General features: G+C 45.6%; 21 protein-coding genes and 3 long non-coding RNA genes across 60 annotated transcripts; 15 read left to right on the top strand and 9 right to left on the bottom strand.

Annotated features, from left to right (window-relative positions):
• The first annotated feature begins 23,555 nt into the window (after window positions 1-23,555).
• LOC308054351 (uncharacterized protein) lies at window positions 23,556-50,611 on the top strand. Its single transcript, XM_080366982.1, has 12 exons — window positions 23,556-26,658; window positions 30,384-30,644; window positions 33,126-33,247; window positions 33,770-33,818; window positions 34,087-34,130; window positions 34,270-34,928; window positions 36,654-36,759; window positions 37,045-37,191; window positions 37,398-37,458; window positions 37,698-37,864; window positions 37,947-38,057; window positions 39,161-50,611. Exons 1-12 carry the CDS (start codon window positions 26,583-26,585, stop codon window positions 39,287-39,289), a joined length of 1,932 nt encoding a protein of 643 aa, XP_080223108.1. The 5' UTR covers window positions 23,556-26,582; the 3' UTR covers window positions 39,290-50,611.
• A 349-nt stretch (window positions 50,612-50,960) lies between these two features.
• Window positions 50,961-85,886, top strand: LOC308054116 (uncharacterized protein). 15 transcript variants are annotated; one of them, XM_080366382.1, is made up of 32 exons: window positions 50,961-51,698; window positions 52,123-59,585; window positions 60,392-60,612; window positions 61,170-61,327; window positions 62,183-62,410; window positions 62,987-63,322; window positions 64,072-64,470; window positions 64,768-64,938; window positions 65,440-65,597; window positions 66,108-66,248; window positions 66,735-66,873; window positions 67,153-67,343; window positions 68,424-68,549; window positions 69,780-69,966; window positions 72,112-72,271; window positions 72,533-72,665; window positions 73,078-73,335; window positions 74,693-74,833; window positions 75,132-75,380; window positions 75,671-75,862; window positions 76,307-76,474; window positions 76,660-76,803; window positions 77,109-77,327; window positions 77,771-77,987; window positions 79,119-79,205; window positions 79,959-80,081; window positions 80,577-80,728; window positions 81,428-81,514; window positions 82,204-82,350; window positions 83,374-83,568; window positions 85,193-85,302; window positions 85,649-85,886. In XM_080366382.1, the coding sequence occupies exons 2-32, from the start codon at window positions 59,532-59,534 to the stop codon at window positions 85,878-85,880; spliced, it is 5,523 nt and encodes a 1,840-aa protein (XP_080222508.1). In that variant the 5' UTR covers window positions 50,961-51,698; window positions 52,123-59,531; the 3' UTR covers window positions 85,881-85,886. The 15 variants fall into 15 exon arrangements, 14 of the variants coding, with proteins under 14 accessions (XP_080222508.1, XP_080222512.1, XP_080222507.1 ...); XM_080366386.1 differs by having other exon boundaries at window positions 50,961-51,704; XM_080366381.1 differs by having other exon boundaries at window positions 50,961-52,346; window positions 52,723-59,585.
• A 2,793-nt stretch (window positions 85,887-88,679) lies between these two features.
• Window positions 88,680-92,288, bottom strand: BTG4 (BTG anti-proliferation factor 4). The gene is made up of 4 exons (XM_080366388.1): window positions 90,076-92,288; window positions 89,345-89,482; window positions 89,020-89,215; window positions 88,680-88,861 (listed from the first exon to the last, which is right to left on the bottom strand). The coding sequence occupies exons 1-4, from the start codon at window positions 90,246-90,248 to the stop codon at window positions 88,685-88,687; spliced, it is 684 nt and encodes a 227-aa protein (XP_080222514.1). The 5' UTR covers window positions 90,249-92,288; the 3' UTR covers window positions 88,680-88,684.
• Window positions 92,289-110,946: 18,658 nt separating this feature from the next.
• On the top strand, window positions 110,947-122,267 carry LAYN (layilin). 2 transcript variants are annotated; one of them, XM_080366766.1, is made up of 8 exons: window positions 110,947-111,145; window positions 112,132-112,155; window positions 113,318-113,615; window positions 115,929-116,086; window positions 116,468-116,506; window positions 116,876-116,959; window positions 117,727-117,829; window positions 118,566-122,267. In XM_080366766.1, exons 1-8 carry the CDS (start codon window positions 111,079-111,081, stop codon window positions 118,921-118,923), a joined length of 1,131 nt encoding a protein of 376 aa, XP_080222892.1. In that variant the 5' UTR covers window positions 110,947-111,078; the 3' UTR covers window positions 118,924-122,267. The 2 variants fall into 2 exon arrangements, with proteins under 2 accessions (XP_080222892.1, XP_080222893.1); XM_080366767.1 differs by lacking the exon at window positions 112,132-112,155 and having other exon boundaries at window positions 110,948-111,145.
• Window positions 122,268-122,399: 132 nt separating this feature from the next.
• SIK2 (salt inducible kinase 2) lies at window positions 122,400-182,624 on the top strand. 4 transcript variants are annotated; one of them, XM_080366756.1, is made up of 15 exons: window positions 122,400-127,486; window positions 137,121-137,237; window positions 140,419-140,482; window positions 150,264-150,425; window positions 163,084-163,208; window positions 165,358-165,481; window positions 167,532-167,752; window positions 168,539-168,691; window positions 171,130-171,294; window positions 173,746-173,974; window positions 174,669-174,953; window positions 175,124-175,287; window positions 176,357-176,473; window positions 177,133-177,224; window positions 178,849-182,624. In XM_080366756.1, the coding sequence occupies exons 1-15, from the start codon at window positions 126,917-126,919 to the stop codon at window positions 179,438-179,440; spliced, it is 3,180 nt and encodes a 1,059-aa protein (XP_080222882.1). In that variant the 5' UTR covers window positions 122,400-126,916; the 3' UTR covers window positions 179,441-182,624. The 4 variants fall into 4 exon arrangements, with proteins under 4 accessions (XP_080222882.1, XP_080222884.1, XP_080222883.1 ...); XM_080366759.1 differs by having other exon boundaries at window positions 127,139-127,491; XM_080366758.1 differs by lacking the exon at window positions 150,264-150,425.
• On the bottom strand, window positions 145,677-150,256 carry LOC308054266. The gene is made up of 2 exons (XR_013924052.1): window positions 149,147-150,256; window positions 145,677-148,937 (listed from the first exon to the last, which is right to left on the bottom strand). It is a non-coding gene; the product is annotated as an uncharacterized lncRNA (long non-coding RNA).
• Window positions 150,432-165,351, bottom strand: LOC308054265. Its single transcript, XR_013924051.1, has 3 exons — window positions 164,596-165,351; window positions 158,255-162,720; window positions 150,432-153,613 (listed from the first exon to the last, which is right to left on the bottom strand). It is a non-coding gene; the product is annotated as an uncharacterized lncRNA (long non-coding RNA).
• Window positions 172,028-250,025, bottom strand: ALG9 (ALG9 alpha-1,2-mannosyltransferase). 5 transcript variants are annotated; one of them, XM_080366760.1, is made up of 17 exons: window positions 249,892-250,025; window positions 249,339-249,477; window positions 249,013-249,147; window positions 248,174-248,244; window positions 247,198-247,286; window positions 246,045-246,180; window positions 245,596-245,683; window positions 245,357-245,462; window positions 240,096-240,218; window positions 238,060-238,214; window positions 235,700-235,829; window positions 234,793-234,940; window positions 234,340-234,469; window positions 227,342-227,472; window positions 223,668-223,726; window positions 222,582-222,660; window positions 216,999-219,865 (listed from the first exon to the last, which is right to left on the bottom strand). In XM_080366760.1, the coding sequence occupies exons 1-17, from the start codon at window positions 249,984-249,986 to the stop codon at window positions 219,796-219,798; spliced, it is 1,884 nt and encodes a 627-aa protein (XP_080222886.1). In that variant the 5' UTR covers window positions 249,987-250,025; the 3' UTR covers window positions 216,999-219,795. The 5 variants fall into 5 exon arrangements, with proteins under 5 accessions (XP_080222889.1, XP_080222890.1, XP_080222888.1 ...); XM_080366763.1 differs by lacking the exons at window positions 216,999-219,865; window positions 222,582-222,660; window positions 223,668-223,726 and adding exons at window positions 172,028-172,276; window positions 184,561-184,629; XM_080366762.1 differs by lacking the exons at window positions 216,999-219,865; window positions 222,582-222,660; window positions 223,668-223,726 and adding exons at window positions 181,751-183,733; window positions 184,561-184,629.
• Window positions 250,026-250,200: 175 nt separating this feature from the next.
• On the bottom strand, window positions 250,201-260,020 carry FDXACB1 (ferredoxin-fold anticodon binding domain containing 1). The gene is made up of 5 exons (XM_080366765.1): window positions 256,671-260,020; window positions 255,390-255,546; window positions 255,062-255,265; window positions 254,255-254,413; window positions 250,201-253,493 (listed from the first exon to the last, which is right to left on the bottom strand). Exons 1-5 carry the CDS (start codon window positions 257,086-257,088, stop codon window positions 252,311-252,313), a joined length of 2,121 nt encoding a protein of 706 aa, XP_080222891.1. The 5' UTR covers window positions 257,089-260,020; the 3' UTR covers window positions 250,201-252,310.
• A 123-nt stretch (window positions 260,021-260,143) lies between these two features.
• Window positions 260,144-263,769, bottom strand: CRYAB (crystallin alpha B). Its single transcript, XM_080366768.1, has 3 exons — window positions 262,937-263,769; window positions 261,640-261,762; window positions 260,144-260,472 (listed from the first exon to the last, which is right to left on the bottom strand). Exons 1-3 carry the CDS (start codon window positions 263,132-263,134, stop codon window positions 260,269-260,271), a joined length of 525 nt encoding a protein of 174 aa, XP_080222894.1. The 5' UTR covers window positions 263,135-263,769; the 3' UTR covers window positions 260,144-260,268.
• A 72-nt stretch (window positions 263,770-263,841) lies between these two features.
• Window positions 263,842-268,488, top strand: HSPB2 (heat shock protein family B (small) member 2). Its single transcript, XM_080366548.1, has 2 exons — window positions 263,842-265,411; window positions 266,290-268,488. The coding sequence occupies exons 1-2, from the start codon at window positions 264,895-264,897 to the stop codon at window positions 266,736-266,738; spliced, it is 966 nt and encodes a 321-aa protein (XP_080222674.1). The 5' UTR covers window positions 263,842-264,894; the 3' UTR covers window positions 266,739-268,488.
• Window positions 268,489-268,584: 96 nt separating this feature from the next.
• On the top strand, window positions 268,585-279,716 carry LOC308054189 (uncharacterized protein C11orf52). 2 transcript variants are annotated; one of them, XM_080366557.1, is made up of 4 exons: window positions 268,585-271,305; window positions 275,653-275,693; window positions 276,458-276,504; window positions 276,866-279,716. In XM_080366557.1, the coding sequence occupies exons 1-4, from the start codon at window positions 271,274-271,276 to the stop codon at window positions 277,100-277,102; spliced, it is 357 nt and encodes a 118-aa protein (XP_080222683.1). In that variant the 5' UTR covers window positions 268,585-271,273; the 3' UTR covers window positions 277,103-279,716. The 2 variants fall into 2 exon arrangements, with proteins under 2 accessions (XP_080222683.1, XP_080222682.1); XM_080366556.1 differs by lacking the exon at window positions 268,585-271,305 and adding an exon at window positions 271,331-272,966.
• Window positions 279,717-281,554: 1,838 nt separating this feature from the next.
• DIXDC1 (DIX domain containing 1) lies at window positions 281,555-322,958 on the top strand. 2 transcript variants are annotated; one of them, XM_080366537.1, is made up of 20 exons: window positions 281,559-285,632; window positions 298,176-298,305; window positions 298,930-299,055; window positions 300,815-301,064; window positions 302,283-302,390; window positions 308,168-308,280; window positions 309,826-309,974; window positions 313,123-313,212; window positions 313,319-313,372; window positions 314,311-314,361; window positions 315,410-315,514; window positions 316,045-316,098; window positions 316,653-316,745; window positions 316,846-316,917; window positions 317,612-317,698; window positions 317,867-318,028; window positions 318,154-318,220; window positions 319,753-319,861; window positions 320,411-320,519; window positions 321,407-322,958. In XM_080366537.1, the coding sequence occupies exons 1-20, from the start codon at window positions 285,573-285,575 to the stop codon at window positions 321,485-321,487; spliced, it is 2,070 nt and encodes a 689-aa protein (XP_080222663.1). In that variant the 5' UTR covers window positions 281,559-285,572; the 3' UTR covers window positions 321,488-322,958. The 2 variants fall into 2 exon arrangements, with proteins under 2 accessions (XP_080222664.1, XP_080222663.1); XM_080366538.1 differs by lacking the exons at window positions 319,753-319,861; window positions 320,411-320,519; window positions 321,407-322,958 and adding an exon at window positions 319,000-319,746 and having other exon boundaries at window positions 281,555-285,632.
• Window positions 322,959-324,888: 1,930 nt separating this feature from the next.
• On the top strand, window positions 324,889-334,789 carry DLAT (dihydrolipoamide S-acetyltransferase). The gene is made up of 14 exons (XM_080366545.1): window positions 324,889-325,725; window positions 326,278-326,379; window positions 326,685-326,809; window positions 326,924-327,080; window positions 328,211-328,337; window positions 328,711-328,898; window positions 329,415-329,577; window positions 329,805-329,872; window positions 330,636-330,728; window positions 330,823-330,930; window positions 331,491-331,606; window positions 331,882-332,044; window positions 332,206-332,342; window positions 333,153-334,789. Exons 1-14 carry the CDS (start codon window positions 325,480-325,482, stop codon window positions 333,280-333,282), a joined length of 1,923 nt encoding a protein of 640 aa, XP_080222671.1. The 5' UTR covers window positions 324,889-325,479; the 3' UTR covers window positions 333,283-334,789.
• Window positions 334,790-335,835: 1,046 nt separating this feature from the next.
• On the bottom strand, window positions 335,836-338,279 carry PIH1D2 (PIH1 domain containing 2). Its single transcript, XM_080366547.1, has 4 exons — window positions 337,943-338,279; window positions 337,300-337,545; window positions 336,474-336,739; window positions 335,836-336,357 (listed from the first exon to the last, which is right to left on the bottom strand). The coding sequence occupies exons 1-4, from the start codon at window positions 338,265-338,267 to the stop codon at window positions 336,211-336,213; spliced, it is 984 nt and encodes a 327-aa protein (XP_080222673.1). The 5' UTR covers window positions 338,268-338,279; the 3' UTR covers window positions 335,836-336,210.
• Window positions 338,280-338,473: 194 nt separating this feature from the next.
• On the top strand, window positions 338,474-343,830 carry NKAPD1 (NKAP domain containing 1). Its single transcript, XM_080366549.1, has 5 exons — window positions 338,474-338,608; window positions 339,657-339,757; window positions 340,876-341,031; window positions 341,600-341,653; window positions 342,438-343,830. The coding sequence occupies exons 1-5, from the start codon at window positions 338,540-338,542 to the stop codon at window positions 342,958-342,960; spliced, it is 903 nt and encodes a 300-aa protein (XP_080222675.1). The 5' UTR covers window positions 338,474-338,539; the 3' UTR covers window positions 342,961-343,830.
• A 709-nt stretch (window positions 343,831-344,539) lies between these two features.
• SDHD (succinate dehydrogenase complex subunit D) lies at window positions 344,540-350,652 on the top strand. The gene is made up of 4 exons (XM_080366558.1): window positions 344,540-344,699; window positions 344,786-344,890; window positions 346,913-347,057; window positions 349,970-350,652. The coding sequence occupies exons 1-4, from the start codon at window positions 344,642-344,644 to the stop codon at window positions 350,133-350,135; spliced, it is 474 nt and encodes a 157-aa protein (XP_080222684.1). The 5' UTR covers window positions 344,540-344,641; the 3' UTR covers window positions 350,136-350,652.
• A 2,297-nt stretch (window positions 350,653-352,949) lies between these two features.
• IL18 (interleukin 18) lies at window positions 352,950-376,369 on the bottom strand. Its single transcript, XM_080366552.1, is given in 7 exon segments — window positions 352,950-353,048; window positions 353,050-353,261; window positions 353,391-353,536; window positions 354,306-354,443; window positions 354,969-354,977; window positions 355,942-356,015; window positions 376,220-376,369. Coding segments are annotated over 7 exon segments (684 nt in total). The 5' UTR covers window positions 376,291-376,369; the 3' UTR covers window positions 352,950-353,014.
• Window positions 354,316-357,406, top strand: LOC308054193. The gene is made up of 2 exons (XR_013924021.1): window positions 354,316-354,445; window positions 355,935-357,406. It is a non-coding gene; the product is annotated as an uncharacterized lncRNA (long non-coding RNA).
• TEX12 (testis expressed 12) lies at window positions 363,045-367,295 on the top strand. Its single transcript, XM_080366559.1, has 4 exons — window positions 363,045-363,762; window positions 364,296-364,407; window positions 364,514-364,569; window positions 364,842-367,295. Exons 1-4 carry the CDS (start codon window positions 363,703-363,705, stop codon window positions 364,980-364,982), a joined length of 369 nt encoding a protein of 122 aa, XP_080222685.1. The 5' UTR covers window positions 363,045-363,702; the 3' UTR covers window positions 364,983-367,295.
• BCO2 (beta-carotene oxygenase 2) lies at window positions 369,953-388,564 on the top strand. 2 transcript variants are annotated; one of them, XM_080366542.1, is made up of 12 exons: window positions 369,953-370,392; window positions 375,454-375,658; window positions 376,729-376,940; window positions 378,421-378,536; window positions 380,442-380,544; window positions 381,705-381,833; window positions 381,974-382,134; window positions 382,659-382,826; window positions 384,732-384,869; window positions 386,140-386,322; window positions 386,914-387,024; window positions 387,390-388,564. In XM_080366542.1, exons 1-12 carry the CDS (start codon window positions 370,095-370,097, stop codon window positions 387,501-387,503), a joined length of 1,938 nt encoding a protein of 645 aa, XP_080222668.1. In that variant the 5' UTR covers window positions 369,953-370,094; the 3' UTR covers window positions 387,504-388,564. The 2 variants fall into 2 exon arrangements, with proteins under 2 accessions (XP_080222668.1, XP_080222667.1); XM_080366541.1 differs by having other exon boundaries at window positions 378,421-378,542.
• Window positions 388,565-389,096: 532 nt separating this feature from the next.
• On the top strand, window positions 389,097-395,409 carry PTS (6-pyruvoyltetrahydropterin synthase). Of its 2 annotated transcripts, XM_080366550.1 has the most exons (7): window positions 389,097-389,403; window positions 390,801-390,880; window positions 391,772-391,879; window positions 392,506-392,528; window positions 393,977-394,033; window positions 394,346-394,416; window positions 394,885-395,409. In XM_080366550.1, exons 1-7 carry the CDS (start codon window positions 389,330-389,332, stop codon window positions 395,024-395,026), a joined length of 555 nt encoding a protein of 184 aa, XP_080222676.1. In that variant the 5' UTR covers window positions 389,097-389,329; the 3' UTR covers window positions 395,027-395,409. The 2 variants fall into 2 exon arrangements, with proteins under 2 accessions (XP_080222676.1, XP_080222677.1); XM_080366551.1 differs by lacking the exon at window positions 391,772-391,879 and having other exon boundaries at window positions 389,183-389,403; window positions 394,885-395,313.
• Window positions 395,410-401,766: 6,357 nt separating this feature from the next.
• LOC308054188 (uncharacterized protein) lies at window positions 401,767-482,703 on the bottom strand. 10 transcript variants are annotated; one of them, XR_013924014.1, is made up of 5 exons: window positions 480,304-482,703; window positions 405,880-408,469; window positions 404,208-404,409; window positions 403,515-403,573; window positions 401,767-402,924 (listed from the first exon to the last, which is right to left on the bottom strand). XR_013924014.1 is itself a non-coding variant. In XM_080366555.1 (5 exons), exons 2-5 carry the CDS (start codon window positions 406,040-406,042, stop codon window positions 402,797-402,799), a joined length of 552 nt encoding a protein of 183 aa, XP_080222681.1. In that variant the 5' UTR covers window positions 406,043-406,085; window positions 412,472-423,652; the 3' UTR covers window positions 401,767-402,796. The 10 variants fall into 10 exon arrangements, 3 of the variants coding, with proteins under 3 accessions (XP_080222681.1, XP_080222679.1, XP_080222680.1); XR_013924015.1 differs by having other exon boundaries at window positions 405,880-408,465; XR_013924016.1 differs by having other exon boundaries at window positions 405,880-406,978.
• UBASH3B (ubiquitin associated and SH3 domain containing B) lies at window positions 424,051-495,067 on the top strand. 2 transcript variants are annotated; one of them, XM_080366539.1, is made up of 14 exons: window positions 424,051-424,339; window positions 472,033-472,086; window positions 472,674-472,860; window positions 473,366-473,564; window positions 475,761-475,930; window positions 478,096-478,304; window positions 484,581-484,716; window positions 485,101-485,221; window positions 486,172-486,294; window positions 488,124-488,216; window positions 488,970-489,114; window positions 492,059-492,165; window positions 493,119-493,228; window positions 494,096-495,067. In XM_080366539.1, exons 1-14 carry the CDS (start codon window positions 424,179-424,181, stop codon window positions 494,231-494,233), a joined length of 1,953 nt encoding a protein of 650 aa, XP_080222665.1. In that variant the 5' UTR covers window positions 424,051-424,178; the 3' UTR covers window positions 494,234-495,067. The 2 variants fall into 2 exon arrangements, with proteins under 2 accessions (XP_080222665.1, XP_080222666.1); XM_080366540.1 differs by having other exon boundaries at window positions 424,053-424,339; window positions 472,033-472,090.
• The last annotated feature ends 334 nt before the right edge of the window (window positions 495,068-495,401 follow it).

Below are 495,401 nucleotides of genomic sequence, written 5' to 3'. Positions count from 1 at the left end.
CAAAAAAACCACCAAACCCCCCAAAAAACCTACCAAAAAACACCCAATCAAAAAACCTCAACCAAAACCCAAACATCCAAACACAAACCCCCAAACCACCCCACCGCTTCTTGAAGCTAAAATATGCAAGCTGTTTGTAGTGGACACACACCCGTACTCTCAGATCTACCCTGTCCTTGCTTCTCTCTTCCTGCTGCTCGCAGACATGCCTGCCTGCAGCCTACCTGTTCTCCTCAAACACTCCGGTGTTTGTTTGTCAATGAGCAGCAATGTCACGTTTAGTTCAAGTTTCTGCTGCTTTGAGTCAGGCACAACACAATCTGTGTTCACACTGTGCCTGCAAGTGAGACGTGAACCAACCTTGACTGAGTGAGGTTCCTTGACAAGAGGACCAAGAACAGTGGTGACCCCACAAGCCTGGGACCACAGGGGTGCCACGCCGGAGCTAATGCACACCAAAGTCCTTGTCACTGCAGCTCCTCTGCAGTGAGGTGTTCATACAAGATGCCTGTGCATCTTGCAGGCTCGCCTCTGACTGCAACGCCGCGGCGCTGGGAGCAGTTGCACAGCCTCTCCCCTTTCACGTGTCGCCGAGTGGCTGCTAAAGCAGGTGCTGGTAAGGGGAGAAAAGAGCAGGGCATCGTAACTTCCCCACCTACAGTAACGCCAGTCTGGTGACTTGCTGGCTTCCAGAGTTTGTGCACACCAACACAGTGAAAGCCACCCGTCCAAGGGACCTGTTGAGAAATTACACACACAGAACCATCCCCAAAATAAACCTGAAATTGACAGAAATCAAAAGCAGATCTCAAATGATTCATGAAGAGAAAAGAGGATTAAGAATATCATTGAATGTTATGCACGGAAGTCGCATGACTAGCTCTGGAGCTGGCAATGTGGGGCAGCCAGAAAGCTTGGGGTTTCATCAGTGATGAAAGCGACGCAGCGTAAAGGTTTGTTCCGTGTTCCCGCTGGAGCCTCACACACGCTTCCTTCTGCGGTGGTCCTAGAAGCCAGTAATACGCTGCACTGAAGACTTCGGTCCCTCTTTGTTGAGTCTGCCAAAGCAAAGCCCTTCTTTAAGGAGTCCTTACCATGACATTTTTAATAGCCTCTCTTTCTCCTTGCAGAAGCAAAACTGAAGAACAAGAACGACTGTATAACACAAATTCAGCGGTACTTCTCACAACCTCTCTTCACCATTCGTAGAAATGGGTTTCATTCAAAATTCATTCTGAGAACACCTCTTTTGACTGTATGCACACAAAGGCAAGTTCTAGAAAGGCATTTTAGTTAGATCTCACACTGCGTGCTCAATACAGTGGAAGTAACCCATCTCAAACAGAAATACTAATGGTTGAAAAAGCCACATTCAGCCAAGCTGTGTGCCCAACTCAGCAGAGTAAACCGGGACTTCAGCATCTCCTTTCACATTCAGATACTGTCCCAGGCTCGCCAAAAACTGGGCAACCAGCATTTCTTCAAGCTAAGGGTTTTAAGCAGATGCTACGTATTCTACCATCAGATCAGACCTGCCAGAAGCCACGCTGTCAGGCTGCTTCTAGCTGGTTCATTTAGAAGATGAACCTTGCGGCTGCTACCAAGGCAAAAGTTTGAGCCCTGCTTGTGTCACAAGGAAAGTCCAGTCACCAGCGCAGAGTCCCTTCTGGGAAGCAGTCATGCCGAGAGCACTCTCTGAGCCCATTTGCCCCCAGAGTTCCACAGAAACAGGACTCAGCAGCTTTGGCAGCATCGTCGTGCCCTGCCTTACCCTGAAACCCGTGATGTACAGCTGCAAAGGAGTGGGCAGAGAGCTATGCAGAACGATAGCACTGCACTGAGCTGCGAGTCTGCACAAACGTTCCCATTGCTTCATTCAGCATTTACTTTTCCGTGGTCTCCTTCAAACATCTGGGAAACCCCCCGGGGTGCAGTTGGTTCTGACAGCTCAGTTTGCTGTTCCCAGGACGTGAGCAGCACGGGAGGTTAGACAGTTCTCTCTGCTGTCTGCAGGACCACCTGCAGATCTCAGCTCATCTCTTCCTTCAGAAGGTTGATTCTCTGCTTAGTCGAGGGGAAAGGATTCCGTTAGGAACTGGGGGACAGGAGGAACAGGAAAAGTTGGGGGGAATTTCCTGTCAAGGGCCTCCCTTAGCAGCAGCAGCAGCGAGGATACAGGTTCGTGGCCCTTATGTAGAGAGCTACTAATCACACCTTACGATAGTGGAAATGTCAATTCCACCTCCTAAAGGCATTGACCCCAATTTAGAAAACAAGACCTGTTACATCTTCACTGGGCCCTCATGCTTAAGTGAGAGCACAAGATTTTCAAGCTGATTTCACACTGAGGTGAAGAAAAAGGAACTAAAAACCTCCCCTCTACCTTACCAGCTCTGGTTCCTGGCCAGGCTGCACTCAGAAAACCTGACTTTCAGTTTGCAAAATTGCACCAGGGGGCTTGCAGGGAGAGCTTTTACCAAGGTTCTTGCCTATTTGACACCTGACTAGAAAGACGGGGCGGGGGGGGGGGGGGGGGGGGGGGGGCGGCGCAAATCTAGGCTAAATGCAGAATTAAAAGCTGGTAAAGTGGAAGCATTACTGCCCACTGTAGAGATAGTGTGCACTGCCAAAAGCTCTGCACTGGAAGGGAAATTACGAATGTTGGCTGTGGTTAGCATGAACAGAAGACTAAACACCACTTTCTGCTCACTGCCATGGAAGCAACAACCACTTGGGTCTGTTCTGAAGTGAAATAAAACTCTAGGAGTGATTGCTAGAATTCTTCCTGCATCCTCATGCTGAACTGTCTGCAGGAACAGATCGTGAGCTCCCTGTAACCACCAGCTTAAGCCCCTGCTACAGGCAGGCTGCCCCTGCAGGGCTCCCTTAGCTTCTTCTGAAACACACTGCTTCCCGTCACCCCAAGAAAAGGATCCTAGGGGAGTCTGTCTCAAGTCCACTTTTGTTTCACTATTTTTTTTTCCCACACTAGCAATGAGATTAATTAGTTTAAATGCATCATATGTAGAAGCAGAGAAATTCTGAAGACGGAAATATTCATAGGGGTGAGAAGGCACATTTATCTGGCAGCTGAAAGAGATGGAAGTTATTAATGACTCAGTCCAGAATTTGGATGTCAGTGTCCGGGATGCTATTACGTGCATCACTATCCAGGCAAATCACAGTGGAAGCTTCAAAGAGGAATGTGATGATGATGATGTCCCGAAGACTCGCTCATTCTCATTCACATTTTCTCCTTGCAATGCTTTATACTACACTTGCTGTTCTCCATGTAGATACCCTTTCATTTTTGGTGTTACTGTGACAATAAGAAGCTGTATTTTGATCAAAAAAGCAAACTGTTGGCATTAAAAAAAGGCCACATCAGCAAGTGTGAGTGACAAATTTCTCTGCCCTTGTATAGTTAGCGACACATGGACGTCATGTCATGAAGCAAACTGCATTTCTGCATTTAAAGAAGTAACTACTTTGAGTCGAATGTTGCAGCTCTCTTTCAAGATTTAGCAAGACGTGATCTGCAGTTTCTGCAAGTCATTGGAAAGATTTCAGCAGCCTCATTCAGAAAGATACTCAGACACACGGCAGTCTGGATACAGAGGTGTATATCAACATTTCAATTATATGCCTCCCTTCTCTAAGATAAACACTCCCTATACACTCAAAGCAATTCTTCCCCGCATGCAAAAGCCAGCACTGATTTTAAGTCCAGCACTGCACCAATGACTCCAGCAAGAGCCACATCAATTGCTTACTGGCAGTTGTCATTGTCCTGAAACCCTGTCATCAGTAGCACCCAAAGAGGCAACAACGCACAAGAAAAAGCGATAATTTAGATAAAAACAAAGGAAATACACTTTTGCAGTTAGTACTTACATAGAACTTTGTTTATTTCTTAACAGATTTGTATTAGTTGGGTGAAACTGCCACCTGCTGGTCTCCGCCCTGTCAGGCTCAGTGGGGTTTAGGGCTCAGCGGTTGTCACCAGCCTGGCAAAGCAGAGAGATCTGCAAATGCACAGCCACCAAATCTTGGTGTCTCGGGCTCCACATCTCAGCCTTGGGCGATCTGCTAACACTCACTGCAGTCAGGAATTACAGCATGGCGCAAAAGAGACCGCATCACCTAAAAACCTGCTCCGACTCGGGTTCCTGGGGTCTGCTGATACTGGGTTGGTAGCAAAGAACATTCTAAAGAGAATTTCAAACGGTTGTCCAGAAACAGAGCAGAGGAACTGAAGTTAACAGCGATAACACATGCTCCAGAATGTGCACTGCTGTTCAGGAAAGGATGCTGCAACTGTTACACTATGTACACCTGCTGGTCGTTAAAACACAAAGGTTTGGATTAAGGAAACATCAAAAAAGGAACTGTGCTCATCACAGTTCTGGAACAGACAGAAACACAACGCTTACAGCTCCATGTGTATCAAGGCATAGCTTCCTTCTCACAGGCAAAAGCATTCACTACAGTGTTCTTCATGGCACAGAAACCCTTAGGACACCAAGGGGACTCCTAGCCCTGCAACTCTCTTTTATACGCTCAGTTACATTCATTAATATTTATATTGTGAATGCTGAGTCCATGCAATAGGCCATTCCTTGGCCATGCCTCTTGGCCCATCAGGTGGTCATGCCTAGTTACTTATTAAAAAGAAAAGCTCCCTGGAAGACATAAGGATGGCACTCACAGGCATGCACACACAGGTACTAGCCCAATACCAAGATCTTGTGATTATGCTTTTTCTCTTAATGAGCCTTCAACCCCACGTATAGTCACTTGTAAAACCAGAGAGCTGCCCTGCCTGAGGTGACACAGGCGCTCTCCAGCACAACCCATGAGCCTTCCCCTCAGGTTCCAGCCATGTCACAGACACGTCTTCTTTTAAAAATCTCCAGCAGAACAGGATTATTGAAGGAACAAACTTCTTTTGTGGTTCTTCATGACCACAGCGTCCAAAAGAACATCTAAATGCAGAGCTGGAAGCAAAAGCTTTCTGGTACATACGATACATGCCACTTCACATGGGGAAGGTAGTGCTGAGAGACATCCCTGGGAAGGGTGAAACCAAATACGAGCTTGTGCGGTGAATAAGGGATAGTCTTCTCTTTCCCAGTGCTGATGTGCTCTGAAATTTTTTCCGTTTGCTCTAACTCACGGCTTCAGTGAGGAGTTGCTTTTAACCACCAACTGTCTGGAATAACGGTGGTGCTTCTTGCTGTCCTGCACAGGGAAGGGTTTCAGCTCTGGGGAAAAAGCCCCAGGTGTACAGCCGGGCAGAACCACGCACCTCGGGAGCTCACAACACACTTGGTCCAACAGCCAGCAGTTGGAAGAACTACTGTTCTGTACAGGGTGTGGAAGAAAGGAGCTTCTCACAAGTAAAGGAGTTGGGAATGCAGCGGAATTGCAGGATGCTCAGCAAGGAAGCAAATCTTTCCTCTGCAGATGAGAATTTTGGAATAATTTCAGAACCCCTCAGGCACAGCAGATTTTCGCTAGTCTCATGGCCACTGCCAGCACTTCTGTAAGGGAAACAATAAGGCCTGTTGCTGTGACTTAAATGGTAAAATCAGGGAACAAGCTCGAAAAATAATTCAGATACTCTTTTTGTTTGCCTTGATCTTGTGCTATACATCTATTAAAAATCTGAAATAATCATTTTGAAAAGGAAGCTATGCAGCACCAGGCTTAGTCAAATGTGGATATGAGAGCAGCATCACTCTTGGGCAAACATGTTTGATGTTCTGCTCTGCTATTTTGTTAAGGACAGTCAGCTAAACCGCTGTATCTCTAGGCAGATTTATGGCACACTGCTATAAAATCAAAAGACTGCTTGCAGACGTGAATTTTCTGATATCCATCTCTGTCCGTAAACCTTTTATTTAACCCCGATTAAAAAAAAAAAAAAAAAAAAAAAGATCTAAAGTATAGCAGAGGTTTAGAAGTTTCATCGGCATAAGCCATGTAAGTAATATCAGCAGCAAAGAATGCATCCGAGAAGAATGCTCAGACCAGACATTCTCATTTAAAACACAGCATTGACTGCTGTCTATGCTACATATTTTTGAGTAATCCCCCTCTCATCTATTGCAGTGCAAAAAGATAAGGTGATTTTCTTTCACTCCAGAAAGCATTTGATTAACATTGACAGTTCCTTGGAAATTTAGGGGCTTTCCTTTTGTAGGACTCAGCTGTGAAAACTCTGTTCTCTTCTCTTTCAATGACTGGAACTCTCACTGGGTGATCTTTTATTGTATTAAATGCAGGTACAGAAACCAGCTAACATTTTACTTGATGATTTCGGTGCAGCTACCGATGACGACACTTAATTTTCCATTTAACCCTCTCCTTTGCTTCTCTTTTGTTTACCTGTCAATAATTTTGCACACTGTACAGTTTAATGTATTTCCCACACAAATCCACCTCTTAAAGTCCTTTAAGCCAGGGAAAGATGAATGTTGACAGTTCACCACACGAGGCACTTGGCCCTCCCTGTGCATGTGAGGCTCAGCTATTGGAACTCACTCGACTCACACGCTCTCCTGTAACGCCGGTCCTGTGGCCAGCGGCACTCTGACCTGGCATCTCTTCAAAAAGACATGACAGTCACTATAATTTCACCAAGATTTTACAGCTTGCTTCTATGGAGAACCTTTCAAATGCATTTTGGGAGCTCCAGCTGAAGCCTGACAAAATCTGATAAACTTCAATGATTACACTCTTAGCGAGAGATAAAGAAACCTCAAGTGTAGGGACTACTTGGTTACATACTCATTACACTCTTAGTTGTAATCTTTTGTTGAGAGTAGTATGTTATCAAAACAAGGAGGCAAATACAGTCAGAAATGTATGTTTCTGAGTGTGATCCCTGTGCAACAGGGAAGTTCACAACTAGTTTTGAAGATATTAGCCGAAGTCACTTCGGAAAAAACTGCTTATAACCAAGATTCTGGGAGCAGCGTTTCCCCTGGGATAGCTACCATACAATTCCTAGTCATCTCTTCGGCCCGAGTGATTCAGCGATGCGTTGCTGTGTATCCCTACCTGGCAAAGGGCCACACAAAGGTTGTTTATAATTAATGAATGGATACGTATTCAAGCTGGGCTCAGAGGAACAGCTTTTCTTCCAGACAACATAAATCCAAAGTGGAATACATTTGTGCAAGCTCTACAGAAAGAATTTGGGGATTTCCCCTCACACAAGCAATCTGTGAAATGCTGAATAAGTAAAAAAAAAACAAGACTGTAACAAACCTAGTCTAAACACTGCATTTCTCTCCCCCTCCAGAAAATATGACTTACAGCGGAGAAACCAGTTGCAGGATCTCCCTACATCTGTCTGTCCGTGCTCGGTAATGTGTCAGGCTTACCAGGGATATCAGCATGGCAAGAGTATGAGGAGAAATGACAATGCATGTGATCAAAAGTGGAAATAACTTCTAGATGTATCAAAGTTCAAGATTTTTCCTTGCAACTTCATGCACCTAGGTCACCAAAAAGTTCCAACACCCAATGTTAACACTAGATATCTAACTGGCACACAGATTCTCTCTCGTTAATCCTTTTTGGATTTTGGTGTGATCTTTTGGTCCACATTTACACCAGCACTAGTTGTAACTGCAACTGTAATCATTTGGGAGACTTAAACCCAAATATTAAGGGTCACTTGTGGTTGTTTGGTGTTTTTTTTTTTCAGATTAGACAAGGCCAGGTGATTTCCAAAGAAAGAATTTTAAGTTGCTTTTATGTTTACAGAAGGGCAGAATTTTCATATTGGACAGAGCCCTACACGGTTTGGATTACACATTAAACAATGTTAAAATCATTTATTCCTTTACAATCGCAGGTAGTGAGGGCACAAAGCCTGGGTCCGTTGGAGTTCAAGTGCGTTGCACAAAAGCGTGCCAAAGGCAGGCGTGCTACGGCCAGGTGAATAAATTCATAGCTTTCAGGAAGAAGTTGCCAATGCTGACCTGAAAGCCATGGGAAACACTCAGCTATAGATCACCTATTTTCTGTGCCTGTCTTCCTCTCCACTCTCGGCGAAAATCATGATCCCAGCACTGCCACTCACCCGCAGAGCCAAGCGGACGGACCACATGGCCTTTCTCTGCTTTTCTTTCCTTCCCTCTTGCTCGCATCCCGCACGCACACACCTCCCCCAAAGGAACTGGGAGGAAGGGGAACACGGCTCTCCAGCAAACGTGCGTTTATCACAGCCAACACCGTGCCACGGAAAAGGGGAAAATCCACAGAGCCTGACAGACAGAAAAAGGAATTTTGTGTGGTTTTACCAAGAATTAATTTATCTGCAGCCAGCAGCAGAAACCAGCCTTTCGAAGGCATAAGGTCAGGGTGCAGGGCACAAATATCTGCATTATGCTCATGGTGCTTAAGGCTCCCCAGAATTTGCATGAAGTTTTCTGTTCTATCTGATAACATCACAGAAAAACAAAACAAATCAGATCATACTGTTCCAATTATAAGCTGCTACAGTGAGGTAAACCTGGACTTTCCCAGCTAAACATCTCCACACTGTGAAAATAGTATGACTCAATTATTCTGATTTGTCTAACTTTGTAACATATAAATGAAACGCTTGAAACAAATGAACAAAGACACAAATGAACAAAGACACAAATGGACTAAACTGAGATGCTAAATATTTTCATATAAGGAAAAGCATTGTATTCAGTTTCTCCTTCCAAGCTTTGTCAACACCCAATTTAGTCAAAACTAAATGTATTTTCTTAAGATCCATAACAAATGGAACATTTCAGCCCTTGAAGTGAGGCATAAAGACCCAATGCACAACAGTAAATCCTGCTCTGTCATTGAATCACTGAATACTCAGAAAGTGAATGACCTTTTTAATTGCCTGTAGATAAAAAAGAAAGGGGGGCTGGGGGGGGAAGCCAAACACAAAAAACTCACCAGCACAACACATCCAACCAAAATCCAAATTTACATCGGATTATGTAGAGTAGCATATGTAGAGTAGCATGCTCAGGACTCAGGGAGGAAGGGCCCCCAGGAGGGCTGTGGTCTGTTCCCACCCTTAGTGAACGATGATTTTTGAAAATTGTTAGATACGTGCATTTTTTCAAATTTCTATCATCCAGTTTAACATCTCTCAGAAAGGTCCCAGTCTCAGATGAAAATCAGTTCTTTTTATATTCCAAGATACTGGAAAGCAAGTACCCCTGAAATTATTTACTCATATAACAAAAATACATAATAAACTACCTAAACTTTTCAAAACTAGCTTCCTAGCCTTAACTGCTCTTCTGACATATATGATCCCTTTCCACAGTGATCTCGGTCATCACAGTAACGTTTTGTCGTGATACCGCACTTTTAACCCTGCTGACAACAAATTACATCTTGTAATCCTTCGTGAGCTTGAAAAGTCACTACTGCTGCTTTCCTCCCTAAACGATTCTAGGAGCTGAAAGATTGAAAGCTGAAGGTATGAAAGACTTTATTGCATTACCATTAAGCCTGTGCCTTCATGTCAAACGTGCAGTACGTTAGCTGGGATGAAAGGCTACACTGGTCCATAGTGTTCAGTGGTTTGGTGGTGGCTGTGTGGTTTAAGCCGTTTGACTGCAGTCACGCAGGGATTTTAGCCATACGCGATCATAACCATTTCACACCCACAGCTGCAGGAAGCTCCTTCTCATTAGACAATCCCATCAGCAGATTAGAATGTACCTCTGATGATTTCTAAATCCTGCTCTCTGTAGGGTTACCCTGCTCTCCATCCTCTGTACCCAACAGGAATTTCTGGTTTATGTCCTGCCCTCGCTACTTTGGGAGAAGACTTTAAAGAAGAACTTCTCAGGAAAAGAAGTTTGGGGAAAGAAAGGGAGCCCAGAATGGCTGGACCCAGAGATCTGTCCTTTGAGGAGGAAGTTAGTTTACTAACTAAAGTTAGTTTACTTCTCCCTGACTTGGACAAAAGCTCTACTGTACCTTCTACTGTTGCTTTCCTCCCACCTGGAATTTCTTTCAAGCATCAACTATCAAATAAGGGGAGACACTGGCAGTTTTTTGTATGTTCTGTAGAAGAATAGTGAATTAAATCTCCAATAATATTAACACCGGTCCCAGGACCACATAATCTATTTTAGAGCTTTTGCAATAACAATGATCACCTTAGCAGATGAGAACCTTGCTGGTAATTAACTAACAAGGCTTGCCACGTGCTCCATGGTTTCCAGGACCTTCTCTACCCTGTCTCAAAGATCTCCACCGGGGGACTTCTGCTTCGGGAACTATTAAAGAACAAACCACTGCAGCAAAGCATGCCAAGTAATCTGGGTATTTCTAGGCATTAAAAGCCAAAGCAAGCCCGCCTGCTACCAGCAGAAAATAAGTGAAGTGAGGAGGAGAAGAGGCCAAGAACAGACCGTGCAGATAGTGGAAGGGTCAGCTCACAACAGTGTAGTAGCATGGTTCCTCTTCACCTCGCCATACTTGAGGTTAACCCCCCACCTACATCCCCCCCACCCTGGATGTCTTCAAGGCTTGGCAAAGATAAATCCAGTCACTGTTTAACGCTGGTTTCACATTCACATCAGCTGGGTCTGGCTCCTGAAGGAGGCATGAAACCCACTGCCCAAAATTTCTTGATTGCTCCTTTTCCATTCCACCAAGACAGACAGCAGTCCGCAGCTGGGAGGTCTGCACTAGAAGCACAGTAAGGCAGGACACAACACGTTTTATGGGACCACTGCCTTTTTCTGACTGCAGCATGTTTTATGGGGACTATTACATTTTTCTGAAGGCTTGGATTTGGCTCAAGGCGTAAGCAGACTAATGAAGTGCAGCTTCCTGGTGTTGACTCACGCTGAAAACGACCACTCGTCCTGCAGGAGAGTGAGATTTGCTCGATCTCTCAGGACTAAATTGGCAACTCTCCAAAGAAGTGACCGAAAACAGTATGAGCAAGTCAAATGCTTCCTGTGGTACTTCATTGCCAGAGCTGAAGTGCCAAGATTTTTCACTTTTTTTCCCTTCCAACTCTTCTGGTTTATTTTCAATTTTGCAACATTGGACATTTATCTTAAAGAACCAGCACCCAGAATCAAGTGGTTAAGAATATATCTCCATTTAATTAAGAAAAGCCAATCCCATGGATTTAAACTGCAGAGAAGTATTTGCAAATATGAGCCTAAGCATGTTTAAGATTCAAGAATAGACTACAAATATGAAAACACTGAGGTTTAATTAATCCTGTTACTCTCAAGCCAATCTTATGGTTTTGAGGATCAGATCCAGGAGTTTTGAACACTTAAAGCTGGTGACATGCACAAGAGCTCGATACACTCCTCTGGAGGCTGTAAAACCACCTGAAATCTTACCATTAGCACCCACAGGCTCTGACTTTGCTGGCTAGTGCAGCTGGAATAATAGCATTATAATAGCACCGAGCTCACAGCACACCAGCGGGAGGAGGAAATCCAATGGCAATGCAAACAATTCCTGGGAACAAGTAAAAAAGGCAGCTAGCCTCCCAGAGGAAAAAAATACAACTCTTCGGCTGCTTCCCAGCTATGGTAAGTCTGATAGCACATGGAAGAGGAGAGGAGAGCAGCTAACCCTGCTGTCATTGATTTATGGAGACCTCTGGGCAATGTGGATGCTCTAAGATTGTTTTTCTGTCATCCCTGCCATTTTATATATTATTGTTTTCTTCCTGGCTTATAATTCCCCTGAAATACCTGGAAGTGAAATATTCATTGCACAAGTGTGTATGTGTTCTGGGAGCTGCGGGTTTGTAGTCACAGATAAGCTTTTTGTTCCGCACATCATCCTCTTCCCCTCATTCCACCGTTCCAGAAGACAGTCTTTCATCTTCAGAAATGCAGGGCCCAAGTCTAGACATTTTGTTCCAGTGTTGGGCCTTAGGCAGAGTGTATGAATGTGGATAAAGGCTCCAAGTGTGGCATTAAATAACTCCAAACTCTATCTATCCTGAAACATTCTTGATTTCCAGCCTTTCCTTTTGAGGTCAGAACCAGGTACATGCACAGCAGACTCGTCTGTGACGCCTGAGGGGCAGCAGAGCTCAGTAAAAAGACAAAAAAAGTCCCACTTCACACCCCCCAAAAAAATAAACCCACCCCAAAAAACCGCCAAAGAAACCAAAATGAAACAAATAAAACAAACCCCCAAACAAGATGCGTATTCAGAGGAGACTCTGAAAGGGCTGGCTGCCACCCAGTTCAGGGACAGTTCCTCACCGGACACTCAGTATAACAGAACAGGACCAGAAATAGACTGAGGATGGGAATTCCTAGCAATTGGAATGATGCTTGAAGATGAGCCCCAACTGTAAACTCCAGTTTGATCCCAGTTTCTCTAGGGAAACCAATCCCTTCTTCCCTGCATTCAGGAAGGATGTCATCTCCGCACGTAACGTGCTATGTACCTACTCTATTTCACAATCACCCAGGTCAAAAATAGCTCCGGATTAAGAAGAGAGGTATTTTTTTTTGTTCTAAAATAATGTTATTTCACCACTAATACTTCCTTGCTAACTGTCAAGATCCACAAGGCCACCTCATTGTTTATCAGATACAGCTGGAAATTGAAAAAGCAACAGAAACATGAGATGAGGAACAGGTTATGAGGGAGCAGAACAACACATTGAGTAAGTGAGAGGACATGAACGGTTACTGGGGTCTACCCTGGGGCTCACAGAGGAACATGAGTCAAAGCTGTCACAGGAGTTAGGCCCAAGTACACAAACACTCAGCACAGTCCCTGGAACAGATCTGTGCCAGCTCCTTCCCTTTTAGCTAGAGTGAACAGGCAAGCTCCCAAGGAAACTGCGCTTTTCAACAGTCATTCCTGCTTCATCAGTAACACCTTCGTCAAGTTTCTGACCCTTCTTCACCCATGGAAACCTCCCCTACACCCGGTTCCACAGCAATTCACAGATGCAGAACACATCCCTTTTGGTTTTTATCACGTTAAGGCCACTCTTGTGGCATACTTTGGCTCAGATGATGGTGCACAGCACCTAGACAGGCGAGGTGAAGGTCCCAAGGTGAACCTGTTCCAGTGAACGCAGACAAACTCCATGGTGCATTTTAGGAGCTTATACTTCTGAATAGCAAAGACATGATCAGAGCAAGTGGAAGGCACAGGCCAGCAGAAAACGTTAAAAACATGTTGTTGTTTCTCTTGCACCAGAGGCCAGGTGCCTCCAACCATAGGGCCCTGGGCACAGAACACAGAAACTATATATTTCTTCAGTTGCTCGCAAACAGGAAAAAGCCTTGAGATGGGAAGTATTAACACACCCATCATACCCACTGTGAAGACAAACAGTTAGGTGCTTGTACATCCCATCTCTAGTACACAGAAACACAGCTTCCAACAGGTAATTCATGCAATCTGCCTGAATTAAGACAGATCCCCCTGTTTCTTTCTTGACTGTAAATGAAACTTAGGTGAGCAGCTGAGATTTTCACGTCAAGCTTAGAGATACTGACTTTAAGGCAGACAAAATTCAACCACAGAGACCAAAGACCTTTCTTCAAGTTCACAAGAGTGCTGATATCAGAGCTATGAATCCGATGCCAGACAAACCCACTCCCCCAGGTCACGGCTAGGTGGGTCTTCTCAAGCAGATAGAAAAGCCGTCCCGGATCCTGTGCCAGCCCGAGCTCTGGCGACTCAGTTGGCCTCGCACCGAGCACAAGCTCTCTGAGCCCAGTGGATTACTTTCAGTCCTGCACATAACGCAGCCTTTCCTGAGCACAAACAGATAGAACTGTCAGCAGCACGCAAAACATCACACAGACATCATTCCTCCCCTGGTGGCTTTGTCCTACAGGAGAGAGTGACCAAGGGAACACCACCCTCCTTTCCCTACAGCGCAGTTTGCCCTAGCAGCATCCCCAGGAATGCAAAGATTCAAAAAACTTAGAATAGCGTCTGAAGGTTAGAGATCTGATGTTTTAAGGAGCAGCAGGTTTTGGAATGAAGCAGTTTGATGGTATCACATACGTTCCGTTTTCTGTCTGTAAAATGTGTGCAGAAGTTATCCTATTGAGCAATATATACAGCATCATCCATTTCTTTGTTAAACCCTTCGCTCCCTGGGAAGAACAAACACAGCAGCCAATGCAAGTTACAGCCCTGCAGAATTATCGCTCCAAGTATTACTGATTATATCAGCTGCCATTCAGCTTGCTGTAACAAAAACAATTTGTCCTGAGGGAAAGCAGTATGTACAGAAAGCCACAGAGTGCAGTGAGGTATTGGATGAAGTTCACTGTTACTGAGGGGTGTAGTGTTACTCCAGCGCCTCACTGACACTAACACTCTTCCCTTAAGTTTTAGTAGAAAAACAGCTTCCCTTAAAGCCTGCCATGCTGGCTTCCTAGCATTCATCCGCCCTCTCTTTGCATCTCAAGAGAGGGCATGAGCCATGCAGATTGAAATCCTCTCTACCTGCAGTCATTCCCCACGCAGCTAGGACTCAGTTTATGTTTTTTTCAAGGGAGAAAGAAATTTTCCACCCACCAGCTCCATACAGAACAGGGAACAAGAGTCTTGTTTCTGCATCGCTCTTTAAAATTCAGTCCCACAATGAATGAAGTGGTCATCACTGACCGTACCCTGGGTGGTTCCCACATCTGAATGGCTTTATCAGGGTTGGGGCAGGACACATCACACTGCACTTATCAGAGCCAAATCCAAAAATTTGCTAATCTGCCCCCTCAGTTTGCTACTACTAATTTGAATCTCAGTAATACCTAAACCCCACAGAAGACACCAGCCTTATTTTACTGGGTGCTCTATACACACATTGAACAAATGAATTTCTGTGCAAAGAACTTACAATCTAATCCAAAAAAAGGATGGAGAAAAGACATGACCATCATTCCCATTTTACAGGCAGGGTTTTAGGCTGAGCCTGGACTGGCATTTTGCATCCTGGCCTCTGTGCTTGCCACTAGCACCCCATAAAACACCAGAACGCTAACTCTCATGGCTAGACATTTGCACACCCAAGAAAAAGAAGTGAAATTGTTAGCTTATCTGCAACTAATTCTGATAACCTCAGCTGTAACAGGCATCTCACCACTAGCTATGAAGGCGCCCAGCAAGAGAAGCCTCAGCAGTCATCTTCTCCCATATACTCAGCACTTCAGCAGTGAGAGCCAGCCTGCCAAAAGTGAGCCTAATTAGTAAAAACAATGTTTGACACCTGATTTCTAGTGAAACTGCACTAAAGGGGCCGCTAATCCGTATGCACAACATCAAGGAACAACAAAACTGCTGTGAATTCAAAAGGATTTCTTGGCAGATTCTAGTCGGATCTGCTGAGCACAAAAAACTTTTCCCTTTCAAGTTGATGTATTGAATGTCTAGCTAATGACACTAAATGAATAGTTGTCTTACTCCAACTGAAAAGCTCCCAGTGCCATCTGATGTGCGTACCGCATATTCCCTGTATGTTTTATCCAGCACATGTCTCTGGCTGCTGTGGTTTACCGGGCTACTAGTGCACCTGCAGTTTGTTTGTGTAATACTGCATGTGCTTCTGACAGATTTCTATTAAAAAAAAAAAAAAAAAAAAAAAAAAAAGATTATAAACAAGCTAAGCATGCTTCAGGGGAGCAGCAAAACACAGGAAGAATCCATTTTTGGCTCTTTAGAAAGATTATTTAAATATTTAAGATGAACCTAAGAGAAGGACCAAGACTGAGACTAAAGAATTTATTTCCACTGCATGGGGCTAACTTTCAAGCTTTCCAATAACTGCAACAAAATCAAGTGTTTTCTGAACATTTAGACTAGTTATACAGGTACCACACTGGGAGCCACATGGAAGCTAAGCCCCTGGGCCTTGCAGAAATCTGAAATAGCTTGTTGAGTCCTGGTGCATATATTGTCCTGGTACCCTTAGAACAGCACCTCCCAGCGATGCACAGCACACCATAAAGCCTATGGAAACACTCTCAAATCTTTAAATCCGGGTAGGTTTAGACACTTGCAAATGGAACAGCAACTCACCCAGTGAGTTCTGTTGACTTAGTAATTTCCCTACTCTTTGCTAAGTGGAAATGCAAACTAAAACGTGTATCCATACTGCACTTCATAAAGACTATTTACATGAACGCATTTAACTTGCACAATCGTGGTGACTTAGTGCTGTTAGCTGATCTGATGGTGACTGTTGGTGCAAACCATCACATTAGAAGGGGTACAAGATGCAGAGTTTCTAGTCTTACCGCATACTACATCACAAGTAGGGGATGTAGAGATAATCACTTACAGCAGAAAAAAAACCCCAGAAATGTTTGGGGCCACGTGTAGCCTCTTTTCACTGAATACCAGGTTCAGTCCCTTTCAGTGGCTAGAGAACAGGACTTGAGTTACCCAGAGATTGAAGAGAGCCACAGATCTGAGAAGGGCTGAAACGACAGGATAACTTTCATTCAGAAAGTTTCATTCAGCTCAGAATTTTGAGCATCCACCATTCACTGAAGTCAAGCACATTCAATACCAGAAAAAACCTGAACTTTTGTGGTCCTTAGGCATATATCCCACATAAAACTGGACCTGGATCAGGCCAAAGCTAATAAGAAAAATATCAGAAACTTCTGTTCACACAACACTTACACCTGTGACCACATCAGCAGAGGCATGAATCTGTCTAGGTCCTTCAAAATCAATTCAGCCACGTTGGCTTGGTTTATTTCAATCCAGGAACTACCCTGACAGATCAGATAACTCGCTGCTTCTCATTAATTCTTTCAGTAGATAGAAGTGGCAAGAGGGTAGAAAAATGCATGTGAAGTGGAAAAGGATGCAGAAAGACTGAGAAACAATCATGGTGTTTCTAGGCGGTCGCTGTTCTCCAGAGAACTGCAGGTGGCAAGTCTCTTCTTGCTTTGCACAGGTGTAAGGCTTGTACCAGATATTTGCTCCTCCTTCAGCTCTGACTTTTTGTTCTGGAATTATTGGAATGTTAACAAAGAACCAGCATATTTAATCTCTCAATTGGTATTTCTTTTACTAGGTAAATATTTAATTCTTTTTCTCCTCTCTCTCTCTCTTTTAAGCAACATCTTCTTGGGTGAGTTTTGCTTCTGTTAGCCTCTTAACCCTGGATAAAAAGGAGTAAATTCCAAGCAACACCTGTATTTTTGCATTTTCTCATTTCCCTACACAAACTTACCCTCAGTCAGTTACATATCCTAGAAAGTTGCATCATCTTTCACCTCTGTTCCTTGATAAGTATATTTTTTTTGGAACATGATACCGTTTACTGTAGGAATATGGCATTCATGCTGTGCGCATCGGCTCCGTTAGCAAAGCCTTGCTAGAATCAGTGGAACTTTCCCAGTGAAAGCAGCTAAGGCTGTGGTCTGAAGTGAGAGACATTAACCTTCTTGATCAGAATAAAACTTTTTCTTGTGGTCATTTCCATCAGCTGATCACTGTTCTCCAAGGGAGTACCACTATGGCCCTAAAAAACTCTAGGCATCATTTTGTAGAGTTGTTTGGTGGTTCCATTTCTTCTGTGTCTACATAATCCTTAGGAAAAAGCAGGATTTGCTGACAGAGGCAGGAGCTCTGAGACTAAAGAATAAAATCTTTTAAGAGCACAAATCGTAGGGGCAGTAGCTGTAGCATAAAGATATGGTACTGGAATTTACCCAGCAATGCAAATGACGAAGAAGGATTAGATGCAGGTTTGTACTCATGGAGAAATTAGGCCAGACTCCCCAAGACATGAAATGATTTATGCTAATGAAATATTAACTCACAATAAGGGGGAATATGTTGGCACTTTCATGGGAACTTAGTGCTCAAGAAAAAAAATACACGTGGCAAGAAACCAACCCAAACAATCACCAAGTTAGACTGGTTTGGTCAGAGTCTGATCCTTGAAAGCTGGCATAGCAATCATTTATTTATTTGTGGCTCAAGCAAATGATATGAACTATAGCAAGAACAATCCTAAGTAAATCTCTCCTATCACCAATAAGTGTATTTCCATAAAATATAACTACTCGGGAGTAGCAATTTTCTCATTTGTCGTCTTAGACAGATTCCCAGTGGATATCAGTCGCACAGAATGAAGATGCAGTCACAGACTGTTATAGGAGGGTTATGAGATACGTGTTGTCTCCTCGTCTGCAGAGTGTGACAGCGCTTATTGGACACATGCAATTGTAGATGGCAAAAGCTGGTGTGCAATGGAGAATTTCTCTGAGAGCTCACATATACAAGAGGGGGGTTAATTTTCTGGGCAGAAAGTCTGGACAGAGGTGCCCGTAGGAATAAGCACAGGGTTGCCATATGTGGCTGTCCTGCATTTTAACACGAAGCTCTGGACAACAGCTCCACATTTCTGCCTGTTTAACAACTACAGCCAGATGTTGTCAGGTTGTTGCTGTGAGGATTCAATAGTTCGAAGCTACACAGCCACCTGAGCGACGCATCCACCTTGGGAACAGAGCTACCGAATGCTTTACAAGCTGCACGCAAAGTGCCTCAAAACTCCCCTCCAAGGGAATGCAGCTCTAAAATATAAAGGCAAAGCACTAATGGCATGCTTAGCACATTTTCTCCCCTCCGCCAAGCACCGTGGCTAATTAATACACTTTAAATGCCTCAGAACTGTTGCTGCTTAAGTCTCAGTTCAGTGAGCTGCTCGAGCATGTGCTCAGCTGTAACAGGAACGGGGCCCATAAAGATCAGCCAGGGTTCTTCTACAGTTCCGAACCAAGACTAATGCTCACTTTACCATCCCGCACAACTCACCAGTCTTTGGCCCTTGTGAGATCCCTCGTACGTCCCTATCTCATTGTGATATTTCTCCTTAAACACTGTGCCTAAGCTCAGCAGAACATAAAGGCTTGGTTATTAAAGCTGTGTCACAACAGGGCTGCGCATACACACAACTCGTCGAGATTCATTTATTCTACTACAAAGAAACCGAATGCTGCTGAATACATTTCTTACCCTTGTTGATTCATAAGGTATACTTCCTTATTTTTAAATAATCACAACTCTTAAAGAAATCCAAAAAGCAATATTACACACAGCAATGAACAAATAAAGTATCTCAGTAATCTCAGAAATACTACAGAGTTTTTTCTCAGGGTTCTGCTCTTATTCATTGTGTTATTATCCATTAGTACAACAATGTCTAGATCAAATTTCATAATTAAGTGTTAACTTCGGATATCATGAACTTGATTATCCATCATAAGAAGGGGTTTGTTTGCTACATCCTCTCAGGCAAGCCCAAATCTTATTAAATTCCTCCCTCCCATTTCTACAGGAAATATTTTTTGTTGCTCTGAGTTTTTTAAAATCAAAATTATTTCCCCATTTGCAAAGTGACTGCTTTGTGTCAAGGATAAGGGATAAGGGTGTTTTTACTCCTGTTTCAGCAAAGTTGTGATAATAGTATAAATAACGAGAATAGCTCCAGCATCTCTGATCTTCCTCATGGTTGGCTGTAAAGACCAGGTATTATAGGGATGCTCAGGACAGGATTTTTTTATGTCTCTCAGAGAAACGTGATTACATTTTCAGACACAACCAGCACCAAGAGATGAAATCTCAAGGAGCCTAACAGGTCTAAACTAATCAGTAAAGACCCTGCATCACATTTTAAAATAACTGCCAAAGAGCAAAGTGACTCCCTGACCCTCCCCACCTCTGCAGGAGCGAGTTAGGGGACACTTGCCCATTCCTCCCCACACCTGACCCACCTGCAGGGCACATTGCCACGCTCAGTGGCTTTCCCTTGTCACGTAGTATGGGCAGAACCATGCCCGACCACACACACAGCAAGTAGGATTTTTAGGTCTCTATGAAAACACTTTTTTTTTTTTTTTTAATTTAATTTAGCCATGGTAGGGCTGCATTAACTGACCTCAGTGGGAGTCGTTTCCCTGATGCTGAAAGAATTTGGATGAAGGCCACTGGGAGTGAAATATAATCTCAGTGTATGGGAAAAAAGGCTCTGAAACCTGACCCCAGATTACAAACCATTCTTGTCTGTGACTTTCAATGTATTTGTTCAGAAGGCAAAAATGGATTTAGGGCCTTTATTTTCTTATCCCCACTTATGTATTACTTTAATTATTAACCCTAAATAAGCACATTTTGATGTAGCTAACTTGCAGTTAATGGGAGAGCATTTGCAATTTGGTCCATCTTAATTTTTGTTTCATTTAGCTGCTCTGGCTTGCTGAATGACTAATAGGCTGCCTCTCTTTGTCCAGACTCCTTGACATGCAGATAGTCAGGAACATTGTTTATGTGGGTTTTGTTTTGGTTTGGGGTTTTTTTGAGATGAGATCTCTGAGGATTCGGTTGTGGGACCATAAAGTTTCTGGCAAATATCTTCAGTGAATGTTAGAAGTTGTTTGAATTCCTTTCAAAGGCAGTAAAAATTCGACATCAAGGGACTAAAATATACGGGGAAAAAAAGAGTTGTGTGCTAACAGAAGTGGTGTTTGCCTCTGAGAAGTTCTCCTCTAACACAGGCACCTTGAAGCTTACCTCCTAGAGGGAATATAAGCAGGACTTGAAACAGCCCTTGCTCTACAGAGATGCATTTGAAAACAAATCTTTTATATCCCACAGACATTCAGAGACCCAGAAGATTTGGAGTCCGAAAACATACCAGGCAGAGCAGAACACAGGAGATCGGGAATCACCTGTGGGATTAAGTGTCTCCCTGTCACCCTTTTAACACACAGCATTCATGGATCTACTGAAAGAGTTTTTAGTGGTACAGTGCATTACATGCATGAAAATCTCTGAGCTACCTGTAGAATTTGCATTTTAGTATTTTCTCCCCTCGCTGATGGCTGCCCTATAAGCGATCCAGTGGAGAATCACTGAATTTTCTTTGTGCTTGCTGGAACTGAGTCCATGTCAAGCCCAGCCAGCTGTACTCAGTTATTCAGGCATTACACGTCTTTGAAGAGCAAACCTGATACCTTTGTAGACATGCCTAGTTTGATGTCAAAACTGTTGCACCAAGAAACTTCATGGAATATTTAACTACCATAAACAAAAAAGCACAAGGGCCCCAATTCAAATAGCACATGTTTATGGTTGATGTCAGGCTAGCACTCAGCTTCCTGACTTAAGTGCTTTACTGAATCCCTGCCAGAACAGGCAGACCAAAGACAAACTACAAGATAAAACATGGCAGAGAGCAACCTTGTATCCTTACGTGACATCCTCCACTCCGTCACCATCAAATCTGAGATTCCAAAGAAAAAAGAAAGAAAACAGACTATTGAGAATTTTACACCATCTCAGTCAAGATAGGGCAAGAATGAAGAGAAAGGATTTACAAACAGAAGAACTGTATGAAAAAAAAATAATATTTGAAAATCTAGGTGTTTGGGGCTCAGCTTCTCCACCTTTGTTCACATGGAGTAACTCCCTTCTCAACGTAAGCAAGCAAAATTGTTTTGAGTAGCAACAGTCTTCCAACGGAAGAACAGCAGATCCCATGTGCCTGTGTCTGTCAGGGAGAAGGTGAGAGAGACAATATTGTGAAAGAGTTGGAGAAAACAAGCATTTTGACTGGCTGCCAGCCATGTCATTGTATTTCAATAACTAAACAGATAAATGATCCTTTAAAAAAAAAAAAGAAAAGGAAAGAAAGAAAGAAGACTGTAAACAGAGAAGACTGCTCAAGTACCCAGTCTCAAAAAGAATGTTTGTGGCTCTAGCTCATGGACACAAAATATTAACCCTAAGTGTGCGTCCTTAAATTGAGTCTATCCTCTGCAGAGCCAGTAAATGGCCCCTATTTTACTGAAGCGTTGCTTTGGTATGAATGTACAGGTCTAAATTAAATACACACCCAGGAACAATCCCTATAAGCTGCAGAGAGACAAAAAGGGACATTTTAAAAGGCATCAATGCCAGGAAGCAAAACAGTTCGATCTTGAAAATTAGAAACAGAGATGGTAGGAAAAAAAAGGAGTAGCAGCTATGATATTTATAGCAAGACATTATAAAGACATTCAGAGAGTCAGCTGCCTTATTACGTGCATCTTCTGCTTGCTGAGGTGACTTGGGGGATCACAGACATCTGCAGGGAGCTGGCAGGTGTGACACAGCACTCAGATCTGCACTGTTCAAGGGGCTGTGGGATTCCAGCTTATCTAAAATAACAAAACGTCCAGGCACACGAATCGAGCCGGAGCTCAGATGACAGAATCCATACCATGTAGTTCCTTGCGTTCTAAAATATGCGTATTTAAATGCTACCTTCTATGGATTCTTTGAGATTAATAATTTCACTCGAGCTCCCACCTGGACTGTTCTGAACTTCAGATCCAAGACCAGCTGCCTTTCTGAAGGCGAACTGTTCCTTTCACCCTGAACTCCAGTTACAGCTCACAATGAAACCGTCAGCTAGTTTGGAAACTAACACAAATATTTGACGAGTTTGCATCACCAATTTTGCAGGGAGGGGAAAGTAATAAATATGTTATTTGTGCCGTATTTCTTACTGATGTACATTTTAAAACCACATCGGGGAACACAGGAAAATCCTCGTAGAGCAAATTTGTTTCAACATTTCAAAACTCTCTTACAGATTCCCCTTCATGCTGCTCCTTGCTGATGACTTTTTGTATCTGCTGTTCTCTTGCCGGTGAGGGTTTCCTATGGTCTAATTCACAGCACCATCTCGTGACAGGACTTGGGATACCGGGAACAAAACTTGACATTGCTCACTCTGGATTTTCTTGGCTCAGTTTTGTTTTTTTTAATTGTTGCAAACTAAACGGATGATGAAAAATTAAATACAAATAGAGTTTCAGTGAGTGAAACTGTATACATTGAGACCAACTTACTGTTTTGGTTCCCTAGTTGCACCAAGAATGTTGCAACCAAGAGCTTGTTGGGTCAGGTCTAAATGCTTTACTGAATTTGGGGATTTTTTTGCTTTTTATTTTTAATTTGTTCTTAAAATTCACGTTCACTTTAAAACAAAAACAAAAACCAACCACAAAAACTTTTGAATGTTTCTTTAAAAGTCAAACTTAAGTACTTGCAATTTTCTTGTGCTTTCTGCTCAAATCTCCTTCACCCAAAATAACTAGCTATACAGAAATTCACAAAGCAGTTTAGCAGCCTAAATCTGCATTTAACAAGGAACAGACAGTGCTGAGCCCTACTTCAAAATCACTTCACACTGGTACCCTGTAGCTACAGTTAGATGCTGGTACTCCACAATCTGAAAGTTTTTTGTTTGAAAGATGAACCATCTGTGGATTTCAGAGCACGGTCACTTTGCAAACATAGTATTAAAATTTACTTTAGAGATATTTAATGTGCTACACAAATGGATGTGTACGTGGATGGCTTTTTCTCCCTCGCCACCCTGTGCCAATTCCTCTGCATAAGCAAAAATGTCTGATTTTCATTTTAGAAGCAAAGCCCCCAGAAGCCCCATAGGCTTGGTTCACATTGTTTCTGTCTTTCTACGTTCAGTTAGTCCAGCCTAACCCATTGTTCTTCAACTGCCACTTATGTCTGAACCTAAAAGCTTAACATACATTTTTTCTAAAGGCTTCAGTGCTCATGATTAAGGTATAAAAAAACCCACCAAGAACAAACTTCTAAGAGCCCTGGTCTCAATAGATACAGCTCTGTACAATCCTATTAAAAAAGCAACAACAACGTGGCCCAAGGACTGAGTAAAAATACCTTAAAACATGTTTTTTCCATTACCCGGTTTCTAAAAATGATTTTTCTTGGTCCACTAAATTTCCAAACGACTGTAAGGTAATGAGGCACACATGAAAAGCCTGACCCTGCAACTTCCAGCAGTAACAGCATGTGGTCATGTTGCTGAATGCATGAGGAAGAAGGTCAGTTTTCTCCTTGGAGACATCCCTACCTCTTCAGGCACGAGGGAAATGCTCTTCCCCACCTACAGTCGTGGTGACTCAGCCATTTGGAAAGAATGCAGAGCGCTCAAGAAAACAGAGAGGAAATGGAAGAGTCCTATGAACCGATTCCCTGTCCCACAGTATGCCAAGATGGTGTCAACACATTAAAAATACAGTAAATCTCAGCAGTCCGTAAGACATGAGTCTATGAACCTGCTCGTGCCTGCAAATGCAGACCAGTTTTTGCTGATTTCCATCACTCCAACAACACATAAGCTGAATCATTCCTCTCCAGAGCTCAGCAAGGGGCTTACTGTTGATCACAAGCATGTTTTACTTCATCAGCTACACGTAACAGCAGACTATGATGTATTTGACTCTCTAGCTCCCATTTTAGGTCCTCTGGAAAAACAACTATATTCCGGTAACAAACCAGCATCTGCCAGTACTTTTCAGCTGAGAAAGCACAGACGAGCTGCCTTTGAAACCACGCTTCAGAGTACAGATCCATTCTCTATAGCTCCTAAAGGTTTGCTTTGGCAAAGCAAGCAGAAGAGCTGGGGGGAGGGTGAGGGGGGGGGGGGGGGAATCCAACCCAGAGGAAACATCTGGAAATTTTTTATTGCTACATCTTTCCAAGGTCTGTCTGAATAAAATAGTTTCTTACTGAAAAACTGGTTAAAGTGAGATGCATCCAAAAGGAGACCCATCACAATTGTCCGAATAACAAGATTTTTCCCTTTTGTCTTTGCATGCATATTAGGCCTCTAATTTTAAACTTTTGCCTTCAACTTTACTGGATGTTTGTGACAGGTATAGGCTGGTGAAAATCTATGTCAGAAAAATGATGAATTTTTTATTCATCATTATTTTATAAACAAGGCTTATACCATGCCTGGCCACTTATTTGGAAAACCGAGAAATCTTGCATATAGTTTGGGATTGGGTGATCAATTCCATTATGGACTTGCCAGCTCAATGAAACAGAAACACCCCCCCCCGACAGCTCATCTGTGCCCATGGGAGGTCACTGTTGCTTCACAGAATGGATCAGATGTGCCGGGTTTAGGTTAACAGCTCAGTTCAGGAACACCAGCAAACCACTTTCTCTGTAGTAGCTCAGAGTATCCTCTCCTTAATTTCCTTTTCCAGAAATACACCAAAAAGCAAGCATACAATTACACAGAGCGGAGGCTGATACTTCTCAGAGATGTCCTAAGACTAAACCAAATCACATCTCCAGAAGCCCTAAGGCACTGACAACAGGCAGATCGATACAGTTTCGTCACTCTCAGGCAGCCTGCAATCCCTTAAGACCTGACCACACAGCTTAGCAGAGAACTGAATGCTGTCAACAATTAAATGCGCCTAATCACAACATACAACGATATTAGAAACTAAGGTCGCACAGGAGAACAAGCTCTACATGGTCTAAAGAGGTGCAAACAGTCTGGAAAATTTCTTGGTTCATAATTGTGGGGGACTGAATCTAACCGGCAGTCTGACATGACAGAAATTCCATCACAGATGAATAAAAGGCATTTCAGGTAGATGAAAATAGTCTGAACATGCCACCTCTGTCATCATCACTAGGGAGCTCTGAATCCAAGGAAAACATTTAGAAGTAACCATGGAGCATCATTCAAGATGAGTCAGTAGCAGACAATTCTTGGAAATTTACAATAAAAATCATGCAAAAAGCGATGACGATATTGTCAAATACATCCTCATTACAGCTGCAACCCACTCTCCCTCTCCTGCTTTCACTATATATTTTTATCTTCTACGGCAAAGATCACCCTGCAGACTTCAGACGATTTCACAAGTTCTGATGCCTTCAGCCCTCAGACACACGGCTGTGTGACGCGGGTGGAGACACACAGCTCCTGCACAAGGCAAGTAGCACGACTTCTTTGGGACAGGCAAACTCTGTTAGAACCGAGCAAGGAAACAGGAATCCCTCCGACACCCTCCCTTCTTGGGAACGGTGGTCACTGTGAGGGAAAAGAGATGAGATGGCATCATATAGCATCCCTAAGGCAAGGCAGAATGCATCTAGAAGGCACAACATAGGAAAACCGACCTTGTCCATGTCCTGCATTGTTTCTGTCATCTAAAGGCAAAGCAGAGCATAAGTGGTTACTGAAAGAAAATCATCACTGCTAACGGAAAATACATCATCTTTCACCTCATAAATCTGAAGATTTCAAAGCCACAGGCAAGCAGGACATAGTTCCCAGAACGGGCATTCTAAGGAGATCTGAACAACCGTGACTGGTGAGAAAAATTAATTTTCTCTTGCACCACAGTTTTGTACTGCAGCAAGAGGTAAGTAGAGTTCAGATTTCACGGTCATTGAAATGACTAAGAGCTGCTGAGGTTTACTTGCTCAGCACTGACTGCTGTCGTTACAGTTTGTTTCTCTCCGAAGCATCATACACCGGCCACTGCCAGCAGACATCCCAGGTGCAACTACACGATGGCCCGTCTCAGCGTAGCTAATTAGGTATTCCTATTTACTATAAAAATGTGAGAGAAACTCAACAGCAGTGTCACAACCCTAGTTTACTACCAGCGTGGATGCAAGCTGTTAGTAGTATGCACATCTAGAGTACAGCATAATTTAAGCTTTCCATCGAGGGCATGCAAATGGAACCTCTGCAACAGAGCACTGCTTCCCAGGAGAAATACTCAGAAGGAAAAATCCACAGACTTCAGAGCATTTAGCAACATTTTTCCCGTGTGTCCTGAGCCCATGATTGACATGTTCTGCACTAGTTCTGAATTTTACGCAGCTTCGTTATTCATTGAGTGCCTTTTTAAATGACTAGTCATCCATTTAGTTCAAGACCTATTTACACAGCCCGATGCTCACCTTTAAAGAGACGAACATGCACAGAGTTGATGCTTTATTTGTGTTCCAATCAGACACTGAAAGCCTGTGCAGGGGAAAAAAAGCCTTACGTTTGCCTTCTGCATTGGTGCAAATTAAACCCACCATCTCCTGATCCCTATGTATGTGAAAGAGACTATTAATAAAGGAAACCTTTGCAACAAAGGGTTGCATAGCGAGGTGAGTTAACAGTTGGCAAAACAACAGCATCTAAAGGCAAAGGCAGACAAACACCTAAGCCAGCAAATGCCGTTAAAGTGGGTGTGTGCACTAAAGAAACATGTAGCAACAAGGGATGAAGCAAGCTGGAGAGCATTCATCCTACATCCAAAGATATAAAAGGAGCTCTACCCACTGGCAGCATAACCTGAAAGTTTACATGGAGGAGAGAGATTTGCAGAGCTGCCCATCATAAATCAGTTGGAAAGGAATTGCTTTAATTACAGTTATCCACTAGGAACTTCCAGCTGGTGACGGCCATTTTGGCTGAAAATATTACATCAGTAATCAGAATATCTAAATCAGTACACCAGTAATTACATCAGTGTAGCTAAAAAGGAAAGAAAAAAATTTAAAATAACCCCCCAACACAAAGATCATGCAATTTTTCCTACGGGGAGCATGAGCAGAAGGGGGAAAGTGCAAACCAGTTTTTAATAAAGGCTCTGACAGCTCTGTTTATGACCAAACCTGTGTTTTGACTTCATTGCCTTCCACAGATGACCGTCACTAAAGACCTTCATCCAAACATTCATACTTATATCCTCACTTAGTATATCTTCGGTGCTTGAAATTTTCTCACTTTCTTAGAACAGATCATGCAGGGTAGGTTAAAAAAAAAGCAGAACTCACTAAAACTGTGGAAGATAATGAAAATATTCTTTGCCCCCGGGTAGAAAATACTTATCCCAGTCCAGGCTTCACTGGGTAACGAGCTGAACGGTTCTGTCCATAGCTGTAGGAATCAAGAGGTACCAACTGAAGCAGTATCTACAGATCCTAGAAAGCCATATTTGCAATCTCTCTGCTTGCTGTGCATGCTGAAACTTGCCTCGCCACGATGTATACAGGAGGACATGATGTAGCATTATTAGAGAGTCCAAATTTCAAATTGCTATTGAAAAGACAGAGACGAAGCTGTAAATGGACAGCTCATTTCCAGTAATACTTGTTTATAGAATAAGGCTCCTAAGAGCTATTTGAAATTAGAGTAACAAAGCATATTCACTTAAAATATCAGGTACCTCTTGAAGTTAGAAGCAGGAGAACCACAAGATTCCCTGTTAAACAAATACAAAGCCTTGGAGATGGTTTCTTGTAGTGGCCATATTCCAAGGTTTTTGTTGCTAGTTTTGGAAATCTGCTTCTCTTCTCATGGCTACAGGGATGCATTCTGGTCCTCTCTGTACCATAAACCCAGGCTAATTCCCGATTTCACTGTGAATGTAAAATACTACTATAAACCAGCAGTGAAAACTATTCAACATATGGGTTGGAATATAGAAAAGAATAGACAGATGAGAAATCTCTGGTGTGATTTACTGCCCAATAAATACAATGATTCACCACAGCAATTTCCCGTCTGCAGCAGGCCAGATTCTCCCACCTATGCAAGTGCTGAGCAGTTCCTTAAACGATGCCTCATCCTACTGATTTAACAACACCATTTACAGAAGAACATACTGTTTCATGTCACTAAGGAACTGGACCCTGTCTCCAGTTTGTCCTGGGCTTGTACGGTCAACAAAGCAAAACAGGTGAAACGGAAGGAAAATATTTACCAAAGCAGAGCAGAATGTGTCCTTAGCCAGAAATAGACGCTCTTTGTGGCTGATTTGCCAGATAGGTAAGTAACCTTTTAAATTCTGAAATATCCTTCGACAGGTCACTTCCCTTAAGCAAACTGGTTACAATCCGCTATGGAAGAAACTGGAATATTAGCTCACTGTATGTCCTCAAACCCTAAACACAACCTACAGAGCTCTGTGGATTTCACAGGAATAAAAGAGAGCTGCCTTGCCGTTGTTATTGAAATCACGGGCAGCCATGCAGAGCTGTGGATACATCAGCCATACCTCTCTCCTATGCATTCGTGCTTTTCAGAGCCAAATGCAGTAACGTTACATATACGTTCTGTGGGGCAGGGAGCCAGGTAACAGCCTTCCAAGTGCTACTGCAGTGCAGATTGCTTCCTGATTCTACGCTTGTTCTACAAGCATCACATCTCCTGGCTTTCATCAATACCTAAATAATTCTTTCAACATTCCTGAGACTGGAGTTATTGCACTCAGTACAGAGAAACGGGAGACAGAGGATTGTGCAGGTCTGTAGAGAGGAGTCATTACCTAGTTCAAACTAAAACACATATTTAACATTGCTCTTTTAACTTGCTCCAGAAAGTCTGGCTGCTTTCTGCTCAGACTGATACACACAAGATGATTCTGCTTGGGAATAAAGCTGGAATGCTTTCCAAGACACAGCTAAGGAAGCTGCTGCATTTGATAAGCACTGTAATCTTTTTCCAAACTAGGTACTTGAGAGAAATATCTGCTTATTGAGTTGAAATGGCATAGCCCACAAGCAGGATTGTACAACGAAATATATTTCCCAGGGACATGAGAATAAAGTCTAAATCTGCTACTGAAGTCTCCTCGTGACAAGGAAATAGGCTTCCTATAAGGAGAGTACCCATCCAAATAGATATTTAATCCTAATGAGTTTTAATAGTTGCACCTGTCACAATATGTAAGATTCCTTCCTTGTTAAAACAAACAAAAGAAAAACCCTAAACCACCCCCCCCACCCCCAACAAAAGCAATACTATCCTTAGTGGAGCACATAGCACTTCTCTTTCTTCACCAATTCAAAGCTATGCAGATTATAGGGGATGTCTTAGCTGAATTTTCATATTTAAGGGAAGATTATTTATTTTTGCTTCATGAAGGCTGAGAGTGATCAGTCCTCTTACACAGCCTTGCAATAACTGCCCCCCTGCCTTTTTTTTTTTTTTTTTTTTAAGAATTCACAAAACATTTACTTCAGGATCAGTTACTTGTTTGCACAACCCTGTCAAACAGTCTGTCAGAGGCTGCTTTTCCCCTACTCGTGCCATTTGCAGTAAATCAATCAGAGTTTCATTTTTCTGTTTTGTCGCTAAGGAAAAATATTTTTCAACTTGTACTCAATCTCTTCTTGGGAAAACTCATTTCTTCATCAGCTGCTGCAGATTGTTAAGACAGAGGGTGGGGCCTTCCCAGGCTGACGTCCTTCAAGCCATACCTGAGTATAAAGAGCAAGGGAGAATCGCAGCCAAGAAACTCAAAAGCTGTTTCCAGTGACTGCTGGGATTCCAAGGCTGGCTTCATCCTGCAACTGCTATTAACTTGCTGCTAAAAAGAGAAGAGGGAAGCTGGGCCCAGCTCATAGGGGCTAATTACATTGGAGAATTAAATACAAATACCACATTCTCAATGTGAAACTGGATTGATTTTTTTTTTTTTTTTTAACACAACTGAATAAGCTTTTTTTCCTCCCCTCTTCTTTTTAATTTTGTTCTACACACACAGTGGTAATGTTGCAAACAGTCTGCATGAGTCCTGAATTACTGGTCAATCAAAACATCAGTGAAAATGAGATCTGTGGCTACAGCCCGGGCCAGGGATCTCCACTGCCTGGAGAAACTGCCAGTCCCAAAAGCTACTTTCAACAGAGCCCATCGTTGCCAGACTCCGGATTGACTGAACTCAATGTTGCAAGTCCCAAGATCTACTCTCCTACTTCACGTAAACCCCAAGAGATGCCTGCTCCCACCGGTAAGATCAAATCTTTATTCACATTTTCTGTTTTATGCGATGCTGTTACGCTTATTTTGCAAAGCGACTTGCAACTCCTTTTGTGCTAGCACAGTAGCAAATATGAAGCTTCTGTGGCAATAATACTGAAAATGTACGGCACACTCTCCAGTATTTATTATCTCCCGGTTTTATTTTGTTGTGGTCTGCTGGTGAAGTCAGAAATTACTCTGTTTGGTAAAGGATGCTCAATATGCCATCGGTTCTGTCTGTCTCTAGAGTTTTGCTGCTTGTTCACATTCTGAACTGTGACTGGTTCTGAATCTAACAGCAAGGTAGTACAGATGACCTTTTGAGCTACTAACATTACAAAGTTATATGAAAGTGTTTGGTGAATCACTGCCTTTGCTGAGTTCTTCAGTTTCAAGGATACAACTGGGCACGTAATCTGATCCATCATATAGCACAAATGGCTTGAAAGATAATAATGTATTAGCAATTCTGGTGGGTTTTTTATAAAACTTTTCAGAGAGGCCTTTAAAAATACTCTACGAAGAGTAAATAATTCATCACTAGAACACCAATCTAAAAAAGGAATTATTCCCATTTCTAGAGCACCCTGAGAAAGAAACGATGTTTTTTGAGGCCCCAATGTTTTAATCATTCAGTGATAGGTTAAACACTCAGAAATGCCAGAAATCTTAGCACAAACCAACAATTTGATATATACTCAACACTTGCTACACAGGGTTCAAGACCCTCCTCCTGAAGGGGTGTCAGTCTCTCAGTGCCTGCAGCAGGGAAGAGAAACAGTATCTCGCAACTAGAAACCACATCTTGTGTGGCTGGTTTCCATGCCAATATTGCCTCCTCTGAGACATCCCCAGTTTGGGGAGGTGCACCATCCCCATCTGCTGAGCTCCTGCAGTTCTCCTCCACAAGACTTGGCCAGTCAGACCCAGCAGCTGCTGCAGAGCACACACACAGATTTTGGTCAAGGAGGAATAAATAGTACAGGCACCTCGCTCCTGCAGTAGGAACTGCTTGCACAAGCTGCACACGCCTTTTTCATTTGAGGCTGCTGGGTTGTTTAATCATACGTGCGTTTTAATCACAAGTGCTGTTTTCATTCCCCATGCCACGAGCTGCGCTAGGAAGAGAAGCTGCTCTCTGCTCCAGCAAGCTGGGGGACTCCTTATTCTCAGTAGCCCACACGCTGACTCCCAACACTCGGGCTTCTTTGAACAGTGGCCTTCTATATGGTGTATTTTATTTGGGAAACAAAATTTGGGGGAAAATATTGGGAAGCTTTATTGGGAAGACCCTGAATGAATGCAATAAAGCTATTGTTTTACAATGACAATAGCAACTACTGAATGCATTCTATACATAGAAGTTCATACTCAAGGGGCGAGGGGAAACGACATGGTGTTACATAAAAGATATTTCAAAAGCAATGTATTTAAGCTCCTAATCTGGGCAAGTCTTTCAAGTTTGGGGATTCAAGTACAAGACTCAAGAAGACCTAACACAAACAATTAGAGAGCAGCTTGTTTTGACGAAGACAAGCTTGTTTGGGCAACTATATATATTCTCAAATAATTATTTAATTTTGCTACAGAAGATCATTGCTTCACTTTGAATCACACCACATTGACTTCCAAATACACCAAGAACCATCGGAGAAAGACACGGGACATAACATCACTATCTCATTTCTGAAACAATTCTGTTCCTTATTGTTCCACTGATATCAATATAACAAACCAGAGGACAGGAAACTGCAAAGATAGATTTACTGCAACAGATGAACATTAGAACATGACTATGAGGGGCAGCAATCTAAACAGTGTTGACATTCCCCAAAAGCAATCATATGCTCCAAGTCAGTACGACACCAGAAAGAACTGCCCAAGGCCAAGTCTCAAGATAGCACATTTGTTTCTGGACCACTAAAAAAAAAAACCACAAAAAAAACCCTCTAAACCAGAAACATCCAACTTTTTTTCCTTCTTTTTCCCAACCATCCACCCAAATTTCCTTCTGCATTGCTATCCTGCCCCCATTGTCCTCATTCCAGCTTCAGTGGCACATTTGCACTTGGGACAGTCTCTCCTCTTTGCTCAGAATTGAAACCATCCCTGCACGCTAAAGGTTGACAACAGCCTTCACGTGATAATTTGCAGGTTAACTGAGCTCTGTGCTTATACCTTCAGACTGAAGATCCAACAGCCAGCTTTGGGGTTTGTTTCTGTCTTGTTTCTTAAGAAAAATATTCCCTTTTTGAGACCTCACAGTCTGTTGCAGCCTGAGAAGCAATGCATCAGATAACCAGGAAGCAGACCAGAGCTAAGGAACATGTAGGGCGATGTGGAAATTTCCCACAGTCGATGACAAATATCAGAATCACAGACCATCTCTCAGGGTGACCTCATCCTCCCACTGTTCTGTAATAGCTCAGAGAATTATGTTACTTTAAGCATCATGTTATGTCTTTTCCAGACTCCGGACTTAGCTCTGATCCCCCTCAGAAGCGCTACATGGGTGTGAGAGTAAAGATGCCAGTACGGGAATTACTGAGAAAAATTCGGCTTTCCAAAGGCCTGGACCCAGCTCATAGCAAGGTGAGGACCTGAGTTTAGAAAGGTTGCTCCCAGAGCTGCAGCATCCTGGTGCACACACATCACGCTCCTGCTCTGCCACTGTTCTGGTGAGGTTACACCTAGAGCTGCTGCCACCTCCATCTACTAAATTAATGCTTTTAATGAAGGTGGAAAATACACCAGATTTTAAACAGACTGAGGGCCTGCGCTAGGAACACTTTTAAGACGCTGACAGCAAGAGCCCGTTCATGCCCTGGATACTATACATCACACAAGCACGTCAAAGATGGCCCACGAACAGTAACAACTTTGCTCTAGCAACCCTGATTTCTGAACAACCTGCACAAACAGCCCAAGAAGCTGGTAGACTCCCAGATACCCAGTCTGTTGTAAAAAATCTTTATAAGTCTGCCACAAATTACCCACTCATGGAAATTTATTCACAGTCTCTGCTGTGCAAAGTACATCGTGCAGGTCACAATTTGCTTTCCTCATCTTATGTGCAAGCATCTCAAATTGAGTTGGGTGTTTTTGTCTCCTCAGGAAGCCTCATTAATGAAGATGGTAACCAAAGGATCCTCAGGAAAAACAGGTTAGGAAACTCTTGGTAAAAGAGCCTCCTTTTCCAGTAGGATCATCGCTGTTAGGTACCCAAAGAGCTGGACCACTTCTCTGCCACGGTCAGCAACACATGGTGCTTCCTAGCTCCCCTTAAATCACAGGAGCAGGCCAACTCCGCACAACCACCACGTGTGTGTTAGCTCTCTGTTATCTGGGGCAAAATTTCTCACGAGAATATTTTCTGTATGTGTCTCCCCTCCCAACTCAAAATAGCTGATTTCTTCCTTTCTTTCCAACAGAAAAGAGAAGAGTTCACCCTTATACAGAGAAACAGCTTAGACAGGTATGCATAACACCTTCAACGCTGCGCTGCCAGCCTCCCCAGGCATATTTCATGTTGTATCACCGAGTGAGAACAGGACACTTCATGTCTGATTTCCCTCCCCCATCTTCCGCCCTCCCCATTTTTGTTGCTGTTTCAGAGCAAGCAGAGCGTTGGGCAAACGCTAAAAGGCTTAGAAGACCTTGATATCCTGGTGGAGGTACTGCAGGAAGATTTGAACAAAAGCCAGTTGAAGGAGGAGTCTCTGCATTCTGTGCCAGATGGCTTTTGGCAGGGCTTCTCCACAGATCCACAAGCCTCCCGGTGGGAAACGGGAGGAAGCAAGCAGGCACCTGGTGGCCTGCAAGAAAGACGCCACAGCTTAACCAAGTTGCATTCATACTGCTGTTTTAGAGATTTCAACTCCGTGTTGCAGGGGGAGAGAGAGACTTCTTTTCATGATGATCAGAAAAACACACAAGAGTCCATCTTACCAGGAATATTCTCAAGGACAAGCGAGAAAGAGAGTAGCTGGTGGATACAGGATGCGTGGACAAGTACCCAGAAGGATGTCCCAAGGCATTCTTCACAGAACACATCTCCACACTTCAGCCCATCGGGAGGCTGTTCAGAGATGCTTCTGGAAGCTAATCTGGGCTCTCCAAACACTGACAGACATTTGAAGTCGACCCCAATTTCTTTCACGCAGCAGGATCTTTCTGCCATCTCTTTCTTCCAGTTCCAGCTACACAGGGAAGAAAGTTTACTGAGAAATATCCCAGCGGACAAACTACTTGCACCTGATGAAAATGGCAACAGGTCTCCACTTTTTCTATTGAAATATACTGATTTCTGTTTCCTGGGGCATCACTTGTCCTGAGCCTGAGCTCTAATTCCAGCTGCTAGTTTTGGGCACACCTGTAGCAAAGGCTTCCTTGCTCAATGGAAAACTCAAACATGCCTCAGCACACGCAGTTTTAGGCAGATAGTAAAAATAGAAAGATTCCGTATTTGCAGTAGTATTGCCAAACTACAGCTGACATCAGGGTAAATTTGCAGTATTAACAATATTAAAGATGACTTGTATACGTAGGTATTTACAAGAAAATTTTAATCAAGCAAAAAAAGTAATTGCTACTGGGAAAAAAAAAAAGATATGCAAAAGAGATCTTTTCCATGCTGCAGACACTCTCAGGATAATTACTTGTATTATTAGTTGGTAATAAAAATGGGTGGGAGGATTACACCAAAACATACATATGCTGCTAGTCTAGCCATAGACTTCCAAAGAACGGGGAGTGGCTGTTTTGTTAGAAATGAAATCAAAGGTTTTACTGATCCAATTTTCCCTAGAATGGCATGCTTATATAGAAAATAGCTGTTCATTAAAAAAAAATAATAATTTGAAATCTCTTATTAGGTTCCATTAATTCAGCTATTTTGGGGAAGCTGGTATCAGATCAGATTAACAGAAAGCATGATTTATGAATGGTCCTAGTCTTGGGAAAGAGATTAATTCCTGTTCACATAGACAATCCTGTTTCCAGTTTAAAGTATTTATAAACCACACAGGGAAAGCTAAATGCAGCACTGTCCTCTTCCATGAAGTACCATGTTCCATTCAGAAGAATGATTTTCAGTGCAATAATCAAGTTGCAGACCTCACTTTTCAGCAATAATGTAGCTGTAACCAAGTTACAATAAGCCACCCACTACCACATTTCCTGCATATTTTTTTAAAAAATACAGAAAAAATTCTCATGTGAACAAAATTAATCACGATTAAGAAATTAGACATTTCTACTACCATGTTTATGTAAAATTCACAAGCTAAAATTTCCAGCAACCTACTTACTTCTATGAAGTATTTAAACATCAGATTAAATGGCCAAATGAACATAAAAAGGCGGGACCCACCAAAAAAACCCCACCAGAAACAGCAGTAAGTGTCAGAGCTATTCAGACATCTTCAAGGATATCATGCTACAAGACAAGGGGGAAATAAATACATAAATAAGCAAATCCCTACATTAATTCTTCCTCCAGAAGGAAAGGAAGATATGCCCAAATTTACAAGAAAAAAAAGAAGTATTTTTCAGGATGAAATTCAGGAAAAATACTTGTACTATTTTGAGTAGTTCAGTAAGGCTGAATACATAGAAAAAAAATGAGCTCTCCTCCTCCACAAGACTGAATTACAGTTTAGATTTTCAATTTTTAGGTGTATCTTGCAGTCCTTTCCCTGTACTGAAGGACTCTTCAAAAAAAGGAAGAGGAAATAGAAATTGTTAGCAAAAAGGAATCATGGAATATAGCTCTTGGAGAGGAGAGGAATGGGAAATAGCAAGAAGTGAGGCCCAAGAAATCCTAGAGGACAAAAATCAGCAACTCCATTATTAATACAGAGATTAAATAAATTAAACATTTAAATATTTCAACGTTCGCAAACCTTAACATTTCATGCTTTAAAATACATTCTGTTACTTTTGAGCACTTTAACCAGTGCTTTATGTTCTAATTGTTTCAAACTGTGTTCTGTTCCAGGCTGCTGCACAAAGCTGTTGCCCAGGGAAGAAGAGCTCTGACTTACGCACTTGCACAGAGATTCGCATCCCTAAATAAGATCAATGAGAAGGATGTAGAGAAACGGGTAGGATGCTAATTTGCCAGGATTAGGGTCACTTTTAATCACACGCAAACATCTTTCAAACCCCAGTCAAGCACCGAGCATCCTTTTGGACAAGGTGTGGCTACTGTCCTTGCAAAGAGGGGAAAACAGGAACAGGGAGGAAGTGATCTGCATAGAGCAAGTATTAGCACAACTGGGAACAGAACCCAGCGTCCCACCTCCCCACCTCATTCTCTAACAAGCACTCCTGTTTGAAAACTCTTTTTGCCTTTCACAATGAAGTTTCTCCCCTTCTTCTCTTCTCAGACTGCATTACATATCGCTGCAGAAAAGAACCAGCACCTGATGGTGAGTGACCTGATATCCCTAGGAGCTAACGTCAATGAACAGGATGGTTTGGGGAAAACTCCACTCCACCTGTGTGCAGAGAATGGCTATTTGAGAGTTCTAGAGGTAAGCTGGTCAAGAATGTACAAAGACACATGTAAAGGTAGAGCAAAGACAACAAATGTGTTCTTTTCTTTAAAGTATACAAGGGTTTTCTATACCTGAAAATTAGCTTTGGACTGATGTGGTTGAAGTAAAGATGGTGTTGGGGGAGGACAGTGTATTTTGGCACTGCCAAAAATCAGGACTTATCTCAGTCTTCTTTACTTCAGGTTTTGAAAAACTGCAAAAACAACGGCGTGAGTGTGGAAGTGAATCTGATTGACCATTACGGTAAGGGGAAAAGCTTAACTACATAGATGCTTAGTGTAGACTCCAAAGGTTTCAGGCTGCAGATTTTATCTGGGCCAAAGGATGTTCAATTTCCTGTTTAAAACTAAAAGGTCTAAGAGGAGAGCCAACCAGTCTTAATAGCCCCCCACCCACCCCTACAAATAGCCAAGCGTGGGATGATTTACTCCAGTGAGGTGTTCGAGCACTCGTTTGACTTCTCTGCGGTCTGTTCTGTTCAGGTTTAACACCACTACACTGCGCTGCTCTTGCCCACACTGCCTTAGTTATGGAGTCTCAAAAAACTGACATCGATACTGACATGGGAAGGTTTCTCCGACTACGCAGAGATCAAATTCTCGAGGGAATTAACTGCTTATTACAAATGGGAGGAAAGCCCGAGTTGCAGGTGAGGACCAGCAGCAGCCTGTTTACTGTGGCCTTAGGTTTTCTTATTCTTTTGCAATCACAGGTTTCACTGTCATTTGCAGGTACTAAATTCACGTCAGACTACCACTACCTATTTAAAAATTGAGGAGAACACAGAACTCATGCGTTTGCTTCAGACTCATAAACCTAAGGGACAGAACAATCTTCAAGAGGTAACTGTCTATAGCTACTCTGACACAGGTTCTAGCATTAATACCCAAGAAACTAACTGCAGTAATGTCAGCCGTACCATCTTGTAAACACAGTAGAAGATGCTCCCAGCCTCGCCCTGTCTTTCATAGGTTGAAAATCCCCTTTTCAGGTAAAAAGCACTGTACAAGCTCTTACCACACTTGGTCCCATCCCAGCTCTAGGGGCTGCTCCAGCTGCTATAATTTAGAGCAGTTCACTTGCATGCAGGTGCTGCCCGCATCCTGCTCGCAGCTGTCCCCAATCCAACCCCCTCCCAGCATGTGAAGTGCCTTCTCCTCCAATGTTTTACAGCACACCAAGCCAGATAACAGGTATCTTGGAAGCAACGCCAGGGGAATTCATCCTCTGCTGATAAAGGAATGCTACAGGTGTATTACCATTATATTCAGTTACCTTCAGAAGCTTCTTAGAAGAAAAAGAGCTCATTTTCTCTGTCCCTTGGTGTACACGTTCAGCACCAAAACTACCCAAAACCTGCACTACTGGGCCAAAAGATAACCAGATTACCCAGCGGGTATCAGCATCTCTTGCTAAATTTTTGGTGCAGGAAACACGACACCAACACTGAAAAGCAGAAGCTTGAGTGCTTAACAGAGGACTAAGGTTCTAGGGTGAAATTCTGCTCTATTGAAATAATGCAATATCCGCCACAGATTCCAGTATTCTTGTCCCCGATTAAGCAAATATTCAGTGCAGTTACAGCTCTTTTATCTTTTCCAGAGTCTTTTTTGGTTCAGTCAGGTAAGAGTTCCCACCAGTGTACACGCACAGATACCAATAATAAGTTTTCAATTAGAAATACAAGCTTAAAGCCAGATTTCAAGTCATTTAGGAACCCACCTTCGTAACAGTTATGCTCTGCAGGAGATAAAACACAGTAGAACACAGTAATTTCAATCCAGCTCATTACTGACTGAACTGTTGAGCATGCCACCCCCTCCAATCTTATGGTAAGGGGAAGAAACTAGACTTTGCATGTCAAAACTGGTACAGGTTCTTGACACAAAGCCTGCATCACTGTTAATGCTGGAAATTTACTGTTCTGGTTTCTTCACCTGTACAGAGTTACAGTCTGCCAGATGCTTCAAGAAGAATGCCCAGTCCATCGTCACCAGATAACTTTTCTGAACTTTTTTCCATGTCACCTTCGGACCCCTTTGACATCATCCTTAAAGGTATTTCATTTACCTAGTCAGGGTCTTTGTATCTCAACAGCTGTCATGTAGCAGCTAGCTCCATACCTTCCCTGCTTTGCTATATAGCAAGTAATCATCAGTTCATGTGGAAAAGATGCTTGGTGACTTATAATAGACTTTGGATGAACTCCAGAGCTCTGCACAGAACCTCTTTTGCTTGCAAAACTCCTTACTCATACAAAGCCAAGTAGAAAATAGGGCAATAAATATGTGGCATTAGAAGGAACACTTAGCATGTAGATTGAGCTGAGTATTTGTTTATTGCCTTCCAGGAAAATGCTGATAAGGCTCATTTATCTGCACCTCATGGTCCACGTGCTGCAACTGTTGCTGAAGAACAGACAGAGAACAGACAGTGAAAGTCTTCAAATGTATTATAGCTTGAACTGACTGTTGAAAATATCTCCTCAGTATCCAGAATTAAAGTGCAAACTAATAAATGGGGAAAACCCTTGAGCCAGGTTTCAACAGTATTAAGCATTCAGTGTTAGGTGCTCCAGTAAAATGAATAGGGCTTAATTTTCTCACAAAGCTGAGCACTTGGACTTCTCTTTCGAGGTCCAGAGGTCCATTTGAGTTGCAGGTGTTCTACATTCTGAAGCTCTAACTATTTCTGTAGTGCAGGTGCCTAGCTTAAGAAAAAAAACCCCTTCAATTTTAGCCATTCAGAGCCTAGTCTTGAGGATACCAGTATAAAAGTAGTCTCTACAGTCCAAACAATGTTCAGATGTGCTGAAAATCTCAGGCAACTCGTAGTTTTAAACATGAGCTATGGGAACTCCAAATCTGATGGGCTATATTTAATACTTCCTGCAGTTTCACTCTGAATTTGTCCAAGGCTGGAGTTGTCACACTTTAAGGCAGTCCTGGGGGGGGTGGGGGTGGGTGGGAAATCCCTCCAAAATTAAACATACCCACATACTGAGCATGTTTTTTCAACAAAAAAATCGAGCTCTTTATTTATGCAATCAGAATTTGCCACCAATAACAGATTGTAGGTGAAGTCTGGGACACAAAGCATTTTGAATCTGTTCCTTTCACCAGGTGATCTAACCAAGGAATATACCCGTGTAAAATTCAACTATATGACAACACTTTACAAGGATAATTTTTAATACTAAGCAGTTTTGCAAATTAGGATAACAAGGAGTTTAAATTATTCTATGCTGCCAGATATCTAATTATTCAGTAGAATTTCTATATATTAGACAATTATTGTTAAAAAAAAAAAATAATTCTCTTCCCAGACTGACTATCATTTTATTTTAACTTCTGATTGTGAATCAGCTGGTTTCTATGAAACTTCCCTGTTTGCTACATATGGAGCAATCTACATTTACATAACCTAGAAAATGACCGATCCAGCAATCAACTCACGTATGTACCTCCTGTTGTAAATGGGAGATTTTTCACGTGTAACCATTGCAGGATCCAGTACTAAGTACTCAGCATGTTTGGGGAATATCTTTTTAATGAACCATTTGCATTTTCTTCTTGTAAAAAAGGTTACATTCCTCTTATTGAAAATCGTTAAGTGTTAAGCTCCAAGAGCTATGTTGCACAACATGAATTAAGTTTTACTGAAAAATGACAGTGTTTAAGTTAATTCCACTGGAATTTGGGTCATATATACTATGTTTCTTATGCCCTGAATGGCTAAATAGTACTCTTCTATATTTTCTCTAGTCTGAATGAGACACAATACTTAAAAAAATTTAAGTATTTTATTAAAAAAAATTAAATTGTTATACAACTCATTACGTGAATAACGACAGGTACTATTCACGCACCTCCTTCCATAGGTGTCCTTCATGTTTTCAGCATGTGAAGTCTTTTCTTTTTCCCTTTTTTTCCCAGGTTTTACTTGGAAATACAAATATTTTCCTCTCTGATGATTTTTCTCTGTCCCACCATCACCACTCATTCTTCCTTCATGTTTGCATTTTAACTCGCATGTGTGCTCACAGAACGTTTTATTCATTTGAAAAGAATTAATGAGGATCTTCTAGGTTACTCAGCTTCCATTTATGTGATTTAAGGATCAAATCCAACACCCACTTAAATTAAAGACTCCTTATTTGCAGTGAAAACTGACCAAGAAACTGCATCACATATGGAACCAAGAATGAAGCAGTATGGCGAACAAATAGAGAAATGCATCAATAAGCATTCTCAGTGAAGAACAATGGATTTCCTTATAGAACACCTTAAAAATAAAAAAGCATAGAAAACTATTGTATAAAAATACGATATAAATCAAGTTCTTTTAGACACATGGACACCATTCAGGTAAAAGGACAGGAACCCTAAGCTATTATCATGTATCATTTATTCAATATACTCAAAGCTAAACTAGCTTGTAAAGTATATTCTGCAACAGTTCTATATGAATTACATTGACATTAGTAGGTATACATTTTACATTGTTTCATTGTTCCTTCCTGTCAATAAAAATATTATTTCTTGCGGTATGTAACTTAATTGATTTTTATGTACTGGTATAGGCATACTAAGCTCACAACAGAGGTGACCATCATGAAAAGAGCAAATTAAGCAGACTTTAAAAGCTGACAAGTGTATGTAAGAGTCTGTTGTTTGGGGGTTTTAGGAGTATAAGTGGTGCCTCTGCAGAAGCACCAACCTTACCACGAGAAGTTGGGGGTAAGGTGATTTATTTTGGAAAAATTAAAAGTAAAACCCCTCATTCTTTTCAAGGTACATCCGTTAACCCACTGCCTCTGACTAGAAGCTAGACAACTATTCTTTCCATGAACTGTAAAACTAATTCTGAACATTTTTTCAGCACTAAAATTTTTGCCTACAGCCAAGTAGAAAAAATAATCCATGCACCTAAGGAAATTAAGTAATACAAGACTCTGCGGAAAAAGCTGTAGTTCAAGCTGTAGTGTAAGGTTCAAGGTGCACAGCTAGACTGTGGCATGCGTGGGATCAAGTGCTGTGCTTCTGACACCTGAGTACCAGTTATGGCGACCAAGCTAGTACTTGTGGTATGACTCCTACAGCTAATTCATTCTAAACCAGATCACATGTGCTCCCACAGGCTATAATCATGCCTTTGAACTGTGGCACAGGCCATACTCACAGAAGCCGTCTTTCCTTCTTCACCTCACTTCTCGCCCTGTATTACAAAATGAGTGCCATTCGCTGGCTTACACGGTTACCAAGGTTCCCTGCTGCTTTGAAGATACATGAGCATTGGCACGCATCATTATTTTTAAGAGTACTGTAAAAGCTTTGCCACAGAATTAGTAGCAATTCGGCAAAGAAAGATAACAATAAATAAATAGATAAGATCCAGTTCTTCCAGCAGTTCTCAGGGATGCTCCTGATCAGGAAAGAGGAAACGCAGGAGATATCTGTAGATATCTGCAGATTTATAATGGCATGAAGAAGGCTCTGGCAAGGATGGAAGCTCTGCTGTCCTGGCAGGGCTCTGCTGGACACTGCGCATCTATCTGATCAGTGATAGTCACAAGGCCATAGAGCCTGTACATAAAGCGAATGACAAAGCAACTCTTGTCTTTAATGGATGTATAGAATCATACAGTATCCATGCCAGTTTTCTAGGTTTTCCTCACTAAGACTTTCCATTCAGTTAGGTGAAAGGAAATATCTGAGCCAGAGCCCTAAAAGCTGAAGTTACCCAGAAGACAAGTTGCAAGTTACAGCAAGGGGATGAACACACACATCTGTTAAAACAGCCTGAGGCAAGGAAACAGGAACTCTATCCTTGGTCCTCCCTTACTAGAATTTTGGCTAAATATTAGATCTTTCTTCTACAAAACCAACATCTTAAGGTTCCCGAGGGAAACAGGACACTGTCACAGATGTTTGGATGCTGCTACTACGCAGTCACAAGTACAACCAGTCCCTAGAACAAAAGCCTTCAATGCTAAGTCATTGAGCTCTACTGAATAGCTTTTCTGGTGCACACAGACGTGTTTCCACCAGCTTTCAGAAGTTATCGGTAACACAACTGCTTGGTATAGTTTACTATAAAACGTGAAAAAAAAATACAAGCATTGCCACCTAGCAGCTCATCTGTACCTATGAAACACATGCAATATAAATTGCAGAGGTGACAAATAGCATTGCAAAAGATAGATTAGGGAAGATATTTTATGGATTAACAAGAAACTGCATAGCAGACACATAGAAGCTCTTCTATGTGTTGCCTAAGTTGAAAGGGTAGAAAAAACACAAGAACAAGAGCAGACTGAATCTGGCCTAGATTTTCAGCAGCACAAAACTCTGCAGGCAGCAGGAGAACCTGTTACCGACCATTAACTCTGGAAGGTGCCTCAAGCAAAGAGCTCCTCCAGGAGCTACTTGCAGTAGCTGGTGATGGCAAAAATGCTCCAGCATTCTCCTTTCCCACTACTTACGCCAAATGGAACAACACGACCCAAATTCTTTTTGGCAGAAACTTATGCCAATCTGCATGGATCCAACTGGTTCTGGACCCTGTCACCCCAGCCTGGTACCACCACAAGACTGACCACAAAAGAAAACCTACCTCCTGTTTTGTTTTTACCCTCCAAAATGTGTCCTTGAAATCGTGCTTTGTGCATATCCACAATTACTGCACCAAAGACTCCCTAAGGCTGCTGGATTTTGATTAAACAAGCTATGATCTCCCAAATCCCCAAAAAACTTAGCTGAGAAGCATATGAACTGTTGCCCACTAAAACATATAACGTTAAACAGAGAACAATGCCATGATAGTAAGTAAAACACATACAAGAAAATAAATGCGATCTTAAAAAAATCCTCCTAATACACACACACACACAAAAGAATTCAGTATTTTAGACGAGGAATCAAGAAAAGGAGTCTGGGGGAGGCTGGACACTGAAAAATACCCTCCACAGCTCTTTTGGGAATATGGATCAACAGCTGCCATTCAAGAAGAAACACTGATGTTTGCTCTACACCACTCCGTATCCCGTTTCCCATAACTCCATCTCTCTCCACGTGATGACAACCAGGTTGAATTGCAAAGCAGAGCTGGAGGAGCCAAGTTTCTGAGCCAAGCAAGAGGGAGAGGCTGAGCTCTTGGCTGATCCAGATTCTTTTAGAACAGTCTCACCCATCAAGTTTTATTTTTCCTGCTTTCTTTGTGGCTAGAGAAACTTGGAAACCAAATTATTCAATTTAAAACAAGACATGTTTCTGCAGCTGTGCAGAACAGGACACGAAGTACATTTAGAGAAGGGAGTCCCACTAACTGAAAAACTCAGTATCTCAAGCACTTTGAAGAGGGATCACAGCAGGGAGAGGGTAAGAAAAGGAAAGATGAACAGGACCCTGGCTTCCACTCAACCTGGACAGCCGAGTTCTCAAGCTGTAGCAGTCACTATGACCCAGACTGTCCAAGCCACACACGCACACAAGCCAGAAGCTGCAGTTCAGTGTTGCTGCACACTTCACCAGCCTGTTTACCCAGAAGTTTCACTTGTCCCAAGGATAAGCATGCTCGGCATCAGCACCTGGAGGTTGCAGAATCAGCCCTAAAGTCGTCCCTTCTGTCTCGAGACAGTCTAAGTGTGCTGGAGTTTCAGGCATCCCTACTTGCCCTGGCTACTTACATCCATGAGGAGCTGGTTACATGGCACCTGTGCCCCAAAAGTACCACACCATCATTTTGCTGTCTTTTTTACCCTATCTGTTATTCCATGTGGTTTCTAGGAGGAGGGAGGAGTTTAAACTGAGATTATCAGGGAATGTTTTTCCTGAAGAAAGATGGTGAGGGGAAGGGGGTTCTTGCTGAGCTTCCTGCAATGCCCAGGAAATGATGCTTATTCCTTCTTTCCCGAGTTTCCAGGTTACAAATTTTTGTCATCTGCTTTGAAGCCACTTCACCTTTACTTCAGTGGCAGTTCTGGGGTTCACTTGGCTTAGCAGCAAGAGTTTAGGCTCCAGTGGATAAATCATCACTTCTCAGGTATAAAAACCCAAGAAGATGTTAACCAGTTGATATCAGGAATGCCGCAGGCACTTCTCTGCTCCATGCTTGGCCATACCTCACTGCTACACCCATGAGAAGCTTGTCTGGGTAGGGCCCAGCTCTTAATTATATCTATTTGTTATCTCTATCTATAATCACTAGCCAAGTAAGTTTACAGAAGTCTCATTTTTTCGAGCATAACAAGATCTCCAAACACAAATACTGACGTGTGTGTGGTACAATTAAGTACATGTAGAAATCATAACACCACTACCTCAGTAACCAGAGGGTTACTGTGTAACCCAGAATAAATACTTACTTCAGATCTGAAGCAAAGCATGCAGCATGAATTAATTCAGAAGTCTAGTGGCAGATTTTAAACATTAAGATTGTCTTGGTTTTGCTTTGTTTTAAATATAACCCTCTGGATCCCTTTGGTACTGATGAGTAACCAGCTTTTGAATCCTTCACAATTACTGCTAGAAAGATACTCACAGCTAATTGTTTGCTAGCGGCACAGAAACACAGAGCAACCTACCTTCAAAGGTCTATACAAAGGCCAAAAAAAGTTTTCCATACTCATGAACCCTGGGACTTAACAAAGCATTTTAGAGTCTACAGAGCACAGCCCCCTTAAAACTTCAGTTCTCATTTTCTTCACAAGAGCCTTACTCATCTCTTTCTGCTCCTTCCACATAAAGCTTCTTTAGATAGCAGGGCTAAAATGTATGTTTACACCTCTACTCAGGCTGTGATGAAATTACATTTCAGTTAAGCAAGAAGTATCTGCCTACTAGAAAGCCTCTAGGAAACATCAGTGAACAGAAATTAATCTACTAGGATTCTAAGTAGTTGGGGCAGTTTCTGATATCATTTGCTAATGCTTCCAAGTGTACATGTTTTGACTCCCAGTTAACGTGACCTTTCCATTCCATTTCACTGGAATTATTACTCACACACAAAGGCAATCCCTTTTCTGATACAGAAAAAGATAAGCTTCTGCAGAACCCAGTGGTTCTTAAGAGTTCACAGCCAAATAGAGTGTTTGCTAAGGTGAAGCACGTACACTATTAGAAGTCCATCTTGATGACATTTATGTATGTAATAGAAAATAAAAATCCAGTATTAAAATGACCTCTATGTTCACAGCAGGCTATTTCCAAGAAAATACTTGTCTACTGTAAATCAAAAACCTCAGCTACATTCTCTTACAGATTAAATAAAACTTCAGGTTTTAATTCTCCAAGGAAGCAAAAGCCATGCACCGCTATATTCCCCACATTGCCTTCTCTTCCAGAATCAGAGCTCAGCTGCAGAGATGCTAATTTAAAACCTCCAGGGTTTTAATTCACCTAGCTCTAAAATATTGCTATTGCAAAAACACAACCTCTAAGTCAAAGCAAAAAACCCCTACCAACTTCCAGTCTCTGCATTGTCCCTGCAACTAAAAAAAAAACCAACAACTGAGCTCTCTTTGGCCTATATGCTCATATGTTTAAATTTAAATTGCGATTGAACTGGCTTTTTAGGATTATCTCACAATAACCGATCTTCAGTTTTTTGTTTTTCAACACAGCAATTGAGTCCCAAGTACCAGAAGCCTTGTGCTCATTTGATTTGCAAAAAAAGCAAACAAGAAGAGTAGCAAACAGTGAAAAATAAGGAGAAATAAATCAGAGAAAGCATGGAGAGAGAAAGGAAAATAAAATGACAAAGTTCCACAGTTGGATCACTTTCGCCACTCCAACTGAATGGGTGGTGCTTGCTTTTCTGAAGAGAACAAATAACCTTACAAAGCTCCAGGTTGTACTGTCACATGCTTGTATTTTATGTGGAGAAAGATGCCTTCCTCTTTTGCAGGGATTAAGTATACTGCAGACCAAAAAAAAAAAAAAACCTAAACCACCCCACCGAACAAAAAAACAAAACACACCCAGGAAGAAAAAGCCCCACGAAACAAAGAAAACCCAAGCACAGGAAAATAAATACATGCTGTACGTTGCAGCTCCTACTTCTTCAAACAGGAAGTAGGTCTGCAGCAATTAGCTGCAAGTCTCCTGATTATTTTCCTCAGATTGGGGGCATAAAATTGATATTCTTATATAAATAACTACACCCTCCCCTCCCAACTCAGCCAGCTGTGAAACTGAAAAGGAACACAAGAACTATGCCACGTTTGTCATAACATCCTCACCCTGGAGCGAGGTGGAAGGGTTCAAGGTAACTTGCAGTTTTTAGAGTAATCAGTCCTCTGAGTCACTAGTGGGTAATGCCCCCAAAACCATCAAAAATACCTTGGCTTTGTGACAGCTGTCACAGCCCAGCCTTTCACTGGAAGTCTTCAAAACTACTTCAGCAGTTGCATAAGCTTCTCTTCAGAAAACCTGTACTGATTGTAAACCAAATTATCTAAAACGTACCTGACCTTCTTTCACCGAATCGAAGGCTACTGTAAACATCATCTGGAGAATAAAGTTTACATGGATAAAATAACAACGTGGTATAACTATGGAGGAGATTGGTCAAATATTTGCAGAAGGACATACACCACCTGTGGCTGTGTGAACACAGCCTTCCCTTTGTTTATAAACCTTTATTCAATTTTACAGAGAAATAAGACCCAAATTTTCCTTGACTGCCTTGCTAACTATGGGTCTTACAAACATATTGGTACCTACTTATGCAGATACCATGTAATTAAAATAACAACTAACTCCCAAACCCCAATGCCCAGGAAGAAAAATAGCTAACAATAATGTGCAGTTTGTAACATGAATCTGGAGTAGCATAGACTGGTAACACCAGTGATTAAGTTCAGCGAGGGGAAGGAAAAAAAAAAAAAATAGCGCTCCTAACCAAAGTAACTACATGACTTAAAAAACTGTATGTGCATCAGGGATGCTTTTACAAGTTCCACACTGGAAAAGAACAGAAGAACAGGAAGAGACTCCTTTGTTCTCTTCAGGAGCTATTTGAGAACCTGTGAAATCTCCAGTTTCCATGGTCAATAATATGGTGCTTTTAGAAGCTATTTATCCAATAGCCTGCTTTTCCCATCTTCTTTTAAAATTTAATAGAAAATACTGGAGTTTGTCATATTTAGCTCCTCCCTCTTTTTTCTATCCTTTTGCTGGACTGAGAAGACAGGTAATGACTAACGGGTCACTATGTAAGCCAGGCCTTTGAGAATGACTCATGCACTAATTCTTGGCCTTGATTACAGTCACAAAACATTTTGTGGGAATATTAAACTCCAATCCATGCCAGGAAAACAACAGCTGTATATCAGTTCTGCAGAAAAAGGAAGTCATGTGCCTGCTCATAACAGTGAGCAATCCCTAACTGAAGACTCAACTGGGAAAACGCCATCACAAGCAGTTTCCTTATTCTAGAACCATCACCACCAGACACTGGATTGTGTAGCAAATAGCAGTCAGATACATACTATAAAATACTTCCTATAAGAAGGAAGGCTACTAAATTCCTCTCGTATTCTTCACCTATGAAGCCTAACACCTCGGGGAATCTCCAAGGTCATTTCCACGATGATATCCATGTTGTATTCACAACGGCTCAACTCTATCAGACCCTGGATGGGGAGGCTTGCCCAACCTAATCCTCCCTGGAGGAAGAAAAAAAGAAAAAAGAAAAAAAAAAAAAGAAAATCCAGCACCAGAACTTCTAGACTTGAAGTGGAATTCAGAGCCTTGTAGCAGCTGACTGAAATACAGATGCACCGCCGGAGGGAAGGAGACGAACGCAACCATAGAACCACTCACTGCTGTCTCTAGACTATGCCATTAGCAGCTGCACAGCTCCAGCTGAACAGAGCAACCAGATTAAGCAGTCATTCCTCTGTGATCTCCCTCCCTTTTGCTCTCCTCCCTCTGCTCACAGATCCTGCCTGGCAGCAAGGCACTAGCTTATGAGGCAAGAGATGTGGATTGAAAGCTCTCTGGGAAAGAAAGGATTTGAAAGTACATTTCTGTGTGTCTTCCAGCTCCATGGATGTTGGCTGGCAGATGGCTCTGGCTTTATGTGTAATAACCCACCTCCCCAAAAAACAAAACAAAAGAAAAAAAACCCACCAAAAACCTACAAAGAAGAAGAAATGGCTGCCCTTAGTTTGGCAATTACCAGAGCTTAACTAGGTGTGCTCTGAGACTAGGCAGCAAAGCAAAGCCCTGAAGGGGACAGGGGAATAGGCAGAATCGCAGCTAGTTCCTGCATTCCAGTCTGTTTTAGGCAGGACCTATGCACAGGATTTCTCCAATGGGGGCAATTCCAGGCATGCTCAAGAGACAGAGATCTCTGTGCTTGGGGAATGCAAACTCAAACAAGGAGGTGAGTTTGGGCACTTCCAGCATTAGGCAGCCACTGAGTGGGAATGATTTGGATTGTAATTTAAAATGCAGGCAATTCAGATTTAAGTAAATCCCACTTTAAGACTTAACCAAACAGTTTTAGTGGATACTCTAGGGCACATTCCCCTGTAAAGCACAACCTGTACCCCAGCCATTACTGTGTATGAAAAAAAAAAAAAAAGGTATACCAACTAACTCCTCACTGTGAAAATGGATTTGCTAAAGGGACACCAACAATTTCTGGCAACCTGCATATTGCCAATTAAGATGCAGTCCTAACTTTTTTCAAAAAAAAAAAAAAAATAGCTCCTCTTTCCAAACACCCTTCTTTTGCTTCCCATTTTTTTCCAGGCTGACTAGCCTGGAACAGTGACTGCCATTCAAAAGACATCTGGAAAGCCCTCATTTATTGTGTCCCTAGAAAGTTCACCTAACTACAGCTCTTTGAGCTATGTGAAAAATCTTTAAGAAACATACGTGCGTTTGCCAGTGCTGCAGAAGGTACAGAGGATAGCAATGGGAAATGTCATCCAGAAACACTCCTGAATATTTGATCATAGGTTTTGCAAGGAAACAGAAGCCTCTGCTAGACAGGCGACACCTCCCTCACAGCATGTGCAGGTAGGGGGCTGGGACAGCCCGCCTTCTATTGCAGAGGCAAATTTCAGAAGGGCCTCAGTGTAAGATGTGACATTAAGCGCACTACAGTTGAAAACAAACCTGTTTCTTACATGACGCCGAGATGCTGATCCCTTCCCTGCTGGCGTGGCGCGGAGCAGCCCAGGGCTGAGGGAGAGGCACGGGCCGGGCGGAATGGGCCGTACGGGTCATGAGTGCCAGCCTGCCTGGCACAGCAGGCCGGGCTGCGGGAGGGTGGGCAGAACCCCCCGGGCACCCCCAGGCAGACCCCCGAGGCAGAACCCCCAGGCACCCCCGGACACCCCCCCGGGGCAGAACCGCCCAGGCATCCCCCCGACAGCCCCCCGGGGCAGAACCCCCTAGGCACCCTCAGGCAGCCCCCCTAGCAGCCCCCCGACTCCCCCCAGGCAGCCCCCCGGGGCAGAACCCCCGGAGCAGGCCCAGGCCCGCACTAGGCCGCTGCTACCCGGGCCCGGCCCGGCCGCGCCTCGCCACGGGCCAGCCCGCCCCCTGCTGTGCGGAGAAGGCCGCGGCCTGCAAGCCCGGCCCGCCCCGGTCCCCCAGCACCGCCCCCGGCCGCCCCGGCCCCCCCGAGGCCCACTCCGCACGACCCCGGCCTCCCCAGCACGACCCCCCAGCACCGCCCCCCCAGGCCCCCAGCACGACCGCCGACCCCCCACCCCGCCGTGTCCCCCAGCACCACCCCCGGCCCCAGCACCCACCCCACGTCCCCTCTGCTCCCCCGGCAGGCAGGTCCCTGAGCTGTAGGTGCTGCCGCAGGCGCCGCAATCAGGACACGCTGACCTCGAGCCGGAACACTTTCCCTAGTAGAGGCCCAAGGGCCCTGGGCAGCCTAACCGCACTGTGTGCCATGCTCATCACAGAAGTGCGGCCTGGCCCAAACCAGCGCCTCGCACAACCCAGCCTGCCTGGCAAGCCCTTATGGGGCACGAGGGTTCAAAAACTCAGAAAAAAATCGTGGCTGCTGTAGCCCTCAGACGTCCAGGCATGGCCACCTTGGGCCGCTCGCTTGCCACTAGCCACGAGCAAGCCCTGCAGCAGCCACCTTCCATGCGGGAATTCTAGAGATGGGACAGTGTACAGCTCCTGTTACATGACCTGTAGGGGGGCACAACAGGCTCAGATAACTTCCCTGAATATTCTACACCCGTTCATTAGCATGTCTTAACTTTCACTGACCATTAAATATTCAGTGGGCAAGAGGAAAGCTCTCCTCAGGCCCATCCATTACTTACCCACAGTGGGCTGCTCAGTGCGAGAGATAAATGGCCATCTTCCTCTTCCTCCTCGTTTTCTCAGTTTTTTCCAGCTTGCCTTGTGGCAACGGGGAGCTGCAACTTCAAGACGATGAAGACTGTCAAAGCGGAATTTACTGCAAAAGAAGAGAACAGAGTCTGCCAGTTTGTCCAGCAGGTATTTGTAGATAATTTACCAGCGACTATTAGCTTCTTTAAAATGCTTCTCAGGCACGTACTGCTCAATAAAAATGCAGTCAGACATTAATTTTGCTGAATGTTACAGGAGCCCTTAGATCATCAGTTTGGCTTGCTGAAATTCATATTTTAAAAGGCAAGTAAGCTTAAACAGCAAGTATGGAGCATTCAATTTTATTGTAATAAGAGCCGCATATTACAAGACTTCCTTTCCGTACTGCATAGTGAAACAAAGTTGAAATGGAGGAATATTTTTGTTGAAGCAGGATTCATTTAGCTGATTTAAGTGTTATGACATAAATAAGCTACAATATTTAAACTGGAAAGACACTATCTCATCCAGCTACATAATACAGCTGCATGAGGTAAGAAAAATTGACAAGAATTTGTGTTGTTGTTTAAAGGCTTTTTCTGCCCTGACGGAAGCATCGCACCAGTACCATGTCCCCCAGGAACTTTTCGTTCAGAAGGAGCAGCACTGATATCGCACAGCTGCTTGACATGCCCGGTGGATTTCTTTAATCCCATGCCCGGCCAGAAAGCATGCCTTCCTTGTGGCTCAGAGGCAGCGCAGCCTGCAGAAGGGCAGGAGACATGCATCTGTCTTGGGAAAGGTCAGGTGTTTCAGGTACAGGAGCGGTCCCATGAAAGCTGTCCAGTCTTAACACATGTCAGTATTATTTCACACTTTGTTCCTCATTCTCGCCCTCACCTGCACTGCCCTGTTCAGTGTCTCTCTCTTCAGCACTGGCAGCCTTCAGTCCTGCATTTACACAGACCCAGGGGGAGGGGGATGGGGACGCCAGATATACATATGTTCTGAGTTTCTGCAGGGCTACATCAATCCTCCTCCTTTGCTGGGAGGTAAAGGGTATGTATGGACATCAAAGTTTCATCTGACCTTGGTCAGATGAGGTACAATGCTTAACGCAGCAAGGAACATATCAGAACAATATCCGCATGAGGCTGCAGGTTCCTAAACAAATACCTGTTTTTTCTTCCAGCCCCGTGATGCTCGCTGCACATGCCCTCCAGGTTATTGGAGGTCCTTAGGTGATGCAAGACACTGCGTCAGACAAGCATATGATATCTGTCAAAATTCAGCGTCCCGAAATCAGGAAGGACAGTGTTTAACCAAGAAAGGATGGATTCATTATTGCTCAGAGAAGGTATTTCAAATTTTGCACCAATTAAACCCAAAGGCCATGCAAAAACTGCTCTAAAAGCAAACTCCCAAGCTCTTCCTTCAGAAGGCACAGGCAGCGTGGCAACCAAAGGTTATTAGTGTTTTCACAGGAGGTTTTGCTGCTTCTTCAACCCAAAATAAGAACCCCAGATTTCCCTCCTCATTTAAGGAACACCTGGACATTACTTGTACTGCTATTTTATTCCTTTTTTTCTTCCTGCAGGTTTGTAATGTTCCCAGAGATTATCAAGGCTATGACAAGGTTCTTGGCCTCTGCATTTGTCAAACTGACAGTCTGAACAGCGTGTGTAATTCTCAGTGCAGAAGGCAACAAAGAGATACTCTGCAGGTCGCTTGTGCAGAGAAAAATGCTCAGCTTTTTATCACTTACAGAAATGGGAGCAAGGTAAAAGCTGCAGTTATTTTCACAGTCTACTTATTTTTGTTAGGCTTTCAAACTTTTAGTCATCTTTTAACCAAACAACACCCTCATTGCCTTTTTTTTTTTTTTTAGAAAATGCAGAAAAAAACACCACCGCCACCCCCAGACAGTATTCTATGCATAGCTTATTTTTTTACCTGACCTTATATTGCAACTGTGTGACAAACTCATGTAAAATATTTCTGAACTCTTTTTCTATTAGACGGCTGTTTCCTTAGAAGACTTAAGAACAGTTCTACTAAGACCATATTTCTCTTTGAAAGACATCTGCACTTCAGAACAAAGCAAATATACCCATCCAACATACATCGTGAAGATGAGTGGTAAGGGAAGGAATAACAACAAAAGTTACAGTATTATTGGGGTATTAAATGCCTTTTATACACAACAAGCCTTTCCATATAATATTTATAACACAAAAAATAAGAAATCACGATGCTTATATCCTGACAGCGCACAGCAATACAAATTCATCACTCCATGCAAAATCAATCCCACTCAATCCCAGAACATTCATCCGGAATCTGTATGTTTCCAATATTACAGGAAAGGACTGCTATTCAGAAATTTCCTCCCATTCCCTAAATTATGAAAAACAGAGATGAAGAATATCTTTGCCTGTCAAAGGATTCCCTGCTCAGGTCCTTTATCTGTATAGATTTTCTCTTGGGCTTCTGATTTTAATGTCCTTCTACCAAATAGAATTAAAAGCAGCTAAATATCCACACCCCCCCCACACCCCCCCCCAGGATTTTAGAACCAAGCCCTAGGCCAAAAGCACTATTTGCACAACCCTGTGAAAATTCAGTAATAACAATAGGATAGAATCATTTGCCCATGATACCTTTGCACAGTTTCATTGACTTCAGCCAAGTTAAACCAGTTGCTACTTAAAGAACAGGTCTTGCAACACCAAACAAACCCTAAAGGTTTTGAGCAAGGCCCAAGCATTTGAAAGCACTTTCCTAGAATAACATTTGGGTTTAGATTTTGGGGTCTTTGGTGAGCAGATACACTATGAACTAGAGGGAAAAGGAAAGTCCAACATATTGAAAACCAGAAGTGACCAATGCTTTTTATATCACCCCAGGGAAAGGATTTTTAGGGGTGTATAATCCTGACCCACAACTATTGCACAACTTCATCATGCTAAATGAGGCTTCAACACATTACAAAAATGGGCCTTCAGCAACAGCTCCAGGTGAGTTCTTCTATAAAGCTCCAAAGCACATATTTAATACAGCTTCTGTAAGATTTTATTGTGCTTTGTCCTATCAACCAGCTCCAGCACTGACCTAAGTAGGAAATAACAACAGCTGAATCAGACAGACCTCACCAAATTCCTGGAGCATAGCAAAGCCAAACAAAAAGCTTTACCTTCTCTGCACCACAAGCCAGAACCTCTTCAGCCCCAGCCCTCTAGTTAGCAGAAGGCTCCCCATCAGCCCCTGCCTTTTCCCCAGGGGCAATGAGGACCAGCTGTGCAGGCAGCTGTTCACTGCCCCACCTGTGTGCCCACAGGACCCAGCACACAGCCCCCCAGCACTGCTACCACTGCCACATCCATAGGTACACAGGGAGAACAGAGCCCAGGAGCTGCTGCCAGAGCTGAGCTTCTCTCCTCCCCTACCGCAGCTCTCCTTTGGCTTAGTCCTGGTGCACAGTTTAGCTCTGTTCTTCAGTTCTAATCTACATCATCCTCTCCTTAGGTTTGGACATGTCAGGTCACTTCCTTATTAGTCCTCCCACTTGCATTCCTCTTGGAGAGCAGGACTTGAGTCCCTCTCTAGTGTCTGCAGAGATATCCTCAAATCTATAAGGAAGTCAAATCTGACTAAACATAAAGGGACAGACCCCTTACAAGAGCTGCCAGTTCTGCAAGAACTGCTGCTGCTTTACCAGATGCACCTCAGCAGAGCTGTTACAAAAAGGCCAGAGAACGTGGTGCACAATTATCCAATGTCAGAAAAATGCCAGTGGCACCTTTGCATGATGTCTTGACAGTAAACCTTATTCTAGAAACCAGATTTGCATGCATAAAGCTTAGTCATAAAAATGAAAAGGAAATGCTGTATCCTGGAGTTGTTCTGTAGGCAGAAAATGGCCGGTAATGATCCAAACCTAATAAGGTCTGTGCTTTTACAGTTAAGTCTGGTCATGAAGAACGCAGGTCTTCCCAAGTACAAAGCCTGAGACCTTCAAACTCCACATCAAAAATCACATTTACTGGCATCTTAAATCCTACCACATGCATTAATATTAATGTTACCATCATGTTCATCATCTCCAAGGAGCATTACCCAGTTTATGATGTGTAAGTACAAATGCTGAACATAGAACTACTTAGTTAATGCACTTTTACTTAAGCTACAGAGAACAAGGCTGAAGTTTTCACTTTTTTCAACATAGAATTAAGAGAAAACATGACTAGGAAAAGTAGAAATGTCCTTATTAAATGTAGTTCAATATCTTTTTGACAGAGATGTTGGGGCACAGTAGAAACAGCATGTAAGTTGTTAAGAAAATAACATTAACTTATTAAAATAAACAGTATCAAATATATACATACTGTTCCTGATGTCTTGCTGATGATATTTCTGACCTTTGTTCACACTACTTGCAACTTGACTTCTCACTGACTTATGCTCTATAGCCCCTCTAGGTGACCTTAAGTTTTCTCTCTTTTTTGTAGTTACTGAGTTATAGCATCTTACTGGAGCCAAGGTTTAAGGTTTGGTAAACTGATGCAAATGGAAACAAGTAGCTCCTACAGCACTGAAAGCTGTGGGAGTTCTGCCTATGCAGCTTTTATTTGTTTGGGAGGTTTTGTGGGTTTCTTCCCTTAAGACCTATTTTGATTTCATTTCTACCATTCACCCACTTTCAAAGCATACAGGTAACACCAGGGACACATAATCAATAGCAAAACCTATGTGTGGTTTCCATGTTTTCTGTGTTGACACCTGGAATCATTAAACACCTAAAAGGGGTCCCAGTGACAATTTCTTCACTACTAAATAAACATCCATGCTGCTTAGGGTTAATTCCTGCTACTGCACATTTGTTTTGGGGGGAACTAGTTGGAGCAACCCAAAACAAAGCCGGGGGTGAGTAAACAGTGAAGATGTGTGGTTCAGTGCCTAAACTCACACAGATCCTCAGTTATTTAGTGAAATGAATGAACCTTGAGTGACAACCATGCCTTAGTAAATCTCTGCTGTAATTATAAGCCTACACCAAAATAATGGGTAGTGACAAGAACTGACTTTCCTACTTTTGCTCCTAGAAACAGTCTGTACAACACGAATGCTGAATTTGACTGGGGAGACTTTCGAAGCCTCAGAGAGGAAGTGAGAGAGACCTCCCAAAAATTCCTCCTCTTCCTTTTCAAGTTCCAGTACCCTGGTACCTATGTGCTACGGCTGAGTAGCAATCGACACAAAAGAATGGTTTGTATCGAGGAATGCTGTCTTTGCATTTACAGTGTCCCTCTTAACCAAGCATTTCAAGTTCCATATGAGTGTTTGGAAACACAGGAAATTGTAAAAGTAATAGTGAGCATCTTTTCAATTTTGAAATGATGCCGTACTGTACAGGTGAGTACAGCAATAAATATGTGAGTTTGTATGCATATGTGCTAACATAAGTGAGTGGAAAATGTTGCCACTGCTTCAGAGCTTTATGATGCAGTGTAACAGACAAAATAACACTTCATACTTAAATCAGCATGCATATTTAAATCAGATGCAATGACATGTGACTAGCCTTTCTATATATGCTCATTTCATTAAGTACATTAGGGTCATGCCACTCGGAGGACAGTGTTACGAAGAGGGCCCATTCTTCCCCACAACGCCCAGATCTGCTGTACAGGTGGGCATTGTAAAACACCGAGACCTCCTGCTGAAACCTGACTGGACAGCAATTACTGGTGTAATCGCAGGACTCCTCATATTGCTTATTGCCTCTGTGGTATTGACAGTAAGTAAGAGTTACACAAAACCATTTTTTAAGAGGATATTACAAGATTTTGCACAGTGAACCCACAAGCTATCAGCTCCCTTAGGCATCACCTATAAAATTGAAAATTAGAATAAATAATAACTCACCCTCATGTTTTATATATAGGGTAAAATTCATCCCTATGAATTGATCCAGTATTCCCAAAGCCCCATTATATTTACCTGTTACACAGACCACATAGAGACACTCAAGGTATAGGTGAATTTCAGTCCTATTTTCTGATTCATTAGATCAAAGTGTAATAAACACTTCACAACTCACATCTCTTTGGGAAGGAATGAGATTGCCCATGAGATCATAATTATTCCTTCTTTAACACCTCACCAAGCCTGCCTTAAAATAAAGAAGACATAGCTAAGTCCTGGAAAGCTGTTATAAAGAACTGTCAGTCGTGAATAAGTTTCTCCAATTGTTCATTCGTGTGACGGTCAGTTTTGCACTCCTTACTCAGACAAAAGTCCCGGTGACCACATGATACCTGATGGTCCTTCAGACTGTTAATCCCCCAAAGAGCCATTCTTTTATGTTTCTAGCATGTTCTGAAATCTCTTTCTGCAACCAGACTACTGAGGGAATGATAGAAAACGTGATTAATTCACCCAGCAGATCCAAACAACAAGTAACTCTACTTCCTTGCCTTGGTTTCAGCCTTATCTGCTGGGGTTACTAATTCTTCTGGTTTAGAATGCATTACTTTAATAATGTATGTAGAAAACAGACTCTCAGGGTCTTTGCCTAACAGGTGATGATGCATCCTGCTTGTTGGGTGAATAACCTGTGAATCACATTAATAAAATGTGACAAAATAAGAAAACAAACTTACTTGCTTAATTTTGTTGTGTTTTGCAGCTTCTTTGCCAGAGAGTTAGCTGGTCACAGAAAGGCACTACCTGCCCTCCATTTCGAAGGCAGCAGCTGAAGTATAACCTGGACAGCTATTCCTCCAATGTATCAACAGTCTTTTCCATTAAAAAATATCACCCCTCAGTGCAGAACAAAGGTAGTATGGATGATGACCCTTGCAGCACAGATGGAACAGGTCAGATAACAAAAAGTGGGTCTACCTGGTTACCTGCATATAATGGTGCAGAATCCTGTGTTTAGCAGCGTGCAATGGCTAAATTCAGTGATTCACATGCATTCTTTGTTCAAAAAACAGTCTTAAATGAAAAAAAAAAACACAAAACAACTAATAAATCAATATCCATGTTTCAGCCTGCTTCCTGAAAAGGGGTGATGTTTGGGAGCCTGAAGAACAGATAGACCTTGAGGCATTTAATACCAGTATTTTCTTTGAACTTTTACTGAGACAGTCGCTATCTGTCACAACCAAACTGGGCCATTTCAAAGAAGAGGTAAATAGTGTTTTGGGGCTATTACTACTTGGGTAGAAAGAGCCTATAAAACAAGTAACTTTGTCTGTTACCATTGTTTCATTAGCCTTTGGCTATTAGGTATGTGCTTTATTTCAGCTTTCATCTTTTTAGAACATGAAACACAAATATGTATCCATATTCTTAAGCGTGTTGTTTATACTATAGTGTGAAGAGTAGTAACCTTAAGGCAGAACAGTTTGGGTTTTGTATGGTTCTGCACTGAACTGATACCGTTTTTGGAACGTGACTTTACCTTCCAGCTTCCATTTCTCATCTGTAAAATGAAAATAACATGGATTTCCTAGTCAAACACTTGAGAGCTGCAGATTAAAATGAGGAGACAAGGAGCCTCATTCTATTATTTGAATTTTATAATGACCTCTCAGCTGAAACCAGTGGGATAGCATTTCACAGCCCTAATGCTGAATCTGCCCATAATATTCTCCTAACTTCATTTGTGGTTTAAAGGACAGTAGAGGGAGCTGGCCTTACATGCAGCTAAGAGGTGAGCAGTGTGGAGAAATCCTTGTGCCCTAGCTAGTCTGAGACAAGCTAGCATTAATGTGTTTTGTACTGCAAACGCAGCCACCAGCATGTGTTTTAATTACACAGAAGCATCTATTTTGAAGAGAGACTTCCCAATCCAAATCCTCTTGCATTCCTAATATATTCTTTTTTTTCTTTCTTTTTTTTGGTTGTCAGGTGAAAACTATATATCGCAAGCTTACAAGTGAAATATCTTCACTGAAAAATATTTGGATAAAGACACTGAGTATCCCAGAAGAGATGGAGGCTTATGAAAGCACAACGACAGCGGCTTACTTAAAAGCAAAACAGCAGGTAGAGCTCACTTCAGCAACATTTACAAATGGAATAACAAATGAAATTCTCAGTATTCTCTTTTCATAATTTTAGGCACAGTGACGTAAAATCTCACTTTTGGAACTGTAGACATTTCACAGGCTGCAAAACAATTCACATTGTAATGTCTGTGAACAATGGGCCACACTGGGCATATAAAGCATATGAAGTTGATGCTAATGCTTTGTGCTATCACAGAAACATATCTCTGAAAGATTACTCTTTTTTTTTTTCTTTTCTTGATCTGTCTGATACCTCCATGCATCTCATCTCTTCTTCTGGGAGCTTTTGTCCTGTGCTTCCATGGCAGAAGAAAACAGCAGGAATTCATCTGCTTGAGCATGTGTTGCAACCTCTTTTTCCACATCAGAACTGTGCTTGTTTATCTTGTTACAAAAGTTGTAAGAATCAATTAATTTCATGTCTTGAAATCAGAAATATACCCATTGCCTCATTTGGAAAAATGTGTACGGTACACTGTAAAAGGTTGCAAAGGATAATTCTTTCTTAAGGACTTAATTGTGTCACTTGCTAAAAGGATGCCCTAAATTATTAGCTTACTCAGATCTGGGTACATGCTGATCACTTATGTGTTAGATAATTGTAGTTCAGTACATCACAGTTGTCAGCATACGTATGCTCAAATTCAAATGAACACATCAAAAATATTTTAAATTTCTAATCCTTGCCATTTTAATAAAAGGCAGAAAAGTTGGATAAAACAAAAAGTTTGGGTTAAAAAAAAAAACCTAAAGAGATGTGTTTGGATCTTATATCCCACCTAGGCAGAAGAAGAGATGCAGCAAAGGAAACAGTTGGCTGCTGAATATGAGGAAAGCGTGAACAAACAGGTGCACCTATTACAGCATGATCTGAAATGTCAGGAAGAGCATTGTGTCATGTTCAATTCTGTCTTGCGAGGGGTGCTGAGAGTGGCAGAGATGCTGACAAAGAAGGTGGCTTGTAAAGAAAACCAAACAACACTGTCTCAGCCAGAATATACAAGGTAATAAATACACTGCAAAATTTTGCTGCAACTTTTTTCTTGCTAGCTAAGAAAACATTTGTGGCAAGCAGTTGGCTTGGCTTCTGGTTGGCAGTACACGTATCTGGAAGCTGAAAACTGATTCTTGATCCAGAAGATCAGATGATGCAGATCATCAATTTCATGTTTATGTAAAACAAGCCTAGAAAATCTCACACACAGGCATAAACTGAGGAGACTCCCATCGTAATCTTGGGGACAATATTTTGAGGTCCTTTCTTGTGCTGCCAACTGATTTGGCTCTGGGATATCACACCAGTTCTAGCCAGTGTGCTGTCCATGCTCTGACAGGTCTTACCACTGGCAGAATCGGAACGGCGTAATTAACAAGAAAACAGAGAAGCAGAAACATGGGCTTTTTTATTGCATTAGCCAAAGCAAATACTCATCAAGCTCTCTAATTGCCAAAGTGCACGTATCATTTGCATGTCCATCAAAATACTTCCTTTATTGCTCCCTCTAAATTGTTTTATCTTACCTTCAGATGGTAGTAATCATCTTTGTCTCTTGAATTCCAGCCTGTTAGCCCAGATAGAGGCTGCAAGCAGCAAGATGTCAAGCATAATAATAAAGGAGAGTCACCGCCTCAAAGCACGGGGAGTGCTGGGTGAAGGACTGGGAGCTCACCTTCTAGACAAAGCTAAAACCAGGATACTTACCAAGGAGGAGCTAGTGGGTAATCAAAACCTCTAGCAGTTTTTTGAAAATTATGTTGGTGTGTAAGGAAGCGTAGGCAGGCCAGTGTAGCATAGGTTACAAAATATGTAAAATACAGGTCACACAAAATAGCTGGGTCACAAAAGAGCTAATAGCAAAGTCAAAAGAGACTATTTAGAAAACCATGTCCTCAAGGAGTTTCCACTAACAACTTGTGAGTTAAGAGGTTGTTAAAAAAGCAAAGTCATAAGTCATCAGTAGAACTCTTCTACATCGTGTCTTAAGAAGACTCTCAGATTTGCATTCTTCAAGATCTTTGACTGAGTACTTGCTAATTATCCCCTAGCAACAGACAGGGAAATGAACTATTCTGTAGACAAGTCTCAAGAAGTTCAATTAATTTGCTCCTATGTGTTTGTCTGCTTTCTAATATTCTTGCACATGTTTTGGCATGACAAAATGTAAAAGGTATCCTGACACCAAGACACCTCTTTCGTTCACCCTTCTAAAAAGGAGCAGAGTTTAAAAAAGGACAAGGAAATTGACCCTGGATGTTTAAATGAATGTTGCAGGCTGAAGCAATGAAATCCAAAATCCTGAAAGGACGTTTGTGAAACATCAGACTCCTCACTGTTATCAAACTCGTGCAGACATGGTAGAGAGATAATAGAATTGCCACGTACTATAGACTTTTCCCCACAGACACCCTCTGTAAAAGGCAGTGGAAAGATCAGTTTCTTCACTCTCACCCCATGTCTGCCCTTTTGCATACAATTTCTGACAAACTAGCAAACCCCTCTCCCCACCCCTCTTCTACGAGGCCGACGGGCTGTTTCTCCTTCTGCCCTCTCCATCTATCATCAATTCCTTTTAGACTCCAGCGGCGCTGCCCGAGCACCTGACCTTGTCTGCGTGGATCCTGCCACTGGGCTGCTGACGCCGCACCCGCACTGCACCATGCTGCTGGCCAGCCAGTGCCCTGGACCAGTACCTGCCAATCATTTCCTGCATCCCGAGACTGGAAAGGTACTTCACATAGCTGGTAACGTCAGTTATGATCCCATCAGATCTAGGCTGGTCTGTGCTGTGGATTCTGCTTTGGGTGAGTGCCACAATGCAATAATCAGTTGATCCAACTGCTTATTTGTGGAGTACAGTTGTAGTGGGGGTACTGGTTAAAATAAAACAAACCAAATAAACAAAAAACCCCCAACTTGCTATACTCGCATGTACTTCTCACATTACAAATCGTAAAGAAAATCTGAGAAAGCTTCTTATTAGGATGGCACTAGGAAACAGTGTTGTTCGGCTAAATATAAGACTTAGCTGTGGACAAGATGTATCGGATGTTACAAGTCTTGTATACAAGGAAGTGTTGAGGTATTCCTCATTTCTGACAGATTCCAGCCACTCTGTTCATTACACTATAAAAACCATTATATGCTGAGAAACTTGCAACTTTAAGGGGATGGAAAAAGCACAAATTAATTTAAAAAAACCCATACAATTGTCAGAAAGGGCTTACATTCATTCGTTTCATTGTAGACCTAAAGACAGCAAACTTTTACTATCAGCATCCTCTGAAAGCTCCGTAGTCTCTGTTCTGAGCTCTAATGCTTCCTTGTCATTAGCATTGGTTCACATAACCATGTTAAATTTCTTCTGGTTCTACATGTAGGTAAGCGTCCTAAGCCTGAAGTGCCCATATTTCCCTACATTCCTTACCCAGTTTGTCCCAGCACTGGGCTACCTGTGAAGACAAATCTTCCCATCCTGCGTCCTGAAAGAATGTTTGGCATGGGAGGACTCATGCTCGATCCAGTGACAGGAATAGAGGTTCCGGTGCTTGGGGTTACGATCCATCCTCACACTGGGCAGAAGCTGACTGTTGGGGGCACGTACCTTAACCCCCTTACTGGCATGTTGACACCACTGGAGATTGGGGGTCCTATGGCTGAGCCAGAGGGAGGCAAGATTGTTCCCATACTGGGAGCTGGTTTGGATAGTAGCACTGGTAAGTGAATGCTCTTCATGGCTCCATCAGCGTGGTACGCACTGCTACCCAACCTGCCCCCAGCCCAGCGAGCCTGAAACATCTCCATGTTCACTTCACGCCTCTGCCTTCTCCTGTTGAGCCAATTGTGGAACAGTTGTGTAACTTAGCCTTTACAGACGGTAATCCTTCTCATTCTATAGTTTTATTTGACAAGTTATCATTTTAAAGGCCAGTAAAACTATTTAGTGAAACTGTGACAGGCATCTGACATCATCATTCATTAACATCTTGTTAATGATATACATTGATGTTATGTTATGTTTGTTATGTTATGTTATACATAACATAACATCATTCATGACACAAACTAGTCAAGTTGATTTGACTCTTAAAGAAGGACCAGTTGCTCTATTAAAATTAATACGAAATGCATTCTTTGGAGGCTTGGAGGAGCTGAAGTTCTAGGTTTTTAAAAAGCATTTTCACATACCTATATTCTTTATGACTCATATTAGAAGATACACTAGACCCCAGAAAAGGAGTGGGACCTTAATCTTCTTCTAAAGTAGAAATTAGGACACTTATTGAAGAACATACGAGCCAAATTATTTTATAAACAACACCAAATATTACACACACACACACACCCCCCATTAGACTTATTTCTGCTTCCATTGAAGTAAAAGATCATTGCCTGGGAAGGACCGACCTCTAAAGATGTGTGGCAGCTGATGCTCTGTCTCTCCTTTCCCGTTCCTTGACTGCAGGAGAAGTTATACCTCTAGGTGGGCTGGTGAATCCTTCTGGAAACCTACTGCTCCTTGGAGATTCCTTCACCGACCCTCTGAGTGGGCAAACTGCCCGGGTACACGGGGTTCACCTCCAGCAAGGCAAGGTGCTGCCTCACGGTGGAAGTTACCAAGCCGTGTTGGAAGCTGACTGCCTGCAATCACAAACCCACGTGGTGAACGCACTAAAGCAGTTTAAAGCATCAATTTTGGAAGATACCCGTCTAGTAGCAGACAGATTAGCAGCACTGAAGGCTTCAGTAGAAGATATGAAGAAGTCTTTCACCACTAGGTTTTATCATGCAACACACTGCTTGCAAAGCCTGGAGAAAAAAAAGGAAATTGCTTCAAATCTCAAGAGTAGCGGTGGTAAACTCGGTAAGTATAAACCAACCGGCCTGTTTTAAGGAGTAAACAGGTGTCATTACACTGAAGGCTACAGCAACGCACCCATTTCCATCACAGCGTTTGGCCAAGACAGCAGCACTTCCAACTTCTAGGACGTCTTTTTGTCAAAACAGCCACTCTAGCAAATCTTACAATGAACTCAGCCAGGTATTGTCTTGAAGCTGTAGCGGAAATAATAGCACTGTAAGCCTCTGAAAGTGAAAGCAGTTCTTTTCATCACAAAACTATTTCATGGTTTATGTATCTTATCTTTTTTGAACAAACTAGGTATGATCAAATATCCTGGCACAGAGATGTGGATCCCTGCCGTGTTTGGAACGAAAATCCCAGATCCCAGTGGGTCGGGTTTGATGGTGCCGGTTCTGGGAATAGGCTGTGACTCGGATACTGGGCAGCCTTCCCCACTCGCAGGAACCATGGAAGATAGAAACGGAAAAGGTAGAGCAGGAAATTGGTTTGGATAATGTAAACAATAAAGAGACAAGGGCACGTTGTTTTCAGAGCAAGGAAATCACCCTACCAAACCAGATCAGCTTCTGTCTATCTCAACACCGAATGGAAAATACCAGTTTTATTGTTGTGGACATTCAAAACAAACAACAGAATAATGGTGAAGGAGAGCTAGGACTGAGCCTAAATCACGCTGGGGCTTTCAGCCCTTCAAAAATCTACCGTACCCTTTAGGAGAACTGTTCTGATGTTGTTCTTAGTGATGTGGCTGTCAATCAATGCTACCTGAAGGTGAAGGTCTGCAGCTGTTTGGACCAACATTTGGCATACAGTATTTATAGCTCAGGAAAATTCAGTTTGCTTTTCATTAGGCTATTTGAAATCATCACCACTTCCTTTTGAGCTTTCATACAAGCTGCTCACTAGGGTTGCAGCTGAAATTCGTGATCTAAATTCTAAGCATTATACTTCATTTTTCTTTATCCACAGGCCTTGTCCCCATCACTATTGGTGCCAGAACCATAAGTCCAATTACGGGTGAAATTGGGCCTGTTATAGGGGCTCAAACCAACCCCTGGACACACAATGTAATTCCTACTGTTCAGTCTCTTGGAGCTTTACCAAGAAGAGCTACAGATCCAGATCTGGTAATTATAGCTCCAACAAACCATCTTTACCTACAGGTTTGCTGCCTGTGGGAAATCCTTTGCTGATGTTTTTCCATTACTTAGAGGAAATTTCACTTCTTTCTATGCCCCACAAGTAGTAATTTCTTATAGTGCAAGATGAACTGAAATATATAGATGTAATTTTACTTACATCTCCTCTTTCCATTATCTTTTTTTTCCTCATTTTATTGACCTCTCCTTTTTTCATTATCTGCCTTTTCTCTCCCTTCTGTCTGTACCTCCTTCTGCTGGTCTTTGTACCTTCTGTCTCATATCCTTCCCCTACCCCAAAATACACATTGCATTCAGAAATGAATTATAGCACACACAAACTTAGGATTGCAAAGCATTTATCCCCTGTGGCAGCAAAGTTGGATATATGCTGTCAAAAGCATTGAATAGAGATTTCATCTCTAGCTTCAATGAAGTTTATAATCTTGTTTCAGCTTCCTGCAAATCTGAACTATTCTGTCTGTCACTGCTTTTCAGCTGGACTTTCTAGAAAAGGAAATAAAATCAAGGCATATGTACTGGTATTGCAGAAGAAAAAAGGAAGAAGGGCTGCTTAAACAGCTGAATGCTCTATTTCTTCACATCCTTGATGATGCAAAAGAGGGAAAGGCACACAAGGTATGGTGTGTTCTTTTTGCAGCTGGCTTCAGGAAAGTTCTTTACAAATTCCTTAAGAAAGTCTTGTTCACATTATCAAATTCAAATATCATTGATGCTGCACCCTGGATGGTGGAGTTTTGAATCCAAGACACTTCCATCCCCAGTGTGGTGCAAACCAATGTAAGCGGAGACGTTCCTACCTCAGTGCAACTGTCACCAGCACAAGTGCCTGGTGCCAGGTATCCTAACAGAATAGCCAGCAATTCGAATTCAGCCTGTGCCTGTGCACAGCGAGGACCACACAACTCACAGTGCTATCAGAAGCAGGGGATTTGCAATCAGTTTCTACACAGTCAGAATAATTAAGAGTCTAGGAAGAAGCAGTAACTAAATTAGACAACCTCTTGTTCTCACCTGTCAGAGGAAAGAGTATCACAACAGGTCACTATCTGACAAGTTTGCAATATTACCTATAAACTCCTTCTCCTCTTCCTTGTCTTACAGATAAAATACAAGGGAAAAGTGAAAGACATTGGTGAAATGTGCCATTTTCTTAAAAGGTCCTCTCTGCAGGAAGCTGAGAGACGAGCCTCAAAATATTTTAGTAGCCAGCTGGCCACCGAACTATCCTGGCTATTCAAAGGTACAAAAGAGTAGCTACCACCAGAAGTGAGGGAAGCAGGGTTGTACATCATCTTCTGTGGTTTGCTCCCTCTGACAGGTTAGCTTAAGCCTTACAAACTACTTATGTCTTCCTGAGGCAAGCCAATACAGGGGTAGGAGCTGAAAATTGGGCTGTTCTAAAAGATTAAGAGTGTAGATGTGGAGAAGCATGTTGAGAATGCATATTGCTTCAGATTCGCCCTGTGAATGTCCAGGAGATTGTCGGACGGGTGCTACCGCTAATATTTGCTGTTTCTAGCTGACAGAGGTGAAAAAGAACAGGAAATACAGGTTCTGCTGGAGATCAGAAAGGCACTGGAGAAGCTGATGGAGTTCACTGAAAAGATGCAACTAGAAGAAGAACGGATATACATGCAGCTGGTAGAGAGCGAAAAGCAAAGGAGGCACCTCTCAAGTACCGAGACAGTGACAAACCTGAAGCTCAGAAAGGTGAGAGCACTGCTGGGTCAGGCTGGACGTCCCCGGTCTCAGTCCACAGAACACTCTGGTTTACCGTAGAGAGGCACTGTAAAACGAAGGCTCTGAAGCCAATATACTGTGATATTTCCAGTTCCAGGAAGTGCTATTAATAGAGTTTCTCCTTTCCCACCTAGCTGCCTCTCAATCCCAATCAGAAAGAAAGACATAAACAAGACAAAAGAAAAAAGAAAGTGGAAAGACAGACGTGGACAGACATGGACAACAGCAACAAAAAGAAATGCTGAATGACTTTTGGCATCAGCAGTGTCTCGTTGAATTGTGTCACTGAAGCTGGATTTCATTAAGGAAAGAAATCCAATGGAATTGTAGGACTGCAGTGGCTGAGCTAGGAGTGGGCACAGGCTGGACTTTGGAGTTAGAGAGAAGACCTGACAAAAATGCTATGCTATCCTTTATTCCCCTGAGTGGAGAAGGTTTTCCTTATGTCAGGAGCCAAGGAGTCCATGACAGAGGATAAATGACAACTTACCACATAAAATCACAGCTGTTAAAGCTGGAACAGATCTAGGAGATCAAGAAGCACCACTGCCAAAAAGCAGTGCATGCTCCCTGTGGGGCTTGGTGCAGGTGCAAGCCAGATAGGGTATTTGCATAGCTGAATTTATCTTCCTACATTCTTCCTTCTTGCAGGGAATGCTAAGAAACATCTAAAGACTTAAAAGACTCCCATGCAGGTAAATCCATGTTCAGCTCTTAAAAACATCACCTGTGCTTCTCCCCATAAGGGTTACATAGCACTACGGAGAGCACAGCTGTTCCTGTCCAAGCAATACCAGCTGAAGTAAACACAAACCTTTCTGCTGACTGATCAGATGTCAAATAGACTTCCTTGAAATATACTGCCAGGAAGTTTTTTTGCTGGCCCTTCTTCACATCATCTGCAGTTTCCATGACACTTCTTTAAGGGCTACCCAGACACGAGTGCTCTTTGTAGCTAGTGACTTGCCAGATTAGGTGTGAGAAAGCAAATGAAAGCCAGAATTTGCAATTCACTTGAAGCAGGTTTATATCTTGTTTTATTTCTTCCAGGTCATACTTGCCTTAGCCTCTGAGTCTCAGGAACACATACTGAAACAACAAGCTAGTGTGGAGACCGCATACACCAAACTGGAATATTTGAGGGACTGGTCAAATATCCAAATACAGCAAGCAAAGGTACTGGTTTCACCTTAGGGCAAATAAAAAGCAAACATGTTACTTACTTTCTAACAAAAGCATCGGCAGTTGCTACATTCTGGGAATATCCATCCAAAAACACTGCTGCAAGAAATCAGAGCCCGGTAAAATAACAAAAAACTTAAATGAGTATTGCAAAAGCTGGTTTATAAAGTACATATCAAAGACCTTGACACTTGGAAATTCAATTGAATTTCACTTCGAAAGGCAGTTTTTCGACAGCGGGGTTAGAAAATATTAATAGAAATGAATAGAACAGAACAGAACACAATAGAATGGAATAGAAAAACATCACATACTTATTTGGAAGGGACTCAAAACAAACACCTGGTCCAGCTGCCAAGCTGTCAGTCTGTCTGTTTGCAGAGAAATTTTAAACAGCTGGACACCTGAAGTTTTGTACTTCCTGGGAAAGAAGCAAGGTATTAGACAATCCACAGCTCCTGTGAACATTCTTTTCTGGATGCAAAATGATTTTCAAAAAATGCTTGAGTACAGAGGATCACAAATCCCCCTCCCTTAAAAGGGACATTTCAGACCCCATAACCTGGAATGTCTCAAGAGCTTGTAAGGATTTGTAGACCCAAATCCTTTTGACAGGAGAGCCAGTGAATCTTTCCATTCAATGGTCTCAGGATCTGATCCTTACTCTTTCATTAACTCGTTTCCACACTCCATTTTGGACCACTACCAATAAAAAGATTAAAATCAATGCACTTCCTTAATCCTCTTCCCCTTCCTTCAGAGTCCTTCCTTTAAAGTTCCCTGGGAGGTCTCTCTGTCCTCCTCTTCCACTCTCCCATTCCCATGAGACCATCACTATTAACTAAATTTCAAATGAGATAGGATTATTAGACCACAACATTGAACAGAAAGCATTTTATCCCACGTATGGCACTGACAAATGGATTCTGGAGATACAAATGATTCAGTTCATATCTTACAACTTGTACATCAGCTTGAAGGATTTGGAAAATCCTGGGAGCTGAGAGCTGTGGGACCATAACCATTGCAAAAGGCTTTTAAGCTGCTGGGGCGAAGTGTTGTAGCATCTTACTGAGTCCCTGGACTCTATGTGTAGGACGGCTATGAACTGACCACGTACAGTTTTCATCAGAAGGCAAAGAATGTCAGGATGATTTTTTTCCATGATTTTTTTTTTTTTTTTTAAAGCATGAAATGACCTTTTTCTGCTTTGTGCTGTTTCAGATGCTTTTCTCTGGGTCACAACAGTGTTTTGAAAACTACGAGACAAGCAGATTTTATGGCATTAGCAGGATCACACATAATATATGCAAGGGTGTAATCCAACAAAACCTGATCCCGCTACTCAAATCCATGGTTCAGATGCTGGAGGAAAAGGGCAGAAGTGGTAGTGTATCACCTGAGACTTCAGGTAAGACAGAAGATAAAGGTACTGCCAGTTACCTTATTTTATTCTGGCCTTGAAAAACATGCCATTGGAACCTTTCAACTTTGAAAATCTGCAAAGAAAATCTCCCATCTGATGGCTGCAATTAGACTTCAGTTCCATTTTGTAAGAATTAAAGATCTCCTGGGACTTGACGAGCAAACCCTTTGTGTAAACTTTGCTGAAGGGTGGAATCAGCCCTTTGTGAGGCTCAAAGTCTCTCTTGCCAGGCCTCACAAAACTTAATGTATATTCTTAAATACAATTAATATCTTTCTCCGCATTTAGAGTGTTCCTATAAGTATAAATGAAACTTCATTAGACTAAATTGTTCTAAGCTGAAAGGCAGTTAAAAGTCAAAGGGAAGACTGAGAAAAGGGTGGCACAGAATTTGATTTCTTGCATTTTCTATAGATCAGTGTTGAGCTGGTTTACCTGGGAAACTTAAGATGGATGCTTTAACCTTCGGAAATAAAAAAATGCCTTGTGTTTATGCACCTGAACTAGTTCCATGTTTTCAGCCTCTGCAGAACGGAAAAGCTAACCTCGGTTTGAATGCAGAAAATGCAGTCAACCCCTAAAAATCAATAGCAAAGCTTTTAGCTCCCCTGCTGAGAATATTAAAATTGTAAATTGCATTGTGACCAGAGTTTTAGCTCCCTGCAGGTCTGTCTGCCGTATGGAACTGCTGAAGAAATTGTAGCATGCAAAATGTACAGGTATTATCATTATCAAGCACTCTCCTCTGCAGCCATAGAAACAAAAAGCATAGTGGCATGTACAAGAAAGCTCCTTTGATGATGTCCCAGCAGAAGTATTATTTGCAAAAAAAATACATTCTGCACAGGCACAGCCTTTGCTAGGGCAACTACCCGTACAGCTGGAGTTTGGCTCAATAGTATTTCAAAGATCTTTTCATACAGAATGTCTTCATTAGTAGCAGCCCTAGTAATGACCCAAGGCGCTCAGAAGGCTGCGGTCTGCATGGCAAGTCGAGCATGCACGCTGCCGGAGGAAACACGCGCAGTGGAAATGGTTTATTTGGCGCTAAGCGTGCAGCCCTGTACTGCTGTCAGGTACTTCAGGCAGTCAGGAATTAAGCAATAGGGTTTTCACAATGTGTCTACTGCACTTGCCATTTTTCTATTACCTCTGGTGCCTTTGGAAAACATCGGTGATTTTAGCTCTTTTGGGAAGCCTGCAGATCTGTCAGCACTTCAGAACTACTTAGTGGCTATTTAAACAACAGGAGTGCATTAAAATAATCAATACACACAGAATTAAATAGCCATACTTATTTTTTTGAGGCAATACAGCTTTTCATTTCAGTAACAGTATTTTATTTTAGTGCAACTTGATTATTTCCAGCATAACTAAGGGTGGGATTATGATTTTATATACATACATATATATATATCTAAATAAATATTATTATTTCCAGTACAAGAAGATGGAAGAAATCATCAGTTTTGTTTTAACTCCATAGACTAGCATTGGTGATTAGCAACAAAAAATAATTGAACTAGAGTAGAGAAGTAGAGAGATGTGCACTTTCAACTTCTTTTCCTCTAAAATAATCCCCTGTAGAATTCCTACATCAGCTGCAGGCACCTCTTGATTTATCTGTCTGCAGCAAAACTGAATTGACGGGTGTGCCCTTACGGTCTTTTCTATCTACGTTTGTGCTTGGGACAGATTCTATGCTGGAAATGACTTTCTGGTTAAGCAGCCAGAAGATTCTATAGAGTTTAAATTTATCTGCTGTTGAAGTTTATTTGCAGTTGAACAAGTGGTATAAACCAAGTTTCCTTTCCCAATAAACAATATAAACAGACTTTTAGTATTCTCCTATCCAGGTCAAGATGACTCCCAAGGAATTATTGATAAAACACACTATTTTGTTAAAAATATACAACACTTCTGTGGAAATGTAATTAGAATGGGTGGATAAATGGCTTTTTGGATGGTCATTTGGTTTTCTTCCAGCCAGGAACATGGCGACTTTAACTACTGAATACTGTAGGCTTCAGGGGAAAAAAAAAATCATCTTAGAAGCTTGTAGTGGGGTTGGACTGTACCAGAAATATAATGATTCAGCAGTAAATATATTCTCTCATGTTTCTTCTACAGGCTACTCATCAAGGAGCACTTTGAAAACATCTGCTGCTCATTCAGAGGCACCAAAGGCTGAAGCAAGTCAGGAAACTGCTTCAGCTGCCACAGCATCACCTGCTCTGCCCACCTCACATGCAGAAAGGATCAGCCACCTACAACAGCAAATCCGGACCAGGTGAGAAATCCTTGTTCTGCTTTGTTGAATTGCCTCTGCATTTTTACTTACAAAAATATATTCTTTGCAACTTTGGAAGGTTTTCTCCCCAAGAAGGCTCATATTTGGGTTTTGTGTGTGGCTCAACAGAAGACACCTGTTGCAGCCTAATGCTTGTTCTCCAGGCAATGTGTGCATGAATGGGGCAATTTCCTCCTAGTAATGACTGTGTAAAAAGTAATGATCTGTCTTCAGTCCTGTCTCATGCATATCTGGTTGCAGGTTTTTCTTTGAGAAGCATGCTTGTGAGCTGGCACATCTGGAACTGTCCTTACTGACAGAAGAAATAAACACTGTCTTTTCCTTTTATGAATCATCCAAGGCTAAGGAAAAGGAATACCACAAAGGAAACTGGGTAAGGCTGGCACTGTGTCAGCTTAGAGTTCTCAGCTGATACACAGGAAAAGAAAGGTTTCCATTTCCTTTCTGAATTCCTTTCAATTTCCCCACATCACTTCAGAAAAGGAAATTGAAGCAAAAAGGAATTTATAAAAGAAGAAAGAAATCTTCTCCTCTGACTACTGCAAAGCAAAACAGAAACTAAATCAGCTTTCCTTTCCCAATGCCAAGGCACAAGAAGCAGTGGCCTTATTTTTGGTAACTCTTGGGTACTTAATCCCACAGTAAATCAGGCTACTTACGTTACTTAAATGAACACGGATGTCCAGTTTCTGGCTATGATTTTTAGATCTTGGGCTCAGTATGACTCAATTCTCATTCCCTTGATGCTCCTGATGATGAAGATGTTTCAGCTGGGATGTCTATAGTTTCAGGAGATGAAAGCCACTAAAGGAACAGAAGAAACTGGCACAAAGGATTCACTTCTGAAAGAACTGTCAGACCACCACCACCACTCTGAGCAAGCCCTCCGTCAGAAACAACTGGAAGAAATCGAGCATTCAGGTCTCAGCCCAGACTTAACAGTGCCCAAACAGACCCTATGTTTTCTGGAAGAAATTCCCTATCGGCTGTCGATCTGTCTTCTTGGCTTACCAATCGCAGATTCTAACTTCACTGAACAGCAAGTGAGTCTAAGGCACTTTCTTTATGCTGTTCCTGCTATTGTCACCTTGCTGCTTTGCAAGAATTAACATCATTTTCACTGGGTGATACAAACACACATGCTAGCTGTAGGCATTCCATGGGTGGTTGTATGATCAGAGCAGCGACAGGCATAACTTAAATGTTCCAGGTCCCCCTATATATTTTACCACCTCAGTACAGGTGGCAAAGCACTTTCTCTATCAAAGAAAAACAACTCTAAGTTTTAAATCATCATTACACAAGAAAAAAATAGTAATTGATATTATCAGTGTGAAGCTTTCTAAAAAAAAAATATTCAAAAAAGAAAAGCCTGCTTAATGTGTTTACTGCCAATGTTTATTTATTTTGTTCATGTGCTTAAATTTAGTTTTTCTTTTCTCTTCACAAACTTGTCTATCGGATTACAGTGTTTTAATGGTCCTCATTGTATCCTCTGGAACCTTAGGATTTTATTACATAGCATGAATCTACAATAATCTACAACAAGCTGGTTCTCCTCTAGCATATCCAGGGCTTTGCTAGGAGAGTAACACTAAAAGACAAGCACTAAGGCTTTGAAAATAGAAAAGCTCCCTTTTCTAATAGTTTTTCCTCAAAAATATTTTGACTTACTATCTCCTTTACACTCCTTCCTTTAGCAGGACGCACTGCCCTTGCTGCAATCCGGCTGCCCACCAGTGGTGGGACCTTCTGGCTCCACATCCCCACCGACCTCATGCTGCAGTCTGATGGGAAAACCCCCTTAGAGAAAGCTTAAAAGACATTTGGGCAACTTCTAGAAAGTGCTTCTGTTATTTTATAGATATGTATTATCTATTTTTAATGTATTTATATTATTATATATATATTATGTATTTTATATAGAAAATACTTCCGGTAAATTCCACCTTTGAGATAACCTTGCCCACACAGGGTGCTTTTAACATGGCAGGAGTCACCCTACAGTCAGAATACAGAAATCTCTTCTGGGAGCAGGTATCTGCCGAGCTCTCATTAAGCTAATGCCAAAGTTTTTAAACCATTTCCTGATTTCACCTGACTTTTAACAGGGACATAGAGGACTTGGAAAATAAAGCAATTACAAATGTTATGAAAACAGACAGGTAGAAATACAGACTTTACAAAGCCCTCAGGAAAAGGTGCAGTGTAATTCCATGCTTTACTAGGCAGGAGAAGCTTCCCTTGGAGCTTCTAGAACCTTAGAGAAAAGACTAGTCCAAACTGACTCGCGCTTCCCATCACAATTCCGTAGGAAATCAGACTTCACTAGTCCTGGTGATGACAGTGCTATTTGTTGGTGTAGAAAATCCCTACCCTTTATTCTCTTTTGCTCAATAGAAACCACATTCTTGGAAAGTCGAGCATTCGCCAGACTCCCTAGCTCGGATACTGCAGGCTTCAGCAGTGAAGATAGTAAAGCTGGAAGCTCTGAGGCAAGCGTGTCTGTACAGAGTCCTGGACCTCTACAGCAACCTTCAGGTAGAGGCATTTCATGCTTTCCATGCCTCAGCCCTCCCTGCATGAGCCTCACGGTAATTCCCCCAGCCTGTCAGCGCCGTGCCACCCTGCCTGCCATCCCACGGGATGCACAGGGCACACAGGCTGTGGCTACACCACAAAGTGCAGTTCCACCACCTTCCCCTCCACAAGCCAGCCCTGCAGAGCCCCGCTACCAAAAGCCCTGCCAGTTATGCCCATTACAAACCCGATGCTGGAGACCAGTTCATTTCCATACACAAAATGCATTTGCTCACGTCCCTGTGCTTACCTGCTTCAGATTCTGACTTGCCCAGAAGGTGTGACCAGGATCCTGAACAGTTTTGACTACAAAAACAACGGCGAAGAAGTAGCCCAAGAGGTGGCTCAGACCAGAGAGAAAGAGCAAGTGGCAAGAGCGGTGGCTTTTCTCCAGGAGCACCATCAGGAGGGGGATTTGCTTAAAGGTTTAAAGGAAGAGTCAGAAGCTGAGCTGAGGAACATGCAGGCACAATTTAGACTGGAACTTCAAACACAGACAGAAGAAAAGGTACATCAGTGTTGTCGTTTTCTAATAGCCATGCAGAGGGACAAGACTAGTAAAATCTCTACCTGTGTTATTTTAGGTTCTGTTTTCTGTGGTTCACAACTATTTGACTCGTGCTGTCAAAGGAAACTTTTAAAAGTTCCTTTTTAAATTGATGGATTCCCTTGTTCTTCAGGGTGGTTCGGTTTTTCCTCTCTGCATTCATTTTCAAACCTGCAGTGGGAACTGGAACATTTCCACAGCTTCGCAAGCCTGCAAGCAATCTGTAAGGCTTTGTAATGTTTTCTTCCCAGATGCAAGCCAAAGAAATGCAAGTGATCCAGGAGACCAAAGAAGACGAATTAGGGAATCTTGTGGCGTATTTCATCCTATCCCAGAGACACCTGCGGCAAACAGTCATCACACTACAAGATTGCCACAAGCTCAAGAAGATTGCCTTGAGGTCCCAAAAGGAGAGTGCAAGCCTGGAACAGCTTGTTGTAGAAGTAAAATACTCTCAGTAGTTTGGTTTAGAATCTGAAATTCCTCCAGTGTGTTGTTACAAAACTATAATGTTTACAAACAACTCCAGATTACAGTATATTATTCTGTATATCTTTTTAATGCCAAAAAGAATTGCAAATATCCTGGGCTCAGCTACTAAAAACACTTCAGATCCATTTCTTAATGTAGATTTACTTAAGGCTTCTTTGAGAATCTTAAATTTATATTTTTTGTAGTTGTGGCTTTGTTATTTGCGCCTCTATAAACACCAACAATAAAGGGTGTATAGGACTGCAAACTGCCATTACCTGGCTTCCACTGCCTCCGATGGCATTTTCAAAGACTGACCCTTAAATCTGTTCTCAGTGTATTGCATGAAAAGTAAGATAACCACTGAAGGTTCACACCTTTCATGTCATGTTTCACATGACCATTTTATCTTTCAGGAGTTATCAGTTGATAACGACACCACGGACATTTCACATCTCCTGAAGGACAACACAGAGTACAGACCCTTAGTGCTGGAATTTATACAAACTGTAAGGCTATTGCAACTGAGAGAGGCGCAGTTTAAGGAAATAGTCAGAAGCCTAAAAGGCTACATCCAGGAAAAGGTAAAACTAAAAATATATTTTTATATTTATAAAACCTAGTAGTTTTAATCAGAAAATCCTAAATAATTTGCATTGCTATTGTTACTGTGCAAATGACTTTGATCTCAAAGTATCACTCTTTCCAGAGCAATACCAGGATCTTGTGGTTTGTTGTTTTGGTTTTTGTTCTTATATGCAATCTGTAGTTTGTGGATGAAGCCAACATCATAGCCAACGAAGTGAAAAAATTCAGAGAGCAGAAGATGAGAAGCCTGGAGGAACAGCTGAAACTCTTCCTGGAAAATAAAAGAGCAAGGAAGAATATTTCAAGTAATTTTGATCCATTGCAGGTTAGAAAACAGCTGAATCCTGAAAGTTTTCTAATTGAACAGGCTGCATCATACGCTCAGTATATAAGATTAATAGTGTAATGCTAATGAGACTGTGACAGCAGCTATATTGTGTGGGTTGTGTCCTGTACTGAGATTCACAACAGATATACAAAGAAAATGGTTGAATGCAGAGGTTAGGAATGCAATACTTGAAGAAGCTGGGAAGGGATAGGAGAAGCAGAACTTTCACAGGTAGCCTATCCCCCAAGTGAAAATACCAGGGAACAAAGGAAAAAAGCTTACCGGAGCTTGCTTCTTTACAGACCAAAAATGCCACCTTGAAAACAGAAGAAACACCCGATAAAAGGAAAGACCTCTGGCAGACTTGCCAAGAGGAGCATCTGGACCTCGAAGAATCTCACATATGGCAAATATCAGATGAAAGAGAAAAGCTGCAGGATCATCTGCTCTGTAGAGAACCGAAGGGCAGGATGAAGCCCGCAGGATCTGGTTCTACAGAACACACCGAGCAGCATGATAGGGTACTGTGTGACCACCTCCCCTCACACAACTCCCCTCCAGTTTTTCTGGAGCCTTTTTTTTGGGTGCTTTGGGGGGCTTTTTTGCTGTTTTCTGATTCTCAGACTTACCAGAAGATTGCGAGGACTGGTACTCCAGAAATGCCGTATCTAGATACTCATGATAGAGTCTGAGAAGTTTAACAGCAGAAAGCACGCTCAGCAGCTGGTGTCTGTCCTACAGAAACATGTACTGCCAGAAAGTTTTACTGAAGGTCTCTGTACTCGCTGCTTAATATTTTTTCCTGGCAATTGAGTAATGTGAAGGAGCGGAAGTGTCTAAAATACAGACCCTATGTTTATGCAAGGGGTGGGGTATAAAGAAAAGGTAACGTAGAACCAAATATGAAATTTCCATTGTGCATTTTATTTTACTTACTTTTGCGTCTCCTTACTTTTCCTTGCAGAACTCGATGAAAGAATGCAGTGAAACAAAAGCTTTTGTAGGAAAAGATTTTTATCCAGATTTGCAGAAATTGAGAATGAGACCAGAAGAAGAAAAAAAAAAAGAAGAAAAAGCGATGCAGCCAAACAACAGTCCTCCGACATCCATCACCAATTCCCTCTGGGTTCCAGGGAGACATCATCAGGCAGATGAGCAGCTCCTATCATTCTTGGCTAAGAGTAAGTCTGGTTTGTCATAGGAAACTCAAGCGGCCTAAGGTTCTTTTTCAATACTGATACATTGCCTGGGGGACATTAATGCTTTGGAAATAGAAAGAACAGGGAAAAGATAGTTTGGAACTCAGACTACAGAGTACAAGATGAGGAAGAATGATGCAATTCTGAAGAAGAAGGTGTTGGTCTCATTCTCCAAACTAACCATCAGCAGGAGAACACCTACGCACTCCTAGAAATTGAGCAAACAAGTAGGAAGATTTTAAGTTAAAAGAGCATGTTTCAGCTCAGAAAACAACAGTTTTTCACCCTGTCAGGTAAAGGATATTTCCAAAATTCAGAAGTAAAACTGGATACTTATGTGGGTGCTTGCCTTTTCTAGGACTTGAATAAAACTCAATGTCTTACCTAGGTGATGTTTATGCATCTGCAGAGCTGAGCTTGGTCCATCCTCAGGGTTAGCAGCTCTGTAGGGGTTTTCTCGAAACATCAGCAGCTCCTTGATAAGAAGCAGAATTTCCTCTTCTTTCGATAGAAAAGGTTTCATAAGGATCAGGTGAACTATCACATACGATCAATTGCTTCATGTTTCAGAGTCTTTTCCAGCACCTTCTTTATGAAGTAAACAGCTGTTTATTGACTCATTAGCTTGATGAAGTGGGACAGTCCCAGAATTCAACTAAACACAAAGAAATAAGACCAAAAAAAATATCAGTTTGAAACAATGCTCTCTGAGACAGATGAAAAATAACTTCATGCAGCAAAGAGTACACACAAAATGCATCAAGCAGGCTGGTTGGCCTTGTGGCTGTCTTCTCCATTCCCAGATCTTCCTGAACAGCGAAGGGTGTGAGAGTCATGCAGTTATCAGAATGCCAGAGGAAGATTTCCTTATCTAGCCCCTAGGAGTGATTCCAACACACTTCTATGTTTTTAAGCTTCTTCCAAATGTCAGACATTTAGTCAAAAAGTACAACTTCTATTCCTAACAGCTGATTTTTAAACTGATGTCATAGGCTATGTAGCTCAAATACTATATGGAAAAGTCAAGGTTATCTTCTAGAACAATGAGATGAATGAACACAAACCTCTCTGGAATTATTTGCAGTCATTAACTAGTATAACCTGTTCTCACAGGTATCAAGGTGCTGAAGCAGGCAGAACACCTGATGGCCTCCAGGATCATTCTTCTGAACCCACAGTTCACAACACCTTCTCCGTGTGGTAAAAACCTTAAGTCACTTCATTGACTACTGCCCCACAAACAGAGCTGCACAAAATGATCTCACAAGAGGCTCCTTTTCCTGCCAACTACCTTCTTTTTGTCTGCTTAACAACAAAATACATGAGCCACTTGCGATATCTGCATACCTAGCTTGCCTACAGCTGTGAGTTAGCAATGATGTAGGTTCTTATAATAAATGAAATAGTGGGCTTAGAGCACTTAACCCGGTAAATGCAGTATTCATTAGCTGGAAAAATCCTACTAATCCTCACTTGGAATTTGACACTTTGCTATAAAGTCACTCTTTGTAGAGTTAAGGGCAGACAGAAATTTTTTTCTCATCAATAAAAATGCGTCAGTGACAAAGACAACTTTGTTAAGAAAAATTGCAAGGGGTATTCTGTGAGCAGTCCAGACAAGAACGATGGGAGTGAAGTGTTTGGACTTGGGGGGGTTTGTTTCAATTGAACACTCCATTCTTCGTGTTTAAACAGACCTCCACATAATATTTGGGATATATGAAAAGTGAGTAAATTAGTGAATTGGATAACATAAAGAGTTTTGGAGAGAGAGAAAGATATTTTCTCTGCAACATTAACACCTTTGTCCAGACTTCAGTGTCATGCTCCAAATGGAAAAACTATTCACCTGTTTCACTTTACATAATTCCAAGGTGTGAAATGTTTGCTAAAAGAAATAAGGTAAGAGATGAATTGTTTAGGAAAGCAATCTTTCCATATTTGTTTACACAGGTGGTGATAAAATTAAGTGTATAAAATCATCTTTTTTTCTTGATCTTCTGAAAGACGTGAATGATGAGCTCCGAAGTCATGCAGTGGCAGCTGGACTCCTGGAAAGCCAAAAGCTGGACACAGGTAAATCCCACCTGTGTTCTTACACGAAAGTCAGAACCTGAGTATAATTTGGAGGTTTCTGGTTCATCATTCAGGTAGCTGGTCGGTTGTGTTTATTGTGATAAGATTTTGCTGGACAGACATTGTAAAGTTACTCTTCTCTTTGGAGGAGGTGCTCTACCAGTGAAGAAGACTCAGAACACAGAATCACCCCGACCTTGCTGCTGATCAGGTCTGGGCACACCTAACTGATGTCACCTTTCTAGGCCATAGTTATTGGGAATTTCACTAGGAAGAGTGAAGTTTTGGGCGTTGCCTAAAGGTATCGAGCACTTCATGACTCTCTTAAGAGAATTCCTAACGCATCAGAAGGGCTTCGTTTTATGTTGAACACTGGTGTTATATTATGAGCTGAGAAATGCAGTTTATTACACACTTGTATTGCGGTGTTACCTCTTGGACAAACAAAATGGAAATAGAAATCAATTAGTTAATGAAACGTTACTGTTCTTGCAGAAACAGCAAGTACTTCTCAGGGTATACAGGATGCCTTGATGACTCAAGAAGGAGAACTAACAGTAATTGATCCTACAACCCTTTCTGCAAGAGAGTTTCTCATATACCAGTATGGCATCTCTGTCCTACAGTTTCTCAGATTTCACATTGATGTAAGTTTTTAAGATGCTGATATTCAGTAATCAGTGCTTCCAAAAGATGACAGTTATCCAAAAAATTCTTCAGCCAACAGGTTGCAAAGCGTCTACTGATCATAAGGTAAGATGGAGCAGAGACTGACCAGTGTGCAAACATCAGGAACTGAATTCCATTTATGTTTTCTCCACAACAGTGTAGGACTGTTTTGAAGTCAAACTTGTCCCACAAGATCCACGGTCAGTTCTTATATTTGTTGTGGCATCTTTCTTGAGCACATAACTTAATTCTTGCTTTACCCTGCACAGTGCATCATATGTGATATAACGTATTTCCTTTATAATTTGGAGCAAAGATTCTCTCATTTTCTTTGTGCAGTTCTTAACAGACTATGGCTTTAGTCTAGGTAAACTCTCCAGGGTCTTTCATAACAGTATCAAATAAATAATAATAAAAATCATGGCGACTACAGCCAGAGCTCCAGGGCTGGCGTACACTTTCATTTACTTAATTAGAAAACTGGCAAGATGAACTACTGTGATTTGCTAGGGTTTTTTAAACAGTCTCCATTTTCATGTCGCATTTGTTGGCTCTGCATACCCACTGCAAATCAAAGCTGACATTTAAATGAACTTATATCCCATTAATCCCTCTTACTTTGCAGATCTGATGTGCACACACAGTTTTTATGGAAACATTTTCCCCTCTCTTTGCAGGCTCCAGAAATTAACCTGTGTGTTGCCTCCAGCCTACCTCTTAACAATGACACAGGCAATGCCTTCAGAAACTCTTTCTTTTATCAGGTTTGTCAACTTCACATCTAGCCAGACTATGCAATATTTTCATATCCATGAAGTTCTGGGACTAGGAAGTAGAAAGCAAAAATGTTTCATACTTTTCAAGTCATAGTATGCTTGATGCTTTCTAGGAAAAAGTATTGATATATGAAATCCTCAAATTTTAATGGCATGCTCCAGATATATCCGAGTACAAACTTAACAGCACACTCTAGGACTCTGAGTTTGAATATATGTTTGACGTGAGGGTCATAACCAAAGCGCATTTATTAAATCAGCTCTAGCTACCAAGTTTCTCACGTCCAAATCTTACCACTTCCATTTCTACCAAATTCTCTATAGGTCAGCTTTATAGAAGTCAGCAGTGTCTCAGCCTTTTACTTACTATAATTGAATTACAGAATCTGACTATTTAGTACTATTTATTTCTAAAATTTGGGGATGTTTTATAAAGTTCACAATATATAAATATAAAACTGTCTAAAATCAAAGTATGCAAGGATTCTTTAGATTCGCATCATAGAGCATTAAATGAAGTCTTAAGACAACACTGCTGTCTTGTGTATATGGATATTCCCAGCACTCTAAGTTGAATCTCTCAGCTTCCCTAAAATTGAGAAAAAACACTGGAAGAGTTGCATGAGCTGGGCTGACTACTGCTGTGCCCTCAGCTCTGGATATTCCTTCTTTCCCAGAACTCAAAGAACAAACTATTCATTAGAAGGGATTGCCTGAGGTCTGTAGGAAGTTTCCTCCTCCTCCTCGTGCGCTGTTCCGCTCACATCACTGCTGCTGACTTCAGCCACGACACCAGCCCACTCTTCCTGAGGCTTTTTTATCAGGTACATCAGTATGTTCCAAATGTAATTACGTCATAGCAACCACGTGTGTGAAAATTCACCATGGTGAAAGTGGGGGGGTTAACACCTTTCTGCAACTGCCAGTAATGAAATCAAAAGGAGAGATGAGATAAGATAGTGAACGATTACCTGAGCTGCTGTTACAGTTACACAGTGGCTGTTCACAGAAAGATTCACAGGCAGCATTCAAAAAACATGCTTCACCTTAGGTGAAGGCATCAAGGCAGCAGAAAAATCCTCCTTACCACGTATTGACATCCTGCCTGCATGCAAACACGAGCTCAGAAATAGCCGTTTGTCCCACTGACAGCTAAGGAGGTGAACCCAGACACTTATGTTCCAACCATCAGTCGGCCAGTACCTGAGAGAATCAAACAGAGCACGCCCCATCATAACTGCAGCCCTGACTCAGGGAACAGAATTACAGCAGACCCAGGTTTGTTGAGAAAGAACAGCAGAACTGCAGGGTTCTTCCCATAAGACCTCGACGTGATGTGACCTTTTCCGTCCCAGCCTTCAGGAAAGCACATTTTCTGTGGCAGGGGGTACCCGTTATCATCACCTTTTCCCCAGAGGTATTCCCAGTGCACACACGGTGGCTTCAGTCCCCTGCTGTGAATTCCCTTCATCAATGATGATGGTTCTCGCGAGCGGTAAGGACTGCCAGCACTGTCCAGGAACCGACATAACCTAAATATCCCAAGCAGGATCCCACTCAGGCACGGCACCATGTCCTCATCCTGATCCGGTCTTTAACAGCTACATATTAATCACATCATGCAGTGTATTTATAGTCTATCAAATCCCCACAGAGCAATGAAGTTATTTTTTCAGATGAACCAGGCTTCCAAAAGTGAAAACCTGTCCTGATACCCTACTATCGTTTGGTTCAGTCTTTCCCCCCGTCTTATTAATATCTCTATTCAGTGGTTATCTATTAAAGAATTGTGTTCAACTACTTCCAGGTTTTCAAAACAGGTCTTTTTTTTTTTTTTTTTCCCCTAGGCACTAAAGGCTTGTCTTAGTGAAATGTTCTCTCTCAGACTCCAGCTGTCAGCAGTTCTCCAGGGTGATAAATCTTATGGGATAAGTCAGATGTTACTAAAGGAAGAACCGTTCTCCCAGGAGGAAATGCATTCCATCTCCCAACTTTTTGAGAGGAAAGTGAAAAACCTCACAGATACGGAAGCCTCTGAGAAGGTAACCAGAAAGATCACGAGACCTGGTCTGGCTGAAAGCTCATCATCCCATTTTCTTACTTTGTTTCAAAATGGCAATTTAAACTGATGCCTAGATACCTGCCTCTCCAAATCATTGCTCGGTGAGGTCAGAGTCCTGTGGGATGTCAGTTGAAGCTCTACACATCATCTAAACTCCAGAGCTTAAATGTACTCCTAGTGCATTGGAAAAGCACAGCACTTTCTACAAAGAGATGTTCATAACCCACGTAGCAAAACACCTGTTCAGCCACCTTTCAGCACCCATCTCTAGCGTTAAGCATCATTGACCACAAAGATGGTCAAACTATCGTGTCTCAACCTAGATCTGGTGAAGAGAAAGGCCATTTGTACCACCAGAAACAGGTGTAGACTTAAATATCCTCCGAGATATGGATAAGCACAAGCAGTCTGAGCTATTTGCACGTAAGCCAGCTCCACTGGAATGCGGAGCTGAGACTGCTGGCAGCCAGGGGGACCTCAACAAGCTGGAGAAATGGGCTGGCAGCAGCCTCATGAAGCTCAGCAAGGGGAAACCCAAAAGTTTTGCATCACAGGTGGAACAACCCCACGCACCAATAGATGCTGGAGGCCACCCAGCAGAACGTAGATTTATAGGGAAGGATCCAAGAGTCCCAGTGGACGCACAGCTGAACACGAGCCAACAACATGCCCTTGCTGAAAAGGTGATTAGCAGCATCCTCCCTGGCTGCATTAGACAAACTATCGCCAGAAGGTCAAGGGAGGTGATCCTTCCACTCAGCACTGGTGAGGCCACCCCTGGAGTACTGTGTTCAGTTCTGGACTCCCCCATAAAAAAAGAAATGGACATACTGGAGACAGTCCAACAAAGTGCCACAGAGATGATTAAGGGACTAGAGCATCTCCCTTACAATGAAAGGCTGAGCGAGCTGGGGCTGTTTGACCTAGAACAGAGAACATTCAGGGGAACCCCATCAGCATATATAAACACCTGCAGGGGGGTGTAAAACAGCAGAGGCAGGCTTTTTTGACTCTTCCCAATGTCAGGGTACTGAAACTCAGGATATTCAGTCTGAACACACTTTTTTTTTTTTCCTGTGAGGGCAAGTAAGCACTGGAACAGGTTGCTCAGAGAGGTTGTGGGTCCTTCCTCCTTGGAGACATTCAGAAGCCATCTGGACAAGATCCTGGGCAAGGGGCTTTAGGCAGCTCTGCTTAGCTGGTGGTATTAGACAAAAAAACCTCCAGAGGTTTGTCCACCCTCAACCGTTCCGTGATTCTGTGGGACCCATAGGCACTGTTTGAAGTACGATGCTAAGACACCTTTTGCTTGCTTTAGTATCTTAAGAGCACGCATCTGAAGGCTGTGTAAGGGTTGGAGTGGGCTCCTATATCTTCAGCTATAGATATCCAGCAGATAAAACTGTGTTCACATGTAAGAGATGTCTTTTTCCTCTGAAAAACCTCATACCAAGAAAAAGCATTTAGCTTCATGCAAACCGTTAAGACAGCATAAAAAGCAGTACCGTGAAATGTATGTCCATTAAATAGTCTATAAAAAGGGTTCTTAAAATTAACACTGATCTGCTTTCTCCACTTCTGTGCTTATTGCATAACATGTGAAGAACAACCTCTTGCTCCATACGAAAAGTGAGGAACCACAAAATGAAAATGTGCTTGTGAAGAAAAAAGAGCATTTCCCTCATGCCTCAAGCAGCTGCGGATGGAGGAGATGGTAAGAATTAACTGTTGCACTAACACAGCAACAACTGAACTGTTTGGGGGGGTTGACACAAAGCAAATCATGACATGTCTTCATCATGACCTCACTTTATACTACCAAGCTAAGCTCCATAACCTTTCACATTGAGGCACGGTGCATAAGGAACAGATCCAATCTGATGCCAGGGTACGTCACAGAAAGATGAGGTACTTGTCTGTGAGCTACCGTCACTCCTCAGCAGTAGAGAAGTTCAGTTCCCGTGAAATTTGTCTTTCTGGTTTGCTCTTGTGAAGAGTCTACAGATATCATGAACAGTGGCATTCCTGCTGTCTGATTTTCAGCATTCCTCTTTTTTTAGCTTTGAAGAGGAAGCCTGCACTCACTTGTCCCCTTCAGAACTTGAGGATAAAGTGGATGTGTTAACTGAAGAGTTGGTGCATATCATAGAGGATGAACACCAGTTTCTAAACAGCAAAGGCAATGAAGACTTGGGTTTTTACTACCTTGAAATAACTAGTTTGGAGAAAGACTTTTTGGTAAAAAAAATAAACGCATTAGAAGAGAAAATAGCCCTAGGCAGAAAGTTGTAATGGTAGTCAAAAGAAGACTTGGTGGTTTGGTTCTAACTTGGCCCTCTGCATTTGTCTTCAGGCTTTAAACCAAAGGAAGTCTTGTATTTTTGTTTTAACTGCAGTTTATTTTCCCCCTTCATACTAAAGGCTCATTAAATCAGAAGTGAAAGCAACATAGTAATCTAAGTGACAAGACTTTAGCCTGAGTGACTGGCATTTCTGGCTACATTAAGTGGTGAAAAGACAAACCTCATTGCAAAAGCTCAGACTCCGAGTTTTCAGGAACAGAAGCAATACATAGAATCACTCATAACTCTGTTTAGCATTAAAAAAAATATTTTTTTTAGCTAACCTATCGCTTCTCCACTGTTCTGAAGCCTCTGCAGACAGCAGCCAATAGTTACACTTTTCTCCTGACTTTGAGGCAGTGAAAGCTATAGATACCATCAACTGCAGTAACTGTATCTACACAATCACACAGCAAGAGCCAGAGATACCATCTCCTCCACTGCAAGAAACTTGCCCAGCCCAGCCCACTTGCTGTGATGTCACCATATTTCAGGTGCCCTGTGGTACCACCTGCCTGGGAGCACCACCAAAGGTCCTGCACCACCAAAGGCCAGCCCTGCTCTTCAGCTTAGAGACACGCTTTCCTCCTCCCACACCCAGGAGCCAAACCCCGAGATACATGAAACGTCCAGTATTCACTGATCAATGAAACAGCACCTCTTCTCTGCCCACCACAGCCTCCGGTTTAGGTACAAAGCAAGCAGGGAAGGAGCAGAGGCAGCCAGGATCCTTCCTTCCCCACCTGTACAAGAATTCAGGGATGCACAGCACAAGTTTCAAGATAGTTCATCAGTCAATACCCTCAACACTAATGCTGTTACCTCATTATACATCAAATAATCAACACTGAAAACCACTTGGATTATTATAACTCTACAAATCATGTATCTATTCAATTCTCTCAGAACTGCTGAATCAATTGTTCACACCTTCACCCCCTACAGAGATGTTTATCTCACTAAGAAAAAACCCACCACTGATTACAATAAAGGGATTAAGCTGCTACAGTGCAAGTTCTACCATCAAGGCCGCAAGAGATAATTGGAAACACTGCTTCTGACTTACGGTAATGAAGAAGCCTCTCCTCACATCTTATTTACTCAAGTTTAATCAACACCCCACATATTGCAATTTTCATACATAAAAGCAGGCTTTAAAACAAAGTCTTCTAAAACTGAACTTATCTCTAGTTATCAGAAGTACAAGATTTTTTTTTACTTTTTGCATGAGTGATCTACCAACTCTGTATTAATACAAACTTTACTGCAAAAATCTTGTGCAAGAGTACGTGTGACCAACGTGAGTTTGTACCGAAGAAACGTGGACAAAGCCGTGGTGAAGCAGGACCGAGGCGTAAGTGTGAGAACAGTCGATTACAGCCCTCTGCCTCCTCCTGATTATGCCCATGCAAATCACATTTGAAAGTAAGCTCAGATGCAGTTTGAGAACCTATTACTTAACATGACAAACATTAGCTAAAAATCTCATAGTCAATGTGAAAAGCTAAAGTCTATAGCACGGTTTTTATTCTCTTTGAATTCACTTATGCAGTCAGCCCTCTGGTCTGGAGCTGGCTGCTACTTGTTTGCTTCTACAGAACAAACAAGGCTTCACCTTCAGGGCAGGGGTTTCCCCCCCACACAGCTTATTAGACAATAATGGTCCAACTGCCGCAGCAAGCAGAAGCAGCTGCAGTAAGCAACAACCACAGGTATTTCATGATCTATTAAGTTTTGACAGAATAATTTGTTTAGCAATTTAACCAGCAAGACAGAAGCTGTTGACATCACTTCTGTAACCCTCACGCCCCACAGTTTAATCAGCAGGCAATGATGGAGTAGGAGATGAGTAGTGAGCAGGAGGACATACTGCAAGTCAGAGCAAAATCCTGCTCATTCTGATTGTTTGAAACTTTTTTTACCCAGCACCGGAAAACACAACGCACAGCATAGGTTTGAAGCCCAGTAATATTCCAGTGAGTCTTTCTCCACCGAAGGGGAGTCTCCATCTGCATGGAGTTCTGGACTACCTGGAAGATAGTTTGACTCAATTTCACCAGAGCTATGAGAAAAATTTCCTAGGGGCACCAGTATTGCAAACTGACAGGCTAGGTGTCCTTGGAGAGAACTGCTCCATTTGTCTATGAGGTGCTGCTTCAGCTTACAGCTGTGGAAAGCTACAGCACAACATATTCACCCCTCTGCTGCCCATGAACTTGTCTTCTTCCAAAAGATAAGCTACACTCTAGAGGCAAAAGCCTAGCTGGAGCCACAGGGCAGTCTTTCACAGCTTCATTCAAGGGGGAGCAGAGTTGATTTGCTCATGATGTGCAGATGTTTTGCTCACAACACAGCTGCCCACACTACCTTTGCCAGAAGGAAGCAGACTATCCTTCAGAGCAACTTGGAGGATGTTTTTATCTTCCTGGTCTTGCTTGTGTTTTCACCAAAAAGCTTTAACTCCCTTCAGGGCACTGATAGCAGATCAGACAGCTTTTATAAAAAAACATGAGTAAATTTATTGATAGATGCATTTCCTTTTTAACTTACGAGTCTCACATAATTTTCAGCCTTATCTTAACATTAATAAAACATTTAAAAGGTCATAGACTAAAATCCCAAAGTTTCAGATGCACAGAGTAAGATGTAGGGATTAGACAGTGCCTTCTGGTTTCATGAAACTTTGTAGTGCCAGCTTTCATCCCATCCCATCACTCAGTGTTTCAACAGCCTGTAACAGGCGCAGCCACAGGTCTACCGCTTGGTGTTGATCCAGTGGTACCTATCAACACACAGTCCTGTGAAAGCAGCTGTTGACCTGTAGACCTTGTAACCCCTGTGCTGGGCATAGTATGAGCCATCAGTCATGTAGGTCTTCCTATGAAGATACTGAGACCAGGGCTGTAGGGGCGCCTTGTAGTAGTCACTGAACTAAATGGCAAGAAATGAGACTATGTTAAGGAGTGGCCAAGAAAGAGGGGAGATCAGCCTGACCACCAGTTGCCAAGTCTATCACATTCTCCATGAGGGAACCCAGAGGTCAGGTGCTAGCTCCTCCCAAAAGCCACCTACCATGACCGCAGCCTTACCTGGTAGATACTGTTGGGATTACTAACAGTAGGGATCGCTTTCGGCTCTTTGTTGAAGCCCTCCTCATCTGAAGAAATACCAGAATGATAGTCCAGTGCTGCTCTGTCCACAGCATAGCTGATCTGCTGAGGAAGCTCTGGGTTCTCCTCCCCTTCAAAGTGTGCAATGGTGAAGGGCCGGTTCCTCTCACCGTATCTGAAAGCGATGGGATTTGTGTAGTGCAGCTCCATGCTGTGGACATCTGACACTAGCAGAGCACATCCTCACATGCTAAGACTCTAGTAACAGGCTTGGAGTTGATCAAGCCACAGCTCCCCAGCTTACCTGCAACACACCTCAAATGGATCAACCCACAGCGTCATCTCTTTGGGCAAACCGAGCTTATTGAAGTCCACTTTACTCTCCACACAAGCCTGCTCCAGCAGTGGATCTCTCCTCTGATGTTTGTTTATCCTTATACACCTAGGTGAGAACAAAGTGCAGGTGGATTTAAAATTTCACTGCAACTTTGCAAGCCCCACTCGCACAGAAATACACTTCAGCTGACTATTTTCTCCCAGCCCAGTCAGTCTATGGATGCAAGTTGTTGTCACTCATAGCCCCAACCTGCAAGTTAGCCTGGCTAGCTGGTTTATAAACCCAAAGAAGGTTTTATTTGTTTTAAAACACATAATGCAACAACTCACTTCATTAGTAGTTTTAAAGAAAATTAAAAGCAGTGACAGCAACTACACAAGTCAGTTTAAGACCCCTTGAATTCTGCATTCAAGAAGTCAGAGGGCCACCCAGGGCACTCTCTGCACATTGTCTGTAGATCTCCACCTCAGCTCTCCAGCTGTACCTACACACTCTGAAGTTACTTTGAAACCAGACGTATCTTTACCAGTTCATAACACTCCTTCTTCAAGCTTACGGGACAGCCAAGTGGTTCTCTTCCAACTTCATGCCACTTATTTCCAACTCAAGGGCTCCAGGCACCAAAAGGTTCCTGACTGAACCCTGGATTTCCTACAAAGGCTCCATTCCCCCTCCCCTTCTACTAAACCTCCTCTTACCTGAAAGCTTGTCCTCTGGATGGGTTGTCCAAGTACCAGTGATTCTTATACTTCTCAAACAGTACTGTTGTCAGCCTAGCTGCAAATTTCTCCATTTTATGCTTGCTCAGCTTGTCTTCCTTTTTCACCAGCCTTGTGATGAAGAAGACTGTGGCAGCAATTTCATCTTTCATTTTAAATTGAAGCACACAAGGTGCTTTAGCTGTTGGATAGTCATCAGTAGAGATGAGACACTACACTAGAGAGATTTAACAACATGAAGGTACTACCAAGTTCCAAGGATAGATATTGCAAAGCCTGCATATGACAGATAGAAGCTAGATAAGCCCAATTGCTAAACAACTGGAAAATATAGTTTGGGAGAGTGAAACCACTTCAAAGCATCACTAGAAAGCATTCATGCTAAGCAAGTTTATTTAGAATATTTAAATATTAAGACTATTTAAAAGTTTACAAGATGGTTTTCCTCCTTATAGAGCACAGTCAACAACCAGCAGTTCTTACAGTTACACAGCTCTTTTCTATACAACAAAACTCACAAACATTAAAGACCACAAACATTACCTTCCCAGACCAGAGCTGTGGAACACCTGAGAAGCTTTATAAAGAACTCCAAAAAGCCACCAAGGAAGCAGATCCAGTGCAACAAGAACCTATACCACTTACATGAGGAAAACACCAACACCCAAACCCCCCCCTCATTGCTTAGGGTTTATATAGAGTGGGAGATGATGGAGCTCTCAGGGATGGAACGATATTCAGGTGTGCACCATTTCACTAACGAATGTGCTGGTTTCAAAGCTGTTTCCAATCTACTTGGGTTTATTCCAGTATCAGGTCCTTCTTTTAGGGCATATTTGATGGATTCAGCACTGTATTCTGTTGTGTCCACCAGTCTATCTTGTTAATATCTGTGAAATATTTAAGCAAGATCCTCACCATAAGAAAAATAGTCCCAGGGTTATTAATTAATTATTAAAATTGCAATTAATTGCTTCTAGCAGACTTCACACAACACAGTTCCTTTCCTTATGAAGCCCTCATTTCTGGTATTCTTCATTTTGAAAATTACATGAGTCTGTATTCATCTTAACATTAATCTTCCTGGTGATCTGTATAAATGTGCACGGTATCAGCACAGATCAGTAGCAACCGTAGATGTTGCAGCCGAGCAATTCCGGTGCTCACATTTCAGTCTTGTGCATGGATTCTGGTACAAGGGATAAGAAAAATCAAGCAGAGAGGCACAGATTTACAGAAGTACGCATCTTTGCAGGAGTGTACCTTAAACCGTGAATATCTGGCTATTTCTGGATTTCTTTTCTGCTTCAGTCATGTAGTTCCTTGTTCTTTACAGTTTCTTTCTGCACCATAAAAAAACAAACCCCCCCCACAACCTTATCAAAGCATTTAGTAGAAACTCTGTTTTTAAGGAACGAGTAATAAATTACAAATAAAATAAAATAAAATAAAATGATGGCTTCTCTTTTTTTCCCCACATATCAAAATACTTCCTTAACGAATGGGGACCTTTCAATAACCACTCGAAAGCGAAATCAAAGTTGGAGGTAGATAATAAATCTCCAAAGAAAGTACCAGCACTGCCAGGAGCTGAGCTTTAACATCACCCACCAGCGTTTTGGCCACAAGAGTGTCCTTACCGTGCGCTGCGCTGGGTGCTTGCAATGCCACATGACGATTTTGTTGCATACACAAGCCCTGAGTCATTCCCTCCCTTGCACGGTTCACCCAAGAGGACCGTCGTGGCCTGTTACATGCGTTTTGGAAAATGATGTAGGACAACAGGAAACAACTGCTGTGCAATGCCGGGAAGAATTTCCGTGCAACATTTTTTCGGCGTCGGTTCACTTCTTTCTGTGCAGCCTGTGCAGATCTGTCCTCGCTGTGCTGGCCGCATCCAGCACACCAAAATTAGCTCTGGGCAACAGATGAGCATTCTTGAACAGGCAAAATAGATTTTCATGCCCGAGGCCTGAATTTTATTCTAGAGATTAAACTTGCTTTAAAAATGTCAGGGAATTGATGGGTCATGTTCTGATCTGAATGGATTCCCTTGTAGACACTGAAGACCATGTTTACAATCACATCAATTTTTCCTTGTTTTTAAACATCTGTTGCATGGTGACATCTCAAAGGAACAAAAAAAAAAAAAAGTTCTGAAGTGACTTGAAATGTTTAATCACATAGATTTTGCTCCAGTGAAGCTGCACTGCATAAGCAGTGGGCGTTATAAAAATTGGGGCTTTGCTGCTCATTTTAAGAGCGAGTCCATTGATGAGGGGGCTTAGACTAACAGGTGCAGCTAGATACAGCTCTCCTCTAAGTAGAGTGTTCACAGGCTTGTTCTTGCTTCGTCTCATCCATGATGGTGGATTGTCAGTCTCTGCACAGCACTGGAACAACCTGCGTCCCCGAGAGACTGTGTCCTGCGACATTCCAGCTCTGCAGGATTTGCTCATAGCTCTGCCAGAGCTATACATTCCTGAAAAGCTTTCCAGAAGTCTCATCTAGCCACCCCTGAGGTCTCCACATATTATTTCCTCAAGAGATGACACTTGCTTCATGAAGTATCTTAAATGTCCAAGAATTTTCTGCTGGAGTTATGATCAGGTACCCCAAGGTTTTGCAGAGGAGCAAGCTAGGATCCCTGCAAAGTCTGAGGCAACAGCAATGCACTGATCCCTTTTCTAGTGCCTTCGCTTCTAAGAAAATGCAGCTACCACAGATCCGGGGTTTTCTAACCCTACTGACAAAATCAGTGCCCAGGAAAATATCAAATGAGAGCCAGATTTGCCACTAAAAATGACAGATAATGCACATAACCATAGGTTTTGACGTTCTTCTCAATAACAGTTCAGTCCATTCAGGGTTTCATGCACAGCCACAGCCACAGAGATCGTGGTGACTCTAGGGGTGATGCCACGTTTCTTGCCAAAGCTTAAGGATTTGCTACTTAGCCTGGTTTCTGTCTTCATGTCATTTTTTCACAATATCATATTAATCTAACAAATGATATGACTCCTTATAAACCTTGTTTCCCTTTTATTCCTGAACTATCAAGGTTAAAATAACATTGCCACTGCAGAACAGCAGCAGGCTTCATAGGGAGTCCCTCCCCTGCCCTGGAGTTCAGAATTTGATCATAATTTTCCATGTAACAGGAATTACCCAGTTATTGCCTTTTGCTCGATAAATGCCGGTTTGAAGCAGTGGGACGCATCAGTCAGTGGGACTTTGACCTGGCTCCTGCCTTCCTACTTTCTCCAACTTGTCCAGGCAGGCCCCGTGAGTTGGGAAATTGTGTGACAAAAGAGTGAAGTGACTGGATTCCACAAAGGACAATCAAAGGGAAGGTCTGAATCCCGCCACCACCTCCCGCTGTTGAGTTACCGGTTCCCATAGTTAACACATAAACTGCAAGGCAGCAGCAAACAAACCGCTCACCCGAGAAACCCGATGGCAGCGGTGCAATCGGTCATGCACGGAGGTGCTATTGCTGGGATGTTAGGAGGCAGAGCCCAGCCCAAACTGCACAGGTTTATAACACCAAACACAGGAAAATTTAAGCAAAATTCTTGGCAATTCATCCAGCTGGCTCTGATTCCTGAGGTTGTCATTGGCACAGAAATTAGGGTCTGTGGTATTTTTAATATCGTGCAGGAGTCCAAAGTTTCTGTTCAGAAGTTAGTATTTCTGCTAACGGCACGGAAACCAGAGGAGCAGAGAGTGTTTTGGGCTTCCCATTCCAGTGACAAGAAAAATTGGCTCTTGTAATTAGGTAGATTCGTTGAACCTAAATCCTTCATAACGCTGTCAATTGTCACTGACTTGAGGAAAAGGTAGCCTTGGATGCTCTGTTTGGAGTAAGTACTCTATTTGTAGTAAGCAGCTAAGAAACAGAACGTCAGACCCCGAATGTGAACAGCCCATCCCAACGTGAGACCCACTGAGGAACAGTCCATTGTTGCTCCCACTCCTTCCCAGTTGCATCCAAACAGAAACTGTCAGCATCCCAGCAGGTTTTGCAAAAACCACAATGAAAAGCCAGGTCTTCTGGCTGATGTGATGCGTGAGAGAAAGGAATAGACATTTGTGCCTTTTGTTTAATGGTGCTGATGGGTTTTAGTCCTATTAGGAGAAGAAAAAACCCCAAACCTCTAACCCCCCCCTGCACTACGGTGCCCGGACATCCGTAGGGCTGATCCAGAGCTCGCTGAAGTCGATGGAAATCCATCCAAAGACTTCAGTGGGATTCAGATCAGGACCCTCACTCAGCACAAGCATTCTTAGCCAGATTAAATGATGGGTCTCCTGGGTCACCGGGCAAGCCTGGGCATGAACTGCAAAGGGAAGGAGCCGGTCACAGTTTCTGTAGTAACTGCAGGCCAAACCACGAGCAAACACTGTTTCCCTAAGCACGCTCCTGCACGAGTCACCCCTGCAGAATTTTTTGCAGTTTTCTGGCTTTAAAGGATTGAGTACATGGAATGAATAAAACAAGGCGCAGCTTGCTAGTGGCAATCTTCCTCCTGCAAGCCGTTTGATCTCTGTGGATGGATAACAGACAATTTCCCCAGGTAAGCCACTGTAGTTCGTTAACTATCGATAGAAAAAAACAGTAAGCCTGAGTTATTGCCAGGTGGGAAAACATCCTAGGTGGCAATCTTCTTAGAGAAAAACTTTACATTGGCTTTGTCGGGCTGTACACTGTCCTGATCGCATACAGAAGTATCACCTAACAGCAGTGTACGATCAGTAGTAGTGCTGCACGAACCCAGCACCAAGTCGAGTGCCTCTGCCATCACGTCAGAGGGCAGAAGAAACCTTCTATCTGCATGTTAAAAACTTCCACCTTGATCTAGATCATACAGTCTCTGTGCAAAGAATTATTTTTGACTGAAACAAGTCAGAAACTGGTCCAATCAAAGCAACAAACTACAATTTTAGTATGTTCATTGCTCACAGATTTTTCCCTTTCAGCCCCGACAAAAGGGCTTAAGAACAGACATTTCAGAAATTAACCATGTTCCAATCAAGGTTTTCACCTTTACTTGATCACTTAGTCACCCCCTGGGTGTCCTGTAAAAACCTGATAGGTGCTTACAGATAAATTTTCTGGTTAAAGTGTTGAACACGAGCACCATATTTATTATGCAAAGCACACGGGACAGTATGACCGTACTAATTACACCGGTGGGGACGAGCCTTCCACCCAACGAAAACACTCCCTGGTGTAAAAGGTCTTTGCAACAAGGTCTGTGCAGCAAACCTGGGTGGTGTGACAAAAGGGTGTCACACAGGGCAGATGCCAGAGGGAAGATGTGATTTTAAGGAGGTGTGTTCCACGGATGGAAGAGATGCTCCGGCTCGAGCTCCGTCTGTAACAGTTGACTTCAGGAAGTTTCCACCCTCGTTCCATGAGCTGCCACCTTCCTTCGCAGATGAGGAAAAACTCTGCAGTCCGTGTGGCTGCCTGACAATGATTATCACGTCTCAATGCTTTTAATTCGGTTCATATTACAATATAGGAATTGGGGAAAGCTTAAATTTTTTTGACGAGGTTCTTAGGTGTCTGAGCACCATATATTCCTAGAATTTAATTTAAGAACATCAGTCTTTAGCAACTTGAGCAATAAACTAAACTTAAAACAAAAGGACTGGTTCTGGTCTAGCGTGTTCTAAAATTAAATAGCAAAGGAAAGACTGCAAGGCTGCCTGGGTGTATTTTGTGCAGTCTAAGAGCTATTGCTGTAGCATTGTAAATTTTTTTGCTGATGTAATCATGTTATCAAGTGTTGATTACTTTTGTCACTTCTTTCTTGCTCTCCATTTGCATGCCACGATTTTCAGAAACGACAAGAGGTTTGAGCCATCCGGCTGGCCACGATTGACACGGGCCTCGCAGCGGTGTGCAGTTCTCAGAGAGGGTGGGATGCCCAGAAATTTCTAAAGGACAAGCCCTTCCAAAGCATCCCAGGTCAATTAGATGCCCCAAACCACGTGGCACTTAAGACTTATTCCCACAGTGCTGGTGGATCCCATCACCAGCTGAGGATCACATCTTGACACCGTTGCTAACAGAGCTGAGAGGAGCGTGGTTTTCTCCTGCAGTTCCTCCTCCCACATAAAAAGGGGCTGTGCAGGGCACAAAATGTCTTTGCTCCTGCCCAGCCTCTGTCGGCAGCGTGGCACGGAGCAAAGGACAGCCTGAAGTGGGGACACTCAGCACCCTGCCGAGCTGTGCAGCCTGCCTTCAGCCCCTCCACCCCTGAGCGGCAGCAGGATGGGATTGTGCTGGTGCTGATCGTGAGGAAGAGCAAAGGCGCTTAGAGAAACAAGACCCGAAATGTGACGGAGCAAGAGGACTGCAGCGAGCTGCACAGGTCAGGAGCAGGCGTGCAGAAGTGGCCAAGCCCCAAGAAACAGGGAGAGAGGTGGTGGGGGTCATCCTTGGGTGATGTAGAGCATGTGTCATCCTTGGGTGATGTAGAGCATGTGTCATCGTTGGGTGATGTGCAGCATGTGCCTCCCACTGCATCCAGTGCCAGGAGCACAAGATATTAATTGTTCCAAGCTGTTATTGTTCTTTTCTGGGGTCCCCTTCTGTGGCAGCTGGACCGCTGGTGTGAACACAACCTGGCTGAAGCGCCGGTCTCCAGGTGCCATCCCTGGGCTGCCACATGTGACACTGAAGCCTGGGTCACCTTCGGTGCCTGCGGCACAACCTGCAGCCGCTCGCCCGCAGGAGCAGGGCACAAACCCCATGCGTGCCCTCTATTGACTTTGCCTGTAGAAACGTTCTTTGGCAACCGAGCTTCCTACGGCACGAACCATCGGCTCCTCCGCGCACAAGCCCCGGCTGAGTGGCCATGACGACAGGGTGTACACAAAGGTGATGGGCGTGGGGCTGACCCACAGCCCAAACTGGGGACACTCCAGCCCAAGGGACCCAGGGAAGAGCTGGGCACTCAGGGGCCACCTAAGGAGCTGCCCCCGGGGACGTGCCTGCCACTGCCGGGTGCTTGGCGCGTGGGTTGCTGAGCTCTCCGGGGAAAAGGGCAGGGAAAGAAGAGTGAAGGAGCTATCTTCCCTTTCCATTGAACCTTTTTTATAAACACTTTATCATAAATGCAGCCCTTATTGGGTTTATGACAAGGTAAGCTTCCTAAGGGTAAGTCCTGAGCTCTTTTTCTGCATTTGCACAATAAGGCATTTATAGGTGAAAGCTAGCAAAATCGTTTGACTTGCAGACAAACTTTTCCTTGTAACTTCACAGACTGCCTCATTCCTGATTAAGGAATAGCCTGATAAACCTGTATCAAACAGTTTTATCACGTTACTAATTGCATACCCGTGTATTAGACACAAGGCATAATTTATTATAACCGCTTACACACAGTTTTGTTCTGCAGAACGGATTTGGTAACTTCTTTAGCTACCACAGATCAGTGTAAAAGGTTTGAGCAGCCTGATACCCGATGAACAGCGTGATCTGTGCTCCTGTCTTTTTCCAGGAAAAAAAGGCTTTCTGAAGCTCAGGGAACTAGTGAAATTCTACCCTTCCTACCATGGCTGTAGTTACATGCATTTTTTTCTGAAAACCTGTAAATGGAAATTGCACAAAGCCGGTGCTGCAGGACATTAACTCAAGTGCTCCAACTACAGAACAAGGATAATTAGGATCACTGTGACATCAGCACTAACAGCCGACATGCTGTAAACCAAACAGAACATTATTCCTGCTGAACATTTTGTCTTGGCTCATATTTGCAGCTGTATTTGTACTTCGGCTCTGAACACAGCTACCACTTAGTCCACACGCATGCAGCAAGCACTGCCTGCAGAGACTTTTCTCATTCCCCAATTCCATCGTGGTGTGTTATAATAATTTAAATTTTACTCTTTCATCGCTTTGTCTTTGCACTCCCAAAATGATCTTTGTGATGCATCCACCACAGTGTTCAATTATTAAGAGCAATTAACTTGTGATATAAAGACTTTGGATTCAGTAGAATAGCACTAAGGGTGATACGAGCAGCGTTTTCCATTATTGTCAACCGTTTGTTGTTAGAAGAGCATTTGAGGAGATGGAGTATGTTAATGTAGCTATTGGAAGTGCTTCCTTTTTTTCTAGGTTTGGATGTCATGACCCCATCGCCGGAGCAGTGCTTGGTTTGTAGGCAGTGTAGTTAGCTGATTGTCCCCACCACTCCGCAATCACTAACTTCACTGCCATCAAAACAAGGCACAGGGTGCCCCGCTCCAACCTCAGCACAGAAAACAGCACAGCAAAACCTCCTTACCTCTAGTGTCAAATTATTAATGATGTTTGTTCATTTACAGCTTCATTTCCAGCATTTTAACTGTCCAACAGAAGTGTGCGGTGTGTCAATATCAAGTGATAAATAGCAATATCAAGTGAAACCTTAGATTTCTTGAAGTTGGTGCTAAAATTGTTAGGAACTTTAGCTTAGGAACTTAGGAACGTGCCCTGGAGCAAGTTTATTGTGTTTAAATTGTTTAGGTGCTGATGACATATTGTGTGCTGAAGTGCTTATGCACCAAGGTTGGACTAAGAATTTTTTTGGTTGTACCCTTCTGTTTATCTGTCAGGTATTGGGAAAATAATTCTCATTTAGCTTTCTTGTCTTATTTAACGAGCTAGTAAGTGAAGGGGGGGTTCAGCAATGATTAAATATTAAACTCACTGTATGCTATAAATGTTTTCAGTCTGACCACTTTGCTTACCATTCAAGAATTTTAATAATGGAGAAAATACTTGAGAGTGTTAGAACCTGCTCTAAGAGGGTTTTTGTTGTGTTTTTTTTAACAAAACCCCAGTCTCCATCAGAGGAGGAGTTGGAAGGGTACAGCCTCTTACATCAGCCTGGTTACTAGGCAGTGTAGTTAGCTGATTGCCAAAGGTAGCAATCACTAGCCACACAGCCAGGTAAAAAGGTTTGGAAGGTGCCTCAATGGAAATCATGCGCACGGGAATTCTGACGGCCGCGGCACAGGCAGCGCCAGCACCGTCCTCCCGCTTCCTCGGGGACACGGGGCAGGAGCAGGCTGAGCTGGGCAGGCCCGTCTCACCGAGAGGGGACACCAGGATGCAACCCCGTGTGGCACCGTGGGGACAGCGCCAGGACAGCGCCGATGGTGACCGATGGGCCCCTTGTCGTGGCTGGCTCAAGCCCAGCCGATGTGGGCTTCACCTGCACCTTCCGGACCTCAGCCGTGCTCCTGCCACCACGCGTGTCCTGACCAGGCTCTGCCACCCTGGGACATGAGGGGACCCTTCCCCACAAGGGTCCCTGCCCCGTGAGTGGACCTGACCCCACGAGGGAACCCTTCCCCCCAAGGGGACCCTGCCCCATGAGGGGTCCCAGCCCCATGAGGGGACCTGGCCCCATGAGAGGACCCTGCCCATTAAGGGATCCTGCCCCATGAGAGGACCCTGCCCTGTTAGGGGACCCTGCCCCACGAGGAGACCCTGCCCCATGAGGGGACCCTGCCTGCAGCCCTACACTGCCCCTGGGGCCGCACACCTCCCTGCAGGGTCCTGCACCTTCCTTGGGGCCTCATGTTCCTCCTGGGACCCCTCTCCAGAGCCTCTCACCTCTCCTGGGGTCCCCTCACAAACCTCCCCAAGGCCCTGGGCTCTTGCAGGGTCCCCACATCCTTTGCCTGAGCCCTGCACCCTCCTCAGACCCCCCTCCCCAGACCCCCCCCCCCTCCCTGCATCACCACCACCCACCTGCCCAGCCACCCTCAATGGGATGCTGCTTTCCAAAGGACTGCCCACAGCTTTCCAGAAGTATGGAGCGCTGCGTGCCCCCAGCTCGCAGACCTTCCATGCCCAGGTTCCTGCGGGGAATTACTTCTCAGGGATGAATAATTAGCCATGACAATGAGCTCAGGATCTCTTGCTCATTTGCCTCTCATCCGTCCGGTTTGGAAAGTGTGTGTGTGTGGGGGGGGGGGGGGGAGGAAGTGAGAAATGGAGAGTCTTGGAAGATGGAGAAAACGAAAGTAAAAGAAAAATACCTTCAGCAGGTAAGAATGACCGATCCTGACTCTTTTTTCATAAATACAGCCCGTTTCATGATGCTTGGCTAAAACTGATTCCCGGCCGGGTCGTGCTGCCTCGGGGCAGGGCTGGGAGCCTTAATTCCTTCCTAGCAAGCACATACTGTCTGCTCTGATTTAGAAACAAAAATTCGCCAACTGAGAGCGCCCAGATCCAAAAAGTGGATAGTTTGGGGGGGGAGGATGGGGACCGGCAGGGCTGCACGCACTTTCACACTCAATATCTTGGCGTAGAGACATTGGAGCACAGCTCAAAGCAAAAGTTTCTTTCTTAGTTGCCTTAGTTATTAATAGATCTTCTCCATTAGCCTGTGCCCAGCAGCAGCTGGCGCCAAGAGTTCATTAAGTGAGAGAAGCGGGAAATTTAGTAGCGGGTGGTTATTAAATCAGCTCCCACAGAACTGCTTCTGCCTTAGCCTGTCACTCAAGGATGGGCTTGGTGATATTTTTAGAGAGGCATAAATCAAGAACTGCTAGACCAAGCCATTTCAGATTTTACAGGAACTGCTTAGCTGCAGAACGAACTGTAGATCTCAGCACACAACATCCAAACAGAGTTTATGGGCGATGCCGTCTTTCCAAAGGAAGCGTGACTGGGATATTGTGGCACCTTTCAGGTTGGATCCTTCTGGACTGCCCAGAGCCTTCTGACTCAGCGGAGTTCTACCGAAGCGAACACCCACGGGCCGTGGCACGCTATGGCCCTCTCAGCACTGCAGCGAACAGCTCCCGTTGTCTGATCGGTGGATAGGCTCAATAAAACGTAGTATGCCGTGAGGTATAGCTACTCATGCTTATGCAGTGATTCAAGCCTTAAATTGGCCATGAAAAGCAGCAAAATAAGCAACACGGTACCCAGATCTCCGAGATTCATCTCCTGCAAAACAGCGGGGTTGGACCGAGCACACAGAGCTTGGGGTTTCTCCTGCTTTGCAAGAAAAAGAAGATACAGACAGCGGTCGTGCTTGCTATGGACACGATAGAAACTCTTGCCGAACTGATCTGGCTGGTTAATTAGTGTCCCACACATACGCCATAAATAAATTCACACAAGTAATGCAAACTAAGACAACTAGTATTAAGCATTGTAACAACATTCTCAGCCTGGCTCTGTAATTATACTTTTTTTTTTTTTTCTCTCTCATTTTAGTAAAACGTTCCACGTTCTTACTGAAAAGCCTCCAGCCTGGCTTTGGGCAGCGGGCCAGATGAGAGCAATCTGCAAGAGGTGCAGAAAGGTGCTGAGGTCTGCAAATTCTTTCCAGCAAGTCAGCAACCCTCCTTTTCCAATTAATAATTCCAAAATGCATCTCATCTGTTATCATCAATTAGCCTTCTTTCTGAATTCTGGCTGAAGCTAGCAACAGTCCCCTGAATCCTGTGTTCATTTTTTCAAAATTCAGTAACAATAGACGGTAGCATGGTTTTGCAACTTTGGGCAGCTGGCAGCCATGAGGATGACTGATTAGTTTCAATCAGTTAATTACTTTATTCAGCTACAGGGCATGCTATAAGACTGACATAAGTCTAAGAAAATTAAAATTAATGCACTGAACGAAATCAGAACAATGCTCACAGTGTTATCGGTCATAGGTGTCATTTGCTGTTCAAATGCAGATTTCAGCCTTGATTAGACAGCCGGTTCCTGCAGGATATCCCATGGGAAAGCAAAACCTGGAAGCTGTTGTGTGGGTCTGGGAAGTGAATGTTGTCTCCACAGTGGCACGGGGACAGGGCTCTTTAGAAAGCAAGCTTTGCTGCAGCAAGACTGTTATTTCACAGACTGACAGTGAATTTTCTTAGCAATGCTTATTTTGATTAGTTAGCCGATTTTGTATGAGATAGCGGTGAGGCACATGGCAAAAAGGCTGTTGTCTTTTGGGTGATTATTTCACTGGACTGCTCTGTAATTCGTTAATTCCCAGAGGCTTTGCAGGATATGATTAACAAGGAAATTTCAGAACTATAAACACAGCAAATCTGAGTAATCAGTTTAATGCCTCTAAAATAGGAATCCTTTGCTTATCTGAATAGATCTTTGAATTGCCGGACATTTTTCCAATCTGGCCACTTTTTCTTTTGATCTTGGTCTTATCTGGCTATTGGTGGTTACTGTGTGCGAAGGTGCCATCAGGAATGACCTGCAGACTCCTTACTGGCTTGGACTGGTATCGCCCCGAGCTCGCCCGATGATCTGGTCTCCTGGCTGGACCAGGCTCCTGCTGCTGGGCATGCACCGCTTGCCTTGCTTGGGTGAGCGTCAACTCCCCATCCTCGCGAATAAAAAAAATACACCTATTGTGATCTAAGACGTGGCACGGTTTTGCTTTTCTTTTACTCAGCTCAGGTATTTCACTTCCCTTTTCTGAAAGAGGAAAAACGGTGAAGGAGAAGAATTGGAATCCTAGGATATTGGGTGGGTGTTACTTTCTCATATCAGGACACCCAAAAACCCAGGGCTTGACTTCGGTCTTTTATGCTGTCGTTTGCAGTAATCTGTTGGGGGAAAGGAAAAAAGCTGGTGGTTTTTTATTAGGCTTAAAGCTGATTAAAACTTGGAAAGCGTTATTGAAGAAACCACTTTAAATGATGAAGATTGCTTAATTCCTAAAGCCAAATTGCATGTTAAAAATTGCCATCAGGCAAAAGAATCCACTGTGCTAAAAAAAGGGGGGGGGGGGGTCCCCATTAATTTTACATCATCTTAACCACTTTTAGATTATCTTACATTGTCTTAACCACTTTTAGATGGAAAAGAACAAATAAGAAGCTTTCTCTTTTTCTTTTCTTTTTTTTTTTTTTTTATGTCATGCACTGAGATGTGCTCCTTTCTGGCATTGGTTGAAGGTGTTCCCAAAATACTTCCTGGAATGTCTGTTTTGTAACAAATTGCTAGGAGTTTATGAAAACAGTTTAATATGCTTTTACTCAACTTTAATCTGTGATGTCTCACTGTAGCTGAAAGCTATTCATTTCCATAAGGCAAAAATACACCGACGTGCTCAGACGTCTGGGAATCAGATTACTAAATAATTCTCAGTAGGAATATATTCTCCCTAGGAAATTATTTTTTCTTCCAGGTGTATAAGAAGAGGAGCTTTAACAGGTTCTAGGATGTGTACTTCTCTTCTTGTATAGAGAAGAAACTGGACCATTGATTGAAGAGTCATTAAAAGTCCCATAATTCAAAACTGGATTAAATTCTATCGCCTTTGAAGTTAACACAGTTTTAAATCGCTTCTAGGGAGTAGCAGAAATTAGCTTAATCTGAAGACGCACCCTGCAGACAAAAGTTCTCACTGGTTGCACCTCTCAAGTGAAAAAGTTTTTGTAATGGGTCGTCAGGCGTATGTGAGTCCTAAATTACCCCAATTCCATAATGTCAGGATGCTACAGAATAGGATTTACCAACTTCAGGATGTTCATCTTGACCTTTGGAGTGATTCCATCTGGCCAAAGGAAAGAATGATTATTTCAAACCTCCTGTAAATCCAGGAAGAGAAGGATGCTCTCCCAGGCGGTGTGTTTTCAGGATCCCAGGAAGAAAGAGAAATCGAAGTACTTGATCCAGTAACCTGTTATGCCTCTTTCTGCTGTATGCTCACTCCAGTTCTCAGCTTCAATGAAGAACTGGAAGTTTACAAATAAGTATTTCACGCTTTTACTTCGTTATTGTGAGCTTATTGCGGCAAATATATTACTTTTCAGCCCAGGAGAAGGAGAAGGAAAAAAATACTAGCTTTCCTAAGGAAACCAAGAGAAGAAAGGATTGCCATAAATCTGATATTTTTATTTTGTATGCATCTCATTTGGACGCTTTTTATTTGGATTTGTATTATGGATGCATCTCAAGGTTTGTGCTCTCTGACAACACAGAGTTCAAAGGACCATAGTCCAGTATATGAGGGTTCATGGGGTGTTGCAAACTATACCGTGGCATCAGCCGTGCACAGCAACAGCACCTCGGTATGAACGGAACAAGCATGTGGAGAAGTTGGCTTTATCCCACAAATTCCGGAAGCAAAGAGGATCCTGCAGGCGGTGTGATTCCGCAGGGCTCAGGCCAGACAGCAGGAAGCAACAGGCACAGCAGCGAAAGGAAAGTTAAGCAAGCTAAATACCATTATCGGGCAATTGCAAGTCAGAAAAAACACAAGGAGTAAGACAGTGATACTATAAATACATATAAATACATATAAATACATATAAATACATATAAATACATACAAAGATATATAAAGACATATAAAGACATATAAAGACATACAAAGACATACAAAGACAAAGCTTTTGAGGATATAACTGACTTTCTTGATGCTACACTGTATTTTTGTGGGGGTTTATCTATAATTTCATCAGGTACCATCCACTGGCCTCGATTATTTGCCGCAAGCCAACAGAACAGAAGGGTCACTGAGGACGGGTTGCGTCCCAAAGGGGTGACTTGGTACATCCCAGTTTCCACAGAAAATGTGGAGATGCTTGCGGGAGCAGCAGGCAGGAACTGAGGCTGACGGCACTGCTGGAGGCAGACCGGGAGCAGGGATCTTGAAAACTGGAAGAACTGGGGGCTGAGAAGGGAAATAGAGCAGCAGCAGCGAGCACAGCCCTGCCAGAACAGCGCTGAGGACTCTGGCAGCGCTTTGCTGTATTCTATATAGAGACTATACGAAAGGACTTCCATTATTTAAATTAAACCTCAAATTAAAATTAAACCTAACATTAAAATTAAACCTAAAATAAATAAAAAAATCAGTACAACTGTGTGTAACTGTCTAAATTGCTCAGTTTAATATGCCAAAGGAATCTTTGCAGCCTGTTGATTGTTAGGTGCTCTGATTTTCTTCGTTGCTGCCTCCAGGTTTTTTCCCACTGAAAAACTAAATCACAGTTTATATCAAAGTTATTAAGCTGGCGGCAGGTTTCACATGCTCGGCTCCCTAAAAAGCTCTCATAAACTAAATCTGAGCAATGAAAGGAAGCACTCCATTCAGGGAGTTCTATCATTATCGGTAGTGGACTCTAGATTTACTGATTTGTAATGTTTTTGCTTGGCCTGGCTGGATGTTTATCAGATGAAGAAAATCCAAGAATAAGAGGTTTGTGTTACATTAAGGCACTTCTTTCCTTCAGTTGTAATTCACAAGATACAAAACAGAGATAGATGGTTTACCCCATAGAAGGTTAAACATCCGTCCTCCTGGAGAACCACATATCCTAATTAACACAATTTCATTACTCAATAGTAGAGAGCAGAACTGAGATTTTAAAGCTGATAAATGTAGTGATTTGAGAAGAAACTTGGAAAACAACATTTCAAACGATACTTTCAGAAATGACGTATTCATTTCAGATGTAAAAGCCTCCTTTTTTCTTCCCTCTTCTTTAAGCTTTGAAGTTGGTTCATATTAAGTACTTCCTCTTCTCAAAGTTTACTAAAATGTTGAACCAAGTATATCTGCTTTGTCCAAAATCTGTGCATCAAAGCTAGGCCTGAAACAAAATGTGAGTCTCCTTTTTTCTGACACAATGATTTATGTGAATTTTAATTTATATATTAATTTTATATATATTAAATATATATATAATTTATATATTAAAAATTATTTTATACTCTCAACTACTTGGGTACCATATTAGCACATCAAAAAAAACACCCAAACTCTTCGCTGTTGCTAGTGTAGTCTTCTGTTTTGGTCTTTGTACAAAGCTATCCTCCAGGATAAACAGTAAGTTTAGAATGAATTAGTGGTAATTAATAAGCCTTTCTTTCTAGAAAGAGCTGGTTTCTCATCTACATCAACCAAAGACCAAAAGCGATCACGTAAGGTAAAGAAAATACTTAAATTGTGTTTGGATTTGCTTTTTATTTTTTGTTCTATCTAAATAGTCAGACACTATTTTGGGGGGAACGTTGTTCTGGTGTTTGGTGGTGGTAGTAGTAGTAGTAGTAGGGCTGTTACTGCTACTGCTACTATTACTGCTATTACTATTGTTATTAAGAAAGTAACTGCTCAGTTTTATCCTTTATTAATACCTCTTATTATAAAATGTAGGCATTAAAAGGCTGAAAGTCTGCTGCTATTGTTCTGTCCTTTACTTTCTATTTATGTTCCATTTATTTCTAAATACTGGTTAAGGGAAGGAAGTGGAAGCTTGGACATTTTTTTAAAGTTACGAAGACTTCAGTTTTGCTATTCTGGCTGGAATTCAGAAAGTCAGGAAAAAGCCCGGTTGTCAAAGTGTTTCCCTATTTCTGGAAGGGACAGAAAGTACCAGAAAGCCTGTTCCGTTCCAGTGCACGTCTTGGTTGGAGGAGGGAAGCCCCACTGTGACCTTGTCAGCAGTACCACGCTGGATGGATGCTTTCTTTGGTTATCTTTTTCCAAATTTTAAGATGTTTCCACCTTTATTGCACCGCTATAGGTCCAAAAACTGATCAGCAAAGTAGCGTTGGATGCCATCACATCACGTTGCACAAGACGACTCATTCGAACCCTTTGGGATGTCAGCGTTACAAACCTGGGCGCACCGACCCAGAGGGTTTAATCCTGAAAATTATTCCGCCCGGGTGCAATGCAGCACTCTTGTGGAGCCCTGTTGAAATTGTCTCTGCCGTCACACGCGTCTGTAAGATCCAGCTGGTGACCTAAGGCGTTCGGGAGCCCTGAAGGCTTGGGGAATGCGTGGGCTGAAGTGACCCGAAGCAGAGCTGCTTGTGTTCAGGGCAGTGCTAGAGGTGCACCAGCTGCTCGCTCACCCGGCGGGGAAGGATTCCGTGGTTCCCAACAAACATCAGCCCCAGGAGTGCCGGCAACTTGGTTACTATATCCCACCGTTTCCTTTCTGGCATTTGGCTGAGACCTCCTGAACGACGCACGGGCCGTTATTTTCCAGTGTTCACAGGAATCTCTTGGAATAACCAGTATCCCCGCGGCTGCCAGGCTGGGACTCGCCGGCACAGTCCCCCGCTGAAGGTCATCCAGCCCCTGCTGCTGTCAGCCTGGGATCCAGCAGGATTCGAAAAGGAAGCCAAAGGGATTCTCTCTCTCTTTAGATTAAAAGGCAATTTATTTACACGCCCCTGTACATTAATTTTTTAGCTGATTCTTTTGCCGTTCACGGCTAACACATCCCACCCTGCGCTGTGGAGTTGATGCAGTCGCTTTTGCCCTTAAAGGACATCAGCACTGCCCTGTCCACCCCAAAAATCTTAATCTCCTTCCTGGAACAGTTGTGTCAGTCAGGTGTTTGCCATGAGGGCGGTCCTGAGGGTGCACCTGGGCCACGGGCCGAGCGACAGCACGAGGAGTTAAGAATAGCCACACTTTCCATGGAATTGTTCTTTATACCTAAAACCTGCCTCGCCTTTGAAAGTGCTGACAAAGGACCTCACAGCCCTTGATTCAGCAATTTCTTCCTTTTAGTGAACCCATTTAAATTCTTTAAGTGAAGCCATTTTTCTCATCCTGGCACCCGTTTAAGCGAGGTGGTGTCGGTGAATGCCCACGACGTGAAGGCTGAGCAGTGAATCCGCGCTTACATCTGCCTTCCCGTTTAACCTATGGATAGGAAAGCTGGGAAGGGACAGTCAACAATTCATTCCGCAAGCAAATATCTCAGGAAAATACCAGCCGTTAGGGGGAACTCATTTCCAGAATGCCTATTAACCTCCGGCGTTAGCTACAAAAGAAAAATAGAAGCATCTGGAACAACTGGGGAGGCTGAAGGTGTAACGGCTGCCGAGGTGAGCCGCTGCAGGAGCAGGTGGAAGGGAAGAACCCACAGAATCCCTCCTTCCATCACCAGATCCTTCCAGAGGGAAAGCTTCGGCTGCCCTGGAGCTGTGCCAAGGACGACCGGGGAGCGTTTTGCCTGACGCGATGGTCGATCGCAGGGGAGAGTTCAGATCCGCGCCTCACACAGCACCTTATGGCCTCCGAAGAAAACCGCAGCCCAGTTTATTAAACTATTACCTTTTTTTCTTTTAAAGATTTTAATCTGGAAAATACACGTCGCTGTGTTTACTGAAGCAAACACCCAGAGCGCAGGGTCTTGATTACTACTGTATTTAATTAGAATATCTGTTTTTTGCAATGGGCCATTAGCACTCGTTACTAGGAAATGTGATCACACCACTCTTACTAATGTCTCGTCAAATATTCATAGGCTGTGTTGACCAAAATGATCCTCATTTCCAGTGGCAACTCAGGTGGATGGCTGAGAAAATATTTCCTATTTTGAGAAGCGCTACATTTGTCAAAATATTCTCCCTGGACAGAACGCACTTTTCTTTATTCCTCCAGAAGGTCCTTTTTTTCCTGGTTGCTCATCTTTTTCCCCAATCTCAGCACTCATGATTTGTGTATGTATTTTCATAGGCCTTCATTTGCCAAGTGTTTAAAAATAGACACAATGATTTCTTCCTTACAGTGCTCAGAGGAAATAGCTGGAATAGTTTAGTGCTTTGGGGTTTTTAGCTTCGTTTAACTGGCAGCACGGGGGGGGGGGGGTGGGGGGTGGATTTCTATTGCTTTAAATCTACAAATTGCTACGGATCTATCAATGTAAAGTTGTGCATACTAATAAAAAAGAAAAAAAAAATTCCTTACAGAAAGGCATTAAGCACTTCTATGCTGATATATAATTACATCCCTATTGGGAATTCAACTGGAATAGCTTTCAAAAATTTTCCCAATAAGTTATGTACCTTTAGCAATATAATTAGACGAATGCAGTACGTGCATGTTGAAAGGGTTTTATTCAACTGCTTTGTTGCAGGAATTGCTGAGGAATTCGGGATATGAATCCTGTGCCGTACTTCAGCTGGCAAAATGTGGATTTTCTGTCAGCTCGTATGTTGCCTTTGAGGTTTTCCTCAGTGAACTTTTCCGTAAGTTCCAGTACTCGGGTGGGCAATCTTTTCTGTGGGTTCTCTGGAGCAGCGTTCGGTGGGTTTTGCTTTCTACACGCAGCCAGGCGCTTCCAAGGCATCTCCACGTTTAGGTACACATGTAAGTACCCAACGTGATGACACAGACCAGGCTAAAGAACTCTGCACCCTGGCAGCTATTTCACACCGACTCTTTGCAGAACCGGCCAAAAAGTCCAAACCCAACCGATTTTCAGGACACCAGTGTGTCCAAGTGACATTTCACGTAGATCAGCCCCATCAACAATTTCCTTCATCTGATGCTGTTCTGCTGTTTGCAGCAGGGTCTGAAGCTGATCTCGGGGATCAAGAAGCTGTAAAGGCCCTGAAATAGTTCAGCTGAATTGTCTGATGGAGAGAACTAAAGGGTTTCTTTGTCCCAGAAAAAATATTCTGCCATCCGAACCATGTTGCTTCGGACTTCAGGCCATGTCCGTTCCTCATTTAATTCCATAGTAGTTGCTCCTAATGAAACATGGCATGAACGGGATAAAAGCTGCAGACTGCCTGGCCACAGCTTGTCAGCCTATCCAGAAATGTCTTTTTTTTTTTTTTTTTTTTTTTTTTTTTTTTTTTGTTAAAGTTAAAAGAAATGCTTAATTCAAAACCATTTGAAATGATGCAATTATTTACTCGGTAAACTATTCGTTCTTAACGCGCTTTTGTTGGTCTTGGAAGCACTGGTTTGTATTGTCCTCTTGCTGCCCTGTTGTCTTGGCGCTACAGCGACGAACAACGTATGCCAAGAGCTGCTTGTTGAGGCTCAAACTCCCTCTGAATTATTATAGTCACGAAATTAAATGCAAAAATGTCTCACAAAAACCTTAGTCCTCATTGAAGCTCATGAAAGCAGTGGAGTTGCCTTTGTAAAGTTGCTCAGGTGTCTAGTTATTTATTAAATTTATTACATCTGAGCCTTGATGACCAAGGGCTTAAGAAACGTTCAGTTTTAGAACATCATCGATGCGCACGTGTCACATCCACACTGCAGAGCCACCGGGTTAGCTCAGCACCAGCACCCGCCTGTGACGTTCCCGACTTTTGGTGGCCTGGGGGGGAGCGTCTTAATGGTATTTTGAAGGATCTTTCTCTATTTAAGCAGAAATAGTTTCTCCAACTGGACTCCCAAGAGTTGGTCCAGGTTTCCAAACTTCCATCAAATCATTGATCTCCTGTTTTAAAGCATTGGCCACAGGCAGCATCAGTCTGAGCCGAACCTGTGACTCCCACAGCTCCTCTATTCGCTCCTTTTGCTGCTCTGCCCCTTCCTGGAACCTGGAAAAACCCCTGGAACCTGGGAGGCGCGGGGCGGGCTGCGGGACACGGGCACACCGCCCTGCCTCCGCCGGGGGGGCGCCTAAAAATAACGGGAACCGAGTTCCCGGCTTCTGGAGCAGCTTCCCAAAGGCAGCTGCCCATGGGGGGGCGGGGGGGGCAGCCGCTGGTGTCGGGGACCCACGTGTGGTACCGGTGCCCCCCCGCCCTGCCGGGGGGGGGAAGCGGCCCCTGCGCGCACGGCCGGGGCGGGGGAGGGGGGCGCCGGGCAAGGATGCGCAGCGGTGGTGCGGGTTCCCCCCTGCTCGCGGTGTGTGTGTGGGGGGGTCCCTCTGTCTCCCCCCGGGCTTTGGCTGGGGGGCTCTGCCGCTGCCGCCTCCTACCCCCGGGGGGGGCCGGCCCGCGGCCCCGGGGGCGGGATGGAGGGAGGAGGCGGGATGGGGGGGTGGGGGCGGGAGGGAGGGAAGGGGTGGGATGGGGGGAGGAGGAAGGATGGGCGGGGGAACAGGGGTACCGGGGGGGCCGGCCCGCTGGCCCGCGGCCCCGGTGGGGCGGGGTAGGGGGGGTGTCCCGGCGGGGGGTTGGCCCGCGGCCCCGGTGGGCGGGATGGAGGGCGGGGGCGGGGGTCGCGGCGGGGGCCGGGCTGGCGGGGGCGGGCGCCCCGCAGTCGCCGGGGAGCGGGCAGGATGCTGGTGGCCGCGGCGCTGTGCGCGGCCGCGCTGGGCTGGGCGGCGGGGGCCCGGCGGCTGGGCGGTAAGGGGCCGGGGGGGGGTCCCCGGGGGGTCCCCTGGGGGTCCCCGGGAGCGGGGTGGGCGCTGGGGTACGGGGCTGCGCTGCCTCGGGCGTTGCCGAAGAGTCCCGGTGCCGGGAGTGTCCGGCGCTGTCCCGGCTGGCAGCCGCCCCCCAGGTCCCCCCGGGCCCCCCTGCCGCCCCCCCCCCCCCCCCCCCTCCCCCCTGTGGCTGCCGGGCCGCCCCCCGGCTGGGCGCGGGGGGATGCTGCCCCCCGGCAGGCGCCGCTGGCGCGGCCAGATGTGCAGCAGCTGGCGGCAGGACCGGCCGTGCCGTGGGTGCAGCACCCAGCCGGGCGGGCCCCGGGCTCGGGGCGGGCGGGGGGGGCGCCCCCTGCCCCGACAGGTTGGTGCCTTCAGCCGGGAGCCTGCACACTGTCACCCGTGAATAATGCGCGTGTTGCTCCAACCTGAGGCAAATCGTTTCGTTGCATCTATAACTACGTTTGTCGTTGTGCCCCGCTCCTGTCTGCAGTAGGGCTCCTGCGGGGGTGGGGGGTGGGGGGTGGGGGGGGGCAGCTGGCAGCTGGGGATGTGTTGCTTTGCCTGAGTTTTCCACTTCTGAGGAACACTGACACATCCCTTGTCTTGCATGACCGAGGCTCCCTGCAGTCAGGCTGTGGCACATCTCGAGCAGGCAGTGAGGAGATACGGGGAAAGCACAAGGAAGCCTGTCTGCATCTGCGTATCCAGTTGTCCTGTTACCCAAAATATATTTGGGAACTTAACTAGCAGCGAAGTCTAGGCAGTCATCAACTACAATAAATTTTTCATGAGCTGAAAGCAACGGCAGATTTCGCTGGTAAGACAGAGATTTTCTGCCAGTTAATGGGGGAAAAAAACCCGAGTTTGTTTATCGGAAAAGAACCTGAGTGCAGTTTGTGACACTATTTCTAGACAGTTGCTGCAGTTTTTTGATGCATTGTGTTTTTCTCATGCCTTTCACAACAGCAGTGGACGTATCCCTCAGGAGAGGTAAGGGGGTTTTGCCGTTTGGACCAAGCCTGCATGTGTGCTCAGTTACCGAGAGAAACACAGGTTATGCCTGGAGATGTATTTTTAATAGTTTAGTCAGCTTAATCTAACTTTATTTAATTTCTGGGTAAAATGTTAGCAGACTCTGTGATTTCACGTACTTAACTGTTCAAAAATTCCAGTGCAAAAGGTGTTTTAAGTTCCCACTCTTAGACTGGCCATGGCAGGAAACTGCAAAAATAAAGAAAAGCCAGCGTGTATCCCATGGAGGGGTTTGTACGGACCTGTGCTCCCATCCCATTCGTTCTGAGTGCGTTACAAATCATGCTGAATGTTTTTCTTCCGTAAAAACATGTAGGTTAGCAGATTGTGCCTGCTGTGTGTTTGAAAAGAAATATTTACCGAGTTAAACAAAACTGTTTGTTTCCACAAGTCTAAATATTGGGACTCTTCTGCTGAGAAGCATACAAGTGCATAATTTTAGATTATGTCTCTTTTCACTTTGGTCTTTAATTTCCTTCTCATCAAAATAAGCCATGCTGCTTCCTGCGTGAGAAAGTCCTCGGCTTATGACGGTCTGAAAACACACGTTTGCTCCTGGGGCGGTGGGTACCACCACAGCGTGGGGTGATGCTCACTGTTGGACCAGGTGGACACATCTCTGTCCGCTGCAGTATATACCCCATGAAACTTACTGCGTATACCCCCAACGATAAATCATTGTTATCTCTGCTTGTGGAGGAGATCTCTAATTTTAGCCATTTAAATTCCTTTTAAAATAACAATAATTATTTTTAAAAAGCCTCCTTGAAATCTTGTAAAGGAACTCTAAAAGGTTGCACATGTCAGCTTCTGCTCTGGCACAGCATCTCGTCTCTGTAAGGAGCTCCAAGGGTCTTCAAATCGCTGAAAATTCCTGAGGGAGCGGAGAAATGCAGGACGTGAAGAGCAGTGCCATGCGGATCAGCCTAAGCTGTTACGTGCAGTGAGCAAAGTTTGGAGGTGCCTTTCCTCAGTCCAGTAATACAAGAGGCTTTTTAACTGTGTTGTTTTCCATACAAACTCCCGTACAGTGCAAAACTCAAAAAACCTGAACTATTGGCATCTATTTTTGGTACTAACAGTCATAGTTGCTCTAACAGGTTTCTTTCCGTTCCTGCAGGACAGACGGTTTGCCGGGGTGGAACACAGCGACCATGCTACAAAGTCGTTTATTTTCATGATGCTTCACGCAGGGTCGGCTATGAGGAAGCACACCTCGCCTGCAGAGCTGACGGTGGACATCTAGTCAGCATCGAAACAGAAGCAGAGCAAAGACTGATTGAAAAATTCATTGAGAGTCTCTTAGCTTCTGATGGAGATTTTTGGATAGGGCTTAGGAGGAAAAAGGAGAAGGTAGACAATAGTACGGAGTGTCAGAACCTCTACTCCTGGTCAGATGGCAGTTCATCCAAGTTTCGGTGAGTACCTGTGAGTGAGACTGGGAAGAGTATTTATAGGTCAGGGACTGTCACCTGCCGTTAGCGATCAGAGAGGATTATTTCAAAAGAATCAAGCAGTGTTGTCCCAGCTGTCGTCTGTGTTCCTTCTGCAGTCATTAAAGAGTGGTGGTATCTCCAGAGAGCGATTCATCCCATCCAGACATAAGCAATAGGCAAGTTACCGCAGTCTAGAGACCCTGCTTGCTCTCTGTTGCTCTATATCAGACACCCAGAGTGTCTAGCTTGGGCTAGATTGATAATTTTTGATTGCTAAAAAGAGGTAGAAAAACAAGCGATCCGGTCTTTTAAAATCTCCAGTTAGGCAAGTACAAAATAAGTGCTTTGACCTGAAGGTTCCTGCGCCTCGGATCCCCTGAGGTCTTGTTCCTGATGTCCTGAGCGATGGGCCCTTCTCATTGTACCTGCTGAGGGAGCAGCACTTCTTTCCCGCGGGACAGTAACATTGGAGAGCTGCAGTATTTGCTGTAGATGTGAAAAAAATGTCACAACACTTACTAGATTTACACTTCCTTGTCTTAAAGCGAGCAGAACCACAGCATTTTCTTTAAAATCTAAAGGCAACAACATTTACAACCAGTACAAGGTTGCTGGAGTTGTTTTCACTACTTTCACATTTCTGTTCAGTATGGAATCGAAATGTGTTTAGCCTCAAACGTTCTGCTAAATAATGATTTGATTTCAATCGTGAGTCAGTTTTCTACACAAAAGATATTCTTAGCTCTAGGCCTACAAGGTCTGCCTTTCTGTGGTACAGAAGTAGAAAATCTGCTCTAAACATTGCCAGGTTGATGAAAGCCCTAGCAACAGGGTGCCAGCTCTACAGGGAACTTCAGGTTCAAGACTCTTTTGCCTGGTAGGTATTTACTATTGAACCTGTGATTAATTTTAAAAAATCAGACTATACAATGTTCAGTCATTATCCTGAACTTCTTGCTGCATTTACAGTGGTTGAACTGCAAATTTCACGAAATAACCCAAACATTCTTAAATAATTTATGGCAACATGTCAAATGTATGACGAGTCTGCCTTTGCATTCTTCTTTATATTGGACATGTGTAAAAATACCTCGTTATTGTGAACTTTATGCTTGGGGAACCCGTAAAAATTGTAGTCACTCTGTGCAGGAATGAATAAAACAGATCTGCTGTTAGTACTGACCAATATATTAAAGTTTCTGCTGTGGTTCAGATGTTGGGGGTAGGTCATAGGAAGCTGGAACCAGATCTGCTGCTGCTTTATTGCCTTTCGTTGGTGAGACACAGGTTATTTATGGTACATGACAAAGCCAAGGGAAAGGTCAGGGGCATGGCAGCGAGGGGGCACTAGGGGATGAACAAAGCAAGGGAGAAATACAGCATTGTAATGATTGAAAAAATACTGCTTCAACACGTGGGGGGGTTTCCCCATGTTGAATACCTTGGTAATATCTGGAATTCTGTATATTGTATGGATCGGCTCTCAGCCAGTGCTTGGCATGCAGAACATTGCTTGTTCCAAAATCAGTAGGTATTGAAGACTTTCTCAAAATCAGGACACAGCCGTAGAAGGTTTCTCTGTGGTGCCTAAAATGCTTCTTCAGTGATGAGCGTATTACAGAGCACTAAGCAGTGAGGTCTTCCTGTGTACTGCTTGGAAGGGCTCACACAGTTTTCTGGTGGTGAAGTTTATTACTAAAAAAAAAAAAAAAAAAATAAAAAATTGTCCACAAGACAAGTTTTATGCATATTAGTGTTTTTCTAGACAGACAAAACCAGATCTTGCTTTAGCTTTTCCATTTTCTTCTTAAGTCAAGGAATCATAGAATGGTTTGGGTTGGAAGTGACCTTAAAGATCCTCTAGTCAAATTTTGCAGGCATTGGGCACTGAGGCTAGAAAGCAAAAATCACTCCGACAGATGACTTTGCACAGGTCTAAAATTGTGTAGAGGAAGTCCATGGGCTCCTGAGCTTTTACTCGGCCTCGCAGGGGACATTCAGGCAGTGAGGTACTCAACCCTTCACTCCCTGATATTTGTTGAACACCTTGCTCACCGAGGTTTCTTTGAAAAGTAAGAATTCCCAAAAGAGAAGCTGTAAATCATTGTATTGTTGTTCCTACTTTTACAGATTGGAATTGGCAGGAGGTGAGGGTGGAGAGGGGTGGGCTGAGCTGTAATCCGCTCTGATTCTGCCCTCTCTGGTGCCCTGCATGCTGTATTCCCATCTGAGCTTCTGCAGTACCGTGGGAAGTGACGTCAAGTCTTGCTTGACACGTTTGTTGTATTTTCTTAGGAACTGGTATGTAGATGAGCCATCCTGTGGGAGTGAAATCTGTGTTGTGATGTACCACCAGCCATCTGCCCCACCAGGTGTCGGAGGTCCTTACATGTTTCAATGGAACGATGACAGATGCAACATGAAAAATAACTTCATTTGCAAATATCCTCTTGGTAATGAGTCATTCTGTAGCTTTAAAAACCAACCTGCTCGCAGTCCCCCGAAAGGAGGTATGAGGAGATTGCAGTAACGGATAGGGAAACCCTTGCTTAGCTTCACTGCAAAGATCTAGTGGGAGACGTATCTTTAAATTTATGCAAGTCCTGGGGAAAGCAACCGCAGTATCTTACTGTGTGTAGCTACTTGGCTTGTGAGTCTACATGAATTGTCAGAGTAATTTTCTAAAATTTTCTAAAGTATTTGCGGTCTCAAAGGCAGCCTGAGGGAGAGAGAACACTCAAGAAGGGTGCTGATGTTACTAGACTATATTCAATACGTTTGGTCTCCCTGCTCAAGCTTATGAGGCAATTGTGCATATCTTTTTTTTCTTTCAGAGAAGCCAACAGATGCTCCAATAGATAATTCTCAAAGAGGTAAGTTAAAGGTATTTGTTCGGGGCTTTTTTTAAATGATATGCTAACTTTCAGTAGAAATACTCCGTATTACATTCATTGCCAAGGACACTCCCAGACTGAAAACTTCTTAAGCAAGAAGCTGCACTGCAGTTCGCACTTTCCTCGTGCTATTCCATAATCCATTCTGCAGGAACACAGTCTTGCTGTAGTAGATGCAGGATCTGGGACCGCTGGTCACGCCGCACAAACCTAAGCAGAAGAATACTAGCCCACCTTACACATCTTTGCAGCTGGCAGCCTCTTCCATCTCCTCTCACCCTCGCTTTTGATGATTCTTAAATTCTTCCAAATAACACCTGTAACATTAGTTAAGCTGCTTCTTTCCAGGTGCTGCCACAGAGCCGTTAAACCCAGTATTCCCAGAAGAACGCCGTAAGAAAGACGCTAATGTAACAGTTGTAGAAGCCAAAGGTATGTTGTGCATTCAACAGCCACCTTGTTCTCTAACTGCGCAGGCCCACGTTCCTCACGTGTGGCTGCAAACGGTCAACATTTCAGTCTGAAGTGTGTGACCCTAGATTTAGAAGACTAATTTAGACACCGGCACCTGAAAAAAAAAAAAAACAACAAAAAAAAACCCAAAACAAAACTTCCCTCAAATATTTTCCAATACAAACCTAAACCAATCGCTTTGGCTACCGCAATGTTCTAAATCTAAAGCTGTGCGAAATATTCGGGGTCTGAAAAAGGGACTTCTGATTTATTGAGTCACTTTTGGATGTCTAAATTGTTAATGTTTTGTTTGTAAGTTTATTAGTAACTATGAAAACCTTTTGGTTTCTTCCTACCACGCTGACTTCCCCCCCTACAAACTCAGAGATCAAAAAAGACATTTTGCTCTCTGAAATCTTTTGGCTGAGGGTTCCTAAGCTTTTTAAAGATAGTGTGTCTGAATGATTTGCACTATTGCTGCCTTCTTACAGCAAGGCTTGTTGGTTCCTCATCTTGAAGATTCGAGCTTATTTGGCTTTAACCTGCTTAACTAGGTGGTTGGTCTCTGTTAATTTGCTGCCTTTGAGAAGAAGTAGATACTGCTAGATCGTTAACAACTGAGGTCGTAACGCCCACTGAGGTGTGATGATGCTGTCATTTGGAACTGTCAGGTTTTTTAGGAAGTTCTGTACATGTCAAATACAACTGGAAGTGAATAAAAGCCGGAATTTCATTTTTACCCCTAGGACCTGTTCAGAGTCTTGCCTACATCCTTATTCCCAGCATTCCTGTGCTGCTTCTCCTGATGGTCATTACAGCCACCTTCTGCTTTTGGCTCTCTGTGAAGAGGTGAGTGAACCTGTGTGTCGTGGTTTAACCCCAGCCGGCAACCCAGCACCACTCAGCTGCTCGCTCACTCCCCCCACAGTGGGATGGGGTGGGGAGAGAATAGGAAAGAAGAAGTGAGAAAACTCATGGGTTGGGGTAAAGACAGTTTAATAGGTAAAGCAAAAGCCATGCACACAAGCAAAGCAAAACAAGGGATTCATTCACCACTTCCCATGGGCAGGCAGGTGCTCAGCCATCTCCAGGAAAGCTGGGCTCCATCACACGTTAACAGGGACTTGGGAAGACCAACACCATAACGCCAAACATCCCTCCCTTCCTCCTCCTTCCCGCAGCTTTTATACTTAGCGTGATGTTCAGTGGTATGGAATATCTCTTTGGCTACCTCAGGTCAGCTGTCCTGGCTGTGTCCTCTCCCAGTTCCCCGTGCCCCTCCAGCCCTCTCCTGGCAGGGTCTGAGAAACTGAAAAGTCCTTGGCTTAGGATAAACATTACCCAGCAGCAACCAAAATCATCCGTGCGCTATCAACGTTGTTCTCACACCAAATCCAAAATGCAGTGCTGCACCAGCTGCTAAGAAGAAAATTAACTCTATCCTGGCTGAAAGCAGGACAGGGCGACTCAGGCTGTGAGTGTCAGCTTTCCTCGGGAGTCATCATTGGTGTAAGAGAGGTGTGGGTTTATTTTGTATTTGCCTCTGTGAAATATTATGACCTGTGCTCTTTCCTCCATCCCTAAGGAGGCAGGAGCGAATAGATGCAAGCCCAAAGGAGGAAGATGCATGGCTGTCTAACCCCAGGAGGAACAGCCCAAATCTGGATATTTACAAAGTAATCAAGACGCAATCAGAAGCAGATCTGGCTGGAACCAGGCCTGACACTAAGAATTCTTCCTTCCGGATGCAGGAAGATAAGGTGCTTGACAGCCTCTCCAGGGATGATGACGATGCTGCAATGAACACATCAACCAGTGGCTTTGTGACCTTGGCCAGTACTGGCAGTGGCTTTGTGACCAACGATATCTATGAGCTGTGCGGAGATCGTGTGGGGAGGAGCCAGGAATCGGCCTGGGTGGAGAATGAGATTTATGGATATTAAGGAAATGGACAAAAAAAAAGCCTGGACTATGGATGACAAAGTGAATATCAGTACAAGCTGACCTGCCCGCCGTATGCACGTGTTTTAACGTTAGCATATGTGATGTATATCCTGGTTTTGCATTGTCCCTATATTTTTCTCTTTTTTAAGAGATACGCTTTTTTTAAAGATCCAGACTGAAAAGAATGTGTATATTTTGCTTTGCATCAAGCCCCCTTTGCTCCAGGAATGGCTTGTTAATACTGTTGATTTTGGTTTACTGTTGGTTTTCTGGGGGTTTTTTTGGCACTCCAGAGATTTGCCTTTGAAACTAAAAGACAATCCAAAATCCCTACTTATTTAACTGACCTACTTAACTCTGACTTAACACAAAGGTGTCCACTGTCACACCTGGATTCTCATAGGTGTCTGCTTCATCCCCTTCCTTCTAGTTCTTACCACCAAGGCAGCGTACACGAGTCACAGTGCATAACCGCATTATTTATACCATTAGGTTGGTTTTTAAAGAATCCCAGCAAGTTCTTTGGAGTCACAAGGTGAGCTCTGCTCCCTCTCCCACTAGCAAAAGGAGTTGCAGAGCAAGGAACACGGGGCTTCTCTGCAATGATAAAGGAAGGGAATGGGGTACTCCAAAGCATTCTGCTTTCTCTTGGGGAATTACAGAAGCCTGTAATTAACAAAGATGTGCTAATTTGTCCTAAATGACAAATTGAGTACCGCTTCCTCTCTTACAGGAGGAATAACCAGTTGCACTTTTATTCTAGATCTTTTTTCTCCTTGGGCCTGTGACAGGTACTGCATTCCATGAAGACTGACATCCCGATGTTAATCTCCATAGAGATGGAATTTATGACGTAGTAGTTGAACGTAAAGAATTGGATAAAAAACAGCATTTTGACAGGTAAACTGAAGTGGCATGCTAATCACTCATAATAAATTATCTGGTTTCTATTTACAGGGACTTCACATATTCCAGTATGTAGATTAAAGAAGTGTTAAGGTGAGGTACTCAGGACAGTCCACAGAATTTCCTCTCTGGCAGCACAAGGGAATGGCGTCTTAATTTACCATAGTTTTTAAGGCATCATTTTGAAGCCAATATTAGATGCCTCCCATTTTCCTGCACCTTTGGAGGAGTAGAAATGAATGGCAGCAGGGCATAGCAACTGCCACACAACTAAATATAAATACAGGTGAAATGAGACTTTTCCTGTTAGATAGGAACAAGCAGGAACACGAAGCAACACTGTTTACCTCAGGGAAAAAAATTCGGAGTCTGTGAGTCACTGCTGGACTCCTAAGGGAAAGAGACGAGACGATCCTTCACACTAAGGGGTTTTTTTTTCAGAATATTATCTCTGTTTCTGTTATCTGCAGCACGTGTATTAAAGTTGTTAAGAAGCTAGGAGGAATCATTTGCCATGGAAGTGGGATGGAGGACCTGTCCGAATGTCTGCAGAAACAACTTCAGGCTGGAGTTTTATCCTCTCTGAGGTGTATAGAGTCAGACCAGGCTAACGGGATATTTTAAGAGTTGCACTGAGTTTAAATTTCTCTTGAGTGAACAGATAATGTATAGTTATTTTAGTCAACTGCACATAAATATGAGATTCATGATGTAGGAAGGTAAAGACACCTGTGGTGAACTATTCCAAGATCAACTGAATTTAACTTGGTCATTGGTATGTTTTAATACTTCAAGAGACCCCTTGTATCACAAGAATAAGGAATATATATTGGAAAAGAGAGAAAGGTGGTCCCATGCATATCAAAAAAATTCAGAGCGCTGTCTTTTCTGCTTGGGAGGATAATGTCATTTATTACTGTGAATGCAGAAAGGCAACAAAATGAAAAGTTGGGTGCCAAATATTTTCTTTAAACTGCACTCGCCTAGCTGTGGTTTGGTGAAGAGACACCTGGGCTTACCCACAGCAAGCTGAATACTGCACAACTTTACTTGGAATCAAGAAGGTGCAGAATTTGCCCGTCAGCATGGATTCTTAAGTAACTAGATGTCTTTGATTTTGAGCTCATCACGTGGAAACGTTTTCATCTTCCATGCATTAGACAGAGGACTTTCCAGCATCTCCCTTATAAGCTTGTAATTTCCTATGCCATGTAATACAGAGAGCATCACTGTGTACGTTTGCTGGGAAGAACATAGCAAAGGGGACACGGGAGCAGTTCTGACAACCTGGGATTGCAATTAACTCGGTTTTGGCTAGGGCTTTCTGATACGTATTTTGTTCATGTGACATAAATGTTTGTCTCACAGTTAAAAGGACTCAGCGACCTTCACGGGAGCTTGGAGCTAACTCCTGTGGCAAGGTCTGTGCACTGCTGCATTTGTCAGTGCAGCCAAGTGTAACAGGAATCTGGATAAAAACTGAGATTCATATTGACTTGAATGTGCTCAGAGCAAATGTCATGGGTTTGCTTTAGCCGAATTCCATTGTAAAAGTTACTTACAAGAAGTTGGAAGTACTTGCAATTACCCAAGCTTTTGGAAAGGGATAGGAAGGGAACTCAGATTTCTCCAATAAGCACATGCTCTTGGTCCCATAAAGGACTCTTTCTGTAATATGTTTGATGTTAATACTGAGATCTGAAAAACGGAAAATACATTTATAAGTAAAAGATTCCTCCCACTGAAAGGGACAGGCACAACCCATGCCTGTGCTCCCCAGGTGCCTCAGGCTATAGACGGACAACGCAGCGTTGGTTTGTACATTCTGCTTATTAAAGGTAGTTGTCCTTACCTGAACACGTTGGTGCTACATGGACGTGTGGAGTCTGGAGCACAAGTTCTGAAGCAAGCGGTAGATTCTAAGGTAAAGTCAGTGGCCATGAAGTACTGATAGCAACAGTTTGGGCACTGGATTATTTTTTTTTTTTGGTACAGAGCTAGTCTGAGTTTCTTATGTGAATTGAGTCCAGCTGTTAACGCTGAAGTCACGAATATGTTTAGAGGTTTGCATTCAGAGCTGTACGGCTTCTTGCTAGGGATCTTTGCATGTTCGTAGCTGTGTGCGTGTACAAAGCACTGCGAAGCTAAGCCATTAAGATTTATCTGTCCTGTCTGATCTGGTATCTCAGCTATTTCATACACTGGTTTATATATTCTCAAGGCAAATATGTTCAGCTTTGAGTAAACCAGCACATTTTGTTTTGTCTGCATTTACTCTGTTTTCAATTATTCCAGCAATGGAGCTGTTCCTTAAAAATGGAGTTTTATTTGATTGTATCCCATTGAACCAAGAAAGGAGTGCCACGTAGAGAACCAAGTACATTGAATGTTGGAAAGCTGGACGTCTGCACTGAAGAAAATAAAGCATTTAGGACATTATTGTGTACCTGGAGCCATTTGGATTCAGCTCTGTACTCTGTCTCAGTCTGATCTTAACTACTGCGTGTCTCAGTCCCATGTGAAAAACAGAAATAACAGCATTTTGCAGGCTTCCAGGGATGTCTGAAATCTAAAAATGAGTGACTCTGAAGTGATTCTGAGATTACAATAATGAGGCCTTGTAATTGACAAAATTTTAATTTTATTGTCCAGCAGATCTGTGCAGCAATTTTGAAGCATGTCTAGACTAAGTCATTATGTATAAAAAATTATTTGATTAAAGATAGGGTTTAGTTGAGCAGTTCTGGTACCTGGCCCTGTGTATAGCAAGTCATCTTTTTTACTTTGTCAGATCATGTCTGACCTTTTCACAAGCCAAATAAAAACAGTAAATACCTGTTTATCTATCTATGTCTAAAAAAATTCCACACGAAGTTTTGCCGTTCTCTATTACTTGCAATTATATCAACTTTCCAGCAAAGCTTTTGTCCATAGGTCTCGGTCAAGCACAGGACTTCTGAACACAGGAGTACTTACTGCAGTAAGACAAGACTACAGGTTACTGAAGTTGGTCCTCAGTGTTTTGATTTAAACAGTCAAGGGACATTTTCAAGCTTTATAGCCCTGTCTGGACTTCTCACATCCTTAGTTCAGATTTACTTAGTGGAGTCTTCAGCAATCTTGAAGATTGCCATGTAAGACAGCCTGGGTACGGGGGTTGCTCAGCCTGGAGAAGGGAAGGCTCCAGGGAGACCTTAGAGCACCTTCCAGCACCCAAAGGGGCCACCAGAAAGCTGGAGAGGGGCTTCTTACAGGGGCGTGTAGCGACAGGACAAGGGGGAATGGCTTTCAACTGAAAGAGGGTAGATTTTGATTAGATATGAGGAAGAAATTCTTCACTGTGAGGGTGGTGAGATGCTGGCCCAGGCTGCCCAGAGCAGCTGTGGGTGCCCCATCCCTGGCAGTGCTCAAGGCCAGGCTGGACGGGGCTGGGAGCAGCCTGCGCTAGCAGAAGGTGTCCCTGCTCACGACAGAGGGGTTGGACTACATGATCCTTAAAGTCCCTTCCAACCCAAACCATTCTATGAGTCTACGATTTCTCAGCCAAACACCTTACTTAATAGCCTGCAGTATTGTGGCAAGGAAAGCTTTCTGCTCATCCCCTTTCCCTGGTTGAATGTTTTCGGTACGAGTCCTTTGTTTAGGACACCATGTGTACACTGTGATGGACAGAAAAGTGATGCGGTAGTAACGTGCCAGTCTTCTGCTGGATGAGTTTTGCCTGAAGGTATACACGAAGTAAGGCAGAGCTAAAAGAAGGGTGCGGGTTGAGGCAATCTTGACACCTGTGAAATGCTGACTGAAGCCAGAACACTTCAGAATATATTGTTAAAACCACAGGGAATCACGTCTGCTTTGTCTGGCTTTAAACTGGGGATTTGCTGAACTCTGGGGTTGGAATCCATCTGGGTTTGGGGTTTGTTTTTTTCTTCTTTGACCAAAGACCAGGTAATGGAGGGAGAGTGACCAACCAAATGAAGCATGTCAAGCAGGAACACAAATATTACTCACCTGCTGCTCTGCAGGGAGGTATTTCCAGATCCAGGAAAGCAACATTTTGCTGCCAAACAAGCCTGCCTCTGAAGCCCCTGAAATGAATGTAGCCCTTGAAAGGGTTCCCTAAAAGTTTGTTTGTCTCCATTGCATGGAAATAAATAAATAGAAAGATGAAGAAGAACCGATTTGCATAAGCCAACAGGAAACAAAGTTGTGCCAAAGGCTTTGGCAGAAAATGTTTTATGTGGGTCTGAGACAACGGCAGAAATGAGTGCACGACGTGGCCCTGAGCGTGCTCTGCCAATGTAAATATGCAGGAAGAGGTCTCTGGATCTCTGTGCTACTGTTCTCTACTGCAAACATGGTCATATCTCAGTCCGCTGCCACAGCTGCTTCTCTCACTCCCTGAATGTTGTAGGTGAGGCTGATGTGCACGATGGCTCTGCCCTGCATATCTGCAGTATCACAAAGCGTCTGCCAATCTCGCACCGTTCACCCCCCCCCCCAACAGTGGTGCAGGATGAAGCCCTGAGAGAAGTAATCCCTTAAAAAATAAAACCTTCTACTTGTCCTGAAAATGACACCCAGTTAGCAACCATTTTTCCTGGAAAAGCAAAATCCTTTAGAGGAATTTAGTGCACAGGAGCATAGTCATTGCTGAGCACTTGCAATGTCCGGGGTTTCTAATGCAGTAGTGTTCTTTTATCAAGCAATTGTGCATCTATGTGCTTTTACTCTTGTATGCTTGGTCTCTTGTCTTTTTTTTTTTTTTCTTTGGCAGGCACTACACATCTTTCAGGCATTGAAAAACAGAAAATGAGAGGAAAAAAAACTCAAGCCAGATGTTGGAGCTTAGGTGCATAAACACGTAAAGCCACATTTTGGCAACTCAGTGCGTGCCCTGATCTTTTGAGCTGCTTATTATTGAACTCGGGCAAAGTCAGCCGCGTGTGCTCAGCTTCCCTGGAAGCTATTAGAAAGCGAGGCAATTTTATAATTTCTCTGACATCGTGTAGTAGAGGAGCAGAGCTGTAGTAGTAGGTAGAGGAACACTAACCACAAGAGGGCACGTGTGCTCCACAGTTTGTCTGCTTGAGGCCCGGGCAAGCTCCTCTGCAGCAGCTCCTGAGCATCCCTTGCAGCCCCCAAAAGCCACCCCGGGCCATTATAAAGGCGGCTCTGCGAAGCAGGGGGTCGTGGCTGCAGGTTCCTCTAGCAGCGTTGTTAAGAACAGGTTTTGTAATCTGAACCTTCAGGCCAAAAAGGGCCCTGTGGCGTGCAGCACAAGAAAGTTTCTGCAGAAGTTTTCTGTTGCAAGCGCAAAATCTGACTTAATAATTGATTTTGCATCCGTCTGGTGGGATTTTACAGGGGTGAAAGCAGGCAGGAAGCAAATACATATTCTGTTACTAAAAATTTTGTTTATACTAAAGTGACTGAGAATGAATATCAGGCAATATTTTGCACAATGTAGAAAAAGTTACTTTTAACACACCAAGCTCGTATCATGCTAGAAATATTTGTCAGTGTTTCAGATTTGTGATAAAAATGTAGCATCCTATATGGCGAAACAAGAGCGAAATTTCACAAGTAGCAGTTCGGGATGACTCCATTTTCTATTCAAGTAGGATTATGGTAAGCTTGCTCATGCACCTATCAATCATTTAACAGGGTGGATGTCTGACTAACTAAAGTCATCAGTTAGTCATTGCCAGAACTTAAGGGGATAAATAGAACAGTAACAGCCCAGTTATTACCCACAGCAGTCTAAGTAGCGTCATCTCAAAATGTCATTCCTTAGAGGAATCTCATGAACTGCAAGTGCAGTGAAGGACAAACATTAACTTTTCACAGAGGTCTTCAGTTCGCTTTGCAGAACACTCCTTGCTGTTTGTCACATAACAAATTTAACCAGCTTTCCACAAGTACGAGGCAGCTTTACGTCTAAGACGTGTATACAAAGGGAAAGCAAGAGCCAGAAGTTTGTTTCTTCCTTTCTCCCACTTGCTTTTTTGCGCCCGCTGCACCCTGTGTTCTTGAAAGGTCTGTGACTTGCTCAACGTGCAGCTGATTCAACAGGCACAACGTGCCCTTGTGCCGTCAGCTTTTGGGCATGCCTTGTTTAGTCAGTGGGGCTGAGCGAAGCCTCCAGGGCGATTCCTGGTATCGAAATGTCAGAAGGCGCCAGTTCTCCAGCGTGAGATGGGACAGGGGAGAGGGAGCGGTCAGAGAGGGGCAGGCACGAACTGGGAAAGATCGCTGCGGGAGTTGAAATGAACGTGGCATTTTTAAAATGAAAGCAAGCTCTAATGTGTAGTTCTGCAAACATGAAGCAGACTAGCTGGACTTAGTAAGGAAATCTAGCATAAAAGGCCTTAAACTTTCCCACACTTACACTGTCAACTCTGTGCGGCCTCTGATTGTTTTGTGTCAAAGGGCCTAACAAAGCTTCCAAATGTCTTGCTTTCCAGGTGTGTAGGAGATAAATAGATGGAATAGCTGAGCTGGAAGGGACCTACAAGAGTCACCTAGTCCAGCTGCCTGACCAAGTCAGGCTACAAGGTAAAAAGCACGTTATTAAGGGCACTGTCCTCTCAAGTTTTGCCTGTCAAATGCTGACGGGCTTGTGGCATCGATCACCTCTCCAGGGAGCCTGTTCCAGTGTTTGACCGCCTTCTCCGTAAGGAAATGCATCCTAATATCCTAATAACCTCCTCTGACGCAGCGTTGGGCCATTCCCGCGCGTCCCGTCACAGGACCCTGGGGAGAGGAGCTCAGCACCCCGCTCTCCCCACCTGCTCCTCAGGAAGGTGCAGAGGGTGGCCAGGCCGTCCCTCAGCCTCCTTTCTCCGCAGCAGACAAGCCCGAAGGGCACAGCCGCCCCTCACGGAGCATGGCCAGCCCTGCCGCCCCCCCGGCCGCCCTCCGGCCGTGTCCCAGGGCCTTGGCACCCTCCCGAGGTCGTGGGGCCCAGAGCTGCACCCGGCGGGCGCTCGAGGTGACCCTCATGCGATGCCCATCGGGATTCGGGGAGGATGATGTACTGAGGAAAGGCAAATTCCCGGTGTGGAATAACTCGGCCCACCGGGAATGCTGCTGGCTGCCAGGGAGAGGGTATTCCTGTCAGGGAACCCGAGTACCCCGGGGCCGCAGCCCGGGCTCTCCCCTGCCCCTGGGGAGCCCCTGGGTCAGGGCCGGAGAGACTCCTGGGGCCGGGTGGTCGCGTCCCCAGCCGAGGGGCGGCGGGCACGGCGGGGGAGCCGGGCGGGGGGACCCCCACAACAGCAGCAGCGAGGCGGAGGGCCCCGCAGCGCCCGCGGGCGCCGTGCGACGGCCGAGGCCCCGGGGCGGCCGCCCCGCCGCGGTGGCTGCGGTTGCCATGGCGAGAGGCTCCGCCCGGCCGTGACGCCCGCGGTGACGCGCGGCGGCGGAGGGGCGGCGCGGCTCCAGGGCGCCGCAGCCAGAGCCCAGCCGCCGCCGCCGGAGCCGCCGCCGCCCCCCGAGCCCAGCATGGTAATGGCCGAGCCCCGGCGGCCCCCCGCGCTGCTGCCCCGCGGGCTCGGGCCCGTCCGCGTCGGCTTCTACGATATCGAGGGCACGCTGGGCAAAGGCAACTTCGCCGTGGTCAAGCTGGCGCGGCACCGCATCACGCGGAGCGAGGTGAGGTGAGGCGCGGGGGCCGCCGGCGCCCCCTGCCCCGGGCCTAGCGCGGCCCGCTGCTCCCCGGGCCCGGCCGGCCGGGCTGGCGCGCCCGCGGGGCGTGGGGGGTGCGGGCGGAGCGGGGGGAGCCGCGGGGTTTGGGGGGGAGCTCGGCGGGGCGCGGAGGGCGGCCGGCCCTGGGGGGGCGGGGGGCGGGCGGGCCGCGGGGGCCGCCTGCCTCGGGGGCTGGGGGCGTGCGGCGGCCGTGCGGGCAGCCTGCGCCTTTTGTCCCTTCCGCACCGGGGCCGCCTCCTGCAGGGCCGGCGGGGGGACATCTTAACGTGCCGGAGGTGCCGGGCCCTGCGGCGGGCTGGGGGGCCGGAGCGCTGCCCGCCCCTCTCCTTCGGCCGCTCCCGCCGCCCCGGCCGGGCAGCGGCTGCCCCCGGGCCCGGCGGCGGGCACGGCAAGGGTGCGGGGCCGGGGGACAGGCGGCTCAGTCCCAGCCATCGCACAGGGACAACTTTCTGTTCATAGGGAAGGTGCCAACCTTGTGTGGCGCCTGCTCTCACGTCCCGAATATTTTACGGTTTCCTGACCCGGCCAGTACTCGCCGATCAGCAGTCCTCCTACCTCGGTAATCTGTTTTAGCGAAGGAACTTTAGTGTGTGTGTGTCCTGAATTCTTCCATGCATCATCCTGCCTGTTAACCAAATTCAACCATTTTTAGTCTCTTTGTTTAACCGCCCCCGCCCCCCCCCCCATTTATGTTACCCGGTAATTACTAGCCTGTAGATTGTTGGTATCTCATGCTTCACCTAAAAGAAAAATCAGTGTAAGCCTGCGTGGATAAAATGTAGTCATGTTCACTTTTTAAAAACAGGTATCTGACGAGGGTAATGGCTTTGAAAGATCAGCATCCTCTTACATTTTCTTCTTAGGTAGTTTTAGTCGCTACACCTAGAGGTAAGGTTTTTTGTAAGGCTCTGTTATGGTTGCTTTCATTGTTTACTGAAGAAGAGCTTACTGTGCTGCTCTGTACCAGACAGAAGTGAATAAAATACTGTCCGGAGTACAAGTACAAAACTGAAGAGACCCACAGTTATTCAGGTACAGTGGTCTTCTCTGGTGAAATCGTTCCTTACAGGAATGAAAAATACCCTTAGCTTGGACTTCAGTTAAGGAAAACAAACCTGCGATGCTAACATTGTTCTGGCCGTGCAGCGATAGATGAGCTTTGCATCCCAAGTATTAAAAGAAATTTCTCTTACTGCCTCATTTCTCAAGTTTCATACTAAACTGTTAATTATTTTTTAAATTCTTCCTTGCTATTACTGAAGAGCCAAGCAGAGATCTTGTAATGTTAGTGTTCTGTTCCCAAGTTGATGCCATATGCCAAACTTCTAAACTTGAAGATACTAAGTTGTCATTTACTTTTCAGTTCCCCGTTTCTTTGGCAGACTGTGTGATGGGGATGAAAGCTTTAGTCGTTACTTGTCATTTTAGAAAGTATATTTGTTTCCTATTGTTCAAAATAACAAAGGTTACAGAAAACTTAGAGGTTAACAGCTCCCCACCTCTGGCATGTTTTTTCCATGTTTTGTCCTAAGAAACTGCTGAATTCCAGTGCGTTCTGATATAGTCTTGAATTTCTTTAACCAGCTTTCCTCTTCTGAGGAGCCTCGTGTCCAGTCTGAAGCCTTGTTGTGTTCTGCATGACTTTTTTACAGCACGTTTGCCTGTTGTTGGAGATCTGTGTCAAGGTCTTTCATTTTTCAGTACAGCTACGTTGACTTTCTGCAGCAAGTGGTGCAAGCGTGTTTATCTGGAACTTAACTGCTGAGTTGGTTGCTGGAAGTATTAACGTGGTGTCTGAGGAAGGGGAGCCCTGTTAAGATTACTTCTAGTGATGTTGGCGGAAATTGATTCTAGCCAAACGCTACTTTGAATAAGCACTTCGGGTTTGGTCCACCACACTTGATTTGGTGTTAGTTCACTGTGTACGTGGAGTGGAAGTCCTGCTTATTAACGTTCCGAGATGGAAGGCTGTTCATATTTCAAGCTCGTTCTGAACTGTTGCTTAAATTTATTGAGTCGCTAATTTCTCACATTCATATGTGCCTTTATTAAACTCCTAGTGGAAGAATATTCTAGCTTTTTAGGTTCTGGAAGGGCTGTATTTATGTATTGTCAGGTCTGTACTGCGGTAAGACCTGTGCTGTGTTGCTGTTGAGACTTGCTCAGAAAACCCTTTTTAAAAGGACTTTTGCCTTTTCTGAGTTTCTCATGAATCTCTCTATTCCAGCCCTTTAAATTTGGAACCTGTTTGTTGTTGGGCTTTTTTAGCATCGGTACTTTGAAATTGTATTTTATATGGCTTTGACCTATAAAAATATTTTCCTGGATTTTTACATAACTCTGACTAGCCAATAACTGTTAAACTAAAAAAAATGGGATCTTTTTACCTTGAGATATCAGCACTTACTGATTATGTACGGGTTCCATCCTTTTTATGGAAAACTTACATATCAATATAAAATTGTAACTTGAACTGAAAATAATACATCTATATAGCTGCTATAAATTGCTAGCAAAGTACAGGTGAAAGTAAAATGAAACTGGGCATGAAGCAGAAGATTACAGAGTCTACTGCCCTGTCTTCTGTGTACACAAACTAACTCAGAAGACATAACTTGAATCCTATATTAAAGCAGCACTAAAATTGCATGACTGAATAGTCAAAACAGAAAGAAGTGTGGAAGTTAGGAAAAATGGAGGGATTGATAGGTATTTGTAGTAGTAGCGGTCGTGCATGACCCTTTTTAATGACAGTCCATACAGGGTGCCCCAGAGGGGGCTGCATGGTTGAATGTGACCTGTGCTGCTTGTTTGTGTGTGTGTTGCCATTTAATTTAATGACATGCGCTTTCCTGCCATTCTAATTTATCCTGTTGTCAAGAAATCCTGCGATCTCACGGTAGCTTTTGTCAGAGTCATGAACAAGTAAGTGAATTTTTTCCTCGTAAGGAGGAGTCTAAGAAAAGAGAACAAAAGTAATCGAAAACATGAAGCTCAAGATGATGGATACTTGCTTCTAGTGAAATATGATGACCTGTGAAATAATGAACAATAGTGAAATGCTCTCGGATAGATGAAGGTACTGCTTGGAAAAAAGCAATGCGCTTTAAGGATGAAGGAAAGCCTTTGTGAATAGGCTGTGTGTGAAAGAGTCGTGTCCCCCACCCACCCCCAAAAGTCTGTAACTGATACCCCCTGAGGATTAGTCATCTACAGAAGTATACTCGCCATAGCTCCTCAGATGAAAATGAAACCCTTCCAACTAGTATGTCCTTACAGCTCACCGTTATGCTACAGGTGGTTGGCACTTACCTCTGAAAATTGCTGGCTCCTGGTACAAGATGTGATACTAGTTTAGATGTGAGTGCCTGATCGAGTGTGCTTAGGTACGTGTAAAAGGGAATGATACAAGCGGAGGCAGCAGCTCCCTGTTTACTTCCAGCAACAGTTTGGGTTAGTGGAGTAATTCAGTGGGAAAATGACGCTTTGGGGGGGGGGGGGGGGGGGGGGGGGGCGGGGAGACAAAAAGACTTACAGTGCTGGTGTAACTGTTTGCAGCCATGGGCTATTTTCCTTAAGAGTAGTGATAAATAATTAAAAAAAAAAAAAAAAAAAAAAAAAAAAAAAACAAAACAAAACCAAAAAAAAGCCAAAGATAGAGTTGCAAAAGTTGTGTAATTGTCCTTATTTTGGCATGTGCCAAATTAGAGGTAGTTTGCTTGTGCTGTAGCAGTATGATTGACCGTGCTAGGGGAATGAGAAATCATTTCTATATGTAGTCGGTCTCTCTGCACTGTCTTCAAAAGATAAAGTGATGTTCCAACATCTCTGCAAGATGCTAGTAGGTGTTAGCAAGCTGTATATTCAGGAACAAAATGCACTTTTCAGATAAGAAACTGTTCCCCATCTTGAAGCAGCTTCTCCACCTCTAAGAATTACTTCCCTTTTTCCTGTCATCGTGACACAGCTGAGATTATGGACAAAAGTGAGCAGTTGCCGTTGAATGCACTGTTCCTTCTCACATCATTATGAAGAAGTTGCTAGATTTTAAGTATTTCCAAGTGGTTTTTCTCTAAGTCTATGGCTCTGGCAAGATGCATGAAAGCTGAAGTTTCAGAATAGACTGAGATACCTAATCTGCATTTGACTGTAGAAGCAGCGGTGCCAGCTGCTACTATGCTGCTTCTCCTCTAGAAGCTTGCCACTGTGTGCACATATATAATATACACATTGAGAGTTGTACAAGGATTGCAAATAACTAAATTTTTTTTCCTTCAAGTAGGCACACGCTTTTACTATGTTCAAAAACGACTGCTTAATAGTACCGAATAACTTCCCATTGTAAGACAAAATATGGTTTGATGTAATGTGGTGGGGTTTTTAAACTAAAAACCTATTAAAACTGGAAATACAGCTTGTTCTTCATTAGTTCGCATCTCTCCCTCATGCATTCGAAATAAGATATTCTTAATTAGTGGAGAGCTGTGCTTAGAATTATCTCAGATATGAAAGACCAAGCTAATGTGGTTGCACAACACAGACTTCTGTGAATATATTAGTGATAGCTGATAACTGAATGATCTAGCTAAAGAAGTCTTGTTTGTCTTTTTTTGAACAGATTATGGATGTAGCAGCACAAAAATGCTTTTCTTGGTGTGATGACAGAGGTAGCAAGCAGCCTGCTGAGACAGTGGCTCACTGTAGTGCTCCAAAACAATTTGTTGCCCAACATTTGCGAAGTCACATCCAGCATAATCTTTCTAGCTCCATAGTTGCCTGCAGGAGTTCAGTATTAACTGACTTAATAAAGAGCATTTTATTAATGCTGTCATCATCATCTGGCAGTATCTTCACAAAAACATTTTTGTGGAAGTATTCATCCAAGTCCTTGATGCACTGTTGTACCTGGATGCCCAGTGTGTAAACAAAAGGGATCTTTTCAGACTCCAAAGCTACAAATGCAGCGGACTTTCATCAGTGTTACATTGCAATGCATCACTGGTTTTTTTTTGGGTTTTTTTTTTTTTTTCTTCCTTGCAATTCAGTAAATAGCGTTGCAATTTTGGGAATGTTTGTATAGACAATATAGAATGTTACTGTGTGCTTCTGTGGAGTGTTCACCTTCTGCATCTTGTTCTAAACCTACAGTCACTTGTGGTATGGGGAGGTAAGGAAATGTTTCAAAACTAAGGATTTTTCTGGAGCCATCATGTGCTAGGAAATGTGTGACCTTAAAATATTTCTTGCTCGCACACTTTCAGAAGGATTTGTTCTGGTGTTTCAGTAGTCTTTGGGAATTGTATTTCTAAATATGTGCAGCAAGGAGATAGAAAACTTCTGGAAAAGGAAGAAAGTGGGAAACACAAAACACTGGAACATGAAGCACTGTTCTTGGCCAGAAAGTGTAGTGAAGGTTATGGCAGGATTTATAGCCATGCTTCCCAAATTTATATGACCCATTTTTTTATTACTTTTTTTAAATGCTTCTTTCCTCTAATGAATTTTTACTAGTTGTTGCTCAGGAAATAAGATCTGCTCAGGGGTTTTAACCATGTAAAGATGAAAAATGCCTTCTGCATGTTTTTATTTTATACTTACTTTTTAGTAAATTTAGTATAAACTTTAGTAAATGAAGTGGTTATATAGTTGCATAGTCTTTTTAACCTTGGAAAACATACAACTATGGTAGGCACTGATTATTAAGAAATTTAAGTGGAAGTGGAAATATTTAATCTTTAAAACTGAAGGACTGAGTTATCTAGGTTTTTCTAGAGAAGTGGATACTTCTGTTATCTGGGAAAACAAAGTTAAAAACTGGTTGGGGTTTTTTTGCTTTGTTTTGTTCAAACTCATTGCAGATATTAGAAGCTAGGAAGTGCAGTGTTCAGGATAATGCCTGATACCTCTGGAAAAGGTTGGCAACATAAACACTTGTAGATAGGCTTGGAAATGGTAACCGGCTGGTTTTGAAAGACTTGTCCTTTCAGTAAAAAGGAATACTCAATTTAAGAGCAAACTGTGGAAGTGCCAAACTGCACTGGAAAAAACACCAAGAGGCAGTGTACTTTTAAAGCTAGGTTTTTCACTAGCATAAGGTGATGTGGATAGAGATTCTTTGGAAAAAGTAGCGCTAGCAAGCCATACGGTTGCAGAATTCTCCCCCTCCTAGTAAGGAGGGGGTGAGAAGAATAGAAGAAGAAAATATGAATATTTGTGCTAATCAAACTGATGATACAGTGATGGATAGAAAAGGTTTGGCATGAGCACTCAGAGCAGGCTGCTGTTGGGGGTTTTTTGGTTGGTGGGTTTTTTGCTCAAACTGTCGAACCCCCCCTTAATTTATTGTTTTGCTGCAGTTTCACTTGGTTGGGGTGGTGTCCTCTTCTGTGCTAGATGTAACCTCTTTTCTTTGAAGTCCCTTATAGTTCTGCTTTTATTAGCTTTTCTGTACTGCACACGTTTCCTATGTACAAGAAGAGTAAATGGGAGAAAGTTACTGCAATTTTTTATTTTTTTTTTCATTTGAGGAGAGCTTTGTAAAATACCTAACTATGGGGAGAAAATGCACAGTCACTGAAAGGTGAAACTAAATGAACCAGAGCCTGGGAAGGAGGCAGTCTTAAAAATTGCAAGTGATGCAGGCTTTAGGTAAAGCTTCTACACTGTTGTCTACGTGAAGAAAGGAGGAGGTGAAGAGAGAAGCTACTGTAAATACCGCAAGTTACCGAGAGGCTGATGCTGTTTGTGTAAATCTTTGTTCTAATTAGATTGCCTAAACTTTAAATACACCCAAAAAAATGCAGCGGGATTTTTTTTGCATTACTCTAAATCGATAAAGGATTTAGACTTTCCCGATCACCTGATCTAGCAGAGATTGGAGATCCCTTGTTGCTTGACTGAATGATGTCAGTCTTTCATATCGCGGAATGATTTTCACATACTACAGAATGTATTACCATTCTGTGACAGGCGTGCAAGATTGCTACACATAAATCTTTTCATTAGTTTGTGAATAAGAAATAGCGGGCTCCATTCCTCTTAAATCTGGAGGTCACTCAAATAACAGGTATAAACTGGGATAGATGTGGAGGATGAAGGAGAAACCAGCTTGTGTGTCTAGTTGATTCCAGAGACACAGTATAGATTAGAGAAAGGGGAGAAATGTGACTCGTGGGTCGTTGTTAATATATATTTCCTGACACATAAGAATTTGGTCTGGCTTTCATGGTTTCGTTTGATTATTTCAATATTTTGTAACTTTCTAGTGAAGTGATTTCTTCTTAGGCCAATAAATTGCACCTGCAAAAAAGTAAACAATAACCAGAAGTCATTTTATTAGGTGTGATCTTAAATTAGGCCAGGGGGACTTAAAGGTATGGGGTTTGTGTGGTGGTTTTTCTTAAGCAGCTGAATGATTGTTTGGATCCTCTGCTGCCACATGGCATGTAGTCGGACGGAACAGGGCAGCAGCCTGCTGTTCTGCGTCCGTGGGTGAGTGGAAGGGGACCTGCGGAGAGAAACAGCAATTGCTGCAGGGAGCAGTCAAAGGGAGTGCAAACCTGGCAAGAGCAAGTGGGAAGTCTGCATTTGGATAGTCCGGTCCCGTGCATGTTACTGTTCTCCTTCTGCCTGTCTCTTACTCCTTCCATGTGTGAAGCCAAGCCTTTATTATCCAGTTTTATACATGTCGGGTGTAAGACAGCAAATGCATGTTGTTGGAAGGAATGGGAACAGGATGAGGCGGGTAACAAAAAGGAGCAGAAGCAGGTGTTCCACAGGTTTTATTTGCATGGTTTATAGTCAAAACCCAGAAACTTTCAAAGGGAGACCTGTAATCTTTTAGGACGCACCATCTTGAGCGTGACTGTTCGTGTGTGCTTCTCAGTGTGCAGTGTAGTGTCATGTGCGAGAGGGCAGAGTAGCTGCTTTACGGAGAGGGCTGTAAATACAAATAGCTAGCAGAAGACAAAAGAGAGAAGCATGTTTTGAAAAGATAAGGCATTAGGATCCCCTAAATTGCTCTCTGTTATACTAGGATAGAAGAAAGTTGCAGGGAGCTGGGGAGGAAGAGGGCAGTGTGGAGTGGCTGGATGCCCTTTTAGGTACCGCTTCTTCCAAAGTGTCCGCTCTTAGGTTTTGAAGAATAAAGACTATGGAGTAACTCGAGGTTAATGGTGAAGGTGTTGTGGGGTGTGAACCTTTTTTCTTGTTTGCTGTCTAATGTATGTAACATTATTCTTACAAATATATACTGGGTTTTGGTAAATCTGCTTTAAGCAAGTTCCACATCAACCAAACATTTGATTAACAAAACCCCTACCTGTCTTTTGAAAAAAGTTTTTTAAAAATGTTTGTTTGCTTTGGAAAATAGTCTTGTTCTGCTTCAGCTAGGTGAGACTGCATCTTGCACCTCAAAACTAAAAACTTTTCATTGATTACAAAGCTAGATCATTTTATTCACTCATAGCAGAACCTTGTTTTTCTGGTGGTTGGGGAAGACAAGTGACTCTTGAAGAGGTTATCAAGCCAAAGCATACTGAAATGAAGTCAATAAATAGTTAATTCTGAATTCAGGTGAGTCCATAATCAGCCTTACAGGAGATAATGAGGTTCACCTCCTGTGGATTTTTGTCTCCTGCATAGCAGCTGTCTCCCATAGTTCAATAGTTTGTGAAATGCAGTTATAATTGGAAGCATTTGTGTGACTAACATTGTTTGCTCCTGCTTCAGCATTAATAATGAGATATTCAGGGTGAATAAACACCATTTCTATATTCAATAGTTTTTAGTATTGTTATCCTTTGCATCATGGCTTTTATAGCAGCTATATTTTTCTTCTTTGTTTTAATGGTTTTTTAAAATGTCTTCTGTTTGAAATTTTCAGTCTCCTAAACATGCTTAGTTGTCTGTAATTCACTTTGCAGGTATTGGCTAAAAACAAGATCTGATTTCTGAACTAATCGAGATCTGTTTGCAAGGTTTGAGTGATAAACATCTGTACAGAGTTTTTTCCCTGAACAGATGAACTGTAGATGTCCTTATGTAGTAGCATATTAATTACAGTTAAAATAAGCATGTAACGGCTGAAAACACATGGATCCACCATGTTTTGATTATTTGTGTTGAGTCAAAAGTTTTTCTTTTAAAATACCATTTTTCTTTTGTGGAATTCAGACTGGCTATCTTGACTTGAGAAATGGACACCATTAGGCTTTTAAAGAAGATCTTTGTCTTTACAACACTGCTCCATGAAGGGTCATCAGTTGCTCCCACCTGCTACTGATATAAAAACATTCTGCACCTGGGCTCGTTGGAGCACTGGCCTCCATCACCTGTTCTGTGTCTTCCATTTTTTTGTAAAACTTCCTTTTTCTGAGACACTGTTGTTAGGAGATAGTCCTGCAGCCGCTACTGACATGTTTAATGTTACGTTGCTGTATTTTTCAGTGTGGGACATGTATTTCTGAGGTAGAAGAAAGCCCCCAGTTATCTGGGGTTGCACCGTTCCCTTTATAATAAGGCTAAACTAATGAGGAAAGTGTTGGGGAGCTTTAATCTCACTTTTGCTCTCTGTCTGCAGGTGGCAATAAAAATCATTGATAAATCTCAGCTGGACGCTGTGAATCTGGAGAAGATCTACCGAGAAGTGCAGATAATGAAAATGCTTGATCACCCGCACATTATAAAGCTCTACCAGGTACGGTTAGCGGTGGGGGTTTTCCCCTTCTCTTGCTCCTGTATGAAGAGTTCACTCTACACCAGTGACTCCTGGCAGATCACCAGCCTGTGACAAACTCAACTTTTCTGGAACTGATTTGTGTTGGATAAGTGTTTCACTTTATTGGAAGTGCATCAGTTGTGGTCTTTTTTTTATTCTATGGTACCATGAGGCTGGCCATGTTAGATACTCACACATACCTGAAATCGGCTAAAAATACACAGAAGGTTGTAAATTTCATGTTAGTGAAAGAGCTGAGTTGGAAATACCTGGTGATGAGGCTTTTCCTGTTAGCAGACAAGGTACTATGTAAGCTAGAGCAGGGTAGGGATATTCAACGTAATGTGTCCACGGTGAGTAAGTACTAGCTGGGAGGATCTGCAGGGTTATAGTGGTTTTCTTGAGCTGAGTCTTGGCTCAGAATTGCAAATCGAGGAGTAATTGCAGCCTTTTTTTCTTATCCAAAGATGATAAGACATGAGGATACGTAAATCCAGATTCTGCAGACGTGCTTGTGATGTAAATGCATGCACCAAGGAAAAGCTTCCCAGACACTTTATCTCAAAGTGCATTAGTTCTTTAGATTTATTTTTGTTGGAGTCTTGCATTTCACTGTGGATGTGGACAACGTGTTATTTATCCTAAAGTGAACTATGTATGTTGTGGTATTGAATGCATCCCTTTAGAACACAAATGATGAATAATTATGGTACAACAATATGTATTTACATAAGAGAGAAACCTGCACTTGCGATAGTGCAGATAATGAAAACTTTTGAAGGTTTTTACTTGTGACTTTTTTAAGTGCACGTAGTTTGTATAGTAAAATATAGTTTGGTTTGTTTTCTCTTCTCTTTCGTTTTCTGTTCCTGTTAGCTTATGGTAAAATGTTTGAGGCTGCTGGCTCAGAAGCTGAGGCTTCTGCTTCAGGTAACTCTTGCTTTTAAGGCCTTCCTGAGAATATTCCCTTTGGGGTCGGTCAGCGTGCTGTTTAACAAGTCACATGGTGCTTCTGAGATACTCTTGTGCTTGTTTCACATAAACCTAGCTCAACAAACAAATGAAGGTTTGTGCGTGCTAAAACTAAACTTTTGAATTTGAGTTCATCTGATGATGTCTATCAAGGCGATGTGAGCACAAGGACTTGGACCTGTGGTGTTGGAGTTGTTCTACTGACTGAAGACCAAGATCCCAGTTTAGACTGATTTAGCTTTAATTTCACCTTATGGGAGAGACTGGCGCTTGCTCTTTTAAAATGTCAATTTCACTGAGTAGAGGCGGACCTTAGCGAGTTAAATTTCAAATAGCTTGAGTAATATCTGCCACAGTTCCTTCTGAACTAATGACAAAACACAAAAATAGTAGAGGAGAGTCTGAGAACAATGAAATGAAGCCTGGAGATCAGCAAGATCACTTGAAGAGGAGGGCAATTGTTAGGTGGTGCTTACAGCTTTACTACTAAGGAATTGGCTTATTAGAAATGCATTTGGTAGATAGGTGAGTTGACTTTTTTAAAAGCCTTCAGTCAAACTGTCTCACTAGTTTGCTTGTGTAGTGTGTCCATAACTGCACTGTGTCCACGCTACAAGTTTCTGGATTGTCTCATGTCAAGGAACGGCTGAGGATTATCGAAGTTAGGTAATGAAGCTAGCAATCTTGGCTTGATTAAAAATGGTTCCATCTCTACGTAATCCACAGGCTGTTGCAGCTTTCTGTCTCCAAATGCTGGTTTAAAACAGACTTTCCAAACTGTTTTGCCTTCAGATACAGACATTTCAGTCATAATATGCTTAGCTGTTGTAGAATTAAACAAGGGTGCAGGAGTGACTGAAGAACTGCCGTCTTGTTCTGTCTGCTGGCTTGTCAGTTTTTGGTAATTCTGCTGTTTTTATAACTATCTGTATATCTTTCAGGATTTGCCTTTTTTTTTTTTTTTTTTTTTTTTAAAAAAAAGCATTCCTCTAAAAAGTTTACTTGTGAACAGTCTCCTCAGACCTTTAAGCTTGTGCATAAATGCAAAAATCAAATTCGGGAAGGTCTTGTCCACAGACAGCTCAGGCGGAACTATTTTACTGTGGCTATTGAAATAGGCCCAAAATGTCTTTAAGTGTTGAAATTGTATTGTACTGCAGGGAAGTCCCAAATTACTCTTTTATTTTGAAGTAGAGGATTTTTCACTTTCAGTGTATCTTTTGATTATGCTGTTTGTACAACGCATTCCTGAGTAGCTGTTTAAGCAACTGAGTAGATCATTAGAAAGAAAGCTGCCAGATAACTGACTGGGCTGCCTTTTCCCAGCTTATATCATGGAAGTACGGAATTTTGAATTGTTGGGTGAAATCTTTTGTTCAAGGCCACGAACAACTGTTCATGGAAAAGTTTTGAAGTCTTCCCCTTACCCTCTTTTTTTCCTGTTTATCTCTATTCCTTCCGGCCTCCCATATTTTTGAACTGTGAGTAGTTCTTGTAAGAGGAAGGCTGAAGCTTACCAGAAGAAGTAGACGATGCTTAAAGCTTGATGTTTTTTTCTTTTTTATTCTCCCCACCAGATGATATAGTGAGGATGTGATAGTTTTGTAGCTGTACTATCCAACCGTACAATGGGATTCTGTGATTGTGGTACTTTTACCTGAATTTTGCCAGGTTTCAAGACTGATGTTCACTTGGTTTTCTTTTCTTTTTTTTTTTTTTTTTTTTTTTTTTTCTTTCTGTAACTGGAGAACTGTTGGTAACAGAGGTCCAGTATTACCCCAGTCTTCTTTTGCAAGCATCAGCCTATCAGCATGTTAGAAAAGTTGAGCAAGGGAATTACTTTAGGCTAATTCCTTAAAGGAAAGTCTTTTAACTAGCTGCTGAGGATACAGTAATTTTGTATTAGTTGCCTGTGGCTGGGAATCCTGTCCACCACCACCTCTGTACGGTGGCTTTATGAAGTATTTAAACCTTACCCTTGTGCTTAGCATGCAAGTGCTCCCCTTGAACTTGTTGAGGTAATTTGGAAAAAAAAAAATGCAGTGAAAGATTGAGATAACTGTATGTGCAAGGCAAATACTTTCACGTCTTTATCAGAAGAGAACCATGAAAAGAAGTATCCACTGGGGGGGTGTTTGCTTTTTGCTCTTCCCGCAAACAATCTCATGTGTGATTTCTCCATCAACAGGTGATGGAGACCAAAAGCATGTTGTACCTTGTGACAGAATTTGCCAAAAATGGAGAAATTTTCGGTAAGCAAGAGAATATTCTCATGTTCAACATTTTAACGTTAACTTCTGAAGTTTAATTGTATTTATCTTGCCCGAGGTTCCCTTTCAATGTAGTATGTTACTTTCCTTTGTCACGAGATGTGCGATGACTGTCACTGTTTCTCATTTTGGAACTAAAACTTTAGGGAAAGCTGTTCCAGCGTATGCTAACTTAAGAAAAAAGTTAAAAACTACTGATGGAGTGAATAGTAAAAGTGATTCCACGCTCCTGAGGCTTACATTCTAGTATTGAAAGAGGTTCCTGCACACTCTCTTCCTTCCTGATTGTGGTAACGGCCGCAGTAATAAAATCTTCTGTGCCTGTGTAACACAGACGTGGTTATGGCAGCCAGGTTGTAGCCTTTCAGCTCTCCATCAGTGTAGCTTGGGTAAATGTCGTAACTTTCAAGAAGTCAGGCTTACGCGTCTGCTGTGCCGTTATTGGTTACCTCTAGGATGTTTTGTCTTCTGTAATTGTGCGGTGCCTACGCGTCCCAAGTTACAGTTCTGAGATTTTTCTAAGGTATTGAGGCTAGGGTAGCAGTGAAGTCCCTTCAAGGAGGGACAGGCTGAATTTTCCCCAGAACGAGCTATATGTTGCGGTGCTCCTTTTTAGGCCACAAAGAAGAAATACGTGACATTAAGTAGTTCAAATGCATTTCATTTTGACCTGTGTTAGCGCCCCTTTAACTTTAAAATGTGCATTAGCGGTCGAAGTCCTTTTTCAGCTCCTGCATAGCTGATGAAATATTTGTGTGAGCCAGTGTTCTTTTGACCAAAGACGAGCTTGCTGCTCATAAACTCATTTGACATAGTTTAAAACCTGCAGAATAGCAAGACAGTGTTCTAGTAAGGCTGGGATGATAAAAATACCAAGACGATAACTCCCATTTCTGTATACAGCGTGTTAGCGTAGGTCTGTTTTGGGGTCTGGTAACCTTTGAATATCTTGTGCCTTTCTCAGGAATGTGGGTTTTGTTGCTTTGGGTTTGGTTTTTGTGTTGTGGTGTTTTTTTCTGAAGGAACAGCATGATTTGCTTTACACTGAATACCATCTGGAAACACTGAATAAGAAGAAAGGGGATTCTGTGTTTCTCACCTTCTAAGCTGCTTCTCAAACCAGTGCTAATCTTGAAGCCCAGCCATGAAGCTACAACTGTGCTTGGGTTTTTTCCTTCTGAAATCTTTTCATCTTGATACTTGCCTTGGGAACTACAACACTGGAGGCTGTTTATCTTGCAAGATTTGTATGCAGACTTGCCTAAGCCAAAAATCTATCTAAACATTACCTTTATTCCTACATCAGGTTAAGTTCGTGTGTCTTGTGTAATTTTAAGGTTTCATATATGAAACATTCTCAGTACTCAGTCAAGATTCTATAACAACGTATTAAATTGCATTTACGTGACCAGAAGGTTTTTTAGCTGCTGCTTTATGTGAGAAAGTTAGGTGGCCATAGGGGAAGACAAATTAACAGAAGGCAAAAAATACAGAAGTTGAATCAGCGTGGCTAAAGATTCTCAAAGTAGCTTGGATGGTAACTCTTTTTGCCTTCTTGTCTTGGCTTTTATATGTATCGCTTCCTGTAAAACTTTGACTTAATCTCTCTGTTCGTTCTGAAGAAGCAAAAGCTTTTTAGGCTCTGAGACCTTCCCTGTGTGCAGATACTTTAATGTGTGTTTCAGGCAGAGTTTAGCTAATTCTCTTAGACCTTGTTTGCTCTTAAAAGTAATTAAGAAATCTTTCTGGGTCCATTATTAGACATTTAGTATTTCTGTGCAGGCTTTTCTAAATTATTTTTTCCTGATCTATTGGAATGACTTCTCAGAGGGGCTTTTGTAATTAAGGATGAGATATTCTGCGGTTGTATTTGCCACTGTTACGTGTTTTTGGAGGAGGAAGCAGAGTGGAAGTAATGACAGAAACGTGTTAGAATTTCAGAGGGGAAAAAAAGTCTTGTCTGAGAGCCTGCAGAAAAGACAGACAGTGAGCTACAACAGTAAGTGCTAGGTGAAGAGCAAATGATTGCTGTCTAGTAGTAATAAATTTATTTAAAGTTTGAATGGTACCCAGGGCAATGAGTTTATTTTCCATGAATGAGTCTAGCATATCCTAGTAGGGTAACGGAAGAAAGGAATAGAAAAATAGGAGAGGAGCAGAAATAGTCTCAAAGGTAAAAAAGATCTTTTTACCTGGAATAGTTCGTATATAACAGGTACTGTTGCTTTGTTTAGGAATTGGACTGAGGTGTTCAAGTAACAACCTTTCTTGGTTAAGAGCTGATTTCATGAGTTTTGTGCTTGATATCCAGGCAGTTAGAGTTCTCACATGCGTTTTCATTGCAATAACAAAACCGGAGCTGCTGAGAGTTTCTCTGAAACTGTCAGCATCACCACGCAGAATGAACCTGGGGGCAATGAATAGAGTTTGGCATGTAGAGGGCCCTGGTGATTGGAGTGCAGTAGAGATGGAGCCTGGCTGATCTTTTTTTTTTTTTTTTTTTTTACACTGGGGAGCAGGGGGATGAATTGCATGGAAACAGAACTCAAATGTTCAGAGTTCTGTCTTCTTGTCTGGGTTATCTTTTCCCACCTTTTAAGTCCTTATCATTAGGCTGCTTGTGTCAAAAGCAGGATGTCATGTCCAGGGCAACTTTGATGTAACTGGAAGGTAAAAAAAAAGTAAGGTAGTATTTTAAAAACCAAAAAAGTAGAAAGGTGACTTGCAAGCTTTTCCTCTTTCCTGTCCTGATCCTTCTTTGAGTATATTGAATTTGCTATGTTGAGTCTAACAATGTGTGTGAAATAAAGTCTCCCTTTTACAACATGTAGTTTCCAAACAGCACAAATAGTGGGATTCTCTTCTGGAGTCCTGTACCCAAGTGTCTTCAACGTTTTGAACATTTTGCCACGCATAATCCTGCTTTTGGGGGGGACTTTCATTTTCTATTAGAAACCTGTGGAACCCACTATTTGTTTAGTTAATCAGTCTCCTGGCAGCATTTAAGTATTGTGCTTTGTTTTGTTCCTTGACTAACCTTTGCATTTGGGGGGGGGTGGGTCTTAAAAAACAACTGACAAAAAACTCACTCTAGGTTTGTGGCATGGAGCAGCTTATTTAAATTTTTACTCAAAAGCTGCTGAGGTGGGAGAAGTATGATGAGAAAGACAAACTTGAGTCTGGTGGGGCTGATCTTCCTTCCTGTTCCTCTGTAATCAGTGAGGAGTGAGAGGCCTCTCCAGGGGCTGGTTCAGAGCTTTGACTCACCCTCCAGAGGAGCTTCTTTTTTCCTCTCCGAGTACAGGAGGAGCTGAGAGAGAGATTAGACTCCCTGGGTTGAAGTTAGCCTTTGTGATAGCTCTTCTGAGTGACTTTGCTATTCAGCGATGTACAAAATTTGTGAGAGTTTATAGAAGTCCTTTTTCTATCTTCCTCTTGAATAAGATACTTTAAAGAAGGTAGCATGCTCTTAAAGATGGTTGTCAGTAGTTGGTAACTGGTAAATGTTCTCTTAATGCCATGTCAGGCTTTCAAGTTCACTGTGAGTAGCCTGGTATTAAACCTCATTGAGTCTTTTCAACTCTGCTAAACCATCATTTCATAGTGCTGACTGGTAGTTCATGGGCAGGATTATTTTCAGCCCCTGTGCTAACATTCTTCGCTGTGGTCGTAGCTTCAGTGAAATTTTGTATACTCAACAGCAGTTCTGAATTTGCCTTTTGTCAGTTAATGTCATTGCAATAAATAATGTGTTTAGCCTAGGCACTTACAATGCTGTTACATTTTAGATATTTTTTTTTTTTAAAGGTCTTTAGATGTAATAAAACGTTTGAATTAAAAAGATTTCAGTTGTGCTTAAATCCTTTACAGGTCTACAGAGTTTCTAACGAGCAGTTTCCACTGTGTTTTTAGAAGTCCTTTCACAGCGACGGTCTTGTAACCTTCAGCACCCCTCACCTGAAGTCTCTACCACAGGTGGGATGCAGATTATCTGTTAGCTAAACTAACCACAGGGAACCTGTTCTGAAGGGCTAATTCTCTAGCTCCTCATCAGTGACTGTTCCCATTACAAGGCTCCAGACTGGGCAGCAGGAAGATATTAAGCCTAAAACCAACGTAATTGTTCAGCAAGGGGAAAGGGAATATCCAACTTTCAGTTACGGTTCTTTCTACCCCCTCTTGCTTGCAGTCTGACATACTACATGTGCATTTTAAAAGCAGTAAACATGACCAAACTACCAGCTTGTGTGATTTATGTCTAGCTTAACAATTGTAAGTATTTAAAGGAATGTGTTGCTTTTGGCTGAAGTTTGGGAGCAGTTATTTTGATCTTGTCCTTCAGTTTCCTCATGTGGCTTCCCACTGGGTTTTAGTGTGAAAGTATCAAACAAGTAAGTGATGATAAGCACAACTTCTTCATCTAGCACTCTAGTGCAGGATCTGACACGTGACTAGGTGACTATACCTATGTATGTACTTTTCTGGCACTTCACATTTCTTGTGTGAAATAGAAAAAGGAAGGAGAGAAAGACTAAGGAACAGTTCAGAGGCAAATATTCCAACTGCCAGGCATGTGCCTGGGAAGAACAGCTTAACTGCATTTGCATACTCACTGTGGTATCTTACACCTCATAGCAGAGTTTCCGGATTGTTTAGGTGTTCCTTACAACCTTCAGTCTGTTTTGCCATTGGACGGTAGGTTGGGAGGACCCTGCTGCCTAGAGAACCACCAGGGAAGAATGGGATACTGTTGGGCTGTATTGTTGTGCTAATAGTCCTGCTCTTACAGAGGCATCTCTCTGCTTTACCGTGAAGAGCCATAAGATTATCCTGAGGTTTCCAAAAACATTCACAATGGAAACGAAATGTTTATTTCTTTTGCCGGATGCCAGCCAGGGCATCCACCACCCGCTTTAAAAAATTACTTTTGTGGAGTGATAGTAATGCACAGAAATGCAAAATAAGCTCCTTTAGCCGGTTCTGTTCATGCTCTGCCTCCCTTGTCCTAGAGGGTACCTTAGGACTTAAGCCTGTTTTTGCAAGAGGCTCTTGTGCATTCACAGTGGGTACCCAGTGGCTGTGTGGGAAATAGATCAGCCCAGGCGGTCTGGTGGGTCTCATCTTCTACAAATGCAAAATCAAACATCCACGAGAAATAGATCTCAAAGTAAATCTTTTTTTTTTTTCTTTTTTTTTTTTTAATAGCAAAGCACTGAACTTACAGAGAGGCTGGTAAATGTTTGGAAGAACGTTTCTTAAGCAAAACAGCAGCTAGATGTGAAAACACTCCTCCATTAAATATATATAGTAACTAGTAATGCAAAGTGTGCTATAGTTGTGCAAATGGAGATGTAACAATGCTATTACAATTTTATTGATACTTTTCTGAGTGCTTCTCTTGGAAACATGCAGTAACTGATGCACAGTTTAATCAAAGTGACCTTAATTCTGTACTGGATTTTGTTCTACTCATTGGGGAGCCGAAGTAGTGTTCTTTTGTCCTTAAACCACATTTTACTGAGAATGAGATTCCCTTTGTAACTAGTCCTTCGTGATATTGCAGTGTCCCAGCTCAGACTATACAGAAAGACAGTCTTACAAGTTTTCTAGAGTATTTTCAGAATAAACACTAAGCCTTAAGGAGACGTGTTTGATTGTAAAATGCCCTGTGCTTTCAATGTCAGCTTCTCAGCATCTTGTGCCTCTTCTAAGTGGAAGTGTCTCCAGAAACGCTCCTACATGAAGGAGACATTCAGACACCTCTTTGATTTCTTAGAGTATTAGTATTTAAATATGTCTGTACCTGTAAGAGCCTAGTTTTACCTAGCAGTTTGTCCTGGACAATATCATACATGTTTTAAGCAGAGATCCAAAAGCTGGACTGGAATGGGCTTGAGCAGCTATCTGCTGTGTCCCACACTTGGCAGGATCAGCCACACCATTCTTGGAAATCTCCTTAGAGGGAGAGATTCAGTAACCTAGATAAAGCTATTCAGGATGTGAGTTTTTTTAACTATAAATATTCTTTCTAATGTTTAATATACATTTCTTTAGCTGAAATTCTGATTATTACTGCTTCTGTTAATAGGCATTCATAAAACTAGAAATACAGTGTGTCCCCTAATAAGGGATTATTTGCTCGTTACTAAATTTGAACTGGATGAGCCATGTCTTCACTGCCTTACACTGAACCGGGTTGCTGAAGCGTTGGGGTTGGAAAGGTTTTGTAGAGAATGTCTAGTCCAGCCCTGCAGCTCAAAGCAGGGTCAACCAGAGCAGGTTTCTCAGGACCGTGGATAGAAACTACAATCTCTAGCCAACCTGTTCTAGCATTTGACCACCTGCCCAGAAAAAAAACCCTTTTTCTTAGGTTTAAATTGAATTTCCTGTGTTTCAGTTAGTTCCCGCTGTTTTTTACCCTTTTGCTGGGTGCTTTTGCTGAGAAGAGTCTGGCCTGGTGATCTTCCTCCTGTCGAGTATTTACACACGTAAGATTCCCCTCTGCAGCTTGCCTTCCCCAGGCTGAACACCTGCAGCACTCTCAGCCTCCCCTTGTACAAGCACTTCAGTCCCTTAATCATCTTCATTATCCTTCGCTGTACTCACTTCGGTGTGTACGTGCCTCTTGAACAGAGCCTTAACGTCCCAAATTTTAAAACACGTACAGATACCCACCTGAAAAAAGGGCCGTATTTTAAATGGAAAGCATTGACCACTGGGTTTGGCAGCCAGTGTCTCTGGAGTCATATGAGGTAAATACCATCTTAGTCTTTCAGTTGTCCACTAAACAAGTGCACTTTGGACTACTAAAAAGGCTGGATGGGAGGCTGCCTTGTGACAAAGGTCCTGCTGCTTTCTGCTGGGGATCCAGCTGAATCTAAGATAACTTCTGGTTTCTATTTTATTATAGAAAAATGAAAAAAAACCCTCTCGTAGAAACATCTAATCAGAAAGCGTGACACGAGGCTAAGATTTGTCAAAGGATACGTTTATGAAAGCACGGGTAGCTTTGCTATTTCAGTCTTGCAAGGTACAACAGGATGCTTTCCTCTACGTATCCGCAATAAAAAACTGCGGGTTGTGGTCCTTAGCTCCAGAGATGTATAGACGCACATATTCAAACGGTGTCCAGATTCTAGCAGTTGTGGCAGAACGTCTCCAGCAAGTTTCAGCTGCCTCGAAGTGGTTTCTGTAACCTGGGGGCTGGCACGCTGCCTGTATCCCAGCCTTTCCTATTTGCAAGCTAGTTAATGCACAAACAGCATCCTTGCACATACCATCACCTATTTAGATAGGCTGTGGTATGTTTTACTTCTCCAGGAAAGCAGTGTGTTTCAGAATAAATGACCTCTTCTGTGCAGACTGCTAGATTGGTGGAATATTTAAGGCCAAGGTGGTTTGGAAGCTTGAAATATAAAGTCCTGACAGGCTAAAGCCGTTAAAGCAAATGACAGCTTGGATTAATTAACTTGTTTGCTGCATTGCTAACAAATGATGGATTAACAGTTTAAAGAGCTGGCTTGCATTCAGTGTAATTTAGTTTGTGCCTTTGATATCTGACTTTATTGTATGATTTGTCAGTCACTTTGTGACTGAATGATATTTAGCTTGCAAATATTATGTTCTCCCCTTACTGCCAGGCTTTTGTTTGTTCTTCTGCATTGCCAAGTTAAACCAGCTGAAAGCGTGTTAAGGCTTAGGTAGGTTAGAAGATCTGAGGATAGTTTTAAGATCCGCAGGTTCCAGAGATCAGGTCTAATGTGCTTTGCTCAAAAATGCCTTTTGAGGGATGCTGAAATGCGTATACTGCAACTGAGGTCTCTAGGCTGCCGCTTCAGGTGGTTCAGGAAGCCACCTTTGTGCTCGCAGAATGTGCTTGGGAGGCAGTAGCAGCAGCGCGTGAAATCATTTCAATCCCACCGCAAGTGAAACAAAAATTAAGTTGCCTCGGTAATGGGATGTAGACCTTTTTCCTAAATGATCCCCCTATAAAACATCTTTGAAATAAGCTTGTTTTACTAAGCGTATTAAGAAGATGGTGTATTAAGGCTTGCATTTGTTTATTTAAATCATACAAATGAAAATATAATTCAGAAGTTGTTTGGGTTATCAAGATGATACTGTCTGGAGCACTTAATGACGGTGCAGTCTAGTGACCCAGGTGGCAGTGGAGAACTCTCCGTGTGTAAGAATGGAAGGTCAATGAAGTGGTCAGGTTTATACAGTCTGACAACAAATACTTCCTTTTTCACGTTTGTCTGAATATTTGCAAAAATCCTCGTGGTTGGTGGGTGGGTCTGTGCCCCCCTCTTCCTGAACAACGTATTTCTTTGTCCTTATCTGTAGTAACAATGAAGCAGAAGTACACCATGGGGGAAGTTTCACTGGACATGTGTTTTCAGGTTTTACATTGTGCTTGATGGGAGCTGCTTGGGTCCTCTCTGCATATCATAAAGAAAGCAGAAAAGCTCAAATAAAAACGTTGGAAGCACCTATAAAGCCTGTCAATGGTATTTTATTAAAGATAAAACAACCACAACTTAACAAAGCCAGGTATTCTGCTTTGGCATTGTATTGGGCAAGATGATCCTTTTTGGATTACTGAGGTTACCTGACTAGCTCAGAAGAGATGATTAATCATTTTACTTATGGATTTTGTCAGAGATTCTTCTAAACAAACAGAAGTGTAGGCTCAAAACCTCCATTACGTCACGTTCACTTTTCAACTTGCCGAAGCAGCTGTTTTAACCTGTTAACTGAATTCAGACAGAAATGTTGGTGTCAGCTGGTCTATAAATGATGATTCCTGTTCGTGGGGCTTTCTCTATCCGTGGTAATTAGGAGGGTCTGGCGGCAGCTTCAGCAGTTTAGTTCTTGTTCGCTGTTTTTTGTTTAACTTCACTACGAGTTGTGATGCAGCAAGCGGTTGGAGATTGCTCCATGTGTACATATGCTCAGCCCTTGCCTGTGGTAACTGTATACAATATATATATATGCGTTTGCTGCACTTTGGCCATTAACTGCATTCTTTGTAGGATGCTGAAGGCAATTCTGAAACCATCCTAACAGTTGATTCTTTGATTTTATGCCTTGTAAGAGAAAGAATAGAATTGGCTGTAGAAGCTGTTTCTGTCAAGGCTCACACAGCTGCTGCTTTGCTTGTTTTTGTTCCTGAGGATAAATGAAGTCTTCGGGTTCAGAGCTATCATTTGTTTCAGGGCTAACGTTAGTTTTCACAACATAATCAAATATGAAAATAAAATGTTCTTTCTGCTTGTGATGCGATGAAGACAAAAGAGAGGTCTTGTGGATACCCTGTGTGGGTACTTGTTTTATTTCTAGAGAAAAAATACTTAAGAGCTACCACGCAGCCTCTGTTGAGGCTTCAGAGGGAGAAGTGTGGCATGAAGTCTGTGTGAACTGGTAAGAGGCTAAAGCTTAAAGTACCACATGATGGTGAAGCCAGTTATTCCATGTATTCCCCACTCCACAGGAGTTGTGCTATATGGAAATATTTATCAGAATAGTCAGGCAACTATAAAAGAACAGAGAGTAGACTTTCATTACTCAGCAGTGTGGGTTTTTGTTGTTTGGGGTTTTTTTCATTCTTTTGGAGGGGAGGAGAGGAGAATAATGGGTTGGAAACGGATCAGCTGAAATGCTTTTTGAGTTTCCTAGTGCTAATTATTTGAGAGGAATCATTTTTAGTTTCAGGGTTGTTGCTTGCTGCCTAATCCATTTAAACCTGCTTGTTTTTTAACAGATTACCTCGCCAGCCATGGCCGTCTAAGTGAGTCTGAGGCCAGGCGCAAATTCTGGCAAATCCTCTCAGCAGTGGAGTATTGCCATGGTCGAAAGATTGTTCACCGTGACCTGAAGGCTGAAAATCTTTTGCTTGACAACAACATGAACATCAAAATAGCAGGTACTCAGAACGTAGATGGTAGTCAGTTACACCTTATTTCTATGAAGTTGCCGCTACCCAATTTATCCTGCTGTGCTTAAGGTACAAAAAATCAGGGTGGTAACACATGTAATATTTTTGCATTATGGATGTCATAGTACATGTAGCTGAAATAATTCCTAGATTAGCTCTATTATACTTCCAGGAAAAAGGAAATAATTTTTAGAGTTATAGCCATTTTTTGTGGGTGTCATAACATGTCTATAATGCTGCCAGATGTTCAGGTTAAAACAGAGTTAATCAAATAACTTCTTTCAACATTAGAAGAACTCAAAATGGAAGCTTATTGATTTTTTTCGTTTTGCATGCATGATTTCATTTTAATTATAAATTTAGACACAGCAGATGTTGCTAGCAATGGAAATCATTTTGGCAGTTGTCAACTCATTACAATTTCACGAATCCTTCCATACTGACTTTAGCCTAGCGACACTTGAAATGGGAAAGCTAGATGACATCTTGACTTGGAGGACTGTTGAACTTCAGTCATCAGTAGTATGGGAGCAGGAAAAGAAGGCCAGCTGCTGTAAAAGCTGGTTTGTCTAGGAGTAAGCTTGCTAGGTCTGAGAAGGAAGTGTGAACAGATCGCCAATCAGGCTGAGAAAGGTAAAGTGATAAAATATTTCTGAGTTGTAGATCACTGCTGGATTGTTTTGCCCTTGAATTTCCTCTGGCATTTCTGAAATGGATGAACTGCAAAAGTATCTTGATCTCTTGTGCTTTCTGTAAGGATAAAATTACAGAAAAGTGTTAAATGTGCCAGCAGCTCTCTAAAGGTGCGCTCCTTTTTGTCTACTGAGTACAGAGACAGTGTCCTTATATTTTTAAAGGAAAACACCTGTTTTAACTGGTTAACATCTGTATCGCAAAGATTGACCCTTTCTCTGCAATACTACAGCAAACATTGGGAAGGCTAGGTAATTACTTCTGGGGATTAACTTCACCTTTAGGAAATATCTTTTAAATCTTTTCAAGTCGTGTTTATCAGAATGCGGAATCTATACCATCTTTTAAAATCAGCACTCACCTTTGAGATGAAAACTATTTCTTGAGCAGGAATTTTATCCTCTTTAAATTTAGAGAAAAGGAACCCATAGTCGTTGCTGTTAAACCCACCCCCACACCCCAAAAAAACCAATAACCAATAGGTTATCTTTGCTTATGAGATGCCATACTGATGGACTAAGAAGGATTTCTTATCAATGTATGTATTAACGGAGTAGCTTTCCCAGATCCTAGGTGTGTTTGTTGCTTTGGTATTGACCTTTTAGTTTTAGGTGTATATTTAAAACATTCGTTTTGTCATTTTTAGCACCAGCTTTCCACCTCTAGCATCTTTTTCACTTTAAGAGTTTACAGAAAGGTTAAGTAACAGGTAAATTAAAACTGAGGAAGAGGAAAATACACCTATGTGAGTTCCAGAACCGTGGTCTTCATAGAGTATTAGGCTACTGTTTGTTATCAAATCTGAATGTTAGGCTGTATCTTTGGCAGAAGGAAAAGCGTGAAAAAGAGATTCTCTGAAGCTAGAGAGGGAAGCCTATTCATCTGATCTTTGGCATGTTCTCTGTATTTCATGGCTCTTCAGCATCTCAGTGTGGGACTTTTACAGCAGGTTCATAAAAACTGTAAAAACTGTTATTTAACACTTCATATAAATTAATAGCAGAGGCTTTGCAGTATTTTTTTTTCATTTGATAGTAAACTGTTTATGGTTATCTTTTAATTTTCTGTATACTCTGTTGTGAGCTTTCGTATTAAATAGTAAAAATACTAAAAGCTACCATCAGATGAAGTTAAAACGGGTTTGTAACTGTTGTAGCAGGAAGATGCAGTTCTGTTTTAATAAAGTTCTTATTTAGGGCATTTGATAGCTGAAGAAAGCTAAAGAAACAGTTTGGGATGGAGATGATGTCTGGACTCTATAACAAAGCAGCCCAAATGTAGTAACTGATAGCATTGAGATCGAATTGGTGGTGATGTCTCAAAATTCTGAAAACCAATAGGGCCACCAGCACTGTTGGGTCACAGCTGTTGGTAATAAATCTGTGAAAAATCTGACAGTGAAATAGTTTTGGTACTTGGAGCTTTAATCTAGCGGGTTCATCAGTACTACCATTTGTAGTATTTGTACTTCTCTTGTTTCTGATTTCAAACTTGTGTTTATTTCTAGCAGCTACTGACAATCATAGCATCTGGAAATTTATGACTGATATAAATTGTATTTACCAGGACAATGTATGGCTGCAGTAAATAATGTGTCTAAGGGCTGCAAGTCACATGGACCGCACTTACTATGAGTAACTGAAGCAAATATAAGGGAATTCTTGTGCTGTTGTTCATCTGTGCTTTTTCTCGCCTTCTGATCTGCCACTCTTCTCTGTTCTCACCACCACATTCTGTCCCTTCTAATTTCTCTTCCTCCACATCGGTTCTGCACTGCAGCTTGTCACGTTCAGCCTGGCATAGTTTTTCAGAACTCCTCAGGAGCCTCAGCTGTGCTGGAGCAGGGCCATATTCAGAGGTATTCCTTCCATGGATGCCCTCAGCAGTGTGGGGATGCAAGTTCCCTGCCTCCCCGAGCACTGCAGTGCAAGGATGACACAGGCTCACAAAAACACTACTTCAAAGGCATCTCAGGAGACGTGTTAACCAAAGAAAGGTTGGAGACGTGAACTGTTCTGTTGCAGGGAATTTCAATGAAGAGGTTCTCCAGGGACTCAAATAAAAGCACAGATAAATGGTAGTTACGAGGTTTCCATCATCTGCTTCTGTCTCTTTCCTCCTCTTAGCTGCTCTCGTGCTCTGCCTCTGTATTGCCGAAAGTTAATTACAGGTGGTCTGTATGTAAATGATCACGTGAACTGGCAGCAATTCAGATGATCTGATTCCTTCATGTACCTTTTGTCAAGCTTTATCAGATTGATGGCAACTCCTGTGTTGAGCCTTGGTGATAAAGTAGCTGGAGGAAAGTTATGGCCGCTAGAAACTTTGTAGTGATTTGTGCAGAGTCAGTTATTTTATTTTTCTCTGTAAAGGAGATGGAGGATGAATTCCACAGAATGGTTTATCTGTGATTTTGGAGTTTGCTGCTGCCCTGAGAACAGTCTTTTCCAGTGGTTCATATTCTTCATGCTTCATTTATCAAACTGGAAGAACAAAAGGCAGCCAGGATCCCAAGTCAGATAGCTAGAATTACTCTCTTATTTGAATTACTCTAGCAATTAAAAACCAGCACAGTAACCGATGAATTACTTTGATAGAAAGCTCTGCAGTGTCAGTGTTTGCGTTGGGCCCATGCACTATGTGCGGGGCTATCCCTTCCTATCACTCCAAGCAGCTATGAAATCCACATAGATACTCATGGTCACTCCAGGCTCTTCCTAACTTCCAGGGGACCTCTTGATTCATTTTGATGCTTCTAAGACTTTTATCAAAGCTTTTACTCTTAAAGAGTACAACATCTTTTTGTCAAATACAGAAACATGCATAAAGTTAGCTATGTATTTCAGCTACCAGGAGAATAAACTAAGATTCAAAAATAAGTGTTCCTAAAACTGAAAGCTGATGAGACTGCCACATTTTATGCTTAAACAAGGAGGCTGGGCTGAAATTTAATAGTTTTTTGTTCATACTGCTCTAAAAGGAAGAGGATGGGATGGATGAAATTCAGTGGATATTTTATTTTTTTCAATCTTAGTAACTGGACAAGAAACAGAGGATGCACAGAGATTGTGAGCTGAGGGCTTTGATAATCTGTTATTTTCTGGAAGATACTAGGTAGTTGAGAGCAAAAGCCTCGAACTTAAATTTTAGCCTAAGTTAACATAAAAGAAGGTATAAATCAGATCAGATGTCCACTGCGAGGGCTGCAGCTGAAGAATGCCATACCAGGCAGTCTGCATCAGGTTTGACATCGAATTTGTTTTCAGGACTAGAGGTAAACCTTTGTTCTTTTCAAAGTTATTGCCTGTAGATAACTGGATTGCTCATGTACCCTTTAAATTTTGCTGTTTTTTTGAAGGGATCACAGGGACTGGATTTCAGTTACTGGTCACTGATGCACTGTGCTGTCATCCAATAAAACTTGCTCATTGTCTGTACAGTGGAACATCTGTGCATTTGTGAAAATTAAATACAGCTTTGAATTGAAGATGGAATAGTGAGCTTCTCTCTGCATGCTTCCTGCCCCACAAAACTACCAGATTAAGATGCCTTATAGATGCCTGCAGAAATCATGCCATCCTGATGGTAAAGCTACTGTGTTCGAACCAGATCAGGTAGGAGAGACTGTTATTTTGAAGTAGGTTGTAGTGCTGGTTCGTCTTGCTGGTGGACAGTAAAATATGCATTGACGTCAGAACTGGCTGATCAGCATTCAGTTCATGAAGTGGGTCAGGTTTGTTTCGAACACACTCGTACCTTTCCTTTATCAGCACCTCTCTCCCCATTATCTCCTTTGCTCATATTACTGTTATAACAAAAGATCCGTGTGGCTCTATGAAGCCAGGCAGATTGAATTCTGTTGGTAATTTTAGAAGAATGGATTAATTATAGCTCTGAAGCTAGTATCCCTTCTGAAGGATTTTTTTGAGGTAAAAATTCGAGGCTACCTCAGATTGCTAGATGCACAGCAGAAGTTGCAGTGGCTCTGGCAGGGAGCTTCCATTTCTCAAATTGCAAATGGGTCTGAAATCTTTGTTTCCATTTTTAACAGGAAAACAGATTCCATTTAAATGATGTATGTTCAAAAAATTATACCTTCTAAATTCAAGATTATTCTAAAGGGGGTAATGAGATTGAGAAACAAAATACCGCAAATGTTGAGAGCCAATATTTGCAGATTGCACAAACACAGAGTTTATTCAACTGAACACAATGCTGCAAATGATCGTATTTTTTTAACGTGCCGATTCAGGCAAATGTTAAGAAGATCACTCCATTATATAATCTCAGTCCTCTGGTAATAAGTCCAATTTCAGTCCTTTTAGAATTCAGTGGCTGGCACATGGTTTTTTGAGGGCTGGCACATTTTTCCCTTAAACATCAGTAATGTTCTTAAAATCCGTTTCTCTGGAATGAGAATCCTTAACAGTGCTCTCAGGTTAAAAGCTGTTACCTTTGATCCAGAGTTATTATGGTAGACCAACAATTGCCAAGTAGATACAAGACGGAGGAGGGAAGAGAGAGAATGAGACACCAGTGATTGTTTTGTGCTTAATTGAATCATGGTCATTCTAACACTCCAAAAAGTGGGACAACTAAACTGACAGTGCAATAATTAAAAATTAAGGAACCCCACTGGACCAAGCATCCAATATCCTATCTAAATCCTGAAGTGTTTCTTCGAAATGGTTTTCATGGATGCTATTAATTCTTGAGTTCTTTAGAAATGGTTTAACATCATTTGAAGACACAAGTATAGAAAGCATAATGGAAACAAAAAGAGGTAGCCATAATAATTTATGTACCCTGAGAAATAATGCCGATTTCCCTGCACTGGTAATTATTTTGTCCAAAAATAGAATAGAATTGGGTTTCTAAAGATAAGAGCAGATTGCTGAAATATGCCACACTGTGTTTAAGTCTTATGTTACATGAAAAAGTCCTGTATGAATTAGTAGGTATCCGGCTCTTACTGTGCTTTTTTATGCTATTTTTTGCTATTTGCAAAATATATTTATGCTATTTGCATGCTAATTTTTTCAGCACAAATTCATAACTGAAGGATACTGGTGTTCCTTGCCCATGAAAAAGGAAAGAAGTTGAACTTTTAGAACTGCCTATCAAAGACAGAATGAAGGAACCATTTTTCCAGGTTCCCAAGGCACACGCTCCTCGGCAAGGCGCTCAGAGTCATGAGGAATTCTGTGCTGGGTCAGGTCCACCTAGCAGTGACAGGGAGAGTATGCCAGGCTGGCATCTTCTGCAGCCTGTTCCCCTTGTGCTTTCCCCACCCCCAAGCCCCAGCAGCTAGTATCGTGTTAGTCCTTATACAGCGTGCATCCTTGCTTCTAGTATCAGTTCATAGACCGAAAGGATTTCATGGATTTGCGTAATAAAACTTAATCATCTGGCTGTACACAAGACCATCAGATACAAGCCAACTGCTGCTGTTCGACCCAGGCAAGCCCTGTCTTGACAGTGTAAGTTCTATAATTTTATTGCTCAGATAGGGAGCAAAGGTTACGTAAGGATCATGCCATTCAGTTCTAAGATGTCCTTGCTCTTCAGCCACTTTTGGTAACCATAAATAAAACTATTATGTGTCGTGAAAATAAGCTTGTAAAGATAATAGTAAAAACCAAGAAATCCTAATTCTAACATAAACCTGAAGCACCTCTTACATTGATCAGTGATACTTAAAGACTCTGTTCTGTTTTTTCTGTTCAGATTTGCTCACGTTTCTTTTTGAAGTGGCTTCCACATGTTCACATTCGCTCTAAATCCAGTCTGGATGGGCAGAAGAGTTTCACTTTCTTAGGAACTGAAATCTTAGGTATTTCCAAGCAGGTCATGCTTTCTATAGCTGTGCTTATAAATATACATACAAGTACTTGAGAATCAGATACAAAGGTTTACGAGGGTAGCACCTGAGTAGCAGCTGCAGTTCAGAGATAAAGATTGATATTTATCTGCAGTACTAAGAGGATGTTGAAAATCTGACAAACTCAAGATAATTGAAGGGAGAGATCAGATTCAATGACACCTACACGGATGGCAAAATGCTTCTGAGAGAAGAAATCGCTTCATGTCTCCTGAAGTATTGCCCAGGTTGCTAAGCCTGTGTGAAGAAAAATCTCAAAGAGAATAAAAAACAATTCACAGCAAGTCTCGCTGTAATAGGAAAAAGGCAGGTGACATACAGTGACTGGTTGTTTTTTTTTTTTGGTAGAATATTCTGTTGTTTCCCCCCTCTGTTATTACAGCTGAAGTTGCACTTGTTTCAGAACTGGAGGAGGATGTAAAAGGCAGGGTCTGTGGATGTTGCATTCAGTGTCTCCTGTGTAGAACCTGGGTTGACCTTGGCTGTTTGCACCTCCGGAGTATGGTGACATGCCAGGATGCCATTGCGTAATTGTCCGTGCAACTGTTGGGCGTTCTGTGTGCTTGCAGGGCATGACACTTAGGGGTTTTGCGTGTGGGCTGACCTTCAAATAGTCTTTCTGGCATCGTAGCCTTCGGACTGATAGGCAGCGCGGCTCTCCCTTGATTAGGGACAAATCCCAAATGTTCATTGCTGTGAGACCGGGTATCTGATTTTCGGACTTTGAGCTCATACCTTGGACTGATGTTGGAGATTTAACCTCTTGAGGGTTCCACCTGTACCAGATACTGACAGTAGTGTAAGCTGTTCTCTTGTAACGAGGTATGTTAATTACCTGGGATATAATATTAATTGAGGGACACGGGGTTAAAAGGGTAGATGAAGCTTAAATATTTGTCCTTCTAAGTTTCCATTCTGATTGTTGACAATGCAAAAATAGACGAGGCATAAGAGTATCAAGTGTCATCAGAAAAATGACAGCTCATCATTACCAGTCAGATACCTAAATCTTTAAGGGCATAGAGTAATTGTTGATCCGATTTAATCAAAGCAAACTCAGTCATTTGTATTTGGACTAGAGTTTCTCTTCATAAAAGTCCTCAAATTTTCTGGTCAGATTTTTAAAGTAATCAATCCACCAAATACTCCTGTGCTGCCCTAGAAGATGATTCTAAATCAAACGTTAAGTTAAATCATGGAATGTAACAGTTCTGAAGTTATTTATGCCCCAGAGCCCCATTACCAAGCAGTTTGCTCAACTCCGAAGGCTCTGATCATCATCATCTTTCTTCAGCATGTTCTTATTAATTGTTTCTTCCAATCTGAAGCCACGAGGTGTAGCTCCTCGTTTGTCACCAGGATCACTTCAGCCCATCTGATGTCAGATGAGCCCTGTAGGTCTAGTCTCCAAGGGAAGATAACAAGGCTATCTAATGACCAAATTAGCTTTCCAAGAACAGAGATTTACTTGTTCGGCACAAAAGAGTTTTGGGGAGGAAGAAGAGAAGGATATTAGAGATGTACCTTGTGTGAATGCAAATAATGGGTACGGTTAGTTTGAGATGAGAAGTGAAAAGGATTAGTCCTACAACTGTGAGTGGCACTGGCGAGCTCCACGGGTTGCACTACTGTAAGCAGATCCTATTCATGGAACGTTAAGGACATGAATCTTTGCAGCGTTTTTGTTGCAGAGGAATTGGCATGTCGATTTTCTACTGACTTTAACACATTGCTGTTACTGTTAGCCCTTTATAATGACCTTGCAAATCCCATCCCGCAGGTATTTTGAACTTTCCAGAGAAGGGCAGGAATATTCTATTTCATACTCTCTCTGCTGCATATTGGAAATGGGCGTCTCAAAATGACTCCTGTGGTTTAGGTTTTTATCTGCACCCAAGGGTTCCCGCAGGGAACGGTGCAGTTCGTGTTCGTGTGACTGCCCGCTGTCTCTGGGAATATGTCCTGTGTAGCTGCACTGAGGCACTTTGGGATCACTTCCAGGACAGATACAGAGACAGCGATGAAGTATGTGCAGAGTACTGGACTGTATAGTTACGACCGAGGGAAAAACACGAGGCCAATGTTTACAAAAGGAAATGAGACTTGGAGCTTCCCCATATACCCCGACGTATTTGAGAGACTGGACTGAGATGTGCCCAGAGCATGTGAATACGCACTAAAGGTGGCAGAAAGTTTACAGCAGAACTACAGCATCAAATTCCAGGCTATGGAAATGTTGAGGCAAAAGTTTTCAGCAGAGAGTGACCGGTTTCTGTTGGCTGTTCAGGGGATGGCCAGGCACTTCAGTTACGCTTGGCCCTGGCCTGCATCAGGCACTGATTTGTCACTTGAATTTGGGCTAGTCTGTTAACTTTTCTGTTCCAGCATCCTCACCTGTGAAACTGGTACGCTCCCTAAATGGCCTGCTAAGAGGGACATGTTCCATAATCAATACCTTGAAATTCCTAAATACAAAGGGCCGCTTTGTGCATGTTGCGGAACGTTTTTAAAGATGCATTTTTATTTTTTTTTGTGGAAGAACCCCACTGAGAACTGCTCTAAGTGAGGTTAGACGTTTGTATCACTTGATTTGGCCGTTCCTTCAGGATTACCACAAGTGAGCTTTAGAAAAAGGAAGGATAAAATGAGGACAGAATGACATTGTGTGTGTGTGTGTGTAACTGTGGCTGATCTACAGTTACCAGTTGCTTATCTGAATGAAACGGACCCCCAGCACAAGGTATGTAAAAAAGGCCAGTTTACTATATAAATGCCCCCCAGTAATATTGCTGCTAAATGGAATAGTGACTGGTTTTATTACCTTAGAGTGCCTGTTACCCACTGTAGAGATTTCCATACTGAGAGCTGGATGGTTGCATCATCTTCATTTGCTATTATTCCTAACTAGTACATTTCATTAAAGACTACTAAAAATACCTGCTTGTGGTAGTGGTACCGTTCAACACAGGGGAGAGTCAGCAGATGATGCAGTAAGGAAGCAGAGGTGAGGAAGGCAATGAAGAGGTAGTTTTTGTAATAAAAACTGCCCAGTGGCACACAAAGACTTGGAATCTCTTAAGTCTTGTAGACTCCTTGCTGAAGTCTCTAGTGACCTTGTAGTTAAAAAGAATTAACGAAAGGAGTCAAAAGGCCTGTGAGATCGTGCTGTTTGTGTATGTTTCCCAGACAACTTTTGAACCTGTTGCTTGCCCTTGACCAAATTTGACAGACAGCAGGAGCCTCAAAAGGCAAAAACGTTCCTGCAGGTTCACATATAGGTGTTAAAGGAGTGGGCAGGATGTCTTACCTGTGCAAATAGTTGCAGAAGGAGCCCTGAAAATTATCAGAAGGATGGAACACCTCTCTCCTGTGAGGACAGGCTGAGAGAATTCGAGTTGTTCAGCCTGGAGAAGGCTCCAGGGACACTTTATTGCAGCCTTTCAGTACTTAGATGGGGACAAACCTTTTAGCAGGACCTGTTGCAACAGGACAAGGGGTAATGGTTTTAAACTAAAAGAGGGTAGGTTTAGACTCGATATAAAGAAGACATCTTTTACCACAAAGGTGTTCAAACATGGGAACAGGTTGCCCAGAGAGGTGGTAGGTGCAGCATCCCTGGAAACATTCAAGTTCAGGGTTGAACCTGACCCAGCTGAAGATGGCCCTGCCTAACGCAGCGGGGTTGGACTAGGTGACCTTTAAAGGTCCCCCCCAACGTAGACTATTCTATGATTCTGTACCTTATTACATGCTAAGGAAAATCTTGGAAAACAGAAGAAAAAAAAATGCTCTAAAAGCCTCTTTGGTTCTGGTGTTGCTGAAACTGCTTCTTCCACCTATGTTCATTTTTTATGTATGTTGCAGGAAGAGTTCTATTTAAAGAACTGCTGGAGCTCTTGTGTCCTTGTTAGGAAAGGAACCAAATAACTTCACTGTTAAGCTTAGTATAAGTAGTCTGAATCAGTTTCCATACTGCTTCTCTAAAACAACTCAAGGTTAACTTTATCGAAGCCTGGTACGTTTTTGTTTGGTATCTCTGTATTGCTTTGAGGGTTCTCTTGTGGTTTTATAGCTCATGATGTATGGCGAGAGAGCCAGGCTCTTTGCTCTCAGCAACACAAGCTATACAAATAGAAGTAAATGCACTGGTACCAGCAGTGCCTGTACTGTGTCTGCTAACCACAGCGTTTATCAGTTTTGCTATCTGCTGATCAGCACCGCCTTGTATTAACATACCTCTGAGGTATTCAGCGCTTGATACTACTAAATCAACAGCCCGATTACTGTTTATCAACACTGCTGACATTCACAGGATTCCTCGAGTCACACCAGCGTGCAGTATTATTCCGTAGGAGCCTGGTTAGCTACGAGGGTAAAAGCATTGTCACCTTCAGAAAAAAAAAAACAAACACCTTCTGTAACCTTCTACTGCATACTCTGCTCCAGCGTGGAAAAAGTGGCAGGGAACAGTTGAATCATTGTTCACGCAGGAGCCGACCAGCGACAAATACACAGTGTTGCTGTGCTTGACAGTCTGCGTCGCACTTGCCAACACTCCATCCTGTACTTCCTTTGGAGGTACAGCTGACCAGTCAGTGAATTGAAGCCAGTTTGCCTAAAAGCCTGAAATCCAGAGAATACATGTCCCTGTTACCAGATCGCTCCCTTTTGAGAACTTCTTTGCTTTAGTATTGACAGTATTTGTTGTCGCAGAGCACGTACAGGGTGGTCTGCAGTGCCGGTGGAATAGAGGACTAAGCAGTACAGGGGGTAATGCTGGGAGCAGCAGGGAGAAATGTCGGCTTCATTGCATTGCAAGGGAAAATTCCACTAGACTTCAGCAGAATGAGTATTTTGATTCCTGGTGTGAGCAGGTGTATCCAAACACTGTGCTCCAGACACTTCACTGAAGGCCTGATGAATACAAACCTTCTGTGTCAGTACTGTGAGGCGTCACGGGAAGGAGTGTACTCGGAATGGGTATCTGCGGTGGATGCAGGAGGGGTTATTAGGATCCCAGCAGGAAAAGTAAAGAACGCTAAAACAAACGATGCATGAACTAAGCAAATGGAGCTAGAGTGGTGGCAGGGTGTAAGGGGGGAACTGGAGGATCTGGGCTGTGAAGAGCTCCAAAGACCCTGGTAAGAGTGGAGTGGAAGGCAGGAGAGCTACAGATCGGAGCTCCAGGGAGTGGTAGCAGCCACCTGAAATTCTGCTTTTTGAAAAGAATCCGTTTCAGTTCAGTTATGAAGCCAGCTTCCTCAATATTAATGTTGTTTGCTGTATTGTTCTGGGAAAAAAAAAAAAAAAAAAAAGCAACCTGAGAGAGCAGCACCAGAGGAAGCTAAAAAAACCCCAACAATTGCATCGGACTCTTACCTGACTTCGGATGTCTCTGCAATGTGGTTGTCATTTTGCTTTTCACTACTGGATTACTACAAATGGTGACTTAAGTCCCATGGCACCTGCTTCTGGTCCCATATTAAGCCATAAAAAGAAACATTTAAAAGAACTGCTTAGTTGTGGAACGGTAAATTTCAGTTTTAGATTGAAAGGGCTGTAGACAATCCTAGTAGCAGGGTTTCCTTCCTAGCAGAAGGCTTTGTGTTTTCCCATGCTTGTTGCTTTTGGCGGAGTTCCTTCTTCCCATCTCCAAAGTTGATGCTTTTTGTTGTCAACATTTACCGTCTGTTCAAGGCTAGAGAACACCTAAAGAAAACTCAGGAAATTCAATACTGAATCTCTTGGCAAGTAAATAAGTTCGTTTGTATGTTGAATTTTAGTGGTAGGTGTTTAGAAAATTGGATTTAACGAACTGATGGAAGTTTACTCAAAACTCCTACAGGTTGTAAAGTTTTGCAGAGTGTTGTAGTAATTATGTAGTTGTCATGAAAATAGCAGTAGAGGACATGCAGCATCCCAATAAATATTTCCAGTGGGAGTACTGATAAAAGGATTTGTGACAGAGCCTGTCATGAATGAAAGTGAGCTTTCAGGCCTAGTCCATGCATATAATTTTATTTTGTCATGCAACTGGAGTTTGGAGTGACTTTCCCCTTAATTTCTCAACAGATTTTGGATTTGGAAATTTCTATAAGAATGGTGAGCCTCTGACGACATGGTGTGGAAGCCCACCGTATGCAGCCCCCGAAGTCTTTGAAGGACAGCAGTATGAGGGACCCCAGCTGGATATCTGGGTATCGTTACTCTTTTTTAACTGGATTCAAGTCAACTTCTAGGAAGCTGGAATAAAGGAATCATCTTTGATTTTTCTTAAGCTGCCAACAAGATGTTCCTCTTCAGCTTTATTTCTTGAGTGTCATAAAATGCCTCTTAACATTGAATGGAATTGAAGTTACCCATCCAGGTGGCTATTAAATGTATGCTCTAGGAGTACGTTAGTCCTCTAGAGGAAAAACTGTAGCTCCTCCAAAAGCTCTCCTGACTGAATGCATGAACTGTGCTTTTTTCAGTGCATTTAGTTTTCCGTGTTAGGTGGGAATTGAACTTGTAAGGCTCTAAGTTCTTGATGAGGTTAAAGGGACTCTGAGCCACCGAAACACGGGAGAGATGATGACTGCTTTGCTCTTTGAGCTGGAAACAAGCACATTTGTGTTGAGCTGGAAACAAGCACATTTGTGTCACAAATGTTTCTACTGCAGGCAGCTGCATGGTTTTGAATCGGTGTGTCTCCGGGTGTACTACTCTGATGGGAGAGGATAGAGGATGCAACTCACATTCTTAGACAATGGAAAAGGGACTAAAATGAACTGAAGAAGTTCTGTGCACCCGTCGTGCATTGTCAGAGACTGCCTTTCATTCCTGATCTGCTTTCTTTGGGGTTTTTTTGTTTGCTTGGTTTTTAATGTTAGTATTCTGCTATGTACGATGACAGATCCATATCCTAAAGCAGCAGGGACTGTACAATTCGAGTTTGCAGTGACACTGCTGCACACAGCATAACAACACGGGCACTGACATTTTGGTCAGAGCCTGTAACACAAGCAGGGCAGTTCGTAGCAAGCCATCTTTCAGCTGCTAATCTAGCTTAAATTATTCTAATTGCATTAACAAATGAAAACTATGCTTTTAGATACACGTATTTGTGTGTATGTACGTATCTATATATACATATATATGTAGCTAGATAGATTGTTTTTTAAAAAAAAAAAAGGCTACAGCCTTTCTGAACCTTCAGTGACTGGTAAATAAATGTACAGCAGACCTCTGCCATGCTTACTGTTTCAAATAGCACAGGCACTTTTTGAATGTCAGAAGTGAATCTCTGAACTTTGGTAAATATTCTTTAAAATATGTAATATCCTAAATTGTCAACAGAATCTGCCTGTCTACCAAGAGAAGCGCACATGTGTTTATACTTAAAATAAACATCATCTTCGCTCATCTTCTGAGATTAGTTAAGGACTCTGTATCTCTCTGCAACATCCAGTCACGGAATAGGTCTGCTGAAATTGCTAAGCTTGCAGGACGGATGCACCCATCCACGGTTCAGGTTTTGGCAGGTTAAGGAAGGAAGAAAGCAACTTTTAAAAATACGTATTTAATTTTAAAATCTCTACGTACTTACGAAGTTTTGAGGTGAATGGTGAAGGCCTGCTTTTTCCTCGAAGTCCAGTGCTGTGGCTGTCTGTGCCAACTGATTGGCGTGAGGGTCTGGTGTGGTTGTTTCGTCTAGTGTGGCGCTGTATTTTTTTGGCATATACTGCAAGACTATTTCCAGTCTCGGTGCCGATTAACTTGCATGCTTTCAAAAATGAGTCTGGCAGTTGGAGGAGAGCTTTTGCCCAGATTGTCTCCTTTTGCTCATATTAAGTAATCCCTCGTGCTCAGCACCGCACACAGCAGTGCAGAATTATTAGCTGGCGTTCCCCTGGAGATGACTTTACCAGTGTGCCTCTTGCCCAGGCTTTAGCGAATCGGTGGATGTGAAAGGTTACAGTTTGTAATTTTGAGTGGCTGATGTCTGAGGTTTGTTTTCATTCGAACAACACTGAGATGAATAAAAACTATCCCTAATTCTGACCTCAAGTTGGGACTCACTTTTCAGGTATCATTCAGTCATCTGCGTGGAGCTTCCTGCTAGCAGCCAGAGTCTCTAACCCATTACCCTCCAGCTTACCAGCACAAGGTACTGCAAGCCTGGCCGTTTTGGGTTAGCCGAGGGTTCTTAATGTTTAGGGATCTTCACAAATCCGACTCCTTTTTGTATACATTTGCTGTTTCTGCAGAACGTAATTTTAATTTTTTTCTGTGACAGGATTTGGCTAGCCAACCTCAGAGCCTTTGCTTGTAGCTTGAAAAATGAAATTGTTTTCTTTCTTACAGAGCATGGGTGTAGTTCTTTATGTTTTGGTCTGTGGAGCATTACCTTTTGATGGACCAACGCTCCCCATACTGAGGCAACGAGTTCTGGAAGGAAGGTTCAGGATCCCTTATTTTATGTCAGAAGGTAACAGCGTGTCCTCTTACACTCTTGGTGTGGTAAAGCTTGAGTAAATTCTAGAGTAGTTGCAGCTGCAATACAGCAAAGGGTGGTGCATCTGCATGCTAGATTATGGTACGGCAGACTGTTCGTCTTGCAAAGAAACACAGATAAGCCCAGGTGAGGTGTGTGCCCTTGCAGTTGGGCTGCTGCGAGGCAAACCAACCCATTTTTCCCTGTGCAATACGTGGAGATTGCAGTGCCCATGGGCAGGGAGAGTCAAAGGGGAAGCTGAAGGAGCTCTCATCCCACTGTGAACACAAATACAGGGATGCAGGGGGAGAGGCACGTTGGTGTTGCAGTTAGCTTTTGTCTTGCAAGGCCATACACATTGTAATACGGAAAGAAAATACGATGAGAGCGGTATCTCTGTCAAACCTAAGTTGTGGATTGAGTGTTTCCTGGGTTTCGACCGCATCTGCTAAACAAAAAAAAAAAAATATGCCAGGTTCTCGTTGTCATGATTGTGGCACTCCCATCTGTGACAGAGAGATCTCTCCCTCAGTTGCACTGTCTGGTGGGTTTCACTCCCCCTCATGCCTGTTCAGACGAGAACAAGTGGGGCCGTTTTTACACAGGGTTTGATGCCGTCCTTCAGCTTCCCTATATTAAAGGCTCTCTAAACCAGATTACTTCAAAGCAACCCTCCTGAATCAAGTCCTCTTTCAATATACCACCCTCTGTGCTGCTTTTTTTTTTTGTTTGTTTTTTAAAAGGGAATGAAAAATATGTTTTTCAGTCCTGTTGTTAAGGGTTCTGTGGTATAAAACATGCTGGTCTTCCCCTTTCTCATTCTCCTGCACCCCACCTCTGAAAACAGCCACTACAGCGCCGCTATAGTGCACTTGATTGCTTTTAGCAATACCATTACAGCATCACGGCAGCCCCTCGGCATCCTGGGCACATTTTTGGGGCTGGCACTGAACTCTGTTGTGTTTCTGTGACTTTGCTGACACGGGTATGCGAGCTAGATCCAGGTACCTTTGTGTGAGCTGCGATCGTTGCTGTGACTGCAGCGCAGATCAGCTGTTTCGCAAGCTGTTTGCTGCTCCCCTTGCTGATCACGGGGTGAGGCAGAGTGGGGAAGGGTGTGCCTCTTAGCAAAACTGTAGAAACAAGAGAGATAAACAAGAATCAATAGCCAGAAATATCTCTCTAAATGATTCGTCGTAACTACCTGAACAGACTGACTTGTAACAACGGTACTGTAGCCATGTTCGTCAGCTAGAAAAGCATGGCAGACTGATAATAAGCTCCCTTAAAAGAACTTACACTGACTTCCTATTATATGCAAACTGCATGTTCATCTCCTGTGCCCTCATCTTCCAAAAACCAACCGAGATCTGAATTAAAAAGTGATGGTTTTAATGCCGTCCAGCACATAGTAGTCAGAAAGCAGCAATGGCTTGGTGTGTTCAGAATTATTCTGGCACCTGAAGCTACTGATTGTGCTTTGGTCGTGGAGTTAAAGTAGATAAACCTGCAGACCCACTGGCTACTATTCACAGAAACGTTATTTTTACCTTTGTTTTTGTGACCACTAGGGTGGAAATAAAAAACAATAAAAAAAAAAATAATCCAGACACTAACCCTAGTTTTGCCAACCCCTTGTTTTATGAGCCTGGACAAGCTATTTCCAGCTGTGCTGGAGAAGGATGCTAACTACTCTCCACCACACTGCACAGAGGTTGGTTGAAGCTTTATCAGTTAATGTTAGTACCACACTTAGAACAGCATAGGCGGCTTTAAAGAGGTATTAAATATTACTATTACCCTCAGGTGGGAGCTGTGTAGAAGGAATGGCATCGTTAAGCATACCTTGCATTTAAAGAAGCTGGGGTTTTGTCCTTCTTCATGGGACTTTTAATCTTGTTTTGAGAGATTGTTTTAGCCTTCAGGAAATGTACTTAGGGCAGAAGTAAAGCAGTTTCCTGTTGTTGTGCTCCGTGTTGGTAGGTCTCAGGTGAACAGATCCAAGCGCCACTTGGGGTTGGTAATTGTTTTTTTTTGCCAACAGAGTGTGAACATCTGATTAGAAGAATGTTGGTCCTAGACCCATCCAAACGCTTAACTATTGCTCAGATTAAGGAGCACAAGTGGATGCTCATAGAAGTTCCTGCACAGAGACCTATCCTTTATCCACCAGGAGAGGAGAATGAGCCTTCCATTGGAGAGTATAATGAGCAGGTCTTACGGCTAATGCACAGCCTTGGAATAGACCAACAGAAAACTATTGAGGTAAAATAGATCCAAACAGATATTTGTGCCGGGGGGGAAAGTCTCCTTTTTGTCTTTATGACTAGAACTCGTTACCTGAGTTGTTTGCAACATTCTGTATTTCAACAGATGGGGGGGATCCACAAAACTGCTGGTATACTTCACCTGGCCAGACCCTAACAAGGGCAAACATTTTAAATATGCTGAAATTAACTTAATTTTGAACTTCTAAGAGGGTGGAAAATAAAATTCAAAAAGAAGCATAAAAGCAGAATGTGTCTGTCCAATCCCAAATCATGGTTCTTACCAAACATAAATGCCAGCTATGGAGTTAACACAACGTCCTTTAGGATGGCAGATATTTTAAACCATGGTGGATGCGCCGGTTTGCGTACTTTCTGCTAGAAGAAGCAAAAGTTTCTGTACTTTGCAGAGGCTTAATTCCCTGTTGCTTCTAGTGATTTTGAACGGCCAGTGTATTCAGGAGGTGCTGGAGCTCCGTCCCTTTTCCAGGTTCAAATCGCTGCGGGTTCAGAGCAGCACCTGAACGTTCCCCACAAGTCCTGCTGCAGCCTAGAACATACCAACCTCCTTTGAGCTTGCTGCTAAACTACGGTTGGTGCTTTTATGTGCCTGGCACTTTGGTTTGAAACTTTCAATTCACAACAATGTTTGCCTACGCCACTGCCTCTTAAATACTTCTTTTCCCACCCCTCATGGCACTTCTTTTTTTCTTCCTGGTCTTGTAGAACATAAAAGCTAATGCATAGTTGGCTGCACCCACACTTCTGTACTTCTCTTTTTCAGTCTCTGCAGAACAAGAGTTATAACCACTTTGCTGCAATCTATTACTTGTTAGTGGAAAGACTCAAATCACATCGAAGTAGCTTCCCCGTGGAACAGAGACTTGATGCTCGTCAGCGTCGGCCAAGCACCATTGCTGAGCAAACAGTAGCCAAGGTGAGGGCTCATTCCTAGCAGAGGTGGGCTTAACGCTGTGCAAGACATTCTTTTCTTTCAAAACGGTGTTTCTACATAGGCTCACTTAGAATCCATTGCTATTTTCTGATTTCTGTAGTATGGACACTTGCAGTTTCATTTTGGAAAGATGGTTTTGGATTTACCTCCTGTCAGAGCTATATGATGACAGAGTAGTTGTCTGGCATGCCTCCTACAACTGCTTCTGCTGCCTCCTCCCCACCCCCAGAAAAAAAAAAAAAAGGAATTTAGAGGGGACTGGTTAAGTTTTAAATGAGAAAGGGAAGTTGACTGCATTTTCAAGCCTAAAATGCAAACAATGGTTTTGGGTTTAGTGGGTATTTGCATGGTTTAACCTTAATTCCCAGTTAAAGGCAAAGCAATGCGCTTGTGCTTCTAATTGGAACACTTCCATTTTTGAGAATTCCAAGCCTTTTGCTGGGAAGTTATGGGTTAAAACTTTAAGAGAAAACCATTTCTGGAGACTGTGCAACACTTGCAGTATCTTTAATGTGATTGACAAATGAGCTGTTGAATTTATGGAGAGCCCTGCTAGCATGGGGGCTAAAGGCATGCAGGCTGTACTTAGTGTTACAGACATAGTTGCTCTAAAGGGACCTGTTGAAAATAAAATTACTTTCTCTCCTGCTGTTCTCTAGATACACTTTCTGTCTCCCATGAAATGAAGCATGGCAAAGAATAGTAAAGAGGTACCCAAAAGAAAATATTAAGATCAACCTATCAGGTTAAGATACTACAATGAATTGGTATCTTAAGTACCCTATAAAAGTATAATTGTCATGAGACTCTTAATAAGTCAAGACTGAGAGATTTATTCCTAAATAATGTCATTTTTTTAAAAAGATTTGTACCACTGTTTCCTCCTGTGACCCAGCAAGAGTCCGGTTTCATGGGAGACTTCACAGCACGGCTGCAAAACCTCTATGTGCATAGAGATGACTGACTAATTGATTTAAGTCTTAAGGATGTCACGTGTGTTTTATCAAGAGCAATTCTGGGTGCTCCTTACATCTGGTGCCAGCCCTTCCACTGCGGAAGGCTGTCCACTTAGTATCCTCTCTAATTATACTGACTGATTCAGCACAGGCTCTAAGGCTATTCAGTCTGCTTCTTCCTTAGTAATTTTCTTTAGAAAGAAAGGTCATGTACGGTTTATTGTGTATTATTACAATAATTCTCAGATTATTTTTTTACATGTTCTTTTGTTTCATTAAGATACACAGGCATTGTATAGCCTTTGATTTCTATTAATGCGTAACTGAAAACATGAAAGACTTGGCCTAAGATGACTCAGATTTGTCATGGTCTCAAGGAAATATTCTGAAGTTCACAGCCTCCTAGGTACTGATTGCTGTTGTATAGAACAAGTGCCCAGACTCAACTTGCAGGATACATCACAACTGTGCTGCTCCTTTTTCACTTGAGGCAGCAAGACATCATTACGTTTTGGAGTCGGTTGAAATCGCTTCAGCTCTGGAAACACAGGTGCAGGAGCAATGTGGCTGGCAAAGATTAAAGCCAGCTATTTTCTTAGGTAGTAGTTCTAATGGCAGAAAGACACAGTATTCAAAAGCAGATTATTAATGCTAAGGCATATTAAAAGCAGGTGGAGACAGATGAACAAGGAGGAGGACGAAGCCTCCTAGAAGGTAGTTCTTTACCAAATTCCTGTACTTTAGACCCATAATATCACTTCAGTAATATGCGAACAGTCTTGGGACTGCAACCTTGCACTTAGATCCTGAGTAACAAGATCAATTTGTTTTCACGTGTGGTGGCACCACAGGCTCCTGTATAAGGCTGCTTGTTTCCTTTTGGACAGACAAGTTGTATGGATAATGAAGTTCAGGAAATTAAGGTTAAGAAACAGTGAAAACCACTGTTTTCCTAATTGTGCCACGCTTACCTTCCCTGAGGCACACCTCTACCTTCAACAGTGCTCCCTCTGTTCAAATGTCTTCTTTCAGATCCAGCCTGCTCTATTCTTTCTCATACTTTTTCCTACAGGAATCAATCAGTGCATGTTAGGAAAGTCACTGAAACTAACCCAGTGTCTCACCTCATGGTAATATTAAGGGGGTTTGTACTGAATATAAAGGAATTCTAGCATGTCAGAAGTTGGAGGGCACCACGGTGTCCCAAACACCGTCTTTACTGCTAGCCAAGTGCTCAGCTTCAGTAAGTCGTTAGCTTAATGACATTTGGGGTTTGGTGTGCATTTTGGGGGTGGGTTGTTGGTTTTTTTTCTTAAGTCTAAAGACTTAAGAATGAGGAAATAAATCTTACACTTCTTCTGCTTTGGAAATGGGCTAGGGATTTTTTATTTTTAATTTCTGGTTTCGTATGTTGTTTTCTACCTAAAATTGTTCTGGTTTTGGGGTTTTTAAAATCTTTTTTAGGCACAAGCTGTGGTACCCTCAGTTAACTTGCATTCACAAAACGCAAGGTTGTTGCAGTCTCCAGGTCTTCCCTCAGCTTCAGGAGCAGAAGCCTTTTCATTCCCTCCATCCAGCTGCCAGGGAGAGACAGCATTTATGGAGGAAGAAAGAGTTGAGACACCAAAGGTACTGCTTAAAATCACCCTACTGTTTTGTGAAATATCATTTAGGCTGAAAAAGATTGTTGCCTTTTAAATTACTGCCTAGTAAAAGCACAGCTAGCGGTAGTAGCTGTAGCTCCTCAATAATTAATCGAAGATCAGTTCCTTCTGACAGGGCAGAGTTCACCATCCTAGCACAAAGTGCTGTGGAGTTAGGGCTGAAAAAATTGCTAATTCAAAACTGATGTCACTTCGTTGACCTTAAGTACACCTCCTGGGTCTCGACAAGTCAAACACAAAGACCTTTAGTGTCTAAACACTGGATTTGTGCATTTCTTGTATCAGCTGGACAAAATATATTGTGCCTGTTTCTCTAAATTTAAAGTATTCTCTGAGCATCAGATTTCTAGGTATTCCAGATTCTTTTTCTAGCTCTCTTGCACATATCTTTCAATAGCTGTGGGTTTTTTGATTGCTAATCTGGCTCTCGTATTCTTTGCTTGCATTCCAATCTTACCCCACTGTCATTTGTAAAAGAAAAATCAGCCTACAAAAGTTGGGGGAGTTCTTCTTCTGAAATACGTTTTCATAGCTTCTAATACATATATATGTGTGTGTGTGTATATATATGTAGCTTCTAATACAAAGGGTTCACTGCTGAGTATCTAGAGTAACGTGCTCATCCAAGTATTCATACAAATGAGACCAGCAAGGTATAACGGAAGCTTACCAGTTACCAGTTAGAGCTTTGGTGAGGAAGGGGCAATAGCTTACACATTTATGAAGTGTATTATTCTTCTCCTGAAACTTTTGTTGTTCTCTCACGTATATTGTCACATTATCACTTCGATTTCAGCATGTTGTACTTCGCCTGGTGCCAGCGAAGGGTTTGGTTTCATGCTTGCCATTTTGAAGCTTTTATTGCTCGCTTACTGGTTAGTTACCGACACCGATAAGTGTGGCTCTCGTTCTCCTCATTAACTCACTCCTCGTGTGGACTCTTACAGCTAGAAAGCAAAAAGACAGTTGGACATCAACATTTCAAACTTTATTTTGCATCCCCCGTTTGCTTTTTATAGATGCAGTTTGGCCAGAGTAGATCAACAAATGGTGACTACGGTGAGGTGTCAAATCACACCTGACTTGGGGATATTCAGTGTCTTAAGTATTATAGAACTTGTCTGCTGAAGACTTCCAAGCTTTGATCCATGTGCCATGGTAAACTGCCGAGAGCCAACTGCCCACGTGGTATTGGTTCTCTTTTTCCTCTCCAGCAGTTTACTAAACACTCTTTCCAGCACTTTTGCTGCCAGATCAGTAAAAGGCATTTGAATGGAAAAGTCAAAAATGGAAAGTAAGGTGTGCAAGCAATTAAGCTTAAACATGTAAGCCATTAAATTAAAATAGAGGCAGAAGATGCAGAATTTCCCTGTGTAAGCATCATCGTTTTACTGATGCTCAAAATATCACAGAAATTCAAAGAAAATTCAGGAATTGTTCATTGACAGTTTTACATAAAATCACCTGTAGCAGTGCTGCCTGGTTTTATGCTAAATTAAGGTGTTTTTTATCCGTATTTTACCCAACCTGATCCTACCAAAACGGTAGGAGTGGCGTGTGGAACAGGAAACTAATTAGAGCTTCTGAGGTATTACAGAACACCCAGCCCAAAACTGCTTGACATGCAGGCTACGGTCCTCGAAACTCAAGTAGTTGCATATGGCAAAGAATTAGTGAAGGTACACAAAGACTCAGGACAAACTGGTTTGAAGAACAAAAAGAGAATTAAAATCCTAGGAGAATTTTATATTGCAAAGGTACCTCTAAAGGCCCTCTAGTCCAACCTCCTGCTAAAAGCAGGTCTAATTTCAAAGCTAGATGAGGTTGCTCAGTGCTTTATCAAGTTGAGTGAATCCGGGGAGGGGGATTCCACAGCCCCTCTAGGCAACCTTTGTTTGCAGAGTAGCACCATGAATCAAATGGACTTTTGCTAGAAAGGGTGCATTTATTGTATTCTTCTTGAACACATCTCCGCAAGAATGCTGCAGAATTAAATACAAGACTGTTTTGTCATCATGCTTATCTGAGCGTGGTAGGCATAGTAAGGGGAAACAACAATATTGTACGTTTCATAAAATATTTTATATCTGTGACTACACTGGCAAAGGTTATTAATAACTTTAAAAAGAAAAGAAAAAAAAAAAAAAGGCAGTCCTGGAGAGCACAGTACCATGGAAATAAGAGTATTTAGTTTCAGGGAGTCAAGAACATCAGTGGTGAGCCTACCTGGAGGGATTTGTCACATGCAATTCTTAACAAGTCTTACATAATTCAGTAGGCTATAGGAAGGTTTCACGCCACGTTTAGACCTCCAGCGTGCCTTCAGCCTACGCCGTGGCAGCGTTTTCTTGCACTCTGGGGTGGCCCTCTGTGCACTTGTTTGAAAGCTGTCCCACCTTCTCCTTGGGCCCTTTAGGTGAATGGCTGCCTGCTAGACCCGGTGCCTCCCGTGGTGATTAGGAAGGGATGCCAGTCACTGCCTACCAGCATGATGGAGACTTCTATTGATGAAGGAATAGAGACAGAAGGAGAGTCGGAAGATGACCCTGCACAGGCCTTCGCAGCCCTTCAAGCAGCTCGCTGCGGGAAGCGACGTCACACTCTGGCAGAAGTTACCAACCAGCTGGTGCTGGTGCCAGGCACAGGTACGCAAGCGCGGACATCTCGAGGCTCATGTCATGCTCTCAGCGCTCCCAGGCTGAAGAACACTAGGCTTTAAGAGTCACAAGCACAAGACTGAGTTTCTTGGGTTTGTTGACTTAGCATTTGCCATAAAGGCCAAGGGGAAAAACACCACAACAAAACACCCCAAAACCTGCTGTACAGACGGTATAAAGCCAAAGCAGCAAAATACACAGCTGGCTACAGTCATGTACAACCTCAACAGCAACTGGTGAAGTCTGGCAAGTTGGCTCGTTCTTTTTCACGTAACCAAATGTCCCCAAATCATTCATCCCCTAAAGATGGGCTGGCAGAGGAGGACAGTGGGGAAACAAAAAACCTCTGGATTCTCATGTATTCCAAAACCAGCGAGATGACCAAGCCTTGTCAGGATTATCTAAGGTGGGGAGCGAACACTGAACACTCTCCAAACAAAATAAACCCGTGAACATCAGCTGCGTAGTATCTTATCGCTGTGATAATCTAAAAACCAGCAGTAAATCCCCGTTCTGGTACTGCAAGTGTTAAAGTAAATTGTAATTTAAGAAACTTGATTTTGTTTCATTTCCTCTAAGAAGCCACTGTAGGCAGGAATAGCTGGAACCTGTGACACTTCCTTTGCTTTGCTAAATTGCTGCTGCACTTTCCTTTTATTCTGGTTTTTGGGTTTTGTCACAGGGAAAGTATATTCGTTGGATGAAAACTCATCTCTGGGCAGTATCGATTCGGAGTATGACATGGGATCCATTCAGAGAGATATTAAATTTCTGGAAGACACCCCTTCCTTGAAAGAAATGGTGTTAACTAACCAACAAGCACCCAGAATGACAACGCCTTTCATAGGTCTGAGACCTGCCAATCCAGCCATGCAGGCACTCACCTCCCAAAAGCGAGAGGCTCACAACCGCTCTCCTGTCAGCTTCCGAGAGGGGCGCAGAGCTTCTGACACATCCCTCACACAAGGTAATTATAACCATTGTCGTGACACATCATACCTAGACGTAGTAGTATATGTACTGCATACACGGGAGCACCAAGACTTGGTGGTTACTCAGCTTATTTTGCAGTTGCTGTGCTAACCAGATACGAATTAACTAACTTTCTGACAAGCGTTTTGCTCAACTCTTTTCCAGGAATTGTAGCATTTAGACAGCACCTCCAGAATCTGGCACGAACCAAAGGAATCCTGGAACTGAACAAAGTCCAGTTGCTGTATGAACAGATGGGATCAGAAGAAGAACCTTCTCTGACGTCAGCTGCCACCCAGTTGCAGGACCTCATTAATAGTCCTCCGCAGGTACTTAAACCAGAAATCAAGCTCTGTCTTTCAGGTGTTAATGCTCTGGGACAGATAAGGAATGGATGGAGTGTTCCGGAGACCTGAGAAGAGCTAATTTATACATAAAGTTCCCTCTTCTCCTTCCTGTCTTCCACAGAATAGAGAATGAGCATTTGCAGGCTGGCCTTTACCATCTTTGTGGTGTCGGTGGGGTGGCCTCGTTAGCTCTCCAAATCCAACGTTTTGTTATTGCTTTTAATCTGAAAGATGTTTTAGATTGAACATCTTTCCCTGTTGGAGCTGGTGTGGTATAATCTAAAAAGCACAGAGGCCGAGTGGTAATGGTTAGCCTGATTTGCATAGTGAAATGCTAAATAGCTTCTACCGTGCTCCTGGTTACTTGTTTCAAATGGAACAGGTCACAGCAAACAGGAATAACAAGTTTCTGTTAAACCCCAGGAATAAAATGGGTAAGAAGTCCACAGGCACTGTAAGCACCTGCTGTTCCAGCTGAAGCCTGCTATTCTTAAAGCTCCAGCTGTTGTTTTCTGACTGCTGAAAAACTTCAGTTCTGACAGCCACAAAGTTGTAACGTTTTCACAAGAGTCTCTCACTTGATGTAAACACGCTGCAGTGCTTACGGTATTCTCACGACAGCAATTCACTCCGTTCCCCTGTCAGCACTCTCCAGCTTACTAGAGGTGCCTGCTCCATGCACAGCTCCTCCACTGCTGCTGAGAGCTTTTCACCTTCTGTTTTGAAGCTGTGAAATGAGAGCTGCATGAAAGCCTGTTCAAAGTTTGGGTGGTTTTCTAACCCTGTGCATTTCCTATTTCGGAGGGCAAGTCAGAAAATACATTATATATAGCACCGTTCAGTTACAGATGTAAGCCCTTGCCATTCTGTAGCACAGACAGTTCAAAGCTTTGTAATTCAGCCTCCTCACGGTGCAGTGAAAGTGGGGAGTGACACCAGAGACCAGTCCATGTGGCAGCTATGAAACCTCTGTCAGGGGAAATCCTTAAAGAAAGGGCTGAGGCAGAAAAGCCTCTTCTGGGGATGAAACTTGTTCCTCTTCTCTCTGCAGGAGGAAGCATCTCAGCAGCAGCAGGAAGCTGCATCTGCTTTCCCTAACGGTGCACATCCCCCGTTATTATCCAGACGGCAGAGCTTAGAAACACAGTACTTACAACAGAGGCTCCAGGTACCACACCTCACCTCCACGGAAGCAAACCAGCTGCTGTTACTACACGGCAGACTTTTAGATCTTACTACTCGGGAAAATCAGCCAGAGGCTGAATTGGAAATTATGTTGTATTTTTTCTTTTGTCAGACGCTGACCCTTGTTATGCAAAAAGCATATTACTGCCGTTTTCCTACTCAGTCTGTTACTGTATAGTAGTATTAAAGCAATCTGAAGTAACTGCCAGTGAACACCTGTTATTGGTGTTGCACCCTATGAAGGTTACGCATCAGCATCTGAGGAGCCACTTCTGACCCCCTGGGGCTCACTGTTTCTCTCCCCCACACACACACACCTTTTTTTTTTTTTTTTTTAACCGTTTTTCATATAGCTTTAGTTTATTAAAAAAATTTCCAGCTCACAGCTTCTCTTTCACTTGGGAAGAATCTTTCTGTGGATTTTTATGGCAGTTTTCATGGTACATGCTATCATGCAAAGACGCTCTTTGTCTCAGGGTTGGAAGCCAATAAGCAGTAGCGGCTGTAGTTTTAGATCTTAGTTATATTGACAGCTTCGAGCTGAGCAGTTACACTGTCATAAAGGTAGACAGTCTTTCATTTGCTTAATTGACTAATGCATTAAATCGAATGCAATGTAAAACAGCACTGCCTTTCTTGCAGAAACCCACTCTACTATCAAAAGCTCAGAATACTTGCCAGCTCTACTGCAAAGAATTGCCCCGGAGTCTAGAACAGCAATTACAGGAGCACAGGTAAGAAGCTTGCAGACTATGGAGCTAAGTTATTTGTTCTTACTCTCAAGAGTAAGAAAAGGACTGGAACAATCCTTGTCCATTTAGAAATTCTTTGAAAAAGGAAACTTCACTTGAAAATTTCTAAGGACACAGTCCTCCTTTTTTAAAAGAGGGACAACAGCCCAGCCACCTGTTTACAAATTTCTCTGCTATGAGCTCTTCATCAGCTAACGCTGCTAGGGTGCAGGTATGCAGCAACTCCTCATGCTTCCTCTAGTGCTGATGGGCCTACAGAAGCATAGGAGGAAGCTTCCCTACTACTTAAGAATGTTGTACTTAATTTTGCCCTCGTCCTCCCAACCACCCACTGCTTACAGCCTCCGTGTTGCTGTATTTATTGTAAATCGGAACATACATCGCCTGTTCCTGCCTGCTGGGAAGCCCTGCAGGCACTGAGGTGTTTCCTGCCTCGATCCTGTGACCCTGCAGTTTTACAGTGAAGTCAGTCAATTTTTTCTTGTCATGTACGATCAGTTTAGAAGTGACAGTCCTCTGAAAAAAGTTACAGAGTGAGTAGATTTGAAGTGTCCCCATATAACTGCACGTATTATAGCAGACAAGATTTTAATTGCCAAGTTAAAGGGCTGCAAGCACTTCATGAGCTCATAATTTGGTAATCATCAAACATGTAAGCAAGATAAGTACTAAAGACAGTTACTATCCCTGAGTCTTGCAAAAGAATCACAGAAAGAGAAGGGAGAGTAACAACCTAGCTGCGTACTGTCTGGAACAGAGAGACTGAGGAACAAGGCTATAAAAATACTACTTGATTTCAAGAAAGCAAGCAATCTGTAATTACTTTGTAGCTTACGGCCACTCCTGACAATTGTAGTTATTAACGCTAATCAAGAACTTAACTAACAGTATTGAGAGCAGCTTGGTGTACTCCTTTAAGAATAGGAATTCTGCATGGAGAAATAAGCTGAGAAGCAGCAGATTCATTTTCTGAATGCTGTCAGCGTGCGTCAGTAGTAGGTCTCCTATTTCTGCACGCTTTGGGAATTGGCTGGCAGGAGACCTCCACTTTGTCGTATCACAGGAATTTGTCAAAGGTAGCTATAACCTTGCATTGTGTTGTAAATTCTTCCTGTTTGTAAAAAGTCAAAAACATGGAGTTTCATAAAAGTTCACAGGGAGCAGTGCAGTTCAAGAGAAAAAAAGACTATGGGAGGGGAAGGAGGCTTTGTTCATTTCCATTAGCGGCCAGCAGCGCTGAAAGTCTTCGGCTCCCAGGTTCCACCGAGCAGGGAATGGCTGGCTTCAAACACAAATACAATGCATCTTATTCTTAGCAAACGAATTTAAACAATGCATGGGCTTAACTTCATGACACAGGAAAAATTCACTAAACGATCAAAAAGGTTATCAAAAAGAAGGTGTATAAACTCGCCCTCTGCACGTTTGCTGAAAGCTGAAGAATCTGGTCTGCTGTAAAATTTAATAAATGAGATTGCTCAGCAATTTTCCAGTTCTGTACTTCACTCCCTGCTGGAACTGTTTGAGTGCCTAGTATACACGATTCGTGCTTGCGCCTTAACACTTCCAAAGGCAAAAATAATTGCTGTTTATGTCCTTGATTCAGGCTGCATCAGAAGCGACTCTTTCTCCAGAAGCAGTCCCAGCTGCAGGCCTATTTTAACCAGATGCAAATAGCTGAGAGCTCATACCCAAGGTCAAGTCAACTGCCACTTCCATGCCAGGAGGAGCAGCAGCAGCAGCCGCCGCCGCAGCAATCGGCCCAGTTCAGCTTGCAGCAGCCCTTGAGCCCCGTGATGGAGCCTTCCTCAGAACAAATGCAATACGACCCCTTCCTCAGTCAATACCAGAAGGTACAGCTGGATCCACTGCCACCCTCCCAGATCACCAGCTCGTCACGGTTGTCATCACCGGTTCAGGTGCAGCAGCCACCACAGTCCTTACAATATTCCTATCAGACTTGTGAATTGCCTGTTGTCACCTCTTCTGAGCCAGACTACCCCGACCAGTGCCAGTATTCCATGGACCCAGCACAACAGAGCAGTGTAGCATTGCCCGACAGCCAGAGCAGCTCAGCATCTCATGAGTCCCAGTCAAACTATGACGCATTAACCCTCTCGGAATTGCCTGGACTCTTTGATTGTGAAATGATGGAGACTGTAGATCCCCAGCACAGCGGCTACGTCCTGGTGAATTAATGCCATGGGATGACTAACATGAGAATGGAAGACAGGACAAATGGAGAAGCATGTGAATTTTTGGTTTTTTTTGTTCCTACCCCAAAGTTCATGGTTATTTTTCAACCCTTGAATTAACAGGGGAACTAAAAATCCACCTGACTGGGAAAAAAAAAAAAGCAGGAGGTGGCATGAAGTGTTTGGCCACTAAGCTCCTCTTGCTGGTGGCAGGGGCTAGAGAACAGATAGTGCAGTTTCATCCCACAAAGAACTAGTTTGCATAGGAGGAGGCAAAAAAAGTGAATTTTAGAGGAAGGAAATAGCCCCCTTAAAAAAATTTGGGGAGTTTGTCAGCATTCACCTAACATTCACTTGGAGAAACAAGAATGAGTGCACACTGCATTGTACTTCTTGGCAATAAAAGCAATAGTTTTCATTGAAATTCAGGGTAGATTTGGGTCTGCGCTGACGGCAACTGTAATACTCTGGAAACAGTAGCGTGAGGTGGAATCGAAGGAAAGTTGCACCTCGGCATCTGATTGCTGGTTAAGCTACTGATCTGGAACTACTCCGTGGGAAGTCTCAGAGATCACCAGGCACCTCAGGCAGCCTCCACTTCCTCCTGCTAGCAAGGAAACAGTATTTCCCAGGCCTGCCAAGGAACTCTTAACTGTCCGCTAAGGGATGCTTCTGGATCTCTGCTAAGTGACATCTTGACTTTGTCAAAATACACCTGGAACTGACAGGGCACCACAGTGGTTTTTAGAGACCTCTGGGTGGGGATCAGAATACTAAAGGATAAAGGATTAGCTAACAGAGATACAGACGGTAAGAAGTATGATGAGAAAAGTCAAGAGCTGCAGCCAATGGCATGAGAAAAAAAAAAAAGAAAAAAAAAAGATCAAGAAGAAAGATCCACCTGGGTGGCTTTTGAAATCAACCCTTTTTGCAGGCGGGCCTTTGTGGAGGGCTCTGTCTTGGAGAAGTTCCGATCACTGGAAAGGATCCATCTGTCCTTTTGGTTGCATTTTAAAAGCAAGCAAACAAACTGTGTTTTGAATTTGCAGTACGTGTTGCTGGTGGTTTATTGAGCTTTGTATATTTGGACAATTATTTAGGGTTTTAGAACTTAAGGATAAAAACAATGAGCTTAAAAAAAACCCCTGTGAAGTGATAGTGCTGTGCCTTTTTCAGTTCTTTATCAGCCTATATGCTTTTTTCTGAAGAAAGTAGAAAATACCCCATCTATATCCTTGCTATAGCCAAAGTCCCTTCAGAGCACACGTTCCACCATGTGGAACATAATGTTTAACTTTCTGAGTGTTTTGATTGCTCATGTATATATAACATGGAAAGTATTACAGCAATATTTAGCATCACGAACTGTTGATGTATCAACCATTTCAAAAATACTAAACCCAACAAGCAGTTGTGCCTCCAGAACTTTCAGTCATGAAACAGAAGTCATAGGAGGATTGTTTAGGACTCTGCAGAAAATTTCCATCTCTGGTTTGGGGGTTATTTCTAGCCTTCAGGTATGGGGGGACATTACAGGCTGACAGATGAGGTTCACAGGGTGACAGTTCAGCCCTTTTCTGAGCAGACATTTAAGCACAATTGCAGGTTCCTTAAAGCACAAAGAACGGCAGAGAAACTGTGCTGATCACATACGTAGAAAACGCCGCTGTTTGCCGGAAAGTTTGGTGAGCTAAGGTCTTTGATGCCACAGATAATGGGGATGTAGAAAGGTGGATAATCGGTCAGCATTTACAGCAATAAGACCACGTTTAAAGGTGGGACAGTAGGACTTCAGTCACTGCAGTGCAGGCTGCGTGAAGGACGAAGGGTTTAACAACCCACAGAAGGCACCTGGCATCCCGTGTGCTGCAGTCAGAGAGGAGGCAGCTCCTGTTGCTCCGTAGCCTGCTCTGATACTGGTCCAGTTGTGATACTGGTCCAGTTGTGCAGCTGGACTCAGTCCGTAAGCGCTCAGCTTCTACCTCTCGTACCACAAGTGATTCTCAAGGCATCAGCAAAGGAGAGCTGGAAGAACAGGGGTCGCATCCATACCCTGCTTATGTGATGCAAGATGAAGGGGGCTAGGAAGCTCTACTTTAAATAGTTGAAATAGAAAGAAAAGGGTTTTATTGTGCGGTTTGCCTCCCAAAGGGAACTCCGCTGACACAGTAAATAGCTACGGAACACAGAAACCCCCATGACACCTTAAGTGACTAACAACGGGAAGGGAAACAGCTTGACAAACGCTGCAGCATAACAGACCAGGCATTTTGCTACTTAAAAAAAAAAAATTAAAAAAAAGGGAGGGGGGGGGGGGGGGGGGGGGGGCAACAAAGAGTTCTGTCCTTTCATTCCTTCTTCCCTACCCCACAGCATAATAAACACTTCCTAGAATTTTCGTACCTGACCAAGCACTCAAGGAACTATAGTGAAAACGGCCGACGGGACACGCAGCTCCGATGGAGACAAGCCTGGTTCTGCTCCGGGGGGTGGGTTACTGCCACGACTATAACCACTTCCTTCCCCATCCAGCTTCAGGATACTGTACATTTCAGGACTCGAAGATAAAAATAATTCTGGAGTTCTGCAGTTCATTTACCAGGATGTGCCAACTAGTCTAAGCTCTTCTGAGCTTTGCAGCACTGGTAAGGGGGAAGCTACAGTGTTTTTTAATGCAGTTCAGACTGACTCTTCCCCTCAACCAAAAGCATATTTAACATTTCATGTAATTTCCTTTAAGCCAGTTAGACTAAAAGGCTTCTAATGCCTTCTAATACGGCAGAGCATCCGTTGGGCACCACTTCGTGCTACTTTGAAGTGGGTTTTTTGTTCAAATCTGTTATGTCTAACATTAGAGAACTGTGTACACTACTGTTAAGAGTAATTATTAGCTTTATTATCTTGTATTACAGACTCCTTTGAAGAGACTTTGGTGTGATGTATATGGGGTAAAAATTTCATATGGAGAAAAGTGCAATATGTGTGTGTGTGGTACGTTCTTTAATGTATTTTTTTAAGGAGTTAGAGGGTTTAGTCTCTGCTTTGGGATAAATGCACTAGTTTTGTGAACTCCAGGTTTGGCAAGTTCATCTGTAGTATTTACATGCAACTGATAACTCTGGACTCTGTAAAGCAATTACAGTGTATTAATACAAAATAAAGAATATGTGCATTTCATTTTTAAATATCTAGCGAGTTAAAGCAGCCACTGCCACTCTTGTGTTCTTAGTGGCCTCTTTTTGTATTATATGGAGGTTGTTTTCTCTCTTGAGGCACCAAGTGACAAAAGAAAGAAAACAGATGCCTGCTGCGAAGGCTGGATTTTCTAGACTGAAGTTTGCTACCTCTTATTTGACATATTGGGGCAGTTGATACCACTGACTTGCGAAGGCAAATATGAATGCTTTGTCCATTCTAATAGCTTCAACAAAAAAAAAAAAAAAGCTGCGTTTCTTTACTGCCTGCTGTGCCATGGAATGTCAGGAGCACGCCTCTGACACAGGCAAGCTCATCTGTCAGTGTATCGCCTTGACTTTGAAAGAGGGAAACGTTATTCTCAAAACTTACTGTTTTGACATTTTTCCACGTTATCAGTACGCACTAGTCAACAGGTGACACAAGCAGTTTTATGCCGATCGTATAATGCCAAACCGTAGAAACGCTGCATAGGAACAAACCTCCGCTGAGAAGTACCAGCAAGTGACCAGAAAGAGCATTTACAGAGGGAGCTGCTTGGGATCTGAATTATTGCCCTATAGAAAGAAATTATTTTTTTCTTTTAGATATCATAGTGGAACAGTTTCCCTAATGCTCCAAAGTTGCTGTGAAGTTCCTTGAGGTTAGGTGTTTCATTATCTCCTGTTACATCAAGTAACAGGATTATTTATGTAAAATTTTTTTGTAATTTTTCTTGTTCCCAAAAAAATTGTGTAATGAAAAAAAAAAAAAAATACTATGTCAAGGAGAAAGGTCTGCTCACCTACTTTTCTAACTCCACATAAAATTTTTACCTGTAAACCCATTCCTTTTCTGTCCATCCTCTACAGTGTTTGTTTTGGCCGCTCTACAATGCAGAGCAGTTTGGGACAGGCTGGGGGAAAAACCTCAAAAAATGCAATCAACTCTTTGCTGGGAAAAACAAAGCTCAAGTTCCCACTAAAAGAAACAGACTCAAAAACACTCTCTTAAACTCTTTAAACTAAATCTCCGTCCTCTGTAGAGAAAAAGCTTACAAAAAAAAAAAAAAACAATTAGGCTGGGTCCCTGTTAGAGCCATTCCGGAGAGCGCAGGAGCAGCTGTCGGGGAACGGAGAGCAGACTTTTCAAAGTTGCTTATGTGGTCGGGACCACACATAGTTACCACAGATTTAATTCTTCATTAAACAAAAACTGCATTAGTACATTCTAATGCTACAGATATGGTTACACCATGCAGTGTCACGACGGTTTTGTTTCCATAGGTGTACAGGACTGTCTTGCTTGGAAGTAGGCATCAGCACCACATAGGAATTTCGTTGCCTCTTCCTAAATTAAGGATTTTTGGAAGCTCCTGGTGCAGCAGGAGGTTCCAGCGAGGTCCTGCTGAGCTAGTTACCCTGCCAGCTGCCAGGAGGCTGCGTTTCTGCATCCCGCATCCCCCCCTCCCCCCAGGTTCAAGGCAGACCAAAGGCTCAGGGTACGGCACGCGACGCTGCAGTCTTTGTAGGGACGGGACAAATCCTGCCACAGGGTTGTTACAGCACTTTCCGCTTTCATTAATAGAACACTCAATCAAAATTACTTAAGGTGAGATTAAAAAACCAGGAGGCAAAGTGTTTTCTTCTGCGGAATCAGAAGCAGCAAGATCATCCAGGTTTTCTGCTCTCCCCCTCCTCACTTGGACAGCAAGTGTCAGCTGGGCTGTGGGAGACCCGAGGAGGAAAGCCTCACTCCCAGCAACAGACCAAGACAGAGACACTCATTAATTGCATCCTGTTAACGACTCCCCTTAAAACCTTTTACCCTGATCTGGGCTGTAATAGGCTTACTTTGACTTAGTCTAAGACAATCTAGGACTTTCGCCTTAGACGAGAGGCTTCTTCCCTCTAGAACAGCAGGGAACAGCAGCGAAAAATTCATCTTACTCTGTTGACCGAAGCATTAGACCTGTGTCCTGTGGTGGGTGAAAGCTGGAAGTGAACCAGGCTCGTTCTCTGGGGATTTAAGACAGAAAGTTTATATTCACAGAGAGAACGAGCAACTCCAGGAAAGGCTCTGGGGCAGCAAGATGCCGTGCTCTTCACAGAGGGAGCATCAGAGACCAGAAGATAACTAACACAGGGAAAACACGACAGTTCTACAGGACTGCCACAGCAGTTACCTGACACAAAACGTCAGGATGTATGCGTGTACATGGAAAAAAAAATCTCAGTAACTCTTCTCAACATCACTTTGCAACGCTGTTGTGACCCTCAGCATTTACTGAGGAAACCCTTCCAACAGGAAGAAAAGTGCGATGCCCAGAGATCTCGAGCAAAAATTAGTGTGGTCCCCAGCAGGTTCCTCGTCCTCCCACGCTGGAACTGCTGTCCCTACGGCATTTGTGTCACGACCTCGGCTACGACTGGCCACAAACAGCTGCAGCTGAGCAGTTCGTATGATGCACTGGGACACAAGACACATTGCAAGAGCATTAGCAGGTCTGCAGGAGCACTGAGCGCCTGGCTGAGCGTCTTCCACGCTCCCGTGAGCAGCCGCAGGGCTCCACCGGGACGTACCAGCGGTGCAGGAGTGCCGAGCAGGCGCTGGGCTCCACCGGGACGTACCAGCGGTGCTGTGCCTTAGCTCTACACCAAGCCTGGCACATGCAGCATCTCGCTCTGGCTGCTTTCCCGCAGCTCCTCTGCCGACTCCTGAAACTCCTGCTACAGCCTCAGGCAGTGGCCCGGGCGAGGAGGGGGAAGCACCGCGTCTGCCTGCGCACCCACCCCAGCGGAGATGCCAGCCAGAGACCCAAGGGTGACAGGAGCCGCAGGGAGACGGGGCTCCTCACCCAGCGGCACCAAGACAGGCTGCGGCCAGGGCAGGAGAACCCAGCGCCGGCGGCTGCTCTCCCACCCAGCCAGAGCCTTTCACCGCCAGCAGCCCAAGCCCAGCCAGGGACGGGCCCACCTTCAGGCGTCACCTCAACTCACCTCACAAGCTCTCTGGAAGACGCTCCCCCCCTCCCCCAAATGCAAAGGCTAAGCCCTCCTTATCCCGGCGGGGACAGGAGAAAGCTCTCCCCCTCCCCGGGATAAATCCTGACTCGCAGACTAGGTCAGAGCTTTTAAATCCCTGGCAGAGCCACCGGGCACAGCGCTGCCCTGGGCCAGCCGAGCTGTCCCTGCCGGTGTCCCCTGAACCCCGAGAGATGGATCAGCAGCTGCCACGGGAACACAACGCACACGGGGCAGCAGCCAACTCTCAGCACGGGGTGAAAGCAGAATGCATACGCACCAATTCTGCCAATTAGGCTTTTACAATCTGTGTGTAGCTTCGGAACCGCGGCCAAACTCGGCACGTAACGTCCCTGTGGGTGTGAGCTTCAGCCTCTGTTCACCCTGCACCAGAGCCCTGAACAGCCAGGATAAGCCTTGAGAAGCTTCAGCCCAAAGTCCTTTTGGTACAGAGCAAAGCGAGGGCAGGGAGGAGATGAGCTGAAGAGTGGAAAGCAAGCCACGAAGGAGCGGGTGCACTGGAAGGAAGGACAGGGTGAGTGCCTGGGAGAAGGCTGCAGGAGCAGGTAGCCCCTGACAGCAAATACTGTCAGTGACGGCTCAAAAAAGACAAACCCACACCCACAGATGCACTGCAAAAACCTGATCACCCGCACGTACAGGAAGGACCTTCTGCAGACCAGAACGCAGCCATGTGGCCAGAAAAGCTCCACCAGCGACGCAGCCAACAGCTGGAAGCTCTAGTCTTGCAAAGCTTCAGCCCAACCTAGGCGCTGCTCCTGCTAGCACAGACCTGGGCAGGTGAACAGCACCCTGCGTTTAGCGGGAGCTGCGCTGGCAGGATGCACCCCCCAGCTGCACAACAGTTCCCTGACAGGAGGTAAGAGCAGGTTTGTCAGCTGAAGTCTCCCCCCTCCCCAGCTCTGCTTGCTGAGACACTCCCTCAGGGTTATCTGAACGTCATAGGCGCGCTGCAGGCCGGGCGCAGCCCTCAGGTGAGCAGCGCTGCCCAGAGGAATGCTCCCCATCGCAGCCATGCTTCTTCCCAGCTTGTGTCGAGCCCCCCCCCCCACCTACACGCAAAGCCGGCACGCAGCGCCCATGCTGGTTTGCGCTTTGCTCACGTGTCCAGGAATTGTGTCACTGGGAGGCGAACACTCCAGCGCTGGCAGCAGTCCTCTCCTTTCCAGCAGCAGGCAGCGCAGGGCTGTTGGCACGCAAATCCAAGCTGGTTTCCTTCCTGCAGCTCCTCCCAAGGGACAGACCTTCTCCCACAGCAAGCCATCAGGCCCATAAAAGCAAACCCCAGAATAATAAGAGCTTCACCTGTTCTTGACAGGCCCAAGACCCCGCGGCACAAGCAAGGCGGAGGGTATTTCATGGCTGCTGCTGAGCATCCCTTCATCGAGCTCCTGCGAGGCGGCCAACGCCATAAACAGAGCGGAGCCTGGGAGCTGAGCAGTACAGAGCCGGGCTCAGCACCACCTCAGGCCACGAGAAAGGTTTTTGAGGTTCTCCCTCTCTCAGTGGGACCACATGCCTTCAAGATACAGTTCTTTGCCCCTTCTCAGCTCAGCCTCCAGGAGACGAGGGGACCGTTCCCCCCTGCCGCCCACAGAAACCACGTAAACACGACGGCTGATGTCAGTGGAGAATGAACGGGAGCATCCAGGCGTGAAAGCACTGGGAGGAACACGGTGTGGGAGAAGGGCTTTAAGAATAGAAGGTGTAGGTGGCATCTAGATTAACAGGACATTCGGATCCCAGCTCATGGCAAGGTAATCCTGACGGCTCCCAGACTCAGCGGCGGGTAGAGGAGTGAAGCAGATGGAGAGACCGATTCTGGCACAGCCAGAAAAACCTTCGAGAGGCACAGCCAAAGCCAGCAGTGCACCGCCAAGGGAAGAAGGACCCAGGAGACGCAAAGATGCCGCCGCAGGCGTCACCCCTGCCTTCCACATCCATCGTTGCAAGGAATCCTGACCAGATCACATGGATACACACATCTTGCTGCTTGTGAGCACGTGGGCGTAAGAGTGCAAGTGAAATCAAGTTTATTTTTAATTGAAACCACATTTTCCCCTCTTGCAAGTGTTGTGGCTCTGTGAGGTCCATTTCCCACATTCACTGAAGAACACACGGCGCAGGTGGAACGTGCACAGAACTCACTGGACAACACGAAAGGGAAAGCTGTGGCTGTTCTGGGAGATTTAAGAAAGAGAAACCAACCAACCTGTCTTACCCTAACGGCTGTTATTTCCAAATAAGAATGGAGCTGGTGGGCAGAAGGCTGCATTACTTATAAAATAATAATAAATAAAAAAATATTGTGGGTGAATTTTGCAATTAATCACCACGTCAAATAGCAGCTGGATCTACTTAAACTGGAACTGCTTAAATAGAGCTGGCAGTCCAGTTAGATGTGCCCATCCTGAAAGGCAGAGGGGCTGCATTTTGGAAATTATCTAGATCTGAAAAGGCTCAACTAAGTTTATGCTCACACAAAAATAAGCAAGGACTCGGGTAATTTAGCCCCAGATGAACAGAGCGAGCAAGCTCTTTAAAGGTTCTTAGTGTACGTTTCCAAAGGACCTGATCCAAGAAAAGGACTTGCTCACTGGACTGCTAAAGCCATTTCCAACACGCAAACCTATCGGACAACGAGGCGTATTCCAGTAAATGCTGTTCTATGTGGACATATCAGGAAGATTTTTACTTTATATAAAGTAAATGGGGAGAAAGGGCATCCTCTCTGTGTCCTTAATGGCATGCTCTCCTCAAAGGGTCACGACAGAGGATATTCTCAGAAGCAAAGAGCGGAAACAAAAAGGCACAACGGCAACAGACTGATGGTACTTGGGCTTCACAGGTACCGAAGCAGGGGACGCGTGTGGGATGGGGCTTGCAAGCAGCTGCAGCTGCCACTGCTGAGGATGTGACTGAATGCAATGCTGTATGACAAGCAGGGGGGAGAACTTAAGCTCTGAATTAGTGTATTTTCTAACGAGGGAGCAGAGCATGACTACTTAATAATTTGTAAGAACACCCTACACGTGACACTGAAGAATGTGGAAGACTGAATATAAAATTATAGCAGAAATTAATTCCCCCCTCCTCCCTTTCTCCCTCCATCAGTGGACATTCAAAGTACAAAACTGGAAAGCTGTGCGTAAATTCTCTAGCCCTGCCTCCAACGGGGACAAAACACAAGGAACACTGCCAAGCAGGTCAACCGAGTGTAGAGAATTGCAAGTTAAGACAAACAAAAGCGTTGTGATTTTTGCTGATTCAGATTATTTTCTGACGGGAATATTATATTGCGTGTTTGGAGCGGAGGTCAGATGTCAGAAAGCTCATTTTAAATACGATGAAAAGAAACTTCTAATTGGGCAACTCTCACGGGGAATCAACCGTGAATTAGGTACACAAAACCTCAAAGGAATAAGAATCAGGGAAATGAATGGAGAAATAAGGCAGATTTAGCTGCTGCTGCAGCAGCCAGCCTGGGGCATAGGGAGTAACTGGCGATGGCTGTTCTCTTGGCACGAGAGAAACAACAGCACCAAGGCAGACAGAAAAAGGAGGAATTAATAAACCGATGCCATAACATTTTACGTGATAACTAGAAAAAGATAAGTAGATAGGAACAGGTGCCAAGAGACTGCATCCGGGACTGAAATGTGCAGAAGAAGAGGCAAGGTAGGAACGAGCCACCCCACCATGTGCGTGCACCTACGAGCCTATTTTACACACAAATGGACAAACCCAGCCCACGGCGACGAATACTTTTTCAGAGGGGCTACAGAGCCTTCCAGCATTTGTATGTGACAGGTAGGAGACTCTGTTGCACGTTTGACATTGACACCCCAAACCCCCCCAACCTACCGGCCGGCTGGGAATTTCGGTAAATATAAACTGACGAGCCTCCGGCATTTAACACAAATGAGCCGCCTCATAAAGAAATGGCACTGGTGAAAGACAGGAAAGACACAAGAAAGAAACTGGAGCAGGACAATCAGCAGGGAGGTAAAAACATGGGTGGGGCAACAGAAAAAAAGGAGATGCAATGTGAAAGCTCCACCAAGGAAGGGAAGCTGTCTCGGAGGGGATGGGTATGCCTCTTACTGCTAATGCCCCCTGCAAAATAATGAATGTTTCTTCTTTCAGCGTTATAGGAGTTGATTGCAAAACATCGGTACTGTTGCTTACGCCTCGAGATACCACTGTGCCACCAACTGAGGTTTCCAAGTCTAAAGGAATATACTTTGGGTGGGCTAAACATGGTATTAGCCTGATCTGGACAGGTTATTCTGATTCTTAGTGGCTGAACAATAGTAGAAAAAAAAGAGTGATTACAACTAAAGGTGGACATCCAGGCAGACTAAGAAAATTTAGGTTAATGCAAGTGTAAAATCCCAAGACAGAACAGAAACTGAAGCCAGGGAAGAGACATGCCTAGCTCACGGTATCCTCTAATTTAAAAGAAAAGGCCCCAAATGAAAAAAAATCAAACCTATGGTTTCAGCAACAGGGAATACCATTCAGTGCCACTAATTTACCATCCACAAGCTGCCATCAAACAGAAATACCATATATTATATTAGAAAGCCAACAAATATTACAAAGTACAAGAAGTTGATCCTGGGGAATCACAGAATAAATGGTGGGGGCTGGGAGGAGGGGTAAAGACTGAGAAACTGAACCTTGCCAGCTCCTAAAGGGGCCAAAAGGCATATCCCAAAACCCACACATCACCACTGACCTAGCAGCCACAAAGACAGACGCAGGATGCCCTAAGGCACCATCCCTGTCCTCAGCATCATTGCAGGGAACCCAACAGACCACATCACGGCAACGTGCTCGCGAGCATGTGGGTACAAGTGTGGAAGCAATTCGAGTCAGGCTTCGTTTAAAATAAAATCACCTTCCCCTCCTGTAAGAACTCACACGGTGGTTTGCTGTATTGCCACAACATGATTCTCTGGAGCAGTTTCTAAAGAAGACGGCGTACGTGTGGGATCTTCCCGCTCCCACCAGCCGAAGCCGGCAGCAGGATGCCATGGGAACCTCTGCCGCTTCCCGAAGCTCCAGGGATGAGAGGGGCAGCTCAGTGCACGGCTCCCATGGCTCGTTTCAAAAACTGGCTGCACCCCCAGGCAGGCAGCTTGGCTCTGCTCCCCTTACGCTCCGCTCACAGCAAAGCAGCTTTTTCTAACCCAGACTCCTGCAACCGTACTTTTTAATCAAAGGTGAGACCGAAGCGCACACCAGCGGCACTGTATGACGGTTCCAGGATGCCCAAAACACTCTGCCCAAGCCCAACCTGCTGCTAAAAAGAAAACTGACTCGTGCTGCGAGATGCACTGATTTCTGTTTGTTCATCTACAAGCACCGACATCAACAAAACGCCGTTCAGGGAAAGGACACTCACACATCAGACCTTCCCAGTTTATTTCAAAAATTCTATCTGTCCATTTTTCCAGGGTTTTCCCCCAAGCACTCAATACAATATCCCTAATGGAAAGGCTCCATTTCCCATAGGGCTGTCAGTCGGTGTTAGGAAGGAGTTTATAGGGGTTTAGGGAGAGATCTCTTTGCTCAAAAAGCCACTTGGATGTGGTAATTTTCTGCAAGGAAAATGCCATAATGTGGTTTGCTGTGACAGTCCCTGCTGAAGTGACTTATCAGCAAATAAAGGCTACAGTGTTTTGATAAGAATCCATGTGGTGTTGGTTTGCAGAATAGGAGCCAAAGGAGTCACGCACGGAAAGCTAATAGGAGGTTTGTTCCCAAAATACTCACAAATGGACATTTACTTAGCTGAGAATTATACGCCGAGTTCTGGAAAGGTTAGGCGCATTTAGGGAGTTCCTAAGCTCTCTGCAGCTTGTCTCCTGCAGGCTGCTATCGCGGAGAGAAGCTGAGAGCGTGCAGCTGCTGACGTCAATGGGGTAAATAATACCGTGTACTGCAATCACCTGGGTCCGCGCTGCCCTTTCCCGGAGCCTGCGGAGCACGCTGCGCTGCGAACAGCCCGGGAAGCCCAGGGGGCTGCCTGCATGGCAAATGCTACATCAGCTCAAGTAAATATTCTCCAGGACCACCACCACTCCGCCCACAAAAAATTAAAAAAACAAAAAAAACCAAAAAAAAAAAAAAAACCAAAAAAAAAACCACACAAAACATGTAGCTTCTCAGGGCTCTCTCCTGCTCTGAAAGCACGGTATACAGCACCATTGCTCAATTCAAGAGCCGGGTGCTGTGATACACAGATGCCAAATAGCAAAACCTCTCCAAAGGGAGCAAATGCAACCTCCCTCGACGCCAGGACAGGCTGTTCCCTCTGCCGGTAACGGCTCCCATCTCAGCCACTCGGAGAGGCTGCTTTGCTGCTGGTCTGGGGAACTGGGAATTACATGGCCACAAAGCACCGGAGCTCCTTTCTATGGCTCTGCGAGACCTGGGGTCCTCTCCTTCAGCCACCGGCCCACCGCACCTGCTCTGCACGAGGGACTCGCACCAACCCCAGCGAACTGCACAGCAGTGCTGGGCAGAAAATACCGCCAGGGTCCCAGACCTCAGCACCCAGAAAACGGTGGGTACAGTAACAGCAGATACGCAGGCAAGTAACTCCTTAAATACCTATAAAAGGCAGGATCCTCCCCACCTCCACTCAGAAAACAGTGCCGAAGCTGGCAAGTGAGCGCACAGCACCTCCCAAACCCTAGCCCAGCACCCTAACCACGCTGCTCCTGCAGCAAGCTGGGTCTGCCACCTCCAGAGCAGGCAGAAAAGGAGCTAAACCCCGCAGTCCTGCCTGCCAGAATTCCGGCACGCACCCCAGCCATGCCGACCGTAAGCTCCAAGTGTCTGGAGTGAAAAGGGGACCAACAACCAGAACCACCACGCAGAAAACCTCCTTCCCTGCACACACTTGCTATGAGCAAAAGCAGGACGTTATTATTAATGCAGCAAATTAGTGGTTGAGTCTCGTTAGCGCTGCTGACATCACTGCAGCTGCATTAAAGGCTGCTGGAGAGGTATGAATTATTCACACTAATCAGGGCGCTGACAGCGGGATGTGGGGGCACAGCCAGGGCAGTGGCGCAGCTCCCTGCCTGCAGCACCTTGTCATGACTGGAGGCCAGCTGCTCTCCTTGCTTGAGGAGCGTTTCCTTGGAGCTGTTGCCATGTCAACACATCTGTCTAGGCCATCCTACTCGTCAAAAGTTTAAAGTAATTTAGCACAGAAAGCCATGGAAGGTTCTGAAGGGCTTTAACCCTTTTCAAGCACATCATCCGCAGGAAGGTGGCTGGAGCAGAGGCAAGCCAGAGGGAATGCACAGGGCTGCTGCTGACAATAGCAATAGCTGCCAAAAACACACACACAAACCAAAACCAAGCAAACAACAAAAGCACGCACACACAGAATTCCCAAAAACCCAACAGCTCTGCACGAGGAGTCCTGGTCCGGCAGCAATTGCCTAGAGCCCGAGGCACTGGGGCACAAATCCGACAGCCTTGTCCCAGCAAATGGGTCCTGCTCAGATAAACAGCAATCTTGCAGAGGGGCACATTCTGCTCATCCTGCTCTCAAACTGAAGAAAAACATCCCCACAGCCAGCACACCTGCACACAGACCTCACCACCGGGAGTTACTGCTACAAGGAGTAGCAGCTCGGGATTCCCCATTTCCAGCCCCAAGGAAAATCAGCCTTTTCCAACAGACACAGCGGATCACCCAGGGTCCCTGAGCACCCCCAAGATGATGCTGTGGTATCCAGACCCTCACCAACTGCTCTGACAGAGCCCAGCCCAGCAGCCTGCGGTGGGCTCCTGGGCTGGGCAGGGGGCTGGGACAAGTCAAACCGAACGCTGGCTCCCGAGCCGAGCACACGTGCCCGTGGGACCCTCTTGACAGATTGCACCGTCCTGAGGTGTAAGGAATGAAGCTGGGTTAATTAACATTGATAATATCCAGCTGTGGGCTGGCTTCAGGGGCGGCGGGTTGGCCGGTGTAGACAAGGTGCAGCTGTGGCTGTTCTGTTAAGAGGTTGGGCAGCCAAGGAAGAGGGAGAAGCAAGAGAGGAGAGAGTGGGCCCTGGATGAGTTGAGGTGAGAAGGCAGCAGAGGGACTGGCATGAAGACCGTGCTGGTATGACACAGTAAAAGACCTCGTTGCAGCCGGCTGGTTTGGAGAGGGCTGCGATGCTGAGGGAGCAGCTGTACCTGGCACTGAAGCGACCAGGCTCCTCCCAAGCCCACCAGGACAAGTTAACCCCGGGGGTGTACAGCCACGTCTGCGAGAAGTCAAAACGCAGTTACCGTTTCCCCAGAAAGCCTCTAGCAAGAGTGCGAGCAAGCAAAACCCAGCCCAGATGCCACGGGGCCAGAGGGCTGGCTTTCCCCTCGACCCTGCAGGTTGCCACACGTGGCTGCAGTGGCCAGCTCCCCTGCCCCCCCAGCGCCTCACGGCTGTAACCTCCAGCCCTTCCAGTTTAACCCAGGCCCCCACCCTCTAACTCCAAAGACACTCTTGTGGCCCCAAGCACTTCACCTTAACTTATTAATGTTTATTTAAAGTAATCCTATATTTGAAGAAAGGCCAGAGCTCCGACTCAGTACTGCCAGTCTTAACTGATCAGATGTTTCTCAGTTCTCCACAACTATTTAGCTTAAATATTGATGAACAACAACTAACTGCGGCACCTGACACTCCACGGAGCGAGACGGACTCGGAAAGCAAACGCTGCAAGCGCCATCCGCTTCGGCGGAAGCGGTTACAAGGACAACAGGGATTTTGGAGCAGGGTTTCCAAAATCACCCTCACGTAAGCTCACACAACCTGCTTCACAGAGCTGACACAGGCAGCCCGAGCTCCAAGAAGCCCCGCTAACTCCCTCCTCACCTGCTCGCATTATAGGACTTGATCAAGATAAACACACGCACAAACACGGCAGCAGCAAAACCCGAGGGTTCCTAAGCAGCTCGTACATGTATTACCCTTGACTCAGAACTGGAGGCTGAGCAAAAAGTACAAAGTGCAAGAAATACCCATGCATTTTTGCTTTATTTTGAACATGTTGCCTAAAGCCCTGGCATGACATATCCAGATTTTTGTCTTTCCCTGGGGTATTCGTCCCTGAATACCAGTCTTTAAAAGGGCTGATTTTTATATCAACAGTTCTTAGAAGCCACAATGGCAATTATTTTTTTTTTTTTTTCTCCAAAAGACTTAATTGTAAACTGCCTAAAAATAAGCCTGGAAAAACTCTGAGGGGAAAGCAACATCAGCTTCTGGCAGCTTTATTACAGCACTCTTTGTACTGCGTGGCCTCCATTGTTCCTAGCTGGGTCACTGGGGGATGGGGGAAACCTGCCTTAGGAGCCAAGAGCCCCCCTGCAGCCCCCAGCCACTCAGAGAGACGCTGTTATAAAGCCACAAACAGGAGCAGCCACACATCTCACCTGGTGACCAGAAGAACCTACGCTTAGTAGCTGCTTTCCACAGCAGCCCTCACCTCTGAAGTCAAGTCATCAATGTAAACAAGGGCATCCTATTTTCCCTGAACAGGGAGCAGGTATCCCTGTCTGTAGGATTCCAGGAACCAGCTCCTACGAAAGGCTAGAAGCCACCGAGGGCAGGGACTCTGCAGCCCGTACAGCACCCAACAAAGCCATGTTACAAACCGCGTGCAGAAACACAGCACCAGCACCACAGGCTGTGGTTACAGGGAGCCACGATCCTTCTGCCGGGCACAGCCACCTCTCACACAGCACGTGCTCAACACAGACTCAGCCCACGAGGCTCCCTGCAGCCAGGGAGGCAGCTCCCACCGTCCTGCCCACACACCAGCCCTCAAGCAGCAACCTGCATCAACCAGCTGAGCATCCTTCGTGCCTTCGGAACCCCATCAACCAGCTGAGCATCCTTCGTGCCTTCGGAACCCCATCAACCAGCTGAGCATCCTTCGTGCCTTTGGAACCCCATCAACCAGCTGAGCGTCCTTCGGGCCTTCGGAACCCCATCAACCAGCTGAGCATCCTTCGTGCCTTCAGAACCCCATCAACCAGCTGAGCATCCTTCATGCCTTCAGAACCCCATCAACCCGCTGAGCATCCTTCATGCCTTCAGAACCCCATCAACCCGCTGAGCATCCTTCGGGCCTTCAGAACCCCATCAACCAGCTGAGCATCCTTCAGGCCTTCAGAACCCCATCAACCAGCTGAGCATCCTTCATGCCTTCAGAACCCCATCAACCCGCTGAGCATCCTTCAGGCCTTCAGAACCCCATCAACCCGCTGAGCATCCTTCAGGCCTTCAGAACCCCATCAACCTGCTGAGCATCCTTCGGGCCTTCAGAACCCCATCAACCTGCTGAGCATCCTTCAGGCCTTCAGAACCCCATCAACCCGCTGAGCATCCTTCGTGCCTTCGGAACCCCATCAACGAGCTGAGCTTCCTTCGTGCCTTCGGAACCCTCCAGCACACCTTGGCTGCCCTGCCCTGCCCTCCCCAGCCAGTGAGCCTCCTCCTCCTCCCAACACACCTCCATCTGCTCCTCCCGTCGTACCTCCATGCTCCCAGCAAACCCACGCAGCACACACCACCACAGGCTCTGTCTGCATCCCACTCAGTCGGGGAGAAACTTCTGGAGTGTTCTCAATGCCACCCAGACGGTGGTAGCCAGGGCTCATTAGCAGTAGCCAGGCAGGCGCAGGTGCTCCAGAAGCTCCCAGTGAGGACAGAGGGCTGCACTACCCACCTGCCATGCTCTGGATGCTGTGCATGGCCTGGCTGCTGCACACCTGCACCAGTTTCCATGTCCTGATAGTGGTGGTCTGGTGCAAAAGCCCCTGGGGTGAGGCTGACACGATGCAAACCAAACATCAGTTTTAGCAAGCACGAAGCAGAGCACCAAGGGAAAAGACAATGCAATGCACGTAAAAAGCTCTTTTGTATTAGTAAATGCCCTTGTCTGGGGAGAGCATTCCTCACAGGGGATGCTGGCCGCTAGGGTTTGGTTTATAAAATAGGAAAAAGTCAGGATGTTGCCCTCACAGGCACTGCTCCTGTGCAAATTCCCATTAACCCCAGGACCTGGGTCACACTGGGCTTCTCCCAACAGCACAGAACACACTCTTCTAGCGCTCTACAAACATTGCATTTTTTCCGGAGTGAAGACAGCGTGTGAGGGGTTAATAGGCGAGCACACCAACTCGGGCTGTATCTAAACAGAAAGAAAAATGGCCAAAATGTTTCTTAAGAGGAAAGGCAGCTGATGGCCCCATAGCATCCGATCTCCTGCTGCCAAGGGGCAGTCCAGGCACCGGGGTGCTGGGAGCCAGGATCTGCTGCTGCATTTCGGGTTTAGCGGTGCCCTTCTCCCTGGTTGTGCAGTCGGTCCCAGTCACAAGGCAGGGGAGGCCAAGAGGTTTGCTGGGAGGGACCTGCTCTGTCAGAGGGAATTTTGGAGACAGCACTACCAGGTCTGCAGTCTCAAAGGATAGAAATTCTCTGTAAAGGAAAAAGGAAAAAAAAAATTTTTTTTTGAAAACACAAAGCAACACTCCCTATTTTATAACTAAAGAAAATATCCAAAACCTTAACGCCAGCTCTCAATGGTTTTAAATACACAACTGGGAAAAACTGGACTTTTCTAACCGGATTGTGAGGATAAGGCCTTTGTCACCGGTGACAAGCTTAGCTCCCGGCACCAAGGGCATTGCCAAGGTCAGGCAAAAATACTCAACAAGTGAGATGGTGGGTACATTTAGCAGAGTCACAGATTCCCCACTGCTGCACAGCACTTTGATCTGGCTTAGCCACACATTTCTGAGGGTTTCCCTGGAGAAGGACCACCGGTCCCCCCGGCATCCAGCGAGGAAGGCGCATGTGAACCACGTGCTCTGACACAGGGACACTTGAAGGATGAACTTGCCAGTTCCCAACAGAGAAAAACCGCCACTGGCTGAAGGGCAAATCGCTTTCTGGGGATTTCTGGAAAGCTGCGGGACCCAATGTTCAATGGCTCAACTGGGAATTACCCTGTAATTCCAGCTTTTCACGGGTGTACAGGCAATACCTTTCGCTTGCTGTACGAGTGTCCCCTCTCGTGGAGCCAGCACAGTCACACCTGGAAGCCTGTTCCTTAGGGAACACAGGCACAAAGCACCAGTCCGAACAGGGAAGAGCAACCCAAAAGGATAAGCCCATTAAAACTTGAGTTTTCCAGCTCTGGAAAGCAAGATCTCTGCCTGCTCTGCCCATAGGCAGAAAGAAGCTTTTTCAAATTGCTCATCCTTGATTAATTTCATTTTTAAATGCTGTTTGCAAAAGATGTCCATCATGCAATCATGCAATCTGCTTTAACACAGATCCTTCACCATGCACTTGCTCCGTGGATGTTGTCACTGCCCAACAGCAGCATCAACGACACATAGACAAGGCAGCCTCTACCATAAACACGCCTGGTTTCCCTTTCCGTGCTGAATGACTTGTATCTGTTGCACCTTCCAGGAAACCAATCAGTTAGTGGCTATTAAGAATATTCATCTAAATCAAGTGATTGCAGCAGCTTAAATACACTCCTTTAGAGGCAGAACACAAGCTCAAGTCCTCAGCAGCGGAGCTCTGCCTCCACTGAAGTCAGGCAAAAACTCTAATTTTAGTGTTCAAGGATTCCGTGTTTTGCCTTTAGGGAAGTGCAGACTTTGGAAGCGGGGCTGTTCCAAGAGCACGTGCCATTTTGCCAGAAAGGAAGGAGCATAAAAACTGGATAAAAAGCTTAACGATTTTTTTTCTTTACTGTTGCTCAGCAAAGCCAAGGCAAGAAGAAGAGAACTGACGCAAAGCAAGCACAGGGGTGTTCGCAGGAGCTGGGGCAGAGACCGGTGAAGGATCCCACAGCAGGATCCAGCTCAGCATCTCCCTCCTCACCCACGGCAGGCTGGGGGGTGCAAGGGCAGTTTTCTGAGGTGCCTTCTGTACAAACCCAAGAAGCTTCCATGAAAAACGTGACGTTCCGCAAAAAAAATGCGGACGGGGGGGCCGCAGCAGCTGAAGCACAGTGCTGTCACGACCACGGTTATGACCAGAAAGCGGCTTCCCAAGCCCTCTGGAGGGACCGCAGACGGCTCTCCCTGCCCCCCCAGCCCGGCTCCTTCCAGCCCTTTTGCTGCCCGTTCTGCCTGGGCAGCGCCGCTCGCGTGGGGCACTGTCTGCCACTGATGTTACTCTCTCCTTCAAAGAAGTGGCTTTCAAAGCACGTAGAAATCCTAGTGCAGGCAGAGCTGCTGTCCCTTCTCCTGTGTAAGCGAGTCAAGGTAAACACAGAGGTGAGAGGTTTATTTACATCAGCCTGCCGGCCTGTGCAAAACCTGCAGAGACCTTTTCCAGGCTAGGACTTTCCCAAACAGTTTTCCTTGAGAGAATGCATGACTTGAGCACCTGCCCAACAAGACTTCCTCACGTTTCCGTAATAAAAATAAAATTATCAGCTTTTACATTTCCCTCACCCATAAGAAATTCAGCAGCCGCTGGGACGCCCTCAGAAACACGCCTAAGGGAGGCTGCGCTGGCGCAGACAGAACCCTGGGGAGCTCTGGGTCAGGCCCACTGTTAACAGGGCACCATGGAAATCACATTTGGGCTGGTCCAGCCTGGCCCTCCGTGCCATTACATTCCCCGGGAATGAGCTCATGGTTTCTTATAAACTCATGCATCAATGTTTAAATCAAACTTTGGCAGCTGCTTTGCAAGGGAAGGGGGAAAACACAGAAGTCGTACAACCTCCCTTGCTCGCTTGCTTGCCTAACCCTTCAGAATGTAATTTTTTACTATAAAAAACTGAACTTTTACAAGCCAGGAGAACATCTGACGGGGCCCAGCAACGTGTTTTCTGTTTTACTTTGTGGATTGTGAGTACTAAAACCAGGAGCCCGTTTGCTCAGCCTTTCTCCCGCGTTACTCCCCTGATCAAAAGGCTGCTGTTTGATAGGAAATATTGCTAAGGTAAAACAACAACAAAACTCCAAGGGCTCTAAAGATGCAGTTCAGGTGGCCTTTAGGAGCCCAGCAGTTCAAGAACTGTCTTGTAGGGATAAGTTCTTCCCCCGGAGCCCCTGTGCTGAAACCCACAGCATGGCTGCAATCGCAGGGAGGTTCTCTCCAGCCGGTTTAGAACAAACAGCAAAGCTGATCCAGCACTAAATCCTAAACAACTTAAGAAATTACAAGACAAAGTGGAGAGAAGCAAACAAGATGTACTAAAGGTATACCGTATGCTAACATACTGTTTGCACGTGGTCTTTTTGACTTGTAGCTTGTGCATGTTTAAGTCTTTTTTTTTTTTTTTTCTTCCCGAATGTGCCACGGACTGCAGCGCAGCTCACTTTCAGTTACAGTTCTATACCAAAATCTAGAGTTTTCTTCATATGTTATTGCCAAGTACTTCTTCTGTGAAGAGTGAATAACCTATTACCTCTATTTTACGTAAGTACTTTCAGCAGGGGTCAAAGCAGAATTAGTGAACTTCTAAGAGTTCTACTCATTTAGTAGTGAAGGTTGAATTATTTCACTTGAAAGGCTGTGAGACAGAAAAGCCAGTTCTCTCCAACCCGTTTAGCAGGACAGGCTTTTCCATTTCCCCAGCCCAGGAGAGCTGGAGCTAAAGCCTTGACTTGATGAACTTCCCACCTGGGGATTCTCACGGTCTTGGGACCTGCTGCCTGACAACGCAGCATCGCACCAACAAACCGAGGCTGCCCAGGGCACGGAGCGGCAGCAGCTCCGCTGCCGTGTTGCAGCCGCAGGTTCCTGCCCCAGGAGCACCCAGCTGCTCCAGCCAGCAGTGCTGGCCCCTTGCTGTCACTCTTCCGTAAGGTCGGACGCTGCGTTCAACCCAATGCAGCGTGGCCGCACGCAGGGAAGCTCCAGGCTGGGACTGGAGACATGAACTTCATTTCTCAGCTTTGCCACCGTGCTGGCTGGAGTCCGCGGCGTTTTGTGGCTCAGCTTCCCTCCCAAAGACAGTAACATGCTTTCCTGACCTCTTCTCCTCTCTGGATTAGGCAATTACCTACTTCTTTTATCAGTAACGAGATTTTAAGTATCTGTGGGAGCCTGACTGCTAAAGCAGACACCTGGCTGAAGGCTGCTGATCTGCACGCAGTCTCCGGTGCTGGATCTCATACGAGTGTGCTGCTGGCCAAGGTGCCAGAGGTAAGAGGTGCCAGGAGCTCTCCATAGGTACATGCCAGCATTCAGAGAGGCACATATTGTACACACAAAGCTCCATTCCATTTACTGCACTCTGGCCTCATCTGAGCTGTATTTTCCTGCTGATGTTGAAGTAGCAGATGCCTCCCCTCCAGCCAAGAGGCTGGAAATCACCTCTGAAAAGAAGCTAGTGCTAGAAACTGAAACGCTCTGCTTTCTAGCCAACAGCACAAAGAGCTTTGCAAACATGAACCAACTCTGTTTTAACCTTCCTTGCAAAGTAAGCGTTTACTCTATTTGGCATGGTTTGTCACCAGTTTTGTCAGCAATAGAATTGATAACGTGATCTTGAAGCTCAAAGACACAGGTTTAACTGCAAAACCCACCATTCCCACCATGTGAAATGAGCAATATAACAGAGTTAGAAGATCCTGAGCTCTTCCTTCCATCTAGAGGTAAGAGAACAAGCAACCTGAATTCACATAGCCTGAACAAAGCACCCATCACACTGAAGATTTTCGATTTTCTGCATTTACTAACCAGATTCTTACTGATCTCCTCTACCCCATCACTCCACCTTGACTGCCTTGTTCCACTTCTGAAGATGCTTCATTTAGGGCCAGGTCTGACATCAGTCAGAGCACACAGCACCTACTTCCAAGTGTATGTCCTAGACACTGCGAGCAAAGAGACCCTAAGACAACCTTCTGTGTCCACGCTGCCCTGTCACGGAGGCATCTTGCCTTTCTGTTTGGGAAGTACTAGTGTACTTACAGAAAGAAACCGTCATGAAAGCCAGGCACTTCCCAGCAAGCTAACTAGGCTCCAGCTGCTGAAATCGCACGTTGAGACCAACAGTGGTCTGGGCAGGGTTTTATTCCCTAGACGCTGCTGTAATTAAACAGAGGAGCTGCTCCCTCCCCGAGAGTAACAGTCAAGTCCTACAGAATTATATAGCAACCTTTGTCATCTATAATTAAATATTAATAAATATCATAATAGAGTTTTTAATTATAGCATCTATACATACTTAAATCCACTATTATTTATATCTACTCATAATTGCTCATTAATCACACACCAAGTCAACCTAGAATCACCCGAAAAATTCCACTTAAGCTTTGTAAATGATCATCGGTCAAAGGAATGTAACCATCCCAAAGCCTGCCTTTAAGAAAAACGTGCCACAGCATTTCTGAAGTGATTACCTAACACCTGAAAGAGCTGAAGAATCCGTTTCCCTCCAACCAAACTATTCTGGCCCACGTTGCCAGGGAAGCTGGAGGGAAGCAGGCATTGGAAGCTGATTTTCCAGCTTGTGAAATTGCTCCCAGCGCTGCGGTGTACAAGCTCGCTGGAATAAAGCAGTCAAAGCAACAGAAGTTGTGCAAGAGGAGAATTGCGTACGCCACAGCTGCACGAACGAAGCCTGCTTCCCTTTGCCCCACAGCTGCTGCAAACGGTCCTCATCGTGTTCTTAGAACTCAGTCTAACTGGGGCTTTAATACCCTGGTAAGTTTAGGGAAACATATTCCCAGTTGCACAACTGCTAAAGACAAAACCATGACAATCTGTCTTCGGGGCTGGATGAGTTTTAACCCCCTCCCTCCCCTGCAAGGGTGTAAGCAGTACCTGAAAACGTTCCGTGGCTTCCCACAGCTTCTAGGACTCTCCTCAAGGCTTTTTTAGGATTTATTCTCCCCACCTTCCAACCTGTGTGTTTTGACTTTTGACGCCATCAGCAAGGGGTAAGAATTCCTGAAACTGTAATTTTTAACAAACTTCTCAAAATTTGAAAGTGCAAAGGACAGACGGAAGGAACAGAAGCCAACCAAACTGAAATCGGTATGAATGGATGGAGGAAATCATTCCCACCAGGAGAGATGAATCCAGCTGGTACCAAAAGGTCCTGAGCTCGCTCTCTGGGCCAGAGCCTGCAGCTGGGGACAGAGGGACAGGCGATGAGTGGCCAAAGGATGAGGAGCCCCGCAGGCTGGGACACCACCACCGGACAGGGGGGTTGACCTGACAGCCCAGAGGAGTTCAGAGGACAGAACAGGAGGTGACTGATGCCCTGAAGTGACTTTGCAGAGGACTTTCCGGGGAGTCCATTGGAGCTGCAATGATCAGGGAGGCAGGAACGCCTCAGGTCAGGTTTTCACACCCAACTCACAAGGAAGAATGCCACTGCTGCTGTACATCCAGGCAGACGGGAGGTGATGGTGTGGACTTACAACCAGTACCACAGGAGGAAAGTTGTACCTTCAACTCCAGACCTTAGACCTAAGTGAGTTTAGTGCCTTTAATGACAAGTCAGGGGCTTGTATCTAGCTAGCCACCAACAGAAACATCGTGCACACCAGCGAGACATGGTTTCAAGCACTGTCAGGGCAGGCTCTTTTTCTCCACCAAAACTCTTTCCAGTCTTGTCTACTTGGACTTACAAAGAAACTAGTGCAAATCACCCTTCAAACCGACATGGAGCTCTCCTGCCTACAAGACCTTTAAATTGTCTCCATCACCTCCCCCAGCGGTTATAAATCTCAGGAGGGAGAAGCATTGGACACAGGCTCGCTCAGCAGGAGCTGCAAAGCACGAGGGACCAGTGGGGGGTATTTTTTTTGGCTTCAGCTTCGAGGGCATAAAGATAGATTTCACTTGGCTAAGTTGCAGAATGCAATTAAGGACCATGCTGCCTTCTCCTAGTGGAGGAGAAAAGTTTCTTACTGGAGCCAAATAATTTTGACAAACTAAATAATTTGTGCAGGGAAGATCTTCGAGCTTCTTGTTAATGAACCAGAAAGGCAACAGCAAGCGCACTGAAAGGTAGGGCAGCAGATGTAGTTCCTCTCTTAAAAAAATGCTTGGGGATTATAGGAAATTGCAGTAATAAGGAAATTAAGTGTCACAATAATTGAAAATAAAGAGAGGGCTGCTAGACCAAGGACAAAGCTCCAGCTAATGTCACACACAAGCTATATCCAAGTGGTGCGCACGCTAAAAATCCGTTGGGACAGGGCTCTGGCCAAGGCTGTCCATCAGGACTCCGAAAAAAAGCCATTGCTAGAGTACATCCTTGGTATCTTTACATTGCAAGGACATAATGCAAGGGTGGACTGTCATCACCACAGCCCAGCTTAGCACGGTACAGTACACATGCAAAAGACTTGATGGCATAGAAAATTGCCACCAGGACTGACCCCTCCAGTGCATGCGGAGCTGGCTGTTCCGGACCTGTCCAAGCCACCGTCTCAGCGAACTACGGCTGCAACACTTTGCTGACGATATATGTTATCTGTACAGGAGCTGGCTTAATCACTGGCTGCCAGAAACATGGTATCGAAGTGGAAATCTGTCTGCACTGATCTATCCAGACATGCTCAAAGGAGTTTTTCTTAATTTAGGGCATCTCTGCTCCCTTCCTATACCAGGAAGATTCACTTTGAAAGCCCAAAGACTCCTTCCCTCTCTGTAGGAGTGTTAACACACAAACAGCTTTAATAATGTCATTTAAAAACATGTGCCCTGAGGTTTGGAAGAGGAATGCTCCAGTATCCTGCCAAGAACAGGTCAGCGTGCGAGAATTACTGATCTGTGGCACAGAGCTTTAGGTTGAGATTTATCACCATATGCAAGTTGTACATCCTTTCAATGCCAGGCATCCTTCCACCAAGCAAATACAAAATCGTGCTAAGACTACAGATCAAACCCATACTATCATTCTTAGAGGAAGGGGGAGGGGGAGGAGGAGTGCCAGCTTAACTTCTGTCAAAGGTGGATCTTCCCGACTCTTGCCTTGGCTGAACTGAACTCTGCAAAAGGCCTGAGGGACAAGCCACCCACACTCCAGCATCACTGTACGGAAGGACAGAGGAGACAGGGCTTTTCTGATGGCTGTCCAACACAGGCTGACCCCTCATTCTCACCATGATGCGTGACAGTGTCTCACCTTTCCTTGTGTGTTCAGGCATCGTTCCAGGGTGCTGCCTCGGTGGTGCAGGGGAACGCTGGGGCTGTACCCCGGGACGCAGTGGTACAGCACAAAAGGGCAGGCAGAAAATTGGGAATTACCAAAATTAGGCCTGGGGTGCCTTTGTCCTGATAACAGAGGATGCAGATAAACTCCAGTGAAGTCAACAGGAGTTTTTTCACGGATTTTAGTGGAAGCAAGATTCCACCTTGGGATTGAATAAATGATCCTGTGGCTTTCTCTTCCCAAACTCCAGCCTTTCTTGAAGCAGATGGGCTGAAACACACTCCACACTCGGAACAGAAAATGAAAACATGACCTGGCAATCATTGGAAGGCTCCCACAACCTTGTCTTTTATGAACGCCCACATGTCATTGCTACACAAACAAGAGCTGCCAGTGTGGGAGACTTTGGGGCAATATTCCAGCAAGACAGGAGAAACAAATACCAAAACAAGAGAGCAACAGCATTTTAACAGCTTGCCTAGAAAAGTAAATATTGACTGGTTAACTGGAAAAAGCCAGCTCATCCTCCTTTTTGGTGAGGGCAGTTCTGGCACAGAGGAGGAGCCCTCACAAGCTAGCAAGCACACCGGGCTTACAAAACACGACAAGGAACTTTCTTAGCAAATATCTCTGGAAGGTGATACTGGACAGCTGATCTACACAATGGCTCTGTTCATGAACAAAGCAACCCCAGAGCCTGTCTGCAGCCTCTAGAAAGTAAGCTAAAAACATACAGGGAATTCACCTGACCCCAAGGGTAAGCAGGGTTGGGTTCTGCACACACCTCCCTGTCCCAGCTGAGGATGGCCGTGCCGTTAGAACAGACTGCCAGAAACAGCCCGTGCTCCGGCAGAGCAGGGAGCTAAACCCAGCTCCTCTTGGGGTGACGCTGGACACGCCTGCCCTCTTTCATCAAGGAGTCCTTTCGAGAGGTTGAATGACTCAGGTTTTGCCTGCACCAGCTTTCCTTCGCAGAATGTGCTGTCCGAGCACCATCAGCGTTTCAGTCAGCTGACGGAGAACTGGCCAAAGCTATTTAGGGCATGAAGACCAAGCACAAAAGCACATCAACAGTTTTCATCACGCCACTGTTAGGTACAAGCTCCACAGAAATGCATCTGTGAATCCACCAGTAAAAAACACTAAAACATAGTCCTTCTCATGCACAGTCCTTTACTAGTGTAACTGGAATGCCCTATGTGGGGACGGCCAGACAGCCAAAGCAAAAAGGCGGCTTTTGGGGGTTGTAACGCAGCTCGAGAGTCATCTGACTCTCACAGACATCACAGCCACTCACACAATGAAAGCTCAGACACACGCACACTGCTGTTCCTGTAAGACATTCATGCAGCAGGCACGTTACACCAGAACTGACATTTCAGAGGCAGTCCCATTAACCCTGAGCCTGTTGGTAAGCACCCTGTAATCTTTTTTTCCCCCGTGTTTAGGAGAAAATACCTTCCTGCCTGAATACCATGGAATATATGTTGTGGCCAAAATTCCAGGGAGTTTTTATGATTAAAAAAAAAAAAAAAAAAAAAAAGAGAGAGAGAAGGTCCTGCACTTAGCAGTTCTGCCGCCTTCTCCACATTCTCACAGAATGCAGAAATCAGAGCACCCACCCATTTCTTCCCTGCCAAAGCTCCTGCTGTTCTCTCCCACCTTGTCTGGCCAGAGAAGTGACAGGGATCGCATCGATTCCTCCACAATGCTCCAGGCCTGCTCCCGCTGGAAAAGACAAGTACAGCCTTGGATTCTGCACCAGCTCCCACATGAGGACAACTATTTATTTTGGACTGCCAGAAAGATAACATATTTGTTAGCAAATTCTGCAAGACAGAGGACAGGGAGCCTAATTGAAAGGAAGCAATTAATCATTAGTTTTCCTTACAGACATGGATTATCTGTCAGTAAGTGCCAACTCTCGAGAGAAAATGCGATCCAGAAATAATCTTAATTAGGAAAGAAAGTTTTCTGGGGTGCTTTAAGAATGGGAGGGGGCTTGCTTTGCCAGAAGGCCCTGGTTCAGCTTCTCAGTTCTTACGCACAGTAGCAAAGGGACCATCAGCAATCGCGGAGCAAGGGAGAAAGGCAACTCTCAGCACGGTGGGGCGGCACCAGGTTTCCTCACTCCCTGCCTGTCCAGCACCTCCACCTGCCACCCCACCTGGCTGCACTATCAACAGTGTGTAGCTTTAAACGTCTGTGGAAATCTGGAAAGCACACGACGGAGTCCACAGGCACTGCAGGGGGCTCTCCCCACCGGGCAGCAGTCCAGCTCGCACAGGAATGCAACGTGCTGTACGCAAAACACGTAGGCGCAAAACTTTTCCACCGACTGCAGGATTTCAGGCAGGGCACCGTGCTCTCGCTCAGCCCAGGATTTGAAGTCAGCAGCCAGGATTTGAAGGTGAGAAGCCTGCAGCCCTCCAGCCCGGTGTGCCAGGTGTGGCAACAGGCAACAGGCAGCACAGCGCTTACCTTGTCCACCTCTGGCCAGAGATGCATCCCTGTGATGGACCAGGAGACCCGAGTGAGAGGCTGGTGGGATGCTCAGCCAGACACACACACACAAAGTAGCTGTGTTACAGCCCGAGGGGCTCACCGCCAGGACCGTCACAAGGAAAGGACTTTACAGAAGCTACTAAAACGAGGAGGAGCAGCGTGTTCTGGAAAGCTGAAGCACTGACTGTAGCACAGGAGACCGTTCCAGGGATGTACAGAGAGGGATGTCGCCCCTCTCCAGCTATGAGCACTTCTGCACCACTGCAGAGGGGCCGGCGCATCCCCTTCACACAGCTCTGGCTGCCACAAAGCCACCTGAACCAACTAAAACTCCACTGCTATGAGGGCAATAAGGGATATGTAACTGGGGTGGTGGAGAGGGAGAACAGTCAGCAAGACCTCCTCCTTCACGGCCCCGTCGAAGCAGAGGAGGGTGCAGTGACCTGCCTGCCCACCTGGGTAGGGAGAGCACTCCAGGCCCTGTCTCCACACAGCACCAGGCTCCAGCTGAGCCCCTCCGTCAGCATCTTGCACCCTCCTGTGATGTCTCCTCAGGCCAGAGCACAAAGGCACTGGAGGCCAGGGGCTGGGAGCTCTGTTACACTTTGCCCCTCTGCAAAGAAAACACCCAGGCATCAGCCTTTTTGCCTCGCAGTGGGATCCCAGCAAGGTCAGCCTTGCCACCCAGCTGCAAGGTTGCAGTCCTGAAACCCAGGGTCTTACCTGTAGCAAACCCCCCAGTTGCCCATCCCCAAGGCTGCCCAGCAGCAGCCCTGACGACCCCATCTCTCCACTCTCGTGGAGCACGATGCCCTCTCCTGGGAGCCTGAGGGAGCAGCTGGAGAAGCCTTTCCCAGCCGGAGTTCCCTGGAACCCAGTGCCCGGGGGGCTGGGAGGGAGGAACGGGGGATTACAACCGAGATTCCCAGCTCTTAGCTGAGATCCCACCTCCTCCTATGAGCTCCTGCCCGCCACGGCCTCCCAAGGCAGACCAGCTTAACACAACTGATGGAAGAATAAAGCTCTCCATTTGCAAACCGCTGTCCTCATCTCTGCCGGTCTCTGCTCACCACCAGCCTGCAGAGGATGCCGTATGGAAAGCAAATAAAGAAAAAGCTGAAGAATCACAAAGAAGTTTGGAAGCTAAGAGGAAAGGAGCATTTTTTCTGTGGGGCAGGTCCTCCAAATCTTTCCCTCATATGCCTCAGCCAACGTAATTTCTTCAAACAGCACATCTCTGCTTCCACATGGTTCTGCCTGCTGTCCTCCCATGTCTCCCCTATGGTCTCTACGCTTTATGTCACCCTCACGGTATGTACCTGGCTGAGAAACTACAAACGCCTCTTCCTAATGCTGCACCCTACATACACCCTACATACATCTTCCCTTTCCTCTTTCACCTCCACCACTCCCTGGAATCCACCTGCGAGCCTGAGGCAGATGTTCATAGCCCTGCATCACTCTCCTTCTCCATAGAAGCCATTTGTTTCTGCGCGGTACCCAGTATAGCTGCCTTAGGCCAGAGAGCTGTACCCATTTCTCTCTAAATCTCCCTGGTCACTTGCTGAGTGATCCAAGCACCCAGCCTCTCTAAAGACACCCCGTGTTGCCCTCTGCACCTACACCCGTGTCAAAGAGGAGAGAAGCCTGCGAGTTCTCCGAACGTTCCCTTGACAAACAGGTATCTGCAGGCAAAGATATGTGGAAAGAGAGCCCCAGCAAGCAGCACAGCTGGCCAGCTGCAGGCGTGCCATGTAGTCTCATCCCTCTCACCTCCTCACTGCAGGAGACACGGGCTCCAGCTGCTCACAAAGCGAGCCGCAGGGTGTAGGGAGCATGGCAAGCGCTGCGTCTGCACCGCCGAGCCCACTGCAGACAGACCTGTTTCACCGGGCTTAGCTAGAAGAACCAGGAGTAATGCAGGTCTGCCAAGCAGTCACCTGAAGAAAGAACGAGAAATGTTTTCGAGGTTTTAGCTCCCACACCAGCCCTCCCCACACCCTTAACAGCAACATCCACTGGAGGGAGGGAGGGGAGCTGGCCATTTCTTGAATAGTTTTTAAAATACTCCCTTTATCCCTTCTCCAAGCCTACAGCATATCCCGGCTATTCAGTGCCTGCCCCAGTTTATACAGAGAATGGCACAGGGCGCAGTCTGAGCAGCTTTGGGGCTTTTCTGTACAGCAGAGCATTACCTAACAAGTGTAGGTAAGAGAGGAGCTCTGGGTTCTCACAGAAAGCTGAACCCAATTCCCCGGAGCAAAGACTGAGTGCACAAAATATAAAATCAGCTTTGCAAGGGAAGATAAAGCACCCTCCAGCTAAAAGTACGGATGCCAAACAACTGAAAGAGGCAGAGAAAGCAGCAGCACGGGCAGGAGGGAGGCTTGGGGGAATCTGTGCTGGAGAGATTTGGCAGGGGGAGAAGGCTGCTGTTTATTTGGATGGGAAAGCTAACAGCCTTGAATGAGACAGCAGCCCTGCTAGGCCAGATGTGTTCACGTTACATGGCAGCCTGCTGCCAAGCTTGTCGAAGTCGCTATTTCCACTGCTTTTTGGTGAGCTTTAAATCTGTCCCTCCTCAAAACAAGGCAGAGAAAGGAAGTGCTGTCATCTCTGTTTCACGAGGCATTGGGGCTTTCTCCCAGCCATGCAGGTGGTTGTTCGAGCCAAGCAGGGAACTGGACCCAGTACTCCTGCTTTAGCCACCAAATCAGCTGGTTTGCACACCTACACACGCTGCAGTGACCGCTGGCAAGAGCTCTGCCCGGTTGCTTATTACTCGTGTTTTCCAGTCCCCCTCCAAAATAGCTGGCACTTGCCACCCTGCTGACAATGATACCTCATTAGCACAGCTAGAACTTGGGAGGCTGGAAGAGCGAGGAGGATGAGTTCAGGTAGGAAGAAGCAACAACAGCAGGGGCAGGCAGATCCTGGAGGAGCAGAGATCCCTTTTTCTTGCCAGCTTCCCCAGTGAAGAGCCAGAGAGAAAATAATGGATATTTATAAGCAAACCTGTCTCTAAGGCAGCAGTTTCCAAAGTCTAATAATAGGGTTTGGACTTGTTTATTGCGTGATTCAGACAGCATTGCATAAAGCTGCTGGAAAGCTCCTGCCTGTCCCCAGAGCACACTCCCGAGGAGCTGTGAGTTAGAGGACAGCCCGAGTCCAGCTGCAGTGGGTTTGAGCCAGCACAGCACCGGCAGGTTCTGTGCCTTCAGAGGTGCAGTCGGAGCCAGCAGAGATGCTGGAGCAAACCAGGCTGTGCAGAAGAAGTATAAAAGCCTTGCCCCACAGAAAGCCAATCACCCACTCCCCATCTCGAAACAGCAAGATAAGAAGCCAAGAAGCCTGGTAATTGCACCTCTTGCTTTGACTTTGGTTTCTCACACCTGCAGCAGTGCTGAGCAGAGCCCAGGAACCCGTGGCGTGACACATTGTGAAATCCGGGCAAGGGCTGCACCTGCTTAAAGATTCTGCAGCAGTGGGAAGAATGTCAGGGATGTGGAAAACTACCTGTCCCCCAAATCAAGGCAAAACCCCACGCCTGCAGATCGCCGCTATTATGCCTTGACCACTGGGCTGGCCTCAAACCAGCCCTGGGAGTACAAGCAACTGCTTACGAATTCACCACAAACCCCACATCCAGTAGCCCTGTTGTTTCTTGCTGACTCAAACACAATGTGTTGAAAGCGCAGCTTCCCCAGCCCAGTAGGACGGGAGGATTAAAAACAGGAAAGGTCAAAACAGCCTTTTCTTTGTACGAGGGAGAAAACAGGGCTGGGCTCTGCAGCACAGGGCAGCACCTGGACAGCATGTTCTGAGGCAGAATAATTGCAGTGATCAGCTCTCCACCCTGCTCTTCGCTGGACAGTCAGTCTTTCCAACCAGCCCGTTTCAACACAGGGCAGAGGAAACTTCCCAGAGAACGCCTCATTGCTCGCTCCAGGGAGGACAAGTGCTACAGCAATGTCACACAGACCATCAGAAATCAGAGCGGGCCAGAGCAACCTTCTCTGTGCTGGGTGGAACACAGAGGAGCTTGTCCTTTTCTAGAATAAGCCTGTTTTGTCGATCATCTTTAAATGCTTACCCAGTTATTGACCTCCCAGGCAAGATGCATGGAGGGAGTTAGAGGACCGGTGAGTGGCAGTACTCCCGAGAAGCCAGGCTCCTGGCTCTAGTCAGGCATCCAGCCACTCACACTTGCTTGGAGGAGACCAGGGAGTCTCCACCCCTGCATCCAGCCCCAGACCCTGTCTCTTCACTGATCCCACAACAAAACGCGCCTCTGTCCAGTCCTGGCTGCAGTTCTCCAGTCTTGCACAGCAGTTACCCCCTGGATGAAGAACCGGGCAGGAAGGCAGCAGAGGACCGCATTCATCAAGGGTCCTGCTAGGCTACGATGCGCTCTCACCCGGCACATCCACCCTGACCTCTTTTTGCTGCTCAGCAGACACAGCTGGAGTCTGCAGCGCAGGCAGATGGGGCCTCATTAGTACCTCTCCAGGCAAGCAGATAGAGACATGTGCAGTTATTCATGGGGACATGTGCTGAATCTCAGAAGGGCTGGGATGATGCTCAGGTTCTGACAGATGTTCAAAGAGAAAGAAATTCAGTTCTTTCTTTCCTCCAGCAATGCCTGGAGAACTAGGAACTCAAAAACACAGAATTTCATTACCAGGGCCTCTCTCCACTGCTACTTTGAGCCCTTCTTACAGCAACAAAATAAACACACAACCTACTAACTCAATACCTTTTGTTGGACCTGAGGTGGACTCAGATGCTGAGACATTCCCTGCTTTTGAGGTTACAAGTAGCAAGGAAAGAGCTGTTACCAGTAGGACTACAACCATGAACTAAAGTTTAAGCATTAGGCTCACTAGAGACAAGGCAGGGCAACAGGGGAGAAGAAAGGGCTGTTGTTATTTGACGCTGACAGTCACTGTCCTGGGTACCAAACTTCGGTCCAGTCCCTTCAGAATCACTCAGAGGATGCACAGTCTGCTTTGGAAATAACGTCCCTGCACCATGCTTTACGGAAATCTCCTTTATGTTGGCAATGCAACACGGCAAGGGAAAGTGCTTCCCCATTCCTATGGAGAGAAGAGTTGTCAAACAGCAGCTGTGCTCTGATATGACAGACTAGCTGCCAACATGCCATAAATCCGTCCTAGAACCACCAGCTCCTGTGCAGATCTGTCAGTCACACCTGAAAGCTGGCCCGTGGCATTCCCAGCTAAGCCTGCCTGAAGCCTTCCCAGCCTTCAACAGCTCATTCACTGTTATTCTTCTCCAAGGTACCTGCTCCACACACCTCAACTCCTTTGCTCCTGCTTCTTCACACACCCTCTCAGTTTCTGGTTTCTAAGAGAGCACATTAGTTCAAATAACTTTCCTACAGAAAGAAGACAAAAAGATTTTGAACACGAAAAAATCCCTGAGTCAAGGAAAGCTTAAGCACCACCTCTGTAGAGATGCAGTATCCTTTTTGTTTTCCTTTCAAAAAAGAACAAATTTGTATTGAACATCCTTGGAAACACATTTGAGTCCCAGGGTGTCCTCTTCCGACGTGCCCCTGAGCCAGGCAGAGCCCTAGGTGGAGGTGACCAGCTTACACGTATGCAGCTGAGCCCTGGGAGCAGGCAGCAAGAGCAGGAGCAGAACTGAAATGGACCGTAAACCCTGCTGCAGCAGAGAAGCAGGGGAAAATAGTTCTGTGGAAATCGTGACTTCCCTCAACCTATTCCTGAGAGCGTCAATCTGTCTCACTGGACTCTCCACCTCGGCGCTCCTTGTTGCAAAGGATGAGCTCAGACAAGATGAGATTTACTGGGTTCCCGTATTTCACAGCAACTTGTCCGACCTGCAGTGCTCTCAGCCTCAGTTTAAAGGTGGAGAAATAACTGCCAGCAAAGAGACCAGGAATACTGTAACCCCTGTACGTTCTCCAACCAACGGCAAGTGTCATGCATGGTCTCTCAGGCTCATGCAAGAAACCCATCGACCCACAGACGTAACCACAGGGTAGCACCCATCCATGGCTCTGTCAAGGAACCAGCTGCTGTCTGTGTGCCAGGTCAGCACTGGAGAAAGACACCTAGATACTTTATTTTCCAGAATCAGCCAGAACAACACAAAGAACCCTTTCTCCAAAGACAGAAAGGAGACAAAGGTGGACTGCCTCCACTATCCTGATGTGCTACAACAGGTTTGGTCACAACACCCCTCTCTGCCTGAGGCAACTCTAGGCAGAGAATCCAGCTAGGCAGATCAGCAATTTGTGGTTTGACCCTTTACCCATGAGCTCACAAACCACAAGACTTTTTTTTTTTTCAATAGAGATCATAAATTAGCTGTCCCAAACCTGCCTCCTCACAATGAGATCATACATTTGCTTTAATGAGAGTCAAAGCAAAAAGAAAAGAAAAAAAAAAAAAATCAGAAGCCCCTCCATCAAGCTTGCTAACAAAACCAGAAAAGCAAACTACAAAATGCCTTTAAAAATGTTTTTAGATACAGCTCCACCTTTTGGTATGAACTTCTTCACATCCATGTCTGCTTTCAAAAATGCAGGATCCTTCATCCAGCTAACATGAGCCAGGTGGGCAATTCTTGCAGTCTCTTCTGCACGCCCTGATGCACATACCCCTCAGACTGGTACTGCTCGCTCCATCGAGACTGTTTATTTACTACTAATCGTCTCATTATTGGTGGTTTTTTGCTTAATCTCAGCACTGCACAGAGCGCAACAGTCCTGACTTGTGAATTATGAAAAGCTGAGGAGAACCTCAGCATTTCCTATCAGAAACTTCACCTATGGCTCAGTCTTTATGATGAAAACACCATTAGCAGCAACTTCACCTACTCATTCCCAGTGGTTCCAGCTGGGATCGATAGATCGCCTCTATGCTACGGTCTGGCTGCCCGGTAGCACTACCCCTGACATTTCTGCATTAGCAGGGACTAAAGGAAGAGAGGCCCTGGCTCCTGTACCTGCTGCCAGGAAGGCTGGTTCTGTGCCAAAGACACCAGATTAGAAACAACCTGTAGGCAGACTCCATGTCTGACCTCAAATGAGTGCTGGCTCAAGATCTTTGCAGCACTGAGACTCCCAATATCTCTCTGAAATCAGCATTAAGATGTGATCTACTCTTGTCATCAATGAGAATAATAACAACCCTCCCTTTCCCTGCCCCATCTCTTTAGCTTGCAAATTCTCCAGGCTGCAGGACTGACTCCAGCTGGTCGCCTGATAAGCAGCAAAACTGAGTGCCTGCCTTGATCTGAAACTCTGGAATGCAAAGCTCCTGTAGCTGCACCTGCATTTACTACCAGGAACCAAACATTTGCTGCATTCCTCTGGAAAACACTAACTCCTAATTATTGTCAAGTTATCAGTCTCCCACCACCACCCCAAAACAGGAATCAAACTGGAGAGGAAGGTAGAGCAGCCACAGTCATTTAAAACTGGTATTTACTGTACTGCCTTTTCACATTAAACATGAGGTTACGGGCTATGACAACATGGAACAGTCACACAAGCAGCGCCAGAGAGAGGTGCAATTGGTTCTTTAACTGGAGTTTTTTCTTTATTTGATTTAAGGTCAGGGATTAGCAAGGGGAGAGGCAACAAGCAGGGCAAGAGTTTTGGTTTTGATTTACTGGCACTGTAGAGCCCTGTTCAACACATGTAAACTTTTATGAGGAGCAGGGCCGGCTGGAGGGAGGTGGGGGAATATTATGAACACAGACACTACAACACTGATCTGCAACGTGACTTTGACCTTCCAGACCAACTCACCCAAGTCACAAGCTGCTTGGCTGAAAACCTTGAAGCTCCACATTCGACTCTTACAAAGGGTGATACCTGCACAGGGTGACATCCACCTCTGTGAAGAAAGCCAAGACTTAGACATCACAGATGGTTCCCTAGGCCTTCGAAGTTTGAATTTAGAGTCTCAGCTTCAAATTGCTCCTCCATACAGTGGGGGTGCAATGGAAGAGAACCGCATTCTCCATGCTGTAGTCATCCAGACAACGAAGCAGCACTGCTTGCTCTTACCATGATTCGCACTTTATAGGCTGTGTTTCCAACAGAGCGTAATGCCATTACAAAACCTCCTCCTTAATGAAATGCAGGCAATTCAGAACACCTCTCCCTATGTTTCTGAAGTTGCTCATATGATTCAGCCCCTGCCTTGCTCCTCATCCCGTTCCTCACTGCTTTGTCCCAGTAGTACCATGTTAGATCTGCCCTTCGCATCCTGCTCGGCTGTTAACCCACAGACCGGCCAAGAGACCTGCCTAGCACTGCATCCTGCACCAACACGGGTACCTCCAGAGGCACACGCTTTTCTGTTTGGATCCCAACAGCTTCCCAACATACAGATCTGCTTCCTGATCCGCCTGCTCTGGCACCCGGCACTGCACACACAGACCCATCTAATGACAGTCACAGTGGGGCACGGGATTTGGGCAGCCTTTCTGCAAAAGGAACTTGCTCCCTGCCAGCCCATCCCCACAGCGTTCCAAGGATGTGAGTGAGAACACTCCCTTCATCTAGCTTGTGATACTGCATGTTTTACAAATGGAGATATAATAAATGCAGCACTGCTCTGAAGCATATTGGACCAATGTAACACATACTGTCTATTCTGGGAAACAGAACTGCAAAAAAAATAATTAATCCTTCTTCTACTCTCTGGATGTTTCCAGAAATTTTAAGATGCTGGAGTCTAGAATTCAAAGGACGTTACAGGTATCTTAAGAAAAAAAAATCATTATAAACAGCAAACAAACCCTTGGTTTCACAGATAACAAAAACGCTCTGATCCCATTAAAACAGGTAACTGGCTCAACTCTGAAGTTCGGGGGTTTTTCTCCCAAAAGCACAGGTTTATCCTTGAAAGTGTCTCCTGCACAGGATGTTTTTCAGTGGTGCATACTACTTCATTCCTTGAGATTCAGTGCATTTCAGTTAATTGTCCTTCAGGTGCTCTCATCTTTTCCTCCTCCTTTTTCTTAAAAAAAAAAAAAATTTAAAAAAATCCTTAGTGTTGTTACCTGAAAAAATTCCCTAGGAAATGGTGAGCACTACTTAAGCAGACGAGAACAGTGAGCGGGGTGGGAGGGAGAAAGAGGCTGAGAGCTGGATTTTCCCAGTGCCAGATTGTAACCTGGAGCAGAACCTCTTACTGTCATTTCTTTTTATTTCCCATTTTTCTCTTCTCTGGTGTAATAGATAATAACACAGGGAGCAGCAGGGATAATACGTTCGTAGGTGGCTGCTGGATTTTCAAATGGTTTCTTACCAAGACGTTCTGTGTAGGCAGAGCAGAGACCTGACACCGAGTACTGAAAGCAGATGATGCACCCTTTTTACAGCTGGAAGCTTGCAGAGCAAAATCACTTCATGGGAAATCTTTATTAGTGAATCTTACAACTGCAATCTTCCAAAAGGGAACCGAAGATGGCTTAGGCAGCTGTCCAAGAGTGTCAGATGTTTTTGATTTTGTTGCCCAGGTGTGTTGCTAGCCTCCCATTTTTTTCCTTGTTTGCTTCGACCTTCGAGATTTCAGAATAGTATAGTTTGCATACCACGTGTACTGTTCTGAGAGGAGAGGGATGTAGAATGCACGCAGCAGCTTTGAGGACCTGAAACCAGAAAGGAAAAACAAATCATCCTTAAAGCGCTCATTTGCCAGTACGTTCAAAATGATACAAATGAGGCTTTGCAAAAGATTTGGGCTGGTGAGTCAGTGACACGAGGAATGCTAATGATCAGGCATACGAAGCCCAGTCCCATTTTCTGCTTGTCCGTGGGACCAAAGCTGGTTTGTACCAGCGTCACCAGCTTAAGAGCAGCAGCCCGCCCAGTTCTTCAGCACGCCCACTAGCCATTCCTGTAGGATTAGGGGGGGGAGAGAGGGCAGGAAGGTGTTGTAATTATCAAAAGATCCCAGATATCACCATCCAGAGAGCAGTACGGTACAGCCCTGCGGGCCTTTGGCATCACCCAGCCAGGCAGGCGCCCCGCTCCTCAGGGCACGCCATCGAGGTGACAGATAGCACCGCTGCATTTAGCTCCTGGCATCTCCTCTTTTCTATCCAACCTTTCTAGCTGCCTACTCCTCCACGCGTGTCTGAAGAGCAGAGAGAAGCTTTGACGGGCACTGGCATTTTGATATTTTGCTTTTGTGCTGATCTTCTGTTGAGGGTATTGAATTAAAGAGGGATGGACGGCTCTAAAGGCTACGAGGCAAGCTGCTGCAGGTTGCCAGCATTCACTCCATGCCTGGCTAGCGCTGGGAGCTGGCATTTCACAGCACTTTGCACAATTGGACCAGTGGAGTACTCAAGCATGGAGGGTCTAATGGTTGCATCAAATTAGTACCTTTTGTTTGGTTGCTAATTGCTGGAGCCGTGCTAGCCGAGTACAATTTAAATGCGTGTATTCACTTACTGAGCAAAGAGTAAAATCCAGGTTTAAATGTGAAGTGGACAAATATAATGTCCTTCAGCAGGAGCACTGCACTTTGCTAGAGGCTTCAAAAATTTGAGCAACTTTCTGAAATCAGGGCTGGGGCAGAATCTTGCTTCCTTAGCACTGAAACATCTCTCTTTATCTCTGTAAGATCAGCTTGTTGGTAGACCATCAACCTTTCACAGACAGAAGTCTAACTCCATCCACATAAAGCTTGGAAAAGCAGCAGCACTCAGATTTGCAGCATGCTAAGTGGTCAGGAACGGTACAGAGATCCAGCACATACTTGCTGGTCACTGTAATTCACACAGCTTTGCTGGTAACACAGCCAAGGTTCTGGACATTCAATTCAAGTCACTTTTTCGGAAGGCAGATGATTTGTGTTTTGTTTGCTTATTGTAAGGCACCACTGGATATCTTTCAAAAACGCAGTTTAAAAAACAATGGCAGGAACTGCCACTGTGAACTACATCTCCCTGGAGGCTCCCAGGGTTCTTAGACAGCCTCACTGTAATTCATCTGAGAACAAACAGCTCCTGATCTCCTGCAACTTGGAGTAAAAGACCATCCAGGAAAAGACTGGTGGTATCTACTTGCATTGGCATAGTACCACCCAGCAGCAGGGCTGTTACAGAAGATGCCATACATGCACAAAGCACAGCATTTTTCAGTTGAAATGTTCCCTCTTTAGACAACATGATGGACAAAGCAGCACTCTTCCCACAGTGGGGAGGGGAAACTGAGGCAGAAAGTGGTGTCTACCCTCAGAGAGACTGAGCAAGTCTGAATTCCTAAAATTTACAAGTCTAACTTCTAACTCCGCCTCCTTTCAACATCCAGCATCTTGTAAGCCTGCTTTTTGCCAAGCACTCAGCTTGTGCTTTAGGATATAAAAATGCTGATTGCTTCACTATGAAGAACAAAAAGCTCAGTGATAATACTTAGGCCCTTTACAAATTGTAAAGCACCCAGCAAAGTTCCTAAATAAAAGAATCACTGGAAATGGTTGCTTTTTGTGAATTCCTGAGGTGCTGGAATCGGGAACATGTTCAAAGCAGAATCTCTTAGTAGCAAATAACTAGGCAGAAGATGGTAATTTTGATGTATACTGAACAAGGAGCATTTTTTGCAGCTGTCATTTCCTTGTGCCTGGAAACCGGAGGTCAGCCCTCCCTCCAGTCACTAGAAGCAAAGGCATCCCTTTGAATACAAGTGCTTGATTTTCCTCCTCCATCTCTTGTGGCCAACGAACATCATGTCATTGCTGAACTTATTCTGGCATCTCCTCCTCTGAGCCTGACAACCCACCATTGCTACCAGGGCTGCTCTCTGTGAATGGTGTGGTTTCACTGCAATTCCCTTTAGCAAAGAAAAACCAAGGAAAAGCAACTGTGTTCAAGCTGCTTGGGATGCTATTTAAAACAAGGAAAATGAAAAATAAGGTACAGTACCAGCTTGCTGCTATGTTGTAAGAAAGGGACAGAAACTAGCACAATTCCCCAGAGCTCAGGGTGTGTGCTTGGGTTAAGATGAAGTAATTTGTTGAATTAGCCTTGTGTGGTTTAGCTCGGGGATAGAGAGAAAGGCAGCACCTTCAGCTGATGGCTGAGGTCCTGAGTATACAGTCTATAGCACTGAAAATATTTTCAGTTGCTCAGTCCAGGCGTAGAGCTGGCAGCAGCCAGACAACAGCACCCAGTCCACATCCCTCCCTTGACCTGGATGCACCTACACACTGACAGCCTGCCCAGGCCAGCACTGTACAGTGCAGTGGGCACCCAGTAACGGTGGGTCTGATCGCTGGAGCAACAGAACTGAGCGCCTGTGTTTACCCTCAGTGCTGGTGCCTCTCAACAGCTCTGCAGAAACGCTACTGTCCTGTCTGTACTTCTTTTTGTGAGCACCACTTCCTTTTTTCATATAAGAGGTATACCTTTTCCTTGTTGGTATTCTGAAATACAAGCCCAGTGAAGCTCACATGGTCGTGCTCACAAGGTCTTTCTGGCATCTGTTCAGACTGTGCAGGATCCTGAAGCTTTGCTTTCTACAACAAAAGGATATTCCAGGAGCTGGTAGTAGCAGAAACCTCCTCCCAAATAAGCCAGCTCAGCCATCCTGAGTTTGCAGACAGCCTGAAACAGCAACTCTGAGCAACAAAAGCCCTCCACATACTCTTAACTTTGCTGGCAACTCAGCCCTTACTAGCAGCAGTTTAAATGTCAGTGTTCACTGTTTCATAGTTTATATCAGCAGTGAAATGGGAGAGGAAAATACTGTTGGTAAAAAGAAGATCAAAAAAGGAGACGCAGGAATGACTGATGGGAAAAAATCCTGAGGGTGGAAAATGATGAGAATTGCAGAGCAGAAAGATAGCTGCTCTTCCCACCAGTGGATATCATGCATAACGCCAAGGCACTCATGACAAATAACAGCACAGCGAACCGGTGTATAAAGGCCACAGCTGATCTACATTCCTGTACTCCTCCCCCAAAACAAGGAGTGCCCCGAGAATGGAAAGCTGTAAATCTCATTTATCCAGGAGACCCCAGAAGTGAAGTTCACCCTGCTCTTCAAGATGGAACGATGTATTACTCAAACTGTCAAGTCCACAAGGAGTCCTTGGTTTCCCCCAGGGGTCAGCTAGTCAGGCTGCTGGCATCACAGCAAAATGACTCTTCACTAACAAGACTTACAAAGGTTAAAAGGGAACAGTTTACATCAGTTCCTCAGTCTAAGGACAGCGGTTAAAAGAAGGCAACAGAAAATAAAGAGAGGTATCTTAAAAATAATGTTGATGGGCTCAGAGAATCACATCTCAGATATAAACACATGAAAGCCTGAATATAGCATGGTAAATGGTGACACCAACACATCTCCTCCACAGTTACAAGGTCAGCCTTTTTGGTTGTTCAGCAGCAACCTTCTCACTGGAAAAAGACTCGAGTGGACAGAAGCACGAGGCTGCTCTCTCTGCTGCTGGTAACTACGCAGCAGCCAAGCCCTGGATGCCTGCAATCTACAGCAGCCGTGGGTCTCACGGCTGCTGAGGCACCTACAGCTCAGGAAGTCATGATGGAGCTTTAAATTCAGACAGGGAACCTTTACCTCCTGTCACCTCGCTTTGTCAGGCTCAGCAACCTCAGACAACAGATGGCACATGGAAGGGGATGGGATGACAGATGACAGTGAATATATATATAATGTTCTATTTGCATTTGCTTCTAAATTTGTCCCCCAGAGACTGAGTGTGTGTAGCCTTAATCAGCACAGAGCTCCCAAGCAGCATGTTGGTAGCAAGATCAAGGCCACAATGACTCCAAGCTGGGTAGCCAAGGATCTAGTGCAATGCTGCTGGAACACTGGTGCAGGAAGACTTTTTCAGTGGTGAGCTCCAGGCTGGAGCCAGGCAACAGGCAAATTCTGCCCAGCTCCTGCTGTGCTCCAGGCGTAGAAGCTATCCCACATTCCAGGGGGGGGGCTGAATTCTTTTGCAGTTTTTTGGTTTCTAGGGGAGCGACTGCTGCAGCACCCAGAGCAGCTCCCAGTTAGGACAGAGGTGCAGTTACCAGTGGGCTCAGCAGAGCTAGAACCACAGTGCCCTTTGGTGCTAAGGGATTTTCTGTTGATTACGTATTCCAGAGAAAGCAACTCAACAGTTCTGTTCTCCTAACACCAGTGAAAGCTCTTCTGGAATGGAAACAAGGACTGCTAAGTGAAGATGTTCAAGTCCCCCGTCCTGAGCTCATAGACTGACATGGAACGGAAGCAATTAGATACACGTCGTGGTGGGAGATTCTTCCTAACTGCATCCTGTAACCTGAACTTCTTACCCCAGTGACAGAAGAATTCAGAAAGCAGCACGAAAAGGGAGAAGGGAATGGCAGAAAGAAGAGGCAGGAGGAAGGTGAATCTCTGCCACATGGGCAGGACCTGGTACCTTCTAGCTACAGGCATACACTCATGATCAAAGGTCTCTGGAAACCCATTAATGTTTGCACCTCCTCTAGGTGTTACATTTTATACCAGCCATGCACCTAAGAAGTAATTTAGCTACTTGTAAAACAAAAGTAGGGAAAACATTTCATGTAGCATGGAGGAAAGCACCATTAAAGGGAACAAGACAGAGTCTCTTATCAAACCAGGGTAATGATATGCTAGAACAAGGTGACCGAATCATTAATTTTGCACTAAGAATTACTTTTTTTTTTTAATGGAAAACCCAAGCGTTTGGAGCAAGCAGACGGCTCAGCCTAAAGAGCTGGAAAATATGTGCTCCTCAGTGGGGAGCTGTAATATATTTCCCCTTTTCTGTGCCAGATTTGGAGTGCTCAGCCAATATAGAATTAAATGGACCTTGGCAAAGCAGCTTCCTGAGGAGCATAATTAGCTGGTGGCTTGGAGTGCTCTCTAATTCAATTAGCAGCACCATTTATCAGAGCCAGCTGAGATTTACATTTGCACTTGCTGACGTCAATGTGAGACTCGCAACGAGTCCCAGAAGCCTCCAGTTCAGCAGGAGTGAATTGAACTGCTGGGGTCATTTATTTTCAAAGAACAAGAGCAGGAGCTTGGGTTTGGGTGGGGAGGTATTTGATGTGTTGTTTTTTTCCCCAAATATTCCTTGCTCTGCAGCCACTGAGCTGCAGACTTGAAATGTACACCGGCAGCTTCCCTCACAGCTCAGTTCAAAGTGACACTTCCTCTGTTCCTTCTTCCCTTTTATAAAAAAAGCTGTGTTTTCATGGTGTTTTCACACTTACTTCATAGGCAGCAGCGGACATTTCCAAATCATTGTGTGGAAGCAGGTGCTGGATTTGAGAGATGCATCATCCTGCTGAGCTGAGGAGGGGGGAAAAGTACCTGCTCAGAAATGCGAGCAGCCTGGATCATCATTATAGGAGTTCTTGATGCATCTTCACTGACTCTACCCACAGACCTGTGTGTCTGACCCTGGGAAGAACTCTTCCCCACAGATCTACCAGCTCTGGGATCCTTTCAGCTTACCAATTTCTAGCACTTAACATGCTATTACAACTGTGTTACTGCTGCTCTCCTGCAGCTAAACTCCCCAGAATGACCAATTTCTCAACCCTGAGACAGCACTACCTAGATTTGTTGTCTCAAACTAAACCAAAACAAAAACACACAAGTGTTTTTGCTGGGATTTCCGTACCTCCTCCGCTATCAGGCCTGCCAACAACTTTCTGGACTACAGAAGTACTTGTTGCTTCCCTGAAACAGTCCCAGGGCATCACTGATGCCCTCAGAGAACCTTCCAGTGGGATGGAGTGGCAACTCTCAGTGTCCCCCACCCCGAGGCTCTGCAAGTGCCCACTCTAGCAGGCTTGGTACTCCACAGACTGGGGTAAGGACAGAAGCAAGCAAAACAAGGGCTGACTACCAGCAAGGGAGGCTGCTGCAACCACAGACAGAAGATACACCAGTAGTACTTGCTCTGCGAATGAGGTTTTCCAGTCCAAACAAAACAACAATAACTAATGCCTGGGTCTGAGGGCCAGACAGACCCTCACATCTTATTCAATCACTAGGCAGCTCTGCGATTGCCCCTAGCTAACTCATCTGTCAGCTGCCAATCTGCTGCAAAACTTGTGTCATTTCCCCTTTTGAGAACTGCTTGAGCCCCATTACTTTATGCAAGTTACGACTCAATCACACTCAGGGAAAAAACCCAATCCAAACAACACCGTCTTATTTTAGAAATGCTATGACGCACTCAGAGCGAGGAGCTCAACAGACTGATTATGAACATTTGCCATGGGAAACCTTTACATGGATGTTACGACAAAATTCCAATACTGTGATGAAAACAATGCAAAGGTATTTACCTGCCACTGCTATTATGAAGTTGAAGCTCCTCACTCTTTCTTTCATTGCCAACAAACTCCTAGAAATAAGTGGGGAGCTAATGAACTTTTGGTCCAAATGGGAAACTGCAACACAGGGAAGGTTTGAGAGACCCGGACGGAGTCATGGGGGTATCGAGTTCCAGCTGCGCCTCTTAATCACTCAACTCCCTTAACTCTTCTCCAAGGCCAAATTACAGAAAGAAATCAAAAATATATGACAAAAATTGTGAAGCAGGCAATCAAAAAATAGCCTTTCTGAAATTTCTACTGCTCATGCTGCGGTGGATGGGCTTGCAAAAGCGGCCCTGACCTTGTCTGTAGTATCCAATTTTAAATATTATACCCTTAAATGACACAATGGCTAAAAACAGGGGAGATGAGACCTTGCATGGTTTGCTCTTTCTGCTCTTCACTGTACCATGAGTTGTCTTGGGAAGCTGTGCCCAATTGCCCTGCATTTGCCCTGCTAGGCAGGCCGTGGTTCCTGGCTTACTGTTCTTCAGGGGGAACAGGGAATCTGCCAGACAGGCAGGGTGACAAGACGGGGAGACACTGCTGGTTCTCCCATCCCTCAGCATCAGCGATACCCCCCAGGGAAGCCCATGCCTTTCCAGTGCTCCCGCAGCACTGCGCCCTGAGCTGCCCCACCTGCTGACTGCTGAAGGCGCAGAGCCCAGCACTCCAAACTGCAGGAGCTCTGGAGGTACTAACAGCAGGGATGGAAATCAGACCTGCTGCTATGGCAACCTGGCCTCCTCCACTGGTGAAGGCACCACACCTCCCCTCTGCTCCAGCTGTGAGGCGGCGATAAGGAACAGCACGGAGAATTTCCATGCAGCACAAGAACAGGAGCGGTGGCTGACAGGCGACACCAGCAGGGCTAAGGATCTGACTGCCTGATGTCCTCCTGGGACGTGCACGCTCTGCAAACCCTCTTCTATTCCAGTCTTCCACTACTACAACAGCAGCTTTTGTTAAGGAGGACACAGCAGCCAGAAAGATCCCCTTCCCTCCCCACCACCTCTAGGTGATCTGTTCTAAGGTCTTGGTGATGGCTTAGCCAAGGAGTATGCTTCCCTCTCCCCACCCCCAGTATTCTGCCTTCACATCCCACCATTACCAGGGTCAGTATGCTCTGCTCTGTGACTCCCAGCTTCTCCCAACAAGCTGCTGATCCATTAATTCCAGCGTTAACAGCCACACACACTCTCCCCTCACAAGCCAGACATGAAGGACCACACGCAGAAACCATCACCCCTGCACCGAGTGCACTACCGGAGTCTGGCTTGCAGAGCTACTTAGCCAACACGAAACATACAGCCTGGGAATCTAGCTGGAGTTCAGACGATCTAAATGCAACACACAATATCATATATCAAATCAAAAGGATTGCACGGCTTTTCACTGCCAAGCTGGAGAAGAAGTTACCAGCCTCAGCCTGGCAGGAAGCACTCTGACAGCATTTTCCCCAGAAGAACAGAACTGCAACACCACGTCTACCTACGTGTTCAGCCAAATTCCTGAGAAACCAGCCAGATATTTATGCTTGGCAGGATGCAGGTGTTTAGCTGTAAATAGGGAAATTCCTTAATCCTATCAATATCCCCTAATAAGAAGGAGGGGGGGGGAAAGAAGAAAGAAAAATGTGATAGTGACTCATACAGAAACAGCATTAAAGCAGTCAAGAGTGACAAGGACTCAGCTCAGTACTGAGCCACGCGTTTGGCTCTAGCTTAACTCCTCGCACTGATTCCAGTCAGCACTGCAGGCTGCAGCAGAGTCAGGACTGAGATGGTGTCAGATGTAGACACACCACATAGGAAAAATCCCCAGCTAAGTTAGGAACGAACAAAAAAGCCTGGCTGACAGTGGAGGATTCAAAACACTTGGGTCCGTCCAGTCGCAGACTCAACTCTGTCCCCGCAAAAGAAGCAGACACACTGTGGTGTTGCTTCCAGACAGATGCTGGTTTCTGTTCAGCAGTGCACAGCCTCCAAGGGGGTGGAAAATGGGTTCAGAAGAGAGAGCAGTGGTATGTGTCTCATGAGCGTTAATCGAAAGCTCAGCGGCTATGGGTGGGGGCTGAAAGCGCAATAATCCAAAAGGTCCCATGAGACAGACCAACTCGTTCTCCACCAAACATCAGCTAAGTGCAGGAAAAATGAGCAAAAGGGAAAGAAGCCATGGAGAACCCAGGACATCCTGGAGAAGTCTGAGAGATGTCTAGTCTCACCAGAATAATTCACTTTGCTTTCATTAGGCTGGCTAGCATCTCTGCGGCAGCCAGACACTACTTCTGAGAGCACCCCTAGCAAATTACACCCCCGTGGTTAACCCGAGGTGTCTTAAAAGGCTCACTTGGACCTGACTTAGTGCCTCTGATTGACTTCAAAGGACTTTAGATCAGGTCCAAACAATCAAAGCTCAGCTGTTCAGCAGAGGACAGCAAGATAAACCAGCTTCAAAAACACATGAATGTGTCTTCAAAGCAGAAACGCACATTCAAGAGTATATGCTCTGTACAAAGAATCCTTTGAAAAACTCTTACGCAGATGCTTCTTATTGCCTCATTAATAAGACTCATTGGCCATCTCATTCTCCCTTCTTAAAGTCCTGCCCAAATGTAACAGCAGGTCTCTCAGAAAACATAGTTCATGAAAGACCTTGCCAAGAAAACTTGTTTGTGTCAGCAAGCTGGGAACATTAGAGCACTCCTGGGAGTTGCTCTAACATTATCACTCTTTCTCACTGTTCAACTGCTTTTACCAGCCCCCCTCCCTAGAGGGTTCTGTTACTAGGAAGTAATAAGGTCTCACACAGAAAATAGGAGGGCACTGAACCCTGTGTTAGTTTTTTATAGAGATTTTTCCAGTCAGCCTCTGTCCTCTTATGACAGCTACATGACCAGAGCTCTAAAGGACTAAATAACCATCCCCTTACAGCTGAGGGTTTCTGGATTTGCAGGAATGTATTAACAGCATTCCCAGTTTGACAACCCTGATTCCACGCCCTGTTAGCCTAGAGAAGAGCAACTTCAATCTCTGCTTCTCACTGAAGCTCCTGCTCAGACACACAAGCCAGTTGTTCAGTGAGCAGCAGAACTAATGAAGAATGGATTCTAACAGAAGTCTATTCCATGGATTCTCTGATGCCTAATAAAGGTGTGACCTTGCTGACTTTTCACTCGATGAGACTGCCTCCTCTCTCTGTCTGTGAGCTTTCATAAAATCTGTAAGGGCTCATGCTCTTGCAGACTGACTTACACCTGTCTTGAATTTTGCTGAAACAAGACAGCAGATTCAAAGTCTGTTGGGAGGAGATGACATACACTTCACTCCTTCAGAAAGCAAAACAAAAAAACATTACTTCAGGGAGAAGTACACAGGGAGGATTCTTTTTTAAAATATCCTTCTCACCACCCTTCTCAGCTCGCTTCACCTTCTAAAGCAATCTAGGTCATAAATATTGCAAGCGCAAGTTTGTCAAAGGTTCCACTGTAGGCAGCAAGCTGCCTTTACTGGAAATTGGATTTCAAGCTGGCAATTATAACTTTCCTCCCTGTATACAGCTACTTTTGCAAGCAGGTAATTGAACAGAATTAGTTCACAGACCTGCCAGCCTTTCTCCCTCCCTCTCAGATGTGTAAAGCATACCTGGAAGCATCTAGGAATGGCTTGTAGGCAACGGTTACCCACTCTTCTTTGTTGGAGGAATACCTTGGCTCCCTTGGGGTTTCAGCTGCTGTATCCAAGTCCACCAGATAGTGGCATCTGGAAATGTCAATCTGCAGAAAGACAGACATTCTTGTGGTTTACCTCCTGTAGGCTTCTTGTTGTATGTGTTCATTTATACAGGCTGGTACTTTACCAAAGAGAAGTGGGTTACATTTCTAGCAACAAGTGAAATGCTTCATGCAGGATACATGGTAAAATATTTCGAATGTTTTCAAGTAAAACCTTTACAGCAGAATACAAGCTACTGCTCTGGTCACAGGAGGAGAGTCCTAGGGTCCCTCTCTGAGGAAGTACTGCTGCCAGCTCTCTTACTGAGGAATTGGCAAGTAACAGAGGGGAATTTGAGATGGCAGAACCAATTCTGTTGATGTTTTTCCTGGAGGTTGTCTAGCTAGCTATTAAAGACTTCTTACAATGTGGACTCCACAAGCTCCCCAGGCAAAAGACTTCACTACCTTTACTGTTAGAAAGGTTTCCTGATGTCTACACTGAATCTTCCTCTGTTTCAGTTCATGCCTGTTCCTACTTGGTTTACATCACAAACAAGAAAAACATAATTTTCTTTGTGATAGTATTTACATGCTAGAGTTCTCTATTGGCCCTTGTCTTCTCTACAATCCTATTTTACTCTACACCTAATCATATTTGTCTAGTGCACTGTCTATACTAAATTTGATCCTTTCTCCAATTTGTCAAAATCACTATGAATTCTAATTATGTACTTTCTCCCACATCATTTGTTACTTAATAAGCCTATTGCCTATTCCTCCTTCGCCCCTGCAAATCATTGATAAAAGCTGTGAAAAGGACAGCCCTTTGCAGTTTCCAGTACATCCTCTCATTGTGAGTGATCTATAGATGCTACTCCTATCACTACTGTAACAGCAATTCATGAATTCTGCTCCGAAGTGCACGCACAGCAGTGAGAAGGGCACCTTACGTCAAGACACATCCAGAGGAGTGTTTCTGTAGACCAGAGGAATATTAAGCATGGCTGCTGGGCAGTACACCAACTCAGTGCTCGTTTGTCATGATCAGGAACTGTTTGCAACGTACAAACATTCAAAGACACTGCCAATTAACACCTTGTATAGGTGCTGCCCTGGCCTTAAAGAATGCACAGTCCAGTTCACACAATAAAGGCTTGACCCACTGCCCAAGAGAGACAACAAAGCACACGCCAGATCAGGGGATCTGAGGGGAGCCAGTGCCTCACACTCCCCCCTTTTGTTCGAAACAGCATATCTGCCAACCTTCTGCAAAAGAAATCCCCTCACTCCCCTGACTTTTCATGGCTTCTTTAGAAGTGCTTTTACAATCTGTTACACACAATTCCAGCACGTTTGGCTCGGAACACGATATGGGTTAGGCACAAGGATCACACAAGCTCCTCAGCCCGTTAACTCTGTGAGCCTCATGGTACTGGTCTTGCCATGGCATGGCAGGGCTTTAGCAGAATCACAGAAAACAGTAAGTAGTTCCAGGAAAGTGAGCTTCTTGTCTGGCACAACTTACAGTGGGGTCTGTGCATGAATAACCTGCCCTGCAGCCCTGACGACCCTCAGTGCCTCACTTGCAGCAGATGGACATCACATTGCACCTCTCAAACAACATGGACTTGGTACCGGGACAGTCATGCCTTCATCAGCTCCCTACGGCACAAGTAACTGCTCTGCCCTGACCAAAGTGTTTGGCGACACCCTGCCAAATTATAAAAATGTATTTGAGGAAGCAACATCACAGAAATGCATTATGTGTGTAACCTCCCAGTTAAACAAGCTGTGGGCAATGTCCTCAGGAGACTGACATTACACAACCGCCCTCTTCCTGCTGGGGAGAGTGCTCTTGGATACAAACAGGCTGTACTATTGATTTATATTAATATCCTGTGTCCTTATCCTGTGCCCTTTCTGGCTAACTGCCCCCACCTCCTGTCTTCTTCCCCCCACTCCTCACAGGTACCCCTCAGATGCCCACCTGAGCTGCTGAAGAATAAAAATTCTGTCAAGACAAATGTGAACTGTCAGCTACAAAGAACGCTTGAGTTCCTACCAGGACAAATTTCCTTTTAATAATAACCATCAGATGTGAGCTCAGTCTCATACAAGGTAGCCCAACAAGAGGCTACATTGTGTAGAAACTTCCATGTTGAGAGTAAGAGATCTAGAGGCAAGGACAGGTTATAAATAAGGGTTTATGTTCTCCTGTTGAAGATCTAATTGTCTTTAAGTGATCTAAGTCACGTTTCCAAAAGTGAAATAATCCCAAGCCTAAGGCCACGTTTAATTTGTACCAGGGTAGCTGTATCATTGCAATACACCAGAAAAACGAGCCCTTCATGGATGCAGCGTACAGCAGCAAAGCTGAGCTTTTGCTGGTGTAAGGATTTTCAGCCACTGGAGCAAGGCAAGTTCTACCAGTTACTGCCTCTGTACTTGGGTATTTTGCTGACACTAGCTTTTGTCAGCCAAGGGTCACCCTTTCTCACATCTGGTGCTGGCTGAGTTTTCTGGCAAAAGCTTGCAGCAGTGACCTGAGAGGCACTAGAAGTCAACAGGCCCGATGATTGCAATTATCTTATGCTTTTGTGCTACTTCCAGCCAGATTAATCTAAAAGTTCTGTCTCCAGTACTTCTTTCTGTGAACTGAAAAGGCACAGAATTCTTGGATGCCTTTTCTGGATCTGCTGGTTCACAAGCCACCCTTGTGGCACTCCAGTATTCCCAAATACCAAAGGGGACTAACAATTCCCACTTCTGCCTCTGATATGTTATTAAGCATTGGACATTAAAATGTAGTACTGTATTCTGAAATTTCTGAGAAATTACACCAGTGAAGTACAGCACATCCTAGTAATTATTGGTGGTGTACTTCAATCATCCAGAATTTTTCATTCATCAGGGAGCTAGAATACATGTATTTAGATATAAAAACTCTACATCACCAGAGTCTTCCCTTGGGTTAAGCAGAACAGAAGACAGGGCATAACTTCTGATCAATAAGTATCTGCAAATTGTAACATGAGTCTTCTTAGTTTTATCAAAATTTTTGTGCTAGGCTAAAAACACGTGTCTCGGTGTAAACTGGTTACAAGTTTTTTTCTGAAGACAGCAATAAAAACAAATCATTATGCTGAATTATTGTCTGGAAACAGGCTCTATGGCCCCAGCATCACACAGCATCATAATCAGATCCTGTCAACAGCGCACACATTAAAAAAAATTGTCTCTCAGCTGGTGACAAACTCTTGGTCCTTGTTCATCCCTCAGGGGCTCTGAACAGAATGTAGATTGCAATCTCACTTTTTTCATGCATGAGCTTTTCAATGCACAGGCTACAGCAGAGCTCTTGCAAGGTCAGATAAACACTGACCTCTGTAAAATGGCAAACCCCTCCAGATTTATTTCTTTTTATTGCAAACTGTCAGGGCAACAAGGGCTGAAGGGAAAGACTAAGGACCCTGTCAGGACGAGGACTCACATTAATAAGCTATGTGCCTGGTGGAAGGAACACGATCAAGTTTGAGGAGCAACAAGTCCTGGTCCATTTGCTTTCACTGACTTTTATACAGAGGGCCTGCGTCCTTCATGAGAAATCTATACGTACTCCTTAGGAGGCCAGCTCTCCTAAGTGGCAGTTTTCCCTTTAATTAACAATGGCAGACCCCAACACATGCAGTTGTGTCTTGTTGACTGCACAACAGTGTGTAAGTCTCACCAAGTCAGAAGAAAAAAGGTGATGACCAGGTGTTTCAATGAGGAAACAAATTTCCTTACCACCACCACGTAGGTTTGCCGCATTGAAAAGGTGAAGAAAAAGGCAGAGCAGCTATAGCTGGATTAGTCAAGTGAAAAACTAAGGCCCCTTAAGCCAGGTTTGCAAAGGTCTCCACCCATCAGTTATCCTAAATGCAGGCAGCTGAGATTCTCACGGATGACTATGTTCTATTCTGTCCTATTGTCTCAAACTCTTCCTTGAGGAATCCCACATTTCAGTTTGTTCTCCCACAAAATTTCATTGCAGACTTCCTTGGATATGCTTGAATTCACTTTTCTGAAGACCTTTGGGGGTTTATTGTGACAATTTAGGCTGAAAACAATTTAATTAGGTGGATACCAGATGGCTCCGTGGCATCACAACTGAGTGGCAAACGAAATTACACCATGGGAAACTCAGTTGAGGAGAATGTTGAATCCACTTCTCGCACTGTACGAGAAGAACATTCCAGGCCCTGAGAGAGGTTCTGGCTCATTAGCAAAAAGACTCCCAAACCACTAACCAAGTTTTTCTGTAAGTGATGTAGAATCATTCAGAGAAAGACAAGTTACTGAATTACTGCCTCAAGCACTAAGACTGATCTCACTTCTCTCATTCTAAACGAACCCCTAAAAGGCCTTGCACTTCCAATGCGTATGAATTATCTGCCAGGGGAAAGGCAGATTTCACTTCTACCATTCCAAGTAGAGCACAGTGCGTACTTACAAGTTATCCTGAAGCTAAGGATAACATTCATCCTCGTCAGAGGGCCAACACAGCGCCTATGCATTTATTTGGGGATTTACGTAAGATGTCAGTGGTGTATAAACCTTGAAACATTCCTTTGTAGAAAGAAGTCAGTCTTAGCGAACAGAGCTGCAAGGAATTTCTAAGGTACATCCTATCCTCCTCTGTTCTCCTTTCCTTTTCCTCCTCCCACTCTTTCTCTCCTTGATGCAACTGCTATGCTAATTGGTGGAGAACTACATTTGATCACATCCTGAGTAACAGGAGCGCGCACAGTATAATACAGAGAGGAGCTAAGGGCACTGCCTGCTGCTGTACCGCTGGCAGCCACGTCTCTCACTGATGTCTGGATGGACGTTAGCCTGGCCACACAGAGCACAACAGGAGCTTGTCTGGTTTACCCTAGATAAAAGTTCAACTGTTTTGAGCAAAACCAGAGATGTTTTACTGGTCACTTAAACACATATTTCAAAAACAAGACCAAGCCTCAGGTGGTTCCTACAGTTCAAAACAGAGCTAAAAGGAATCGGAAAAGAAGTGGGGAAAAAAGTGGTTAAAGAAAACCTTCCTCTGAAGTCAGGAGTTTTTAACAGTTTCAGGCCTAATCAACTGTTCCTGCTTGGATTCATCTTTGTAAGAAATAATGAAATAATACTCCTCCTCCCTTTCTTAGCAGTTTCAGAGACAAATGCATCTCCTCAGTAGGACAAGTACAAGTTAAGTGCTGTTCCACATGATTAAGGAAGGAAGAATGGCAAAACAAGAAGATCAAATCACTCTTTTCCCCAGTGTCTCATAGCAACAGAAACACTGAGATTTACTCTTCAATTTTCAAGCAGAGCCATAATAGATACTTACACTTGAAACAGAGAGATCAGCCCCATTTCTGCAGCCATTAATTGGTTTTAAGCTCCATGGCTCAGATAATCCTTTTGAACCATTTGTTTTCTCTCCTTTAAATGACCAACAGACTCATGCTATTTAGATTTATTTGCTATGATGGTCCTTCCCAGTGCTTGCTAACACTTTTTTTCTAAATCTGGGTACGCTTGCGCTCGTAAGCTCACTAAACTTGAGAAAAGGTCTTGTTCTCTTGGTATTATCAGCAGTTCAGAAGGAAAAGTTTTAAAACCCCCTTTAAAATTCACATTTAGTAGCTTATTTCTAATGTCCTAGGCTCTTTCGCTTGCGTGAGAAATAACAAAATTGTAGGGTGACATTAAGAAACAACCATGAAACAAAAGTGTGTTTTGCTCCATTAGTCACAGGCTGTGCACCAGCCAGCTGTCTGTGCTAAAAATATGCCACAGTTAAAGATTTCGTAAATTAAATACACTGCAGCAGACAGCTTCTCTCAGGTGGGAACACGCCTCCTTCCCATTTCCAGTAAGTACATAATGAGGCCCAAAAGAAGACAGCTTTAACCCAAAAGACTGATCTCTGGTTTTACCCACACGGTTTGCTCCTGTGCTATAGCACTGCCTTCCATCCGCTTCCGTGAGCGGATCACAAGTGCCCGTACGATGTCTCACAGGCCAAAGTCATGAGGCACATCAACAAGCGTAGTCTACTGTCCTCAGCCAGGACAGACCCACTCATGTCAACCAGAGGCTTGGTCCCTTACACAAGTGCTTTCTACACACTGACAGACATAACAACTCCAAGGTGCTAAGAGAGAACGAAGAAAGGACTATGTGTTCCTTGGCTGTTCCTCTCATTCAAACCTTAGGACAAAAAAGAAAGGATGACGACATACCTAGTGCACTGTAAAGAATGTTTAGTGCACTGCTAAGATTTAACCTGCTAAATAATTTTAAAGAAGTTAGCTGACAATAACTTTAAAATATTCATATGTGCGCACTGTTTGTTTAGGTAACAATACAACTAGGAAAAGTAACAAATTAATAATACCAGTACAAATTATCTTAAAAGATTCCCATTGAAATCACTGATGCAATTGTTTCAGTGAAGTTTCAAATTAAGTTCCTCCTCCTCAGTTGCAAATATGATGAATACGTTTGTATTTAAAAAGAAAGGAAAGTACAAAGGAAAATTTCACTCCCTGCTCAGTGACAAATGTTTTCAGGAGGGGATTTCAAACTACTCATTCAGTTCACTTTCCTGTAATCACAGTAACACATTACACTAAACCAAAATTGCAATAACTAGGAATTACTACTTCTTCTGCTTCTTTTCATTATTATTATGTCTTTAAATGAAATATAGGCAGATGAAATGCAAACAGAAACCGCTCACATAAATGGGGAAATTTCCAAGTGCTGCAGACAGCCCATTTTTGTTCTGCAACTTATATGGTCCCCAGAAAACAAAACAGGCAGACTCAATCATTGGCATTATAGTAATACCAATTATACAGTAAGATAAGGAAAAGAAAACAGGAATATAATCCTTACATATCGAGATGGCTCTTCCTTGTTTTGGTCGTTCATGTCAGTGGGAATGATCCGTGTGGCCATTGGTCCCCTGGCAAATGGTTTTGGTAACTGGCCCCTGAATTCTGACAGGATGAACTGGAGCTGCCAACTGCAAAGAATGGTGTCAGAAAGCCCAGCAGGAAAATGCAGGAGCTAGTAACAGTTTGTGTGAAGCAAACCAAAAGCATAACCAAGGATATTCCATTCCTGAGGGTAGGCAGCCCTGCTAGAGAAGCTGTCACACCACGAATTTGCAGCAGCTTGTGGCCAGCCCAACCTGCTGATCACACAGTTCAGAACCGTTTGGTTTGGATGTGCTTACTGTCAACAGAGATACAAGGTCTTGAACGTTACTCCCACAAATACTTGTTATAAGAAGTGGCCCTTCTCACGAATCTCACCAAAATGTACCATTCACATTAAACAACTTACTTATCTGGCAGAAGAAAGCTGCTTGGAAATCTATGCCACTCCTTTCCCACGCAGACATTAACCGGTCTCCCCTCCGGCACAGTGTGAATACTTGGGTCAGTAGCAATCCTGTGAAATTCTGGGTATAGGTCCAGGGGCCCGTGATAGCCTACGGAAGTCAGAAAGTTGTAAATAAGTGTAAAGAAACAGGTGATATTTACATGATTGCTTTTGAAAGACCTCAAATAATTGTTCATACAACTGATAATTTACATTGAATAATAATACAAATGAATTGGTCTATGCTGAGAAGTGGCTGGGTTCCAAAGCTCCCGCTCCTTTTAGAAGTGCTTGTACCCTACCACCCTTATCCACATTCTCTGTCCTGACTGTCAATGGCTACCATCAAGCAAAAAAATATTGATAAGGTGGGAAGGTTCACTGCATGGCTCTGATTCAAGAAAGTACTTAAGGACCATATCTAATCCATCTCCGTTAGGGACACATGCACCTAATTACAAGTTTTACATGGGAAAATGCTTTTTCAGTGTTTGAAAGTTAAGAGCATCTGCTTTAGCACTAGCCTGGGTACAGGTTTTTTATCAGTATAGTTGTACTGGCTTAAGGTGAAGGGCAGCGGATTTTTAACTGATATAATTCCAGTGATACATTCAAACATACTTGAATACATACTTATGTTCATACATACATGTATGAATACGCATATACATACACACACACACACTTATAATCATTCATTAATGGTGACCGTTAGAACTTATTCCTTTCCCTGCAACAATGACATCCAAACTTCTGAGGTTTCTTATTTCTACTGTGCTGTGTAGTCGAAGCAGCCCAACTCTGGCAGTCCTTCAGACTTGCCAAGACCAGTGCCCAGGAAAGTACAGAACAAGTCTAAAATACTAACCTCTGAATAAGGCAACAGAGCGTGACAAAGACAAAAGGCCAAAGATAAAGACAGTCCCCAGGGCCAGCCAGTTGGAGGAGACTGTGTAGTGTTCCAGGCGGTAGCGCTGGAATATGAAGTGGTAACATTTCTGAGGAAACAGTAAAAAAAAAGAAAAGAAAATATACATATATATATATATAAAAATTACTCAAACTCTGATATGTTTAGCAAAATTCTGTTTTTCATAAGAACCTTACAGCAGTGCCTGCATCTCCCACCTGATCTCTGCTCTTCATTTTTTCATTCAGACCCGTAAGAAGGGCACAGAAACTCACATGGTTCAGTCACATCTCTTTAACTGATAATCTAGGGTATTTAAAGATGTTTTCAGTTCTTTTCCATAGGAAGGCCTCTAGTCAAGCTGTAAAGTGCTCTCTACCAGGGCTCCAGTTTGGTGGTTCTCAGGTGAACCAGCAGCAAGTGTCCCTTCCAGACACTTCTGCAGAACTTCCCTGCACAGACAGACCTCATGTTCAATGCCGGACTGATTTCCTCTCCAACAGCAGTTCCATCACCCAGATTTACTGAGTGACCTATGGCTGTTCACCTGGTCTGCACAAACTACAGCTTTGAAGTAGATAAAAGAACACACAGCACATTCTTCATCCACCTTTAAACCCAAGCCACTCTGGAATTGTTAAAAGAAAAGCCCTTTAGGTTCTTCTCATTTAAGAGCCTTTCTGGGAACATCCAAGAGGAACTACATCCAACACTTGGCTGGGTCCCTCCCTCCTGCTCTGCCTTTCTGCAGGAATTATTCACTTCCTATCCTAATCTGGTTTCTCTTCCTCTTGTCTGGTTTGTGTTTTTCCCGTAACAGCCAGATCCATGTGGTTTGGAGGAGCAGACTCTGACAAGCTTGTACTACTAGTGGACGATCAGTTCTAAATTCTCAGCTGGATGCTAAACACTGGACAAAATCAGTGTTAAAATATGCAGGCCAGGAATATACACCAGATTTTCCCAAAGCCGTATCTGGCAAAGGTCCTACACTACTGCCTTCTGATGAATGTCCTGACAGCACACAGCAGTTCTCGGTCGGAGCCATGAAACTGCTGACATTACAGAGCTTGATCCTGTACGAATGCAAGGACTGAAAGTCATCTGGGGTGCTCCAGCTGAGCACTGCAAGGCATCAGCAGTGATGGGGGGTCAACAGTCAGAACAGCAACCAACCAGGGGAACAATGAGAGTGATCTGAGGGGTGCAGGCAGTGTTGGTGGGGAGCCCAGGATAGGAACAGCCAGCAGTGATGCATAATAGGACAGAGAAGTAATAGCAGGATGAGGTCAAACAGCTGGAACAGGCTCCAACAGGGAGTAGTGACTGCATTCCTGCACCTCTTTAACACAGGAAAGATGAGCAATTTTGAGCTTTGGGAAGGTTTATATCAACCTATATCAGTGCTTTACTCTATGAAGTGTTTCAAGTGATATTTACTAAAGATGCAGTTTCTGGCTCTTCAAATGTCCTGATGTCTAAACATGATCTCTTCTCCTTTTTCGAGTTAGCGCAGGATTCCCAGTAGTGTACAACAAAATGCATTTCCTACACACATTCATGCCCCTTAAAGCTTGCTTAGCAGCAGCTGAAGGAGACACAACGCTATAAGCAAGTTCCTAATCCTCATGACAGATCTTGGATGTTGTTTTGTATGGGCACTACAACATCACAACTGCTCCTCAACAGAAATTCCCACTTGGGATGGGAGAACAACTCAAAGTCATTGTGAAATAATTAGTGGCAAGGAAATATCCTCAATCATTTATCACTTCATACAATCCTAGACAAGTTCCTAATGTGATCATCTTATAAAGCCATGACATTTGATCTTTTTTTCCTGGGCTGTTAAGCACTCTGCACTGAAATCCCAGATTATTAGATGAGCTCATTCTGTGTGACATGCAGGAGGGAAATCCCAAATAATTTTGCTTTTATGCCACATCTTACAGAGGGCTAATAGTTTTCCACATAATCTCAATCAACCTGCAGAGGAAGATTATGGTTTAACTTGTAAAATCACCAACACACACACTTCAGTATTAGAACAGCTGTGTGCTTTGCTTCAAGGGTCTCAACACCTATCCATGAAACATGGTTCAAAAATGAAAACTGTAGGAGCTAACAGATTAAAGGCACTGATCAGGAATTATGCATAGGACAGTCCTGAACTGTGCAATCACTGTAGATTGGGTCACAGACACAGATATTCTGCAGATGTCCCCAAACTGTGGGAAGAGACTTTAAAGAAGTCAGCTAGCAGTTATGATTTCTTAAAGGTATGAGCTCATTAAAAAAAACATATTCCACAAACTTACCTGAAGAGCAGACAGAGCCACAGCACCGCAGAGACAGATGAGGGGATAGATGGGAAAGAGAAATCTCTCTTCCTTGTGGGGCTGACTGAAAAAAATCATGATCCAAATGTACATAGGAGCTAGTGTCAGCCAGTAGGGACGGCCCAGATTCTGAACTGGAAGAAACAAACGCTCAGCCAAGTAGTAATGTAAGAACGAGGGATGTATCCTATTCCCCCTCTTGCACAATCACATCTCACATTTAAAAGCCCATTCCTCAGACCAAACCATGGCCTTCAGACCCAAACACAGCCACGTTGCTAAAATCCAGGCAATGTGTCCAAACAGTCAGTATAGAATTTTGATCAGAGCAGTTTTATAGATTCCTACAATACTAACAACTTCAACAGACTTTAGATGACCAAAAGCAGAAAATAACGGACAGCATTACCGAATCCAAGCAAGAGACAAAACATGGAGAATCGACATGTCTAAACAGGTTGTCAGAAGTACTACATTTCCTGCTGTGTATTATGCTATACACACAAAGATCAGAAAGTATCTCCTCTGGGCCTACCCTTCCACTTACAAATGGTTGTTTAGCAGCTGAAGTTTCCACAACCTTCATTGCTTCATTACAAAAATAACAGCATGAGAGGTCTCTCAGGCACCTTCTGCTTAACGGAGGAAATAACTGATTCAAAAATAACAACAATTACCCTGAATTTTAGTCACACTGAGGAAGGTTCTACAGTGCCTGACAATTTTCAGTCCTTTTTCTGCCCCCTTGTTACTCCCAACAGCAGAGTTAAGCAATTAAGCTAACGACATTTAACAGACAATAAGAACAAAGCACTTGGCAGAATGCTCCTGCTGTTAAGTACAAGAACACCAAGTGAACAGCAGGAAATCCTGCATTTACAGGATCTCCTACTGAGCTTTTACTGGTTACTGACAGTATGTCAGTCATATCCAAGGAACAGATATCAGCAAATACCTGTTAACATACATTTTCAGCAAGGATTATGATGTTATTGTTTCTTGTATTCAGTAAAAAAATCAGAGAGCAAAGCACTGGACTGATGAATCTGGAGGCTGCTGCTGACACTTAATGAATCTTCCTTGAGAAGACAGCAGGAAGAATTCACACTTCCTCAACAACTTCTTCCTCTCTAGAGTCACTTGCCAGATGTCATGTATTTAAACTGATGTCATTTTATTTAAGAGAAAGCCCAATGTGAAGTAGGGAATATTCTGGTTCCTCCTTTCTCTACTCTCAGTATATCTGCACCCATGGGGACACTTCCCAAAGCACAGGGTAGCAAGACCGTCCTACCACGGCTCAGTCCTACGAGTTGATGAGTGCCTTTCATGGTGCGCAGAAGAGTCCAGGTTCAATCCCAACAGGAGCAGCAGAGACCAGAGGGTGCCTATTTGTAGGCTCAACCCCAACAATCAAAATGGAAATAACTCTGTTCTCTCAAGCTGCTGCAGAAGACATTCTAGCAGTGGTATAAAAAAGTAACAATGGAAAAGCCAGCAACAGGTTGCCCAAATAACTCTAATGGCTACCATTTCCAGCTGCTGAAGATGGCAACAGCAATAGGTACACAGTTTCTTTCCCCCTGAAGATTTCTGACAGGGCTATTTCTAATGCATTTGCATGTCTGGCTGAAGGTTATGTACCATACAACTTGGCAAGTTTACTTTGGGTAGGGGTAGTTCAGCCTTGATAACACACTGTTTTTCTTGAGGTGCAGGCAGGGAGCACAGGAATCATCCCTAAAGAGAAAAACATGTTTCTGCCCTTTTGCAGACAGCATTAAAGTAGATGCATCTCACTGCATGTTCTTTCTACACAGCAACTCCATTGTGGGGTCAATACTGAACTGAGTAATGAGCTCTAGGAACTTTCCTTTTACTCCAAAAACTTTCCCTGAATCTAGTTTCACTTCCAATAAAGGAAAGCTGCTCTTTGGCAGGCAGGCTCTCCCTTTAGCAACAAGGTTGAGATCTGGGCTGTCTGTGCTTGGCTCTCACAGCTGTCTTGCACTCACCATGAAATTTTTGAAGCAGACACTCCATGAGACAAGTCAGTGGCAGCACAAGCAGCGCCAAAATAAATGCCACGTTGAAATTCAGAAAACCATTGATGAAATAGAAGGACCAGGGTTCTGTACCTAAAGGATGAGAAAAGGAAACAGGAGTTTTCAAATACAAGCATGTATGACATCCAGATCTAACAGCAGCTTTGCTCTTTCTCTGCCTGACACAGACTGAGATAACCAGCAGCAGACATCAATTCTCCCCATTGCAAGCATACTGGAACCAAAAAAATGGAAAGGATGCAGAGGACCTTGCAGCCGGACAAAGGATCAGCCCCATGAAATGAGCCTGAACCATATTTTTGAAGCAGTCTCACGGCTCTGCCCCTCACCCATAAAACTGCCATAATAGTAGCATGAGAGTTAGACAACAGCCATACAAAGGCAACAGGGTATCTCACAATCATGCCTGAAACTTCACTGTCTTCCTTTCCAGAAATTATTTTTCTCCTTGCTTTTTCACTAGGTCATAGTCAGTATTACATCTGCTGCTCATGAATCGCAGGCCACTCTAACAGTCAGGCTTGCCCAGCAGAGTTCTGCAACACAGAACTCACCCTTGTGTTAAGAAAGACTACGCAGCAAGAAAGTAGAGGCAGGAACTTGTAAAACTGGGAAATTTTACTCCCAACTCATTCTTTCTAATTGCAGAGAAGTAACAGAGGAACTACACAAAAACACACAACGTTAGTAAGAACTCATAGTAATTCTGGAGTGATGATGTATACTTCACGTTGGCAGAAACTGAAAACGTACTAAAAAGGAACAAGAGAAAAAAAGAGTTCACGTTCACACTTCACCCCAACAAAGACTCTGCCACTGAAGTTCATCCAGATGCTATTTTTGGTACATCCTTCAAATCAACACTATTTAAAATGTCCCTCCTGCAATTTGTTCTCAGTGTAGCTTCAAACAGGAGCAAGCCAACTCTGCCTCCTAACACGACACACTTGGGTATTGTTGCAAGCTTTGAAGGATGAAAATTGCAAAAAAACTCCAATCCAACTGTCATTAATTTGGATTCTTAATACAGGATGCTTAAAATCCTAAACAATAAGGAATGCCAGTTCCTCTCCACACATTTCCCACTCTCTCAGTGTGATTAGCTCAATCAGTCAGTAAATGACACGCGGGGGCTTTAATCACTGCACTGTTGTGACATGTGTCACATGCCGCAGCGATTTCCTGCAATCAGAGCCACTTAAATAGGGTCCATGTTGAAATTAATCAGACAACTGAAAAGCAGCAAGGAAAACCTGAAACCGCTGCCACTCCTACAGCTAAATATGATTAGAAGCTGCACTAATAATGTCAGAAACATGTCGCTGGAGTTACCAAGGCAAAGTCCAAGCAACTGAGGTTCATTTAGGAAGCCTTTAGCTATTAGCACTGCAAGCAATTACAGATTTGGATTCTGACAAGTAGGGGAGCCATAAGGGAGTGAATTATGAGAAATTCACCTTCTCTCTCCCTCCACCTGCCTCATAATTCTTGCGAGTCCCACATGAGCACAGTCCTCAGCCTGTGAAAGGGTTAATAGGGGATACGGTAGATTGAAAGATCGTGTCAAGTGATGGACTTGACAGTTACCTGTATGGCAACACTGCAATAGGGCCAACGTCCCTTCCTCCTTCTCTAAACTCTGTTGGTGATTCTCCATATTTAAGGACTGCAATTCCAAATAATCACTGTGACAAATCTTGAACACATGCAGAAAGCAGATCATGTTAGGACTGAGGCATACTACCCTTCCTAGAAACCAAGGCTGCTGACTAGGATACGTCTGTGAGGCAAAACCTGAGGCAGTCTGGGACATCACGCTGTAAATATTCCAGGGGACATCTAGAGAAAAAAATGTGTAAATGGGGCTTTGGTTTCTTCCCAGCTCTGTCACCTCCAGATTCTCTCCTGAGGCAACAGCATAGGTTTCTAAAGACTTACAGCAGAGTTAACACTGGTTAGGCCACTCTAGTAACTGCTTCTCTGGAGCACCAAGGCCTCTCCTTACATAAAAAGAGGACTGGAACTGGATTCCGTAGCCTGCTCCCCCAGTACCACTGCTATAAATAACAGCCACTTTATCACTTAAGATGCCAGGATGAGACAGAAAGCTTCTTAAACTGATATAAACTGCTACCCTCCCGTGTTTTCTGGCTACAATGAAGCCGTACAGCACAGCCAGGTCCCAAATCTCTAAAGGATAGTACCAGGGCTGCTATGGAAAGTAAAGGAGATTCACTACAGCACTCTCCAGTCTGGTCTCTAATTTGGTAGCCAGTGACTGAGGAATGAAAGACATTTCAGGAAGCACACCTCCTCCAAAATCCAGATACAGCCTTAAAGGTCCAGAGGTGTCCTGAGGGACTCTACTAATAAAGAGATCAGCTGGTCTGTAGCACGGCTTTAACAAAAAGGCTACTTTCTCAGATGTTTTTGCAGCATGATTGAATTGCCCTTAAGAACTATGCACTGGAACCTCCTCTCCTTCTCCAGCGAGGGGTTTTCTTCTCTGAGTGAGGAGAGAAAAAGAAGAGGGAAAAAAAAAATCAGAGAACAGTGCATTACACAGGCAACTTAAATAGTTCACAGACACCAGGCAAAAAGCAATAGGTTTGGTCACTATGACGACTCACCCATTCAGAGGCATTCAGTCTCAATGCCTCCCAGGGCAAAATGCTTTTATTCTTGTTATCCACAACAACTCAAGATGATCTGAGAAAGAACTGCAATGTAAAAAAAGAACAACCCCATGGCATACAAGAAGCCCTGGCCCAGAACATCTTTCAAGCAGCGAGGGACACTAAAGAACTCTCCATGCACAGTACTGATGGGAACATGCTTCCACAGCATCGCTTTCAGACCATGACAGAAGACTTAACTTCCCGCAAGTATCCCACATGCTAGAGCTGAGCAGATGTGGGCTGCAGGAGAGAGACTGATGAAAGCAGTGGGAAGAACTCTGTGCCTCAGTCAGTTCACGGCACTATGGTTTCATGGGGATAACCAACTGGAAGCACTGTCAGACACTGAGCCAGAAACTGGTTTGAACTTTGCGCTCTGTAACAGGCTCTGGCAGCAATTCTAGAAATCAAACTCACACAAGTCAAAAGAACTTTACAAGCTACCGTGCTGCAGCTTGAACACAGCAATGGTGAGGACAGCTCAGGACAAAGCAGAAGAGTTGTAAAAGAAATTTAAACTAAGGTGCCCCACCCTATGTTTGTCACAGGCTAAAAGCCTGCACGCAGACAGGAACTGTAGCTCAGCTGTTGAGCAGTAACTAAGCCACAATAATTTGATCGTGAGTCACAGGCCTCATTCTAAGCAAGTCTGTTTCAATGCTAGTATAATAAACAGTCTGCTCTCTGCATTTCATTTATTTTCATTCTATTTAAGAACCAGGACTCAACAGAGCAAGGTGTCACATAAACAGCTCCAGCACATTCCGCCCAAACTGAACTAAGCTTCCCAAAGTGCCATTGCACTGCAAGTCACAGCAAAGGCTCTGATCACAGCAAGTGGGACAAAACTTGTTACAAATTGTGTGTTCTTAGAACACAGGTACACAAAAACATCCCAAAGCCTCCGAATCAAGCTTAGGGATATACATTTAGAAGCTACTGTAGAAACCTAATCACCCCAAGGAGATATTCATTGCACAGATGTATTTATCCAGAAGGATTGTATTGCTAACGACAATTAAAAAAAAAAACAACAACAACAACTGAACCTTGTCTCCAGAAGTCCACTCTGCAGGCAAAAAGAAAAATATTGTGGTGCTTACACTGAAGATGATGTAGATTGATGGCTCTGCAACCTCCAGCAGTTTCTGCTCCCATCATGTGAAAGTTGGGAAATCCCAGCTCCAAAGCCAGAAGGGCTTGGCCAGCCTTTCATCTCCCCTGGTAGTGTTATTTTTCCCAAGTGTTTTGAAGCTCTCCAAACACACAGCGTTGTCCTGGCCACGCTGCATTAAAGAGCAATTTCAAGCAGGCTCTTTTACTAGCCTGAGGATGTTATATGAATGTCACTATGAATAAAACACTTCAGAATAGATTGGTCCCTGGAGGCTTCTGGAAACAACTCATGCACCAGTGTGGAAAAGGTCAGGCACAAACCCACGCCAAAACTTATCAGACACAGAGCCTGGAGTTTACCTACAAAAAATTCACAGCAACAGGCTTCAGAGCCTTCCTGCAGAGGTGAAGAACCATGGCAAAGCAGCTGCTGCCCTGCTGTGCCACTGCACAAGTCACAAACCACCACTCAGCACCACACAGAACAGCCCTTCAAATAAACCAACAAATACGGCCCGCAGGGCTCTGCCAGGGAAAGATTTGCTGCTAACAGCTACTAAATCCCTCCTAGAATATCTCAACAGGGCTTAAACAGATGACAGAGATGACACAGGGACCCTGCACCCTAAGCTCCCTGAAGCTTCTCCCAGCCCCTCTGAAGCCATGCTAGAAATATAATACTTTTCAGCTCTAGAAGTATATGACACGAACAACTTAGTGCAGCGGCAGCTCCCAAACAAACAGCACAGTGTCACCATCACGGTTCAGACCAGAGATTTGAGTCACACATAATCCTAAATGGCCAGTACCACGAAACCTCTCGGAAACCGATGATTTGTCTGCAGATTAGATGCCTTTAAGGTAACCTCAGATCCTGCTTGCCAGCAAAGCCCAGGCCAATAAGCAAGGAGATTCCCAAGGCACAGCATGGACTCAGGAGGTCTGCAGAGACCTGATGTGAACCAGAAGAACTATGGATTCTGCAGTCACCCACTTTCCCAAGGTTCTGCACCCTGACCGTGAGGAACAACAGTCAAAAACTCGATTAAATATGACAAACACACGTGCATCACTTGCGCCCACTGCACTTGCGTAGCATCCAGACACTTTTGCTACTAACAGTTCTCTGCTGTGACGCTGAGACATCTCACAATGGTTTACAGAACCTGAACGGGAACAAAAGCAGCTCAAGTCACAGCGTGGCAAAATGCGACAGTGGCCTGCGGATTCCCAGCTCGAGAGGGACATCCTGTGGCAAAAAGCTGGAGCGGCCAGCCCGGTGGAGCTTGCAGGCTGCTATGGCGTTAGGAGTGCGTCAGAAAAAGGATGGGCCATCACCACCTGGTGTGTGATGGTAGCAAGACAGTAGCAAGAAAACTGCCAGTCCCCTTTTCCGTCTTGGTACCTTAAACTCACCATAGAGATCAGGTCCGTGAGAGGTGAAGACATTGTATAAAACAATGTTGAGAGGTGCAACGACCAGCTTCCCATAGTAATAGCTGTCCACAACCACCAAGGGCACCTGGAAGAAAGCATCTAAGTGCCAGAAGCTTTTGGCTGGGCTGCCCAAAAGCTCCATGTGATTTTCTTAATGGAACCCACCCCTTTATTACAAGATCAGTCCATTCCCTCTTTGTGTTGTTACAGGCACTTACCAAAAACAGGATCAGTGACACCACACACCAGTTCAGGAAACTTTTCCACCTCTGCTTCAGTATCAACAAGTCAAAGGCAATAGGAAGCCTGAAAGAGAGACCAGCTATCAACTGCAGTCTCTGTCTTTCCACACTGCAGGTTTTCCTGACCCTTCAAAGCAAGCAGGGCAGTAGCTGGAACAGAACCACCACTTCACCACGCTCTGCTTCTACTCCCTATGCCAGTCATCCAACTCAGATTTTACTCTCGGTGTATTAGGGTCAGGAAATCTTCCCACCCGAAGTTCTTCAAAAGCAAAGAGATCAGGCTATGGAAGCCTGTAGCAACGATCCTGGACAAGGCTGGCAGATCACTCCCTGCTAGTTTCTTCCTCCAGCCCCTACATTCCCCCCAACCAGGCAAGAAACAACTGCCAAAGTGCAAAACTCCTGAGCCCCCCTCTCCTTACCCAAGAGCTGCACTGAAGGGCCAGCCCAGAAGGGCTCCAGCAGCCACCCCCAGCACTGCTACAGAGGTCTTGTCCATGTACCAGCCAGTCATGGCAATCACCGTGGTGTACATGCAGAAACTGCTTGGGAGGAAAGCTGCAACACAAGGAAAGCGAGGGGTTAGCACAACTTTCCCACAGTGGGAGAACTGCACGAGACCAAGATAAGGCTAATCATCTCTCATTCATTCCACTGGAGTTGGGATGCTGTACTTGACACTCTCATTTCAGTGAAAGCAAAAGTAAGAGAGGATTATTTTTCTTGTTCTGCCAAGACCAGAAATACTTCCTTTAAGTATAAAGGCCTCTTTCCTCGATGGCACTCAGCAGTGGTAACCAGTTGACAGCATCCACGGTTACCACTTGCAACACTTGCTGCACCCTCCATATTCTCCTGTGATGAAAAAATTGAAACTAGCCAGCTCAAGTGGCAGCAGCAGATGTCAGCTGACTGGGTACAGTCTCTGAAACAACTGGGCAAAGACTGGTGGGAAGTGAAGAATGAGGAGACCTATGACACTGCAAAAACAATGAAGGGAAGTCCCTTCTACACTCACCATAAACAAAAAAAGGGTAAAATAGGAAATCTCAACATTCATAAGTTGTGCTATTTCCCTCTAAGTTTCTGTAAGCGCACAATACAGAAAAACCTTTGCTCAAAGTCTCTCTTTGCACTTCATTCAATACCTACAGCAGGTGTTTTATAAGTCTTACAGTGACTGCCTAGGCAAATACGTACAAGCAGCTAGAGGGGACAGGACACAAAGGCAAAAGACAATGCCAAAATAGGACCCTCCTTCCTTGGATTAAAATATGCTCAAGGAAGGTAGGCCAAGACCCTGTTTAAAAGGCGTGGCCCATCGCAGAGAGACTGGAGGCAGCAATGGAAACAAACATGCCCTGGAAATGGAAAGATATAAGAGAGTGATGCAGGGAACATAATTTGAATCAACACTTACTCTGTCATCACACCTGCCATGAGAAATACCTGCATCAGAATATAACAAATGATTCCTAGAGAGACACTTCAGTGTTGTGCATTTTCTCCTCTCTGGACCTGTCTTTGGTTTCTGTGAACAAAGTAATTGTGTGTGTTATCGCTAAGCAAATTTACCTGCAGATGAGCAAAACATCCCAGTGCTGAGAACTAAGAAGGCCAACATCAGCCGGCTCACATGTAGCCCAAACTTCTTGCACACAGCCCTAAGGAAGGAAGACAGAACTAGATACCACAAAAATATCCTCAGCGCATAGAACACCAGTACCCAATGTGTGCAGAACCACAAACGATCCACAGAGTATCCTGAGAGCTTTAAGGTGGGTCATTCTCATTACTCAGCCACTGAAGCAACTGCAAGAGCAGACTGTCTAGTCTGGGATTTCAGATCCTTCTAAGTTACACTAGTGCAAAACTACAAGAGACTTGACTTCTACCAGTGTCGGTTGCACTTGCGCAAATCTCAGGAAGTCAGGAAGCCTACACTCTGTAGCAACATCAGTCTAGCTGAGATTTTCACCCCTCACAAAACGCCATCATCCAAAAAGCCACAGCTTGCATTCTTAAAACCAGACTACTGCTAACAGAAAAGTCATGCAAGGTAACAGTCTGAAAGTCACAAATGAAGAGGCAGCAGGTAAAGATAAACATTCAGCTTAGCTGGGATGATTGTATGTTCAGCCTACTGCTTTTAGTGAATGTAAACATACATTAGACAGCAACAATCAATGCACTCCACTAAAATTCACTCTGACAAACACACACAGCACCAGTCTCTCCTCCAGAAGAGCTCAGTTTACAACACTCCCACTCTGCTTGCTGGTATCAGTGAGAAAACTAGCGTAGTCAACAAAATGCTGAAGTGAAGATGTGGGTGGCAGATCTGAGAATACAATTTTGTCCTAACAGTGGAATTCTGATCAATATTTCATTAAGTTATCATAAGAACACATATTTTTAAGGTTCACTGTGAAGTAGCCCAATTTACCAGACACGTCTACACATAAGATTCCAAGTGTTTCCTGTGGTGGTAACTGAGTGTATTACTCACATTGCTCAAAAACATTCACTGTAGACAGCTTCTAATACTCACTTGTAGAAGTAGAGCTCACAAATGCAGCTCAGGAACGCCAGGAAGCATCGGAGGAAATAGAAGATAAGAACCTAGGAGACATACTCAGAGTCTGAACAAGGTTTGCAACACAGCTTATGCACCTATTACTAACAAGCTGGTCCTGAGAACAAAAGTTCCAAGCAGGATGGAGCAAGTTCATCAGTGGTAAATGAGCCTATTCTTGTAGACCCAGATCCCACACCAAGGGATCTGAAGATCCCGGCAGCTCGCAGCCTAGCCCTCTAACACTGAAGTCCTTTACAACACAGAAAGCAAACGCAGCCCACTGACCTTACCTGAACTACCTGTCTTTGTTCTCTGTTGTGCAGATACAGGCCAAGCATGGCAATAGATACCCAAGCAGAATGTACTTCTATGCTGCTTCTTTCACATTTCTGTGAGTTCAGTTTGCAATATCTCTTGTAAAATACTGATTTATTTTTTATAGTTTACCAGGGGGGAAAAATCAAAACGGTCATTGATAGCTGGCACAGAAAACAATATGGGCTTCTAAAGCATCGGGGTGAAACTCACAGGGGTGACTAAGAGCCAGTGGCTGCCAGAGAACCGTCCCCAAACCGGCACACACTCAAAAGGACAAGGAACTACCAGCCCCTCTGGGACAGCATTTTCTTGCTACTTCCTAGTCACTTTTCCTTGGATCCCATTGAGTCAGCTCACAAACCCTTGCAAATCTTTACAGGGAGGCTTGTGTTTGTAAACACTAACTCTCTTACCTCTGGCAACAAAGAAAGCAGCTGTTTAACACAGACTCAAGGCATGTTTATTCATCACAACAGGAGGTCCCACTGATTTACCTTGTTAGTTTGCAGAACTCTAGCATGGAACAAGGCCGGTAAGGCATGAAGCCACAGGTAAGCATAGGAGCGGATGGCATAGGCTGGAGAGTATTCCCATGTCTGAAACCCCTTTCCATAAATGAGGTAGTGTGTCTACAATGGAGAATAAAAAAATTAACATGCATCACACAGAGCAGACAGTTTTGCACTCCCCATCTCCGAATCCTTGACTAAGAAATTTCCTCTGTGAAACAGAGAGGTTAGCACAAGGTTCTGGATAAACCTGCATGTGCACAGGCCAACTACACATTCCCAAGTGTCCCCAAGGAGAGAAAGCCACTCACCGGTTCCCAGTAGTTAAATGTCTCATCGCAATCAGAGATGTTGCTCAAGAGAGCTGCGCAGAACCTGGCTGAGATGAGACACTTGAAGGCTGTCGATCCTTCAGGGGCCCAGACTTGTCCTGCTTTGCTCCCAGAGGGTCTACTCGAAAGAAATGACACAACCATCCACCAGAGCAACTCAGCAGGCACCTCAGGACCAGCAATGTGACAACAGAGAAAGAACTGACAGGTATAATCACACCTCGTCCGTCCCCTCCTGAGGAAGTACCACCACCGCCCCTCACCTTACCTGAGCAAGGGCTCTGCCAGCCCGCAGGCCCCCACCCCCGACACACAGCGGGGGAGAGCCCCCCCAGCCCCACAGCAAACACACCCCCTGCCCCCACGGACCCCCCTTCCCAGCCCCACGGACACCCCTTCCCCAGCCCCACGGACCCCCCAGCCCCACGGCGCCGCCAGCCCGGCCCCCACGGCACCCCCGCGGCGCTGCGGGCCCCCCCACTCAGCCGCGTCTCGCCCGGGGAATGAGCCGGCGCCCGGCCCCGCCACCTACTCCGGCCGGGCCTCCTCCGCGGCCTCCCCCCGTGGCCGGGCCCCCTCACTGCCCCCGCCGGCCCGCGGCCGCTGCCGGGCCCCCTTGGAGGCCATGCCGGGTACGGGAAGCCGCGAGCCCGCTCCTGCCGCCCGCCAGCGGAAGCAGCGCGGTGCCGACGCCGCCGGCCGCCATGCCGGGTGTGGGCACGGCCCGCGCCGCCAGCCCGCCTGCGCGGCCGGAACACAGCGCCCCCGTCCGGGCGGCGGCGGCAGCGGCGACAGCAGGCCCGCCCCGCGGCTGCCTCGCCCCCCCGCCTTCCGCTCCTTCACACCCCGCCCCGCTGCAGCCCGGGGCTGCCCCCGCGCAGGGGAGCCGCTCCCGGGGGCACGCACAGCGGGGCGCTTTTCCCCGGGACCCCGAAGGGCCGGGGCAGGAGCGGGTGGGGGGCAGAACAGAGAAACGCCTTCCGCCGGAGCCCGAGGGCCAGCGGCTGCCTCCCCTGGGCAGGTGTGGAAGGAGCAGGGCATGGAAAGCACCCCCAAAGCCCCCAACCCCCCGCGCTCCGCCACCATCCCCCTGCCTCGAAGGTGTGAGCCCGGCCGCCCCCACAGCCAGGCAGTGACATCAAGGCACTGAGAGGAGTTTTGAGGCAGCTCCATGAAGTCCCGCCAATGCTGAACCGGAGCAGCTTCAAAACCTCCCAGGAACAGCAGTGAGCCAAGTCCCTGGTCCAGAGGCACAGAAAACATCACCAAAGGGCCAGGGATGCATTAAGTGACCGCAGCCCCGAAGATGGGGAGATCCCCATCCCAGGAGCACCGTTCTCTTGCCCCTTCCTCAGCCCGCTGCTGCTCCTCCTCTCACTCACTCTTGCCTGGCAGTTCCTTCTGCACACAATGGAGGCCTCTTCTTTCTTCTCCACCAGCAGCTGCTGCAAAGGCAGGATGCGGCCAGGACTGAGAAGCCCCCGCTCCTTTGCCTAGATGACAGAGGGACTGCAGGCCAGCCCCTGGAAGGACCTCCCCGCAGCACCAACCAACCCCCAGCCATCCCCCATCACCCTATACCCCACCCCCACCCCTGAAAAAAACTCACATATCCACTTTTCTCACCAAATTGTGGTGCGATTCACCAAGTGCAAAGGGCCCTCTTGCTGCTCCGGGCTCCCGGCAGGGCTGGACCCTCCGCAGCCCCTACAGTGATGGCTGACCGGGCCTCCCTGGGACGGTGCTCAGCCCCAGCCCTCCCCACAGCACTCGCAGACACCCCAAAGGTGATGGCCGACCCCTGCCCACCCACCCCAAAGCAATCGCAGAGACCCATGTGACCCATCCACACCAGACCCTCCGCACTCTCCAGCACCTGCTGATAGGAGACTTTTTATTTCATTCCCGAAGGCTCAGGGGGCTCCGCTGTTGGAACTCAGGAGTACTTTCCAGCTGAGGAATTACTTACTGGTAGATGAGTCTAATGGTGTTACTCTCTGGTAGCACTTCTAAGCACCTACGGCCGCTGTGTATTACCTCACACAGTCTGGGAGTCGCTGCAGGGCCAGCAGTGACAAGCCTTAGAGTCTTCAACGTTTGTGAAAGAGCTAGTGGTATCCACCATGTTCATGCCGTCTTTCCCCAGCGTAATCCTACAGATTCCAGTCACTCCATCTGTTCCTGGAGTTCTCCGGCGGCAGTTACATCTGCTGTAGCTATTAACACAGTACCAGTGGTACAACTATCTTTTAGGGTTGGTGAGTATCCTTTGGGATCCAGTAATAGAATGCCCGTTTGGGATTCCCACCTGTATGAGCTACTCAGAAAACAGCCTGCTGGTGCATGGGGCTGGGGGCCCGCTGGGCGCACCTCTGGCACTGGCCTCCCTTCTGAGGCGGGCTGCACGGGGCAACCCACACACGCCATCCTCCCGCAGGGACTGAGCATCTGTGCAGAGTTTTCAAGGCTCAGACTGCATGCAACCCTTTGGAAACAGGAATATCCTCCCTCTTTCAGTGTACTTGATGCAGCTGCCAGCAGTACAAGACGCTGGGTAAACACAAGCAAAAATAAGAAAATCGAATTGGCATCAGCAAGGAGATCAAGTCCAGCCAGCAGTACAAGACACTGGGTAAACACAAGCAAAAATAGGAAAATTGAATTGGCATCAGCAAGGAGATCAAGTCCAGCCTCGCAGGACCCTGGTCCAGAAAGGCTGCGCTTTTTAAAATGACATTTCATCGCACACATGCAGAACAGGAAGGTGTTTGGTCTTCATTAACAGGAATTTCCATGTGTAAAATGTGTGCAAGTACTCGAAGCCCACACTGCCTTTGTAAGGGGCACCGCACTAACACACAGTGTTAGGTCCAACAGGAGGCAGGACACACCTTCCAGATCGGCAACAAGCACAGACGCTGCTCAAGCACCCAATAACAACACGCAATGCTCTACCGAAGAGTTACACGCAAGCATTGGCTTATTTCCTTCCGAAAGAGCAGCTGCATCTCTGCCACCTCCTGACGGCTCAGGGCCTTGTCACAGGACTGATAGGTCAGCCTGTAGCAGAGGCTCTTCCGTCCTGTCTCTGACTGCTGGTAACTGTCAATTAACTGGATGGATATGACCGTTTCACCTGACACACGCCTAGCAATGGTGTGGAAAGCAATTTCATCAAATTCTTCCCCGTCAGGAACCCAAAAGCTGACATCATGCACATAGGAAGGTGGATAGAGAGAAAAACTCTTGAAAAGCCTTAACTCTCCTCTTGGAAATTGATGGAGGAACCGTGTGTCTGATGTCCAGAGCATTCGCCAGTCAGATATTCCACAGATCAGCATGGCTAGGAGGTCAAGATGCAATGAAGCAAAGACAAGAACCAAGTCACTGCTTTCTGGTTGAGCTGTCCTTATAACTCCCACACAGGAACCCTTCTCACAGGAGCCTGAAGCATCTATCTTCACACAGACCAAGTACTGAATTTTACTAAGCTGAAGTTCAAAAGCAGCAAAGTCATTTAGCTCAGTCGTTTCAAAGCTCGTTGCTTCCTGCAGACTGACATTCAGTTTAAGGCCAGAAACAGTCTGGTGAAGAGAATGTATGCTGGTTGTAATGTTATTCACCAACGTCTGGATATAGCTGTTTTCTGTACCCCTGTTAACTGCACACACAAAAACCATCTCATGAAAAACAGGCATGGAGGAAGGAGCGATAAGACACTTCCTGAAAATTGGGCCAGAAAGAACATGAAGTGTCCCCGGGAGAAAGGCTCCTCTTTGTATTACTGCCTGAGCATAAGGTAGGAGGGAAGGTCTAAGATAATACTGTGTTGAAATATGGCATCCCTCTTGTACATCCACGCAGCCATTCTTATCTGTGTCCCTGCAAAAATCAACATGGGAAAAAAAACCTGCATTTGCTAGTCCATCAGGCATTTCTTCAGTGCTTAGAGTCTCCTCTGGGCTCAGAACGATCCAAAAGACATTTGAGTGACAAACACTATTAAAGTGACCTTGGTGGAGCAGAGGAAGGCAGTTGTCAATGCTTTGTAGAGGAAAGGCTTGGCTGAGCTCTGCAGTGAGCTTCTCCTTTATTGTCCGTACTGGATGATTTGAATTTACTTCTAGGAAACCCCTGTGAAAAATAAAAATGCAAGTTAGGGACACCACTAAACAGATTTCCTTGAAACACCTTCCTGTGATCACAATGTGAGCACAGCAGTTTACCCAAAACAATCTCAGATATTAAGCTAGTTTCTAGTAATGACCTGAATAAGCCAAGTCCTTCATCAAAGGTATTGCAATGGCTGACACATTTTCAGGACAGTGTTGTTCGTCTCTTTGCAATTTTTGCCAAAAAAAAAAAAAAGGCTGCAATCAAGAATTGCATTTTTGCAGGTAAAAAGGAATGAGACTTCACAATCAGCATCACCATTTCCATTCAGTACAGGCATTACCAAACTGCAGAAATTAATTAAATTATGCCTGCCCTGGATAGTCTCCGAAGTCCGCAGCAGTTCGCCTAAGAGGTTTTACCTCTTTTTTATCCTATGTAGTCTTAGTATTGTGATATTAGCAAGACAAGAAGTCAGCTCCTGAGTTACTTCCACAGTACAGTAAAACAGATTAAAGTTTTCATCTTTATTTGTGTGTTCAAGTATACAGCAGCTTGGTCTCAACCATAAAGTTTCTGGTTCTGTAGACTTAATTTTTAAGTAGGCCATAACCACAAGCCAACATGAAGCAGACTCGGAGAAGAAATGAAACAGGAAATTCTGTAAAGGGGAAAGGAGGAAAAGTGAAGCAATTCCATTTTATCTCACACCTATGCTGGTCACTCCCACCAAAAGCAAGCGCATCTGTTATTGCCAAACAGAAATTAATTATAAAACTTACCTATTAATTTTATCTGTAAGCACTTGTGGTACTTGAAAAGAAACTTTTCGGCTTTCCAGTTCTATCTCGCAGCTCATAGGTTTGAAACGTAGAAGTGGTGTGCTTCGTGTGAAAATGTAGTTTAAAGCACCCTCTACACTGAAAGATTTATCTTGACTCCTGACAATACACAAAAGCAGAGCAAAGTCATCGATCATTTCCTCTATTTAAGATGTCACAAGTAAGCACTGCACAGGTAACTCTGTGTAACACTATCATACCTCTTGTTGAATCCCAGGTCTGTTACAAGGTGACAAAAATGCAACACCAGCATATTTTATCGGGCAGGTGGTCCAACACTGGAATAAGTTGCACAGAAAGGTTGTGCAGTCTCCATTCTTGGAGACTGAAAGCGGCTCTGAGTGACTTGCTCTAGCTATCTCTGCTTCGAGTACACTAGGGTAGGACTAGATGACCGCTGGAGGACCCTGCCAACATCAGCCATGCTATGATTCTGTGACTGTCTGCTAAGCAGCTACACATACTGCTGTCCTCCTGCTGTCTATAGGCCAAGATTGACATTTGTTCTGAAATGGACCGTTTTGACTTCAAAATCCTAAGATAATCTTTTTTTGAGGGCACTTTGGCAAGAGGCTTGCATTTTTATCTTGACTAGTCTGCTTAGATAGAGGCAAAAAAGAATTGTAGCTATTTTAAGGAAAAATAAAGGGAGTTCCTCCAACAAACAAGATACTAAAAGAACATACCGGCGCTAGGCATTGTAAGAACCCGAATGCCAACTTTTGGGTTTTAACACATGATGGTTACCTGTAGCCTGTACATTCATATCCAGGGATAGTCTCTGCTTTAAAAGGATGAACATTACTCAAGATAAATCCAGCTCCTGCTGCCACCGCCACGATTTGCCAGCTGTTGTGCCATTCTCTCCTTGGCCGATCAGCCGGTGTCCCACCCTGTCCGCTGCAAAGCGCCACGTGGATCTCTCCCGCCTCTGCCAGCACTTCCGCGGAGCTGGAAGGAAAGCCGGGAACAAGATGAATCCTGCTAGTACAGCCAGGAATGTTACAGTGCCGGGAAAGCTAGAAACCCATGTCCCAGCAATCAGTGAGGGCAGAACTACTTGGGGTTTACTCACCTGCGGAAGAAGTGGGCCAGCAGCTCTCTGTTCTTCACCACCCCCGCCTTCCTCCCACAGTGAGGGAAGTTGAAATAAATACAATCAAATTCTCTTTTTTCTGGTGAAAAATAGTCTGCCAGCTTGGTACAGTCCACAGAAAAGAGAACTTCAGCTCCTTCAGAAAGGAAAAACAAGTCATTGTGGATAATTTTAAGGAAAGGTGGTGTTACCGAAATCTCGGAATGAAAAACTTATCAACACCAATGTGATGTAGATAAGCAGACACTTCTTTATTGGCGGTCGGGTGCGTGACTGAGTCCTCTCACGATCAATGCACACCATGGTTCAAAATCATACTCCTTATATAGAACTTATTCATACATATTCATTAAGTATTCATGCCTAAACATAGTATTTCCCAAAAATCATTAACATACTCTCGTTTCGTATGTTAAGTAGCTTATCAGTCCTTCGCACTTGCGCTAATTCTTCCAAGAATTGTGGGCAGGGGTCTCCGGGACATGGGCAGTGGTCTTTGGGAGGAAGGCCGTAGGTCTTCCTCATGGTGTACTTTTCACCCTTTGCCTGGAATGTGGTGGTCTTATAAGTTTGCAGTGTTCTTATTGGTCTGAGCTAATTTATGTCCTTGTCGACCATCTGTTTCTTATTCTTGTTTCTTTTAGTCGCTCCCTCTAGATAACTTATAAACAGGCCCCTTGTTAAAGTTAAAGAAAGAGAAACAGACTCCTTCTTCCATCAGTTATTTCATTAATTATTTCTTTCAAACTATGGTTACATGACCTAATTACTATACCTACATTCTTTGAGTAAATGTAAGTTCTTAGCCTTGGTACAGGGCTGTACAGAGGATTTCATCGCAGCTTTTGTTGTGCAACTGTTTCATTAGAATGTATTTCTTATTCCTCTATATTTCTATTAAAATTATTTTAGCAAATCCGTAACAGTGGCAATTAAACTCTTCTGTTAAGCATGTGAGCGCAGCAGCTCCTGAGGGAGGAGGTGCGGGAGGTGGCCTAGGCCCCTCCACTCTCTTCCAGAACCTTCTGTCAGCACCATGTCGGCCCCTAAAGATTTCAGGGCATCTGATTTAGCCCCTTGGGCAACCGCAGCTCCTCATGGCACAACCGGTGTGCCCAGGGGCTCGGAGCAGGGCAGAGCTGTGCAGCGAACGGGCCCGGCCGCACCGCGCCCCCTCACAGCGCCGCTTCCCGCCGGCGGGAAGGGCCGAGCCTGGCGGCAGCGGCCCCCCGGCCCCCCCGGCCCCCCCGGCTCCCTCACCGCTCTCCCGCAGCCGCCGGGTGCAGCCCGCCGCGCCGCGCCGCCCGGCCGCCTCCTCTGCGCTCTCGTAGCAGGTGGCCACGACGCGGGTCCCCGCGGCCCCGCAGAGGGCGGCGGCGAAGGAGAAGTTGCCCTCCCCGAGCAGCAGGACGCGGCGCCGCGGCTCCATGGCCGCCGCCTCATGACGCGCCGGCGGAGCGCCCGGCCCCGGCAGGCCCAGGGCGGAGGCCGGGGGGCGGCCCTGGGGGGCGGCTGCTGCGCTGGGGCCTCCGTGGAGCCGCTGCCCCTCACCGGGGCCGCCCCGGAGCCCCAGCCCTTCACCGGGGCCGCCCCGGAGGCGCTGCCCCTCACGGCCCCCGCCGGGCCCGGGCCCTGAGGTGCCAGGGCTGCCGGCTGAGCCGTGTAAGGGAGCAGCCATGCTCTGCTGTCACCAGCTCTATTTCTGAGCCCTCAGCACGGGCCAAGGGCAGCATTTCGGGAGTCATTTGGGTAAAATGACAGTGGAAGGGCTTAAAATTGGGAAGGGCAAGCAGCCAGCTGCTGTTTATGAAGTCTGGTGCTGGTTCAGGCATTAGGCCCCCATGGCCTTGGGTAAATTGCCTTGTTTCAGGGGGTGGGTGAGTTATTCTGAGGCATTCAGCAACATCAAGCTGAGAAATGTGGTAACACAGTGCAGGAAAATGGATAACTTACCATACCACTACCCCAAAACCATATTAAAACCAAAAAAACATATTAAAAAGTCATTTTGGCATCAAGAAGGAACACAGTTCTTCTCTGATGGTCTCTGTCACACATCCAAGTACAGAAGGTCCCTCTCCAGTCACTGGAGGGTTGGAAGGGACAGCTTTCCCTGTCACGCTACCTGCTGTTGAGATCCAAGCAGACCCAGCCCGAGGGAGTTACTGACTTCTATCACCAGATCATGTCCAAGACCTGTTTGTACAACTCCCCCTCATGCTACTGGCTGTGCAGAACTGTGGATGGACTGGGACAGCACTTGCAGGTTTTCCCAGCGTGGCTGGAGGTGCACCACCAACAGAAATGATTACTCAGCAACAAGCCTTATGGGGAACTGGAATGCAGAGCAGTACGGAATCTAGAGAATTGTGTAGCCCAAGCTACTGCCATCCCAGGTACCTCCTTGTGATTTTCCTTATTGTGGAAATAGCAAATCTCAGTTGGGATGATTTGTCATGCGCACAGATCGTTATCCTTTCCATCCCCAGCTACCAATACATCAGGGGTAAGCCACCCATGAGTAGCTTCCCTTTTTGCAGCCCTGCTCCTCGTCTTCCCTACTGTTTTTTAAAAAAGCAGAAAGTCAACAGCCAGCACCCCTTTCTCTGATGAGTGCCCTACAACAGTGCTGCTACAGGAGTAAAGATACAAGGAGTGCTTTGTTGTTTAAACTCAGTCTTACGCCTTGTAACAACTGTGGCTCCAGTCAAACTCTCATTTGCTGCTCAGATGATGAACCAAAAGTCATCACCAGAGCTTTGTGATCTGAGGTTACACTTAGTGCGATTGCAGATACTTGGGTCATCCTGTAAGATACAGGATGTTAGACGATTTTTACTTACATTTAGCCATGCTAAATGGGAGTTTTTCTTTTCAGCGTATTCACTGCTTTGGAACAACATACTCCAGATTACAAGAAGGGAAAGCATTGGAGAATAAAAAGTACATGCACAGAACTGAAATGCAGTCTGTTGGAGCTGTAGTGTAGCTGAAGAGGAACTTCTGAATGCCATTTGCACTTAGAGATGACAGAATTGTTTTCTGTCATTTTCTCATTGTGGAGTTGTGCTCCTGTGGCACCACAGAACAGGTATTTCGAGTCATTCAGGGAGTGGTATTAGCATTTCAAGTATTCTTGTCTAGCTAACCTCATCATGTTTATCCTCAAAGAGCTTTTACTCAAAATTCCCATTTCTTGCTCCTGAATTTGAACCTAACAAACCCCTGCTCTATAGAAACTATTTCCCTCAGTTGCACTTCCCGGGTATGTTCTTACTATTTTGCACTTACTTTCTCTGGGGTTTTGTGTTTATTCTTTTAGGATTTGAATGATGACTTCATTGATTTCTGGGCCACCACCCTAAGCTGGGACCTCCTTCATTCAACCCAACTGCTCAGTCCTGCTACGGGCTACAGGCCTCCACATGGCAACATTTTCTTTACTTGTGTCCAGCACTCACAGAATGAACAAGAAGGGTGCAGGAGAAGCAACAGAGGTGGAGAGAATCTTCAGACTGCCTTCAGAAGAACAGAAGGCATGTCTACTAGCAGTGCCACAAGGATATCCTTCAAGCAAAAACCCTGTCACATATAAAAGCCAAATGTAGCATTATGAAAAAAGAAGTTCTTCCTGCTTTCTAAGCTGTATTGTTTGTAACCCATTTGTGTTTCTGGTGTTTGTTTTGAGTGCAGAGGTGACTGCAAGTCACCAGTTACCCTGCACCTTGTTAGTCAAAGCCCAGCTAACACCTTAACTGAAGAGCTTATTAGAACCATCTAATAGGAAACACTAGACCTTGGCAATTAGGTAGGATGTGGGGTATTTGACAATGACCTCACATCACTGACTGCTCATTTTTTTTTTCTCACTTAAAGCCATGGAAGAAGTATGTCCTCTCAGTTCTTTTGAGATTTAAACTGATCTCTTCTAATATCACTTTTGTCTTAGCAGGTATAAGGAACATAGAAAACAGGTCATATCTGTGAGACAGGTCTATGGCAGTCTGTCCCTTTTGGAAATTTCAGAAATTCAATTCCAGTCATACAGACTTTTCTTTATGCTCATATCCCTTTGAACAAGAGAGGTGCTAAGCAGATGATGACACCTGAGAAGGACTTAGTAGTGTTTTGTACCACTCAACAATGTTAGCGTAAGTCAGATTAATGCTGTAGACATCAGATCCTGTTCATTGTTTGAAGGGCACTGACAGCATAGTTTCAAAGTGATGTGATTTGTACCATGACGGCAGGACGTTTTCCTCCTCCCTGGATATATCTGTGTTTACTGCAGCTATGCGGTTTCCATGTGCAACCGCTCTGAACCAGTTGCAGCACTTGGATGCTCCTCCATTACATGAGTCATGCTAGAGATTTAAGATACAGTTGTCCTCCATGCAGTTGTTATCTAATACCCACACTTCGAATGGGTTTCGATTGTCATGAAGTTGTTTGACCAGTCTAATCTCCACTGGAGAAACTTTTCTGTTGCTTGTGAAACACTCTGAAATCCTCTGGCAACATTGGAGGAAAAGGTTCATGCAATTAGATGTTTGCAAAACATCAGAGTACACGAAAGTGTTTCTGAACACCATGACAAGTTCTCCTGGACACACCTGCCACTCAAGCTATAAGCAAGAATGGTGCTAGGTATGTTCCCCTGCACAACAACCTTACAAGCTTTCTTGACCCAACACCTTCCTTGTTCTCAGTGCTCAAAACAAAAAAATACAAACTGCTTATTCATTTTTTATTTGTTAGTAAACTTACTCAGCATAAATAATAAGAGTAGCCATTCAGTATAGCTGGCATCTGATGAAAAGTGCTCTTGAATAGCCCCCGGGGTGACTTTAAATAGCAGCTACTTCCTTTGGGTTCCTGCAATGGCAGGTTTCTCTTCACGGGTGATAGGGATAGAGCGCTCAGGGACATCACTTTGTTTCCTTGGTGCGCTCACAGTCAGGACACCATCCAGAGAGAGTGATGAGGTGATGGTCAGAGGGTCCACGTCATCTGGAATCCTGTATTTCCTGTTGAACTCCCTGGCGATAAAGCCATGCTCATCCTTCAAAAGGAGAAGAGAAGGAACAGCCCTGATTAGAAATGTTCACTCATCTCCACCTAAACCATGGGTCCTTTGCATAACATCTGAGTTTGGGAAGCTCCAGCTCTCAAAGGAAAACCTTTCAGAAAGTTAAAAGAGGTTTTATTATGAGATGCCCTTTTTACAGAGTCAAGACTGGCTGAAGCGAGACGCTGCCCTGCCTGCAGGTACACAACTCACAGGAGGAGGCTTTTATGTTCCAGCCCTCGTGTGTGCCAGCCACTGGCTTCACCACACAGCGGCATGCTGTCATGCCTACCAATGCAGCAGCCACATCTCTATGCTGTGCCAACCACACCTGTTTCTGAGGGTCTCCAGAGCTCTGGTAATACACAGCTTTTTTTTCCTGATCTCTGCTATAGTGCTTTGTTATTTTCCTAGCCAAAAAAAAATAATGCAGAAGCTATGTCAGAATTACAAGCTTCCACCAGCTACAAGTAATGCTGTCTTTCCTGACTGGCAGATCTGTGCTCCCAGAAGCTCTTAGAGCTGACAATTCCAGTGACATAGCTACTTTACCATGAGTATTTGTTTCCGTCTGGCAAGGAGGTGGGGATGGGGGGTGGGAAGGAGTTGGGGACTGGCAAACCCTGCTACATACAGCTTTGGACACAGCTTTCGACTTGGGTCTACCCAGTTGCCCGGGTGTTCAGGAGCCAGCAAGCAAGTGGTATGGCTGGCAGCAGAAGACAACCTTGAAGGATTACAAACTGGGCCTTTTCCAAGAAGAGATAGACACATGGTAGCAGAACAGGGCAATGCAACGATTTGTTATGTGGTTTAATTATTACAGTTTGTTGTTATCTTATTGAATGCCTCCCTGCATTCCTGGCCTCTTCCTAGAAAGAGGGAGGCCCAGAAAGGCCCATTTCAAATATGATTTTCCAATTCAGTTCACGGTTCATGCAACAACAGCAATAAATCTCCACCCTGTTGCTGCCCAGTCTGGGATCAGCTGCTGGGGGGAGTGTGTTGCACAGAGCATCTTCCATTAGGATTGGTTGATAAAAAACATGAGAAGTATTTTAGATGAGCACAGGAGAGGATTGTTTTGCAGTCTCCTTGTTCAACCATGGATGAGGAAGCTCACACTGACTCTATCAGTTGCACAGTTTAAAGTAGAAGTACCTGGCGCTCCTCATGCTTCCCGTGAATTTCTATCATGTCCCCAAGCACCTTCACTTTTAGCTCCTCAGGGGAGAAATGCTTCACATCAAGATTTACAGAAAATTTGTCCTTCTCCAGTCGCATCTGCAAAACAAGGAGGTGACCAAAACAACACGTCAGTGGTGAGGCAGCACTGCCTCACTGCTCACCTCTGTTACCTGACCAGCAGGATTTCTGCTGAAACCGAGTCACCTGCTGCTCATCTCACCTCCTTCCCTTCCATTTTGCACTTTATTACCTCTAACAAGCACTGCTTTTTGCTGCTTCCCGAGATTGAATTTTGATTTTTCTGCCTGTCTTATGAGACGTTTGTGGGACTTGGCTACATGAGCCCGCTCTCTCTGCCTTCCTGCTGCATTCATGGCCAGTGAGCACACGAGCCTCCTGGAGCTGTGCTCTGGGATGTGGGTGGAGGCAGCCCTCTGGGCCAGCTCTATGCTTACTGGATTCTGCAGTTTGACCTGGGAGTCTAGGTGCTTCCTCCTCCTCCTCCTAGATTATTTGTGAAGATCTCTCCACTGAGACTGCCAGACATCGTTATCTGTGGTGCTTATTATGGCTACTTCAGTGGACAGCCAGAACCAGGTCACTAAATCAAGGGAAACATTATGCAAAGATTAAAACAAAAATACTTTCACTCTCTTAGCTTAGAATAGTTCTACAAGTTACTTGTTAATAAGACAGTTGACTCGCAGAGCAGGCAGGGTTGTTTGAACTTTGTACCTCTTGGCTCAGCCCCTGAAGCAAGCAGACGGCTGATTCATGACCTTTGGGTCCTGTATCTTACTTTAAATGCTGCTCTTCTCATCAGTGATTATTTAAAATAGGCCCCTTTTTCCGCAGCAGCCATGAGCTCCCACGCTGCCTGACTTGAGGATCCCACTACCCCTGCCCACCGCCCCTGGGCTATTTGCTTCTCAGGAGGGAGGCGGATGAAGGTTTTGCGCAGCAGGAAGGGAAATGGGGCTCCCTGCTTCCCTCCCTCAGCTCTTACAGTCATTTGCCGCACACGCTGGGCTCAGTTTGCCTCCATTCTGAACAGCATGGCAATACTTGCTCTGGGTCACAAATAATTAGCCGAGCATGCAGAGGTTCTTGCCTAACGCGGAGGCACAAGTGCAGCACCCTTTTCCCCAGCCTTTTCCTAATAACCACCTACAAGCAGCTTCCAAGCTCTCAGCTTGCATGGGTCTCCAGCTCCAGACCCGTCAGGGCGTGCGTACAGCAATAACAAAGAGCATTAAGAAGGGAAGATTACCTCAGAGAGTCCTGTCTCTAGCCAACTGGGCATCCGAAGAATGGGGGATCTCATCAGGAAGGGGCTGAGGCTGGGGGAAGCAGGGAGCAGCTCTGACTCCTGCAGGTGCTCTCCAAAAATCTGGTCAAAGATACGACTCGGTGCCAACCAAGACAAGAAGGGTCTGCGGATCAGGGGGTTATGAATGGTGATATCCATTGGAGTGCGCTGGAGGAGCCTGGCAAACAACTGTGCTGCAGTGCTGTGCCGGGACCGTGGGACAGCTTTATACCCGTGCAGCTGGCCTGGCCTTCCCCCCCCCCGAGGCCTCTTGAACAGTGGTGTCAGGGATTTTATTGTCCCACTCCTGGGCTGGTCCCTTCAGCGGTGCCCAGTAGCTGTCTGAGGGATTTGAACACACTGCTGAGGAGGAGGGGGAAGGGGAGAAGAAGAAAAGGAGCCTAATGGGGCAGCAAGAAGCCAAACTGCCCGGCTGCCCGCCCCGCTCCCCACGTGCTGTTTATCCGCAGAGTCGCAGGCAGGCTTGGCTGATGTTCCCAGCTGCTTCGGATGCCAGCAGGATCAATGCAGCTCCTATCTTTGGCTCGCAGGGAGAACGACAAGGGGCCGTTGTTCCCACCACCGGCACTGAGATTGCAGCTCCCCACATCACCCATCAGCCAAGGAAGAGCTCTGCCTCTCCTCAAGGCAGAGGAAGCCACAGATCTGCTCTAGTCGAAGGGCAGGAGAGATCCCAGGGGGTCTTTGCTGAGACGCTGCTGGCGGTGCAGCTCTCTGCAACCCAGCAAGCCCCGCTGCCGGAGACGGGTGCGTGCGCGAATGAAGGCTGGCTGGCTGCACTGCTGCAGCCCGATGCCTCTCAGTCTTTTGCTCTTCAACACTTTGCACTTCAACTCTTTCACTACAGAAACCACTTTGCTGGAGAGAACCGAAGAGCCCAACACTCTGCGGCCTCAGGGTACTCCAGAGGGCTGTGAGCAGGGATAAACCAGGCGTGCCAACATGCACGGCAGTGTGCCTTCACAGGGATGCAAGCTACCTCTGTCTGCCCATGCCCCTGCACCAAGCTGGGTTCCTGTATGTTCCTAATGTGTCTTAATTCATACATTTATTTTAATTCCTGCCTTGCTCGTGAACCTAAATCATAGGAACGGTTTCAGCCTAGCAACTGTCCTTAAAGGGCAGGAGGTAAGTCTCCTCCTCTGAGAGCTCACAACTTAAATACAGTTGCTGCCTCAGAGGCACATCATTCTTACTGCTGGCTCTGCCAGTCCTTTGCAAAAGGGTCTGACCCTCTTCCTCTCAGCTTGCCAGCCAGAGCAGGGAGCAGAATTTGCTCTGTGGAGCAGCTTAGGGCAAAATTCCAGTTCTCCATTACATCAACAGTAGTGCACCTGCTCTCTCACACTGCAGGGACATGGACTCAAGGAAATCTCTGGTTTCAGGGTACGAGTAGCTTAAGTGGGCACTACTCCCCCCTGCCCGCCTGCTCCACCCCAGTCAGATAAAACTGGATCTCTGCCAGCTTCAGATCCCTTGTTAACCCATTATCTCTGGCACAAGCATTTCTCCAGGTCTCATTACATTGTGCCAAAGCCCTGGCCAGGGAATAGCCTGAACAGCCAGCTTGCAGCAGCATGGTTCGGGATGTGGAGGTGTCAGCGATGGGATCTGGATCCTGCCTAGCCCTGCTGAACTGCCTGCAGCACTTTACCACTCGCAGGAACAAAAGGTTTGGGCCATCTGCTCAGCTTCTGGGAACATCGAGCTCCTTGGCGTAGGGCACCGGAGGGGCTGTTTTGGCCCTAAGCTCACAGCGGAGCAATGGGTGTGATAGTGACCTCACGGGACTTTGCACGATATGATTAAGCACCAGCCAGTATTAGCTACTGCCCCGTCCCCACGAGGTACCTCAGGGCAGCAAGACCAGTGTCAGGGACACCTTGAACTTGCTTACGATGCGCCTTCTTGCAGGGCCTGGCCTTCAAGAGCACCACAGATGGCAGAGCCTGGGGTCTGTCCTGCTTTCTCCCACTCCAGCCTCCCTCAGCTCCCTCTGTGCCTTCCTACTGTACTTGGCTGCCCATTTGCCTCCTGCATCCCCTGCTCGAGGAGGGGCTCCAGGAGGCTGGGAGAAGATGCAGGATTTTCTGGAGGCGTCCCTGACTGCAGGCAGTGCCTGCACTCCCTGCTGGAATGCAGCGAGAAGCTTCCCTCGTCACCCTGGCAAGGCATCCTGGGGCCTATGCCTGTGGCTATTTTGGTCCATCTTTTTATCACACACTCCTCCCTGTGAAATTCGCCCAATTAAAACCTCACAGTCTGCAGCCTTCACTCTCAGAGGCAGGGAGTGCTTGGAAGGTCCCCGTCCCAGACACACAATGGCTGCACGGACTGTCCCCCACGCCTACCCCATGAGTTCCGAGTACGAGTTTGCCAACCCTAGCAAGATCTACGACCAGAACTTTGGAGAAGGTAAGAAAGGAGGCGGGATCCCCCTGTGCCTTTCAATCTCCTCTGGTGCAGGAGGGCTGGTGGAGTCCCCGGCAAGGCTGAGCTCCAGAGCAGGCTAGGGAAGCTGGAGCCAAGGAATTTTGAGCTTAAGGAGCCGCGTCAAATCAGGGGGTGATAGCCAGGGAATAGCCAGAGTTTCTCTTCAGGTCCACTTCCTCCATCCATGCCTACTGCTGTCTCTCCTGTCCCTTCCTCATGCCCTCAGTGGTCTGTCATTCATGCATATGCTGTGCAAACATGGAGCAAAATGCTCGGGGGGGGGGGGGAAGTTTTTGTAGCCGGGGGCTGTGGAGAAAAGCTGAGCTGGGGTGTTCAGCACAAAGCCGGGCAGTGGCTGGCAGAGGGGAAGGAATGTGGGCAGCAGCAGAACCATTCAGCGCTAGCACAACAGCATGAAAAGGCAAAAAGCTCCAAGGAAAGCCCTCTGGACAATGGCACACAAAAGGCCTTTAGTTCTTCAGGGCAGTTTCTTCACCATCAGCATTTTCCGTGCCCATCCCTGGCTGTGGGCTTTGCACTGCAGAGCGCCCAGTGCACATACCAGTCCCTCCCTGTCCACCCAGCAGACATGTGAAAGCTGGATGCCAGCCCTTGGCTTGCTGGCAGCTGCCAGCTGTGTGGTGGGAAGGCAGCTGCTGGCAAACATCTGGATCTCTGTGTGTCTTAGAGACACAAAGGTAGGAACCACGAGAGACTCCATCCATAGTGTGCTGATGTAGTGGCAAAACCAAGGTGTCTGCCAGGTCCCAGCCTCCTCCTGTCACCCCCTCCCCGCTGCCACCCCTCCTCCAACTCCTTCCCCTGCAAACCCCGTGCTCCTCACTGTGTCTCATTTTCAGGTGTGTCCCCATGTGAGATTTTAGCCCCTGCCCTGTACCACGGCTACTACATCAGGCCTCGGATCAATAAGCAGCTGGATCGAGGCACCTCTGAGATCAGCCTCAATGAGCACAAATTTCAGGTGTTCCTGGATGTCTGCCACTTCCTGCCGGATGAGCTCACTGTCCGCACTGTAGACAACCTGCTGGAGGTGATGGGGCAGCACCCCCAGAAGGCTGACCGCCACGGCTTCATCTCCCGAGAGTTCACCAGGACCTACATCCTCCCTCTGGACGTCGACCCCTTGCTGGTGAGAGCCACCTTGTCCCACGACGGCATCTTAAGCATCGTGGCTCCCCGGACGGGGAAGGAGGTGAAGGCCAGAGTCAATGAGGTGAAGATAAGCCAAGAGGAGCAGCCAGTGGGGAAAGAACAGTCTGAGGAAGGAAAAGGGAAGGAAGAGTCCTAAGGGCCCCAGATCTGGGCTTGTACAGGGAAGGGGGGTGGGTGGAGGGCAGGGATAGGGAATCCACGGTGCCAGACCCCTATTTCTCACCATCAGTATTTGATGCGAGGCAGCCGTATGTATGCCAGGCTTCTGCTTCTTAAGGCTGATGGCTGGAAAAAGGGACTTGGAACTGGAGAAAGAGGGGAACTGAAGTGTTAGTGCAAGGGACTGTTAATGCAAAGTTTTCTCCTAGGTCAAGTGCTGACTGAGCACCTTGGAGGGTGCTCTGCTCTCACCCCAAACGGCGAGGGTCACTCTTACCCTAAACTGTGAGGCTGTGCCGCAGTGGACTGTTAAACAGCTGCTGTGCTCTAGCCCAGAAGGGTACTGGGAAGAGGGAAGAGGTGATCCCAGTGCCTGGCTTCTGAGCTGGTGGCTGACCTTTGTGGAGGCAGAAGGTGCTTGTTGGTCTGTAAAAGTGCCTGCGGCTCTCAGGAGGAAAGAGGAATAAATCTGCCTCTGATCTTCTCTTGTTTGCCTTGGATTCATGTTGCTTCTGGCCAAGCTACTCAGCAGCAGGAAGGACGGACAGTGCCTCAGCTGCTCCGGATGTGGGGAGCAGAGCAGCAGAGAGTCCACACTGAGCTTATCTGTGGAAATGGCATCCGTGGGGACTTGGAGGGACTCTGGCCATGGGGCAGCCAGGGGGACCTCTGTGACTGGCCCTGCTGGCTCAGGTGCAGCTGGATTTGCTCGCTGTTGTAGGGAGCCCACGAGTGGGCTGTAGCCTCAAGGAGAAAAGATGTAGAGTGATGGACTCTTGGAGACTCCCTCTGCGCATTTCCAGACCTGCAGCTGGAGTTACCCCCAGTAAACAAATGCCAAGCCACAGTCCCTGCTTGCTTCAGCCCTCTAGTTTATGGGACATAAGGCTTGTTCACACACAGAGCTTCTCGGCCATTGCGAGGGGAGTGAACCCCAAAATGCTGAAGGGGAAGGCTCTGCTCAGGTCCCAAGTGCCTTGCTGGCATCCCAGCACTCTCTGTAGACACAGACGGGATGAGTTTGTCCCCTTTTGCAGACACTGTGATGCTACCAGCTACATGAGAAATGTCTCCATAGTCTTGTGATGTTGGGCCAGGGATCGTGTGTGCTGCTGTCGGTGGCAGCTGCTGCCTCCGATGGCCCCGAGGGCTCAGCAGGTGCCAGTTGCAATCCTTGTCTTGTCAGAGCCAGTTAAAGCAGCCAAAATGCTGTGTCACTGGCCAAATATGGGGGTCCCTGGCATGCTTCAGCGCAGCCCTCCCACAAAGGGGAGAGGAGCTTCCAAGGTCCCTGTGGACAGAGCTGGGATGTGACCTGCAGGCTTCTGTACCCTGCCTCCATGAACACATAGGGCCAGAAATGCCCTCTCGGGAGTCTGTCCCATGCCGCATACCTCCTTGGTTGCTGAAACACTCGTATAAGGCTGCTTTTTCATCCTTGCCAGGCAAAATGGGATCCAGCCTAGACTGAACCACTGTGCAGCTATTTTCTGCTTCTCAGGGCCCCTGCCAGCAATGAGGATCAAATTAAGAGCCATCCTGCCTGCCAGCCTCCTGAGAGCAAGCAGGAGGCTGCCTAAGCCTCCATCCCCTCCTGGTGCAGATCAGATACCCACACTCACAGTTCTACTGCTGAGGGATGCTCTTACTCATGAAGTAGGACCAGATAAGCTGCTGCCAGTAAGTGTTGCAGACACTGTCAAAATAAAAATCACCTTTACAACAGACTTTGTCTAAGTCATTAATAACGATTTCAGAAATAATCCTGGGCTAGTGACTTTCAGTCACCTGAAGCAGCTGCTTGTAAGGGCAAGAAGAGCCCGGTCCTTCATTGCTCACCTGTGTACAAGCCTCTCCCTGCTTCGCAGTGCATGCTGCACCAGCCTCATGCACCTTACCAGATACATACTGCATCCCATTTGCAGCAGCACCCACTCGAGTCCCAAGTCCCACAAAGACTGAGTTTCCGAGCCCATATTCCTGTGGGAGGACAGAGACTCGTGTCTGTGTGTGGGCTCAGGCGTGGCCATGATTTCCTTCGTCCCCTGTCATAAAAAGACTCCTCAGACTCACAGCCACTTCATAGCAGCAGCTGTAAAAGGCTTTTCTCCGTCTCTGACCTGGCATCTTCTGTGCTGGTAAGAAGGGTCGATGGTCCCCTTGGCCACTGCAGGCCTCCTGTCACCGGGATAGACATCTCCACCGGACTGGGGATAGGGAGGATGGCCAACATGTGACCTGCAAGCTGGGCAAAGGGTGCCTGGCTGAAGGAGTGCACATAACACACGGAATGCAGACACGGCACATGCTAGGGCATGAAATGACACCTGGCCCTGCTCTGGCTCTGCAACACGGGGGCTGAATCACTGGGGGCTGGACACAGCATGTGGCCAGGGCTGGGGCTGCACAGGCAGCAGATTCAGAACTCCCTCTCCTTTATTTTCAATAGACAACGCCAGCTTGTTGTGCACCTGCAGCACACCTACCACGGTGTGGTCCCAGTCCGTCGGCGTCTGAGGTACCTTGACACTATTGCAACAGAAATGCACAGCGTTAGTAGTCGTTACCCAGTTCTGTTCCTCCTCTGCCTTTTATTAGTCCTGTCTTTGCTCTCTAACAAGTTCATTCTCTATTGCCGGGCACTTGCAGGCTTGTCCTGTGCCAGTTGCACAGCTTGTTACCCGGACAATGTCCCTGAGTGCATGAAGACAGCTGCCCCAGCAGCGATGCAGCGAGGGGCTGGCACTGCCTGGAGTCAGCCGCCGGGCTGTCCCTCTGCACCCTGGCAGGCTTTGCACGGAACAGCCTGGTGGGTTTGCTGAGCCGGAGCTGGAAGCCATGCTCCCTTTCATCCCTGCAGACACAGCCTGAGGAGGGAATGCAGAGTGGCAGCCAAACGCTCTCCACCTCTGCCAATGTTTTTGATGCCTTTCTGTTTGTCTGGTGGAGCTCAAACCAGCAGCTCCAGTATTTGTGAAACGGGTTGATGGGAACAGGCTCCTAGCCTTTTTTCTTTCCTCTTCTCCACAAAGCAACAAAGCTCAAGTTATCCCAGAAATCAAAACAGACATTGGCTCACAAAATCAACAGTGTCTGTGGCAAACTCGGAGACACACAGTCTGCAACTTCCAAAGCAGGGGCAGACTCCTGAGACCACCCGGCCTTCGCAGGACCCTGAGAACATGGTCCTGTTGGGACTAGGACTGGATCCACTCTGCCTGCACAAATCCAATCCTAAATTCTCCCCAGGGTGCTGTGGTGCAGGCTGAGCCATGCAGCTTTTCCAGCCACATGCTGAGGAGCAGTTTCGGAGCAAGGCAGGCTCTGCACATCATGGTGCACCTCAGCCAGGAGTCAGCTAAGAGAGCAGCTGTGTCCTGTGGTCTTTCCAAAGCAGAACCCTTCTCCTCCTGCCACTCCTGGACAGGTACAAGCTTTGCTCTGCACTTGGGCGGATGATAAATGATGCTGTGAGCCTGGCTGAGAGTGTGGGTACAGCTGGAGCAGAGGACTAGGGCCAGTTCCTGAGAGAGCCCGCCAGAAGGGTGAATGAAAGCTTGCCCACTGTCAGCACATCCCCTGAGGCATCCAGGCCTGCACAGAACCGGGGCTGACTGCCAAGTCAGAGCAGTGGGGCACAGTTTCTGCACGAGGATTACATTAACATGCTATCTTTCAGCTTTATCAGCTCTCTTAGAGCTGCCAGAGTCATTCAGCCCAGGAATGGCCAGACAATCTGAAGGGCTCTCAACAGGGCTAGAGAGGTAAAATGCACATTAATGTTCCTATTTGACATGCTGGGGGTGAGCCTAAGAGCTGTATTGCAGGTTCTTAATGATACGCGGTCCCTCATGGGATTCTGTCATTCTCAAAAGCACAAATCTGTACACTTTCATCTAGGTAGATCTAGAAAAAATGGGATCCCAGTAACGTCCCTGAGGTTGCGTATGCCTTTCTGCCTGCAGCAGAAGCAGCAGCACCAGAGCTCAGGTGACAGTAGACCTGCATGGCTGAGGCATCACCTCCTTCCCAAGAAGACAGGCTCCTTCCCAGCTGATGCCAGCCCGTGCCACACATTTTCCTGACATCCCGCTTGAGAGGCAACGACGAGGAGCAGGAACAGCACCGGTGTTTCCCACCCTGGCGGTTCTCCTTTTGTCCAGGAACAGTTGAAGTCCCTCCTCCATCCCCTTTTGCATCACTGCTGGCATCAGCAGGATGGCGCTGGGGGGAGAGCGGAGGGACAGCCACCGTCCCAGGTCCCCCGGCTGAGCTGTAGGAGGCCGGGGGGCGTGCAGCCCCCTCGCCCTGCCCTCGCTGGGCAGCAGGGGGGGAACGCCGGGCCCGGGGGCACGGCGAGCCCCCGGTAGATGGCACGCACGGGCCCGGCGATGGGGAGAAACCCGAGACGGGCGGACACTCCCTCGGAGCAGGCAGGGGCCGAGCAGGAACCAGGAAACACCGGCTCGCCCCGGCCAGGGAACGCGCCAGCCTCATGGAGGCGGCAGCGCCATGGGCAACCTCTGCAGCTGCGGGCGAGCCTGGTGAGTGCGGCACCCCCGGGGGCGGGGGGCGGCTCGGGGGGGCTCGGCCAGCCGGGCTGCCCTGCGCTGGCCTTGCCGGGGACCCCCCGGTTTCCCCCCCACCCGGTTCCCCCCCCACCCCCGGCTGCTCCCCGCCACCCCCGGCTCCCCCCGCCCCCGGCAGCTCGCCCGGAGCTGGGCGCCAGCGAACGGCAGCGCTGGGGGCGCCGGGGGGGGGTGTCCAGGGGCTGGGCAGGACGCGGGGGGGCGAGGGGGCTTCGTGGCGCACAGCCCCCACGGGCTGTGGGCTCCCTGCTGCCTGCCCCGAGGGCTGGAGGGGACGTGCCCTTGCCCCAGGGGTCTCCAGCCGGGTGGGCACCGAGGGGTGCCCCTGTGTGTGTGTGGGGGTCCCTCGGGCAGTGCGGGCACGGCTGCTCCGTCCAGCCCTCAGCCCCCCCAGCCCCTCTCCCTGCCGCAGCTCCTGGGCTTTTATTTGCGCTTGGGAAATCCTGGCCACGTTTTTCAGATGATGTTGCTGGTTCTCCCGGGGATGCGGGGGGGGGGGGGGGGGGGGGCGGGGGGGCGCAGCTTAATCCCTCCTGGCTCGTGGTGTGCCTGGACCTCCTGCTCCCAGGGAAAGGGCACAGTGGAGCAGCATTCCCTGCCAAAGGGAAATATTTTCAGCTCTGAGCGCTCTACAGGGGGGAGAGCCCTGAATATCAGATGAATCTCCCAGGACATTCTCACCAACACCGAATTTGTTAAAAGTATTAGAAATTCATCAGCACTTTTTAATAATTACAAGAGGCACAGCATCACCTAGTGGCTCAGGCAGAGGAGGAGGTTCAGGAAACTGAGGTCCTTCCAACCTGAGCCCTGAGCTGGGGGGCAGAGGAGTTTGGGATTTAGGAGCAGGAGCTGTAGGTGGCAGGTGGAAGGCTGGTTCTCGGCGTGTCTCCCCCATCAAAAGTCCCATTTTCTACTTCCTCTACCCTGTGCCAGTGGGTAAACGAGGCACCCAGGGTGTCACCTTCGTTACTGCGGTGGCCAAGGGACAAGGGCCTGGCCAGGGAATGCCGCGGGCACGGGCTGGCTCCCCTGAGCAGAGCTACAGCTGCCGGGCACGCTGCTGATGCCGTCTGGTGGGGAGAGCCGTGCCACAGCACAGACTGGCAAAGCCAGAGACTCCAGAGTAGAAACAGCACCGCTACAGCATATGCTGTGGTGGCACTTCCATGTCCAGCCAGTGCCAGGCCATGCACAAACACTTCTGCCTCCAAAAGCCCAGAATTTGAGGGGCACTCATCTGTGTGGGGCCAGGCAGGAGAGCAGCTTTCTGCTCCGTTTGGGGAGCAGCATGGTGGCAAGCTGGCTCCTCTGGGGTAGCATCAGATTCTACTCCCCCAAGGCTACTGGACCAGGACTCCTGTCTCCCACTTGATTTTTTTCCAAAGGCTGCATGGAAAGTAGGAAGCTGGGATGGTATTTCTGCTGGTGGTGTCACTACTGCCTTCTGGCAGATTCCTGCAGCCAAAGGCAAAGCTCTGGCAAAAGCTTTTGACCCCAGCACCCCTGTGGGACTCAAGCGCTAACACATCTGCCTTACAGACTGTTCAGCGAGGAGGAAGCGGAGCTCTCTGCCCAGGAGCATCATTGATCGTCCTGCACATGGAAACACGCGGGTGAAGAGGGGCCTCAGACACCCAGGCTGCCCCTGTGCTGCACAGGCTATTCAAACAGGCTCCAAGCACGGAGAGAGGGAGGCAAATAGGAATGTGCTGTTGGGACATGTAACTTGGCTGTGGGAGACACCTCCAGAGGACCATAATCATGCTGGTGCACTGAAGCCCCACTGCAGAAGTTTGCATGATTCATAGCTTTGCCTTGGTGACAGAGGGGAAAAAAAATGGTACTTAATTTTAGTTCAGGCGTTTCCAGGCACCTATACTGTTTTTATTTCTATATATTCTCTCAGCACTACAGCAGTGTCAGCAAAAAGCTGAGCTTCACAAGTAAAGCTGAGACTTACAAAAGGGTTCAGGGGAGGCAGGTACCCACCTTCTGGACAGAAGATCGTTTCCGTGATCACTACCGAAGCATGGGCCCTAAGGGAGACAGAGCAAAGAGCAAGACTGAGGAGGCTCCTGAAGGGTTTAAAGAGAAGCCATTACTGCAAATTTATTCAGAGAAGAAAGTTAGTGATGAAGGAAAGTGTGCCCTCAGGTCTGGGTACCTCTGCGAGTATGGCCCAGCGGAGGGCAGGCCCCAGCTATTCTCACACTTGGTTTGATACCCAGGGCTTCTGGTGTGCATGGACAGCAAAAGATGCCAAAATTCAGGACCCACTGTGAAGCAGGCTTGTGTAGGGCAGGAACCAGGCTGGCACTGGCATGGGAAAAGGGGAAGAAGCGATACAGGAGCAGGGACGTGTGTGCTGTCATGTAGAATACAATGTGCTTCGAGCAGGCTGTGAGTTAGTTACAACATGTTTGACCTGGTTTTGAGAAGAGGCGAGAAGTTTGCCCTGCTCTCATTTCCCTTGCCACATCCGTTCTAATTACCGCAGATCTGAGGCTGGGAGATGCCACCTCCTGCCTGGCTGTGATTAGCTTGCAGACAGCCTCAGAATAGCTCCAGCCTCCACACTGGCTGGTAACACGCTCTTTACGAAGGCAGGCAACCAAAACAAGCAAGAGCAGCTTGGAAAGCTCCGACTGCAACCTGCCTCCCAGGGAAGAGGACAGGGACCCTGGTGATTTTGGTTCAGATGGTGCTGTTTCCATCAGATTGCCCAGCGTGCCTGAACGCGGTAAAGCAGCAAAGCGCTCTAGCACACAAGCCTTGGCAAGGAGGGCCCTGGAGACCCGCGTAGAGACAGCAGAGGAGGAAGCTGCAGGAGCCAAGCAAGAACCACCGCAAGACAAAGCAACGCTGCCTTGAGCTAGGCCCCTAACTCCTGGGGGCAGCCCCCCAGATTTTTTCTGGCGAGGGCTGGAGGGCCGTTGGTGCCTCTGCGGGGCAGCACGCAGCAGGGACAGGAGAAGGGGTGCTGGATCCTTTCGCCCAGACGCACGGCCACCCTGCCTGCCCCAAAGCTGCCTTTAACTTCCCAGGTCTAGAAGCATGGTTAATCATTACTGAGCGTGTTGAAGGTCTCCAAGTTCTTTGCCAGCATTCGTGCTTTTTTTGTTTTGCCGTTATTGTGCCAAAGGCATTCCTGCACACGCTGTCCTGCTCACCCGCCCACCGAAACCGTGGCTAAAAGCCGGCAAAGGCAGAGCTCTGCCTCAGGCACTGCATGGCTCCCGCCTGTGGCAGGACTGTCTGGCAAATGCACACGATGTGGGACATAAAATGTTTTTTTGGGAGCCATCTGGTAACTCCGTGGCCCCATTAAAAGCGCTGGCTGCCCACATGCAGCTGCTGCCTTTGCTGCAGCAGAGACCCACGTGAGAGCCTCAGCTGCAGGCGGTGCTGGTCCCCAGCCAGCACCAGATGGACACGCGTGCGCAGGAGGAGCCCTGCAGGGGCTGGCACCTGCTCTCCTCTGGCCCTCTGAGCGTGATGCAATGATAACATTTCTTTCATGCATCTGGCCCAGAATGTGACACGTCTGTGCTCTGCCAGACAGCCTGCGCTCGCCTGCCAGCACCAGCCTGCAGGAGCTCAGCTCCTGCCTCTGTTGTTACAGCTGGAATGGATTTGGCTCCTGTTCATTCCGTGGCTGGAACATGGCTGGATTTGGCTTGTCTCTTTCTGGTCACACAGGTACAGCCGAGATTAGGGTTTGGATTGGCTTTTATTAAGGGCATCGCTTGTTTGCTTTGGCTGTGTTTTAAGTGGAAAACCGAGAACAGGAAAACTGTCTGAAATGTTAGCACAAGGTCTGTGCACAGCTGCTCCTCAGGCAACAGGGCCAAAGCACAGGGTACGGTGCTATCGGAGCATCTGAGCCTAAGTGAAGGGTTTCGTGCCAGTTGTGACCATGCTCTGCACCCTGCATCTTTGATCATACAGCTGTGCAAATGTAGTTGCAAAACTACAGTGAAATGTTCTCTCATTCAGTGATGCATACGCATATTGGACAGCCAGGCAGGGCTGAAAGGCAAGGAGACTTGGGGGCGTCTGTAGGGTATGGTACTGTGTCACAGAAGATGGAAACACATTCCCACATCTCCTCTTTGGACCTTCTCCCTGCAAGAGTCACTCAGGTTCTGCCTTGGCTCAGTAGCTCTTCTCTGAGACGCTTCTTGGGCTGTTCTCACTACCCACAGATGTGGTACCCTGGCGGGGTGGTGCATTTGGGTTTGCATGTTGTGAGGGCAGTGGCTGGGGCTTCTCAGGGCTGACATCTTTCTCTGATTTCAGGAATTGTCCTTCATCATTTAAAAGAAAGAAAGAAAAGCAAGGTAAGGATTTGTGAAAATGCTTTAGAGGAGAAGAAGAGGTGGAGTGACTAAGCCCTTGGTTAGCTGCCATTAGTCAGTGCTGACTGTGGATTGGATCCCCGAGGCTGAGCTCCCCTCCCATACTCTTGTACCTAACCTTCCTTAAGAGAAGTTTGGTAGAAGCAAGAGGCAAGATTTCTTTAAAATTTAAAGCAAGGAGTATAATATGCCGTGGGACTTGGCGAGGAGGGGGAGTATCTCTGAAATACTGGAGTCTCACATCAAAACACGTGTGAGTACTCTCAAGTGGCAGCACAGAGAAGCTGCATCAAACTCTGTAAGAGCTACGAACATCCATCTGACATCAGTCCCCCGGATAAAGTGCATTCCCAGAGTAGCCCAGATGTGTCCTGTGGTCTTTGGACCATGCTGGGCAAATTTTGTTTGCCAGGCAGCAAAGGAAATAACAAAGTTAAAACTGGATCTGCCTTCTCCAAGGGCCTGACAAGGAAGCTCTCTGTCCTGTGTCTGTCCTTCTAGGTTCTGCCAAGAACATTGCGGTCCACAGCATGTTGTCATCCTGGGAAACCTTATTTTTTCCAAAGAAACAAGCCCAGGCTTTCTTCTTGGAGGCAGGTCTCTGGGACAGTATTAGGATTGAGGGTGTCAGAGGAGGTGGAGATCTGATTTGTCTCCAGTCCATGGGCCAGACACCGCATTTCTGCTTTCAGAGGTGGAACAATAAACAGCTGTGTTAACCTGATCCACTGGTGTTTCTTTTTCAGGAACTAATGTGAGACATGAGAGCCAACAGCATCAGCCTGACAGGAAGGTAAACAGCTTCCCAGAGTTGTTTTCCTAACCGTATGTTGAGAAGACAGAGCTGACCACCATTTCCTAGGCTAGATGGTTTGGGAGGACATGGGGCAGCTTTTTCAGAGCCATGAATTGTCTCATCGTGTGTAGGCTTTAATGGCTGTGGGAACCGTGTGCATTGCTGCGCAGTGACGAGGGCCCATTTTTCCCCCTGAAGTGCAGTGGAAGCAGTAGGATGAAATCGCCCTCTGAGCCAGAGATATCAGAGGGCTGGATGGTGCTGGGGGCAGTGTGCAGGGTGTCTCTGCCTGGTCTGGGGAAGGCATGCGTGGCAGCAGCCCAGGAAGCTGACCTTCCAGAGCTCTTTCTCCCCAAAGGCTCCAACATACGAAGATGTCCCAGAGTTTCCTGTCTACGCCACCGTGAGTAAACCCAAGAGCGTGAAGCAGGATGACAGCATTCATTACGCAGACATCCAGGTGTTCACCAAGGTCCGGGAACGCTCTGCAGCAGAGGTGAAGAACTTACAAATGCAGAATGCCACAGAGTATGCCACCCTCAACTTCCCCCGGCCCAGACTGAAATATGACAGTAAGAATGGGACCTTGGTATAAAAGGCTTGATGGCCCCCTCCTCCTTCAGCAGCAAAAGGATTTCACAGACTTAGAGATGCTGTAGATGCAAGGTAACCTCATGGACACGTCAAGTCTCCCTGAGAAAGTGCAGAGAAGACTGTGTCTTCCACCTGCATTTCTCTTCAGAGGACACAGACTTATTCATTCTCACATGATGAGTAGTTTCCCATCCAATTCTGCTGACGAAAAACATCTCTTCCCCTTGGAAGAGTTGCCCCTGAAGCTGGCAGCCCATCTCCTCTCAGCACTGTGAGAAGGCAGAGCTGCTTCTTGGCTGATGAAGGCTAAAACCGCAGCAGAAAGTTCCTGCTGTGGCACAGGACCAGCTGAGTGCTGCTCCGCAGCTGGATGTGGGAACATTGGCGTCCAGGATTCAATCCTGGGACAACAGAGATGTTGCCGCAGGATTTTATGTCGATGTTAAGAAAATTCTGCGATGTGCCGAATGACATGTGGGTGATACTGTGAAGAAATGGCATAAAAGCTCTAACAGTATCTACTGCCATGTCTTCCTCCGACACCTACCACTGTAACTGCAGTCGTGCACTATGTGCATCCCCTTTTCCCAAAAAGCAGTGTTCCATAACTGTGCACAGCACACTACAACCAAGGTCAGAAATGCACAATTAACTGAGGGGTACGGAATAATTTCTTTTCACTGAAGGGCTGCACAGATATGTATCCTTACATGCACAGAAGTGAGTAGTGAGCTCTTGTCTCTGACTGGAAATGAAACAAGGAAAATTGGCAATTTAACTGCGAGGCAGCCAGTTAAAAGTCACCGCCTATATTTAGGGCAGTTATCCAGTCCTTAAGAGTACGGCAGCTGTCTACATGCCTGAGATACTGGGAATGAATCCTGGTCAACTTTAGAGGGCTTTGGACTTTTCCACCATTTTGTCTTATTTCATACTGTCAGCCTTAGTTATAAACCCCAGCAACAAAGAGAAAGCACCGCGTGGTGTTTTCTGCTGCTTCTCTCAGACACACCTTTGAGAGTTTGCTTACGGATTTAAAATAGTGTTAGTAATACAGTATAGCAATTGTCCAAAAGGCTTCTGCCACTGCTCTGGGTTTGGCAGTTGCAGCACTGGCAGTTAACAGGGCTCCCAGGCAGTATCTTCAGGCATTAAATCAATGCTTGGCATGTTCTGTTCCTAAATAATGGTCTGCGTAGCTAAATGCAGATCGTGGGACAACCTGTTTATTGCCAGTGTTTTAAAAAGGACATCCTGGTACATTTTTTATACATACATAATTTTGCATATTATGGCTCAGTTAAATGTTAAAGGCATGAAGGAGTTCCTGCTCATTACAAAAAAAAATAAAGCTGGTATGGGCAGTGTTTGCTAAGATGGAAGTGTTTTGAGGACCAGTCTGATAATTTTTCTACCTTGTTGCCCATGTTATCTGGTAGACCTCAGCAGGGCTATTGTAAGACCAGAGAAACATTTGCAGGAGAAGTCCCCTTTTTTATAATGGATACAGTATATTTTTCTACCTGAAAAGGGTTTTTTTGCCTATGCTATCCAGCTGACCTCAGCAGGACTATCGTAAGGTCTGCCGTAGAAGGCCCTTCATTTATAATGGGTACAGGATTATGTTAGTGGTGGGGCTGTTTGTTTTGAGCGCCAAGGATTCCTCTCTCTGCTCCTCCAAGTTCCTTTCTGTACTCCACACCCAGCATGAAAACCCGTCCTTTGGATCGAGGAGGTTCAAACGGGCACATGATTTACTTGGAGGAGCACGTGAGGGAGCCGTGGGATGCTCCAGCCCTCAGCTCTGCTAGCCCAGATGTCGGTCACATACCTCCTTGCACTGAATTGCTGAGGAACTAGAAAGGGACACTGGCATTAGTTCTGGTGAAGCCCTCCACGTCACAGGAAGAAACCGGATTTTTTAGAAACATGGTTAAATACGGAGTGTTGTTCAGGAGATGGGAGGTTTTCTAGCATGTGCAGACTCCCAACAGGTCATTTTAAAAACCAGTTTAAGTGCAAAAGCTTGTTCTTGCTGTGGCATGCACAGCGTGCGGTACTGAAGATGTCCTCGCCCAGCGGGAGAGCTGGGCCAGGGGCCAGCGAGCCGGGTGGCCACCAGCCACCTGGGTCCCCGGCTGGCGCAATGCGCACATCCATTACATTCAACCCATTTTGCCATGGACTGGATTCGGCTCAGAGGAACTTGTTTTCCCTTGTCACAGCGCTTGGTTCTGTTGATCTGTGCATCCGTTGTCTGTATTCCGAAGGAAGGGGAGCCACAGTGGAAGTGTCTTTCCCTGTGTGCCTCCGAGCTGGAGTGAGCCTTCATCTCCCGAGCTCCAGCGCTGCTGGGGCTGGGGCTGGCTCTGGATACACCGCACGTGGCAGAGACAATGAAATGCTACGCAGTGCAGGAAACTACCTGTCTACCTTGAGCAGGTCAAGCACGAAACCGCACACCCTGCAGTAAGGATGTGTCCAAAGCGCTTGGGCTGGCGCTGTTGGAAACTCCCAGCAGTGTTACCACCTGTTTCCCGAGTTCGTAATGTTTGGGTGTTAAACGAGTGTTAATGTATCAGTTCTTTGAATAAAGCTGCTGGGTTTAGTTTTAATTAGAACATTTGTACTTGCGGGGGGTGGGGGGCGGGGGGGGGGGGGGGGGGCAGATCGCGGCCTGCACTGCACCGGGGCCCTGAGCTGCGGCCTGGAGGGCTCCTCACACTGCCCGGGGGGCGAGCTGCGGCCTGGCTGAGGGCTCCTCACACTGCCCGGGGCCTGAGGGCTCCTCACACTGCCCGGGGGGCCAAGGCCCAGCCAAGGGCTCCTCACACTGCCCGGGGGGCGAGCTGCGGCCTGGCTGAGGGCTTCTCACACTGCCCGGGGCCTGAGGGCTCTTCACCCAGGGCCCGAGGGCTCCTCACGCTGCCCGGGGGTCCAAGGCCCGGCCAAGGGCTCCTCACACCGCCCGGGGCCCCGCGCCGCCGCCGCAGAGAGCCGCCCCGGGCCCAGCGCCGCCGCCCGAGGCCTGCCAGCCCGCGGCCAGCCCGCGGCCCCCCCGGCTGCAGGCGGGCCCGGTGCGGCCGGGCGGAGCCTGCGCGGGGCCGCCCCGTCCCGCCCGCGTCCCCATGGCGAGCGGCGACGCGCCGCGGCCGGGCCCGGGCCGTGCCGCTGCCTCCCGCCCGCCCCGGGGCAGGTAGGGCCGCCGCACCCCACCCCACCCCGGCGTCCCCCGGGCCGCCCCCTCCGCAGGGGCCCCTCAGCCCCCGGGGTCACCCTGCTCCGCGGTCCCGGCTCCCCGGGCCTGCCGCTCCCCGCGGTCCCTCAGGCAGCCCAGCTCCAGGGGATCCCGGTGCTCCAGGCCCCTCGTCCGGGCCCGCTTCCAGAGGCCCCACAGAGCCCCCCGAGCCCAGGGCCTTGTCCCGCACCCCGGGGGCCCTGCTCACTCGCTCCCACCCCGCTTGGCACAGCGGGGCCCCGAAAACGCACCACCCCCGGCAGAAGGGTCAGCAGGAGGGTCTGCACCCCCGGCTCTGCCCCCCTACCCTGTCCTGCCTTTGGGCCCCACAGACCTACCAGGGTGGCACAACCAAGGTCACGGTGACCGTCTGCCTGTGGGTGACTCCGGCCCACCTTTAAATGATTATTAAAAGCAGTGGGTTTAATTCAGCCTTTCTCCAGAAATCTTACTGCAACCCATTCTGCTAACTCCTCCAAAGCCTGTCTTTGTTCACCAGACTTCACTCTGGACTTCCAAAGGAAGAGTAAGCAGAGAAAATATAGATTACCAGAAAATTCCTAAATAGAAATGTCAGCATGTGGAACTGTTTCCTAAAAATTTTTATGAATCTTTGCTGTCTGGGGTAAATGCACTGACTCACTAATATTTGACACTAGGGACCAGTACAGCTTTGGCTGGTGTCTGACTTATGTTGAATTTGGATTCCCCCTCCATGAATGGGAAGAAATAATTAGATCCGATGTGCACTGTAAGCCAACATAATCAGGAATCTTTTTTTACATCTGTCTCAGGGCAATTCTGTCTACCAAACATACTTTACATGTGGCAGAAAATACAAAAAATGCATAAATTGCCCTCAGACTGTAGCCCTTAGATGTATTTTCTGTGGGCAATGAAAGAAGGTGGCAACTTTCCCCCTTTGTTTTAGTTACATTCAGATATTTTGTGGTTGAGTCTGTTCTCCCTCCAAGAAAATTATTTCCTTTGTATTAAATACATTTGCTTCTCCCCCTCAGGCTTCAAGGGGGAAGCAGCGCTGGTACATTCCCCTTGGCGCTGAGCTGTGGCGTCCAGCATGGGAACGCTGATGGACATGGTGCCCCGACATACATCACAGCCTGCTGCGTCATCTGTGAGTTTCCAGGAGTCCTTTTTGTGTCTGACCTCTGTTCTAGCTGCTTGATGGGGAGGTTGGAAGGGGACACAGTGACACAAGGGCACTAGTTGCATTAGGCAGCTCTTTTGGCTATTCCTGCAGTCATGGCCTCATATGCCTCACAACCTTTGTTTCTGAATCACTTGCTTTCATTTCCCCAAACAAAATTTTATTAGCAAGAGCTGAACTGTGGCCACCGATCTTTGTTTTTCAAAGGCTGATATAAGAGACGCAATCAGCGAATGTTGATAAAGTGCCTTAAAATCCGTGGATGGAAATCTTGAAGGAAGGCTTATGTCTTGATACTGGTGGTGCTGCTGTGACAGGATGACAGGAAAGGGAGCAGTAACAGGGCATGCACCGTGCCCGGAATTCCACAGGGGCAAGTACAAGGGTTAGGGTTGTGCTGAAACCAGCCAGGAGAGGGCAATGCCACCAACCAAACTGCCATCCTACGTGGTTGTTTTGAAGGTCTGTTGCCCTTTAAACAGTTGATGCAGACATTGGTTTGGTATCGTTGTCCCGTACGCTTCATTTTTGGATCGTCTTCAGGGAGAAGCATGAAGCATTAGTTTTAGTGAGAGGCTGTTTTCTTTGCCTCTTGCAAAGCTAACATTCAAAGGCATCTATTATGGTCTTATAAAACTGAAAGAAAAATGATCCCAGCTACAAGAAGCTTGAAATTTAAGAGTGAATCACAAAGGTGAAAGAACTAGCGTTTAATTTTTAAAAGTTATTTCAGCATACACATACACCCTAGGTGCATTTGTATTGCCACAATAAAGAGAAGAATGGCTCAACGTGCTCTGCCTCTCCGTCTAGCCAGCAGAAGTGGCCTAGTTTCTCTGACAAAGTGAGGCGGTTCGGTTTCAAAGATAAGAAACTCCGCACAGAAGCAAATCTTTGATGACAAAACTGCCGATGGACAACACACCATGAGCAGTATGTTCTGCTGAACCTGGCAGAACCTGAACCTGGCACACACAATGAGAACACTTTGCCTTTCCCTGTGTTGCTGTTTTAGTACGTAGAAGCTCTGGAACAGGGATACGGGACTGCAAGTGACCACCTGAATCTCAGACTTCGGTCCCAGCTTTTCTTGGTTGATCCCAAAAGGCAGGCAGGGTAGGGCTTCGGGCTTGAATCTCTTCTCTCCAGTCCAAACTAACTTCTTCACAGTTCCCCCAGGATGCTGTGCTGAGATAGTGTTTCGGCATTTCTCAGGGATGGCACTACTGTACTGCGGGTGACACATCTGGCTTAGGTCCTCTGATTTGTGCCAGGAAACAGGGGTATAGGGAGGAGGAGCAGTGAGAGAAGCGCTTCTTGGTCCTAATAACTACAAGGTGGGGGTTTGTCATCTGCTGTATTTGGTTGGCCTAGGAGAAATTGCCCTTCTTTAGACCACATTTGACGATTTTATCTGGTATACATACATAGATCCTTCACTATGTTTCCCAAAGCAAGTCCAGGACTCTTTGTGGGGTCTATATGCAAAGGCAGCTGCTCAATTCATGTGGCTGATGGGCCCCTCAGCATCACGCTGTGTAACGCGTCCTGCTATGCAACGGCATGGGGAGCACACGGTGACTGAAGGATGTGGTATGTATCTCATATGACAGCTAAGCTGTAATTGGGGGTGGTGCCACAGACAGCTTGTACAAGGACCTTGGAATTGGTTTGAGGTCAGATATCAAATAGCCATGTCCTGCTTCAGAACAAAGCCGGTCTGCGTCCCCGACAAACTGGAGGCGCCTGCCGAAACTTTACGGGCTCTACAAATGCAGGTTGCGCTGCAAGCAAGTGACTCCACGGCAGTATCTGCATCCTGCTGTTGCCCAAGTGTGTTGTAGTCCTTACAGGGTGGAGCACAAGTGTTAAAAGTGCTTCATTGTTGCCTGTCGCTAATGCAACAGGACACCTACTAAATGCCACTGAGGTGAGGTGGACCAGGATAAACAAACCGGTGTTCTCATCGTATCACCTTATCAGGATTTAAACAGTGTGTTTTACATTGAAAACCTGTTCGTGCTTTGCATTTCTATGATGTTTGGACAAATTATCCCTTTATTCTTACTTCTAGTTGTTTTTTTAATCCTGTACATTTGGGTTATGTCTCCAGTGCAGACTGCCTGCCTTGCCTTTGGCTTCTCTGCTTTCAAAGGACAAAGTTAAATATCTAGATCCAGCAGGGATTATGAGCATAAAATATGTAAGGGATTATGAGCACAAAACATGTAATCTGCTATCAGATTCATTAAACAAAATATAAAAACAATCAGAGAACACCTAACAGCCATCTGCAACCTTTCTGTGCATTCAGAGTGCAAGCGATATTACTTCAGTACAACTGGGGTTATTCTATTTTTGTTCCAGAAACTGAAGTGGTATAGGGAAGGGATGACCTCAGCATCCTTACCTGTTATTAGAAGTCTTCTATGAATTTATGTTTACCGTGTAGCACTGAAAAACAGGTAATACATATAACTTTTTCTTTTAGATTATTACTCAAGAGTAGCATTATGAAGTCCACAGAAAAGGCTCAGAGCGTGTTTTGTGGTGGTGGTTTTTTTTAAATTAGGTCACTTTCTGTCTGATAGGAAAACCACTTATTTATGAAATTTTATGGAAATTGCAAAGGCATAAGCTACTTGATTGTATCACAGGAAATTGAGATAAATATTTATTGCTGTCTATTTAATGACATTTTGAGTCTCAAAAGTAAACTGGATCAAAGTACTAACCACCAGCATTACCAGCTTACAAGAATTTATGCAAAGCCTCGCAGTAATCTGTTGTTTTGCTTAACAGATGTGATATTACAATCAATGGAAACATAAAAATCTCAAATCCCTCTGAATTATTAAAAGTAGGGAAGGCAATCGTGAATAAATAATTTAAAACTTATATGTCATGGAGGCGTGGGGGCTGCCTCCTCTTAGAATTACTTGGGTTGATTACAGAGTGAAATTACCTGTTGCTTGTTTTTCTGTATTTTATCTGCATCTCCATATGTGACAGAGTAAAACGGTAAAATGATGCAATTGCTTTTTCCTCCAGATGCTTCAATACTTAGGCAGAAAAACATGTTTGTTTATAAACGTGTCTCTCAGAAATGCTTGGCCAGGTATTTTGAAACCTGAAGGCACGGTCTGATATCCCCGGGCAGTACTTGCAGTGTTGCTCTGTGGAATGGCAGCCAGAGCCCCTGGTAGAAGGGGGTCTTCATCCATGCGAGTTTTTCTTCTCTCTCTCTCTCTTTTTTTTTTTTTTTTTTTTTTTTTCCCTGGGCATTTTCTGTAAGGTGGGATGAAGTTTGAGAGATTGCCTGGAGGTATTTGATACTTGTTTCTGGAATGAATGCAATTGTTACTGATTTAGGAAATTTGCTGGGGACTGTATTGAATTGTAGTTGGAAAGTTTTCTTTTTTCTTCTTTCGATTTCATTGCCAGGGCAGCTGGAGCTGGGCTGAGTGCTGTGCAAACGGTGCTCGCTGCGTTGTGGCCTGGTTTGCAGCTTCCTGCCTCTACCAGGTTGCTGACAACGCTGCTGTTTCTTTGGGGCTGCAGAACGATTGCTGAGAGTTAAAGCTGGCAGCTCTTAAAACCTTCCCTTTTGCCTTTCTAGCTCAGCAAGGCGGCTGTTATTTGCCGTTCTCTGCCTCCCTCCCTGCCCCCATGCCATACAGGGCTTGCTGTGTTTGGTGGGTTTGAAAATCTCTTTTACGCAGCAGGTTTGCTGTGAGTATGACTGCTGGAAATGGGTTTCAGATGTTTCCCCAACTCAGTCCTGGGCCTGCATCTTGTAAGCTGAAGCGTTTCTATAGGAACCGTATGACATCTCTCCCGCTACTCCCCCAGCAGCTCCCTCTCGAGCATGCCCAGTGCAAGCCTTGACTTTGGCTCAACTATCTGTGTGCAGTAACGGGCTGCACATATGGGACTATGAATGCTGTTCCTGATGAGCTCCAACTCTTTGTCTTTGGGAGGAGGAGGAGGAAGAAGTCGTGCCCAGAGCTGGAGGATCTGCCTTGTGTCCTCTGAAACCCTCGCCCGGCGGTGGGCTCGTGGAGAATGCTCACTTGTTTGGCCAGGGGGAATTTACTGGATATTCTTCAGGAGGGCTTCACGGAGGTAAATGCATGTCCCAAGTCTCACACAGACCTTTCCGGGGGCAAGGCAGCATGCTTTTGTGCAGCATCTCTCAGGAACTGTTATGTCTCCCAGGGCTTTGAGTAACGGAGAAGGAGAAAAATGAGCAAGATTTCAGGGCGGGAGAGCCGCTTGCTAACGGAAGGGCATACTGGGCAGCACAGCCAGGGCTCTGCAAATCAGCAATAGTTTTTTGAAGAGTTTATGGCTGGTTTATGGCTGCTGTTTTTAGCTCGGAGTTTTTATGCTCTTCACAGCGCTTTGCTGTTGTACCAGTAAATAATATAGACTGCAGCAAGGTTACGGAGCAGTTTATTTTATAGAATTGACTTCTCTCCTGAGTATATGAAGTCTCTTATGTCTGAAGGCAGTTGGAAAGCCTGTAAATCTGCTTTGTGGGGACACATTTCTTGGGAGAGGCTGACAAAGAGCAGGCTGGCTGGGTTTTTTCCCCATTTTCTGTAGGCTGAGTCTCTAGAGCACTGAAATTCATCTTGGTCAGGAAAATGTAATTTTAAGAGTGTTCTTTATTTGCTTATTGTGCTGTTAGGGAGTAAATCATACAATAAGGAGTAAGAAGTACCAAGAAATTCCAGAGATGGGAATCCTGTAACTGCATGGGGATGCAGATTGCTGTCAGCATCCCTTTTTAGGATGCATGAAAAATTTGTTCTGTTGGACTCTCTTATGGACTCCGTACAAAATGCCAGGGCAGCCACTGCCCGGCTGTGCATTGTGCAGACCATGCTGGACCATGATTTCCTGTCTGTAAGCTGAAAAGGAAGGAAAATCGGAGGAGCTTGTGCTGAAACCAAGCAGTGGCTGCTGTTTACTTTCTCACCTGGTGGCAGGGATAGTCTCTTGGTGTGTTTTTCTCTTTCTTAGACTGCATAGCTTGGTTTTGTTTGTGTTTAGTGGTTCCTCATCCTTGCAAAGCTCCCCTGACTGTGCTGCCCCCATGCTCCATTCTTCACAGAAAAGGAACATCCCTCCTAGGCTTAACAGCACCAGTCATCATGGGGAAAACAAACTGGGTGTGAAACTTGAGCAGCACAGCTTCATGCCAGCCACAGGTCTCCTTTGATTGCTCGGCATAACTGTCTAAATACTCAATCCCCTCCTCCACAGAGTCTCTGGGTGTCATTGTTAGCTAGCAAAGGTACGGCTTTAGCTCAAGCTTATACTTCCTGTGCTCGAGGGCAGCAGATCCTTCTCTGGCAAACGCTAATAGGAACCTGTCTATTAATAATATAATTAATAATGGGAGCGAAGTTTTACATTAAGTGCTAGCTCCATCTGGACTGTCTGGTTTTACCCGCAGACTGCTCAGCTGTGGAAAAAAAAAATCCCTCTCCCACCGTAAAAACAGATTAACTCATGTCTCCCACTTCAATCATATCACACACTTCACATATATAACAAAAGTAGAATTAAAATCAATTTTGCAAGTGCAGAACCTACGGTATAGAGAGATTGACTTGCCGAGGACAGGCATCACATCACAGACACAGCTGGAAATGAGTGAGAAACTCTGTAATTCTGTGCTTCTGTTCTGGTCCACCAGCTGTACTTCCTCCCTTATCTCTTTGTACCTTAGGTGCTTATTTATAGAAGTCCCTGAATGTGAAAAGAGTGTCCCAAGGTGTCAGATCCCAACACAGCACCCTGACCTTAGAAGGTTGGAAGTGAGTGGCTACTAAACCTAATGTTCAGGTATAAAAACAGATTCAAGATAAAAAGTCAGACTTAAGTTAACACAAGCAGTGAGCTGGAGTATTGCAGGAATTGCTGTGCTGATTCAGTGTCTATTCTTTCGGTAGAACATCTTTTCTGCCCAGGTGGCTCTTTTGGTCACTAGATACCTTGAAATACAAGGACATGCTTCCCAAATCTGTGCATTAACATACACAAGTAAGTTGCTAGCAAGCTCACAGGTGCATGTGCAACCCTACGCATGCTTGGGACCTAGAGGCCAGGTATAGTTCCAGTTTCTTTAGAGATACTGGTGGTGTGTCTCTGTCTTGCACCTTTGGTCAATAATCCATGCCTGGAAAGTTACCCAGCACAGCCAAGATGCTATAGGCAAGTTTATTTTGTTTCTCTGTATTTTTTTCCCTCTCTGTCCATCCTGCTGGCTGAGAGCCACCCTATCAGCCTCATTATCTCATGAGCAGGGATGGAGAATGAAGCATAGTTGTCCCTTCTGCAGCTAATGCCTGTTCTGCTTCACAGGTCATCTGTTAGATTGATGCTTTCTCGATGATGAACATAATCACAGATTGCTGAAGGGGCCCTGTAAATTGCAAATTCAGGCCAATGTATTTCCTTTCCCTTTCAGAGTCCCTAGCCAAAATATGTTGTGGACAGTGTCATCTGCAGACATCTAAAAGAGGATGACTTTTGTTTAATGTTGAAACGCAGCGAACTCCCCTGTGGGCATCATGCAGCTCCCATCCCTCTCTCATTAATGGACTACCCTGCCTTGAAGGTGTTTCCCTGCTGTTTATTGCGATTTATCCTGTTCTCAGGCAGCTAAATAATTCAATCCCAGAGCTGGATGGTGGCATGGGAATGTATGGCTGCTAAAAGCAGTCATTTATAATGCAAGGAAACCATGGAAGGCAGGGTCTCCTCTGTGGTGCCTCTGTCCATGTGGCCTCAGTTTGTTCTCTGTCCTTGAGGAAATGCAGTTTATTTGAGACACACGCTCATACTTCTGTCAGTGCTTTAAAACAGATGAGGCACACAGAAATGTGTCAGAAATGGGTCTCACAGCTCCGAGACATTAATGTGTCTGTATTTTTACAACAATAATATACCTTCTCTTTTTCAAGTTGGAAGTTAATTATTATGTAGTTGCTTATGTGCAATGAATAATCTGAAATAGCTATTTTTTCCTTCTGAGATAACATTGAACAACAGGCCTGGGACTGGCTCCTCTCCAGAGAGCAAAATGGCAGTGAATTTTTAATAGCCCAAGCAGAGCTTGTTTTGAAATTGTGGTCTCCCAACAGCATCAAAGTCAAATGCAAGGCGACCATATGAGGCTCTGTGTACCTGGGGACACCCCTGCACATTTTGCTGTGTGAGAACTACTGCTCCCCAGCGCTGTGCACGCAGGAGGTGGTGTGGTGCAGGTAGGGCTCTCTGTTCTCCCCCTAGGAGGCTGCTCATTGCCTGCCCCCTCACCAAGTGCTCCAGGTAATATTTTCCCTTGAGCAGTGGTTCTTAGCCGAGTGGCATCTGCAGTAGGTATTTCCTGGCTTTCCCAGACATCGTCTCTCTGCCTTACTCTTCAGGGTTTGCTGTATCTGTTGGTGGACTTTGAGGTGATTAGATGGCATCCTATCTGTAAGATTTGAAGCCTTGCTTTGGGAAATGGCCTGGGCTTGACTTTCATTTGCTCTTCTGGTTGAAGTAATTTTCTGGCAGTATAGACCTGCTACCGTCTTGTTCTGGCAGCCGCTCTGTTCCCCTTGGTGCAACATGCATGAGCTGCGATAAAAACGTCTCTGCTACTGCGATCTGAGCAGAGGAAACTTGCACTCGCCCTTTCCTTGCAATGAGTCCTATTTATAGCTAATAGGATTCACTATGCAGAGAGCTGTTTTGACTCCTGTGTCCCTCGTCCAGTTCAGCCCGTTAGGACCAGCCCATAACTAAATACTCCCTGTAGTACCAAATCCCTCAGAGGCTAGTAGATACATGGAACTCTTTAGAAATGCTGATGGTTTCCACATAGTACATCCAAGTCTCATTTCACTTCGGTGTGAGACCACTAGTATTTTACATCCGCCCTACACTGTTAAAGCCACGGGATGGTCAGGCACACTTGTTTAAGGCTTGGCCAGAGTGGGAAAGGCTGGGATCTGAAGAACCACCTTAACCTTGCCAGGTTGCCTGTCTGGTCTTCAGGAGACTGGGCAGCTGCTGCATTGTGATTCTGCTAAGCCTCAAGTAGGGACATCAGAAAACACAGCTGGGGCTTCCCACACCTGGGTTTAGGTGGAGATGTGCTTTAGCAGACAATTGCTTGCTCTAGCAGGAATACTTATCAATTTTTCTCAAAGCCCTTGTACCTGGCCAGCAATAGGACTGTCAGCAAGGGAAGGACGTATTGTATTTGCCATTATATAGGATTAGGGGCTGAGCAGTTAGGATTCAAGCCCTGGCTGAGTTTCACTGTATGCCTAAACCAGGCTATTTCTTGTTTGCATAGCAGTGGCTGTCCTTTGGTCTGTTACAGTGCGTTTGCACAGGTACAGTCAAAGATTTATTGTTATCAAAGCATTTTACAAGTGACATAAAAATTAGTGTAGTTGCTTTATAGCTAGAAACTGAGGCATGCAGAGGTAAAGTAGGCTGCCAAATTCCCAGCAAGTCACTGGCAGAGTGAAAAACAGAGTCTGTATCCTAAATGTGCCTTTAGTGCCCTTCATCCTAGAGCAGGCAGCTTCACTGGATGTCCCTTCCCCTTTTCTTCATACGAAAGGTTATTGCCTGCAAAAAGCGCTGCTCAGTCGTACTGTGTGCTGTCTCCTCACAAAGCTGCTTTTCCCTGTCTGTACAGAGCTGGTGACTGTATTCCACTGAAAAATGAACAGTGCTCCTTTTCTTTCCTGAAGCATCAGGGAATGTCTCAGCACAGCTTGTTTTGACAGACCTTAGATTTTGTTTGGCTGTAGTGGAACCATTTGATAGTTCAGGGTGAATCATGTGCTCCGAAGTACTGGCAGTTTACGGTAAAAGAACTTCTTGTGGCTCAGCTTTTTGCTTGCATGCTTGCATAGAAACGTTGACCTGTGTTAGAAAAGGGCCTCAAAATACCAGATTGGGGAAAATGCAGAGGCACTAAAACATCTTGCAAACATGCCAGTAATTAGGCCTAAAGCAGCAACCTGGCTTCGAATGCCAGTGGCATTTCAGGGCACATATTTCCGACTGTTGATTTGAAGGAATACGTCCTAGCAAGATTCATTTTACATGAGTTTCTGTCTGGTAGACTTTTGGAGTAGGTGCTCCCTGCAATGACTGTGAGTTTGTTTAAGGAATGGATACCATCTCCAAATTTCCGAACATGAAAAGGGTGCACAGAACTGCTACTGTGGGTGGAGAAGGTATGGCGAGTAACTGGATTTGTACGAACAGGAAGGAGGTATAGGTAGAAAAACAGATTAATTGCAGGAAGGACGCTTGTGTGTAGTGTTATGAAAGTGACAGGCAAAATTACTGTTTGAAGAAAGCACACTTAGATGCCACTCACAAAAATACCCGTATGTGGCAGATGGGTGGCACAAGTGAGATCACTGCCTGACAGCAAGGATATGTCTTGGCAACAGATCAATAGGAGGAAAAGGTTTCTTCCATTAAAGGGAAAATGGAATCATCAGGCTTTCGTTTTGCACAAATTAAATAACTCTTTGGTTCTACAGAGATAAAAAGCTGTCAGACGTGCATTTCTTGCCATTTGCCCACCTAGGCCCAGTTTCTTGGGTGGAGACTCAAAGTTAATTTTTACGAGGTTACAACAAACTACTGAGCATAACTGTCTTTCAGCTGTGAGTGCTGCTCCTGACTTCACGAGCTGTTTAAAGAGATTTTATATTTGCATCTACTAAGCTTTTCCAAGTGGATTCTAAAATACAACATGAAATGACTAAAATACCAGTATATGTAGGCACAGGTAAGAATTACTTCATCTTGTACTGAAAGTTGTATGTCTCTGAAATGGAGCACGACAGCTGTTGGCTGTGCAACAAGAAGTAAAAATCAAAGTGGTAGAAAGAATGTAGGGAGTTTGAACGGCGTTGGGCCTTGCTGTTCAATGCTTGAGCTTTTCCTCTTAATGGGTAAAGGACTATGAAAGATGTGGGAAAACTGTGCAGTAAAAAACGAAGTGTCCTGCTGGACAGGTGGACATTCTGGAAATTCTTGCTGTTGTTTGCATCCAGGAAACATGTGAAATACACCTTCAGCTCTAGACTTCATCCTTCATAGACCTTGTAGCACTTCAGCTGGTATCTGAAATGCTGTTGGCACACTGCTCTCTTAGTCGACCAGACACTTGTTCCCTTCCCAGTAACAAGTGGTGGTTTAGCCAGGATGCCACAGGCAGCTGTCATTTCAACCCAGCAGTACTGCCAGGATTTGAGCAAAAATTGCTGCTCCCCGACTGGAGACGAAGACAGCGTTCCCACCCTGACATTCTGAATGACGGGCGAGAAGCAGTTCCTGTGTGAGATCTGTATTTAGGGAGCTGCGTACAGAGAGAAGGATTTAATTCTTTATATTTGTTCAGAACACCCAGGATGACAGGAATGACTGAAGTATTTCCAAAGATCTGGCCAAAGCCCTCTAAAGTTGCAGGCACTTGCTTTCTGAAATCATTGCACAAACCTGACCAGTCGATGAATGGCAGTCAGACTCTGGTTTCAAAAACGTTGTCTGGTCTAAGAGATCAGAAAGCAGAAGACTGGCCCTTATATTCTTGAATCTGGCTAGAGAAACAGGTGGCTGCTCTTTGAGGTGAATTCACTAAACCCAAAGAAATGGTTCATTGTATTAAGATGAGGAAAATCCAACTGGCTGCGCCTAGAACATAGCACAGGTTAAGGGCATCGTTGGGCTGCTCCTCCCAAAGGTTTGTGCTGCTTAAGTCTTGGAAATTGACCTTAGAAGTTACAGGAAACATGTTCTGCCTATAATTTTAACAAGACCTCAGGGTAATACTTCTTCCTGGGTCTCAGCAACTCAGTGAAAAATCCTTGTCCAGACATGTTAGGGTGTTGGAAATGTCCACGTTTTCACTCAGATACGAGTGAAGGGTTAAAGAGCTCTTAGTCTTTTGAAGCTCACACTCTATTTCTGTCTCCTGATGTGCACCAGATTGCATGGGTGCCTCCTTTTCCAAACTGTGTCACTGTACTGAGGCGTCTTCTGTGCTTGAGACAGGCTATTTATAGATTTGGAAAATACACATCAGACCAAAAGTTATTTTGAATGAAATTACACCTCCTGCTTTAAAGTAAGAATTCTATGAAAAAGGACTCCTGTGGGTGTACATGGTTGTTCTGGCATTGCTCTGGTCATAATTGGGTGTTTTTCGCTGTTGGATGTATCAGGAGTTATCTCAATGTGTTAAACAGCCTGAATCACATTTAAGCAGCAATTTTGAGAAAAAAAAAAAATTGTTCTGCTGGCTTTGAGAGCCGAGAGAAACATTTGCTCGTGAGTTTTTATTTTCCGCTCCTACAAAGGCCTTCTCAAACGAAAACAAAATCAAACTGGAGGAACACTGGATGGAAAATTCCAGTTTCTGTCTAATTAAGGTGATGTCAGAAAGCTTAGACAAGGCCTTAAACATTACATCCTGATGTAATTAAGCTAGCCTTTGAGCTTTGCTGCTGCAGACGTTTGGGTCACTGCTCTGAACAGACAGGACACTAAACGCCTTTCATACTGGGACCAACCTCATAGCATGAGGGCTATTATTATTGACCTTGTTAGACCTGGTGCTTGGGCAGTGGCCAGAGGGTATAAAGGAAAAGCCGAGTAAAGATTGTGAGAAAGATTATTATTCTTCCAGGCTGATTCCCTAAACCCAACAATAAGGATAGATTCAAATTCATCAAATGCACGCAGAAAAGTAATCTCTTCCTAGAAGCAGAGAGCGAGAGCGTCAGGGGAGTCTACTGTAATGTGATAGCAAGGTCAGGCCCTCTGGAGGCATCTATCTGCTAAAGAATGATTTTTTTTTCCAAGAATGACGATTTGGCTGACTTCAAAATGTACAATACCCTAATCTCAGAGGAGGAGGAAATCTGAAAATTAATTGTATACAGTGTAATGTAGATGGCACTGGTAATAAAGGACAGAGTAGCATGTCACAAGCATTGTGATCTACCTGTATTTACTGTCAGGCAGACTGGACTGATAGACGGTTGAGAGGGGAGAAACAGGAGCCCACAGCAGCAGGTGGTGAATTGCACTGGTTAAATGAGAATATCAAGGACACCTACAGCTGGCAGGAGCTTTGCAAGAGGGGCTGCTTTTCTTCCACCTTCGGAAAACACTAGATAATGACACTTAATTGTAATTATCAGTAAGAGATTGCAGCCACTGGCCCTGGAAGGGTGTTTTTCTCCTGCATATCATTGGCACATTGATATGCAATTGAATTGCAAGCACAAAGTCAATTGAAAGCACAAAGTTCCTGACCTCCAGACAGCTGTTCTACTATAGCCAGTAGGTCCCAGGCACTTCTTCGGGGTATGTGCTGAGTAAGTGATCCAGAGTAAGATCCTGCTCTGAGGTGTGGTGTGCTAACCTGTAATGTCCCAGCAGAAGTCCCTGCAAGTTGGGAAATTCCTTAAAACTGCAGGTGGCCCCTAGTACCTCGCTTTCAAAATCTTTTCCTGCCCTGCAAAGTCTTTCAAGGCTTCCAGAGTGACTTGGATACAAATACCCTACAATGATCTGCCTGGAACTTGGAGCAATCTGAGCTCCAGCTTCCTTCAGGAAAGGGAGTTGCTCTTCCCATTGCAAGGTACAGGTAAACCTTGCCTTTTTTTGGAACACAAAGCTGTGTTAACATAAATAGGCTTAAGCTTAACTCCGCCATAATCCTAATAACGTGTGCTCTGCGTAGTAAATCTTAGACCAGGCTGATATGTTTTTCTTCTGAAAATCACGATTTTGAAAGAAGTATCGGTGCAGGAGTAGAGCAGTGTGAGCTCCATCAGGTCTAAGATTTGGCTGAACAGATGCTCAAACCAAAATGCAGGGAGAAGCAGAAAACTCCTGAGTGCTCAGTGGCTGAAGGAAGAATTATTTGGCTCATTATTCAATTATACTGAAGGAAGAGGATGAGCTAGGCAGAACAATAGTTGCTCCCTCTCTGATTCCTCTCATTTGTACCAAGTTATGAATCAACAAGGGGAAACTCTAGGGATTTGTTCAATCCCTAGCATGAATTTTGGAGCTCCTGTCAGAAGCTGTAGTAGCATAGTTAGAGCACTGGAATCACAGGAATTGGTGTAATAGGTCCCATGGGATCCTTCCCCTCAACTAGAAAGACAAAAGTTAAACAAGAGGAGTGCTAAGAATTTGAGCAGCTGTCAGAGCAGGGGAGCTGAGCGGGTTTGGGGGACAGCTGGCTCCAGCTCCCTCGGCATAAAGGCTCACTCTGCACCCTTTACTTGGTCTGGCTTGGGTTCATCTGCCCTGCCACTGGGGCTAGTGCTTCTTTTTGCTAATTATTTAGAAGGCACAAAATGTAATGTCCTACTCTGTTGTCAGGAAGCAGTGTGGAAGCACAGGGGCAACAGCCTTGGAAAAGGAAAGGAGTACTTTAGAGATGTGTCATCCACCTCTTTATTTCTTCCCAACCTCCTTTCTCTCCTCCTTGGAGCCTTGTTGACTAAGAGGAGCCGAGACTAATGTGGGACTGGATGGGGCACACGTTTGGTTTGAGCTAGGATGCCTGCAGCCGCAAATAGTGATGGAGCATGTGTCTTCCTTGTATTTCTCTGGGCAAGTGGCAAGCACAGGCTGGGTAGCATTTTTGTGGGGTGGAACAGGCTGGGTAGAGCTGCTGTTCTCATGGCAGAATACATCCTAGCAAATCTTTGTTTCCTCTGTGATGGAAGATGATACCTGAAGTACTTTCCAGAATAGATGCCATGAATGATGTCCATCCAAGTAGCAGATCGTATTGCTGTGATAGTACTTCGGGCTGTTCTGTTGTGAAATGAGATACCTGTCTTGGGTCTTAAACAAATGGAATTCTGAGGGAATGAAACAAGAGTTTACTTTTGTTTTTTTATGGGTCTGATGCATTAAACTGAATCTGTGGCCGTGAATCGAGGCCTTGTGCTTGTGTTGGAGGTGTAGGGCTTTAAGGTATCACCCACAGTGTCCTTGTTGTGGCTCAGTTTATGCCAGCTGATGGGCAAGCCACAGAGAGTGGTGAAGCAAAACATTTTTGACTCACTAGCTTAAAAATTGCTATTAGGATTTCTGCTGAGCAGCTTGGGGGCTTTGTCCCTTCACGCATTTAACACCACTTTGCCATTTTTAGGCCACTAAACTTTTATATCTGTTCTTTTCTTGGTAAGTTCAGTCACCCGCTCACCTCAGCTGCCAGAAGTGACAGCTTATTCCTTGGGTTTTTAGCTTTGCAGCAATCCAGCTCTCTCACTAAAGTCATTAGATCATCTAGTTTTTGGATGCAAAATCAGGAAACGCTGTTCAGTTGAACAGTCTGAACTTCTGCAGGAATATTTTACGCTTAATGGGGAAAAAAACCCCAAAATAACCAACCAAACAACAAAGTAAGGCTGCTAATGAAATGTAAGTTTGCAGTATTACAGCAGCTATTGGTATGAAATCACTTTGTAATGGTGACATCCATATTCCATTGCCACAAAATCCTCCTTTGAATAATCATTGTTAAAAATGTAAATGCACTGGAATTTAGAAGTGACTTTTTCTAATAACAGTGTCAACCTTCTTATACATTTAAGAGATAGGGACTAAAAGTTTGCCAAAAATGCTTTCTTATGAATGCATGAAGAATGTTCAGAGAAAAGAAATAGAAAACAAACTGCTTAGTGAAAGGGGCTGTTCTTTCTTTGAGTGAGAATGGAAGTGGAAGAACCATATAGATTCCTATAAAAAGGGCAAATTTCCTGTAGGCTGGAAGAGGCTGTGCCCTTGTGGAATTAGTACAGTATAACAGTTTAGAACTTTGTAAAATTATTTCAAAAATGACAAGGTAGTAAACACAACTGTGATAAGATTATTTTCCTGAATGACACAGACATCAGGTGGAGTTTTCATGCTGCAGCCCTATTCAGTACGTCTTTACTTATCAATGCAGATATTTCTACAATGATGCTGTATTACTATAAACAAACCTACCTCTTTTCTCTGGTACTGATTGGAATAAATTAAAGCTTTATTGAATCTGTGTAATAGAAGCTTGTGGTCTCTCTGGCTCTGGCATTAGACTGTTGTGAGATTGAACCTCAGTGCTGGCATGATCAGTTAAAATCCAATAGCAGGAGGTGAAGTGCTTTTGGCAGCTGGCAAGAGTTACCACTGCTGTTCTGAAAATCAGCGCAGGACCATCAGCTTGTGCAAGAGAGAGAAAGTGAAGGCTTGTAAGTAGAAAATGAAGACCTCTGAAACTGGCTAGGCAAAACTGACGTGCATCATTGCCATTACAGCCGAAGAAGAGCATGCAGACCCCATCCACGTGGCAGGCCGAGTCTGTTCCAGCAAGCGTGCATCAAATCTGTCACTTCTGCTTCCTTTTTTCAAAAGCCATCAAGCAGTCCCCCAAGCTCAGCTCTGTTCTGCTCCCCAGCTCGCTGCTTTCTGAACCAGCAGACCGAGCCACGGTGTGATTAAAGTTGGATTTCCTATGTCAGGTTAATTAAGAGTGAAGCTGTGATCTAGATTGTGACTTTGATGGGCTGTAAAAGCATAAACTCCGACACTGCTGAGATAATATGGAATGCAGACTTAAAACCTGCTGCATTGGCAGAATAATGGGAAGCTTAGTGAAAAGGGAGATAATCCCATAAATGGATCAGTTTGTTTACCCTCTATGTACCACACCAGCCCTGCCCAAAGGGATTTCAGTGGTGCCGGTGCTCCTACTAGCTGAGGAAGGGGGGGAGGAAGGGAAAGGTCATATGAATCAGCTCTTCACCTTTCAGTCCCCTGTGCCAGATGGGTCCTCACACTGACCAGAAGCCTGAGTTTGTTTCCCTGGTCTTGCCCTTGTAGCAACATACACAATTCTGTGAAGCATCATCCAGTATGCCCTCTGGAAAGGCAGTGCTGCTTGCTCTCGGGTCTTGCAGGTGTTAAGTGCTGTGGTAAGCACAGAGAAATAGAAATTGGGCCATTAGAAATGCTGATGCAGCTCCAATTAAACGAAGGGGGCTGTACAACAGGGTGTCTCTTCCCTGCTGCATGAACTGTTACAAGTGAGCCATGCTGGGGGTGTTAAGGAGGGAAGGCTGTTGTCCCTTCCAGGAAATCAGTCCTGGTTGTTTCTTGTAGTAGATGGCATAGTTTAAAGAGAAATAACACAGGGTTTCTTGCTTCTGTACTGTGGGTTTTCTGCTTCCTGGATATATGGAAGAAAACAGTGTGCACGGGACACAAAATGCTGTGAGTGAACCAATTCTGGCACCAAAAATAAGGGGATGACAGCATTGGTTTGGCACCAATTAGATTAAATGTAATGTAAAGCTATCTTCTCAGCTGTGCTTAGATGATGACTCCTGTCCTGCTGCCTGCTTGCTTTTCCTGCCCTGGCATGGAGCGAGCTGCACCACGGTGTGCAGTGATGTCAGTTAGCGCTCAGCAGGCTTTGGGATGAGACCACCAGTGTTTGTTTTCAAGGGCAAAAGACAATGAGATCTGTGAAGATGGAGGAGAAAAATGAGAGCTATGCAACTCTCCCCTGAAATGGCAGTGACGTGTTGTAAATGTTTTGTTTTCTATTTTCAGCAACAACTACAGGCATATGTGGCCTGGGTGAATTCCCAGCTGAAGAAGAAGCCAACAATAAAGCCAGTCCAAGACCTGAGACAGGATCTCCGAGATGGAGTCATTCTTGCTTTGCTTATTGAGATTGTAGGTCAGTAATGCCATATGGCACTATTTTTCATCTTGTAGTTTCAGATCTTGTTTAGAGGAGGGTGGCCTTGGCTCTGACATCTGTCGGGCATGCTGGCAGATGTTTATGACGGTGTCAGAGCTTGTGGGGGGAAAGGAGTGACTTTAAAAGAAAACAATCACGAAACAAATCATAGATGCAGTTCTATTAAAGCCTTATGTTTTAGCAGACAGTTGCAACAGACACGGTAAAAACGTGTCAAGGACGATATTAATTCCCACGAGGCTGGAATGGAGTTAAGAAAGGGTTTACCTTGTAGAGGAATGGTGTTAGTGTGTGGCATTTTTGGAAGAGTGACCTGCTTGCTGAGATACTCCCTTCTTCCCAGGCCCAACTTCTAATTTTCTCTACCCTCGAAGCAGTGCAGGGGGACAGGGAACGGGGTTTGTAGTCAGTTCATGTAAACCCAATACAGTCTGCAACCTGTTATCCCTGGTACTGGATGCCTTGTAAACATGACAAAAGCCATGCATGCCTTTTGAAGTACCCAGACAAGAGATAAGATCAGGCCCTACACCTACAGCCATTCCTGTGAAAGCACCAAGCTATTCAGTTCTTCTTTAACAAAGTTTTTTCACTCTTTAGCTGGTGAGAAGTTGAATGGCATTCAGGTCAACCCCAGCAGCCAGCAGGAAAAGAGGGAAAATGTGGAAAAAGTCTTAGACTTTGTGGCATCCAAAAAGATCCGCATGCATCAGACATCAGCAAAAGGTATGTGCTCCTGGTGGTCACCACAGATGATTTTATCTGTTGTAGGCCTGTTTCTGTCTTTGTTTAGTATCAAACAGAAAATGTGTTTGTGGGGGAGTTGCAGGTTTTTTCCTCAGATGGTTTAATAACAGGTTTTGGGTTGAATGATACTGTGTTCTTGATTGCTTTTGGTTGAATGATACTGTGTTCTTGACTGCTTTTGGTAGCAGCACAGTGCACAGAAACAAAAATGCCTTTTCTTCTGCTGCTGGGCAGTCAGAAGATGAAGTAATGGTGTAATAAAGAATACAGACTCAGAATCTTTCACTAAAAAGACGTACAAACCTGCTACTGCAAAATGAGACATGGGAAAAATATTTCTGGTCCACTGGAAGCCTGTGATACTGTTTCACGTGACTTGTAAACAGGGAGGAGACCCAGCATGCTAAATCACATGCCTGTGGCGTGGTTTAGTCAGATACCACGAGGATCGGATCGCTGGTGTGCGCGTAGGGCTGTGGGGTACAAGGTGCTGTTTGCTGCCCGTACTGCGGGGGGGTACAGCTCTGACTGTCTGTGGCCCTTCAGATGAGAAAGAGGGGAAAGATGCTGAGAGAGACTACATGGAAGGCATGACCCTTGTCAGCAGAAGAGTACAAGCTGCTGGTTTATAGGCCTTGGTGAGAGGCTTAGAATTTAAATCTAGAGTAATGAGGACTGTTCCCACAGTACTGCTACTGGCAGATCGGAGGCTGTACTGGTTTTGGGTAGTATTGCAAGTTGTCTGATGAGCGCATGACTATAGAAATGGTACCACTATTGGTAAAAGTCTTACCTAAGGAAAGGTATCAACCTGGATATGCGCTGAAACCATGTCATGTGGTCATAGGCTACAGGCACAAGACTCTGGGACACATGCTCCAGAGCTCCACTCATAGTTCTGACATTGACTCATTCTAGGACTTGAAATGATTCACACAAACTTCTGGCTTCACGTTCCCCATGAATAAAGTGGAGGCAACAGTCACTGTGACTTACTTTGGCTATTTCTAATTTTTCAGATACTAAAGCAAGTAATAACCAGCCTTCATGCCTCCAGCACTTTTTTTTTTTTTTTAGGCTGCTTCTGATATATTTGGAAACTCTATTCCTATTATTTTAATGGACTTTGAGTATCTCAGCTGAATAAATTGTTTTGAGAAATTGTAGTCTGAAAGAATGGCTGATCTTTGCAGTGCACTTGAGATTAACGTGTGTGAGCTAGTTTGTATGCTGGTGTGATGTTAAAACGGACCAGCTAACTTTTGCAAGGTGCTACAAACAGTTGATGGCACAGGATGCTATTGCTAAAGAAATGCATTGCTGTTCTCTGGTCTTTAGCATTAAAAAAAAAAAAAAAAAAAAGGCAGCAAATTCCATGCGCTAATTAAAGGACTGCTGGGTACAGTGTTAGTCTTCAGTGACTGCTGTACTTTCCCAGTGAGTGTTCAGTAATTATCATGTGCTGTCACGTATCTTGCTGGATTGTTAGCTGGAAATGGCCTTAAAGGGAAGACTCAGGTCCGTTTGGAGCATCAAAATTTGTGATCAGTCAGTTTGTTGCTTTGTACAAAACAAGCAGAGCTAAGCACCAGTGCTGCAATGCAGTCCTTTTTACATGGTCCTCACTTACTGGCGTGGTCCTGTTGGGTTTAATTATTTTCATGCTTGTTGGTGAGATACAGCTGTGGTGGGACTTCATGGTAACGGCATCGTCCTTGGCTTTATTTGCATTTTGCAGATATTGTTGATGGGAACTTGAAATCTATCATGAGGTTGATCCTGGCCTTAGCTGCTCACTTCAAACCAGGCTCCGGGAGAGGGATGAACCACAGCCCTGCTGGCACGGTGGGGAAGAGCCTCTCAGCATCCTCCGCCAGCCACAGGCCTCGCTCAGCCGCTGCTGTGGCCCAAGGGGCGGTGGCTGCTCTGGCAGATGTTCGTCAAGATGTCTTGCAATCCGGCCGGGATGTTTTCCGGCACAGACAGAGGTAATGAGTTTTCCCTGATTATGTGAGGTCGGGTTATGTTAGCAGATGGACACAATTTCTTTTTAAAATAGGTGCCACTTTATCCTGACAATTCCTGGCGTAAGGTAGCTCTTCTATTGTGCAGAGACAAACTGCTACTCTCTCACCAAAACCTAAATCGATAGTGGCCTAACAAACGGGAGTACTGACTTAGCCTGGCTGCCTCGTGATGAAGACTGAAGGCTTTTTTTTTTCTCAAGTTTTTCAGCAAAATAACTGCTGGGTCTGTGTTATGTCACTGGAAAAGAACAGTTCGTTACGGCCAAGCCAGAGGGAACTCTGCTGCCCTATTTTCCCCATTTCATGCGCCGCACAGTGCCCTTTCTTGGTGCTGTCTACTTGGAGACATTCTCGTTTCAAGCAAAACAGAAGTAAGGTCTTAACTGCAGGTACTGGTTATAGATCCGGGAGCGGTAACTTTCCGAACTGAGGCGCTGAGGATGTCGAGGAAGGCAAAACGGACTTGTACGGTGCCGTTCACCCCGGCGCTGTGCCTGCTGCCGTAGAGGCAGGTGCAGCGTTGTGTGCCGTTAACCGGCTGATGCAGCCTACCCTGTAAGCGGAGGAGTTCTGGTGATATGGAAGGGAGATGATCCATGTGCAGAAGGGGCATGTCATTCTGAAAAGCACATTTAACACTTGCAAAAGGTGCTATGTGGATTATAATAATAATAGTAATGACATTTAAATGGAAGCCACATGGTGGTCTATTGAGGGTTTAATTTACACAGCTGAAGGTCATTTGCCCATATTATATTGGCTCAAGGGAATACCCATAAAGCAATTTGGAAATGAGGTTGAAATGGTGTATTTTGCTGAAAAAGTAAATGTTAAAGGTTTCTCTTGCAAAGGCCTTGGGCCAGGAGTTCTTCAGAAAACCCAGCCCTTGTGCTATTTGCAAATTCCGTTCTTTTCCTTGCTTTCCCAGAGCTTTTGTAGTTTTCTAATCACAGAATTAGGGATGAGTTTACAAGGGGGGGCTGTTTGCCTGTGTTACGGTCACACCAAGAAGCTGGGATGGAGCTCCCTGATAGGAGAATTCTCTTAATTGGCAGCTTTCTAGCTGTTCCCTCTTCTTACCTTCCTTTCATTAGCTTTCCTACCCTCCCTTTTGGAGACAAGAACAATTTCTGCTTCTATCAGGTGAGGCTTCCCTCATTCTAAGATTATTATCTCCAGAAATAGCAGCATGGATGAGGAGATTGAAAACCCCTACTGGAGTGTCCGGGCACTGGTGCAGCAGTATGAAGGGCAGCAGAACATGCCACTGGAGTCCCACTCTTCCAGGTAAGGAATTTCATTGCCAAGATGTGTCCTCTCATGGTCCTTTGCCTGACATTCCCGTGCCCTGTCTTATCACTGTGATCTGGTTAGCTCTGATAGAAAAGAGGATTCCCAGTGTATAGTCTCCTGCCTGATCTGGAGAACGAAGCCTCAGGAACCAGCATGAAGCAGTGGTTTACTGCCATTTCTCCCACAGATAAAAATCGATCTAATTTATGATGTGATTGCACAGATAAGAGCCAGGAGCTTCTGAGTTACAGTCATCTAAATCTCTGGGGTGTCCCTCAGTGAGACCAGGGGGATAGGATGAGGAAAGACACAGCCAAAGATTTGACAGGGAACCTGAATGTACAGGTGGAGCCTTTTGAGAGAGTGCTGACTTGAGGGATGCTGAAATGGAATTTGTGGCCTGTTTCACAGAAAGGAATGTCTGCGAAGGAATCTTCACAGACAGAGTAGCTAGGGTGCAAGGGATGGACATTCCAGAGCTGATGGAAAAGGTGTGGAGGAAAGGAACTTAAACCAACAAACCCTCATTCCCTGCAGAGAGATGGAGGTGAGGGGGCATGTGCATTTGAACAGCGGTTACAGGAACACGCCAGACCTTACGCTGGTCCTGGGGGGGATCTGCCGCTGTGTCTTCATTGCTGTTGTGCCCTCATCCATCACCTTTAACTATCTCTAGATTTACAGTTGTCTAATTTACCCTTCCATCCCCCAGACTTTCACCTTCAATCTAAATTGCAGCATTTAATTGTTTTACTGAAAAGTCTCCTGCGTCCTGCTGTGAAGCCTGGAAGTCAGAGTTCAGTGCGGTTTCTGTTGGAGGTGACTTTCCCCTTTGCAGCAGGGCTTGGATCCTGAGGAGTACGTGCTCTCTGCTACAGCCCACAGCCTTGACTGGGGTTCTTGACTGCGCGAGTTAAGCAAGGTCAAACTGGTGCAACTGGAGGCTTCCTAAGGAAGTGGGACCTGCAGAAACGGGATCGGTTAGAATGGCAGCACGTCATGTTTTCGGTAGGAGGTGCCGCAGCTTGCAGCTGTGAACCTGAGTCACGTGTGCCACTTACAACGCATCACGCTGGCACCTTACAAACTTTTCTTACTACCTTTTGCTTTGGGGCAGAAGTCAAAACTCTCACCCCAGTTTGCCTGAGCAGTGGACGGGAGAGGGAAGACACGTGGCTGGGTGGTTTGTTTTCATACGTGTAGGAGAGACAATGTAGCTGAAGGGGCTTTTTAAGAAAAACTGTACTACAGGGAGCTGTTCCAGTGTGGATAGCTTCACAGTAAAGGACAGCATTTCCCTTTTTCCCTAGAGAGTGTGAAACTAGCTTGAAGACAAAGGACTGTTAACTGAACATGTTAGATCTCCCTCTGGATACGATGCCTTGCTCCATTTAATATCCTCTGGAACAGATTAAGAGGGCAGAGCTGCAGCTCTGACTCACAATTCCCTGTCCTCACTGGAAGTCCCAGCTCTGCTTTGTTGTTTCCTTGTCCTGCCTGGGCTGCTCCCTGAGAGTGCCTCAGCTGCCCTCCTTCCCCGTGTCATGTCCATCCATCCATCCCCACAATCTGTGCAGGAGTGAGGAGGTTCATTTTCCTAGGACAGATTGCCACTGGCAGTTTCTCAGCAGGTAGGGATGTCTCCAGGATTTCTCAGGCCACTTTTGGTGCTCCATAGCACAGAGACACCTCCATGTACCTAAGAATTAACATTGCTTGGCCCAACAGAGGGGGAAAAAAATACGATAGTTTATACTTATTTCCAGCATTTGCTGTGTATCATAGTGAGGTGGTGTTTATAAATACAAGCATACACATTTGGAAGAGTGTGGGAACTCCATGTGAGCCAGTATTGGACCACTGCCTCCACATGATGTCAGCAGAGTGTACTTTTGAAGCTGTCATTCCGGGGGAGATGTAAAAATTCTGGTCTTGGCAACTGGATTTCATGGCTAACGTCACAGGACTTTGGTGTTAACTCTTGAACCGTGGTCTCAGTAGGACAGCAAGTGAGACATGCTGTTCCCTCCACTCGTTCCTCAGTTTAAGGTCGCTGTAGCATTTTATGGGTGCTCTTCTACCCTCTAACGGATGGTCAGACAACTGCTGTTCGCTCATATGTGGCTGCATTCTGGTGGTAAATGAAAATTTCTCTGCACATCTTAAATCACTTTCTCTTGTGTTTTTTTTGTGTTTCCCATGAAGTCATGAGATCTCTTGCCATATGGTAACGGTGATACTGCTGTTGACAGGACATAATACGGTGAGAATCTTTACATAAGTGATCAGCGATCTACCCAAAGAAATCGGGAGCAATCTGACCTCCAGCTCCTGGGGATGTCTTCTGCTGATGCCGGGCTTCATGATGAAAACAAGATGCTTGTTTCTCTTTCCTTCCAGAGAGAAATGTTCTAGCTTAGTTATGAGAACTGGCTGGGAGAAACAAGCCACTTTTTTTTTTTTTTTTCTTTATTAGTGATAGATGTGGTTATTAACTGCAGCCACCCCCCTCCATCTAATTGTGCTGTTGTCTTGTCTGTCCCAGGGCAGCATTCCCTGCCTAGCATCAGCTCGTTTCTGCATTAACTCTTCAGTAAAAGAGCTCACAGCCTGAATAACAGAATTCCCAGAGACAAAAGCAAAGGCAATTGAAATGATTCATGGAAAATTTGCCAAAATCAGATGGATTCCCAGGCCACTGAGCCCCTCACCCATCCGTCTCCCTTTCCCCTCCCCTTCCACCAGCCTTCCCTCCCCCACTCTGAGCCAGGCATCTCTGAGAAAAGGCTCTGCCTTGCACAGCCTGTGTGACAGCAGGAGGGAGCAGGAGCTGGAGATAGCAGGGAAGAGGGAGCCGTGCGTGGGGCTGGGAAGTGCTGCATGCCGTCTTCTGAGACCGCATCCAAGCCTGGAAGAGCAGGGAACCTACTGGTTGCAGGAGCACCTTCTCTTGGCTGTTTGCTGGCATCTGCAGCAGGTGCTTGGAGTCTAAAGAGGGCAGAATGGGATGAGAAACACCACTGGCAATCCAGATCGCAGTCCTTGCGATGAAAACAACTGGCTGTGCAGCTGACCAAAATGCAGCAGCAAGAGACAAATAACCCGAGAGGAAAACCAGCAAAAGCAAAACCCAGGCTGCAGAATTCCCTGACTCTGGAATCAAATACTTGTGTGTGGGCTGCTGATCTGCCATCCGACAGTTTCTTGCAAAGACCCTGAGGTTTTTTGGTTTTTTTTTTTCTGCTGTGAATCTTCCCGCTAATGCGAAGCAGTCTGGCTTGCAAATATTTCTCCAGTAGTTTGACAGGAGCTGGCGTTTTCTGCGCTGAATTCTGAGCATGTGAAGGGACAAGGCATGCCTGCAGCCAGAATCCCGAGGCTCCCCGGGAAACGGATTCTGTGAGGCGAAAGGTTAAAGTGGGATCATGGGAGGGAAGCAGGTCAAATGGTGAGCAATTGTTGCCATTGTGATTTGAAACAGCAGGGATGGGGTGTTTATTAAAATTATGAGAATTCAGACTTATCACTGGGGCTGTTGCCCTAAAGCCTTGACTCCACAGGCAGCGGCAACTCTGGGACTCCGTGGAGAAAGGGTATGGGTTAGGAAACCCACTGGTAAAAGGAGTAAAGTGGAATAGTTTGCATCATAAATTTGTCTTAAATGGCTTTAATTTTCTAGCACTTATTTCTGCATGCTTCAATTGTGAATTGTTATGTACTTTAAAGAACAAATTACATCGGTGGCTATTTCATACTCTTAACAGGTTTGGTGACTGATGCAAAAAACGTAGAAATGTTTCCAGCATTACCTTGATGGCATGATGTATGAGGCAACCTGACCTGTGCTACTGCTTCATCTGACTGCACCTCAGTAGCTCTTTCACTGTTTGGCATGGTGTGAGGGGTGGTCACTGATGTCGTGTGAACCCACTGGCCTTTTGAAAGAGGGGAAACTGTCTGGAAAGGGAACTGTGGACATAAGAATGCCTAAGTAATTATCTGTAAAACAGTCTGTGTTGTGGAGACCTGTCGTGACCACTTAAACCCACCCCCTGCCCCAGCTGGGATCCTTTGTATTTGCTCTGGCTGGGGATCCGGTGCTGAGAGGAGCAGATTTTGGAAGAGGGGATGTTTTTTCACAGGCTCTGTATCCCCCTGGGTTTTGTCCTGCTCGTTCTTCCTTCTAGTTCCCTGCTCTCACCTATCCCTCAGTTTCTCCACCTTCTCACCCAGCAGTTGCTAATATTGTTTTTCTAGGACAGCTCTCATTCTTTCATCTTTCGCCTGGATGTGAAACAGCAATGCACTTCTCAGGGGTCTTATCAGGATGATGGCACATCCCAGTACCAGCTGGGAATACGCAGGGGGAATATCGAGATCTGTTCCTAGAAGGACATCAAATCCCTCTCAGAGTTACTGGGCATGTTAGATCAGCTGGGCTTTCTGCCTGTACCTGTTCTGTCTGAAAGCTCAGCCTTTGCTCTGACCCTTATTGTATAATGCAAACCCAACAGTACTCTCTGGGCTCCCAAACAATTATTTTAATTTTGTGTTGTGCACCCCTTTGGTGACAGGCAAAAGCAGGGCACCGGTTACAAATGGTGTATACACAATGTGCCCAGTCGGGGATTGCTGTCATGAATTTAGCCCTCCTTTTAAAAAGGATTTACCTTCAGCAAAGCCAGGTGTGCTGGACCCCTGCAACACTCATGCACACCCTGTGTGAGCAGGAAAGAACAGGTACTGTAGCTGCTAGAGGATGCTTATTCTCTCAGTAATTTGCGTTCATCTTTTCCTTAAATATGGTGAAAGTCCATTTAGTCTGGACTATGAAACCTAGACTGCTGATGTGTAATATACACTAGAAGTAGGCCAGCACTGGCTGTGGGAGTGGACCAGACGGGAGCTGCTAGCAAGTCATTTCCATCTCTATTGCAAGGCTTTTCTGATTCTGTGAGAGGGCTGTGGAATATGGAGCAGCAGTGCTACAAACATGCAGAAGGCGAGCTGTTGAAGCCTCTTATTTTTCTGAACCTATTATATTATTTCCACACTGTTTTCTTTTTGTTCTCTGTCCTTTGTTTCGGGGTTGGAGAGAATGAAAAATTAACTCCTGCTCACATTTGCAAGGATTAGTTCCTGCGACTTTAGAGGTACATTGAATGGGTCAGTGAGCTTCAGCCACCTTTTGATGTTGTCTGGGTGATGCATTTAGGAAGAATTTCTGAAAAAAGATTACTTGAACCTCACAGTCAGCTGAGATGGCTCCAGTGAAAATATGCGGGTACTTTCAAGAAGTTTTAACCTAAGAACATGAGTGGTATCTGACTTTCAGAAATATTTTGCCCTTGGAATTTCAAGTTAGTGAAGTGATGCTTCTGAAAGCCAGAGCAAGAGAGGAAGCGAGCCAGGGTGGCTTTTTGTTCAGTTTGCAGTATGAACATAAGGCTCGTGGTAAAATGTTTCTGAGCAGACCTTCAGCAGAGTGTGGTCTTACCCCTGTGTGACCATCTGTGAATTCTGTGGTGGCAGTTTCAAACAATTTCTGTTAGGGAAAATTAAGAGATACACACTGTACTGCTTACCAGTTAGCCTGCTATGACACTGCTGTAGAGGGATGGAACAGTTACATGCCTGGTTTGGTTTGTTCATGGCTTCTCCAGTATGCAGAGAATTCTTAGTTTCAACAAGCCTGCCTGCATATTCACTTTTATCTGAGATGAGGATGGCGCTGATCAGCACTAGAAGTAACTTTCTCCTCTCATCTGCAGTCTTGCATCGCCCAGTCCTATCCACAGTGTGAAAAGTGAATCCACTGTAGCCCCGTCAGAAGAGAAGGAAAGGCTTGTGATCATCCACACTGAAGAAACAGAAACTAAAACAGGTAACTTGCAAATAATGCCTTACAGCTCATGCTTTCATTGGGATTGGTTTGGATCATAAACTTGCTGAAAAGTTCCCCAGTGACTGAAATGAATGAAGAAAATGTGATACTGACTAAATCCCAGAACTTTTAATGCTACAATAATCAATATTGCAATGTCTGTGAGGCTTGCAAAATAATGCTTGGGAAATAATAAACCCTGGACCCTCTGGAGAAGGATTAAGGGTCGTATATAATTTCCATTGCAGGCTGAATGCTTTCATCACAGCCTCATTGGGCCATGTTGAAAAAAAATATTTGAAATTCTCTTAAAGGAAGAGTCTGTGTGAGTTCATCAAGCCCACAATGCATTTGTGAGTTCGTCAAGCCCATTGACTTTGTGTGTTTACAGCACCTCTGTACATAGGTTGAGTGGCTCTTTGCAAGGAGTTGAACAGTTGTAGTATTGTTGTGTTTGCATTGGGAAGACGCTGTGGTATTACCATAAGTGCCCTGTGATATGATCAGTTTACACTTAAAATTTTCATGCAGATTGAAGGACGGGTATTCAAATAAGTTCCTGAAGTGATTTAATTTGTTTCTTTTCCTTCTCAGGAATGCAGTCTAATAATAACTCTTCCTGGTTAGCATCCTTCCCAAGAGCAAATGACAGAGAAGCTCTCCTGGGAAATGCTTTGCTGCCTCAGCCAGTGTAGTTATGCTTCAGTGCTCCTTTGAAAGTATTTGACAGACTTTCTCAGCAGCTGGAGTAGCTGGCAGGCTGTGACTCTTCCTTAAATTGCTAGCAGTCCTGCATCTGCTTGCTGCCCATACAGTAGGATATTGCACCTCCATGTCTACACATGCACAGCAGCTTGCGTTGGCCAATTTCACTTTTGCTCAACCACCTAACAAGCACTGCTATCATTATGCCTCACCAAACCTCGTCCCTCCTTAGGGAAGAAAAAAACCCGTAAAATCTACATTCCTGGACCAGCCAGTGGATGACAGTTAAGCAGCCATCCAGTTTATGCTGTGGGGATCAGAAGAACCATGCAAGGCTATTAACTTGCTGTTAAGAGTCTTTTTTTTTTCAGAATTACATATTTTGTTCACCGTGCGAAAGCCATGTTGTCTGACGAGTCAACTACTGTTTAATGTTGCCTTCAGTGGGTCCCTGGTGGACTCCCCAACACTAAGACATGCTCTTCACTGCATCCCACAGTTGCTTTTCTGCCCTTAGGTGTTTTCAACCACATGTGGTGCAGTGCATTGTCCTCTGTGATGTGCTTTGAAATCTTCAGTACTGAGGAATCAGATGCAGCAAAGTTAACAAAGGGGAAGGATGCTTATCTTTGATACATGTGTATGCAGGAAAGCTCCCTTTGCTTAAATCCTTGAGATTAGACAGGACATCACACCTGTGGCAGCTACCTTGATACCAGCTGGAAGACGTGCTCGTTTGTTATGACAGCTAGTGTGGACTCTAGGCAATTGCTGTGTGGTGCAAGTCTTTTTTTGACTCCTCTGTCTGTCATGACCACATTCAGCTGCTCTCTCTTCCAGAAGAGACAGAACCTCATTTCCAACCTGAGTGGCAAGCAGGGAACCCTGGGTCATATTTGGAGAACTCATGGGAGGAGCAGCTTTTGGAACAACAGGACCATTTGGAAAAGGAGATGGAGGAAGCAAAGAAGATGATTTCAGGTTTGCAGGTAATAGATTTTCTTCTTAGCCAGCATCCCTTCCACGTGCTTATATTTTCCCACCAACTGCAGTTGGAAGACAGGTTATCTTGCAGCTGAGACACTGGCTGCAACTCTCAGGAGGGTTGAACAAGAGTCCTGGCCCAGTGAGGTCTCCTGGGGTGATTTGCAAGAAGTCAGTTGGTGTCTTGAGTCGCCTCTGTTAAATATGGACAGTGGCTCCTCCCTGACTCTCACCCCGTGGGCTGAGTCCTTTGAGAGGAGAGCTCCTCAGGAATGAGGAAGTATTTCTGATCTGTGTTGGGCTTCACTGCAGCCAGTGAAGACCTTCTCCAGCAACAGAATGCTCCTAACAAAGTACTCCGACATCTTCCTTTCCGGCAACGTTTAGGCTCTCTTGGCTCCTGCAGTTGTGATTTGGTGCTTGTCACCTTTTCCAGAACGGAGAATGCCCAAACTGTCCTTTTCCAACATCCCAGATGCAATTTAAAGACAGCTGGATCCAGCCACAGTCCTGCTTGGGTCAGGGTATGCCTGCCCCCCACCAGGGTAGCGTGTTTAAATCAAGAGAGTCCAGGGAAGGAGGAAAGGTGGCTGCAACTTCCCCAGCCCCAGTATTTTTACCAAGGTTTCAGGGAAAGGATCTGTGCAATTCAGACACAACCTTTTGTTTTTCTTAGCTCAGTTTTTTTCCAAAACTCGGTGTTGACATGATTTGAGCCTCTTAGGAGGGAGGGAGGGAGAGACAGGGGCGTGGAAAGAGCAAGGAAGATTATATTGCTATGAAAACTGAAGATCAGTGATACTCACTACTAGTAATTTAAGGGGACTGTGAGAGGGCAAAGGGCACGCTGAATGCACCTAAGAATGGAGCCACTGTAGAGAATCTAAAACAAAGTCCATGTTTAGAAGGTGATTTAGAAGAAGATTATGTCTGTGTTGTCTTTTGGTTGGAGTCCAGATCCTAGCTGGGTTCCTTGGCTTGGTTCCCTGTCCTGTGATGCTGTGCTAACTCCTGTATGTGGTGTCACCGTGCAAAGCGTGTATGTTACTGTGCAAAATGGTAAAGATGCAGCAGTGTTTTCCCACGTGCTGGGTCTGGGACTCCCCTTCACCAGGGCACTTAGCAGCCTGCAGATTTCGTTAGCAGCTTTAGAGAACAGAGCAGTGTTTCTGTGATTTGTGATCGGAAGTAATGCAGAGAGACAAGGAATGTCAGGAAATCAATCAGGATTCACAGAGCTGATCGGGGGTCACACAGGCTTGCATCAGTCTTTCTGTGAGCTAGGCTGAACTATAATATTTGGCACATTCTCTACACAACAATTTTTTTTGGTGGGACCTTTTCCTTGCTGCCCTGTTCCAGTCTCTCCCTGACCAAATGACCCTCAGCCCAATGTGTTTGACTCTGCATGGGGAGCAGAGCCCCTGATCCATATGGTAAAGACCCTGAACTCTCTCAGGAATATTCCTTTCTGTTTGTGCTGGGAACCATACTGGCTTTGAATTGTAAATATTTATGTGCCAGTAAACAAAGCAGAGATTGTGTGAGAAGCATAGGCAGCCGGACAGAGGGTGGGGAATGGGCGGGCGGGCACTTTCCCTGTGGATAATGGGCAGGAAACAAAAGACTTACAAAAAAAAAAAACCCAAACCCACACACAAAAAAAACCAAACCACCCAAAGCTTGGTTCACTGGTAAAATCGGTTGTATTATGTGCCCGCTGGGAGCCCGGACAGGCGGCACTGGAGAGACTGGCATGTCCTGTTCCTCCAGCCCTGGCCCCATGATTCAGGAGCCAGGGTGAGCAGCTGGCATTGCTTCCCCCTCATCCCCTGGGAGTAGAAAGCGGCAGCTGATGTTGCTAGCCAAGAAATTGGATTTGATTAATTGATTTTCCCCCTCTTGCTCAATATTTAAGAGCCTCCTGTTCATGAGAGTTTGATTGAAATATCAGAGGCCTAATGTACGTATACCCCATAAGATGCCAAAACCATGGCAGCTTTTGATGTTCCTGTGTGATTCCTGCTTGAGTGTCCAGCTGGGAGGACTTCGGGATGTGCTCAGAAAACAGTTTTCCAAAGAGTTTTTGCCTTAACTGAATACAGATTGCTGTTTGCTATTCATCAGCAGCTGCAGTTCCTTGGTGGAAGATTCTCTCAGCAGGTAGAACCCGACCTGTCAGTCTTGAGGTCTTTTGGGGCTGAACTGGAGTATTACTGCAGATGCGGTGTTATTTAATTTTTAGCCATGGAGTTCAAACAGAAATAAACTAAAAGCTAACTGAAAGAAAAAGGCATGACTCTTCCCAGTGTGTCCAGTTTTATGCAACATCCTGGCACGTACCAAGTGCCCCGAGTCCTGGAAGAGAAAGGTCAATGTGAAAACCACCAGCTGGAGCAAACCGCTGTGGTATGTCCTGGTGGAGATCTGGCCGAGCCCTGCTAGCCACACATCCTACAGCGAGCACTCTTCCCTCCTTCGGGCTGGATTCAGTCTACTGTGGGGATTCTGGCATCTTCCTGCAGACATCTGGGCTACCTTGGAGCTGCTGAAGGAGTTAATGTTGTGCTTCTAGTAGCCTTCCTAAAGCACAGGGCATAGCTGAAGATTTTCACTCTGTGGATGAGGGCTCTTCCCTCCCTTGGCCAACAGTTTGAAGTGTGTCTCAGTCTTGTTACGTGCAGAACAGAGTTAGGCTTCCCTGAACATCCTGGTTTTAAAGTCTTTTGTAGACATGTTGTTTGGAGAACAGCTTCTTTCAGCAGGGGACACTTCGGTCTCCCTCCAGAAGAGAAGCCTTGCAACATAAACCGGGTTCAGTCTCTGCTTTAGACTTCAAACCTGTCACTGCAATGAGGGCTACCCTTGGACTGAAGCCTGGGACAGACTTCAGTCCCTGAAAATCTGAGGAGTTGTCCTTGTTTGGTGTCTTTCTGCAGGGAAGAATATTGGCTGACAGATAATCTCTGGGAGAGCTTTTCCAGGAGATAAATCTTCCTGTTTATTCCTGAAAAATTCTACGTGTTTTTGAGGGGGATAAGTCAGCAGAAATGGAAAATGAAACTTTAGAAACTGTTAGCCAGGGCTGCAGCTAGCCTATTTTCCTTCAAAACCCCTGAAGAAGAGATTATTTTTTTTCCTTCATCTTCCTAGGCTTTATTGCTCAATGGGTCTTTGCCTGAGGATGAGCAGGAAGGGTCCTTTGAACTTTGTGAACGTGGAGCCTGCCCTGAAGAACAGCTGGTGAGCACATTGCTGTACCTACACTCCTCTGATCAAGCTGCCCTTTGCAGTGTTCTGCCACAAGCAGGTGTCTTGCACAATAGTAACCATGGTATTTTATGTTCAGATCATAATCCGAAGTCGCCTGGACCAGAGTGTGGAAGAAAATCAAGACCTAAAGGTTAGAGGGGCACAGATGAAGGGGAAAGAGAGGGTTTGGGTCAAGAGATCTTTGCAGACTCTGCTGTAGTTTAATTTTTTTTTTTTTTGGGGGGGGGGGGATGGAGGGGGTGGAGATGGGGATGGGGACAGGTACAGATACGGATGGGGTGGGGAGGTGGACAGCACAACTGAAGACATGGGGTTATGCTGTGTTAGGGCTCCAGCTGTGTTCCCATATTCTCCTGTTTGGGATCTCCACCCCTGCAGGAGTATGGTTATCTACTTCCCTGAGACCAGAATTCATTGACCTGGAGAGCACTTGGCTGGGAAGTGTTTATTGTATCCATATTGGCAGTTAATAAAAGTTTGTGGGATAGTACCAGAAAAATATATGCTGCCTCCCCACTTCGCCTCAAGCCAATACTGGTAAAGTCAGTTGCTGGTAAAAGAAATATCTTAAATGCTACTGGAATTCAAATAAGCCCTGAAATCGATTCTTCCTGTGTGCTGGAGAGATCCAGGTTTACTAGCTTCTCAAAACTTTATCCAGAACAGCTGTTAAGTTTCTAGCCATGTCTGAAAACAAGCTTTCAAGTAGGAAATAAATGCAGCTAAGAAGAACCTGCCCTGTCATGCCTGCCTTAGTTCAGCTTTCTGCTGATGCTGGCTCTGGGACCAGTTCCGATGCTGGGAGAGAAGTATTTGACATTGCCCTGAAGGACAGATCTGGGGGCACAGGCAATCTTTTTCTCTTGTGGCTTTAACAGAAGGGGCCTAGGGAGCTGCTCAACTGTCCTGTCGTGTTTGTAACTCATTAAAATGGCTCAGGGCCTGACGTGCTCTTTGATCACTGGGGAAAAAGCGGGATGTGCTTTCTTCTGAAGCAGGTGCCTGGGGGCTTGGGCTGATTCTGAAAGGGTGACAAGATGCTGTTTAATCAAACTGTTGCATTTACAGAAGGAGCTATTGAAATACAAACAAGAAGCTCGAAACCTACAGGGAATAAAGGTGAGTACAGGGGCACTTCATCAAATATAAATAGTAAAGCTTTAGTCAGCAGCAGCCGTTACACCTCGGAGGAATCTTGGGTTGTGGAGGCAGTTGTATTAGGGGACTCGGAGGTGGGTGTTCCTGTGGTCTGGGTCTGGGGACTGGCTGCAGTTAAGGCAGGCACAAGGAGTGAGGTCTCCCAGGTTCTGTTTCTGTCTGTAGGATTGTGGCCAGATGTCCCCACTTGTGTCTGTTTCTCCTAAACAAAATATGAGGCATAGGATGCCCGCTTGGTTCTCATGGCTCTTCCCTCCCCTCCTTGAGGTGCGCGCAGTAGGATTGCCCCAGCGAACTCAATCTTGGCAGCAGAGGAAGGAGCACGGGGGTATCCTTGTCCCCTTCAGCTGCAGCATTTTTCACAACTTTGGCTCGTGTTGGCTCAGTTTCTCCCTCTGGAGTTCTGAACACTAATCATCTACTCCTGAGCAGAACGTATTTTTAGAGCTGCCTGTCAGGCTCCGGTGAAGGAAGCAAACAGCAGTAGCTGGCCAAGGTGGAGCCCTCGGTTTCTGCGTAACACTGAGTGAAAGGTGCAGAATTAGTCCTGACTTCGGCCTCTTCAGAGAGGATTTCGTTGCACAATTAGGTCACACTGAGAGCTTAAGTTTCCTTGTGTCCTTGGCTGACGCTGGCCTCTTTCTGCCCTCTGGATGCTGCAGACACTAGCTGTCAGCCACCGAAGCGACCCCTCAAAGACACTGCTGTTTTCAGGCAAGTTGTCAGGCTGCTTCTGGAGCAGGAAGTTCAGGTAGAAGCACAGAAATCCCTCCGTCCCAGGTGGCTAAGATGTTGGCAGGGAAATCTCTCTTGGGTAAGAGAAAGGCAGAAGAGCTGAGAGCCCGTGGGGCAGATGTCTACATACCTCCGGCTCTCTTGGGCCCTTGGCAACCCTTCAGCCCTGTGAGTGGCCCCACTGTCTTATGGCTACTGGTCTGGGTCACTCGCTTCCCAGGGGAGGGTCTCTGCCTCTGTCTTGCACCTTGCTACAGATAACATATTTTCCTAGGATGCTTTACAGCAAAGGCTGGTTCAGCAGGATGCTTCAGTTCTTCAGCTAAAGCAGGAGCTGCTGAGAGCAAACATGGACAACGAGGAGCTGCACAACCAGAACGTGAGTCATTGTGCTGCTGAAGGTTAGATTATTTTGGAAGGAGGTTGGTGGCCCAGAGGGCTCCAGCAGCCACAGGGTGGGGTTGCTGGTTGCAGCATAGTTCTTGAGGTCATGGGATAGTGAACTACTAGTAAAGGTCTCTGCGTAGTGAAAACTGCACACAGGCTACTAGCAGCTGTGAGACTCGCTGGAGTTTCCTGTTCTTCGCTCCCGCTTCCTGTCCTCCAAGACCTTCAGCTGAAACAGGGAGCGGCTTCCCATGATGTTTTCAGCACAGTTGTGTTCTTCCTTCTTCTTTGCGCTCCCTGGGTCAGCAAGTGGCACTCTGACAGGTGGAGCGGCCATGCAGCGCCTCTGAAGAGAGAAGGGCAAGGAAGGAACCGTCCTGTCCAAAAGGCTGACATCCTTGAACACCAGCTCCCTTGAACTCTGCCGATATTTGGTCTCAGGTCACCCTTTAGCATGAGGGGCAAAGAGGTTGTCACTGATTCTCTAGGAATACCTCCCTCACATCTGTGTTATTTCTGCAGGTTGATCTTCAGAGGAAGGTTGAGGAGAGAAACCGGCTACTGGCAGAGTACAAAGTAATGGAACCTCTCTTCTCTGGAGGCTTTGCTGGGGGCAGCATCTGGTGGTTCTTCAGTTTGGCGAATGTGACTGCTGTCTCCCTGGCACTCAGTCACCTCTGGGATGTTTGTAACAAGATGGGAGGGGTCAGATGTTCTTTGAGTTCTGCCCACAGCTTTTTATAGTAGACCTTTTATTGTCATGGGGTTTATGTGGTGGCTTGCTGAGTATCTAACACTTGCGGAGAAGCCTACCAGGTGAGGTTGGGTCACCTGATTGTCCACTGATCCCTCAGGAATCTGTTTTCTCTGGGGTGGTGGTCTGGCCTCAGTAGTGGATATTTGCTGGGCAAGGGGACTCCAGGCAACAACCACCTGACCAACCTGTTTAAAAAAAAAAAACCAAAACTTTGTTGCTCAGTTCTAACATCTAGCTAGAAGTACACGCATTGTGTAAGTCAGCCTGTAGAGGAACGTGGTGCTGGCAGATGACGTAACCTTCCCTGCCGTGGGAAGATGATTGCGAGCCTTGCTCGCTGTTGTGTTGATTCTCTGTGATTTCTGTGTTGCAGAAAGAACTGTGCCAGAAGGACCGGCATTTACAGCAGCATCAGACCAAACTGGATGAAATGCTTAGGCAGCTTTCTGAGGCCAGCTACCAACAGGTATGGAGCTGGTGGGCTGCACTGGTGCCCTGAGAGCCTGCGCTCACCTTGGTGGCTCAGTTTGTGCTGAGACTTCTATTCCCCCCCCCCCCCCTCACAGGTGGATTTGGAGCGGGAGCTGGAGCACAAAGAGGCCCTGCTAGCTCACTGCATGAAGAGGGAAGCTGAAGAGGTATGGGAAGCCTTGGTTTACACATCAGACTGTTGGAGCAATGTTTCTGTCCAGCACCCTCTAGCTGCCCATCTCCAGAAATCATCCGCTTCGTCCCAGAGCGGCCCGGCTCTGCATTCCCGCTGTCGGTGCCCTAACCAAGGCAGCCAGACCCCACACAGCACCCAGCAGTGAGCACTCTGGCTTAGCCTCTTGTATCAGAATCCTAAGGGATGGAACGGTGAGGGGAGCACAGGAGTGAGAGAAGCCAAGGGTCTCTGGCTTCCAAGCTTCAGCTGCGACCCTGGCTAATGGTTAGACCAGGGCTTAGCGTTCTTACCTCCTCCTTTTCCTGTTGACCCTGGTACTGAGCACTTGGAACCGTCCTGGTGGAAAGAGCGCCAGCCTCGCTGCCTGTCTCTGCGCAGTGCTGCTCTGAACGCTGGTTGTGCTCACTAGAGCTTGCAGGGCCCTCTGGGGTGTAGCAGCAAAGCCCCTCTTTCTCCCCCTGCATGTGAGGAATCATGTTTGTGCTCTGACCTCGAGGACTGCCTGCACACTCCTTAGTGAGTGTTATTTACCTGGTAGAAGGTGGGAGTTACATCGCTGATGTGGAAGGTTTTACATGCCCTCTCGTGATTCTGAAGTGGACAGATTGGGATCTTTGGGGAGGTCCTAACACATCCCTAGTGGCACATGCATCTTCCCTGAACAGGTGATGGCTTACAGCGGTCACAGCGCTCAGAGCAACGGCTTCCTCCAGACAGCAGCCAAAGGAGCTGCTCCCACAGCCCACCGAGGGGTAAGTGCACCTAAGAGATATTTTCCCAGCCAGATGCAGATGGGGACTCCAGATATTCTGGCAGCTATTATCTTTTTAAAAGATAATCCCCCTTTCGAAGACTTGTGGCTTCAGATGGGAAAAAAGCAGCCTGGAGTTAGTCTGACTGACTCGTGGTCTCTTGGGCAGACAAATGACTTGCAGCTGGTTCGTGATGCCCTTCGCAGCCTCAGGAACAGTTTCAGTGGCCATGACCCACAGCACCACACCATTGACAGCCTGGAGCAGGGCATCTCCAGCCTGATGGAACGGCTGTACCGCATGGAAACACAGAAGAGGCAAGAGAGAAGGGTAAAGGCTTCCTAGGGCACTTAGCTCTTAACTTCTGCCCCTCACACACAACCCATGGCTAAGCAGCAATGAGAGCTCCAACTGGGCAGTGACACTGTGCTCACTCTTTTGGCTTTGCACCCTAGATACGGGGGAAATCACCGGCAAGCAGAGCAACAAACGAGTGTAGAGACTCCTGGCCTCCCAAATCCAGTAAGTGCCTTTCAACTCCTGCCCTCCCACTACCAAATTCATTGCAGGGGTTTCTCGGCCAGGGCGTAGCACCACCTTGGGAATCTGCCACCTCCAGCTTCTTACTCCCTTTACCAGAGCTCTCTCTCCTCCCTTTAGCTGTTTGCCGGGCAGATTAGACTTCACTGCAAGGGAAAGGGGGCAGAGGCAATCCATGGCTGCTTGCTTGTAAAGCATCATCACAGCGGGAGTCTGTCTGGGCCACCTGGGTAGTACTGCAGTATAAATAACTGTGACAAACAATTACCCCTGGGAGGAGTGGGAAATGTGAGGTTATTTCAGCTTTCCTGCTGCTTTGCACCATCTGGTGGACACCAACAACTGAACAGTTGCTTTTTTCCTTGTTCCCCCCTCAGTGTCTAGCTCCTTTCATATATATGCATAACAGCACGGCCCGGCTCCAGCTGCAGCAGCTCCACGTTTGCTTTTCATCACAAAGGCTGGTTTTTTTTTTTCCCAGTGTTGGTTGTAAACGTCACCTAGAAAGTCTGTGAGGTTGTAGGGGGCTGTAGGCAGTGGGGAAAGACAGAGGTCCCCACCTCAGCGGCATGGTAGTGTCCAGCAGCAGGGCAGCCTGGAGGTACAAGGTGTGGAGGAAGGGAGGAGAAGAACTCGGAAGCCTGGAGTGGGTTGTGGGGAGGATTTGCTGGGTTCTCCCTCCTCCCCCGTAAACTGCAGTTTTTAGAGCAGCCACAGTCATGTGTTCCTTGCGTGTAAACTGTACCTCTCCCTTTTCGCAGACTCCATCCCCCTCCACTGCAGCAGGAAAATTGAATTGTGCAGCCACAAGCGTAGGTGTGTAAAGAGCTCTAAGAGGTAGCTCCAAAGACTTGTTAAATTCGAAAGCCGTTGAGTGGGTGTCCATAGTGTTTTCTGCATGCTAGGAATATCAAAACTGTAGAGTCACTCAGTGTGAACCTTCCTCTGCTTCAGCTTTTGGCACAGCACATTGCAGGGAAGCAGGAAACAAAGCGATAGCCAGAGAGAGAGAAAAACACAAATGAGCAAAGAAAAATCCACGCACAAACACCCATCCTGGCCAACTAGAATGGGAAGATGGGGAGGAGACAGATAACCTTTTGCCTTGATGGTGATCAGCCACTTCATCCCGCTCTACCCATCTGCAAGTGAAGGCGAGCGATAACGTCGCTGGGCTAGTTAGTCATGGGCTCCTCCAGGAAGGTTTTCCTCCCGCTGCGGAGGTGGTGCGTAGAGTGTCTGTGGAGCAGAGGGTGGCAGCAAGCCCCTCTGTGGATGGGACAGAAATCCTGCTTCATGCTAACGCCACAGTCAGGTGGTGGCCCTACCTTAAAACGCAAAGTTTTCCAGGAAGCAGGGGAATACCTGGCCCTTCCCAGCAGGGATGATTTGCCACCCTCCTAAGAATCCCTCCCCATCACCACGTTCTCTGGCTGTGATGGCAGGTTTGCTGAGACCACCTGTCGTGGCAGGAGAAGGGTTGTTCCCCAGTGATCGTGCGCTTGTCTTTGCAGAACTGCCTCATTCTCACAGCACACCCGTGATGAGCACCAGTGCCTGCACCAAAGTGTTGTACTTCACTGACCGCTCCCTCACGCCTTTCATGGTCAACATACCAAAGAGGTGAGGTCTGGCTTGGCCTTGCTGACCCTGATGTACGAGGTGCTGGTTTCCCTTAAAGCATCAGTCTGACCTCTTCTGGGTACGGGCACAACTAGCACAGGTTCGCTGTGCAGGAATTCGGGCATTGGACTTCGTACCATTGTCTGGGGAAAATTGCCCAAAGCAGTCCCCTAGCTGATGCACTTGTTTTAGAGCCCCAAGAGATTATTTTTTTTTCCTGTATTGACTTCTGAGAGCAAGAGCAAGCAGCCAAGCAGTTCTATTGTGGCATGCGGTGCAGGATGCTCCTGCTAAAACAACGACGGTTATCAGTGCAAAAGGGAAGGTGAAGAAGGCTTTGTGAGGTGGTTCTTAATGAATCGGGAGGCAATTCGTCCTCTGAAGAGGACCTTGGGGTTGATGGGTGTCCCTGCAGGCGCACGCTTTTTGTGTCCCTGCAGCCAAGGTGCCACATGCCGAGCTAGACTGGTGCTGTGACCCTTGTAGTAGCACTTGAGCTAAGTCTGGTGACGGTGTACCGTGGGATAGTGCCAAGCTCTTCCCTTGCAGGTTAGGGGAAGTGACTCTGAAGGATTTTAAGGTAGCTATCGATCGTGAAGGAGCCCACCGGTACCACTTCAAAGCCCTGGATCCAGAGTTTGGCACTGTCAAGGAGGAGGTGAGTGTGGGATTTAGCTCTCGGCTGCTTTGGGTTCAGTGTTACCACGCAGCCCTGCAGACCGTGGTCACCTCTCTTCCAAACTGATGAAGTCTTTGAACTTGCGCCTGATCAGACTGTCTGTTTTCACAACTGCAGATTCAGCTTCTCTTGTAAAGTGCTAAAATGGGAAGTTTTCCTCCCCGGCTGGAGCAATTACATGAATGTGATCGAAATTGCCTGGGGATTGCAGAGCCCCTTGGGCAAAGAGCTGGCTGTTGGCAAAGGGCTGCTGTGACCCAGCATTGCTCAGGGGACCCTGGGCAAAGCCCAGGCTACGCTTCTGACCCTTCAGGTGGCATTATAAAACCTGTTGCAACGAGACACACTTTAGGCAAATGTGGTTTATTCAAAAAACATTCCGCTTTCTTTTAAAGGTTTTTCAGCGATAACTGTGTTTGTGGCACCTTTTCCTTTGTGTGCTGCGTTACAGCCCTGTTTGTGCCGGGGCTGGCGTTGGTGTGGGTTGGATTCGTTAAAGGTTATCGGGATAGTTCCTGCTTCACAAATTAAGACAAGTGCAAAGCGTCACCCTCTCTGGGAACAGCTGGCTGACTTAGGTAGCTGTTCTGCAGAAACAGCTGGAGTGTAGTCAGGATCAGAAAAGGCACGTTTCCTCTCAAAACAGTGCCAATAATCATCTTGACGGTTACTGGTTAAAGGGGCCTGATCTGTGTTTTACCTAAAGATTACTCAGACACGTGAATGATGGATGAGGTGCGTGTTCTCTGGGCTGTGTAGTGAAATCTGAGCAAGGAGCCGTGACTCACTGCCTGCCTCTCCTGCTCCTCACGCTGTAGCAGAGTGGTGTCCAGGCTCCAGACGTGACTGGACTCCCTTTTTTGTAGGTATTCCATGATGATGACATCATTCCTGGTTGGGAGGGGAAAATTGTGGCCTGGGTGGAAGAAGACCATGGGGAGAATTAATCAAGCTTTTAAGTCCTGTCACTATGGAAACCTGTAACTGGCTGCTGAGCTCAAAGAATGACCAAAAAAGCCTGCGTGCTGGAAGGAGTCCAATTCAAGCTGCCAAAACAGAGGGCTTCTCTGCAAACAATGGGTAATGCATGTTGCGTGCGTAGATGCTGGCATCTGACTTTACATGCCCAAACACAGACAGCGTTCCGAGACTGAAATGACAGGTCTGTGGGAAAGAAACACCTTGTTTTGTCCGGCCAGCTAAACCCTGAAGGCCTTAATGATGCGTTGCTCCCTCCCGCTGCATCTCCATTTCTGCGATGCGCTGCAGACTGTGATCTGGGCGTTCCAAGTTGGGTTTCTGGTACGCGGTATTCGGTACCCCTGCACTGATGGCAAAAACGTGAAGCTTTGCCTTCAGGGGTCAGAAGCCGCTGCTGCTAGATTGTGTGAGCGGAAGGTTTGACCAGCTTTGGGCCTGGACTTGCACGTGCTGCAGGAGCGAGAGTGAACTTTCTGGATGTTCCAGACTGACAGCATAGAAATCTGACGCGGGGAGGGAAGACAGTCTTCTGGAGGCTTTACACGTGGTCTAAAGCAAAGTTCACCAGCTTGGCAAAGCTCCCTTTCTCCCGGACTCAGGCTTCCATTTCCTAGCCCTGCTTTTCCCAGTTGCTCTCCAAAGCTGTACTCACTTCCGAGGCCCTCTGTGCTTGCTTTGTTGCCATGGGGACTGCGGGATCTCGGTGCTTGCTTGTTTGCTGAAGGACTTCATTTGCGAGGGGGCTAGAATCAGCTGCTTCCCTGAGGTATTTCCAACCCCTCTCCTCGTTGAGCCTCTTTCCCCACACTCCTGCTCTCTCTCAGCAAGGCAGACAGTTTGTCACCTCCCGTGCACAGGCATCGCTGTGTGCTGCTGTCCGCTCGTTGCCCAGGCCACCGAACACTTATCCACACCGGTAGGATAAACCCCATCAGTTCCACGGTGTGCCTGAAGGATCAGGAAACAAACGACTGCTTGGGAAAGAACAAGCCCTAAAATCCATGGGGGTGCGTTTCTCTTCTTGGTTTGGTTTTTTTTGTTTGTTTGTTTGTTTGCTTGCTTCTGCATTGCCTGTCTCGGCCCTTCTGCTGCCAGTCGGCTGTACTTCCAGAGCGCGGGCTGTGGTGTGCAGCAGGCACCGTTGACCTAGAAGGTCAAATGGCAAGTCAAGGCTCTGCTCGTTCTTGGTACCTGTGGCCCTTCCGTGGGCTACCTGTGGCCCTTCCGTGGGCTACCTGTGTGTCTGTGCTGTGCATGAGGCTGGGAGAGGGTGAACATGGTTTTACTGTTTTATATTGACATGTCCTTTTGTAAACATGTTCCTGTTCTTGGAATTATTTTGTACCAGTTTACATTTGTCTGAGGACTGTGGATATTTTTATACTAGTGCAAGTGCTTTCTGTATATTTCTGCACGCATTATACTGTGTTTCACTCATTTTCTAGTGGATGCTGACATGTTTTGTATCGTCTCCTGTTAACACAACACTGGGCTCATAACTTTTACTATGGAAATCCAACTAGTTCCTACCAGGTTTTATGTTTTTGCCAGCTTTAATAGGCAGCAACAATACTATTCATTTTCTCCCTGCTTCACTGTCCAGGAAGTAGGTCAAGGCTTTTCTGTGGCTCTGTGCCACATTGGCACGACACAACACGCCTCCCGTTCTGGACAATTTATGGTGACTTTGTCCCTGCAGGCAGCAGTAGGGAAGTTCATCAATGAACAAGGTCATCAGTGGGCTGCAGAGGGGGGAGTACGCTGCTTTTGGAAAAGAAACTCTTCCTCCCTGGAAAGTTTCTCTGCATGATCTCTAGTGGGTTGGTAAAGAGAGCATGGGGTTGTTACACAAAAGCAATTCGTATTTGAATTGCTAATTTTTCTCAAGTGTTTCTTTCTTTGGGTTTTACTCATCAGTTTTATTCCAGCAAGAGCCATGCACCCAGGCTAGAATTCTATGGAGAAAATGAAGACAGTTTTCATGGTCTGTGGTTGCCAGTTCCTCGTCCCTCTCAAAGACGAGCAGTTTGGGTTTGGAGCGCTGAAGGCCCAGGAGGCTGTTCGTGTGATCAGAGGTTCTCACGGATGAGCCTTCAGTCCAGCCTTGCCCGTAGCCATCCAGTGTTCTCACGAAGAAATCAGTTGTTAGCTGTTAGAGGAGAGGGCCCGTTGTCCTTAGATCAGTTCAGGTCACTAACGATGGTCACATGTAATAGCTTACTGCCACCAGAGCACCAGGGACAGCCCTGTAAGGAAACACACGCTCTCCAGAGTGGCAACGGGCGGTACTCCAGGAGGACTGGACAGAAGGCTCGCTCCCCAGGGCTGGCGGGCACAGACCTTTCACCCGTGCTAACGTCACGTGTAAGCTAGGACAAAACATGTCCCCCGAGACAGAGCTGATGGCAGCGCTCCGTTCTTGGGTTCCTCTGGGCTGCTCCCCTCTGTGACAGGGACGCTGGAATCGCTGTCACCGAAGCTGAAGCGCTGCTGCTCAGGTAAGCTGTGTCCATGCTCGCTTTGGGTTCAGCTTTATTTCTCTGTCAACGCTGCAGCCACCTTCAGACTTCTTACCTTTGCGTGATGGACAGAAAGGGGCCGGCAGGAGGTAAGGAATATTGGGCACGGGGGTAAGAGGTATCAGGTGGGAAAACCATTGGCCAGATGTTTCTCTCTGATAAGAGAAGTGTCAAGAAAACAAATGAGAAGAAAGGTGACCAGCCCCCAGAAGCTGAAAAGCCCAAGATAAAAGTGAAGAAGGAATATGTGTATGAGTTCAGGGACAAGTTATCTGGACTGTATGAAAAGTTTATTTGTGCAAAGGTTGTGATGATTTTTAAATACATAAGGTATGAAATGTTAAGAAGGAAAAGAAAAAAAAAAGGGAAAAAAGGGCGGGACTTGGTTAATAAAGGAATGAAGAGAGGTTAAGTAACATTGATAATATACAGCTGTGGGCTGGCTTCAGGGGTGGTGGGTTGGCTGATGTGCAGCTGGCTCGTTTTGAGAGTGCTGCGACAGAGAAGTGGCTTTTAAACCAGTTTGGCACAGCTGTAACGCTGAATTCAGTGGATTTATTGTGGAGACGTGCTCTTCGTATCATACCCGGGACTTGTGTTTTTTCACGGTTTTGAACCTGTTTATTTCCGTCCAACCTTCCTATTCCTATACCTGTACCTTGCTCATGTAACGTACATGCTATATGTAAAAATTATATTTTCACAGAAACTCTGATGTTTGCGTTCATCATTTAGAAAGGACGGGTATTCTACACCCTCCAGGGAAGCGAAGCTTTACCTGTACGCCTCAAGCAGGCAAACCAGGCTGGGCAAGCCAAGCGGTTCTCAATAAAAGGGGGTTTGCAAAGCGAGGAGGCGCAGACAGGGACGTGGCACATCAATCACTCAAGTGCTTACGGTTGGCCTGGCACTGGGCTTGGAGAAGGTTTTCTCCATCGCTTTTTCGTAACGTTTCAGGAAAGCGTGTGTTTCCTGAGCCTCCAGCGGGCTGGCCCACGCGCCCTGAAGGGCCGGCTACGGGAATGAGCAACACTTACGGTTAAAATTGGCCCGAATGACACAAAACCGACCCACCGGCTGCTCCAGCTGCGGGTCCGGCAGGGCCCCGCCATAGCTCGGCGCTAAACCCGCAGCGGGAGCCGAGGGCCGGTGGGGGCGGCCCACCCCCCGGTACCGCGGGGTGCGGCCTGCGCGGGCAGCGACACGCGTGTGCCCTCCCCGGGGCCGGGCCGCCAGCGGCAGCCCCTGCGGAACCTCCCGGGCCCGGCCGCCACCCCCATCCTACCGCCCCCGCCAGGCCGCCCCGCCGGCAGCGCGCTTTACGGCAGCGCGGCGCGCTTTGCGGCAGCGTCGTGCGGGCGGTGCGGCGCCGTGCCCGGACGGAGGAGGTCACCGAGCGGCGGCGGCGGCGGGGCCGCGGCTCCGGCTCCAGCTCCAGCATGTGGCGGGTGTTGGCGCGACGCGTGGCCCGGGGCGCGGTGGGAGCGCCCGGCCTGGCGCGGGGCTGCCGAGCGCTCGGGACCGCCGGGGCCGGGCGCGGCGCGGCGGGGGGGCCCGGGGCCCTGCCGCTGGGCCGCGGCCCGGCGTGGGGCGGCCCCGCGCACCGGCCCGGCGGGGTCCTGCAGCCTCCGGCCTGGCCCCGCCTCGTCCACTGCCGCCGCTGCAGCCTCCCGGCGCACCAGAAGGTGAGAGCCCCCCACCCGCGCCCCGTGCGAGGCGGCCGGGCTGTCCCTGGTACCGCGGTGCCCCCCGTCTCCCGGGTCCCTGCGCCCCCAGTGCTCCCTGACCCCCCCTTCTCCCGGGTCCCCGCGCCCCTGGTGCCCCCCGTACCTCTGGTGCTCCCGGTGCCCCCTACTCCCGGTGCTCCCGGTGCCCCTGCCCCCTCCCTCCCGCTTTCTCCCTTCGGGCCTTGCCCTCCCCCCCCGCCGGCAGCTCAGCTCCCCGCTCCGGGAACCACAGTTCTTCACCCCCCCACCCCCGCCCGGCTCTCCCTGTCCTCAGGCTCCTGCCACCCCCCTGCGCCAGGCCCCTGTGCCACCCCCTCCATCTCAGCCTTGTCCCCTGCCCCCCCGCCCCCCACCCCCGCAGTTCCTCCCGTCCCCGGGCAGCTCCCGGTTTCCCTTGGGAGCAGCCCTGCCCTGCGGCGGGGCCACAGCCAGGCTCTCCTTCGTGCCCCCCGTCCCTCTGCCCCGCGGTCGGGGCGCTCCGGTCTGTACCACCGCTGTCCCTCCTGGCAGGTGGCCTTGCCCGCCCTGTCCCCCACGATGCAGATGGGCACCATCGCGCGCTGGGAGAAGAAGGAAGGTGACAAGATCGGCGAAGGGGAGCTCATCGCAGAGGTACCCCGGGGCGCGCTGCGCTTCTGCTGAGCCGCGTGTGTGTCCCAGGCTCCGTCCCTGGTGCCCTCACTTGAACGTGGATCTTGGCTTCGGGATAACAGATCCCACCAGTCGGTGCTGGGAACGGGTGGCTACAGTCACAGCCTCAAATCTGGCTGCTGCCTTCCCTCCTCCTGGGCAGGAGCTGTGCTTGGCCTGTCCGAGCGTGCTTTCCTGGAGCTGGTGCCACGGGGTGTTCTTTTGGGAAGGCTCCGAGCTAACTCTTCTTTGCTGTTGCCATAACCGTGCCCCGTTCTCCCTCAAAGGTGGAGACAGACAAAGCAACAGTCGGCTTTGAGAGCGTGGAGGAATGCTACTTGGCCAAGATCCTGGTGCCAGAAGGAACAAGAGATGTTCCTATTGGGGCCATAATATGTATCACAGTCGAAAAGTATGTATATTGCTAACCCTTGTGTTGAATCATCTCTCTTGAGGCCCCTTGGGTGCCTCGTGTGACAAGCGTAGAGACAAACGTCTGGTTTTGCGGTTCTCTGTTTTCTTCTAGGCCTGAACATGTCGATGCCTTTAAAAATTATACTCTGGATTCTGCAGCACCTGCCCCCCATGCAGCCTCAGTGCCTCCCCCTCAAGCTGCAGCTCCCTCGCCACCAGCTCAGCCTTCTCCTCAGGCTCCGGGCAGCTCTTACCCTCCCCATATGCAGGTAGGGGAGCACTGCTGATGATCTGAGGCTTCTTGCGCTCTTTTTCTGTCTCTGGCCTTGCTGGCTCCGGTGTGTTTTGTCACAGGTGCTGTCTGGAGCAGGAAGTTGTTAGCCATAATTGCAGGAGCGTGTGCCACTTGAACTGTTGCATGCTTAAAGCAGGTCTTTGGGGAGCTCCCAGAATGTTTTTTTGCAAAATACTGTTTTAGTATTCCAGCTGCTAGCAGAGGAGAGGCTTGTCTCTCCAGGATTGTTATGTAGTCTAGAAAAACGCCCTACACTTGCATTATTTGGACAGTTCTGGTGTAAAAAGACCTTGCGCTAAGTGTGAATAAGCTCTGATGGCCCTGCGCACATCTCGGAGCAGAATTCGAGTCCGTGATACCCTAATGAATACACCGGGTGTGGTTGTGGGTGACTTGATTTGTCTTTGTGAATGATCTTTATCTTGCTTAAATACTGAAGTGTACGTCCACTGTTGTATTTGAGCACTTTGTAGCAGGGTATTTGTGTGACATTCCTTTGAAAAAGGAAATTTGAAGTACTAAACCTCATTCCACAGACAATGCATGTGGGAACCGATTTGTCTGAGATGTTATGCAAAATCTGTAATTGAACAAAGAATTAACTAAATGCTTCTTAATCAGGCTTGTGATTTAGATACTAAACTTGTTTATTCCTACCGCTTGCCTTCCCTGTCCAGTTGTGCTCTGAAGCTCAGATGTGCTGTACCTGTTGCAGGGCTATATGCACGTGAAACCTACAGCATCTTTGCTTGTCGGGAGACGAGTGCGTATAGCTTTTAAAGGGGTCAGACCTGTTTGTCACAAAGTGACTCGCTTCAGTCTTCCTTTTAGCCTTCCAGAGAGCAGCTGCAAGAATCTCCCAATGTGATAATTATTTTGATACATAGATTTCTTGCTCTTTGCTTTTGCTTGCTTTCTTGCTTAGGCCTTGATAAAAGCATCCAAACTAGCAATACGGGGCAGCACTGTGCTTTGCTGTAACAGAGCCGGATCTAGGGGTGCACTAAAGGCTGGCTACTCCTTTAGGTTGGCATCATTTAGTCAGGAGTTAAAATACTTTTGGATTACCAGAATCTGATTCTCTTGTATCCTCTGGCTCCACAGGTCACTCTCCCTGCCCTGTCACCTACCATGACAATGGGCACAGTGCAGAGATGGGAGAAGAAGGTTGGGGAGAAACTGAACGAGGGAGACTTACTGGCAGAAATTGAGACAGATAAAGCTACAATAGGTGAGTCAGCTCCAAAGGCAAGAAGTGATGATGTGCCCTTAAAAGGGGGGAATCCAGAGTAGCCCCTGTGCCAGCTGTTCTAGCTGCTGAGGACACGAAGCTGCAGGGCTTTTGTTTTGACTTGTTTTGTTAACTTCTCATTCCACTGGAGGGCTAAACATTGGAGCTCCTAAAACGTTCTTATTTCATCATCAGTTCTTCTTAGTGATGTACAGTGCATGGAGATGCTTCCCTACTAGTTCCACCGAAGAGGATTCTCTTGTCTCCTAAATACAGGACAGGGCTTTAGCTACCAAAGTCTTTAGGAGCAGCATGTAGAGCAACTCTTTGGCTGCATCAGGCACCAAACCAGTTTTGTTCCTTTTCCTTACAGGCTTTGAAGTGCAGGAGGAAGGCTACTTGGCAAAAATTTTGGTGCCTGAAGGAACAAGAGACGTGCCATTAGGAACAGCTCTCTGCATCATTGTGGAGAAAGAGTCCGATATTCCAGCCTTTGCTGACTACCAAGCCACTGCAGTAACTGACATGAAGGCACCGGCTGCTCCTCCTCCTCCTCCACTAGTAAGGGCTGTTCTTAGAGTGGGAGAGGAGTTTTGGGGACCGTTAAGAGGTCTGATCTGAACTGCTCTGCTGGTTTGACAGTGTGCAGCTCTGGCTCCAGCAGTAACGTTGGTGATTCTGTGAGTGCGAGGCTAACGCGTGTTGGCGATAGGGCACGTAAGAAGTGATCGCTAGTTTGCCCTCCAAAAACTGGAGCAGGTAGTCATTCATTGCGATCTCTTCTCCAGCCCGTTGCTTGTGCCAGTTCTAATGACTCATCCTCGAAAATTGGGAGCAAAAGTTACTTGTTTCACCTTTTTTGGTGTATAGTTCAGCAGTTTAGTTGGCCTTCTTCCCGGCAAGTTTCTGATTTAATTTCTGGCACTGGGAAACCTCTCTAAATCTGAAAATTCTTTCAGATTAGTGACTATTTTTGCTATTGTCTCGACTGGTGATTAGATGACCTGTTCTCTTATTACACCTTCAAAGCTTTTGCTGAATTATCCTGAAGCTAATGGCTGTGATTGTTCTGTTAAGGTGGTGGCAACTCCTGCTGCTGCTCCTCCTCCCCAGCCTGCCGTTCCTTCCCCTCCAGCAGCCCCCACAGCTGGGCCACCTCCCCGGAAAGGAAGGATCCTGGTTAGTCCCCTGGCAAAGAAAATGGCAGCAGAAAAAGGAATCGACCTTGCCCAAGTGAAAGGTAGGCTGCCCATCCGCTTCCTTGCTCTCGCTATCACGTGTCTGTCCCTCCGGGTACATACGTGCCTCTTCTTCCCTTCCCTCCCTGTCAGGAACATTCTGACTGCGCAGCTGTCCTCACCAGAGGCTGCGTTCGGTGACATCTCTGCGTTGAATAAAACCGGTAGCTTTAGAAGCAACACCCTGTTGCAAATAATTGAAATCCTCTTGCGTTTTTGACCTTTTCAGGTACTGGACCAGATGGCAGAATCACAAAGAAAGACGTGGAGTCATTTGTGCCACCAAAGGTTGCTCCAGTGAGTAGGGTTGAGATCTGTAAGAATGGATATTTTACAATAGCGGTGGAAATGCTCTGTAGAAGCGCAGTTACCGTGTGGAACTGTTACTGCTGGACTGGAAGGGTCATGATGCCGTGTGGGCTGTGATGACTGTTAAGTTGTAAAGCTTAACCTGTCACAGACACTGATGAAGTTTCCTTTCTTTTTCCTTTGGTGTGTCACCAAGGAAAAAAAAAATTACGCACTCCCAACCCTTCATTTGGTTGTTATGGACGGAGGTAAGGCCAGTCCCAGCTGATGTAACGGGGCTGGAAAGAGGCGATTAGAGCCAAAGGCAGAGGTACCAACCAGCAGCCTGTGTCATTGTTGCCACAAATCTGTTCATGTACCATTGCTTGCCTGTTACCTGAGGCGGTGGAAGTGTTGCTTTGTGTACTGCCGGAAGGAACGCGGCTGAGTTCGGCTGGGGAGCGCCCTGCTGCATACATACCTCTCTGCTGTACAGAAACCAGCCACCCGGCAGGGTTTACTGTGCTGGGAGCTTCACAGCAACGTGTATCAGTGTTGCATTTCCAAGCCACCCAAGTACTACGTTGAATAATCAAATATAGGACTTACAAAGAACCCAGTGGGTGCTGGAGAGGTGAGGCTAGAGAGCAGAAATATCTGCTGCTCTTAAGCCAGAGGCCATGTAGCCTCAGGGCTTTGCCCCACGTACTGATTTACTCTGTACAGTTGATATTTGGGTAGTGCTGTGAGTTTTGTCCTTCTCTGATTGCAGGCTCCACCCCTAGAGGCAGTTCCTGCAGCTGCTGCAGTTGCAGCAGCGCCAGTGGGGACCTTCACAGATATCCCCATCAGCAACATTCGGAGGGTAAGAAGATTTTTATTCCTTGCCAAGGTCACTATTGGCAGTCACAGATTTTCCAGACGGATTTCTTTTCATCGCTTCTGTTGTATACCCGCAGGTCATTGCTCAGCGGTTGATGCAGTCTAAACAAACGATACCTCACTACTACCTTTCTGTCGATATAAACATGGGAGAAGTACTGGTGCTAAGGAAAGAACTCAATCAGGTGAAGCATCTAGGCATGGTGAGAGTGTAGCGGGGGGGGAAAGCCACAGCCTCTCGCAGGTTTGCCCACCCTGCTTTTGGCAATATGGCATTTTGGCTTGGGGGGTAAGATAAAAAAAAAAAAAAGTCTTTTCAGTGCCTTTTCCACCTGCGTGGGTCGGCTCTGGACTGCCTGTGACAGAATGAGACCTTTTACCCAGGTGCTGTGCAGGGGTTTCGGACTTCCCTAAGGGGGCCGCTTTGTGCTCTGCTTGGTGGTGTTCAGTTCTTCCAGTTGGAATATAAGGCAAAAGGGTAAAAGGGGTAGAAAATTTAAGCAAAATAATAATTCTAAGTCAAGTTTGGGGAAAACCAGACATTAAAAACCATTGTATCTTCTCTAAATTATGAAGATGTCTTCACCTCCTAAATTATCTTGGCGCTTCAAATGCTAACGCTTACAAGTAGTGTGATTGCTTTCTAACATTTTCTCTAAACCAGGCTGCGTGGCGGTGACTAACCGAGTTAATTGAGGTGATTTATAACAGAGAAACTGATGTCTCTAAATCTCGTTCTCTGCAGGAGGTCTCAGAGAACATCAAGCTTTCTGTCAATGACTTCATAATTAAAGCTGCTGCTCTGGCATGCTTGAAGGTGCCTGAGGCAAATTCTTCATGGATGGACACAGTTATTAGGCAGTAAGTTTATGGTACGGTCGAAGCCAGAAACTTTCTTTGTTCACTAGAGAGTTTATGACAAAATAGCAGACCTTCTGCTGAGATTTTGAGGGAGGGGAACAGGTATAACGCAAAGGTTGAGGGGCTTCAGTGAAAGTGAAAGAACTTTGAGTCTGAGTCTAGCTTGCAAGGTGAAATAACTTGCAAAATTGATTTAGAGTTGTCTGAACAGTTCTGAATTTTTTTTATCTGTGTTATCTTGCTAGAGCGACTGGCATTTCCTTTGTGTCTTGCAGAAATCACGTAGTGGACGTTAGCGTCGCAGTTAGTACTCCTGCGGGGCTCATAACCCCTATTGTGTTTAACGCACACATAAAGGGCCTGGCCTCCATTAGTAAGGATGTGGTTTCTCTGGCAACTAAAGCCCGAGAAGGTAAACTTCAGCCTCACGAATTCCAGGTGAGCATCTGGGATTGCTGTAAACATCGCAGCCGTGAGTTCTGTTCAGAAGCCCTGTTCAGAACGAGCAGAGCCTGTTTTGTGATGGTTTAGTCACGTTCCTTAATATTCCACACAAACCAGCTTTTGTGAACTTGACTGTGAATGTGTTTTTCTCGTAGGGCGGCACTTTCACAATTTCCAATTTAGGAATGTATGGGATTAAGAATTTCTCTGCCATCATCAATCCACCTCAAGCCTGCATCCTTGCAGTTGGTTCTTCAGAGAAAAGGCTAGTGCCAGCTGATAACGAGAAAGGGTAAGTATTCAGCTGATTCTGCGTATTCTAAGCTTCTGAAATCAAACTTTGAAATAATGGCTGGTTTTCTAACACTTCCATTAGATTATCCTTAAAAAAAAATATTAATATTGTCAATATACTGCTTCCAGTACCTTCGGAAGAAGTACAGTGAGATCTCATGTAAAAAAGTCACACAGGCGTTAAAGAGAAACGCGGTGACTGGTGAATGATCTGCCATACGTTTATTCTTGCAATTTCTTTGCAAGTTAAGGAAAGGCCGTTTCTTTCTTTGAGGGGTAGAGTTAAGCTGTGGGAAAGAGTCCGGGATCCAGAGAGTTTGGGCACCATGTTCCTCTTTAACAGCTTGCTTAAATTTGCATTTAAGGAAAACGTAAGGGATGGATTATAATTCACCTGTCCTGTGTGTAATTATCACCTTGCTTGGAGTGCAGTAGACCCAGGAGAACATTTAGGATTATTGAAACTCGTTAACAGTCCTTGGTATCAGTCACTGACGCGTGGGAGACGTGGTTACTGGGTAAAGGGTCTCTTTTTCTTTGATCATGTGGAGCTGTTCGTGACACAAAGAAAGATGAGCTTCCTGGCATAAAGGGAACATGCAAATGTGTTTCTTAATTTTAGAAAAGGAATGAATTACGATCTGCTCTCCACTGTAATCTTTTTTAGAAGTCCACAGGGAGAAACATCTGTTCCCAGGCACCAACTGCTGTTGCTGGTTCGCTGACAAAAGCTTTTTTGCTTTGTTAGTGGCGCTGACTTGCAGAGGATTGTGTTAACCTCCAATTTATTTATTTTTCTTTCTTTCAGCTTTGATGTGGCCAGCGTGATGTCCGTTACACTCAGCTGTGACCATCGTGTTGTAGATGGAGCAGTTGGAGCACAGTGGCTTGCTGAATTCAAGAGTTTCCTTGAAAAGCCAGTAACCATGCTGCTATAATTTAACTGTGCAAGCAAAATTTTCCTGGGTCACACTGTTTCATTTTAAACAAGCTATTTAGACTTTAGTGTTCAGACTTATTAAAAGAGTTCCTTTTTTATTTTAAATATGTATTATATTATCTGGTAATGTTATTACCAGTCTGTACAGAAAAAGTTTGCAAAAGTGCTTTTCAGAGCAATATTCTAGCTACACTGTATTTTTATACAGTTAGTTAACTTGCAAACTCTTCTAAAACAGAGTTAAGGATCCTGGATTTAAAAATGATCCAGGCAAGTATGCACACAGCCATCTGCTTCTGAACTAGGGTGAGCAGGGGCGTGCATACCATGCCATTGCACGACCTCAGTGTTCTCAGAAATTGGAATTACAAACATCTCTTCACAGGAATTCAGATGAGATGGTAACTGAAATGTACAAGTTAGTCGGTGGGGAATTCCCTGATCCTTTTCTCCTGCTGGGGTGGGCGAGTGTGACACATGCACTAAGGGACTGAAGCGCCTGGGAATAGTTCCTCAAAGGCCAATGCTAGCATTCCAAATCTCTCGTGGAATTTGGCACCGGTCTGGACCTTCTCAGCTATGTGATCCTTTTTGTGCACTTTAAAGTAAGGTGAAAGCGCACTGATATCTGTGGGGTCATGGCTCTCAGATGCCACAGGGAACGTGCCGTCTTCTCACGGACTTTCACTTACGTGTGCTTTTTGTATGGAAACTCCTTAATTGCTATGCCTCTTGCTAAGTTAATATCAGACTATGACGCCATGGAAGTAACTGTTTTGCAGACTGTCCAGGAAAACCTGTATGTTGGAACCCACTATAGGCAAATCAGACACACTACTAATCCCATCAGTGGGCATCATGTGATGACTCGAATGTTTGGAGGTTTTTTTTTTTTTTCAGGCATTCTAACATTGGAAGCTCTGAGTTAGTCATGGGTACTGTGGTTCTCCCCTAAATTGTCTATGTTGTCCCAGCCTCAGTAAGCTGCAGAATGTGCTACCCATGTATATATTGTATGTAAAATGCTTCAATAGTTTGTTGGACTTGTGTCCAGTTAACCCCAGTCATTGTATCCTGAAAGGGGTGCAGTGCTCAATGTTCTGAAATTCCACTTTCCACATGGAAATGTTAATGTAAAAAGGACGACTGTGTAGTCATTACAAAGTGACCAGGAGAATTAAATAGGGGGGGGAGAAAGTTTTAAAAAGGAAAGAAAAAGTTAAAGCTGATCTGTTATTCTGTACATTGCATTAAGTACTGTCTCCTGTAAAGTTCTACAAAGTTCACTAAAGATAGTGAAAGAAAATACTGTGGAAATTAAATATTTTTGTGGGAACTATTTAATGTCTGGTTGCTGTGATACCTGGTTTTCATGCGTGGCTTAAGCAAAAAAAAGTGCGTTAAGGTTTTGGTTTTTCTTTAATGATCTAAAATACCTGGGTTCCAGACTTGCTCTGGTGAACCTACGTTCTATTAAATGTTTGGAATTGACAACTACTAAACCACGTTCCAGTGCTTTTCTGTTCAGTTGTGTGGCTTATTGTACTGCTGTAGCAGTAATCGGAGCTCTCCAGCCTTTCAGTCTAATAGTGGAACTCACCTTATTAACCTTAAAGTGTCATCTCAAATGTTCCAAAATAATACATGCTTTATTTATGTCATGCAGCAGTGAACTTCAGTCTTCCTGCCTTCCTTGCTACAGTGTTCACCAGAACCTCAAATTCTGGCTACAGAGACCTTTCACTTTCTTCCTGCAGTAAGACCACTCGCTCGTTTATCCTATGGAAACACTCTCAGAATGACCGTTAGATTCCAGAAGACTTGCAGCTCAAAAAATGTGCGTGTGCTTGGAGCGCTGGTGGTGACTTTGGTACTGCTTTTGAACTTGCAACTGCTGCCACTGAACAGGATTTCAGTGCAGCCTTCTAAGTTTCTTAGAAACAAAGAAGGGGGGAACTAGCAGTTCCTGTTCTTTCCTAAGCCTGTATTTTAAAGCAGCAGCTCAAACCCAATTTGTTCATTTCCATTTCCGAGCCAATGAGTATCGGTAGAGAAACACTGTTGTAGTGCAAATGTGTCACAGAAGCTGACAATAACGTACTACCAAATCAATCATAAACTTAAGAGCACTTAAACTTTTATTTGTCCCTTTCCCAGTTAATTCTAGTAATGGTTAGTAATTCCTTGAAGCTGTTTTGTGCTGCACTGTATTACTTTGTATGTTATTAGTAAGCTAATGGAGGCACGGGCTCCTAGTTAAGTGCTCCAGGACTGGGTTTGGTCGCTAGTTTCACACTAAGCATTCCCGAGCTTTGTTTCGAGCAGTGCAGAATAGGTCTGTTGTTTTATGGTCTCGTTCAGCGATTACTAAACCGGTAAGAAGTGAGGACAAGCATACTCAGTGACTAAAAAGACTACAGAGCCTGTTCCAATGAAGATCAGCAAAGATTGTCCTAAAGAGAAGAGTGACAGCTTGCACAGCAACTTGCAGAACTGGGTGTGACACACCTCTACTAGTTGTTCCAGCATTAAATACATGCGAGAGCTGCCCTAACCACTGAATCCAACAATCAGTTTATTTAGCAGAAAGACTTTACAGCTGTTATTGCTGCACCTTAAGGCAAAATGAATGACATAGTAAAGCATGTATGCACTTATGGTTCTTTACTACAGCTGTTAACATATTCAAGTACTCCTTCAATGTTTACAACCTTTACTTATTCTTTTCCCCCAAGGTCGGTGGTGCTACTATTCCTACAGGCTTATTTTTCTACATGCATCTTTCTAAAGGCATGCGAGGTATTCACCCCTGAAGATCAGAAGGTAATTGGGAAAAAACAGCCTCATCACCCCACTAAAAATTAGGATTTTTGTTCTGGGGTTTTGTTTTGTCACTTGTGAACATGAAGGGGACAGGATGCAGTGTTTACAGATCTGGCTTGGCAACTGGCATGGTGATAAACAATACCCGTTTTCCTTTGTTAAAGACTGCTGTTGCTGTTTCTTCATCCACCAGTTCTGGCAGGTCTAGTTGTAATTTGTATTTTTCGGGGACTCCAATGATTATGTCATCCTAAACCAAGAAAATTAAAATACTTTGTTAACTATCTGAGAGCGAATTAGCAGTGAGCATTTCTAGGAAGTCGATACTAAACGGAAAATACAAGGTTATTCTTTCTGCTGTCTTACCTTCGAAATTCTCAGGTCACACTCGGAAACAGAGCTAACCTTAGGCAATTCAATTTTGAGTTCAATTTTGAGTGGTTTCTTGTTTGCATCCTTCACTGTGATCATTTCATAGACAGGGGCACTTAGCTTCTCTGGCGTGTCACTACTGGCAATTTCCTCAATCAGGCGAGTTTTAGGCTGCGTCTCACTTCCCTCCGCCAGCAGCACGGGAACATTGCTGCAGTCCTCAGCTTTCGTAGCTTGTAGCAGCTGATCAAGCGTCAGTTCTTTCAAGAAAAATAAGTTTTTCACACATATCACTTAAGTTACTAAGATCGGCCGTGTTACGCCACTTAACAAATACATCATGAAAATTGTAACCGTGATTAATTGTAATCAGCAATTTTGTCAGCTGAAGACTGTTACTGGCAGTTTCTCTTTCACTCGTGATTTGGGTTTATTGCCAGCAGGTTGAAAGTTGCCGTTCTCAGACTAATAGTTACAGCAGCAACCTCTTTTACTCAGGTTAGGGCAAAAAAAACTTAGCAATCAGAGGATCAAACCCCAGCAGAGTTCCCGTGTCTAGTGGATATAGGAAAAAAGGGAATTTGCTGTTCCAGTGTCAGTGCAGTTCTGCATTTGTAAAACAAAAAGATGAATGCAGATAGGCCAGCAGGGTGAAATTAATGTATGGTATCGATGCTGCTGCCTTATTCTGGGCTCTAAAGAGAGAAATGTTTGGTTTATGCTTATGGCAAGAACTGGGGTTAGAGAGACAAGGCTTGAGTAAGTTTGTTGGAGAATCTACCTGGTCCTCAGAGAAAAGCGGCAGCAGGTCTCTACGTACCCTTCTGTGTGTTCTGACTGGGATGCAGAGCTGGCACCTGCCTGCCTTTCAGACGCTGCTGCATCGCTTCCAGGCTTCCTTTCAGTTTGAATGGCTCAACGGTGTACAAATGGGAAAGAACCAGCTCGCATTGTTCCTCAACAAATTTAAGTGTCAAACGGATCAAGTGCTCCATTTTTTCTGGGTTTTCTTCTGCCCTCTGAAGAACGTCTGGGTTATAGGCGACATCTATAACGCTGTAGGGGTCTATAAAAGCAAGCGACGTGTCAGAATAACAGTGGCACCACGCGCTGGTGCTCTATATAACCACTTGATTTAAAAGCAAAGATGTCTGTGTGGCTTTGGGCAGAGAGCTAATCGTGCCAAGGAAATGTCTGTGCGGCTCTGGGCAGAGAGCTAACCCTGCCTGCCCGTCTAGGGGTGACGGCTCCCCCGGTGCCGGTTCTGCAGCTGGGGGGCACACGGTTGCGGTCAGCCCGAGCGGCTGGGGAGGCTCCCGGTGCGCGGGGGCTTCTCAGGGCCCGGTGTTTGCGTTTCCTCGGAGCGGGAGGGCTCCCGGTCCCCGCTGAGCGGCCGGTGGCAGCCCTGCCCCGCCGCCCCTCCCCCCAGGCCAGGCCTCCCCCTGCGCGGGGCCGCCACGCACCCCCGCCGGCCGCCCCCTCCGCCGGCCGCCCCGCGCTGACAGGCGTGGGGGCGCCGGGACCCCGCGGCGCCGGGACCCTCTGCCAGGCGCAGACGTTGATGAACAGCGGCCTCCGGCCGGCGCCAGGCAGCTGGGTCCCCCGGCCCCGCGCCCCCCGCTCCGGGCGGGCCCGCAGGCACAGGCGGGGCTCTGCCGGGGCGCCCAGCCGCTCGGCCTCGGCGCGCTGCTGCCGCAGGAGCCGCCGGTAGCCCCGGGGGTCGTTCTCTGCCAGTTCATCCAGCAGCGCCCAGAGCTGCGCGGCCTGGCCCAGCGCCGCGCCCGCCATGGCCGCCGCGGTCGCCTAGCGACGGCCCCCGGAAGCGCCGCGCGCCCCGGTCCGCCCGCCTTCCCCGTCCCCCCGCCCGCGTTCCGGCCCCGCCGCGCGTTCCGGCCTGGCCGAGCCGCCCGCCGGGCCCGTGGCGCCGCGGGGGGGGGCCCGTCCGCCGGCGGCAGCAGCAGGCGCCCCGCGGGGGGGCGGGGGAGGCCGGGGGCCCGGAGCGGGCCCGGCCGCCGCGGCCTTTCCTGGGGCAGCCCGGTGGCGGCGCGGCGGGCGGGAGGATGTCCCGGGTGCCGGTGGGGAAGGTGCTGCTGCGGAACGTCATCCGGCACACGGGCGCGCACAACAAGGTACGGCCGCGGCCCGGGGGGGTTCGGCTCGGCCCCCCCGGCGCGGCCCCCCCCCCGGCGCTGCCCCCCCGGCGCTGCCCCGCCGCCCTGCCCGCCGCGGGGCCGGGAGGGGCCGGCACGGCTGTGCGGGGCCTGGGGCCGCTGTGCTGCAGGGAGCGGGGCCTGCTCAGGCCCGGGGTGGGGGGAGGGGGGCGTTTTCCTGAGGGAGGGACCCCGCTGGGAGCAGCCCGTGGCCGCCGCTGGAGCAGTTTTCCAGCTCGCCCCGGCCTTCCCCAGCCCCGCTCCCCAGGGGGGACGGTGCCGGTGGATTTATCTGTGAAATGTGTCCTGTGAGAAACACCCTCCCACGGGACTGCCACCAAAATGACACTTTTTAAAAGTAGCAAACCTTCTGGTGTAGGGTTGGGGGCTTTTTTCTCCTTCCTGGGCTGCGTACGTACTCCTAATGCCATCAGAGAGCTTGAACTTTGTGTTAATGCACACAGGCAGTACGTTGGTGCAAGATTGTTACACACCGTTCACTTTAGCAACTATTTACCCGATTCCTGACATCATTCAGCAGCTCCAGCTCATTTATTTCATATGTTTATAAAATCATTCCTTTACAGTCAGCGTCCATGACCGTAAATCTGTGCTAAGCCACTTGGCACTTGCAGGCGGTATTTTTCCAGCCTGTAGCTTAACTCCTTGTTTTGGCTCGGTCCTTCCAGGTGGTATTTATGCCCTGAATTCTCCGACAGTACACGTTTGCGATGGTGGTGAGTTACAAGGCAGGGCAGCCAGAACAGCTGAGATCACAAAACCAGGCAAACCCACCATCTCCGATGCCGTTATCCTTACGCCATTATCCTTATGTGCTTTGTTAGGGTTTGACCACCCAGAGGTTCTCCTTTGGGTTACGGCTAGAAATAAGGACGTGTTTCAGTGCGGTAAGAAAGCTGGTTGTGGATTTTGTTAGCAGGAGTGTTGAGCTGGGAGCTGATGTTACATGCTACGTGTCTGTAAAGTTTCCCTCACGTGACATTTGTTTCCCTTTTGTGACTTTCAGATTCAGGAAGAGACCGAAATGTGGAAAATAAGGGAGTGGGAGAAGCAGACAGAAGAGACTTACTGGAAAAGGCAAAGCAGAATGCTGTCAGACACATCCAGGTGGGTTTTAGTGCTGTGGAGGAGATAATTATTGTCTCACCTTAGTTGCTGAACCCTTTTGTGTTTATAATACTTCCAGAGCATTCTGCGATGATGATGTGTTTACCATACATGAAGACTACACAGGCTGCAGACAGATTTATTTTCTCCTTAATGAGTCTCTGGAAAGAGATCAGACCTGTGCTTAAGTCTGACCTTTTATCTCTTCGTCCAGATGTATAGTCTTCAAAACACAACGTTAGGTAGGCCAGGCTCCCTGAAGCAGTGGGGGTAGGAAGCGCGTCAGTAACATGTCAGAATGTTGTGAGAAAAGTCTAATGTATCCCTGTTTTTGTTAGTGGTAAACAAAGCTGTTAGGATGTGGGGTCCTGCGCTGTCACAACACCCCAGCACTGCCCACCACTTGTGTGGTACCTCTTAAATCATTCTGAGGATCTCACAAGCTACGTGAAAACAAGCTGGGTTTGAGGGGAGGGTTGGGGTTTGGCGTGGGAGTGGAGCTTACTACCGTGAAGACTTTTCAGAAGTGTGAATATTGCAGGAAGTGGGTTTAGTATCTCAGGGGAGAACACCTTTCTTCTGAGTCCATGGCTGCTGCTTGGCTCAGGACGTGCGGCATTTCAAGTGAGAAACAAAACTAGATCCACAGGCATGTGAGATCGCTCAGAATTGTCGATGCTTTCTGTGGATTTGGGGTCTTAGTTGTGGTACCTGTGATTCTAGTCAGTTCTGCTTCCTCAGTTTCCCCTTTGCTGCCTTCACTAGCCTATGTCTCGCTGCCTATTGTGAGTCTGCTCCTGCAGAGTGTTCTAGAGGAGAACTGCATTTGCTGTGATAGGCAAGGTGACCTCTTCCCCTCATTCTGCACTGTGAGCATCTCTGTCAAGGAGTCTGCTGTGTGCTGAGGGCCGTAGAAAGTTTTGAAAACCAGTGTGTTAGCTACTGAGCTGGTTTTGTGAGAGCTGTTACTGGTGACTGTTGAAATGATAGCTGGTCTTCTTGCATAGATGGACACCCAAGGCTTGCTGGATTTTTGCTCTCTCACTGGACTAAACCCTTGCTCAGAAAGTTTCTCCATCAGAGCTGACAGCTGAAGGACAACTGTTCTCTTTCTGCAGCAGTCGGATGCGCAGCGATGGCTTTGATGAGGAGGGCCACAGGGCTGACTGGAAAACAAGGAACTCGCAATTTCTTGACCTAGTCGAAGATGATCTCCTTAGGGCCCGATCCTGGAATAAAAAGCTGTATGAATGTGAAGCCAACATGCCAGACAGGTCTGTGGGGGAATTCGTTCTGTCATTATAACAGTAATTGAAACACCTTTTTGGAGTCCTGTACCAAAAAGTTAGTGCACTTCTCTTTTTGGTGCGTACTCCTGTAAAATAATGCTTGATCCCATTTTAAGAATGAATTCGTAACATGCACAATCTTTTGCAGTGTCATAGAGCACCTAACTTGAGTTCATCTGTAGAGTTGCTAAGTCACAGCAAGCAGCAAAAGCTCAGCCCTAAGCTTAGCAACTAAGTTTAGTGTTTACTACTTTGCCCAAGGAACTTGAAAAAAAATCTGAAGAAATTCAAGTTATTGCTCTGCAGGGTTACTTTAAAGAAATCTGAGTTGTAGTTTTCCCTAATTAGAAATGGAAGAGGCTGAGAACGTAAGGTGTATTTAGATAGTACCAACTGAATCAGTCATATTTGCTTCCTCCTTTGTTGGGAAGGTTCTGATAGCCCTTCCTTGCTGTCTAAGCCCATGTTCACTCTGTGGTTCTGTCTTTCCAGAATTTATTTTTTCCCTTAAACACCTTGTCTGTCTCTAATAGGTGGTTCCGCTTTCTTACAGATGGGGTCACAGTGGCTACAAAGAGTTGTACCCTGAAGAATTTGATACAGATAGGTAAGGGGAGCAGGCTTACTCATGTATCTAGAATCTCTGTATGACAGAAATTTGTCAGGTTGTGCAAGGAATTTTACAAACTGAGTTTTAAGTTTTGAATGTACATCAGTCTTGAGCGTAAAGCACCATACCCACTGAAAAAAAGCTAGTCCATTCACGTAGTTTCCCATTTTCTGAGTCGTAGGAGGGGATTGCATCTTTTTTAGCTTTAGCTCGAGTTACTAAAATGCTATGGATCTGGAAGGTCTGGGTCAACATAGAGCCGGAGCAGCAGGCTGAATCCACATCAGCTCAGTAGGCACCCTCCCAGATACCAGCTCCAGGTTCTTCTTTCCATGACAGTGTACCTCTATTTTCTGTCTTTCTCCATATTTGGAGAATATAAATTCTTGCAGTATCCTGGAGAGTGGACACTTAACTGTAAAATAACATCTTGGACAGAATTAATTCTTTTTAAGCAGCACCTGACAGAATCATCAAGGACAGTATTTGTCAGGCTTACAGGTTTGAAATAACCTGTTATAAGTGAGTTTTCATCACTCATTGGCTTTCAATACACATTGTCCTTGGTTCTGGCTCAAATAAAAAATTAGCAAGGTCTGGACCCAAGCTGTTAATAAGTACTTGAAACAAAAATGCAGCCACCACGTCTGCCAAAGCATTCGCTTCCCTGCTCTAGCCAGATGAATTGGTGGGCTTGCTTAAAACTTTGAGACAGAAAAGGCACAACTGCTGTGTGGCTGCCTGTCTGCTTCCTTTTGGTCACGGTGTGTTCTTTTTACAGTGACCAGCCAGAAGGAGATGAACAAAAGGCCATCAATGGGAAGAAGAAATCTCATCTGGGAAAGGAAACTGCCCGTGAGTCACACAAACGGAAAAAAACGAAGAAATCGCACAAGAAGAAGCAGAAAAAACGATCTCACAAAAAGCGAAAGAAAAAGAAAAAGGAGCAGGGGAGAACGTCATCCGATTCTTCCCGAGAGAGTGAGTGCTCAGAAGAGGAGGCTTCAAGCACCCGGAAAGGGAAACACAAGCGCAAGAAAAAGACCAGGAAAGTGCCTGCCAGGGAACCTACCTCTTCTTCTGGACAGGAGAGTGACTTTTCTCATGCAAGCAGCTCAACCACCAGCAGCTCTGAGGACAGTGAATCTGAGGAGAAAAAAGAGAAACGGCCTCCAAAAAAGAGAAAGAAACATCATGATTCTGTGTCAGAGAGGCACAGTGAAGTACCGGAGAAGAGGAACAAGAGGAAGAACTGGAAAGTGGCCGCTGATGAAAAATCAGAGGATAGCTCAGATGAGGACTGATGGGTGGGTCAAGGCTGCAGCTCAAACAGTAAGGTAGAGGACAGAGGCAGGTATTTATATCTTTCAACACTGCCCCATGGTACAACTTGTTCCAGCACTGTGGTTTATATACATCCCGCCGGCCCACAGCGGGGAAACTGAGCCTTGGCAGCCTGCAGTAGGTGCCCCCTTGCTTTTCATTGACTTGGCATTCAGAAAACCAGGGGAGCAGTTGCCCATTTCACAGGTCAGCTAGTCCTGCCACCTTCGGATTCTTTTTCTGTGACCAGGTTGACCTCTGATACACAAAAATGTTATAGGCTGTCTGCAGGGGGAAAACAGACATGGTTGCACCATTTTTTTTTAATTATTTTTTTTTTAATTAAGTTTTAACAGATTGCTTTTCTGGGTTACTAAATCAATGACCAAGACTTGCAATAGGAGAGGGAGACACAAAAAGTCTGATAACAGAGGAAATGTCACTGGATTTAACCCTACAGTAGCACTCTCTTCCCATCGTCCAACAAAAGCAGGCCTGTGTGGCGGCATGCATGCAGTCAGCTGGACACAGAGGGGAGCACGAGGGAATACCCTTATTCTGGCTGAAGGTGCAGTGGCTCCTTCCGTATGGATGAAGACAAGACACCAGTGCATTTGCTTGTTTTAGACTTCCGTCCAAATCCTGGCACGGGCTGGCCATCACGTCTGCCTTTTCCTTCATTCTCTGTAGGGGGATGCGGGAACCCTTTGTGCTGACAGAAAAGCCTTGGTGGGTGTTGTGTTCTGTCTCTGGTCTGCCCAGTGTATTACTGGAGAAATTGGTCCTGGGCCATTCTCCCTGCAGTTGAACAGCCAAGACTTTTAATAAAATAAACGAATCCAGAAACATTCTATGCTTTTGTCACTGTTTGTTGGACTTAAGCCTGGGGACAGAGCACAGCCCTGAGGAGTCTGGGTGGTCCTTGCGTTCTCCCTGCGCCGAGTGTTTCTGCCTGGTCAGAGCAGGTGACTGTGGAGGGCGTAGAAGAGATGAACGAAGGGAGGCTGGATTGGAAAGTAGACATCAGGGAAGCATACAGTGCTGTGTGACTGCGCTGTGTCCGTGACCGAGTACAGCTCTGGCTGTAGTCTACACCAGAACAGAGCCAGTGACCCTAGGGCCTCATCCCAGGTCCAGCTTGCTGTCCCTCTTTTCACTTTTACGTGAAAAGCCGCTTGTTGCCTGATTGCTCTGTGCGTGCCCTCATCTGCTGCCTGATGCCCAAGCCTGGGCGCAAGCAGCCCTGCAGGCTCAGCCGGCTTTCAGCGGCTTGCCCTTGCCGCAGCCACTTCTCAGCTGGTCAGGCACGCGGTAACGACGCGCCGCTTTACGTGTATCACGGGAAATGCTCAAGCAGGGGGTTACTTTGTGCAGCTGCCTCGCACGGTGATGCTGCGTTAGCGAAGGCACAGGCGAGGCGCCCAGGTACGACCGAGCGCTCCCGCTGTCCTGAGCTGCTTTTGCGCGGCCACTGCTGGGTCGGGGGTGGCCCGGAGGTCGCAGGCGCGACTCGACCCGGCCTAAGGGCCACGGTTCCCCGCCAGCCCCTGCAGCGGGGCCGGACAGACCTGGCCGCCGCCGCTCCCACGCCCGGAAGCGGAAGAGCTTCGGCGACAGCGACTTCCGGTTCCGGTGCGCGGTGCCCTTGGGCTGTCTGGGGACATGGCGGCGCCGGTGCTGCTGCGGGCGGGGCTGGCAGGGCCCCGCGGCGCCCGGATGGGTGAGTGCCCGCCGGCCCCGCGCCCTGCCGCCCGGCCCGGCCCGGCCCGGCCCGGCCCTGACGCCTCGCCCCCGTTCTCTCCGCAGCTTTCCTCGGGAGGACGCTCCTCTGCCGCCCCGCCGTGCTGGCGGCCGCCGCCGCCCGGACCGCCCCGGCCCGGCACAGCCACAGCCCCCCGCAGCCGGGCCACGGTACGTCCCGCGCCCCGGGCCAACGTCCGCACGGCGGGGGGGGTGGGTGATTAGCGGGGGCGGGGGCGCGACCCGCCCCGGGGCCGGCCCCACGTTCAGCGGCCGGCGCTGAGCCGTTGTGGCCCCGTCCTCGAACCCGTTTGCTCCGGCGTGTTCTTCGTGGGCCGCGGCCCCCCGTCCGGTGGGGGCGCCGCTCCTTGCAGCCGGGGCGGGGGGGTTTGAAGTGGCAGCTGCGAGTAACCGAGGGCAGGAAAAATTGACGCGTGGCAATTCTGGGGCTCTTCTGGTGCGGTGGGGTTACTGGTACTGTCAGGAGGGGTTGCCGCCGCCTCCCGCAGCGCTGCTGGCCGCTCACGGCAAGCTGTTTTACACCAAGATGTTGAGCTGTTTTACACCAAGATATATGTCACTTTACACTACTTGAATTTGAAATTTGTGATGTCAGTATCAAGCGTGTGAATGCTGGATGTCGTTAAATAGATGGTCTTAACTTACGTTGAAAACATAAATCTCTTGTTTCTGAACAAAGGAGGCAGGGTTTTTTTTGAGTGTGGGAGAAAAGGTTGAAAGATTTTTAAAAGAAGATTTTAATGTTTCTTATGGTTCAGTAGCAGTGACAATATGAAGACGCTGCAGTTGCACCTTCTTTCTTGAATAGCAGAGCTTCTGATTTACTGCGGTTAATCTGAGCAGTCTGATCCGCAGGCAGAGAGTATTTCTTTAATTGTCTTTCCTCTCTCTGTGTGGTAAGACGACACAGAGGTGATGAAAGAGAACTGTGCCAAGACCAAATTCTGGTCTGTCATTTGCACAATTAGATATAACAAATGTGACCAGAGGTTAAGGATGTTCTGTAGCCATTACAATGCAACTTAGAACTGGAAGGGATGAAGGGAAGCTTGTAAAAGAAATTGGCTTAGACACAGCTAAGCTATTTCCTTCCTTTCTATTCTGGATTTCTTATTAACAACAGACTTTGTGCATGTGCTGTGAAGCGTTCTTGGCCCTGGAGTTCTACAGGGACAGCTTAGTAGTGCACAGCCTAGGTCCCGTCCATATTTTACTTCAGATTCTTTGCTTTCCTTATCTCGGCACTTTTCTAAATTTTATTTGCATTTTGGTTTAGGTGGATGGATAGTATTTGTGTGTTAGGTCAGCCCTTTGGTGGTATTGTGTTATAAAGGTAATTTCATAGAGTCAATTCCTGATGTTTTTAGCCTGGTTCTGGTTCAAAGTATTGCTTATGATGTTAAGGGTTTGGTTTGCTTGGTTTTTTGTGTTTTCCCCCTCCCTAGTAGTATTTGCATGCGTTGATTACAGAGCTCTCTAACTGGTACACCTATTTCTAAAGTTATCTGTTACATGGTTCAGATTGTACCCAGCTGAGTTATCAATGGAGGACTGAAATCCTTTGGCCTTCAGGCTACTTCTAGGCCGTTTATCACTGTGATGGTCCCAGAAGTTTAATCTGCTATTTACAGTTAAAAATAGCAATATTGGGTCCTGGGCAGAACTGTGCACATAGTTGTCGTGATGTGCCATTCACTGGAACTTGTAGTGGTGTCCATCTGGATCTCAAAATCATTTCTCAAAAGGTGGGAGTAGTAGATAGTATGTAACAGTCAGGAAATTCCCTAGACAAAAAGGCTTTGCCTTCAGAGACACTGCTTCCGTGCGATGGCTGACTTGGACCTTAGTCCTGAACCGTGGGTTGTGAAAGTAGGACGGCGTTTGTTTTGACCTTACCTGTTGAACTTTTTATTCTTTTGTAGTACAGGCAAGTTCTCTTTCTCAGCAGCAGCAAAGAGAGGAGTATTTAAAATTAACCCTTCAGGCATTGTAAAATAGATTGGATTCTACAGCAGTAATTCAAAGACATCTAGGTTTCACATGGATGAAAGCTTAGTAACCAGGTTGGAGGAAACACACAATTGTGTGGTGCTGAGCAGGATGAGGTATCTGCTTTTAAGGTTACTGCGCTTCAAACAGGAACTTTGCACTGAAAAATACTTCTCCTTGCAGGCAGTTCCAAGGCTGCGTCTTTGCACTGGACAGGTGAGCGAGCTGTCAGTGTCCTTTTGCTGGGTCTCCTTCCTGCAGCCTACCTGTATCCTGGACCAGCCGTGGACTATTCACTGGCTGCAGCCCTCACACTCCATGGCCACTGGTAAGCACAATAGGTCCCTCAGAATTAAGAGGAAAGTCTGATAATCAGGATGGCTCCGAGCTTTAGGTCTTGAGTCTGTGTATGGCAGTAAGTCTGCCGGCGTATTTCCTCATCTAGTCACACAGTTCTCTCAGTCAGAAGGCAGGAGACGTATTACTGTTGAGAAATCCATAAATACTCTCTAGTGTTCTTCTACACAGTTTCTTACTTTAGGAGGGCTTCCTTGCCACTGGCTATGTAGAATCGTGGCCATTTTTATCTTGTAGGAGAACCAATGTTGTATGAATGAACAGAGGGAAGAGAAACAGGACAGATCTGTATAAAACCAGTTGTTCTTCTAAGGTGCTGTGCCATGGGCTGGCTTTGTACATCCCAATGGTGATGAGATTCTGCGTAATAAAGAGTTCATAGCAAATATTCTGCTAAAGAAGCTGAGACCTAGATCATTATTTTCTTGATTCCTTGGAAATGGATGCTTGCTCATGTTCTTCTCTGTAAGTGTAGTTCTGCTGTGACATATTTGATGTGAGTAGGCTAGACGAGTCTGATTAGGAGTAGATCCGGCTGCACGGTTGGCCTAACCGGCAGCGTTTACATTTTTGAGGTGATACTGGCCTGTAGTTCCCTGTCACAGGGATAAAGCAGATAAGCAACTTTATGGTACTTTGGGACGCTGGATTTTCTTACATCTCATAGTTGTACCAGGGCTTCTTGCACTTTCCTCACTGTGGCTGGGACCTTCTTCCCAAAGTCCTCAAAGCTAGTACAGAATTAATCTGAAATATGGCTATCCTTGAACATATTTGGCAGAGCTCTTTTAAATATAAACTACATAAAGCTAAGCTTGCCTGCCTTTGGAGCATTTCTTCACCTGGTTGCTGTGTGCATCTTAGTGCCATGCTGGATGTGACCGTGTGAGGGAATTCCAGGCAACGGAACAGGTTGTTGCAGGTCGATGTGTTGTCATGGGTTCTCTGGATGACATTTGGTGTCAATGCACGCACATTTGATTCTTCAGTGAATGTCTCTTGCTGATAAAAGAGCTGGGATTGTTCATACTAGAAATCCCTTCTCTGTAAACAGTGCGGGGACTTCCCCTGTAAGAAACATGTCTTGCTCCTTGTGTGCAGCTCTGCTGGTACCTTTCATCAGAGTGAATTCCTCCCCTACTTGTGTGGGGGTTTTGTTCTCTTTATAAGCTGGAAAGTTTCTCCAGTATTAAACTCACCTTGCAAAACATTGCCTTCAAAACCTAAAGGTGTTCCAAGGAAGGAAAATTCTCCTCTTGTACTTTGATAGGTATTTAGTGCTAGAATATCTTTGAAAGAAAAACGTTAATTTTCTTGCCATAAATGTTGATTTGATTGCCACAGAGGATCAGATAATGCCTCTAGCAGCTGATCAGAAACAGCACGGGAGTATTGTGTGTATTTTTGAGGGGTTTTCTTTCACATTTTGCTGTGTTTTTCCTTAGGAGATCTTGTCCTCAAGTATGTTGGAAATTAGTGCTTCAGGTATCAGTCCAAACACTAACCTATCAGTAGACTTAAGATACTTGAAGCCATGTTTATCTTGCACTGGTTTTGCTGGCATTTAATAAAGATTTCCCTGCCCAGTGAAGCTGCTGTGTTCTGAGCTAGGTTGTGTCTCCACTACACATCAGCTTTCTCATCAATTCCCTTCCTTGTTCTCAGGGCCACTGGTCTTCTCCCTTGAGGGTTTTTTGTGAATTAATTAGTGTGCTGAGAAGTCACATACCAGTTTTTCTGAGAAGTCTTAGCGTGGCTCAGTCTTACTGTGCCATGCAAAGAAAAAAACTTAGGAAAATTCCTTATTGACACTACAGTTGAAGGGCAGCCTGTGAATCCCACGCTGAACACGCTGTATTTTCTGCACTTTGGAAGGCCTGAAGTGTGGGTAAGTGCTGCTTGTACTTCTGACCTTATTCCGCTGTCCAGTTGGAAAAAATAGCTGTAATAGCATAAAAGTAGTTGCCTTTCAGACTTCTTCCACTTTATGCTTCTCTTCTGAGTATCCAGGAGTTCCTTGCATTCCCTTTTCTTGCTTTTGACGTCTTTATGGTATTAGAATCCCATCTAAGTGAAACAGCTCAGTTTTCACTTGCATCTGCTGCAGGACTTTGAACCTTGCTGGGTTACTGGTGTGTCTTAATTTGTGGAACATGGGTCTTCAGCTTCAGGCTAAACCAAGGCAAAATCCTAGGAAGAAAATTGTGGCATTAAATATAAATTCTTTTATACCACATCAACATCTGTCACTGCAGAAAGGAAATACAATTGTACTTTTGGGAAGAGAACTACCACATCAGTTTAATAGCATCCTCTGTCTTCATGTTGCTGGATAGTTTAAACCTGGATGAGAGTTCACTTCCAGTCTGACAGATGTAGAAAAAAAAAACCCAGAGTTTGCAAATATTTTGGTTGCCACTGTTTTCTAATCTAAATACACATCCTGGAGCCTTCTATGTGTTTGTGACAGTGGCTGGTCCCAGAGCCACACCTTGCTGTCCAGGCAGGAAGGATATTTCCTTTGGCTTCTTTTCTTCAGTCCTTGGAAGCCATGGAAGTTGCCTGTTGTTTCTTGGAGGCAGATTCTACAGGGCGTATTGTCTGAAAGAGCTGTGCTCAACACCTTGTTTCCTCAGTACCATGAAGAAAACTCTGATCCCACGTGTGTGTGTTTTTAATAGAATATGTGGAATGTTGGTTTGGTTTGGTTTGAAATAGATGTATCTTCTTTTTGAGTGGGAACTGGGCATTCTTTAGGAGAAGCTGATGATGGGTGAAAAAAATAATGTTTGAGCCATCTTAGAATGCTTAACTGAACTGGGTGGATTTCAGCAAGGAATATTTTTTCCTGATTTCAGCTTTTTTTTCTCCATTATTCTGTAGGGGTCTTGGACAGGTTATAACTGACTACGTCCATGGAGATACACCGATTAAACTAGCCAATACAGGTCTGTACGCACTGTCAGCTGTTACCTTCGCTGGCCTCTGCTACTTTAACTATTATGATGTTGGTATCTGCAAGGCTGTTGCCATGCTGTGGAGCCTCTGAGATGCGACCGAGTCCCTGACAGATACGATTGTTCACCGCTGCCTCTGTCTGCTTCATCATATTTTTACCAACATGTTTAATGCAAAAAAAATGAATAACCAAGAGTCCACAGTGTGTACATACTAGCGAGTTCAGAGCTAGTCTTTTAGAAGTAAATATCCTACAGCAGTAAAAATGTTAGAAAAGGGAAAGTAGATTTGAAGTGGATAATGTCCAGGTGAGAGTGAGTTGATTTAAGCTGCACTGTAAATTGGGAGGAATTAATTACATCAATGACAGACATATAGCTGAAGGTAACTTGCCTTGTAATGGCATCTTTAATGAGTGTTTCTCTAAAACAACTGTTTCGTTTCCTATGTCATAAAAAAAACTTGACTTGTGGAAAATGGGAATGTTATTTCTGACATTACAAAACTGAACTGTATGTAAGGCACACCTGTAACTCTTTGGACCCTGAGAGGTGATGTAGAAAAGGGAATACTTTTTTCTTAATCCATACAATAAAGAATTTACAGAAGTTCTGTGCTTCTGAGTGATTTTTAACTACTTTTGGATTATAAATATTTTCCCTGCAGCTAGCTTTGGGTTTTTTCTAAAATCAAGTTCAGATACTAATTCATAGTATGTGTTACTGTTCCTGCTGTTACTCTGCATTACTTCATTTAGATGTTATAAAGCAAAAAATATTTTTATGAATATGTATTGTCCTTAGCACTTTAAAGAGGTGGCTTAGACCTGACTTACTAAAAGTAACATCCATTAGAAAATACAGCAACAATTGACTTAGAAGAAAAAGACTTTTGCAGCTTGATTTTCAGAGCCATAAATAGCATACGGCTTACACATTCCAGGGAACTATGAATGTTCATCTGCAACATTTTGGGGGGTTTGTTTTCCAAATAAATATTGGTACACATTTTCCTGTGTGACTGAAAAGACGACAACTCTACCCTTTCTGTTACAGCGTGACATGAGACTGAAGCAGCATTCTTTTCTGTGTCTTTAGGTTTTACAGCATTCTGGGAAAATGATGTTCTGGTTTTTAACTTTCTTCTCTTATCTTTTCAAACTTCTGTAGTGGTAAGGAGTGGTTAACTTTTTCCACATTCTAATGGTACTTCTGTGGTACTATTAATATTAAGAGGAAGAGTGTTGCGTGTTACCATCAGTCTGATTATGCAATAAACAGAATGAGTAAGTTGCTGTTTGAATTCTGGGAGACTTTCTGATTTAATTTTTGTAGAAGTTTGGGTTGGAATTTTTTGTTTATTTACTTATTCATGGAACCATGGGAATACCATGTACCTGGCCACTTTTGTTTTGCTAATCTTGTGGTCAGAATTGAGATAGTTGCTGCTGTATGATGTGGTTTGCTATAGATACCAAGGTAACATGCGTTATTTTGTCACAGTGAGGAGGATACATATGTATGAGTCATTGGTAAGTACCTCTGTACAATCTGAGCATGCATTATAGAAAGTGTCTGACACTTCCTCTTCTGAGACCAAATACGAGATGCATCTGTATGTGGTATTTGTTTGAGATACCTCATGTGAAAAATGAGTTCTAGAAGAACTCTGGGAATGTGGTATAGTGTAGTCCAGACCTATGCTGTTAGGGGCTAGCAACCCTGAGACCAGTTTGTTCTGTTGAGGCAGGAATTACAAAGTAATGACCACAGCCTTTTCTAAGAATGTGTTCCTTAGTTCCACTGAAAATGAATCAGTTCGCTGTAATTACCATCAACTTTTGTCCTTAACTGTCATGCTGGGTGTAACCATTTGGTCTAATCCCATTTTTGAACATTCATCAGGCATATAAAACTGGGTCTCAGTCCGGCTGGGTATCCAGATGTCTTAAATACATTCTTGCATTTAAGTCCCTCCAGTGAATTCTTCCTAAGTGATAGTGCACTCAGTGGTGGCTCTACTGATCCTAAATAACTGGTTTCCTACTGCCCCTAGGTGCCCCTGTAGCAGCTGCAGAGGTGAAATGGCAGGGGCAGCATAACATGAAAAGCTGAGAGAGTCGGGTTATCCCAGCAGCTTCGTGTCTCTTTACTTTTTTTAAGCCCCTGAAATGATAGTTTTGGTTTGGTTTTGACCAAAACAAGTCTTCAGACTTACCATCTTTTCTGCAAGTTTGAGGATTTTCTTCCATTTCATGACAGATAGAGGCCTTCCCGTTTTCTCTGGTTACTTCTGCCTGTATGGCAATTGTACCAGCTCTTCTGCACAGCAGGTTGAAGGCCCAGGACCCCAGCTGTAACCAGGGCATCCTTGGGCCCTCTGAGGACAAATAGCTTATTGGAACTTTAATTGTTCAGGTAAGTCAGCAGTTTTCTAAGCAAAGATATCCAGTAAGTTAAAATCACCTGTTGTTTCTATTTCAGATGAAGGCGAGAATGTCACTTTCTAACTGAGATGCTCAGGAAATAATCTGGATGCAAAAAAGTAATCTCAAAGTCTTTACTGGCCAGGTGTGTGGCCTGCTTATGAAATCTGTTAATTTTAAGTGGTTTTCTCTCCCTCCTCAAAATAGGTCTACTTCATCTACGAGACACCTAATTGAAAAGCTGTTTGATCAACAGGCAGTAAAGATTTTAGGGGTCAGACTATACAGGACTATATAGGCATGCACATTCTTGTTTCTTCACTATGTAGTTCTCTTCCCTTCTATCAGACTGGAAAACATCCTTCCAGGTTTTTTGTGGTTTTTTTTTTTGCAAAGAATTTGAATTTATTTTCCTTTGTAAAAAGGTCATTTTTCTACTGACTTACGGTAGCTAAGAACAGAAAACTGGCTAGCCTTGGATGAAGAAAGAATGAAAGATTTATTTTATAAAAAGCCAAAATGTATTTTAAAACTGTTGAAGTATGTCACAGGTTGTGACTTTCATTCTGACTGAAGTCAGAAACTTATCTTCATGGTTTCATCCACTTCATCTTCTCTTGACAGTTTCTTTAGAATTAATTTTCTTAAGCAGCCTTCTTCCTCAAAGGCCAAGAACATTCCTCGTTCTAGTGAGTATTCAAACTTAAATGCTCTGGCACTACAAGATGTAAATGTCTTTTTGAAAAAGATGACATTACTTTCACCAGGAATTTCTTTGGGAACTTCTCCTTCCTGAGGAATTAAAAAAGAACAGGTTAGTTCCAGTGCAAGATCTGAGCAGTTTGTTTCAGCTCACAAGTTTGAATTCTTTGTTTTGCCTACTACTTATACATACATAAATTATGGAAAGCAGATACTTACCTTAAATCGAACTATCATTTCTCCATGTTCTTTCTCACAACACATGTAATAATTTTTATCTTCTATCTTGATGCTGAATGCAACAGGCAACCCTGCTGAAGGTGTGGTAGTTTTGTAACAGTGAATGTTGAAGTGCATTCCATGGCCTAAATATAAATTGTTTTATTATTAACAGTTTGTTCAGGAGAGATCTGCCACAACATAACCGTATTATGTCTTACCATTCCACTGGCAATTGTTGTCTTCCCAGGGTACCTTTCCTGACAGAAGAGCCAGGACTTGAATTTTTATGACTGCTGGTAGCACATACTTCACTTTCTGCAATCATCCAATAACCAAGATTTTGAATTTGCAAGAAAGCATGTGAAGGTACCAGTTGGTAGGGTAGGACGTGTTCTTTTATGTGCATGCATAAAGTGAGAACTGGATTTGTAAATAGTCATCTGTGAATCAGGTTATAACTGTAGATATGTGATCTGTAAACAAATATGCTCAATGTAGTTCTGAACAAATTGCTGAGCCTCCCACCCACAAAAAAAAGCCCAAACCATAAGTACATTGTTAACTACAGCTGCCAGAAGTAAGAGCTTTTAGTGCTAAATACATTATCTGTTTAAACCTAAAAACGATTTTTTGTAATCCAAGACACACACACACAGAAAAAGGGGGTGGGCTTAAGAACTTTGTGATCACAACAGCCCTTTTCTGTGTGGGACATCCTGCAGGCCTCGGTCTAATCTAGGAATCTAATCCATCACCAATGCAGAAAACACAGAGTTTTAGCTCTCTTAGCTTAGTTTTATTCTTACAAACGAAGTTTAAGTCTTTACTGTCAGTCTCATCACAAAGAACAAAACACATCTAGAATAAAGAAACTGTGCAATGGTTATAGTATATATTTGAAAAACAGTGTACCGGATTTCATCTCCTGATCTGTCACATCTTCAAAAGCTGCCATGTTTAAATCTGGCCGAACCACAAGCAGCTGGCTATTCACATTTCGAAGGACTCTGTGGAGAATTCTTTCCTTACAAAAGGCATCGCATTCCAGCCCTGTAGAAATATTAAGTGAAGAGGGTCAAACATGGTAACTGTAATCTCCTCAGATCATAACCATTTGCTACAGGCTTGATCTTGTCATTAAGGGTACTAGGTGAAATAAGTTCTTAGAATGGCATTCTCAAACCAGATGGAGGCCACATCATTCTTTCCACCTCTGGCTTGTAGCAGCCCAGGCAAGACAGAAGGATTTCCCAGATGACAGCAGTCTGCATGTATAAGTAAGTGAAGCTACTGTGTCTGTTCCCTTCTGTCTTTTTGCTGGACAAGTAACAATTGGATTAAAAGGTCAAAAGGTCCTTCTGTCAGGGAAGCTACTACGCTGTGCCTCAGGAGGAAATACAGCAACATCAGCTTCAGGAGGAGGTGGTGAGCTGTAGCGCTCTTTTATGCTAGCCGTTACCAGTTTGAAAACTTGTTCTCTGAAGGCACACAAAGCATTTATGGGATGGTAAGCATGAGCAGGTTAGTTGAGGTAAAACTATAATGAAGTTGATAAATGATGAGCTTTGAGCTTACCATCGTCGTCTTGGTTCCAAGTGAGCAATGAAAAAAAAGAAGTAAAGAAAAAACAACATTAAGCTCTGCCCCCACAAAAGAAACCACTTTCTGCCCAGTTTTGTTCTGCAAGATTGGAAGCCAGCCAGCCACCCACACGTTTCCAGTTGTACTCCCCAGTATCACTAACTCTCCAAACTGAGCTGTTATAACTACAGAGTGTGTTTTATTTGTGAGCATAACAAACACAACAGAATGATGTAACCACCAGTCATTTGAGAACTGGAGTTACCACTAAACCAAGAGGCATGCAAAATGTTTTAGGGTTACTTAAGGTTGAGCAGCTCAGGTTAGTTTAAGCCTAAAACCAAGGAGTAAATGGCGTGCAAATTGTTGTTTTGGTCAGCACCTTTTTTCTAAGCGAGCAAAAGGACAAGAAACAGTCATTACATTACAAAGTGTTTCTAAAGACAAGACTGTTCTCTAACTTTATCCTGTAAGATTGGAAGCTACCCGCTTATTCCAAGTCCACCCCCACAGTATTCCAACCCTCCCAAGTGTCCTTTATAGGAATATATTGTATGAAGCAACAAATACTCCACTGACTCAGGTACTGGCTAACAGTACTTCAAACTGCAGCTTATGGGAAAATCAGGTGAAATCAGACTGATAAAGGAATTGTTTTTCATCAGTATCCCAACAGAAAAATTTATTTCTTGCTGAACACTGTAAGCATTTATATGGTACTAACCTGTTAACACAGTGGGACAGCTGCCTCAAACTCAAGATTCTTTTTGCCTGGCGCCATAATCTAAGAACTATCATTCTTCTAAGCCGGGGGGGGAGGGGGGGGCTGGTGCTTTAACTGCTTTGAGGATGGCTCAGGTACCATTGGGGGAAAACCCAGGATGCCACAAAAGCAGGGATGGCAGGGCAGCCCAAGGAAAGGACTGAATTGTGTATCACCTTTTGATCAGCAGTGGGTAGTAATTACCTGCAAAATAGAGGCAGAAGTTTTTTCCAAGTTGCACTGCACACATGAGAATCTCTTCGCCACTCATCTTCACTCTGCCGAAAACACATGGAGAGAATTCAGAATTAAGAACAATGCTTCTTACTCTGTAAGGCCAGGGAGTTCTTGGGCCACTTCTCTTCTAATGCACAATACTGGAACGTTTCACTAGCTGTTGAAAAAATGCTTTTTTAACTAATTAGCCTCCTCCTTTGTTGCCTTTTATGACTGTTTAGAATAACATAGAGCATCCTTCAAGTTCTGTTATTTTAGAAAACTTTTCATTGACTTACACAATGTTACATGGGAATAAATAATAACTCATTACCATTTTCTTGTTCTATGAGAATGCCAGCAAGTAGCTCCATGAACATACCTCATCAAATTATTCTCTTCTCTTGGGCCTGCAAAAATTATCTTATTATTATATGCTCATTTGATTTTCTGTTTCTGATTTTTGAATAGGGAAGTGACTAGGACTGGATTAAGCTCCCTGTTATTGGCTATTAAGCCATAAAAGTTGTAAGTCTACGTGGACTGATCTTTCCAGGTTTCCTTTATAAAAGGACTTCCAGAATAACCCAAAAGTTAGTCCACCTTTGCCTGCCATTTGGAAAGCCTGTATCTTTTGCAACTTGAGCTGGAATTGTGTATGTTCTTAGAGATATTGGGATGTAGTTCATTTTGAAGTGATTTTCTTACAGCATTTTAATGCAAGTTGAATTCTGAGCTTGATTTCACAGCTATTCTCTTTCACGAGTGACACGGAGAAAAGTGAAGGAGAAAAGATATATTACCCTTCAGAATAACAACACCCATTTTAGAAAAACAGCTGAACAAATCATCAAAGACCAGCCAGCTTCTGCACCGCTGTGCCACATGCTTCAGGGCTCGTTTAGAGCTAGTCCAGGGCTCGTTTAGAACTAGCCCAGGGCTGCACGCGTGTCAATACACAACCCTCTCCAAGAACTCCAGAATAATAACCTGTTTTAGCGTTGTTAATAGCCTCAACCTCATACAGTTAACAGCCTGACAGGTAAACTTTATGTTCTTTAGCTTTCTGACATAGCAACTGAGAGTATGTCACACTCTCGGTCTGTTTAATGGATGAAACAACATACATGTTTAAGGTATAAAACAAAAGAACGGTGGTGGTCATAAACTTGCGATACCCATTCCGTTTGCCTGTAAATGCCCCCCATCCCTTTTCTTCTATCTTGAAGTTTCTGTTTATGCTGACAGAAAGGAGATACATCTGAGCAGATTATATTGCTCTGCAGGCCACAAAGTCTCCCTATTTCAGCAGTGCGCCAGGGGGAAAAAAAAATAGTCACAAAATACACCACAAGTTATATGGAGTCACCTGTACTGGCTAGGGCTTGAACTGTAAAGTTTAGTACCTCAGTAATTTTACTGCTGTTGCGATGGTTGCCATTGAAAGGAATAATTCTAAGAAATAAGCAAGAAAATATTTTTATTTTAAAACTGATGATATCCTCTGCAAAATTAAAACAGCATCTCCTACCTTTAAAGAAAAGTGAGAATAAGAATAAAGGGAATTACAATGTGACAAATGAGGATGTGGCAAAGAATTTCATTCTTTCTCTTCTCAGATGGTGAGCAGTTTTAAAATGTCCTCTTCTATGCCACTAATTTTGTGAAACGCAGGTTGGTTATCACTTTCCTTCCTGTTTCGTTCTGTTCTGTAACTCGGTACATTTTCTGTTCATTTTCCTAAAATGCTTCCTGTGTATGAATGTTCTTACCTGTTTTATTTAAGTGTTTAGAAATAAAGGCGTTTTACCTTCCAAAAACAACAACTAGCTACTTTACTATCTGCAAGATCTGATATACTTGGCTTTGCGATTGTAACATTTTTGGCCAGATGTGCAAAGTAACGTTAGTGCACTGACATTCACTACCACTGCATCAAACCTTTAGGAGCGTGGCAGCTGTATGAAGTTTTCAGCCTGCATCTATGTTCCTAGCCTCTGCATACTTTACATGGGAGGAGAAAGCCACAGCAGAATGCACAAAAACTTCAGGATCAGCATGAAATAAGTAAAACCAACGGTAAAAAATAGTTCAGTCACTTTTTGTAAGTAGTGTAGAATATCAAGTGTTTCATTCAAACCTACCAACTCCTGCCCAGGGATTCTTTCACCTTGCACTAGTCCCTGAAATAAACACAATAGACGTATTAAAGCCAGGTAATAATGGCAATAAACAGTATATAACGGCAGGAACTGGCTCTTGCCTGAGGATTTTACCGTGCGGTCAAAACATCTGGCTTCCAAGGCTCTTTTTCACCACTTGGAAAAGACTTGCATAAAACAACTGTTTACAAATGCCAGCTTAAGTAAGTACATACGCACATCAACCCTAAGGATTGGGGTTGAGGAATCACAGTGGCTTCCTTGTCCCTCTAGTAAAGCACTTTGAGGAATGTATTTGAGTTCCTCATCCTATTTTTTATATAGTGCATAGTTCTAGCTGGTCCGTGCAGAAACACAGGTTGATAGCAGCGGACTACACCTTTGTTTCCAAGCACGCATACCCAAGCCTTTGAAACAAAATTCCGCAACACCCAACAGTGCATGCCTCATGTAGTGAGGTTAAACCAAGAAGTCAAGGACTACTGTTACTTGCAAGCAGAGGGAAAGGCACTTACTGATCAAGGATTAAAGGTTTTCGGTTAAAATTACATTGGGTTTAAGGGGTGATGCACACTGGACGGCTCGGTTTAAGGGGTAAGGCACGCGGGACGCCTCGGTTTAAGGGGTGAAGCGCCCGGGACAGCTCCACTCCTTCCCCTGATGCGCAGCAGAAGATGGCTAGACCTTTTGCCACGCAGGCCGGCCGTTAGAGGCCGAGAGGCGGCTGTAGCTGCCCGCTGGGGTGAGCGCAGCGGGCCCGGGCTTGCCCCGCGGGGCGGGCTGCGGCCGGGACTGACGGCGGGCTGGCCCCGTGCCACCGAGCACCAGCAGCATCCCCGGCAGCGCCGCTCCGCCCCGGCTCCAGCGCCTGCTCCGCGCCGGGAGGCCGCGGCGATGGGCTCTCCGCCTGCCGCGGGTGGTCTCGGGCGGTCGGGAGCCGGGAGCCGAGCGGCTGGGGGCGGCGAGCCGCCGGCTGCAGCGCCGGGGGAGGGCGGGGAGTCGCCTTGGTCCTACCTCGCTCCTCGGCGAACGATGCCAGACGGAAGGGCCGCGGCCCAAGCCCTCCCGCCCCCCCACGCTCCTCCCAGCCCCGGCGGGGGTCCCGGCCCCCCGTACCTCGCAGCAGGGGCCGTGCGGCTGCCGCCTGGCCGCGGCGCTCCGGGCTCCCGTCCCCGCCCGCCCCCCTCCGTGCCTGCCCACGGGCGGGCGCGAAGGCGGGGAGGGGGTTTTATAGCGGCTTGCATCACCGTTCGGCCAAATCTGCCGGCTGCACAGCCTGCAGAGGAAACTGGGGCTCTTTCCCAAGATACTTGTCTATGTCTGCATTTATTCAGCCGCACTTCCCCTCCGCGGCGGGGAAAGCAAGCCACGCAAACCTGGGGTTACGAGGAAGCCTTCGGCGCCTCCCATCATCTCACGCAGATGTTGTCAGAGGACACATCTTGTTTCTACAGCAGCTTGTTGCACTCTGTCTGCTGGCTCTGTAAAGTCTCAAATAGCAGTTTTGAAACAGGTACTAGCCATCAGAACACAGACTTTCCCTTCTCCACACACTTGCGAGCTGCCCGTAAACATCGTGTACTGCCTTGGGGGAAGCCAGTTTAGAATTGAAAACATGTTGCATGGATCTAGTCCTTAATAACAATGATACCAATGAAGATACCACTGGTGTCTGGTGGGAAATCCTCAAATTGTCTCCCAACATCCTCTCCTACCTAAGTACCATGAGGGAGGAATTTATGTTCCCCACAGGGAAACAGCCAGAAACTGTGGCTAGCAGTTGAAGCCAGACTAGTAGAGAGGTCCTGATTTACCAGCTGTAACTTGTTTCCCATGCATGTACTAATTGTGATAGGGATTACTTATACCCAACAGCTGCAGCTCCAAAGTGTGATGCTTTTTGAAAGTGCTGCCTTTGGTGGTTGTGGAATGGTTTTTGCAATAAATGCTGCTGCAACTGCACTGGCAAACACTGTAGCAATGGGACAACTAAGGCCACAAAAACCAGTAAGGTAAACTTTGGAATTAACCAATATTTTGTATAGTCTGCAGAATTTGGCAGTTAGCTGGAATCTCCATGCCTTGATTTTCTGTTTGTGATGCTGATGAGCATTAAAGCATTCCCGTGTAGCTTGGTGAGTAAATTGAAGAGGCTCAAGTTTTAGCACTGGACTGGGGGGAACCCAACACACCAGAACTCCCCAAAAACCCAAACCTCTAGCTAAAATAAAATCTAAGACTCTCAGATGTTCTTTTGCTTGTCTGCATGCCTGTTACTGCTGCAGAAGAAAACCAAACCAACCAAACACACACACGCACCAAACAAAAAAAAAACAAAAAAAAAAGCACAATAGAGGTGCGTAGGGAATGCTTCAATGTCTGCATCTTAAAACTAGGGAGATAATTTTGAGGTCAAAGGTGCATCTTTCAACCTCATCTGAAATAATAATCCTAAAAAATAGAGCTATACTTTGCTAATAACCATGGATTTTGAGTATTCTACCCACAAGGAGCAGCATGTTCATAGACATGTTAAGACAAACCACCTGTGCTACAGAAATTTATCTTGTTTCTTTAAAGTTGTTGAAAAAGTAATTAAATTGATTCAGAAGATTTCTAAAAAGCAGAGGAATTCAGCAACAGAGTTAAACCTCGTGTTTCTGACAGACAAACAAAGAACAATACATTTTTGGCAGCTACTGTTTTCAGATAAGAACTATATATCCCTATTTACAGATAGTCACTCACACTGACTGAATTCCAACCAGGCAGCAGTATTGTACCATCCCCTTTCAACATCCTCTTTTGTTACATGGCATTCCGTACATGTGGACTTGTGTTTATCTAAACCTGTATACCAGAGAGAGATCCGAATTTGATTTAAACATATAGATCTAGCTTATTTCTGTATACAACAACTGTAAGTCTACCATTCCTCTTAGTACTTTATTTGAATGGTTGGTTCTTACAGGAAAAATATTTCTAAGTTTAAATCTTTTTAAATTTAGCTGGCTTCTGGTTCTGGTCACCCGTTTCTGTGCGTTTTCCTGATAGCCATTTCGTAACCAATAGTTAGTTCCTGCCTGTGAAGTATGATCAAATTGCCTTTTGGTCTTTTTCAACTATAATAAAAAGCTTCAGCCCTTTAAGCTTCTACTTCTGCATAATTTTCTTCAGCTTCAGAATAATATTAATGTCTCTTTTCTTCAGCTGACTTCTAACATTTTTTTGAAAATTTGGGCGCCAGACCTTTATTCAGGACAGTTCCTCAGTTGGGTGATACTGCTTGTACTTCTTGATCCCAGATACCTAACTTTTCATTTCACTTTGGAAAAAAAATAATTTAAGTTAATGCTGTAACAATTATTTCTCATTTAGCTATTTTTTCTCATTAAGTTTAAATTTACATTCAGATCACTAGTGTGTTTTTTTAAATAATTATTTAAATTAAATAATATTGTACTTGGTACCTTAATTTGTGCAAAAGCACCAGAACCAGTGCCAGTCAGCCAACTTTATTTATTCTAAAGGAACTGGAACTACTTTCAGAGTAATGGCTTAGATAATTTTCTTTTTTTTTAGTCTGAGCTTTCTCCATAGTCTATCACATCCATAAGGTACTGAAGTGGCAAAACTATTCAGATGTTTCATTTATTTTAATTCAGATGGTCTGTTAATAAAAATATCCTAACACACTAATGGTAACTCAATTAGGTAAACACTTTTAAGAAAGTTTTCCTAGTGTAGTCCTTCATATGTTTCTTAATGTTTAAATGATATTGCTAATAACATAAATATATATAAATTTTTTGAGAATTAAATTGTGGGCCATGGCAGCATATTGAATACTGTTTCTACTTTAGGAACTATTTAGTTCTTGTTCTTCCAGCAGTTTAATTACTTGTCCTGAATTTTGACTTTCAGAGCCTATTTGAATAACACGTGTAAGGTTAAGAACCTTTCTTTTCTTAAAAACATACAGACACAAAAAACCTCAGAGAAAATATTACCTTTACTCCAACACAAGTTCAACTCTTGCGATGATTGTCTTCACTGTCGCTTTAATGCAGCCAGGCTTTAGAAACGCGGTAGCTTGATAAAGCGTTTAATACTTTTGGCTGACAACGTGATGTTTAATACTGAAAGAGCTCTCCCGAATCACTGCGTGTAGCTTCTTCCTGTTTTAAGCAAGCCACTTCATCACGTCATCCACTCGGTCCTTTCTCGGTTGTTTCTCAATGAACCCCAACGCAGCTTACCTACCGATGGGAAGTGCTGCGTAAGGATAGCACAATCTTGTTTTCCATTGTCTAATTGTAGAGGTGTTAGTCATTTTAGTGACAGTAACCTGTCAGGTTTTACTAGTTCATGGCTTGTCCTTTGAAAGGGATCCACCTCACCTCATCTGTCATTTCGCTGTCATCTCAAAACATCTCAAAATCCCAGTGATTCCAGTTGGGGCTGGATCTACCACAGGTGCTCAGGAGACAAAATACAACAGGAATTGTGTGAGCAGACTGCAGGACACCTCAGATAGCTACAGGTGGTCTCATCATGCTCGACCATGTCACAGGGGCGAAGCACTCCTTCCTGGGGTGGTGGAACGGGGGTTTTGGCACTACACTGAGGCTGGTACAAGCCTTCCTGGGCTGGGCCCGGCCGCACAGCCCCTGCCCGGCAGCCTGCCCTCGCCTGTCGCAGCCCCCCGGCCGGAGCAGGGCTGCCAGCCCCACTCCCACCCGCCTGAGGTGTGAGGTGTGAGGCAGCCACACTGCCTGTCAGCTCCCGCCGCCTGAGAAGAGACGGCCTGAAGGCCTGAGGAGAGAGGGGGAGAGGGCCTGAGGGGAGAGGGCCTGAGGGCCAGAGGAGAGGGGGCCTGAGGGGAGAGGGCCTGAGGGCCAGAGGAGAGGGGGCCTGAGGGGAGAGGGCCTGAGGAGAGAGGGCCTGAGGGCCAGAGGAGCCTGAAGTCCTGAGAGGAGAGGAGGAGAGGGCCAGAGGGGAGGGGGCCTGAGGGGAGAGGGCCTGAGGGCCTGAGGAGAGAGGGCGTGAGGGCCAGAGGGGAGAGGGCCTGAGGGCCAGAGGAGCCTGAAGTCCTGAGGGGAGAGGGCCTGAGGGCCAGAGGAGAGGGCCTGAGAAGAGAGGGCCTGAGGGTCTGAGGAGAGAGGCCCTGAGAGGAGAGGGCCTGAGGGGGGAGGGCCTGAGGAGAGGGCTGCAGGGGGCCCCCGATGGCCTTCAGGGTGCGAGGTGCTGGGGGAGCATAGGTGGAGCTGAGGAGGGACAGCACCCATTTGGGCAAGGCAGAATCGGTGTCAGCAGCCCCAGGGCCGAACCACGGCCCTGCCGGGAGCCCCAGGGCCGGGAGCCCCAGGGCCGGGAGCCCCAGGGCCGGGACTTGGACCTGCTCTCTTCACTGCACACACCGTGCTCTGAGGTGCTGCCTCTCTGCGGCGAGGAGAGCTCCTTCACAGAGGAGCTTACACAGGTACTGCTTACAGGTTTTACATGGTATTTTAATATAGATATGTTCTCCAGTCGCACAAAGATAACCCCTTACCAAATATGACGTTGTACTTTTTATCAGGCAACGATGACAAGCAACACACAAAAACCTGATGAAAATAGAAGTAAACGGAAAAAAGAGATGGAGGTGAGCGGTACTGTATGAGGAAGGGAGGGAGTACCTGGACCTTTCTGGCCCCGGGGGAGTGACACAAACTGTTATAAAACTGCCCCATGTCCTTCTGTGGCATTGCTGTGGGTTCCTCTCAAGGAGAGAGGGCAGAGCACTCCATGTCAGTTTACAGGGGTTAGGGGAAAAAATATGTGATGTTCCTATGCAAGTAGACTGTACAGTTTCTCTTAAGTGTTTGAAGAAAAACAAAACTGGGTGTGCACTGCAATGCAGTTATGAAGGACTTCTTGAGCGCGAGCTTCTGAAGCACACCAGCTTTTAGTGATACAAGCAAAGTTCTCAACCTGGTGCTTCCCACGAACTCCCCTAGGTGCTCTGCCTGTTCACAGTGGATGGTGTTGATGCTGTGAAGCCAACAATACACTTCCTTTGAAAGCACTCTTTCAAGATTTTTTAAAAACTCTTTTTTTTCTCAGTTAAACTCTTATCTGTGCTAAGCTTGTTTTAAGCCCTAGAACCTGTATTTTTTTATGTGCTCTTGTTACTAGAATGAAGCTTCGGAAAATCCTCAGTTGTCCTCCCTTGACAAAACAGATTTGGCTTTTTCTGAGGGCTCGCAGTCCCTTCACAAAGCTGAACCACTGGAAAAAGTTTTAAATGGTGATGTATTAAATATACTGCAAGTGCCTATGTAATTATCTAATTCGATGTTGCCACAAAAAATCATTCAAATGTTTAAATAAAATTATTTTTTTTTTTTTAACAGAGATGAACAAAGAAATTATGAACTTGTTATCAAAATATGCTCACATTTTAAGGCAAGTTAACTTTCTGTCCTATACAGCAGTTTTCTAATTTCTCTAGATAAGATGGATTACTGTGGCTGCAGTTTAGAGAAATTCATGCTGAAAGCTACCTACCACAGATCTTGAAAGAAAAAAGCTGTTTTCTGTTACAACAGAGAACTGATTTGGTCAGAAACAGAGTATTGACAGATACAAATTTTTAAGAAAAGCATAAAAGCAGTTCTAAGTAGTGAAAAAGTTAATGGTGTCAGTATTGATTTTAACTACAGATTTTTTCAATTAAGTGAGAGAGCAGCGATGGATGCTTCTTATGTCCAAGAACTTGATGGGATCTTAAAAGAAGCAAGGACCATAGAAACCCACTTAAAACAGAAAAGAGAGAGTCTGAAACAGAAATTCACTGTGATTGCAAGTACTCTGCAAAGCTAAATGGAGTTTGTTAGACTGCAGAAATGCAGAGCAAAACTTGTGGTATATTTTGTGTATTAAAATAGAGACTGAGTGCAATGATAAATGTTTCATAAATGTATTAAATATTTCTAGCAGTTCAGGAAACTTTCATCAACTTAAGCAGCAACTTTTTTAAAATAAGTAGATACGATACATGGGATAGTGGTAGATAGTAACAATATGAAATATCCATTTAAAATCCTATTGCTCCAAGGGATTCTATACATTAAAAGATCTTTTTTTACTTGTTGATACATCACTTAGGCTGTCCCTAAACTTCCATCCCCAGAAAATACTGGAAGCATTTGAAAAAGAAAGTAGAAAGAATTTTGCATTGTTTGGCTTTAAGGTTATGGAAGTTTAATGCAACTGAATTCGGAAGCAGCCATGGTATTTCTAATGTTACTGCTAAGGGTGTTTTTTTCTTTTATTGTCACAACCAGTCTCTCACTCTAGAATATAGTATAGAAATATATCTATGAAACATGGGATTTTGCAATGTAAGTGGAAAAGGACCTCAGATTATTTTATGGTCGGGGTTTTTTTGTGTTTTCTTTCTACTGTAGAAAATGTTTTGGTGCTAAAATCTTAGTAGAATGTACTTGCAATCTTACTTCCATTTTGTCTCAGAATATAAATAGATTGAAAAGATCAGCTTAGAAATAGTGTTCTATATATAAAGAGATATAAAGTCTTAACTTGAAAATATATTTTAATACTTCTACAGCTTTTCAAGTGAAACCAATGCCATTCTGATATAAACATAAAAGCACATCATCAAAACTCTGCTGGTAATGTCAATAAATAGAGTGACATCTAGATGATGTTAACATAATCTAGAATTACACGGCTCTTTTATTTTGTTATTTAGAATCATCAGTATTATTTGCTGTATATCCAGTTTATTTAAAGATGCTTATGGTGGTTTTGAGCACTTTTTCTTTCTTGTCATTTGACTGTTAAAAAAGGTGAAACATAAAAATGTACAAAGCGACATCGGTACAAATTGTGAGCCTAACGTAATAAAGAAAAATGCTGGATAGTCCTGTTGCTAGCATAAGATATATCCTTACCCCACTGTGTATTAGTTTTCTCTGGAAATCCTTTCAGACTTAATGAATCCTCCTTTCCCCCTTTTGTTAGGTAAAAGTCACAAGCACCTGTCAAACTGATACTGTTTAAAACAAACAATGAGAGAAACTGGACATGTAGGGTGAGATTTTCCAGGGTATTTAGATACCTAAAGATGCAGATATGTACTTAGTAGGATTTTCGAACCGCCTAAGCATGTAAGCGCCTTACTTGCTTAGGAATTTTTGAAAATCCCATAAGGTGCCTATCTGCATCTTTAGCATCTAAAGACTTTCAAAACTCTTGCCATTAGTCTACATCATATTTACCAGTCTTTTACTTTTTTAATTAATCACATCTCGTTTGCAATCAGTCTTGATAATGTTGTTTAAACAGAAGAAAGCGGGAGAAAAAGAGATTTTGGAAGTTAAATTTCCTAGAATATTGTGTTAAGTGTTTCTAAAATCTCCAATCATCTATAAGGATGACAAAAAGCAGAGTTTTAAACTGTCATCTGTGAAGTGTATGAAGTTACAGATTTACCTATGGTTATTTCTGTAAGCCTTTTAAAAAAAAAATTACACAAATTTCGTTGCTGTTAAATACCTGCCTCTTATTGAAGTCAGAAGCTTGCTGCATATTATCTGTTTGTGCTTGGGAAAACAGATCACCTGGATTTAGATCGTCTAGATTTAGTTTATGTGGCTAATATATCCAAGTTGCAAACCTTTGGCTCTAGTATTAAGTATTATTAAGAAGCAGAACTTAGAAAACTATTGGATCACAATATAAGTTTCTTCCCTTTAGGGGATCAAGAGGGCACAGACTCATAGCGTTACTGTTGCAGCAGTTTGCTCCATTTCAAAACTTTGTAAAATCCCATTAAAAAAAAGTAAAACTATACTACTAAGAAGAATGACAAACTGCTTAGTTTGGCATTCAAGTGCAGTTAAAATCAAGACATACCTCTAAATGATGACTCTTGTTTTTCTGCAGTGATTTCTTACGCAGTTGGTTGTCATTACATGTTATAATTTAGACTGGGGTCTCTATGGTAGCAAGGGGAGTTTAGAATTTGAAGAGACATTGACAGTAAAGTCAGTAAATATGACCATAGGAACCTAGCAGAGATTATGAACACTGTGGTTATGCTTACTAAAGGGAAGTAATTCAAGCTTTGTAAGATTTTGAAATAGGTGTTTCAAAAAATATGTTTTAAATTGCTAAGAGCAACAAAGCTTCTGGTTTTGCTGCCGAATCTGTGTGAGGATATATATAAAAATAAACACTGACCAAGTAAAAGGAATAAATTATGTACTTTCATAAACTTCTAGCTTGAAATCGTAAGTTCAGACAGTTTAAAACATCCAGTGAAAACAAACAAGTCTCTTGAGTTTAAAAAACACTTCAGCAATGGAAATACCCACTTGCTGGTTGCTTTCATACATAAGTCTCTTCCTGTTTAAAAGGGAGCTTTCCCTAATTGCTTCACTGGCTAAAAATATTGAGTGTTTTTCTGTTGGATGCCCTTCAGTGTTCCACTCAACATCTATATGTATGGGAATACTCAGTACACACTGTTTTTCTTCTAAACCATTAGAAAAGAAAATGTTACTGTTTGCCCATTTGTCTACAATTTTCTACCTTGCTGATGATGTTTCTGCACTGAATGTCCCTCTCATGTATTTTGGTATTTATTGGGAGAAACAAACCACATTTTTTATTCTCTTCTGATGTGAAACTTAAAAGCTCATTCATTCTGTCTCTGAGGAGTGAATGAGCTACGCATGAAATCCACCTGGCACCCATCCTATCACTATCCGCTTTCCAGTTCTACTGAAGGAGGTTTGAACAGAAAATTAATTGGCTTTAAAGCTGCCAAATCTGATCAGCAAAGCTCAGCTGGTAACTACGTTTTCTTTAAGCTTCTCCTCCTGTTGTTTAAGCTGCAGTGCCTTACAAATTAACAAGAACATCTAAGATGACAGATCAGTAACAGAATATAAATGGATTTTTTTTTTTTTGTTAATGCAGAAACATCTTGGACAAAGTTCCAACCCTCTTGAAGTCAAGGGGATTTTTGACAGTAAGTCTTTTGCATTTCTGAGCTTGCTGTGAGTACCTCCAAGTCTGGGAAGTGTGTTGAAAAACTAATACTCAGTTCCTCTCATTGCTCTTCCGTTATCTAAAAGCTAAAAATGAAAAATAACAGAGAATGCAGAGACAGCTTAGGTATTCAGCCCAGAATGCTTCCCTGAGAAAAGGCTAATTGTGACTGATTACTTAAAATGAAGCTGCCTTTTAGCATGGAGGTAGGAATGTGGTTCATAATAGAACAAGACCAAATCGAGCCAGGTCATAGATGTGTTTAAGGCTTGTGACATTCTGTCTAGAACTCATCAGAATTCAATTTTGCTAATTGTAGAATTTTTATGTTTTGTCTTTGAACTGTTTTTGAAAACCGGATGATGAAGGTGGCACTGGAAAAGAGCAGAGTGTGCATTTTACATCGTCAAGGTGAACCTCCAGAAAAAAGGAGGGCAAAGAATGACAGATCAGCCTATCTCCCATCCTGTAGTGAGTCTGAAGTAAATTTCTTAACAAATACTTTATAGTCACCTGGGGAACAATAACTAAATAACGAAAAAATAGATTCCTTTATTAAAGTAGCAGACTTAATAAGGAAAAATGACGGATGAGGTATAGATTGATGTAGGATAAATGACACTGTCCTTGATGATATTATATAAAAATGAGAGCAATCAGGAAGTAGGGGCTACATGAATGAGTTAAAAATCAGTGAAAGGAATAGGCATTTTGTCTGAAAGGTCAGGCTGGGTGGCATTCCACAGTGATCTGCTTCAAGCCTCGCTTATTCCATATTGTCCCATATGATTTAGAAGAAGGACATTAGAGAATACAGTTCATTTTTCAAATGGCAGCAAGCTAGGAGGGTCGCACATGCTATCAGTAACATACATTGAAAATTCACTATAATCTCCATAAGATGAAGGGCTGACCTGAAATCAAGACAAAATTCAGAAAAGACAAAGGAAAAGCACTATGCTTAGCAAGCGGAAACATTTGTGTTAGTTACAAACCAGAACAATAGCTAGAGTTGGTATGGTGTTACTGCGTGGTGGGAAAAAAAAAAAGCTGAGATGTGTTAGCCATAGGATAGCAGATGAGATTTAAAATCTTCGTTGTTCTCCTTTGTGTTAGTTTGGGTTTAGCTGGAGGATGGGTCTGCTTATTAAAAACAGAGTAGGCAGCTTGGGAAACAGGGATAATAAAAGGCAAAGAAACCATGATCTGTGAGGAATCATGTTTCATTTAGAGAAAGCACAAAATGAGGGAAGGCACGATAACAGATGAGTTACAGAAAGGACGGTAGTCAGGTTTTCACTGTGTCTTGCAGGAAGGACAAGAAGAAATCAGCTTAATTTTCAGCAGCAGATTTAGGATGATTGATAATCTGTCCCATCTGAAGGACAGTGGAATGGGCTACCTAGACGACTGTGTATGCTGCCTTGCTCTCTCTCAAAGGATAGGGCAGCTTTTAAGAGCTGCTTGATAACATGAAACAAACATTTGCAAAGTGCTAGCAGCTTCCTCTGGGCAGCCTGAAGGAGAAAGCCCATCTTAGTTTGAAACAGCAGAGCAGGCCTGTCCTGGTCCTTCCCTGTTGGACTTGATGGACCAGTCTGTGGTGGCAACCAATACTCCTAAAGCCTAGAGATTCCTTGAAGGCAAAATGGTTACTCAGATTCTGAAACAAAACAAGGTATTTTTGACAGGTGAAAAAGACAAGGGGACAAGAATTTTTAAAAGAATTGGCTCAAAGCCTGGCTACCTCCATACATGGATCTGTCTCCTCTTCCAGTTTCTCCAGCTAGGACTGGCCGGTACTGGTAAAGCATTTTCCCACCCCAGTGGCAGTGTATTGGCATTGAGCAGCATCCCTGGCCCAGCTGCTGAGGGGGGCTGAGGGCTGCTGAGGGGGTGGGGCAGCTCTCCCGCATGCCCTGCAGCTGCCAGGCCCAGGTACCAGCCTGCCCGGCTGGCTCAGCATCTTGCCCTGCTGGGGCTGGCATTCCTGGCTTTTATTCTGAAATGATGATGTCAGGCAGCTCTCCACAACCAATCCATCGGTGCTGGCTGCACACTATCATCCTCCACCAGTACCTTCGCCTGACTATCTCTGATCTGATGCTTTCTTCCAAGCGGAATATGTTTTCCAAAATTTTTTTGTCTGCCATCAGCCTCCTGCTTGCTAATTTGCAGCGTTTCCTCTGCTCTCTGATGCCATTCGTTCCAGGTAAAATGCATAAACAAACAGATCCTTCTATCCCATCATCTTGTAAAGGGGTTTTCCGTAGCTGTTAAGCACTGATGCTGGTACAGGTCAGTAGAGCAATTTCATTTTTATTGATTGGAAGCTGAGAACTACGCAGTTTAGAGTGTTAGGAGCCAGCAATTCTTGGTTATTTATTGAAAAGATAAACAGGAGAGACAAGTACGCGGCACAGACCGGGATTACCAGCAGTTTCTGATGGTTTAGAGCTGGTAACTGAGTAGGCATTAGATTCTCTCTGCAGGGGAGCCTGCTGTGAGATGTGTTTGTGGGCTGTGAAAGGGAGAGAGTTATTTAGAGCAGTGACATTAATGAACCTTTGATCTGAACATACAGATGGGAAAGTACTCCAAGGGATTTTGTATCGCTACCTAACTCTGCACCACCATTACACAACTGGAACTGTCTTTTTTTTGTGTGTCTGAGAATGAGATCTGTTACCACAAAATAGGAACCAATACAGATAGTGATTTAATTCACCAGAATCTCTTGCTTTTGAATGGTGGTTGCTGGTGGTAGTGTTTTCCACCCCTTTAGAATCAAAGGATTGCTTCTGGGGTATCGAGAGATCTGAAAGGTGCTCAAACCTGCCTTGTTGTGCCACCAGAACCCATCTGTGGACACCGATTTACTCCAGGAGGTTTCTTTTTCACTGCATGTGTTACTAAGCTGGTGTGAGGCATATAATCAACTACATCTGTGAGATGGGAGACCAAGAATTCAGAGGCAGAGTAACTAATGCAAACTAAATGATCAAATACCGAGTCTAGCATTGGGAATGTTACATAAAGCAATCCATGGTATTAGCATTTCAGGGTTTGATAAAGTACTTTCCTGCTGGGGAAAAAAAAACCTTTATGCATAAATTTATGAAGTTCTTTTGATCTGCTAGCAGATTGCAACAACTGTATAATCTTGTTTAAAATGGGGCTCTCTGCTAAATTTAAATTCTCTTGAACTCCACCTCTTTCCTTATGCTTTGAAGCAGAACTGCATAGGAACATAAAGAGCTGTGCTTCTTGTCTTGATTACCCAAGTGACATGAAAAACCTGCAGATTTCCTTGCCTTGTTTTCTGTATCTTTTTGAAAAGAATGGATTTTCCCAGACTTTTACTAAGGTCTTCTTGAAAAAGCTTGCTTATATCAAATTGTCTCAACGTAGCTAAAAGGTGAGAATGTTGAATCATGAAAACGAACCCCCTCTATTATTTGTTCAAAGATTTGAGTGAAACAGTGATAATAAAAAAATATGAATAAGATTTATTCTGTCTAATATGTTTCCCGTGACACCAGAAAAATCTTCCTAGCTCACCAGTTGTTCATACTGCCTTTCTAGGATAAGCGTTCCAGAGACTTAATTGTGTAAATAGGTATTTAACAAAGAAATTACAATTTCTTCATGTCAGAAAAAAAACCAAACCAAAACCAAAAACCAAACCCAAAGCACAGAATCTCTTTCTGCAGTTGTCTTTGGGAAATCAACAGGTATTTCATGTGCAAGCGTATGCACAGTTCACATTTGCTTTTCTCCCTTACCTCCCTTTGACAAGCCTTTCTCCAGTCCTCCACCTCTTTTCCCCTGTTTTTTGTCACTTTTATGTTCTTTTTTGCTTCTTTGCCTGTTAGCAAGGAAGTGGGTGGCTGAGCCCCTGACAATGGGAAATCAACAAGCTAGCTGGAACAAGGAGTCAAGTACGGGGAGTTCCCAGCAAACACAAGGCAAGTGCAATGATTTCAGTTCAGAAATCAGTGTGGGACACTTAGGTGAGCTGCAGGGTTCAGCCCTGGTGAAGGCTAGAGTGTGCTTGGCAGAAATCAGTAGCTACAGCAACTTCAGTTCAGGGTGGGGTGACGGGCAAGCCAGTTTGCTTGCCCTGTGGTTCCAGTCTGTGATTTACAGGGACCATAATGTGGCCCATATGTTGTGCCACAGGATTTCCAAACCAGCTGTATGCTTATTCTGAATTTGCATGAATTCTCAGGGAAAACAGAGTTCTTGCTTCCCTCTCCTTGCTTGAAGAATGCCAACCGCGAGCATTCTGTTTACTAAAGTCTGCCCTTAAGTCTGGTCCTGAATGTCCTTTGGAATCAAGCACTTAGGTGCCTTGGATTTGAATATGCAGGTTAAAATCAAAGTGGATTTGCTCTGTCCAGCATGATTTCAATTTCACGGCTAGCAAATAGCTTCTGTGTTTCCTCCATGCACTGTTAAGATTTTCTGTCCTGCCCATTGATGTTTTAAGTACAATTTAATGTCTGGTTCGTTGCTGCCCTACCCAAAGTAGATGGGGTAGCCTCTTCTGTACAGAAAAGTTTTCAAGATTACTTTTTAAGTTTATCTTGCTAAATTCCCATATGTAATTACACTGTTCTCCAGGAAGTCTCAGTGTAGTGCTATCCGTGGTCATGCCTTTGTTTCTGCTTGGACGCAAAAATGTCTCCTTAGGGACTTGTTGCTCTTGTTTTTTCTGCACGTTTTACATCTTTACAAGTGGTAGCTTGCCTACCAAAGCTGCATTTCTGCAATTACTGATGGCAGTCACTAAACCTGCCAGGTGTTGGTTGATATGAAAAGCTTCTACCTCCTTATGTCTAAGGAAATAGTCAAAAGCACTAGTGTTGGGAACAGATTGAGTGCTTCATATGGGATTTAATCAGAACTAATCGAATTTTAAGAGGGAGACGATGTTGGTGGTTTGAGATTAATTGCTTTAGCCCTGCAGCCTGAATTCTTTATCTAGCTGACTTACCATATTAGAGATCTAAAGAAGGATTTGAGGATCGGCAAGCCAGAGAACTACATTGAAGGGATCTTGCAATTTACCTTCCTGCATGCCTGACACCCATTCTGTCCGTGGCTATTCTAGAGAAGCAAGCTTAGGAAAACGCTGTCTGCCAGCTCAGTTCTTTTGCAGATATTCTGTCTGAAATAGCAAATTTCCTCTGTAGATGTGAACACATGGTTTCAGAGGCTCACAGGTAAATTGCGCAGCAGCTTCACTTAATCACTTGGATTAAAGAAGGAGGCTGGAAGCAGCAGTGGTGAAAGTGACTGGTATAACCAGAACAAATGGCTACATCAAAAAATCAGCATGAAGCTCAGTATCAGTCTGGACTCTGTTCGGTGCGTGGTTTTGTTTGTACTAGATGTAGTTCAGGAATAGATTTCTGTATGCCACACTGTCCTTTTTTATCAGTGTTTCACTTGCACCTAAGTCTTCATCAGTTCTTGTTTAGTTCAGGGCTCAATGATCCTCCAGTGAGGATGGAGCCGTGTAAGAAAGCAGCTCTGCTGACCTGTGGACGTGAAGCCTGTGATAGGTGAGGAGGTTACACCACTGGGAGGGAAGGCAACAGCCTGTGTACTTTCTAGGTAAATCCACCTCTGCAGCTAAATGGATTGCTAAAACAATCCTTGTGTTGATGAGGCTTTGCAAGCCAGGCTACTGGAGCCAATAACCGTGTGCTGTTAGCACACAGCATTCCAATCAGTTCATGCTTGCTTGATGCTTTTGTCTGTAACTATGCCTAAGAAGGGGGATATTGCAGTCAAACAAGAGCCTCCATCCGAAATTATCCTTTTCCGCTATTGCTTATTTACTTACCAAGTAAATCTGTTTAATCTGTTTTGTCCTGCCCTGTGAATATATTTCAGCCCAGTTTCATTTGTGTTCTTCTTGAATTCCATCATTTGGTGTGAGGGACTATGGTTCTTTTTTCTTTTCTTTTTTTTTTTTTTATTTTTCCTTTTTCTCTCTCTTTTTTTTTTTTTTTTTTTGTTTTGTTTTGTTTTTGTTTTGTTTTGTTTGTGCAAGGGGAAAAGCCAGCAATCGCCTTTTGGGCTTCTGTAATCAGATAGTACAGGTGAGTCTGAGAACTGACCTGTACACCTTTCATTAGCCTTTGAGCTCCTGGTTTACTGCATTTCAAGAAATGCCAGCTTAGCAGAGTGCTCCACGTGCAGCACAGAGAAAAAAAACAATTACCTGTGTTTGACAGCCTATATTCCAAGGCTGTGGGTTCTTTAACATTGTGTAACAAACTATGGCTTCCCTGGATTTCGAGTAGTCCGCTGGGACTCCTCTGAGTTGTTTTGTGGAATGTTCTTCTTAGTGAGCTGCTTTTTTTTTTTCTTTCTTTTTCTAGAAAAGCCTTTTTACTGTGGGCAGAAAAACTGTTGTGAGTTTTGTTGGATTTTTTTTTAATTCAGCACAGGATGTTGTACAGTTTTGTTAAAAACAGCACATTGTTTCGAAGGGAGGACTTTTGAAAGTCCTGGGGAAATGTCCCAGAACGTACAGTCTCTTCTGTCTACTAAGTCACCCATGATTGTGATACCAAAGTGAAGTGAGAAGGTATTTTATAATGCAGTTTTTCTGTCTGAGGTGTGTCCACCTCTGCTCTGCCTTGCTTTTGGCAACACTGTCATACAAAGGCAACAGGCACTGCTTTACCAGGTGCCTAATTACATCTTTCTGCTTGTGGCTTCGGTGTGCAGCAGTAAGGCTAACGAGCCCCCTTCTGTCATTTCCTTCAGCAGGCTGCTTGTCAGAAATCACTGGGAGATTATTTTGGGTTCCTGCTCAACATTACTCTGTGTATCATCCCAAGTTGAACAGATTTCTTTTTGCAACCTCACAGGTTCTTGTAATAAATATCCATGTTACTTACTCTCAGTTACTTATGGAAATAAATTCCAAATCTAAGCTTCTTAATTAAAAGAAAATTTATCTTCTTTCCTATCATCATGTATTTTACCTCCTTTACCATTATTACCTCCTTTGGACTGCAGAACAGGTGTCAAATGGATTAACTACAGTAGAGTTAAATCCACTGGATTTTCAGCTCCCAGTGGATGTGTGGGGTATTATAAGAATACAGCTTTAGTTTGAATATCCACTACATGGCTGCTTGCAGAATGATGAGTGCTGTTCTCCTAGACATCCAAATTCAAGCTCTACTCCCTGTTTATTCAAGTGAGAATCTTAGATACCTGCTTTTTGTTCTCACGGCTTTCTCTGCAGGTTTAAGGAATTCCCTGCCCAATCCATCAAAAGAGCAAATCACCTTCCGCAGCCCCAGGGGTTTGCAATGCATCTCACCCTTAATGCAGACGGTAGAGGAGACCCCTCAGCCCATCCCAGCAAAGATCAAAGGACATATTCCCAAATGGATTAATGGAAATCTTCTGAGGAATGGACCTGGGAAGTTCGAGTTTGGCGAGGAGAAGTAAGTCCAGGTTTGGTGAGTTTGTCAAATTATTCTGGCCCGAGCCCTACCTAAACCTAAAGGGAACCCCCCGAAATGTCTCACCACTGGTTGGAGCCCCTGGTAGTTTCTTTTTAAGTAAGGCAAGGAAGAATTGCTTATGTTGTCATTCTTTCAAGAACAGTTGCTTGCTCATCTGGAAACTTCCAGTGGGCTTTCTGAAAATAGGACCATGGTTAACTTATTAAGGTTGGAGAAGCTGAGTCACAGAGAGGCTGTGACCTACTCAGAATGTATAATGAGGGAACAGAGCTGGGGATTAAAACATTGACACGCCTAGTCCTTTGTCATTAACAAAAGTCCATCCCACGAGCACTCTGAAATCCGGGGCAGGATTTGTACTGTTGATTGCACTAAATTGTGTGAGTTGCTTTAGAAGCAAATCCATCTCATTTTAAAAATAATGTTTCAAGAAGGCAACTACTGCCTTTGGCTTGGAATCTGCCATTCTAGCTGATTGACAAACCTAGCTTGTCCTCCAAAAAGCTGATGATAGCAACTGGCCAAAGATGATCATCTTACCGTATTTCCAGAGACAGACTGTAAGGTTTTCTTGAAGATTCAAAGAGTTCACATTTCGGAGAGAACAGCATCCTGCGAACAGCTGAGAGCTAAAGACTCCTTCTTGCGCAGTTGGACTTTCAGTAATAAGTTCAATTCTGGTTGTACAGTAAAGCACGGTTTCTATTCCCTATGCAGAAGTCTGCAGAGTGACTTGTTTACCAGTATAGGTTATTTCCCCCAAAAGCTTATACATAGCATTTTCGGAAGTCCCTGAGGTCCACTTTCAAAAGTGATATAGGGAGCCCAAATCTCACTGGAAGTTGGCATCTACCTTCAGGTCCCCCCAGCTGCAAATATACTCAATTTGTTTCACTCCATTCAAGTGTTTTTCCATACTCACCAAGTGTTCCTGGGATCTGGGCATTAGCTTTTTACAAACAGTAATAAACGTAAAGGCAAGAGGGAACAGTATAGCAGAGAATCGTATAGTGCCCAACTCTTGTTCTCTTATTTATGTCTTCCTGAAGATTTAACCATTGGTTTGATGGCATGGCCCTGTTGCATCAGTTCCAGTTGGAGAATGGCACAGTGACATACCGGAGCAAGTTTCTGCAGAGCAGTTCCTACCTGACTAACAGCCAGCACAACCGCATTGTGGCCTCAGAATTTGGGACGCTAGCAATGCCAGACCCATGCAAGAGTGTCTTTGAGCGCTTCATGTCACGCTTTGAGATGCCACGTAAGAGGGTTTCTAAGAAATAAGAAATATTCTGAGATTGTCTTGGGGAACTTCTGGTTAGGTTTAAAGGGAGATGTAAGGAAGTCTGGTAGGCCCAATCTGAGCTCATGTTTTCCTTTAGATGATCCCTTAGAACAACATCAACAAGAAAAATGCAAGTTGGTGTCAGACTTAGCTGGGAGAGGCACATTTGGTTTAACGTTTTAGTGCCACTTCAGTTCACTTGACCCCGAGTTTGTTGCAAATCCGCAACAGAAATCTTTCTCTGAAGAACACCCTGTACAGCCCTGATAATGAGCATTACAATCTGCCATTCTACGTGAGACACAGCTTTGCCCTTAGAGCACCTTGCCTTGCTAAGCTTGTAGAGTAAATGGGCTAATCCTTCCCTTCCTGTACTGAGGTGCAAGGAGATGATATGAGTAGGGTGAGGGGTGGTATTGCACAGGAATAGAAGTACCATTACCTTTAGCATTCTGTGTATGTCAGGAAAGAAATAGGCTTAAATGCAAGCAAAGTACTTTCCACTAAAACCAGAACAGGCCTGAAGTTTGCAACTTGTTGCTTATATGTGTGACCATCTGCTTCTTATCTTCCCTGTGGAGATGGATCCTGTCCTGCCGTGTCATCTGTTCTCTCCAAAGATGCCCATACCTTCACTCATTTGTCTGCCTAGCTCCCCAGCGTCCCACCCCGTCCCAGCTCTCTCGATAAATTTCAGAACTATCTGCATCCCCCATCTTTTCCAACCTCCAGCAGGGTGTTCCAGCACACCCTTGCCTATGTGACTCTTTACACACATTAAGCTTTTCCTCTCCATAAGGCAGTCTGTCCTCCGGGCTTTTCCTGTACCGACTTCAGGCTTTGTGTTCACCACACACAGTGTTCAGTTGGGGGAATTGTTTTTAACTCAGCTCTTCTCAGCCAACTGGCTAGTGGGTCCCAGATCCCCTAGGAGTAGCAAGAACAGCTCTGGCTGTTATGTGCGTGTAGTTCTCAAAAGGCATCTCCCTCCCTCAGTTTTAAAGAGAATAGGGAAGAAGAAGCATTCTGTGTCCAAGCCCTGTCACAAAAATGGTGTCCCTGCCCTCCTCGCAGCCCAAGTTGTAGCTTCAAGTCTTGCCTCTCATTTCCAATGCTGTAAATCAAACATGGCACTCTTCATATGGCTGTCAGAGGAGAGGACTTTGGCTAGGGAGGAGAGGGAGAGGGCCATGAGGAACTAAGAGGGCAGAAACAAAGGGCAGATGGAAGAAGTGTGACAGACTGCAGTGATTTCCATGAGAACCAGTTCTTGTCCTTTTATCCTGATCTCACCTGTGCAGCCAGAGTGCCTTTGTAGATTAGTGAGATATTTCTAATCACTCACAGATGGATTAGTGTCATTGCAAATGGATTTATTTGTTTAAACATGTCTAACTTGCTACAATGTAACTCAAGCTTAAACAGCGCTGTGTACAACTCCAGGATTTCGTTTCAGAACCAAGTGACAATGCCAGTGTGAACTACGTTGTGTATAAAGGAGACTATTATGTCAGCAATGAGACCATCTTCATGTACAAAGTGGACCCAGAGACACTTGAAACAAAGGAAAAGGTGTGGGTAGGTGGGATAAAGGGGTTTGCTTATGGTCCAGGAGAACCCCTTCTTGCTGTTTCTAGGAGCAGCAAAAGAAATGATCGGTGCAGCTCTGGGCCATAGCCACAAGCATCCCTTCGTGGTGTGCTTGAGTCCCTGAAAAAACTACCTAGTGATAAGGCAGCTCTTATGAGTGAAGTTTCAGTCACTGCCCACTGTAGCAAGCAAGGGGCGAAACATGCCGAGTGGTTTCCGTTTGGGTACAGATGGCATTCCTCCAGTGCGCTCACTGCGTGCCTGGACTTGTCTGTACCTACCAGTGTGTGAAAAATAAAAGTGCATACAGGAAGAAGTTAACATCGCTGATCTCAGATCCGTATTATTGCCCTGTCTCTTCATTCTCCCTATCTGTTCCCTTTTTACACCTGCAGCTTTAAAAACGCCAAAACAGCCCGTCAAAGTCTTGACTAAACCCACTGTTGCGAATGGGTGGTGAAGTCAATGTAAAGTCAAGTCAAAGTTCAGCTGCCGCTTTATTTTCTCCCACGCTAGCAAATGAACAGAAAGTCAGAGCAGGAACCTTCCCCTGCGTCCTGTGCATCCCCTCACAGGAGCGTGGCTGCATTTCAGGGAAGAGTGTGACTTGTGCAATGACACCATAAGCTGTGTATGTCCCCCTGCCTGCACCCTGAGATGAGGTTTGGTTCTTTGCTGCGCTGGGCAATGGTGAGAAGGCCTGAGGAAGGATTCTGCCATTCCTAAATCAGTATTTACTACTGTGCCTGTATGTTCCCATGGTCTATTTAATACCAAAAAAATACCGGGCTCAGCACACCCTCAGATCTCAAGGGAGGCATTCCAGGAGTCCATCCCTCCCAACAGGTTCAGTTGTGAGTCATGAAGAAACTCTGTCAAGTATAGCATGCTATTTATTGAAATGGAGAGTTTGACAATTTGCTATTTTGTCTGTTTTGTAAACCATAATGCAGTGATGAAAAGATGCGTGGGTATTTTTAGTTTGAATGTCAGCTCTGTTGAGCCATCTGGTCATTCAAAAAATTCCCCTTAAGCTGCTTTTTCGATGCAGGCTGGTATTTTTTGGCTAAATGAAGAAATTGAAGGATGATGTCACATTTAAACTTTCTGATATGAGGTGCCTTACAAGGACATGGTTTTCTAAGCTTCCAGTGGCGTGGCACTTTTTTCTACTGGGCCTTTCCAAACAAAGGGTCTCAGGCTGGATACTTGAAAGCCATATTTTTAAACTTTTGGAAAAGCAGCCTATCTTCCATGCGCCAACGTTTCAACGCATGCATTAATCTTCCTCCAACTCATTCCTTCAAACCTTCTTCCCAACACATCTCCTCCGCTATCTGAGCCCAAACACACCCTACCCCAGGAACTAAGGATAAATAAGAGTACTCACAGTTGTACCTCTGTGAGTACACTGCTCCTGCTAGCTGGAGACAGTGAAGCTGAGCTGTTTCCTCTGTGCAGAGAGTAAACGCTGTCGGTTAGCTAAGGGTGCTTTCAAAAGGCTTGGTGATTTTTGGGGGGCAGTGACTGTCTCTTCACGCATGTCTGTCTGTAGTTATTACAGGGGGTCCTGGCTAAAATGCTTGTACAGGCAACGCTCCCACTGTGTCGGCGCTCCCTGCCATTAGCAACATTCATGTCCCCCAGAGAAATGGCTGGTGCTGCTAGTCCCATTTTAATGGTAGGATTAACACAGAGAGAAACATTGATCGTCTCCCAGGATTTCAGGAAGATTGCAGGCAAAATAAAGGTTTAAGTCCAGATCCCAACATTAGGGCCATAATCATCAACTAGTCTTCCTCAGACTTCCATGCAACTGACATTCAGAAAGACTCTGCCTTGCTGCAGGAGACTTCTGCACTGACTGGGAATCTTTGGCATTTGCAGGTGGACTGGAGCAAATTCGTTGCAGTGAACGGGGCCACTGCTCATCCTCATTATGAGCCTGATGGGACAACATACAACATGGGCAATTCCTACGGGAAACATGGTAGGACTGGGCTGTGGGCTGGGTGTGTGGGCTGCTTCTGGCTGCTGCTTCAAGGAGCAGTTGTTGAAGAAACTTCAGTGTCTGAAGAGACGCTGAAATTGCTGTTTCTCTTTGTGGCAAAAGAAGGTGAAGCAGATTAGTTGTTATTTCAGGGTATCAGTCTGTCCCGTAAAAACGGCTTCTCTCAGCAGTTAGTTTCAGATGCTTCTGACTTTGGCCTGTGAATATTCCACAGATTTCCCTCTTCCTTTTCCAAGCATTGATGGAAAACAGGAGAATGATTTGTAAAGTCCCATCCAGCAGCCTTATCCAAAGAATTCTGACAATTAGCAACACATTTTCCACTTAGAATAATTGGCTTTTGATAAGGGCCATAAGGGGTTTATACAGGAGAGACGGTGGCATTTACCGCAGTGACCTGGCTATCTTACAGCAAAGCTGAATGTTGTGGGATATTTTTCTTCTTCCCAAAACTATGAGCATTATGTCTGTTTGGGATCTAGTCACATCAATGTGGCTGCTCAGCGTCAGTTAGATGGAAGCCTTCTTTTTCAGGGGGCCTGTGGAAACAGCCACTGCCCTTTATTGTGATACCTCAGGCTGGTTCCAGTTCACTGAACTGTTGCCCAGTTTTGTTCATTTTTCATTCTTGCCATTTTCATTTCCTTTTGGCTTTAGCAATATCTAGCTTTGCAGCACAGCTGTTTTCAGCTGGAGAGACAAAACTACAGATTATTATTCAAATGTGCCATTCTTTCCTGCCCATATGGTCAGATTTATTAGATGAGCATCAGTCATCACCAAGGGCCAAAGTTTTCTTTTCCTTTGATACACAAGCTATGAAGTTGGTTTTCTTCCTGATCCTGCTATTATAAAATACTCTGAGTTAACGTAAGGAATACACTGCAGACAGCAAAATTAGATAGCAGTCTACCAGACTGAGAAGATCCATTCCTTTCAAGCTTCTTTTTTTTGCTCAGTAATCCTCCGTAGATTGTTTTATTGACTTGATACCTGGCTTTCTGTTTTCTGCTCAGTGTAGCTATGACCGTGGTTCCTAGTATTCTAGGGAAACAGAAAGGAACAGAGCCTGACTTTGGTTTGATGAATGTGGACAGTCTCACGTCTCAGTGCTGTTGAACACCCTTTCTCCTTTCCAGGGTCTAGCTATAATATCATTCAGGTCCCTCCACAAAAGTCAAACTGCAGTGACACGTTAGAGGGAGCAAAAGTGCTGTGCTCCATTGCTCCGATGGATAAGATGAAGCCCTCCTACTATCACAGCTTTGGTAAGAATGCTTTCTATCTCAGACTCTGGATTTAGCCTAGTGTGAGCCAGAAAGGGCTGCTGACTGCCCTCTGACCCCAAGAATTTTTATCATCTCATTTGCCTAATACTCAGAAGATACCTCCTTCCTTCTTCTTTCAGGGATGAGTGAAAACTACATCATTTTCATTGAGCAACCCATCAAGCTGAATCTGTTGCAGATTATCACTTCCAAACTCTGTGGGAAATCCATTTTTGAAGGGATAAGCTGGGAGCCTCAGTACAATACTTGCTTCCATGTGGTGAATAAGCACACGGGGGAGGTAGGTGGATCTTTGGCCTTTCCAGCAGCTGTGCAGAATTTTAGATGCTAAGAGAAGAGTGCTGGGGAGCAGCCACTGACAGCTGTATGAATCAGCCCAGAAGCTGCTGCAGTATAGGCTTTATAAGCATGGGTGTCTGTTGGTTGGAAATGGGATTGCTTCATGCACTTCCCTCTCTATTGATTCTTTTTTTTTTTTTTTTCATGCCCCTAAAAGAACAGGCAGAAATAAGCAGTTTGGGGTTCCTGGAACTGCAGCAGAGGGCCTGAAATGCAGTTCCCCAGTTTTGGGCGGTCATAACCTGGGAATGATGCTGTAGGGATGGAGTCGTGACAGCAAGGGGCCTGTCCTGGGCTGTTCTTCATCTGGTTTTGCCTACTTAACTGGCTTAAAGCAGCCATTCTGTAGTAACACAAGGACACAAGACAAATACCAAGGGATGAGTGGGGAATGAAATAGGGGAGAGAAGAGAAAACCCGTTGAGATGTGGCTGGAATCTTTAGCCTCTCTCACGGTCACTGCAGGTGCTGCCGGGGCAGTGGTACAGTAAGCCCTTTGCTACTTTCCATCAAATCAATGCCTTTGAAGATTGTGGCTGCGTGGTCCTGGATCTGTGCTGCCAGGATGATGGAACAACTCTGACTGCTTACAAACTGCAGAACCTGCGGAGGAGTGGGGAAGGCCTGGATCAGGTAAGATCTCTGCCTTTTGCCTTGCGTAGGATCTGGTGGGGCCCCATGCTGGCTGAGTTACTTTTCTGAAGCAAGGCTCAGGTTGGTAGAACGGACAACACGATGGGGGACCACAAGGTGTAGGATGTGAACTGGGGAAAGGAACTGTGACTATAAGGAAAAACTAGAATTATGTTCTGTTGGTATGTTAGTATTTTTCTTTCCTTTTAAATCTCTGAGCAGATAATCTCCATGGAGCATTTCCTTGAAAATTTAAAAACTGGTGTGTGACACAGATCTCCATCAGCATGGCAGAATGTACTTCTGTTTTAAAATCTTGGGTTTAATCATATTAATTTTCCATATCCTTGTGTCATAAAATTTCCCCCCTCCAGAAAGTAAGCAAAGTATTTTTTTGCATTACTTTTAAAGGGCAAAAGAAAAACAAACTCTGTTGTTTAAAGGCATTACTTTAGAAAATCAGCCTTATGTAAATCACAGAAACACAAACATCACAGAAACCCCTACATTGTTCCTCACATTCACCTCACAACAGCATATATTCATAAATCAGTTACTTATTGTTTCCAACTCTTGTCAAAAGCACCATTTAAAGCCATGTAAGAGGCATTATTTTGCATAGGTCATATGTTGGAAAAGTGGGGGTGCTTTCAGTTTCTTCTATTGCAGATGTGTTTATTGGAAACCCACAATATTGTGGGTGAAGGGCAGGCATTTCTACAACATGTTCAGACAGATCTGAACTTCCTCTGGCTATGTTCTGAGCTGTCTAGAAGCAAATCAGTTCTGATCTGAAAAGTGTATAGTCCTGTCCCTGTAGGGTCATTTTGTTCTGCTTTCCTTTTTTTTTTTTTTTTTGCAAAGATGTGGTGAACGTTAATTCGAGTACAGCATAGCATTATTACGACCATTTGCTTTGCAAACTGATTCCCGCTTTCGTTCAGCCTTCTCTGAGCACAAAAGAGCTATAATTTGATCTGTCTGAAGGTATCCATATGTCAACATTAGGCATGTATTTCCAACACCCACATTCTTTAACTGACAAGTAGCATAGCCATTAACTGTATACACACACACAAGTGCAAGTCATTTCAGAACAGAATCTTAAGTTTACGCTGCACTGAAAGATTAAGGCATGCCTGAGCATGATTGATGTGTTTTCCCCGAACGATGCTTAATGCTTTTGCTTGCTGACTAAACCATATTTTGTCTGGCAGAGTTCCTCAACCAGTGTACTGTGGCTACATAAAACATAAAACATTTTGAAAATAGGGTTTCAAGATGAACACGTATGATTAAAGTGGTTTCATGTTGAACTGGTGAGTTACAGATTGAAGTAACTGAAAAATACCAAAACAGGGTCCTTGCCACCTGTTTTGTTTCGAAGGCTTAATATTTGGAAGTATTACAGGTTCTAAACTTGGCTTGAACAGAACTTTAGTGGCAATGGTGGAATTACTCCTCTCATGCAACCTGCTGAATGTCTGCCACACTGGGAGCTGCTAGTTTGCTCTCCCCTTTGCTCCTCAAGTAAATCCACCACTACCCTAGACTTCCCAAACATGAAGTCCATGTGTAGCTGAGAACAGGAAAGGAAAATCATGCAGGCTAACTTCAGGCACTGAATTGAGGCACAGTAGCCTCCTTCTACTCGCCTTATCATCCAGGGGAGAAGGATGCTCCTCCAGAGACTGATTTAATTGATTGTAGTTTCGTTTTCTACTGTAAAGTCCTAGAACAAGCAGAGCCCTTACCAGAACTTGGTAAAACACTTAACAGAAAGAAGCAAAAGATTTCAGAGGAAGGAGGAATGTTTAAAACTTCAGAATTGTTCCCAAAAAGGGCATTTAGCCTGAAATGCCACTCTCCTCCCTCCCTCGCCGTAACTTTCTGTCTGTGTAACAGGTTTATGACTCAGTATCCCGATCTTTCCCTCGTCGCTTTGTTCTCCCGCTGAACGTGAATTCAGACACACCTGTGGGGATGAATCTGAACCCATTGCCTTACACCTTGGCAAGGGCTGTGAAAGATGCTGATGGCAAGGTATGTATTAAAAACTTACATAACTGCATTTATGGCTGTGGTGAGATTGCCTGCAACAGTTGTCGTCCTGTGCTATTACCTTCTTAGATCTTGTCCACCAAGCAAGCAAACAAGGTCTGGTCATTTCTGACATGGGACTTAGTGTTTTAATACAAGGACTACCACATTGCCTTAAATGAGAGAGCAAAGACAGGTTGTGATTTACCAAAAATGGCCAAGTGGATTATAAGCCTTTACGATAATTGGCCAAACTTCAGCTTCTCCATTGACAAAATGATTTCACCTGGTACCAGATCTGCTCTTTGTTTCCAGCTCTGAACAGCCCTACAGAGTGGCATTCAGTAGTACAGAACATGTGTTGTCCACTATGAGTGGAGACATCTCTGTGTGTACTTTGTACATGAAATTTCTCAGTGCTGGACCTGATATTTTCTGAGCTAGTATCGTGGTTTAACCCCAGCCAGCAACTAAGCCCCACACAGCTGTTTGCTCACTCCCCACTCCCCGGTGGGATGGAGGTGAGAATCAGAAGAGCAAAAGTGAGAAAACTCATGGGTTAAGATAAAGACAGTTTAATAGGTAAAGCAGAAGTCGCACACACAAGGGATTCATTCACTGCTTCCCGTCAGCAGGCAGGTGTTCAGCCATCTCCGGGAAAGCAGGGTTCCACCACATGTCATGGTTATTTGGGAAGACAAATGCCATCACTCCAAACGTAGCCCACTTCCTTCTTCTTCCCCCAGCTTTATATGCTGAGCATGACGTCATATGGTATGGAATATCCCTTGGGTCACTTGGGATCAGCTGCCCGGGCTGTGTCCCCTTCCATTGGCTTCTGCACCCCCAGCCTACTCGCTGGTGGGGTGATGTGAGAAGCAGAAAAAAGCCTTGACTCTGTGTAAGCGCTGCTCGGCAGTAAATAAAACATCCCTGAATTATCAGCACTGTTTCCAGCACAAATCCAAAGTTTAGCCCTATAGTAGCTACTATGAAGAAAATTAACTCCACTCCACCCAAACCCAGCACCATTAGCAGTACAGAAATACATAGACTGGCTCCTGTTTTTCACATTAGACTGCTGCTTGAAGTTTCCAAGGTCTGAGTCAGTTCTTTGGGTGAAACAGAGGGAGACGGAATTGGTGCATGTAAATGTCAGGGTCATCTTTAAACACTTCTCCACAAAAGGTTGTGCAGTGGGTGGGTGGGACTAGTTGGGTCTTCTGCCCAGTGAGAGCTCAGCTGGCACTCACGTAATGCATACATCTTCTAGGTCTGGTGTACACATGAAAATCTCTACCCTGAAGGCTTTGAAAAGGTTGGGGGCTTGGAGTTCCCCCAGATCAACTACTCTCAGTACAATGGTAGGAGGTACCGTTACTTCTATGGATGTGGTTTTGGGCATTTGGTTGGAGATTCCTTGATCAAGGTTGATGTGGAGACCAAGAATTTCAAGGTGAGGTGAAGTGAGATTATCTTTTTCCAGCAAATGGGAATCATTCCACTGAATTGGCCTTGAAGAGATGTCATTTACTAGGCACCGCACTCTTTAGGGGTCTTTGTTCAAACGGGTCTGAGATGAGATTCCTAATTTCACCTCTAGCACCTTACGAAAACAGCACACTTACCAAACAGGAGAGGATACCATTCCACCTTCTTAGATAGAGGACAGAACAGAAAGGGTTGGATAAAGTATGCACATGTCTTCCAGACCAAAGAAGAGTCACCTTTTACCAGACAGTACAGAAATTTACCCAGGTAGCACAGGCAGTTGGAGATAAACTGCCAAGGTATTTATGACTTGGACAAGAAACAAGGTTTAGGATATTTCCAACTGCAAGCACAAACTGGGATTTTTCCTTTGTCTCCCTTAAGCAGGGAATAATGATCTCCGAAGCGTTAAACATTTATTAATCAGAGACTTCCCTGGAGGGGCACAGAGTATGCCTGGGTATCTGTGGGGAGCACTCCAACTTGCAACTCTGCTAACTGTAGTAGACAAGCGTTAGTGAAATAAAACACATCCATATGTTACTGTGCTTGCTAGATTTGGCAGGAGGACGGATCCTTCCCATCAGAGCCTGTGTTTGTGCCAGTGCCTAACGCCACGGCAGAAGACAGTGGAGTCATCTTGTCTGTTGTGGTCTCCCCCACCGAGGTAACTTACTACGAGTTCATCAAGGTCACATAGCATTAGGTATACTTTCTAAAGCACAAAACTGAGTTTGAGACTGTCTGGCAGACAGTCCTAGCACCATGCTTCCCAAGGTCTGTGCCTCTGCAACTGCCAGGCACAGCCAGGCAAACTTCAAGCGGGAGCGTACCTTGGAACGTCAACGCTTCTTGTGTGGCATCTGTGGCTGTCAGAGCTCCTGGCCAACTGTCTTACAGGTGTAGTCCGTATGCTCTGGTTGTACGGCCTGGTTGTACCTTTGGGCTCCCTTGTGTGTGACAGATGGAGTGGGTTGGACAGCAGAGTGATTCAGCCTGGGCATTCATTCCGGCCTTCTTTTCACCCTGCAGAACCAAAGTGCTTTCCTGCTTGTCTTGGATGCAGAGACCTTCAGAGAACTGGGGCGAGCAGAAGTCGCTGTGCAAATGCCTTACGGATTCCACGGGATCTTTACTTCCCACTGACAAGACTTTGTCACCTCCTGTAATCGGGGCCAGATCAGGCTCAGAAAGAAACCTCTGCTTTCTTTTACCTGCCACCTTTGCATTATGCCCTGGATGAAGCAACTGCTCTTTCTCTATCATAACCTCTGAGTTACCGCTGTATTCCTAGTAACATACAGCAAGGGGTCTGAGGAAGGCAGAAGCCCCTTCGCTCAAACAGCCCACTGCTTTATCTTAAATTTCTGACTACCTTGATAGATCAGTTAGCAGCAGTTGGCAAAGGCTGCCATGTGTAAAGCTTGCAAGGGAGCAAAGGTGACCGCTAACCATCCCCTGGTAGCAGTGTGCTCTGAAGGGAAGAGAGTATCAGTGCTTAGGGCAGTGAATTTGGCTGCAAGGCGTAAAGCAGAAGAGAGGAGCAGAACCAGCTGGTAACAGGGAGGCTCGATGAAGGGATGTAATTCCCCCCCCACTGCATAAAGATTGCCTTCAGTGGACTGCAGCAGGTTGATGCAAACACTCACGGAAGCTGTACTTGTAGTGCTTTTCTCTGTACACTAACGGTGCCCTCAAATAAAACTTTCTGAAGAAAGAAACTTTTCTCTCCCTGCCCTCACCAGACGCACGGCCAACTTTGTGCTGTGCCACGAGAGGCAACAGCCGCAAGCCTGACACCTTATTGTGTTACGTGGTCTTGTAGGCATGCACACCACCTGTGCACCGTGCGCCTGCTTGAACAGCATAGCTGGGTACAGCTCTGACGGCCAACGTCTCCTGCCCTCCTAATAATCCAACCTGTCGGAAACATGTAGAATTCCACTGTGGCCTCGATATTCCTTTGCTCTTACGCTGAGCAAACTCAAACACCCTCTCGTATACTTGCTTCCTCATTCGGGCTCTCACTGGCCTTGAACCCCGAGGTGTAGGTGGGCAGGCGGGCGAGGGAAGCCCCCTGTAGCAGCTCCCTTGCAGGCTGTGCCTTTGAGGACACCCTGTGACAAGGGAAGGCTGCCAGGAGAACGCTGGGTTCCCCTCCTGGCTTAAGGACTTCTTACACTGCTTCATTGTGAGGAGCCTGGAGAGCGCTTTGCACCTTCAGCAATTCATTCCTTGAGCAAAACCATTTTGTTCCTCGAGCAGAACGGCGAGCCCCTGTGCCCGAGGGTTTAAAGGCACGCTTTTGTGTCTTATTTGCAAACTACTTTTTTTTTTTTTTTTTTTTTTACTCCCGCTGCAGCGGAGGCCAGCCCGCCCAGCCCAGAACCACGGGGAGCTGCTGGCCCTGCCCCACAGCCCGGCTTCACCCCCCGCTGGCTGCCCTGGGGAGCGGGGACCCGGCAGGGGGCACGGAGGGCGGCAGCGGGCGGCTCAGGCCGGAGGTCACCTCGCAAAGCCACCGGGTGGCAAAGGGCTCCCCCGTGCCGGGCCGTGCCCCAGCCGTGCCGTGCCCCTGCTGTGCCGTGCCCCCGCCGTGCCCTGCCCCCGCCGCGCCCCAGCCGTGCCGTGCCGTGCCGTGCCGTGCCGGCCCGCGGTGTGTCACCCACGGCGGGAGGGCCGCCCGGCGAGGCCCCACGGCAGCGCAGGGAGCCGCACGGTGCTCAGGCCCTGGTGCCGCGGGCGGCCGTGGCTGTCCCCGGAGGGCCGCAGCTCCCGGCAGCGCGGCACCTCGCAGCTGCGCTGACACCGGCGGGGTCGGCGCTGCCCGCCCGTGCCTCCGGCTCGGCCAGGGCCGCGGGGCAAGCGGGGCCCAGCGCGCAGCCGCCATCCCGCCCGCCCCGCCGGCGCCCCGGGGAGGGCAGCACCGCCCCGCGGGGCCCGGATGGAGCCGGTCCCGCTGCGGCCCTGCCATGGCCCCGCCGGCAGCGCGGCTGGCGCGGCTCTCCCGCAGCGTCTGCTTCAGCGCCTGCCACCGGCTGCACAGGTGAGCGGCCCCGGCCCCGTGCCCGCGCCCCGGCTCCCCCCGCCGCGGGGGGCCCGAAGGCCTCGCTGGGCCGGGCGCCCCCTCAGGGCCGGCGCGCCCTCCCCTCTGGGCCGTGCGCCCCCGGGGACCTGGGCCGTGTCCCGTGTCCCCCCCTCAGGGCCGTGTGTCGTCGTGTGTTCCCCTCCCCCGGGCCGTCCCCCCCCCCCCTTCAGGGTCGTGTCCAGTCCCTCCTCCCCCTCAGGGCCGTGTGTCGTCGTACCCCCCCCCCCCGGGCCCTGTCGTGTCCCCCCTCCCCTCAGGGCCGTGTCCCCCGCCTCAGGGTGATGTCCATCCCCCCCGCCCCCCCCTCAGTGTCAGATGCTCCCTCAGACCCGGGCCGTGTCCCCCCCTCAGGGCCGTGTCCCCCCCCTCAAGGCCATGTCCATCCCCCCCCCCCCCTCAGTGTCAGATGCCCCCTCAGGGCCGTGTCCCCCCCCCTCAGGGCCGTGTCCCCCCCCTCAGGGCCATGTCCATCCCCCCCCCCCCCCCGTGACAGATGCCCCCTCAGACCTGGGCCGTGTCCCCCCCTCAGGGCCGTGTCCCCCCCCTCAGGGCCATGTCCATCCCCCCCCCCCCCCCCCGTGACAGATGCCCCCTCAGACCTGGGCCGTGTCCCCCCCTCAGGGCCGTGTCCCCCCCCTCAAGGCCATGTCCATCCCCCCCCCCCCCCCTCAGTGTCAGATGCCCCCTCAGACCCGGCCCGTGTCCCCCCCTCAGGGCCGTGTCCCCCCCTCAGGGCCGTGTCCCCCCCACTTCTCCCAGCAGTCCCGCCTGGGATGTCTGCGCACAAACGGCTTTAACAGGGGCTGAAGTTTCCTTTTGAAACGGGCCGGGGGGCAGCAGTGCTGTGCCCCCGTCTGCCGCCCTTTTCCCAGAACAGACATCACTCTGCCTTGACCTGAAATGCTCCTCGGAGCAGGCTCTGCAGTTTCTTCAAATGACAGATTCTGACAGGGAAGTCATCCCTTCTGCTCCTTGGAGAAGCTCCCTGAGCTTTGTTGCTTAATAATAAAAATATGCATCGTTTTCTCCAGGCTCTTCCTCCTAGGAGCCCAAGTGATTTTGCCATATTCGTGCGTGAACAGCTGTTAGTGTTCACGCAGCAGTGGTGTTCAGCAGTTGTTATGAAACTTGCATATATTAATACAAAACCACAGCAAAAAAAAGCCCAGACCGGTTGCCAACAACATCTTTTCATGGTCTCAGTACTCCTCCGGTTCTGTTTTTGCCTCCTGAGTAGGAAAAGCTAGCGGGTTAAATTTGGGAGGGCGAATAAATGGAAGAACCAGAAAGCAATCAGAGTGAAGCCATGAACGTTTGTCATGGATCCTGACATGCCGTGTCTGTATTTCCCACAGTAAATCACTGAGTGATGAAGAAAACCTGAAGCTGTTTGGGAAATGCAACAATCCAAACGGCCATGGGCACAACTATAAAGGTAAGGAGTTGATTTCCACGCTTCCACGCGTAGTCACGGCCTCAGCAGGCTGCTATGGCTTTCAGTGCCTGGCCTGGGGGTCTTTTAGAATTAGAAGCAATCCTCAGCAGAAAAGGGGTTGAACCATGGCATGGATTTGGAAGTTACTGAATTAAATACCTCAAAATGTCCCTTCGTGAATCAACTCTGTTTATCATCTGCAAAATCATTGGGTTTGGAATGAATATTTTTCGAAACGAAAGACACGCTGTTTAAACAGCCCGTAAACTTTTTTTGAATGTTGTTGTCGCAGGTTCTCCTGCCATCTGTCCCCTGTGCACTTGGAATCAAATCTCTCCCGACACCAGGCTGGCTCCCTGTGGAGCACTGTGTGTTCTAGGTTATTGGGTTTGCACGGCAACGTTTTGGTGAGGAAGCGGCTACAGCGGTGGCTTCTGTGTAGGAGCAGCTTTAGCGGGCACCTGGCGTTCAGGTACCCTGCAGCCTGCTCCAGCTCTACCAGCTTTACCAGGGAAGGCATGTTGGCAGATTGTTGGACCAAAGATCTGTCCCTCATTTTAAAACTGACCTACAGGCACAACGGTTCTTGCTTTCTCATCTAAGAAAGATGTTCTCACTGCAAAAAAAAATAAATGCTGGAAAGCTTGGGAGATGCCTCTAAAAATGTTCCTTGGGGCATGGAGGGGAGGGAGTGAGTGAGTGAGTGAGTGAGTGAGTGAGTGAGTGAGAAAAAGAGCATGAAGGAGCTTTTCCACCCCAGAGGAGGATCACAACCAGGCTCAAATTGCTGTCTGTCTCTTTTTGTGAGTTCCTCAGTGAGCCGTGATTTTGTTCTCAGCTCCTGGGGTTAGTGGGAAGGAATGTGGGGCTTGTCAGGATGTTGTTTCCAAGTGTTTGTCACAGAATGGTCAGGGTTGGAAGGGACCTCTGAAGATCACCTAGTCCAACCCCCTGCTAAAGCGGTTTCACCCAGAGCAGGCTGCACAGGATTGCGTCCAGGCAGGTTTTCAGAGACCACAGCCTCTCTGGGCAGAGAGATCTCTTTTGTTGTCTCTCTTTTTTTGAAAGGATTTCTGGGTTGAAATGACACCTGGCAGTAATTCTGGTTCTTAGGATGTCAGCAGCCACTTCATCCCTTACTTCCCTTCTCTGGTATTCCATTATGTCAGAAGATTTATAAGCTGACCCCACTTCTTATGGTCTTGGGGAGGGCGGTGGGGTGGGTCTGGTGATGTAAGGGCACCTAGGGTGTCTGCACTGTTCAGAAGATTTTGCTGCTCAAGAGATTCTGACCTTGTCTGCATAGGGCACAGGCTGCCGTAGGGAGTAGGTACTTGAGGAGTCATCTAGTCATCTCTCTGCCTGCCGGGAGCGCTTCAGGGGTAGTGGTGTGTCTCTGGGCATCAGACCTTGGAGCCTGACTTCCTCAGCGAGCTGGGTGCCTGAGGGTAACATTCTTTTTGGAGTGGATACCCCTTTTATAAAAAGTCCTGCTTTTAAGTGCTGTGAAGCCTGCACCAGTCCTTGGGGATCGGTGATGAATGGGCTGTCTGTCCCAGCAGTGTACTTTGTTGTTAGGTTCATGGTGTCATTGTGACCTGATTTTTATTTTTTTTTTTTTTCAGTTATAGTCACTGTGCGTGGAGAGGTAAGTGTGATCAACCTTTTTCCTTTTCCCCAGGGTGGCAGGATAGATGGGTCCTCATCTTCCGCAGTACTGAAGCTCTAGCTCAGTTGCCAGGTTTCCCAGGGTGTTTGTGCAAACTCGGTATGCAGCACTACAGAAGAAGGTTTTCTGTAATCACTGTCCTATTCACCCTGCCTCTAACAAGGATTTGTAGGTAACAGTGTTTAACTCTGAGGTTTGTAATTGTCCTCAGGGCACATAACCTTGACTGCCAGAGCCTTGCTGCAGAACATGAAATGATGCCAAAACGGCACAGAGTAACTGCTCAGAGACAATTTTGGTCTTTAAGCAGCAAAGGTATTTATTTCATGCAATGTTGGGGAGCTAGCTGGTTCGCATCGGACAAACTAGCTCCCCAGTTTTCAGTGAAAAGTCAGGTAATTTATACAGTTTTCGTGAGAGGTTACAACATCTTTACATACATATTCATTTGATTTCAACATCTAATCATTCTGTTCATAATAGGTGGGATCTAGGTGGAGTAAGCCTTTCAACTTTCTTTGAAAGTCAACGATTTCCTGACTCATGGTCTCCTTTTCTCCTTCAGGTGCCCACCTTACCTTTTCTAATTATTCAGAGTACATTCCTTTAATATCATCAGTGGTACATTACTTTGAAATCGTCAGTGGAACCTTTTCTAATTATTCAGAGTACACTCCTTTCTCAGCACAGACAGAGCATCACCCAGAGCACTGTACCAAACTCATCCTGACCAATCTTTTCAAGACCTTGCTCCGTTTCAGACGCACAGGCTCTGGTCAGATCTGCGGGGCACCTTTGGAAGGCTGCTGAGCCACAGGGAGGCTTAGCACTTCAGTAACTGATTCTGTCTGCTGATTTATCAAGATATTTTTGTGGCAAATGTAAAAGGAAATTCTGCTTTTGCAGTTGTTTTTCACCCTTGATCCTGTCATTGTTCTGTGTATTCTGAGGAGTTGGTTTAGGTAGCACTTTGGTTTTGATGTTTTTCAAACAACTTGTTGAAGATTTCCAGCTCATAGGAAAGGGGGTTTCTATTCACATCTGAAGTTAAAATTTTAAAGCCTTTTCCTTCTACATTCCCCAAGCATGCTGTGAACTGCACAACCTGATTTTGTTCCTGGAGCTGTGCCTGCTTATGGGCATGCTGGATTGTTCTTGAAAACTGAGTATTTCAGTGAGTTTTTCCTCACTGATGTCAGCTTTTATGAGAGTGCAACCACTGGAGCTGTTTGTATGCTGTACTTAGCCTTTGGGAACGTCACAGGAGTAGAGTTGGAACGCAGTGCGTCAAGGCGGAAAGATATTTTTCTTATGGCTCGGATGTCCTGAGTGCACAAATATTCGCGGTCTGATTTGTACAGGCTCATGACAGCCTTGGTAATGAGGACGTGTAACTGCTGCTGAGCTCCTGTTTCTTCTCCCTACAGATCGACCCAGTTTCTGGAATGGTTATGAACCTGACGGACCTGAAGGAGTATATGCAGGTAATAGCACTGTTTTCCTACACACCCCCTGCAAGGAGCTTAGCAAGTTGTCTAGAACCAGGGTGGAGACATGGTGAGTTGATGATGGTAGGAAATAAAGAAGAAATTAAGGAATGATTTCAGACTAAGATGCTTTAGCGTGTGGTGTGAGGCAGTACCATGTCTCCAGCTAGGAAGCTGACAGGTGGATGTAGGGCTCTTTTTTTTTTTTTTTACATACCGTTGCCTCACTCCAGTCCCATGTGTGCGGTAATACGAATCTCAAGTCCACTGACCAACTGGGGCGAGGTTGTCACTCTTTTCTTTCTGCAGGAGGCGATCATGGAACCGCTTGACCACAAAAACCTGGATAAGGATGTGCCATACTTTGCTGAGGTTGTGAGGTGGGTGCTGGGGGCTCCTCGTGGCATTGGTTGCAGGGTCAAGGAACAGCCTTCAAGGATTAGTCCTACATCTGAAAGAGCAGCCTTGATACCTGTGTGTGACACACCTGTGCGGGTCAGGTGCTGGTGCCCTGCCTGCCTTGCAGCCCCGCTGCCCTGCAGCCTGCCTCCCTGTGCCACGCCGGGTGCCAGCCTGCTGCGGCAGCTGCCGTTCCACATACCGAGGGAGCTGCCGCTTACTCGCACCTGCCGAGCCTTTTGCGCTTGGCACGTGAGCCTGCTCTGTGGACACCTCAGGGAGGTGGATACGGCCTGTTAATTAGATCTTGTTTCATCCATGTTTGCTGGCAATGGTTCAAGCCCCTCTTACATGCAGGGGGTCATCGTCATCCCCTCTGCCCGTTTTGGGTACAGCTTCCTCAAATGTCATTGCTGTGAGTTCTGAATCTGCTCGTGTTTCACTCTTAGCACCACAGAGAACGTTGCAGTATTCATCTGGGAAAACCTCAAGAAGCTCCTGCCCGTGGGAACCCTTTATAAAGTCAAAGTGTATGAAACGGACCAGAACATTGTCATTTATAAAGGAGAAGAAACAATCTCTGAGAAGTGAAATGAGCTTCAGCTCAGTTGGTCAGAAACTGCTGCATAATCAGATCAGTGGATTACTTCAGCCCTGCTCGCTGTATTTCCTACACCTGGACATCGGTTATGTATTATATAGGAACAAATACAGATGTTTCGAAAGAATTCTTGCAACTATCTAGCAATTTGGGTTCTCAAAATTTGCGGATTTGTCTGCTTTTTCTCAAGACATTCCTGTTTTGCAAAGCCAAACCACCAAGTTGATGTGACATTTACAATTGTGCTATGTTAAATAAAGCGGCTTTCTGGAGAGGAGGTGGCCTGGCAAAACGTGTGTCCTGTCCAGTCACAGAAGGCTTTGATTTTTCTCTAATTAAACACTGGATTAATTTATGATTTTTAATAACCTTGGCTTTGGTGGTGTTTTGCTTATTGATCAAATAGAGAAACGTTCTTGAGAATGAGAACTGCATGCTTATCTTTTTCCTCCTTTTGGTTTTTTTTTGTCTTTTCTCCTGTGCTGTAGGCTCATTTTCTCATGCGGTTAGCGGGTCTTTCTCAGTATAAGGAACTGGTATAGTGAGCAGTATAGTTGTTTACCAAACAATTCTCAATCCAAACTGCAGCGCTAAGGAGAACAGTACGTTCTTGAGAATCAGCATGGGAAGCTGGAAGTTCGTAGCCCCAGTGGTGTCAGAGTGCCCTGATACATGGCTGAAAGTGGAAGTAGGTGAGAATAAACCCTTAAAATACTGGTTATCCAGCTGGTGTCCCAAAGATACCGCTCTTGCAAAGTTCTGCTGAGAGAATGCTTTTTGTCTTAGAAAATTCTGGCTGACTTTGTCTTGTTGTAGTGCAAGTACTCCCTTCTTTGATTTCCTGTGGTGCTTTTGTCAGTTCAGCGCAAGTACAGACCTGTAGATGTAATCGTCGCCTTGCTGAAGAGCCATCCCTGCTACAGGACGCTCCGTTCTGCATTTGACTGTGGGCAGCTGAAGCAGTAGGGGCGGACCTGGGGTACCTTGAGTCTGCCTCCACCCAGGCCCCCTGGAAGCTTGGCACAAGCAGCCAGCTCAGGCACGGTTTTCTTCGGGAAGTTTTTGAGAGTCCTGTAGGAACAGGATCAAACTCGCTCCTTTCATCTTTCTGGAGAAAGCCGTCAGCTCGTGTTCCTGCTGCGATGGCCAACAGTTTCTTGGTAGTTTCATCACCAGAATCCCATGTCAGGGAGGTCCCGTAGACAAAAGAAGCGCTTGGTTCGCGTCGGTCATCAGGGCTGCAGGCTTCTGCTGTCACTTGCAGATCAGGAAATGCAACACTGTTCAGCATAGGTTGTTACAAAAGGATGAGGCTGTGAAATGGGTTTAAATGAACACTAACTAAATTATTCTGAAGATTCTTAAAATTGTAGGCCTGCTCTGAAAGCTCAGTGCTGGGAGAGGAGTGCATGTAAAACCACTTAGGGAACAGTTACTGTACAATTCCAGTGGTTAAGAGCCGTAAGATCAACCTGTCTGTCCAGAGGCAGAAGGGATAGTACTGGGCATGATCCTCTTTTGTCACATGAGCAACGTCCTGAAGAGTAATTGGCTATGGCCATGAAGAATAACTTCATGCGTGTAATTAAAAAAGTAATGTCCAGGGTAATAATTTACTTGATTAACAAGATTCCTGAAATTGTAGGCTTCCTGTGAAAGCTAAGTGCTGGAATTTATGAGGAAGGTGCTTGATTTACAGGGAAATTATGCATCTGAATAATGGTAACAAACTGTACCATTTAGAAAGGTTTAATGAGGCTTGGCTAATAGTTAACCTTGGCCACGTATCCTTCTGTAGCTACCACTTCTGCTCGAAAGCAGGATCAACCGTTCCGAAAACTACTTTGACTGCTTTCTTTTACACTGTGACTGCTTTATACGAGGACAATTCTGTGTCATCTCCTGCCTTGATACATCTTTGCTCAAACTTTCTGGATAAGCTTCTAAAAGGCGTAGTAAGAAAAGGCTGGAGATGAGGGATATTCCAGCCTTCCCTCTTTGGCAGCACAAAACTTCTGCCATGGGAGCTCCGGCGCTGTTTTTCGTTTCCTTCTTAGAGGCAGCGCTTTGGGGAGTAGTTGGCTGAAAGTTCACTCCAGTGTCACACAAGTAGAGAGTGCTCAGAGCATCAGATGAAGGGAACACACTGTTGCTCCTTGTCCCCCACTTTTTTCCCCCAGGTGTGGAACCGCCTGTTTGTTCCAGTGTGGGCGCTGGCCGGGGAGCTTTTGCAGCTTAATCTGAACGCTCGTCCTGCTCCGCAGTTCGCTAGCGTGATATGTCGCTCTGGTTTCCTAAAATGATGTCAGTCATACCGGTTGATAGCTGGTGGTGATGATGATGATGATTCTTCAGTGAGTCATGGAGACTAAAACTTACCATGTGGTGTCTTTATTGGAAGAGTAATTTAGCTGTTGACATTGTTGACAAAAAACAAGCAAACAGATGGTTACATGACATGGCACAGCCCATTGCTGCTATTAATGTGAAGTCAGGTGCTAGGCCAGAAAAAACTGGCCCGAATTCCTGATCTTTTCCTGCAGCGCAGCATAGCCCTGACCAAGTCCCACAGTCGCTCGGACGCTGACATTTATTGCTGTGTCGCACGCTGGAGCTGTATCGTATCCTTTGTTCTGATCTCTCCGGTTTAAATGGCAGCAGATCTGGGGAGATGGAAGTAGATTGATTGACTGGCTGGTGGTTTGAGTGAAGGGGGTTGGCAGTATCAGAGCTGGAATTATAATTGCCTGCATCCCAAGAAATTAGTGTATTATGGCCCTTATCCTGCTTAGAGGAGTCTTGATCTTTGCAGGTGCGTGAGCTCCATGTAGGGAAGTCTCTGTAGGAATCAGCCTTTAAATTCACAGGTTAAGGAGGGAGGGTTATGTAAGGAGCACATTAACTCACATAATTAAACTTTATAAGCATCTCTGTGCTGTAGCTTAGTTACCGAGGGATGAAATTGTTTGAAGAGCACTGTTGGGGTGACGGTGGAGCCCAAGACAGCAATTAATAGGTCAGAGCTGATCCCAGGAGAGCTGCTGTAGGAGCAAACTTCCAGCTTTAGTGCATAGAAATGTAACCAGCAGTGTGACGACAGCAAGACCAGAGGTGTGCAGTGTCTGTTTGGCAGGGATGGAGGGGAAAGACCCGGTTCTGCCTTTCTGTCATGTGGAAAGAGAAATCATCGGGTTTTATAGAAGAGGAGGAGTGCCAGGGCAGGGCCTGAGTGAGCGGGGAGCCTGCGCACGGAGCTGGCCGCGTCGGCTGCCTGCGCTGCGCTGATGTTCACGTTGTGCTTCAGCTGATGTGACTGCCGGGTTCTACATGAGGCTGCCCGTCTCAGAGGAAAGCTGCTGAGCAGCGGCTCTTTTTGATTAATTGTTTCTAGGGAAAGTTTTCCCATTCTGCCTCACTGAGAGCAAGCCTTACTGTCTTTCCTGCCTTTGGAACGCAGTGAGCGCAGGAGGGGTGTGGGTTCGGGCCCAGCGTTTGCAGTGTGGGGAGTGGGAATTGATGGTTTTCTGATGATGTTGGAAATGCTGGAACAGCACAGAGCAGAAGGGCTGCTATTACAAAGGGATTTGCAAAGTGAAAACCAGCAGCCAGGAGTGAGCCAGGTTCTGCCGCTGCCCGTGGCTGTTATTTGCAGTTCTTTATAGCCCCAACAATGGCCGAGTTAATAAATGATCGGGGCATCGCCTCCGCTGAGGGACTGTGTGGGACACGGAGCCCCCGGCAGGAGCTGTCCCTCTTGAGGTCCCACAACCGTCAGGATCTTACAGTTCCTGGGCTGATGTCTGCCCCTGTGACGTGGCCTCTGTAGGTGGCAGGGCTGCAGGGTGCCTGCACCGCTGCCTGGGCCTGGCAGTGCCCTGGGGGGAGCGGGAGGGTGACTGAAGCAGCAGGGCCCCCCCAGCTTTGTCCTACAGAAAGGTTGGGAAGGTCACTGGGAAGGTGACTGTGAGCGGAGCTGCGGGCTGTGGGGAAGGGCTGCTGAGCTGCCAGGAGGGACCCGTCCCTGCCTGCCCCCCGTTCCCAGCCGGAGGGCTGCCCGTCCCCTCGCCGCTCACTGCTCGCTCCTCTTTTCCAGGGCCCTGCCTGGGGTGGGTGCCTGCGGGGACACTGGCCAGGGACAGCGGGGGAAGCCTGCGGGCCCTCAGCCAGCTCCGTCCTGCAGGCCGTCAGGCCTTTGGGCTATCCCGCAACGTATCAAACCGTACTTTAAAGCTCATTAGGATGGTTGTTCCATCGCTGGCTCTAATTACCAGCGGTCTTGAGGCCAATCGGCAGCATAAGGGCGGCAGGGTGCTGGTAGAAGGAACAACTGGGGGGGGTTAAGGGGCATTTTGTGGCTCCCCCTTGCGATAAGCGTTGTGCGCCCGGTGAGGCCGGGGCCCGGGAGCGACGTGTGATCGTCCCACGCGTGTAGGAGTGGAGCTGTTTGGTGGCAGAGCCTTGGGCTGGGCAGTCGTGGATGCTGGCGTGCGTGCCTTGCCCGCTCCGGTGTTCTTTTTATTGGTGGGTGTGGGTGTCAGTAAGTACGACGGGGTCATCGGGGTGGGAAGGAGAGCACGCGCCCGCGGTGCTGCTGCAGGGTTGGTTTGTTCTGACACTGCTGAAGCGCTGGGTTGCAAAACTCAACAGCTGCTCTAAAAGTTACATAGAAACGTCTGTGGCTTCGGCGAAGGACTCGGTGCTGGCCCCAGCCGAGGCACCGCCGAGCCAAACGTTTCTGTGTCAGATTTGAAGGTCTCACCTGACTCCTGTTATCCCTGCCCCCGCCCAGCGGGCCGCGGAGCGAGTAAACATCATCCTGGTTTCACCCAAAAGGGACAGGCGCAGCCAGCGAGACCGGGAACCAAACCTACCTCTTGTTCTGCAGGAGCAGGAGTCTGGAGTGATGCAAATTTCAGAAAATAACGTTTAATCCTGATTGTTGGGTGACTGGCAGGACGAGCGATGCGCTTCCTCCTGCTGTATCAGGGGTAAGGCGTCTCCATGAGAAGGGAAATCCGCAGCCTGAGAGGTTGGGGGTCCTGCCGGTTGGTTGGAGGCAGCGTGCATCACCAGTGCGCCGCTGGGCTTTGATGGACCCAAGGGACTTACAGGAGGAGGATTGTGTTTGCCCGGGGCTCGTGGTGGCCCCTGGACCAGCCGCCAGGCCCCGCTCGCTGCCAGCTGCGGTCCTGGCTGAGCTGGCGCTGGCAGGAGGGAGCCCAGGACTGAGCGAGCACGGAGCCCTGGGTCCAGCTGCGCCTCCGGGGCACCCTCGGGGGTGCTGGGAAGGGCCAGGGAGGCAGCGAGGCAGGTGGCCTCTTCTCCATGGACATTCCTCCTGGCCGCGCCTGAAAGCGCTGCGGCTTTCTCGGGAGTGACGACCGGCATGAGCGCTGCCAAGGGGGCGTCTTCTAGGAGAAAGGGCTGTCGAATGTGGCGGCTCGTTTGTCCTCACAGCCGTGGGACCTCGCTGGGCTCTGCCACGCGTTTCTGCTGCAGAACTCACAAGTTCAGCAAAATACTCAAGTCCTGACGCAGATTCCACGGCGGAGGGTGCACTGTAGAGTGGCTTTGGGGCAGACACATGGGCAGCTGTCGTGGTGGCGGGGCCAGCTAACTGTGGCGTGGTCTTGTCCCTTGGGACATTCCTCTCTGAAGCAGAGGCAGGTCTTGCTTTGCTTGCGTTTCAGGGCTGGAAACTGAGCGATGCTCATTCTTAGTGTTATTACCAGCTATTATGTTTGGCCTTTTTAAAAAATTATTATTATCTACAGGAGTTTCACATGGTTTAGTCTCAGCGGTGTCTTTTACCTACCCCTGTGAGCTTCTTAGGTGTGGCAGGCTTCGCTCTCATTTCTCCTTCTGCTGCAGCAGGAAAATGTCTGTGTGTTGGGTTCAAACTCCCAGCTCCGGTGCAGTACCCTTTGCCTCCTTTTCCTGGTGATGTTTGTGGAATAAGTTTCACCAGGGAAGTTAGACGGGGGTGTAAAAGGCAATGCCGGTATTTGCTGCTGAATAACGTCGAAGTTAATGGCACTGGCGAGGCTGATCGATGGGGCAAAGGCAGCAGGAGTTCAGCCCGCCGGAGGGGAACCACATGGCTCTGTGCTCGGAGAGAATTCAGTAAATGGGGTGTTGCCACAAGGATCTGTGAAAGTGATTTCAGGTGTATTATCCAGGGCAAAGAACTGTAATCTTACAAGATAAACGTATCAACAGTGAGATTAAAATTGAACAGTAGCTTACAGCACTAATTAGAATTGTATTGTGTGTTGTGCACTGCAGTAGCAGGAGATACGACATACTCGGATCTCTGCTAATTATCCTGCCTGCAAAACAGGTGCCAGTTTTAATAGCTGGACCCCCAAAATGTATTTCTGCTAAATTCTGCAGAACTATTCCATTAGTGCATCGCTCCAGGCACTGGGTGGTTAAAATTTCATCCGTGAAGTTGTGCTTGAGACTTCTGACTTCGCAAACCGATCGCCTTCCAGCCCTCCAGGAACTAGGAAGATAAGTGGAAATTAACAGGAAACAAGTGAAAGTTTGCGCCTCCGAAGGGCAGAGGCCCAGGCGCAGCCCAGGCAGCTCTTGCCTCCTGCCTCACCCGATTTGTGTCGCTGTGTGCCCATCAGTGCAGTCAGGGCCAAATGTTTCCCATTATTCAGAATCATCTCAACACCCCCCGCCACATCACAATGAAGCAAGGAAATAATGTTAGGCGCAAAAACCAACTCTCATTCCTTAATTTATTTAGATTAGCTTAAGAAAAATTACTTTCCAGAAGTTTGAAAATTCCTAAATAAACACTATCCATATAAAAATACAAACAATAATAATACAATCAGGACATTCGGTGGCCCACACAATCTTGCCCGGCAGTAAAATTAGCTGTTGATTAAAAAACGAGAATAAAAAATACCCACCTACCATACCAGAAAGCCAGAAGAAAACCAGAGAAACTTTATAAGGCATCTGCTGAAATAACAAAACGTACGGGATGCTGGACCAAATAGCAGTGTGGAACATGAATTCCCAAGGCCTGGGCCGTTACGGAGGATACCCTGCCAGCAGGATCTCCAGCGTGTCCTGGCGAGGGGGTTCCTCCCCAGGCGGAGGGTTGGTGGGTGCACTTGTTGCTCTGCTTGCACTGGAGGTTTTAAACTGGCTGAGGTGCGTGAATCCTAAATCCCTACTTCCCTTCCCAGCCTCAGTTCTGCTCCCGGCAGTTTTGGTGAATGCACCGTGGGGGACTGTGCGGGGCTGTGGCTGACGGACGCGCCTGCCGCGCGGGCAGGTCCCAGCAGCAAACCTCTCCTTGAGCTGCTCATCCTGGTGCCCCGGTGAGGAGAGGGCCTGTTCCCTCTCAAGCATTTCCATGCTGCCTTTTTTTTGTGCATCACAGATCCCCAGGTGATGAGGAAGGAATTAATTCACGCAGCGCAGCGTTCCTTTGTTAGGTGTGGTCGGCTCGTGCCCGCGTTACCCTTTTCAAGCTGAAAAGCGAGACAGCGTCCCCCCTGCCTTGCTATGAAACATTTCATCTCGCTGAGATTGCTGGCCCTGGGGGAGGGGAGTGAGGGAGGATCAGCTCTGTGGTCAAACAGCCCTTTATAATTTAATGGAGAAGTGCAATTATCATCTTAATACACAGAAGAAGTAAATAGTTTTCCTGAGTGGGTCAGCTGCCTGCCCTCCCGTGCGTACCACCAGCACGGAGGGAAGGTGCAACACAGCTGGGTCATCTTCTCGTCCTGATTTTAGGAGAGCAGTTTGCTGGTGAGGAGGAGCAGCGGCAGCTGAAGGAGGGATAAGAAGAAGGAGCTGCTCTGCACCATGGAGACGGAGTTGGGGGTGGTGGTCGGTGGTGCTGTGGTCGACCCTGATCCTGAAATGGAAGGAAACCCCCAGGGCTGATTAGAAGTGCAGAGGGGCCAGCGGAGCTCCAGGCCTGCGCCCTGAGGCTGCGTGGAACCGATCTCTCAGAAGTGGGGGGTCAGACCCACGGCAGGGGAGCAGCGTGTCTGGATATACCCCCTGACATCAGTGGAGCACTGTCAGTACAGGCTTGAGGCTCCTGGGTGGCAGGAGACTCTCTGGGGTGCCAGGAACATTGTCTGTGGTGGCAAAGCCACAATTTCTACTTTGCATCTGCATGACAGGGTGAAGGGGGGTGAAGCCTGTGCCAATACCTGCAGGAATAAATAAGCCTGGCCTCTCCTTTGCAGCTGCTTAACGTCCCTTAAAGCCAGAAGGAAACTTGAAATGGTTGTAAGTTCAGCGTTACAACCTGAAAACCTCTGGCTAGCTGTAGCAATCTGGTGCCTTTGCCTTGTGCCCTGACTGCTGGAGAGATGAGAGGTTCTGCAGCTGGAGGCCACCGGGTCCAGCTTTCCCCTCTCCCAGCACCCCAGCGCGCAAACGAAGCCCTTGCCAGGGGGTCACCCCACGGCTTGACGGCCCAGCGAAGCTGCTTACCTTCCGTCAGAGTCACGGTGCTGAACTGGGCGGATTTATCGCTGAAGAGGATATATGCCCTGCGGAAGGAAGGGAGAGAGAGGAAAACAAATTCAAAGAGAAGCCGAGTGTTGTGTAGGGTATAAAGGGGCGCTAAAAGCAGATGAAGGGACAGGAACTGTGAAGTCATCCTGAGCTCACCTGTACTGCCCGCCAGCCATACTGCACTTTTTTTTTTTTTTTTTTTTCTTTAAAACCATCTGAAACACTTTCTTCATTACTCCTTGGCTGTTTTACTGCCCTTCTCTGAACAGGATAGGAATGCCTTACAACAGGGTGAAAACTATAATTGTAATTAGAATAGCTACCGTCATGAACGATTTCGTTCTTCCTTCCCGAAGATAAGGCCAATCAGGCTGTGGTTTCCTTTGACAAATATTTCTCACTGAGGCAACTCCATTACTGTTGATGGGACCAAGAGGGCTGTTCACCCATTTTCCACATCACTTACTAATGTGAGCAAGCCTTTAAACTATGCGACTTCAAACTGCAAGCATGGTTCCTTGGTGTTTTCAAGAGAAAATCTGGAGAAGGCTCAAGAGGTTTGTTTCAGCCCCTGCTCCAGAGGTGGGCTCTTGAGTCTGGGTGTTGCCAAGAGCTTACACAGGTAAGTACTGTCCCCACTGAATACTTAAAGGAGGAGTATAGTTTTACCTTATTTTCACGGAAGAGAGGTTATTGGCTGGAGATGTCCACTTGGCTGATGTCTGAGTGGCATTCAATATTGCAGAACTGCAGTTGTCCCTGCTTGTCACCTTCCATTGTCCTGTGGAGACGTTTTGTGGGGACAAGGCTTGCAGTAAATACTTGGTCACGTTCTTGCCGTCAGTGAGGTTTCTGTTGTCATTTACTGTAACTGGAAACAGAACGAGTTAGACAAAGTAAGTTGTCTGTCCTGTAAGAACATCGCTGTCCCTAAGCCATCTCCAGACTCCCTGCGTGCCGTGGTTCACGCCAAGGCAGTCTGTGCTCGCACAGCGCGCTCTGTGTGACACCGGGTGCAGCAGAAGCCTGCAAAGAGAAGGTGATGTGCTATGGTCCTCCCCCAGCCACAGGAAGGACCCCCTTCTCTGCCCCTTCCCCACTCGGAATAGATTAGGTGGAACTCCCAGTCACCAGATTCAGCCCCTGCTACTGTGGGTACTGCACTGTAAGCGAAACCAGAGCTCCTGGTGAGGGAATCTCTTCTTGGGTGGAAAAGCTCAAGGGGGACAAGCTCCTGGGCAGCCAGTTTGTCCCTTCAGCCCACAGCTGCGTGTACCAGACCCACCCTTTCTTTGTCACATCTCTGCTCCCAGTTGCTGTTTCACAGCTGTGACTAGTCTGCACAGGGCTGCTGTGTATCATCCTTCTGTTGCAAGCACAAGTGGGACGATAAGCACATGAAGCAAGAGAATCTGCTTGCGGGGAGCAAGCGACTCCCCAGCCCAGCGCGCTCTGCTGCCGCGGCTTTCGGCCCCTGGCACCCGCCCAGGCAGGACGGGGTCGGCTGAAAGCTGATGAGACTGTCAGAAGCTACAGGAGCTGATGTGAGACAGCAGCAAACTTGAACTCTGTGCTCAAAAAAAAAAAAAAAAAAAAAAAAAAAGCAGTGAGCAAAACACCTCTCCAGTAAAAACCAACCAACTTCAGTGGCTGATGTGCCGCTCGCACCTTGGGTGCGATGTGAAGGGATCTGTGCCGATTCACAGCAGCAGGCTGCCCCTCTCCTCGCGCGAAGGGATCAGGGTGTCTCCCCTTCACTATTTCTGCTGAACCTCAAGGCCAAGGGAGATTTGCTTTCAGGTCTGGGAAGCGGGGTCAGGCTGCCATTTACTCTGTGGCTGCATTCTTTGTAGTATTAAAAGCCTTTTTCTATGATTGATGCTGGATATCTATCAGCATCAAAGTCACCCCTTCACCTTTGTCTTTACAGCCATTGCCACTGCGAAGGGCAAGTACGCAGGCAGAAGCAAAGGGAACAAACCCACAAAACAACCTTCCCCCCAAATTCTGTGTTTTCAAGAGCATCCAAGTCCTTCAATGCAAGTTTAGACAAAAAGATTAAGGGAGAAAAAAGCACCCTTAGGAGGGAGAGAGAATTTGGGACCGACCCTGTAGACATGAACATGAAATAGGAACAAAGAGGGAACAACTTGTGCCATTTACCTATCTGCTGCCTGAAACCTACATAAAGAAAAAAAAAAAGGGAAAAGAGTATTAGACCTGACACTTTTAAACACATCTAAGAACACCACAAGACTCAAGAAAGCAGCTGGGTTAGGGGCAGAGGAAACGCTTTTCTGTGCAGTGTGAGAACTCTGAGACGTAGACAGAGCTGGCTTACCTAGGTAGGTTGTGTTGGCCCGGTATGCCGCAGGTGTCACGAGCACACTGAAATTGCTCGCAGTCGCATTCAGAGGCAAATCACATCCTTCTCCCTGTGCGTATTCTGGGCTGATTAGTGTCCCAATGAAGAGGAGTTGCACCAAGAAGAGGAAGGTTGCCATGATCCACTTTGATGTCTCTGCTTCTCACACCTGCACCTAGGAACTGAGAAAGCCTACGCTGTCCAGCCTATTTATACTCCGGTTTTGATGAGGTAAATGAAAATGTCTCCTCCTCCCCATCCAGCTCATGTGTGTGCACCCCTGGTGGGAGGTTTCACTCACGCTTTTAGAGATTACTTCCTTCTACCTGCTCAGCCACTGAGGGAACTCATTAAAATAAAGAGGTTACTGGCTGAGAGGGACAGTGTGCATGCCAGTGAGGAGCCCACGGGCTGGAGATCAGGTCTCTGCATGCTTGTATCCGTTGGGCTGCCTTTGCACGGTGAACACTGTTGTGTGCTCGCAGTCCCTGTAACCTCTTGCAGAAGCCCACGTTCTGTAAAGGTGGAGGAGCATCTGTAGCCCTGTTTCCAGGCTTTTCCTAAAGGCTGAACAGTTCCAGAAATTGTGGGAAACCCAGCAGAGGCAAATCCTTGTAGAGATGTTCAAATATAGCCCCTATTCCTGCTTGAAGAAAGCTGTTGAAGAAAGCTGGGTAGCGAAGGGCCAAGACCCTGTGAAAGGGTGGTCTCTGTAACCCCGGCCCGTGGCCCCTTTCACAACACTTCACTGACAAATGCAGCCTGTCCTTGTCAGGGAGCAGGTCACTGTTGCGGTTCTTCTGGAGTGGCACCATGACGAGTCATTTTGGCTGTACCCCTCAAACAATACCCTGTGAAAAAAAGAGCCAGCTTCTCTTTTCCCCTCTTCCTCTCGCTGTGTTTCCCCATCCTCCCCTGCAGGCCGTTGGCTGGGCTTTTCAGAAGCTGATTTTGCAAGTGCTCTTTGAGCTGCTGGGCTGGTGCTGGTGAGTGGGGGGCTCTGTCGGCGCTGGTGAGAAAGGGAGCAGTGCCCCACTTCTGCGAGCAGGAAGGGTTCCTCTTGCATCCTGCCACCCTGTTGGGAAAGAAGCAGCGGGTACGGTCCGGAGCGAAACCCAGAGTGTGTGACACCCAGTAATTAGAGATGGTGATGATCCTGAATCAGTTCCCCTGCAATGGGGATCACTCCAGAACCTGTTCCCAGTGCTAATTCCGCTGAGGGCGGTGATTTCCAGTAGTCAAAATGAGCAATACGCTGAACGCATGGGTACTCCAGATGAGCCGGCTCCTGAAAAAAGAGCAGGGTGTGCCCCTTTTTTCCCCTATCTGCCTTACTTGCAGACATAGCACTGGCAGCCCACAGGAAGCTCCTGGAGGCATTTTTTTCATGCCTTCATGTTGCAATTTCGTTAAGACCACCTCCTCAGCTTCGTCCCAGGCTCTGCTGAGTCACCTGTGTGGCTGGGCGAGTGGGAGGTCTGGATTTCCATCCCTGTGCTTATCTTCCCTTTTTGCAGCCCCCAAGCACCCCGCCTAGGCCAGCCTCACCACCCTGCCGGGGCCCGCGCAGTTAGAAAGGAGCTGTTGTGTTAAATGTTTCAAATAAAAGTTGAACAGAAGTGGGAGAAAAAGGGCAAGTGCAAGAAAAAGAACAGCCAAGTTCAGGATAAGCAGAGTAAAAGGAGAGCAACGGGAAAGAGGCCAGAGAAGGAGAGGATGTGTTGGAAGAGCCGATGCATGTTCAGTGATGCTAACACTGGTCAGAGGTAAACTTCACCCTAATGCCAAGGAGTGTGGAGAAAATGAGAAAAAAAATACATTTCTGGCTTGTTAACACAGAATCAAATCCTCCTGCAGGGCCTCGTTTTGTTGTGGTTTTCTTCCTTGCCTTCTGCTCTGCTGGGAGCTTCTCTGGGCAGTGTTTGCAGCTCCACTGATGCCCAGTGTCAGCAGCACGGTGCTCAGTTCAGAAATGCTCTGCGTGTTCCTGCCAATGCAGGGAAGCAGGAGAGCGTGCTCCCAAGGGGCCCCAGGAAAGTCCTGGAAGTCCCCTGGAAATAGGAACCACTCTCCCCTATTTGTTGCGCAACCTTTTCTGCAAGCACCTTAAGGAACACGGAAGGTAAGTCAGGCGGATGAGAGCAAAGAGAATGGGGAAAAAGAAAATAAAAATGGAAGCAGAGGATTTTGCAAGCACAACTTCACTTGTGACCCTGCCCTTGGCGGTTTCATCTGAAGTCTCCTTGCAAAAGCTCTGTGTCATCTTTCAGGTGGTGAGGATGACTCAATATCATGTCACTGAAACAAACAGAGTTGAAAATAGATATGTTTGCCTCTTGGAGAGAATTAATTTTGGAAAAGAAGAGGTGGGACGGGATTGTGTCACATAGATAACAAGGAAGACTGCTACAAAAACTTACCCAGGGCAAAAGAGATCTTTGTAAGCGATGATGGAAGTGACAGCATTTATTACATGACATACGCTTAGTGGGGCTTTTCAGTTTTGTCCCTCGTTGGGTCTTGAAGGGGCTGAACTTGCTGTGGGCAAGTGGGGGTTGAGGCCTGCCTTGGGAAGGGGGTAGAGCCAGAAAGCTCTGTTAATAGGACAGCTCTGGGAAGCAATAAAATTAATATTTTCAGCCCAAAAGGTGACTTCATACTCATTAGTTTAGCCAGGGATAAGCCCATGTAATGAAGCAAATCAAATGGGTGTGAAGTCTGGTGGAGGAAGGGCAGGGAACAGAAATTACTGTGGGAGACTCACACGTGTGTTACAAAGAGGCATTGGAATCTCTGGATTCATAAGGAGTCTGAGCTTCCGAAATGCCCAAAATATTTGCACAGAGCAGTAGGACAGATGAAGCAGAAGCCGACAGGACCTAGACTGCTCAGCTCAGAGCAGCATCGAATAAATGCCCCCAAGGAACTGCAGGTCCCTGACTGCGGCTGGCAGGAGCCTCACACACCTCGTGGTGCCCAGCAGGAGCTGGCCCCTTCCAGGCTGGCAGCTCAAAAGTCTGATTTTCAGGTGCCAAAATAAATACACGTCTGGATAACAAGCAACCACTGGGCTCCCCAGCCACGGCTCTAATCCGTGGTTCACTCAGTAAACTCAAGGCCCATTTGGAAATGGTTTAGGGGTGTTTCCCTGTCTCCCACCCACACTGCAGGTGTTACACCATATAGAATGACGTGGAGTTTATTCTCTCTTGGCAAGCAGGCAGAAGTTACCCTCTTGTCTGTCTTGCTCCTTGCTAGCACAAGTGGTGTGGTTCCTTCTCCATTCTGTCTTGTTGTGTATTTGTGGGCAAAACTAGAGCTATCATTTCCACAAGCTTCTTTCAAGGTCAAGTCATGGCCATTGCCAAGAAGACTTGTGCCACTCTCTGCTTCCTTGCAGCAGGTGGTTTCTGCTGCCCAGGACCAGCAGAGACAGCCCTTTGAAGCTTCGGAGCATGGAAACCTGAGTCACAGCTAAACTGGATCAGGCTGTCTCTCTGGCACTGTGGTTGCAGCAAGCAAAACCGTTTGGGTCACGCAGAGGCTAAGCTAGGGCGAGGGCAGGGTGCTGAGGAAAGAAAGGAACAGAGGCAAGCAAACAGAGCCCTCGGTGTTCCCTGTCCTCGTGCGGGACGGGACGGTCTGGGCCGTGCTGGAGTGATGCAGCACAGCCCCCAGCACAACACTCGGTCCCGCGGTCGGGCATCCTCTGCCCCTGGCTGCTGGCCCTGCACGTCAGGAGGGGCTCAGGGCGGGGAGGGGGGTGCTCTGAGCTCCTCTACATGGGTCCCTTGGACTGCTTCCTCTGGGCGAGGAACCTGGGGCGGTGGAGATTTACTGGCCTGTTTTGCCAACAGCGTGTTTTGTAAATGTAGCGTGGCTTTTACTGCTTGGACCGCTGAGCTGGCTTGAAAAGATTCCTTGTCCTGCTGGTGATGCGGGGTGAGTTATCGCTGCTGGGATGGACTCTGCGCCTCTGGGCTGTCTGGGGCTCTGGAGCTGCCTGTGTCACGGCAGTTCTCTGCAGCTTCCAGAAAGCAGGTGGAGGCCCTGCCACACACCACCTCCTGCCTCCGTACAGGGGAGGAGAGAAAAACAGGGGAGGAGTAGGGCAGGCAGGGCCTTGGGGCTCGCTGGAGTTGCGGGGTGGATGAGGAATGCATTTTGCATCAGGAGGGAGCGGGGAGGCTGCCATCCCCCCACCGTGTCCCAGCTTTGCTGCAGGGAAACGCCTCTGTCCTGGTCCTCTGCCAGCTGCGCTCCCAGGGTGTCCCAGCGCTCCCAGTGGGATGTCCCCCAGATACCCCAGTTTCAGGGCGCTTTATCCTAGTCTGTCAGCCCTGAAGGGGCTTTATCCAGGCTTGAATAAGAAAAGGTGGATTGTTCTCTGCACTTGCCTCTAAGGGATGAGGTCCTAAAAGCTTCCTTGTCACCCACATCAGAAGGGCTGTGGGGGGAGGGCAGGCAGGTTTGGTCTGGCAGTTTGCAAGGGAGGAATCTGGTTTGAAGGACAAACACTTTGCAGATTGACACTTCCCTAAAGTGAGCGGTTTAACTGGGGAATTTTCCTGCTTGGCTTCCATTACTTCTTTGTACTTCACGTGTAAACTTCTAGCCATTTGTCCCCTCCTCCAATGGGTTTTACAGGTACAGCTGTAAATCACACTGACCACCTGCCAGCCTGGCTGTGTCCTCAGCCTGCTACCCTGCTCCAGCCCTGAGCCCTCAACGGGCTCCCTTCGGGGGACGGTGATGCAGGTGGGATCGCCTGGGGAGGCAGGGGAAGGCAGGCAGGCCTCGGTGCACCCTGACCTACGGGGCAGACCCTGCGTGCAGCTACATCCCACCGTGCTGGGAAGCAGGGCCTGCTGCCGAAGGGTACGTGAAGCATTTGGGCAAACGGAGCCTGGTCATTCTGCAGCAACAGCCTTGTCACACCCTTATTTTTTGCTCATGCAAACCTGCCTAAGGCAGAGAGGTGAAACAGCCCCGGAGCAGGAGCTCTCCTGGCAGCTATGCAGAGGTCACTGCAAATCTTTTGTTTTGCACTCTGGACGGCCAAAAAAGTTTGGTCCCCAAGTGATCCTCGATCACAGGAGAGAGGAGAAATAGCAGCCAGGAGCTTGGCCTCTCTGCGACTTGAAGGTCTACAGAACAGCATCTGTGTTTGCTTCCTTCCTCTACCTCCTCTCTCCCCAAAACACAGCCAAGGTCTCTGCTGTTGCCTGCACCCCCCTGGACCGCAGTCAGCCCTGTCCTCTTTTTACACCCGCTGAGGTCTTCTGGAAAACAAGCCCTGCTGGTGTCCTGGTGCCACCACTGCACTACTGCGCTCCTTCCTGCTTCATCCAGCATTGGGATGGTTTCCTAGGGTTTCCGCTACAGCCCCTTCTATCCCCAAACCTGTCCATGGGAACGGAAGAGAAATCTACCCAGAGCAGTGCAGGGGGCTCGGTGCTGTCTCTAGCAGGTCTGGTGTGAGGACAGACACCAGCTCGTGACACATGCTTGGGGAACAGTTTGCCTAGGTGGGAACCAAGCCCTGCACGTCCAAACAGAGCACAGCAGGAGCTCGGCGGGCGCCCTGACGCTGTGGCACATGATTTATTTGCCTTTGCAAGGAAGCGTGTTTGCACTGCAGCGTTAGCACACCATGCAGAGGGTACACCCCTGTTTGCAGGCGTGATGGCTTCTGCCTCGGTGCCACAGGCACAGGCAGCTGTCAGAGGCTCCTGCGCTGCCGGGGGGGGGGGGGGGGGGGGGGGGGGCGGCAGGGGAAGGCAGCGAGCCCCAGGGGTCGGGATTTGGGACAGGAGGGAACAACAGCCCTTGGGAAAAGCAGCTGATGGGGAAAAGGGTGCCGGATGGAGAGGCTGCCCAGATGGCAGCAGGTTTTCACCAGCTGTGCCTGGGTTTGCTGGCCAAGAGGAGGGGTGGGTGAAAGCCTGCCCCCCACTCTGCCTGCCCCCCTGCAGAGGGGCTCAGCGGCCGCCCCAGCTAGGCCCAGCACACCCGGGAATGTGGGCCACAGTGTCCTGGGGGGGATCAGGGGGGTGCTGTTCCTAGAAACTATCTTCCTTTCCTTGGTGCCTGTGTGGGAACACACAAAATTGAAGTCAAATGCTAACCCCGACCGTGAGACGGCCGGGCTGAACCTCCCAGGCATTAAGTGCTGCTGCCAGCAGAGCTGTGCTGTTCCCACCCCAGTGACAGCGGGAGAGCTGGGAGTATTGGTTCTTGTGCTGTCATGGCAAAGGTATGGGGGAATGCTGGTCGGAAGGAAGAGGAAGGAAGCAAGAGGGGCTTTAAACGAGAGGATGTGGCTGCGGTGGTCTGGGGGCTGCAGTCTCGGGCTGGCATCTTTCTGGCTCGCTCCCCTTCTCCTGCCATAACCAGCTTAGCCTTTACGGGCTGGGGAGGAGGACGCCTCTGCTAGTCGCTGTGGTCCCTTCCTGCCTCCTGCAGCGCGTCCCCACGGTTATAAATTTCCCTGATGCTCAAACTTCAGCTGGAGGGAGCGAAGAGGGTATGCACTGGGAGACAGGACGGTGTGGGAAGCTGTGCTCACCTGGTGTTTTTCTGTTGAAAGAGGCGATTTCTGGAGGTGGTGAGGATGTGTCAGAACCTGCTGGAGATGGCTCGGGCCACAGTGGCCTGGTCTGGAGATGTTATAGGTGCCAGGAGTTGGCAGGACCAAATGGTCCAAGGGCTTGCAGGCTCTGCCTGGGAGGCTGCTTGGTCTCGGACTTGGCAGCACGGTGGCACTGCTTACGGTGGCTTTAACTAGACAGCAGTGACCTCTTGTGAGAGCTGTGCGGATAACAACCCCCCCCCGCCCCCCCCCGCAGCTCCCCAGGCTTGCTCCCTCCAGCCTGGGGCGCGGTGGCTATGGAGACCCCTCCTCCAGCGGCCGGTGCTCCTTGAGTGCCAACCGGCAAAGGCTTCGCCAGGCTGGGCAGCAGGCTGCAGCCCGTGGGAATGGCACGATCGCCAGCACAGGGGGCTGGGGGCACCGCGGGAACCTGGAGCGTGTCCTCGCCTGAGGAAGCCCTGTCACAGAGAGCATTGCTCAGCCTTCTGCTTTTGGGTGTAAAACACCGGCTGGGGTGCTGATTCTCTGCTTAGGGGAGGAGCAAGTTAAAACAGCTCCAGATTTGCCCTTTGTGGGCACAAAGGTTTTAAAAGAGCCTGTGAGGTTTTTCTGCCTTGTTACCTTTCCTGGCAGCGCTTGACAGGGCTGATGGGACATACCAAAAGCTGCTGAGACAGCAGACAGCACCTAGAAGAATGTCTGATGCTACTGATACAGCTGCCAAATTGAAGGTGGGCAACGAGCAGAGCAATTTTCTTGGCTTTGGATCAACTCCAGCCAGTACGTGGGGTCCTGGATGAGGTATCTGCAACTTTATTCCAGGAAGGTGGTTTCCAGCTCTCTGGTGAGACTATATTTATTTACCACTGCTGCTTCCCATTATACATTTGTCTTTCTGAAGTTCATCAACAGGAAGGTGACTTACAGTGAGACTGGAAGGGAGAAAGGATGTGTCCTATCAGTGGTGCATGTTTAATTGTCACTTTGTAATTGTATTTGGGGATTTCCTATTTAATCAGTAATTAACGTGCCTGGCAATTAATTCTGCAGGACGCTTAGAATCATTGAATCATTTAGGTTGGAAAAGACATTTAAGGTCATGAAGTCCAGCTGTTAACCCGGGACTGCCAAGCCCACCACTAAACCATGTTCCTAAACACTGCATCTATGCATTTTTTAAATACCTTCAGGGATGGTGATTCCACCACCTTCCTGGGCAGCCTGTTCCAGTGCTTGACCACCCTTTCAGTGAAGAAATTTTTCCTGATATCCAACCAAAACCTTCCCTGGCACAACTTGAGGCTGTTTTCTCTTGTCCTATCACTTCTTATCTAGGAGAAGAGACCGACCTACACCTGCCTACAACCTCCTTTCAGGTAGGGAGCAATAAGGTCCTCCCGAGCCTCCTTTTCTCCAGGCTAAACACCCCCAGTTCCCTCAGCTGCTGCCAGTAAGACCTGTGCTCCAGACCCTTCACCAGCTTCGTTGCCCTTCTCTGGACGTGCTCCAGCACCTCTACATTCCTCTTGAAGTGCCCTAAGCACTGTGGAGTGGATTCTGAGCAGACCTTTCTTACTTTTGGGAAATTCTGGGGAGTAAAGTTGCTTTAATGAATTGCAAAATACACCAATTTACTTCCTGATTCTCTCTGACAAATACAAATCCTTATTTTTTAAACCAGGGCACATGCATTTCATGTTTTGGTAGGCAAGCTGTAAATGGCCAGGCACAGGAAAGGGAGAAAGGGGAAGAGAATGCTCTTGCCTTAAGAAAAGCTGCTATGAGTGGATTTGGTCTTGCATCTCTCAGCCATGACACTCCCACGTCCTTGAGGCACTCCAGAAGGAGATATTTCCCTTGGATTCCCACCCTAAGCCCCTGTAAGTAATGCAACGCGTGGCCTGTGCCTGGCTGCACGAGGCTGGCCAGCTGGGCCGTGCCCTGAGCTTGCAAGTCTGGAAGCTGGCATGCACGTTCCTGGGTAGTGGCTAATGAGCAATCTGAGCTGCAGTTGTAGCTGCTATAGGAGCCTTTAATAGTAAGTAGGTTAACAGGCGCTGAGGAAAGGGCTTGTGGAAGAGAGAGGGGGTATGTAACGTCTATTGAGAAAAGTGCACATGTGCAAAAAAAGCGCACTAAGAACCTTTGCTGGTTTATTCATGCTTTGGTAAAGTGCTTCCCTCTGTCTCACAGCACCTTGACCTGAGTAATTTGTGTTTGTGGCTGGCAACTTTGCACTGCTTGGAGAGAAGAAAAAACAGAGAAGGAAAAATATTAAAAATGCCTCACTGGCTTGGAGATTCAGCACTGTCTTGGCTTACTGCCAACTTCGAACAACGCAGCAGAACCTCTTGTGTTTAACCCCAAAGGAGTCCCTAATTAGTGGAGAAACTGCAAAGCTCTGAACATGTTTGGGAATGCTTTAGTGCAGTGGCCCCCTGAGGTTCATTAAACAAATGAATTCAAAGCGGTCAAATAGCTAGGACCTTCAAAGTGACAAGGACCTCAGTCCCAGGGAAGGCAGCACAGCCGTGAAAGCAAGCTGGCATCGCAAACAAAATGGTTTCTAAAATGGGTGGAAGGCACCCAGGTCTCTGCAGCGCGCTCTGTGCTCCCTGCGCTCCCAGGCTTACCACACTGCTCAGCACGAGACTATACATCAAAAGCCCCCTGCTCAATCCTCTCAATCCTAGCTTCTCCTTCTCCTCCCTCAGTCCTGCAGGCTGCCTGACCGCAGAACTGTTTGTTTAGGTACAAATATGCTCCAGCAACAGAACTGTTCCAGAGGTGTGTGAGGGCATATTTGGATGCTCCCACACAGAAGGTGCCAGGAAGGAATTTGGCTGCTGGTCCTCCCCTTCCCTTCACAGCCATGGAACTGCCACCACAAAACTTCAGCTACCTGTTTTCTGAGCCAAGAAGATGGTCCCCATGCTTTCTTACCCTAACGGAGCTCTATGGGAGCATCGGTCGTCTGAGACGTTAGCCTCTGGCAAATAGCTTGGGAACAGCAAAACCAGGGGAAAAGCCACTGTTGGTCTCACTGTAATTAAGACAGCTCCATCCTCATTCATCCAGGTGAGAAGTAATTTACTGGAGTCACTGTAGGTCTGGGGGTTTTACTACTACGTGATTTCTCTTTACAGCAAAAATTAGAAAAATGTGTTGGAACACAACTGCTGATAGAAAACCACATTGCTTTATCTCTCACCTAAAAGAGGTCAGGGTATACAATCGCACTTCAGACTTAACAGTTCTGGGACCAGACCCTGATTTTGCCATTGTTTACAGGCTGGTTTAAACACCATGGACGGAAGTGTGAAAGGACAGGCAGGACCTTGCTCTCTTGGGAGAAATATCTGTTCCCTTACATGGACTTTCATAAAAATGTCAAAACGTCACTGTCCCAGGGCAACATGGCTTCTTGTGACCTCAGCCATATGTTATACAAGCTGGCCAGAATTACCTCATGCTATATTCAGTGCACAAAAACAGGGCTCCCACTTCAAGGGAAATAATAATAAAAAAAAAAAAGGCATGGGGAATTATTCAACAAATAATTCAATTAAAAAATTGATCCAGCGACTCTTAGGAAAGAAGAAAATCAAGGAAGGCTAAACCAAAGCTGCTCACCATTCAGCAGGATTTGGGGGGCCACTCCTGAGGAGTGCGAGGCGCCCTGTGCGTCTTGCGAGCAGGCAGAGAGGAAATACAGTATTACCAGCAAACACAAGAGGGAAGTGCAGCACCAAAATCCAGCCTGTTACAGGGAAAGAGCAACAGGCTTTCAGTCCCAGCTCACAGGTTTGTGCTCACACCCTGGGGCACAATGGCATTAAAGAGATGGGTCATTTCATGGTAGAGCCTTTTCCGCCTTCCCCTTGTACTGCTGCCTGGCCCCATGAAGAATCTCACTTACTTTTCACGGGTTCAAGGAGGTCATTTTAGCGAGCGACACTGCAACCTCAGCCTGAGTGCAAGATCCTTGCAGCCACAGCCTCCAGCTAAAGCAAATGCTGTCATTTAAACCCAAGGTTAAATTCATCTGGACTGCATGAAGGTACATTTGTAATTATCCATATTCTTGATCATTTAAATTCAACTATTTCATCAGCTACTCTTTGGCAGAAAGCCTCTAAAAAGACAATGTTACTAGACCCTAGAGCAGGAACCTGAATCTACCCACTTAGGACTTTATCTTCAGTATTTCAGAGGCTGATATGGGAAATCCTACCAGATTTAATGGTGATAATGAGCTTTCAGACACTACTTCAAACACAACCACAGCAATTCTCCATCTTAATGATGCTACAGAATGATTCAAAAACCCTTTGTCAAACAATACCTTTTTAAAATTTATTTTCAGGTTGTAAAGAGGATTTCTGCAGGATCCCTTCTCGCTTCCCAAAGACCCAAAGGATGACTGTACTCTGTGAACTCTAGCCATTCTCTGAAACCCTTTCTCAGAAGATGAAAGTCCCTCATGTTTCATTACCACGTTTTCACTGAAGTAGCGCATCTGTCCAGGCAGAGAAATGAAGGGGCGACAGCTGATTAGTTTGCTGGGCTGAAAGCATCAGTGGCTCAGTGCAGACCCCTCAGCAGCCCTCGAGCTCTCCCCGGCCGCCACCTCCTGATCCAGCTGCCCAGCCCTCCTGCAATCACACCTCCATTTCCCACTCTTTCCCATTTCTGAGCAGGTCTGTGTGCAGTATGTGTCAGCGCCTGCACCAAGGAGTATCCCCTCTGTTAGGCAGCAGCTTGAAGCTCGGGTGTAATTACTCCAGGGCTGCTTTTAGCTCAGCGTAACACCAAGGATTCCTGCAGGGCCGCGGGCCATCTACACAGATCCAAGTGAAACAGGAATCCAGTTCAGAAGTAGGAAGCTCAAAGCATTCAGCAGACTTTGTGTTTCTTTAAAATGAGATGTATACAGTGTGGAAGTGTTCCCTGGAGTCAAACAGAATGAGAAACAGATGGGAAATTACTTGCAAACAGGAACTCCTTTCTTTCCTTGTTTGCTTGCCTTGTCTTGTTTACCCCTCAAAATCCTAACAAGAAACACAAGTAGGATAATACAACTGCAAGCTACTTCATAATAGCAGAGCTGGGTAAACAAAACTACAAAGCACTGACATAGCAACACATGTATTTTTATGTGATGTGTTGAGTAAGGCATCAAGTCTTACCTTGGGCCCCCGTCCAGCAGATGCTGATGCATGGACTTAATTTCATTGCTACGAGCACAATGAGGCTACGCTGAGCAGTAAAGTTAAACATATGTGTACACTTTTAGGACTGTGGCTTTAACCGGTAAATCTTAATTACTCTTTTCGCGGATGACAAGAGCAAGGTTTATGCTAAGTATTATTAGTAGAGATTAGAGTTTTGACTGTGCATATTTAATTTGCTGCGCCGTTCAGTCAGATAAAGACAGTAGCAGCTGAAATCAAAGCACCATGTAAATTTATGCTCTAAGTAGGAATGTTAACATTTTAATAAATGATTGCAAAGAGTTGCACATGGAGTCACATACGGTGGAATTTAATTTAGAGAACAGCCTCTATCTTTTAGCCATTCATATAATGAAGATTTAAATATGAAATAAATTGCAAACACTTGCAGCTGAAGGGGATGTTGGATGATGTTCATTCATATTGAAATCTTTAGGTTCCTCTCAAGCTACATAAATGTATCTATAATGGACATGATTGTAAAACACTCCTCTTCAGTAACAAAAAGTTGCACATTATTAAAGTGCTGTTTTCCAGATAAAATTCTTATCATAAACACACTAAAAATTGGTCTCTTATGTTCCTAAGCATGCTTGATGACTACATTAGAAATACTTTTTCCAAATTTTGCTTATCTCTACCATTCTGTAATTGTTGCTGTTTTATTATTTCTGTTTCAATGAATTTTGTGAAACTTGATTAATCATTTTCACTTTTGCTTTTAAGCAATTTCACTTTCTTCTACATTCAAAGGCTGTTGCCATACGCAAAGAGAGGAAAGTTAAAAAGCAAAGATAACTGAAGAAAAATGAGAAAAGGAATCAAAGCAATCCTTAGCGTCACTCCACTGGTCTTAGTTGTTATTGCCTGTCTTTCAGACCAAACCAAATCACCAACCTTCATATCTTTTTGAACAGTTCTACAAAAGAATTAGGAAGATTTCAAGTGACCATAAACACCCCCTTCCCTTCCTTTTCAATATTATGGCAAACAAATGCATTTTTCTTGAAGTAATCTGACAAGGACCCTGTTAACAATACAGGAACACGGCTAAACAAATCACAATGAAAAATAATAATTACAACAAAAGCAAAAGTCAAAAAGAAAGGCCTTTGCAGAAATGCTGCAGACTTTGTACAACCTCCTGCAGATCAGCATATTTTACTGTGTGTGGGAGTTGGGAAATCCCAGCAGCTTTCTATTGTATCTCATTATTTCTTGGCTCATTTCCAAGCAAATAAATAATCACCGCAATAAACTAGATTCATACAAGTGCAGCAGAAACAGCCGTGAAATCCAAGAGATAAGATAGCCAATGCTAAAGATGTTTCTTGCACATGGGCTAGAAGTTGGGAATCTATTAATCTTTTGTTTGCTCAACTTTTCTTCCACCAACAGAGACCGGGATCACAGAGAGCAGACCACGGCAGGAACTAGCTAACCATGCTTCTAAAGTCCAGTGTAAGTGGATTTCATACTAATATGCTAATTTATCGGTGGCTTTAGTTCCCTGTGAAAATCCCACCTATGCAACTGAGCAGAGACTGCAAGCATTTTTCACAGCACATTTCACGTGCACTTCTCCCGGTCAGCTGCGCTGCCGTGACAAGCAAGTCCGCAAGCAGAAACAAACAAAAAGGAAGATTTGCTGCCCGCAACTATTTGTCATTATATGTGAAAGAACTCGGTACCACACAGGTTAGGAGAGGGTAAAGTCTGCAAAGTAAGAGGGTAAACTCTTCCAAAGCCTCAGCTACTCACTTCTCCTATGTCTGTGGTTTGTTCATTTTTTAAAGACCCATGAAAGGCCATTCTGCTAAGACTGCCAAACAAAGCTGCCATCCTTCCCGGCAGGCACACTGTGCTCTCACGTACCCTGAGCACCCTGACGCCACGGGGCCACTGACCTGAAAGAGCTGGGCTCCAGAGGAGAAGAGCTGGCGCAGTAAATCATTTCCTGGGCACATCCAGTGAGAAAGCCAGGAGTCCTTCCCCACACAAAATCCCCTGATGCCTTCCAACCAAACTGTTGTTTTAAATGCAAAGTGTTTTAAAACGCATACGTTATTTTATTTTTCTTTTACATTGAGAACTGGGTTTTGAAAGTTAGGCAAGCTGCACTAGATGTCATCTCCTGTCCTCTACTCTCAAAGTGAAATATCTGCAGGAAACTTTGCCTCTTGGCTCCTACCTGACGGTCCTGCTCAACTCCACTGCTCTGTGCACAAATGGAGGGATTATGATGAAATTAAAGTGGATTTTGTTTGTAATGAGGAAAATACACTCCAAATTTGAAGGAAATCCAAGCTAGAAAAGCAAATTCTCCTGTGCCTGTGGCCAGCTTGGATCCTCCGAGCCCAAGCCCCAGCTGCTCTCTGACGAAGCCAACAGTGCTGTGACCAGAGTGGGGCCCAAATCCACCCCCACACCTCCACGTCTGCAGCAGTTTGGAGTTACAGCCTCCAGGCAATAAAAGCTGGAGATGGATAAAAAATCCCTGGTCCTTAGGGAGTGCTCTGCAGCCCTAATGAATCCCCCCAGAGCCCAAATCTCGGGGCAGAGGTTTGGGGTGAGGTAGATAAAGCAAAGGGTGAAAAAGTCCTTTCACAGCCTTCTGGACAAAATAGAATCCTGTTCTCCTATAAACCAGCTGCTCTTTCTATTTTTAAATACTCTGGAGGGACTCAAATATTGTGGTGATGAGAGAAGAGGAGGCTCACGCAAGTACCTAGGCAGATGGATGCTTAGCAAAGGAAGGAAACTATCCCCGCAGGATGGACCCACAAATAAAAGTTCATTCCAGCTCAATTATTGGAGGCCCAACAGGTAAAATGCCTGGACAAAGGTGTCCTAGGCTTTAAAACGAAGCTGCTCTCAGGAATGTTGTTCTTCCACTTTCACCAAGGCTCAGCAGTTGTTCCCAGCTCGCTCAGATGGGTGTTATGACACAAAGCCCAAGCAACCACAAGACACTGCCCACAGAGCCATCACCAGCTACATCGTAGGGAAATGGACTGGAGTTTGCTGAAGTTTCTTTGGTCTTAGCTTTGCAAAAACTCTGACTAATAATTTTGATTCAATTTTCATGCTGCTTTGAATCAAGTGTGAGGCAGCTGTTCATTCCTTTCAGTGATAAATCACCGTTTCCTGACATTTGGAAATTTGGGAAACAAAGAAAAAAAACTTAAAAAAACCCAAAGAAAAAAAAAAAAGAGGGACGGAAGAGGAAGGAGGAAGGCAAAACCCCCTGCTCTGTTTCCTGCTGTTGTGCTGTTTATTTCAGACTGTTTCCATTGTTGGAGCATAAACCCTTCGCATGTGAACGCGAGGAGGTAGCATCAGGCTGGGAAGACAGCTAAATTTGGCTCAAATTCCTTAGGAGCCTGACCTCTTCCTATTGAAGTATATAGCAGTCCAGCATGGCATTTTTTAAACACTCCCCCCCTCCCTCGCCAATTAATCCTGTATTGCATTGAAGGAAGTGATATAAATAATCCCCTAAGAATGCATTTTCCTGTAGGTAAAGGGATAATATTTGAATTTTACTCAGGAAAATAGTAGAAGGGCAGAGGGAACACGACAAGCCTGTTGCTGCAGGAACTCGCCTGGCTTTGGGCGCGCAGAAGCTGTTGCACCAAAGTCAGGAAAATGATTAGTGGTAATAAGTTAAGCACACACACAAATTTCTAGGATCAGGCCAGCAGAGGGAAGGCCATGTGAAAAAAAAAAAGAGAAAGGTCTTCTGTGAAAATCTGTCAACATTTCAAAATAAACTGCGTATCACAGATTTCATACGGGCACAATCCTTTCATATACTGCAGTTTTTTCACTAAAAGTATTGTTAATTTGGGGGACTGAAATTTTCTGAGTGTTTGCTTTATTAAAAATTTGCTTTCTACATTTTTCCCCCCCATTTTCCTATTTGATCACTAAAAGAGCTTTCATTTTCAGCTTTCAATCATAAAAAAAGGTGGGAGGAAGCACTATTTCAAGGCAGATATTTAATTGTTGGGAGGAATAAAAAGGACTGCTTCCCAATGAAAGGGTTTTAATATGAAAAAGCGCAGCCGGATCAAATGCAGAGGCGCTCACTGAAGTTACAAGGAGCTGATGTGGTTCTCCTAGCAGGCCTGAAAAGCTTTTTCAAGCCAGTCTGCCACCAGTTTCACCAACGGGCTATGAATTACACAGTCAGCTAGCCTACATGCGTAAACATCCTATTTCTGTTCCGTTGTAACATCGCTGACACTTCCAGTGGAGCTAATTGCAGCAATTCTTCGATAATGCAAAATAATGCAAAAAAAAAAAAAAAAAGCAACAAAACTTCAATAATGTAACTTCTATAATGATTTTTTTTTAATTGATCATGTGAATCTGTCACAGCTAGAGGAAAGAGATTCTCATCTGGGCAAAGTCCCTGGAAGCTACTTCCATAGCAAATTACATTTTTATTGTTATTTCCTGACTGAGTAATACAGCTGGAGCAAAAAACCATGCATAAGTGAAGCATATCGACTTAAGTCAAAACACAACAACCCTCACAGATTCCTGCTGGCTGCAAATCCCTGTTCATTGATCAGAATCTCCTGGGAATTGCCTGCAGTGCTTGTCTGGGAGGCGGGAGGGCGGGATCAGTGTTCATTTGGGATCTTCATCTTCCCCTTTCACGGGTCCAGAACCAGCTGTATCTTTGTGGTGCTCCCAGCATGGCTGGGTGTGAGTTCACCAGTGACTAGCACTACTGGAGGCTCTGGCAATACACGCCTCAGTGCAAATACTGTTATTAATAATAATTAACTCTCCTCTTCTGTTAAAATGGGATAAATTGGGTGCCTGATCCTGATTTCACAGTTGCAAAATGTCTAACAGGGCTGAAATCCATGACTAAACGCTTCTTCATTTCACCCACTGACTTTAATGAAGTTCTTGCCAATTAATAGTGGGGGTAAACGAAAGAATCGGTGCCTCAGCAACATCAAAGGAGTTAAAAGTGACTTCGAGAAATGAACAAGTGGTGCTTTGTGCAGTGGCCTTCTGGTGCTTTCATTTTCATGGCCAGTTTGAGGATGACTTGCCGGCCTGTTGTCCCGGTGGGAACACAGACCCCAGTGTCGCACGGGAGTGCTGCCTGCAGCATGTGCCTGTTTCTCATCACGCCTTTGGATAAAGCGGCAGAAAATAAACTGGCACGGGAGGGGAACGAGCGGATCGCTGGGAGGGGATTTTTTCTTCCCTTCTCTGGCTTCATTGATACAACAAAATGGAAATAGGCTGTTTGTTTTCCCTAATGCTAATAGTAATAACTGTAGTGATAGATTCGTCGTTGCCAACATTGCTTTCCTTCCCCAACACAAATTATTGTACTTTTAAAAAATGCTTTTTAATGGTTTTTATTTATTTGCAGGGTTGTAATTTCACGCTGTTCTCTACAGTCCTGCGAGCTGGGCCTGCTCGGGGAAGATCACTAGTGGTATCTGCTTGTCTTTAGAAGTGAAGGGGAATGCAGAGGGGGGAAGCAGGGATGTCAGGAAAGAAACAGAGGGGGCTATATCAGATAAACCGCTTGGTTTACAGCCCAAACACGACAAACTGAAGCCTGACCTGACGTACAGAAAGCAGCAGTATTTGTCACCTCCAGCCTGTAGGAACACGCAGCTTTGGCATGGGAGGGGAGCAGGGGATGGGAGCAGAGCTGTGGCACAGCGGGCTTTCCAGCGGGAAGAGCAGTCCCTGCCCGGGAACTGACAATGCTCTGAGGCCACATGTTCCAAGGGACGGCCTGGAGAGGGCTGAGGAGGATGCAGAAACACAAGATCGAGCCTGGAAATTTTGGATCGCAACTCTTTTTTTTTTCCTCTCTTGTTTAACCACTAGTGCAACCACATCAAAGCGGCGTCAAGTGGCGGCCAGAGCGCCCGGGGTCCCTGCGCTTGGTGCAGAACACCCGACCTGCCCTCCACTCTCTCTTGCTGGGTGCTGGGGTCAATATCACACAGAGGTTTTTAAAAATAAATACATAAATAAATAAATAAATAAGGCAAAATAATGTTTTGTGCACGTGCTTTTGTTTTTTAAAGTAAGCCATCGTTTCTGCTTTCTGCGGCGCGCCCACTGCGTGGGTCATTCCCCGAGCCGCGCCCGCGGCGGGTGGGCGCCGCGAGCCCCGGGGGGCGGCGTGGGGCTGGGGCTGCGCCCGCCCGCCCGGGGGCGGCTTTAAGCGCGGGGGCGGGCGGCCGGTGCTCGCCTCCCGCTGAGCCTCTGCGGAGCCACCGGCGGCGGCGGCGTGGGCTGCGCGGGGCGCGCACGTGTGGCGGCGGCCGGGCGGCTCTGCGCGGCTCCGCTGCGCGGCGCGCTGGGCCGGGCGCGGAGGAGGGCCCTGCCCCGGCCCCCGGCGGGGCGCTGGGCGCTGCGGGTGTGCATGGCCCTGCGCGGGCGGCGATGGCTGCGTGATGGCCCAGCGCGGGCAGCCCGCACCGCACGCCATGGCTGCCAAGGAGGAGCTGTACAGCAAAGTCATCCCCCGGCGGAACCGGCAGCACCGGGCGGGCACCATCAAACATGGCTCGTCGCTGGAGATCCTGCTGTCAATGGGCTTCCCCAAAGCCCGGGCGTAAGTCACCGCGCGGCCGCGGCCCCCGGCTCTTCTCCCGGCTCTTCTCCTTTTCGTTCGGCGGCGGCGAGAAGCCCCGGGCGCCTTTCTGCTCGGCTGCTCCAGCGCCGGGCGGCGGCGGCAGCCCCGGGGGCGGCGGGGGGCTGCGCTGCTGGGGATGCTCCGCGCAGCGCCCGGGGGATGCGCGCCCGGAGACGGTCCGGCGCGGCCGGGGATGCAGCGCGGCCCGAGGGATGCGCGGGCTGGCATCGCCCGGCTGCAGGCGGGCAGGAGCGCTGCCCCGGCGCCCCGGGGGGGGCGCGAGGTGCCGGGGACCGGCAGGTGCCGTCCCGGGGGGCAGCGGGGCCGTCCCCGCCGGAGCGGGGATGCTGAAGGGCCTCGGCGCTGCCCGGAGCAGCCCGCCTGCACCGCCCGGCAGGCAGCGCTGGAAAGTTCGGGATCGCCAGGGAGGCAGTTTTTTGCTCTCCCCCCCCCCCCCGCGTTGCAATCAGAGTTGCCGTTCCGATGCTCTGAAAATAAGGAGCCTGGGCGCAGTGGCTTTGGCTAGCTCGGTCAGCCGGGAGGCTTGCGTTAACCCGCGTACAAGTCAACCGAAGAGAAACGGAGAGCAATAGAAGAAAATTTCTGTAGTCCAGAGCAGTAGTTTTTTCTTGCCTAATTTAGCAGTGCCCTGGTGTAATCTCCCTGCATGTGCTTATGCTTTAAATTAATTAGGCAGCAAACTACTGATACTTAATAATGACTCTCCCAGTTTTAAACATAGTGACTCCTGAAGCGGGACTGCACGCTTTAACGATGCAAATGAAACCGGCGGGGATTTGGATGATTCCTTGAGCTGTTTAAGTTTTCCTTTTGTTGTTGATAGTCAGAACTCAGCGGTTCTGCAGCCTGTCTTTGTGCAGTTTTTTAATAAATGCAGAGATACATACATGCAGTTTTAAGGACAGCTGTCATCTGTGGATTCATGAGATTACCATGGATCCACTAGCCTGTACAGAAAAGCAAATGTGTATTTTCCGTTGTCCTCCTTACACTCCTTATGCCAGTCATGATCTATAGCTTTCTATTGAAACCAGCGTACAGCACTTATGTACAGTGAATGCAAATGGAGATAGTAGGAGTCTGGTGACTTCATGCCCTGCTCAGTTAGAAAAACAGATGTGCATCTTTCAGTGTAGCTAGAGAAAAAAACAGCTTGATGCTATGAATGAAACTAGTTGTTACCTGTACAACAGTGCCATCAAGGCTGACAGTCAGCCCTGGCTTACCTAACCGTTAGCTGAGGAACAGTCTGTGGTTCAGATTCTTGCCCGAGAAAACTAACATTTGGGAAAAATGGACCCAAAGCGTCATCATGTAAGATAGGGGAGGTTAAACACAGAGAGCAAGCCAGAGAAAGAGGTAAAATATCCCCAAGTGCAAAGAGTTACTTACTGCAAATATAACCAGCTAGACGGGTAAAACTGTCTTGATACCAAATTCAAGATGCTGCGATATAACCCTGTTTGACAAATCAGGTGTCTGCTGAGAGGGGGACCACTTTCCCGATCTGGAGTAGCAATTAGTGCCCCTGTTCCAGCCTGCTGGAAATACTGGAAATAATTCATCATTAAAATTCAGAAATAAAACCAAACAACTAAGTACTGCCACCAAGGGTACACTATGGAATGGCGCACAGGTTCGGAAGTGGGAGAGAGAGGACCGCATGGTAGAAGGACATTCCCTAAAGGTCACTGCTTCCCAGAAGCTGCTTTTTAACTGACAGCATATTACTCTGCAAGTGCGAATGAAAGAGATTACAGAGTTGCCAAGGAGGTAAAAGCACCCTGTCTCCCAATGGCAGTATTGAGAAGTAGCCTTACAGTAAAGCCCTTTCGAGTCTTCTCCCAGAATTCAGCCAAACGGGGGATTTCAGATTTCAGATCTGTGTCTGTAGGTCCTGTGTGCAGATACCAGCCAGACTGATACATGAAAGTGGTGACCATCTGTTTGGATGGTTTATGCAAAAAAAAGCTCCAAGTTGTCAGACTGGTCTGTCAGGCATGTCACAAAATGCCATCGCCTTGGCATCGGTGGCCTCCTGGCTTCTTGTTAGAGCCGGGGGTGGGAATTGATTGGGGCAGGGGACAGAGAGGACTGTTGAAGTCAGGGTAATAGACACAGGAGCTACCTGAGGATCACAAGGTGCTGTTCTCAGATGTGGTATTGAAACAGTACTGAGATCCTGGGGACTCACATCGCCTAACTTCCAGCTTCTATTTCAGGTCGAGTAACTTCATGTACCTCACACCCCTACCAATGGATAGGTCAGCTTTTGTCTCTTCAAAACTGAAATTGTTAATTATTTGATAATATTTCTCCATGTTTATAACAGTAATAAGAGCTCAGATGGCCAGGATGATCCTGGGCTTGACTGCTGACAGGAGCTAAGGATTCTCATGTTCATTGTATTTTCCTGGTTCAGTGTTACTTTGGGTAAACCACTTCCACTCTGTGTATGCTAAAATAAGCAAAGGTGAAAGACTAAATATGATTTCCAAGTATTCCTGGATGGTTAGTATAGACTGGCTCAGTTAAGGGTAGAAAATGGAATGAGCCAGGCTGAAACCAGGAGAGGATGTCATAGGCATTTGTGTTTCAGGTATCAAGTGCAAAACTGCCATGGACCCTTTGTTCAAACCAAGGCATTACTAAACAAGGCTTTTATTTGTCCATCCTGCATGGTTTACTGGGGGACTGGGGATAAAGGGTCCATCAAAGAAGGACTTATCTTTCCTTTCTGAACTAAGACAAATTGAGAGCAGCTATTGAAATTAACAGGGCTGCACTGATGGGAGTGCCCAACAGCACAGAGGTTTTGCCCGCTCCCCCACTAAAATCTTTGTCAGCACAGGTGGAAGAGCAGCTCTGTCGTGTGCTCCTGGACAAACTGTCTGTCTCTTTTCCTCCTTCCCAGTAACAGCTTCAATTCAGCAGCGCTACTCTAATTACATGGTAATGCACTGACATACAAACCACCTTGGATGCATCTACCTGTGGACGGCAATTGCTCAAACCACTGTAGTATGTCATCATCACTTTGGGCTATTACCGTGAAGAACTGTTCTATTTCATGAGTGTTTTTTTTTGTCAGCACACAATCATTATTTTTTTATTTTGCAATTAGCCCATTATATTACGTACTGTCTAGTCACACAGGAGGAGGCTGTTCCCATCCCAAGTAGTTTCTGATTTAGGCGAGGAAGGAAGGTGAAGGTGATGTTACGATTCCATTTTGCAGTTTGGGCACCAAGACAAGTATTTTACCTGGGGTCACACAAAGGTCTAACCAGATCCCCAGTGTCTCGAGCCTAAACACAAGAACAGGCTTCCTCTAGAAAGAGATTTCACATAACTATTTTTTCCCAGTTGCCCCAAAATATTGTACCTGGTCTTGTTATGGAAATGCGGCCAGTGGCAGCACCCACAGATCTAATCTGACTGCCAGCATCTCTCATTTTTGTGTGATAATCCCTAGGCAGGTGTGGATAGTCTTCCTGAGAGTAAATAGAAGGGGAAGCACAATGGAGTTTACAGGCCACTGAAACCACAGGGGATCACTTAAAGCTACTATGCATGCACAAGCAATTAAAAAAACAACCCAATGCATAACATGTATCTCTGTGAAATGCTAAACGTAGGAAAATTTAGTGATGGACTGCAGTTTCTTTCAGGATGGAAGAAGGCCTTTGACTAAACTTAAATTACTAGAACTAATACAGGGACAAGCAGTCAAAATCCTCTAGCCTGCGTGGTGCAGAAATCAGTGTGGCTCCAGAATATGCGAGGTCAGTGATTCACAGTTTTAAAAGTTTCATGTCAGAATTTAAACTCCTCCAAAACATCCTGAAAACCAGAAAGTTAAAGTTCCACTATGAGAAAAAAATCCTGCTTTGTTTGTTTTAATTCCGAGTGTGCGTATGTGCATGAATATATAAATATATAAAATTTGACATGTTGCTTCAGTTGCACAGAGCTCTGAATTCAAGCCCCAGAAGCGATCCAGACCTAAAATAATGAAGATAATTGTCTGGCCCCTGTCATTACTCACTGGGTAAATCGCTGTCCATAAACAGCACACTAAAATTAGAGGCATCACACAGTTTTGGTTGCCATCTCTGCGTGACAAGCGTAAAGAGATGAGCGCTGTTCGTCACACAGGTGGCAAAGCTTTCCACAACTAACTTGATGTTCCTTTCCATCGTCTCAGCCTGAAAAAGGGGGACCGCCTTCTATAGACAGGTCCATACTGTTGGTTCAACGTGTGATGCTGTGCTCCTGGGTGGATCTGCTGACGCTAGACATAATTGCAGTCACTTCCCGCTCATAAAAATGGGATAGACAGGAATATTGTACAGTTTACCATGAATCAGCTTCACCACTTCCCCTAGGCTACTACACATTTCCTCCTTCCTCCCTCCCACAAAAGACCACCTGGGTTTAACTGTGTTCATGGGCATAAAGAGGAGTTAATTCACAAAGCTGTACCACATTTCCCCTGAACCTGGATAGAACCAAGCCAGTCTGATTTTGATTTGCTTTCTCAGTAACTACGAGAATTTAGGAGTATTAAGAGTTTCATTATACTCAAAGAAAAGAAGCTCAGATCCGGTTTACAAACAGTAAAATCTTCTCTTGTGTTTTGAAAATGTTTTCTAGGCTGCTAAAACATGTTTTGCTTAGTAACAGACTTAGCAACATAGCAGTATTTCAGCACAGAAAGGCTGTGAAGTCTCTCATTCCTCTAGGGTTTGAGCTGGATTTGGGGAAAATACTGCATGGAAAAAAAGTGCTGCAGATAATCTGTTGATTTTGAAGCGGTTTCTGTTCCTTCAGGGCCTTGCCTTCAGGGTATTAGTTTTCTGTGAATACTCCTGGCTGAAATTCATCCTACTACAAAGGATCAGCCCCAAACATTGTAAGTCCCACTTAAGCCCAAGCTTTAGGAGAGTTTTCATGATTTACAGTGACTTGGCCCGGGGTGTAGAGGGAAACCCCATCCCAAGTGAAGAAGTTGATGGATAGAAATGTCCTTAGAAGCAACAGTTCAGGAGGGCTACATCAAAAGTAGATTTCCATGTTTGTTAATGGCACTGGAGGAAATCTTCAGCTACTGAATAGAAAATCCAAGTGCTGTAGCTGCAAGGGCTTAGGCAAAAGGTTCCCCTAACGCTCTGGCTGTGCTCATTGTTCAAGACAGTGAGATCTGTGCTTGGATACAGCCGCTGGGCTGTGCAGCAGAGGAGCCGCCTAACCAGCATCCTTCCATTTCCAGTACTGTGTATCGGCTGTCGGGCGATGGATGGTTTTAAGTAGGAGCTTTGCAGGAAGCGTTTGTGACCTGCTTACACTCAACAAATAGTGAAAGGAAGAACTTGCTGGAGGTGCACCCTTTTGGCAGATTGCTCGGACAAGACCTGCTTTCCCTACTGTGACACACACCCCCACACACCGCACACCCCCCTTCTCTGTGCCTGTTGAAGCTTTTGTCAGAAGTTGTGAGGCGTGCAGCTCTTTGTCTATGCCGAGGTTTAACGGATGAGGTTCTGCATTGTAACTTGAGCAACAGTTTGAGCAGTTAACTGGTCTAGTTCATGTATTGCAATTCGTAGGCTCAGCACTGAGGCCTCTGAACAATTTTGTACATCTGTGCTGGAGGGGATCCAACAGGTCTGCACAGTGCAACGGAACATGGATACTGCAATTGAGCTAGCAGCTGCCAGGAAGGTGCACTGGAGAAAGGCTTGAGCAAACATACATTTGGGATGGAGTCCCATGGCTGCTCTGCATATGGATTTTTTTTTTCAATTGGCTATTGCAGATTTCTGCTGTGGGACTGAGAGATGATTACTGCAATATTCAGACTGTTACGTGCCAGCGGCTCCACTGCGTTTGGTGTGGGGGAGATCTCTGTGAGGCAGTTCCTTACTTTAAAGGTGTAAAGTGATAAAACATAGAGGGGTCTTTATTGCCACTGTATAGCCTGGAAAATGAGGCACAGAGAAACTTAGATCTATACATCAAATTTGTAGTTCAGCTGGCACTTGCACCTAAATCTGTAGGGTTTCAGTCTATTAGCTTAACCACAAGACTTAGATATCTGGTCTAAGTAGAGTATCTGTTTCCATGACATTGTATAAAATTTTCAAATGGAGAGAGACCTTCTTTTATCAGGGGCTGAAGAATTCATTCCTCTAATAAGACCATACTCTAAAATGGTAATGGCAGCAGTAGCACTCCATATTACCTCAGTGATTCAGAATACTGTGTACATAACTGCCATTAATCATATCTGATAGTTGGGCTAAGTGGAACAATCAGATAGTCGAGTCTGATATCTACAAAGAAAATGCTTCTGCCACAAACATCAGGAAAATGGTTTGAGAACAGAACATCCCTGTACAAAGACTGCTCACAGTAGAGCCAAGGTCAGCAAGTCACTGCAATACTTGCTGCGTAAGCGCTAGCTGCCCAGAAAGCAAGCTTGCATGTGTTCAGGGGAGAAAAACAAAACAAAACACCTTTATAGTGCCTTCATGCACCATGCTTCATTGGGATCTCATATTTAAATGTCTAAATAGCATCACCATATGCAGTGAATTCCTGGTTTGGTGGCAAGTCTGCCAGAAGATAGCAATCCCTGGATTCCTAAGATGTGTTTTTCAGGGCTATCTAGCTTTGGCAGACACTGAAGGGATGTCAGCAAGTTTCCTGGTCCCTGAGTACTGAGTTCGTTCTGGTATTAAAATTACATGGTGACAAGCTTGTGCTTCTGTCTCTCTGATGACTTTTTTGTCTTAGAGCAAAGATCCTGAACTTGATCCTACCTAGGAAGGAGGGGAGCTTCAGAAAGCACAACCCAGACCCCACGTGTTACTGACAGACCCTGAAAAATTACTTTGTGCCTTCTGTGTCAAAAATCCAAGCAGTTAATAACTCAACCTTGCGTTATGCAGTTCCCTTTCAAGCTACATTATCAGTTTCAAGTGATACAGATACCAGTCTTGTCTTTTCCTTTTCTGTCCCTTTTCCTCTTGCACTTCACAGACCTGATATTACCGTCAGGAGCCAGTTTCAATTTACTGATGAGATTCTCAAGACAAAAACTTGCTAGAGAAACTCGTGATTTCAGATATCCAGCATGGATGATTTGAATGGAGCCTTGTTTGCATAAAACGCTGACTATTCTTCCCCCTTGGAGGCTTGGTGACAGTGGCAGTGTGTTGGCCTGTTTCTGCAGAATTCTGCAGCATTTCCTTATAAAGTCTTCTGGAAGTTTACCCCTAGATTACTGCTGCCACTTTGCTATGCAAGAGTCCATGCCTAAAGGATGCTGCCAGCCCTCGGGACCTCCTAAAAAAATACACTGACAGAAGTTGGGGGAATGCCGCTTTTTGAAAGATCATGAGTAAAAGTTTTTAAAAGAATAAAAATTGGTGCTTTTAAATGTCAAGTGCTAACCCTGCTGGCTCCTGATGAGAGTTGTGTTTTAAAGTCACCTTTGAAAGTGAATCCTAGGCTCCTAAGTCTTGCTCACACTTGAAAACGTTGCCCTAGGTTTTAACTGGTGCTCATAGTGGATTCACAGCATGTGCTCTGCAACTGCAAAAAGAATAGAGACATCCATGTGTGTGTCTGTACTGCACCAGTCTAATTATCCTCAACAAGCAGAGTCATCAAAAGAGCTGTAGTTTAGCAGCTGACAGCATTTTGGATTCCATCACCAAGACTCGGTGCAGGCTTTGTGCATTACAATGGGGTGCACCGCGGCGCCTGTGTCTTACTCACCCCCTATATAAACAGACCTGAAAAGAATAGGCCTTGGCTTTGCTTGGTATTATTCTGTCCCCGCCATATCCTATGCTGCCTGGTCGTGCACAAAGGCTGAATCTAGAGAGCAGCGTAAAACGGAGGGGAGAAAAACAACAGCGAGAAATAATAGGATGGGTTGAGGGAACCGCTAAAGTCGCTGCAACAAAGCAGCTGACAAGCTACATAAACAGTGTTTTAGACATCTTGTACCTCTTGTGTGTTTATAGGGGACAGGTGCTGCCCTTTCAAACCCACTCATCCAGTATTTCTCCTGAAGCTTTGAAAAGTCCCAGCCAGCAGCAAAAGCTGCATTTTTAAGGTACTCCTGGGTACCCACAACTCGTGGTATGCAGCTAAGAGATATTGATCTTGCATACCTAGGGAGCAGAAGCCATTGCTTCTCCATTCCCTGGGAAGCCTCAAGCCTTCCTGTTTGTTTTTTTTTTTTACACAGACTCCCAAAAGAATAAAGATTGGAATGGAGAGCAGAGTTGCATGTGCAGGTACGACAGTAACCTGACAGGTACTGTCAGGAGCCAAGTGGTTTCTGTGACCCACCAAGCAGCAGCGTAAAATTTAAACAGAAAGCGAGCAATTATAAACTGGAACCTGGATGAGTGACAGATGTGTTTGATGTCTCTGCTTTCCCTAGACGCCAAATTCAAGTCCTTGAGACTGAAGTCTCCTGTCATTGCCAGCACTAATACCTCGCAGGTCAGTCCCTGTCAGCAGGAGATTAGCATGAGAATGCTAGCAGAAGGTTCTGTACAGTGCTGAGCAAAGAGCAGCCCTGAGTAAATGTTGGGATATCTGTCTTCTGTGCTGGAAATGCCCAAAAATAGGTAGCCCTGGTAACACCCTGGCCTTCCATAGCCTGACATCGAAAGAGGTTTCAACCATATTTTACTCGCACCCATCACCCCTCTGGTATTATCAAACGCAAGGCAAGTGCCACTTTTCCCCCTTTCATGTAGTATTAGCTAGGCTCTGCAGTTCATGATAGTGCAGAATTAATCATTCGGGGTCGGTGACTGTGAAATAATTGCCAGTGTAGAGGCGGGTGTGTTTCAGAGAGATTTTTCATCTCCTGATTTGTAAAAAATGACTATTTTCTTTCTGCTCTACCTAATGAAAAATAGCAAGTTCTTACATGACACAAATCTCATTAATTGCCTGATTCAGCAAAGCCCTTCAGCACGTGCTTCTCATGAACGGCTGAGATCAAGATGTTCGATACATTTCTACAGAGCGTGAAGGGGGATGTATAAAATGGCATTGGAAATACCTGAAACAGATAAAGTGGTACTCTTTCTTCTAAGCTGTTCCTGATTTTATTAAGAGAGATTGAATCTGTTTCATGACGCAGATTTCAAGCCCTGAGTTTGTGCTGACGTGAAACACTAGTATCATTCTTCCCTTGTGTGGCACCAGTGAGTAGAAGCCCGATTTTTATCCTGTTCTGTGCAAACAGAAAAGGAAAACATCATCCCTGCTCTAGGAGCCGGCAATCTAAACAGGAGCCAGAAAGCAAATACCTCTAGAGAGGAGGATAGAGAGAGGCCAGATGAGGAAGCAGACAGTATCAAGCCCTGCTGACAGGCAGTGATCCCAGCAATGCCTCCAAAATCCTTTACTCCCAGTCGTTACCCATAGTTACAGCAAGTTAGATTGATGGGTGAAATTCACAGCTGCATGAGAATGGCACTGTTATGAACAGCTACTTTGGAATAAGTATTGTTCCCATTTTACAGACAGAAAAATTCAAAATGAGACAATACATCAGGTCGCTTGATGCCAGAGAGGGCACCTTAATTAACATTTGCCATCCACTTGAGACAAAGGGTGCTCCAGAATTGCAGGCTGTAAATGGTGTCAATGATGTCCTGCTCCCTTGTTCTACTATTATATTGAATTTATTCTTCACAATCAATATTTCTTTCTGTGAGTAGCTGCCAAGTCCTAGCAAGTGTCAAATCACAATATATTAGCCGTGGATAAATTGCAGTCACTTCTCTCAGGCACCATTCAAAGAAATCTCAAACTAAACAAGAATTGGATCTGGTTCATAGACCATGGGCAACAGAAACAAGCCTTGGAGTAAATGTAACTTACAGCTGCACCTTACAAGACACATTTATATTCCCTTTACAGTCTCTTCGACCCCCTCTTGTAGTATAGCTGTATCATAAATGCATTCGTGTTCTAAAAGGCAAAGCCTTCCAGTAGTGTAAATCAGCCCAGCACCATCTATATTGTTGGAGTGATACTAATACATACCAGCTGAGGATCTTGCCCAAAACAACCTGACTTTCATTGCTATGAAACCACCACCACCATTCAGGGAATGCAAAGAGCCTGTGTGTAAATAAAAGTCAGTACCAAAGCCTCTGGGAGAAAACTAAAAACCTCTGGTGTTTCTCGCATGTTCACAGCACATTTATATGTGGGGACCGCAGAGTCTTTTATAAAAAAGTAGTGACTCCAGCTCTGTGCTGCAGCACAGCTACTCACTGCCTGGCTGCTGTGTGCTGGGGACCACCGGGGCCTCACAGGGCTTTCCAGAGCTGGTGCAAGTCATAATGTTTTCCCAGGCAGCGCGGGTGCAGCTGACTCCCCAGGTACCCTTGATTATTTGGGTGTGAAACACGTCAGCCAAGCGCAGCAGGCTGGGAAGGGGATGAGTCAGGATGGGTCCACAGAGACCTGAGTCGTGTACGCTCCCTGCAGCGGGCAGATAGGTTGTGCTGTGATGGCGCAGGACAGCTGATGCTCTTTCTTTCCAGTATTACAGTGATGACAGGTTCAGTGCTCCAGGAGCATCCATGTCTATCCTGTTTAACGCTCTCTCTTCTCAGAGGTGGTCTCTGCGTACACGAGATCTCCTGTGCAGGGTGGGTTGCAGAACTGGAACCCCTTAGCTGAAACCAGCTGTGTGGGGGTATGTTAACTCTCACTTTTATTTGATAAAAATAGTGCAGTTTGCAGGGGGAACATGTCCCACTCTCCTGTGGTATTTTCTCTTTTCTCCCTAAGGTAAAATTTTCTACTTGCAAATGGGAAGGTCAGCCTTTTAAAGGAGTTCTCCATTTCATCATCCAGTTTCCCAAAGCAGCTCATCAGATGCCATCTCTGAGAGAGGATTTAACTCCCTATGCAGACCCTGACTTTGGGGGTCGATGTATCTTTCCGACTTCTGCCACTTCCTGCCCCAAAGCCGCTGATCCTCATCGGGATCAAAGGACTTTAAGCCCTTGGGAAGTCTTAAGGGTGAGAATGGCGTGTTAGAAGTTCATGGTGTGACCAGGGTTATGTTTGGTTCCCTTATGCCTACCAGTGTTGGACAGCTATCATTTGTACAGCCTTTAACTCCTCTGAAAGTGCATCGTGCAGAGAGGAGCCTCTGCCAGTGCATCACCCCTGTGATTTTAGCCTAGGCTGTGTCTTAGCGACTTGAGTGCCCAAGAAATGTGTCTCAGCAGGCTTCTTGTGTGAGTCAGCCTAACCAAGGGCACTGGGCAGCCTGCTGCGATCCTTTTCATGTTCTCCTAGGAAACTCCTGTGACCAGCTGCTGATTTCTTTGCTTGTGCTTGGTGTTTAGAATAGGCCCATCTGCTGCAAAGTGAACTTTAGAAGGGTAGAGCCAAAGCCACCCAGCAGAAATGCGATGACAGGCAGGAAAAAATGAACAGGTCTTTTAGGATGACACAAAAATGGGCTGCAGGAGCCTCAGGCCAGATTGACAGAACTACATTTGGAAGCAGATACTGGGATCTTTTGGGCTTAGAGATCCCTTAGCGTAGGAACAGAATTGCCATGTCTTAATGACCTTTCCTTCCTCCATTCACCCCTTGTCTCTGCTCCACCAGTCTGCATGATAAATGGAGAAAAAATTTCCCCCATCGCTGCTGCCACTGCCTCTTTTCAGCTGTAGGACTAGGAGCTTGCTGAGGTGTCACAGGATTTCCCTGGGCAACAGCTTAAGGATTTTACATACTTCTTGTCACCAGCTTGTTCCAGGGGAGAAGGATGGCAGAGACGTCATTTCAGTCCTTCCTGACGGGCAGTGGCGTTACACAGATACAGGAAGGGATGAGCGTAGCGTGTGCCAAAGCATGCAACCCAGGCCCAGCACCTAACACCCTTCTCTTACGTCTGCGGGAGTGGGGGGGCAGTGGAGGGGACACAGTTACCAGGGTCTGTTTATCACCCTTTCTGACATCTAAAGGTCAACGGAAAACCTTGTCAAATCTAACATGAAGCTCAAATGAGCAAACGCAGTGAGAGCCACTGCAGAGCAGCCCGTCCAGCAGCCCCTATAAAGGTGCAAGCTATGACAGTGACGGGGCACAGGAGTTGTATATAGACCACAAAAAGGGTATGATTCCCCCCAACCCCGATCACCAAAAGCTAACCCCCCCCAAAAAAAAAAAAAAAAAAATATTAGCACACAGGGGAAAGTTCTACTGCTGGGTTTTGGGTTGTTTTTTTTCCTTGCAAATGAGGGCTGACTGACTCACCAAAAGAAACTTAACTATGAAACCTGAGTGCTTTTCTGTGTCTGGAAACCAAGCCCTTTTTAGAGGTTCAACATGGATTACCTAAAGAAAGTCAGCAACCACTTTGGAAAATCTTGGCTAACTGATTCGCAGTGTCTCTGCAAATTAAACACCTCCCAGCAAGTGTGAAAGCATTATAAGGTATTTGCCTGAGGACAAAAAGAGGGTCTTTTACAGTACTGGGTAATTTGGATTTGCCATCAGGCCATAAATAACACTAAAATGTACGCTTATGTGGCAATTAGATACTGTTCTAGGCATCTAGCTCAACCTTCCACCTACTAAATATCATTTCAATTTTGCTGCAGCATATCCCCAAGTCTTACAGGACCTTTGAGGAAACTTTCATTTCAGTGATAGAGATGAAATTCTGTGGTTTCATAGGTTGGGTGTTAGTAATGGTAAGGAAGGAACCCTTTTTCCATGCTGCTTTATCTTTTCCTTACTTGTAACACATTAGTGTTGAGTGTCAGGAACACACAGTCAGTTTATTTGTGGAGTATCTCTCTAATCACACAAGTATTTGAAGCAGTTGAACAATTTAGATGAGATTATGCAAATGGGATTGAATGTTGTGACTAGATAATTGTCCCTTTGCTTCAAGGTACGCGTCAAAGCAGAGACAAGTTTTTGGTTGGAATGAAAATTCCTGAAAACTACAGCTTTTTGTTACTGTTAGCAGTGGTTGGTGAGAAAACGATCCAGGAATCCTAGCGGCATCCCATCTACAACCCACAAGGTCTGGGCAGAGTTGTTTCCACTGCTGAGGAGTAGTTTAAGGTACGCCTAGTGTACAAACATCCCTGCAGCTTTGGAAGTTTAAGGCAAAGCTGAGCCTTGCAGCAGCACGCTAGGCAGCGGGAGCGTCACCCTTTGAGCAGCGTGCTGTGAGGAACCACGCAGGTTTCCACAGGCTCTGCCGCCAGCCCCCATGTTCAAGGAGGAAACTGGGCTGAATTTAGGTGCCAACCTGGCAAAGGATTCAAAGGTGTCGCTCAAGTTCAAACACGTGAATAGTTTCATTGGTTTTAATTGAGATTACTCAGGTGTGTAAATGCACGGCAAGCTTGTGGCCTTTGAAACAATTTTGTTTTTAAATACTGTGGCGCAGGGTGGAGTTCTGCTGATAGTCCTTTGCTGCTGTTGTTACCATTAGCTAACTGCCACCCCACATTAGAACTGCTCGATTTGGTTATCTGGATTAGTGTCTCTAATTTCATTTCCTCTTGGGTGTTAATCAAGAAGGTTTTTTCTTTCATGTGTATATGTGCATCCTGTTTGTTCTGAAATGTGCAATTCCATTATTAGGCTGTAATTATTGCTGTACCTGCTGCCCATGCTGTTGCCCGTGTCCCTGATTTGCTACTTATAAAGGAACAAGGTTTCAAGTACAGACATTGCCCTGTAATAACTGTGAACGTTCTGCCACCCACTGCAGTGTAAGGAAGGCAGAGAAATTTCTGGCAGCTTCCTTTGCCATCAGCAGGGTGATAAGTGTTATCGCCATCCCCATTTCACAGATAGGGAAACTGCAAGTACAGAAGGATTAAGCTTCTGTTTTCAAAACTGGCTTTCAATTTTTTGGTTTTAAACATGTAAAATCAGGCATATGTGAGCGCTCACACATCCAATCCCAGATGCGTCATGCTCACCATCTTTGAAAATCTTTGCACAGCTGAAATGGAAGCATTCAAAATCAGCACCTGCTTCTGAGAAACTTGTCTGTGTAATTTGTCCATCGGCAAACTACCAGTGCAATTTGCATATACAACCTGGCATGACATGTCTAGCATAATCTGCAAATTCAGTAGCTGTTTTCAAAGGTGATTTGGGGCTAGATTTTCAAAAGTATTTAGGCATCTAGACATGCAACAATTCCATCTTCTTTCCAGCTATCTTTTTAAAAAGAAATTGCGGGATCAGTCTTGCCCTGGTCCCCATGTGGAATCCAGGACCAGCCCAGGATGGGTTCAGCCATCACCTCCTGTTCATTCTCAGCAATTCTCTCAGCACTGGCTTGGCTGCTACCACGTACCGTTCTGCACTTTCCTGCCTGCCACAATTTGCTGTACATCTGAAATGGCTCCACTCGTACCTGTGGTGTTATGTTGCATTAATGCAGCATGTAAGTCAGAAGAAAAAGAGGCTTATATTCTACCTTATTCGGGTTAACCTTTCTTTTTCAATAGTAGTGCTTAAGATCTCCTAACCACATGGAGGAGGCAAGGGGATCTAACATCTAACAGAAGAGCTTTCTTTAAAGATGTAGATTGCATTATAGGAAATGAGAAGCAATAATCAAAGGAAGTTCTCCATTCTCATTATCAGCTCTCAGTGTCTCGTTTCTCACAGTAGAGTACTTCCGTATATCATCAGCACAGCCCCTCTCAATTCTCTTCATTAGAGATTGGAGCCTGCCTGCATCTCATCATTACAACCTCTGCACAGCCACAGTCACCTTCCCCAAGCTAGCATGGATTTTGCCTTTACTTTTAAACAACTCATTTTCAAACCTTTTAAACAACCCAATTTCAAGGCCTTCATTCCTTCAAAAATCAATCGCTATCAGAGCTTTCTTTTGTCTGGCCTCATTCAGAGCATGCTGGCTTGAAGAGGAATCATTCCCTTGGATTCAGAAGCCTTTGAATCAAGTTGTAAGCATTGATTTTCCTCCTTCACTTGTGTGCTAGTGATATTCAAGTCATCTATAAGCCAGCTTCAGCCAGGAAATGTGATTAGCTTGACCAGTGAGATTTGCATGTCTTCAGCTGGTCAGAAGACCAGGCTGAGAAGAGAACGTGTAAATGTTTCCAATAACTGGTGACAATGAACCTTCTATGCTGATGGCTGAATGGGATCTGTTAAGACATGCAGCGAAGGACATTTAGGTTCCCATTCAAGAAAGCCCTGAACACATGTTTACATCCCATTGATTTCAGTGAATGGGATGGACTGAGGTAGAGAAATATTTTGCTCTCTCCCTCCCTGTGCAAGCTGAGCACAGCGGGCAGCCTGGCAGAATAGGAGTCGTTTTCCCACTTTGCATGTGTTCAAAATGGCTGCATAAAGCAAACAGCAGTCAGAAACCCAGCCCTCCAGGTTTCAGAGAGCCGTGTGCTTTACTGGTGCTGGTTAAAGTTTTTAGAAAGCACTGAAGTAACTAGTAGGTTTGACTTTTAGGAGGTTTCTCAATCACTGTGAGCATCCAGCTCTGTGCCATTTGCACCCCGTTGGGCTTTCAGTGCCAGGTGACAAGTTTGCAGAGGTTACTCTTGGTGAGTGACATTTGGGGAAACAAGAAGAGCAGATGTGGAGAGGGCTGTAGCCATTGTGACCTCCCGTCCAGCTGCGGACCGTATCCCTCACTGCCTTCCCTCCCCGCAGAGGTCGTTGGGCATTAGTGTAAACATGTGACAAACCTTTCCTCCCCGTTGTGCTAACGCTTTCCAGGCATGCTCTACCAGCAGCTTTTGCCGGGGCTATTGCACTTTTTTTTTTATTCCTTTTCAGGGTCTCTGCTTTTGCAGAATCTCATATTCCCATGTTACAGCTCACAGCAAAGCAGCATTGAACGTGTCCCAGAAACACAGTCCCTGGATTTCTTTCCATCCCTTCCCTCTCCCAGGAGCGTGTCGGACAGAGTGCAGCACTCAACTGTCCTTGCTCTGGGCAGGAAACAAAGGTCAGAAATCTGGAGCTGTAAATCTGCCACCAGTGGCTATTTCTGGTTTTAGCTCTGGTTACAGAAATACACTCTGGTGACAGGTGATTTTGCTGGAACATCTTAGGTGAAAAGAAATGTTGAAATACAGGATTTTTGTGTCTTCCTCTCCCCTCCTCTTCATGATGCATTCAAAGGAGAGAAACAATTTTGCCCCTGAACTCTGCGAGTTTTAAAACTGCTATGACTTTTTCTAAGTCACATTCTTCTGGGTTCTTACCAAGGCCAGTGCAGCCCCTGGAGCACTTCTGACTTTTACCCATTTCCATAATCTTTACAATCCATAACAGAAGCAGAGAGTATCTAGAACACAGCAGAGGCCCCTTCCTCCACCAAAACAACGGTTCTCGGGTTTTCTCCCTGCTCTGCCTCCCCTACCATCCTGGGGAACTTGTCATGACACAACACGGGGAGGTTTGTCTCCCGTGTATTCTGAATCTGGAAGGAAAAGAAAGGGCTTTTTTCATCTCTGCGACCCTTCTGCAGCTATCTAGCTCACCAAAAACATCCTAAGGCAATTGCATATCTATTCAAATACAATGTATCTATAACGCTGAAAAACTTTGAGGTTACTTGGGGCCAGTAGCTGTAAAAATACATAACAATATACCTACTTACTATATAAATACACACACAGAGGCACATACACACATTTATCTATGCATACAGAAGTAAATCTTCCTACAATATATACAATGAAGTATGCAGGGTATGTACAGTTGAAGTTAGGCAGCAATTCGTGGCCAGTGTGTGGTTTTCTTTCTTTTTTCCCCCTCTACAAAGCGAACCATCAGAATTGGCAGTAGAAGAAAGGAGAGCTTGTTGGCTCAGAAAAGAACCTGAAGACTGACAACCAACACCACTTAGAAAAGCTGAAAGACACATCCCAACCAGCCAGCGGAGGGTCTGCGGTGTTAAGCGATTCAGACCACAAGCAAAGTATCTGCTAGGGCTAGCGCTAGAAACACAAACCTGTTCTGCAACAATTGGTTCTGACGAGGTATGTCTTCCTGACCACATGCATAGGAACTTGATGCCTGATTAATAAAATCTTAAGCGTGCACAACACACTGCATTACTATTTCACCCATGCTTTGCAAGTTGTGGCCTGGATTAACAGTGGGCTGTCGTTAAACAATATATATAGGACAGGGGTTAAAAAGGACAGAACACTCGGCAAATCACCCTCAGACCCTTATTGAGATGAACAGCACTTTGGGGAAAATGATATGTATACACTGTCTTGTAAGGCCTCATCTTCTGTGTTTTCATCTAAGAGATGCACACCATTGCATGGTTGAACATCCACAGGATGTGAGCCAATGGTTTCAGGAAATGAATGGGCTTAATTTCTGATCACGTTTGCACAGTGATAAATGAGCAGTCCAAATCCCCTGCTGCCAGTGGGGCTCTACCACGGATCAGCTCTGCCTGGTACGAGCGATGTCAGAAATCATTCGTGCAGGCCGTAAAGCGTAACAGCTTGCCCTTCCTCTAATGTGCGCACATAAAAATGTAAGACTCGCACAGCCCGTTAGATGAAAGGTTCATTTAGCTTAAAATGCCACTAAGCAGTTCTTCTGTTCTTAGTCTGTGCCAGTCGGCAACTTGGAAATTTCCTGAGCCAAACTTTGCATTTGGCCCAAAATGCTTAAAAGCCACCATTTAGCCAATCCTTGTTTTGATTTCCTTTTCTTAATGCATTTATGCTTTAACCTCTACAACTCTATGTGCCAGTAATTTCCACCACTCAGTAATGCATTATCTTGAAAGTACTTGAGTTTGTTTGCTTATGTTTTTAAGCACAAAAGATCTTGACTCTTTCAAGCTCAGATCTCAAGCTGCCTGAATAATTATCTAAATCAACTCCAAAGGATGCCCAAGGCTCCTAAGCTTTTATTTCAGGTGGCTCAGTTAAACACACCTAGTTACGCAAGAAGCATCCAAACCTGAGTGTAGCAGACAGGATTCAGCAGAAGACTGAATTTTACAGATTAAAAAAAGGCAAACATCTGCCTTCCCACTCTCCCTGAAGATAATACCTAAGGCCTTTTATTCCTCAGCCACTTGTGTGGGTGCTGCATGTATATTTTTAAAGTTGATAAACCTGGAAAAAGCATGCACAAGGCATGCCCTCGGTTCTTGTAAATGCATTTGACAAAACTTTGTTATTAATCTGAGTGTAAGTTTTGACAGCACAGAAAGTATCGTGTCAGATACATTTTAATCCTGGCCTTCAATGGGTATTAACAAATCCATAGTTCATCTGGGCTGGGCATCTGCTTGCTGTAACTCCATCAAGTACTGCACTGAGGCCACGAGCATTATTATGGAGAGATTTCAAAGACAATACTGCAAAGCCACGTGAAACTCAACAGGAGCACAGTTCTGACTTGTAATCAAATCATAGTGAATAGAGCTTAGAAGAGTCCAATCTTACTGATTTTTGAAGGAAATGGAGAGTTAATGCAAGTTACTGCGAGTCCAGACAAACAGAGGTCGGTGGCTGTTATTTAGCTGCATTCTCTCATAATGGGAAGCAAAATGGCATTCAGCAGAAGTGGGAAATCCCCCTTCTTCCTTTTAGATAAAAAAATAAGCTAAAGTTTCAGTGCAAGAATCTTGTCTCCCGCCTGCTGCTCAGTATTCCCCTGTTCTCCAGTCTGCAAGGATGGCTGTGTAATACTTCAGGGTTAAAGTATTCTGAACTCAGCCTAGGTTGAACACCCCAGAAGTTAGTCAGCAAGAACAGGAGCGAGCCATTATCAGGCAGAGCAGTCGTGTTTCGTCTCTGAGCCAGCTCTGGGAGGAACAGAGTTATAAACCAGTTTACAGAATCATGTAGGAGTGTGATATAAGCAAACCCCAGCACCTAATTCCTTTGATTCTTATTATTGGATGGATGACAATGGTTAATTGAACGTGGGGAGAAACGATACAGGAATAGTTGGAAGCAAAGTCTGTCCCTTCGGTCCGTTCAGTTTATCCAGAAGAAAGTACCCCCATATGAGCTTGTGTCTGCACAACTGGAAGGACCTCAGTGTTCGGCCTGCAGCTAACATCGCCTACAATCTGAACAAGAGCCAAACTGTGCAATCACTGGGATCCCTGCCATTCCATTTCCTTCAACCTGAATGGAAAGGTCACAGCCTCTCCGTTTTAAAAGTGACTAAGACTAACAAACAGCTGGGCTATCTTTTGGTAGCAGAAGAAGGTGTCATTGTATCTGCTGTGTGGGTGGGAAACTCCTTCTATTTGGTGTCTCTTGTCTATTCATTCGTCCTGGACACTTGATAATAGAGCTTTCTGTAAAAGCTGTGGCTGATCCCCTGAGCAGCGGGCAGTGTGTGGACCCTCAGCTGGGTGCACAGGTGAGGACAAGAAGGCCATGAAATCATGCTGTGATCACCAGTGACTTCACGCTAGCTGTGCTTTTACCCCCTCTTTCTTCAGAACAGGTCACCTCAATCGCAAGAGGATTTTCCCTGAGTATAGTTTGCAAGAAAAAGATGGTCCTTGGCAAAACAGGAGAGGCCAGAAGGTTCAGGGACAATTGCAGGGCTACCGAGATAAGGACTCTGCCCAGATGAATTTGGGCGGAAGCACTTTGACAGTGAAGACTGAAGTCTGCATGTGTAGTATGAATGAACCTTTATTCTGCAACCAAATGCACACCAGATGCTGGGATTAAAACTGAAACTTTTCCCTACAGCCCTGGGAAGGCAGAAAAAAATCTAAGCATGGGCCACTTCAAAGCTCAGCAGCATTTGAAAGCTACTTTGCTGTGATCTCTGGTGGTTCTGCTCTTAGCAGGTGCAGCGGTTGTAGTTGACAGGAGATTCAGCTGCTGACGGTATGGAAAAAGCTTCACACAAACAGATCGCTTTGGTTTTGGAGCGGAGCTGAAAGTCATGTGAATGACCAAGTACTGGGCAGTTTTATTACCACTGCCTCCCCCTGCCACAGTCACACATCTTGCACACGTCTTGGGGGGGTGGGGGCTGCCAAAGTCTACATGACTACAATTTGAGGAAATACTGAAGGGAAAGAATGAGTCCACTGGTTTCTGTTACAGCCTGCAGCTAAACCCACAGATTATAGCATCTCATAGTCCACTTGCTTGGATGGTTGTGCTGAGAGATGATAAATCTCAATATCTGCCATATAAAGCCCCCTCTACCTATTGTTAAGAGTGATTCCACTGACACAACAGTCTTCTATGCAAGAGCCTCAGCACATTTTACAGTACTGTATGACAGGGGTGTTGGGAGGCCACCCTGTGTGTGCAGAGTGGGATGGCCTGTGTTCCAGGACCCAAGTTGCCCCCCAGGACCCCAGCTGCTGCAAGCTCCTAGTTCAAGCTTTGCTTTCAGTTCCTTGCAGCAACTTGAGCCATTACAGATTTACCTCCTTAGTGGCTTGTCGGGCAGTTGAACACTCCAGACAACACAAAGGCTGCGCTAGTTTATGTGAAAGGGAAATAACCAAAATGATAGTGCTGCTGCAGAAGTCACACTGCTTTGTGAAAGAAAAGCTTGGTAAATCAAGGTTCTGAGACCCGCAATACATCTGACCTGCTCCCCTTTTGATGCTGGAAGGTCCCAAGGATGATATACTGTTTACTCCATTCCCTGTTTTCTCTGTTTAAGCTGTGAGTACTTACAGCAGGGATTGTATCTTATTCTTTGAACAAACAGCAGCTCTGGGCCTGAAGGATGTCAGAGCATCTCTCTCAGCCTGCATATTTTCGCATGCCTGAGAAGCTGGCTGTGAAAGCTCTGCGGAACGGCACACTGGGTTCAGCTCTTAAACTAACAGAATACACGAGATGGGAGAAAGTATAGTAAACAGCTCAGTGTTATTACTGTTTATTTGATAGGGGTTTGGGGAATGTAGGTGGTGTGAATTTTTTTTTCCCCAGTCACATCATAGCTTCTTGACTATTGGGTTGTGCCATGTTACAGTGAGACTTCATGGTTTGTTCCTGTGGAAATATACGGAGCATTTGAAAGAACAACACCCTATTAGTTATGAGCAGATTTAACACCCCTGCAAAGCTACCATCTGCCACCAAGAAAGGGAAATTAAAGCAAGATGCCTGAGATTCAGACGGCTGCCAGGGCTCGACTGCCTCCTTGTTTTCTGCTTTCCCTCTGAGCAGTGATTCGTTGTAGGTAAGCATCAGCAGAAAAGCAAGCTGACACGTAGTTCAGATGTTGTGCCATTAAAAGAGCATTTCTAGAACTTCTTGAAAATGAAACACTGTTGGGTTTGTTTGGGGTTTTGTGTTTGTCATTGATAATTGTCAGCCTTGGGGCTATAATTAGCTTTTCTATACCATGTATTTATACAGGGGAAAACGGTGCTTTAAAGATCAAGTCTTTTCCCCTCTGTTAACAAAATGGTTGTACCACATGCTGTTTGCTCTTTGCTGAGTCTTTCAGGGCTCAGATGAATGCAAAACTAGCAGGACCGTTCACCTCGCCCCATTGGTAACAGAGGAAGTGGTTCTCTGAGTATTTCCTAGACAACTACAAGAAGGAAGTACTCACCAAGGCAGGGCTCCCCAGCTGTCACATTGCAGGTCCACACCTAACAGCCGAGGGGAGTTAGATTCACCTGGGGACACCCATGTACATCCCAGCCTACAGACAAGGGCAGCACCTACTCCATAATGGTCTTCATCTAAGCGTGGAGGCAGAAGGGAGCAAGAACCAGGTCGTATTGTAGAAGTCAGATGGATTCACTGCTGACAGAGAGAGGAGACACTTTGGTCTCTGTAAAGGTGTGCAAAGAGCCTGGCGTGAGCAGGGGCAGTGTTTGGATAAAGGAGAGAGGAATTTCACAGGACTTGAGGAACTTTGCATGAATTTATAAATAGCTGTGCATTTTGACTGTGATTCTTTTGGGTGTTTCCATAGAGGGCTGCCAAACTCCAGCTGTAGCTGGAGGCAGAAGGACAAGTCCGTGGCAGCCCACTGGGACGTCACCTGAGCTATGAAATCTCTGCTGTACCTCATTGAGCTGGAATGCAGCATCCCACCAGGAAACACTGAGCTCTTTCAGAAAATGATGCCAGAAGTATAAGTTTAAGTCTTCTTCCTTTTCTGGGGGTGTACTGTCCCTAGCAAGCTGTATGCACAGAAAGGACCAACCAGGCTTGTTGGGGTTTTTGGTTCTTTTTCTCTCTTCCAAATCAGACAACATGATATGGTAAAAAAGCAAGCACGCCAGAACTTGGTTTTGTCAGCCATCCTGCCCATTATTTTTTTTCAAGGTCAAAATGTGTGAGAGCCCATAAAAAAATCCAAATTCAGGATTATTCCTATGCTGATAAAACCCAAATTAATTTCTACAAATGTAGTGATATGCTCAGTGTATGAAAATCAGAATTTCCTGGAAGCAGCTGGACCAAACCATGACCATTATCAAGGCTTTACAGAAAAAGATAAGACAATTCCAGAGATGAGAACTATTCACCATTATTAATAAAATTCATAACATGACTCAGTGAGATGTTTTCATCTCTAATGGGCTTGGATAATTCCAACATTATTTTTTACTCTGTATGCTTCCTTTTTTTCTTCCTTTATAATTGATGCCCCCATCATTCTGCCACTAACATTCCTGCTTAACTTTTTGCCGTTCAGGTCCCTGAATATATTATTATCTGTGAAAAGACAATTCTTGAGGCATCAAACAATAGGAGCAGAAGAAAGATTAGAGATATTTTTTTCTTCTAACATTCAGTGAGCAGGACAGGGGAATCAGCTTGTTCCTTGTTCTCTCACTGAAATACTGTGTCTAAGTTTAGCTACTAAACCCATTCATGCCATGGTTTTCTCTTTGTTAATAAGGGTAATGACTACCTGTGATGGCAGCATAGAGTTTAATCCACTGAGCACTGTAAAGCATTCTGAATTTCTCAGAAAATAGGGTGCAGGAGTAATGCTTACCTTCAAATTACGGAAAATTCAAATTTATTCCTAAGTGAAACACTGTCCCTTTAAGTCATTAAATATGTAACTGCAATATAGACACACTTAAATAAATTATTTAAAGTTATTTCTAGTTGTGTGTGGGAGGTAGGTGGGTGATGAAGTTGATACTTAGCGGTTAGAGCATCCTTTAGCCTTTACATTTCTCCCCGCTTTTGCACAAGCATTTTTTTTTTTTTTTTTGGTCGTTTTAACTCCTCTGTCTGATACAGACAATTGAGCTGGCTTTGATCAAACTTTTTGGGGGGTTGTGAGAGTTCATTCTAATTTTGCAGGTTTCTCAGGCCTATTTATGCACCTTGAAAATGTTGGTTTGCAACAACACAAAAGCAGCTTCACGCTGTCCTTTGGTGACATGATGAGAGACCAGGAGGATTCCTCATGCCGCAGAATGCTTGTCAGGCTCTTGGCTTCTATGCTTTTTATTTAAGGATTAAAATATATCATTTCCATGAGATCCCAGTGGCTTTTTTTCATGAAACCTCATCTGTCTGCGACTAGAACTCAAAAATCATTCCTAAGCCTGATTTAAAGTCCTGTGAATGTTCCTTAATGAACCCAAGTTTCAATGCCAATTTCTGTCCCCATCTATCACGCATCTAATCACCGCAGTACCCAGGTACAAAAGTTCCTGCTGCAGGAGGTAGAGTCAATTACACAAACCTCAGTACTGACTCTTCATTTTGCCACACTTCTTTACCTGCTGTTTCCTTGTATAAGAATTGTTGGGAATTAGAATTGTTAGGAAAAATTCTTAGCAGACAATTTGGCCTTTTTCTTTTAAACAAACAAACAAAAAGATTTGAGTTTTGCCACTGAGTTTAGTATGAACAGGATTAGTTTCAGAGAGAATCAGGCAAATAGCAATGCTAGCAGATGAAAAGCAATGATTCTCTGAAAAAAACTGATCAGGAATGTTCATACAGGATCAAAAAATACAGTTGCAGTTGACTGAGATCTAGATTGAGAAGGAACTACCCAGACTTGTGCACCAAGAACAGACACATCACTGACATACACTTGAAAGCTGAATATGTAATTCCTGTAAATGTATGTATGTATGTGAGTTGCCCTGCTGACACCTAAAATGAGCCTAGTATACATTTTCCGTCTTTGTCCACCATCTGCTGGGCCCCCATACAGCATGACCACAATCAGATTTTGTTGACTGGATATAAAAAACGCTCACCATTTAAAAAACACAATTCCTTGAGTTAATAAGAAAATCTATTGAAGTTTTGAAAATGCCCCTGTTTTTAAGGAGCTCTAGCTTAGATGCAGCAAACACAAATGAGGCTTTTTGATCTATCCTCACAGATCTTTATATACCATAGTACAAGGGAAGAAAATTCTGGTTCCTCACAACTAGTTGTTATGATATTTGCATTAATAATGCATATGCTGGTAGAACCAAAAAGCCTCCTTCTGACATCAAGGTCACAAGCTAGTAAGCACTGTTCATACATATATTGATGCCCTCTAGTACAAAAAGCTCCACCGAAGTAATGGAGAGTTAACATCATGTGAATACGGACAGGGAAAATGCACAGCAAGATGGGGACTGTAGCACAGCAGAACTGCCCACTTCATCATCTTGTACAGACATGGGCTTTGCATAGCTGATAGGAGTGCAGGACTGCACGTTGTCTACCCACAGAGCTTCCCAGAAAGACAGAAACATTACCCCTTGTAATGTACCACGTATGCATAATGCTATTTATTTCCCTCTGCAAGTTACTGACCCCACTCACACTGAGCTACATCTCAGCATGCACAGCATGGACATTATAGATGAGCTCTGACTTAGAAAGTCTTTCAGGGGTGGCGTTTGCAGAGGAGGCTAAGGAAGTTAAGCAATTCAGATCTTTGCAAAACAAGGTGATTTTTAAAACAAAAGTTGATTTGGGACACTTCAAGGTGTGTGTAAAAATCCCAGCTCAGGTGTTCCAGAATGCACACGAAGAAAAAAATCATCACAGACTTTGTTCTGCTGAAATTACCTATTGTACAGAGCTGTTGAGAAAGCAAGGAAATTCAGAGAAAAGCTGCAGCAAACGAATGGAAGGAATAAAATGTATGTTGGCTGACTGACAGGGCGTAAATCTCATGCCCTTGCTGAAGCATCACGCACTGGGGAAGCGGTTGGTACGTAGGACTAATGGCCCAGTGCTGTTACCAGTTAGTGGACACGCTCCCTTGATGTGGCTGCCAAAGCTCTGTGCTCTGGCTCTGAGGACCCTGGCTTCAAAGCCTGCTTTCAATCCACGCAAAAAAAAGTCCTTCCTTAAGCAGCCAGAAGGGAATGCAATTAAGGTTGCCTCGTGAAGTTCATAAAAGCTAATGCATGAAAATGAGCAAAGACAAATTACGGTGGAATATTAGGAAGAACGTTTCTAATTGTAAGGTCGGCTGGCCTTGTTCCTTGAGCCTCTGAATACTGAACTGAGCTGAAGAAAGCAAATGAGACGATACTACTGGGAACAATTCTCTGCTGTCTGGGAGATGGGCAGGATGAGTAATATGGAAACTCCTTCTCTACAATATAATGCACTTTTTCAGCCTTTTTCTAGAAATCCATCCATATTTCTGGCACTTCATTTATGAACCTGCATCCTTCAGAAATGAAAATCTTGTTGGTTTTGCCACACGGTTTTCTCTCTCCTCACTGGCACGTTTCCTTAGCATAGTTAAGGATGTTAGCACGGGCTTTACTGATTCAGGAGAAAGGAGCATCTCCCATCCTTAAACTCTCAGCCACTGCTGGGATTGATCTCCAGCTCATGTTAACATATTTGGCTCTTTTTGGTTTGTTTTCAGAGTTTGGCTGTGACTTGAGCTTGAATTACAAAAATACCGCATAGACACACTGAATCCCCCCCAACGTTTCCTGCCATGAAGAACCAGATACTCTGCCTATTCTGGCCTTCTTTTCAAGCAGCTCTTGTAGGCTTGTGTGGTTCTTGTATTTTAGTTCAAGGAGGGAAGCCTGGGAAACCATCATGTTGAACCTATCTCCAGTCTTCACACTGCTTAGGATCATCCACTAACTTCTTGTTGTTTCCCTGTGCCTGTTTTCCAAACTGTAAAATGGGAATATCCCATTAGTAACTCAGGTACTCTAGCAAAAAAACAGCAAGCTTTTTCATGAGAGGGTAACTGTGGGAATTCACATATTTGTCACAGATGTACCAGGGATTAACGCTGTTTCAGGGTTGGTTCATGTCTCAGTAGGGAATGTGAGGTGAGTGTGAATATGCACGTACATTTTTATTCTGTATCTTATATCTCCCAAGACAGCCACGGGGTAGGGGGGTGGACAAATGGCATTATTCTGAAGTATGTGTGAGTATATGTCACACACTCACGTACGGGGAAACAATCATAAGATGGTGGTTAAAGAAGTCCTTGTGCAATTTTTATCTACGATTTTCCACTATGAGTCACCATAATTTGCATGTTATCTAACATTGAGAGTCCCAAGTTTATTTTACTTTCTGTTCTATTCAATGTTCCGTCAAAGAAATCGACCTCTCAAGGCTTATCCAGCCTGCTTGGTAGAGGTCCTTGCAGACTGAAGGAGTTAATGGTTTGCTAGAATAACTGTCATCAGACAATTGTGTTAAAAAGAGCAGCAGTTACCAAAATACATTTTAGCCTGCAGCACACAAGAACAATACAGCTATTGTACTGTAACCACAGAACTTGGCACACAGATAAGCTTGAAAGGGAATCGTGTTTTGTTTATTACGGAAGTGATGGAATCCATTGAAAGGTTATTGTTTGACTCCTTTTGAAGCAAATTCCAGCCCCTTTGTGAAGGGTGTTTGCAATCTTTGGGTCAAAGGCAGAAGGGAGTCTATTCAGTGGTGTTACCTTTCTTCCATCACAGATAGTCTGGAGGATAACAAAATCAACCTGCCTCCAGGTGACCCTTCAGAAACCCTTACCAAACCACAATTGCTATTACAAAGGCAAGGAAAGGCTGAAATAATCAGTAGACTAAGAGTTGATTGGAATTTTCTTTTTTTCATCCAAAACCCCACTCCCTAAATATAAATCCAAGTTTGAAATCAGAATATTTTCAGGTCTTTTCAACAATGATGAAAAATGCATGTTTTGTTTGCAAACATGTAGTTCTCAGACAGGAAAAATGTTGCTTTTCAGGCTATATGAAATGCTTAATCCTCATGGAAATGGACAAGGAGTGAGGCTGTCGCTTATTTGGCTTTTACCCAGGACCATGTGTTCTGGTCTTGGTAAAGGTCTTCCATCGCTTGATCTGCAGCTCCCCAGCAAATTAGACTGCCAGTCTCAGTTAGCGTTTTACACATTGCTTTGGACACAAGCAACGTGTGAGGCTGCCTGGGTCCTACAGCTGGGGCAGGAGGCAAAAGGCTTAAAACAAGCTCAAGGAAGAATTTTTCCATGCAGCAGGTAACTCCGTGTGCAAGTCACGGTGTCATACAGGGAGAAAGCGAACATGGGTTCAGAGATCACCTATCACTTTTTGGCTCAAACTGCCAATTACTGAATGCGGGGAAGGTGCAAAGGTGTGGGCAGAGGAAAAAACTTCAACGTACTTGCTTTTTTATTGGTTTTAAGTACTGACTGCTGGCCACAGAACAGGAAAAAACAATGGTCTGCAGGGGCCTTTGATCTGATCTAATACAACATTTCTCAGGTGTCACAAAGATTAAGTGTCATGTACTGCAATAAAAACAAAAAATCAACAGTGGATCAGAACGCTTACAGAGAAGGCTTTTTCAGCAAGTACAGGCTTTTTTGCCTTTTCTGTACAAGTAATGTCTGAATTAATTCAAGGTACCTTGACTTAAGAGAAGAGAGGAAGAAAATGATGACCACTTTAATATAGTGAGTAGATTTTTAAATGGTAGTGGATTGCCCCAAAAAAATGCTCTTGCAGGTCTCCCTATTCATGGGATGGACGGATAAAGAAAATTTGCCACATTCCAGCCGTAAGCTGCCATATATTTTTAACTCCTATAGGGAACTGTCACAAAGTTCGAGGGATGGAAGAATTGGAGTTTCTGACCCCTTTTTCTCTCCCTCTTGCACCTACTCCAACAGAGGACTGCAAAATTTAGGGCTTATGGCCAAGGACAGAAGCTCATGAGATTGGCTTAAAGGCAGTGAGATTTAATAAACAGAACATTAAAACTTGAGATTTTTTTTTCCATCATGGTCTCTAAGGTTTTAGGATACACTGAGGTTGTTTTCTTAAGCTTTTCTCCCCAGCCAGGAAGGATATGGAATGACTTTGCTTTTTCTAATGAAACTCATTGATTCTTAAATAATCATTTGATATTAGGAGCTGTGCCATTTAAAAAAAAAAAAAAAAAAAAAAGGAAGCAAAATTACAGGATTGAGGAACTCTAATAATACAAATACAAAAGGGCTTTTAAAATTCTTCAAAGGTTATTATGCCCTCAACACTTTGCTGATTTTTTAAAGTGCCTAATTTCATTTGAGTCACTTCCCCTATAAATTACATACTTAAAAACCTGCTGATGTTGCCTCCAATACTTAGAAAAACATCCCATTTTAGACTTTTTTTTCCATCCCCCACTGTATCTCAATTTTACTTCAATAGATACTGTCAGGTATATTATTTTTTATTTTTAAACCTCAGGAGCAACACAGATGAACTCAGTTACAATTAGTTATCACATACAATGCAGAGCCATCTTAAATATTCAGTCTTTCTAGCTGCTTTTCAGCAGAAGGTTTATTTTCTGTGATTTTAATTAACTTTGGACTTGGTATTACTAATTTTAAGACAAGTTCAGTAGGGAGCAGTGGCATTTCATATATTGTGGGATCTTATCCAAAATGCCTACACCTTTAATTAGAAATATTAAAGCCGAAGACATTCAGGCTTGGGTTTGTTAAGCAGCAACATCCCTATCAAGCAACCTGGTTTGACAAAAATATCAAGTGCCTGCTGATCCTCGGAGCCATAATTTTTACCAGCACATTTGAAAATCAAGGCAATTTTCTTTAGGTTCCTACTGAGATGCCTGACCTCAGTGACTGACATTTAAAATTTTTTTTTCCCAAATAATCAAAATTCACAGTGCCTTGTGCAGCCCACAGCTTAGAAAACCCTCCTCCATCTTACAGATGCTGAAACCAAATGCAGAGAAGCAGATCCCTCCCTCTGTGCAGCCGTGTTGAACTGGAGCATGCATGTAAAGCAGTCCTTTTGCCCATCCTGGAAGAATCAGACCAATTTATGTAGATGTCTCAAAGGTTTTTGAAAGCCACTGGGATTTTCTTCTGTGGGCTTCAGCTGGTTTTGGAAGAAATCTATGGTAACCTAAAGAATAGCAGCAGCAGCCAGAGGCATCACTACCTCTATTTCGGGCACACTGTAAAATGCACCCAGAAATAAATAGATATGTCAACATCAACGAGCAAAGGAGAACCAAATCTAGCACTCAATCTAGCTACTCAAGCCCCCTCACAACTTCAATAGTCATGTTTCTCCCTGAGTTTTGCTTGGCCTGCCTTTTCTGCAACAAAGAAGCTCCTCCGTTAGAAAAAAAGCTACTTCTAATTTCTCTTCCACCCATAGTCCATCCGTCCATCCATCAGGCTACCACAAAGAACTGTGATTTCATGATGTGGATGACGTGCAGCAGGAATTCATGAGATCTCATCGGTATTGGTGAATTACCAAACAACAGGGGTTCTGTATTCATGTGAACACCCCAGAGACAAAAATAGGGAAAACTCAGAGACTTATAAGTGTGTAACAGTCTCCACAAAGAATATTTTTTACAGGTTTATTATTGTTTTTTTTTCCCAGAAGCATCAGCAGTTCCTTAGGCACGTAATATGTAAGAGCCTAAAATCTAAATTATGCATCAGAAAGGGAGAGATGCAACTTCAGGGTAATAACGCATTTCAAAAATTACTTCAAATGCATAGTTCAGAGCAGCAGCCCATAGCTGGAAAAAAGTGCCCAGTCAGCAAAGGCAGCAGAGGAGTAAAAATTACTCTTCCCTACATTAGAAAAAAAAAAAAAAAAAAGTAGATATCTTTACTTTTACATCTGGCAGCAAGCAGCAGCATAACTGTATCCTGGAATCCTGAATCTATTTGGACTTATCTGAGGGGGTGATCCTTCAGAAATACAGTAAACAAAATAGACAGGTTTTGCATGCAGGGCAGCTGGGTTTGCAGTACTGAACTCTTCCTTCATACGTGACTAGATAGCCAAAGAGGACATTGCAAATTGACAACGCAGGAACTATCTGAAATTTTATTTCAAACCCAAAAGAAAAGAATCCTTCCTGTTTAACAGATACACCACTACGATGTAGCCCAGGGCTGATGTTTGTACAAATACGAGCCCTAAAGCCGTCACTTTGAAATCTCAGAGAACTCTGCAAGAATCCAATCCCTTCCAGTCACCTGTCAGCTGCTCTACACCAATCTTCAGCAGGGATAGGACTTTCTACTAAACTTCCCTGAAACCTAGAGATGGGTGATCTTTTACTAATAATTTCTATCAGGCTTCTTACAAGGGGTATTTAGCTGAGGATAAAGGAACTGTGAGTCATATGTAAAAGCTGCTTGCATGCCTTAAGGTAAAAGATCTTCCCCTTCAGATCCTTTGATAGTGCAGAGACCAGGCTATGAATAGTTTCTCTCACACAACCATTTTTAGGTTCTATCTGTATGTATGAATTGGAAAGTATTGTATTGGGTTTTTTGTGATGGTACTGCTGAAAGATCCAGATACTGTCACGCTGACGTCACACATTACAGTTTACAGTGCCAAGGGGAATTTATGATATAAATATACAGGAGGAAAGGATCGAGCACGCCAAAAAGTCAGAGAAAAGGCACAGGAAAAACAGAGGGCAGGAGTACTTTCACATAACCTTACATGTCAGTAGGTGATGCCTGTGTCTGGACTAGTCTCACACTTTTTCCAGGCAATGGGGAGAAAGAGGCATTTATAGAACATGAGTCATCTGACCTATTTTAAATGCCTGCCCTGGCCAAAAGTAAACATGCCCTATAAGTGGCTCCATTGACTGTAAAGACAAGTCTAGATGCAGGTATCTACAGTGTGCATAGCTATACTGAAAAGGAAGGATGCCACCACCACAAGATTCATTGACTTCACTGAAACTACCCACAAAGTGAGCAATTGGTGCCACCGCTGCTGGCTTCCTGGAGTGAACCCCCCGCAGCCTTTCCTGGAGCCAAAAGTCCATCCTTATTGCTACTGCCATATCATGAGGCTTTTTAACTGTCCACGTTTACTGCCACAAAAGAACAGATGAAAGCTGGAATTCAACTAGACAAGGAATAAGTGGAGAAATCTAGGCATAAACTGATGAAGAGCCACCAGAATGGGATGATGCAGATTCCCTTTCCATGTTGTCTTACTGTTTCCCACTAACAGCTGGCACTCAAAATATAAGCCACATTCTGCTCCCAGCAACCCAGATGGAGTCACTCCAGATCTGCTGTGAATCCAGCACAGTTTCTGGGGATTCCTGCCAGGATAACTGAGAAGAGCACATCCTCTCCAGCTCCCTTCACACCACACTGGAAGAGTAAAAGCGTGAAACACTTGTTTGAGAGGTGATAAAGCCCTGTGCTCACAGGTGGCCAGCCGCCTTATGCTCTTCTTGGTAGACCAGAAAGCCCCGCTTTTGGTTTCGGAAGTGCTAGATACAGATCAATAGCAACAGGGAGAACAGTAGCTCTGAGAGATTACTTTGGACCTGCAATTTCTTCTCTCTCAGGCTTTAGTTTCTCACCAAGGCTGCGTTACACATGAAGGCTCTGACTATCACAGTGAGCAAATTTTTATCCTTCACCAATATCAAGGGCTCCAGTTAGGTGTCAGAACCAGGGCTGGAGCTGGTAACGGATTTTTCCCTTCCTTTTTTAATGGAGTTTCGCATTTTCCTCCTGTGCCTAGGTTTACTGCTCCCAGGGAACACAGTCATATTGAAATACTACCAGAATATGTGATTGTAATGTAAGGAGATATAACAATAATCACTGATTAAAAAGGAAGAATGAAAAGAGTAAGAGCTGGTGGCAGGATTGCTAAATGCTGATCAGTGCTGTAAGACAGCCTTTGATTTTTTAAATTAATTATACATTCCCTCATACTTTGTACTGCTGTTGATTTAATTGGACTCCTTATTTTTAGACAACCACAGCAAGAGGAAGATAGGATACAGCTTTCAGAAGCTCAGCTCTAGCCTAATTCTGCCTCTTTCAATGCCACTGGGAACAAAATTAGGCTAATGCTGAGCTCTTCTGAAAGCCTCGTGGTCTCGATGCAGTTTAGCACACTGCACACTTATCTGTCTTGCAGGATGGAGTAATCGCTATGCAGTTTAGTCTGTCCATACAGGAATCCATGCAGAACCAGGCTTAGCATCCATAAATATCCCAAAATTTAATGCAGGAAAGAGTGCTGAGCAGCAGAAAATGGTACTGAGATCTGTCTTCTACCAACAGAATTTGCCCTGATAGTCACTTCAGCCTTGCTCCCTGAAATTTATTTGCACCCTACATAGAAACATGTCTGCCAACATGATTTGCAAAAATAAAATGTTAAACAAACTGCCAAAGGGCCAAAAGAAGAACATGCTGAGAAAGGTCTGTTTTCAGCTGCACCCTGAAATCACGTATTGCCACAGGTGAAAAGGACATGGGGAGACAGAGAAGACCCCTGCAGGCACACACTAATTCACATTTCATGGAACTGCCTTACCTGTGCTTCCCAAGGGTGTTTTGTGAAATTGTTGAGAGAGGTATGAGCAGCGAGAGGCTAGCAGCAGCAGGTCTGTTCAGAGAACAGGGAAGGACTGAGGAAAGGTTACATTACCTCACCTGCCCATAAGCACATGAAACAGCAGCAGCCAGCGCTGGGAGCACAGGAACCTGCAGATGCGCAGCTGGGAGGCCGTTATTCTGCAATATTTGTTGACGTTCTTGAAGCCTCAGCTCCTGTAGCTGTGGGATCCCCCAGACACATATGTCTTGTTGAAACACATTCTGGTCTTTTGGCATTCCCAGGATAGTAATTTCTGCAAAATTCTCCCAATGTATCTGCAACTGTGGCAGTATAAAAGCGCTTGTGTTTGTATACTTTATGCACTTTCAGATCTGAACTCTTGTACGGTCCTGATCTTGCTCACGCTTTCACTGTCTACACAAAAGCCCTGCCCTACCCTGATGAAGCTACAGCAGAAAAATGTGTAGAGCATGCCATAGCTGTCTTTGAACCTTTGCTGTCTTTGAACAACCAGCTCCAGGAATGCCAGAACTCACAAAGCCTCATTCTGCGCACATGTCTTTCTGATGGTTGATGCTTTTCTTATGCCTGCAGCATTTTTTAGGGCTTGCTTCTGTGAGAATCCTCTGATGTCTAATAACAAGTAAGCTCACCTCACGATCTTTTCCAGCTGGTGCACTCCTAAGGTTACTTATGGCTGCCCAAGAACCTATTTTACAGAAGCTGCAAGACATGAAATGTCCCTGATGGCTCTAAAACTCCATCATACTGGGTTTAAACATACTGCTAGGTTTAGAAGTTATTGTAGGAAGTTGGAGACACTCACAGAGACACACACATGGATGCAGCACAGTCCTATAAGCCTCAGCTCCTTTGAGAACTAGACTAAAAGAAAGGCCTCGCTGCAGAGAAAAGCTTGAACTGTGTTCTCAGGATACCCTCAATTCCTTCTACTTAAAATTTTTTATTTTCTCTTTTTGCCTTAATCAGAAGGTCTCTTAAGTCTGTCTCCTTAGGGAATGCCAAGCCTGCAGCTGACTCTGGCTGCAGACTGTAGGGCTGCAGCTCAAATGAGCAGTGACTCCCTGAATGCATTTGCATTCAGAAGGCAGTACTGGACAGGATAAAAGCAGGGCTGCAGCTTTCTATTCCTGTGAAACACACTAGAATGAGTTTGTCTCTTGGAAGAATGGCATTCTGGACTCTAGAAGGGCTCTTCCAGCTCTTACAGCACACTTACATGCATGACTTACCATACATGCTTTGCTATTAGACTCGGAAATTTACTGCAAATAATTATTCTTAACTGATACCTAGTATTCTCCCTTCTTGCCTACTTTTCACAGGGCAGCTCTTAAATATTTAACAAGAAGGAAGCTCATGTCAGTCTAGGTCTTCTGCCGTAATCACAGGAGCCTGCATAACAAATAGTCTTTAAAAACCAAGGGGACTTTATAACCAATCCTTATCCACACTAAGCACCTGTCACTCACTTAATTTATAGCTTTTTCTTATTTCATCTCCAAAGAGCCCACTCTGACAGGGTAGAGAGTGAGTCTTGCTGTAAGCACGGCTGTTATTTTGCAGTATCAATGCTGCAAGGTGCTCTTCCTGGGTACCGCCACCACCGACATGCCGTGCTTGCTAATGCTGCTGTTAGTGACAGCTGCCTGGCTAGCTAGAGCTGAAGTGGATCAGCGACATACAGCACGCAACAGGCTGCCTCATCAGCGTGATGGGAAAGAAAGGCTGCAATACTATTACTATTCCTTCTGCATTTAAGAAAAAAAATTGCACTTCTTAGTATGCTTTCAAGACATAAGACACACACAGAAAACAGATAAGATGGGGATCAGTTGTAAAAGATTTGCATCATGAATAATTTTAGAAATACACCCCCACACCAGTACTTACACTCCATTGCGGGGGAGTGCTACACTATGGCAGTGAGGTGATGCTAGTGTGTATGTGTGTCTGTCTGTCTAACAATACCTGCCTGAAAAGATCAGTCTGGATAACAAGGTCTTCAAGGCAAGCATCCAAGACTTGGCCTCCTACACAACCCTGGCAATAGGAAGCATGCCTCCACATGGGAGATGTTTCTGGTAAAGTGCTAAGGCGACGTGCTAGCTCTCTTTGGTGGAAAATTCATGAGAAAAAACCACTTCAACTCAGACAACACATCTCATCTGAGAATCCTTATGGTCAAAACTCTTAACTAAAGGGAAGTCCCACATCTCCCACCATTTTAGGTACCTGTGCAATCATGAAACATCAGTAGTCATATTGGCTAAGCATATGAATAGAGGAGGCAGGGGCCAGGCTGTGTCTCTGATCCTCATACACACACCACCACCCCCCTACCCCATGAGCTTTTCTCAGGCAAAAGAAGAAAGGACTATCTCCTTGCTTATTCCCAGTCCATTGTCCCAGTACCTGACTTCTTAGGTATCAGAAATTAAAATTATAATGGTAAGAGATGGAGAAGGAAGGAGACATAACTGGGCTGTGGGACCCATTTCACATTGATTCTTGATGTGGAAAACACAGAATAGGAGTCCTTTATGGTTGGTGCTGTAAAATTGGCAGGTTTTCAGCAGTGTGTAGCCTCTGGGAATTCCCATCCCTCGCAGTCGGATGAAACTGTGTGCTGAGCACTTTTTGAGACCTAGGGCTGCTTGTGTTTGCTCAGATGGCTCAGAAGAGACTGAAATGGTGTTTTCTGATCTATACACTGTGGTTGTGTCCTTCTGAGGTGTCTGAGTCCCAGTGTGCCAGGTACTGGAGAGTGCTGCAGCTGCAGAGAGCCTTTTAGGATGTTAAACAGACATCATGGAGCACAGAAAAGTGAGGTTATCCCTCCACAAACATGAGAACTAAGCACTAGAGTAACCAGTGCATCACGATACCTGCTAGGTTAGGGAGACCTTAATTGAAAGCTATGAACTGGGTCAAGGAGAATCCCATGGTGAGGGGACAGAGTGGGACCATGTGGGTGATGTGCTGTGCTAAAGGTTGCAACGGACCTTTGGTCAGTTATGCTGCTTTGGGGTTTTCTTTGTGAGGGGGCAGGAGTGTTTACGTATAGTCCTGCTCCAGAAAATACATGTCCATTTGTTATTTGCTAACATCAAATCCTCAGGTTTTTGGTGAGCTGAAAAAGTTACTTCTATCATGGTAAATGCTTGTTTCAAAATCCTTAGAAATTCTGCTAGAAGAACACACCCAAAATAATTTGCAATACCCTTTCACCACATGCTTTGCAGAAGAGCAGTTGGCGTGTGCTTATGCCTCACTGAAGTCTGTAAGTACATGCTTGAAGTTAAATATATGCATAAGTACTCATTGCTTAGGGATAATTACTAAATCCAGGTCTCATTAAGGTCTTCCTATTTTCTTTTTTGTAATTCACTTACATATTCTGCAAGAGTATGATCAGATACAGGAATAAAGACTATACAGTTAGAACTGACAGGCCATTAGAAATCAGGAAAATATGCAGGGAAATATTCCCAGTCTGTGGTAAAGTTTTCTCATTACATTCTTAGATTCTTCTTTATCTCATTGTTCTCAGTTTATCACAATTCTTCATTTCCTGTTCCCTTTTAGACTTCAAACATATATATTTGTAATGGGGCTTTTTTTTAACCCTTCCATAGTTAGTACTTAAACCTTTCAGGGACTTTTGGGTAGGTCTCACATAAAAATTCCAGATTACTTAACCAGACACTACAAGGACACTTTTAATATATAATCTGGTATTAGAGTGTAAAGTCTGGCCAAGAGTTTATGAGTTCTTGTTGTTAATGTTAGAACAGCAAAATAATTGTAGTGTGTACCTTTATATCTTCTGCCACTTGAGGCTGGTAAAGGAAAGATTTTAATTCAGCAATACTTAATTCCAATTTGGACATCCCACCTTACTTTAGTGTACAGGACACTTAAAAGCATCCGCATTTGCCCAAATTTCCTCCTCTTGCATCAAGAAGTAGAAGAGGAAGCCAAAGCTGAACTAACTTAAGAATCTCCACTGCAGGTTTTGTTAGCTTCATTTGACTGCAGTTTTCCTGATGTCCTGGTCTGCAGGATTACTTTAGAGAGCTCTCCACAACTAGCAAAGACTTCCATCACCTGAGGATTACAAAGCTATCCAAAGGAGACAAGTACAGTTACCCAAATTGAAATTCAGACCAGAGCTTGCTAACTAACTTTTTTTTTTTTCCTCCAATGGAAACTTTGACATTAGCCTTAGCTTACTGGTTTAACCACACACTTCAGAATCTCTTGAGGCAAGAGCCGAGACCTGTGCGCGATTTCTCAGTGCATAATGGGACCTTCTACTACCATGGCACTCCCAACCCCAAGACTATTCAAGGCGGGTGTTTCAGCTTTGAATCAGTGGCATCTGCCTCATCATCTGCTGCATTATCCCTCCTTTCCCCTTTTTCCTACAGCACTTTGGGGTTCTTGCCCAGGTCTCCCATGTAAATATTAACATAACATGGTCCTATCTGGATGGCAAGAAATAGTAAGTGAGGAATACTGGTTTTCAATATTTTGAAATATCTATACTACTGAAAACAACAAGGCTTAAAGAAATTCCTGAACAGAGCTGTCTAGAGCAGGAGGCTATTTTAAGTATCTCTTTTTGCCTTTAACCCACTATCTCAGCACCCCACCCTTCTTCCTTCCACCTTCCTTAATTTCTTAGACTTCCTTCTTGTTGCTTTGCGTGAGTCTATTTTAGGTGTGAGATCATGGTTAGCTTCTCGCTAAGCATCTACTTCCCATTTTCCGTCTCCGGGGTTTGCCTTTTCAGCAAAGTTGTGAGTCCATTAGTATAAACAACATGCAGGATTCCTCATGATAAACAGACATTGCCCATAAAGAAAAGAAAATAACTACTTAAGAAGAAAATAAGGTGACCGTATGAACACAGTTAGGTTCTTCCAAATGCAGGAAATAATGCAAAAACTGACTAGTGCAAAGGATGATATCAAATTAAGCTTGCCAAGTCCAGCTGTCAGGGCATGGGTTTCTTAACTCTTCCATCTCTGGCAAACAATATTCAGACAAACCACAAAATACCATTCCTTTGATATTAACCATCGCCTTTTCTCATGGTAGAAAGTTACTCCATCTCATGCACTGACCACCTTTAATATTAAATTCCAGATAGGCCCATGAAGCCTTACTGTGGAGCCCACTGTGGGATTTAGTTGCAATGTATTCCCTTCCCTCTACTAGATGGACAGGAACTGAAACAGTCAATGGATTCGCCTGTGCAGGCCCCAGCCTGATGCTTCATCCTCTTTGAATAAAACTTTGGGGGTGTTCGTTGTTTGCACATAAGTGGACAACGTAGCCAGAACGTCATTGCTGCCAAGTCAGAGCAAGTTCAGACAAACATTCCAGCTCTCCTCATGATGATGTGCATGATACAAAGACCTGGACTCTAACCTAGAAGGAAGTTTGCATCACAAGGTTCATCACAAGATCCAAACTGAGTAGCTCAATGCTTTGTTTTCAGTCTTTAACTCTACCATGTTGATGTTGGTCTATGTTATCTCTACTTGCTTCCTCGGTCAGGCTGGGAAAACTTCCCCTTAGCTCTGGGGTTTACTCTGTCTCTGGAGAACAAGTCAGCTCTCCACTGGCAGCTGAGAGGAGCTAAACCCACAAGGCTCCTACTAATAGGAGCAGCATATCAAACCTTCTCGCATCACACCGAGAATTAGTCCCAGAAAATGAGGCCCTTGGTGGCCTGCAGGGCTCAAGTTCCTGGTAAAGCCCAGTGTCACCGACTTCGCAGAACAGCAGCCTTCTGGCAAATTGTGCAACTGCGCCGCCCCCAAACTTCCTGTTTTGAAACCCCAAGAAGCTGGAAAATGTTAACACTGGCACTTTAAAGTGCTAGTTGTGGCCTTTTTTTTTTTTTTTCCATTCTTCCTAAAGATCTGCATGATACTAAAAAATTCTGAAGCGGGGCTGCCTTGAAGAACTGGGGGCAGAAAAGCAAGCAAATGTCTCTCCAGGGAGCCCCAAGCCAGGCAGAGTGTGGCATCCATAGGAAAACCATCCCCTCTTCCATGACCTGTGTGACATTAGGTAGCTCACTGTCTCTCCACCTTCCATCTCGCCCTCTCCAAATTGGGGTGTATGGGGTGTGCTGCATCGCTGTGGCTATGGCTGCATTTTTCAGCAGCAGGTCCTGGTGCTGTGCTGGGCACTGCAGACACCTACTGAAACGGCAGTCACCAAAGACGAGCTGTGCCACTTAAAGTAAGAGGCAATGTGACAGATGGAGAGGCAGGTGCTCACGAAGCGGCAGTGAGACAATTGCAATTCACGTGCCGAGCAGCACTCACTGGGCACCACGTGCAATAAGCAGCCACCTGGCACAGCTTCCCGCTCTGGCAAGCCATGTGGCAGATCCACGCTCTGCCTAAAACCCACCCAAGACGGGGAAAAAGAGGCTCTAGCAATGAGGAACTTCATACAGAAAACAGTGATATGGCAAATCTCTCTTCCATTCCAGCTCATTTCTGTATAGGAAGAGCAGCAACTAGAAATAAAAAAGCATCGTGTTTGCCTTGAACGCTGCAAGAGAACTTATTTATTTCCAATCAGCATGACAACTGCTTCCTTTTCTGGCTATCACTGAAACTCCAGATGGTATATTTGAACATACTTAAACCTCTAACTTGGCTCCTTGCAAAGACATTGTCTTACTGGTTAGCTAAAAATGTATTAATAGTATTGGGATGAAAGCTCCTGCTCTCCTGCACTGCGCTACTTGAATAATGAAATCTTGGTCATTCTGCAGCATTCTGGCTAGTATTAAAATGAGGTGTTTTTGATGGGGACAAGCCTCTGTTGAATGTGCTGCAGTTAAAACCACCACCTATTTCAATTTATTTGTATTATCTGTATTTGACTATTTTGCTAATACTCAGAATTCTGCAAACCTTTCACAGCAGTGGTTATTACCTCTATTCCTTAATCCTGTCACCCTTTTCCAGTGATTGCTCTGCATCAAAATTTTGAACCTTTCTGAATCAGTCAGCCAAGGTGCTGCCAACTCTTATGGTTTTACTAGGGAATTGTGAGATGTCATTTCCTTCAATCTCCGGCTTCAGGATTCCTGTTATTTTCAGAGACGGCAGCTCTTTATTTGGGTAGCAGTACATTTCTAGATTCACACATCAGGGGAAAAGCTTAAGGAAGTGAACTAGGAAGCCTGACAACAACTGTAATCCAAAACAAAACAAAAAAATACCATGATTATAAGCAAAACTAATGACAGGTTTTTGCATGGGAAGCTGAAGGGGAAAATAAAAGGACAGAGGAATTCTGATAGTGCGTGTGACCAGTTCAAATAAGCCAAAATACCTGCACCTCATTCCTCCTCCATCACACAGGGACCTGGTGGAGAGGCTGGCAACTGCAAGCTCAGGATTTTGACATCTAAGCCCATGCCTCATAAAATCGCTGTACTGTTTTTGTTCTAAAGAAAATAATATCCTGTTTCCTTTTTAAACTGTGTATCTCTTTAAAAATATTAAATGGCTGCTACATTCCTGCCTTTATCCCAGACACTTTTTATGAGTCTGTACTTCCCTCTTCTTTTGCTTTAACAAGCTGGCTAAGCAGAGGATTAGGGGAATGACAGTGCACATGGGCTAAAGAACGGGGCGGGGGGGGGGGGAAACGCCTTCAAAATCTTACATAACTTAAAAAACCTAAACACGTAAAACAGAGGCACACGCCCAGGCCCTCACTCTTTGCACTTAAAAATCATCATCATCATCATCATCATGTGGCCAAACGGCAGTTTGCCAGCTGGACTGTCCTCTGAAAAAAGGAACGTTTTAAATGATGGAAACTAGAAATACATAGCAGCATGTTTCCCAGACTTATTTCTGATGGCGTTTCCCATTTCTCTTTCTTTCCTATTACCAGAGCTTGGTATTCAATAGCTGAGAGTAAGCAGCCACCCCTTGGGAAGGAGGAGGAAGAGAACTACCGAGCCCCTACCATGCTGTCAGGCACCTTCTATAAACATTTACGTGACCTACAGGGTACAGCACAGTTTGAAATCTGGCAGTCTCCATAGCCACTGTGCAGTCGGGCAGTTCCCCGTACTCCTCTGAAAGTTCCTGTATTTCAGACAAGACCTGGGTCTTTACATAGCTGTGATCTGCTTATAGCACTCACTGACCTAAATTGGGGATGTTGTACCGAACAGCGTGTTCCTAAGGGGATCTCAGCGTATAGCAATGAACTCGTGTTTTGTGGAGGATGTGGCTGCAATTAAGAGTCACTCAGTTAAACAGGAGGACTTTATATCCGCCAGCCTGCGCGGTATGCAACAAAGTGTAAGCTAAGGTAATGTCTGAAGGATTGAGCCAAAGCTCAGTAAAAGGAAGAAAAAGTAATTTTGCTGCTGCGCAATTACGTTAGAGTCGTTTGTCTTGCAAAAACACCCTGGGGTTTTTGTTGGTTTTGTTTTTTTTCTCTTAACAAATTGCAGAAAAGAAACCTACTCAACCTCCTACCCTAAACAGGAACTTGATCCCTAGTGATATCTTCCTGTCCTGTCCCTATTTATAGAAGTAAGGTCACCTAAATAAGAACAGAAATTGTATCATATGATTTTTGGTGACCAACTGAATTCTGCATATTGAGAATTCAGAGGAATACATATGAATAGCCCACATCGAAAACCAGTTGGAAAGAACACCTCACTGGCCATTTTTGTGTGGAGAACAACTAACCACTTCATGAGACATGCAGTCAGTTATTTGGAATTTGGTTATCTTTCCCTACATCGAATAATCAAGTCATTAGATGGACAGAAATTTTGCTTGCAAAACTGTTCTACAATGTGCCATTGTTTATTGAAAGCCTACAATAGACACATTTCCACTATGGTACTGTTAATGGTGTAAACAATTGATGAAAACTGCAAGGAATCTGTAAGGGTCACTTGATGAGAAATTTGGAAACTCACACACACACAGAGCTGGGAATTTTACTGTTTGCAAAAAATTTGTAACTGCTTCCCTATACATGCTGCTACACAGCAGGGTTTGAATTCAGGACCTCCGGCACCACCACTATTTGACATGTGAGCTGAGGGGGGGGTTAACTTTTAGGCTTTTGACCTGTCCCAGGACTGACAGGCATGCTCCAAACGGCACCTGCAGCCACATCTAGAAAAGGCCTTTTTTTTGGTCATCCCCTGGAGCCAGACAGTGTTTTGTTTTCTATTCTTTTACCATAAACCAACATAGAGTGAAAAAAGTCAAACTTTACCTAGACATAGACACCTATTTGAATATAAGTTTACATAAATACATAATTTACACACACATACAAGCAAAAATAAATGGGCCTATTTTATAATCCTAAGTAAAATTTTCTATTTGACAGCATTCTTCTTTCAAAACTCATTTGGTGTTAATTATGATCCATAATTCCTATCTTGTCATGTCAGGCAGTCCTTCGAACTGAACCTAATGATGAGGAAAGCCAAGTACTTCCATCATGTTTAATGCAGTTTCCAAAGTATCTTTATTTACACAACTAAATATTTTATGGGCCAAAGATTCAGGGCTACTTGAAATGATGAATTAATCCCTCCAAGGGGTTTTGTACATGGATAAGAAGTTTGTCTAGGCTTGAGGCATATAATGAAAGGGAAGATTTAGTCATTCCCTTTCTTTTACAGGCTGCCTCCATCCTTCCATTGCTCATTCACAAATCCCTCGGTGCCTCTGTAGGCAGACAAGTTGTAGGTGGATCTGAGGTAGAGGCTGCTGCTAGCATTTTCTACTGCCTCTGTGAGCAGCAACACGCAGCAGAGCAAGCCTTCTCTTACAAACAGAGAGAGGTCAGCTCTGCCGACAGCAGAGTTTCAACCTCTGCTTATTATAGCAAATGGAGAGCCAATGGAAATGGGGAAATTCAGTTCTAAGCGGCAGCCAGAGGGGCCAGCTTTCTATGAACTAGACATTGCTTCTGGAGAACAACCAGGCTGCATGGCCCCAAGGGTTCAGACCAGCTGTGTGACTCAGCCTTGGTGTATTTGAACGTGGGAGGAGGAGAGGAGGTCGCCTGCAGCAGTCTCTGCTCGGTCCGTGCCTGAAGGGCCAGCTCCAAGGGCTTCAGCCCAGCTTGGCCATGATGGAGGCTCGGGACCCTGCACAGCCGCGGTGCACACACACGCATCTTCCCTGCCCTAGCACAGCACGTGCATGTCAGCTCATCTCTGCCGTGGGCATCAACATCCCAAAGTTTGCATACCTCTTCAGTGCTAAATTATAACGCAGGTGCAGATAAAGAAATATCTCAGATTAGTTCAGCCCAATCCCTTGCTCTTGTGCTGTTTGCATTAACTTGCCCACATGGCAGTTCATTACCAGGCACACTACGGCACCGTTGGCAGCCATATACACCCTCCTTTTTTAAACTAGACTAGAAAAAGAAAGCTGAGCGCTTACAGAGGATTTCTCTGTGTGGTGCTTCTGAGACTGAAGGTTCTCTTTATGGTTAATACATCATTCCACACTGCAGTCATTTCCTCTGAAGTAAATGGAATTTTGCCATTATACTTTATGTTTATTGATATATGTTTCTTAGCTGAATTGACATTCCCCTGTTGCCTTTTTTTTCTACCCTGAAATTGCAGGAAACCAAAAATCCTTCAACAGTAACGAGTTAAGTTCGTTAGCGTGCAGAGCTGTGTACTCTCCCATTAAGTGGGCTGAGGTTAAAGTGGGCACCATTTCCACATTAATATGTATATGCCAGGGCAGCAACACCGGTTCTGCTGTAATGTTTCAGGCTAAGGGGTCAACTGTTTAGCTGGGATGCTTCCTAGCAAGACTTTGATACCGTTTAACCAGTGATTGAGCGGAGGAAGACTTTCCTTGTGACTTAACGTTGAAGGGTGTCATAGGGAGGCCTTTGAGGTTGAAGAATCAAAACCATCTGATTCTTTGTGGTGGCTAAAATACTTGTGGTGCTTCTGGAAGACACTGCTATTAGGATCTTCTCCCTAAACAATCCATCTCCAGACCTGACTCCAACTGGACATCTCCCTTGCTGTCTGTTGACAATTGCTATTATGTGTTGCTGTGGATTGTTAAATGAGTTCCCTGTACTTCATCTCAGAGGCAGCAGAGGTTAAGAGATGGAGGAGCTGGGTGGCTGGAGGGACTAGTAGTGCTGCACAAAGCTTCTCACCTCCTATCTGAACCCTGCTGCGATTTTTGCATGACCAGAAACGGTTACTATGTGATGCTGGTTTGGTAAATTCTGCAAAATAAGTTATTTTGTGGCTTTTTCCCCTTTTTTGGTGCATCTGCATCACAAAACCACTTCTTACTACTAGCTACAATACTACAGCAACACTTGCTACCCAGCATGAGTAAATCTGAGCACCTAAGCCATAGCTAGTCACCTAATTAAGTGACCTGGTTTTCTCAGGAGCAGAATATGTCTTCCAGCTCCCACTGCACTCAGCAGCTGTGAAAATCAGGCCACTTTTGTAAGTGGCCAAACATAATTGTGATTAGTTTCAGGTACACAACTTTTATAAAACCTGATCTTGACAGGGCCTGGGAGCTGGAGCACCTGGCAGATGGGTCCTCTCCAGGTTCTGGCTGGTGGCAGCAGAGGAAGGTATTTGAGAGGGATGCAGTGCGTGCTTTGTTTTGTGACTAACCAGAGGCTATCAGTAATCATCATCATTCCCAGCACTAAATTAAAAAAAAAAAAAAAGAAAAAGAAAAAGAAAAGGTCTCTCAGCCTCAGGTCTGGTGATAAAAATATACTTTGGCTTTTGTTTGCTTTATGCAGTATTTCCTCCTTGCACTGAAAATTAAATTGAAAAGGGAGTTTATTGTCCCCATGGAAGAGATAGGCACCTTTTGAAACCACACATGAACAAACGTGTGGGGCCCAGCCTAATGTTTTCTAACGCCCCTTGGGGTCTCAGGAGTACAAAGGCAGCAGAGAAGGAGCTGCAGTCAGTTCCAGCAGAGCTCTATTGTGCGATTTGTTCCAAGGAAACATCAATTCGTTAAGTGAACAAGTCAACAAGGGTGGGTGGCAGAACCGTCTGTCCTGCTAGATTGTGCATGACTCCTTCAGAGTTCTGCTCTGGGGTCTGGAGAGAGTAAATAACAAGTGGGAGCCAGCTTGTTTGCCCTCACTTTGCAACAGGAGAAACTGCTCATTTCAAAGCCAGAGCTTTACTCGGAGGGTGTTTTTAATTCACTGCCTGGGATGCAACACAGACACGCACACTTCAGTGGCAAGATGTATGGTTAGGAGAGTCACATTGTAGTTGTGTTTTAAAGAGCATAAACAATGAAGGCAAGGGGCATGTGTGTGTGTGTGTGTGTGTGTGACCTGAGCAAAGGCAACAATAACAGAAATGGATGGTAAAACCAGGGTAGGGAAAATCCACAGCCAGCCACAGAAAATCCACAGGCTCTGCTGGAGGAGCAGTGTCCCTGAAAGGTTCTCAGCTTATGCAAGGGGAGAGCTTATTGCTCTTTGCTCTTGTCTGAACTACTTTTCAAGGAAAAGCAGTGGCTGTTTTGCACAGTGCATCCGAGCCAGACTAGGGAAAGGTCAGCAAGATAGAACAGCCCAAACTACGATGTTGACCGCACAAGATACATCCTTCCAGAATGCAGGTGCTTGGACCAGCGCTCTGCTCATCTCAAATGAATGCTGGCAGATAAGGGCAGCAAAATGCTTCAGGAGGAAGTATTTTCATAATCACACATTTGCAACACAGCCCTTTCTTGCAGCATTATCTTTCTGCCTTCCTCTTACCCGCAAAATGAACAAAAATATGTATATTCAAGGGGTGGGGAAGCCATGGGCAGAGCTGAAACACAGCTGAGTCAACAACACATGTCTACGAGCTCGGCTGGTGGGTAACACTGCGTATTCCTGCATGGTTATTGGAGCGCTTTTGAAAGCCATCACTGCGGACAGAAAGGGTGACAGAAGCACAGTAAACATCCTACACAGCACTAAGGGCAGAAACATGAAATGCTGGAGGGTCCCAGCTGCCCGAATCCTAGAGCCATGGGTTGGACCCTGGAGTCATGACCCTTTGCCCTCACTTGGACACTCTTCCTATAACCACCCAGCAGCATCTTTTCACAGCAGATAACGCAGAGTGGGTACATACTACATTGATCTCGTCCCTTTGGTCAGACACATTCCCTCTAGCTTAAAGGTGTCAGCAAGTCTTTTGCGCTATTATTGAGTTGTAACATACCATATTTAGTAAGATTAGGTTATGGCTTGAACCTGGCTGGTGTAAACTAGAAGTTTTCCTGTCCTCAGTCAGATTTTCTGTTGCTAACAGCAGGCAACTGAGACACGGCGTATAACCCACAGAGCAAAAGGGAGGCAGGTGCTTCAGCCAAATTAACAACAAGAGAATACAACTAGCTGTCACCTTGGTCAGTCCTTGGGCAGTACCCCTGCTCATGCTTCACCCGCTGAATGGTAGCCAGCGAGGCTTTACCTTCGGTGGGAGCTGCGCTGGCACCCGAATGCATCCCCTGTTGTCTAATGCTGAGACAGACACCTCTGTCCACCAGTGCTGCGTGGTGGGTCTGTACAATGTAGATCCTTTTCTGGTACTGCCTACCTGTAGGATCCCGTCCCTGGCTTCATGGGACAGCTGCCTGGAGACCCCACTCTTGCCTTCTGTGAAGGCTTCTTCCTCTTCAGATCTTCCTCCACCCACACCGTTGTGCATGAGGGTGTGCTGGTTATTTAAACCAGCATCCCATTAATTTTGGCCTCCTTCCTGCCACACCTGTAGGACTTAGTTTAAGAGCAATAGTGCCCTTCTTCCCTTAAGTAGGAAGCTCTGAGGTCACCTATTCATGGGGAATTTGCCTCCTGACACCCAACAAAGGGCCTGACTTCTGCCTCACGACCGTAATGTTTCTACCCTTTTCTGCCTCCTTCATTCATAATTTTTGCTAAATATTCATACCATTTGGATTCTAGGTGAATTCCCCATGTTGGCTGTCTCTAGTGTTACGAAGTGGAGCTGATGCACGGCTGCATTTCAATGCTGATCTCTAGCATTTGGAAAACGCTATTACATGTCTACAAGTTAAACAGCACTGTGCTGACTTACTCTGGAACTGGAAAATTTGCTGAACAAAAGACTTGGGGTCTTCCCAGCTGGAGTGAAAAGGGATTTATAGGCATCCTGAAGGGAAATGAGCAAAAGAGCACTTCCAACGTAGCAAGGACTGAGGGCAGCTAGCAAATTTTGGCAGGTTATTCTGACCTGAAAAGCTCTGGTGTGTGCCCCCTGGTGGCAGCTGGATTTTTCTTGTCCTTTTCTGGTCCTTCCAGACCCAAACCTTTTGATTTTCCTGATGAACATATGACCAACAAAGAGGTCATTAAATGCCAATAGCCTTCACTATCCAGAAGAACACCAGGCCAAGCAGGGAAAACCCAGAGCTCCGTATCTCGTTACTTTGAACAGGCTGCATCACTTTGCCCCTCGAACAATGTATGGTGATTTGACAGGGGACATGTCCAAAAGAAAGCCCCAGGGCTGAAAGAATCAGTCTGCAAAGCATCTCCTGCAGATTTTGAAATACACCGTTACAGCCCTTCCCCAGCAAGGACCCAAGTGCCAGCAACAGATCTGACTATAGCCATATAACCCAGCATCACTGAAATATTTTTTATTTTGCTCTCTCTCCAGACAAAAAGCACTGGCATCGACAGGTGGAAGAAGTGTTCAAGCAGCATGCGACTGGTTGGTATGAAGTAATAAATGTTAAAAAGAGTACAAGAGATTAGTGACTTTAAGGTTTTAGCCATTGGAATGTTTAAACAGGGGCGTTATCTGAAAAGCACTAGCAAAATTAGTGAGACATTATTTAAGAGCTGTAAATAAGTAATCCAGAAACAAGCCTTGCCTGAGACAGTTTGTGATCTTCAGTAATAGCAAAAAAAAGGTGAGAGAAAGGAATCACTACTCTCTCCACCCTTAGCACCTAAACAGAAAACTAAGAACTGCCTTTTCAAAGATGTTGAGCAATTTCTAGCGCTCTCCTCCCTGTCTTTTGTACACCAAAAGTCAGAAAGGCAGAAGCAGTGACCCAGGTTAGATCTTCAGAGCCTCAGTCTGAAACTAAAACCCAATTTTCTTGTATTACTCAGCAGTGGTAATAGGTTGCAAGTGAGACAGTGCACCTCTCTGCCTGACCTGCCAGAGCTGATTTTTTCCATAAAGGGAGAATGAACAGGAATAAGGACAGGGGAAGCTGGTTTTGCTGGGAAAGAAGAAGAAAAAAAAAAAAGTCTTTATCTTTCAATCTAACACTTCTTTCTCCCTGTCAGGCTGTTCTCCCATGTGGGTGACCCATTCCTCGATGACACCCTGCCTCGGGAGTATGTCCTCTACCTGCGGCCCACCGGCCCCCTGGCGCAGAAGCTGTCTGAGTTCTGGCAGCAGTCAAAGCAGATCTGTGGGAAGAACAAAGCTCACAACATTTTCCCACATATCACCCTTTGCCAGTTCTTTATGGTAAACCAGAGCTCCTCTTTCCGTTGCCTTTATACATGCATTCATGAGCAGCCCTTGCCAGGCTCAGACTGGAGACATTACATGCTTCATTCAGTTGCTGCAGAAGGGTTTGTGCTCAGGAGCTGGGGTGGGGGGGTGCAGAACTGCCTGATGCCTGGGCTTGTTGAGGAGGTAATTGGTTTTTTAAGTGGGTTGTTTTCAGGGAAGAGCAGCAGCAGAAAACCAAATTTTAATCATCTCAAGTGATCGTTAACGCGAGAATGGGGAGGGGGGTAGGAAGGTTACTTGGGGATATCTGATCCTGCTTTGAGGACAAGGGAGGGCAGATGATTTCTACGCATACCTTTTTCTATGACCCTGTGCTTTTTCTCACTGCATTATAGCTAATGTAGACCATTCACGCCAACCCAAGCTTCCTTTCTCTACTGAGTGCACTACAGAGCTAAGCACAGGCATAAGGAGCCATTCTCCACCTGAGAAACGCTTGTCCTGTTTCTTTTTGTAGTGTGAGGACAGCAAGGTCGATGCTCTCACCGAAGCTCTGCAGGCCACTGTGATGCGGTGGAAATGCAAATTCCCAGCCCCTCTGCCTTTGGAGCTCTACACGTCCTCAAACTTCATTGGGCTTTTTGTCAAGGAAGAAAGTGCTGAGGTGCTCAAGAAGTTTGCTGCAGACTTCGCTGCAGAGGCTGCTTCTAAAGCAGGTGAGTGACTATGCTGGCAGCTGCAAAGAGCTCACAGCGCCGGCATTTTCAGAAATCAAAATTTTGATGGCACGAAGAAAGGAAGCTCATGAAGCCAATACCTGATTTTCAAAAGTGGCTAAGAGCCTGAGAGGAACACCCCACCAGGCGCTTTGGGTTTCAGTGCTTTTTCAGTTGAAAGATCACCTGACATTTAGTCTCAAGTGTTATCTCCTGAAAGGGCAGTTGACATTTCGTGGTTCCTTAACCTTTCAGATAGACGGTCTGTCTGCGAGGCTGAGCATTTCCTGCTTCACTCACTACCTCAAGCCACTGCCACAAAACTTTCCTCAGCCTTGTAAAGGCTGTGTTTGTTTTTTCGCCGCATTTCTGAGATGCAAATAGTAAACTGCAAGAGGACCCCAAGTGCCCTGGTAACCTAGGGGGGAACCTTTTAAAATCTCAGTACCGCCATGGCTGGCTCTGTTGCTGGGTCCTCTGCTGCTTTTGGAGGGGGGAACCCATCAGGAGCTAGGAGCAGGGAAATAAGCAGAGCACCCTGTGCTCTGATGGTCTCCGCTGCCGAACAGGCTCTCTGGGTGTCCTCCGATTACCTCCAAACTTGGAAGTCGGAACAGCATCAGAGCACCGTAATAGCTCCCTGACTAATCCTCCCACCCTCTGTCGCTGTAGCATTCAGCCTGGACTAGTCACAACACAATCAGTTTAGTCCTTCATTATCACAGGCTTATCCTGGAATTTAAATACATCAACACACAGCAACTTCTGAGTCCCTGGGATGTTTCTGTGCTAGGCAGGCATCCCATAACACCATGCAGAACAGCTCCAAGTCTCTGCCCCTGGTTCAGAGGCAGGGATACAGATGTGTCGTAGGTTCATCACACCTCTGAAATGCATTGCTTTCACCTGACAGTGACCTAGAACTTTTCTTCCCTTTAGAAGAGGGAGGAAATGGCTGTTACATTTACAAATGCACATTTTGGAAGGCAGTGACAGGCACAGAGACATTAGGCGGGTCCAAGGACTGCTGCAGCCACATGAGAGCGGTACAAGTGGTCCCCTCCACAGTGTAGACATGCCTTCCAAACTGACACAAAAGGGGCAGTTCTTACCCCAAAAACACTGACCCAGAAGAAGGAAGCATCAATGGCTTCTAGCAAGCTTCTGTCCCTGTGATTGCTCCAATTCAGACCGAATTGGTTCTTAGGGGAAACTGCTGCATTGCAGTCCACAGCTTGGTCAGGTTATTGCATTAAAGTCTCTGGGGCTTTTTCAGAGATCCAGAACATACTTTTTCTTGCTGATCAAAAAAAAGACAGATGAGCTTGCAAAGATACCCCTGGCTGGCACTTGGAGCCAAGTCTCTGAATAGCTGCAATTTTGACTGAATAATCAGTTAAATTTAATTGCAATTTTTGGTTGAATAAGCAAGAATAAATTACATGCAAACAATCTATCCAATGATTTCCACATCTACTGGAAAAGTCCCAATACTTCACATACTTTCACCTTTCTGCTTCCTGGAATCTTCTCTCAATACGGGTTCTTCTTCTGCTGGATCATTTTGAATTGTTATCATATCAATGTCTGTTTCCACAGTTTTGAATGCCTCACCCTCAGTGGGCAAACTGGTAATCCAACTAATGTCCAGGGAAAAGATTTAATCAACTTGCATGAACCTGTAAATTCCATGGATTTGTAATTGCTACTGTAGGAGAAAGAACAAAGGTGGGAGAGTAAAAATTATGCTTTCTAACTTGCTTATTTTGGAGAGATCCTCAGCTGCTAATGAAAGAAAGCCTATCCCTTACCTAGAAAAATGTCTTTTTTGGCAGAAGACCCACTGGGTTCAAAATTACAATAATTGTTATCACACCATCCAGAAACCCATTGTTTCCTGAATGCAAATGCGTTTTGGCAGTTTGTCAAGGATGCTTTTTCTACCACCCTGTTGTGACTCAGGACTGAATCAGACAACAAATCTTAATAATTTGATGCAAGGCGCAACACATATATAGGGCACTCACATATGACTTTCCCAAAGCCTTTTCAGAAACTGCCCTACGATGTGTTCCACTTGAGCTATCTTTAAGAGTTCAGCTCCCAGCTCCTCTTGAGACATGATAGACACTCTTACACCCTTGAAAAGCTGCTAATCTCGACAGTCACTTGTTAACTGACATCTTCTCATTGCAGATGTTCACGTGGAGCCCCACAAGAAGCAGCTCCACGTGACACTGGCCTATCACTTCCAGACCAGCCACCTGCCCACGCTGGAGAAGTTAGCACAGAACATTGATGTCAAGCTGGGCTGCGACTGGGTTGCTGCGATATTCTCCCGAGACATACGCTTTGTTAATCATGAGGTAAATTTTCGGAGCCTGTTTCAGTCAAAAAGAAAGAGGAAAAGAAAAAAAAAAAAAAAGAGAAGAAAAAAAAAAAAGGGCCTAGCATAGTTGCAGGCTGCTTTAGCTGTGAGCTGAATGAGGACTCCATGGCTGCTGCCACAAGCTGCATTCACAGGCTCTACAGACATAAAGGAATTAGCCTCAGGTCCCACAAGGACACTCAGAACATAGATCTCCCACAACCCACCAGTCATCTTAACAAACAGACCATCCTGCCCTTTGGCTTTTTTACTCATACTGTCTAGACTTGCTATTTCACCCACCTCATTTCTTGCTTCTTGCAGGAACAATGTCCTGCTGGATTAATTAATTCTAACAATGACTCTCCTGTTAGCTCAACATAAAATGGTCTGATCTCTCAAGAACCAGGCCAGTATCTTAATCCGAGTGCTATCCATTTCTTCTGTATAGACTTGGCATCACTATTAATCACAACGTTTAGTTTCATCATGTAAGAAACTTTTACCCTTGTGGCCCGTATACTTCAATTACTCATATAAATTCTCTAAGTGCAGTAGCTAAGTGTCTAAACATTGTTTTCTTAATAATGATGCTTTCCAACACAACATACAGAAAAATATATATTATGTCTATTTTGTAGATTGGGATCGGGGACATAGAGAAACCACACGTGAGATGCATCTCACCTCCCTGTAAATACCCACAAGTTAGACCTCAAAGTCTGAGCCAGTCTGAGGCTCAGCGCAGAGAAACAGGCACCTCCAGAAAGTGAGTCATCTGACCCATCTAAGCTCTCTATCTCAGGGTGAGATGAATCAACCTCTGGAGGAGGCAGCCTCCAGAAGGTGCCGGCTCAGGGAGCCAACTAGACTCCTAAGGTTGGGGTGATTAACCCCACCAAAGCCTGTTGTGCAGAATCAGGCACGCAAAACTTGTGGCAGCGTGGGAAAAAGTTATTTTAGTCCAGCACACAGTACACCACAAAGTAAACAGATGTCAAAACTTGTGGAGAGCTGAAGTCCTTTGTGCATGGTGCTGGTGCTCTCACCCAGCCCAGGCCATGCCTCCTATGCGTGACATCCTCCTTTCCTATCCAAAGAGCCATCTTGTCCTTTAGAAGCTGGAAGGAGTCAACACTATCACTGATTGCAAAGGGAGTTGCTGATGAAAACCAGCTCACATCTTCGGGTATCTAACTGCAGGCAGCCATGTGTGAAAGTTTTGGCCTTGTGGTATCAGGTGACAGAGACCAGTTTCTATCTTCCTTTGAAAACACCACAAATAGTCTAGGAGCATTAGTGAGCAAACGGGCTGACACCATCGAGAGATCAGAGCTGCTCGGCAGGTTATGGTTTCTTTTTGCATGGTGCCATTGCAGAAGTTAGGCTTGGCCAGGGACAATAACACAGTTGTTCTCCTTTTAAATGGGGGATTGCTGTGGCCACTTCCAAAGTGAGTTATTGGTAGACATTTAACACATGTGGATTCCTCATGCTCCAGTGAAGGGAAGATTACACTCACTGATCTTTCTCCCAGCTTTTAATTTAATCCTGTTCATGTTTGGAATACAAAGAAAACAAGCATGGCAACATCCCAGTATTTCCCATCACCTATGATTTTTCCTGTGCATTCTCGTTAACAGTTTTGAGAGCAGCGTGTCACAGAGTCAAACCTGTTAGCCCCCTGGCAGTGTTTCTGCCTTGTCTCAAAAGCAACAGAGACAAGGAGAACTTGCTCTTTCAGATCAAGTGTCAGTAGGTAAACCCAAAATGGTCACTAACCACTAAAGCTGCATGAATTCCAGGTCCCAATAAGAATTCAGTTCCATTTTTAACAGGGCACTTAGATTTAGGCACACGGTCATGTTTTGGCTCGCTTTAAAAAAAAAAAAATCATCTCCCCCGTTTCCTCCCAGTTATCAAAGACATGACGGGAATCAAAGAGGGAAGAAGGAGTAAATACCTTGAAAAGCTTTCCAACAGCAAAGAGTGGGAAGTGGCAGGAATTCCCCCAAGGTAAAGCTTTCCTGGATAAAGCACAAAGCGATGCATTACAAGGAGAGCTGTTCATACCTTGCTAAGGAGTGCTCCTGCCCCACTCTGCCAAAGGTTCCCTTCCATTAACAATCCTTTCATTCATTTGTGCTTCTGTTTCTCCCCCAGACTCTGCAAGTGATCTATCCTTACGCCCCCCAGAATGATGATGAACTGGAGCTGGTCCCAGGGGATTTTATTTTCATGTCCCCTGTGGAACAAACCAGTACAAGTGAGGGCTGGATTTATGGCATTTCCCTTGCAACTGGCTGTTCTGGGCTACTGCCTGAAAATTACATCACGAAGGCGGATGAATGTGGGACCTGGGTGTTTCATGGGTAGGTAAAGCTGCTCAGTCCAGTTTCCATCGCTGTAAAAAGGGGGCTCAGCAGCTGTGATTTCACCTGGGTAAGTGAAGAGTCTCCCAGAGCTGCTGAGAAGCTCGTTTGGGGGAAATGAACTGGCACACAAAGCCCTGTCTCATAAGCAAAGGATGAGCAGATGCTATCCCTGTGCATGGGATTAGAGGACGACGTGATTTATTTAGCTAAGATGTTACAGCAACTATTACTCATAGGATGACTGCTGCTGGCTAATGGAGCTGGAGCAGATGGCTGCTGTAGAACCACTGCTGTGTAGACACCTCTGTGGTGGGACTAGGATCAGGAAGGTTTAAATTTGAGCATTAATTTGGGAAGCAGGAGCTTCTGTGTATAATTCCCTGGGGAGAAGGGATTGGGATCAGCAGTGTTGCTTAAGATACTCGGGAAGATTTTCAGAAGTGGTTAGTTGCCTGCCAGCCGTTGGCTTCAATGAGAATGCAGACCTCACATTTTGAATAAGGTTATGCCTTAGACCTCTTGATTTTGATGGGAATTAGTTAAACGGCAATAAAAAACTAGTGCTTGAGGGGTGGGTTGAACACTCTTGCAAGGCTGTCTGCACCTCTGAAGCACCCAAACACCTTTGACAAATCTGGAGCATAGGAAGTAGTTTGTGTGTCAGAGCACAAGCCAACAAGGAGAGGGGAGAGGCACGTTCCTGCCTGCTGCCCCTCTGCTAAGCACCGTGCAGGTACAGAAGTTTGGTTACAGTCACACCAGCGAGCAGATTAGTTACAAAGGGAAGGGATGGAGACATAGAACAAAACACAGACAATTAGTATTTCAGATTTCAGTGGGAAAACATGACCTGCGGGGAGAAGGTCTGAGCAGAAAGTGAAAGCATTCGGTAAACCATGTCAGCACAGGACAGTCAGAGGAACTGACCTAACGCAACACTTACTAGAAACAGATCCAACAACTCAAATCAGGCAAAATGCAGGAAGCAAAAAGGGCAAGCAGTTGTCTTCTTTAGCTGTGACTTTTCAGGCATAACACATGCAATATGGTGAATAACAGACGGAGAGCAGGTACAGGGCAATCGTAGCTTGCAGGCTGGCTTCCAGATGTGACTGCCAGTAATCAGTGCCCTTCTGAAAACCAGACCTGAGTCCTCCCCGACCCAGAAGCCCATCAGGGAGGGACAAGCATAGCAAGAGATCACTCATATACCTTCTTGTCACAACCATCTACTCTTTTCTTGCCTGCCCTCTGAGAAATGAACACCACTAATAAAGGGCTTTCATCCATACATGAGCCAAACAGAACAAACCTGTCTCTACTGAGTCTGACACTGTGAAACTCCAACTCATCTTTCATCAAGAAAAGGCCTCCAGTAACCAGACGCATGGGCAAATTCAATCAGTGTTTGTATGAAGACAGGACTTAATCCAGACCCTCCAATCTGCAATCCAACAAGACCATCCTTTCTTCCCCTAAAATTTGCCAGCCAGAATGCTCTCAGGTCCATGTACACTGCAGCAGCCTGCTCTAGTGGATTCTGGGGTTTGGTTTTGTTTTTTCTTAAATGCCTAGAAGAGTTTTGAGGCCTAGGGAGTAGCATGGGAAAGAATTACTATTACAGCAGCAACTTAAAGGAAAGCCAAATGTTTTGTAACTCAAGCACCTCTGCTGCCAGACAAGCAAAGAAAGGAAATGCCCCTTCCCTGATTACAGCTAAAGACTATAAATCATGAATTAGAGTATGCAATATGGAACATTTATCAAAAACATTATTACATACCCGGAAACAGTCTCATTTTACACAACAGCTTCCCACAGGGAATATTAGGTTACAGAATGTCACGTGGTCAAAACAGTACAGCAAGCTAAGGACAACCTGAACCCCTCTGCCATCTAGGCAATGGTATCCACAGTAGGATCCTTGTGGTTAGAGAAGAATGGCACACAGATATCTTCACTTTGTACACATGAAAGTAAGCATAGCAGTACTCACCGGGACTGCAGGAGAACTGCTGCTGGGCAGGAGATGGGACCCAGCTCATGGGGCTGTGTCTGAGGCTGCTGGTGGTGAGCAGTGCTGTGATCCTGGGGGCTGGTTTGTGCTGCTTCTGTGGTACACAGCCACGTCCTGTTTCATCCCTGCAGAGGATGATAAAGAACAGAATAGCAGCCATGGAGCTTTCCCTCCTAGTCACAAGAGACTGCATTCTTCAAGTGAAAATCGTGCATTATTGAGATCATCACGAAAATACAGCTCACACTGGGCTGCAGCACCCTGGCTATACCATGCAAGAGATATGACAGGAAAAATGCTATTCTGGCATATTTGGTCGAATCTTTAATAAAAGCAAAATCAGATTGCTAGTTTGTGCACATTTCACCTGAAAAAGGTTCCCCTGTTGCACTGCTCAAGGGAGGCACGAGCTGAACTGTGGCCTTTGCAGAACATGTTTTTTCTGGCTAATCTCCGAACAGTGAGCTCTGCCTGGCACACAGACCTTCCTGGCTAGCACTGTACATTCAACAGAAGGACATCCCGTCCCTGTGGTAAGGCCTGTACCTCAGCTGCAGACCAACAGGCTGCCACGCGAAGAAAAGAAGCATGATGGTCTGTTTAATAGGGGAGAAGAGGCTTTGCCTTCAAGGCAGAGTTACTGCCCATGAAACCAGGTTGTGTCTTGAGAGACTCCAGGTCTGAATCCTTTCCCTGTTTACTAAAAATAGGAATGGTATCACTTCTATTCAGCAACCCCCAAGGATTCTTCATAAACTTAAACTACATTTCTTTGCTGGCTGTGGCACATCCCTGCATGATTTCTTCTCATGACAAGGACTGGTACCAGTGAGGAGAAACATTAGATCTCTGATCAGTGCTATATGTTGGAAAATAATTGAAGATAACTTGCTTCATCATCCCACACAATGCAACCCAGATCCTAAGTCTGTGTAACCCATTCTTGCCATCCCCTCCACAAGGGTGTGTGAGTGAAAAATAACCTTTCTGAAACAAGCACTGGAGTCTCCTTAGGGGAGGAACCAGTTGTGTCTGTATTGATGTCAAGAGATCTGCTCTGACTGAGCCTAGGAGAGGACGTGGCCATAGGAATGTTAAAAACAAAACACTTTTCCCCCTGTATAGTATCAGGGTGGAAGTCCTTTCCTGGTAGCAGTGGAAGCTACTGGTGAGCTGAAACCACCTGGAATTAATCCAAACTACAGATTCAGTATTAAAGAGATATCTCTCTCTCTCTCTTCCCCCTCACCTTAAAAGCTCCCCACAAACTGCTTGCAGAGTATTTTCTAAGTTGCCTGAAAATCAGTGGGCTACCAAGTCAAAAGAAGAAACTCTCCACCCTCAGCACACAGAGCCTGGAGGAAGTGGGAAGCCCCGTGAAGACAGAATTTACTTGCCCCACAGAAGCCACAAAAACCAAGCATTCAAGACCAAGAGCCGCTCTGCATATGCATGTAAAGGCAGAAGTGTGCTATCTTTGTATCTGTGGACCCAGCACCACTCAAAAGCTAAAACTTGCGATGGCTCCCTGCACTGCTTTTCCATTACCAGCAAAGCCAGAAATAGTCACCTCCTCTGCCCCAAAATGGATAGAAGTGCTGTAGATATTACACTGCAGTCTATTTCAGCTCCCCGTGAGATGCCAAAGCTATTCCTCGCCCCTTTAATAAGCCTGAGAAATCAGACTTGGCGTAAGTACCAGGGGGAGGAAAAACAGCCCTAATTTTTCAAGCTATATTTGTGCCTCAGTAGGGTTTTTTCCACTCTGTCTTCCTCTGGTTCTGCAACAATGGCTGGTTCATTTTACCCGGGAATCCCTCTCCTCTAGATAATGATGAGTGACGCAGCAGAAGAGTCTTTTCCTACAAAGGGCTGAGGACCAGCTCTGTTGTGCCATGACAGAGACTCTTTCTCCATCCTCTGCTGCAAACATCTCCATTCTTCAAGTGGCCTTTCCTGACTGGGAGATGTTGCCTCCAGGGACACAACAGTATCACTGACAGAGCGGTGAAGGCAAGGCGTCATCCAGAAGACAGTAGATGTTGTTGTCTGCCTTCAGCCTCTGTTTGCCAAGCAGAAGAACCATAAGCCTTTCGGAAAAAGCTTCCAAACAATGACCTATGCTTAAAAGATGACTCAGCTGAAATAGCTTCAGTGGTTTCTGTTTTCCAGCAACATCAAGGAGATACCACTGAAGATAGGCTGGTGGCCCTTCTCCAGACACAGCAAGATAGTATGCCTTTGCCTCATCATCATTCACAGCGAATCCTCACATCTATGAATAGATAGTAAAGCATTCATGGCCTTTTAATAAGGGCTTAGAGAGAAAGAAAGTGTCAGAAATTGTGCAGCAGCTCCTGGGGGCAAAGGAAAGAGGGGTAACCATAAATGTCTGTGGTGCTTCCTGCTCAGGGCTTAGCTGCTCTGGGCTTGGCACACACTAAGGCACTTGGGCAGCTTTTGGATCAGAGTTGGCCTTATCCTGCCAGGTTGGACAGGGCTTTGAGTAACTTGGTCTAGAGGAAGGTCCATACCCCCAAACTAGATGGGGTGGAAGGGACCTTAAGGATCATGTGGGGTTCTATGATTCTATGGCCTGAGTGTACTTCTGCCTGCAGTGTATCACATGCATATATTCTGATGACAAGAGTTAGACATGATTTCTCACCACAGCACCCAGAAATATTTCGCTCAGCTTACCCACAAAGCTCTCCTGCCTGCATTTAACCCCTCTTCAAGATCCACACACGCTCAGTTGCACTTCATACCATCCCTAACTCAGAGGTATTTGCTGCCCTGACCTCTGATGCTGTATCTGCATTTGGGCAATGAGAGGAACCGTTCCCTGGAGCAAGCCCAGCCCTTGTTAGGAACTCACCATGAATAAAATACAGTTACAAGAATCTGTAAACCTAGAAGGTCAGGTCTGAAAGAGTAAGAGCAGAAGGCTGGAGAGGTTATCTGCTGTCAGGGCTGTGCCCACAGTGGCTGCTGCCTCACACTGTTAGATGGGGATCAACAGTGCTGCCCCCAGCATGGCTGGTTCCCATCTCCCACTCCCCTTGCCTGCCAGTGCTTCTCTGCATGGCATCTTCACCTGACCAAGTAAGCCAGTACCTCAGTCTCATCCTTGCACCCTAATTCCACCAGATAAGGGACCAACATCAGGACCAATGGTGTGGTATTTTTTTCTTCTTTAAACTGGTGCAAATCATGGGATCTTGCAGAAGATCAGTTCTTAACAAAAATGCAGATGACCTATTTTTGTTCCATTGGTAGAGGCACTTAGTGTTATTTTAACAGCTACAAAACCCCTCTGAGATTTTGTCCTAACTAGGTGCTAGTCAGGAAGAAACTTCTGACATATTTAAAGCACTGAAAAGTGCAAGCAACGGCAACTATTTCTGCCAAAGTAAATGACCATAGACATTATCTGACAATGTTGTTTTTTAACGGCTAAGCAAACGTAACCCATGCAGTGTAACTGAATCTGCAGGGTCACTGCAGCTTCTGTACTTGCCTGTCAGAGTTTACTCCCAAGGGTCTTGGTCAAAGTCCTTGAGTCTCTGGGCACGAGTGCTTATTTAGCAGGATCATCATTAGATAAGCCCCTTGAGGGAGAATGGGATCTATTATATCCCTTTGGCTACATTTAACAGGAAGCACTGGTGAGAATGAATTCCTACTGTAGATGGGAAACAGAATAGACAGCACTGAAAAATGTAGAAACAACAACCCCGACTGAGTGTGTCATATCCCTACCATGGGATACAAGCTATTTTGTGCGCAGGAACCCTGAAAACTGCCCAGCATGAGAGGCAGGGCTGTGCTCCTGTTTTCTACTGAAGCAGTAGCTTCAAAGGTGAGCGAAAACTCCCTGTAGCCATTAGTTTCCAAATGTGGGTCCACAAGACCATGGTAGGTAATGTGCAGCTGGTCCCCAGATGATGTTAGTGAGCACGGTCTTGGCATTTTCCATGAGAATATTTGAGGGCTGACAGTCTTGCAGACCAAAGTTTGGGAACTGTTGTTCTGTGAAACTGTTTCTAAGGAAACAGAAAGCCTGCTGAGATGGGATTTGTTTCATCATGTGTGTGCATCACCTAGCAAGGTGCTCTCTAGGCAGCACTAAAATACAAATAATACCGTAATAACATGACAACAGTAATTATCATCAGTTCCTGTAGTCCTTACTGCAGGCTGAGTGCATGAAATCCAAAGCACTCCCAAAGCCAGCATCTTTCTATTTTTGTCAGGTCCTATTCAATTCTGAATACTACGTCTTCCCCATCCCTTCAAGCCTTCACTGACGGAGCTCTGGAAAGAAGACAGCAGGAAGACCAAGGACCTGGGGACGCAGGGCCACTCACCATCATCTGCCAGAATGTGCAGGTAGGGACCCACAAACGCATAAATCACAGTTTTTCCAGCAACTGGGTTTTCCCTGACAACTTATCCTCTGGTCTCCTTTCACTGCCTGCATTCAGAAGTTACAAGGTCTCTACAAGCTTTTGAATGACATGATTAACCGCAGGCACAGAAGACATCGCTGTACCCAAACCCACCTGTAGCATGGGGCAGCAGGACCCCATCCTCTGCTCACTTTAACAGTTTTATACCAGCATACATTTACTAATTTGAGAAGAGTTTCCTGTACCCATATTTGCACTGGGGTAAAGCAAGAGGTGCCTGGTCCTGACTCCTCTTAGTAAATCAGATCTCAGAAAAACCCTTGCAATTTGATGAAGGTCAAACATCCTGTAATTTTTCTTCCAGCCCCTGAGAATAACCAGCCAGCCAGGACCTCAGAAACGCTGCCTGTTTGTCTGCAGACATGGGGAAAGGATGGATGTTGTTTTTGGGAAGTACTGGTTGTCACAGTGTTTTGATGCCAAAGGTGAGTTGGCTCCCGTGGGTCTCTCAGGCCCTGGGTTTAGATGAAGGAAGGAGAGTGGCAACTGCCTGGGGCAAAGCTTAGATGGAAGCTGTGATTTCCTAACACAGAGTGTTGCCTTGAGCACTTAGGAGTGGCAGAAGACCTCCATGCAGAGCTCTGCGATGATAAGGCTGCAGTCAGAAGCAGAAACACAAGCCAGGGAGTAAATACTGTATTTGCTAATATTTGGGAGACCGTTGCTGGAAAGATTACATTAAAGTAACATTGCCGAAGAGCATTTTCATTTTGAAATGAAGTCACGATGGTAGTAGTCAGTGTCCACTGCACACATGTACTACCATCAGGAAAATATTTTGCCCAGCTGACACTCAGTCCTAAATGAAAATAACACCACTACAGGTACAGTTCACAGTGCCCTTTGGGGCATAAGCTGGAGTTTGCGACCTAGGAATATGCTTGAGTTTCAGACTTTAGTTACCAGACTGTAACTTCAGGCCCTGTTGGTATTAGAGCTGATAAGAAACTTGTCAAAAGGTCTTTTTCTGTTAAAAAAATGCCACTACCTTGTAGTCAAGATCATTGGAAAAAAGGATGATTTTACATCTACCTTCTTTCTAAATTTTGTTTGAAGAGCTCTGACATTTTAGCCTCCTGTAAAAATGTAATGTTTGAGGTATCTTTTGTTGTGGGATAGAAATTATTTTCCTTTGGGGAAATCTGTCCTAAAGATAACTTTAAAACCATTAGCAGCAATCTCTGCTGATTTTGAACTGATACAGCTGCGGAACTTAATTTTGTCAGATTTCCAATTGGTATACATGGGAAAAACTGCTCAACAGCCAGGTTCTAGGGTGCAGACGTGGTGAAAGAGGGCAGAAACAGGTGTGATGGCTCTCTGCCTCTGTCTGATGAAATAATTCCAGCAACTGCTTCTAACCTTTCCCTCACAGGAAGGTATATGCGTAGTAACCTGAATATGCCTCACAGCTTACCTCAGAGAAGCGGCGGTTTCAGGGATTATGAAAAAGATGCGCCAATCACCGTGCTGGGCTGTACGCAGGCAAGGCTTGTTGGTAAGTTGTCCTCAGCAGAGAAGAGCTTGCCCAGGAAGCTTTGCCACCTTCCTCCCACACACCCAGCCAGAGAAGGTGCAAGGCAGAAAGAAATGAATCGGGTACCCTGAACTAACAGGATTTAGACGTTTTGAGAACCTTTGCAAAGTCCCTTCATGTTCCCCAGCAAGCCCCCTCTTTCAAAGAAACCTCTTCTCCTTGAGCTGCTGCAGCTGGAAAAGGGACAGCACGCAAATTGCAAGGTGTGGTGTGAAATCAGAGCCATCAGCAGCGCGGTTGCAGAGCGTTCACTACTGCCCTGTAAGCGTGCCACACTGGGAGATGCTGTTATTACTAATGTTGGTGAGAAATGTGGCAGTGTGACAGTCATCTCATGCAAAATAGGCTTTTTCCTTGACTTTGACAATTAAATTTTGACCTGCAGTTTGCTACACCAATATACTTTTATCAGCCCATCTGGCTTTTTGTTTATTTGGCAAAAAACACTGCCCAAATTATTTCGTGTTCTCCCACTCCCCCATCCTTGTTGCTGACTTCTGAGCCTGTTACTTTGTAAACGGACAGAAAATCACTTGGTAGTCGAAGAGCACATATTGAGCATTGTGATTAGAGGAGCCCAGCCCCTTAAAGACATGAGCTTCAGAGAACAGTACTTAGCATTTTCCCAAATTCAAATCCTTTAGAGTACTTTGTGTTGGTCACATTCAAACTAGGGCAGCTAAAATTATACTTGCTTTTTAAACAAAAATAAATCACTGTACAACAGCAGGATGCTCAGGCTCCTGGTCACATGGCATCAGGGTTTGCAATATGCATGTAACAGAAGGCAAATCTGGGAGCAATCACAGCACACTTTGCTGGTATCATTAAATGGGTCCGAGTACGCAACTGCATACGTGACCCAGACGCCATCAACCTGCCAGCACGGCTGCGGCATGCCAGCCATCTGCAGGCAGCGGCTCCCTGCTGCAGCCACACAGGCTCGACCTTGACAGTTGCCGGAGCCATAATTCCTCTGACGGCTAAAGCAAATGAGCAGCTTCCTCGTGACAGAGAGCTGTTAGATGTGCCTCTCCTTCTAAATTACCCCGCTTCACTCGAGAGATTTACAGATCAGTTTGACATGGTTACAGCCATCATTAAACATATGAAGTCAAGGTAAATAACCCCTTCTTGCCCCCACTTCTTTGTCGTGCCTCTTCAAATATAACAAAATTATAATTCTTTTCTTACTACAAGTCCATGCAGTGCTGAGCAGATTCCTGTTCTTATTTGCTTCCCTTAGGCACTGCAAGAATATTAATAACCCTAATAGTGGAGTTGATTCTTATCTCATTTTCAGTGATCTTCCACCTGTGTAATGGAATGGTAATTTATACTAGCGAAGAGTTGAGCCAATTGAATTAATTTGGGTTTGAGTTAAGTTGAATCATTCTGATTTACAGCTTATAAATGAAATTAAATTAAATTCAAGCTCTGTACAGTTTTTCTCAGCACGCTGTTTGCTTTTTGGCTAAATCTAAGAGAAGCAGAAACTGAGAAAAGCTGCTGTGATTTCTTTGCATACTGGTTAATTACCTAGATGTAATTACCTAGATTACGTGGAGCAAGACACAGAGAAAAACGTATCTGGGATCCACAGTTGTGCATATCACAGTGCCCAACACACCACTGAAATAAAATACAGTGGGTACATATTTCCCAAAACTCAAGCAGTGCAGCTGGGAAGCTGCTTTAGTTCCTTGCTGGATGACAGACACCCTGCTGCTGTTGTTGTTAAAATGCCATTTGTCTGGTTTTATTCATGGATGTTTGAAACTTGCTTGCAGGTGAAGCCTTGCTAGAAACTAATACCATTGTAGACTACATCTACAGCTCCCCATCCCTACGGTGTGTACAGACAGCACACAATATCCTGAAAGGTAAGACCCTAACAGGCAGGAAAGGCTGCTTTCTCCTCACTTTCTGGGAAAAAAACACTGCCAGCCAGATAAAAGGGATCCTGGCATGGGAGACCCAAGTAAATGGTAAATCAGGGTGAGGTTTATTTCCACGGCCGTATAAGTTACATTAGCGCAACACTGTCCATAAGGAGCCCTTTTCTAACTGCATGGGATGACAAGTGCTTAGGCAAGTGGTATGCTGCCCCCGACACCAGCTGTGGTCAGGGCTGGGTTTATCGCTCTGCCCTGCAAAAGCCAGATGTGCGTTCAGGATGGGTGGACGCAGCCAGCTCAGCACGCCCTGTGCCCTTGCCTGCTCACGCTCCTGCAGCTGCTCATTGCTGCATGCTCCCACAGCAATTGCTACCACCAGGAAACTTGCTACCCCCAATAAAAATACTTTACTGTGGAAACTGGGAAGGGAGGTAGTGACAGAGGCATGAGATGCCCTGGCATTGGAAACAGTCAAAAACCAGCTCCAAAATACAGTCACACCTATGCTCAGTATATTGCATGTAGCTGCTGGCCAGAGGTTTACATTCGCTGGCATATCGTATGCCAAGTACATAAATTAAATACTTCATCTTTCATAACTACTATTAATCAACTGACTACTTAGAGGAAAAAAAATAATAATTTACAATCAAACCAAAGTATTAAAGCTGCAAACTCTTGCTGCCTTCCTCTACATCTGCTTTCATTGAGATCTGGTCTCCTTTCTCCCTTTTCCAGGTATGCAACAAGAGAACAACCTGAAAATTCGAATAGAGCCAGGCTTGTTTGAATGGACCAAGTGGGTCTCTGGGAACACACTACCCGCCTGGATACCCCCGGTGGACTTAGCTGCAGCTACTCTAAGTGTTGATACAACCTACAGGTAACAGAAAGTGGGGTGGGGAGGGTCTTGAATTGCTTTTTGGCTTTGTGTCTGAAGAGTAACACTCTGCTGAGTTTCTAATACAAGCAGTGACTGAAAGAGATGCTGAGGCTCCCAGAATAAACTTGGAGCAGGCTGGAGGCTGCTGTGTTGAACATGACCTGAGAACAGCTTGTTATAAACCAGATTTCCCAGATCACTGACAAGGTCCAGCTATATTGCTGATCATGGAGGTCCTCTTTCCAGTACTCCTTCTGTCCTGGGCATCTTTCAGGTGTCCAGGAAACCCTCAAAGTATTTTTGTTTTAACCCTTTTCCTAAAACTTCATAGTTTGGGGTCAGATAACAGAACTAGTTTTGCTGACTCAGTTCCCTGAACATCATGTTCATAGACTGAACTGGATCCTAGGCCCATTCACATCTGCCCTGCCCAGGAAAAAGCTTGTCTGGCTCTATTATGATTAGCATTGTGATGGATCTTAATTGTAAATTTTGCATCACCCTGGGGAACATGCTTACATCTGTCAGGAATTCAGGGTCTGCTGTGACACCAAAATGCAGAGGTTTTCTATCAAAGCGGCTAAACCCTAAGCATTTATCGGTTCTCAGCAGTTACATCTGAAACATTTCTAGTGGAAATAATTGCAGGTTTCTGAGTCAGGTTTTCATGGTATTCAAACTAAAGCCAGTTGGTGAAAGCAAACAAAGTAAATGTCTGGGTGAAAAACATCTGCATGGCAAATGGATAAGCACCACTGATTTCTTCCTCCTGCTTTGCAGACAAGAGAAAGATAATTCACTCTGCTTTCAAGGGCTCTGACAGAGCTGCTCCAAAAGCGCAGAGCTGACCTCCCAGAACTCAGCATTTTTGCCAGCCACCCCTGCGGCTGCAGAGATCAGTCCTGGTGCCTGGTTAAGCTCCATATCTTGAACTCATGCCCTTGCTGCCAGCCTCTGCTGCTTTCCTTCTACCCAGCCACATGGCCATACTTCTGCGTTCCCAATATCATTGCCAACAAACACCTCAGAGCTGGCGGGAGCAACCTGCAGTCTGAGTCTGGAAGGAAACTCAAGACTTTTCTGACTCCCCAGCGAAGTATCGCAGCCATGGTGCCCTCCAGCCTAACACATAAGTGCTTTTTACTGTAAGCTGCAGAGAGAAAGGCTAAATAAAGCCCAGCAGAAAGTCATGTGGCAAAGAATAGACAAGATGACCTGTTCAGGCTTCCTACTCTCAAATTTATGATTCATTTATACAAGCCAGACTCAAAAAGCTCCCACAAAGAAGGAAGCTCCAGAAAGGTCATACAGTCCCAGTCTTCCACTGCACCTCACTGTTGAAATATCTGTATCGCTATGACTTCCTGCAGTCTTGCTCTTTCCATCTTAGTGTGAGCCTGATCGCCAGCTGAGCAATCTCAGATGAAAACAAAACATTTATTATACACACATAGTATACATACATAGGAGTTCTACCTACATGGGCTTGGTGACAAATACTTTGGGCTGGGCTTTTGTGGTTGATGGTATCATCAGAAACGCTGGTATTTCCTGGTGTCCCAGTGCACCCGTGCATTTAGGAACCTCAAGTAGAATAAGCAGTTGAAATATTAAAACAAACAAACAAAAAAAACTAAAGAAAAAAACCCTGATTTTTTTCATACTTAATTATACCATAAACCCCTTGCATTGTGTCCTTCCAGTCTGCAGCTACATTTCCAACACTCTGAGAGTATCTAAATAGAAGTCCTTACACTGAATTTATCCCTGAAAGGGTATCACATGGCTAACACTCAGCAGAGCAGCTGGATCACAGGAGAGTCTCTGCTTCAGAAAATACATGCCTTCTGGGAAGACTATAATGAATATTCTCAGCATAAGAAAAGAGCCTGCTCTTGTATGGTCAGCTGGTTAGGTGGGGGACTGGGAGACAGCCCTCCTGGAATTCTCTGTCTCCTCTCTCATGGGTAATTCCTGTAGATAAAACAGATCGCTGGATGGAGGGAAAAGTTAGGTCTCCTTGCAGCACAGCACGAAAATAGAGCCTTCTGCTGCCAGTCCCTTGCTTCTCTGTGCACATCAGCCTACTTGAGCTGATACAATTGGCCAGAGTCCTGCCAGGCAATTCACTGAAACGCCCTGGCCCAGGAGGAGGCCGGCTAATTCCAGGCATTTCCCAGCAATGCAGCTTTACAGATGGCCAAAGCAGCTGTTTGCCTCTGCCCTTCACCGTCAAAGCATCAGCAGTGAAGGGAGCCAGCATCTGGCTTCTCCACACTCCACGTTTCCCCCTGTACCTGCCTTGTCACCTTAGACAGACACAGTTGTTGTCAGCCCCCCCTCTAAGCTGGAAGCTGTGGTAGCACAGTGCAGACCTCAGGCTGCCAAAGACAGCTTGGGCGGTGGCTTGTGACGCTGCTGGGACCTCACAGCTCCCAGCCAGTGGAGCCGACCCATCTATCCGCAGGCAGCTGCATCGACACTGTCCTTGTCCTGCTGCCCCTTCCTGCTCACCCACTCCTGCTGGGTACAAACTTTGTTCTCCTGCCACTCACTAACTTTATGTGGGTGGGTGAGCCCTGAAATCTGCTAATCACAGGACACATGCCTAAATAAACGCAAAGTGGCATCGTTGTTGCTGCATGCCATTGCAAAAGCAACACAAGTATAATCAGCATGTTGTATGCTGCCTCTGCTAATTGGTCTACATTAGAGGAAGCAGTTACCATTTTCCCCGGATAACTGTAATACCTTAATGCAGGAATGGTAAACATCTCAGCCCTAGACTTTAAAAATAATCCTAGCAGTCCTGACGCAAGATACAGTTCTGGGGATCTGGGGAATTAGAAGAGCTAAAGAAGCAGATACTTTCAGATGAATCATAACTTGCACTTAAAACTTTATCCCTTCTTCCAATTTACCATACTTGTTTTTCTGCTCACAGACCTCATATTCCTGTCAGCAAGTTAGTGGTTTCCGAATCTTATGATACATACATAAGTAGAAGCTACCAAGTAACAAAAGAAATCATCAGTGAATGTAAAGGCAAAGGTAAGTGCTCCAGAGCAGATGGAAAACACAACGGGCTCTCTGGGATGTGAATGCCGACATTCCTGACCAGTCTTTCCCTCTTCAAGGAGACAAATCTCCCTCCCTGAATCTCTCATCCCCTCTCCCAGAGACACTGGAAAGTCCTGTATGTGTCTGAACTATGAGTTCAGATACGCTCAGCTTACAAGAAAGGTCCATAAATTTAAGTAGCAGAATTATTTTAGGGATCCTTACCCAATGCAAGCTGTCTGTTTCTCAAGGGAATAAATAAGCCATTTACACTTTGCTGCCTGTTACCAGCATCAAATGAGGCATCTTTCATCCCCTCTCCAAGCTACTCTTCTGAAATATATTACCCATAAAGACTGTAGAGAATTTCTCCAAACACAATATTGAAATAAAAAACCCTCTAGCCTTTAGTTTTCATTCACAATATAAGATTAGGATGTTTCTAAACTCTGGTTATTTCCCTAATTTCATTTCACCGATTTGTCTCTACAATAAGCTTTTATTTCAATAGCTTGCACACAAACTTCAGTAGCACAGCATGGCATTGGTTGTAAAGGATCTTGGAATGGAAACCTAAAGCTATCAGGGTGGAAAACCAGCAACTGAAATTAAAGTGCTTGTTTTAATCAGAATTAATTTTTGGGTAGGAGAAAAGCATTTGCTTCACAAGACAGCTGAAATCTCATTGGAATTCTTGTTTTCTTCATAAAGCCATTTTAAAACTAAGTAGCACCGAGTTAACCATTATCCTGCAAACTGAGAAATGCTTTAAACATGCTAATAAACGAGGTTTTTTTCCCCCCAGTACGCATAGTTTACTATGTTGTTGTATTATGAACTGAACCCATTTTGAACATTTTTAATTGGTCCGCTTGATCCTGGGCACCAGTCCCTAAAGCTGGCTTCACCTCCCTCCTCAGCCTGTGTTTCTCACTTTATTTCAGGAAATAACATCCTGATAGTGGCACATGCATCCTCCCTGGAGGCTTGTACCTGCCAGCTCCAAGGGCTCTCGCCACAGAACTCCAAGGACTTTGTACAGATGGTCCGAAAGGTAATTACCACCAAGGAGTCAAGCTCGCTGGCTTTACAAAGAGAAATTTGCAATCTGCTTAAGCAGGCAGAGGACACTTTGTTCCCCTCGTCTCATTATTGTGCCTGTTACTATGTTTCACCCATTTCAGCAGTCAGAGAGTAAAGCAGATTGGTTTAAGAGGCTTATCTTAACGTGTCACTTCTGTAACAGATAGCACGGGATCAGATGCCCACCTACAAATGGGCTTGCAGCGACTCTGCTTTATGCTTGTAGATACCAGGGGCTGTACAGAGGCTCCCACAGTGCCCTCCAGTGCCGAAAAAACCCGAACCACAATTCACAGGGCACTTCTGCCCTACACCACTTCCCCTTCTCGTTTTATTCTAAAGAGCTGTTAACTGACACAGAAAAGGACTGAAAATTGTAACAGGGGCTCCTGCCTTCATTCCTTTACTCCAGCCCTGCCTGGGGAGACGGCATTATCCCCTGCCAGCCTTGCAGACACTCTCTGGGATGTTCGCAGCCGCTGCTTGATCTGAGCATGCCTGAGCCAGAGTGGCATCCCTGTTTCTCCTCCATAGCTGTGCTGGCCTTCAGGGTTTGGGACCATGCCAGCCAACAGGGCATCTTTGGTTTCAACTGGCCCATATTTAAACTACATTACAATGATATAACCTGTCTTTCCCAGTGTTTTGCATGTATCGTGGTGCACAAAGTCAGCGGAGTCCTACAGTCATCTTTTGAAAATGGCCTTTGGGGAGAGGGAAAGAGAGAAGGCAGTGAAATGCTTCCATAGCAAAGCAGGACTTCAGCCCCTCAGGGAGCTCCCTCCTTGCATAGCTCAATCCCTGCTCACGGCCTTTATTTCCACCTCTCTTCACACAGATTCCATACTTGGGGTTTTGTTCGTGCGAAGAACTGGGAGATACAGGTGTGTGGCAGCTTACGGACCCTCCCATCCTCCCTCTCACACATGGACCAACTGGAGGCTTTAACTGGAGAGAAACCTTACTACAAGAATAGGCAAAACTAAATGAGCAAGGAAAACCCATGGCCTTTCTAAGCGTTGGAGAACGTCTCTTCTTTCTTGTGTTTATTGACAGTGGAAAAATTGTCACAATATGTTCAGTGGATCACACAAACAGCTGTTCTAGCAGATCTCTCACACAGCCACAGTCATGCAAAAATTCTCATATTCAACTAGGCAAATTCAAAAGGGAGTGATTTGAGGGGGAAAAATATTAAAATACAGATTGAAGCTCCTGCACAGCAGGGAGTCTCTAGTCAGTAGCTTGGGTAGTTTTCCAACCTTGAATGGAGCTCTGATAGCACCAGTAGCTTTCACTGCCTTCTGCACTGCATTAGAAACAACTAGCACTGTGTAAAAGTCGAGCGTTCAGGATGCTGGGTGTTTTTTCACTACTATTTTCGCAAAGCATTAGCAGGCTTGTTCAGGACCACATGTTGACACCCCCCTCACTCACAACCCCCAAATTGTCAGCACCTTGCATAAAGTCTATCACCACCAGCTGGAAATGAGAGTCCAGCATTGCCGCTACAGGCAGCATCAGATTATTCCTCTCCTGTATTTTGAGCACTGTGTTAGGTGGTGTGTTGGGCATACTGTGGATGCAAAGACTGATTGACGCTGATCCACGCCAGAAGAAAATTATGAATTTCACATCAGTTACAGATGAAGTTTGCACATCAAAAGACAGCACCGTTGTGAACAAAGACTGGGAGCAGTTTCTTTTAAGTGGAGATGAAATAAGAAGCCTTTTCCAACTAAACTTGCAGGATTTAGAAAGTTGCAGGGGTCCTTTATTTAGGTTATTAAAATCCACCCTTGTGCACAGACCCAGCCTAAAGTGTTTGTGTCTTTAAAATCAGAAGACCTTGGAAGACTGTTTTCCCTTTCATGCTGAGGTTTTGTGCTGGTCATTTACACGGTGATGGCTTTCTGTCCCTTGTGAGCTTTTTTGTCGGCCCTGGTGAGATTCTGCAGTAAGCAGCTTTCTTCAGGAGGTAATGATGGAATCAAAAAGATGCTGAATTTCAGCCTCCGCTGCATGCTTTGCTTCCTTTTCCCTAATTCCTAAGTGCCATCTGTCATAAAGACAAAGCAGAACTGAAAAAATAGTACACTTAGATTTAGGAGCATACTAAGATGCTATTTATCTTATGGGGGAAG

This window comes from Falco punctatus (genome assembly GCF_963210335.1).
Source record: "Falco punctatus genome assembly, chromosome: 16".
Taxonomy (NCBI): domain Eukaryota; kingdom Metazoa; phylum Chordata; class Aves; order Falconiformes; family Falconidae; genus Falco; species Falco punctatus.
The sequence above is the reverse complement of the archived record's forward strand: the minus strand, read 5'-3'. Positions and strand labels throughout refer to the sequence as shown.

Bases quoted from the DNA above. Each gene is read 5' to 3' on its own strand.
- LOC308054189 (XM_080366556.1), top strand. From the start codon at position 272,764: ATGGTATTTCTGCTGGTGGTGTCACTACTGCCTTCTGGCAGATTCCTG. The intron at 272,967-275,652 runs GTGAAGAGGGGC...CTCTGATTTCAG, and splicing joins CTGCACATGGAAACACGCGG to GAATTGTCCTTCATCATTTA. The intron at 276,505-276,865 runs GTAAACAGCTTC...TTCTCCCCAAAG, and splicing joins AGCATCAGCCTGACAGGAAG to GCTCCAACATACGAAGATGT.
- PTS (XM_080366550.1), top strand. From the start codon at position 389,330: ATGGCCCCGCCGGCAGCGCGGCTGGCGCGGCTCTCCCGCAGCGTCTGC. The intron at 389,404-390,800 runs GTGAGCGGCCCC...TATTTCCCACAG, and splicing joins GCCTGCCACCGGCTGCACAG to TAAATCACTGAGTGATGAAG. The intron at 391,880-392,505 runs GCAGGTTTTCAG...TTTTTTTTTCAG, and splicing joins CTGCACAGGATTGCGTCCAG to TTATAGTCACTGTGCGTGGA.
- PIH1D2 (XM_080366547.1), bottom strand. From the start codon at position 338,267: ATGGCGGGCGCGGCGCTGGGCCAGGCCGCGCAGCTCTGGGCGCTGCTG. The intron at 337,546-337,942 runs GTGCGTGGCGGC...TTGCTTTTATAG, and splicing joins GGAGGGGGCGGCCGGCGGGG to ACCCCTACAGCGTTATAGAT. The intron at 336,358-336,473 runs GTAAGACAGCAG...TTCTTGGTTTAG, and splicing joins GTGACCTGAGAATTTCGAAG to GATGACATAATCATTGGAGT.
- NKAPD1 (XM_080366549.1), top strand. From the start codon at position 338,540: ATGTCCCGGGTGCCGGTGGGGAAGGTGCTGCTGCGGAACGTCATCCGG. The intron at 338,609-339,656 runs GTACGGCCGCGG...TGTGACTTTCAG, and splicing joins ACACGGGCGCGCACAACAAG to ATTCAGGAAGAGACCGAAAT. The intron at 341,032-341,599 runs GTCTGTGGGGGA...GCTTTCTTACAG, and splicing joins GAAGCCAACATGCCAGACAG to ATGGGGTCACAGTGGCTACA.
- LOC308054116 (XM_080366382.1), top strand. From the start codon at position 59,532: ATGGAGGCTTATGAAAGCACAACGACAGCGGCTTACTTAAAAGCAAAA. The intron at 59,586-60,391 runs GTAGAGCTCACT...TATCCCACCTAG, and splicing joins ACTTAAAAGCAAAACAGCAG to GCAGAAGAAGAGATGCAGCA. The intron at 80,729-81,427 runs GTAAGTTTTTAA...CTCTCTTTGCAG, and splicing joins TTCTCAGATTTCACATTGAT to GCTCCAGAAATTAACCTGTG.
- SIK2 (XM_080366756.1), top strand. From the start codon at position 126,917: ATGCTGCTGGCTGCCAGGGAGAGGGTATTCCTGTCAGGGAACCCGAGT. The intron at 150,426-163,083 runs GTACTCAGAACG...ATTTCTCAACAG, and splicing joins CATGAACATCAAAATAGCAG to ATTTTGGATTTGGAAATTTC. The intron at 174,954-175,123 runs GTAATTATAACC...ACTCTTTTCCAG, and splicing joins TGACACATCCCTCACACAAG to GAATTGTAGCATTTAGACAG.
- LOC308054188 (XM_080366553.1), bottom strand. From the start codon at position 480,517: ATGCAGTCTCTTGTGACTAGGAGGGAAAGCTCCATGGCTGCTATTCTG. The intron at 404,410-480,303 runs GTGAGTACTGCT...TTCTGTTTCCAG, and splicing joins GCAGTTCTCCTGCAGTCCCG to TTACAGTAAATGACAACAGA. The intron at 403,574-404,207 runs GTAAAACTATAC...TTCCTTCCGCAG, and splicing joins CTCTCTTCCGTGAAAATAAG to GGCATATATCCTCTTCAGCG.
- SDHD (XM_080366558.1), top strand. From the start codon at position 344,642: ATGGCGGCGCCGGTGCTGCTGCGGGCGGGGCTGGCAGGGCCCCGCGGC. The intron at 344,891-346,912 runs GTACGTCCCGCG...TTCTCCTTGCAG, and splicing joins CCCCCCGCAGCCGGGCCACG to GCAGTTCCAAGGCTGCGTCT. The intron at 347,058-349,969 runs GTAAGCACAATA...ATTATTCTGTAG, and splicing joins CTCACACTCCATGGCCACTG to GGGTCTTGGACAGGTTATAA.
- DIXDC1 (XM_080366537.1), top strand. From the start codon at position 285,573: ATGCTCACTTGTTTGGCCAGGGGGAATTTACTGGATATTCTTCAGGAG. The intron at 315,515-316,044 runs GTGAGTCATTGT...TTATTTCTGCAG, and splicing joins AGGAGCTGCACAACCAGAAC to GTTGATCTTCAGAGGAAGGT. The intron at 316,918-317,611 runs GTATGGGAAGCC...TTCCCTGAACAG, and splicing joins TGAAGAGGGAAGCTGAAGAG to GTGATGGCTTACAGCGGTCA.
- LAYN (XM_080366766.1), top strand. From the start codon at position 111,079: ATGCTGGTGGCCGCGGCGCTGTGCGCGGCCGCGCTGGGCTGGGCGGCG. The intron at 113,616-115,928 runs GTGAGTACCTGT...GTATTTTCTTAG, and splicing joins GGCAGTTCATCCAAGTTTCG to GAACTGGTATGTAGATGAGC. The intron at 117,830-118,565 runs GTGAGTGAACCT...TCCATCCCTAAG, and splicing joins TTTTGGCTCTCTGTGAAGAG to GAGGCAGGAGCGAATAGATG.
- BTG4 (XM_080366388.1), bottom strand. From the start codon at position 90,248: ATGAAAGATGAAATTGCTGCCACAGTCTTCTTCATCACAAGGCTGGTG. The intron at 89,483-90,075 runs GTAAGAGGAGGT...GTTCTCACCTAG, and splicing joins TCCAGAGGACAAGCTTTCAG to GTGTATAAGGATAAACAAAC. The intron at 88,862-89,019 runs GTAAGGCTGCGG...CTTGCCATTTAG, and splicing joins ATCCCAACAGTATCTACCAG to TTCAGTGACTACTACAAGGC.
- LOC308054351 (XM_080366982.1), top strand. From the start codon at position 26,583: ATGCAAATGGAACCTCTGCAACAGAGCACTGCTTCCCAGGAGAAATAC. The intron at 34,131-34,269 runs GTATGCATAACA...TTGCTGTTTCAG, and splicing joins CAGAGAAACAGCTTAGACAG to AGCAAGCAGAGCGTTGGGCA. The intron at 37,459-37,697 runs GTAAGGGGAAAA...TGTTCTGTTCAG, and splicing joins GAATCTGATTGACCATTACG to GTTTAACACCACTACACTGC.
- TEX12 (XM_080366559.1), top strand. From the start codon at position 363,703: ATGACAAGCAACACACAAAAACCTGATGAAAATAGAAGTAAACGGAAA. The intron at 364,408-364,513 runs GTGATGTATTAA...TTTTTTTAACAG, and splicing joins ACTGGAAAAAGTTTTAAATG to AGATGAACAAAGAAATTATG. The intron at 364,570-364,841 runs GTTAACTTTCTG...CAATTAAGTGAG, and splicing joins ATGCTCACATTTTAAGGCAA to AGAGCAGCGATGGATGCTTC.
- DLAT (XM_080366545.1), top strand. From the start codon at position 325,480: ATGTGGCGGGTGTTGGCGCGACGCGTGGCCCGGGGCGCGGTGGGAGCG. The intron at 332,045-332,205 runs GTGAGCATCTGG...TTTTTCTCGTAG, and splicing joins TTCAGCCTCACGAATTCCAG to GGCGGCACTTTCACAATTTC. The intron at 332,343-333,152 runs GTAAGTATTCAG...TCTTTCTTTCAG, and splicing joins CCAGCTGATAACGAGAAAGG to CTTTGATGTGGCCAGCGTGA.
- UBASH3B (XM_080366539.1), top strand. From the start codon at position 424,179: ATGGCCCAGCGCGGGCAGCCCGCACCGCACGCCATGGCTGCCAAGGAG. The intron at 424,340-472,032 runs GTAAGTCACCGC...CTCTCTCTCCAG, and splicing joins GGCTTCCCCAAAGCCCGGGC to ACAAAAAGCACTGGCATCGA. The intron at 484,717-485,100 runs GTAGGGACCCAC...TTTTTCTTCCAG, and splicing joins TCATCTGCCAGAATGTGCAG to CCCCTGAGAATAACCAGCCA.
- FDXACB1 (XM_080366765.1), bottom strand. From the start codon at position 257,088: ATGGCTGCTCCCTTACACGGCTCAGCCGGCAGCCCTGGCACCTCAGGG. The intron at 255,547-256,670 runs GTGAGGGAGCCG...TCCTTTCTGAAG, and splicing joins CCGGCGGCTGCGGGAGAGCG to GAGCTGAAGTTCTCTTTTCT. The intron at 254,414-255,061 runs GTAACCATCATG...GTGTATTGTCAG, and splicing joins TATGAATGTACAGGCTACAG to GAGTCAAGATAAATCTTTCA.
- ALG9 (XM_080366760.1), bottom strand. From the start codon at position 249,986: ATGGCCTCCAAGGGGGCCCGGCAGCGGCCGCGGGCCGGCGGGGGCAGT. The intron at 249,148-249,338 runs GTGAGTGGCTTT...TCTCCATTGTAG, and splicing joins CATTTAACTACTGGGAACCG to ACACACTACCTCATTTATGG. The intron at 223,727-227,341 runs GTATGCTTTACA...ACTTATTTCTAG, and splicing joins CCATTCCTAGATGCTTCCAG to GAGTTTGTTGGCAATGAAAG.
- BCO2 (XM_080366541.1), top strand. From the start codon at position 370,095: ATGCCCTGCAGCTGCCAGGCCCAGGTACCAGCCTGCCCGGCTGGCTCA. The intron at 382,135-382,658 runs GTAGGTGGATCT...CGGTCACTGCAG, and splicing joins TGAATAAGCACACGGGGGAG to GTGCTGCCGGGGCAGTGGTA. The intron at 384,870-386,139 runs GTATGTATTAAA...TACATCTTCTAG, and splicing joins TGAAAGATGCTGATGGCAAG to GTCTGGTGTACACATGAAAA.
- CRYAB (XM_080366768.1), bottom strand. From the start codon at position 263,134: ATGGATATCACCATTCATAACCCCCTGATCCGCAGACCCTTCTTGTCT. The intron at 261,763-262,936 runs GTAATCTTCCCT...CTTGTTTTGCAG, and splicing joins TAGAGACAGGACTCTCTGAG to ATGCGACTGGAGAAGGACAA. The intron at 260,473-261,639 runs GTACTTCTACTT...CTCCTTTTGAAG, and splicing joins GGAAGCATGAGGAGCGCCAG to GATGAGCATGGCTTTATCGC.
- HSPB2 (XM_080366548.1), top strand. From the start codon at position 264,895: ATGCGCCTTCTTGCAGGGCCTGGCCTTCAAGAGCACCACAGATGGCAG. The intron at 265,412-266,289 runs GTAAGAAAGGAG...TCTCATTTTCAG, and splicing joins CGACCAGAACTTTGGAGAAG to GTGTGTCCCCATGTGAGATT.